At 41.6% G+C, this 576,716-nt stretch overlaps 12 protein-coding genes and 1 long non-coding RNA gene across 24 annotated transcripts in view; 6 read left to right on the top strand and 7 right to left on the bottom strand.

Annotated features, from left to right (window-relative positions):
- Positions 1–79,328: 79,328 nt before the first annotated feature.
- c10h14orf28 (chromosome 10 C14orf28 homolog) lies at positions 79,329–94,512 on the top strand. The gene is made up of 5 exons (XM_067991867.1): positions 79,329–79,504; positions 88,968–89,492; positions 91,242–91,331; positions 92,076–92,210; positions 94,028–94,512. Exons 1-5 carry the CDS (start codon positions 79,404–79,406, stop codon positions 94,242–94,244), a joined length of 1,068 nt encoding a protein of 355 aa, XP_067847968.1. The 5' UTR covers positions 79,329–79,403; the 3' UTR covers positions 94,245–94,512.
- Positions 94,513–100,429: 5,917 nt separating this feature from the next.
- Positions 100,430–121,852, bottom strand: LOC137326600 (kelch-like protein 28). Of its 3 annotated transcripts, XM_067991865.1 has the most exons (6): positions 121,778–121,852; positions 116,551–116,605; positions 115,325–116,223; positions 106,092–106,535; positions 103,189–103,397; positions 100,430–102,940 (listed from the first exon to the last, which is right to left on the bottom strand). In XM_067991865.1, exons 3-6 carry the CDS (start codon positions 116,221–116,223, stop codon positions 102,777–102,779), a joined length of 1,716 nt encoding a protein of 571 aa, XP_067847966.1. In that variant the 5' UTR covers positions 116,551–116,605; positions 121,778–121,852; the 3' UTR covers positions 100,430–102,776. The 3 variants fall into 3 exon arrangements, with proteins under 3 accessions (XP_067847966.1, XP_067847965.1, XP_067847967.1); XM_067991864.1 differs by lacking the exon at positions 116,551–116,605; XM_067991866.1 differs by lacking the exon at positions 121,778–121,852 and having other exon boundaries at positions 116,551–116,610.
- A 377-nt stretch (positions 121,853–122,229) lies between these two features.
- LOC137326599 (TOG array regulator of axonemal microtubules protein 1) lies at positions 122,230–210,002 on the top strand. The gene is made up of 22 exons (XM_067991863.1): positions 122,230–124,576; positions 131,390–131,531; positions 147,847–147,987; positions 149,164–149,460; positions 158,492–158,772; positions 161,850–162,082; positions 164,473–164,570; positions 167,951–168,133; positions 173,768–173,866; positions 174,185–174,366; positions 175,992–176,163; positions 178,570–178,707; positions 179,675–179,831; positions 180,875–180,980; positions 188,248–188,483; positions 190,233–190,391; positions 193,452–193,578; positions 193,782–193,897; positions 195,051–195,252; positions 196,158–196,377; positions 204,633–204,719; positions 208,590–210,002. Exons 1-22 carry the CDS (start codon positions 122,552–122,554, stop codon positions 208,841–208,843), a joined length of 5,655 nt encoding a protein of 1,884 aa, XP_067847964.1. The 5' UTR covers positions 122,230–122,551; the 3' UTR covers positions 208,844–210,002.
- A 13,027-nt stretch (positions 210,003–223,029) lies between these two features.
- LOC137326598 (uncharacterized) lies at positions 223,030–225,915 on the bottom strand. 4 transcript variants are annotated; one of them, XR_010964231.1, is made up of 3 exons: positions 225,824–225,915; positions 225,237–225,360; positions 223,030–223,481 (listed from the first exon to the last, which is right to left on the bottom strand). It is a non-coding gene; the product is annotated as an uncharacterized lncRNA (long non-coding RNA). The 4 variants fall into 4 exon arrangements; XR_010964232.1 differs by lacking the exon at positions 225,824–225,915 and adding an exon at positions 225,507–225,770; XR_010964230.1 differs by lacking the exon at positions 225,824–225,915 and having other exon boundaries at positions 225,133–225,500.
- prpf39 (PRP39 pre-mRNA processing factor 39 homolog (yeast)) lies at positions 225,544–274,065 on the top strand. The gene is made up of 14 exons (XM_067991862.1): positions 225,544–225,652; positions 228,175–228,635; positions 230,978–231,103; positions 231,852–231,970; positions 239,856–240,023; positions 240,760–240,922; positions 250,775–250,882; positions 254,419–254,583; positions 255,164–255,290; positions 255,528–255,796; positions 257,671–257,855; positions 258,939–259,013; positions 260,759–260,876; positions 268,069–274,065. Exons 1-14 carry the CDS (start codon positions 225,640–225,642, stop codon positions 268,123–268,125), a joined length of 2,154 nt encoding a protein of 717 aa, XP_067847963.1. The 5' UTR covers positions 225,544–225,639; the 3' UTR covers positions 268,126–274,065.
- Positions 274,066–277,081: 3,016 nt separating this feature from the next.
- faua (FAU ubiquitin like and ribosomal protein S30 fusion a) lies at positions 277,082–287,042 on the top strand. Its single transcript, XM_067991861.1, has 5 exons — positions 277,082–277,190; positions 278,624–278,705; positions 284,206–284,350; positions 285,995–286,050; positions 286,714–287,042. The coding sequence occupies exons 2-5, from the start codon at positions 278,631–278,633 to the stop codon at positions 286,837–286,839; spliced, it is 402 nt and encodes a 133-aa protein (XP_067847962.1). The 5' UTR covers positions 277,082–277,190; positions 278,624–278,630; the 3' UTR covers positions 286,840–287,042.
- A 1,797-nt stretch (positions 287,043–288,839) lies between these two features.
- Positions 288,840–296,888, bottom strand: fkbp3 (FKBP prolyl isomerase 3). The gene is made up of 7 exons (XM_067991858.1): positions 296,715–296,888; positions 296,109–296,210; positions 293,350–293,463; positions 292,203–292,338; positions 290,620–290,687; positions 289,978–290,075; positions 288,840–289,172 (listed from the first exon to the last, which is right to left on the bottom strand). The coding sequence occupies exons 1-7, from the start codon at positions 296,823–296,825 to the stop codon at positions 289,118–289,120; spliced, it is 684 nt and encodes a 227-aa protein (XP_067847959.1). The 5' UTR covers positions 296,826–296,888; the 3' UTR covers positions 288,840–289,117.
- A 5,600-nt stretch (positions 296,889–302,488) lies between these two features.
- Positions 302,489–321,670, bottom strand: LOC137326163 (alpha-1-antiproteinase-like). The gene is made up of 5 exons (XM_067991037.1): positions 321,630–321,670; positions 315,331–315,992; positions 304,919–305,192; positions 304,633–304,783; positions 302,489–303,492 (listed from the first exon to the last, which is right to left on the bottom strand). Exons 2-5 carry the CDS (start codon positions 315,965–315,967, stop codon positions 303,301–303,303), a joined length of 1,254 nt encoding a protein of 417 aa, XP_067847138.1. The 5' UTR covers positions 315,968–315,992; positions 321,630–321,670; the 3' UTR covers positions 302,489–303,300.
- Positions 321,671–332,391: 10,721 nt separating this feature from the next.
- On the top strand, positions 332,392–452,078 carry fancm (FA complementation group M). Its single transcript, XM_067991853.1, has 23 exons — positions 332,392–333,073; positions 342,579–342,751; positions 342,848–342,925; positions 348,003–348,161; positions 375,865–375,996; positions 389,175–389,307; positions 389,894–390,004; positions 392,321–392,440; positions 398,650–398,840; positions 402,453–402,659; positions 403,615–403,855; positions 407,476–407,630; positions 410,464–410,616; positions 416,783–419,180; positions 427,640–427,722; positions 429,301–429,366; positions 430,092–430,196; positions 432,053–432,206; positions 433,460–433,563; positions 442,403–443,056; positions 444,282–444,660; positions 445,431–445,722; positions 446,906–452,078. Exons 1-23 carry the CDS (start codon positions 332,482–332,484, stop codon positions 447,042–447,044), a joined length of 6,819 nt encoding a protein of 2,272 aa, XP_067847954.1. The 5' UTR covers positions 332,392–332,481; the 3' UTR covers positions 447,045–452,078.
- soul3 (heme-binding protein soul3) lies at positions 350,999–363,361 on the bottom strand. The gene is made up of 5 exons (XM_067991036.1): positions 362,896–363,361; positions 358,207–358,298; positions 356,504–356,645; positions 355,697–355,880; positions 350,999–352,108 (listed from the first exon to the last, which is right to left on the bottom strand). Exons 1-5 carry the CDS (start codon positions 363,095–363,097, stop codon positions 351,937–351,939), a joined length of 792 nt encoding a protein of 263 aa, XP_067847137.1. The 5' UTR covers positions 363,098–363,361; the 3' UTR covers positions 350,999–351,936.
- Positions 430,696–488,198, bottom strand: tpp1 (tripeptidyl peptidase I). 4 transcript variants are annotated; one of them, XM_067991857.1, is made up of 14 exons: positions 488,079–488,198; positions 487,782–487,865; positions 475,022–475,161; positions 473,857–474,007; positions 470,236–470,357; positions 462,460–462,638; positions 461,536–461,734; positions 457,343–457,531; positions 455,495–455,567; positions 453,963–454,080; positions 452,539–452,700; positions 452,101–452,238; positions 447,794–447,985; positions 430,696–430,780 (listed from the first exon to the last, which is right to left on the bottom strand). In XM_067991857.1, the coding sequence occupies exons 1-13, from the start codon at positions 488,087–488,089 to the stop codon at positions 447,830–447,832; spliced, it is 1,722 nt and encodes a 573-aa protein (XP_067847958.1). In that variant the 5' UTR covers positions 488,090–488,198; the 3' UTR covers positions 430,696–430,780; positions 447,794–447,829. The 4 variants fall into 4 exon arrangements, with proteins under 4 accessions (XP_067847958.1, XP_067847957.1, XP_067847956.1 ...); XM_067991856.1 differs by lacking the exon at positions 430,696–430,780 and adding an exon at positions 444,847–445,700; XM_067991855.1 differs by lacking the exon at positions 430,696–430,780 and adding an exon at positions 446,078–447,021 and having other exon boundaries at positions 488,079–488,197.
- A 5,836-nt stretch (positions 488,199–494,034) lies between these two features.
- Positions 494,035–561,493, bottom strand: mis18bp1 (MIS18 binding protein 1). The gene is made up of 16 exons (XM_067991852.1): positions 560,772–561,493; positions 555,877–556,035; positions 549,343–549,863; positions 547,530–547,606; positions 544,840–544,970; positions 540,330–540,417; positions 539,522–539,709; positions 531,878–532,059; positions 531,691–531,787; positions 525,344–526,817; positions 511,771–511,949; positions 506,455–506,591; positions 502,663–502,808; positions 501,581–501,659; positions 501,436–501,490; positions 494,035–496,942 (listed from the first exon to the last, which is right to left on the bottom strand). The coding sequence occupies exons 1-16, from the start codon at positions 561,349–561,351 to the stop codon at positions 496,833–496,835; spliced, it is 4,203 nt and encodes a 1,400-aa protein (XP_067847953.1). The 5' UTR covers positions 561,352–561,493; the 3' UTR covers positions 494,035–496,832.
- An 8,208-nt stretch (positions 561,494–569,701) lies between these two features.
- Positions 569,702–576,716, top strand: part of im:7136021 (F-box/LRR-repeat protein 15) — a 13,613-nt gene continuing 6,598 nt past the window's right edge. For 2 of the 4 annotated variants that reach the window (XM_067991849.1, XM_067991847.1), the window contains exons 1-3: positions 569,702–569,795; positions 571,450–572,480; positions 574,218–574,439. In XM_067991849.1, coding sequence (XP_067847950.1) covers positions 571,799–572,480; positions 574,218–574,439 — 904 coding nt within the window. In that variant the 5' untranslated portion in view covers positions 569,702–569,795; positions 571,450–571,798. The remainder of the gene's footprint in view (positions 569,796–571,449; positions 572,481–574,217; positions 574,440–576,716) is intronic. The other 2 variants (XM_067991850.1, XM_067991848.1) reach the window with 2 other exon arrangements.

The following is a 576,716-nucleotide window of genomic DNA, read 5'->3' as shown; positions in this document are numbered from 1 at the left end:
AATTAAAGCTTTAGCTTTCCACCATTAAATCCAGTGGGATTAAGTCCATGTAGCCTTATTTTTCGAAAGTCAAGGCTTTTGTCATAATTGTAGCATTACTGTAACTAGATTTGCTGATAAAGACACAAATAAAGGTAACAAGAAGCGGTTAAAGTGAAAATATATCATTCCATCAAGTGATGGCGTATCTTATGTCTAAATTAATTACTTTTACCCGATGCTAAAACAAATTTGAGAAGGAGAAAATAAACAATAGTCAACTCCCAAAATAGGAAAAAGTCCGGAAAAAAAAGCTTTGATTTACTTATTTTTGCTAGATTCCTACCCCAAAAATGTTCGATAAAACACATTGCAGAGAAAAAGTGAAGGAAAAATATTGAAAACTGCATTGACCTCAATATATTAAAAAAAAACTCCGTAACACTATTAAAGAAACATTCTCACCAATTACCAGGAATTTTGGAAAAGTTCCAGAAACAACTTGCTTCACAAATTTCATTTGACTGCCAGCGTATTGACTCCCTGGAAGGTATCTGCTGCACACAGACTTTTGTAATCTGTTTTTTGCAGGGCAGCAATCATTTTTTAATTACGATTCGTGGTTTTTTTTTGTGCTCATCGAAGTGAGCAATGTTAGCACTGCGAATGAAATATTATTCCATTTTAGGGACGTAGTTTCAGCATCAAGCACTTCTAGATCATGTAGAGCACAGCCAGTTGCAAAGAAAAGTTCTAACAGAAGAACATAAGAAATAGGGGCAGGAGTAGGCCAGACAGCCCATCAAAACTGCTCCGCCATTCAATAAGATCATGGCAGATCTTGTACCTCAACTCCACTTTCCCGCCCTATCCCAATATCCCTTGATTCCATTAGTGTCCAAAAATCTATTGATCTCAGTCTTGAATGTACTGAATGACTGAGCATCTACAGCCCTCTGGGGTAGAGAATTCCAAACATTCACAACCCTCTGAGTTGTTAATTGTATCCATATGATTTATATCAATTAGTGTTAATTGTATTCAGGTGGTGCGTATCAATTGGGGACTCTCTTGTATCCATTTAAATGAGAACTTATCAAGGGTGTGGAGTGGGTAATGTGGATCTCTGTGAATAAAGGCTTGGAAGCAATCGAAGACTAGGCTCTAGTATTTATCCTTCACCACCTGGCTATCCAATTTTTCCTCATCTCGGTCCTATATGGCCGACCCCTTATCTTGAAACTATGACCCCTAGTTTTAGACTCTTCAGCTGGGGAAACAGCCTCTCAGCATCTACCCTGTCAAGTCCTCGAAGAATTTTACCTCTCATTCTTCTAAAATCCAGAGAACATAGGCCCATTCTACACAATCTCTCCTCATAGGAGAACCCTCTCATAGAATCATAGAATCATAGAATCATAGAAGTTTACAACATGGAAACAGGCCCTTCGGCCCAACATGTCCATGTCGCCCAGTTTATACCACTAAGCTAGTCCCAATTGCCTGCACTTGGCCCATATCCCTCTATACCCATCTTACCCATGTAACTGTCCAAATGCTTTTTAAAAGACAAAATTGTACCCGCCTCTACTACTGCCTCTGGCAACTCGTTCCAGACACTCACCACCCTTTGAGTGAAAAAATTGCCCCTCTGGACCCTTTTGTATCTCTCCCCTCTCACCTTAAATCTATGTCCCCTCTTTATAGACTCCCCTACCTTTGGGAAAAGATTTTGACTATCTACCTTATCTATGCCCCTCATTATTTTATAGACTTGTATAAGATCACCCCTCAACCTCCTACTCTCCAGGGAAAAAAGTCCCAGTCTATCTAACCTCTCCCTATAAGTCAAACCATCAAGTCCCGGCAGCATCCTAGTAAATCTTTTCTGCACTCTTTCTAGTTTAATAATATCCTTTCTATAATAGGGTGACCAGAACTGTACACAGTATTCCAAGTGTGGCCTTACTAATGTCTTGTACAACTTCAACAAGACATCCCAACTCCTGTATTCAATGTTCTGACCAATGAAACCAAGCAAGCTGAATGCCTTCTTCACCACCCTATCCACCTGTGACTCCACTTTCAAGGAGCTATGAACCTGTACTCCTAGATCTCTTTGTTCTATAACTCTCCCCAACGCCCTACCATTAACGGAGTAGGTCCTGGCCCGATTCGATCTACCAAAATGCATCACCTCACATTTATCTAAATTAAACTCCATCTGCCATTCATCGGCCCACTGGCCCAATTTATCAAGATCCCGTTGCAATCCTAGATAACCTTCTTCACTGTCCACGATGCCACCAATCTTGGTGTCATCTGCAAACTTACTAACCATGCCTCCTAAATTCTCATCGAAATCATTAATATAAATAACAAATAAGAAGGAATCCAAGGAATCAATCTAGTGAACCTTTGTTGCACTCCTAAGGCAAGTATATCCTTCCTTAGATAAGGAGACCAAAATGGTACACAGTATTCCAGGTGTGGTCTCAGCAGAGTCCTATATAATTGCAGCAAGACCTCCTTACTCTTACACTGCAACCCCCTTGCAATAAAGGCCAACATACCATTTCCCTTCCTAATTGCTCGCTGTACCTGTATGTTAACTTCCTGTGATCCATGTACAAGGACACCCAAATCCCTCGGAACATCAAAATTTCTTAGAAAATTTTACACCTTTTAAAAAATATTCTGCTTTTCTATTCTTCCTACCAAGGTGAATAATTTCACATTTCCCCACATTATACTTCATCTGCCACTTTCTCACCCACTCACCTAACATGTCTATATCCTTTTGCAGCCGCTTTGCATCCACCTCACAGCTTACTTTCTCACCTAGCTTTGTAATGTCAACAAACTTGGATATATTACACTCGGTCCCCTCACCTAAGTCATTGATATATATTGTAAACAGCTGAGGCTTAAAACACTGATCCTTGCGGCACCCCGCTAGTTACAACCTGCCAACCCGTTTTCTCTGTTTTCTGTCCATTAACCAATCCTCAATCCATACCCCCAATCCCATAAGCCCTAATCTTATGTAAGTTTCTTTTCCTTTATCCCAACAATGAGGAAAATTATTTCCACTATTGGAGCAAAATTATAAACCCATTTATAAAAATCATTTATGATTTCATTACATCTAACATATAGTGGGAATCTGCCCCCAGATGCTTTAATACCTATCTCAAAAGAGGAACCTCACTACGCTGTAATGACATCTTTCTCATTACCTACACCAACCACACAGAAACCCTTGCTAAGTGAATTTTTTTTCTTCGTTCATGGGATGTGGGCGTCGCTGGCAAGGCCAGCATTTATTGCCCATCCCTAATTGCCCTTGAAAAGGTGATGGTGAGCTGCCTTCTTGAACCGCTGCAGTTCGTGTGGTGAAGGTTCGCCCACTGTGCTGTTAGGTAGGGAGTTCCAGGATTTTGACCCAGCGACAATGATGGAATGGCGATATATTTCCAAGTCAAGATGGTGTGTGACTTGGAGGGGAACATGCAGGTGGTGTTGTTCCCATGTGCCTACTGCCCTTGTCCTTCTAGGTAGTAGAGGTCACAGGTTTGGGAGGTGCTGTCGAAGAAGCCTTGGCTAGTTGCTGCAGTGCATCCTGTGGATGGTACACACTGCAGCCACAGTGCGCTGGTGGTGAAGGGAGTGAATGTTTAGGGTGGTGGATGGGGTGCCAATCAAGCGGGCTGCTTTGTCCTGGATGGTGTCGAGCTTCTTGAGTGTTGTTGGAGCTGCACTCATCAAGGCAACTTTAGATTATTGCATCACACTTCTGATTTGTGCCTTGTAGATGGTGGAAAGGCTTTGGGGAGTCAGGAGGTGAGTCACTCATTGCAGAATACCCAGCCTCTGACCTGCTATGTAGCTACAGTATTTATGTGTCTGGTCCAGTTAAGTTTCTGGTCAATGGTGACCCCCAGGATGTTGATGGTGGAGGTTTCAGTGATGGTAATGCACTGAATGTCAAGGGGAGGTGGTTAGACTCTCTCTTGTTGGAGATGGTCATTGCCTGGCACTTGCCCGGCGTGAATGTTACTTGCCACTTATCAACTCAAGCCTGGATGTTGTCCAGGATGTTGCACTCACTTGCTGAACTCTGCCATCATTGAGGATAGAGATGTTTACAGAGCCTCCTCCTCCAGTTAGTTGTTTAATTGTCCACCAAATTTCACGACTGGATGTGGCAGGACTGCAGAGCTTTGGTCTGGTCCGTTGGTTGTGGAATCACTTAGCTCTGTCAATAGCGTGTTGTTTCCGCTGTTTAGCATGGCATGTTGGATCTTGCTGCATGCGGGCACGGACCGCTTTATTATCTGAGGGGTTGCGAATGGAACTGAACACTGTGCAATCGTCAGCGAACATCCACATTTCTGACCTTATGATAGAGGGAAAGTCTTTGATGAAGCAGCTGAAGATGGTTGGGCCTAGGACACTGCCCTGAGGAACTCCTGCTGCAATGTCCTGGGGCTGAGATGGTTGGCCTCCAACAACCACTACCATCTTATTGAAACATACAAGATTCTGAGGGGACTTGATAGGGTAGATGCTGAGATGATGTTACCCCTCATGGGGGAATCTAAAACTAGGAGACATAGTCTCAAAATAAGGGGTCACCCGTTTAAGATGGAAATGAGGAGGAATTTCTTCTCCCAGAAGGTCATGAATCTTTGGAATTCTTTCCCCCAAAAAGCTGTGGAGACTGAGTCATTGAATACATTCAAGGCTGAGTTAGACAAATTTTTGCTCAGCAAGGGAGTCAAAGGATATGGGGAAAAGGCGGGAAAGTGGAATTGAGGTAAAAATCAGATCAGCCATGATCTCATTAAATGGCGGAGCAGGCTCGAGGGGCCGAATGGCCTACTCCTGCTCCTATCTCTTATGGTCTTATGGTCTTATGGTCTATCTTCCTTTGTGCTAGGTACAACTCCAGCCACTGGAGAGTTTTCCCCCTAATTCCCATTGACTTCAATTGTACTAGGGCTCCTTGGTGCCACACTCGGTCAAATGCTGCCTTGATGTCAAGGGCAGTCACTCTCACCTCACCTCTGGAATTCAGCTTTTTTGTCCATGTTTGGACCAAGGCTGTAATGAGGTCTGGAGCGGAGTGGTCCTGGCGGAACCCAAACTGAGCATCGGTCAGCAAGTTATTGGTGAGTAAGTGCCGCTTGATAGCACTGTCGACGACGCCTTCCATCACTTTGCTGATGATTGAGAATAGACTGATGGGGCGGTAATTGGCCGGATTGGTTTTGTCCTGATTTTTGTGGACAGAACATACCTGCGCAATTTTCCACATTGTCGGTTGAATGCCAGTGTTGTAGCTGTACTGGAACAGTTTGGCTAGAGGCGCGGCTAGTTCTAGAGCACAAGTCTTCAGCACTACAGCCGGGATGTTGTCGGGGCCCACAGCCTTTGTTGTATCCAGTGCACTCAGCCGTTTCTTGATATCATGTGGAGTGAATCGAATTAGCTGAAGACTGGCTGCTATGATGGTGGGGATATCGGGAGGAGGCCGAGATGGATCATCTACTCAGCACTTCTGGCTGAAGATGGTTGCAAATGCTTCAGCCTTGTCTTTTGCACTCTCGTGCTGGACTCTGCCATCGTTGAGGATGGATATGTTTACAGAGACTCCTCCTCCCGTTAGTTGTTTAATTGTCCACCACCATTCACAACTGAATGTGGCAGGACTGCAGAGCTTTGGTCTCATCCGTTGGTTGTGGAATCGCTTAGCTCTGTCTATAGCATGTTGCTTCTGCTGTTTAGCATGGCATGTAGTCCTGTGTTGTAGCTTCACCAGGTTGGCACCTCATTTTTAGGTGCGACTGGTGCTGCTCCTGGCATGCGCTTCTGCACTCCTCATTGAACTAGGTTTGATCCCCTGGCTTGTTGGTAATGGTAAGAGTGCGGAACATGCCAGGCCGTGAGGTTACAGATTGTGCTGGAATACAAATCTGCTGCTGCTGATGGCCCACAGCACCTCATGAATGCCCAGTTTTGAGCTGCTAGATCTGTTCTAAATCTATCCCATTTAGTACGGTGGTAGTACCACACAACACATTGGATGGAGTCCTCAGTGTGAAGACGGGACTTCATCTCCACAAGGACTGTGCTGTGGTCACTCCTACCAATACTGTCATAGACAGACTGAACCTGCAACAGGTAGATTGGTGAGGACGAGGTCAAGTAGGTTTTTCCCTCGTGTTGGTTTGTTCACTACCTGCCACAGGCCCAGTCTGGCAGCTCGGTCAGTAATGCTGCTACTGAGCCACTCTTGGTGATGGACATTGGAGTCCCCCACCCAGAGTACATTCTGAGCCCTTGCTCCCCTCAGTGCTTCTATCCAAGTGGTGCTTAACATGGAGGAGGACTGATTCATCAACTGAGGGAGGGTGGAAGGTGGTAATCAGCAGGAGGTTTCCTTGCCCATGTTTGACCTGATGCCATGAGATCCAGAGTCGATGTTGTAGGACTCCCAGAGCCACCCCCGTCTGACTGTATATCACTGTACCGCCACCTCAGGGATGGTGATGGAAGAGTCTGGGACGTTGGCTGAAAGGTATGATTCTGTGAGTGTGGCTATGTCAGGCTGTTGCTTCTCTCGTCTGTGGGACAGCTCTCCCAATTTTGGCGCAAGTCCCCAGATGTTAGTGAGGAGGACTCTGCAGGGTCGACTGGGCTTGGTTTGCCTTTGTTATGTCCGGTGCCTAGTGGTCTGTCCGGTTTTAATCTTATTATGACTTTTTGTTGCGAGATTGTACAACTGACGTGGCTTGCTGGGCCATTAAGAATCAACCACATTGCTGTGGGTCTGGAGTCACATATAGGCCAGACTGGGTAAGGACATCAGGTTTCCTTCCCCAAAGGGCATTAGTGAACTGGATGGGTTTTTATGACAATCCAATAGTTTTATGGCCACTAATTTTTTTTAATTACAGATTTTATTTAATTAATTAAATTCCCCAGCTGCTGTGGCAGGATTTGAATTTATGACTCTGGAGTACTTGTCCAGTAACATAACCACTATGCTACGGTACCCGGTGGTATATAAGGGGTAAAATTCCTGCTTTTGCCAATTTTAGTTTAAAGATGAGTATAGGATAATGAAATATTTTTACTTGTATTTACTTTTTCACTGCCATAGGTGTAAAGAAGAATTTCACCCCAATAGCCAATTTGTGCCAATTTATTGATGGTTTTGTGCTGTGGACCCACTCCTACCAGGACTGGATCGTGAATACCCAAGCTGATTTTAAATAGGACTCCCACTGACAGCAGAGAGAGGAGACTTCAGGAACTTTTAAATTCAGTCCTTCTTTAATTTGGGTTGTGAGAAACCATATGCTGGGTCTCAGCATTTACAGTGCTAAAACTGGGCCTCTTATCTCAAAATATGGCTGCATGATTCTGCCACTGGGATATGGATGCGAGTTTCCGCACTGTAAACGTGGAAGGAGATGGACAGATGTTGGCATCTTGCAGAGCCAATTGAAAGGGTATGTTACAGCTTTCAGGCTTGTCTTAGATATTCTCTTGATTACAGCAATGCTGGACACTCCGTAAGCAGTCCAAATGCCTTACATTCAGGAGGGTGCCCATATTACTCAATATCTAATTAGCCTGGGGATGTGACAATAGGACCCCCTGTCTTTCGCTTGTGCCCTCACACTTGCACTTTAGTGAGACGAGACCTAATGCAAATCATTCAGCTGCTTTATTTTACAGACAGCAAATGAACATGCAGAGTAACAGTTGTAAAAGAAAGCCCCTTACTTTCCCCACTTTTCACTTCTCTCCTCAAAAAATGAGAAAAAAATTAATAATCCATGTGCCCTGTCCTTTTTATGGGCTGACTTACCGGGGGTGAAGTTGATTAGCGTGGGAGAACGTAAAATCTATTCTGCCTGCTCATTTAAATGATTACACCGTGCAGCCAGCGCTACCTGTGCTGTTTATTGGCTGTACGCATGAGGACGGGGCCCAATATCGGGAGACCACGACACCACTTAAAGGCAACCAGCACCTCTTAAAGGGGAGGGGGATTGTGGCTTTGACAACCATTTGAAATCGTTTGTGAGCCGAAATGGCTGAAGCTGGGAGAGAATTCTACCAAGGTTCTCAGATACTGCACTGGAGGCCTTGATGCAGGAGGTAGAGAGGAGGAGGGAAAGTCCGTATTCCCCGGGGGGAAGGAAACCTTCTAGGACATGGATACAGTGTTGCAAAAAGACAAGAGTTGTCAAGGTAAGAACAATCTTCAAATGGCATTTCATAACACCATTCAGAGCCTCATTAACTGCTGAATTCACAGCACTCCCTTCCCCCACAAACCTGCAATCTGCTACAATCAGTAACAGAACACTTCAATTAATATTCTTTACCTCACCCTCACACACTCAGCACTATTACAAACTACACACCAACAACTCTCATCTCATACACTCACTGGCAGCTATTCAACCATGACAGCCACATTACCCAAACATCTCACAAGACTCTCACTAACATTCTTCTCTCTTTCTTGCAGGAGAAGGTGACACATAACGTAAGGTAGCAGTCTGCCACCAGTGGAGGACCAATGTGTCACATGCCCTTCCCCCCACCTCCATTGAGGAGATAGTGCTGGTAATAACGGGAAGGGGCACAGTAGCGACGCTGAAGGACATGCCGAGCAGGGTTTCTTTATACCTCTTCCTCCTTCTCTCTTCTCACTTCTCCCTCACCCCGCACACTCTGCATGATAAGCTGCAGATGCTCTCAGCACACTCTTCTTCCTCTCTGTTCTCCCTCACACCATAATCTAACTCTTGTCCCTTTTTCATTTCAGCTCGCCAGAATGTGGAAGTCCCTCAGCCAGTGGGGCAAGAGGAGCAAAGCGATCATGACAATGCAGCATCACTTGATCTCACTTTCTCAACCACCAGCTCAGACATTGACACCACACGGACTTTAGAGGCTAGGTTACAGAAGGGATCTGCACATGGTGACTCACCGGGCACAAGTGCGTAGGAGCCCGAGCAGGAGGACAGGGTGCCAGATCACCAGAGGACGAGGTAGTATACTAGTTCTGCTACAGAGGACTCGGATGCAGACTTTGATGGGCCAGGCTATCGAAGAAGGCTAATGGGCATATAGCAGGACATGCTTGGTGCACTGGTCAGCCTGTCGGAGAGCTTGTGGACAATGTCACGGAGCATGGAGAAGTGCATCTTCAACTTGGCACAGGACTTTGCGCAGAGGCCATCCTTTCCAATGTGGAACAGGTGGTCAGCTCCATGAAACCTAGTGCTCTCTCCTCCTGCTTCTGTCAATAGGGAAGGAGATGTAAGTGTTTCTCATGGTGTAGAGAACCTCGGTGACCTCCCTAATACATCGGCGCACTGCGAACTGCGAGATGTTGCTAATATCACCTGTTGCAGCCTGAAAGGAGCTCGTTGCATAAAAACTGAGGGTGGTTGTGACCTTGACAGCCACAGGCAGTGCTGTCCATGCCCATGTTTTAGGCTGCTATTGTGGCTGCAGCAGTGACATGGCTCAGTAACATCTTCCTCGGCAAAGCTAAGGCGCCTCATACATTGCTCCTCAGTGAAATCGAGGTAGCAGAAGTACTCCCTGAAGACCCTCTGTGGAGATGGACTCCTGCTGAGTGCCCTCCTCCTTCATAGCTTCTGGTTGAACGACATTTCGGGTCCTTGGGTGGCCGTGTAGCACCTGAAAAATTGGCGCCCTGTGGTCCAATCTTTAGGCCAATGTGTTCAACACCACAGGAGTTTGGTTGGTGATAAATTAATTCTTCAAATTACTATATCGTCATACTCACTAAAAGTGTTCTCAAAGGTTAAGAATGTCTATTGAGAATATTTTGCTCATTTGATCTCCTGCGAATCAGCAATTAGTCATGAAACCTAGAAAGGAAGAAATACTGGTGAACTGCCTTTCTGTGCCATGGAATGAAGGAACACTGGGATTTTTCTGTAGTTTTGAAAAGGGTGAAATTCCTGATTTCAACAATGTTATGAGGGCAGTGCCAAATAGATGCTGGGAACTCCCAACCAGAAAAGAAAGGAAAAGCAAGGCTTTGGGGAGGAGAAAGTTTTTCCTGACTTGCTTGTGGTGTCTTCAGCCTGCCCCTGGACGCCCCCCCCCCCCGGACCCTCCAGTCAGTGAGGGTCTGGTGACAGGCCATTGTGCAGGTTTCACTGGTTTCCCTTTTACTGCCCAGTATGCTTTGCAGGAGGAAATTGAGATGGGAGGCCAGGAAAGCCTCCTCCCAGCTTATTACAATAACGTAGCTGGGCCAATGCCTGTCACAGATGCTGATCCATTTGCATTCTGTGAGGAAGCCCCAGGAAGTCCCAGCATGATGCAATAGGGGCAGAGATCTAATGTGACAGGTCTCTGCCCCAATTTTCCTCTGCCCTGAGCATAGAGAATTGGGGAACATCATAAAGAGTAAATGTGATTTTGTGTATTATATTAGAAAATATGCCTCCAGTTTCCTATGTACAGTATAAATAAAACATAATATATACATATATATTCATTTTAATCATTTAATATAACTTTACAGGAGGTAAATAAGATACATTTTCTTTCCATTCGTTTTAATAAGGACTTACAAGGATTAATACTGATTATGTGCTTTCTCCATGTGTCATTTCCTTGACAGCAGCAGCATAGTTTTTTTGTATGTCTCTGCAGTGGTCACAGTATGCGCAAGGTGCACACACCAATAATTCTTACTGTCACCTCATCTCTATCAGCGTGATTTCATCCGGCGCCAGGGATGTGAGAAATTGGAAGTATGTCAGGTAAACAGTAGGAAGTAAATAGGTGAAGGATTATATCATGCTGATAAAAACACACACACAACAACATTCTGTCCAGCACACTAATGAATTTAAGAGGTAATCATCAGCATCAGTTACTCATCATTTACTGATGCCCCTGTCAGTTATGTTAACAAAAATAACTCAACAAAGATTGTCTTGTTTAAACTGTTTTTAAAAAAAAGTGAGTTAAAAGTAACTGTTCAACAAGGGTTGAGCGGAAGTGACAAATTAAAATCAATAGGTAAAATTATTTCTGCATACATTATGAATGAGTCATTCCATCCATGTCCACTGGCTAGATAGTCTACTTTTGAAAATGAGATTCATGAAGTATTGATATAATGCTGTGCACCACTTGTTCTATAGCTGGTCAAGTGACTGAACTTAATTTTATTAATCCATGATGATTCATCTGCAACGCAAAATGTTCTCAAATGGACATATATCACAACCTGATCCTTTTATGAGGCCCTATGTTGCACATGTGCTCTGACTAAATCCTCCTGCAGACAAAGATAGTGCAGTTTGCTTATGGGCACATTTTTTAAGTTGTTAGTTGATATCTCCAACTGATCTTAATGATGTAGCCAGTAGAAATGAAGAGTTGCATTATTCCTAAGCTATATCTATGCAATATTCTACAAGAATTTATACTTTACCACATATTTAGAGAAGTTGCTATAGATAATGGAATAGATTTTAATATGTCCCTTTTAAAATAAAACAGCAATTTGACCAAAAAATTCATTTAGCATTGCAATGAATACTCCCTCCTGTTTAATTCAGTTTTCAGATTCACATTAGCTTCACACATGGTACAATGGGCCAGATTTTGCTGGAACGGGGCATCTCGCGGCCTGCCCTGTTAGTAAGATTTGTTCGTGCACGTTTAGGTTTTTACATTTTTTGCCCACAAAGTTGGTGGAAGTGCGAGCTGTTAACAGTGCAGCGAGGGGAAACAGGGCATCTGGGATCTTGGTGAACAACAGGACAAACAGGGTATCACCTTAACCAATGAGATTAAAGGATTGAGAAATAAACAGAGGAAGGACTGAGAAGGAGGGTGAATTAGAGTGGGTGAATTCAATGTCAAATCAGTTACAGGAGAAGAAATAAAGAGAGGGAAAGAAAAATTGGATTGAGAGAGAGACAAAAAAGAGACAGAAAGGAAAAGTAAGAAAAAACATGTAAAAATTTAACATGTGACATTTTTAAAATCTCCTAAAACAATTCACAACCTGAAGGAATGAGACGCTATACTTATAATTGTTCACTTTCTGGGCAAGAGAGATTGATTGGCAGTCATTAATAATTATCACATCCTAAAAGGGTACTTGTGCTGATAATTGTTAGGCTTAACTTTCTGTGGCGAGTTTAATGGGCAATTAATGTGCAAATACAGCAACTTCATGAAAATCATGGGGAGGTTAAGGGCGAGATGCCGTTTTTGCGAAGTTAACGGCGGAGCGGAATAAATCAGAAAGCAACCTGTGACGATTCTCAATTCACGGGGCATCTCACCCTTGCTTAAAGTTGCTGGCTGATTTGAACATTAATAACGGCATGTGTCGTTCAGATGTCGTTACTTTTCCAGCAAAACCTGGTCCAATGTTGTTTCAGAGTAGTGAAAATAAAATAATATTCCACACATGTGAAATAATAATAGTTGGACATTACAAAGAATTCTCCAGTGAATAATTGCACCAAGTGATGTAATACTGAGCCATAGAGACCAAGAAAGTCCCAAATTCAATCCCTTTGGTATTCTGAGTTATGGTGCTAGTGGGGTCACTACAACTCGCCTCAGGATTGTCAGGGTAGGGAGAGGATGAATCAGCTAGGGCTTCTATTTCTGAGTGGTATCTAGTTACCTCTTCTGGAAGAGTATGTTGGGTGCAGACAGGCTCAGCTATGATGGTCCCCTATGATGTCGTAAAAACCCATCTGGTTCACTAATGTCCTTTAGGGAAGGAAACCTGCCGTCCTTACCCGGTCTGGCCTATATGTGACTCCAGACCCACAGAAATGTGGTTGATTCTTAATTGCCCTCTGAAATGGCCTAGCAAGCCACTCAGCTCTAAAACCTCGCTAAAAAAAGTAACAATAAGAATAAAACCGGACGGACCACCTGGCATCGGACCACTAGGCACCGGACACAACAAAGGCAAACCAAGCCCAGTCAACCCTGCAAAGTCCTCCTCACTAACATCTGGGGACTTGTGCCAAATTGGGAGAGCTGTCCCACAGACTAGTCAAGCAACAGCCTGACATAGCCATATTCACAGAATCATAACTTTCAGCTAATGTCCCAGACCCTTCCATCACCATCCCTGGATGTGTCCTGTCCCACCGGCAGGACAGACCGGCCCGAGGTGGCGGTACAGTGATATACAATCAGGAGGGAGTGGCCCTGGGAGTCCTCAACATTGACTCCAGACCCCATGAAATCTCAGGTCAAACATGGGCAAGGAAACCTCCTGCTGATTACCACCTACCGCCCTCCCTCAGCTGATGAATCAGTCCTCCTCCATGTTGAGCACCACTTGGAGGAAGCACTGAGAGTAGCAAGGGCACAAAATGTACTCTGGGTGGGGGACTTCAATGTCCATCACCAAGAGTGGCTCGGTAGCACCACTACTGACCGAGCTGGCCGAGTCCTGAAGGACATAGCTGCCAGACTGGGCCTGCGGCAGGTGGTAAGCGAACCAACACGAGGGAAAAACTTACTTGACCTCGTCCTCAGCAATCTACCTGTCGCAAATGCATCTGTCCATGACAGTATTGGTACGAGTGACCACCACACAGTCCTCGTGGAGACAAAGTCCCGTCTTCGCACTGAGGACACCATCCAACGTGTTGTGTGGCATTACCACCGTGCTAAATGGGATAGATTCAGAACAGATCTAGCAGCTCAAAACTGGGCATCCATGAGGCGCTGTGGGCCATCAGCTGCAGCAGAATTGTATTCCAACACAATCTGTAACCTCATGGCCCGGCATATTCCTCACTCTACCATTACCAACAAGCCAGGGGATCAACCCTGGTTCAATAAGGAGTGTAGAAGAGCATGCCAGGAGCAGCACCAGGCGTACCTAAAAATGAGGTGCCAACCTGGTGAAGTTACAACTCAGGACTATGAGCATGCTAAACAGCGGAAGCAACATGCTATAGACAGAGCTAAGCAATTCCACAACCAACAGATCAGATCAAAGCTCTGCAGTCCTGCCACATCCAGTCGTGAATGGTGGTGGACAATTAAACAACTAACGGGAGGAGGAGGCTCTGTAAACATCCCCATCCTCAACGATGGCAGAGTCCAGCACGTGAGTGCAAAAGACAAGGCTGAAGCGTTTGCAACCATCTTCAGCCAGAAGTGTCGAGTGATGATCCATCTTGGCCTCCTCCTGATATCCCCACCATCACAGAAGCCAGTCTTCAGCCAACTCGATTCACTCCACGTGCTATCAAGAAACGGCTGAGTGCACTGGATATAGCAAAGGTTATGGGCCCCGACAACATCCCGGCTGTAGTGCTGAAGACTTGCACTCCAGAACTAGCCGCACCTCTAGCCAAGCTGTTGCAGTACAGCTACAACACTGGCATCTACCCGACAATGTGGAAAATTGCCCAGGTATGTCCTGTCCACAAAAAGCAGGACAAATCCAATCCGGCCAATTACCGCCCCATCAGCCTACTCTCAATCATCAGCAAAGTGATGGAAGGTGTCGTCGACAGTGCTATCAAGCAGCACTTACTCACCAATAACCTGCTCACCGATGCTCAGTTTGAGTTCCGCCAGGACTACTCGGCTCCAGACCTCATTACAGCCTTGGTCCAAACATGGACAAAAGAGTTGAATTCCAGAGGTGAGGTGAGAATGACTGCCCTTGACATCAAGGCAGCATTTGACCGAGTGTGGCACCAAGGAGCCCGAGTAAAATTGAAGTCAATGGGAATCAGGGGGAAAACTCTCCAGTGGCTGGAGTCATACCTAGCACAAAGGAAGGTGGTAGTGGTTGTTGGAGGCCATTCATCTCAGCCCCAGGACATTGCTGCAGGAGTTCCTCAGGCCAGTGTCCTAGGCCCAACCATCTTCAGCTGCTTCATCAATGACCTTCCCTCCATCATAAGGTCAGAAATGGGGATGTTCGCTGATGATTACACAGTGTTCAGTTCCATTCGCAACCCCTCAAATAATGAAGCAGTCCGAGCCCGCATGCAGCACGACCTGGACAACATCCAGGCTTGGGCTGATATGTGGCAAGTAACATTCATGCTAGACAAGTGCCAGGCAATGACCATTTCCAACAAGAGAGAGTCTAACCACCTCCCGTTGACTTTCAACGGCATTACCATCGCCGAATCCCCCACCATCAACATCCTGGGGGTCACCATTGACCAGAAACTTAACTGGACCAGCCACATAAATACTATGGCTACAAAAGCAGGTCAGAGGCTGGGTATTCTGCAGCGAGTGACTCACCTCCTGACTCCCCAAAGCCTTTCCACCATCTACAAGTCACAAGTCAGGAGTGTGATGGAATACTCTCCACCTGCCTGAATGAGTGCAGCTCCAACAACACTCAAGAAGCTCAACACCATCCAGGACAAAGCAGCCTGCTTGATTGGCACCCCATCCACCACCCTAAACATTCACTCCCTTCACTACCGGCGCACTGTGGCTGCAGTGTGCACCATCCACAGGATGCACTGCAGCAACTCGCCAAGGCTTCTTCGACAGCACCTCCCAAACCCGCGACCTCTACAACCTAGAAGGACAAGAGCAGCAGGCACATGGGAACAACACCACCTGCACGTTCCCCTCCATGTCACACACCATCCCGACTTGGAAATATATCGCTGTTCCTTCATTGTCGCTGGGTCAAAATCCTGGAACTCCCTTCCGAACAGCACCGTGGGAGAACCTTCACCATACGGACTGCAGCGGTTCAAGAAGGCGGCTCACCACCACCTTCTCAAGGGCATTTAGGGATGGGCAATAAATGCTGGCCTCGCCAGCGACGCCCAGATCCCATGAACGAATAAAAAAAATAACACAATTCTCCAGCTATCAGTGCCTGGGCTCATTCATTAAAAATGTCACTTGGGGGAGTCCCAGAGCATCGCTGCTGCCTGTGGAACTGTACCCAACTGCTTTCAGTGATGAGGGGCAAAGTAGGAATATCTGAGGGAAGGCTGGTGCAGAAATAGATATGTTAATGATTAACTAGGTTCTGTGTAGCTGGCTCGGTTGTTAGCTTGGCTTAGTTTCAGGACCCAATGAGAAACCTGTCCTGTTGGCCCCTGGGAAATGATCACACTGCAGTAGATCTCCATCTGTCTGCACCACCAACTTTCATAATGTTTTATCTTTAAACAAATTTTATTCATTTTTGGGATGATTTTTTTTACGTTATCGGTAAAAGGGAATGGCTGACGCAGTTGTAACTTTTGCTTCTGGGAAATGGATTTAAATCTCTCAGGATGACGAGTGTGGAAAGTAGAAAAATTAACACAGGTGCAATTCATCTGAGGTTTGGGATGACATCCGCTGTTGGGGCAGAGAAGAGGGCGTTTTGCTTTACAACCGTAGCATGCCTGATCCTGGGAGGGCTGGACGCTAAAAGTAGGTAACTGAAGTAGCAAAATGACCCGTTCCTGGTACTGACATCCTTTGCTTTGCTGAGTACAGAAGTTCCTCCAAAATAAAAAGTAAATACAATAAATAAAAACTTAAAAGAGCAGAAAACATATAATCGGTGATGCAATTGTATGGTTGCATCATTGACAACAGCAACATGTTCTGTAAACTTACCAGGGTATTATATTGCTGTAAATGTAAGTAGTATATTAATGACTGGTAACATTTTAAATTTATATAGATTAAATTGATTATTACTGCAGGGTCAGCCAAAGGATTTATTATATAGAATCACATAGAATGTACAGCACAGAAACAGGCCATTTGGCCCAACAGGTCCATGCCCGTGTTTATGCTCCACACGAGCCTCCTCCCTCCCTACTTCATCTAACTCTATCAGCATATCCTTCTAATCCTTTCGCCCTCATGTGTTTATCTAGCTTCCCCTTAAATGCATCTATGCTAGTAGCCTCAACTACTCCTTGTGGTAGCGAGTTCCACATTCTAACCACTCTCTGGGTAAAGAAGTCTCTCCTGAATTCCCTATTGGATTTATTAGTGACTATCTTATATTTATGGCCCCTAGTTCTGGTCTCCCTCGCAAGTGGAAACATCGTCTCTACGTTTACTCTATCAAACCATTTCATTATCTTAAAGACCTCTATCAGGTCACCTCTCAGTCTTCTCTTTTTGAGGAAAAAGAGCCCCAGCCTGTTCAATCTTTCCTGATAACTATAACCTCTCAGTTCTGGTATCATCCTAGTAAATCTTTTTTGCACCTTCTCCAGTGCCTCTATATCCTTCTTATAATATGGAGATCAGAACTGTTCACTGTACTCCAAGTTTGTTCTAACCAAGGATTTATGCAAGTTTAATATAACTTCCCTGTTTCTCAATTCTATCTCTCTAGAAATGAACCCCAGTGCTTTGTTTGCTTTTTTTATGGCCTTATTAACCTGCATCGCTACTTTTAGTAATTTGTATATCTGTACCCCCAGATCCCTCTGCTCCTCGACCCCATTTAGACTCCTATTTTCCAAGGACTATGTGGCCTCCTTATTCTTCCTACCAAAATGTACCATCTCACACTTATCTATATTCAAATTCATTTGTCAATTACACGCCCATTCTGCAAGTTTATTAATGTCTTCCTGTATTTTGTCGCAGTCCTCCTCATTATTAATTATACCCTCCAATTTGGTGGTGTCGCAAATTTTGAAATTGTACTTCCGATTCCTGAGTCCAAATCGTTTATGTAAATGGTGAACAATAGTGATCCCACCACTGATCCTTGTGGAACACCACTTCCCACCTTTTGACGATCTGAGTAACAACCTTTAACCCCCACTCTCTGTTTCCTGTCTTGTAGCCAGCTTGCTATCCATTCTGCTACTTGTCCCCTGACTCCAATGCTCTGACCTTAGTCATGATTATACTATGCGGTACCTTATTGATTTAGAGATGCTGATAAGGAAGAAAGGAATAAATAAAATAATCAAGAAAACCAAAACATTGCCAGTAACAAAATACAGGCCCTCTCCAATTCATACAGCATAATACTGGCAGATGGGATCAATGTTATCATAAATGAACCTGACTTCCTTTCTTGATTGTTTGAAAATAATTATTTAAGAGGAAATGGGATCAGTTGGCGTTAATTTAACAACTAAGCTTAAAGGCTTTGGGGGGGAAAAAAATTGGATAGGGCCTGTTATTAGGCGGGGGTAGCACGATCCGCTATTACCCTGCACCCAATGGTCCCTGCGCAGGCAGGACGAGACTTTCGTCAGGCCTGAGGACTTACCTGCAATCTACGTTGGAAATCAGCATTGACCGAGGATTCCATATAATTTGCACTTTCCACCAGCAGAGGGAGCTCCAATCTCTTAAAGGGAGGATATTACTTAGAAATCTCTTAAAGGTAGCTGGTACCTTTATTTGCTGAAAATAACAGTCTGCTGTTGTCTCGGAGTCAGAACGGAGATCAGACATCGTACATGAAAAACACAATGCAGCTCCCATCCCTACGTTTACAAATTTATGAGTTATGTTAAAACATTGAATAAAGGTTACGTACTACTAAATCCCACATCCTCCAATCTGCATGCCAGACCTCACCAATCTGCTGATCTGAGTTTGTACCAGGCCTGCGAGATTGCGTGCACCAAGGTTCTCTGCTGATGCACTGGAGACCTTGGTGCAAGAGATGGACAGAAGGAGGGACATCCTCTATCCGTAGAGGGAGGGATGGGGCGGGGGGGGTGGCAAGAGGCACTCCAGCATATACCCAAAAGGCACTGGGAGGCAACGGGGGACGAAGTCAATGCCAGGAGCACAGCATCATGAACATGGATGCAGTGCAGGAAGAAGTTCAATGCTTTGACATGAGCGGTCAAGGTGAGTGAGGTCAACTGTCAAGTGGCGTCTCCTACCAACTGCACCACTAGTCGCATCCACTGCTCCACTCACTATACCCCCATCACCCACATACCAATAAACTCTTTCCAACAGTACTCAACTCATTCAATCAGATGCTTCCCCTCACCCTTACACATTACCACTGTTGCAAGCCGCCCACCCACAACTCACAGGCCACATACACTGGCAGCTATTCAACCATGACAGACACATCACCCAGACACACGTCCCGCTTTCTTGCAGGAGAAGGTGACACGTATCAGGAGGCAGCAAGTGGCAGTGGCATTTAGCCCCTTGAGCCTGTTCCGCCATTCAATGAGATCATAGTGGACCTGTGACCTAACTCCATATACCCACCTTAGCCCCATATCCCTTAATACCCTTGGTTCTCAGAAATCTATCAATTTCAGATTTAGAATTCACAATTGAGCTGGCATCAACTGCCGTTTGCAGAATAGCGTTCCAAACTTCTCCCACCCTTTGTGTGTAGAAGCATTTCCTAAATTCACTCTTGCATGTCCTAACTTTAAATGTTAGGCTATGTCCCTGCGTCCTAGTATTCAATTATAGGAGACCTACAAAAACAGTTGCAAATGTCTCGGCAGCCAGAAGCAATAATCCAACCACTAACCTGTAAATCCTGCATGGACACTTTAAATAGCACTGGTGGGGGTCCTCCAGGCACTCTAAGACACGTTCAGATGGTCGGGGTTAAGACTGTGCATTGCGTTGAGCGTTAAGTCCCAAAATGGTGTCTATCACTTTAAATCAGCATATTGCACACTGATTGTGTCCATTTTCTCCTTACTTTACACACTTCCGGCGTTCGTTATCTGAGCCTGCGCTAACTCCAATACCAAGATGGCATCCGGCGCACGTCACGCTGGAAACATGCATGCGCAGCCAAGATGCCATCTTGGCACTTCAGGCGCTACACAGCCCAATTTAACGCCCACAATTTCTTCAGTATCTCCAAACACTAAATAAGTCATTCATGCACATGTAAGATAAATATTCTTTTGAGTGGGACACAGGGAGCTTTCCAAGTAAAACATGTCCACATATTTGCACTTACAAATATGCTCACTGAACTGATTTTACTCAGCAATATCTAAAAATTACATTTCTTGATCTTTAATCTTTCTGAACAGCCTGCAAAGTGTTACTGGCAATTAGCTGTAAGTACAGTAAATACGTTCAGAAGTAAATGTAATGTACAAATTAGCATCATTGCTAAGAATTGGGAGGTTGCATGCATTGTACTTACTTAAATTATATAAAAATAGTTCCAGAACACATACAAGATTAGAAAGGTGGCAGCAGAATTAACAGAAGAGCAGGCTGGATTTCAGGAATGGCAAAGGGCCAAGCTATCAGAGTCATGAATTGTTAAAAGACACAGCTTGACTTTGTGCGTACAGTCAAATCCAATTAAAATTAAATCTGATATAAGCAAATTCTTAATATAGCAAATATTTCCCAAGTTCTGGTTTGTTCCTTGCTTAAATTTCAGTCAGTTCTGTCAAAAGTAAATGTAGTTAGATGCAATTTTTAAGCTGAAGTTACAATCTTGGCTGCAGTTATCTAAAATATGATCTAATAAATAAATTTTTGAATGTTCAAGTATTGACATTCCCCCTCTGCTGTAGTACTACCTAGTACTGTAGATTTGGATTTTTATTAGCGTCATTGCAAAAGTAATAGAACAAAAACACCGTTTTCCAAGGATGCAAAGTATTTAACATCTGAGGAGCACTTCTTGCTGCACCAGACTGACACTTTTGTCCCTGATATAATTCTCCTATTGGTTTCCTTGAAGAAGATTTTAGCAATGAATGTTGATTTATACGGTAGATACATGTTCATGGATTTCAGTTAAGCTTGTTTGAACACAAATGAAGCAAGACAGGCAGTAGAGAAAAGAGACTTTGAATCTGGGCTTGATTCAAACCCTAAGGCGAAAAGGCAGTGTGATACCATACTGCACCACCCAGTCTCCAATCAGTGATGAATTCAAAAGAGACCAATGTCTTTTCTAAGGTAGCAAACAAAAAATGTGATGATTCTGCTGTTGAAGCAAAAAAAAATTAAACAAAACCAACCTGTTTGGTGGGCTTCATAAATTTTGAGAAGATGGAACATTAACTTTACTTTCAAGGTGACAGCCTTGGCTCAGAGGTAGCACTCTGGCCTCCTGTCATTTTTAAATGAATTTAAAATGGCCCTCTTAAAAAAAATTTATGTAATAAAATTTCTTCTATTAGCTACCTTGAGTCAGTTACTGGGCCCGATATTAGGAGGGCGGTGGGTTTGCAGCGGGGGGTCGACTGGGCGCGTGGGTAACGTGCCCAGTGAAATCGGGGTGCTCTGCACGCAATCACAGGCTAATTCAAGCCACTTACCTTTGCTTCCGGGTTTCGCGCTGGAAAGCTGCGCAGCGGGCGGACTGCGCATGCGCAGCATAGGCTGTCAGCTGGAGGAGCCCTGTTTAAAGGGGCAGTCCTCCACTGACTGATGCTGCAGGAAATAGGAAAAATTACACCATGGAGCAGCCCAAGGGGAAGGCTGCTCCCAGGTTTAATGATGCCTCACTCCAGGTATTATTGGATGGGGTGAGGAAGAGGGGGAGGACAGAGATCTTCCCCCCGGTGGGCAGGAGGAAGTGGCCTGCCTCTGCCACCAAGAAAGCCTGGCTTGAGGTGGCAGAGGAGGTCACCAGCACCACCAACGTATCGCCCACCTGCATACAGTGCAGGAGGCGCTTCAATAAGTAGGTCAGCCGAAGTGAGTACACTTACTCATTCCCCTACACTCCGTCTGCCACATCACCGCCCCCACCCCACATCTCCTTCTGCACTGCCAACACTACTCTATCACATCACCCCTCACACCCAATCAAAGCTCATCCTCATCTTACTTGCACTGACTCACCTTGCCAGTACTCATCCCACCACTACCACTCAACCCAATCCTCATACAATCTCATGGCTCTATCTCATACTCACCCTCTCATGCATCTCTTTCACGGTCAGCCTCACTCAACCTGCCACTACCTGTGCTGCAGCCACAGGGCATGCATCACATATGTGCAGTAGGAAGTGTAAGGCAAACGTGTTGTGAGCATGAAGGGGATGCACAAGGGTGTTTGAGGGTTTGTCATAGTTTTTACTTATATTTAATTTCTGATCAACTCACATAACATATTATATTGTCACCACTACTGCCACCTCTTTGCGAATCTTGTCTGGTTTGTGTAATAATGCCCTTTCCTGAGGATCACAATGAAGACCCACAACTGATGCCACCCATTGTGTCACTGCAGAGTGGGTGTCGGTGTATTTGCAGGGCTCTTTTGTGCAGACGACTGAGAGATGTCGGCGATGTCCCCGGTGGCACCCTGGAAGGATGCGGAGGAGAAGTTGTTGTGGGCAGTGGTGACTTTGACAGCGACAGGTAAGAAGATGGTGCTTGGGCCAGCTGGGAGCAGCTCGGCATGAAGGAGGCTGCAGATGTCCACGACTACATGTCGAGTGACTCTGAGCCTCCGTTGCACTGCTGCTCAGAGAGGTCCAGGAAGCTGAGCCTCGGTCTGTAGACCCTGTGGCGAGGGTAATGCTTCTGCGACGCATCTCTCTCTGCGGGTGGATGTGACACAGCGCTGTGTTGTGGGGATCCACGTGTCAGAGGTGGACGACGTGGCCAGCGAGGCTGGTGATGCTGTTCGTCCTCCGAGGAGGTCATGACTGCAGCTACGGCGGCCCCCATCCGGAAGATGTACATCTGAGGGGGTCTGCAAGGTAGGTAAATGTGTCTCGACACCGGGGTAAGTGTGCAAGTTGGTGAATTTTATTGTTAGGAGGAGGGTGGTGGAGGCCAAACTTTGTCCAAAGTGACAGAGTGGCCTCCTGCAATGAGTGAGGGTTTCCCCCCACACCTGTCAAATGGACCTTTGCAGCTGCCACAGGCTGATGGCTGCAACACGTCCATTTCAACTGGGAGTGTTTCCCCCAGTACTGGAAACAGTCTCAGTTGTTTGGAAAATCCCATTTCTCCTAAAATATCATGCTAATCAGGTCTGTAAGTGACCTGAAGTACCTAAATTATTACCTTAAGTGGCATCCCGCCGGCTTTAATTGCCGGCGGGAGTCCCACATGCGGGGGCTGCGCGCGCATGTCAGCGCGTCACTGGGGAACGCAGAAGTGGGCGGGTTGGAGCTGGGCTCCGGACCCGCCCCGGGAATCCCTGATTTTCGCAGCCCCCCCCCCAGCCACGAACGCACCTGCTCGGGGGTGCGAAAATCGAGCCCCGTATGTAAGTTTCCTCCTTCCTCATTGGTTAAGTATTTAAATCTATGCGCTTTTCTCCTTTCTAATTGGCTATTTCTAGTTTTTTTATTCAGCAATCAGATTATGCAAAATTTTTCTCCCCAATCATTTTCCACCAAACACATTCCATTAAAAAATAATCCTGCAATATACAGCCACCATGCTAGGTCCTTACCCACCACTACAAACCCCTACAAATAACATTTCACACATAAAACATTCACAAACCTACAAGTTCTCCTTCCACTTTTCACAAGCAACACAAATCTGCCTGATCTCTAAAAAATCTTAAGAGTCAGTACATATTCCCCCAGCGAACAATCAAAATTTGTATTCAATTATTCCATCAGTGACCCAAGGATTACAGTTCCCAGTAGTAACGGTGACTCCACCATCAGCAGAAAAAGTTTCCTCTATCTACCTTATCAATTCCTTTCAAAATCCTAAAAACCTCAATCAAATCACCCCTTAACCTTCTATATTCCAGGGAATGCAAGCCTAGTTTATGTAATCTCTCCTCATAATCTAACCCTTGGAGCCTGACAACATTCTGGTGAATCTGCGCTGCACTCCTTCCAAGGCCAATTTCACACATAAAACATTCACACCTTTCTAAGATGCAGTGCCCAGAACTGTACACAGTACTCCAGATGTGGTCTAACCAGGGCATTGTATAGCTGTAGCAAAACTTCCTCCCCTTTATATTTTAGCCCTCTAGTTATAAAGGCTGACATTCTATTATCCTTTTTGATTACTTTTTGTATCTGACTACTACATTTTAGTGATCTGTGTACATGGACCCCCAAATCTCTTTGGACCTCCACTGTTCCTAGCTTTTCTCCATTTAAAAAATACTCAGATCTCTCCCTTTTTTGGTCCAAAATGGATGACCTCACGCTTACCTGCATTGAAATCCATCTGTCACAGTTCTGCCCACTCACTTAATCTATCAATGTTTCTTTGTAATTTTATGCTCCCCTCTACACTACTTACTATGCCACCAATCTTTTATTGGCAAACTTGGATATATGGCTCTCTATTGTGTTATTTAAGTCATTAATAAATATTGTCACACCCCTTGGTTAGGTAGTGGTTTAGATGTGGTTAGTGGTCAGGGACAGGAGGATGTGACTGCAAGTCAGGCAGGTAAGGGGGGCCTCAGCCTTTTTCCTTGTCCAATAGATACAAGGTACTTACTACCTGTGTGGATAAGAACAATGACTGCAGGAAGGATGGGCAAATTGACCGCAGCACCATGGTACAGGAGGCCGTTCAAGTGGGGGGAGTGAAGAGGAATGTGGTAGTGTTAGGGGATAGTATAGTCAGGGGGATAGATACTGTTCTCCACAGCTGTGACCGGGAGTTCCGAAGGATGTGTTGCCTGCCCAGTGCCAGGGTTAAGGACATCTCCCAGTGGCTGGAGAAGAACTTGAAGCAGGAGGGGGAGGATCCAGTTGCCATGGTCCATGTAAGAACCAACGACATAGGTAGAACTAGGAATGAGGTTCTGCTGAGGGAGTTTGAGGAGCTAGGATCCAAATTAAAAAGCAGAACCTCAAAGGTAATAATCTCCGGATTACTACCTGGGCCACATGCAAATTGGCAGAGGAACAAACAGATTAAATGGTTAAAAGCATGGCTGAAAGAATGGCGTGGGAAGCAGGGGTTTCAATTCATGAGGCACTGGCACCAGTACTGGGGAAAGAGGGAGCTGTTCCGTTGGGACAGGCTCCACTGAAACCGGGCTGGGACCAGTATCCTGGCGAATCGAATAACTAGGGCGATAGATAGGGCTTTAAACTAATAACAGTGGGGGTGGGGGGCGGGGTTCAGGTGAGGGTAAATTTATAAGTCTAAAGAGCAAAGTCAAGGCAGTAGAGTAGATTAGCGATTTGGGTAAAAACAAGCAGAGTGTGACAGGAAGGGACAGAGAGTTTAACAAAAGTAATAGGGAATTAGTGACTAAGGTCACATCAGGGAAAAACAGTAAAAAGTTAAAATTAAAGGCGCTATATCTGAATGCACAAAGCATTCGTAACAAGATAGATGAATTAATGGCACAAATAGAGATAAATGGGTTTGATCTAGTAGCCGTGGTTACAGGGTGACCAAAGTTGGGAACTAACTATTCCTGGGTACTTGACTTTTAGAACAGACAGGAAAAATGGAAAAGGAGGGGATGAGGGATAGCCCTGATAATAAAGGATGAGATAAAGGCAATAGTGAGAAAGGATCTTAGTTCAGAAAACAAGGATGTAGAATCAGTATGGGTGGAGCTAAGAAATAACAAGGGGCAGAAAACACTGGTGGGAGCAGTTTATAGGCCCCCTGACAGTAGTTATTGTGTTGGACAGAATATAAATCAGGAAATTAGAGGAGTATGTAACAAGGGTAATGCAATAATCATGGGGGACTTTAATCTTCATAACGACTGGGCAAACCAAATTGGCAAAAGTAGTTTGGAGTTCATGGAATGCATTCGAGACAGTTTTCTAGAACAATATATCGAGGAACCAACTAGGAAACAGGCTATTTTTAGATCTAGTATTGTGTAATGAGACAAGGTTAATTAGTAATCTTACAGTTAAGGATCCTCTGGGGGAGAGTGATCATAATATGATAGTTCATATTGAGTTTGAGAGTGATGTAGTTAAGTCTGAAACTAGGGTCTTAAATTTAAACAAAACCAATTATATAGATATGAGGGGCAAGTTCGCTAAGGTAGATTTGGAAATTAGACAAAAAGATATGATGGTTGATAAGCAATGGCGAACATTTAAAGAAATAATTCCTAATTTTCAACAAATATATATTCCCTTGAGGAATAAAAACTCCACGGGAAAAGTGATTCAACCATGGCTAACTAGAGAAGTTAACGATAGTATTCGATTAAAAAAAAAGAGGCTTACAATGTTACCAAAAAGAGCAGTAAGCCTGAGGATTCGGAGGGTTTTAGAAATCAACAAAAGATGACCAAGAAATTCATAAAGAGGGAGAAAATTTAATATGAGAGTAAACTAGCAAGAAATATAAAAACAGACTGTAAGAGCTTTTACAAGAGATAGTTTTTTTTTATTCGTTCATGGGATGTGGGCGTCGCTGGCAAGACCAGCATTTATTGCCCATCCCTATTTGCCCTTGAGAAGGTTGTAGTGAGCCGCCTTCTTGAACTGCTGCACTCCATGTGGTGAAGGTTCTCCCACAGTGCTGTTAGGTAGGGAGTTCCAGGATTTTGACACAGTGACGATGAAGGAATGGCGATATATTTCCAAGTCAGGATGATGTGTGACTGGGAGGGGAACGTGCAGGTGGTGTTGTTCCCATGTGCTTGCTGCCTTTGTCCTTCTAGGTGGTAGAGGTCGCGGGTTTGGGAGGTGCTGTCGAAGAAGCCTTGGCAAGTTGCTGCAGTGCATCCTGTGGATGGTACACACTGCAGCCACTGTGCGCCGGTGTTGAAGGGAGTGAATGTTTAGGGTGGTGGATGGAGTGCCAATCGAGCAGGCTGTTTTGTCCTGGATGGTGTCGAGCTTCTTGAGTGTTGTTGGAGCTGCACTCATCCAAGCAAGTGGAGAGTATTCCATCACACTCCTGACTTGTGCCTTGTAGATGGTGGAAAGGCTTTGGGGAGTCAGGAGGTGAGTCACTTGCCGCAGAATACCCAGCCTCTGACCTGCTCTTGTAGCCACAGTATTTATATGGCTGGTCCAGTTAAGTTTCTAGTCAATGGTGACCCCCAGGATGTTGATGGTGGGGGATTTGGTGATGGTAATGCCGTTGAAAGTCAAGGGGAGGTGGTTAGACTCTCTCTTGTTGGAGATGGTCATTGCCTGGCACTTGTATGGCATGAATATTACTTGCCACTTATCAGCCCAAGCCTGGATGTTGTCCAGGTCTTGTTGCATGTGGGCACGGACTGCTTCATTATCTGTGGGGTTGCGAATGGAACTGAACACTGTGCAATCATCAGCAAACATCCCCATTTCTGACCTTATGATGGAGGGAAGGTCATTGATGAAGCAGTTGAAGATGGTTGGGCCTAGGACACTGCCCTGAGGAACTCCTGCAGCAATGTCCTGGGGCTGTGATGATTGGCCTCCAACAACCACTACCATCTTCCTTTGTGCTAGGTACAACTCCAGCCACTGGAGAGTTTTCCCCCTGATTCCAATTGACTTCAATTTTGTGAATGTGGATGCATTGGTTTTGATCTTCCAGAATTCCCTATATTTTAGAACAGTCCCCGTGGATGGGAAGGTAGCAATTGTAACCCTGCTATTCAAGAAAGGAGGGAGAGAGAAAACAGAACTATAGGCCAGTTAGCCTGACATCAATAGTAGGGAAAATGCTAGAATCTATAATTAAGGATGTAGTAACAAGGCACTTAGAAAATCATATTATGATTAGGCAGAGTCAACATGGTTTTGAACCATGGAGAGAGAAAATGTATTTGACATATCTATTAGAGTTTGTTGAAGGTGGAACTAGCAGGGTAGATAAAGGGGAAACCAGTGGATGTACTATATTTGGATTTTCAAAAGCTATTAGATAAGGTGCCACACAAGAGGTTGTTACACAAGATTAGGACTCATGAGATTGGGGGTAATATATTAGCACGGATTGAGGATTGGTTAACAGACAGAATACAGAGAATAGTAATATACTGGTCATTTTCGGGTTGGCAGGTTGCAACTAATGGGGTGCCACAATGATCAGTGCTTGGGCCTCAGCTGTTTACTATATATATCAATGACTTAGATGAGGGGACCGAGTGTAATGTATCCAAGTGTGCTGATGATACAAAGCTAGGTGGGAAAGTAAGCTGTGAGGAGGACGCAAAGAGGCTGCAAAGGGATATAGACAGGTTAAGTGAGTGGGCAAGAAGGGGCAGATGAAGTATAATGTGCAGAAATGTGATATTATCCACTTTGGTAGGAAAAACAGAATATTTTTTAAAAGACGAGAGACTAAGAAATATTGGTAGTCAGAGGGAATTGGGTGTCCTTGCACAAAAAGCACAGAAAGTTAACATGTAGGTACAGCAAGCAATTAGGAAGGCAAATGGTATGTTAGCCTTTATTGCATGTGAGCTGGAGTATAGGAGTAAGAAGGTCTTGCTACAATTATATAGGGCTCAGGAGAGACCACACCTGGAGTACTGTGTACAGTTTTATTCTCTTTACCTAAGGAAGGATATACTTGCCTTAGAGGGGGTGCAATAAAGGTTCACTAAATTGATTCCTGGGATGAGAGGGTTACATAAGAACATAAGAAATAGGAGCAGGAGTAGGCCATCCGGCCCCTCGAGCCTGCTCCGCCATTCAATCAGATCATGGCTGATCTTCGATCTCAATTCCACTTTCCTGCCCTATCCACAAATCCTTTGATTCCCCTAGAGTCCAAAAATCTATCCATCTCAGCCTTTAATATATTCAATGACTCAGCATCCACAGCCCTCTGGGGTAGAGAATTCCAAAAATTCACAACCCTCTGTGTGAAGAAATTCCTCCTCATCTCAGTCTTGAACGGCCGACCCCATATCCTGCGGTTATGCCCCCTCGTTCTAGACTTTCCAGTCAGGGGAAACATCCACTCAGCATCTACCCTGTCAAGCCCCCTCATAATCTTATATGAGATCACCTCTCATTCTTCTAAGCTCCAGAGAGTATAGGCCCATTCTTCTCAACCTCTCTTCATACGACAACTCTCTCATCCCAGGAATTAATCTAGTGAACCTTTGTTGTACCGCTTCTAAGGCAAGTTTATCTTTCCTTAGATAAGGAGACCAAAACTGAACGCAGTACTCCAGGTGATGTCTCACCAATGCCATGTACAACTGTAGTAAGCCTTCCTTACTCTTATACTCCAACCGCCTTGCAATAAAGGCCATCATGCCATTTGCCTTCCTAATTGCTTGCTGTACCTGCAAACTAACTTTTTGTGTTTCTTGTACGAGCATATCCAAGTCTCTCTGGACACCAACATTTAATAGTTTTTCACTATTTCAAAAATATTCTGTTTTTCTATTCTTCCTACCAAAGTGAATAACTTCACATTTCCCCACATTATACTATATCTGCCACCTTCTTGCCCACTCACTTAACCTGTCTATATCCCTTTGCAGACCCTTTTTGTCTTCCTCACAGCTTACTTTCCCACCTAGCTTTGTGTCGTCAGCAAACTTGGACACATTACACTCGGTCCCTTCATCTTAGTCATTAATATAGATTGTAAACAGCTGAGGCCCAAGCACCGATCCTTGCGGCACCCCACTAGTTACAGCCTGCCAACCTGAGAATGACCCGTTTATCCCTACTCTCCGTTTTCTGTCCGTTAACCAATCCTCAATCCATGCTAATATTTTACACCCAACCCATGAGCCCTTACCTTGTGTAACAACCTTTTATGTGGCACCTTATCGAATGCCTTTTGAAAATCCAAATATACTATATTCTCTGGTTCCCTTTTATCTACCCTGATAGTTACATCCTTAAAAAACTCTAATAAATTTCCAATAAATCAAACGCGATTTCCCTTTCATAAATCTATGTTGACTCTGCCTAATCATATTATGATTTTCTAAGTGCTTTGTTACTGCTTCCTTAATAATGGATTCCAGTATTTTCCCGACGACCAATGTCAGGCTAACTGGCCTGTAGTTCCCTGTTTTCTCTCTCCCTCCTTTCTTGAATATCGGGGTTACATTTGCTACCTTCCAATCCACTGGGACCGTTCAGAATCTAGAGAATTTTGGAAGATCATAACAAATGCATCCGCTATTTCTGCAGTCACCTCTTTTAGAACCCTCGGATGTAGGCCATCAGGTCCAGGGGATTTGTCAGCTTTTAGTCCCATTAGTTTGTCCAGTACTTTTTCTCTAGTGATATTAATTGTTTTAGTTCCTCGCTTTCATTTACCCCTTGGTTCCCCACTATTTTTGGTGTGTTTTTTGTGTCTTCTTCTGTGAAGACGGATACAAAATATTTGTTCAATGCACCTGCCATTTCCTGATTCCCCATTATAATTTCTCCTGTCTCAGCCTCTAAGGGACCAACGTTTACTTTTGCTACTCTCTTCCTTTTTACATACTTGTAGAAGCTCTTACGATCCATTTTTATATTTCTTGCTAGTTTACTTTCATATTCTATTTTCACCCTTTTTATCAATTTTTTGGTCGTCCTTTGTTGGTTTCTAAAACTCTCCCAATCCCCAGGCTTATTACTCTTCTTGGCAACATTATAAGCCTCTTCATTCAATCTAATACTCTCCTTAACTTCTTTAGTTAGCCACGGATGGATCACTCTTCCCATGGAGTTTTTATTTCTCAATGGAATGTATATTTGTTGAGAATATTGAAATATTTATTTAAATGTTTGCCATTGCTTTTCCACTGTCAAACCCTTTAATTTAGTTTCCCACTCGCCCTCATACCTATGTAATTGGCTTTATTTAAGTCTAAGACTCTAGTTTCTGACTTAAGTACGTTACTTTCAAACTCAATGTGAAATTCTGACATATTATGATCGCTCTTCCCCAGAGGTTCTTTTACTGTGAGATTACTAATCAACCCTATCTAAAGAACTAAAATAGCTTGTTCCCTAATTGGTTCCATGATGTATTGCTCTAGGAAACCGTCCCGAATACATTCCATGAACTCGTCTTCCAAACTACCTTTGCAAATTTGATTTGCCCAGTCTATATGCAGATTAAAGCCCCCATGATTACTGCATTACCTTTGTTACAAGCTCCTATTATTTCATGATTGATATCATGTTGTCTTATGAAGAGAAATTGTGTAGAATGGGCCTATATTCTGTGGAGTTTAGAAAAATGAGAGGTGATCTCATTAAGACGTATAAAATTCTTAGAGAGCTTGACAGGGTAGAGGATGAGAGGCTGTTTCCCCTGGCTGGAGAGTCTAGAACTAGGGGTCATAGTCTCAAGATAAGGGGACGGCCATTTAGGACCGAGATGAGGAAAAATGTCTTCACTCAGAGGGTTGTGAATTTTTGGAATTCTCTACCCCAGAGGGCTGCGGATGCTCAGTCATTGAGTATATTCAAGACTGGACACTAAGAGAATCAAGGGATATGGGGATAGGGCGGGAAAGTGGAGTTGAGGTAGAAGATTAGCCATGATCTTATTGAATGATGGAGCGGGCTCGAGGGGCCGAATGGCCTACTCCTGCTCCTAGTTCTTATGTTCTTATAGTAAATAGTTGAGGATCCTTGTGGGACACCACTAGTCACTTCTTTCCAATTTGTGTGCATACCCATTATCCCTAATGTCTATCTTCTACTTCCTAACCAGGTCAATAATTTGCCTTCAATTCCATGAGCTTTAATTTTAGCTAACAGTCTCTTATATGGAACCTTATCAAATGCCTTCTGAAAGTCCATATAAACTACATTCATTGACATTCCCCTGTCCACTACTTTAGTTACTTCCTCAAAAAATTCAATTAGGTTCATTAGACATGACTCACCCTTTACAAACCCATGTTGGTTCTCTCCAATCAGCTCAAATTTCTCTAAGTGCTCAGTCACTCTGTCCTTAATTGTAGCTTCCAATAACTTCCCCACAACAGATGTTGGACTAACAGGTCTATGATTCCCTGCTTTCTCTCTCGCACCTTTCTTAAACAATGGAGTTACATTTGCAATTTTCCAATCTAAAGGGACAATTCCTGAATCGAGAGAGCTTTGGAAGATTATGGCTAAAGCAACTGCAATTTCCTCACTTACTTCCTTTAAGACCCTGGGATAGAAGCCATCAGGTCCTGAGGATTTGTCAGTCTTTAGTGTAATTATGTTTTCTAATATTGTTTTCTTGCTTACGTTAACTTTAGTGAGTTCCAGTCCTTGATACATTATTAATTTTCCTGGAATGTCAGGTATATTATCCTCTTCCTCTACTGTGAATATTGACACAAAGTAATTATTCAACAAGTCTGCCATTTCCTTATTTTAATTCGCAATATTACCCGCATCTGTTTTTAAAGGGCCCACAGTACTCTTGACTACCCTTTATTTTCTAAAGTATTTGTCGAAGAAGCCTTGGCAAGTTGCTACAGTGCATCCTGTGGATGGTACACACTGCAGCCACTGTGCGCTGGTGGTGAAGGGAGTGAATGCTTAGGGTGGTGGATGGGGTGCCAATCAAGTGGGCTGCTTTGTCCTGGATGGTGTCGAGCTTCTTGAGTGTTGTTGGAGCTGCACTCATCCAGGCAAGTGGAGAGTATTCCATCACACTCCTGACTTGTGCCTTGTAGATGGTGGAAAGGCTTTGGGGAGTCAGGAGATGAGTCACTCGCCGCAGAATACCCAGCCTCTGACCTGCTCTTGTAGCCACAGTATTTATATGACTGGTCCAGTTAAGTTTCTGGTCAATGGTGACCCTCAGGATGTTGATGGTGAGGGATGCGGCAATGGTAATGCTGTTGAATGTCAAGGGGAGGTGGTTTGACTCTCTCTTGTTGGAGATGGTCATAGCCTGGCACTTGTCTGGCGCGAATGTTACTTGCCACTTATCAGCCCATGCCTGGATGTTTTGTCCAGGTCTTGCTGCATGCAGGCACGGACTGCTTCATTATCTGTGGGGTTGCGAATGGGACTGAACACTCTGCAATCATCAGCGAATATCTCCATTTCTGACCTTATGATTGAGGGAAGGTCATTGATGAAGCAGCTGAAGATGGTTGGGCCTAGAACACTGCCCTGAGGAACTCATGTAGCAATGTCCTGGGGCTGAGATGACTTTTGTAGGCTCTTCCCTTTAGTTTTATGTTATCTCTCACCTTTTTTGTCAACCATGACGGTTTTATTTGGTAAGTAGAGCTCTTGCCCATTAAGGGTATATACTGGTCCTGTATTAACCTAAATTCTTTTTGAGCACCTTCCACTATTCATCTGTAGTTTTACCCAATAACAGTTTTGACCAGTTTGCTGTCATCAGTCTCTGTCTCACCCCATAAAAGTGAGCCTTACCAAAATCTAGGATCTTAGTCACTGTGTTAAGTTTCTCCTTTTCAAACCTAACATTGAATTTGATCAAATATGATCACTGTTAGATAAATGTCCCCTTACTGTTAGATTATTAACTAAGTCTGGTTCATTATGATTACTCATTACTAAATCTAGTATGGCCTGCCCCCTCCTGAACTTTCTCTCTCTCTACTTATTCCACGTCCCAATCCCTCTCAATCTCGGTTCTTCTTATCAGATAGATGCCCCCCGATCTCCATGATTCTTCAGTGGTCTGCCCCCGCCCTGGGCACAGTCTCCCCAAGGAGCAGTGTGAATGCTGCAGGAAATGAGATGGGGCAATGTGTTGCTGATACAAGGGGAAAAAAGGGGAAAGTGAAAAGAAATAATAGAGAAGAGAAGTAAAAAGAGAGAAGACAATAGAAGTGAAAGTGCAGAGGGTGGAGAAAGAGAAGTGAAGGAAGAGTGGCCTGTTCCTTTGAGAGGTTATTTAACCTCTTCCTGCATTGTGTTGCAGTTGTTGGGATGGTGGAGCTTGCACTGACAGCTTCAGCCACCTCCCTCCATACAGCCTGAACGACCCTCTTCTGGGGGTTTCCTACACACTATTTCCAAGATTCTGTCCCTTTTGGCCTTTATTGCAATCAGCAACAGCTGGAGATAAGGGTATGGTAAGGGTATTGTAGCTTAGTGGTTACAGAACTAGACTAGTAATCCATAGCAAGTTGTGAAATAGAATTCAATAATCTGGTAATATGTGGGCTGACATCAAAAAAAGTGTAAAAAATCCAACTAGTTCACTAATGTCCTTCAAGGGGGGGCCCTGCTACTCCCACCTGGTCTGGCCTACATGTGACAAGTCTCAGGCAACTAGGGATAGGCAATAAGTACTGCCTTAGCAGTGTTGCCCCCGCCTCAAGAATAAACATTAAAAAAAACTCCACAGGCAGATCAGAAAACATGGGAGCCCTTGCTCCTGCTGACCGCACCCCCCCCCCCACCTCACCTCACCCCATCCCCTAGTTGAGACATCTGGCACTGTCAGCTGCTGTAAAATAGATGAGTTCCTTTAACTGGATGCTGCTTTTTAAAGGCTGTACCAGTACTGAATTTCCCTCCCTCCCAATGGCGGTAACCCTATTAAGATCAGAATTCCTGCTCCAAACCTGCCCTACATGTTTATTTAGGACCCCAGGTTAAGGGTAGATTCACGTGGGTGAGCGATATTTGTGCTCCACCACTAACTGTGACTGTCTTGTTGGACTATAACTTGGTGTTGTAAAATTGTTTACAATTGTCAACCCCAGTCCATCACCAGCATCTCCACACAATGGAAGGAGAATTCAGCCCCATCTCTTTTGTGAATAATTGAGCTTATATTAAAGTCATACATGGGTAATATGATTGAGGATTGAGCTCCTTGTTAGCCCCTCTCCTGTAGTCACCCCGGATACCACAATACCAGCAGATGCAAGTTGGTTGGAGGGAGGCTTTGTTCATTCCCAGTTTCCTTAATGTCTCTCTGCCAGATGGCAACAGTCTCTTTCTCAGATACAAATATCATTGAAATGCTCGTCAGTCAATCCTAGTCCTTCTTGCATGGAAGGTTGTATTAATTTCAGAAGAAATCTTGCAATTCCACTTCTTCACTGTTTCATACAAGTCAAGTAGGCCATTATGACACAGTGCATAGAATGATGAAAAAGAAAAAAATGACAAAAAAATCAAAACAGCCTGCTTTAAATATGTGATAAACAATTGTGGAGATTGAAATATGAACATTTTCTCAAATGGACTGATTTAAACTCACTTGTGACTGCACCGTCCTTGAATTAATAGGTCTGTCCACTTGTGAAAATATTCTTTACATTCAACCATTTGCATTGAATACATCCTGCACATACAAAATGACAGATGGCCAGGGATGGTGCATGTGGTTTCAGGTTTATGCGTTTGCCAGTGACTAGGGCTTTGATGGGCAATATGTTTGTGCAATCTTGGACGTTAATAAAGTTAAGCATATAATCAAGGCAAAATGTGGACTAATTTTAAGTGGTGTTTAATTAAATAATATCCAGTGCATTAACTCTGAGGGAACAAATTGCTTTAAAGCTTATAAACGTTTTTCTTTTGGTTACTTTAAATCAGGTACTTGTTTAAAAAATAAAATGTATTTTTGCCTGCATGGCTCACAGACAGTTCTTTAATAGGTTGTTAAGCATTATGTCAGTTCAGGTTAGGGGGAGGAGGCACTTGTTGTACCAAAAAATAACAGAAGTGAATTCCTCTCTTGCTCGGATAAGCACTATGAATCCATGCATGCAGTTACAGGATTTCTGAATTGGCCACAATCCAGTAAAATGAAATTGATAAAGCCAGCTCCTATTCTGCTGATGTAACTTGTCAAACTTTGGAACTGGTAGCACTCATAAATAACCATGCAGAGTGTCAAAACAAAATTAATCAAATTCTCAACTCTAGTCGGTGGAATGATAGGCGTGGGCTAATAAATGTAATTGGGCATGGACTGGTTGGGTAGTTAATTCATGAGCCAATACTAGTGCCTGTTTGTCTCCAGCCATAGCTACATTTGCCAACTACAGTTTGATATGCTCATGGGCCAGAAACAACATGCTGAAAACCAAAGTCATAGGGGGTGATTTTCACTTTGGGCGTGGGTGGAAAATTGGCTGTTGTCCGTGGCTCAGCCATCCGTTATACACCCCGCTCGATTTTGGAAAAGTAACATTACAGTCAACCAAATTAATTCTGAGCACGTGTAAGACTTAGAGGAAATCATTCCTGCAACGATACATCACTTCATATAAATCCAGCTGGGGTTACCTGCACTGTAGTCAATCATTTTAATATTCTGGTATTATATAAATCATGGGGTAGAGGGATGAATTTTACTGTTAAGTTGTTTGGAGCCCATTTTCATTGTCCTTAAGGTTTGCTTCCTTCCAAAATTTACTCAAGGGTCAAGGAGGAAGGTCATCCCAGCAAAAAGCCAAGATCAGGAACAGTAGTAACCATGAGCAACATTAGGTCAGGACGGCTGAGGCTGGGGAGGGAGTAAGGGTGGGCAAAGTGACACCAAAATGGCAGCTGCAGGAGCATCTGGAAACCTTCCACTACTGGATGAGAGAGCCAGGCAAATAAGTCAACTCAGTGTTGAGATATTGAATGAAGGATTGCGGATCCTGGGGGGCCCATCTGGAGAGGTCATTGTAAACCGGATTGCAAAGTGCACAGAGCAGGATCTTGGAGAGACCAAAGGATATTCAGTTGACTTCTCCCAGGGATTGAAGGATCTTTCTGATTCCGTGAGGTTCGTTCTCCCACTTATTGCTGGTAACCAGAATCCTGTTGCCAGTAACAGTGAAGCTGGTGTTTGTGCCTCATATGCTGCATCCCCTCACGGCAGCACACAGAGGAGAACACCATCAGCTCCTACAGAATCCTTCATTTTGTAGGACTAGGCTGCCAAGAAGCCCATGAAGCCTGAGTCAGACTGTACTGTGTCCATCCTAGGACTTAGGGGCCATAAGAGAAGGGCTACCTCCAACCCAAGAAAGAACAAACATATATATAGAGTCTTTCATGACCTCATTATGTCCCAAAGCACTTCATGGTCAATGAATTATTTTGAAGTGTAGTCACTGTAGCAATGAAGGGAAAGGCAGCAGATCTATTTGCCACAGCAAGGTCCCACAAACATCAATGAGATAAATGACCGGATAATCTGTTTTTAGTGGTGTTGGTTGAGGGATAGATGTTGACCAGGTTAAAGTAAGGTGTGATTTGCAATAACTGTTATTCTGTACATTCACTTACTGACTCTAAAATAAAGCAGCTGAATGACTCATATCTGTCCTTGTCCCACTAAAATGTTAATTAGTCCATCTCACAGAATATCCAGTTCATATGACAAGAGGCTCATAATATTTTGCAGCAGCCATCTACATCTCAGACCCCAGACCTTCAAGTGGCACATAGAAGAAATGTTAGACTACAGCAGAGAAAAACTTGCATGGTCACTGTGACAGGACCAAATGATTTTTTTGTAAATAGTTATAATAAATCATTGGAATGTCTGTATTCAATATAAGGACTGCTTGGAGTTTGTTTATTTTGTATAACATGATACTGTGCTGATGTTGAGGCTCAGGATTAGGATGTATTGGCTAGCTGTGAGAAACAAGGATTTTTACTGAAACCATAGGTTGATGAGAGGAAACAGATTTCATAGGGGCTGTGACTTCCAAATAATAGTGCTCTATTCATTTGTGAAGGTTTGCCAAATAAATCTGGCTCTCAGCTGTCGAGTAGCTGTTGCCATTGCACCTGCTTCCTGTTCTTCATGGGCCAGATCTACAGCATCAGCAGTGTCAACGTCAGCTTCTTTGGCATCCACTGGGACAATAACCATCAATCCTATCCTGATTACAATGTTGTGAAGCACACAAATTGTTATCACAATTCAAGAGAAGGTGGTGGGAACATATTGCAAGGCATCCCTGGATCTATCCAGTCACCAGAATCTTCCTTTGAGTATCCCAATGGCTTGCTCAGTTCTTATCCTGGTCTTCATGTGTGCATCATAGTAGTGCATCTCTGCAGCACTGGTGGTTCTACAAAGAGGTGTCATGAGCCATGGAAGAAGTGGGCAACCCTTGTCACCCAGTAGCCATCTTGCACCTTGTTGAAATTCGGCTGAGACACTGGACTGACATAGAATAAAAGCATCATAACAGCTCCCAGCACATAGCAAACGAGCTACACATTTAGGGAATGGAAGCCTTTGCGGATCATATAAATATGGGGATTTATATTTGGGGCATGCAATGCAACATAAGAACATAAGAAATAGGAGCAGGAGTAGGCCAATCGGCCCCTCGAGCCTGCTCCGCCATTCAATAAGATCATGGCTGATCTGATCCTAACCTCAAATCTAAATTCATGTCCAATTTCCTGCCCGCTCCCCGTAACCCCTAATTCCCTTTACTTCTAGGAAACTGTCTATTTCTGTTTTAAATTTATTTAATGATGTAGCTAATTTATTTAATGATGTAAAGATGGGTGCAATCATTTGCCACGACAACTCAGGGGAATCTGGCAATTCTGAAAAATATGATGACCCACTCATTCATTTGTGTGGGTGTGCAGTCAAATTATATAAATTGAGCTGCTCTGAAAAAGAGGGCATTTTGTCTTTTAAAAGCATTTGGACAGTTACATGGGTAAGATGGGTATAGAGGGATATGGGCCAAGTGCAGGCAATTGGGACTAGCTTAGTGGTATAAACTGGGCGACATGGACATGTTGGGCCGAAGGGCCTGTTTCCATGTTGTAACTTCTATGATTCTATGATTCTATGGTGACTTGCCTAACAGAGGAGTGCACACCAAATTGTCTGATCTGGCAGTCCCTTTGGCTCCCTGTAGAAAACAGTTGAGAGCTGTGGTCACTTTCTGTGCCACAGTGAGAATCATCCACCCTTGGCTGCAAATCTGGCTGTAGCCGCAAACAGAGCTCTTCCAAAGCTTCATGAATGAAGTGCACCTCCCAAGACAGACTTCCTGGGAAAGATCTCAGAAAGTGAGGTTTCTACATCTTGCTGGATGAGTAGTGTTGGGATGGTCTGGCTTTCCTCTGATGCTGCCTGATTATTCTGGCTTCCCTTAAGACCTTCTACAGCTCTCTTCCTCCACCATGTAGATCATGTAAAGTGGGATTCCCAGTGGGGAGCTCATTGTGCAGCTCTCAGATCCTAGTTCAATAACTGTGTTGAAAGAGAATGCTTTCCATGTAGGGGAAAGCTTTCTCTGCATAAGAGTGAAATATGTTTTCCAATACCTGCAATGAGTCCACAAACAATCTCAGTGAGCAGTGTCCCTTTAACAAAGTACTTCCACCTTGATGAACAGGTCTTGGTAAACTGGGCCTTTTTAACAGTGGTGCACATTCTCCAGGGCTGATGGAAAGGCCTGAATAACATCATCACGCCATAGCTCCATCATTTGCCACTGGAAGGGCGAACGCTTCTTCAGCCTACCTTGAAACTGAATGCAATTTCTGCCGGGGCGCTTCTCCAGCTGAACCCCTGGGTAAATCGGCCCCATCAGAAACTCCTGGCCCTGCAAAGGTACATATCATAACTTACACCATACTCGAACCTAGGAATTTTGGGGCCTTTATATGTATGTGAAGTTGGTTCAGTTTCATATCAAACTGCAAAGTGCAACTCGATGCAAACTGAATTAAGGTAACACATGGAACTTTTTAAACTTGATCATGAATTTTTTCAATGCTAGTAAAGAGCTAATTTTCCCACTGGCCCTTTGTTAATATTAAAATGTAACCATCACTTGGATGCCAGTGAGCATAGCTCTGTGCATGGCTAGGGAGTAAAGTACTAAGGTACCTGTAGCACAACAATGCCCTAAGACACCTTGAATTCAAATACTATTTTACTTCACAAGTAATATCAAAACCATTAAATAAATTCTAGTCATTTTGTAATTTAAACACTAACAGCACTTCAAAATATATTACTTTATTTCCTACACTGACAATCGGCTTCTACAGTAATAGTAACTCATTATATGAGCTGTAGGTAGCTTTATCATAGACAAATGTTGTGATACTTCAGAGAACTGTGGGATTCTTACATCAGCTTTCAGTATAATTATACAACTGCTTTCGATAATCAGTATGCTATCAAAATCAAAAACTAATGTCTATGATTTGCTTTTTCCATATATTTAGCATGCTATGGTGATTCTATGTATTTTCTTGTGATTAATGAGTTCACTTGTTTTATCCACATTACAGGGATATTAATTTCCAGTATGGGAGCAAAACCTCTACAAAATTCTACAGGCAAATAAAAATATATGCTATTTATATTTTTTCCTCAAATTAAATAAGCTAGGGCAGAATCTCTTTTTTTTTTGTAGTGGTGGAAAAGTGATGAACCTTCTCCCAGCCATGAAGACAGGCTGGAGACCCCTGTAAATGCTGTTGCCCTGAAATCAGTTACTAAGGCAAGCACCTGGCAAACTCCAACAGTGGCATAATTGAAATCAACAAAGCATCAGAAAATAGAAGTTCAACTCATTGGAAAAGGATCTGCCGATGATAACTGTGCAAGCACAAACAGAAAAATCAGGGATTCTTGGTCATTTTGCACAATGTGTGAAATTGTATACCATGTGAAATTGTGTAATCCGTATTGCATCTCCCATAAATGCTCCCACTGCTGCTATGGAATCTTTGTAGTCAAAATTCCAAAGCCTAGAAACAGCTCCTAGTCTCTCACCATTAAGAAAATATCCTGGTTTGGCTTTCTCAGAAGTGGATGACCTCACACTTCCCCACATTGAACTCCATCTGCCATAGTTTTGCCAACAAGCTTAATCTGTCTATGTCCCTTTGTACTTCCTGCTCCCATCCACACAACTTACTGTACCTCCTAACTTAGTGTCATCTGCAAACTTGGATATAAAACTTTCTGGGAGAAAAATTCAATAAGGGCCATTTTCTGGCGTGCGTAGCGTAATACGGTATTACCACACACTGATGGCCTCTACACAAGCAGCACGTGAATTTCGAGCTGCCTGCTACTTACCATGATATCTCTGTGCAGCCAACGCTACCCACACTGCACGGAGAATGGGGAAGTCTGAAATGGGGTGTGCTCAGTGCATGTCATCAGCAGCCTGCACCTCTTAAAGGTGCAGATGCACATTTTGAATGGGACATGCACAGTTCACTAGGAGGATGGAAAGATGGCCGCAAGGATGGCAGGAACGGCGCAAGAGAGGGCCCCACGCTTCTACGATGATGCACTGGATGCCCTGGTGGAAAGGGTGGATGAAAGGAGGGCCAACATGTACTCATAGGGTGGCAGGAGACCCTCCAGATGGCAGCTCTGCAGGCATTGGCAAGCTGTGGCACAGGAAGTGAACGCCAGGAACATGGCACTACGCTTGGGGGTGCAGTGTCGAAAGAAGTTCAATGATTTGACACGAGTGGTCAAGGTGAGTGAATGCAAGTGTCAAGATGCACCTCCTACCAACTGCACCACTGCTCCATGCATCACATTCCCCGTCACCCACCCACCAACAAACACTGCCCATCCATAAGCAATGCTGCACTTGGCATGCTGCATCTCACCCGCACATTGTACCACACTTGCAGGCCGCACAACCACCACTCACAGGTCACACACACTGGCAGCTATTCTACCAGAACAGGCACATCACCCACACACCTTGCAGGATACTCACTGACACACTGACCTCCGTCTTGCAAGAGAAGGTGGCGCATAACAGACAGCAGTAGGAGAGACCTGAGGGTGGACGGGGAATGCTTACACATCCTCACCCCCCTAGAGGAGACAGTGCTTCGGATCATTAGGCAGGCAAACGCTGCAGCCGTGACCACATGCCGTGCTGAAGGTCCCGATGAAGGGGGTCTCTGCATATCTAATGCTCCTTCTCCTTTCCCACATCTTCCGCCTCCCATAATCTTTTCTGACTCATGTGCTACAGATGCTGTCGGCACACACGTCTTACTTGCTCTTCTCCCCACTCCACAACTCAACCTGTTTCCCTTTGTCATTGCAGATACCCACGAACACGTGGTGGCACCGTCTGAGGAGGAGGAGGAGGAGGGAGACACTGAAGCCATGGTGTCACTCAATCTGTCACTTGCTTCTACCAGCTAAGAGACTGACACTGCGCGTCCTTTAGAGGCTAGGTTAGAGGAGGGATCTGTATGTGGTGAGACACCGGGCACAAGTGTGCAGGGGATGGGGCGGGGGGAACAGATACCACAGATGCCAGCTCGCCGGAGGGCGAGGCCACTCACTAGTTCTGCTGCAGAGGAGTCAGATGAGGACTTCGATGGGCCAGGCTACAGAAGACGGCTGATGGGCGTTCACCACCAAATGCTTGGGGCACTGGGACGCCTGCCAGAAAGCCTGTGCACAATGAGAAGGGGCATGGAGGAGTCCAGCTCCAACTTGGCAAAGGACTTTGCGCAGAGCTTGGAGCCCATCCTTTCCAACATGGAACGGGTGGTCACCTCCATCAGCGCACAAGTGAAACCCACCATGATGCAGCATCTGATGGCCGATGTCGCGGCTTCCATTGCAGCACAAACCAATGTCATCAAAGGTCTGCAAACTACGTTTGCTGCTCAGACTGCTGCAATGGAAGCGCAGGCTGCTGCAATGGAAACTCAGGCTGCTGCAGTGCAAGCTCAGACTGCTGCAGTGCAAGCTCAGACTGCTGCAATGGAAGCTTAGGCTGTGGAACGGGGCTTCCAGGGCGTCACAGCACTCCAGCAATCCGTTCTCCAGCTGATCAGCAGGATTTCTGAGGCGCCGCCCCGGGAGAGTGGCAGTGGCGCCATGGCAGTCGGACGTGCTGTCCTCTCTCAGAACGACAGCATTCCTGCTCCCCCCCGGCCCAGAGCTGCTCAAGGTCATCCTCCAAGGCCATCTGCACACACCTCCATTGAAGGCCAGCAGCCTCCCACCACCCATGCTCCAGCCACTGGGGAAGCACCTCGTAGGAGCACTGGGATAGGTAAAGACACACGAACAACAGGCACTAAGACAATGCACTATGGTGAATAGTTCTGTTCTGTTTCCATAATTTCATTTATTCATTGATAAATGTGACTTTGAATTTGCATTTGGTGGTGGTTTTTATTTGTGCGATGAGCAGAGGGGGAAACCAATGTGCAATCAAATGGAGGGTGATTTGATTGTCTTGTGGGAGCAGAAAGGTGGGGAGTGTAGGACTGCTGGTGAGTTGAGGGATGTAGTTGACATTATTGATAGTGGGCACGGATCAGGCGAGCACACAGAGCCCTTGTCGACAAGGCGTGTGGTTCCTGTTGCATCCTTGCGTCTTCCTCCACTTCCCCTTCTGGCTCCTCCCCCTCCTCCTCCTCTTCAGCCTCTTCCTCCTCAGCCTCCTCCTCCACCTCTGGCCCAGGGTCTTCTTCGATCATTAGTGGCAAAGGCTGATCCCTCACGATGGTGAGGTTGTGTAGCATACAGCATACCACCACGAATCTGCCCACCCGCTCCTCCAGACCGGTCCAGACAGCGGAAGCGTTGTTTGAGGAGACCTATGGTGTGCTCCACGATGTTGCATGTGGCAGCATGGCTCTCATTATAGGCCCGCTGTGCACAAGTGTGTGGGTTCCTGACCAGAGTCATGAACCACAGCATGAGAGAATAGCTCTTGTCGCCCAGTAGCCAGCCTTTGACTTGCCGAGGTGGGTGAAAGATAGCTGGCATGTTGGACTGCCACATGACAAAGGTGCCGTGACTGCTCCCAGGGTAGCGGGCATCGACCTCCATCATTCGATGCATGTGGTCGCACCCCAGCTGCACGTTCAGGGAGTGGAAGCCCTTTCAGTCGACGAAGATGGCCGAGTTGATATGTGGGTCATGCAGGGCAATGTGCATGCAGTCAATGGCACCCTGCACCATGGGGAAGCCAGCAATACAAGTGAACCCCCGTGCTCTCTCGTTCTGCTTGTCTCTGTCAAGAGGGAAGGTGATGAATGTGTTCCTCATCTGGTATAGTACGTCTGTGACCTCCCTTATGCAGCAGTGCACTGTATACTGCGAGATGTTACGCATGTTGCCAGCAGAGGCCTGAAATGATCCTGAGCCGTAGAAATTCAGTGCCATGGTGACCTTCACAGCCACAGGCAATGCTGTCCGCGCCCTGCTCTGAGGCTGCAGTTGTGGCCGCACCAGTTGACAGATCTCGGTCACAGCTTCCTTGGTGAACCTCAGGCGTCAGATGCAATCCTTCTCGGTCATGTTAAGGTAAGAGAATTGGTCCCAGAAGACCCTCATTGGATAGGGCTTCCTGCTCAGTGCCCTGCGCCTCCTAGTCCTCCCTCTCCTTGCTTCTTGACCTGCAAGCTCCCAGTCATGCTCACAGCAGGAGCCCTAGCAGATCACCCATGGTTGCCAGGAATGTTGTTCAACCACAGTTGTAACTTTCTGAACCGTAAGGCAGTACCTGCCAAAGCACTCTCAAATGTAGTCTAGGAACTCTCAGTATGTGTAGGGAGCTTCAAAAAACACTTCCAATTCCACCAGCAGCCAGAAGCAATACTCCAGCAACTAACCTGCAACACCTGCATGGTCCCTTTAAATATCACGGGTGGAGGGCCTCCAGGCACTCTAAGACACGTTCAGGTGGTCGGGATTAAGACTGTGCGTTGAGTTGAGCGTTAAGTGTCAAAATGGTGTCTATCACTTTAAATCAGCGTTGCTCACTGATTGCATGCATTTTCTCCCTACTTTACATGCTTCCAGTATTAGGTATTTGCGCATGCGCTAACTCCTATACCAAGATGGCGTCCCGCGCATGTCACGCTGGAAACATGCATGTGCAGCCAAGACACCATCTTGGATGTTGGATAGGCCGCGTAGCGCCGAAACAACGGGCGCTACACGGCCCAATTTAGCACCCTCTGTTCCTTCATCCACGTCATTAATATATATGGTGAAAAACTGAGGCCCCAGTACAGATCCATGAGGAACACCTCTTGTCACATTCCGCCAATCAGAGAATGAACTCTTTATCTGCCCAATCAATTATCAACCCATGACACAGGTTATCTCCAATTCCGTTCACTCTACTTTTTTTGCCAATAATCTCTTGTGCGAAACTTTATCAAATACCTCCTGGAAGTCCATATAAACAACATCCAGAGACATTCCATTCTCCACCATGCTAAGGACCTCCTCCTCAAGTTCAACTAGATTAGTCAGACATGACCTACTCTTCATAAATTCATGCTGACTCTCTTTGATCAGCTGACACTTATTCAAGTGTTCAGTCACTCTATCTCTGATGATAGATTTTAGTAACTTCCACACAATTGATATTAAACTGACGTGTCTGTAGTTACCTGGTTTCTCCCTCCCTCCCTTCTTAAATAATGGAGTGACACTTGCAATTTTACAATCCAAAGGCACAATTCCAGAATGGAGAGAGTTTTGGAAAATTCTGACCAATGCATCTGCAATTTACAAAACAATAATTCCCTGGGGTGGAATCCATCAGATCCTGGAGATTTGTCTATCTTAAGTCCATTATTTTCTCCATTACCATTTTTTAAACTTATATTAAATACATTAAATTCCACCCCTTCACTTATTTTTAGGTTCCCTTGTACTGCTGGTATTTTGTCCTCTTCCTCCACTGTGAAAATAGATACAAAGTACTCATTTAACATCTGCCATTTTCTTATTTTTGACTCGTCTGAATCCATCTTTAATGGGCCAATATTCCGCTTTACCACTCTCTTTCTCTTAATATATTTATTTTTAAAATTTTAAAAGCTATAATTGATCTGCATCCATAACTGTTTCTGGTCGGCATTCCATGTCCTTAAGAATCCTCTGCCTAAAAAAATTCTCCTAAGCTCTCCCTTTATTCTTTTGGTGATGATCTTAAATTTATGCCCTCTAGTTACTGACCACTGAAAATAGATTTTCTTGATTTACCTTTTCAAAGTCCCTCATAGTTATGAACATCTTTATCAGATCCTCTCTAATCCTTCTCTTATCTAATGAAAAAAGCCACAGTTTCTCTGATCATTCCTCATAAATAAAGCCTCTCAAACCTCGTATCATCTTAGGAAATGTTCTGTATCCTCCTCATGGCCTTGACATCCTTCCTAAAGTAGCATGTCCAAAACTGGGCATAATGGAGCTAAAATTTCACCAGGGGCACAGCGGCAGCACACATACTTTTGCCCTGATACAATTTAGGCTTCTGGCACTGGGAGGGACATCCACAAGTTTTCTGACGTGCCCTCGCTTTCATACAGCTAGTGTGCTCTCAGCATGGCTTGCGTCGTGCACCGCAAATATAGAGACTGGGGCAGGACTTCCCAGGCAGGAGCAGAAATGTGGAGTTGCAACTTTTCTACGTTACAACAGTGACTACACTTCAAAAGTAGTTCATTGGCTGTTTAGCACTTTGGGACATCTTGAGGTCGTGAAAGATGCTATATGAATGCACATCTTTCTTTCTTAAAGCAGCACCTGCATTTCCTGTTTGATAGAACTTGCTTCTTCTGCTGAGTATGAGATGAGCCAGGAATCTGCCATCTCCAAGGAGATGGATAATTGGGCAGTCTCCCTTCCATATGTGTCTCGGATGATGCAATGCTCCCATGTCAAGGATGAGGAAACTCTGTCCCCAGAATGAGAGTGTTATGAGCACGATATGTTTGTGAATTTAATTTGCTTTTACATTTGGGACTTTCATGAGACATCCAACATAGAAACACTCATAAAAACACAGACAATGGCAGTGCAGATGAGTCAACGCTTATGACATTAGCAGTAACTGTACTTCTCAAACTTTGAAGCCCATCAATAATTTCTGAATCATAAGATATCCTTTGGAGTTTGCTGTTTCAACACTGATGCAGGTCAATGTAGCAGATACTGCAGCACATCAGAAAACTCTTCGACAGATAGAGAGCATCTTGTTTCCATAGCGATTTGATTCACAGTGATATTGAACTTTGTCCCAGATTTAAGGCTTTTGTAAATGCTCTGGTAATATAAACACTAGTATTCTGTCTGTTCACTACTGCAATGCTGCATGTTGTCAGGCCCATAGATTGGGTTTTGTCAAGGTCTGGGAAAAGGGAGTTTGTGACCCGCTTGAGCTGAAGTTATAATTTATGACACCATAGTGCATGAAATACCCAAGTTGTGACCAAGTGCCAAACTACAGGGGTGACATAGTGGCATTTGCCATTTTTGATGGAGGTTGCAAAAAAGGGATACAGCCCAATAAATCACAGCTAGAAATTTAAACTATGTTTAAAAGTTCAAATAAACAGCTTGAAAGCAGGAGCTAGAAGGCCCCCAAGGCCCAATGATCTGCTATTTAAAAGTTTTAAACCTTACTTTGAGGCTCCTCTTCAGCTTGCTCTTTGGTTTGAAGGTTTTCTGGTACAAGCACAACCCCCAACATTTTGGGGTACTTCTGCATCTGGTTCCCACACTGCCTTAAGTCCAGGAAGAAGAGGCAGGAGATTAGGAACACCTCTTCCCACCACATGTACTACAGGTGCACGTCCAGGTCCACCCCACCGGGGAAGCCCCAGAGAACCTGGGATAATGTAAGAGTCAGAGATTGAGTGTTACGGGACTCCATTACTTTTTTCATGACCTTTGCACCTAGGGAATGGGTATTCACTGGATGCCAAGGTCAGGAAAATTGGCCCAAAATTCTGATGTGGCCCTTGCCTTGGTGCTCATGTGCATCTCCTACAAGCTAGCCTTTTTTGAAACATTCATGAGCATAGCTGTGCGCTGGGCCACCTGCTCTCCTGAGTGACCAGGCAGGGATGGAAGTAACTTTTTTTAATTTTTTATTCGTTCACGGGATGTGGGCGTCGCTGGCAAGGCCGGCATTTATTGCCCATCCCTAATTGCCCTTGAGAAGGTGGTGGTGAGCCGCCTTCTTGAACCGCTGCAGTCCGTGTGGTGACGGTTCTCCCACAGTGCTGTTAGGAAGGGAGTTCCAGGATTTTGACCCAGTGACAATGAAGGAACGGCGATATATTTCCAAGTCGGGATGGTGTTTGACTTGGAGGGGAACGTGCAGGTGGTGTTGTTCCCATGCGCCTGCTGCCCTTGTCCTTCTAGGTGGTAGAGGTCGCGGGTTTGGGAGGTGCTGTCGAAGAAACCTCGGCGAGTTGCTGCAGTGCATCCTGTGGATGGTGCACACTGCAGCCACAGTGCGCCGGTGGTGAAGGGAGTGAATGTTTAGGGTGGTGGATGGGGTGCCAATCAAGCGGGCTGCTTTATCTTGGATGGTGTCGAGCTTCTTGAGTGTTGTTGGAGCTGCACTCATCCAGGCAAGTGGAGAGTATTCCATCACACTCCTGACTTGTGCCTTGTAGATGGTGGAAAGGCTTTGGGGAGTCAGGAGGTGAGTCACTCACCGCAGAATACCCAGCCTCTGACCTGCTCTCGTAGCCACAGTATTTATATGGCTGGTCCAGTTAAGTTTCTGGTCAATGGTGACCCCTAGGATGTTGATGGTGGGGGATTCGGCGATGGTAATGCCGTTGAATGTCAAGGGGAGGTGGTTAGACTCTCTCTTGTTGGAGATGGTCATTGCCTGGCACTTATCTGGCGCGAATGTTACTTGCCACTTATCAGCCCAAGCCTGGATGTTGTCCAGGTCTTGCTGCATGCGGGCTCGGACTGCTTCATTATCTGAGGGGTTGCGAATGGAACTGAACACTGTGCAGTCATCAGCGAACATCCCCATTTCTGACCTTATGATGGAGGGAAGGTCATTGATGAAGCAGCTGAAGATGGTTGGGCCTAGGACACTGCCCTGAGGAACTCCTGCAGCAATGCCCTGGGGCTGAGATGCTTGGCCTCCAACAACCACTACCATCTTCCTTTGTGCTAGGTATGACTCCAGCCACTGGAGAGTTTTCCCCCTGATTCCCATTGACTTCAATTTTACTAGGGCTCCTTGGTGCCACACTCGGTCAAATGCTGCCTTGATGTCAAGGGCAGTCACTCTCACCTCACCTCTGGAATTCAGCTCTTTTGTCCATGTTTGGACCAAGGCTGTAATGAGGTCTGGAGCCGAGTGGTCCTGGCGGAACCCAAACTGAGCATCGGTGAGCAGGTTATTGGTGAGTAAGTGCCGCTTGATAGCACTGTCGACGACACCTTCCATCACTTTGCTGATGATTGAGAGTAGACTGATGGGGCGGTAATTGGCCGGATTGGATTTGTCCTGCTTTTTGTGGACAGGACATACCTGGGCAATTTTCCACATTGTCGGGTGGATGCCAGTGTTGTAGCTGTACTGGAACAGCTTGGCTAGAGGCGCTGCTAGTTCTGGAGCACAAGTCTTCAGCACTACAGCTGGGATGTTGTCGGGGCCCATAGCCTTTGCTGTATCCAGTGCACTCAGCCGTTTCTTGATATCACGTGGAGTGAATCGAATTGGCCGAAGACTGGCTTCCATGATGGTGGGGATATCGGGAGGAGGCTGAGATGGATTATCCACTCGGCACTTCTGGCTGAAGATGGTTGCAATGGCTGTAGCAAATGGAGAGAAATACTACAAAAAACAGTTCATGATTATGAAAAATGCTTATAATGTTTCTGCTACTCAGTCAGTCTGCTAGTCAGAGTGCCATATTAGGGATGCATGATACGGTCATAATCACCTTGTTATTCTATAAGTACATCACCCTCACATCATAAACAAATATTAGTAATGGTTTTGGACAAGTCAAATTACGACTGCACTCTTCCAGAATATTAGAGGAGGAAAGATATTAAGGAACTAATAAAAATTAGTTTGTTTCATATCATTTTCTTCTTTCTAAAATTAAAATCTGAAACTGTTTCAGTGATCTAGATGGTGCATGTGTTAAATACCTGTCTAGATCTATTTATGAGAAAAGTTTCTTCAATTACGCAGTGACAGTGAGTGAGTTAAATAGGCAGTTTGCTCAGGGTCAACAAACAATTCTGATCTATAATCATAAAGGCTACTAAATAGTATGTAATTTATATTATAATTATCCTTCTCCTAAATTATGTTTTTTTTATATACAAAATGTACCCGAGTTGAAATGTCTCCACTGGAATGCAAATGGTATTTGTGAATAGAAGCCAGTTTTTTTATTCGTTCATGGGATGTGGGCATCGCTGGCGAGGCCACCATTTATTGCCCATCCCTAATTGCCTTTGAGAAGGTGGTGGTGAGCCGCCTTCTTGAACCGCTGCAGTCCGTGTGGTGAAGGTTCTCCCAAAGTGTTGTTAGGAAGGGAGTTCCAGGATTTTGACCCAGCGACAATGAAGGAACGGCGATATATTTCCAAATCAGGATGGTGTGTGACTTGGAGGGGACCGTGCAGGTGGTGTTGTTCCCATGTGCCTGCTGCCCTTGTCCTTCTAGATGGTAGAGGTCGCAGGTTTGGGAAGTGCTGTCGAAGAAGCCTTGGCGAGTTGCTGCAATGCATCCTGTGGATGGTACATATTGCAGCCACAATGCGCCGGTGATGAAGGGAATGAATGTTTAGGGTGGGGTGCCAATCAAGTGGGCTGCTTTGTCCTGGATGGTGTCGAGCTTCTTGAGTGTCGTTGGAGCTGCACTCAAACAGGCAAGTGGAGAGTATTCCATCACACTCCTGACTTGTGCCTTGTAGATGGTGGAAAGGTTTTGGGGAGTCAGGAGGTGAGTCACACGCCGCAGAATACCCAGCCTCTGATCTGCTCTTGTAGCTACAGTATTTATGTGGCTGGTCCAGTTAAGTTTCTGGTCAGTGGTAACCCCCAGGATGTTGATGGTGGGGGACTGGTGATGGTAATGCCGTTGAATGTCAAGGGGTGGTGGTTAGACTCTCTCTTGTTGGAGATGGTCATTGCCTGGCATTTGTATGGCATGAATGTTACTTACCACTTATCAGTCCAAGCCTGGATGTTGTCCAGGTCTTGCTGCATGTGGGCAAGGACTGCTTCATTATCTGAGGGGTTGTGAATGGAACTGAACACTGTGCAATCATCAGCGAACATCCCCATTTCTGTCCTTATCGTGGAGGGAACGTCATTGATGAAGCAGTTGAAGATGGTTGGGCCTAAGATACTGCCCTGAGGAACTCCTGCAGCAATGTCCTGGGCTGAGATGATTGGCTTACAACAACCACTACCATCTTCCTTTGTGCTATGTATGACTCCAGCCACTGGAGAGTTTTCCCCCTGATTCCCATTGACTTCAATTTTACTAGGGCTTCTTGGTGCCACACTCGGTCAAATGCTGCCTTGATGTCAAGGGCAGTCACTCTCACCTCACCTCTGGAATTCAGTTCTTTTGTCCATGTTTGGACCAAAGCTGTAATAAGGTCTGGAATGAGTTTAAAATATCTGTGCTAATGATCCATTTGAAATTATAAAAAAAAAGCTGAATTAATATTATCCCATTCACTGCACATTGCTTTTACAAAGCCGCTTATTATATCATTATTTTATTTGAAATAGATTAGGGGTAAGATGCTTATCTTAGTTGTAGTCAGCAGTTAAATGTAAAATTTGTTTTCACTATTTGCTTTCCACGGGGTACAAAATCTATTTTAGCAATTTCTCTTATCTTGGGTAAGACTAAAACCTTAGTAACAATTTAATATGCTTATTTTCTCCTGTATACTAACAACTACACTTTTTTGTTAATTAAATGGGAGTCACATGGAGCAATCAGCTACAACTGTAATTGGACAGATGCAGACAAATTTGATCTTGTGTTTGCTGAAAGCACGAATGGTCAGATAATTTGTCTTGGGACGATCACAGACTAGGACAAAAACTCTTGTACTCGAGTGTCCATATGATAAATACAGTTTCGTATGTGATTTTTAAAAAAAATGATAAAGTATGAAAAAAATGTTTAAACTCACCATAAGCACATAATTTGAAAACTGCAAATGGGATCCTACAATGGGCGTAGAACCCTGATTTGTATATGTGAGTAGCCTGGAAGAAGCAGGCTGCTGCTCACCCATTTACAGGCCTGACTGAAATTTGCATCAGGCGGACTTTTGGCCTCGATGGGGCGGCCAAGGTGAGAAGCGGCTCTTGAAAATTGTCCTTTATGTACAATGGTGTGTTAGATTTCCTCCTAAGCCTGTTACCGGTGAGTCTATAACAACAAGCTTCGTAATATCATACCAGGACAAACCTATTACAAGATTTTGGTTTAGCTGGCTGTTAAACTCTCTAAACACAGTGGCTGAGTTTAAAAGAGACAGCCACTAAATCAAAACTTAGACAAAAACACATAATTTTGTTACAACTGCTCATCAAAAATATTTGCTGCCACATCCACAAGTAGGTTAGGATCAGATCAGCCATGATCTTATTAAATGGCGCAGCAGGCTCGAAGGGCCAATTGGCCTACTCCTGCTCCTATTTCTTATGTTCTTATGTTCTTATAGGTTTTCCATGTATAATGGCATAATCTCTTTTGTTCCTCCACTCTCCACAGCTCATTCGGTAGCCACAGAAGCTTTTAAACATAATTATTGGGGTGTTTAAGGGTACGATACCTTAGTGGTTATGGTACTGAGTTAACAATCCTGAGGTCATGGGGTAAATTTTAACCCGGAGCTAGGAAAAGAGCCGGTGGGGGGGGATACCCAGAAATATGGGTTTCCCGGATGCCCTTACAATTTTGACTGTCAGTCGGATGGGAGAAGAGCCAGGAAGCGGATGCAAGCAGGTAAATCTTAGATGGGGGGAGGGGGGGGTTGGGGTTGGGGGTCATCAAGAGGGTTGGGGACACCGGAGGTCGGGAGTCATCGGGGGTCGGTCATCGGGGGGCCGGGGATCATCGGGAAGAGGGTTGGAGATCATGGGGGGGTGTCACTTCAGGTAGGCTTGTTGGGCCTGGGGGAAGCACTCCTGCTCCTCCTGTAATGCTATAAAGGCACTTACCTGCTGTTTTGGGCCTTCTTGCCTCCTCTCACGTGGCGTGAAGCAGAAGGCCCGGGAATCCCGGCCCCCAGGAGTTAAAATTAAAAAGCTGTAAAAATGGAGGCTCGCAGCCTCCTTGAAAGCTTTCACTGACCAACCCACCTCCTAATAGCAGGTTTGTCACCCACCCCTCATCCGGCCTCCGTTAAAACCGGACATGGGCGGGTTGCAGGCAAGTTGGGGTCAGGTTTTAGTTTTTTTACAATTTTTACCTTCCTACCTGCCCCCAACCCACCCGTTCGTGGGGTTAAACTTTAGGCCCATGAGTTCAGATCTCACCATGGCAAATTGTGAAATTGAATTTGAAAAATCTGTCGACTTATGAACTAGCATCCGGAAAATGACCATGAAAGCTGCTGCATTATCATTAAAGATCCACATGGGCCACTCCAGGCAAGGGGACCGATCACCCCAACCTGGTCTGGCCTAAATGTGAGCCAGTCCCACACTATATGGTTGACTCTAATGCCCTCGGGGCAACTGGAGATGCCACCCACACTTTGCCACCCACATCTCAAGAACAAAAAAAAGTGCCCATGTTGCTCTTTTTTTTTTGCAGATGACCTACGCGGCACAGGAAGTTGAATTATCACCCTGCAAAGAATTAGGGCAGCACCCAGCTGGCACAGCAGCCATTAGTGGCATTCCCAACAACGCTAAATGTGGAGCAATTGGCCCCTGATCTTTTTGTTATGGAAATTTCTTGAGAACATGAAGGTGGAGAACATGATCCCAGCACCACATCAGGAATTTCATACGCCTGTGCAGTAAGATGCTAACCTTGGGTTATAACACAATATCAACTAATTTAAATAAAAAGAGCAAAGCTGACACAAATAGTGCCAAAATGGCGCTATGCGGTCATTTGCATGAAATCTGGGGCCTTAATGAAAATAGTGCCAGGTGGTGTGCAAGTCCTCAACGCTACATGTGCTTCCCCATCACTTTATACCACTATATAATTAATTATATGGTTAAAAACAATTAGTCAATAATTTTTTTGATAATTGAAATAAATTACTCTCGTTATTCTAAAAATGGCACTGACTATTTTATTTTACTTGTAGCAGATTTTTTAAAAAGATCCTTTTCCAATAGCTCATATATTATGTGATCAGAGCCACTCATTTAAATGCATTATCACACAGTGATCTAGGCTGTATCCTCTGTATATTTCACGAACACTAATATTACTGTAGTTCAATGCCCGACAGTTCTGGTTCTAAACAAGGAATTTCAGATATTGTTAATTGCATGATTAGGTTATGCAACTGACTTGTAATTGAAACATTAACCAATTGAATGACAGATAATGTAACTTTATCACATTGAATTCTTAGCTAAAATTGATCCTTTCAAATAACCAGAGTAGGTGGGGATGGAAGATGAGTGCTAGTATAAAGGGGGGAGGGGGTAGCTGCATGGCTGGAGTATGAATAATTTAGACTCAAAATCAGAAAGCTATTGTGGAAAGTCCAGATAGACAATTTAGCAGATATATATATAATTTTTAAAAGTAACAACAAAAGTTGAAAAATGAAGTTTAGCCACATTCACCTGCCAATTCTTCACAAAAATACATTTCGTTATCAAAATATAAACTTCACAGACAGTGCGGTATTGGAGTTCCAAAGTGCTTTGCTGTGGAGTGGGAGAACGCAGGTGCAAATCTCTCATGTCCAAAGGGCAATCTCAGCTATTCTTCCACAGGGGGAAATCAAGTGGAAAACATGCCAATCTGAAAAACTGAAAAAAAAAGTTGACCAACAACTTCAAAAAAATTGACTCAGCCTCAAAATGCTGACAAGTCCTAACAAACTCTAAATATAGGCTTATTACATGTAGTTACACTGAAAGTGCAGAACATTCCACCACTGCTGAAGATTGTGGCAAAAATTGTGAGAATTTTCTCTCATTTCTTGCAGAGAAATTGCATCCTATTATGGATAAATATTGCTAATCTCTTTTGTTAAATCTGATTGCTAAATGTTTTTAAATGATTTATTTGGTTGTCACAGTGATACAGAAGTACTCTTCTCAGTTCACAGAGGCTCTCCTCCTTGTTCTCTCTCAGTTCATGCTAACAGACTTCACCCCCTCCCACACAGTTCATACGTGCCCTTTTTTCCCCTCCCTCAGTTATCGCTGGCCCTCTTCTCTCCCTCCCACCTATTAAACTGCCTCTCTTTTGCCTAATTCAAACTGATGCTCTTCACTCCCTTCCACACTAGTTCCAGCTGGCACTCTTCTCCCTCTTCCTCCTGAATTCAATGTGGTGGCCTTTTCCCCCTCCCCCAAATCAAGGTGGTACTTTTCTTCCTCTTTCCCAGATCTTGCAGGCATTCTTCCCTCTTCCCCAATTCATTTTGGCACTTTTCTTTCCCCCTCCCCCGCCATTTCATACTAGTTATCATTGTACACCTCCCTCGCACTGCCCCACCCCCACAGTTTAAGCGAGTGCCAACGAGTGGAGTAGGGAAATGTGCTGATACTTGTCCATGAACGTGAACAGGCCTGCTCTGTCCAAAAACATAGTGAGTGTCCATGTGAAACACAGATGGCTCAGTGTATAAGTTTCTTCCCCCACTCCCATTTCATGCTGGCACTCTTTTTCCCTCTTCCTCCACCCTCTCAGTTCATGCAGGCACTCTTTTCACCTTCACCCAGAACTACTCCCAACTCCAGCCTTGTATTGCTACTTCTCCAAAGATTGAATCTGTCACAGTAGGTGACAAATTCCTGATCTCACAAGAATAACATAGCTTGCAGCAGCATTCAATTCCCTGTGGCAGCAGCAAGAGGTAGGAGACAGATTTTTAGCTGCAAATGGAGACAATATCTGATTTTGGGAGGCGGGGGGGCTACAGTAGCCTAGAGGTTATGGTGCCAGTCTGGCAAATCAGAGGTTGAGTCCATATCCCACCATGGCAAAACGTGACATTGAATTCAATAGATCTGGAACCCAATCTCATAAAAACCCAACTGGTTCACTAAGTTGCCAGCCTGTGCAGTGAATGCTTACATTACAGCATATACAAGAAAAGTAGAATATTTGGGGATGTGTCTCCCAGTCACTGTGGTCTCCTGGAACTTGTTTGAGCACTGTTGGGGGACAGAGAGGAATTTCCTACTGTTTATTTTTTCCTCAAATTGGCCTAGGGTTTTTTTTCTCTGTATTTTGCCTCTCCTGGGAAATTGCATGATTGGCTGGTGGTGGATGGGGGGAGTCAGGTGGGAATCATGGTGTGCATAAAGAGTAGGGGATAGGCTTGACGGACCAGTTGGTCTCTTGCTGTCTGTCGTTTTCGTATGTTTGTATAATGGAAATTTCCTATGTAAACTTGTCACACTGAAATTAAATCCTCCCTCCAGTGGTGGCACTACAGTGACCCGAGGAAACGTTCCCCGATGTAGGTTAGTGCTGGGAGGGAGGGTCTCTAAAGAGTTGCTGGTGGTGGAGGTAAGGGAAGGCCGGGGCTAGGGAAGCCCAAGGATTACTTGCAGGGCCCAGAGGAGCAATCCTGCTCCTCCTGGCCCACAAGGAATTCATAGAACCATAGAATGGTTACACCACAGAAGGAGGCCATTCAGCCCATCAAACCCGTGCCAGCTGTTTGTAAGAGCAATCCAGTTAGTCCCATTCCCCCGCTGTTTCCTACTAGCCCTGCAAGTTTTTCCTTTCAAGTATTTATCCAATTCCTTTTTGAAAGTTACTATTGAATCTGCTTCCACCAACCTTTCAGGCAGTGCGTTCCAGATCACAACTACTCACTGCGTAAAAATGTTTTCCTCAGGTCGCTTTTGGTTCCTTTGCCAATCACCTTAAATCTGTGTCCTCTGGTTCTCGACTTTTCCGTCAATGGGAACAGTTTCTCTTTATTTACTTTATCTAAACCCTTCATGATTTTGAAAACTTCTATCAAATCTCCTCTTAACCTTCTCTGCTCTAAGGAGAACAATCCCATCTTCTCCAGTCTATCCACATAACTGAAGTCCCTCATCCCTGGAACCATTCTGCACCCTCTTTAAGGCCTTCACATCCTTCCCGCCCAGAATTGGCCGAACCAGTGTTTTATAACAGTTCAACATAACTTCCTTGCTTTTGTGCCTCTATTTATAAAGCCCAGGATCTCATTTGCTTTTTTAACCGCTTTCTCAACCTGTTCTGCAACCTTTAAAGATTTGTGCACATATACCCCCAGGTATCTCTGTCCCTGCATCCCCTTTTAGAATTATACCATATATTTGTACGCCTCTCCTCATTCTTCCTGCAAAAATGTATCACTTGACACTTCTCTGCGTTAAATTTCATCTGCCATGTGTCCGCTCATTCCACCAGCCTGTCTATGTCCTCTTGAAGTCTATTACTATCCTCCTCACTGTTTACTACACTTCCAAGTTTTGTGTCATCTGCAAATTTTGAAATTGTGCCCTGTACACCCAAGTCCAAATCATCAATATATATCAAAAAAGCAGTGGTCCTAGTACTGACCCCTGGGGAACACCACAGTATACCTTCCTCCAGTCCGAAAAACAACCATTCACCACTACTCTCTGTTTCCTGCCTCTTAGCCAATTTTGTATCCATGCTGCCACTGCTCCTTTTATTCCATGGGCTTCAAGTTTGCTGACAAGCCTATTATGTGGCGCTTTATCAAACATCTTTTGAAAGTCCATGTATACAACATCAACTGCATTACCCTCTTCAACCCTTTCTGTTACCTCATCAAAAAACTCAATCAAGTTAGTTAAACCCAATTTGCCTTTAACAAATCCGTGCTGGCTTTCCTTTATTAATCCACACTGTCCAAGTAACTATTAATTTTGTCCTGGATTAACGTTTCTAAAAGCTTCCCCAACACCGAGGTTAAACTTACTGGCCTGTAGTTGCTGGGTTTATCCTTGCACCCTTTTTTGAACAAGGGTTTAACATTTGCAATTCTCCAGTCCTCTGGCACCACCCCCATATCCAAGGAGGATTGGAAGATTATGGCCAGCACCTCTGTAATTTCTACCATTCCTTCCCTCAGCAATCTTGGATGCATCCCTTCTGGACCAGGCGACTTATCTACTTTAAGCACAGCCAGCCTTTCTAGTACCTCCTCTTTATCAATTTTTAGCCCATCCAGTATCTCAACTACCTCCTCTTTTACTGTGACTTTGGCAGCATCTTCTTCCTTGGTAAAGACAGATGCAAAGTACTCATTTAGTACCTCAGCCATGCCCTCTGCCTCCATGCATGGACCTCCTTTTTGGTCCCTAATCGGCCCCACCCCTCCTCTTACTACCTGTTTACTATTTATATCCCTATAGAAGACTTTTGGGTTCCCTTTTATGTTAGCTGCCAGTCTATTCTCATAATCTCTCTTTGTCCCTCTTATTTCCTTTTTCACTTCTCCTCTGTAATTTCTATATTCAGCCTGGTTCTCACTTGTATTATCAACCTGACTTCTGTCATACGCCCCCTTTTTCTGCTTCATCTTACTCTTTATCCCTTTCGTCATCGATTCTCACAAATTAAAACAAAAAATTGATCTTACCTTGGCCTTCTGGTCACTCTGCTACCTCTTGCCAGGTTTTGCTGGCGCGTTTGGCGCCGTGCGGGCCTCCCGGGATTTCTAGTTTAAATGATATTGCGATGCTGATGATGTCATTGGGCCGTGAGTTTTCCATGTCAACTAGGCCCCCGCCCGATCTGAGGTAAGTTAGGATGGTAGGGGGTGGGTAGGAGTCGGGAACGTGGCGCACCGTTCCCAATGAGTGGGCAGGGTAAAAATTGACTTCATAGTATTTCTGGTCTGAATTTATAAATTAATAGTGGCATTTAGCATATTCCCTCCTGAACAAGTTACTATCAGCACAAAAAATACTACAACTCGCACATTAAAGATGTGATTGACAGATCTTCTTCCACAAACCAATACAGTGAAGCCCTTAAAGATTAATTACCACCTACCAGAGGAAAGATATTAAAAGCAAGATAAAAATAGTTTAAAGCATCTATATCATTTTGTGATTCAATGAGATACTGTAATTACATTACTAACTGCATCATGGCATTTTTCTGTATGTATAAACACAGTGATATGTTTTTCAAGATATTGCCCCTTAACAATTCCATTTAAAAGCAGAGAGTAGCGAATCACAAGCAGATGTCACTTGCAATCTCAGCTTTATTTTGAAAAGGCTGAGTTTATGTATGAGTAAAATAAATATTTGTATACGTTGCACAGTAACTTCTGAAAATTTGACTAGAAATTGCAATTACTGACTGTGGGTAAAATGAATGAGTCATTTATGTCTTCCCCACTATCTTGGTGGGGGGGGGGGGTAAAGTATTAATTCTGATGAAAATTATAAATTGCCTTTTAGTAAACAAATTTTAATTTAATTTTTGTTTAAATGTCCAAAAACTATTAAAATCAGGAGGAATGAGACTCCACATTTTTAAAAGTTGATTTTCAGTGCAGAGAGGTTGTTTGGCAGTCATTAATACTTACTACGCCGTTAAAAGTTAGTTTAGACCCAAAAAACCCAGCGTACCTTTTTTTATGGAGAGATTAGTTCGTTTCCAGCTGAGCAGTGCAGAAAGTTCATGCTGGTCCATTCATTCAACCAGCAAGCTGTCCTTGCAAATGGTAGAGCAATTTCCGGATTGCCGCATTTGACTGCACATGTGCACTCGCCGGAACTTGCTTTACCATTTGCCCTGAAATAACGGTGAACCCTGTTAGCCTCGCTATTATTTCATGAGCAATTTCTGGGCCATTAAACCATTGAATATGCTTGTTAACTTGCTATTCTAGAGTTGCGGGAGACATTTTTTCTGCTATTACTGCCAAGTTTAGGGTGTTACAGCACTATTATACCACCTGACAAATAGTGTACCAACAATTCACAACTGTTTAGCAAAATTCGACCTCTACTGGGAAATAATGGAAATAACATTAACATGAAAGAATTGAGGACCATGGTACTGCTGCCATCTACAGTTGTTTACAAGAAGTATCATTTGGATAACGCTGAACATTATTGTTCCAATTCCTGGAGCCTGAGCACCTGACTATTTTCAAGAACTCCAGTAAATCTGTAAACCACAACTTTTAATACTTAATTAATCATCAATAAATACATTATAGATGTTGATGGCATTTCCAAACTCAATTGTACAAGTTGGTCAGGATTAAATAATCAATATCCTTTTTGCTGTACTACAATGACTGGATATCAATATACACTATACCTTTGTTTTAAATTCACTTATAAATATTTTCAGGGGATTAGTGCCCCATCTTTTCATCCTTTCAGGTGTGGATTTGAATTGAGCCCAGACTGATATGTTCTTCTTTCTTTGCTTCATCTAAAGGCCCCACATTATATGATTTTGGGTAATGTTAACCCAGTCCCTGATGGATATAGGACCACAACTCAAAACTACCTACAACCCAGCAAAAATGGCTACAATTCTGCAAATTCACAATCTTAAAAAGGCTGGTGATTGTCCAGAAAGACAGAGTAAATAAGGAGAAACTGTTTCCAGTGGCAGAAGGGTCGGTAACCAGAGGACACAGATTTAAGGTGATCGGCAAAAGAGGAAACATTTTTTTATGCAGCGAGTTGTTATGATTTGGAATGCACTGCCTGAAAGGGTGATGGTAGCAGATTAAATAGTAACTTACAAAAGGGAATTGGACAAATACTCAAAGGGAAAAAATTTACAGGGCTATGGGGAAAAAGCAAGGGAATGGAACTAATTGGATAGCTGTTTCAAAGAGTTGGCACAGGCACGATGGGCCGAATGGCCTCCTCCAATGTTGTACCTACTATGATACTATGACACCTCCACAAAAGTGAAGACAGACTCTGCTGAACATCCTCTTCTTCTCAGGGCCCCTCTGGCATGCCTCACTGCACACTGTTCATGTGAAATAAAATTAGACAGCTAGGATATAATTTCTTCAGGTCACAATATTGAAGAGCTACTCCTCGAACAGTCAAGATTCCTTGACCTGGCCGAATCTGATTAGGATTCTGCATGGACTTCTTGTAGGTGTATCTTAGAGATAGAACATAAGAACATAAGAAATAGGAACAGGAGTAGGACATACGGCCCCTCGTGCCTGCTCCACCATTCAATAAGCTCATGGCTGATCTTCTACCTTAACGCCACTTTCCTGCCCTATTCCCATATCCCTTGATTCCCTTAGTGTCCAAAAATCTATCGATCTCAGTCTGAAATATACTCAACGACTGAGCAGCCACAGCCCTCTAGGGTAGAGAATTCCATAGATTCAGAACCCTCTGAGTGAAGAAATTTTTCCTCATCTCGGTCCTAAACGACCAACCCCTTATCTTGAGACTATGACCCCTAGTTCCAGACTCCAGCCAGGAGACAACCTCTCAGCATCTACCCTGTCAAGAATTACCTCTAAGAATTTTATACGTTTCAATGAGATCACCTCTTATTCTTCTGAACTTCATAGAATATAGGTCCATTCTACTCAATCTCTCCTCATAGGACAACCCTCTCATCCCAGGAATCAATCTAGTGAACTTTCGTTGCACCCCCTCTAAGGCAAGTATATCCTTCCTTAGGTAAGGAGACCAACACAGTACTCCAGGTGTGGTCTCACCAGAGCCTTATATAATTGCAGCAAGACCTCCTTACTCTTATACTCCAACCCCCTTGCAATAAAGGTTAACATACCATTTGCCTTCCTAATTGATTGCTGTACCTGCATGCTAACTTTCTGTGATTCGTGTACAAGGACACCTAAATCCCTCTGACTACCAATATTTTTTTGTCTCTCACCTTTAAAAAAATATTCTGCTTTTCTATTCTACCTACCAAAGTGGATAATTTCACATTTCCCCACATTATACTCCATCTACCACCTTCTTACCCACTCACTTAACCTGTCTATATCCCTTTGCAGCCTCTTTGCGTCCTCCTCACAGTTTACTTTCCCACCCAGCTTGTATCGTCATCACAGCTTACTTTCCCACCCAGCTTGTATCGTCGATACATTGCACTTAGTCCCCTCATCTAAATCATTGATAAATATTGTAAACAGCTGAGGCCCAAGCACTGATCCTTGCAGTACCCCACTAGTTACAAACTGCCAACCTGAAAATGACCCGTTTATTCCTATTCTCTGTTTTCTGTCCGTTAACCAATCCTCAATCCATGCTAATATATTACCCCCAATCCCATAAGCCCTAATCTTGTGTAACGACCTCTTGTGTGGCACCTTATCGAATGCCTTTTGAAAATCCAAATACAACACATCCATTGGCTCCCCCTTATCTACCCTGCTAGTTACACCCTCAAAAAACTCTAATAGATTTGTCAAACATGATTTCCCTGTCATAAAACCGTGTTCTCTCTGCCTAATCAGTGGAATGTTACAGAATATAGGCGGGTATAAATTACCCACAAACAGGCCAGCTGTCTGCATCAAACATTATGGTAGTACACTGTGGTGAAATCCTACATATGGAGACCTCAGTATCTAAATTAAATAAAAGTCATCGCTATTCTAATCCCAGTCACCATTTTATTTCCAAGCCCTGGTAATTCTGCAAGTGCAGTGACAGGAATGCTCAAATAAAGCCAGTTAACGTATTCATACCAGGGAACGCCCTCCTTATCCCTAAAAAGTATCTGCAACTAGTCTTGAAGGAATAAACTTTTACATAAGACAACCGTTCTTATGCTGCAAAATGTTCTTTTGAAGAAAATGATTTTTTTTGAAGTTGCATTTTAGTACGTTACTTGTTATATATAAACTCTTCAGAAACAAATATTAAATAAAGACAGCTGTAATTGCAGCTCTCAGAAACCATTAGCTCATCTGAAAATATCTCTGCCTCCAGTTTATGGGCAACTAACAGTGGGGATAGATGTTCATACCTGATTGGTTTATACTGACATCCTCAATTCCAGTGAAAAAAGTGATTTCCTTTGTGAAATGCTAACACGGGTTAAAACGCTGATTGTGAGCTTCAAAAATTGGTCGTTGGCACGTATCCAAATCATCCACACCATGCTAAACTGTGCAATAAATTTTTTATGCAGTCCGTTGCAACCCATCAATTTAGTCATGGGGTAGGGTGGAGCGGGGCATAGTCAATCAATCAGGACCCTCCTGAATTATTTACCATGACTGAAGCCTTCTGCCAAATATAGAAATTAGATGTGCTCAGAGTAAGTTTAAAACCATGGGCCTAGAAATTTGGCCATGCAGCGCCCCGTTTCTTCTCACAGAGAGTCCATGCGCCTCTTCCACCCACCCTCCTCTGTCCGAACGTCACTTTTGGGAGAGTGTCTGGTAGAAATCCCACCGGTTATTCCACCTAAACTGCCAGCAGTACATATGCATGTGCCACTCAGGGCAATCTGTGGGCCCAACTACACCAGAGGGATTGATGGCGATTTAAATATGGGACCTACCATTGAGGGGGCAGCAGCAATGAAAATGGCAGGGCTCCAGATGTTCAGTCAGGCTGGCCTCGTGGACACCCTAGCCCAATGAAACAACAAGGAACCACTCCAACACCCTGCCAGTTCCATGGGGTGGGTGCCACAGTGGAGCTGGTAATGGCGCAAGCACCTACCCCAATAAGAAAATGACCTTGTCCCCAGGATTTGCGACAGGGTGATAGCAGAAACAGACAGGCAGCCAAGATGCCACTGGAATTTTCATGGTTACTCTATTATTTGGCAAAATAGCAACTGAATTACAATGTTCCCGTACTGTTTTAACCTTGCTTTAAATGTTGGCAGTACACAGGAAAATGTTTAAAGGAACACCCAAAAAAATTTTAGTAAAAGACTAATCAGATGGGGAATCATTTTGTGCAAAATAATTTTGCCACATATTTACTGCTGATTTTGGTAATAATTCAACACTTGTGGCAATTACTGATATTCCAAAATCTCCACATCATATTGGGGACACCTTAAATAGAAAGTGCAGGTTAACTAAAACATCTATTAAAACAATTATTCGGGGGAAGATTTCATTTTAAATAAAAGAAATTAGTGCTGTTTTGCTTTTCTTTGGATTGTTAAAATGTGCTACCTAAATCAGATTATAATTAGGGTTCAAACCCCACCCCCACTGTCTTCTTGTGATGTTCAATTATAGATTATTTTTTAATCTAATTGAGTCTTCTATGAGACATACAACCAGAGACTACATCATCCTTTATTGTGATGCACCATCTGATGCACTTTAATTATTTAAGCAATGAGTAACCTTTAAAAATAGAAAAAAATTACATGATTGAAAGAGGCACTAATAATAATAATCATTATTATTATACTACATTATCAGCTTTTCAGAATGTTCAGTGTTTATAATCTTTGGCACTAGACAAGTCATCTTTTACATGGGATCCAGAAGGTAAATGTACAGAACATCTGGGAGAACATTCCAGAAATTAAAAGTGTTGGTGCAATGATCCATGGCTGCAGGGCATATCCTTGGACAACCCCCCCCCCCACCCCACTCCCTGCCCACCCCCACAAATGGCCATCCCTGCAGTCCTCAGCCCTTTAAATAAGGTATGAACTTCTGCTGATTGTGGGAGCTGTTGGGGATTCTGTTCCAATGATCATAGACCACCTTTATATTGATTGAATGGCAGTCCTTTCCATTCATGGGTTAGGAGGGCATACAGTCACACGAATGTAGTCAATATGGTAAGATTCTAATGAGTGGATTTTCAGTGTTGGCAGTGGCGGAAAACGGGCAGTAGCAAATTGACTTCAACGGAAAGGAAATGCTGACGGGATGTAAAGCAGGCAGCCAATCTGCTACCACCTGTTTTCCGCACCACCAAAAGTGAAAATCTACCCCTATGATTCTAACTAGAGAGTTCTTACTTGCTGCTGACTGCTTTCTACAGAAAGTACAATGAAAACCCTGGCCCTGACAAACAGTGCGTCAACTACCTATACAATTGTAGACTGAAGCTTTGGAAGTTGCGACAGAGATGTTCTGCACTGGATGGAATGTGCCACATGAAAGCTTAAAGCAGTTTTAACCTTAACAGCTACTGACAGAGCCATCCCAGAGCGGGAACTGGTCTCCAAGTCTGGCTGCAGAAGAGTGCAGACTCCAGAGATGACTTTCTTTGGGAAACAAAGTCTATTGTGGTAGTGTTAGGGTTAGGGTTTCTTCAAGCACATTTGGGACGAATGTCACCTTCAAGATGTGTCTTTAATGCCTCTTCTGATCCTTGATCTCCTCCTCCAGGACCTACAGTTAGGAAGGTAAGCCCATAGGAATAACAATTTTTGGGAGATACAAAGCTCTCAACAACTATAGTTACAGAAACAATCAGGGACAGAAGATGCAGTGCTGCTTCAGATAGCTGTCATAAAGTCTCCAATTAGTTTTAAAAACATTCTCTGTGCTACAAGACCACCACAGTGCAGAAACAATCAGTTGCTCAGAGCTATCCTGCAAGAACAGGATTGCTCCTTTAAGAAATAGGATCCAACTGAAGAGGACAGGCCTCCCTTGCAGCACTTGATTTAGCACTTAGCCTTCTGGACACTTTTCCTGCCCCCGAACCGCTTTATAGCGAGGTCCCCTCATTCAAATAAAATTGTAGGCTAAATGGGCCTTGTGCACAGTAGGTGTGCAGGCTCCAAGCACACGCTGTACATGCCTATCACATTATGCAGCATTAAACACATTTCATTAGCCTCCTGAGCACGCTGTGATACAATGACATGGCACTCAATGTGCAATGGGTATCATGAATCGCATTATTAGCTCCTATATGTGCATAGCATGCATGTCACAAATAACTCCCAACCTACTGCTGCATAAGCAAGGAAGCAGTTACACAACCTTTCAGCTCCGTACTGATGCTGTTAATTGCACAGATGATTGCAGGGTGCACTCCAGTATCACAATATGTGATTGACTCTTAATGCTCTCTGAAGTGACCTAGAAAGCCATTCAGTTATAAAACAACTGCTACAGAACAGAATCATAAGAGAAATATTAGACAAACCTATTGGCAATGACTCAAGTATCAGATCTGGACAAGACTCAGGGAATCCCATCCCAGTTGACCCTGCAAAATCCTCCTCAGTTATATCTGGGTACTAGCATCTAAGTTGGTCGAGTTGTCCCACAAAATAATCAAGAAACAGTCTGACATGGTCATATTCACAGAATCATATCAATCAGCCAATATCCCAGTCTCCTCCATTACCATACCTGGGCATTCCTTGACCTGCCAACAGGATAGGCTCACTAGAGCTAGGGGCACAGCCACATGGGCCTGTTCCTGAGAATCTTCCACATTGACTCTGGAGCCCATGAAATCTCATAGCTTCAGGCCAAACAAGATCAAGGAAATCTCCTGCTGATTACCACCTACTGTCCCCCCAATTGAAAAATCAGTACTCTTCCATGTTGAACACTATTTGGAGGAAATACTGAGGGAAGCAAGGGAACAGAGTGTTCTGGGTGGGGGATTTCAATGTCCACCACGAAGAGTGGCTCAGTAATACCACCACTGACCTACCTAGCCAAGTCCTGAAGGATATAGCTGCCTGACTGGACAGGTGGTAAGTGAAATAATATGAGAAAGTAACCTAGTTTAATTTGTCCTCACCAGCTTACATGCCATAGACAGTCTTTCCATTAAAGTACTGGTAGGAGTGACAACTGCATAGTCCTTGTTAAGATATGGGGGATTAAATTCAATAACCCCCAAATCCGGGTGAGGGGGTCGTGGTGCGCGATTAACCCACGCCCTGTCGTTGAGATGCAGGCAGCACATGAGATTCGTGCTGCCTGGTCATTTACCTGATATCTGCGAGCAGCCAGGCCTTGCTGCGCTGTTGAGTGGCTGCTCACCAGCAGTGGGGCCCCGCTATTGCGCAAGTGGCTAGCACCACGTAAAGGCAGCCTGCGCCTCTTAAAGAGACCCTGCACCTCCTAAAGGCAGCCTGAACCTCTTAATTGCAAAATATAAGACATGGGTCCCCACAGAGTATGAACAGAAATCAGACATCGCACATGTTAAACACAGATGCAGGTCCCGTCCCTATGTTTACAAACTGTTGAGTTATATTAAAACATTGAATAAAGGTTGGGTACTACTAAATCCCACATCCTCCAAGCTGCATGCCAGACCTCACCAATCTGCTGATCTGAGTTTCTACCAGGTCTACGAGAGAACGTGCACCAAGGTTCTCTGTTGATGCACTAGAGGTCTTGGTACAAGGGGTGGACAGAAGCAGGGGCATCCTATATCCACAGGGGGGGCAAACTGCCCTCCAGACATATGCTCAAGGGGCAGTGGGAGGCAGTAGGGGACAAAGTCAATGCCAGGCGCATAGCATCATGAACATGGACGTAGTGAAGGAAGAAGTTCAATGTTTTGACACAAGTGGTCAAAGTGAGTGAAGTCAACTATCAAGTGGCTTCTCCTACCAACTGCACCACTAGCCGCATCCACTGCTCCACGCACTACACCCCCCCATCACCCCACTACCAACAAGCTCTTTCAATCAGTACTCAACTCTTCCAATCAGATGCTTCCTCTCACCCTCACACATCATCACTGTTGCAAGCCACACACCCACAACTCACAGGTCACACATATTGGCAGCTATTCAACCATGACAGGCACATCACCCAAACATCCTGCAGGACACTCACTGACACATGTCCCACTTTCTTGCAGGAGAAGGTGGCGCATAACAGGAGGCAGCAAGTGGCAATGGCTCCATGGAACATGAAGCTGCTGTCCTCTCTCAGGTGACAGCATTCCTATCCCACCCCTGCCACTCTGCCTGTGCCCTTGCTGTTGCCTGTCAGCTAGCCAGCCCACTCCTTGTAGAGTATTGAAACTTTGTTATAGGAAGATAGGAACAGGAGCAGGCTATTTAGCCCCTTGAGCCTGTTCCGCCATTCAATGAGATCATAGTTGATTTGTGACCTAACTCCATATACCCAACTTAGCCCCATATCCTTTAATACCTTTAGTTAACAAAAATCTATCAATCTCAGATTTAAAATTAACAATTGAGCTAGCATCAACTGCCATTTGACGAAGGGCGTTCCAAACTTCTTTCACCTTTTGCGTATAGAAGCGTTTCCGAAACTTCACTCCTGCAAGTCCTGGCTCTAATTTTTAGGCGATATCCCCTAGTCTTAGTCTTCAAATATAGGAGACCTCCAAAAACAGGTTAAAATGCATCAGCAGCCAGAAGCAATAATCCAGCAACTAACCTGTAAATCCTGCATGATCCCTTTAAATAACGCTGGTGGGGGGGTGGGGGGGGAGGTCCTCAATGATGTTTACAACCTGTTCAACTGTGCGAGGTTGAGAGTGTGCGTTGGCTAGAGTGTTGAGTTCCAAAATCGTATTTGTCCCTTTAAATCAGCATTGCCCACTGATCTAACGCACCTTCTCCTACTTTACATGGTGCCAGCATTCGCTATCTGCGTCTGACGCACGTCACGCTAGAAGCGTGCGCGCGCATTCTGGATGCCATTTTGGATCCTTAGGAGGCCATGTAGCATCTACAAAACGGGCGTGACATGGCCCAATTTATAGCCCATGGTCTCTTCTTCATTTAAGGACACCCTCCATCATGCAGTGGGGCAGACTAAGGACAGGTCTGGTAACAGAAAACTGGAAAGCCATGAGGAGTTTTGGGTGATCAACAACAGTAGAATTGTATATCACCATAATCTGTAACATCAGGCCTGGCACATTTCTCACTTCTCAATCGCATTCAAGCAGAAATGCCAGTCCTGGTGCAATACAGAGTATAGAAGGGAACATCAGGAACAGCATTGGGCATACCGTGGAATAAGGTACCAAACTAGTGAAACAATAGCACAGGGATACCTCCATATTAAACACCCAAATCAGCAGGCCACAGTCAGAGCAAAGTAATCCGACAAACAATGGATCACAGAAAACCTCTAACTCTACCATATATAGTCGAGAATAATGGTGGACGATCAGACAATTAACAGGAAGAGGAGGTTGCTCTATGACGATCCCCATCCTCAGCTATGGCAGAGCCCAGTACGAATACAATAGACAAGTGGTGTTCCCCAGGAGTTGGTATTAGGGCCATTGCTCTTTTTGATATATATTAATGACTTGGACTTGGGTATACAGGGTATAATTTCAAAGCATGCAGATGATACAAAACTCGGTAATATAGTAAACAATGTGGAGGATAGTAACAAACTTCAGGAGGACATAGACAAACTGGTTAAATGGGCAGGCACATGGCAGATGAATTTTAACGCAGAAAAGCGTGAAGTGATACATTTTGGTACAAAGAATGAGGAGAGGCAATATAAACTAAATGGCACCATTTTAAAGGGTGTACAGGAACAGGGAGACCTGGGGGTGTATGTATACAAATCTTGGAAGGTGGCAGGACAAGTTGAGAAGGTTGTTGAAAATATGGGATCCTGGGTTTTACTAATAGAGGCATAGAGAACAAAAGCAAGGAAGTTATGCTAAACCTTTATAAAACATTGGTTAGGTCTCAGCTGGTGTATTGTGTTCAATTCTGGGCACCACACTTTAGGAATGTTAAGGCCTTAGAGAGGGTGCAGAAGAGATTTACTAGAATTGTACCAGGGATGAGGGACTTCAGTTATGTGGAGAGACTGGAGATACTGGGGTTGTTCTCTTTAGAGCAGAGAAGATTAAGAGATTTGATAGAGGTGTTCAAAATCATGAACGGTTTTGATGGAGTAAATAAGGAGAAACCATTTCCAGTGGCAGAAGGATCTGTAACCAGAGGTCACAGATTTTAGGTGATAGTCAAAAGAACCAGAGGCGACATGAGGAAACATTTTTTTAAGCAGAGAGTTGTTATGAGCTGGAATGCACTGCCTGAAAGGGTGGTAGAAGCAGATTCAATAATAACTTTCAAAAGGGAATTGGATAAATCCTTGAAAGGAAAAAATTTACAGGGCTATGGGGAAAGAGTAGTGGAGTGGAACTAATTGGATAGCTCTTTTGAAGAGCTGGCACAGGCACGATGGGCCAAATGGCCTCCTTCTGTGCTGTAACATGCTATGATACAAAGCTGAAACACTTGCAAGCATCTTCAGCCAAAAGTGCCACTCAAAGACCACTTCAGAAGGAAGTTAAGAGTTGTGGGATTGGAGCCACATTTAGGCCAGACTGGGTAAGAACAGAAGGTCTCCTTCCCTAAAGGTCATTAGTGAATCAATTGTTTTTTTTAAACGGCAATCCAACAGCTTCATGGTAACATTTATAGATACCAGCTTTTTTATTTCTAGAGTTAAAAAAAAATTGAATGCAAATTCTCAAACTCCCATGGTAGGATTTGAACTCATAATTTCTGGATTATTCTTCCAAGCCTCTGGATTTCTAGTCCAGTAACATAAACATTAGACTCCATGTAACATTAAGAAGCAGATAAGTGCACTGGATAGATTTTTAAAATTCATTCATGGGATGTGGGCATAGATGGCAAGGCCAGCATTTACTGCCCATCCATAATTGCCCTTGAGAAGGTGGTGGTGAGCCGCCTTCTTGAACCGCCACAGTCCGTGTGGTGAACGGCTCCCACAGTGTTATTAGGTAAGAAGTTCCAGGATTTTGACCCAGTGACGATGAAGGAACAGCGATATATTTCCAAGTCAGGATGGTATGTGACTTGGAGGGGAACGTGCAGGTGGTGTTGTTCCCATTCACCTGCTGCCCTTGCCCTTCTAGATGGTAGAGCTCGCGGGTTTGTGAGGAGCTGTCGAAAAAGCTTCGGCAAGTTGCTGCAGTGCATCTTGTAGATGGTACACACTGCAGCCCCGGTGCGCCGCTGGTAGAGGGAGTGAATGTTTAAAGTGGTGGATGGGGTGCCAATCATGCGGGCTGCTTTGTTCTGGATGGTGTCAAGCTTCTCGAGTGTTGTTGGAGCTACACTCATCCAGGCAAGTGGAAAGTATTCCACCACATTCCTGACTATAGATGGTGGAAAGGTTTTGGGGAGTCAGGAGGTGAGTCACTCGCCACAGAATACCCAGCCTCTGACCTGCTCTTGTAGCCACAGTATTTATGTGGTGCAATTAAGTTTCTGGTCAATGGTAACCCACAGGATGTTGATGGTAGGGGATTTGGCGATGGCAATGTCATTGAATGTCAAGGGGAGGTGGTTATACTCTCTCTTGTTGGAGATGTTGCCTGGCGCTTGTCTGGTGCAAATGTTACTTGCCACTTCTCAGCCCAAGCCTGAATGTTGTCCAGGTCTTGCTGCACGCGGGCACGGACTGCTTCATTATTTGAGGGGTTTCGATCTGTACACTGTGCAATCATCAGCGAACATCCCCACTTCGGACCTTATGATGGGGGGAAGGTCATTAATGAAGCAGCTGAAGGTGGTTGGGCCTCAGTTGCCCTGAGGAATTCCTGCAGCGATATCCTGGGGCTGAGATGATTGGCCTCCAACAATCACTACCATCTTCCTTTGTGCTAGGTATGACTCCAGCCACTGGAGAGTTTTCCCCCTGATTCCCAATTACTTCAATTTTACTCGGGCTCCTTGGTGCCACACTCGGTCAAATGCTGCCTTGATGTTAAGGGCAATCATTCTCTCCTCACTTCTGGAATTCAGCTCTTTTGTCCATGTTTGGACCAAGGCTGTAAAGAGGTCTGGAGCCGAGTGGTCCAGGCAGAACCCAAACTGAGCATCGGTGAGCAGGTTATTGGTGAGGAGGTGCTGCTTGATAGCACTTTCGACGACACCTTCCATCACTTTGCTGATGATTGAGAGTAGACTGATGGGGCGGTAATTGGCCGGATTGGATATGTCCTGCTTTTCATGGACAGGACATACCTGGGCAATTTTCCACTTTGTCAGGTAGATGCCAGTGTTGTAGGTGTCCTGGAACAGCTTGGCTTGAGGCGTGGCTAGTTCTGGAGCACAAGTCTTCAGCACTACAGCTGGGATGTTGTCGGGGCCCATAGCCTTTGATGTATCCAGCGCATTTAGCCGTTTTTTTATATCACATGGAGCGAATCAAATTGGCTGAAGACTAGCTTCTGTGATGGTGGGGATCTTGGGAGGAGGCTGAGATGGTCATCCACTCAGCACTTCTGGCTGAAGATGGTTGCAAACGCTTCAGTCTTGTCTTTTGCACACACAAGCTGAGCTCTGCTATCATTGAGGATGGGGATGTTCACAGAGCCTTCTCCTCCCGTTAGTTGTTTAATTGTCCACCACCATTCACGACTGGATGTGGCAGGACTGCAGAGCTTTGATCTGATCCGTTGGTTGTGGAATCGCTTAGCTCTGTCTATAGCATGCTGCTTCCGCTGTTTAGCATGCATTTGGTCCTGTGGTGTGGCTTCACTGGGTTGGCACCTCATTTTTAGATATGCCTGGTGCTGCTTCTGGCATGCTCTTCTACACTCCTCAATGAAACAGGGCTGATCCCCTGGCTTGTTGTTAATGGTAGAGTGAAGGATATGCTGGGCTATGAGGTTACAGATTTTGGTGGAATACAGTTCTGCTGTTATTGATGGCCCACAGCACCTCATGGATGCCCAGTTTTGAGCTGCTGGATCTGTTCTGAATCTATCCCATTTAGTGCGGTGGTAATGCCACACAACACGATGGATTGTGTCCTCAGTGTGAAGATGGGATTTCCTTTCCACAAGAACTGTGCGGTGGTCACTCCTACCAATTATGTCATGCATCTGCGACAGGTAGGTTGGTGGGGACAAGTACGTTTTTCCCTCGTGTTGGTTCTCTCACCACCTGCCGCAGGCTCAGTCTGGCAGTTGTGTCCTTCAGGACTCGGCCAGCTCGGTGCTACTGAGCCACTCTTGGTGATGGATATTGAAGTCCCCCTGCCAGAGTATATTCTGTGCCCTTGCTACCCTCAGTGCTTCTCAACATGGAGGAGTACTGATTCATCAATTGAGGGAACATAGGAACATAGGAACAAGAGTAGGCCATTCAGCCTCTCGTGCCTGCTCCGCCATTTGATAAGATCATGGCTGATCTGTGATCTAACTCCATATACCCGCCTTTGGCCCATATCCCTTAATACCTTTGGTTGCCTAAAAGCTATCTATCTCAGATTTAAATTTAGCAATTGAGCTAGTATCAATTGCCGTTTGCGGAAGAGAGTTCCAAACTTCTACCACCCTTTGTGTGTAGAAATGTTTTCTAATCTCGCTCCTGAAAGGTCTGGCTCTAATTTTTAGACTGTGCCCCCTACTCCTAAAATCCCCAACCAGCGGAAATAGTTTCTCTCTATCCACCCTATCTGTTCCCCTTAATATCTTATAAACTTCGATCAGATCACCCCTTAACCTTCGAAACTCTAGAGAATACAACCCCAATTTGTGTAATCTCTCCTCGTAACTTAACCCTTGAAGTCCGGGTATCATTCTAGTAAACCTACGCTGCACTGCCTCCAAGGCCAATATGTCCTTCCGAAGGTGCAGTGCCCAGAACTGCTCACAGTACTCCAGGTGCGGTCTAACCAGGGTTTTGTATAGCTGCAGCATAACTTCTGTCCCCTTGTACTCCAGTCCTCTAGATATAAAGGCCAACATTCCATTTGCCTTCTTGATTATTTTCTGCACCTGTTCATGACACTTCAATGATCTATGTACCTGACCCCCTAGGTCCCTTTGGATATCCACTGTTTTTAACTTTTTACCATTTAGAAAGTACCCTGTTCTATCCTTTTTTGATCCAAAGTGGATGACCTCACATTTGTCTACATTGAATTCCATTTGCCACAGTTTTGCCCATTCACCTAATCTATCAATATCGCTTTGTAATTTTATGTTTTCATCTACACTGCTTACAATGCCACCAATCTTTGTGTCATCGGCAAACTTAGATATGAGACTTTCTATGCCTTCATCCAAGTCGTTAATAAATATTGTGAATAATTGAGCCCCCAAGACAGATCCCTGCGGGACTCCACTAGTCACATCCTGCCAATGTGAGTACCTATCCATTATCCCTACTCTCTGTCGCCTTTCGCTCAGCCAACTTCCTAACCAAGTCCGTACTTTTCCCTCGATTTCATGGGTTTCTATCTTAGCTAACAGTCTCTTATGTGGGACCTTATCAAATGCCTTTTTGTATGCCCTTTCCTTATATCTTATACTGTCCCTTACCTCTTTAGTTGTCCATGGCTGTTTTTTTTTGGCAAGTAGAGTTCTTGCCCCTCAGGGGTATAAACCGATTCTGTGTCACGTTAAATGTTTCTTTATACATTTCCCACTGATCATCAGTCGTTTTACCCATTAACAGATTTGCCCAGTTTACTGTGGACAGTCTCTGTCTCATCCCATTGAAGTGGGCCTTACCCAAGTCTAGAAACTTAGCAGCTGACTCACTTTTTTCCCTTTCAAACACCACCTTGAACTCGATCATGTTATGATTGCTATTGGATAGATGTTCGCGTACAGTTAAGCCGTTAACTAAATCTGGTTCATTACTCATAACTAAATCTAGTATGGCTTGCCCCCTTGTTGGCTCTAGGACATAATGCTGTAGAAAACTATCCCGGTCACACTCAAGAAATTCACTACCTTTCTGACAGTTGCTAGTCTGCTTTTCCCAATCTATATGAAGGTTAAAGTCCCCCATTAAGACCACTATGCCTTTCTTACATGCTTGTCTAATCTCTGCATTTATACAATCTAGCACTTCAGAGCTGCTGCCAGGGGTCCTATACACAACTCCCACTATAGTCTTAGATCTTTTCCTATTTCTCAATTCAACCCATAAGGTCTCGGTTGGCTGCTTACCTCTCGTTATATCCTCCTTTATCATTGAAGTGATTTCATCTCTAATCATTAAGGCTACTCCTCCCCCTCTTCCATTTTCCCTATCTCTCCTGTAGACCTTATAACCCGATTTATTTAGTTCCCAATCCTGACCATCCTGCAGCCATGTCTCAGTAATAGCTATCATGTCATACCCTCCAATTTGAATTTGAACCTGTAGTTCATTTAATTTATTCCTTATACTCCGTGCATTTGTATATAGAACTCTTAGTTGGGCCACACACCTTAGCCTGACGTTCAGCTTTGATGCTGGGTTAATCGCCTTACGCCTTCTAGTTTTCACTTTATCTGTAGTGTCTAAAGTACACTTTCTTTCTGCTGCTCCACGCTTTTCCCTTTCACTTGTTCTTGAACAACTGTTTGTACTATTTGTATTGTAAATTTCCCCTGGGTCTTCCCCTCTCTTGCTGCTCTCTACTTTACTCCCTTCTGACTCCCCGCTCAGGTTCCCATCCCCCTGCCACTCTAGTTTAAACCTTCTCCAACAGCACTAGCAAACACCCCCGCGAGGACATCAGTCCCGGTCCTGCTCAGGTGTAACCCGTCCCGCTTGTACAGGTCCCACCTTCCCCAGAACCGATCCCAATGTCCCAGGAATCTAAATCCCTCCCTCCTACACCATCCCTGCAGCCACGCATTCATCCGGTCTATTCTCCTGTTCCTATACTCACTAGCACATGGCACTGGTAGAAATCCTGAGATCACTACCTTTGAAGTCCTGCTTTTTAATTTATCTCCTAACTCCTTATATTCACCTTGCAGGACCTCATCCCTTTTTTTACCTATGTCGTTGGTGCCGATATGGACCACGACTACTGGCTGTTCACCCTTCCCCTACAGGACGTCCTGCAGCCGCTCTGTGACATCCTTGACCCTAGCACCAGGGAGGCAACACACCATCCTGGAGTCACGTTTGCAGCCACAGAAAGGCCAATCTGTTCCCCTTATAATTGAATCCCCTATCACTATAGCCCTGCCACTCTTCTTCCTCCCCTCCTGTACAGCAGAGCCACACGTGGTGCCACGAACTTGGCTCTTGCTGCTTTCCCCTGATAAGCCATCTCCCCCAACAGTATTGAAAGTGGTATATCTGTTTGAGAGGGAGATGGCCCCAGGGGACTCCTGCTCTACCTGCCTAGTCCTTTTACTCTGCCTGGCGGTCACCCATTTCCTTTCTGCCTGCGTAATCCTTACCTGCGGTGTGACCACCTCACTGAATGTGATATCCACGATAGTCTCAGCATCACGGATGCTGCACAGCGAATCCACCCGCAGCTCCAGCTCCGAAATGCGGTTAGCCAGTAGCTGCAGCTGGACACACTTCCTGCACACATGGTCGCCGGGGACACTGGTAGCGTCCATGACTTCCCACATAGTGCAGGAGGAGCATATCACGGGTCCGAGCTGTGTTGCCATGACTTGCATTAGATTTACACTGCGTTCACCTCTCAGACTCTCCTCCTGCTCTCGGTCTCTCCTTTTATACTGTGCTCACCTCTCGGACTCTCCTGTCTCACCAGTGACGTCGCACAGTAGTTTTCTCCTGTTGCAGGTTTGCTGCTGATTTTATTCCCCACTCTCAGTCTTCTGCCGCTCAAGTCCGCCGCCGCTCTGCGGAAAAAGTTAGGAAAAGCAAGGCAACGCAGCATCTCCTTCCCCCAACTCCCACACTCACCAAACTCGCTGCTGTTCACTCTGTGCCTGCCGCACTCTGTGCTGGTTGCACTAACAGGCCCCTGCATTTCTACAGTTTGTGACTAAGATGAGTCAGGCCTGCTCCACCTTCAGGAACCAGTTTAATCTAGCTAACCAATTAACTTACTACAGCAGCTCTCTCTGCTGAAGCCTGACAGAAACTTAAAAATTTAAACTTTAACATTGCACTTAAACAGTTGATAGCAATTTACACTACATTTTAAAGAAATTAACCATTGACCTCCCACACTCACCAAACTCTCAGCTGTTTCACTCTGTGCCTGCCGCAGGGAGGGCGGTAGGTGTTAATCAGCAGTAGGTTTCCTTGCACATGTTTGACCTGATACCATGAAACTTCATGGTCCGGAGTCAATGTTGAGGACTCCCAGGGCCACTCCCTCCTGACTGTATACTACTGTGCCACCACCTCTGGTGGGTCAGGACATACCCAGGGATAGTGATGGAGGAGTATGGGATGTTGACTGAAAGGTATTATTCTGTCAGCATGGCTGTGTCAGGCTGTTGCTTGACTGGTCTGTGGGACAGCTCTCCCAATTTTGGCATGTCCTCAGATGTTAGTGAGGAGGACTTTGCAGGTCAACTGGGCTTGGTTTGCCTTTGTTGTGTCCAGTGCCTAGTGGTCTGTCCAGTTTTATTCTTATGACTTTTTGTAGTGGGGTTGTATAACTGAGTGGCTTACTAGGCCATTTCAGAGGGCAGTTAAGAATCAACCATTGCTGTAGGTCACATATAGGCCAGACCGTGTAAGGATGGCAGGTTTCCTTCCCTCAAGGGCATTAGTGAGCCAGATGGGTTTTACAACAATCCAGTAGTTTCATAGTCACCATTACTGGTGCTAGCTGAATTTAAATTCCCCTGCTGCCTTGGTGGGATTTGAAATCATATCTCCACATTATTAGTCCAGGCCTCTGGATTACTAGTCCAGTAACATAACCATTATGCTACCGTACCCTTGCAAAAGCTATGGGCTCTGACAACATCTTGGCTATAGTGGTGAAGATCTATGCACCAGAATTAGTCAACCCCAAGCCAAGCCATTCCAGTATAGCTATGACACTTGCATCTACCCGGCAATGTGAAATATTGTCCAGGTGTTGTTCTATCCACAAAAAGCAGTATAAATCTAATCTGGCCAAATTACTGACCTATCAGCCTCCTCCCACTCATCAGTAAGGTGATGGAAGGAATCATCATTAGTGCCATTAAAGGGCACCTGCTCACCAATAATCTTTTTGCCGATATTCAATTTGGGTCCGACCAGAACCATTCAGCTCCAGACCTAGTCATAGCCTTGATCCAGGCATCCAAGAGTTGAGTGTCAGGGGAGAGTGAGATTAACTGTCCTTAACCTCAAGGCAGCATTCAACCATGTATGGCCCCAGTAAAACTGACGTCAATGGGATTCATGGTGAAAACCCTCCAGTTGTTGGAGTCATACCTGTCATGCTCTGGCTATATAGTTCTACATCCTATTGGCTTTGTTGACTGCTGCCCTGCATTGATTGGACAAGTTGAGTATCGAGTGTGCAAGACTCTTAGGTCTCGTTCAACTACATCATTAACTATTTTAACACCATTCATGGAGTATGTGTGTCACCCATTTTTCCTTTGTATGCACACTGGTCTGCACTAAATTTCATCTGCCATTTTACTGCCCACTTACATATTTTATCCTATTCTTTATGTAGTTCTTCTGCTGCTTCCTCCTAGTCTGGTATCTGGCAAATTTTACCAATTTGCATAGTTTCTAAATCCAAGTCATTGACATAAACTAGAAACAAATGTAGTTCCAACACAAATCCATAATGCACTCTGGTTAGTACCTCACCCCACCATGACATATCTCCTCTTTCTATTACCTATTGTTTTCTTTCCTTCAGCCAATTTCTTATCCATTCCTAAAATTCCACATGAATACTCACAGCTTTAAGCTTAACTTTTAGGCAGAAATTTGTTATTCTATTGCTACTACTACAAAATCACCCATTCACAACAACGCTAGCATACTCTGCAGGTCCAGCGCATCACCACAAACAGGTGTCACTTCGCCACAGGCACCAGTTCAGAGATATCCACCCCAGGGGAGTTAGAGATTTAGGGTCAGCAGGGAGCCTTCGGTGATGCACAAATCAGTGAGGAGGTGGAAGTGAGGGTGTCAGTTGAGGAAGCAGAACGAACTACTGGAGGATCCATGGATGCTAAAGTCAAACGGCCTGCTTGGACAAATTAACAACACTGTGACTCGGGCTACAGAAATCTGGTGCTTCAATTTACAGGAGGTTCTCAGTTTTAGATTCAAGAGACTGGATGTTTGGATTGAGAGAACTTCCATGGTGGGCTTCAGACCGCTCAGGGGCTGTTTCCTTGGAGAGCCCAGCAAGCAGACCATGACAGGAGGAGGCATGCATGAGACAGCTGCCTCCCAGAATAATGATGTGGAGATGCCGGTGATGGACTGGGGTTGACAAATGTAAAGAATCTTACAACACCAGGTTATAGTCCAACAATTTTATTTGAAAATCACAAGCTTTCGGAGATTGTCTCCTTCGTCGACTCACCTGACCAAGGAGACAATCTCCGAAAGCTTGTGATTTTCAAATAAAATTGTTGAGACTATAACCTGGTGTTGTAAGATTCTTTACATTTCCCAGAATAATGGCCCGCCCCTCACACCCAGCCAGGTCTCTCTTGAGAACTGAACAGGCGGCAGGTAGTGACAAACAATATTTAGAAATGAACTATGGCTTGTTTTGAAGGGCAGGTTTACTTAAACCCTGTTGCTAGCACTTTAAGATAACACGTGCAGGTGCGAATTATTGGCAAGTTGCAGCAAGCCACACTTCACCCAGGGCTGGCAGCAGGACGTGCCGAAGCGCACGCACCAAACACGCAGCCCAGCCAAGCTCCGCCCCCTCCTTGCGCTAGCCCCGCCCCTGACCCGGCCTCGCGCGCGGGCGCGGTGTGCACCGGGACGGTCCGTGACGTTGCACAATAACAACAACAGGCAGCGAGCGGCTGGGGGAGGCAGGAGGTCTGTACAGCCAGTGGCTGATGGCGACATGGATGCGAGCTCTGTGCCTTACGGCGTGACTGTCGGAACGGCAGGCGACGCCCACAACTTCTTGAAGCAGACGGGAGAAGGGTATTATCCGTCCGAGAGGTAAAAAAAAAATACATTTAAAGATGAATTAAAACAGGAGCGAGTGAGAGACGGGCGGGAATTTGCTGAAGAACTTGTGTGGAGTTTACTGGCTGCAGGAGGTGTGTCTGTCACTGGGCCTCACTAGTGCAGCTCTGGAAAAACATTCGCAGTCACTTATTTACAAAATGCATTTTGGGTTTTAGAGACCAGTCGGCTTTTCGTGGGGTTTCTGCACATTCTGACAGTGGATCTGGTCCCTTGTAATCGGTCGAAGTGAATTTCAGTGCAGCTTTATTTCACTCCCGTTACTTGAAGGCAGGTATCACACAACTTTTGAGAAGTTTGTTTTGCTGTTAAAGTATTTTTTTTAAAAAAAACTTCAAAACGCCGCGATCTACCCGTGAATTTTGTACTGCTGTCTTACTACGAATTGAAAATTGCGTAAGGAAAAGTTGGATTGGCTAAATCGAGGTGCACAATAGGAAAATGGTATATTTGCAATTGTTTATAAAACAGTAACGATGGTTTGGTCTAGCATTTTTAAATCCGACCTGCAACCTGAGTAAAATTGGTGGTGATAAAAGATATGAGTTGCAACCATTGCACATCAACAAAAAAATGGTGTGTGTTTGTGTATAGCCCATGCTGAGGTATGATTTCACAAGTGACAGCGTTCTTTAACTACCCACACGATCATTCTTTATGTGAGTCTAGACAGTGTGTTTTGGAAGGTGCAGGGGTCACTTGACAGCTATCAGTAATGGAAATCCGTGGCTTTTTTGTCATCCGCCCGCCCGCAATGCTTTCCCCCAGTGAACTGGATTCCTGAGTGTTCTGGGTTGGTGCAATTGTGGAATCCTGATTTATCTAAGATCTCACAGCTTTGCATTATGGTTATAATAGCTCCATATATTTGCAGGAGTTTATTAATACTATATAACATTGCACTAGTTTTTTTTTAAAAGTTTTTAACTAGTCTTAAGTGGCCTTTGGAAGGAATGGTGTCAATGGGTTTTCTCATTTCATGCTTCTATGAAGCTGCATGGAAAACTTAGCAGTGGCAATTTTAAGGTGGGAACTTAGCTGAAATTCAAAACCTGAAAAACGTGTTGATGACTTTATATAGAAGTGGCCAAACAAATGTTCTTTCTAAATGTATACTGACAGTTTTTTAAAAAAATTGAAATGGGCCTGCTGCAAGGATTGTAATTACTACTTGGATGTGCTGAGTTGACCACAGTACTGCTTTTTTGATCATTTATACCCTGAATGTGTCATGCATCTCTGGGCAAATAGTGAAATACAAACTTATTATTCTGTCTATTATTGAAACTGACAATTTTAAAAAGTCAGCAGGTTCTTTAAACAAGCTAGCCAAGATGGTTTTGGTCAGCTGGCCATTTGTCTTTGTCTGAAGCACTTGTAAGGGTCAGTAAAAGAAAGAATTTGTATTTATTCAGTGATGTTTGTTTTTTTTATTTGTTCATGGGATGTGGGCATCGCTGGCAAGGCCAGTATTTATTGCCCATTCCTAATTGCCCTTGAGAAGGTGATGGTGAGCTGCCTTCTAGAACCGCTGCAGTCTGTGTTGTAGGTTCTCCCACTGCTGTTAGGCAGGGAGTTCCAGGATTTTGACCCAGCGACGATGAAGGAACGGCGATATATTTGCAAGTCGGGATGGTGTGTGACTTGGAGGGGAATCTGCAGGTGGTGTTCCCATGTGCCTGCTGCCCTTGTCCTTTGCGGTGGTATAAGTCGCGGGTTTGGGAGGTACTGTCGAAGAAGCCTTGGTGAATAGTTGCAGTGCATCCTGTGGATAGTACACACTGCAGCCATGGTGCAGCAGTGGTGAAGGGAGTGAAAGTTTAAGGTGGTGGATGAGGTGCCAATCAAACGGGCTGCTATCCTGGATGGTGTCGAGCTTCTTGAGTGTTGTCGGAGCTGCACTCATGCCTTGTAGATGGTGGAAAGGCTTTGGGGAGTCGGGAGGTGAGTCACTTGCAGGAGAATACCCAGCCTCTGACCTGCTCTTGTAGCCACAGTATTTATGTGGCTGATCCAGTTAAGTTTCTGGTCAATGGTGACCCTCAGGATGTTGATGGTGGGGGATTCGGCAGTATGTCCCAAACTGCTTCACAATAAATTTCTTTTGAAGTGTTGTCACGTTTTGTAGGCAAATACAACCGTGCACAAAAGAGTGTCAGAAACAGCAATGAGATGAATGACCAGTTTATTTCTTTTGAAGAAATCTTTTACATCCATCTACACAGGCCTTGATTTAAGGTCTCATCCAAAAGAAAACACCTCCAACAATGCAGCACTCACTCATTACTGCATTGAAGTGCTCAAGTCCAGGATTGAAGTTTGAACCCGTAACATTCTGACTCAGAAGCAAGGGTGCTACCACTGAACTAATATAATGCTTGGCTGATGCAATTTTACAATCTCTGGCCTGTACACACAGCCAAAAGGAAGGGTACTGCTGCTTGTTAAATAAGAAACAGTGACTTTCAAATACTATGGATTCAATATAAACAGGATAGCTTTTGCAGAACTGGGGTTAGTGGACTATATTGCATAACTACTTCAGGAATTGGTTCTGTGATATTAATGCACAATGTATTTGAATATGTAGCAAAGTGACAAGTAAATATGAAATTTAAATCTTGAGTTTTCTGCTAGCAACTGTATGGCAAGAAAAGCCACTCTTGTGTTTCAGTTCTGTGCAGCAGGTTGCAAGTATTACCAATGTAAAGAACCTAAGAATGGCAGGTTATGATATGAAGAAAAGGAAAAGAAAACTAGTACTGGATACACTCGTGATTAAATTTGTTGCATTCATGACTATAACGTATCACATCGAAATTGCCAATTACATAAGTAATGAAGATATTACAGCTTGTCCTTTCAGGCTGAGATATGATTCAACCTGTAGCTTATTTGTTTACAGGTCTTCAGTGGCAGCTATTCTAGGGTACTCCTTGTTGATAACACTCAAAGTTGAAGGTTTGTTTGTCTCCTTGACTTCATATCAGGCTTTTAAAAAAATTCTTATAGAAAGCTATGTTTGTAGGGCAGTTGCAATTATTGTTTAAAAACTCTCTACTTTGTTTTATTTGGAACTGGTTGCTTAGTAAATTGTGCTGGTAATGGTTCTACTGCTGTCATTTACAGCTGCTACTGATCAATCCTTTGTTTCTTGACCTGTCCCATTACCACTTTCCTTACCTTGCACCATCATCCCTTTTGTCATTTAGTCACTCGTGCCCTCCACCCTATCAGAGACCTTCCCTTTTGTTCTTTCCTCCTCTTCCCCCTTTCCCTGGCTCTATACTTGCTCAAATACTTTAACTCTTTTAATATCTTCCAGTTCTGACAAAAGGTCTTCGACCTGAAACGTTAACTGTTTCTTTCTCCACAGATGCAGCCTGACTTGCTGAGCTTCTCCAGCATTTTCTGTTTTTATTTTAGTAAATTGTATGTAGTATATCTTTTTCAATTGGTGGGTGATCTGCAACTTTGTCATTGTTGTTCAGACTCCTTTGAAGAACCTTAAACAGCATGATGGTTAAATGGCTGAGTGCCAGAATGTAGGTTTATCTTTGTTTCTCCTACTACTATACTCAGTTCCCTATCTCAGCTATGCGGTTGTGGGGAGGTGTTCAGTGGAGGCCAGACACTTTTGCACAGGGAAAGAGGAAAAATTGGAGGGCGACCAGGCCCTTTTGTGTATCTCATAATAGTTGGCTTTGGAGCAGCATAAGTAGAGCTCAGTTGCTCATCTTCAGACGAAACATGACTCTGAGACCAGACGTACCATGCCAAAAGAATCAGAAGTTTTAACTGTCAAGACATTTATAATTACATTTCTTTTTAAAAATATTTGTGTAATTCATTCATAATTTGGATGGTCATAGCAAGTTCTTTGATCATTCAGATTTAGGTAAAGTCAGTGACAAATGGTCGTGAGCATCTCATTTAAGTTGTTGACATAATCTTTGCAGGATAGGTCCTTTTTTATAATTTGGAATATATATTTATTTTAATAACTAACCTAAATTAGGTAGATAGAATGAATGCCTCTGTTTGTATTTAAACTGCAATCCATTATGTGAACATACGAAATTGATGGGCAGGAAAAGACCAGCTATCCATCAAGCCTGCCCCATTAGATTGTTTATGTCTTCCTTATACCAGAACAAACCTGACCTACTTTGACTGCAATATAAACTTGAATTCTGCACTGCCAATGCAGGCAATCATGAATGATCACCACATATGTCGGAGTTCTTAATGCCAGAATGTATTCCGAGGCAGCTTAGTGTAAACAGGAAGCAGATTCCCCTTGGTCTGTTCTTGTTGGCATAAGTTATATTTATAGATACAGATTTGGCATAAACACATAGCAAGTGTCTCTGCACAGAGCAACGTCTGCATTTGTCAACTAACTGACTATCCTTACCATGCATACACTGTATAGAGATTTTGTCACTTAAACAGTAACATCTCACTGAAAATAGACTCCACAACTCTAGATCAAGTAGGTTGTCTAATTGTCAGTGTAAACATAATGTTGGGTACACTGTGTAGCCTATTTGTTTAAACTAATTTGATTTAGATAGGGCCACAATCCTCCATATTCCTTAAAAAAAAACTGTCCATATTGGAAGGTGCCCATTTGATCTATAAAACTGCAGACATTAGCTGCAAAATAGTTGATGTCACATTCATGTTCTTGGAAATGGTTAAATTTCAAATTATATACAAAAAGACTTTTTTGTATAACAATCATAATGTATTGACTCTCCATTGTACTGAAGGAATATAGGAACAGGAGTAGGCCATTCAGCCCCTCGAGCCTGTTCTGCCATTCAATGAGATCATGGCTGATCTGTATCCTAACTCTATTTGCCTGCCTTGGCTCCATATCTCTTAATCCCGTCTTCGCACTGAGGACACCATCCAACGTGTTGTGTGGCTCTATCACCGTGCTAAATGGGATAGATTCAGAACAGATCTAGCAGCTCAAAACTGGGCATCCATGAGGCGCTGTGGGCCATCAGCAGCAGCAGAATTGTATTCCAGTACAATCTGTAACCTCATGACCCGGCATATTCCTCACTCTACCATTACCAACAAGCCAGGGGATCAACCCTGGTTCAATGAGGAGCAGCACTAGGCTTACCTAAAAACGAGGTGCCAACCTGGTGAAGCTACAACTCAGGACTACATGCATGCTAAACAGCAGAAACAACATACTAAAGACAGAGCTAAGCGATTTCACAACCAATGGATCAGATCAAAGCTCTGCAGTCCTGCCACATCCAGTCGTGAATAGTAGTAGACAATTAAACAACTAACGGGAGGAGGATGCTCTGTGAACGCCCCCATCCTCAGTGATGGCAGCGTTTGCAACCGTCTTCAGCCAGAAGTGCCGAGTGAATGGTCCATCTCGGCCTCCTCCCGATATCCCCACCATCACAGAAGCCAGTCTTCAGCCAACTCGATTCACTCCACGTGATATCAAGAAATGGCTGAGTGCACTGGATACAGCAAAGGCTATGGGCCCTGACAACATCCCAGCTGTAGTGCTGAAGACTTGTGCTCCAGAACTAGCAGCGCCTCTAGCCAAACTGTTTCAGTACAGCTACAACACTGGCATCTACCTGACAATGTGGAAAATTGCCCAGGTATGTCCTATCCACAAAAAGCAGGACAAATCCAATCCGGCCAATTACCAGCCCATCAGTCTACTCTCAATCATCAGCAAAGTGATAGAAGATGTCGTTGACAGTGCTATCAAGCAGCACTTACTCACCAATAACCTGCTCGCTGATGCTCAGTTTGGGTTCCGCCAGGAACACTCCGCTCCAGACCTCATTACAGCCTTGGTCCAAACATGGACAAAAGAACAGAATTCCAGAGGTGAGGTGAGAGTGACTGCCCTTGACATCAAGGCAGCATTTGACCGAGTGTGGCACCAAGGAGCTGTAGTAAAATTGAAGTCAATGGGAATCGGGGAAAACTCACCAGTGGCTGGAGTCATACCTAGCACAAAGGAAGATGGTAATGGTTGTTGGAGGTCAATCACCTCAGCCCCAGGACATTACTGCAGGAGTTCCTCAGGGCAGCGTCCTAGGTCCAACCGTCTTCAGCTGCTTCATCAATGACTTTCCCTCCATCATAAGGTCAGAAATGAGGATGTTCGCTGATTGCACAGTGTTCAGTTCCACTCGCAACCCCTCAGATAATGAAGCAGTCCGTGCCCAAATGCAGCAAGACCTGGACAACATCCAGGCTTGGGCTCAAAAGTGGCAAGTAACATTCACGCCAGACAAGTGCCAGGCAATGACCATCTCCAACAAGAGAGAGTCTAACCACCTCCCCATGACATTCAACGGCATTACCATCGCCGAATCCCCTACCATCAACATCCTGGAGGTCACCATTGACCAGAAACTTAACTGGACCAGCCATATAAATACTGTGGCTACAAGAGCAGGTCAGAGGCTGGGTATTCTCCTGCAAGTGACTCACCTCCCGACTCCCCAAAGCCTTTCCACCATCTACAAGGCACAAGTCAGGAGTGTGATGGAATACCCTGCACTTGCCTGGATCAACAACACTCAAGAAGCTTGACACCATCCAGGACAAAACAGCCCGATTGGCACCCCATCCACCACCCTAAACATTCACTCCCTTCACCGCCGGCGCACCGTGGCTGCAGTGTGTACCATCCACAGGATGCACTGCAGCAACTTGCCATGGCCTCTTCAACAGCACCTCCCAAACCCGTGACCTCTACCACCTAGAAGGACAAGGGCAGCAGGCACATGGGAGCAACACCACCTGCACGTTCCCCTCCAAGTCACACACTATCCCGACTTGGAAATATATCTCCATTCCTTCATCGTCGCTGGGTCAAAATCCTGGAACTCCCTTCCTAACAGCACTGTGGGAGAACCTTCACCACACGGACTGCAGCGGTTCAAGAAGGCCGCTCGCCGCCACCTTCTCAAGGGCAATTAGGGATGGGCAATAAATGCTGGTCTTACCAGCAACGCCCACGTCCCATGAACTTAAAAAAAAAACCCTTGGCTAGCAAAAATCTATCTATCACAGGTTAAAAATTGTTAACCGAGCTAATGTCGACTGCTTTTTGCGGGAGATAGTTCCACACTTCTACAACCCTTTGCATGAAGAAGTGTTTCCTAACTTCTCTCCTGAATGACCTGGCTCTGATTTTAAGGTTATGTCCCCTTGTCCTAGACTCCCCACCAGCGGAAAAAGTTTCTCTCTATCTACCTTTTCAAAATCCTGAAAACCTCAATCAAATCACCTGCAAACCTTCTATATTCCAGGGAATACAAGCTTAGTTTATGTAATCTCTCCTCATAATTTAACCCTTGGAGCCCTGGTAACATCCTTGCTGCACTGCTTCCAAGACCAGTATATCCTTTCTAAGTTGCGGTGCCCAGAACCGTACACAGTACTCCAGATGTGGTCTAACCAGGACTTTGTATAGCTGTAGCAAAACTTCCCTTTGTATTCTAGCCCTCTAGATATAAAGGTTAACATTCTAAAGCTGTACATTTCTTTAAGTGAATCCATATGTTAAATGATTTGGTCAAATATTTTAGTCATAATTCTTTACAGAATGTAAGCACTTCTAATGGATTGAATACTTTAGCTTCTACTTGTATGTTGGGGTGGAAAGTAGCTTTCCAACACTATGGGCTGCAGGAGCTTAGAGTTTGGAGGAATAAATACAATTTACTCCTGATAATTCAAAGTGATTCTTGGGCTAAGAAAATATGAATTATCCAATAACAGGATAATGTAATGTAATTAACAGGAAAGTGAGAATTTATAGCTAAAAATTGAATTATTGAATAATTTGAATTAAGCAACTACAGTAAATTGTAGTAAACAAAAATGGCTGGTGGAGAAGTAGTAATGGTCACAAGAGAATACAACTCTTTTTGCTACTTGCTGGACTTGGAAGTAGTATAAGTTGCCAAGCTTGGAACTTGGGGTAGGGTTTAGTGTGGACTTTGCCCTTTCTGGTAATTCAGGGACAGGGAAAGAAAGTTTTATATAATTAAAAAGATTTGGTACCATTGTTTTTAGTACAGTTCCTGTTTTCCATAACTTTTGTGATTTGGAAAAGCAAGTTATTCAGTTTTAAGTGCACTGTGTAGCTATGTTTATGAATAATCAATAACTGGGAGGCAGTTGCATGTGTAATTCAATTGAGGAACCCAAATAAGATCATAATCTTAGAGGTTTGAGTGGATTGTGGATCTTATCTGAACCAGAGATTGAATTGGAGCTTTTTACATGCTCTCCTGTGTGTAAGCTTACAATTTTTCTTTACATTAGTTATATATTTCGAGCTGCTAGTTGTGACGGAGGTGAGTTGTACTGTAGGAATTAAACGTATATAGAACCTTGGTTAGACCACACATGTACTGTGCACAGTTCTAGTCTCCATGATTACAAAACGGATATAGAGGCACTAGAAAGGATGCCTAAAAGATTTACAAGGATGATACTAGAACTGAGGTTATACATATCAGGAAAGACTGAACAGGCTGGGGCTCTTTTCTTTAGAAAAGATAAGACTGAGGGGTGCCTTAATAGAGGTTTTAAAAATTATGAAGGGATTTGATAGGGTAGACGTAGCAAAGATGTTTCCACTTGGGAGTCCAAAACTGGGGGTCAAAAATATAAGATAGTCAATAATAAATCCAATAAGGAATTCAGGAGAAACTTCTTTACTCAGAGTAGTTAGAATGTGGAACTTGCTACCACATGGAGTAGTTGAGGTGAATAGCATAGATGCATTTAAGTACATGGAGAAAGGACTAGAAGGATGTGCTGATAAGATTAGATGAAGTAGGGTGGGAGGAGGCTCGGGTGGAGCATAAACCTGTTGGGCCAAATGGCCCTGTTTTTGGCTGTAAATTCTATGTATTCAACATTGACAGCACTGTATGAATATATCCACTAATAAGTAGACTGGTAAATAAACTCCTTTTTTGAGCATATTCTGTCTTGGTGAAAACTTAATTTGAGTAAAATCACCAGATTATCCTTTGCTGAAGCAGTAATAAATTGATTATCTTTAAGATGATAAACAGACTGCAGTAAAATTATTCTGTTCTAAATATTGTAGCATCCTGGACATTTCACAGTATGGACACTCCCTACTTGTGCCATGCTTACTGGTGAATTTGGCTAACTGATCAGGTCTGATTTTGTAATTTCTATTACATGACAACATCGCACTGTTAGCCAATAGTCTAACTTAAAATAACACTTCGGGATCTATCTGGATAGCCACATCGTGAAGGATAACTGAGCAGAAAATCTGAAGACGTTGTATTTTGCGTTGACTGACAGTACCCAGTAATGTTTACGTTGGCTTGTATCATTTCATTAATATCTAAGCACAATGCTTTTTTTATCTTTATTCTAGGACAAAAACATTATTTGAAGAGATCCGAGCATCAGTTACAAATAATTCAAATGAAGATAGATCTTTCTGGAGACCTGTTCTTCCATGGGGTGGAGTGTATACCATTAAAGCTGGAAGAAAGGCAATGGCTTGCACTCCACTATATGTGAGGATAAGCCTAAAAAACACTTGCACCATTGATGGGTTTTTGATGTTGCTGTATGTGATTCTCAGTGAAAATGAGAATTTTCGTAGAGAGTTATCAAGCTACTTGGGAAAGGAGTTTGTTGAGCGCTTTTTGTATTTGATGGACTCTTATAAATTCACAACTGTGAAGTTGTTGTGGATTTGGGATAAAATGGAAAAGTGTCAGTACAAATCTGAAGTCCACAAGGCCTCGCTAGAAATTGATCTTTTTGGAAATGAACACGAAAACTTCACAAGAAACCTGGAGAACCTTATGTCCACTATTCAGGAGACTTTCTGTTCTAATTGGAGATGTCCAGCACGTGCACAGGAAGATCAACGCAAGACAATTATTATCTAGTAGGTTGATCCTTTATTTACATCAGTAAGGAAACTGGATGGTACATTGTTCTTTCAGCACTGGAACCTGTGTTTGGTACCTCAGATTGAATCCAACAAACTGGGGGTCCTATGAAATGAGTTAGGACAGTCTAAGTACTGTTCTCACTGGTATGAGTTCATAGAATAAAATTGTTCGTTACCAAGGAACAGATAAGTAATTGCTGTGGGAAATAAGACAATACAAACTGGTGCATTGGACATTTTTTTTGAAGTTGGGTGGAATAAAATGAACTTCATTCTGTCTCTAAGAGCACAGGATACTAAAAATGGGATTCCTCTGAATTTATCTTCTTGTCCGGTACAAACGTCTACAAGCACTTTTAGTAGTATTAGTGGGTCAAGTTTTGTGATCCTAAAAATTTCAGCTTGGGGGAACACCATATGGTGACTAACGCACAAATTTTACTAGTTAAGTCTGTAATTTTGTTGTAAATCGCTTACTTGAAATGCACTATATAATTCTGCTAAAGCAGTATTGTGAGCTTGACCTAAAGTGTAGCTTCTTACCACTATAGGTGGTATAATACCAGAAATGTTCCTATGATGGAATGGGTTTGTTTCATGCTAAGGCTGTGAGAACCTTTTAAAATATATTTGGTTAAATTGAAAAATTTGTATCTATGCATATTAAAGTGTGCCTCTTGGGGGGGGGGGGGGGGGGGGGGGTGGCAAAAAATACAGGTACAATTGGTAGAAATCAGAGGCAAAGAATAAGTACTGTAAGAACAAAAGCTGGTCTCAGATGGTCCTATTGAAATGCATTACATTAATTGGTTTTGAAGCTTATTGGGGCAAAAGCAGGCTAGAACTGTCTGAAGCAAATGACTGCCAAGTATTCCTTTAATAACATCTGTTACGTGGTCATTTATTGCCATTGGGTAGTATAAAAATTATGAAATTAACTGGAAAGTCCAAAGATGACACCTTTTTATCAGGGTTCTGAATTCTTGTTTACTTATCCAAAGGCAGTGTAAATAAAACTGACTGGCACAAACCTTTAAACTTAATGTTGAGGGCATATTGAAGAAGGAACTTTTAACTTCACAGCTCTACAAGTCTGTCCTCCATGCAGAATAGGAGTGTTTAGTAAGTGGTTAGAATTGAAAACCTGCTTTCAAAGACAGATTAAGGAAGCTAGCAGAAAAATTAATGAGTAAAAGAATAAAATTTGCACTGAACAAAGATCACCTTATAGCCATTCATGCTAACTCCATGTTGTGTATTCATTTTGGGAAAATATTTGAACAAAGGTGGCTTAGTTTGCAAGAAAATGACCAGAATTCATAAACACTGCATTCATTGAATTCATGATCATTTTTAATCATCATGTGGTACAATTCCTAGGAGGTAACTTCTGGTTAATTTTAAACTTGGCTTCATCATGTGTGGTGCTAAGTGAGAAAAATCCTGCAAATTAGAAATATTAAAAACAAGTTATTGCTAGAATTATTCCCACCACAAAAGGATATATGTTGTATTGTTAGGAGTTGCCAGTTTTGAAATAATTATAATCAACAGATTAGCTTGTGTTACTGTGAGTTGTTTGCCTTGGGTTTATTTTTGCTAGGACAGAACATTTTTTTTAGTCTGAAGTTCTTTGTCTTCATTTAAACTGATTTTATAATATTGACATAATGCAGGTGTTATTGTTTATGATCTGATTTCCAATTCAGATGCTAAGATATCTTCATTTTTTTTTTCCTGAAGTCCTTCACAAGATTCTCTCCTGGGTGATGTAATTCAAGCTGCAGTGGATGAATTATTCTGTCCCAGGATTGAGCTGTGCGAAGAACTTGGGTATGTTCACAGACTTATTTCACGTGCTTACAAACTGAACTCAGGCCGTATATATTTTCTAGTCACTTAATTGCTTTAACCTTTAGTATGCATTGGGTTAATGTCCATTGTAGGAAATAACTTAGTATGACAGGAATCTGTCTGGAACTGTGCCAGTATTGAAGTAAAGCAGTGAGCAAGCAACGTCAAGTTAATTTGGTATGATTCAGAAGCTGAATAATTACCAAAATGTTGTCCAGTAAATGAATGCCCCTTTGGACTTTGCCTGTCTAATAATTTTGGACATATGTTCAAAGAAAAACCTAATTTTGACTTTTTTCTCTCTTCCCTGGCTGAGAACTGGCTAAAGACCTGCTCCTAGCTCTGCCATTGCTGCTCTATAGCTGGCCACTAGGAGGTATGATAGTGGGCTGGGTGAGTGTTTTAAATATTGAGCCCTCACCTGCACTGGATGTAACTGGCATTTGGTCCAACTGTGCAATTAGTTTAGAGTTTACTGTAGCATGCAGTTTCAGGGCAACTTTAGTAATTTTTTAAGAATAAGCTTCATTAGTCTTTTAATGCCCAGTTCACCTTACAAAACATCTTAACTGAAGACTTATGCTAGTTGGAGAACAGTAAACTTCCAAATCAAAGGTCAAATTTTCTAGTACTGGAGACTTTTTTTGATGTAGGTCAATGGGTACCTCTGAGACTGGTGCTTCTAGCAGGCATCTCTGTTACTCACTGCATTTATTCTTCTAGATGTAATGGTCAGCGTGAATTCTCACAGAGAATCTTTTGCCATGATGCTCCTCCATTTGTCATCCTAAATATGCAGCAATGGAAATCTGAGGAATTGGCCTATGTCCCATATAATTTGGCTGTAGCAGAACAAAGGTAGGAATATGGCATATTTCTCACTAGCCAAAAAGTATCTGCAGTCTGGATAGTAAGAATAATTGAGCATTTAATGCACTTTAGCTAAAGTGCACATTTTTGGTAGCTGCTTTTTAATCTTAACTGATTAATCGGTCTCTTTGAAAGTAGCTAATATGAAGAGGTAAGTCTGGCTATAGTTTTTTTAAAACTCTTCAGTGTTATCACTGGAAACATCGGCCTGGATTTTCTATGCCATTGTGTACTGGATCTGACCCACTAGGCAGTATTCCATGTTTCCTGTTACACTTGCAGAGTTCTAAATCAGCTGTTGTGATTGACATTGGAATTCGCTTAACGATTGAGAGGAAGTAGATTTGAGATTTTGGAAGAGTGGTTATATGATGTTGCAAGTCTGAAAGGGAAAATGTCCTGCTGATCAATTGACATGTTCTGTGGAAGGTATGATTGCATAATAAATAGGAAATTAATTAAATATTTCTATTAGTTTGGGGGTGGGGGGGAAAGGAATGAGTTACTGATCACTTTGCATTTTTTTTTTGGTTTGGGGAGGGAAGGGTAAAAAATAATTGGGTCCTGCAAGGAGTGTTTACATTTTCAAACCAGAATCCAGTCCACAAAAGAATCCCAGGAGGTCTGTGTGGTCAGAGGATTTGTCTATCTAGACTATAAACTTTTATGCCTACGCATAGGATAACCTCCCATTTCAAAATACAAAAGTAAATTTACAGAATGTTTAGAAACTTTTCAGGCAAAATTTTATAGTCATTAAATGTTTGATCTTACTGCTTGTTGGGGGAGAAGAGGAGAATCAGTCCCTGTTGATGCAGGTGCAAGTTTCATATTTTAGCCTCTGGCAAAGTGTTTCTGGTTCCTATCAAGCCCACTGGGCAAGGAGGCTAGCTAGTTACCCACACCTTAGCATGTTAGGGAATTTATAGCAAGAGGAGCTATATATTTGACTTTGATAACCCCAACTTTGAAATTTTGATTTCAATTTGACACATTTACATTTAAACTAGCCATAAGCTCCTCATGTACAGATCGTTCTAGTGAAATAACATGTCTGATCAATACGAAAGGGAGTGGCACAGTTCTGTTTCTGACGTGATCATTGACATTGTTCTGCTTTAAAAGGGTGCATGTAGAAGTTGAGTTAGAAGTAACCATGCAACTGTTCAAGCTTAGATGCCAACCATCATCGTGAACTGCCTGAGTCATTCAGCAAGTTTCCTTCATTTAGCTGTCACATCAAATACTAAAAGACAGACTTGCATTTATACAGCACTTTATGAACTCAGGACATCCCAAAGCACTTTACAGTTCAAAAATACTTCATTGGCTATAGTCACTTTTGTAATGTAGGATACTGCCTGAAATTATGTTTATGGAAGGGGGAGGGAGAAGAGGAGAGGGGCTAATTGCAGTCAACTCACCCTGCTTGAACGGATCCTTCTGGAACTAGCCCTGAGAATCTTGAAGCCAGATTGTTGCCTCTCTGGGCAGTAGTGACTGTTTTAACACTCCTTGTACAACCCTTCATAATTTTTTTTTTAAAGTCCGGTGGGGGGGATAAGTTAAAGCTTATGGATAGGGAAGAGTTTGTCCAAAGTTTAAAAAATGAAAGGGACCATAGGAGAATTTGAATTGGAAAGCAAGAAAATACCTTTTTACATTGTGTGCATTCTTAGAAACACTTAGCAGAACATGAGGTAACCATTAACATTTTACAGTTTAAAGTTCTTGTTTAAGAGAAATGTTGGAATAGAAGTATTGTTCCTTTAAGTTTGGAAAATTAATTGTCTGTTTGGCCCTAGATACCTACTGGAGGGGGCAACACTTTTCAACAAGGAGGAGCATCATTACTCTGCTGCTTTTATGATTGATGGTAACTGGATGCATTACGATGGGCTTAGACCTGAGAACTTGGTGTTATTAAATAAACCTCCAGAGTTGCTGCTCTTGTCCTCTCTTGTCTATATTCGAGATAGAGAAGTGATTAAAAGTGACTTATGTTACTCAAAAATAAGGTGATGGATATCCAAGACTACATAAGTCATGCTATCTTTTTAAAACTGTGGGAGAAAATTAAACCAACTTGGCATCCAAGAAAACAATGGACTGTAAAGTTCTGATATTTATTAACCAAAAGATTTACAACTGAATGTACAAGGCACTAACTTTAAAACTATGCAAATATGTACAAAGGTTGCACTGTTTCAGATGTATTTTGGATACTTAATGCTGAATATTTTTATACAAAGTTGTATACTGGAATAAATTGTATTTTGTTTTTACATTATATTTTTGAATGGTACGTGAATGCAGAGAATTCATGGATTTTTGTAAAATTGATAAACCACAATGTAAATATTCTAGTGAAAAAGAAAAGTACAATACCAGATGTGGTTTTTTAATACATATAATCTTGCAATTTGTTAATTATACTTCACTGAAAATTTTAATGAGAAATTGACTCATTTAGAAATATAGTTGCCAGGTATAATTACTAAAAAGGGATATTAAGAGAAAGATGAGTAGCACCAAAACAAACTGACATTATGGTTGAGGATATTGATTGTCAGATGCAGCACAGAATGTTAGCATATCGCAAGCAAAGTAAGGGTAATTCTAAAACTTAACTCCAACCTTAAGGCATTTTAAAATAAACTGAAGTAAATGTGTTGAAACCACTGATAGCTGAACTATTAGTCTTGGCATTTTACCTTGATTTCTCAAGTTTAAACATAGAATTCAGACCTCTAGTCATAAAGGTATGACAGCAGTTAACACAAGCATGCAGGTGTTTGACTAGATTGAGTCATGTAAAAATTGAATTTTACTTGCAGCAGCTATTAAAACAGTATCAAAGTCTACCATATCAAAATAAGACAATTCCAAAACCTTGTTTGTAATGACCTGTACACACAAAAACATTGTACATCAGTGATGTACCTAAAGACTCATTCAGATTCATACCAACCTTTAGTTTCTCTAACTTCCTTTCCTGAAAAGTAGTTGCGCAGTTAGAGGTGCAGTTTTATAGTGCCAGCAGCCCTCGGGCACTTGCCTAAAGGCCTTATTACATCAATCTATGTCAGTTCCCAGGATCAGAAGCAACCGTAATGCTAGTTGAAGTAAAGCTCCTCCACAGCGAGGAGACTTAGTAAAACTTCAATTATTTCTGGATTGATTCACAATATTAACATAGCAGCAGTTACATTTCTGGCTTTAGTATCAACAAAAAGTTGTGCTGCTCCGGGTACAATCCAAGGGCTGACCACATCTCGTTGTGGAGAATAAACTCTGGTATTGAATTGGATTCATACAATCTGCTAGTCTTACTGGATTTGGGTTTTCTCTGTAGACTGCCACAACAGGTGGCAAGACAAACATCAAACAAAATTACTAATAGCCTCAATCTTCTAGGAGAATGAGATTTAATAAGTCAAACAGACAGCATTTAGTAGAAGTACTGAGGTACAATAACCATGAGCAACTGAAGTCTTACAGGTCATGAGAGATAGGAGTAGGCTATTTGGCCCTTCGAGCCTGCTCTGCCATTCAATGAGATCATGGCTGATCTGATTCTGGCTTCAACTCCACTTTTCTGGCTCTTCCCCATATCCTTTGATTCCCTTGATCAAAAATTTGTCTAACTCAGCCTTGAATATATTCAATGACTCAGCCTCCACCACTCTTTGGGGCAAAGAATTCCAACCCTCAGAAGAAATCTCATCTGTCTTAAATGGGCAACCCCTTATTCTAAGACTATGCCCCTTTGTTCCAGATTCCCCTATGCCCCCTCAGAATCTTATGTTTCAATAAGATCACCTCATTATTTCTAAACTCCAGTGAGTATAGGCCCAACCTACTCCATCTTTCCTCATAAAAAAACCATCAACACCATTCAAGATAAAGCAGCCTGATTGATTGGCACCCCATCCACCACCCTAAACAGTCACTCTCTCCACCAGTGTACCATCCACAGGATGCACTGCAGCAACTCGCCAAGGCTTCTTCGATAGCACCTCCCAAACCCATGACCTCGACCACCTAGGAGGACAAGGGCAGCAGGCACATAGGACCAACACTACCTGCACGTTCCCCTCCAAGTCACACACCATCCCGACTTGGAAATATATCGCTGTTCCTTCATCATTGCTGGGTCAAAATCCTGGAACTCCCTAACTGCACCAGGAGAACCTTCACCACACGGACTGCAGTGGTTTAAGGCGGTGGCTCACCACCACCTTCTCAAGGGCAATTAGGGATCAGCAATAAATTCTGGCCTTGCCAGTGACGTCCACATCCCATGAACAAAAAAAAAAATCAACCTAGTGAACCTTCTCTGAACTGCCTCCAATGCAAGTATATCTTTCCTTAAATATGGGGACCAAAACTGTGCTCAGTACTCTAGGTGTGGTCTCACCAGCACCCTGTACAGTTGTAGCTAGACTTCCCTGCTTTTATACTCCATCCCCCTTGAAATAAAGGCCAATATTCCATTTGCCTTCCCTAGTAATGGAGTGTTTTTTTTCCCAGAAGGTGGAATTGAATTTTGCTGATTGGGCAGTGTAAAGAAACATTTTGTCACTGTATAGAATAAAAACTACTTGCATTTATATAATGCCTTTAACAATGTTCCATGGTGCTTTGCAGGAGTGTATTTGGACACATTGACACTGAGCCAAGGAAGGAGTTATTAGAATGGGTGACTAAAAGCATGGTAATGAAGTGGGGTTTAAGGAAGGTCTTAAAGGAGTAGATGGAGGTGTAGAGAAGATTGGAGAAGGAACTCCAGATTGTTGGGGCAAAGGGAGGGAGCACGGTGCATAAAAGAGCAGAGTCAGAGGAACAGAGAGTTGGGGGGGGGGGGGGGGGAAAAGAGTCAGGAGATAAGGCAGCACAATGCTTTGAAGGGATTTAAACACATGGGTGATAGATTTAAATTGGAGGCATTAGGGGGACTGGGTAGGTCAGTAAGGACAAGGATGATGGGTGACCAGGACAGGATACAGGCTGCAGAGTTTATGGAGGGTAGAGGATGGGAGACTGGCCAGGAGAGCATAGTGTGGACATGACAAAGGCATGGATGAGTATTTCAGCAGCAGATGGGTACAACTTGATGGAGGTGGAGGTTGGTGGTCCTAGTGTGGAAGAGTATATGGGATCAAAAGCTCAGTTCAGGATCAACTAGGATACCAAGGTTGCAAACAGTCTGGTTTAACCAGAGGCAGCAACCTGTGAAAAGGATGGAACTTCAAGGGTATGAAGTTTATGGCGGGGGCCAAAGATAATGGCTTTGGTCTTCCCATTGTTTGTCTGGAGGAAACTGTGGCTCATTGAAGATTGGATGTTGGACAAGCAGTCTGACAACCCGGCGGCAGTGATGGGGGTCAAGCCAGATGGTGGAGAGGTAGAGCTGGAATGTTGTCAGCGTGCATGTGGAAGCTGACCCCCATATCTTTGGATGATGTTGCCAAGGGTCAATCTATAGACGGGGGATGGTGGTCAAGGAAAGATCCTTGAAATTCCTACAGTTCCACTAGAAATCACGGTAATGTTGCTAAATCTTAGGAGTTCGACATTTCTTTCCATGTGCAATTTACTAAATTATCCCAATATAAAAGTTTTTAAAAAACAAGTAAAATGCAACAAGCTGATGTAGTAAAGAGCAAAGTGGCATGATCTACTTTTAAAAAACGAATTCATCTTCAGGTAGCTACAAAAATGCATCACCCACATTTGGATGCAAAGTTTCATTTTAGTCAAGGCACCAACTAGATTTGCATCATCTTATAAGGAATATCAGCATTCAAGTATTAGTAGTACTAAGCCAAGGAGATTATTAAAGTGAAAATGGAGAAATGCAAGAACACAGTTAAGAATTTTTTGTAGGTGTTTATTTAGTAAAAACATGTTAATGAAATACTGTAACAAACTGTATTTTACACAGCTGTACCACAAGAAAGCATATGAAATCTGAACACTGCTTTAAGAAAACTGAACTCAAATGATAGTGTGAAACAGTCCTTTAGCACTTTTGCCCACGTAACAAAAACAAAAAGCAGGTGAGATGATAGTCATACTATAAACGAAAGACTCCTGCCATTTGCAGGTATACAGAGCATACAACTACACACACTAACACATTAACATTTAACCATTTACAATTATGTCATTCCCTCAAGTCAGAATACAAATAGGTTTTTACCTTACCGTTTATTTACAAAGATTCGGAGACCCATTTTTAAAAAAAATAATAAACCAAACTGGATTTAGAGGATAGCATTAAGTGTAAGGCAGTTAGAAAAAAAAAATCCAGTTCCTTAAATATTGAGATAAAAGTTTTAAGGCAAGCTATGAAATCAATAATGACTATAGCCAAGCCTATGTCCCTTTTCAATTTACAATTAACTTGCATTTGTAAACTTTCCTAATAATCCAGTGTGCATTGTCACTATATAAATTGAAGTGATATTTTAGGCCATTCATACAAAGTTCAAATCTTTCAATTTTAAAAAGCTGCAATTACTGCAAATCCCTCAGTCATCTCACAAATGTGGGATTGAAAACTGATCAGATGTGTTATTATTTTCATAAACTTGATAATTAAGTGAATGGATCAAATTTGGATATGATAAAATAGAAGGACTGAAACAATTAAGAGCTAAACTATCCCAAGTTATCACCCTCAGTTCTAGTGATCCAAAAACAGAACATATGTAACCACACATTAGTGGAATAATCAGTCAAAAAACACCAAAATTATTTCTTTATAGCTTGCTTGCATGCAAGCCTCCCATTGGTGCAGAGCACGGAAGCAATACTAGTCCAAGACACGGGATCATTAACATTGCATCCAATTAAATCCTTTACCACCAACCAACTTTTCAGCAAAAAGTCTTTCAAAGAGGAGGAAGCATAGCACATGGAAAACATGCAAAGATTGACTATAACTTCATAATAAGAGTACCAATCTACTGGTGTAATATGCAAGTTGTGGTATCCAAAAATATGCCTTTTATGCATTCCATATACCTCTGTTCAAAAAGGAAAATAAACTTCCTCTTGGCATTAAAAGATCAGCAGGAGATGGGGCAATCCAGATCACACAATGATTAAAATAAGTTTTCATTCTAGAAAGATCATTTTTAGGTTATGAGCAATATATCTCTCTTTATTTTTAAGTATCATGTATGAACTGATTGCACCACTCACAATTAAGTTTAATGAGCATTTCCCAAAAATTGAAGACAAGATTTGATTATGGTAGTGCACAATATTTCCTTTCAGTAAATGTTCATTTTTGCACTTGTAATCAACTTATCAGGTACTGAAACTTTTAGGTGTACCAGAACTGGATAATTCAGAAGAATATGATGCTAAAAAAAAACTATTTTCATTGTGAAAAAAATTGAAAGCCATATTTATACATTGGAGAATCAAGAGTCCTGCAAAAGACAGTTGCTTTGCCCACATCAATGCCTGTGGAGTTTATTCGTCCACCTAGTAAACAAATAGGTCAGAAATCTATCCTACTGGCTAAATGATAAGGTTCCAAGTTAGTTCTTTAAAGAAGTTTATAGCATCTAACATATTTGACAAGTCAGACACCAGAATTTCAGAATTATTTTTCCACAGCTCAAAATGGCTCAAGTCAAATTGTTACTGAACTAGTGGAAATATGCAATAAGCAAAAAAACATGTAAACTGACAAACACTCCCAACTATATTCGACTATAGAGAAAGGAGCCAAAATTTAAAAAAATTAAATTACAACTGGATCTGCACAGTTTTTCATTACTATTGTGTAAAACCTATGCTCTGCATATGCTTTATACCAAACAGAAAATGAATAGATTTTTTTTTAAAGTGAATGTTTTGTTTTAAAAAAAAGTAGTCTTGTTAGTTTTGGCCAGTTATATTTGAAATTGTAACAATTTTCTCAGATGCCATCACTGACAGTAATTATTGCTATGGCATCAGCTACTGCCATCAAGGTAACACTTGTGCTCCTAAACCAGCAGGATGTGCAGGTTGCCGAGCCTCTGGGACAATGCTAGTTTAGGTGGACTTTGCTAGTTTATTTACTGTAGCTTCAGTGTACATTAAATCATGCTGTCATTTGTGGAACAAAATGCACATCATTTTGTTCTACTTACTTGTACTTAGAAGTATGGAATTTTATATCTACACAAGGAACAGCACAAAAGTTAAATTTTACTGTACACACTTTACTGACAGATGCTATATTTTCAGAGCACAACAGCAGTTCCATAAATCAACCCATCCTTCCATTTACACAAGTATAAATTACACCTAATAAAAAAAGCCATATAAAAATGTTATTGCACCATTTTATTCAAAATACCATCAAACATTTGTAGCCTTCACTATCAAGGTCTAGAAACTTCCAGAGTTAGGATAGAAACTAACTAGCACGATGATTCAGCCTGACCTGAAACACTAATGTGTGTGCACAGACATTTGTTCATGCAGTCTTAGAACCACAGAACCATATACTTTTACAATCAAAACTAAGATGTACAGCTTACCAACTATGTGTACAAACATTGTGTCAGCACTTTGCTGATCTGGTCAAAACATACTAACTGTTTGTAGCCGTAATCAAGCAGGTAGTAAATTCAAACTTCTGCCACAATTACATAAATCCTTACTTTTTTTGCACATTAAAAGTACAGGAAAAGCTGCAGTATTTTATAGGGAGATAATATTTGTAATGTTTTAAAATAGTGCAGTTTGTTTTCACAAGATTTAGCTAATTGATTAAAAAAAACACTATATTGAGGTGCATCTCTAAATCATTAGTTTGGTTGTTTATATGCTTCGGGAGAACACATCACTTTTTGAGGTGGTTTTCTGTGGCACTATTGTCAACTCTACAAATGTGCTTCCTCTGCTAAATCATACAAGACTTCTTCCAAATCTCAGTTAATGTTAATTTTAATACATTCTTCAATTTATGCCTGTATAATCAACATAACAGCCAAAAAACAAAAAATATTTTTCCTGTACGATACTGCAGCTTTGAGATGAGAATGGAAAGTGACACATTGGTGTTACAAAAGGTAACTTAGCAGTTAACATAAAAGTTCGGCAACCAAAGTTAGTTAACAAAAACAGGTCCACGTACACATCGGGGATGGGGGGGGGGGGGGGGGGGGGAAATAATCACACATAATGAGAAGCAGATGATGATGAACAGCTGAACTATTAACCCACCTTTACAATGTTAATCACTGCAATTGGAGTTTATTCAGCAAGGTCAGGGTTTAAAAAGGTGCTGTAAATTCATTATATAAACTATTCCTTCATTCCAGGTTTGATTGCTCAGAGGCACATACGAGTCCTACTAATGAAACCGTGGGAGTAAAAATAAAAATATTCAAAATAATTCATGAGACGACATATTACAACATAAACTTATGTAACATCTGTGTCCTGAATCCTAGGATAGCACCAGTTACTAAATCGAATCACTCTCCCTCAACAGCAGCTGTAGAATATTACAAAGGATCACATCAACAAATCCAACACCTGCTCTTTAGAGCTGAATAACGTGGCAACAGTTACAAATACTGAAATTTCAGTATCGATTAAAATAAATCACTTGAGCCCATATTCACAATGTCCTTTAAGTAACTACCCAAATCATAACAGTGTTCCTATGTTATGTTCTGTGAATATAGGCTTGTAACTATGCAAGTTCAGAACTTCCTAATCTCATTATCAAGCTATGAAAAGTACAAATTGCAACTGTTGAAAAGTGATGCATTTTTAGTTGTTACAATCATATATAACCCAATTAAGATCCCTTTTTAGATGTACATTTCTGTCTAGTCCCTTTGAATATCAGATCTAATATTAAACGTTATCAGGTGATCTGATCGTGGTTCAGATGAAAATTGTCAAAGGAACAATCGTATGCAAATGTTTATAGCATGTTAAATTACTATCAACTTATCATTCCAGCCCTACCAATTACAGAACCCACATTACACAATACAAGCAAGCACACAATCGGAAGTTGTATTCAAAAAAGGTTGAGTTACAGATATGAAAAGGCAGCCCTTAAGTATAAATGTTCTTACTGTGAAGCACTGGTGTTAAATATAACATGATTAATGCAATGAACACACATGGCACAAAAACAGACATGGACTCCAAGTTGCATACATAAAATGGGTTGATTATTGGTTTTGAATTTGTGTGATCCTTTACGATTAAAACGAGGAAGGGTGGAGGTAACAGCTCTTTAAAATGGAGGGGAATGTTCATAAGGTGGAAAAGCTAGAGCTTTTGTTAGCCCTGGCTGTTTCAGGCATCAGTTTTTCTTCCCCATAAGTGTACAATCATACAATATAACCAATTCAATTAAAAACATCAACAAAAACTTTCTGCACAGTAAAAACCAACAGTAGCAGCCAAGGTTCAAAGTAAAACCCAACAGATTGTGCAGCTCCTCAGTCCCAGCATGATTGATCATCTTGCCATGCAGGGTTTATTACCACAGTATGTCCTTCATAATCAATCCAACTGTCAAAATGCAGTCAACCCAAAGTTGCAGCGACATGACAACATACCAGCATAGTCTGACCAGGTATCTAAGATTGGGTCATACCTCTGCACCATGTTCAGGTATGATGACCCTGAGTGACCTCCCACCACATAGAGGTAGTTATCCACAATGGCTGCACCAACTCCTGTCATGGGGAAAGAAAAAGACATTTGATCAAAACAAACTCCATAAAATCAGGTGGACAAAAACAAATATTGTCCAGTTGAAATATCTGAACTCTTCACTATCACAGCTGTAATAATCTCCTCTTAACAAAATTGATGATTTAATAAGCTAAGTTAAGAAAGACTTCAAAAAGACACTAATTTTTTTTTCCCCACAGATTGCTACATCATATGACACTACCTGGGACTATCTAAATTACTCATTTACCTGTTCTAGGATCATTCATCGGCCTGCACAAAGTCCACTGATTTTGATGGGGTTCATATCTCTCAACACTTTGCAAGTGTGACACACCATTGTGTCCACCAACAACAAAGATGAATCCAAGCATTGAACCAACGCCAAAGTTAATTCTTTTATCAGCCATTGAAGCCACCATCTCCCAGGAATCTTTGCTTGGATCATAACGCTCCACACTATTTTTAAACAAACAAAAGTAAAAAGTAGAGGTAGATTAGATTCCATTCCACTTGAACCAGCAATTGTAAGAATCATGGACAAGTGAAAAAGCTCATGTTAGAAAACAAGTAGACTATACATGTAGCTCTCCACAAGACCAATTTCAACACAGTTTGATAACCACTAAACTACCAATTTCAGAGACTTGGAACAAAAAACACAGGATGGAGAGTGGGAACAGAAATGACACAATCACTGTAAAACTTTGATTCCGCTGCCAATTTTTTCCCACTTATTTGCTGTTTTCCTGAGGTAGTGACTCATGCTGGGGTGGTTCCATAGGTGCCAGTGGCTCTCTAGTATCTCCATGCGTGAGCCCAGTTAGCAAGTGTTGATAAGTCTATTCCACTCGAGGATGTCATTGGTTAGCAATCAAGAGTGGGAACCTGAGCACATTCTTCCCCTCTCCCTAACCCAGGGAACACCAAGGTTAATTATAGTGCCCCAACACATCTTGACTGAGGCCAGAGATCAAATCATGATTTTCTTGATGTGTAGTTCAGTACTACAACACAAGGTACATATACACACCAGGCCATCAAGGGAAGGCCCAGAATTTATAACTATTTTCATGAACTAAAAGATTAATATGTTTTTATACATGAAACATGATAGTCATGTAGTTATATTGGCATAATATATACATTATTAGCTTACAGAACTTCCTTCCATAACTTAATCCTATCTTTACAAAGTTTGAAGGACAGAGGTACATCACGACTGGTCTAAATAAGGAAGTGTTTACAGTAAAACACTAAGTTTTCATTCCTCCATAAATAGATCAAATCAAATATACCTTTTATCACAGTATCTTCATTTATTAACATTCAAGTTTATTAAAAAAAGGAAAAAAAAAGAAAACAAAGGCTGAATCTCGAGCCTGCCCAGATACAATAACTCCCTGGCTCTTCTCACTGTATAACCATTTTTCATGATGTTTAAAACATATACACAATTATGCATGGACAAAATTGAAAAAGTATTTTAAAAGTACTATTACCAGGAAAAACAAAATTTTTTCGAAGGAACGTGCCACGCAAAAAAAAGGGATACATGAGTTTAAAGGGAAAATTCTGAAAGGTGTCAGGACTGTCATAAATAAAAACTGAGTTTCAGGTTTATACCGCACATTATAAATTTTATATTTTTGGGGGGATTTTTCTGCTCAAAGTGAGTGATATCAGTGCTGGGAAAACAACTACTTTCCCAGTTTCAGCTTCAAGGACTCCCAGATGCACATTACAACTGTATCATCTCAACAACATCCATTAATCTTCATTTCAGAAGTGTTTCATGAATTTTCCTTTTTCACATAAACCACATTTAAATTGACAGTGAGATTGTCAATTTTGTGCCAAATTGTGGGCACTCAGGCTGATTGCTCTGGGACCTGGGTTTGAATGCAACGAACAATTTTGCATTAATAAAAAAAAATTCAGAAATTTAATGTTTTGTATAGCAAAAATCTAAAAGCCAGAGATTGAATAAATAGGAATTATGCTCTTGTATGATATCCAGTAATTCACAATAAGCAACCATACCTGCAATTTTTGGTAGAAACATCAGGTTAAAAAAAAAATCACCATAGAAAGAAATGACCTTCCAGCCTGTTATCCACAATTCAAATTGGGATCTAATTGGTTCTTTGTAAGATAATGTTCAACTGCAGAAATATTTCTGTACATAAAATTCTGTGTGTAATATTTCAAAATGTGACATGATTGTGTTATTAAAAAGGCAGGCAAATTTGGTTTGGCCAAGAAATTGGGGACTACCCAAACTGCTGTCCTCTTGGGCCAATACAGTAATCTTTTCTCCAAAGTTTGACATCTGGAAATTGTTTCAATTAGTTATTTCATCATTCTTTGAAAAAAAATCCAGAACTTGTATTTTTTATGATTAAAAAGGTCACATCAAAGTAAACTTTTATTAGGATGTAAAATACAGTAGATCAATTACTGATATCCTGGAAATTTTCCCAAGCGGTTAAACTACTTGTACTTGGCACAAGTGCTCCCAAGTACCACTCTTGTGGTCTTAATTCAAATGTTCATTGCTAAGTTTGACCACACAGGCCCACCCGATGGTTTAATGGGTAAAGATATGACCTGGTGAAGGATAAAATACAAAACCCAAACAGCAAAAACTATTCCTGGTACATGTGGAGTTGGCAGATCTCAGCCAGGGAAGCAATTGAGGAGTCACATCTCTGGGCTAAGGAAGGGGGAAAATAACACACAGGTGTTCACTAGTTAATAATTGCTGCTGAATAGGATTGAATGAGGTGTGGAGAGGGCATTCTGCAGACCAAGTGAAGATGGGCTTGGTTTGCCACATCAAGTTGAATATCACACAGACATTTGTGGTAAACAATCACGTCTGAAGAATCACCAATTGGGCTGTGTGCGGAGGTGCTAAAGGGCTAATGGCATTGATGATACTATACCTTAGCAAGAGTCAGCACCTTCAGCACAGAAAAGAAAATAAGAGATTTTGGTTTAATGAATTACAATAAATATTTTTGAAATTTCTGACCATTTGCTCTCAGCAAATACAAATTACTTTAAAAAGTAAACTAGGATAATCTATGACTATATTTTTGAATGTTTAAAGTTGTATTTTATGCAACAAAAATAATTGTACTGCTTTACCTGTTCATGTGAGCAGGGCCATATCCTCCTATAGCATACATCATTCCATCTAAAACTGCAGCTGCAAAACAACTTCGACTTTTCACCATAGGTGCAACTGGCTGCCACTTTTTGACTTTAGGAATGTATTTTTCCACAGACTGCAAGTAATTTTCCCCATCATAACCACCTAATGCATACAGCTCGCCTGCTAATACTGCCACTCCAAGGGTGCTTCGACATTCATTCATTCTTTCCACAGATGTCCATTTGTTTGTCTCCGGATTCCAACGTTCCACCAAATTCTCATGCTTCCGATAATTGATGCCTTGCTGAATGTGGGTTGCAATACCTCCTACCACATAAAGTTTCTGATCGAGAACAGCAACTCCACATTCATAGCGTGAACTACTGAGTGGTGCCAGACCTGTCCAGGAATCTGTCTGAGGGAAGTACATCTCCACACTGCAGAAGGGATGGGGAAGGGAAAATTATACAAATTAAGTTAGTTCATTTCAAAAAGGATTCCAGTTTACAACAACATTTATATTGCGGCTTTAATTTAGGAAAAGGTCCCAAAGCACTTCACAGGAGTGTAATAAGAGAAAAATTGATACCGAGCCAAAAGGAGGCGATATTAGGACAGGTGACTAAAAGCTTGGTCAAAGAACCAAGTTTCAAGAAGAGAGAGAGAATGAATGAGAGCGGAAGGGGGCGAGAGCACCTTCTAGCCAGTCACATCAAGCCTCAGCGCTTCATCAAGTGTACGATAGACAACTGTGGAGTGGTGGACAAACCTATGTGGAATAGCTTTAAATGCACCGAACAACTTAATATTCTAAACAGACAAGTCTAATGCTGTGTATTAGTCAACAAATACTTAATCCAGATGGTCATGTGACAGGCTTTGGCAAAGAGAGGTTCCTGCATGAGTGGCAGCCCCTCCAGGGTACTGAAGACCACATTAATACAAGCTGCAGCTCTCCCTGCCTGTAACTACTTCTTCGCTTTTGTACTCCAAGCCCCCATTATAAAACCTCAGATCCCATATGCTTTTTTAAAAAAAAATGATCACGTTGTTCTCGCGCTGAGTGTGTATGTAATCTCACCCAGTCTCTCTCCTTTTCTAAACCTTTTGAAGTTTCATTATTTGGTGTATACTTCCTCTTTTTCTTTCTCTGAAAATGTATCACCTCATTAAATTTAATTCCACAGCTATTTGCATGATCTACTAACCTATGTCCTCCCAAAGATAATTATGGTTCTTTTCACAGTTAACTGTGCTCGAATTTTTGATTATTGTTCCTTTATGCCAATTCCACATCTGTATATATGGAGCATTGGTCCCAATCCTGACCCCTGATTACATCTCTCTAGTATAAAAAGCATCTATTAACCATTACTCTCTACTTTATATCCTTTAGCCAAATTCCTATCAATGTTACCACATCCCCTTTAATAATATCAGCAAGCCTCCTATGCTGCACCTTACCAAGTGCCTTTTGAATATCCATATACATATTGCAGTTTGTTTTTGAATACATTCCATTATTTCCTCAAAGAACTCTAAAGGATGGAGTAGGCCATTCAGCCCCTTGAGCCTATTCTGCCATTCAATCAGATCATGTCTGATCTGTACTTCAACCCCATTTACCCGCCTTTGACCCATATCCCTGGATACTCTTTTGTCAGACACGAGCGAGATTTGTTGCAGATTATATAGAAGGCAGAAATGAGAGTGGTTAGAAGAGCTAGAGATGAAGTAAGAGAGTAAATTGGGATTTTGTAGATGAAGAAAAGATCTAGGAGATATGCTGAATTATTGGGCCAACCAAGAATGTGGGTAGATTGATTTGAGAATTGTTCAAGGGCCAGCCTCATTAGTTGAAGAGAAGTGGAGCCATAGGTGATGGCGAACACTGAATAATGATTTCAGCAGAGAAGCAATTAAGAATTGATGCATTAAAAAGGAAATCTTGTGGAGGCTGAAGTACTAAATGAGTACTTTGCGTCTGTCTTCATTAGCGAAGAGGATGCTGTCAATGTTACAGTAAAGAAGGGAGTAGCGATATTGGATAGGATAAAAATAGATAGAGGAGGTACTTAAATGGTCGGCAACACTCAAAGTGGAAAAGTCACCTAGTCCGGATGGGATGAATCCTAGGTTATGGAGGGAAGTAAGGGTGGAAATCGTAGAGGCTGTGGCTACAATCTACCAATGCTCCTTAGATGTGGGGACGGTGCCAGAGGACTGGAGGATTGCAAACGTTACACTCCTGTTCAAAGGGGAGGGGGATAAACCCAGCAATTACAGGCCAGTCAGCCTAACTTCGTCAGTAGGGAAACTGTTAGAGACAATAATCCAGGACAAAATTAATTGGCACTTGGAAAAATATGGGCTACCAAATGAAAGGCAAATAGTGTTTGACTAACTTGATGGAGTTCTTTGATGAAGTAACGGAGAGGGTTGATGAGGGTAGTGCCATTGATATTGTGTATATGGACTTTCAAAAGGCATTTGATAAAGTACCACATAATAGACTTGTTAGCAAAATTAGAGCTCATGGGATTAAAAAGGGACAGTAGCAGCATGGATACGAAATTGGTTAAGGGACAGAAAGCAGAGAGTAGAGGTGAACAATTGTTTTTCAGACTGGAGGAAGTATACAGTGGTGTTCCCAGGGGTTAGTATTAGGACCACTGCTCTTTTTGATACATATTAATGACCTGGACTTGGTTATACAAGACATAATTTCAAAGTTTGCAGATGACACAAAAGTCAGAAGTGTAGTAAACAATAAGGAGGATAGTAACAGACTTCAGGAGGACAGAGGCAGACTGGTGAAATGGGCAGATACATGGCAGATGAAATTTAATGAACAAAAGCGTGAAGTGATACATTTTGATGGGAAGAATGAGGAAAGGCAATATAAACTAAATAGCACAATTTTAAATGGAGTGCAGGGACAGACAGACCTGGGGATGTACAAATACAAATCACTGAAGGAGGCAGAACAAGTTGAGAAGACCGTTAAAAAAAGCATACAGGATCCTTGGCTATATTAATAGAGGCAGAGAGTACAAAAGCAAGAATGTATTACCAAACCTTTATAAAACAATGGTTAGGCCTCAGCAGGAGTAGTGTGTTCAATTCTGGACACCACACTTTAGGGAGAATGTCAAGTCCTTATAGAGGGTGCAGAAGAGATTTACTAGAATGGTACCAAGGATGAGGGACTTCAGTTATGTGGATACACTAGAGAAGCTGGGATTGTTCTCCTTAGAGCAGAGAAGGTTAAGAGGAGATTTGATAGAGAGATGATCAAAATAATGAAGTTTTGATAGAGTAAATAAGAAATAGTTTCCAGTGGCAGAAGGGTCAGTAACCAGAGGACACAGATTTAAGGTGATTGGCAAAAGAACCAGAGGCATCAGAAGGGAGGTGGTGTAGCCTTATTTGTCAGAAATAATCTGCCTGCTGTAGCTAGAGATGGTAGCAAGTCAGCAGTAGCTGAGTGTGTTTGGATTCAATTAGTCCAAGCCAATGGCCCCAAGTTTATGTTTAGCACCTGTTATAGACCTCCAGGACAAGCATCCCTAGCTGATGTAGAACTCTGTTCACAAACTGCTAAAGCATCTAGCCTGGGCCCAATTTCCATTATGGGAGACTTCAATTTTCCTTGTATTAAATGGTCTGATGGTGAACCATCTAGTTAGTGGGGAGAGTCGCCGAGACTTTAGTAGACACCATAAATGATTGTTTCCTTACACAGCATGTTGGTGAGGCAACTAAGGATAAACAAATTCTCGATCTGGTTTTTAGCAGTGACCCTAGTGCTGTATCAAACCTCCATGTGGGGGAACACCTGGCCAGCTCAGATCATTAGGTTTAATCTTACTGGCCAATCCAAGGCTGCAGCCAATCTAACGTTGGTCCCAGATTTTAAGAGGGTTAACTTTACAAAAATGGCTGAAGAACTGGCAAAAGATGACTGTCTATCTAGCAGGGTTGCCCAATCAAGTACTGAAACAAATGGGTTCTATTTAAATCCATTCTCAAACAGAATTAAGCCAGATATGTCCCAATGGTTAAAAGAAGGGTACATGGTAAACCAAAACCATTATGGTTAACAAGAAATGTACAGAGGCAAATTCAAACGTAACAGATGCCATTCTACAATCTTAAGGCAATTAGCTCACAGGAGAACAGGAAAATGTATCGCATGCAATTAAGGAAGACAAAGACAGCCATAAAATTATCCAAGAGATCTCTGGAAAAGGTGAAGATGCGTAATTGTGGCAGTAATAGCAAAAGCTTTTTTTAGCTATGTCCATAGTCAGAAGACCATAAAAAGGACCATGAAGGGCCACTAAAGGCTACTGTAGGGTAGATTCAAACTGATTCTCAGGTTATGGCAGAGTTGCTAGATGACTTTCACATTGGTCTATACCCTTGTATACGATGCTTATGTTTCAGATGAAGGGTGCTCAGTATTGAATAGCATTATTAAAATAGATAGTAATGTCTTCTTGGATAGGTTAGGAAAGCTCAAAATTGATAGGGCTCTAGATCCAAATAATATCCATCCAAGAGTGATTAAAAAGAGATGAGATAGGTGTTTTGTGAGCCCATATCTTTAATAGTTCAATAGAGTCAGGGATAGTTCCCTTAGACTGGAAGCTAGTTCCTATTTTCAAAAAAAGGGCACAAATCAGAAACAGGGAATTACAGGCCTATCAGACTGACATCTATGGGAAGATGCTAGAAGGGATTGTAAGCGATGCCCTCTATAATCCCTGGGAAAGGGAAGGGGTCATTAGAAATGCACAACATGGCTTCTGAAAAAAATAGCTCATGCCTAACAAATTTGACAGAGTTTTTTTTGAGGACTCACCAGGGAAGTGGATGAGGGTAATCTGGTAGACATTGTCTACCTGGACTTGATAAGGTACCTCAGGATAAAATCTTGTGGTATCAATAGAAATTTGACAAGCTGGATTAGGAATTGGCTTCAATCCCACAGCCAAAAAGTTGTAGTAAACAGAAGTGGTTCAGCTTGGAGACATGTTACTAGTGGTGTCCCCCAGGGATCGGTCCTCGGCCACTACTCTTCACAGTCTTTATTACTGGACAGTGGTGTTGGGAGTATGGTAAGTAAGTTTGAAGAGGACACCAAAATCTGTGTAAGGGTTAACACAGCAGAGGAGTGCAATCAAATCCAAAAAGATTTAAATGTGCTAGGGGAGTGGGCCACACATTGGCAAATGGCGTTTCGTTTAGATAAATGTAGTGTTATGCATGTTGGTAGGGCCAACACAGAATACACGTATCATTTGCAGGGGACATTACTGAAAGAGGTTGAGCGACAAAAAGATCTTGGTCTTATGGTGCACAGGTCACTAAAGGTTCATGACCAATGCAGAGAAACTGCAGCTAAAGCTAATAAGGTATTGGGTTGTATTAATAGAACCATTCAGTATGAATAAAAGGACACCATTTTGACACTATACAGGTCGCTGGTCAGACTAGAGTACTGTGCCCAGTTTTGGTCCTCCCACATGGTGGGTGATATGGCAGCTTTGGAAAAGGTCCAGAGCAGAGCTACAAGAATGATTCCGAGCTTAAAGAACTTCAGCTACTCAGATAGGCTCAAGGATCTTGGGTTATTTACTTTAGAGCAGTGTAGGCTTAAAGGTAACCTGGTAGAGGTCTATATAATAATTAAAGGGCTGGATAGTGTACCTATTGATAGATTATTCCAGTTTAACAGGGTGGGGATGACCAGGGGACATGAGCTTAAACTATGGAAGAGTAAGAATAGACTGGATGTTAGGCGGTTGTTCTTTTCCCAGAGAATTGAGTGCCTCTGGAATACATTGCCAGCTGGTATGGTGGGTGCTGACTCTCTGCATGCCTTCAAAAAAAGGGAGCTGAACTGGTTCCTGACTGGGGCAGAGATCACATCATGTAAGTGTCTTTATCGATAACACTTGGTCCATATGATCTCCTGGACTGGTTTCGATTGGCTGAGAGGTTCAGAGAGAAATTTTAGTGTATTTTTTTTTCCCGTATAGGGTCGGGGTTTTTTCTGTTTATTGCCTCTCCCAGTAGATTACATGGCTACAGGGGTGGGTGTGAGGTTGGGGGAGGGAAGAAGTGTTTAGCCATTATGACCTGGCCATCATGGTGTGGGGCAGGCTTGATAGACCAGCTGGTCTTTACCTGCCCTTCAATTTTGTATGCTCATGATGAAAAACATTTTTACGCAGCTAGTTGTTGTGACCTGGAATGCACTGCCTGAAAAGGTGGCGGAAGCAGATTCAATAGTAACTTTCAAAAGAGAAAATTGGATAAATGCTTGAAGGGAAAAAATTTATAGGACTATGGTGAAGAGCAGGGGAGTGGGATTAATTGGATAGCTCTACCAAAAAGCCAGCACAGGCACGATGGGCCGAATGGCCTCCTCCTTCTGTGTTGTATCATTCTATGATTTATATGATTCTAAAAAGTGATAGAAAACATATGCCCTATTAACAAAGCGAAACAGTTTGCTTGTATGAACTTATGACTATAATTACAAGTTCAGCAATCTGAAAATATAAATGCAGCTGCCCCTCAAAACAATGCAATCGTTTATAGTGCTATTTCGGATGCAATGCTACTTTTACTTGGCTCCCAAATTTTCAGCTTTAAAATGGTTGCCAAAGGTTTTTTTCTATGGTTGAATAGCTTAAAAGGAATAAACAGCCTTTTTATGTTGCCTGCTATTGATCAACTTCAATGAATGAATCTGCTACATTTGATCATTAATATGTATTAAACAGAGCATTTTGCATTTAGTTAAACCTGCTGTTCTGAGAAGCAATTGTTATTATTGGTTAGTAGTATTGGACCCTGTTTTTTTATTTACAAGAACTTCTGAAGAGTCCAATCTTGGCTAGCCAATTTTGTGTGAGAGACTGCACATTGTAAAAGCAGTACCTATTGATTATCTCATGGTACACAAGCTGATAATTATACTTAATGCTCTCTATCACCTTATCAGCCATTTTCTAACGACCACAGATGATAGATACAAATGAGGAACTCCACTCAGCCCCCTTGTCATAAATCCAGAAGCACAACTGTTTCCAGGTCCTATTTTGAAATAGGCCTGTGGAATTGTGGTACTTGGCAGGTCTAACCCCATGCCCACCCCCCCAAAAGGGATTCATGCAAATATCTCCCTTTAAAAAGAGTGCTGCTAGTAAAATTCAAAAAGAGGGTTTGGCCTACCCAAACTGATTTTTAAAATAAAGATAACTAAAATTAAAACATTAAATCATTGCCAACCACCTCCTTTCAAGGCTTTCCCCATGACTCACATTTCTGATGCAAGATATCAGTCCCATTGCTCTTTTCTAAACCACCTTTCATTATCTCCCTTGTGACAAGATTGGGCACTCAATTGTAGTTTGACCAAAGCACTACTCAGCTTGAGCAAGACTTTCTCCAATTTATGCCTAATGTTTTGGTTGTATAGTTCAATGTTCTATTTTAAATTACAAAAGAAATATAGAACATTTGATCTGGTCTTCCAACAAATAATAAAGCCCAATTTTCAAAACTTTGTAGTTGCTTTTCTGAAATCATAAAAAATTATAGGTGAACAAGCAGTCTGTAGCTTCCTCTCCCAGAATATTGCCAGTTTTTAAAAATAACCTCAAAACAGCTGTCGTTCTTTATGCATCCAAAGGCTTTTTAAAGTTACATTCATTACACATTTAGAATCTGGAGACAATAAAAACCCCTACATTTTGGAGATGGACACAGTAATAGTTCTAACCATGTCCATTTGCCAAAGATACCCTAGGATCAAAGACTGATTACTTAGCAAGACTGGTTAATAAGATAAATCAGCCTTTATTGAGATAATAAAATGAGTATTTAAGGATTTGTAACAGGTGTGACTGTCTGCTTAACAGAATAAGAGTTGGAGAATTTCATTTAAAACAATGAGGCAGGGTGTAGAAGAGGTAGTCCAGCAAGTAAAGTACAATTTTCCAGAAATCTGCTGCATGCACAAGCTTACATAGTGCTGATGCCTTACTCTGTCAGATTTGAGAGAAGAATGCACTGACATGAATTTTAACACTTGAAAGGTGATACTGCTGCTGACAGCAGCACATTTTCTCCATAAATCAGGCAGGCTAGAACATTCATGAGTAAGTGAATCTAATAATGCTCAGCCTCACTAGAAGAAATGTATGCTCATGGTTATACCATCCATTTATAATGTGTGAGATTCCAAATAGAAAACAAAGTTCTTTCTGATTAGAGTGGAAAACGCAGAACTCTGTCTCAGTTCACAGATACATTTAAATAGAAGCATCTTACAATTTTTCTGGTCAGCTGGGTGTTCAACACATAAAAATCCATCACCACCCTTAGGATACAAGTGTGGTGCAAGTGCAGCATGATTTCCATTTTGCACCAATACTACTCTTGCAGTGTAAACCTGGAGTCAGACCTCACTCTGAAGCAAATCAGTGAGACTCCTCCAAAGATTGTAGTCTTGCAGTCCATGGAGTGTAAATTCAATGCTGTGTCAAACATGGTTTACAAAACCCTCAGGGGACACTTTTCAAACCTACCCTACCTCGATTTTAAATGTTGAGAGAGTAGAGATTCTCCCCTCCAAACAAGTTTATATTTTCTAAATGTTGGGGAAAAATCTTTGAGTAGGTCAACCTTTCAAGGACCAATAAAATGATCTGGGCTGTCTGGTCGGTCATCTTTTTATTTCACAGGTACTTCTCACTTGTGTTGAGCATAGGAAAAGTAATGAGATATATTTATAGTAGATTCAGAGAGTTACCAAATATAGCACAAAAGACCAACATTAGAGCCAAAGCATATATACTTATGGCAAAGATAACAAAATGAAGGGATGGCAAACAGGGAGTGTGCGCTTTCTGTACAGGCATTCTTGTACAGCTTCGTCTAAATGTATAGTTGCATTATAAGGCAATATACCCTATTGCATTCAGCCAATGGCACAGGAGATACAGACACTGCACACAATGTGGAATTTTTCCATTACATACCACTATGATCCATCACCATAAGTGCACATCCCACTAAAATACTACAGGCAGATAAAAGGAGGGGGATGCTGATTTTTTCTTTTTCACACTTTTGTTATTTCCTCAATATTGGTATGAAAATAAGTGATGTTTGTTAATTTGGGTTATACCATGCTTGAACGACTTACCTGTCTAATGTAGCAAACAATCCAGTTTTTCCACCAACAGCACAAAGTACTTTGGGAGCACAACGTGGCCGTGTCAATAACTCAGTCTGATGGGAAAATCTATGCTCTGGCATAAAATGATACTTAAGTGCTTCATTTAGAAGGTGCTTGCAGGTATGATCATCACGAATTAGCTGATTTGCTTCATATAATCTCGTCAGAAACTTTACACTTAGCAATGGCAATCGGACACAGTGCAATAGCTGTGCCAGATATTTTTGTCTTTCTTGCACATCATATTTAATCCATGACTCCAATGCATAAAAAACCGACTCCTCAGTCACAACATTCAGACAGTCATTTGAAATTATTTCATCTAGCTCCGTGTGGTTCAGCTCAAAAAACTCCTCAGTCTGACAGACCTCTTCAAAATTCTGACAAATGTACTTGTTGGCAGCAAGGTACAAGTCATGACAACCATAAGTTTCAGCAAACCGGGAAATGCCAATGCAGTTGCCAGGATCAAGCTGGCTTTCAAGGAATGTACAACATTCCTTCAGTACTAGTTTGATTTGAAGCAAATTTGCAGCTGGTAGTAGAGATTCTACTGTATCTTGTGAAATGAATATAGTTCCTGTATATGCATATTCTACAATAGCCTGCAAAGCAGTCTCATCAATACACTGAAATTCAACCTCAGAGTTTTCATTCTCCGACAGGTTCCCAGTAAACATGGCTTTGAAGTACGGGCTGATGCTGGCCAGCACCACCTTGTGGGCATGGATCTTGACATCACCAACCCTGAGGATGATGTCGCAGAGCTCACGATGCTGCCGAAGAAGATTCAATCCCTGCAGTAACTGCTCAGAATGTGGATGAGTCAGATTGGCAAGCATGTAGGATTGAGGGGACTGGTCCATCTGAGTGAGAGAATAAAAGATAATCAGAACAAAATATCCAACTGTAACTAGGAAACCTTTATCCATTACAATATTTGAATTTGGTAAAAAAAAATTCACCATAAACAAATTCAAGAAAATATACCTCAAGTTCTTGTTTAAATAAAAACTTTTTTTAAATAGACTATAACTACAACCCTACTCAAAGCAAAACAAATTAAATTAGAATATTTAGCTCTTGAAACAATAGTAGTGATCCAAGGTACATCAGTGGTTACTAAAAATCTTGATGCCAGTAACAACCAGATAATTTAAAACCACTAATATATTAATTTCAGATGTACTTACTAAGGGCTTACTCTCTGGCAAGTATTTCTTTACATGTGGAGAAGTCAAAGGCAATCTAGAATATTTTAACAAAAACAGATCAACAATTCAAATGACAGCAGCAATAATATAAAGATCCATTAATATTGTTTTTAAAAATGCATGCTGCTCTTTAATCCTGGTTTAAAAATGGACATTATATGCGACAATCTCCGTAATAATCCAGTCACCACTAGAAAAAAAGAGTTCTACAATTCTGTAACTGTTACAGTACATAACATGTATTTGTTCATATTTAGTTAGAAAAAAGATTTCAATACTGTGGAGGCACCTTCCATAGGTTCGGAAATAAATATCTAAAAGAAATGATTGTAATTTAAGTCCAGTCATATAATATGATGTTTAATTAACCAGATACCAAACTTTGAGCAATCATGAAACAACTACTTTTAAATGCTGTAACCAGTCAACCTTTCCTATTGAAAAAGTACAATATTATTTTACCCAGTCAGATTTCAGAGGGTTAGCATTAAAATTATCCTGTGGTGTAACCCAGTGGTCAGTGCTTGATCTATTTTTGTACTCTGTAAATAGACTTGGACTTGGGATTTGGGCATAGGGAGCATAGATTGAAATTTTGCTTATGACACAAAAGTATAGGGGCTGGCAGAGTGAAGAGAAATGCAAATGATTTCAAGAGAACATATACAATTTAATGAAATGGGCAGACACGTGGCAGGTGCAATTTAGTGTGGAGAAGTGAGAGGTAATGCATTTTGGAAGGAAAACAAGAAATGGGGGTAGAAACGCAATCAAAAGCACTGAATGATGTGCATGAACAGAGATCAAATACATAATTCAATGAAAGTGCAAATGCAAACAGGTATTATAATAATAATAGCATTTTGAGCTTTATATAGGGCATAGAGTACAAAAGTAAAGAAGTAATGATAAATTTGTACAAAATAGTAGTTAGGCTACAGTAAGACTATTGTGTGCAGTTTAGGGCATCTCATTGTAGCCATAAAACATGTAAAGCGTAAATCCACCAAGATCTTACCAGGGATAAATAACTATAGTTAACAAGACAGACTTGAGAGACTGGGGACATTTCCATTGTAGCAGAGAAGGCAGAGAGGAGATTTAATAGAGGTTCCTAAAATTATAAAAGGGTTTTAAAATTGTGAATAAGGAAAAACTAATTCCTCTGGATCAGTGACGAGGGGTCGTCAATTTAAAATGGTCACTGAGAGGGTTGGAGAAATTTCTTTATGCAAAGTGTTAAGAGTACAGAATGCTTTGCCAGAGGGAGTAGTTGAGACAGAGAATCACATCCTTTAAGAGAAGAGTAAATAATATTTGAAGTAGAGGGACATACAGAGTTATGGAGAGAGAACAGGGCCATGGATTGCTTGAGCAAAAAGCATGCACAGATATGAGGGTCCAAGTGGCCTCCTTCTGTTTTGTGAACTTCTGTGTTTCTAACTTGGACAGTCAAGTGGTGCAACATAGGGTGAGCTATTTCACTGTAATCCTTACACATAGCAAATTCCCAAATGTAGCAGAGCTTTGTGGTGGAAGGAGGGAAAGAGGAAAACCCCATGTTAACCTTTGTTCATCACATCACCAGTATATCTTCCCATCATATGCATTCTTCTGGAGCTAGGGTACGTCCTCGCCAGGATCTTCACCTGCATTATTTGCAAAGTAGCAAATTTACAAATTATGATTTTTCTGCCACAATGCCAATCAGCCCCTCAATTCATGACCCTCTAACTGCTTTTCATATTTTGATGAGTAACATCTCATGTATGAAAAACCTACATTTCTGACACAGACTTCAGTACAGTAAACAGTTTTTCCACAAGATCATTCAAATGTGAAGGGATTTGAAATTTCCAGTATGTTTTCTGTCAAGGTACTCAAAACCAAGAGGTTTAAATTACTAGAAATGCTGTGATTTACAAGCCAACAGTGCATCATTTTGTCAGTTTCAGAACTAGAAGCAGTGGCCAAAGGCACTCCATGGCTGTGATCACAATGCATTATCCCCCTTTGTCCTCCACAACCTCTCCATGGCATTTGACATGGTTGACCATAAAATTCTTCTCTATCAAAGTCTCCTCTGTTGTCCAGCTCTATGAGACTGCATGTGTTTGGTTCCAGTCCTATAGGCCCCAACACAACCAGCACATTTCCAGCAATGGCTTCTCTGCCCACCCAAGCAGAGTGCCCCAAGGACCTATCCTTGGTCCCCTCATCTTCAGGCTAAATAGATTTTTAAAACCATGTTGGTTATTTACTGTCAAAAACTTCTGCTTTGATCAAATTTAACAAATGCTGAATACCTTAGTGAATTCAAGAAAGCATAGAAACAGCTAATCGTAAAAATGTAGACTTTTTTTCCAATAAGGGTACAAGCAATGCTTGCATTTATTTGAGAACTTTGAACAGTGATATTCATGAAATAACTGGCCAGTTCCCCAGTGAACTGGTTCCCAGCAGGTCTCCTTGGCACCAGTCAATTCAACTCTTGTGCCCTTACTTTAACAAGAGGCTAATTTCAGGTCTTGAGCTACTGAGCACTAACACAAGTGGAATCATTTGCAAGGGAAGCAAGCGGTACAGTGGAAGGTTAATTCAGGTTGTACATACAATCTCAATAATGTTTCCCTCTACTAATGGCACCCAAAATAATGAAGTTAAAGCAGGAACCTGAAACAGGGCAGTAAAAGAACATACACACAGCTTTTTACCTTCATAAGGTCAAAGCAAACTGAACCCACACGCTCTGAAAGCCTTTCACAAACAGTGAGAAACATCCAAATTTCAAAGAAACTCACTACACTGACAAATATCCCCTTCCAGTTGAACTCAATCATGTTATATAATTGCTATCCACCATCAACTATATATGTATATGTATGTATGTGTACGTGTGCGCAGGGCCGTCTTCTTAAACCGGTGCAGAATGCTCCAAATAGAAAGTTCTTCCATTCTTCAATGCCTAACATCTCTCACTGCAATAAGCACAGTGTGATCGAAGAGTGAGGCATAAAATTGCAGATGTGGCATAGATAAATATCTATCTGTTCAGTGATATTCTCATTAAATAATTGGTCAGTTCCCTTGTCAACTAATTATCCACATTCAATGGACTGCAAAGCAACAAACAGTAAAATGTAGAAGGGCAGATAGAAAATAAGGAAAGTAGGCAGACCCTTAAGTATCCAGCTCAACTTTCCTAAATAAACACTATAAGCTTCCTATTAAATCTGGCCACGTAGAAACAAAGACAGAACATATTATAGCAGGAAGAGGCCATTTGGCCCTTCTGCCTGCTCTGAATTGAGGCCTGTCTCAGGAGGCTGTTTTTACAGAGTCCCATTTTCTTGCTTTCACCCCAAACTAATTCAATTTTCCTGCTTTTAATTCAATTTTCCTGCTTTTTCCCCCTGTACTGTTTTCTTCTTGAGTAAATATCCTTCTGAAAGCTGTAATCAATTTAGCATAGATTGCTATCGGTGGTTGACATTATAATGACACAGTATAGATGTCCAAGGCATCCGATTTGGGCAACCTGACAATTGTTCCCTCCCTTAAAAGTCTTTGATGTGGAGATGCCGGTGATGGACTGGGGTTGACAATTGTAAACAATTTTACAACACCAAGTTATAGTCCAACAATTTTATTTGAAATCTACAAGCTTTCGGAGGCTTCCTCCTTCCTCAGGTACCTGAGGAAGGAGGAAGCCTCCGAAAGCTTGTAGATTTCAAATAAAAATTGTTGGACTATAACTTGGTGTTGTAAAATTGTTTACAATTAAAAGTCTTTGGTATTTTTGTGCTTACAGAAATGAAGTCCTGGTCAATGGAATGTGTCATTTCCTGTACAACATTATGCACAACTTCTCCAAGGTCAGGGACAACACTTCCACTGGCAAAGTAAAGCTCCGCTTTTCTACACATTTCTATTATCTTCAAAATTACATTTATGACACAGATGACTTTTACAATGTTAGAGTGCTGTCACTAGGCTTAGAGTGCTAGTAGCAATAAACTATAGAACAAAACAAACTTAAGTCAATATGATTAATGCTGAACATCAAACTTTTATATAATACATTATCTTAAATTGCACCACCTATATTTCATTTTAGTGTTGAACAGCTCAAAATACTTTCCCAATGCACAATTCAAGTTTGAAAGGGAAAAATACTAAAGTTGTGCATACTGACTGTTTTTCCGCAGTTCAAGTGGATGTCATATCGTACCTTAGACACCCAACATTATATTTCACTGATACTGCTTTTGAAATAAGACTGATGCTTTACAAACAAAATCAGAGAGCCATTAGAAAAGATTGGTGATCTTTGTGTGGTGAACAGAGATTTGGGAGACATCTACTTTTGAACAGATCTACTACAACCATTGTAGCACAGTTCAGATATTGCAATCTACAGTTTAGAATGCCTCAAGTAAAATGCATTTGATAAGTATAAAAAGTCGAATGCTTTTGTATTACAATATTTAGCTTTAGTCAGGCAACCAATTTAGCATTTTTTAAAAAGGGAATTGCAGTATTGAACATTCAAGATATTCAAGTAGATAAACTGGGGTTATAGTTGATGATTACCAATTTCATCGGACTTGTCCTTCTAAACACTGCTGGCTGCTGATTACAACATGTTAAGCAGATTATACCACTTTAACCCCTATTGTCACCGTCTTTTCAACGTTGTTGTTGTCATAGCTCTGGAGAAGTTTTTCTGCAGTTACGAATTAAACTATCAGCACAGTGGGATTTAGGCCATGAATTTACATTAAAACAATCCAGTTAATACTTCTTTGCGTTAGACAAGGATTTGAGGAATTATCTTATGAAACAAGAATAATATTTGAACAATCATTTTGAAAGAAAAATGACTTCAAAACTTAAAACAACAAAGTTCGTACTTTTAAAAAATATGTATAATTCGCTTTGTGGTGTTGGTGTCATTCAAAACATTGAATTTGTAATTTAAACAAACAGTAAATAAGAGACATTTCATGTATACACACACTTAATTTTACAATCATGCCTTTTAACTTTTAATAACTTAACCTACCAATTCACTGGAGTTATTCATTAGCTAAGGAGCCTGGGCCTGTTACGGGCAAATCTATTGCTACGACATCTTTAGTAGCAACTATATTTAAACTAAATGGAAATATATCTGATGTAAAATGTAACATCTAAGCAAACTCACCTGATATAATTACGATGATAACCAGCCAAGCAGAAGATGAACTAACAAATCCCCCAAAACCTATCAAACACAAATACAAAACAGGTGGGGTGTGCGTAATTTCCGGCTAAGATGATCATATTGACAAAAAAAATCACGAATAACAGTTAAATCGCAGACCATAAAACATCTTGCCTGTTTAAAATTACAACATCATCACAGTTGTTCGAATTTATGATGTATTACTTTATACTTGTATTCGTCAACAAACACAGAGCGACTCTGGGAATTGTAGTTTTCATCCTCCCAGCGTTGCCTTATCAACGAAATTCATTAGAACTACAATTCCCAGCGTACTTCATGCTTTTTGACAAACAGAAAAAAAAAGGGGCGGGGGGGGGGAAAGGAAGACGGTTAGCATCCGGGTTAAGGGTTGACCCCTTTTTCACCATGGAAGCGTTCTGTATCGAGGGTTGGTTTTGTTCACGTGACTGGCCTGCCTAGTTACGGCCATTTTGATGCGAGTTTTTTTCAAACCCAAGTTGAATGTGCGACAGTGGTCGGGCACGGCGAAGGGAGCGCGCCGGGGTGGGACGGGTACGGTTTGTTATGAAGAAAAGTGAGGTCGCGGGAGTGACGGTACCGTGGGGAGAGGTGAATGCGGTGATTATTGTAAATAGAGACAACTGTCATAAAAATGATTGAATGACGTCAAAGAGGAAGGTATGAAGCCCTGGAGACGGCGGGCTTTTCTGTCGCTTGCGCTCGGCCGGGCGCCGCTTGTGGGAAGCTTTCATGGCAGGTTCGGTTGCCAAGTTCATTCCGCCGGCGTTTAAGCACGAACAGCACCGCTACACAAGTGATAACAGTAGTGAAGGCAACGACGTGGGCGGTGGCGGCTCCTGCAGGAGCGATACTTGGGATGCCTTGATGTCGGCGAGGAGGAACGGCAGCCCAGCAGCCCCGGCGCCTTCTAGCTCCGCGGTTAACATGGAAGAAGATGTGATTCTTCAACAGCTCAGCAGCCAGACTTTGATCAAACGCACCGAGGCGCTCAAAACTCTCCGTGCCAACGTCAGGCAAAACGCAGGGAGGTTGGTCTTTGACAACAAGAAAGCCCTCTTCTCAACTTTAAACGAAGTGCTAGTAGACTGCAGAAGGGAGGTCAAAGTCTCGTGTATTCAGCTGATATCAGAAATTATCCAAGGATCGGATTCAGATCTGGATCACTGTAAAGCTGCCGTGCTACCCAAGCTTATATGGAGTCTCCGGGACGACAACCCGACCGTGCGCAAAGAGCTCGTGCAAACTTTGCATGTATATTTAAAATGCTCTTTAATCTCTAAGGATGTTTTCTGGGCTTTGATAGAGCATGGACTGGAAAACCACGACCCTATTGTTAGGAAAGCAACGACTATTATTTTGCCCATCTTGCTCACTGAGGAATTCAACAGCGAAAGTTTATTTGATGTAACCCTTTGTTTAGCCAAAAAACTAAGCGGTGGTAATATGGATGACCCGTTCTCAGCATTTACAACTATGGAACATATAAAACACCATGTCGGAGATGAAGAATTCAACTCTTACTTAAAGCGTTTGCCACCGACTCTTAGAAGAGATTATAACAAATTAATGGAAATAAAATTTGAGCCACAGGCCAAATTAAATGGAGGTGACGTTCCTGAGCTGGAACAAAGTAGAAACTTTAGGACAAGTTCAGGATTTCGTGGGGGATCCATCGGCAGCGTTAAAGATGCCTCCCAATTTCCTAGGCCAGTTTCAAAGGACCATAGTAACCTAGAGTTTCGAATAATTCCACAAGAATTATATGTTAGGCTTCTAGACCGGGAAGATTATAAGAGTAGAACGCACGCTGTTGAAGAACTAAAGAATGTTGTCGATGATCTTAATTTTCTGACTGTGCCTTCTCTAGCTATTTTAGGTTTTATTGGCTTTTTATGTACGTTGCTTGATGACTCACATTTTAAAGTTGTACACGGTACATTGGAAATCATCAACTTACTGGTAGTTAAGCTAAATCATGGTGTGGTAAATTATCTCAAACCCATTACATCTGCAACAATAAAAGTACTCGGTGACAATAAAGTTGTCACCAAACAAGAATATATGAAAGTTTTTATGGGTTTAATGAAGCAGGTTGGTCCTCAAAAAGTACTTGATATGCTGCTTGACAATATAAAACATAAAAATTCTCGAGTAAGGGAGGAAATATTAAATATTGTCATTGCTTCACTTTTGACTTATCCAAGCGAAGACTTTGATTTAAGCAGTCTTTGTCATGTTGTTGCTCCAGCATTGACTGACTCCAAGAGAAAGATCCGCCATGCAGCGTTAGAGGCTTTTGCCATGTTAGCTTCATCCATTGGTTCTAACAAGACATTTTTGGTTAAGGCAGTGGATACTGTGGAGTTACAGGAAGATGGAGATGGTGTGATGGCTGCAGTGCAAGCCAGACTAGCAAGAAGGACTCTGCCAAAATTAACTCCACAAGGACTTGTAGAATATGCAATACCTATGCCATCTGCCCACAGTAGAGGGATACAGATGCCATTAGGAGCTGATACTGAGTGGCTGCTAGCTAGTGGAAGAACCCAGAGTGCACACAGTTACCATGGTGATCATGAGACTAATTATTTGGGCTATGGATCACCTAGCCCCAGTACCGATGAAAATACCTCATTCAGAAGAGTATTAAGCGCTGGCCGAGGGAAGAACAAATTACCATGGGAGCACACAGCCTCATCTACTAGGGGGTCTGGTCAGCAAACTAGGTTTTCCAACACAGCTCCTGCTGAGCAGGTAAGATTTGGAGCACACAAATTCAGTTAGCAGTAATGGAGTTGCTAATAATCTGAAAAAGTTAAAATGTGTGGTTTTGATTTTATATTGTGCATAAGAGTACAAAATAAATAATTTTGATGTGACTGATTTTCCAAAGTAGTCCAAATGGACACAAATTATTGGTTTGAAATTTAACAATGCTGAAAACTGATGCTTTTGGGCGGGGGAGGCGGTTGAAATCCTTCTATCTTGCTGGGTCTTGGACAGACTGTGGTTGCCATTTGCCAGCGCTGACCTGAGAGGTTGATGTAAGTAGCATAGCGACAACTCCTTTGCTACCTCTGTTCGGACGGAATTCCTCATCGGCGTCAGGCCCCGAAACCTCCCTCGGAGGGCTGTGCCTCACAACTTGAGCCGTCTCTCGCAAATTCCCTCCGTGCCATTTCACTCTGCACGGAGGAATTTCCTGTATGGGCTGCTCCTGCACACTCTCCACTTCCTTGTCTCTCGCCCGGACACGCCCTGGCGTACCATCCTGCCGTCCGGCGGAGGCGGGGGTCCCCAGTGGAGGGCTCTCTACACGGGGATCCTCCCGTGCGCCGTTGGGGAGCTGGAGTGGAGAGTGTTGCATGGAGCAGTCGTGACCAACAGGCGTTTATGCCATTTCACAGACCCCCAGGCCACTTGCAATTTCTGCGGCTTGGATGAGTCCGTGTTTCATTTATTCACGGTGTGGGAGGCTGCAGCCCCTGTTTGACTATTTAAGGGGACTGCTCCAAGTTCTGGCTGCACTTCAGTCCCACGCTCTTGACCTTTGGCCACCCGGTGAGGGGGGTGGGGGCGGGCGCGGGCACGTTGGTGGACGTCCTCGTGGGCCTGCTCCTGGGCCTGTCCAAGGTGGCTATCCACAGGTCCAGGTTAGACGTGGCCCGTGGGGGCAGTCACTCCAACTGTCTGCCTCTTCCGTGGAATTCTCCGCACCCGGGTGGCCTTGGAGAGGGAGCACGCGGTGTTTGCCGGCACGCTTGAGGCTTTCCGCGACCGGTGGGCACCGCAGGGGCTGGAGTGGATCCTGGATCGAGGATAATAAAATTATAATTTGAACACTTATTTTGGGTTTATTGGTTTTCTACACATGAACACACCCTAACCGCCCCCCCCCCTTATAAAAGGGGGGCCTAAAACACTAAAGGGAAAAAAAAAACCTCACTACAAAATCCCCCATAAAAAGGAAACGTCATTCTGACTGCACTTCGGGGAAAAAAAAGAGCTCAGCAGAACGCAAAGCAGAACCTACGCCCCACCACTGCTTGGTACTGCAACCTTCTGCACCACTGTGCTATTCAAACACTGCAACTTGATCTAGTGGTAATTTAGCCAAACCTAAACCTAAATAAATAAAATTATAACTGAAGCTAAACTTATTTTAACTTGCCAAAATAACAGTTTTTGCTTATAAGCAAAATATATATATAGTTGAAAATGTCTTGCGTGTCATGTAACATTTTTAAAGAAAAATTCCAGACTCTAACCAGCTTCTGTACAGCAGTCTCTGGTACCAATTCATTCATTTTTAATTTCATGTGGAAAGACATTTTCAATTTGGATGTATTGGACTTACTTATTGGCAGCTGTTAACTGCTTTATTTATTAGCTTCTGGTCACCAGTTAATGTGAAGGTCCCACCTAAGTGAGCAGTTTTAAAAGAAAAACTTGAATTTTTATCAGATTTTACAAAATGCATTTTGCTATTGATGACTTTTACATGCATCAATGGCCATTCTTCTGAAGGAAAGGTAAAAACTGCAAAAATTCTAATTTCCTGTGTTTGTCTGCAGAAATGTTTACCCTGACCTTATTAGCAGGTGACAAAGTCCTGTTCATGCATCCCCCCCACAAAGTTTGCCACAAACATATTAAGACTATTGAGTACCACAGTGTTAGATGCAGTATCCAATCTCACTGGAAATATTAATAGATTGTAGCCAAAACTGCATATTTATTGAGGGTTATGGGGAGCGCCAGGGAGTGGGATTCATTTTGGTAAAGAGCTGGCATAGGCACAATTGGCCAAATTACCTCATTCGGTGCTGTAAGCTTCTGTGGTTCTTTGTAGTACACAGCACCAGGCAATTTTCATCTTTTCAGCTAGCAGCAATGGCTACAGTAAGAATTAGTGATGAAACCCATTCCTTAAGACACAAGGTGAAGCTTTTCCATCTATATATGTGTTTGCCAAAATAAATTTATTTGAATACATATTTCATTTTTGTTAATTTTTCAAATTTGCATGCATACTTGGATGCTCATTGTCGTCCTCCTATTGAAAGAAGACTTTGACCCTTACCAAGAGCAGGTGGAGCAAATTGTGAACAAATCAGAGTAAACAAAATGTGTGGTTCCAGTCTGTATGAAATGAAAGAGCATACCTCAAGAAAGGCCAGATTCTCAGAAAACCATGGTTTTCCCACAGTAACTTTAGCACTGAGTGTCAGTGATATCTCGCCACATACAAAAGTTTCCTTTGTGAATGAGAGAATCTGTCAGCTGGCTACAAAAAAAGAGTAGGGGTTAAGGGAGTGGGAAGTGGTGGTCCACAGGTATCTGTGTTGGGACCACTGTTGTTCACAATTTACATTAACGATTTGGATTCGGGAATTGGAAGTACAATTTCAAAATTTGCAGACGACACCAAATTGGGGGGTATAGTTAATACAAAGGAAGATCGCGTCAAAATGCAAGAGGATCCACTTGGTGTGTGAAGCCAGCCCATCCGATCTGACCCCTGTTCGGACGGAATTCCTCATCGGCGCCAGGTTCCGAAACCTCCCTCGGGGTTGTGCCTCACAACTTGAGCCGTCTCTTGGAAACCCCCTCCGTGCCATTTCACTCTGCGCGGAAGGATTTCCTGTACGGGCTGCTCCTGCACACTCCACTTCCTCGCTCTCGTCTCTCGCCAGGACACGCCCTGGCGTACCATCTTGCCGTCCAGCGGGGGTCCCCAGTGGAGGGCTCTCTACTTGGGGATCCTCCTGTGTGCCATTGGGGATCTGGGGTGGAGAGTGTTGCACGGAGCCGTCGCAACCAAGAGGCGTTTACCCCATTTCACGAACTCCCAGGCCGCCTGCAATTTCTGCGGCCTGGATGAGTGTGTGTTTCATTTATTCATAGGGTGTGGGAAGCTGCAGCACCTGTTCCACTATTTAAGGGGGCTGCTCCTCAAGTTCTGGCTGCGCTTCAGTCCCACGCTCCTGATCTTTGGCTGCCCGGTGAGGGGGGCATGCGGGCAAGTCAGTGGACGTCCTCGTGGGCCTGCTCCTGGGCCTGTCCAAGGTGGCTGTCCACAGGTCCAGGTTGGACACGGCCCGTGGGGGCGGTCGCTCTGACTGTCTGCCTCTCTTCCGCGACATTCTCCGCGCCCAGATGGCCCTGGAGAAGGAGCATGCGGTGTCTGCTGGTACGCTTGAGGCTTTCCGTGACCGGTGGGCACCAGGGGCTGGAGTGCATCCTGGATCGTCACAATAAAATTATAATTTGACAATGTTATTTGGTTTGATTTGCTTTATTTAAAAAAAAGGAAAAAAAGGAAAAAAAAGCACCTTTTATACACAACCTGCAGTTACCTGATTCCAGTTGTCCCAGATGAGGCTAAACGAGAAAACTAGACAAACCTCACTTATAAAAGAGGGCCTAAACATTCAAAAAATACCTGCTCACACATCCACCCTGCAAAGAAAAAAAATGCAAGAGGACGATAATAAACTTGCAGATTGGGTGTGTAATTGGCAAATGAATTTCAATATAGATAAGTATGAGGTGGTGCATTTTGGTAGGAAGAATAAGGAGGGCACATACTGTTTGGATAATAGTCTAAATGACATAGAGGAGCAAGGGGCTCCAAGGATACAGATACACATCACTAAAAGTGACACAGATTAATAAGGCCATTTTAAAAAAAAAAGCAAATCATGCACTAGGGTTCATTTCTAGAGAGAGAGAATTGAAAAGCAAAGAAGTTATGTTAAACTTGTATAGAATTTTTTCAGACCACACTTTGAGTATTGTGCACAGTTCTCGTCTATTATAGAAAGGAGATAGAGACATTGGAGAAAGTGCAAAAAAGGTTCATAATACCAGAACTGAGTCTATATATCCTTATCTGGAAAGGCTGAACACACTGGGGATCTTGGGGGTGACCTGATAGAGGTCTTTATGATTATGATAATGGGGTAGACGTAGAGAAAATGTTTCCACTTTTGGGGGGAGTCCAAAACTAGAGGTCATCAGTATAAATTAGTGGCTAATAAATCTAATAGGGAATTCAAGAGAAACTTCTTTATCCAAAGAGTGGTAAGAACGTGGAACGTGCTACCACAAGGAACAGTTGAGGCAAATAGCATAGATGCATTTAGGGGGAAGCTAGATAACCACATGAAGGAGAAAGGAATAGAAGGTTATCCTGATCGGGTTAGATGAAGTAGGAAGGGAGTCGGCTCGTGTGGAGCATGAATGCTGGCATAGACCAGCTGGGCCAAATGTCATGTTTCTGTGCTGTAATTTGAATGTAACTCTCTATATCAATCTGCCTGGCTTACAGATTCTGGAGCAGAACTGAGTTGTGTATTCTTACCTGAATTCAGCTAGACTTCACCAATTTCTTTTAATGTTCATTGAAATTTGGATAGTTTGGATCCTTTTTGTGTCTAACTGAAATATTACTTCATTGATTTAGTATGAATCAATCTCTCCTGATGACCTAGTGGGTAAAGATGTAGTGTTGAGACAAGAAGGTATGAGAAGGTCCCAGGTTATCTGACCTCAATCGGGGTAGCATTTGGGGTCTACAATGGGCCTCAGTGCCCCTGTGCTAGACAGGGGAAAATCAGCCAAGGTTCAATTTCCTGATTGCAAAAGTGTGTATGTATGGATATCTGACAAGGATAAAATATGGCATGACGATGATACCCTACATGGCCAAAAAGCCTGCTGACACTAACTGTATCCCAGCATAAGTTGGTACCTTCAGGAGGGGAGAAAATTGGGAGGAAGCATACGACCTAGGTCTAATGTTGCCAAAATACTTCAACTATTTAGCTCCTTTGTGCTGTTGGAACAAGAATTTCTCTTTTCAAATTTCCCCTTGTGCCTAAATCTGCACATAGTACTCTAATTCTGGTCTTGTTGTTGTCTCGTGTAATTTAATCATATTTTCCCTCCTCCCCCTATCTTCCTTCTGCCAGACTACTTCCTGGATGTCACCTAACCTTTGGTAGTTGTAGAGATAGCAGCAGTTCCTGGTGATGATCTCAGCTGAGTGATGCAAGGGCAAGTTTGAAATATCCCAGCATTGAGATATAGATATCCCACCTTGCAGTATTCAATGGACTGGCTCTTACTAATACTACTGATCCACAGAGAACAAAATTGGAAGGGATTCTAAACACTGATTTGGGCAACATGGAGAATTCACCTTCATACACGCAGACAGGAGAGTTAGGGCACCTGCAGGCAACACTTTGTTATGATAGAACCTTGGAATGAAATTTCCAAACTGCATGTTTCCTCTCCCTCCCCAAGTATGCATTGTGACTATCTCATATGTCCAAGGCCCATAAAATAGATTGCACATTTGCCTGATCAAATTACGGTTTTAACAGTTTCTTTAAAAACTAAAGTATATTTTTAATGATTAAGCATTAAGTATGATAGCTATCAAATGTATTAAGGATTAATTCTAAAACAAAATGACCACTTTTATTGGCACCACAAACTTTCCAGATTTACTTTTGAGATTTAAATTTTGAAATAATCTGAAGGCTAAAGTGGTAAATTTTTGACCATGTAGCTACAGAAGATTATTACAACATCTGAAGCAAAGACAGTATGTGTATTGAAAACTTCTTGTAATGTGAGGCATTAACTGGTAACCTGCAGTTATTCGTTGTATAAGTTTTTAATGAAAACATTTATCTTCTTTCTGTAAGCTATTGCATGTGTTTTCAATGTTTTGGGTACTAGTGTCTTTCTGTTGCACATGATGTAATTTGCTAAAGAACATTGCCCAATGTCTTTCAATAAATAAGAAATATTTTAGTTCAGTATTTTATTACTTCTCAATAGTGTGACTGAAAAAAGTCATATCACAGAAAATACACTTATACAATTTTAGTTATACTAAATATTCAGTTTTTTTATTCAGCAACATAATGCAACCAATTATTGTTCTTGGAGGAAATATTTAGAAAGTTGAATGTTTTTTTTAAAATCATGTTTGCCTCTGTTTTCTGAACCATAATATTGAAAAATGTTCTCAAACACCAGCATAATTTTTTTGTCTTTTTAACTTTCTGGCAGACCACATTACAATGATTTGAAATAGTATTTTCTTTGCTAACTGCTAAGGAAATCTTTGTATAAATAATGACTGATGGTGGGCATTCCATTTCTTCGTTAGTGCCGCTGGACATTTAAAATCTAGTGATTAGATGTGTTTTTTTTTATAAATAATGTGTGACTTAAAAAGTTGTAGGATTTTATCTTTGAGGAGAAAGTAGAGCAGAGAATTGAAGAAATATGAAAACCATGTGATGTAACTACTGTAGAACAAATTAGGATATCAATGCATTGTCGATCTATGAACTGAGTCCAAATGTTACTTAATATTCAACTTCACTAGAGTACTGGACCATATATAGTATAGATTGTGAATAATCTATAAAGGTTACTAGGTTTTTTTTAAGACTGACTGAATAACCGATGTTCTTAAAAATACCTAGCTTTGGATTATATTTTAGAAGAACTTGACATTGAATTTAATTTTTTTTCTTGAAGGTTCAACCTTACAATGATGTGCGGCAGTCTCCGAAACTAAGGACCAGTCAAATGATGCAAGCCGCTGATGTGTTTTTTACCAGAAAACCCAATGTCAGAAGTACAAATCTTGACAATAACTTAGCTAGTTTGACAAACTCTGGTAAGATGTTTGAGATTCATGGTATTGTAGTAAGTCACTTTAAAAGGGAAAGTTAGATGATAATTTGTAAATGTTACCGCTCTCTTTTATTTTCTGACTCATTATTTCCATGGCACTTGATTTCATTACTTTGTTTCCAAATTGACAATGGAACCTCCTTTATCCACCTACCAATCTTCTTGAATAACTGCCAGAATTCTCAAAATAAAGCCTTGCATGGAACATTACCTTGTTACACAGCCTGCTAACACCAATCTTCTGTCTGACATGGATCAGCCCTAGCCCAATAAAGATTGAATTCAGCTTATTTGTCTGGTACTTCTCTTCATTTTGGTGCCTAGGATATTGCTGTGCCATATGTGTAAAATGTTAGCTCTCAATTATCTCCCAGTTTCCATTATTCATCAGGGTCCCTTCCATTATGGCAGGTGATTGAGATTCCACTGTACAAAACAACAACTTGCATTTATGTAGCACCTTTTAACGTAATAAAACGTCCCAAGGTGCTTCACTGGAGTGATTATCAACAAAATTTGATACTGAGCCACATAAGGAGATATTAAGACAAGTGACCAAAAGCTTGGTCAAAGAGGCAGGTTTTAAGGAGCGTCTTAAGGGAGGAGTTGTTTAGGGAGAGAATTTCAGAGCTTAAGGCCTAGGCAGCGGAAGGCATAGCCGCTAATGGTAGAGCGATTAAAATCGGGGATGCGCAAGAGGCCAGAATTGGAGGAGTGCAGAGATCTGGGAGAGTTGTAGGGCTGGAGGAGGTTAGATGTGGAGGGATTTGAAAAAAGGACGAGAATTTTAAAATTGAGGTGTTCCTGGACTGGGAGCCAATGTAGGTCAGTGAGCACGGGGGTGATGGGTAAACGGGACTTGGTGCGAGTTAGGATACAGGCAGCAGAGTTTTGGATGAGTTCAAGTTTATGGAGGGTGGAAGAAGAGAGGGTGCCCAGGAGAGCATTGGAATGGTTAAGTCCAGAGGTAACAAAGGCATGGATGAGGGTTTCAGCAGCAGATGAGCTGAGGCAGGGGTGGAGACGGGCGATGTTATGGTGGTGGAAATAGGTGGTATTGGTGATGGAGCAGATTTGTGGTTGGAAGCTCATCGCGGAATTGTAATAGGAACATAAGAAAAGGAGTAGGCCATTTCGTGCCCTGTTTCACCATTCAGTTAGATCATGGCTGGTCTCCATTTACCTGCAATTGTTCCATATTATTGATATTCTTGCCTAACAAAAATCTATCAATCTCAATTTTGAAAATTTCAATTGACCCAGCATCCATGGTCTTTTGGGGGAGTGAGATTTCCACTACACTTTGTGTGGAAAAACTGCTCCCTCATTTCACTTCTAAATGGCCTAGCTCTAATTTTAAGATTATGCCCTCTTGTTCTGGATTCTCCCACCAGAGGAAATAGTTTTGCTATATCGACCCTATCGAATGCCTTAATCCTTTTAAACACTTCGATTACGTCATTCCACAACCTTCTAAACTCAAGGGACTACAAGCAAGTTTATGCAACCTGTCCTCCTAATTTAACCCCTTAACTTCTGGTATCCTTCTGGTGAATCTGCACTGTAGCCCCTCCAAGGACAATATACCTATCTTGGGGAATCTGCCCAAAACTGAACACACTATTTCAGATGGGGCTTGACCAAGACTGTAGAACTGAAGCATCATTTCCTCACTGTTGAATTCCAACCCTCTTGAGATAAAGGTCAACATTCCATAATCCTTTTTTATTGCTTTTTGTACTTGTACATTAGCATTTAGTGATGTTTTGATGTTGAGGAAAATTTAGTTCATATACTTTTTAGGGAAACAAATACAATTAAACATTAAATAGTACCTTTTTACTACAATATTGTGTGCACAGGGGAAAAATAAATATGCAGCAGGAAAACATTTCCTGGATTTTTTAAAAGGTTGTGTTGATCTACTGACTGGCTAAAATTTATATAACGACTTCTCAGGCAAGCTAAACTCTCCAATCAGTCCTTTTGCATCATTTTTCAATAATTCCTAGCAGGAGAAAGATATTACTGTAACTGATCCAAATTTAAATAGGTGGCCAAAGAGAGAAGTGAGAAATAGTCACAGTAATTAAATGGAGGGGGGGGGGAAGTTCATCATTCAGTTACTATTTAATGTATAGCTTATTCTGACACAATAAGCAAGCTAAAATGCTATCTTGTGTAGCGTGTTCTGTACCCGCTGATACAGCTGTTTCAACTTCAAAAATATGTACATATGCCTTCTATCATTGATAGTTGCAGAAATGGATCTGTGACTTTGAAATACTGAAAAATGCATAATTGGAGATGCATGAAATACAACTTCCTTGTTATCAAAAATTTATAAAGTTCTTATTTGTTACTTTTAGTGTAAAATGTTCCATCAGTTTTCCTTGGTATTGAATAGGACTGCAATGGATAGTGGAAATTAATGATTTTGAAACAAATAGGGTTAGAATCTCTGTAGTCATTTATTTGTACTCTCTAGTAGTTTGTATTTTTAATTTAATTGAATTTTTTGAGGGAATCAGATGTGCTGGATGTGTATATTTGTATTTTCAGAAGGTGTTTCATAAGGTGCCTCTTAAGAGACTTATGAAAATAAAGGTGCATGGATAGAGAGATGGCTGGGGCACAGAAAACAGAGAATGGGTAAATGGATGTTTGGATTGGCAGGATGTGGGTAATGATATTCCTCAGGATCTGTGCTGGAACCTCTTGTTTTCCATTTGTATAAATTATTTGGACATAGGCAGAAGAGGAATGATTCTGATACCAAATTATGTGCATGGCAAACTGACGAAGAATGCAGGAGGGGATCGGTTAACAGAGTTGGTAGTTAGGTGGCAGATGCAGAGAAATGTGAATTAGTGCATTTTGGAGGAGGGAGATGAACGGAAATATGTCCTAAACAGTAAGATTCTTAACCTGAGGAAAGGATCAGCGAGATCTGCGGTGCAGTTACGTAGACATTTAAAGATGGGAGTGCAAGTAGAAAAGGCTATAAAATGAAAATGTTTTATTTATGCACAGGGCATTAAATATAAAAATAAGTAAATGATCTTACATTTTTCAACAGATTGGTTAAGCCACAGTTGCATGCAGTTCTGGGAAGGAATGTGGAGCCATGGAAAAAGTATGGCAAAGATTCACTAGTATAATATCAGGAATAAGAGGTTATAGTTATGAAGAATGGCTTGAAAAATTTGGGTCCTTTTTATACTAGAAATGAAAGGGGGTTCTACTGGATGTTTTCAAAATTATGAAACATTTTGAGGGGGTAAATAGTGAAAGATTGTTTTCATTTTGTTAACAAATCAGTAATGAGAATATAGACTCGGGATTTGCACTAGAAGAACAAAAGGGGAAATTAGAAGCAATTTTTTCACAAGTGACTTATTGGGATTTTTATCTATTTGGCCTGGAAGTGTCTTTGGTTGAATTTATGTTATGATTTTGCTATGAAATTAAATTCATTCACAAAGGGTCAAGCCATCTAGGATGTTATTTGGGACCATTAGTTGGAATACTAAAATTATGTACACTCTCACATACCACATCAACTTTGGGACAACAGGCAACCATCAAGCATATCCTATACTAGTTTGTACCTTTTTAATGCAAGAATGGTTTTCATTCAGTATGCCCAGTGGTGATGGAGAGGGGTAGCTAGACAAACAATGCAGTTGCCATAGCTCCCACACCAAGGGGGAGGGTTTCTTCTCAAGTTGTTAACTTTCATTGGCAGCATGAAGAGCCAATCCTTGTCGCTGAGCTGAGAGGTCATAGGTCAGCCTTTGTCTCTCTTTATCTTTCTGTAGAAGTGAGTCTGAAGCAGTCAGAGACAGAGAGAGGTTTCACTTTAAGAGCCAGAGAGAGACTATATCTCCTGGCTGAGATATGAACACCTATGTCCTGCAAGAGAGAGGTTAGTGCTGGGACAACTAACCAGTAAAGTGAGTTTAACCTGTTAACAGGGGCAGATTGACATATCTGTTACTTTTCATGATACAAAGACTGATGAGAAACATATGTATTTCACTAGAAGAATGATCTCTGTTCATTAATATATTTCATGTAATTAAACCCATTTGTTGGTTTTCAATTAGCCTCATCTCACTAGGGTGCTTTTCGGTTCCTCTCCTGATGGTACATGCAAAATTATAATATCCAGTACACCCCCAAGGAATCATATTCTTATCCTCGGGTAACACTATTATGCAATTAAATATTGGGCAGTAAAGGTGCTCTTGAGATTTAGAGGATGTGAGGTCCATTTATGGGAGGGACCAGTGATGCTGAACTTGAGCGAATATCTACTGTTGACCCATAAATTTGTAACAAAGGATTATTAGAACATGGAATGTTTTACCACAAGTGGCTATTGAGGGAGACATTAAAACACCATTTAAAAAAGAATTGGATGAGTAATTGAAAAAATATAAAAGGCGGGGAAATGGAATTAGAGTAGATGATTGCAGTTGAACAGCTAGTGCTGGCACAAAGTGATGACTGGCATGGCTACATTCTGTTCTGTCACTTCCAATTCTGTGGATTATATGATTATATACTGGTGTTCTGGGCAGCTTTTGATAAATAATTACATTTTTTAAAAATAAAAGTAAGTATTTTACTTCAAGCACAAAGTGAAAGTAGTATTTCAAACTTCAAGTAAGTCTTGCCCAAAGTTAAAATTATCAGTGCTAGGTGATACACTCATAGTGCAATTGGAATATACTTTTGTGGGATGCATAAACAATAACATTAGGAAAAAATCAGGTGAGCTAATTGGCAACAACCCACACATCGTATCAGGAGAACACTTGGCGAACAATCTCATTCCAGTCAACCCTTCAAAATCTTCCTCACTAACATCTGGAGACAGGTGCCCAGGTTGGAGAACTGTCAGATAGATTAGTCAAGCAATATCCTGACATTGTTGTACTTGCAGAAACATGTTTATTAGGAGTCATCAATAGTGCCCCCAAGCAACACCTACTCACTCATAACCTGCTCACCAATGCTCAGACCTCACCATGGCCATGTTCCAGACATGGATGCAAGAGCTTAATGTCAGAGGAGAACTGACAGTGGCTGCCCTTGTCATCAAGGCAGTGTTCGACCAGGTACGACACCAAGGAGCCCTAGAAAAACTGAGGTCAGTGGAGATCAAAGGGAAACTCTTCAGTGGCTGGAGTCATACCTGATACAAAGGAACATGGTCATGGTTGGCAGACGGCAATTGTCGCAGCGCCAGGTCATCGCTGTAGGTAAGTGGCCTTGGCCTAAACATCTTCAGTTGTTTCCTCAATCTTTCCTTCGTCATGAAGTCAGGTGTGGTGCTGTTCACCGATGAGTCTGCAGTGTTCAGCTCCATTCACAACTCCTCCAATAATGAAGCAGCCCATCCCAGCCTAAGCAGGACCTGAATAACATCTATACTTGAGCTGAGTGGCAGGTAACATTCGTGTTGCATATGTGCCCAGCCATCTCCCCTTAACTTTCAGTGGCACAACCATCATTGAGTCCCCTAAATCAATGTCTTGGCAATCACCATTGACCTGAAAATGAACTGGACCAGCCATATCAGTACAGTGGCTAAAGGGTAGGGCAGAGGCTGGGTAGTCTGCGACGAGTTGCTCACCTCTTGACCCCTCAATCCATCATCTACCAGGTTCAAGTCAGGAGTGTGATGGAATACTCACCATTTAGCTGGATGGGTGCAATCGTAATAACATTTGAGAAGCTTGATCCATCTCCAGGCCATGGACTCAGTGTACCAGTATACTGTGGCTGCAATATGTACAATAGATAGGATGCTCTGCAGCCACTCACTAAGGTTACGTCAACAGCACCTCCCTCCTCTGTGACCCTCTATCACTGGAAGGGCAATAGCAACAAAGTTGTGGGAATGCAATTACCTCCAGGTTGCACACCGTCCTGACTTGGACATATATTGCTGTTCCTTCATTGTCACTGGGTCAGTATCCTACAATCACTATGTAATACCATTGCTGGGACCACCATCAACCTAATGATTGCAGCAGTTCAAGGAGAAGGTCTACCATCATCTAGGGATGGGCAAGAAATGCAACTTTGCCAGCATTACCCACATTTAAAGACCAAAAGAAAAGCATCTGTAACCAGCTGCACTATATATTGTGAACGGTTGGTGCACGGTACAAGTAATTTGAAAGTGCAATGGAGTCCGAACAAAAAGTTTAGCTAGGCATTATAAAAGTTGATTAAAATGATTAACTTGAGTTAAGCAGCAGGAGTGAGTTTTAAAAAAAAAAGCTTTTTTTTTTCTCCTGAGAGTTTCATTGTTCAATTCTTCAGGTCTTTGATCTGAAACTTGTATGAAAACTGCTGAGTGCAAATATTGATGATCTAACTTTAATATCATATTGCTAGATGAAACCCTAGATAAAAAGCTGAAGATCAATTAGACACCAACATTGTATTGTATCCTGAGGAGTTTTTTTATAGTTACTCCAACTTTTCAGCAGACTGAAAAATGCTCAACTGGATTAAGTAAACAGGAGAAGTTATTTAGAAATATTGCAGGACAAAACATAGAATAGTTGAATAAATTCCAAAGGTATTCTTCTCTGAACTTGGTTTACATAATGAAAGCAGTAAATTTAAAGGCTCTGGAGAAGTCAGAACTGACTGTGCTATGGGAACACTTTGTTTGGCTAAGGGACCTGTGATTGTTGCTACAGAAACCTTTTTACTATTGGTTCAATTTATAGAATATAGATCAATTAAGCAGAATTTTAAATACTTCAAGTTAGTTTCTTGTTTCCACCATTATGGCCACCAAGCTTTCCTTTCTGCTGTGGGGCTTGAACCCGTGATCTTATGACTCGGGTGCGACCATGAAGTCAAGCTGACACCATGAAGCAAAAGTGGTTTTAAAATATTTTTTCCTATATATACTGAGGATATGCTGCAAGAGGTATTGGAATATGAAATGTATTTCTACAAATAAACCAAAAACAAATTGTAGATAATTTTATTTTATACAGTGGCAATGTGGTTTTTCTGAGAACATTTCACTCTTGCATATCATTTAATCATATTTTGTATATGTACATTGTAGTGTTGTAGTGTTAAAAGTATATTGCATTTTGCCTAAAATGAGTGTGTATAACTAATATGCAGAGAATAAAAGATGTGTTGGACGTTGGAAGGCCAAAACAATAAAATTAATGTGTTCTGGTGATGTCACAAATCACAAGATTAAAGCTTAGGCCCCTTAAGCTGTTTTATGTACCTGGAGATCACATTCCCGTCTATTTTGGTGTAATTGCACCCAGTTCCCATTTTTGTGCACTTCAAGTTTGTTTCTTGTTACCACCATTATGACCAAGTTTTTTTGTGTTTTGTCATGTAACAAAGGGGTTAGTATTATTGTGAAGTATTTTTTTAAACCAGAAAAATCCTTAACCCTGTCTAACAATTGGAGTCATCTTAAACAAAGTTAAAAGTAAAATAGCTGCCCAGTCCCATAATGATTCCATTTTACAGTATTGCCTAACAACTGTAAGATTATTTTACCATTGTTCCTTTTATATTTTGTAACTGAAACATTACAAAAACGTACGCAGCAGTAATTCCACTAAGTTCTTTTATTGGTACAAGTTGTGGTAATCTTAAAACAGTTATGGTACCATAAAAGAGTTTAAGGGGCCTAAGCTTTATTCTTGTGATTTGTGACATCACCAGAACACATTACAGAAGAACATAAGAAACAGGAACAAGAGCAGGCCATACGGCCCCTTGAGCCTGCTCCATCATTCAATAAGATCATGGCTGATCTTTGGCCTCAACTCCACTTTCCTGCCTGATCCCCATATCCCTTGATTCCCCTAGAGTCCAATAATCTATCTATCTCAGCTTTGAATATACTCAACGACTGAGCATTCACAGCCCTCTGGGATAGAGAATTCCAAAGATTCACCACCCCTTGAGTGAAGAAATTCCTCCTCATCTTAGTCTTAAATGGCCGTCCCCTTGTCCTGAGACTATGCCCCCTAGTTCTAGACTCGTTAGCTAGGAGAATCAACTTCTCCCTGTCAAGCCCCCTCAGAATCTTGTATGTTTCAATGAGATCACCTCTCATTCTTCTAAACTCCAGAGAGTATAGGCCCATTCTACTCAATCTTTCCTCATAGGTCAACCCTCTCATCCCAGGAATTAATCTAGTGAACCTTTGTTGCACCGCCTCCAAGGCAAGTAATATCCTCCCTTAGATAAGGAGACCAAAACTGTACGCAGTACTGAAAGTGTGGTCTCACCAAAGCCCTGTACAATTGTAGTAAGACTTCCTTACTCTTGTACTCCAACCCCCTTGCAATAAAGGCCAACATGCCATTTGCAATCCTAATTGCTTGCTGTACCTGCATGCTAACTTTCTGTGTTTCTTGTATGAGGACACCCAGATCTCTCTGAACACCAACATTTAATAGTTTCTCACCATTTAAAAAAGATTCTGCTTTTCTATTCTTCCTACCAAAGTGAATAACCTCACATATCCCCACATTATACTCCATCTGCCACATTCTTGCCCACTCATTTAACCTGTCTATATCCCTTTGCAGACTCTCTGTCCCCCTCACCGCTTACTTTCCCACCTACCTTTATATCGTCAGCAAACTTGGATACATTACTCTCGGTCCCCTCATCTAAGTCATTAATACAGATTGTAAATAGCTGAGGCCCCAGCACTGATCCTTGCGGCACCCCACTAGTTACAGCCTGCCAACCTGAAATTGACCTGTTTATCCCTACTCCTCTGTTTTCTGACCGTTAACCAATCCTCCATCCATGCTAATATATTACCTCCAATGAGCTCTTATCTTGCACAGCAACATTTTATGTGGCACCTTATCGAATGCCTTTTGGAAATCCAAATATACTACATCCACTGGTTCCCCTTTATCTACCCTGCTAGTTACATCCTCAAAGAACAATAATTTTATTGTTTTGGCCTTCCAATGTCCCACACACCTTTTATTAGTTGCATCTGCATATTAGTTATATACCCTCATTTTAGACAATGTGATATACTTTTAGCACTATAGAAGTACAAAGTGCACATACAAAATATGATTAAATGGTACACAAGAGTGAAAGGTTCTTCTCAGAAAAACAGTCTGATACAATGCCACTGTATAAAATAAAAATTATCTACAGCTTGTTTTTGGTTAATTTGTAGAAACAAATTTCAAATTCTTTTGCTTACCATTAATTTCCAAAAGCAACAGAACACTTTGTCTGTGTTCGATCTCCAGGTTAGACTTTTGTTTAGAACTATGACTGTTGTGAATGCTGAGATGGGAATAGTAATTGCATAAAGTTTGTGGCGTATATTTTTTAGAGAAAGTTGTAACTAGTAGCTAGACAAACGATGTTTGCTTCCACACTGAGTGCTATTAGCTCTCTGCTTCCCTTAATTCTGAGACCTGGTAAGTATGCCGGTGGTAATGTGTCACTTTGCATACCGTAGGTATATTTTGGCGTTGGGTGTTGCTGCCTTTTTTATTGAAGCATTCTTTTCAAATCACCAACCTTGAGAGTTTGAATTAGCTGTGCACAATTACAGTAGTCTGTAGGACAGTACAGTGATTTCCTTGATTTTAGTTTGGTTTTGTGATCTTTGTGAACACTTAGGTTTACTTATCCATGCACTTGAGCAGTGTATCCTATGTTAATGGAATTTCTGTGTTAACCAAATTTTAAAAAAATGGAAGTTAACTCCTGTATCAGTGTAGTATATAACTAGTGAACCTCATTTGTGTCGGTACTGTGATTAAAGCAGAGCTCTGTTTTGCTTGAAACTATAAAATCTTTACTATATATTCATATTAAATTTTAGATAGACCAATATATTGTGAAATTAAAATGTACTTATTAGCTCTATTCTTAGGAGTTCCTCGTCAATATGGGCGAAGTAAGACGATACACAAATCTGTTCAGAGATGGCTTTTTTTCGGTGGGTGGGTGGGGGAATTAGCCAATCCAGTTTCATTACATGCACTTACATGGAATTTCCAATGCAATTTATTTGTATCAATGAAATGTTAAATGCATGCAAAACACTGACTCCTTCGTACACCTGAGGGCTGTTCTCTGAGCCAAGCTATTTGATAGGCAAAAGAAAATGAAACCAACAGACAGTCAAGGAGCTGCTGTTTATATTCTCTCAACCTGGATGGTAAAAACATGTTTGCATGCTGATTGCAAAAGGACTGCTATGATCTGAGTGTTCTTCAAAGAAGCCAGACTCCACTTCAAAGAAAGCCAAAAATATACCTAGGCAACAATCTTACCATGTTTAGTTCTCAGATCCTTGTTTGCCTGCCTGTACCTACTTTTGGAGTATTGAGTGGAGCTTCAAGTACCCATGTTACACTCATCAAAGACTCAGTTAAAAGATTCTGAAAAGAACATGAGTTTGGACTATGCTAGTCAAGTGCCTATTGCTGGCTATTTGCTGTTCTTGGTCTTATTTAAAGAATTTTTATTACACAAGAATTATAATATAATTGTAAATAAATGTGACTAGTTTTAGCCTGAACATCCCAGTCTGAATGTTAAATATCGCCGTTCCTTCATCGTCACTGGGTCAAAATCCTGGAACTCCTTACCTAACAGCACTGTGGGAGAACCTTCACCACTGGGACTGCAGCGGTTCAAGAAGGCGGCTCACCACCACCTTCTCAAGGGCAATTAGGGATGGGCAATAAATGCTGGCCTTGCAAGCGACGCCCACATCCCATTAACAAATAAAAAAAAAAGTCTGACAGTGTGGTGTTCTCTGCATTTTGGAGTGGACAGTAAAAGTCCTGTATTCTACTTCCATTCATGGCATGCATAAGGTTGCAATCTTCAAATTATAGTGAGAATTGGTTTGCTTATAGACACTCTTTGCTGTGAACAAGAATAAAGAGCTGAGAGAGCCTGAACTGTGAAATTTTCCACATAAGCGGAGCAGTACCCAGCATAGGTCAATTGTGTGGTTCAATGTTCACTTGTTAAAGATCATTTCTCAAGGTAACTAAGAAGTACTATATAGTCAATACTGTCTATATCACTGTTCCCTATTCTACACATCAGTCCCAATGCCTTCCAACTCTGCATCAACCACAGCACCCCCCCCCCCCCCCGCCCACCACAACTATCAAAAGACGTGAGAAAAGGCTGGTCAATAATTTTTTTCAAGGCGCCCTTTCTGAAGTTCCCCTCTCTAGCATTTTGAGTTTATAAATAGGGCATACAATACAAAAGCAAAGATAGAAAGCCCTTGCATCCTTTCAGGATGCACCAAAGTACTTCACAGCTAAGGAAGTACTTTTGAAGTGTAGTGCCTGTTGTAATGTAGGCAAACACAGCAGCCAAATTACGCAGAGGTCATGATTAATTTGTACAAGGCCGTGGTTAGGTCAGAGTTAGTGTGTGCAGTTTTTGGTGCCCCATTGTAGAAAGAATATTAAAAAGCTATAGAGTTTGAACACCATAGGTTCACCAGTATGGTACCAGCGATAAGAAACTAGTTATGATGAGGGACTTGAGATATTTCCACTAAAACAGTGAAGCCTGAGGAAATTTTAGTTTTTTTAAATTATGAAAAGTTTTGATGGGGTGATAGGGAAGGAGTATTCCCTCGGGTTGAGGAGTCTGTGACAAGGGGTCATCTATTTAAAATTGTCAGAGACTGAGGAGAAAGTTAGGAAAAATTTCTTTACACAGAGGGCTGTTGGAGCATGGAATGCTTTGCCACAAGGAATAGTTGAGGCAGATTCCATTGCATCTTTTAAAGGAAATTTGGATACATATTCAAAGCAAAGGAAGATAAAAGGCTATAATTAGAGCAGAGCAGTGGGATTAGTTTTAGATTGCTCTAGTAAAGACATGATAGGTCAAATGGCTTTCTTCTATGCTGTAAACTGAAGTGGTTCTATATTGGTCCATCTAGTTTTTCATGTTTTCTCTCCACGGTATGAGATGTTAAAAGAGAGGACAATTTAGCCAAGGATCCCGTATGCCTTTTCAACAGCCTTTTCAACTTGTCCTGCCACCTTCAAAGACTCGTGTACACCCCCAGGTCTCTGTTTCTGCACCCCCTTTAAGATTGTACCATTTAGTTTATATTGCCTCTCCTCATTCTTCCTAACATAATGAATCAATTCACACTTCTCTGCGTTAAATTTTATCGGCCATCTGTCTGCCCATTTCACCAGTCTGTCCATGTCCTCCTGAAGTCTGCTACTATTTCCCTCGCTGTTTACTACATTTCCAAGTTTCATGTTATCTGCAAACTTTGATGTTAGGCTGACTGGCCTGTAGTTGCTGTTTTTTTTATTCGTTCATGGGATGTGGGCGTCGCTGGCATGGCCAACATTTATTGCCCATCCCTAATTGCCCTTGAGAAGGTGGTGGTGAACTGCCGCCTTGAACCGCTGCAGTCCGTGTAGTGAAGGTTCTCCCACAATGCTGTTGGGGAGTTCCAGGATTTTGACCCAGCGACGATGAAGGAACGGTGATATATTTCCAAGTCAGGATGGTGTGTGAGTTGGAGGGGAATGTGCAGGTGGTGTTGTTCCCATGTGCCTGCTGCCCTTGTCCTTCTAGGTGGTAGAGGTCGCGGGTTTGGGAGGTTTATCCCTTTCCCCTTTTTTGAACGGGTGTAACATTTGCAATCCTCCAGTCCTCTGGCACCACTTCCATATCTAAGCAGGATTGGAAGATTGTGGTCAGAGCCTCCGCAATTTCCACCCTTACTTCCCTCAGCAACCTAGGATGCATCCGGGCCAACCTTTTAAGTACCTCTTTATCTATTTTTATCCTATCCAATCTCTCTACTACCTCCTCCTTTACTGTGACATTGGCAGCATCGTCCTCTTTAGTGAAGACAGATGCAAAGTCCTCAGACCTCAAAGCTATCTTGTAGGTTGAGGAACCGTGGCTGCCACTCAGAGAATTTTAGAATGCTTCCATGTCGTTTTTTAAAGGGACAGAAGCAGTTTATTAAGGCACAGAGCAGCAGCTCCACTGGTTGAGTTTGAGAGAATATTGTCAGAGATTTTCTTGAGGGGGATGCATCACCGTTTCATGCACCTGCATAGAATATAAAGAAAAACTAAAGCAATCATTGCATAAAGCTGTTTAAGGGCATTATTGATTATATGAAAAGCCTTCCTTCTATTGAGAATTGTCCAGTGAAAGTAGACTTGACATTTGTTGCCTTAATCATATCAAATCATCATGGTGAAAAAGAATTATACACTATGTTGACAATAGCAGCGTGAACATTCTGGGCAAGACCAGGCTTGATTTTTAACTGCATTATATTGTCTTATAGATGGATTTACCCTGTGATTAAATGGATGATAATGTTGAGTTAGTTACGGTATTAATAGTCTTTACTTTGGCCATTCCTATACTTAAAGGTTATTTGAAAATACAATTATGTGGTGTATAATTGTATAATATTCTGCAGAAGTGTTGCTATGTTATGGGTATATGTTGAAACATAGATTGAATTTTAAGCCATTACTAATTTAATTTTTTTACAAATGTGTTCGGAAATCAGTGTTATGATTCATTGGATGCAGTGAAAACAAAAGTTACATTTTCATTGCAATGTAAGTTACCTAAAGACAATTAGAATATACATATCAGATAGTAGACATGCAAGCTTGAGGTAGTTTGTTGAGAGTCTTGCAGTATAAATAACCAGTAGCACTGAAGAACATTTAATTGAACCGGTTTTAGACTAACCTCAAATTTTTATGATGCAAGTTGAAAGGTTAAAGTGAAGCTGTGCTAAACATAGGAGCAGGAGTAGGTCATTCAGCCCCTCGAGCCTGTTCCGCCATTCAGTTAGATCACGGTTGATCTGTACCTCAACTTAGTTTACTCACCTTTGTCCCATATCCGTTGATACTCTTACCCAATAAAAATCTATTGATCTCAATCTTGAAAATTTCAATTGGCCCACCACCCACAGCCTTTTGGGAGAGAGTGTTCCAGATTTCCACTACCCTTTGTGTGGAAAAAGTGCTTCCTGATTTCAGTCATAAATGGCCATCTCTAATTGTAGGATTATGCCCTCTTGTGGAATCCCCCACCAAAGGAAATAGCTTCTTTGTAAACACTCTATTGAATCCTTTTTTGTCATTTTAAACACCTTGATTAGATCACCCCTCAACCTTCTAAACTCGAAGGAATACAGGCCAAGTTTATGTAATCTGTCCTCATAATTGAACCCTTTAAGCCCTGGTATAATACTGGTCACATTTCCCAAAACTGAACACAGTATCCAGATGGGGTCTGACCAAGGCTCTGTAGAACTGAAACATCACTTTCTTACATTTGACTTCCAACCCACTTGAGATGAAGGCCAATATTCCATTAGCCTTTTTGCATGATTGAAGTAAAGATAGATGGCCTGTTGGTTGAAGACACTATTTTGGGCAGAGTTTTAATTTTACTCCCAAGAATTATTTTTTTTTAAGAATGTTCACCTTAAAAGCAGGATTTTGATAACCAAGCAGTTGGCCATACACCAATCAAGCTCCTAGTTTTATTTGCCAAAATCCATCTTTCTTGGATCTTATAACGGGCAGGGGTGGCCTTTATTAATGTCTTATTAAAGTAGTAACCAACTGATTAAATTATTATGTAATCTTGTTGAATGATAGAGCTAAGAGGTATATTTTTAATTAATTTCAAGATTATTGGTTTGAAATCAGAGTCTCTTGAAGATTTTGTTTCTAGTATTCCATGAGGATGAAGTGATTCTGAGAATGTGTGGTATCTTCCAGACCATGGCTTTTGCCAAGTTTCAGTATAGAGCTGCTTATGGTGCAGGCCAGCCCCAATCCCTGCTGGAAGAGATTACATGAGATTGAGTGAAATAAGAAGGTAAAGAGAATTCTCCAAAAGAGTTGGCTGTTGAATAAACAGACTACACAGCTAAGTGGCAAGATGTGGCCATGTCTTTGATTCTCCATGTAGCAAATTCTTGATCCAGCTGGGTGCAGAAACATATTGGGCCAGATTTTGCTGTGAAAATAATGGTGAGGCTAACAGTACTCAACGTTATTTATGTGCAAATCGGATAGCAACTTCCAACGAGTGCACATGCGCTTTTAAATGCAAAAACCAGAAGTTGATGTCCAAGGTGCGTTGTCTTCCGTAAGCTGTGCGATACGGCATCTTGCCATCTGGCTCCCCATTCAAATATATTGAACGGCATGAAGTTCCTGTACTGACTTCGTAGGTACAGACTAAACTAGCCACAAAAAGTTAGTGCTTGTCCATTGCAGTCTATACCCTTTTAATGGCGTGATCAGTCCTAATTACTGCTAAACAACCTCTCTGGCACTGAAAATTAACTTTTACAAGTGTGGAGTCTCATTCCTTCAGTTTTTAATTATTGTTGGAGATTTTTTTTTAAATTTAAATAGAAAAATGTTTTTATTTTTTCTTTCTGTCTCTTAACCCAATCTTTCTTTCCCTTTATTTCGCTTTCTGTTCCTGATTTGTCATTGAATTCACTATTTTAACTTAAACTTCCTGGTTCAGACTCTGCGCTGCTCATTAACGATTCTTCAATCTGATTAAGGAGATACACAGCTGCTTGCACTGTTCACACTGGTCCCTGATGCCCTGTAGAGGGTGCTGTGCTATTTGGATGTTTGGCTGACAGCAACTTGCTGTGTAAAACCCCATAGAAAGTCTATGCGCAAGTGCAAGTCTAATGAACAGCATTTGTCGCTCACAGCAAAATCTGGCCCATTGAATGGAGTTCCAGCATTATGCTCAGATGGAGAATATTGATGGACAACTTGCAGTCTTGCCTTTCGACAAAGCTACCAAATAGATGCAAGATGTTTTTTCTGATTTGGAGGAGAGAATGTTAGAATACAGATCACCCTCCAGGCCAGTCTCCTTGTCTTCTGATTACAGGGTATTTTTTTTTACAGAGGCTTGAGAGTAAGTTACAGGGTCTTCTGCCAGTATGATTTCTTAGCCAGGGAATGATACATGATGTTGAGTGCCTTTCTTTAAGTAGTTTCCTAAAAAAGATACAATTTCAGTAAAAATGTCTTGTGATACTAATTATTAAGCTTGATTCTGTTCAACAAGGGGAATAGGAGCTCCCATTTTGTTACTGCAGCAAATACTATGATTTAATCTTAAAGATTACAATCGCAACTGGTGAAGGGAAAATATATGAATGAATTGATAATCACTTAAAATATTTACTTTCCTTTTGTCACTAGGATTTGGGGAACCACTTCTGTCTCATCCTTTAGGCAAGAGGATGCCTTTTGGTTCTTCCAGAATGTTAAATACACAAAGTCATAGTGTGGATTCTGACCTACAATTTTTGGGAATTGGAAACCAATCGTCACAAGACAAAGGTATCAGTTATTTACAGAGTTGTTAATTAGCTTAAATTCCTTTGAATACGTAGGATGCTACATTAGGCTAGCACACAATCTGTAGTGTGTTATAAGGCAGTAACATATCAAGGGGCTAATGTGATGCTGTAAACCACAAACCAAAGTGTTTACTGCCTGCAGATTGTGGCGTCTATAATGTAAGGAATTGTAATGACTTTTGACCATCTTCTGGTTACTGTTTTTTTTTACTGTCATTGAAAATTCATAATGAAATTACATGATTTAACAAGTAGATTTATTTTACTGCCTGATACAAGGTAATATCATAACTTTCAGTGTACTTTAAGTTACATATAGTGTATGTGTCTGTAAAGAGGTTTAACACCATAGTTCAGTGAAGCATTTAAATATAGCAATGAGAGCACTCTCTTTTTGTTCACATACAGCACCATACCTTAACTAGAACAAGTATGCCAAGGCATAGTAAGAGAAGAGTTAAGTAATTTTATGAATGTTGCTTTATTTTTTATTTGATAAAGGAGTCAATACCAAAATCACCTTATTACATCACAGCAAGAGCTATTTCCAGTTTTACCTTTCCTCCTCCATCCCCCCTGCTCAAAAATAAATACAGTCTCCGAGAACACCTCTATAGTCCAGCTTCAAAACTAAGTCATAGTTCCACATGAGTTCTTAGCTTCATGCACAATTTAAATACAAAAATTTATAATCAATTTGTTTGTAAAGGAAAAGCTGCTCATTTTTGTCTTTATGCATTAGGCCATAAATATGTTGTTGTAAGTCTCCTGTATTTAGGCACCTTATGGCAGTAGCACCACATTTAAAGAATAGTTGGGCCTGGACAGCTCAGTAAATTGAAGATTTCATTCCTCCACTCCATTCACCTCATGAGCTAGAAGAGAAACAGACTCAATTTGTTCATTTTTATCTAAACTAAGTTTAAAAAAATATGTATAATGTACATCTTCAGAAATATTAATGTGATATATGGTAAGGAGTAGAAGTGAGCCTGTTATAAAGCACACATTTAGTCACTTTTGGCTTGTGGGATCTACCTCTTGTATCCTCTACATACATTTAGATGACTTCCTTTTATTTCTCATTATAATGCTTTTTGAATTCAGCTAGGCGTTTGAAAAAACGAAATAATTTAAGTGCCTTTTTCTTTACCAGTTCGTTCTAGCTTGGCTCTTTCCAGCAAGAACAATGCTTTCTACAATCCTGTGACTATCGAACCTACACCATTCCCAACTTCCAGCTCCAGCCAAGGGCCTCACTACCTTCCATCTTTTCCATTGCCAGCTGGAACTAGGCCAATCCATGCCTCTGTATCTGAAGGATCCTCAAAGAAATTTCAAGAACAAAGCGTTAATTTTTCTAACTCGTGGCCTACCAAACATTTTGAAGGGGTTTCTAAACCCAATCCTCGGAGGTTGACCAACCAGTTGTCTGACGATTTGCTCATTTTTGGTAAGTGAGCTGTAAGTGTCAAAAGCTTATTAACATTGTTCATTTCAGTATTTATAGGAAATGTTAAAAACATTAGCTTTTTAAAAACTCTTTATTCTTCTACACCCACCTCCATGGAATCATAGCATTTTACAGCACCAAATATGCTGTTCGGCCCATCATACCTACACCGGGTCTCTGAACGGGCAATCCACTTACTCTCATTTTCCCATACTCTTATGGTTTTTAAATATTAATCTACTTTCCTTTTAAAAGCTAGTATAGCTTCTCCTTCCACCACTATTTCTAGTTGGGTATTTTATTACCTAACAACCCTGTGTTTTTAATCCTTTCCATTCTGTAGGTGATCTTAAATTTATGCCCCCTAGTTACTGACTCACCAAGTAGTAAAAATATTTTTTCCCTGTTTACGGTATCATGTAGTGAGTGAGAAGGTGTTATACACCACTACATTCTCACCTTGTGCGTCCCACGAGTTAATAGTAATATTAAACAGATTAGCTACCTCAACTTTTTTAATTGTTCAACTTGAACTATAAATGTACTTAAGGACCTAAAAGTACCTCTGTGCTATGAATTAATATCCACTTTGAGAAGAATGATGCTTGCCTTGAATTATTTATTAGTGGTCTTATGTCATCGTGTGAGACTAATTGACATATGATCCATGATGAAGAAATGTAATGGCTGAGACCACTGAGTTTTCCCTTTTTTAATAAGTTTTTGAAAACTATAATTTCATTTTCAGGGCATATTCAAACAACACTGATTGCGAGAGTGCTTTTTTTTAATAAAGTGAAATAAGAGACACATACAAAAGTGCTTAGCAGGTCTAGTGCATGATACAGCAGAATGATAGGAAACAAATTTGTATGTGATTCTCCACATTACCAAGTTCCTGACTTCGCCCACTGCACTGTCAATAAGTACAAAACTAAGACCGGTACTACTCCAAAGCAGAGGGGCAGGGGAGGAAGAGTAGTAGGAGAGGAGCGAAGAGAGCCAACACCACGCCTTACTTGTACACTGTCTCATGACTGGCTAAGAGCGACACTGACAGAGACCAAAACTGGGTAATTTGCATTTAGTATATACCATAGGAGGGATCTTCAAACAGAAAACAACTTAAGTACAGTTCCTGCTGTCTCCCAGTTCATCTGGCTACCATTCATAACTAGGCTTGATAAATATGTATATGATAGGTATCAAGATACATCCTTTAACCTTTTAAAACATTTTTTACTTCTATTCACACAAGCTTAAACTTTCCCAAAATAGATGTTCTGACATTTGAAGGTGGAAATTATTGCAGTAAGATTCTCAAGCCAGGGTTACCCAAATACTCAATGGGTAAATACACCATGTGGTGTGGTGCTGAGATATGCATACCAGGATGCTTCCAGACTTTATTTCTAGTCCATGGTTACTTAGCTTATCTCAGCTGATGCAGCAATGTGGACAGTAACAATTAGCCTTGATCTCGGTGGGCTGAATGGAGGAAGTGTGGGCACAAGGGAAGAATCAGCCAGAGTTCCTGCTCCTGATCGATGTATACTGTATAAAATACATGTGCGGAAATCGGATAAGGACAAGTTTAGTTTGCTGTGATGCATCCCAGAATTGTGTAAACCACGATGTTTGATATCTGGGCTCACAAATGGAGAATGGCCTCTTGGAACAAGGCATCGAAGTGCTGCTGGTGTCCATGGAGCCATGCCAAAGCTGATGTCACTCGCTAATGTCATCTCAGTGCATCAGTTTCCCATTGAATCCATGAAATGGATCAGATCCAATGGAGGAGCTTTGTAATTGAAACTCTTTTTCCCTCAAAAATACACTAAACCAGGAAAAGAAAACATCAACATTTAAAGAAGGTCTTAAAAGGAACAAAGGCTGAGGGGCTTAAGGAGGGAATTAGAGCGTGGGATCTAGGTGGCTGAAGCCACAGCCGCCAGTTATTGGGGCAAAGGGAGGAGGGTGGACAAGAGGCCAGAGTCAGAGGAATGGAGAGTTCCGGGGGGAGACTGTAGCACTGCAGGCAGTTTCAGAGATGGGAAAGGGCAAGAGGAATTTAAAACGGGAGGCTAAGAATTTAAAATCTGAAGCATTGGGAGATCAGGTGCCAATGTAACTCAGTGATGACAGGTGAACAAGAGTTGGTGCAGGATAGGATAAGGGCAGCAAAATTTTGAATTGAAATAGTTGAATCTGGAAGTAACAAATGAATGGATGAGGATTTTGCTGATGAATGGGCAGAAATAGGGGTGGAGACAGGCAATGTTACAGAAGTGGAAGTAGGCAGCCTTGGTGATGGAGACGATATGGGATTGAATAGGACGCTGAAGTTGGGAACAGTCCAGTTCTGCCTGGGACAGTAGCCAGGCAGGAGGATAGAGTTGGGTAGTGAGGCGCACAATCTCTTTGGTGGGGCTTTACTGAGAACTAATAAATGAATAAAGATTAGAGATGGCAGCACAGGCAGTGTGTCGGTACTGTAGCATGTGGGAGTTTGTGGACAGCGAGACTGTCCCGGATTGCCACATCTGCAGGAAATGTGTCTGTCTTGTGTCATTCCAGCTCAGAGTCCTTGAGCTGGAGTGCGAGTTAGAGACACTCTGACACATTGGGGAGGGGGAGGAATTTCTGGCTAGTTTTCTCCAGAGTACAGTCACACCTCAGAGGAAAGCACAGGTACAGGAAAGGGAGAGTGTGACTGTTAGACAGCAGGGTACGGGGAACCAAGGGAAGGTAGAGAAGGGGGTCCTGCAGATACTGGTCCTATCCAACAGGTACAATGTACTTGCTATCCGTGAGGATACGGATGCAGGCTGCGGGGTGGACAGCCAGAATGCTAACCATGGCACTGTGGATCTAGAGGCAGTCCTTGTGGAGTTTGGGTGGGGAGGGGGAAGAGGAGCAGAATAGAAAGGTTGTAGTCTTGGGGGATTCGATAATTAGGGGGTTAGATTGTGTCCTCTGCAGTTGCGACTGAGAGTCCAGGAGGGTGTGTTGCCTACCTGGTACCAGGGTAAATGATATATCAGAGTAACTGGAGAGGAACTTGGAATGGAAGGGGCAACATCCAGTTGTCGTGGTCCACATCAGGACCAATGACATAGGTAAGATAAGGAAAGAGGTCCTGATAAGGGAATATCAGAAGCTAGGAACTAAATTTTTAAAAAAACTGGACCTCACAGGTGGTAATCTCAGGATTACTACCTGAACCACGTGCTAATTGGCAAGGGGATAGACAGATCAGAAAGGTGAATGTGTGGCTGAAAGACTGGTATGGGAAGGTGGGGTTCCATTTCATGGGACACTGGGACAGGAAGGAGTTGTACCGCTGGGATGGGCTCCACCTGAACCAGAATGGGACCAGTGCCCTAGTGGAAAGGATAAATTGGGCTGTGGATAGGACTTTAAACTAGTACATTAGGGGGAGGGATCTGGTGAAAATAATGTAAGCCTGAAGATTAAAAAAATAGATGATGAGAGTAAAGGTCAGACCAAGGTAAAGAATAAGGGTAACAAACGATCAAGGAACAGATACAGTTATAGAACATATAACTGTATACTTAAAAATAAAGTAAGTGGAACCATTAATAGAAACAAATTAAATTGCCTGTACAACAATGTGCACAGCATCCGAAACAAAACAGGGGAACTGAAGGCAATAATTCATAGTGAGGAGCCAGATATAGCAGGGATAACTGAAACATGGCTTAATAAAGAACAGGACTGGCAGTTGAATATTGCAGGATATAACGTATTTAGAAAGAATAGGGATGGAAGAAAGTGGGGTAGCTGTACTAATTAGAATAACAAAAAAGGGACATAAGTAACATTAAGACAGAAAGAGAATCCATATGGTTTGAGAGAAAGGATAAGAAGGGATCGATCACCTCATAGTGGAAGGGAAGTGGAGGAAGAATTATGTAGGCAAATCTATGAAAGAGTAAAAGACATAGAATAATAATGATGGGAGATTTCAACTACCGCCAAGTAAACTAGCAAGAAGGAGTAGGGAAAGGGGAAAAGGGAATGGAGTTTTTACAGTGTGTTCAAGACTCCTTTCTTACACGGTATGTAAGAAGCCCAACAAGAGAGGAATCACTACTGGATCTAGTATAAAAATAATTATCTGTAAATTGTATAAACCACTGCACCATTTTTGTAGAATGCTAATAATTTTTTTATATACAGAATACCTCTGCATTTTTTTTGCATTTCCTGCTTCTGTTTCCAACTATTAATAATGTAAGAGCAATTGAACACTTTGTTTTGTACTTGCCAAATACTATATTCATTTAACAGTTCTTAGTATGACACATGGGAAATGAACCAGCGCAGATAAGAGAATAAGCGTTGGGGAACATCTAGGCAATAGCGATCACAACATAATAAGGTTTAAAATAATGATTGAGAAAGACATATGTAAGACAAAAGATCAAAGTAATAGATTGGAAAGAAGCTTATCATCAGGGGATGAGAATGGAACTAGGGAAAGTAAACTGGAAAAAAAAATTGAAAGTCAAAGAGGTAGAACACGATTCTGTGACAAAAGGGAATACGAAGAGGTTAGGAAAGAAGCCGAAAAAATAATTAGGAAAGCAGTGAGGCTCTAGGAAATTAAATTATCGAGGAATATAAAAAGAAATAGTTAAGTATTCTACAGACACATAAGTAACAAAAGAAAAATCAGGATAGGGATAGGGCCATTAAGGGATGCACAAGATAAACTCACAGGTAATGACAGGAAAATGGCAGAAATATTGAATAATTGCTTTGCCTCCGTATTTACCAGGGAGACTTAACAAGGTGGTATGACATTAGAAGAAGTGATCAAAAAAGGTATAAAGACATTTAAGACAGAAAGGGAGAGATATAGACCAGTTAGCTTAACATCTGTGGTGGGTAAAATTTTGGAGTCTATTATTAAGGAGACAGTAGCAGAACATTTGGATAAACATAATTTAATAGGACAAAGTCAGCATGGCTTTACTAAGGGGAAGTCATGTCTGACAAATTTGCTTGAGTTCTTTGAGGATATAACGTACAGGGTGGATAAAGGGGAACCAGTGGACGTAGTGTATTTGGACTTCCAGAAGGCATTCGACAAGGTGCCACATAAAAGATTATTGCTCAAGATAAAGAATCACTGGATTGGGGGTAATATTCTGGCATGGGTGGAGGATTGGTTGTCTAACAGGAAGCAGAGAGTTGGGATAAATGGTACATTCTCGGACTGGCAACCTGTAGCCAGTGGTGTTCCGCAGGGGTCGGTGCTGGGTCCCCAACTCTTTACAATCTATATTAACGATTTGGAGGAGGGGACCGAGTGTAACGTATCAAAGTTTGCAGATGATACAAAGATGGGAGGGAAAGTAGAGAGTGAGGAGGACATAAAAAACCTACAAGGGGATATAGACAGGCTGGGTGAGTGGGCAGAGATTTGGCAGATGCAATACAATATTGGAAAATGTGAGGTTATGCATTATGGCAGGAAAAATCGGAGAGCAAGTTATTATCTTAATGGCGAGCAACTGGAAAGTACTGCAGTACAAAGGGATCTGGGGGTACTAGTGCAAGAAAATCAAAAAGTTAGTTTGCAGGTGCAGCAGGTGATCAAGAAGGCCAACGGAATGTTGGCTTTTATTGCTCGGGGGATAGAATATAAAAACAGGGAGGTATTGCTGCAGTTATATAAGGTATTGGTGAGACCGCTCCTGGAATACTGCATACAGTTTTGGTCTCCATACTTAAGAAAAGACATACTTGCTCTCGAGGCAGTACAAAGAAGGTTCACTCGGTTAATACCGGGGATGAGGGGGTGGACATATGAGGAGAGGTTGAGTAGATTGGGACTCTACTCATTGGAGTTCAGAAGAATGAGAGGCGATCTTATTGAAACATATAAGATTGTGAAGGGGCTTGATCGGGTGGATGCGGTAAGGATGTTCCCAAGGATGGGTGAAACTAGAACTAGGGGGCATAATCTTAGAATAAGGGGCTGCTCTTTCAAAACTGAGATGAGGAGAAACTTCTTCACTCAGAGGGTGGTAGGTCTGTGGAATTTGCTGCCCCAGGAAGCTGTGGAAGCTGCATCATTAAATAAATTTAAGACAGAAATAGACAGTTTCCTAGAAGTAAAGGGAATTAGGGGTTACGGGGAGCGGACAGGAAATTGGACATGAATTTAGATTTGAGGTTAGGATCAGATCAGCCATGATCTTATTGAATGGCGGAGCAGGCTCGAGGGGCCGATTGGCCTACTCCTGCTCCTATTTCTTATGTTCTTATAATTGATAAACTAATCAAACTTAGAGAGGATAAAACCCCAGATCTGGATGGATTGCATCCGTATGTATATTTAAAGGAGTTAGGGAAAAGATAGCAGAGGCACTATTACATATATATAAAATTCATTAGAAAAGGGAGTAGTGCCAGAAGACTGGCGGACAGCTAATGTGATTCCTATATTTGAAAAGGGAGGAAGAACAAGTCCTGGGAACTATAGACCAATTACTTTAACGTTGGTGGTAGGAAAGATAATGGAATCCTTACTCAAAGATGTAATAGAAAAACATCTAGAAACCGAAAGTCAGCACGGATTTCAAAAGAGAAAGACGTGCTTGACCAACCTTATTGAATTCTTTGAAGAAGTAATAGAAAGAGTAGTCAAGGGTAATGCAGGCGATATAATATATTTGGATTTTCAAAAGGCCTTTGATAAGGTATCATGTAGTAGACTCGTGGCTAAGGTCAGAGTATAAGGAGTCGGGCTAGGTAGCAGAATGCATAGCAAGCTAGCTACAAAACAAAACAAGAGAGTAGTGGTTAAGGGTAGCTACTCAGACTGGCAAAAGGTGGGAAATGGTGTTCCACAGGGATCGGTGCTGGGACCACTGTTGTTCACAATTTACATTAACGATTTGGACTCGGAAATCAGAAGTACAATTTCAAAATTTGAGGATGACACCACATTGGGCGGATGTAGTTAATGCAAAGGAAGAATGCAACAAAATACAGGAAGACATTAAGAAATTTGCAGAATGGGTGTGTAATTGGCAAATGAATTTCAATATAGATAAGTGTGAGGTGGTGCATTTTGGTAGGTAGAATATGGAGGGCACATACTGCTTGGATAATAGTCTAAATGGGATAGAGGAGCAAAGGGATCTGGGGGTACAGAGACACAAATCACATTTTTTTTTAAAAAGTAGCGACGCAGGTTAATGCCATTTTTTGAAAAAAGCAAACCAAGCATTGGGATAGAATTGAAAAGCAGAGAAGTTATGCTAAACTTGTATAGAACCTTGGTTAGACCACACTTGGAGTACTGTGCACAGTTCTGGTCTCCATAATTATAAAAATGATATAGAGACATAGGAGAAGGTGCAAAAAAGATTCACAAGGATGATACCAGAGTTGAGAGGATCTACTTATCAAGAAAGGCTGAACAGGCTGGGGCTCTTTTCTCTAGAAAAGATAAGGCTGAGGGTTGAGCTGATAGAGGTCTTTAAGATAATGGAAGTGTTTGATAGGGTAGACGTAGAGAAAATGTTTCCACTTGTGGGGGTGTCCAAAACTAGAGGTCATCAGTATAAGATAGTCACTAATAAATCCAATAGGCAATTCAGGATAAACTTCTTTACCCAAAGAGTGGTAGGAATGTGGAATGCACTACCGCAAGGAGTAGTTGAGGCAAATAGCATAGATGTATTTAAGGGGAAGCTGGATAAGCACATGAGGGAGAAAGGAATAGAAGGATATGTTGATAGGATTAGATGAAGAGGGGTCGGAGGAGGCTCGTGTGGAACATAAATGCCGGCATAGACAAGTTGGGCCGAATGGCCTGTTTCTGTGCTGTAGACTCTATGTAACTCTATATAACTATGAAACTATGGCTCATCCAATGCTAGATTTTGGGCAAGCACTCTGACAGCACAGAGGCAGCGGAGGGGTCGAGAGAGGAGGTGGAGAGGTAAACCAGGATGTCATCAGCGCACGTGCGAAAGTTGACCCCATGTCTGTGATTGATGTCACCAAGGGGCATCATGTCAATTAGGAAAAGATGGAGGTCAAGGACTCCTGAGATTACTATGCGGGGTGTGGGAAAACAAGCCATTGCTAGAGATGCCCTGGCTACGATTGGATAAGAAAGAGTGGAAACAAGTGAGGGCAGTCCCACAAAGCTGGGCACTGGAGGGGAGGTGTTGGAGGAGGCTGGTGTGGTCAATCATTTCAAAGGCCATAGAGAGGTTAAGCGAGACTAGGAGGTGTGAAAGTACCCTCAGTTATTTTATTTAATGAAATCCGTACAGCGGCATTATTTATTTTATAACAAGACTGTGTAGTACTAAGCTGTTTTGAATGTATTTTATTCATATTAAAATAACACTGATCTTAAATTACTAATGATGGAGCCTAAGTACTTAAGTCTAGAGTTTCTGATTGTTGTTTTAACACTGCAAAAGTGGTCTGCTGTCGAATGTAACACTAATCAGAAAATAAGAGTCCGTGGCATTGAAGTTTTCAGCAAGGCTTATGCTGTTAGGCACTCTTCAGATTTTTTTCAAATTAATTTTACCAAGAGAAATTAAATTAATGTATTCTATAGTGTATTCATTACAGTTCTATTATCAGACATAATTGTTCATTACCATTTCATCAGCACTGCTGAATGTCTAGTACCATTAAAGTGTAAAACGTCCATCTACAGGGAAGGCGGCAAAAGATGTATTGTATTTCCAGCTTTGCAGGTTATAAATATCTGAATAAAGTTTAAGCTTGTGCTTTGTATTTTGTAGTAATTGTTTCCCTAGGAATAGTTTGCATTTGTGAAAGGATTAAGTGGTAGTCAGTCTCAAAGGTTGTGAAGAATTTGGAGAGCCAAATTATTTTTCTACTTCCATCACCTTTTATTTAAATATATCAAAATAAAACAAAGATTTGTCATTTATATTTTGCAGTTAGTTCACTATCTTACACATCATACTGCGTATATTTACTTAACTATATGATTATCCAGGAGACAGCTCACAAGAAAGTCGTTCTCCCATAGCACTCAAACCTGCATTGGTAAGGTCGCCTTCCTCTCGAAGAGATCTCAACACTACAAAACCTGTTCCTCCCATTCCAAGGGGTACAAGTCCAATGGTTGAAGCAGAAATAGCTATATATGGTAATAGAAAAGGAACAAACGAAGCAGATTCCGAGGAGGTTTGGGAGGAAGGGAAGAATGTTGATAAAGATCTGGAATTGGATCTTTCTTCGTTGGATAACAACGAAGACGAAACAGATCATGAAGAGGTTAGTGCATACATGCTTCAAATAGATTCAGCTTATTCTGTAAATATATGCATTGGTATCACACAGTAAAACATAAAGCATAGAAAATGTAAATGCTTATATTTACATAAAGCACTTCACAAGGAAGTGAAAGTACTCAGTTATTATTTAATGAAATCCAGATGGCGGCATTATTTATCTTACAACAAGACTATGTAGCACTAAGCTGCACAAGGAATTATTTTGAAGTACAGTAGCTGTTATGTGCTAGTCTGCGCCCGCTACCTTCCACAAACAAATCAACCAAATGACCAGTTGATCTTTTTTTGTCGTATGAGTTGAGGGAGGAAAGTTGGTTGGGTTACTGGGAGAACTCCCTGCTCTTTGAATAATATAGGACCTTTAACATCCACCTAAATCATTGGAACAGGCAAACACCACTTCAGTTTAATATCTCGTCCAAAGAACAGAACCTCCATCAATGCAGCATACTATCGGGGCTACAGAAGAGTGTCAACTAGATTCTGAACTCACATTGGTATGGGGCTTGAACCACCAGTCATGAAAAATGTCAGCTATGGTTCAGTGAAGCACTCTAGCCTCTGTGTTAGAATGTTGTGGGTTCAAGTCCCACTCCCGAGATGTTAGCACAAAATCTTGGCTGACACTTCTGTACAGTGCTGAGGGAGTGCCGCACTATTGGAGCTGCCGTCTTTCAGATGAGATGTTAAACAGAGGTGCACAAAGATTGGTGGCATTGTAAGCAGTGTAGATGAAAACATAAAATTACAAAGCAATATTGATAGATTAGGTGAATGGGCAAAACTGTGGCAAATGGAATTCAATGTAGACAAATGTGAGGTCATCCACTTTGGATCAAAAAAGGATAGAACAGGGTACTTTCTAAATGTTAAAAAGTTAAAAACAGTGGATGTCCAAAGGGACTTAGGGGTACAGGTACATAGATCATTGAAGCGTCATGAACAGGTGCAGAAAATAATCAAGAAGGCAAATGGAATGCTGGCCTTTATATCTAGAGAACTAGAGTACAAGGGGGCAGAAGTTATGCTGCAGCTATACAAAACCCTAGTTAGACTGCACCTGGAGTACTGTGAGCAGTTCTGGGCACCGCACCTTCGGAAGGACATATTGGCCTTGGAGGCAGTGCAGCGTAGGTTTACTAGAATGATACCCGGACTTCAAGGGCTAAGTTACAAGGAGAGATTACACAAATTGGGGTTGTATTCTCTAGAGTTTTGAAGGTTAAGGGGTGATCTGATCGAAGTTTATAAGATATTAAGGGGAACAGATAGGGTGGATAGAGAGAAACTATTTCCGCTGGTTGGGGATTCTAGGAGTAGGGGGCACAGTCTAAAAATTAGAGCCAGACCTTTCAGGAGCGAGATTAGAAAATATTTCTACACACAAAGGGTGGTAGAAGTTTGGAACTCTCTTCCGCAAACGGCAATTGATACTAGCTCAATTGCTAAATTTAAATCTGAGATAGATAGCTTTTTGGCAACCAAAGGAATTAAGGGATATGGGCCAAAGGCGGGTCTTTGGAGTTAAATCACAGATCAGCCATGATCTTATCAAATGGCGGAGCAGGCACGAGGGGCTGAATGGCCTACTCCTGTTCCTATGTTCCTATGCTCTGTCTGACCTCCCATGGTACTATTTCGAACAAGAGCAGGGGACATCTCGCCAGTGACCTGGCCAATATTTATCCTTCAACCAACATCACTAAAACAGATCATCTGGTCATTATCTCATTGCTGTTTACTGGACCTTGCTGTGTGCAAATTGGCTGCCACGGTTCCTACATGACAAAAGTGACTACATTTCAAAAGTACTTCATTGGCTGTGAAGCGCTTTGGGAGGTTCTGAGGTGATAAATCCTACTACGCTAACGGTTTTGCATGTAGTTGCTTAGCGGAGACTTTATTTGAATAATTTTTGTACATTAAAAGGACGATGTGACCTTTTATCCTCACCATCACTGCAGAATATTTAATCTCACTCCACGAGGATACCCCAGTGCCCTGCTGTATTCACAACCAAAGGGATAGGCATGCAATCTGTTCCTAGGCTCGAAATGGCTTGTAGAAAACATGTAAATGGTGCAACTGAATCTCTTCCCCCTTTGATTTTTGTTTGCTTCCTAAGCATCCATGAGATATCCCGACTAGGACTGGAAACATGCAAAAGAGAACATGTCATAGCATTCTGTGGCACAGTGCATTAGTGTATCAGTTGATAGCATTCTTGCCTTCAAGTCAAAAGAAGAAAGAAATTCTTGCATTTATATCTATCATTTATATCTGAGATGCTTAGAGAGCAAACAAAAATCAAAGGGGGAAGAGATTCAGTTGCATCATTTACATGTTTTCTACCAGCCATTTTGAGCCTAGGAACAGGTTGCATGCCTGTTCCTTTGGTTGTGAACACAGCAGGGCTCTGGGGTATCCTCGTGGAGTGAGATTAAATATTCTGCAGTGGTGCTGACGAAAAAAGGTCACGTTGTCCTTTTAATGTTCAAAAATGATTCAAATAAAGTCTCTTCTAAGCAACTACGTGCAAAACTGTTACAGCAGTAGGAATTCAAATGGAAGACTGCAGTTTAATTTCCAAGGCCAAATGACTTAATATTTGTACTTTCCCTGGGAACTGAGCTTTGTCATCTTAGCTGAATAGACTGAGTTAAGTAAGGACAAAATGGCTGAGGGGAGAAGGAGTCTCTTATGTCGCTGTAGTCCATTTCATAAGAGAGTTAACTACACAGCAGTGTTGTTGGTGTTTGTGGGTTTGGACCACATCTCATTTTCCTGATTTAGCAAGACCATCCAGTTAGATTATAACTCTTAAGATTAGGGAATAAAAAATCCCTAACAAAATATTCTTAAGACTATTTTGTAATGTTGTATTTGATGTATACAAAGATGTTCGTTGAATTGTGGTGTTCTCAGCTTGAACTTCAGAATGCCTCACACAAAAAAGTAATCCTGCAAATGAGAGCTCTTATTCTCTTTCCAGAGTGAGATTGCAATACTAGCTTTTACTTTCTGTGACCAAAATTAATATGGTTGTATTTCTTACAGATGATGAGTGCCCTGAAGTCTTTGAGAAACAGTGCTGCAAAGAAAAGAGCTAAACTGAGCAACAGTGCATCTGATGTTGAGAGTCCAGACTCAGCCCTTAAACTGGAACTTGGTGTGGATTCCACATCACGTACTTCATCGCCTTACACAAGCACTTACAGTGAAAGTGATGTTTACAGCCAGGAGTCTTTAACTTCCCCATTGCCTTGCAGCCCTTGTGGCAAGAAAATAATGTAAGTAATAAAATTGCCAGTATTCAGTATTACTGAGTTCTCAATATCTGCATTGTGTCTCTATTAATAACTACGCAGCCAAATTCATCTCTTTTTCTGAGGGCTCACTTTTCTTAGCTTTCTCAAAAGTTATTAATGCCTAAAAGTTTGCATAATATCATTAAAAAAATCCTACCAATATCTTGCTACTTTTTATTTTACCATTTCATTTGACTCTTCAACCCATGTCTTATTTTCACCATTCCTTCTTTGCTTTTGTTCTGCATGGTGATGCCTGAAGAATGGGTGACATGTATGACACAATTGCTGGCAGGTCCAGGAAACTTCCACCTGCTTTTTTTTTATATAGCTTGTGCACCGTACTGATAAAAGAAAACAATTTATGTATTACATTAATAAAGCTGTTCAAACTCAAGTATAACTGTTATTAGCCCTAAATTACAAAAATGAACACAAAACAATTATTTTAAGTGCTGCTGCTCATCTTGTCTTCCTTTTGTAACTTGCTTCTCCTTTTCTCTTCTATTTTTTATTTAACTTTAATTTTGCATTTTTAATCTAATCTGATCTAATTTATCTACTCTAACTTTTTTAAATTATCTTTTTATATTGGGGAAACTCCTGCCTGCCTAGTTAGACAGCTTTTGTTTTTAGCTCTCACACTGGTACTCCAATATCAGGAGTAGCTTTATTCGAATAATGTAAACCTTTTGGACTAAAATGTGCACTGTAAACACCATTTTAATTGGAAATAAAAAAATTAAATGCTTATATTCAGCCATCCTATTGACGCTATTTGCTGTCTTTACATTCCCATTATCTGTCTTATTTTCTTCTTAAACTAACTTTTTTTTAACCTAATCTAACCCATCCTGTTTCTCTTAAACTTGATTTTCATGAAAAAATGTTATGCCTTTTGCTAACTTCCAGTAACTTTCTGATCATTCGTTCTCCTCATTCCTTCATATCTATTTTGGACATGCAAACACGTTTTTTTAAAAACTGGGTTTTCATTACCTAAAAGCTGACTTTCTAAGGATATTTTTTCACCCAATAGAAAGCCCAGACTTTCATAGATTTGACCAGGTCAATCTCTAACATGGTTGTATGCAGCAAACCAGGAAGAGTATTGGCAAGCTCTGCCGTAAAGTGTCTCTGTACCCAGATTAATGAATTTATCAGTGTTGCTGGAAGAGTTCAAGCACACTTTTTTTTCCTGGTAGTCACCATTTATTTTGGAGCAACTTCAGGAAAAAAAAATGGTTCTAAATGCTAGTTTCTCAGCCAGTCATAGAATTGATAATGTCATGGGAGTAAAGCAGGTTAATCTTTGATCCATAAAAATGTATCCAACCCTGAAGAGTTGCTGATGAGCAGGTAAACTCTACAGCTACTTGAACTTGATTGTACCCAGATGAGTAAATTATTCTAAGCATTGATATTAAATTTGAGACTGTTTAGATGTAAAGAACTCTTTTAAATGAAACAATTTCAAAGATTGTTATGAATTATATTTGTTTCTCCACAGTAGGCAGAGCTTAAGCTTAAGCTCACAGTACATTTATCAATACAGATTTGCTTTATTTTCAGCAACAGCTTTATCTCCACCCCCCCCCCCACACTTAGAATTTTCTCCTGTCCTCTCCTCAAGCTGCTGACTCATGCTGGGGTACAACTCCCCCGAGTGCCAGGCACCCACTGGCCATTCATGCCCAACTGGGCAACCTAAACCTGAACAGTGACACTGGAGGGCATAACGGTCAATACTATTCTGTTCTCGCCAGATGTCCTTACATATTTATTTTGCAGCAGGAGTAATTGGATAAGAAGCAGGAGTGGGAGACCTGGCTGGATTTTGCCCCCTCCCTTTCCCAAGTGGAATTGTATTAGCCTCCACCGCCACTCCAGCTGAACTGAGCTAATTTAGTGAAGACCAGTGATCAAACCTGCACCATCTTCCTAGTCTGTGTGTTTCAGTTCCAATTCACCAACAGGTGAATACTACAACAGTATCTTAATAGACCTTACTGTGGCCTGTTCATCCAGTCTTTCTATTGGTCTTTGCTTTATTTTTGATTTTTGTTTTATATATATCGCCTCATTATTTTCATTTTTTATTTATTTTCTCTCCAGCTTTCTTAATTATTTTATAATCTTCTCCATCTTGAGCTTTGCAAAACTTTCTGACCAATTCATTGTGAAAACACTATAGTTGCAGTGGTAATGTGACCCATTGATAATTATTTAAAGCTATATTAAAATGATTTTAAACTAGCACTAATCATTTTAATAGCTACTAGATTTGACTGAATACCTTTTTGGTATATATTAAAACTTTTGCATTGATCTTTCAAACTCCTTGATGTATTGATTTATTGTGGTTTCAATAGGTCTGATGGTTGTTCCCAATTAGGAGCCAAACCACGTCATGCTCGAGTATCATCAGGAAAGGCCAGGCCTTCTCCAGTGGAATACAGCCCCATCTCGGGTACCATTTTTAAAAATTCATTATTTATTTGCTTAAGAAATTGCAAGTCAAGCCAGAGGTGTGATATAGGTGTAATAAGGTAATTATTGTACCACTTCATTCACTTCAAGCGTGCTGGTAGGTGACTTAGAAATGTGTGTCATATAGCAGTACATATCTGCATATATAGCTCATTTAGTCACTTGCATACAATCTTTAGAAACTTGAGTCCTGATTTTAACCTAACCCGCCCGTCAAGTTCGCTTCGGGCGCCTGTTTTACATCATGTCTGATTTTTATGCTCCATTGAAGCGTAAAATCAGGCACGTGTAATACTGACATCCAACCCAAACCTCCCTTGTTTCTGCCGGGTGGTTTAGGTTACAATTGGGTCTTTGGTTTCTATAGTGCTTTGGTGTGTGTGTATGCATGCATATATGCGTTTGTCAATCTTGTGTATAATTTGCATTTCTCTTTTTGCCAATTTTATTTCCTTCCTCTCTTCATGCATTGGAAGCCCTCCCTCGTTCACAGACGCTGCACAGCATGTGTTGGTAGGCTATTAGTTTATAAAGGGCATCTTGGTTGTCCTCACCCAATTTTCATGTATTATCATGCTTTCTTCCTCATTTATTTTCCTCCTCCATCTGCCCTTCTTCAGAAGGAATCACTGGATTGTGACCAGAAGCAGGAACCTTGCCCTTTAAGCCTTTTATAGCACACCAACTACTGTCCTGGCTGATATCAGCTAATTCAGTACAGAATAGGAATCACATCTTGACACCTTTTTGGTCTGTATGGCTTAGTGCCACCTCAGGCAGTGCTGTTATCCACTAGGCTATTGAGGCTGCAGTCCAGTTTTGCCCTGTTTCCTCCTGCTTGTGTCAACTTTTTTCCCCCTCATTATAAAATGTTTTTAAAACATTTGGTTGCATGTGAGGAATGTCATAGAAATCTGTTTGTATTGTTGGGTGGTACTGTGATTTTATAAAGATCTCCACAGATTTAGTATTTTACTCAAGCATATAAGGGGATACATATTGGATGTCACTTTTAAATGTACATTTTACAACAATTTGACACCAACATGTCATGCTTATCCCCCTAGTTGAGGATGGGGATGTTCATGGAGCCTCCTCCTCCCATTAATTGCTTAATTGTCCACCGCCATTCATGACTGGATGTGGCAGGGGTGCAAAGCTTTAACCTGATACATTGGTTGTGCTGTTTTCGCTGTTTAGCTTGCACATAGCCCTGTTATGTAGCTTTACCAGGTTAGCACCTCATTTTCATGTATGCCTGGTGCTGCTGGGCCATGAAGTTAGTGTGGTGGTATATAATTCTTCTGCCAATGGCTCACAACGCCGCATGGATGCCCAGCTTTGAGCTGCTGGATCAAATAGGCTATTCCTTCGTGCTGGTTCTCTCACCACCTGCTGGGAGCCCGGTGCTTCAGGACTCAGCCAGCTTAGCCAGTGGTAGTACTATCGAGCCACTCGTTAATGGACACTGAGGTCCCCACCCAGAGTACATTCTGTGCATGTGCTACCCTCAAAGTGATCTCCAAGTAGTTTTCAACACGGAGGAGTACTGATTCATTAGCTATGGGGCGGGGGGTGGTAGATAGTAAGTAGCAATTTCCTTGCCCATGATTGACTCCAAACCCCTTGAAGTCTCATACTTAAGGTCAATGTTGAAGACCTCCAGGTCCACACCCACCTGACTCTATACCACATATGATGGGTCTGGCCAAACCCAGGGATGGTGACCGAGGCGTCTGGGACATTGACTGATGGGTATGATTCTGTGAGTATAAGTGTCAGGCTGTTGTTTGACTAGTTGCTGTTTGTGGAGCAGCTCTCCCAACTTTGGCGCCAATCCCCAAATGTTGGTGAGGAGAACTTTGCAGGGTCAACTGGGCTGTGTGTACCTTCTTTGTGTCCTGATTTGATGCCTAGATTGCAGCCAAGTGTTCCTTCCAGATTTATTCTTCTTCTTTGTATCTGTTTGATACAACTGAATGACTTACTAGACCACTTCAGAGGTCAGATAAGAGTCAGCCATGTTGGTGTGAGACTGGATTAGCATGTAGACTATACCAAGTAAGGATAGCAGATTTCCTTCCCTAAAAGACATTTGGGAGCCAGTTGAGTTTTTCCGACTATCCAACAACTTCATGATCACTTATTTTTACTGATGCCAGCTTTCCAGATTTTTTTAAACTGAATTCAAATTCTCAAACTGGCAGGATTTGAATTCACATTCTCTAAATCATTAGCCCAGGCTTCTGGATTACTAATCCAGTAAGGTAACTACTATACTACTTCTACATACATTGCACCTGCCACTTGTCCACTCATTCTACTAACCTATGTCCTCCACAAGTCTTTTGCAGTTGTCTGTTTGCCAAACCAACTGTTTGCCTCCTTTTGTGGGAGCAGCTGTTACATTGCAGACACTACATCGCTTGTGACAGGAGAGTGCCATGGAGATGGACTGCAGATCAGATAAATTGGAGGAGAATAAAGTGGTAAATTGTATTTTAAGGCAATGGAGAGGTTTTGCAGGATGAAGAGAGATTCAACAAAACTTTACTGAGGAGCGGGGAGGCAAAATACTTTGTTATATATGATTCAATTCCTGAGTGAAGTACCTCCAAAACTGCAGACAAACTCAACTTTGTTTTTCTTCTTTACTACAGACAGCGATAAAGAAACCACATTATTCTGAACTTGGTCTAAATGTGTTTTTGAAGTCTTCCTAGTCATAATTCATCACTATAAATTAGCTGAATTAAAAACCAACATGGACCAGACCCACCGAGGAGCAGGCAGATTCTGGTGCATAAATTGGACCCAACTAAATCCAACCACCCAACATGTTCCCTCCATGGTTTCTTGAGATTTCTATGTTATTTGCTTTTTTTAAAAAAAATCATTTGTACTTGCATTTCACACACATGCAGCAGGAAATATAAACACAAACTTATTCTGAGGTTTAAGAAATATAAATCTATAAATATTAAACAAGTATAAGGAGCATAGTCTTGGTGGTATTTCTAGCAGTGTTCTTGGCACTTGATAACTGTCTGGTTACCAGAGTGCCGCCTATTGGTTCTTGCCCACAATGCATCCCTATGGTTAGCTTCTGATCGTGTGTGTGTGTGTGTGTGTGTGTGTGTGTGTGTGTGTGTGTCTCTCTAACGAAGGAAGGGTCATGTGTCATGATAGGCTACTCTCTCATGATTGTGAGGGACTTGTGAATATGTTACATCTTGGCCATGAAATACTGCATGGCATTTGTGAGAAGGGGGAAAAGATTGTTTTTGTAAAATGAGGGAGCGCAAAAAGCTTAAAAGTGATGCCTGCACTAATGGCTATTTGATTTTTTTTTAAAAACAGGAGTAACTTTCCGTGATAAAACAACCTCCGACGTGAGTGTTGTGGGTCAACGCATGACTTACGGAAATGGAATCCCAGATTCTGAAGAGGAGAAACAGTACGAAGTGTCTCACTCTATCACCATCTCCAAATTTCAATCCAAAGAGCAGCAAAAAAACATAACTAGTAATAAATCCACAAGAGGTCAGTATGGTTATTTATGCAACATATTTTTCATATAGATGCATAATTTTTCATGTACATTATTAACACAATTAAATATCTCATCACTTAGCTATATATGGTACAAATTGGTGCTTTTATTTTTCTAAATGGCTATCAGTAATTGTAATAGCTAATTAACCTTTTTTAATACATGATTATTATAACTAATAAATATGACATTAGTCTTTGCTTTAACAAAACCATCTTATTCACAATATTGCTATTAAGCAGGTGCATTTTGGATTCTGGGAATGGTAGAAAAATTTGTTTAAAAACCACCATAAACTGAGGTAATGTGATACGTGGAGCCAATCATACAATATTAATTTGGGATGTCACTGTATAACCTAAGTAATTGTTGCCCATTTTAAACCATTTAAATCTGTTTTTCAAAATGTAGTGAGATTTCAATTGCTAAGACATCCTCTGCGATTATAGGCTGCATTGTGATCACATCGTCAAAATTGCACAATTGTATAAAGAATGTATTATGTTCTGAATATTTTTATTTATACATTGAGATGCTGCAGATCATACCGATGAAATTGTAAAGTAGATGAAGCTAAATGGAGTGATGAATAAAATGTAATTTATGGATGAATTCAGGTCAGAACATAAGATATAGGAGCATGAGTAGGCCATACGGCCCCTCGAGCCTGCTCCACCGTTCAATAAGTTCATGGCTGATCTTCGACCTCAACCCCACTTTCTTGCCTGATCCCCATATCCTTTGATTCCCCGAGAACCCAAAAATCTATCTATCTCAGCCTTGAATATATTCAGTGACACCATCCTCAGCCCTTTGGAGTAGAGAATTCCAAAGAATCACAACTCTGAGTGAAGAAATTCCTCCTCATCTCAGTCTTAAATGGCCGACCCCTTATTCTGCGACTATGCCCCTTAGTTCTAGACTCTCCAAACAGGGAAAACAACCTCTTAGCATCTACCCTGTCAAACCCCCTCAGAATCTTATATGTTTCAATGAGATCACCTCTCATTCTTCTAAACTCCAGAGAAGATAGGCCAATTTTATTCAATCTCTCATCGTAGGACAACTCCGTTCCAATTCACAATTCCAATACTGTTGCTATAAAAAGTATATCAATTACTGCTTATTGTCATTCAGGAGAAGAAAATACAAACATTTCTTATCGAAAATGATTTAGAATTCTATATAAATATTGTAGAATATGCAGAAAGTATTACCTTGAAAAATAAGTTATGTTAATTTCTTTCCATGGGAAGAAGTGCAGCTGATTTCATAAATGTAAACTATGGAAAAGATAAGTTCAAAGATGAACATGATTTTGGATTACAGCTTGTTTCATGATAAAATATTTCACCATTGAGAATATTCACTCACAATTCCAATACTGTTGCTATAAAAGAAGTATTATATCAATTACTGCATATTGTCATCAATTTAAATTAGTTTCATCTCTTATAGAATGTAATATTCCTGAAGGCTATCTTACCATTTTAAAATATGTAAATTTGAAAGTTTGCCCCTTTTGCTTGTTGCAGCGTTACAAATTTGCGCAAAATATTTCCTTGGGTTCAGTGTCACCAGTCACTCCTGTAAGCAGATCATGCATTCCCAACAATACTTTTCATGCCCAAAATCTAGTTAAGTGACAACATAGCCAGGTGGGGGCATTTCCTTTCATTGTGTGTAGTGGATACTGTGATCTCAGATGTATGTCTCTCCTGTCCTCTGGAAGGCAGCCCAATAAGCGCACTGAGACAAAATTAATTGTAAACCAACAAACTGACTTACTTTACATAAAATACATGAATGAACAGAATAGCATTTTAGCAGCAAGTTTTACCTGTTTCCTATCGCTCCTTGACATGGACCTATCTCATTTTACCAGTCGGTATTATTGACTGTCTAACGTTAGAATTCTCTACTCCTTTCACTCTGACTGTTCTAAACTCAAGTCTACTGCAGACTGTCTTTACACAGAGAGAAGGGAAGCCAAAATCTTAATAAACTTCTGCCCCTCCCTAGCTCTGTGCCAATCAAAACTACGATGTGGAGATGCCAGTGATGGACTGGGGTTGACAATTGTAAACAATTTTACAACACCAAGTCCAGCAATTTTATTTTAAATTCACAAGCTTTCGGAGGCTTCCTCCTTCCTCAGGTGAATGTTGTGGAAATGAAATCCTCGAAATGAAATCGCATTTATAATTCACAGAACAATGCTTGGTGATTACAGACAGTTTTTTCAACTGCCCGTTGCCAAGGCAATCAGTGTGCAGACAGACAGGTGTTACCTACAAGGTCTCCGAATATACAAATCACCAAAAAAAAAACAGAGATAGAGAGGTAGAAACATAGAAAAGACAGCAACTGACCCGTTATATTAAAAACAGATAACATTTGTTCGCTGGTGGGGTAACGTGTAGCGTGACATGAACCCAAGATCCCGGTTGAGGCCGTCCTCATGGGTGCGGAACTTGGCTATCAATTTCTGCGTTGTCGTGTGTCTCGAAGGCCGCCTTGGAGTATGCTTACCCGAAGGTCGGTGGCTGAATGTCCTTGACTGCTGAAGTGTTCCCCGACTGGGAGGGAACCCTCCTGTTTGGTGATTGTTGCGCGTTGTCCGTTCATCCGTTGTCGCAGCGTCTGCATGGTCTCGCCAGTGTACCATGCTCTGGGGCATTCTTTCCTGCAACGTATGAGGTACACGATAACATCAAGAGACTACACGATAACATCAACAAGTTCCATCCCACCATCAAGCTCACCATGGACTACTCCTCAGAATCAGTTTCTTTCTTGGACACACGAATCTCCATCAAAGACGGGCACCTCACTCTACCGCAAGCCCACGGACAACCTCACGATGTTCCACTTTTCCAGCTTCCACCCTAACCACGTCAAAGAGGCCATCCCCTATGGACAGGCCCTGCGAATACACAGGGTCTGCTCAGATGAGGAGGAACGCGATGGACACCTACAGACGCTGAAAGACGCCCTAGTAAGAACGGGATATGACGCTCGACTCATCGATCGACAGTTCCGACGGGCCACAGCGAAAAATCGCATAGACCTCCTCAGGAGACTAACACGGGACGCAACCAACAGAGTACCCTTTGTCGTCCAGTACTTCCCCGGAGCGGAGAAACTACGCCATGTTCTCCGCAGCCTTCAACATGTCATCAATGACGACGAACACCTCGCTATGGCCATCCCCACACCTTCACTACTCGCCTTTAAACAGCCACCCAACCTCAAACAGACCATCGTTCGCAGCAAATTACCTAGCTTTCAGGAGAACAGCGTCCACGACACCACACAACCCTGCCACGGTAACCTCTGCAAGACATGCCAGATCATCGACACAGATACCACCATCACACGAGAGGACACCACCCACCAGGTGCATGGTTCATACTCCTGTGACTCGGCCAACGTTATCTACCTCATACGTTGCAGGAAAGGATGCCCCAGAGCATGGTACATTGGCGAGACCATGCAGACGCTGCGACAACGGATGAATGGACACCACGCAACAATCGCCAGACAGGAGGGTTCCCTCCCAGTCGGGGAACACTTCAGCAGTCAAGGACATTCAGCCACTGCGGCCTTCGAGACACACGACTACGCAAAATCGTTGAGCAGAAATTGATAGCCAAGTTCCGCACCCATGAGGACGGCCTCAACCGGGATCTTGGGTTCATGTCACGCTACACGTTACCCCACCAGCGAACAAATGTTATCTGTTTTTAATATAACGGGTCAGTTGCTGTCTTTTCTATGTTTCTACCTCTCTATCTCTTTTTTTTTTGGTGATTTGTATATTCGGAGACCTTGTAGGTAACACCTGTCTGTCTGCACACTGATTGCCTTGGCAACGGGCAGTTGAAAAAACTGTCTGTAATCACCAAGCATTGTTCTGTGATTTATAAATGCGATTTCATTTCGAGGATTTCATTTCCACAACATTCACCTGAGGAAGGAGGAAGCCTCCGAAAGCTTGTGAATTTAAAATAAAATTGCTGGACTATAACTTGTGTTGCAAAATTGTTTACAATCAAAACTACCACATCAAATAAGGAGTCTTCTCTTCCCACCCTCCACCCCTAAATCTCAGTGTCAGAGCATTAGGGAAAGCCAGCACAGATTTGTTAAAGGCAAATTGTGTTTAACTAACCTGATAGAGTTTTTTGATGAGGTAACAAGAGGGTAGTTCAGGGTAATGCAGTTGATGTGGTGGACATGGACTTCCAAAAGGCATTTGATAAAGTGCCGCATAATAGGCTTGTCATCAAGATTGAAGCCCATGGAATAAAAGCAGCAGTAGCAGCATGGATACAGAATTGGCTAAGTAATAGGAAGCAGAGAGTAGTGGTGAATGGTTGTTTTTTGGACTGGAGGGAGGTGTACATTGGTGTTCCCCAAGGCACTGCTTTTCTTGATATATATTAATGATTTGGACTTGGGTGTACACAGCACAATTTCCAAATTTGCAGATGACACAAAACTTGGAAGTGTTGTGAGGAGGATAGTGATAGACTTCAAGAGGACATAGACAGGCTGGTGGCATGGGCGGACACGTGGCAGATGAAATTTAACACAGAAAAATGCGAGGTGATACATTTCAGTGGGAAGAATGAGGCGAGGCAAAATAAACTAAAGGGTACAATTCTAAAAGGGGTACAGAAACAGAGACATCTGGGGGTATATGTACACAAATCGTTGAAGGTGGCAGGGCAGGTTCAGAACGTGGTTAAGAAAGCATATGGGATCCTGGGCTTTATAAATAGAGGCATAAGAGTACAAAAGCAAGGAAGACATGATGAACCTTTTATAAAACACTGGTTCGGCCACAACTGGAGTATTGTGTCCAGTTCTAGGCACCGCACTTTGGAGTGCAGGAGAGATTTACTAGAATGATTCCAGGTATGAGGGACTTTAGTTACGCGGGTAGACTGGAGAAGCTGGGGTTGTTCTCCTTGGAATAGAGAAGGTTGAGAGGAGATTTGATAGAGGTATTCAAAATCATTAAGGGTCTAAACAGAATAGATAGAGAGAAACTGTTCCCATTGGCGGAAAGGTCAAGAACCAGAGGACATAGATTTAATGTGATTGGCAAAAGAACCAAAGGAAACATGAGGGAAAACCTTTTTACACAGCAGGTGGTTAGAATCTGGAATGCACTGCCCGAGGGGGTGCTGGAGGCAGATTCAGTCATGGCCTTCAAAAGGGAACTGGATAAGTACTTGAAAGGAAAAAATTTGCAGGGCTAAGGGCATAGGGCCGGGGAGTGGGACTAGCTGGATTGCCCTTGCATAGAGCCGCATGGACTCGATGGGCCAAATGGCCTCCTTCCATGCTGTAACCTTTCTACGATTCTGTGATTATGTCTTAGTTTACTGTGTTTAGCCGAAAACCCTGCTGTGCTTAATGAAAGGAAGCCATTCTCACATTATAGATGCAAATAACTTTAGAAGATGGTGAATGATCCCCATTATCTGCTGCGTTCTCTTACATTACAACACTTCATTGCTGTAAAGCACTTTAGGTCATCCTAAGGTTGTGAAAGGTGCTATATAAATGCAATTTTTCTCTTTCATTTTTTAATCAACAAATAACTGTTTTAGGACTGACAGGATCTACGTTCAGTACACAACAGATGAACAACCATGATATAAATTCTGGAAATGGGCTGTCTGAGGACTCTGTAGTTATTGTGGGAAAAGGTAGGTTTATTGAGCAGTTTTCCTTTTTCTTCAAGCTCCCCTTACGCCATAATAAAAAACCTCTGAATTCTATTCAATGAAAGTGCTGCATTGCATAGAATTGTCAGAGCTATACTACATTGTCCAGATTGTCCATAATTAGGATGCTATAGTTCTATGAAAATTCTTCCCTAGTTCATTCTTTGGCTAGTACTTGATTATTTTTGCTTTGCCATTTATAAATCAGTAAAATTCGAATTTAGTTGGTGTGCTGACATGCATTGCAATTTTCAAAATAAGGTGGCTCTTTGTCAATTTTTTCTGCTTCGTTTTCATAAGGAGTCTTTGGAAGTCCCCAATCAGTTCTGTTAACGCACAGTCAAGCCACAATCCCGTCTCTTGATAGTGGGGATGATACGTGTGACCCAAGGCAAACAATGGATCCTCCTTCAGGAATCTATGGAAGGGCTGTACATCAAAGTAGCCAAACTGGCTTTGATGCTCCGGAGAATGAGAGAGAGGTAACTGCTATAATAGCACTTGACAGGTGGGAGGTGATCGGGTTTAAAATAAAAGGGCTGGAATGTAAGCAAAGTATTACATTGTCATTATGGTGTCAAGAAGTGAACACTTCTGATCTGTTCATGCACAGTAATACACTTCACTGTGTTAAAATATAATATAGAGAAACTTTTATACCTGCACTCGTCAAGCATTCTCAGTTTAGGTTTGATGCAGAGCTAAATTATCTCAACTGACCCATTATGCGTCATAACCTCAATCTCAGAACAGTCATTCTGTATGAGCCAACTTTGTGGCCTTGCTGTTTAAAATTTAGTTTGAGCCATATTAAGAACTTTTTGTGTTGTAGAATCATGCCCACAAGGAACTTGAGACTAAAATATATTTATTTACAACTATAATATAGTCAGCAGAGTGGAAAAAAACTTTAATCCCATCAGTGTGGACTGGATTCAAATTTAGGTTTTGGAGATGATGTTCTTCTGTCCCACTAATTCATCCAACCAATCACGCTTTTTTATTTGCCTGCACATGTTAAATAATTTGCAATACATGGTATTACTGCTGAATTATTAACAGCTTTACAGTTACTGGATTACCCAATAGGTTAAATTTGGTATTCAGAATCTGCAACATATTTCTCAGTATTGTAAAATTCACATGTGGGTTGAAAGCAGAATTATTACATTTGTGAATGAAAGATAAAATAAGTACCAAGTCAGTTGTCATGCATTGCTATGAGTTTCAGTTGTCTAAATAAATGTAATTTTAGTTTTGAATGTTTTAATTTTGGGTTAAACATGTATATTTATATAAAGCACAAAGTGATAATATTTATAATATACAGATACAATGATAGACATGCTGTTTTAAGAAGCCGTTCCTGTTTAACTTTTCTAAAAAAAACGCAAGTACTCACATTTATTTGCATTCCCAAAAGTATACACTGTTCTTTGACTAAAAACACATTGATTATAAAATAATGTACATATAACACTGCTCTTTGTCCAAATACTCGTCCAAAGAACAGCACCTCTAACAATGCAGCATACTATCGGGACTACAGAGGAGCGTCAACTAGATTCTGAACTCAAACATTGGGATGGGGCTCGAACCAAGAGTCAGCAAAAGTGTCAGCCATGGCTCAGTGATGGCACTCTCTCCTAGTCAGAATGTTGTGTGTTCAAATCCCACTCCAGAGATTTGAGCACATAATCCAGGCTCACACTTCAAAGTATTACTGCGGGATTGCTGCGCTGTCGTCTTTCAGATGAGAGGTTAAACTGAGGCCCCGTCTGCCGCCTTAGGTGGACGCAAGAGAACCCATGGCACTATTTTGAAGATGAGCAGGGAAGTTCTCCCTGGTGTCCTGGTCAATATTTATCCCTCAACCAACATCACTTTTTTTTTAAAAAACAGATTATCTAGTCATTATCACATTGCTGTTTGTGGGACCTTGCTGTGTACAAATTGGCTGCTGCGTTTTCTACATTATAACAGTGACTACACTTCAAAGGTACTTCATTGGTTGTAAAGCACTTTGGGATGTTCTGAGGCTGTGAAAGGCGCTATATAAATGCAAGTTCTTATATATATATACACACACACATTCTTTCTTGAAAAGATCTCCATGTCAAAATCAGCTCGGGATAAAATGAAGCAAAGGAAACGGGAAGGAGTTCAACAATGTCATTCAGAGGAACAAGGAGACCATAATTATAAAGATCATGCAAAGAAGGAAGAACGATTACACGAAAGACTAAGGAACATAGATCCAGACAAAACAGGAAATGAAAGTAAGATCACTGTATGGATCAACTTCTGTTTTTTATAAATTGTGGCCATTTTTTTCTTTTTTTTGGAAAGCCTTGTGTACAAATATGTATTTAATCATTAGTTTGTCAGCACCTCCAGGGAATTCTATGCTCTGTGCTGGCTAGTTTATTGAGATTTCAGTTCATACATTATGACACTAATAGAAATCACTAGTGCTGAGTTAAACACCAATCGGGAATAATATTATTACTGCAATTAATCTTGTATTTATAAATTAAATATTTAAAAAAAGATTCAAACACTCTTGCTGTCCCTCTATCTTTCCTACCTTATCCTCTTTCTCTTAACACACAGTATATTATTTTCTGTGAGTATGACCGTGGTGTAGTATCCCTCCTTGACCTCTCTGCAGCCTGCATTCTCCAGCTCAGTGGGACTGCCCTCGCTTGGTTCCACTTTTACCTATCCGATCATAGACACGCATCTCTAACAATTGCTTCTCTTCCCACCCCTGCAGTGTCCCCACCATAGTTCCCAAGGATCTATCCTTGGGCCCCCTCATCTGCAAGCTTCTCCTTGACAATATCATCTATAGACATGGGGACAGCTTCCACATGTACATCAATGACAGCTAGCTCTACCCCTCCACCATCTCTGTACTTGTCCTGACATCCAGTCTTGGATGAGTCTTAACTCCCTCCAGATAAACATTTGGAAGACCAAAGACGACATCTTCAGCCCTGTCTCAAACTCCATTCCCTCACCACGGATTCCATCCCTTTTCCTGGCAACTGTCTTAGACTGAACCAGTTGTCTCACAATTTCAGCATTTTAATCAATCCTGAGCTGAGTTTCAGACACCATATCCTCTCCATCACCAGGGGCTAGGTTCCACCTCAGTAACGTTGCCTGTTGCTGCCCTGACTTCAGCCCATCTTGCTGCTGAAACCTTCGTGCATGACTGTCACCTTCTGACCTGATTACTCCAAAGCTCACCCGGTTAGCATCCTATCCTGGTTAGCCTTAATTTTCAGCTTACCCAAAACTCGTCATTTTCTATCCTTCACCACATCCCGCTAGCCCATCGTTCCCATCCTCACTTTACAACATCAGCTACCGGTCCCCTTGTGCCTTGCATTTAAAATTCTTGTCCTTGTGTTTAAATCCCTCCGTGGTCTCATGCCTCCATACCTCTTGTTACTTCCTCCTGCCCTACAACAGCCGTCCCCCCCCTCCCTCAATTCCTGAACTCTCTGCTCCTCTGACTCTGGCCTCTTGTACATCTCCCCCTCTCTTTGCCCCACCATTGATGGCTGTGCTTTCAGCTGCCTAGGTTTCATGCTCTGAAATTTCCTTCCTAAACCCCTCTGCCTCTCCCCCTCCAATTCCTCCTTTAAAACTTTCACCTCTTTGACTAAGCTTTTGATCACCTCTCTTAATCTTTCCTTCTTTGGCTCGATGTCCATTTTCCTCAGAACTCTGAGACATTTTTCTACATTAAAGGTGCTACATTATTGCAAGGTTTTTTTAGTAATATTTGTAGGTTAATTTTTTGTGCGATTCTGGAAGTGGATTCCACAACATCCAAAATTGGCGTTGGTAGAAAATTGGCTTCAAAGGTGGTTTTTCAGCAGCCAAGGCTCAAGACATAGAGAATTAACCTGATTGTGTTTTTAAAGTCACTTGTCAATCTTTTCATTTTTCCCCTTCAGCATGACATTGGACACTCCTTTTGCACAATGAGGTAATTCTTTGGCCCAACGGAGTGACTGCTGACAAATTGGTCTCCCTGGCATCATCCTAGGGGTTAATAATTCATTAAGTGTATTGCAAAATTCTACCATTTAATTTATTTTAAGTTCCTCCTTACTACCAATAATAGGGATGCTTATGTTGAGGTGCTATCCAAATGCAAGTCTATTCGGACAATAAGTTGAAAACACTTAATATTTTGAATAAACTTCATAAGCAATTTATCTTATTGGATAGTTTCCTTTGTACATATACATTTGTGTTTATTCAGAAGGTAACCAATGCTCATAATGTATAAATGATTTGTTAAGAGATCTCCCACATTCTGGGCCAGGTCATCTGTGGAAAGTTGGTGAGGAAATATCTTGCTATGTTGGTGAAGCTTAGATTGTGGCATGTTGACCAGGAAGAGCCACAGTAAAGGAGACTCTAGCCACAATTGAGATTTTGGTGGGGGGGGGGGGGGGATTTTGATGCATTTCTTACAATTTCATATTATTGCAGTGCGCATTGATTGTGCTCTTACCTAGTTTTAATTTGATTTTTTTTTTAAAAAAAAACAGCAGAGCTGATATTATTGGGGGAGGTGAATGGTGATTTGTAAGTTTTTAAATTCAAAGAATTTATAACTTACATTTTAACTTCAGTGAACAGCATTTGTCTTTTTGATCTAGGTTTGAGCATCAGCGGAGATGTTTTCCTTAAGCTGAAAACTGATTCTTCACCTGTAGAAATGGCCACTCCTAGTCCTTCGCAACTCAAACGCAGCATGAGTATGAAGAAAAATCGAACTTCCAGCTCATCAAATTCTGGTAAGGAGTAGCTGTTAAATCTGTAAGTTAGAATTAGGAGATAAAAGGGAGTATTTGATGGAATGTGAAACCTCCAGCCAAGCGCAATTTGTGTTATTGAATCGTAGAAGTGGTGGCATCATACTTCAGAGGTAAAGGAACCAGAACTGTTTCATTTATACAGTTACTGCTTCATATTTGTCATTTTCTAAGACTAGACATGAAAACACAAATTATGTCTAGCTGATGGTTTTGCATTGCATTGAATGTCACCTTCTAGTTTTATTTCAGTCATTCTCAGTTTCTTGTTTCTTCTCTACATTAATTTCTCCATTTCCCATATTTACCTGTCTTTATTTTCTGTTTTACTGTTCCTGAAGTCTGCTAACTTATCCTCAGTCTCCCTTCATTTATCCTGTAGTGATGAGATTCAGTACAGGACACTGATCATTAATAAAAACAGAGAATGCTGGAAATGCACAACCAGTCAGCCAGCATCTATAAAGAGAAAAGACAGGTTATTGACATTTCAGGTGTGCAATCCTTCATCAGAACTCTGATCATATTATTGTATTTGGGTTCAGATGCCATATAAAAAAAAATTGGAGATGGGCAGGGGAAAACATTTCAGTGAAGACATGGAAGCTAGGCATTCCCATCAAAATCAATAGGGTTCTGTAAGAAAGTTTTTTTTTAAAAAGTTGCAAAACCCCCAAAATATTTTTTAGAATTGCCTCTTTTTACCTTACAGTGAAGCTCCAAACTTTTAGAAGGACATTTGAGAACATAGCTGATTTGTATTTTGGGTGTGTATTGTAAAGTAGAATCCTTCCTTCAAAATGTTTTAATTATTATGTTCTATATAGGTGCTCAGAATTTGAGTCATTTAAACCTGTTGCACAATAATTTTGGATCCAATGAAGATGAACAAAATCAAATGTGTTTTTAAAATATTACTTACAAAATCTTCTTTTACTCCCCCTAATAGGAGGGGAGAACTCTCCAGGTCCCAGAGCATCACGCAGAGATCGAACACCATCAGTCTTGTATAGTCCAGAGGTTGTAGATCCATCTGAATTGAGACCTTTCTCCAAACCAGACCTTGCGTTATCAGAAGCTCTTAAACGTTTATCTGAGGAAGACTGGTATGGATCAAGTATATTTTTTAATTAACATTGAATTTTCTGTAATGTGGTTATATTATGTACATCAGATCAACCAAGCTTTCATATTCTATATTAAAGCTGGTGTAATAAACCTAATGTTAAATATCTGTAACCAATCATAGCTCAGGTAAGTCGTCAGCTGAGTAAAATATTACTATCTTTAGTTATATACCATATACGGTCTTATTTAAAATCTATACCATTCACTTATTTAAAATAGACACTATACTATACCAAAAGTAAAATACTGCGGATGCAGGAAATCTGAAATAAAAACAGAAAATGCTGGAAATACTCAGCAAGTCAGGCAGCATCTGTGGAGAAAGAAACAAAGTTAACGTTTCAGGTCGATGACCTTTCATCAGAACTCGAAGAAGTTAAAGAAACATTCTTCCCCTCCCCTTCCTCCCCACTACCTTTGCTTGGCCCTGCATTTGCTTAAAAACTGTTAAATCTTTCACTTCTTCCAGTTCTGACAAAAGGTCATCGACCTGAAACATTAACTCTGTTTCTTTTCCCGCTATACTATACCTTTTGGTTTTCTCGTTTAATCTTCCAAATGCTGGGTTGGTACAGTTTGAGGAACACCAAAACACTTTGCCATGGAGTATGAAAATGTCAGTTATTTTCATGGAGACTTTCAAGTCCATTCACTCCCCCTGCTAGGCTGCACCAATGGTGTCACCAAAGAAGTGCATCCCAGAGTGGTTCCACAGGAAATGGGAAACCGTGACTTAGGACGGCCTGAGAGCTGATCTGGAACCACATTAATCAAAATTCTGATGAGTACATTATACTTTAAATAAATAGAGGGAGTACTTTTAACAAAAAGTACTCTTTCTCTCTCCCCACGGCCCCCCCCCACCAAAGACATTCTTCTTCCTGTAAACATTGCATGAGATTGTTGTCTTCCAACTTTTTTTTTAGAATAGTAGCAATTTTTTTTGGCATTCTTAGTGTTTATCATTGTTACTTAGAACCTAATTTAGTATTACTAATTCACTCTTTGTATGTTTTCACAGGGAGAAGAAAATTGAAGGCATCAATTGTATTCGATGTCTGTCTACATATCACTCAGATGTGTTAACAGTACGACTGCATGAGGCCGTCTTTGCTGTTGTTCAAGAGGTTGTTATTTTAAGGTTTTCTCATAAGAATTTCATGACCATTCACACTCTATTTAATGTGTGGAGCCAGGAAAAATGTGTTCAAATAAAATTTTGGAATCAAAATTGGGGCAACAATCTGAAAAAAGGATGTTAATCACAATATTTTTCATTTGGTTGCAAAATCATTGTCGGTGCACAGCAAATCTCATAAATTTTACTGAAAATGAGAACGAATGGAATTGGAGATAGCCTTTTGACTTGGGTTGGAAATAGGTTGGGAGGTAGGAAACGGAGAATGTGGTAAACGTACTCTGATTGGCGGAATGTGACAAATGGTGTACCCCAGGGAACAAGGACCTCAACTTTTCACCATATTTATCAATGACTTAGATGAAGGATAAGAGAGTTGTATATCCAAGTTTATAGGTGACACTAAGTTAGGAGGGACAGTAAGTAGTGCAGATGGGAGCCGGAAGTTGCAAAGGGACATAGACAGAATAAGTGAGTGGGCAAAACTATGGCAAATGGCATTCAATGTGGGCAAGTGTGAGGTCATCCACTTTGGACCTAAGAAAGATAAATCAAAGTATTTTCTAAATGATGAGAAAAAAGGAACTGCAGAGGAGCAAAGAGATTTGGGAGTCCAAGTACACAAATCATTGAAAGCTAGTAGACAAGTACAAAAAGCAATCAAAAAAGCTAATGGAATGTTGGCCTTTAACTTAAGGGGGGCTGGAATACAAAGGGGAGGAAGTTGTGCTTCAGTTGCAGAGTCTTGGTCAGATCCTGTTTGGAGTATTGCGTTCTGTTTTGGGTACCGCACTTCAGGAAGGATGTAATTGCCTTGGAGGGGGTACAGCACAGATTCACCAGAATGATATTGGAGCTTAAGTGGATTAAATTATGAGGACCGGTTGCATAAACTTGGTTTGTGTTCCCTTGAGTTTAGAAGGTTGAGGGTTGATCTAATCGAGATGTTTAAGGTGTCAAAAGGATATGATGGAGTAGATAGAGAAACAATGTCCTCTGGTGGGGGCATCAAGAACAATGGGACATAAATTAGAGTTAGGCCATTCATGAGTGAAATCAGGAAGCACTTTTCAACACAAAGTGTAGTAAAAATCTGGAATTCTCTTCCCCAAAAGGCTCTAGATGCTAGGACAATTGGAGCTTTCATGACTGAGATATATAGGTTTTTGTTAAGCAAGGATATGAAGGGATATGGAGCAAAGGCGGGTAAATTGAGTTGAGATGCATATCGGCCATGATTTAACTGATTTGCGGAGCAGGCTCAAGGGGCTGAATGGTCTACTCTGTTCCTAATGTTCCTAAAATCAATTGAAACCCTCCTGTCTATTCAAACACTGTGTGCTCTTATAAAATACTAAATAATACAGTGAGAACCAAAACATACAAATTGCATTGGTAATGGTTACAAATTTCAGATCTGTCTGAGATTCTTTTGGGATAGCATTATTGATCTTTCCTGTAAGTGGACCTTGTTCCTTCACGATTAGGAGTTTACTTTCGCTACTTGATAGCTAGACATATGATACCATAATCCAGGAGAATGATAAATGATATATAAACCGGATCATGATCCTCACACAAGGTGCTTCTCCAAACTTCTGAAAGGCGGGCTGATTAAGATATTGCCATTCTTATTGTGTGAATGTTTACTGGAAGTGTTTGAATGTATAAGCAACTTATTAATTTGTTTTGATCTGACATAGATAATACTTTTGATTGGCTTATTAACACACCCATGAGCCCATTAATATACCAATCTCTTTGTCTTGATGGTACCAGTCTGTGACTCCCCACCAATGTGACCGAAGGTGCTGGAGTTTTGAGAATTGACTTAAAAATCTTTAACTTTAGTTCATATCAGAAACCTGATATTGCAGCTGAAACCAAGGTATCCCTTTTAGGGCAAATAGCCAATAATCCTTAATTGTTACAGTATCTTAAATGTTTATGTATAAGCTGTGCAGATTGATATGAGATAGAGAAAATCAATTGTAGTGCTTAGATGAAAAAGAGCAATGATGGGGTAAATACAGAGAAACCATTTCCTCTGGTGGGGTAATCCAGAATAGGAGACCATTGTCTTAAAATTAGACCTACCCCATTTAAGAGTGAAAAGCTTTTTCACACAAAGGGTAGTGGAAATCTGGAAAACTCTTCCCCCAAAAGGTTGTGGATGCAGGGTCAATTGAAATTTTCAAGACTGAGATTCATAGATTTTTTTGTTAAGCAAGGGTATCATGGGATATGGAGCAATGGTGGGTAAATGGAGTTGAGGTACAAATCAGCCATGATCTAATAGAATGGTGGTACAGGCTTTAGGGGCTAAATGTCCTACTCCTGTTTCTATGTTCCTATCACACAGATTTCTGAACCCATTAAGAGGAGCTTATGTTTTTTATTTTAAACATGGCGAATTGATCTTTTGAAACATGCACTGTCTATTCATTAATATTGGGGCTGCTCTGAACTAACCTGATTACATATATAAATAGAACATAAGAAATAGGAGCAGGTGTAGGCCATATGCCCCTCGAGCATGCTCTCCACCTTTCATTCAGATCATGGCTGATCTTCAACCTCAACTCCACTTTCCCGCCCGATCCCTATATCCCTTGATTCCCCTAGAGTCCAAAAATCTATCTCTCTTAGCCTTGAATATATGCAACGACTCAGCATCCACAGATCTCCGGGGTAGAGAATTAGTATCTAGGTCTGTGAAGAGTTAGCTGATCTAAGGAGGACATCAGGTGAAGTTTATTGACCCGGGTTGGGAAGGAGAAAAAAACAAGTAGGGGTCCTGATTGTGATTGCTATAAAATGATCCTGCTGGGAAGTGTGCTTGGTTGTACATTGGGTAAGGACAGAATCAGATTCAACTATGGTGCTCTCCACAGTTGAAATATGCACCAAAACTTAATGTCTGGGTTCATGTATGAAGAGTGGGCACTAGGGCAAGGTTCAAGGGAGGGCAGCTGGTGTCTGTAGAACAGTACCTCAGCAAGAGTCTGCACTTGTAGGAAAAGAGGAGAAAATCATGGGACAGAGGAAAATGAAAAAGTAAGCTTGACTCAGTGATAGCACTCTCACCTCTATGTCAGAAGGCTGTGGGTTCAGGTCTCCCTCCAGGACTTGAACATATAATCTAGGCTGATACTTCAGTGAAGTATCAGAGAAGGAGTGTTGTGTGTTAGAGTTGCCATCTTTAGGATAAATTATCAAACCGAATCGCTGTCTACTTGTTCCACCCCCACCCCCCGCCAGTATCATAGAATAGAATCATAGAAATTTAAGGCAAAGAAGGAGACAATGCGGCCCGTTGTGTCTGTGCCGGCCAAAAAAGAGCTATCCAGCCTAATCCCACTATCCAGCACTTGGTCCGTAGCCTTGTAGGTTATGGCACATCAAGTGCATATTCAAGTACTTTTTAAATGCAATGAGCGTTTTTTCCTCTACCACCCTTTCAGGCAGTGAGTTCCAGATCCCCACCACCCTCTGGGTGAAAAAATTTCTTCTCAGCTCCCCTCTAATCCTTCTACCAATAACTTTAAATCTATGCCCCTTGGTTATTGACCTCTCTGCTAAGGAAATGGGTCCTTCCTGTCCGCTCTACCTAGGTCCCTCATAATTTTTTACACCTCAGTTAAATCTCCCCTCAGCCTTCTCTGTTCCAAACAAAACAACTCCAACCTATCCAATCTTTCCCCATAACTAAAATTCTCCAGTCCTGGCAACATCCTCGTAAATCTCGACTGTACCCTCTCTAGTGCAATCACATCTTTCCTGTAGTGTGGTGACCAGAACTGTACGCAGTACTCAAGCTGTGGCCTAACTAGTGTTTTATACAGCTCTAGCATAACCTCCCTGCTCTTATATTCTGTGCCTCGGCTAATAAAGGAAAGTATCCCGTATGCCTTCTTAACCAGCTCATCTACCTATCCAGCTACCTTCAGGGATCTGTGGACATGCACTTCAAGGTCCTTCTGTTCCTCTACGCCTCTGAGTCTCCTCCCATTTATTGTGTATTCCCTTGCCTTGTTTGCCCTCCCCAAATGCATTGCCTCGCACTTCTCCGATTGAATTCCATTTGCCACTTCTCTGCCCACCTGACAAGTCCATTGATATCTTCCTGATATCTACAGATTTCCTCCTCACTATTAACCACATGGCCAATTTTTGTATCATCTGCAAACTTCTTAATCATGCCCCCTACATTTAAGTCTAAATCACTGAAATATACCACAAAAAGCAAGGGACCTAGTACTGAGTCCTGCGGAATCCCACTGGAAACACCCTTCCAGTCATAAAAACACCCGTCGATCATTACCCTTTGCTTCCTGCCACTGAGCCAGTTTTGGATCCAACTTGCAACTTTTCCTTGGATCCATGGGCTTTTACTTTTTTGACCAGTCTTCCATGTGAGATCTTGTCAAAAGCCTTGCTAAAATCCATGTAGACTACATCAAATACGCTACCCTCATCTACCCTCATTGACCCTCCTTGTTACCTCCTCAAAAATTTCAATCAAGTCGGTCAGACACGACCGTCCCTTAACAATCCATGCTGACTGTCCTTGATTAATTTGTGCCTTTCTAAATGACGATTAATACTGTCCCTCAGAATTGTTTCCAATAATTTGCCCACCACCGAGGTTAGGCTAACTGGCCTGTAATTACTCGGTCTATCCCTTTCTCCCTTTTTAAATAACGATACAATGTTAGCAGTCCTCTAATCTTCCGGCACCACTCCTGTAGCCAGGGAGGATTGAAAAATGATGGCTAGAGCCTCCGCTATTTCCTCCCTTACTTCTCTTAACAGCCTAGGATACATTTCATCCGGGCCTGGCAATTAATCTACTTTCAAAGATGCTAATCCCATTAATATTTCCTCCCTCACTATGTTTATCCCATCCAATATTTCACACTCCTCCTCCTTAACTACAATTGTAAGGAATCTTACAACACCAGGTTATTGTCCAACTGTTTTATTTGAAAATCACAAGCTTACGGAGGCTTTCCCCTTCGTCAGGTGAGCGAGTGTGGGATTCCATGGAAGGTTACCGCATTTATAATGTGGAGATGCCGGTGATGGACTGGGGTGGACAAATGTAAGGAATCTTACAACACCAGGTTATAGTCCAACAAATTTATTTTAAAATCACAAGCTTTCGGAGATTATCCTCTTCGTCAGGTGAATGAGTGAAAGGTTCTCAAATCGCATATCTTATATTAGGCTGGGACACCATCACACCAATCAAAAGGTGTCGTTGGTTTTCAGACAGATTAGCCACGGAGAACAGTACGTCCCAGTACACTGAATATACATTGTGTCAAATTACACAGACAGAGAGAAAGAGACCCAAATGACAGAGAGAGAGAGAGAATATTAAAAACAGATAACTTTTTTTCCCCCTTGCTGGTGGGGTTATGTGTAGTGTGACATGAACCCAAGATCCCGGTTGAGGCCGTCCTCATGGGTGCGGAACTTGGCTATCAATTTCTGCTCGACGATTTTGCGTTGTCGTGTATCTCGAAGGCCGCCTTGGAGAACGCTTACCTGAAGATCGGTGGCTGAATGTCCTTGACTGCTGAAGTGTTCCCCGACTGGGAGGGAACCCTCCTGTCTGGCAATTGTTGCGCGGTGTCCGTTCATCCGTTGTCGCAGTGTCTGCATGGTCTCGCCAATGTACCATGCTCCGGGGCATCCTTTCCTGCAACGTATGAGGTAGACAACGTTGGCCGAGTCACAGGAGTATGAACCATGTACCTGGTGGGTGGTGTCCTCTCGTGTGATGGTGGTATCCGTGTCGATGATCTGGCATGTCTTGCAGAGGTTGCCGTGGCAGGGTTGTGTGATGTCGTGGATGCTGTTCTCCTGAAAGCTGGGTAATTTGCTGCGAACGATGGTCTGTTTGAGGTTGGGTGGCTGTTTGAAGGCGAGTAGTGGAGGCGTGGGGACGGCCTTAGCGAGGTGTTCGTCGTCATCGATGACATGTTGAAGGCTGCGGAGAACATGGCGTAGTTTCTCCGCTCCGGGGAAATACTGGACGACGAAGGGTACTCTGTTGGTTGCGTCCTGTGTTTGTCTTCTGAGGAGGTCTATGCGATTCTTCGCTGTGGCCCGTCGGAACTGTCGATCGACAAGTCGAGCGTCATATCCCATTATTACGAGGGCGTCTTTCAGTGTCTGTAGGTGTCCATCGCGTTCCTCCTCGTCTGAGCAGATCCTGCGTATTCGTAGGGCCTGTCCATAGGGGACGGCCTCTTTGACGTGGTTGGGATGGAAGCTGGAAAAGTGGAGCATCGTGAGGTTGTCCGTGGGCTTGCGGTAGAGTGAGGCGCTGAGGTGCCCGTCTTTGTTGTTGTGTTAAAAACAGATAACTTTATTTCGCTGGTGGGGTTACATTGTTAACACAACGGGTCATTCTCTGTCTTTCTCTTCCTTTCGGATGTTTCTCTCTCTCTCTCTCTGTCTGTCTTTTGTTCTGGCCGTTTGTGTATTCGGTGGTCCTGTAGGTAACATCACTCTGTCTGAACACTTTGATTGCCTTGACAACGGGCAGTTGGAAAGATTATCTGTAATCACCAGGTATTGTTCTCTGACTATAAATGCGGTAACCTTCCATGGAATCCCACACTCGCTCACCTGACGAAGGGGAAAGCCTCCGAAAGCTTGTGATTTTCAAATAAAACAGTTGGACTATAACCTGGTGTTGTAAGATTCCTTACATTTGTCAACCCCAGTCTATCACCTTAACTACAATGTCTGCATCGTCCCCCTCTTTTGTGAAGACAGAGGCAAAGTATTCATTAAGACCCATACACACCTACTGCCTCCACACATAGGTTACCTTTTTGGTCTCTAATAGGCTCTACATAGTTATCCTCTTGCTCTTTATGTATTTATAAAACATCTTTGGGTTTTCCTATCCTGGCCAACATTCTTTCTAACACCACCAAAAACAGATTATCTGGTTGTTAATCTAATGTGCTGTTTGTGAGATCTTGCTATGTTTGCGTACATAAGTGACTCACTTCAAAAGTAATTAATTGGCTGTTAAGCACTTTAGAACGTGCTGAGTATGTTCAAGGTGCAATATAAATGCAAATTCCTTTTCTTTCGCTTTTTAATACTGAAACCTGCATAAACTCAAAAGTTGGCAAATATAGTAAAATGATGTTTAGGAACAGGACTTAAATTTTAAAAGTTTTGCTTAAGCTGTATTTTAAGAATTAACTATATGTATTTCCTATTTACAGGTGAAAAACCTACGCTCTGGTGTTTCACGAGTAGCAGTGCTCTGCTTAGGAGACATGTTCACAGTTTTCAAGAAGAATATGGATCAGGAACTGGACAATAGTGTTAAAATCCTTTTGCACAAAGCAAGTGAATCTAATGCCTTCATACGAGAGGATGTGGACAAAACACTGAATACAATGGTCATCAACGTTACCCCAGCACGAGCACTTTCATCCTTAATAAATGGCGGAGTGAAGTAAACATAACACTTATTTTAATATGTGTATTTTAAACTGGAAAATATTACCATTTCTATGTTTTATGCGTTTCCTTTGATTCTTGTTAAGGATTCTAGTTGATATGTTTTGCATCGAGGTCAAAAGGGTTGACTGTGAAAATTAAATCTTGTTTTACATTTTTATGTATTTTATTCTGTGCAACAATCTAACTTCATCGGTTGACAAAAAATGGAACTGAAATCACTGATGCCTTTCCCCAGTACTATAAGTCTTCCCATTTTTGCAGTATATAGGAAAGTGTCCTGACATGACCATCTTCAACTCTTTGCTCCCATTCTCTATATCTGATCCACTAGAATTCCCCCATGAGCGTAAGTGAAGCCTTTTTTCAGTCAGTACTAGAACAGTTATTCAACCTGAGTGTGAGATCGTAACATTTTTTGAATTGTTGTAAATTTTTAGGTGACTTTATGTGAAGTCCCTTTTTTAAAATATGTGCCTATCCGCCTATCATGCTCATTATCTGTGAATCTTTAAAATTCATTCTTGGGATGTGGGCATCGCTAACAAGGCCAGCATTTCTTTACTGAGAAAATTTGATACAACAGGCTTGCTAGGCCACTTCAGAGGGCAGTTAAGAATCAACCACGTTGATGTGAGACACAAGTCGCATATAGGCCAGACCGGGTAAGGATGGCACTTTCCTTCTCTAAAGGACATTAGTGAACAAGTTGGGTTTTTATGACAATCCGACTACTTCATGGTGACCTTTACTCATGCAAAATTTATTCACTAAATTCAAATTCTCAAACTGCCATGGTTGGATTTGAACTCATGTTCTCTGGATTATTGTGCAGGCCTCTGGAATAGTAGTTGGGTAACGTGATCACTACGCTAACGTGCCATGGATAGTCATTCAATTATCACAAATGCTGAAGTTTTGGAAGGAAAAAAAATCAAGGGTAGCTAGTTTCCCACATGCAGGAGCTGAAAGTTGGACTGTAAATCTTGCTGTTCTTGTATTTGTTTCTTCTGTGATGGGGGGGAGGGGTTGAGGAGGAAAATGAGATGTCAGGTTCTACATGTCAGCCACAGTCTACCTTCTTGAAGCCTGTGTCACACAAGATTCCAAGTCCAGGGCAGGCCTTCGTCCAAACATCTATCTTGCACTTCAGAGTTAAAATCTGCGACTGCATAAGCTGATAAATCTAAAATATGGCTGCTTGTCAAATGTATCTCTTTGGGAGTCAGTATTATAGAAAGTAGATTTGCACCTGCAGTTTTCCCACACAACAAATTTCTGATTGAGTGGAGAAGGTGCCAAATGGGGAGGGTAGCCACTTCCCAACCAGGCAAATAAAAAAAACATGGCTGTTGTGGGCTTCTGTGAGCAGGCTGTCTGCTTCTTACTTGCTTTACTTGTGTTTATTTTACCTTGGTTCCTATTGATGCATACTTTTGCTCTGACAAAGTTTTTCTAATAAATAAAGCCTTTATTTTGTATTGTTAAGTCCAGTTGATGGCCTCTAGTTGACAGAACTGGAGATGGCCATATGAGGAAATCATATGGTAGTTGGAAACATTTGTTGCCCTCATCACTTTTCCCTACCCTCCTCTCCTGGAGGTTGTGTTTCCTTGATGATTGGTTGATATTCTAGTTTAATAAGGTTTACCAAAGGGTAACTTAATTAGCATACCTACACAGAAATCTAAGTAATTTTCCTTTTTAACACATCTTTAATTGTATCTTCATTGCTTTTGTTCAGCCATCTTAATGCTGTGGTAAGAAAATGTACAGCACAGCATCTTGCCAATGTAGTGGAGCGAATGGGAGCAGGACGGCTTTTATCTGGAATTAAAGATATAACTGATCGAATTATACTTGCAGTGGCAAAATTTGCACAGGATGGATCACAAGAAACTAGGCAAGTAATGTCTTTTAATGAGTTTTATAGAACAACCTAGTGATTCAACTTATAAATCAAGGGTAAATTTCCAATTTCGGTGGTGTCAGCAGTAGCATTAATTTTTGCACAAAATCTACAACACAGAAACAGGCCATTTGGCCCAACTGGTCTATGCCTTTGTTTATACTCCACACAAGCCTCCTGCCACTCCAATTACTTTCCACCCTGCATCCATATCCCTCTATTCCCTTCTCCCTCATGTATGCATCAAGCATCCCCTTAAATGTGCCAATGCTATCTGCTTCAACCATTCCAGATGGCAGCAAGTTTCACTATCTCACCACTCGAAAGAAATTCCTTCTAAATTCTTTATTTGATCTATTAATAGCTATCTTAAAGTTATGGCCCCCTTGTTCTTGGACTCGCCCACAAGTGGAAACGGTTTCTCTTTATCCACCCTATTGAACTCCTTCATAATTTTGATGTGGAGATGCCGGTGATGGACTGGGGTTGACAATTGTAAACAATTTTACAACACCAAGTTATAGTCCAACGATTTTATTTGAAATCTACAAGCTTTCGGAGGCTTCCTCCTTCCTCAGGTAAATGTCAGGAACTCCTCGAAGCCTACACATTTATAAATCACAGAACAATACATGGTGATTACAGACAGCCTTTGCAACTGCCCGTTGCCGAGGCAATCACCGTGTTCAGACAGAGAGGTGTTACCTACAGAACCCCCGAATATACATTCAACAAAAAAAACAAACAGGAAAAAAAAGAGAGAAGCAGAAACATCCGGAAAGCAGAGAAAGCCAGCAAATGACCCGTTATATTAAAAACAGATAGCTTTTGTTCGCTGGTGGGCTTACGTGTAGCGTGACATGAACCCAAGATCCCGGTTGAGGCCGTCCTCATGGGTGCGGAACTTGGCTATCAATTTCTGCTGGACGATTTTGCGTTGTCGTGTGTCTCGAAGGCCGCCTTGGAGTACGCTTACCCGAAGGTCGGTGGCTGAATGTCCCTGACTGCTGAAGTGTTCCCCGACTGGGAGGGAACCCTCCTGTCTGGCGATTGTTGCGCGGTGTCCGTTTCTGCCTCTTTTTTTTCCTGTTTTTTTTTTGTTGAATGTATATTCGGGGGTTCTGTAGGTAACACCTCTCTGTCTGAACACGGTGATTGCCTCGGCAACGGGCAGTTGCAAAGGCTGTCTGTAATCACCATGTATTGTTCTGTGATTTATAAATGTGTAGGCTTCGAGGAGTTCCTGACATTTACCTGAGGAAGGAGGAAGCCTCCGAAAGCTTGTAGATTTCAAATAAAATCGTTGGACTATAACTTGGTGTTGTAAAATTGTTTACAATCCTTCATAATTTTGACCTCTATCAGGTCTCCTCTTAGAATCATAGAAAGTTACGGCACTGAAGGAGGCCATTCGACCCATCGTGTCCATGCCAGCCAAAAAAGAGCTATCCAGCTTAATCCCACTTTCCAACACTTGGTCGGTAGCCCTGTAGGTTACGGCACTTTAAGTGCTCATCCGAGTACTTTTTAAACGAGTTAAGGGCTTCTGCCTCTACCACCTTTTCAGGCAGTGAGTTCCAAACTTCCACCACCCTGTGGGTGAAAAAATGTTTCCTCAGCTCCCCTCTAATCCTTCTACCAATTACTTTAAATCTATGCCCCCTGGTCACTGACTCCTCTGCTAAGGGAAATAGGTCCTCTCTGTCCACTCTATCTAGTCCTGTCATAATTTTATATACCTCAATTAAATCTCCCCTCAGCCTCCTTTGTTCCAAATTAAAAAACCCCAGCCTGTCCAATCTTTTCTCATGGCTAAAATTCTCCAGCCCTGGCAACATCCTCGTAAATCTCCTCTGTATCCTGTCTAGTGCAATCACATCTTTCCTGCAATGTGGTGACCAGAACTGGACGCAGTACTCAAGCTGTGGCCTAACCAATGTTTTATACAGTTCTAGCATAACCTCCCTGCTCTTATATTCTATGCGTCAGCTAATAAAGGAAAGTATCTCGCATGCCTTTTTAACCACCTTATCTACCTGTCCTGCTACCTTCAGGGATCTGTGGACATGCACTCCAAGGTCCCCTTGTTCCTCTGAGTATCCTCCCATTTATTATGTATTCCCTTGCCTTGTTTGCCCTCCCCAAATGCATTACCTCACACTTCTCTGGATTGAATTCCATTTACTACTTTTCTACCCACCTGACCAGTCCATTGATATCTTCCTGCAGTCTACAGCTTTCCTCCTTACTATCAGCCACACGGCCAATTTTTGTATCATCTGCAACCTTCTTGATCAAGCCCCCCCGGTCTTCTCTTAGTCTTCTCTCTTCCAGAGAAAAGAACTCCCACTTGCTCAATTGTTCCTGATAGTTGCATCATCTCAATTCTGGTAACATCCTTGTAAATCTTTTCTGCACTTTTTCCAGTGCGTCAATATCCTTTTTGAAGCATGGAAACCAGAACTGCGCACAGTACTCAAAGTGTAGTCGAATCAAGGCTGGAACAGGGCTTGAACCCTTAACCTTTTGACTGGTGAAAATAATAACTGAGCCAAGCTGACCCGAAGTGGATGAGCATAGAAAAAATGCAATGTAAATTAGCTTGGCTGTTAACAAACGTGAATGTTTTCACATAGATGGGAAATAAATTATAACTTTTTTTAATCTTCTTATTGCGTTCAGATGTAAGGATTATTCAAGACCAATAGTAGATGTTCTCTTATTGAGATATTTAGCCTGGCACTCTAGGAAGAAGATTTCTCAATCTCATAAAACTCTATTTAGAAAGATTAATACATTTAGCTGCTTGCCTGCTAATCAAAAATTTTTATTGCATATAAAAATGGATTTTCAGTTTTTCATTAGGTTGATGCCTGAGTATCAGTAGGATGCACTCCTATTTGGGTTTCAGTTTAGTCAAGATATCTAACGCACTGGAATTCTGATTGTAATTTATTATCCCTGGATTACATACCCTTTACTTTGGTAATTAAAGTATTGAAACATAATACTCAACCTTTGTAGGTGATGCAGTGACTTCTTGCCATATTGCAGATACTATGGACGCAAGATGCTGTTCATTATGATGTCTCACCATGATTTTGACAAAGTGCTTGAAAAGCATTTGCCACCCAGGGACCTGCCTTATATTCGGGATACTGTTAATAATCTTCGCCAAAAGGTGCAATACAGTTGGTATTTAAGGCCCCAGTCAATAATTTAGTCATTCTTAATGCATATATTTTGAAAATATTTTTGGCACTATATTGAGCTATAGCGTGACATTTTTTAAAGTAATTTGTTTTGATTGTTGTTTGCTTTTTTGGCACATTGACATATTTTTCCTTATGATATTAGACTCAATTATGTTTTAATTTCTGTAAGGGCCTTGGAGAAATGCCATTAGATACCCCATCAGCAAAGGGCAGACGACATCTTGGTAGTGGAGGAAGTATCCGAGCTTCATCTAGTTCCAGGGAAGTACAGAGTTTAACAGGAAGGTATTATTAAATTTACTTTACAGTTGATCAATAATTGGCTCTTTGAGAAAAGAACATCATAATGTGGTAGCTAAATTTCTAGTTTTTCAATGTACCTGGAAGAGTTATGATTTTATGATTTGAATGCAGTATGTAGAATATATCATGCAAATACAGCTATTGTAATAGGGAGGAAAAAATATGATATTTGAATCTAGTGTCTGGCTGACTCCCACACATTATCTGCAAGTTATACGATGCTATCACGTATCACAATGCTAATTTTTTTGGTTTAAAATTATTTTTCCTTTAAGTTGGCCCATATATCTTCAGTTGACCTGTGTTGATGAGAGGTCAAATGCTAGGAGGGGTGAAACTCTGCCCAGGCAGGACATCTCCACTGGTTTGGGTTTTCTCTGCTCTTTCTTTCACTTCTCATTTCTTCCACCCCCCCAAAAATGTCCTACTGATTTGCCTTTGGTAGGCCCTTCACTTAATTCTAAAACATATATGTTTGTAATTTAAGAGTATTGTAGCATCTTAGTGGACAATTTTCCATTGTTGCAGAATCTAGTGATTGTGTAAAAAAAAAGTAGTACTTTATTCTGCTGTATTGCTATGATACAGATCAGAACATAAATTGTAACTGGTTCACCATGGAAAAACGGTAGTAACAGTGCATCTCGGGAAGAAATCAAAAAAATTGCACAGCTACTTTCCAAAAAATACCAATTTTGAGAAATGAATCAGAATTTTTTTTGTGTGGGCTAATTTTTAATTTTCACTTCCCAGCTCTGTTGCAGCTCCTGATGGAGTTCCTATTACTTAATTCATATTGGTCTTCACTCAAGCCACCTGAAGGGTGTTCCCTCAGTGCAGTTAGGTGCACTATAGGGTCTTCAATTAATGATGTTTATAGTTGGCTACAGAAAGGACTCCTAAGGAAAATCAAATGAAGTCTTTAGCGTCAAACCCACATAAAAATATACAATCAAAAAAGGGCAAATGTAACTTTTTCTAATGCAGATAATTTTTGAAAACCGTATCTAATTTATTTTCAATAAAATTTCTATGTGAACACTCCTTGGGTAACATTTTGAACTCGCAGAAGCTTTTTACACAAAACTTTCTTCAACTATGAAATTGTGTGATTATGGATTTTAATTCATAACAGGGATATTGCAGAAGGAACCGTGAATTTACGCGATTATACATGGAAACCAACTCCACGGAACTTGATAGAAAATGCAGAATATCTCCAGGAAATTACAGGCCTATTAGGTGCAAAGGACTTTCGTGATCGTAGCCGAGGGATCGAGCAGTTATTAACAGATTGTCAAAACAACCAGGAACTTGTTGTAGTTAACATCATTAAGGTAACCTAGGAGCAACTATTTAAACCATCGTTTTAATAAATGAATCATTGAAACTTATTAATGGTTTCTGAATCATCAATCAAAAATTTTTAAAGCCTTTAGAGTTTCTGTGGTGGGTAAAGGGTGCTTTTATTTCAGACATCCAGCATCTGTAGTATTTTGCTTCTGTTCTGTGTTCTCAGCTTTAAATAATCTTGAGGTAATATCTGTGTATTGTATGATTCTTGAGTATCGGAAACCTTGTACTGGGATGGAATTTAGCATTTAATTACAGATCATAGGAATGTAAGAATATGGAGTTCTTTTAATTCACTTTTTTGTTTCTTTTCCAAAAATAAATTGTTTTTATAAGGAGGGCACATTTAATGTCAAAACATCATTAAATAGCTTGTGCCATATACTACATTCCAATTACATAATCCAGTCTCCGTAAGTGAATCTGTATTTGTGGATTCAGCAAGAGGCCCCTGATTTTGGTGTTTTTGTCCTTCCCAGCTAAACAATAAAAATTACATGCATAATAACTGGGTGGCACTGCGGAGTAAAACACTGTCCTTTTACTTCTGTGGCCTGGGTTTGATAGCTGGCATGAAAATCTTTGTGCTACTGCAAGCGTTTTTATATGATGAGTCTGGTCAATGTGAATTCAATTTTTAGTAGACATCACAAAACTGTCCATAATTTGGCATAAATAAGTATGCTCAGTAAAAAAAAATGAAGTAGTGGCATAATGTAGAGGCAGCAATATACTGTATCAAATCAATGCTATACCTAACTTGTAGAATGCTTAATGTGAAAAGGAAAAGATCCATTCCCTAGTAATGATATACCTTACTAAAATATGACTTTATATGGTAATTTTTAAATAGTTTTTTTAAAGATATGTATATAACTTTCCCCTCCAGATCTTTGATGCCTTCAAACCGCGATTACATGACTTCAACAGCAAGGTGAATCAGATGGCATTAGAAACCATGCAGAAAATAATTCCATTACTGAAGGATAACCTGGCTCAAGTTTTGAACATACTTGTCCCTGCCATTGTAGACAACAATCTGAATTCCAAGAACCTCGGAATTTATAATGCTGCCATCAGTGTTATTCACACCCTCATTCAACATATAGGTATGTAGAAATGGCACAAATAATTCTGTTTCAAGATATTCTGTCCTGTAATCAAGAAAAAGTTTGTTTATATTATTATCTGTCTCTAAGTATATGTGTACATGTTTATGTATGGGAATATACTTGGTCTTAATAAAACAACAGGAAGACATTTGTTTAGAATAAAACACTTTGTAGAAAGCTATGTATTTGTATACCTAACTGACTAAAAGTTGGTATCTTTATATGTCAAGTACATTTTAAGTTCACATTTTTTTTATATACTGAACTGAAAATGGGAGCAAAGAGGTAAGTTGGACAGTGTGTGTGTACCATCAGCCACCTTTAATTTCATCATCAGACTTTGTGGCCTGTACGGAGTTAAGTGATCTCAGCTTGAGTGACAGGGACACTACATTAACTTTAGCACCCTGCATTAGGGAGGGAAAAATCAGCCTCTACTATTGAGAGATTCCTTCCTGAAGTGCACATGATTGGATGTCTGGTGGGGACAGGATCAGGCACCACTATAGTGCCTTCCATGGTAAAATAGTCTGCCAATGCTTGCTGTCGAGGCTTGTACGTGAAGAGTGGCCACTTGTGAGGTAGCAGGGCACACCTGGCAACTGTGGAATTGTAACCCAAGAAGTAGTCAACATCTTCAGGAGTAACAAAGGGGATAAAATTAATTGGAAAAAGGAGGCATTCTGCTGCATGGGAGATTTTCTTAGAGTCCATTTCAGAATCTTTTAACGGAATCTTTTGAAGAACGTGGCATGGACATGCTTCTGCCCACAGAGTCCCTCTCACCATGACTTAGAAAAGTTGAAGCGAGAACAACAGAATAGGGAAAACCAGCAGCACTTGTAGTACTCCAAGCTGGCTTTTGACACCCTGGAACAAGGCAGGGGGACGGCACAAATCAGGTTAAAGTGGCCGCGCAGTACTTACCACCCTATTTGCATGGTAGCCGCCATCTTGATGGGTTAGGCCCAAGTGCCCACCTGTACCTGGTCCCAGTATTATTTAAATTTTTAAATCAGGTTTCCATCGTGCAGATAGGACCCCATTGCAGTTTTTAGGCTATTCAGGACGACTGCCACTGAGGACACGGCCCACACAGGAAACTGGGTGTTGCAGGAAGTTGAGAATGTATTTGAAGCACTATTTAAAGGGGCACTCACAGGTAGGCAGCTGGAGGATAGGATCTCTTCTAATCGGAATTATTCATTTTTCCAGAGTTCTATAATTGTGTGGGAGAAGTTGTTAATGACTTCTTCTGGACTTGAGGAGCCTCTTCGAAGGTAGAAGGTCTCATTAAAATGGAGCGGTTTTGCATATCCTTATAGGGTTGGTGGAGGAAGAGAAGGAGCAGCAATATGGGGAGCCACAACCTCCTGATGAGGCTGCAGGACCAGGGGGGAGGGGACTATACCCAATCCAGCGTCACATACCTCAACTTCTCAGGAACAGTGTCTGTGCATGCTGCAGTTCAGCTGTGGCTATAACTGTACTGTGTCACCTACTGCAGGGTGACCTGGAGCCCAACTTACAAGGAGGGCATGCTTTGTCAGTGGCCATTCAAATTAACAGTCCTGAACTTCTTTTCCTTCCAGGTTGTAGCAGGTGACATGGCACATATTGGCCAATCTGCTGTTCATTCCTGCATTTGGCAAGTGACATCATCTTAATTTGGAAGGCATGTACCGACATATCTTTCCCATTGACAGCAGGAGCCAACATCAGCAGGCTGTTGGCTTCTGTGGTATTACTGGCTTTACCCAAGTGCAAGGGATTATTGATTGAACATGTGGCGATTAGGGCACCTTCCCATGAGCTTGGCCACTTTCCTCAATTGGAAAGGATTTCACTGGGAGAATATCCACTTTATCAGTAATCAACATGAGGGTTATGGAGAAGTGTGCGCGGTTCCCGTGGAGGTGCTATGATGCAGCCATATTGCGGGAGTTGAATATGCCACCGGTTTTCTGACTGGAGCGGCCAGTACTTTGGTGGCTGCTGGGAGACAAAGGCTATTCTCGGAACACCTAGCTGATGACCCCGCTATGTCATCCTTGCGCTCCAGCAGAACATTGCTGCAATCAGAGCCACAGCAGTACTTACAAACTGTGCTAGGGCAAGTGATTGGAAACCTGAAACAACGCTTCCAATACTTCGATCTTTTGGAAGGAGCCCTCCAATACAGGCTGCACCAAGTTTCCCCGCCTGATGCAGCATGATGTTGCCATCCAGCATGGCTAAAGTTTGGACAGTGAGCACCAGGATGCCAACCAAGACTGAGGAAGAGGATGCGGAAGAGGCAGGGGTCGACTTTCAGCAGCACCAACTGGCAGCTTGAGACAATTTCTTTCAGCGATTCATGTGAAGTTGTCTTTTTTTTTTCCCCCTCCCTCAACCCTTTCCAATAGCAGCGTACTCCAACATCCTTCTCTCTCCTTCCACCCCCTGCAGATGAAATGACAAGCGTGCACCATCAGTCACACACATGTCATCTGAAAACTAAGGCTCTGATGATAATGTGGAACCACTACGCGTGCTCACACAATATATATTCTCTACTGGCTTCAACAATTACCATAAAACAACGTAGTCACCCAGGTTTACCTAATTATGTTTTTTCTATTCTCGTGCTCCTACGAGGTGCTGTCCCTGTGTTTTCAGCATGGCTACTGTTGCTCAAATGGGGGAACCAGAGATGCGTGTGGTGAGTGCAGCCCCAAGAGGGACCAGCTACAGACTGATGCAGGTGCTGGAGCAGAATGGGCCAGCTGATTTGATGGCACCTTTGCAAGCATTGAATGAAAACGTGACAAGGGTGCAGCTATACTGCCCTCCTGAGAGAGGGCAACATGTGCAGCTCCAGTTCTGCCAGTTGCACACTCATGAGGCAACGAATTTGCTGTCCCACTGATCTGAGAACAGACTGCAGGAGGTCTGTAAGACTATCATTCTATCCCCCAGTCTCTCCATGCTGCTGGACAGTTTTTTCTGGCAGCAGGAGGCAGTGGAGCCCAGAGCCTGAATGGCTGCAGTTTGACCTTTCAAAGCTGCCATTGCTGGTGACAAAGGCTCTTGCATTGCAAGTACCGCTGCAGCTTACACAGAGGAGACCACACTCCATTGTAGACTGTAGAGAAGTCATGCATTGTGCCAGAATGCTGCACGTGCTGGAGAAGGACTTCTCCACACTCTCAGCCATGACTTGGCAACTCCTTGGCAAGTTGTCCAATGCATTCACTCTTTGTTGGTGCACTGCCACAATCTTTCTCTTAAAGGCAGGGGAGCTGATAGCCACATCTCCACCCTCTTTAGCAGTGCTTGGATCTGGTCTTGTCCTCGGTTGTCCTTTTCACCATTGCAAGCTGCTGCTCACTTGGGATGTGCACCTCACCCTGTGAAGACTCCTCTAACTCACTATCTATCCCACTCGGGGTGCTGATCTCTATGCTGGTACAAGCCTCTTCTTGTGGAGGCAGAGGGTATGGCTGAGGTACTAAATGAATACTTTGCATCGGTCTTCGCTAAAGAGGATGCTGTCAATGTAGCAGTAAAGGAGTAGGTAGTAGCGATATTGGACAGGATAAAAATAGATAAAGAGGATATACTTAATAGGTTGGCAGTACTCAAAGTAGATAAGTCACCCGGTCCAGATGGGATGCATCCTAGGTTACTGAGGGAAGTAGGGGTAGAAATTGCGGAGGCTCTGGTCACAATATTCCAATCCTCCTTAGATATGTGGGCAGTGCCAGAGGACTGGAGGATTGCAAATGTTACACCTCTGTTCAAAAAAAGGGAGAGGGATAAACCCGGCAATTACAGGCCAGTCAGCCTAACATTGGTGGGGAAACTTTGAGACAATAATCCGGGACAAATTAATTGGCACTTGGAAAAGTATGGGCTAATAAATAAAAGTCAGCACGGATTTGTTAAACGAAAATCATTTGACTAACTTGATTGAGTTCTTTGATGAAGTAACGGAGAGGGTTGATGTGTATATGGACTTTCAAAAGGCATTTGATAAAGTACCACATAATAGACTTGTAAGCAAAATTAAAGCCCATGGGATTAAAGGGACAGCGGCAGCATGGATACAAAATTGGCTACGGGACAGAGAGCAATGGTGAACATTTGTTTTTCAGACTGGAGGGGGAAGTATACAGTGATGTTCTCCAGGGGTTGGTATTAGAACTATTGCTCTTTTTGATATATATTAATGACCTGGACTTGCGTATACTGGATATAATTTCAAAGTTTGTAGATGACACGAAACTCGGAAATGTAGTAACCAATGTGGAGGACAGTAACAGACTTTAGAATGATGTAGACAGACTGGTGAAATAGGCAGACATATGGCAGATGAAATTTAACATAGAAGTGTGAAGCGATACATTTTGGTAGGAAGAATGTCAAGACCTTGGAGAGAGTGCAGAAGAGATTTACGAGAATGGTATTAGGAATGAGGGACTTCAATTATGTGGAGAGACTGGAGAAGCTGGGGTTGTTCTCAGAGCAGCGAAAGTTAAGAGGAGATTTGATAGAGGTGTTCAAAATCATGACCGGTTTTGGTAGAGTAAATCAGGAGAAACTTTTCCAGTGGCAGAAGGGTCGGTAACCAGAGGACACAGATTTAAGGTGATTGGCAAAATAACCAGAGGTGACATGAGGAAACATTTTTTTACGTAGAGTTGTTATGATCTGAAATGCACTGCCTGAAAAGGTAGTGGAAACAAATTCAATAATAACTTTCAAAAGGGAACTAGATAAATAATTAAAGGGAAAAAAGTCACTGGGCTACGGAGAAAGAGCAGGGGAGTGGGACCAATTGGATAGCTCTTTCAAAGATCCAGCACAGGCACGATGGGCCGAATGGCCTCCTGTGCTGTAACATACTACGATGGTGCAGACTGGCTGTAGTATTTGCCTTCGTACTGTAACCGCACTGGAGGGAAAGAGGATATTCCTGCCTGGCTGCACTTGCTCAAGTACAACTTCCACTCCAGCATCTGAAGATCCTACTGTTCCATTCCTCTTGCCCTTGTTTGTGCCATATCCAGTCTTTAGTTTGTCCTCGAACTTTGCAGCCAGAAAGGATGTCCTTGCTTTAAGAGGTTGCATCATGCTTTAAGAGATGCAACCTCTCTTCATATATACACTAGGCCCACTTGAAATCCTTCTCACCCTGTCATTGGCGAATTGTCCGTTACTGCCCACAAACTCGAACTTCACGTGTCATATGCTAATGAGGCACAACCATCAAAATGGTTTGGATCTCTTGCACTTTATCAGCCAGACAGCCTAATCGCACCGCCCATCGCGTGTCAATTTGGTGCCCCAAGTGAAAAACTACTCCTAATACTTTCACAATGGGCATGTAAATGTTTTTAATCAGTTTTACCTTTTGGCAGATAACATGTGAACTGCTAACTTCTAGCATTTGGATCGACTCTTTGTTCCTCTGACTCCAAATTCTTGTGCATTCCCCCTCCTTTCACCCTGCTATTGGCGTCCATGCTCTCTGGAATTCCCTCTCTAAACCCCTCTGCCTCTCAACCTCCTTTAAGACCCACTTCTGACCAAGTTTTTGGTCACCCCTCCTATTCTTCTCTTTGTCTTGGTGTCCATTTTTCCTCACTCATCTATGAAGCGCCTTGGGATGTTTTTCTACGTTAAAGGCCATTTATAATGCAAGTTGTTATTTAGTAACACCTGACCTGCATCTCTGATGGCCGGGTCATGAGAACACTCCTTTGTGACCATTATGTGCCAACGAGCTTCACATGCAGCCAAAGTTTCAAAGGCAGAAAAGAATGTTTGATGCACTTGACATGTAATGGCTCCTTTCCAGATGACCATCTTGGCGAGGTTGATCATGAACTCTAAACAGTCCAAGATGTTCCAAGTTCCACATAAAAAAGATATATCAAAAGATATTTTATAATAGCAGATCTTCCATGGCATTGCTAATAGTAAGTTATACAAATGCAAGTTGTTGTTTTATAAGAACAAAGCTGTTATGCCAAGTAAATTTACTAGGGCCACTGACTTATCAACATTGGGGAGAGCCTTGGGATCAGGGAGCACTGGTAAGAGGACCCAGAGTCAGGCAGTACTGGGGTAGGGTCTCACAGGTTTTTTGAGGGGAGTTCCCAGGATCCAACAGCATTAGGGGGCCAGGAAAACTGGTGCAGGTCCTGAGATTCCTGGAATCTGGGAACATTGAGGAGAGAGGTCTAGGGATTTTTTTTTTAAAATTCATTATCGGGATATGGGCATCGCTGGCAAGGCCGGCATTGATTGCCTATCCCTAGTTGCCCAGGTATGATACAACAGAGTGGCTTACCAGGCCACTTCAAAGAGCAGTTAAGAGTAAACACATTGGTGGGACTGGAGTCTCAGTTAAGGACGAGAGGTCCTTCCCTTAGGGACATTAGTGAACCAGTTGGGTTTTTATGACAGTCCAACAGCTTCATGGTTACTTCTACTGATACTTGCTTTTTATTTCCAAATTTTTCAAACTAAATTCAAATTCTCAAATTGTCATGGTGGAATTTGAATTTGTGTTCTCTGGATTACTAGTCCAGTACCATAACCACTACACTGTTTCTTTTCTAACCATCAACAAAGCAGCCATTGTCATTGGTCTTACTAATCGCAAGTGCTGCCTCTCACAAGTGATTGTCTGAGCAGTTCATACAGAAAACAGCATTTCTTAATAAATGTCATCACTTGCTTGAAACAAGGCTTTGAGAATTAAATCACCGTTTCTTTTATAGTCTTTTGGAAAAAACAAAAGAAACTGTCATCTGCACTGGGTACGCCATTCTAGCCTTCAACTCCTGATATACAGATTGCATGTTGGATAATTTGGCAAACTGCATGTGCTTGGAATATACATGTTATTGAAAGCTCTAATTGTTGTAAAGTAAAAAATATCCAATGAAACCTCGGGCTTTTGAGACGGACTGAGATCTTGAAATAAAAACTTTAAAGAAGGTATTGAAAGACACAAGTAACATTTCATTGGGTGAGCTTTATCATATTATTTTGAAATATGTAGTTTTTTTTCATTTTTCTTAATCTTATTTTGGTCATTAGAAATTTCAGTTACTCAAAAATGGTAAATTAAATTTTTATCAAAGCATTTTGAGTGATTTGATTGCCACAGTTTGTTAATAAATCAGTGAAATGCTTAAATCTTTAGATACGGCTTTCCCAATATAAATGTTTACTTAGTGGTTTTCAATGTTAAATGTTGACATAAAAAGCGTAATTCAAAATCGTGACAACAGGCAGTAAGGTTTGTAGGCAGTAAGTATGTACACCATTTGCAGGATTTTTGGTATATAAATAAGTAAGATGGGGCCTTGCTTCTTTTACCCATGTTTAAAAATTAGAGAAGTAGGTACTTGGTGCAGTAAATTAGACACTAGCCTTTCATCTCTGGGACCTGGGTACAAATGCAGCTCAGACTGATGGATTGAAGTTTCTTCTGTTTGGCTGTAAAGGTCTTATGTGAAATGAGTCAGGCCCACAGTACAAAACCAGCAGTCTCACTTGGAAACCACAGGGTGGCTAGTGTTGCAAATATAAAATAATGCATTGGCGATGGGGGAGGCACTGAGGCTCATATTTGGGGTCTAACTTAGTAGTGCTTGATGCTGACACTGATTATCTGAAATGGAATGTATTCCATTCCTCAATATGGTTAGCATAAAAATTCATGAAGTATTTTTTACTACAATTACTTAGAAAAATGTCTTCAGCTCTTTTTTTTTAAATGGATTGAATATACAAAGCAAATGTGCTGGTTTAGTTTTTTTTTTACTCATCATCTAAATATATCTTGAGGATCTTATCATTTAATCCAGGCTGACACTCCAGTGCCGTACTGAAGTGATACATTGTCAGAAACGCTGTCTTTTGGAGGAGACTGAAACTGAGGCCCCATCTCCCTCTTTAGGACAAAACATCCTATAGCACTATTTAAAGAGCAGTGAGTTCTCCCAATGTCCCGGCCAACATTTTTCCTCAACAAACATCAGTAAAAAGCAGATTAATCTGGCCATTTATTAATTTCCTCTTTGTGGAACCTTGCTATATGTGAATTGGCTGTCATGTTTACCTATATAACAACAATGACTATATTTCAAAGTAAATGAATTGGCTGTGAAGCACTTTGGGATGTTCTGAAGCTGTGAAAGGCACTATATAAATGCAAGTCCTTTCTTTAAATATTTTTTTAAATTTGTATTCAGATAATTTACTGCTACTTCAACATTTCTGCAACAAGGCTCAGTTTTTGAATGGAAAAGCAAAACAAGACATGACTGAGAGACTTGCAGGTGAGGCACATTTCTCCGTTTCAATTACGATTATGTAGACGGGGAGCACCGCTTTAGGGAAGAAATACAGAACTAGTATTGAGCGTTTGGTACTGTGATAAACAGCATAGGTGCCATCCCCAGTTCTCCAAAAGCCTGTAGAGACATGAGCTAGATATGTCATGGCAATCTATGAGCTGATTTCCATTATAAATCAATGTGAATATATTCTTTGAGATGTATTTCTAACGGGGCTTATACAAGACATTGAAAGCATTTCCTATCTAGAAGGAATTTATTTAATTCTTTGAGTGCCACAAACCAGTTTACTTATCCAGGGACTATTCGGTTGCAATAGCTGCTGGTGAGTATTATGGACAGCAGCTGTTCCAGAAGATTTTCACACAAAGGTTAACCTGGTCACATTGATATAATCACATCAGTCTTCAGAATGGGGCTTTTGATTGGCTGGAAAACTGGCCGAAAAAGCTGATCTTCAGGCAGTGAAAACACTTTTTTAAATTTAAAACTCCTTCCTGGAGGAGGATAGTGTTGTCAACTATGTAAAAGCAGTATCTTTAAATACAATCATGTATGGAAATGACAGTGCTTTACCATTTTTTTCCATTTGTGCAAAAGCATTTCCCATGAGGGAGAAAGCAAGTAATACAGATTAATCAACCTAATGTTGGTAGTGGGTAACCTTCTAGAGGCCATAATACTGGATAAAATTGATAGTCATCTATAAAGAGATGGGTTCATTAAGGACAGTCAGCACGGATTTGTAAAAGGCTAGTTTGTTGAGGAAATAATGGGTTGTATTAATTTTTTTTTAAAGTGGATGTTATGTATATGGATCTTCAAAATGTATTGATATGGTGCCAAATAGAAGAGTTGATGATTAAAATAAAAGCAATGATATTAAAGGGAGTGTGGCAACATGGATAGGAAGTTTGTTAAAGGACAGAAAACAGATTAGTGGTTAATAGTTGTTTTTCAGACTGAAGGATGTGAACGGTGTTGTCATCTCAGCCAATCTCGTATCCATGCTGCTAATGCCTCTTTAATCCCATGAGCTTCACATAGAATTAGAAAGGAGGGAAGTATACAGTGGTGATCCCCTAATACCAGGGATTGGTATAAGGATCACGGCTCTTTTTGATATATATTAATGAATTGAACTTGGGTATAGGGGGTACAATTTCAAAGTTTGCTGATGATACAAAACTTGGAAATGTAGTAAACAGTGAGGAGGATTGTAGCAAACTTCATGAGGATGTAGACAGACTGATGAAATGGGCAGGCACATGGCAGATGAAATTTAATGCAGACAAGTGTAAAGTGATGCATTTTGGAAGAAGAATGAGGAGAGGCAATATAAACTAAATGGTACAATTTAGGAACAGAGGATCTGGGGGTTCGCAATACACAAATCTTTGAAGGTGGAAGGACAGGTTGATGCTGGTAAAAAAGCATATGGGATCCTGGGCTTTACAAATAGAGGCATAGAGTACAAAAGCACGGAAGTTATGTTAAAACTTTATAAATCACTAGTTAGGCCTCAGCTGGAGTATTGTGACCAATTCTGAACACCATATTTTAGGAAGGATGTCAAGGCCTTGGAGTGGGTGCAGAAGAAATTAACCAGAATGATATGAGGGTTGAGGGATTTCATATATGGAGAGACTAGAGAAGCTGGGATTGTTTTTAGAGCAGAGAAGGTTAAGGGGAGATTTAATAGAGGTGTTCAAACTTATGAGGGGTTTTGATTAGTAACTAAGAAACAACCATTTTCACTGGCAGGAGGGTCAGTAACCAGAGGACACAGATTTAAGATAATTGACAAAAGAACCAGAAGGGAGATGAGAATTATTTTACACAGCAAGTTGTTATGATCTGGAATGCACTGCCTGAAAGGGTGGTAGAAGCAGATTCAATAGTAACATTTAAAAGCAAATTGTATACTCAAAGGAAAAATTTGCAGGGTTATAGGGAAAGTGTGTCTAAAAGCTGGCTCTTTCAAAGAATGTCCTCCTTCTGTGCTGTAAGATTCTATGAAGCTGTTACCAATAAAGCTAATCAAATACTAGGATTTGATAAAAGTAGAAACATTATAAATCATCTTTGATTGACACATTTCTTAAGGTCAGAAATGATCCAGCTCTTTATACTGCTAATAATGCAAGTTTATTAACTTAGTCTGGGAGTGCAGAAATACAGAATACTAGTACAAAATCAGTTCTTTTCCTCCCCCTCAAAATGGTGTCTGTATAGCATAGACATCCAGCTATTATGCTGTTATCTGGTTAGAATGGGATTGAAAGTGTAGAGATTATCAAATAGTCTGATGTGCAAGGGTTCCTTTGCTGCTGGAACAGTGGTAATGTCACCTGCAGAAACTACCAGAATTGAATTATAAAGGTTGTAAAATTAGATTGATAACAGCTTCGCTTTTTATTATGTTATTGGGATGTCGACAACACTGGCAAGCCAGTATTAATTGACCAACCCTTAGTTGCCATGAGGGCATTAAGAGTCAACCACATAAAGTGGGACTGGAGTCCTACATCACTGCAGGAGTTCTTCAGGGCAGTGTCCTCAGCCCAACCATCTTCAGCTGCTTCATCAATGACATTCCCCCCATCATAAGGTGAGAAGTGGGGATGTTGGCTGGTGATTGCACAGTGTTCAGTTTCATTCGTGACCCCTCATAAAATGAAGCAGTCTGTGCCCGCATGCAGTAAGACCTGGACAACATTCATGCTTGGGCCGATAAGTGGCAAGTAACATTTGCGCCAGGCAATGACCATCTCCAACAAGAGAGAGTCTAACCACCTCCCCTTGACATTCAACGTCATTGCCATCGCCAAATCCCCCACCATCAATATTCTAGGGGTCACCAGAGACCAGAAACTTAACTGGACCAACCACATAAATTCTGTGGCTACAAGAGCAGGTCAGAGGCTGGGTATTCTGCGGCAAGTGACTCACCTCCAGATTCCCCAAAGCCTTTCCACCATCTACAAGGCATAAGTCAGGAGTGTGATGGAATACTCTCCAGTTGCCTGGATGAGTGCAGCTCCAACAATACTCAAGAAGCTCAACACCATCCAGGACAAAGCAGCCTGCTTGATTGGCACCCCATCCACCACCCTAAACATTCACTCCCTCCACCAGCGGCACACCATGGCTGCAATGTGTACCATCTACAGGATGCACTGCAGCAACTCGCCAAGGCTTCTTTGACAGCACCTCCCAAACCCGCGACCTCTACCACCTAGAAGGACAAGCACACGCATGGGAACAACACCACCTGCATGTTCCCCTCCAAGTCACACACCATCCTAACTTGGAAATATATCGCCGTTCCTTCATCGTCACTGAGTCAAAATCCTGGAACTCCCTACCTAACAGCACTGTGAGAGTACCTTCACCACACGGACTGCAGCGGTTCAAGAAGGCGGCTCACCACCACCTTCTCAAGGGCAATTAGGGATGGATAATAAATGCTGGCCTTGCCAGCAACTCCCACATCCCATGAATGAATTAAAAAAAAGTCACATGTAGGCCAGACTAGGCAGGGGTGGTAGGTTCCTTTCCCTGAAGGACATTAGTGAACTAGTTGGGTTTTTACAACAACCCTGAAGCTTCCATGGTTATTTTCTGGTGCTGGCCCACAAATTATCAGATTTATTGAATTCAGTTTCACAAATTTACGATGATGGGATTTGACTTCACAATCTCTGTTGTTAGCCATAACCATTAGCCTACCATACTTTCACTGGTTAGCAATCACGTTGAATGTCTCACTGGATGCAACAGTGGGTTGGTACATTGGCCTTTCATCTTCAAACAAAGCAGTAAGATTTACCACTTGTTTTTCTATTTCAGATCTGGTACCAGACCTATACACACGGAAGCCTCAGATTGTTGAGCAAAAGGTTTTGCCGGTTTTGTGGCATCTTCTGGGGAACATGACGAACAGTGGTTCACTTCCTGGTAGTGGAGGAAACATTCGTATAGCTGCAGCTAAACTGGCTAAGGCTCTGTTTAAGCCAATGGGTCAAAACTTAATTGATCAAGCCCCACCCCGGCCACCACATATTGCAAAGACCTTACAAGATCTGCTCGATTCAACACCCTAAAACCAGAAAGAACAGCTTCAGTGATGTCACACAGTGAAAATAAGAGGGATAACAACACAGACATGTTCTCATAATGCCTGCACTTTTCGCACATCAGACTGAATTTATTTTTAAATACTGGAACAAATCTCTGCTGTTTGCATACTATATATGCTCCAAGTTGATATTGGATTCTAAATTCTGTAATCGTTGCTATTTACAGTCTGGTTTATCCAGTAACCTTCAGCAACATTTACACTAAAATCACTGCAGCTAATTTTGCACTTCTGTACAGTAGAATCTAATAGACATGTAACACTATATCACTGTATGGAAATTGATGTCATTTATTGTAAATGTGTAGTGCACATCAAATTATATATGTTTCTATATTTGCAATCAAGTGTATAGTGTTACCTAATATACCCACCAATCTCTATTTAATGCTACATTTCCATATCACTGGAGGGAGGGAGAGGGAAGAATCTAATTGGTGGAGTGTCTTGGTAGGCAGAGTTGAATCAATGGTTGTTTTATATTAGCCCTCTGTGGTGGAAAATGAAAAGCGTTTATCGCTCCAATTGTGTATTGTACAGTATTAGTTTGCTCCCGCTGGTTGTAAATTATTTTATTAGCTTGAGAGCTAAACATAAAATCCTATCCCCCTTACATTGTGTTTAAAATAGGTATCCTAACATGGCATGACCAAGATCCCTACAAGAAAAATATTTTTGTTACAGATTCTAATGTATACACAGTTGTCTTAAAGCATTCTTGATAAATGTATATTCCATATTTTTGTGAACATACTAAAACAAAATCGTGCTTTTAACTACAAATTTGTGAAACTAATTACACTAAAGTCCATTTGTGTAATTGTGTAAACTGGTGGCAATAGCACCAGCTGTTCTCATCTTTCACATCACTTCACAGGCAAAGGTATATGATTTTAGACAAAATGTTTAAAGGAAGTAAATGATTTTATTTCTTTAAAAGCTGTATCTCCCTTGTGTTTTTGAGAATGTTATAGTCTGGTCATTTTGAGTAGATTAATCCAACTCACAGTTGAAATGTGTGCCCTGTTCTGCTATTGGTCCATGATTACTCTACCTTAGCAGAGTTCAAGACTCTCTTGCTGACCCTGTCTATGGTGGTTGTCACAATAAAACTACTCAACACATTTAGGATTTTTTCCGTGGTGAGGCTAATTACAATTAAAGTCACACTTCTGATCAAGGGGAAATAGTCACACAATGTCTAAACTGAAGGTGCAGTGTTTAAATTGTACAGCTTCAGTAGTGTTCCTCCACAATTCATAAAGGTCAGCCACAAATATAGTTACAATGCACTGCATTAAAACATAGCCATTTATAGTCAAAGACTTTAAACTAATGTTGGTAAATCTATGACCAGATCTGGTGCCACAGGAGGTACAAGTTCCAAAAAATGGAATTAAAATAAATCCAAAAGTCACAAGTATAAATCTTGATTGCACCCACTTTATCAAACAGCAACCTGGGAATTTTCATGGCAGCCGAAAGATGTTCATTTGAAATTTGTGTGTTAATTGGTTTGTTCTTGTATGAAACAAAGCCTATAGTGGGGAGACACTGAGCAAATGGCAATAAATACAAACAAGAAAATTATGAACTACAAGCCAGTAGTTGGAAAAAATCATTGGAAGAAATTGAGCAACTGATGTTGGCATGCAATAATGTGGCAAAGCTAAGTTTTGTTACTTTATGGCACTCAAGCTTTATGGTTCACTGTCGCTACTTTAAACTCAGAATCATGCAGCACAGGAGGTGGCTATTCGGACCATCATGCCTGTGCCGGCTCTTTGAAAAAGCTATTCAATTAGTCCTAATCCCCTGCTCTTTGCCCATACCCCTGTAAATTTCTCCTTTTCAAATACCAACTGACCAACATAAATTTAAAAGATTGGTAGATCCCATTTCCTTTGTGATAAAACATGAGGCCTTCCTTGGCACAGTACATGTAGAAACCTGACACAATTCAAGAGATGTCTAACAAACTGCCCTCTTTTTGGGGACAACGTGAATGAAGTCAGAAATTTAGAACCTTCTGCTCAGAGAGGGCTAACGAAATGGAATCATCAGATTAGGTGCCAAAACTTGAGGATGAAAATTAAACTGGTGTCCTATCAAGTGTGTGCATTCATAGAATTGTTACAGCATAGAAGGAGGTCATTCGGCCCATCGAGCCCATGCCGGCTCTTTAAGAACAATCCAGTTAGTCCCATTCCCCTGCTCTTTCCCTGTAGTTCTGCAAATTTTTTCCCTTTAAGTATTTATCCAATTCCTTTTTAAAAGCCACAATTGAATCTGCTTCCACCACTCTTTCAGGCAGCGCATGCCAGATCATAACTACTCACTGCATAAAAAGTTTTTCCTTATGTTGCCTTTGGTTCTTTTGCCAATCATCATCTTAAATCTGTGTCCTCTGGTTCTCGACCTTTCTGCCATTGGGAACAGTTTCTTTTTATTTACTTTATCCAAATCTGTCATGATTTTGAACACTTCTATCAAATCTCCTCTTAACCTTCTCTGCTCCAAGGAGAACAACCGCAGCTTCTCATCCCTGGAATCGTTCTAGTAAATCTTTTCGGCACCCTCTTTAAAGTCTTCACATCCTTCCTAAAATGCGCTGCCCAGAATTGAACACAATACTCCGGTTGTGGCCAAACTAGTGTTTTATAAGGGTTCAACATAATTTCCTTGCTTTTATACTCTCTGCCTCTATTTATAAAGCCCAGGATTCCGTATGCTTTTTTAACCCCTTTCTCAACCTGACCTGCCACCTTCAAAGATTTGTCCATATATACTCTCAGGTCTCCCTGTTCCTGCGCCCCCTTTAGAATTGTACCATTTACTTTACATTGCTTCTCCTCGTTCTTCCTGCCAAAATGTATCACTTCACACTTCTCTGCGTTAAATTTCATCTACCATGTGTCCGCCCATTCCACCAGCCCTGTCTATATCCTCTTGAAGTCTATCACTATCCTACTCATTGTTTACTAGTCTTCCAAGTTTTGTGTCATCTGCAAATTTTGAAATTGTGCCTTGTACACTCAAGTCCAAGTCATTAATATATTTCCAAAAAAGCAGTGTTCCTAGTACTGACCCCTAGGGAACACCACTGTATGCCTTCCCCCGTCTGAAAAACAACCGTTCACCACTACTCTCTGTTTCCTGTCATTTAGCTGATTTCATATCCATTCTGCCATTGCATAGCCTCAATTTTGCTGACAAGCCTAATATGTGGCACTTTATCAAACGCCTTTTGAAAGTCCATATACACAACATCAACTGCATTGCCCTCATCAACCTCCTCTGTTATCTCATCAAAAAACTCTATCAAGCTAGTTAAACACGATTTGCTTTTAACAAATCCGTGTTGGCTATCCTTTATTAATCCACACTGTCCAAGTGACTATTAATTTTGTCCCAGACTATGGTTTCTAAAAGCTTCCTCACCACTGACATTAAACTGGCTGGCCTGTAGTTGCCAGGTTTATCCTTAAACCTTTTTTTTAACAAGGGTGTAACATTTGCAATACTCTAGTCCTCTGGCACCACCCTATATATAAGGAGGGTTGGAAGATTATGGCCAGCACCTCTGCAATTTCCACCCTTCCCACAGCAACTTAGGATGCATCCCATCCGGACCAGGTGACTTATCCACTTTAAGTACAGCTAGCCTTTGTACCAGCTCCTCTATCAAATTTTAGCCCATCCGGTATCTCAACTATCTCCTCTTTTGCTGTGACTTTGGCGGCATCTTCTTCCTTGGTAAAGGACAGTGTTACACACACACAGTGGGTTATAGTGTACAGGGACAGTATTACACATAGCGATTAAACTGTACAGGGGACAGTGTTACACACAACGGGTTATAGTGTACAGGGGTCAATGTTACACACACAGTATATGCATTACCCATGGATGGAAAAGACCAATGTAAAAATCTCAGGAGTATTCTGGTTGTTTGCCAAAATATTAAGATATAGGTCTGAATGCATTTTTTTTTATATAGAGAGGGAGACAATTTGTGAGCAGAGGTAACAGAAAAGGGAAATCCAGTGAGTGAGTCATATAAAGCTATTTATGCATGCCACTTAGCCAATTCAGGAATAGTATTTGCAAAGATCTGAAAATAGATCATATCTGCTCCCCCCACCCCGACCCCCACCAACAAAGAATGATGATGAAATTCCTGAGAGGGAGAAATTTAAATAATGCCAAAATGTTCTCGATCACCTCTAGTAATCATATGAAGCCATAAACTAGCTGAACATCAATCTTTCTGTTCCTTCTGAGTAAAGGCTACTTTGTGATGTTCTAATTTCCACATTTAAAATAAAAAGGTGTCAGGGGCTAGCAACCTGGGCTTATTAATATGCAACAGTAAATGTATGTGTGAATGTATATCCCCTGCCCTCTTCCATCTATCATTATGGGCAGTGAACTAATAACTATTGAGATCAAGGGGCAGAAAAGGGGTAAGAAACCCAGGTTGGGGTTTGAACCAGCAATTACTATACAATATAAAAATAAAGGTGATCTGGCAGTTTCTGCACTGGCTATTCTTAATTTCACTCAGCCATGAATGTGGCTTGAAATTCAGGAATTCTCAGCTCTCTTATAATGCCGTCTTTATTAGTTAAAATGCTATTAACATCCCTATGTTATCCTGTCCTACAATCAGTCCAGGTGTACTCCCAAGTAAGTACAGTATGTCAATTAATCTAGTTAGAATAGTGAGGAGCCTTTTTTAAAAAATACTAGTCAGTAGAATTGTAAGCATCCATATTAGCAATTAAAGCTGGCCCAGGGAAACTACGATTCACTGTTCGCAATCACTCAAAATCATGTACTGTAGTCACAGTAGATTTTTCTACATGGCCTTTATCCTTATGGAATCTGAATGTGATGCACTGAAGTAAAAAATGGAATCCGTGACCATCTGTGAGGCTTCCTCCAGATGTCAGTAAGTGCTTAACATTTTTTTTGGCCCTCTGCAGAAATACAATTTTGTTCTCAGTGCTGACAGCTTCAGGAAATCTAGCCAAGATGCAAAGTCCCAATGATAGAGACACCTTAGTGAAAATTTTCCAATCCTAGTGCTGAAATAGCAGGACTGGAGTGTGGCAGGTTTACATATACCACTTTGCCTGAATGCTACTAACGCAGCACTTCCCATGATGCATGTAATATATTTAAATTTATGCAGTCCAAAGTGGGCCTGGTGCTGGGAGCTCATGGGGGGAGGAAAATTGTGTTTTAGTATCCCTCTAAAGGATGTTGGAAAAATGTAAAGGGATATGGTTATCTGAAGTTGAATAGCTGTATGTGGAGGAAAAAATGTTATTTCGGCCTTTGCAAAAGCTGTTTGGAGCAAAAAAAGGGCTGCCATAAACCAGAGGCTGGCACAATTAATGTGGAGGCAGGAAATGAAGTATGTGGACTATTGGTGATACAATACTTGAACCCTCTGTTTGATGGCTAGCAAAGTGAAGGTGCTGCTGGAAGGAAGGTTGATCTGTTTGATACTCCAGAGTATCATCCCAGAGGACAAGGGAGCAGAATGCCTGGTTGGAGGTGGCAATCAGGCTCAATTTATAAAACATGGGAACAGATTGGAAGAAGATGGCACACCTTAAGTAAGCTACCATGATAAGCCTACCACGTGGTACCATTTAGCATGAACATGGTCCAAGTATGCATAACAGAAAGTATTTCATGGCAACCTGTTACCCATCCCAAGCCATAACACAACCTTCTAGCTCTTTCATTGCTGGCAATGCATACCCACAGGGCATGCATTACAGCAGTAACTTCCAACTGAAAGCCTTGGCGCACTCACATCTTCAAAGGGTTTCACTCATAAGAGTACAGTAACAACTTATTTGCATGATGCATGGTCACTTAATGACATTAGGATGGGTAGCAACTTTGGCACGTGTCTGTCGCAGTGTATGAGCTCCTTCAACTCACAATGTGAAGACTACTCTCCTTGCAATGCAAGGTGGCACCTCATGCAAGGGAGTAGGTACAAATGTAAGGAGTACTCCAAAATTACAAGCCTTAACTCCTTTGGAGAAGATCACCGGACAATCTTCCCTATAAGGGCATTAAGGGACTAAGAAAACATGAATCCTGGCCTCCTTCAGTTGTGGTCCAGAACTATGGATGAAGGAAAAGGGGTTGAAGGGATATGGAAATAGGATGGATAAATGTAATTAGAACTATTGCTCGTGTGGAAAGCAAACAACGACACAAACTATTTGGACCATATTTTGGGCCGAATGGCCTGTTTCCGTGTTGTATGTATTTCTATGTACTAACTGGTTCCTATGTAATTCCTTACCCCTTCACTTGGTCCTATACAGGGATACAAACCACAACACAAACAGCATACTTAGTATGTTGCAATTCATGGGAGGAAGTACAACTGGTCAGGACTTCTGCCCAAATAGAGGAAAAAGTATTCTTGATGCATGTTTATTTAGGCTGCCACTGAAATGGACATGATGAAATAGATGGGCATATGGCCCAAACATAAATTGCAGTGGGCACATTTTCAGCAGAGACTGGGCAGAAGCAGTAGCTATCCAGTATCCTGGTCCCTGCTCACCCAAATTCTGACATCTGACAGTTGGAAGATGAGGTGGTTTGTTACTGGCCATCCATTGAGTCTCTCTAGCCGATATCTATTTGGCACTTTGATGGCTTCAAATGCACAGCTAAATTGGACCAAGATAGGCTGAGAAATTTAAATATATAAAAACGTAAACTCAGATAGAGCTGCCAATCAAACATATATTCAAACAAAACTCTCAAGGTGCTTGTGTTTGAAATGAATATGCTTGGTTTCTCCCTCTTATACCAGAGATAACATCTTCCTGAGACTATTTTGTATCAAAACAAGCTGGACAATTTTCTGTGAGTAAACTGGTTTTTCATACCATATGTACTGTGACAGATAGAAAGAAACAAATACCATCATACATTTACCATCATACATTATAGACAAGAATGCTTCATTTTTGCAACAACACAGTTGACACATTTCTTAAGGTAAGACCAAGATATTTTCAAAAACTTATTTTCTGACCAATTTTCTCTCCTCTCTTCCTCTCCTGAAAACAAGGAGTCTTTGTTGGGATAGGGCTCCATGGGTGGCAGTTGTGCTCTAGTACCTCACCAAGTGACCAATAATCATGTCTGAGCTTTACCACTGAGTGCCAGCAGGCTATTTGGTCACAGGAGGTGTAGCAGCTGAGCCCATTCCTGTTCCATTGTGGGGTGCTGGATAGCAATTGGGAGCAGACACCCCATCAGATATTCTCCTCCCTAACCCAACGTACTGGGGGACCATTGGAGCACCTTTACTAGGGCCCTGGTTGAGATCAGGCAATACAATTTGTGACCTTCAAGCTTTGTTTACATTGTAATTTAGTGTAGCAGAAATGATTTATTTTCTATCTTCTGTGGGGGGACTAAGCTATTGTAAATCTACAATCTATCATTGCTTCTGTTCACTTATTTAATGTTTAACAAATCTGTTTCACATTTTATAGCCTAAACCTTGATGTACTAAAGCGTTTATTCTACAGCCTTCTGAAGTCGAGTAAAGTTACACGAGGGCAAGTAATATAACCAATAAGCCAAAACACAGGGGACTTTCCGTTCAATTCCTGGAATCATTACAACTCACCTAGATACTGGGCAGGCAAACACACACTCTGGGCCATTGGGAGTGAGGGTATCTCTATAGGAATGATATGAGATGCTGAACCTAATTAACTGGAGTAAAAATCCCAAAATGTAACATGTTATAAACAGAAAACCTGAATGCCATTATTTACGGGAGTAAAATCACTGCGGGACTTTCCCGATTTCCCGCCGTAACTTCAGTGGAACATCGGTGGAAACCCCAGAGAAACCCCAAATTCCTAATTGCCCTCTGAAATGGCCTAGCAAGCCACTCAGTTGCAAAATCTCGCTAAAAAAAGTCACAATAAGAATAAAACCGGACGGACCACCCGGCATCGGACCACTAGGCACCAGACACGACAAAGGCAAACCAAGCCCAGTCAACCCTGCAAAGTCCTCCTCACTAACATCTGGGGACTTGTGCCAAAATTGGGAGAGCTGTCCCACAGACTAGTCAAGCAACAGCCTAACATATCCATACTCACTTTCAGCCAACATCCCAGACTCTTCCATCACCATCCCTGGGTATGTCCTGTCCCACCGGCAGGACAGACCCACCAGAGGTGGCGGTACAGTGATATACAGTCAGGAGGGAGTGGCCCTGGGAGTCCTCAACATTGACTCCGGACCCCATGAAATCTCATGGCATCAGGTCAAACATGGGCAAGGAAACCTCCTGCTGATTACCACCTACCGCCCTCCCTCAGCTGATGAATCAGTCCTCCTCCATGTTGAACACTGCTTGGAGGAAGCACTGAGGGTAGCAAGGGCACAGAATGTACTCTGGGTGGGGGACATCAATGTCCATCACCAAGAGTGGCTTGGTGGCACCACTACTGACCGAGCTGGCCGAGTCCTGAAGGACGTGGCTGCCAGACTGGGCCTGCGGCAAGTGTTGAGCGAACCAACACGAGGGAAAAACTTACTTGATCTCGTCCTCACCAATCTACCTGTCGCAAACGCATCTGTCCATGACAGTATTGGTAGGAGTGACCAACGCACAGTCCTCGTGGAGACGAAGTCCCATCTTCGCACTGAGGACACCATCCAACGTGTTGTGTGGCACTACCACCGTGCTAAATGGGATAGATTCAGAACAGATCGAGCAGCTCAAAACTGGGCATCCATGAGGCGCTGTGGGCCATCAGCAGCAGCAGAATTGTATTCGAGCACAATCTGTAACCTCATGGCCCGGCATATTCCTCACTCTACCATTATCAACAAGCCAGGGGATCAACCCTGGTTCAATGAGGAGTGTAGAAGAGCATGCCAGGAGCAGCACCAGGCGTACCTAAAAATGAGGTACCAATCTGGTGAAGCTACAACTCAGGACTGCATGCATGCTAAACAGCGGAAGCAACATGCTATAGACAGAGCTAAGCGATTCCACAACCAACGGATCAGATCAAAGCTCTGCAGTCCTGCCATATCCAGTCGTGAATGGTGGTGGACAACTAAAAAACTAACGGGAGGAGGAGGCTCAGCAAACATCCCCATCCTCAATGATGGCGGAGTCCAGCACGCGAGTGCAAAAAACAAGGCCGAAGCGTTTGCAACCATCTTCAGCCAGAAGTGCCGAGTGGATGATCCATCTCGGCCTCCTCCCGATATCCCCACCATCACAGAAGCCAGTCTTCAGCCAATTCGATTCACTCCACGTGATATCAAGAAACGGCTGAGTGCACTGGATACAGCAAAGGCTATGGGCCCCGACAACATCCCGGCTATAGAGCTGAAGACTTGTGCTCCAGAACTAGCCGCACCTCTAGCCAAGCTGTTCCAGTACAGCTACAACACTGGCATCTACCCGACAATGTGGAAAACTGCCCAGGTATGTCCTGTCCACAAAAAGCAGGACAAATCCAATCCGGCCAATTACCACCCCATCAGTCTACTCTCAATCATCAGCAAATTGATGGAAGGTGTCGTCGACAGTGCTATCAAGTGGCACTTACTCACCAATAATCTGCTCACCGATGGTCAGTTTAGGTTCCGCCAGGAACACTCCGCTCCAGACCTCATTACAGCCTTGGTCCAAACATGGACAAAAGAGCTGAATTCCAGAGGTGAGGTGAGAGTGACCGCCCTTCACATCAAGGCAGCATTTGACCGAGTGTGGCACCAAGGAGCCCTAGTAAAATTGAAGTCAATGGGAATCAGGGAGAAAACTCTCCAGTGGCTGGAGTCATATCTAGCACAAAGGAAGATCGTAGTGGTTGTTGGAGGCCAATCATCTCGGCCCCAGGGCATTGCTGCAGGAGTTCCTCAGGGCAGCGTCCTAGGCCCAACCATCTTCAGCTGCTTCATCAATGACCTTCCCTCCATCATAAGGTCAGAAATGGGGATGTTCGCTGATGATTGCACAGTGTTCAGTTCCATTCGCAACCGCTCAAATAATGAAGCAGTCCGAGCCCGCATGCAGCAAGACGTGGACAACATCCAGGCTTGGGCTCATAAGTGGCAAGTAACATTCGCGGCAGACAAGTGCCAGGCAATGATCATTTCCAACAAGAGAGAGTCTAACCACCTCCCCATGACATTCAACGGCATTACCATCGCCGAATCCCCCACCATCAACATCCTGGGGGTCACCATTGACCAGAAACTTAACTGGACCAGCCATATAAATACTGTGGCTACAAGAGCAGGTCAGAGGCTGGGTGTTCTGCGGCGAGTGACTCACCTCCTGACTCCCCAAAGCCTTTCCACCATCTACAAGGCACAAGTCAGGAGTGTGATGGAATACTCTCCACTTGCCTGGATGAGTGCAGCTCCAACAACACTCAAGGAGCTCGACACCATCCAGGACAAAGCAGCCCGCTTGATTGGCACCCCATCCACCACAGTAAACATTCACTCCCTCCACCAGCGGCACACCATGGCTGCAATGTGTACCATCTACAGGATGCACTGCAGCAACTCGCCAAGGCTTCTTTGACAGCACCTCCCAAACCCGCGATCTCTACCACCTAGAAGGACAAGGGCAACAGGCACATGGGAACAACACCACCTGCACGTTCCCCTCCATGTCACACACCATCCCGACTTGGAAATATATCGCCGTTCCTTCATCGTCACTGGGTCAAAATCCTGGAACTCCCTTCCTAACAGCACTTCACCGCACAGACTGCAGCGGTTCAAGAAGACGGCTCACCACCACCTTCTAAAGGGCAATTAGGGATGGGCAATAAATGCTGGTCTTGCCAGCGACACCCACCTCCCATGAACGAATAAAAAAAAACTTGCTCAGACTGTGGCATCCTAGGAATTGCAGCTTAATTATTAACTGTCTTCAGCTGATAGAGGGTAGCTGTAGGAAGAATATCAACTTCAATGCCAGACTTTTGAACAAGGCAGAGGGTAAAACATTATGAAAGTACTCAAAGAAACAATAGCTAATTTTATCATTAAGATTAACCATGTTATTGTGAAACCATGTAATTTTTATGTAAAACTTATTTGGGTCGGGGGGGAAATCATCTATTTGATTGGTTGTATTTCTATTTTTGTAGATTTTTCCACTGCTGTTAGTTAAAGATTTCTGATTTGTTGTGGCTAAAATAATTTTAAATGTTTTTAAGTGGGCCACCCTTGTCCTTATATCTCCTTATGTGGCTCGTGTCAAATTTTGTCTGATAATGCTCCTGTGAAGTGCCTTGGGATGTTTTCCTACGTTAAAGGCGCTATATAAATGCAAGTTGTTGTTGTTTAAGTGAATTGATTGGTTCGGTTTCTACTTTTTTTATTGGTAAATTTTCATCACTACTCATTGTAGAGTTCTAATTTGTCGCTCTTTTATGTAAAATGTATAGAATCATAGAATGGTTACAGCATAGAAGGAGGCCATTCAGCCCATCGAGCCCTTGCCGGCATCTTTGTAAGAGCAATCCAGTTAGTCCCATCCCCCCGCTCTTTCCCCATAGCCCTGCAAATGTTTTCCGTTCACATATTTATCCAATTCCTTTTGGGAAGCCATGATTGACTTGGCTTCCACCACCCTTTGGTGGAAAAAATTATGTGAGCCAATCAGCTGCATGAAATTTGCATATGAGCCAATGAATTGACTGATATAAGATGGACAACCAGAAATGCATAGTTTCACTGTTTTTATATTACTAGCAGATTTCCTGTAGTATTGCTAATGATGGGTCAGAGGTTAACCTGTTGCAGTGGGAGTTAGAGTTTAGAAGAAGTTTCTAATATTTCTGTCCAGAGAGAAAGAAGCAATTGTTTTTTGATTAGTTCCTTAGAAAATAAATAAACAATATTTTGCTTACTCATTGCAGCTGTGTTTCTCTCTCTCGCTCAGTAGCTTTTCTTAGCCTGTCTGTGAAGTAAAAAATAAGCACATCAAAATAGTTTTCCGGTGAAACTTTATCTTAAAATATTCCAAAATTCTTCTTGTTTTCAAATGATTTGGAAAAATAAAGAACTTCATAAATATTATTTTAGCCTCAGGAAAGATACACTTTCAGTTGTTGCACTGAGAGATTGAAAACTAGTCTATGTTGAGAGATTTCCACACTGCACACCATGGGGTATCCTGGGGATTGCAGGCACAGGTGTTGTCAGTAACTCCCCTCAGGTAACAGGGTGATAATTTTGGGGAGAATATTTAACTCCAATCCCAAGTGTATGAGAAAGATTTTGGGGAGAATATTCAACTCCAATTCCTGATTTTTACGAAAGATTTTGGGGAAAATATTTAATTCCGTCCCAGGCTTTTGAGAAAGAGGCTGAAGCCTTCAAATACAAACTTGAATGAAGGTTTTCAAAGGCACAGAAGACAATTTTATGGGTAATTTCAATCACGTTGTAGTGATAGGCATAATTTTTATGCCTTAGTTATGTTATAAACTTTATTTTTTGCACTTCAAATTTCAATTACTGAGGAAGAAAGTAGCAGCTGAAATGATTTTGCAAATTTTTGAATAAATGGTTTAGTTTCTGTTTTTTTAATTGGTAGATTTTCAACACTTCCCTTAATTACTGATTTGTGACTTATTGTTGCCGAAAGAATTGGAAAAAGATTTTTGAGTGATTTGATTGGTTCAGTTCTTTTTTTAATTGGTAGACTTTGTTCACTGGTCTTAGTTACAGAGTTCTGTTTTATCGTTATTGTATGAATGTGAAATTTGAGCCAATCAGCAAAATTTGGTATCAGAGCATGGTACCAGGACGCAACAACAGAGTGTGATACAAGAAGTGTGATGCCAGAATGTAATACCTTATGGGTGAGAGATAGGAGCAGCACACGGATGTACCATTTGTATAATATTATTAGAAAATCTACTGTGCCGTTGCTTATGGCAAGTCAGATGATATGCTGTTTTACAAGGTCAGAATTGTTACATAATGTACAATGTAGTATTCGGCTAGTAAAGTGAATCTTTAAGGCCACAAAATCTAATCAAATAAATGGATCCTCAGGTTATTGACATCACAATTTTATTTATTTTTTGGTCAGGGAACTTTACAAACTGGAATGCAAAGTCTTGAGTAATTCATAATCCAATTGTTGTTTGCTCTGGGTACTTTACCTATTAGAATATAATTATCAGTTTCAGGCTCCAGCTCAGAACCACACATTTTAAAACTGCTCCGCATCTATAGCAAAATGTTATGTCAAAACTGTAATCTCTAACCCAAGATGTCAATCAGGAAATTGCGCCCAAAATGCGCTTGAAATTGAGCTGTTTAGGTTACTTTTCAAATTTCCGCTAAAATTCATTTGCATGATCACAAATGTAAAATCTTCCATGCGCAATTGGGCAGCATAATATAACATAGTTATTTTATTTTTCTTTCCTATAAAATGAATTCCTTGATGTATTTAAGAGTAGTAGGATGGTACAATTTTATTAATACAACTGAAAATGGGTTTATCACCAAAAATAAGCATTTTTGATAAGGGTGTTCAGTCTTGAGTAATTTGATTTAAAATCACTGAAAATTACTTTAAAAAACTATACTGAACCATTTAATGGTTTCATTGGTGTACATTAGTCAGTTTCTTAGTAAATTAAATATTTTTGATATGAAAATTCTTTTAAAATGTGTTTATTAATGCCTGTGCACCTAAGAAAATGAATGTAATTTGAAGAGCCTTCTTGAACCAGCGCAATCGGTGGAATCTCGCAATTTTGAACTGGGGGCGTGGCCAGTTTTGTGGGCAGAGCCTGATTTGGGCGAATTGAATCTTGAAACAGCGTAAAAGATCGTGGAAAACACGAGTGTAAGTGGTTTTGAGCGTAACTCACGTTTAAAATTCCTCAATCTTTTGCGTTGATTCGGTCGATTCTGCCTGGATTGTGCTGATGTAACTGGCGGAAACAAGCAGAAACTCAACCCCACTGCTTTTAATATATTACTAGTGGATCTCCTATGGCATTGCTCACAGTAAGCCTGAAGTTATGCTGTTTTATGTCAAGTAGGATTGAATATTTACAATAAAAGAATTTAGACTGGTTTGTAATGGACATCAAAGTTTTTTTTTCTTGTTTATTCAATAATAGTGTTTTCCTGATGCACATTAGCCACATAAATAAAGATGTTTATATTTTTTTAATTCATTGATGGGATGTGGGCATCGCTGGCAAGGCCAGCATTTTATTACCCATCCCTAATTGCCCTTGAGAAGGTGGTGGTGAGCCACCTTCTTGAACCGCTGCAGTCCGTGTGGTGAAGGTTCTCCCACAGTGCTGTTAGGGAGTTCCAGGATTTTGACCCAACGACGATGAAGGAACGGTGATATATTTCCAAGTCAGGATGATGTGTGACTTTGAGGGAAACGTGCAGGTGGTGTTGTTCCCCTGCGCCTGCTGCCCTTGTCCTTCTAGGTGGTAGAGTTGGTGGGCTTGGGAGCTGCTGTCGAAGAAGCCTTGGCGAGTTGCTGCAGCGCATCCCTGGATATTCCCTCCCTGGAACAGTAAATCAAGCCATGAGTGGTTTCATATTCATATAAGTTACACAAATAACACTGGTACAAACAGCAGCTGTGTGAGGAAGGGAAAAAAGCAGATTCAAAACACTTCATTTGTTGTTTATCTGTAAACCCTATCATGGATCTCTCTTGCACAGAATTTCTCCATAGGAGGTAGAACTTGTTTCCTCCCCTTCCTGCCACAATACCTTTCATGTCTCCCCTCTTGGGTACTTTACCACCCATAATACAACAACAACAACTTGCATTTATATAGCGCCTTTAACGTAGTAAAACATCCCAAGGTGCTTCACAGGAGTGATTATCAAACAAAATTTGATACCGAGCCACATAAGGAGATATTAGGACAGGTGACCAAAAGCTTGGTCAAAGAGGTAGGTTTTAAGGAGCATCTTAAAGGGGGAATAGAGAGGCAGAAAGGTTTAGGGAGGGAATTCCAGAGCTTAGGGCCTGGGCAGCTGAAGGCATAGCCGCCAATGGTGGAGCAACTAAAATCGGGGATGCGCAAGAGGCAAGAATTGGAGGAGCACAGAGATCTCGGAGGGTTGTAGGGTTGAAGAAGGTTACAGAGATAGGGAAGGGCGAGGCCATGAAGGGATTTTAAAACAAGGATAACCGGGAGCCAATGTAGGTCAGCGATCACAGGGGTGATGGGAGAAAGGGACTTGGTGCAGCAGAGTTTTGATTGAGCTCAAGTTTATGGAGGGTGGAAGATGGGAGCCCACCAGGAGAGCATTAGAATAGTCAAGTCTAGAGGGAACAACCAATCACTACTCCCCTGTCTTCCTGTTGATACTTTCCAACACCTGCCCCACCCATACATCTGCCCTTTCAGGTGGACGTAAAAGATTCAAAGCAGAGCAAAGGAGTTCTCCCTGGTGTCCTGGCCAATGTTTATCTCTCAACCAACATCACTAATAACTAGTCATTTATCTGGTCATTATCTCATTGCTGTTTGTGAGACCTTGCTGTGCACAAATTGGCTGCTGCGTTTTCTACATTACAACAGTGACTACACTTCAAAAGTACTTAATTGGCTGTAAAGCGCTTTGGGATGTCTCAAGGTTGTGAAAGGTCGCTATATAAATGCAATTTCTTTCTTTTCACATCTCTATTTTTATATTCTATACCACTTTCCACACAACCTTATAGTCCATTAGCTTTTTAAATGGCCTTATATACCTAAGGTGCTGCTTTTATTGTTTGTGAACCTAAACCCCCAAATCCCTCTGCTCCTCCACATCACCCAACCTTCCCCCATTCAAAGTATAATTATTACTTTTTTTAAAACCAAAATGAACACCTCACATTTATTGATATTTAAATTCCATCGGTCACTTTTTTAGCCCATTCCATCACTTATCAATATTTCCTTACAGCTTCCTTTGGTCCTCACTATTATTTACTAAGCTTCTTATTTTAGTATCATCGACAAATCTGGACACCACTCTCTATAGCCCTCAATCCAAATCACTGATGTACACAGACAGAAGCAGTCTCAGAACACAAGCCTGTGGAACAACACCAGCCCTTCCAACCACTATGAGAAACTACCTTTAACTCCTACTCTCTGTTTCCTCTCCTAACTTTTTTAAATACAACTTGCTCCCCTTCCCCTAATTCCATACCCCTTAATCTTCTCTTAGTTTTTGGTGTGGTACTTTGTCCAAGACAATCTGAAAGTCCATGTACACCACATCCACTGCATTTCACCATCCACCATATCCATCACCTCCTCAGCAATTTTTCAAGCACGTCTTCCTTTCTGAAATCCGTGTTGGTTGCTTCAGGTCTGGGCATTTTTTAAGGTCGTTTCGCATCTGTATTGTGCCGTTTGTGGGTGTTAACAGACATATCTACACAAATACATAATGCAGCATTAAAACAGCATAGTACGAAAGTAAAAAGCTCAAAATCATTCAAAAAAAAGTTTTAGCATCGTAATAAAGCCTCCAAAATCCCACTTTATGGGCTAACTGGCGGCCTCATTTAAGATGTTTACCGGTCAGCTGACGTTAAGGGGGTGGGCGGGGCTTGAGTGTTGCGCGCTTGCGCGTCGGGGTCGTAAGCTGCGAGCGGAGGAAGCTGAGAGCGCGAGCGTGAGGGAGGCAGTAACGACAATAACTGGCTGCACCATGGAGGCGCGAGGTGAGTGGAGGCAGCCCAGCGGTGTGTGAGGAGGAGCTTCTTCGGCGGGTCCGAGCTTTGGCTCGAGTTGCCGCTTCTGGTTACCACAGCCCAACCTCACTTCCATCACGGCCGGGCCTTATGAGAGTGTTAGTCGACCTCGGGCTCTCCGGCCTGTGGTGGATGTTTCACCTTTGAAACCCGTGCCGATCAACGTTAGGCCGGGGGTCGTTGGGGCCCTGGGCGCGCGGCGTTAGTCGCCTCCTGATCCTGCGTTCTCACCCAGCCGTGCCGATGCCCTAATGTGGTAGCGCGGTTGGGTCTAAAAATATCAGATCTCTTTCTCCCCGCCCCACTGTGGCAGCTGAGGGGCATGAAGTCAGGTCATGGAATTAGCATCAGTCACTTCTTTACAGCATGATTGAGACTGCACCTGTTCCATGAAGTTTTAATTCTCAAGGATATAGAGGATCTGGAATACACTGCCCGAGCGGGTGGTGGAGGCAGATTCAATCATGGCCTTCAAAAGGGAACTGGATAAGTACACGAAAGGCAAAACTTTGCGGGGCTACGGGGATAGGGCAGGAGAGTGGGACTAGCTGGATTGCTCTTGCATAGAGCTGGTGCGGACTTGATGGGCCGAATGGCCTCCTTCCGTGCTGTGATCTTTCTATGAGTCCTGGACTCCCCAACCAGCAGAAATAGATTCTCTCTATCTACCCTATCAGTTCCCCTTAATATTGTGAAAACTTTGATCAAATCACCCCTTAATCTTCTAAATTCTAGGGAATATAACCCTCGTTTGTGTAATCTGTCCTCATAATTTAACCCTTGGAGTCCAGGTATCGTTCTAGTAAATCTATGCTATACTTCCTCCAAGGCCAATGTATCCTTCCTAAGATGCAGTGCCCAGAACTGAACACAGTACTCTGGATGTGGTCTAACCAGGGCTTTGTATAGCTGTAGCATAACTTCTATCCCCTTGTATTCTAGTCCTCTAGATATAAAGGCCAGCATTTCATTAGCCTTTTTGATTATTTTCTGCACCAGAGTATATTGGTGTCTACAATGCTGACTGTTGTTTTTGTTCTTGATTTTACCTCTTATGAAATCAGTGGGTGCTTAAATTCTCAGGTACCTATTTCTTTTTGTTATTGCCTCAGTAGAACATAAAACAAACTTTTTGTGCTTTGCAGGCATTTGCAAAGGTTGCCACTTGTTCCTTATTATAGTGTTCTGGCCAAGAAAGGGGAAAGTGGGTACTTACATATTTTAGGCAGTTATGAGTGAGTTATATTTCCCACATGAATGTGAAAGTGCTGAATATTGAGTTACCAAAGAATGTAGCCAGCTGGCTTCAAAGGAAACCTGTGATAAATAATGGTGCAATGCACTTGACAAAAATACACACTGCACCCTGTATGCTGTTTGGATCAACATGAATTAAATGTCCTCTTACAGTTTGTGTACTCTAAAGCCATTAATTTATTAGCCAGTTTTCAATTACTTGGCCACTGCATTTGTTCCTAGAAAGTCACATTACCCAAATATTTGAACCAAATGTACAAAATATATCAAATCTAAAGGAAGAACTGCAATATCACTTACAGAAGTTGTACATTACAAATAATCAATAATACAAACAAAGGTCTTTTGTCTCCTTCAAACTTTTCTGCTTTTTTTTATACACACACACACCAACCAGTTATTTCTGGGTCTAAATTTTCTTCATTCTCAATGTGAATGCTGTGTTGCACCTGATTTGCATTCTTCCTTGAAAATATGTTTTCCTCTTTACCATCCTCACAAGAATTATCAAACAATGTAGTATGATTTTTTTTATTGAATATGCATCGGAAGTAATCAGCCACATTATAGAGTTTCATTTTTCAGTTTTTTATATTATAACTTTTTTAATGTCTAGTTACATAAAGCTAACCCCATCATTTTGCCAGGCTTGTGTGCAATCATTACTTCGTAACATAAGGATAACCAGTACATTCATTGGATCAGGAAAGAAGGATGCATGTGCACTAAAGACATTCAATTCACACTTTCCAAATAAGGAATGAAAAGGAAAGTTAATGAAGTGCTCTAATTAGCATTGCCATTGGTTTTCTTTTAAGGACTAGTGCAAGGTTGGCATCAAAAGTTCTAGAATTATAGGCAAAAGGAATGCTTTTTCTTCAGAGAAAAAAAAATCTGGGCTGAGGAGATGTAGAAATCTTAACTCCTGCAGTGGATCAACAGAATATGCTCTTGCATCCTGAGATCAAAATGTTGATTTCATAGCTGAAATTAATGTTGAAATTAGAGCAACACAAATTTGGATGCTGATTAATGCCTATAAACAAAGAGATCTCAAGTAGCTTCATTGTTCTCTTTTCCCAGTTGGGATCTTTACTTGAGGAGGAGAGACTGTTGTGAGAAGTTTGTTTTTGCTTGTAAGTCAAAAATTAAACAGATAGAAGAGATGAATTTTGCCATATTTCTGTGTGATTTTGGTCACAGTTTCCCTAATTTTCTATTTGTTTTCCTTTAAGACTCAAATCAGACAGCGTCATCACAGAATGACGGACTTAATTCTGCAGATGAATGTGACTTGGGTAAAAATATTGCCAGCACAGGCAATTCTCTTCCAAAAGAGATGTTCACACCAAACTTGCAGCCTTCTGATGCTAGTGAGATATACACTTCTAAACCAGAATCTGTGGTTATTGAGAATAAAGTCGAAGAACAAGAGGCCAGTGTGGGGCCTTTTACAGATTTGACAGATACGTCAGCGGTGCAAATAGAATCTCCTGAAGGATCTGCATCAATGGACACTGAATCTCAACCTGAGAGCTCCCCACCTGAGAGAATAGTGGAAGATATAGAAAATGTAGAATTTAATGATTCGGAAATCCCTTTTCCTACCGAATATGAAAAGTTTTGGAAAGTGGTTGAGGACAACCCCCAGGACTTCACAGGTTGGACATACTTGTTGCAATATGTGGAGCAAGAGGTGAGTGATTGTATGAAGTCTTGGATATTGCTTCCTTTGTGATTTTTCATCACCTAAAATACACCTAGAAATAGACATGTCCTCAAAATAATAGTGGTGTCATCATATTAGCCCAATTTGAGCAGAGTTATTTCATTATTGACATAAGCTTTATTGCTGGTGCTAGTAACAATTCTTATCAATCACTAATTGAAAAATGCTTATTTGTTGTGATGCACAGAAAGCTAAATGACTGATAGACTTTTCAACTCACCCAAACTTCTGAACATTTGCATATTTACCATCTATCACCACATAATTCAGAATGTGTGGAGTGTAATTTTTCAGAATTGCGGGAAAGTCTGTATTTAAATATTTAGTAATTAACTGAAATGCTGGTAAGAATAGTGATGCATTGCCATTGTTTCCTGCGTGAATCACATTTTAAAAGATTGGGGTACAGTTCTGATTTCAATATGGCACCCTGCGGAATCCTTGTACTCTAATTTCAAAAAGCATTTGGACAGTTACATGGGTAAGATGGGTATAGAGGGATATGGGCCAAGTGCAGGCATTTGGGACTAGCTTAGTGGTATAAACTGGGCGACATGGACATGTTGGGCCGAAGGGCCTGTTTCCATGTTGTAAACTTCTATGACTCTATAACTATGAAAGAAGGGAATCTGACTGCACAAATGTTGGTTGTCTTCTGTGTTGCTGGACTGAAGTTTGTACAGTGCTATCAAAACCATCATTTTTGGAGTTCCTCAATATTAAAGAACATTTACTTTTTCTGATCCAACATGGTATCATATCATCGAAATCCTATCTCATAGTTTATTAGTTGGATTAAACTGTCATTGTAGTTTTACATTCTGGCACTAATTCTATCTAGTAGCAAGGAAATGCAAATCAAATTTACATTAATATTTCAGTATCTTTAAGAAACAAGTCACATTTTTATATACAATTCGTGCACAGCAAATACTGGAGAAGTAAACAACAACGTGATGTAATATTTGACTGTTGTTAAAATGATTGGGAGGCAAACTGTAATCTGGCAGCATTCCAGGTGGTGGAAATTACCAGTACTAATGTTAAAACAGTTCATTTGTTATACATAATCATAGCACTTGAAATTAGAGCTACAGAATCACTGGACAGCAAGACGTTAGTTCACAAATATAATATATAAAATTAAAAATGTGACTGCAGATCCATGGTGGCGTTTATATATAAAAATATACAGGAATCTGTGTGTACAGTGCAATAAGCACATGTTGTCGTTGCATTTCATTCACACCCACTGTTGCTGACTTCTTGTAAGCTTTGTTGATTTTAGATTAGTGTTAACCTGAGCCCCTGCATATGTGCATATTGCTTTCATATGGTATATACGTTGCCAAATAAAGTGTGGCATTCCGGGAGGGGTAGACAAATAATGAAGAAATCAGAGTGGAATGATGGAATAAACACCTATCATGGGGTGGGATCTGACAATCTGCACATGCTCACTTCCTATTAGTTTGTTACAATATTTTGGGAGAATCATTGGGCTGCATTTATTCTACATTGGTTCAAGAAGGTGGCCCATCATCACATTCTTGGGGTAACTAGAAATGACCAATAAATGCAACCTTATAAGTGTTGCCGGGATTCTGTGTACAAATTTTTAACATGCACTGCAAGTTTGATATTAGTGCAAAGCAATTTCGGTTTTGCAGTTACACTAGGCTGGCATTGTAAACCTGGAATCGGGGCTCTTCCTAGTTGGTGTAAAAGTACCCTGGATGGTGTAGTGTTAAACCGCTTCAGTTTGACATTATGTTGAGTGTAAATGCAGTGTGGTGTCAAACCTGGTTTACAAAGTTCTCAGCAGGTTTTTAACTTCTGTCTGCCTCTTATCCAGACTGTTAGTTTGTCCTGAGAATGGTCAAATAACATACATGCAATTCTACCTTGCTGGAATGCAAAATCCAGTATATAAATGCACCATTAGTGTAAGTTGCCTGTCCACCCTTTTTGCCAACAAATTGTGGTGGATCGAAAAGGAGAAAATTAGTTTAATAGTAGAATAAATGTATGTTATTGCAGAGTTTCCACAGGAGATGATTGTATGTCAGCAGAAAATTGTGTGTGCGCCAAATGGAAGATGTGAATTTGAAATGCTTATGATACCCAGACTGCTGTGTTTTCAAACCCAAATATATATCTGTGCTGGTAAAAGTCAAAAGGAAACCACTTAAATTAATACAGTATCATGATAATTAGAAACAAAAAGGTGACTTGAGCTGTAGCATTTGTATATATGTATACATTGTATAATGTTGAAAATAAACTGAAGCACGTTATTCTTTTTGCAGAACCACATCCTGGCAGCCAGAAAAGCTTTTGATCATTTTTTGTCCCACTACCCATATTGTTATGGCTATTGGAAAAAGTATGCTGATCTTGAGCGGCGACATGACAACGTGAAATGGGCGGAAGAGGTGAATGATTCCTTGTGACTTTGTCTTTGTTTTCTTTTCACTTTTAATTTTAACCTGGCCTTGTCTCAGACTGCTACTCTAAGCCAGCTTCTACTCAAAGGCTAAAGCACAAACCAGGTTTGCAAGAAATTTTGAGAGTTTGATCTTGGCTTTTAGTAGATGCCTTTCAAGGTCTCATCCACTTTTTCACATTTGAAATAAAACATTTTCCCTTAGCAGTTTTCAGCTAATATCTTCTCTCTTTGTTAACAGGTTCATTAGTACTACAGTTTGTCAAGCTTTGCAGTGCAAATCAATATATAACGATGCGGTTTAACAAGTAGGGCAGGGCTTTTCTGACAGTTTTTCTTGGGTGCTATGATTTTAATCTTAATTGGTTTTTCCCTATTATGTTTGTGTTTCTATTTTTGCTGAATTTTATTACATTTGTGGTTAGAGGCTGTCAGTGATGTTCTAATGGGTCTGTGCCCTATGGTCTGTACCCCAAGCCTGCCCTACCTGGTCAGAATGCAGGAGCCATCTCACACTCTGAAGATCAAGGCTGTACGCGTGGAGAGCAGAACATTGTGATGTTCTTTCCACCCTCCACACAATGGTAATGGCAGATTATTCAAACAAATTCCTGATTTTTATCTGCATTTCTGAAAACAAAGTTTTCCGGAAAGTAACATTTTCAGTGTACAGACTCTGCTGGTGGTTTTCTGTTATTAATAAATTTTAGTTATTACTAGAAACCTCTTTGTCACAGGTATACAGACGAGGACTGCAAGCAATACCTCTTAGCGTTGATCTTTGGCTTCACTATATCAATTTCTTAAAAGAGACCTTGGATAGCAACAATCCAGAGACTGATACCAAAATAAAAAGGTAATATTAGATTAATACTTGAATCTTTGTGACAAAGCGTACAAACAAAAGAGTGCACTAACAAATAGGGTCCGGGTAAGAAAAAATGGTAATAAGACAAATAAGGCCATAGTACACAAAAATGTTAAGGCACTGTATCTGCATGCACGAAGCATTCGTATTAAGGTAGACGAATTAACAGTGCAAATAGATGTAAACGGATACGATATAATTGCAATTACATAGATATGGCTGCAAGGTGACCAAGGCTGGGAGCTGAATATCCAAGGGTATTTGATATTTAGGAAGGACAGGCAAAAAGGAAAAGGAGGTGGAGTGGCGTTGTTAGTAAAGGATGAAATCAGCAATAGTGAGAAAGGATATTGGCTCAGAAAATCAAGATGTAGAATCAGTTTGGGTGGAGATAAGAAGCACCAAGGGGCAGAAAACACTAGTGGGAGTTGTTTATAGGCCTCCATATAGTAGTGGTAATGTCAGGGATAGAATCAAACAGGAAATTAGAGATGCATGTAACAAGGGTACCACAGTAATCATGGGTGACTTTAATCTACATATAGATTAGCCAAACCAAATTAGCAATAATACTGTGGAGGATAAATTCCTGGAGTGTGCGAGATGATTTTTTAGACCAGTACATTGAGGAGCCAACTAGGGAATAGGCTATCCTAGATTGGGTATTGTGCAATGAGAAGGGGTTAATTAATAATGTTGTGCAGGGTCCTTTTAGGGAAGTGTGTCCATAACGTGATAGAATTCTTCATTAAGATGGAAAGTGAAGTAGTCCAATCCGAAACTAGGGTCCTAAATCTAAACAAAGGAAACTACGAAGGTATAAGGAATGAGTTGGCTATGATAGATTGGGAAGCTTCATTAAAAGGCATGATGGTGGACAGGCAATGGCCAACATTTAAGGAACAAATGCATGAATTGCAACAGTTATACATTCCTTTCTGGCGCAAAAACAGAAAAGGAAAAGCGGCCCAACCATGGCTAACAAAAGGAATTAAGGATAGTATTAGATCCAAAGAGGAGTCATATAAAGTTGCCAGAAAAAGTAGCAAGCCTGAGGATTAGGAGCAGTTTAGAATTCAGCAAAATAGGACCATAAGATAGATTTAAGAGGGGAAAAATAGAGTATGAGAGTAAACTTGCAAGGAGCATAAAAGTGGACTGTAAAAGTTTCTACAAGTATGTAAAAAGAAAAAGATTAGTGAAGACAAATGTAGGTCCCTTTATAGTCAGAAACGGGAGAATTTATAATGTGGAACAAGGAAATGGCAGAACAATTAAACAAATACTTTGGTTCTGTCTTCACGGAAGAGGGAACCAAAGGACTAGTGAGAAGGAGGAATTAAAGGAAATTAGTATTAGTAAAAAAAAAGTGCTGGAGAAATTAATAGGGACTGAAAGCCGATGAATCTCCAGGGCCTGATAATCTGCGTACCAGAGTACTAAAAGAGGTAGCCATGGAAATAGTGGCTGCATTGGTTGTCATCTTCCAAAATCTATAGATTATGGAACAGTTCCTGCAGATTGGAGGGTGGCAAATGTAACCCCACTATTTAAAAAAGGAGGGAGAGAGAAAACAGGGAGCTACAGACTGGTTAGCCTAACATCAGGTAGTAGGGAAAATGCTAGAGTCTATTATAAAGGTTGACACTTAGAAAATATCAATGGGATTAGACAAAGTCAATGTGGATTTATGAAAGGGAAACTGTGTTTGACAAACCTACTGGAGCTTTTTGAGGATGTAACTGGTAGAATAGATAAGGGAGAACCAGTGGATGTGGTGTGTTTCGATTTTCAGAAGGCCTTTGATAAAGTCCCACATAAAAGGTTAGTGTGCAAAATTAAAGCACATGGGATTGGCGGTAATATACTGGCATAGATTGAAAATTGGTTAGCAGACAGGAAACAGAGTAGGAATAAATGGGCATTTTTCGGGTTGGCAGGCAGTGACTAGTGGGGTACCGTAGGGATCAGTGCTTGGGCCCCAGCTATTCACAATACATATCAATGATTTGGATGAGGGAACCAAATGTAATATTTCCAAGTTTGCTGACAACGCAAAACTAGGTGGGGTTGTGAGTTGTGAGGAGGACGCAAAGAGGCTTCAAGGCAATTTAGACAAGTTGAGTGAGTGGGCAAATACATGGCAGATGCAGTATAATGTGGATAAATGTGAAGTTATCCACTTTGGAAGGAAAAACAGAAAGGCAGAGTATTATTTAATTGGTGATAGATTGGGAAATGCTGATGTACGAAGGGATCTGGGTGTCCTTGTACATCAGTCACTGAAAGCAAACATGTAGGTGCAGCAAGCAGTTAGGAAGGCAAATGGTATGTTGGCCTTCATTGCAAGAGGATTTGAGTACAGAAGCAAGGATGTCTTACTGCAGTTATAGGGCCTTGGCGAGACCACACCTGGAGTATTTCATGCAGTTTTTGTCTCCTTACCTAAGAAAGGATATACTTGCCATAGAGAGTGCAGCGAAGGTTCACCAGACTGATTCCTGGGATGGTAGGACTGTCGTATGAGGAGAGATTGGGTCGATTAGGCCTGTATTCACTCGAGTTTAGAAGAATGAGAGGGGATCTCATTGAAACATATAAAATTCTTGACAGGGCTAGACAGATTGGATGCAAGGAGGATGTTTCCCCTGGCTGGGGGGGGGTCCAGAACGAGGGGCCACAGTCTCAGGGTATGGGGTAGGACATTTAGGACTGAGATGAGGAGAAATTTCTTCACTCAGAGGGTGGTGAACCTGTGGAATTCTCTACAACAGAAGGCTGTGGAGGCCAAGTCACCGAATATATTTAAGAAGGAGATATAGATTTCTAGACACAAAAAGCATCAAGGGGTATTGGGAGAGAGCAGGAATATGGTATTGAGATAGAGGATTAGCCATGATCATATTGGATGGCAGTGCAGGCTCGAAGGGCCGAATGACCTACTCCAGCTCCTATTTTCTATGTTTCTAAAAAAAAATGTACCTCGACTCAATTTGCATCTTTCTGCTGAATTTCTCAAATTGAAGCTCAGCTGAACTAACTGATAAAACTCACATTTTTTCTATTATATGACTTGATTCTAAAACAGTAGTATGTGTTAACCAAGCACCTTCATGCTTCATAGAATTCTGGAAGTTTACAACACACAAGGCCCATCGTGACTGTCCCATTGTACAGTTTACCAAGTTTTGCATTGCAAATCACAGTTTAACTTAACAAGTAGGCCTAAACTTTCTTGACCTTTTGGCATGAGTGCTATTGTTTAATGGAAATTCTCTCTCTCTCTCTCTCTCTCTCCCCCTGGACTTTATTACATGTGTGTGTCAGTGATGTTCTGTGGCTCTGTATCCTATGCTTTGCACCCCAATATATTTGTATTTAACAGAAAGCATTGCTGTAGGGCAGAGTGGTGTAAAGCAACCTTTTGGAGCAGGTGATTGGACACATTTACTACAACCAGTGACTGGGCCACATATAATTATAGACAAAATGTAGCTCCTCACCCCCCATACAGACAACAATCCTGCCATAACACAATTTCAAACTTCCCCAACAAAAATTGCCTGGCTGCCTGTACCTTGCTTACCTTTTTACTCTTCACCTGCAGGTCAGATCTGCCCCACCACTATCCTCTGCCTGGCTTGGTCTGACCCACCACTTCTTGTTCCCAGCAGTAATCTCCTCCTCGATGCCTGACTTTTGGAAGCTTCCGCCTCAGCTCTTTAAACATCCTGGGTTTGGAGAACTGGTAAAGGCTTATTCCTGATTGGCGAAAGGCGGCTGCACCCTCATTGGTATGAACAGCCTTTTTAAAGAAACTTGGCCCAGTAAGTTTAGGCTGAAAGTTGGCATTGTTTACAAGGAGGAAAGGAACTGTTGGCTGGATTAAAAAAGCTCACGGGCCATGTCTTGGGCACTTCTAATATAAAGTACTGCTCGGCCCATACCTGTTAGTATATTTTTGGATTTTTTACCACACATTCTTTCTGTTCACTACCAAAGACCAGTGAAATTAACTCCTCTCGTGAATCAGAGTATGCTTCTACATGCCCAATATCTGGGTAACTGTAACAAACCGAGGGGTTGAGCAGAAACTCTTGTCACTATATTTGTCTTACTGAATGTACTGTGTGCTTACATTATATCATCTTGACTTTAGAAGGTCATCAATCAGATTGCGGCTTAGGCTATAAACCACCAAAAAGATTTAAGCGGCAGATATATGTGAACTGTAGCAAAAATAAACACTAAATCAAAAGCAAAATATTGCAGATGCTGAAAATCTGAAATAAAAGCAGAAAATGCTGGACATACTCAGCAAGCGAGGCAGCATCTGTGGAGAAAGAAACAGTTAACATTTCAGGTCGATGACCTTTAAAAACAAACTGCTGTTTTATAGAAGCGCACAGCTAAGCTACTCCTCCTTGGAATATAGAAAATAACAAATGGTTATGTCGCTTGTGCTAAAGTTCACGGTAAAACTGGACCTGAAACTAAGTCCCTCATCATAACTTTACATGGTGGTTTGCTTTTTTAAGTAAAGCTGGTTTAACCCTGACGGAACCATAATGAAAAGACAGAACAAAAAAAGGAATAAAACATAATTTTTCACATTACTTCCCTCTCCCAACCACCCCCCCCCCCCCAAAAGCGATGTCCCTCACAAGTGACCCTGATGCTTCATGGGAGGCATGATGTGGAGATGCCGGTGATGGACTGGGGTTGACAATTGTAAACAATTTTACAACACCAAGTTATAGTCCAGCAATTTTATTTTAAATTCACAAGCTTTCGGAGGCTACCTCCTTCCTCAGGTGAACATCGTTCACCTGAGGAAGGAGGTAGCCTCCGAAAGCTTGTGAATTTAAAATAAAATTGCTGGACTATAACTTCATGGGAGGAGCACAGGATTAGTTTTGAATTGCTCTAGGAAAGAGCAGGCATAGACATGATGGGCTAAATGGCTGCCTTCTGTAAACTTCTATGGTTCGATGACCGTAAATGTTGGATTTTTGGCTTGGTGGAGTGACCTGCCGAGCCTCCTAGATCTCAGTATGTCAAAGCTGAGTAGAATCCTGCCACTCCTGCGCCTAGCACCCGAGCATCGTTTTTTTATACCACATTTCCATGCACTGCTTGGCAAGGCTGAGGGTGCTTCCTGTTTGCATTGCCTTGTCGCAGTTTTGTCTGCTGAACAAGTCGCTTTGCACAACCAGCTGTGCCCATTGACAGTGACTGAACAATGCACAGGGACTTTGACACCGGCTGTCCCGCTGGTTTGTTTACTGCTAGTTTAAGCAGTCAAGCTCTCTGAGAACTTTGCCCTGTCCCCAGTCAAGGTGTGGATCATGTTACCCCCCCCTCCCCCCACCCTCTATCATTTCCTTAAGTAGGCAGGACACGTAAAGCTTTCTAATCACATTTGGGGTATGGTGTGAAATCATTTTGTGCCACATCAGATGTTCCTGAATAACAGAACGTTTTTGTTGGTAAAAAGCTCTTTAAATCTGCACTGTGCTGCAAGGTCTAAGCTCTCCATCTGCTGCTACTTCATATGGGTTTGGTTAGCAGCACCTGCTCCAGTCCCACTTGGCTTGCACTACAAAGGCTCCCATGGACATCAGAATGATGTTTGCTGTGAGTTCCCCCTGCTCTGAATGCTTCCTCTGTGCTTGCAAGAACACAAAGTTTGGCTCATTTGCCTTAACTGCTTCAGGGTCTTGCACCCCTGGTTGAGCAAACACACACTCAAGTTAATCTAATACCACTTCCAGAAACTGATCCCTTAACATATTTAGCTCAATGTTTATACTCTGTTGCTTTGTCCAGCTACAATTTCTAAATATCCTCCATGACTAAGACTACCAAAATCATAGGGTTTTTTTCTGTAACTTAAATTTTGTCGTGTGCTTCAGGTATCAAGTCGTATGCAGAAAGAATAGCATATTTTGCAAATTCATAACTTGCGCTATTGAATTTACATGCAAAAATGCAGTGAGCAATTTATCGCAAAGTAAGAGCACTAGCTTCTCTGCTCAAACTACTTTCTTCCATTTATGCTTAATTTGTTAATAATTCAAAAACCCTTAAGAATCCATCTATGTCACCCCCTCCTTTTTAAAATTTGGCATTAGACTGAATTTAGTGAAATGACTCCATGCAGAGTCATGGGCTTGATCAATTGCATCCTCACTCACAGGACTTGCTGTTGATATGTCTTTCTCCACCAGTTCAAGAACATGCCGCTGGTGCTTCTCCTTTTTCTCTACCTCTTTGTGCTTTTTCTCTGTTATACTGTTGGGTCTTTTCCGACCTTACTGTACATTATTTTGGCTCTTGAATGTTAGATCACTCTCTGGGTGAGTCTCAACTCCCCCAGAGTGTCTATCCTTGTCTCGAGACTTAGGTTGGTTTTCAGTAAGGTGCCTGGTTATATGAACAAAATAATGATTTGGTAACTGCTTTTAAGTACTGGTTTACTTCATAAGATCTCACTTTAGTCTTCAAAAACTATAGAGCATCACAACAGACCTCATTTAAAGTAAAAGTACATTTATTAAATGAACAAGTTAATAATGTAAGTGATAAAATACAGTTGCATATTTACAGTAGAACATCTCTTATTTAACTCCAAGTAGATAAAGTAACAAACAAATGGAACTCTGAGCTAAACTAAGTTTATGTTGGTAACTTTTAAATATACAGATTTTCTCTCTTTTCTATCAGCAATAAGAATCTGTCATAAGATTTTCAAACAGTCTTTTGGCTTGTCAAGGTTTTTAAACTGTCTCGTATGAGATGTTCCAAATGCTTATTCTAGACCAGAAATGCTCTTTTATACATATATCTGGGAAAAGAATGACCAAAACATCCTGGATTTTGCATATGACTTCAAATTCAAAAGAAAATTGTCACTCAAATATAAATTGAACCAGTCACAAAGTAGCATATATATATTTGAAAATTGTGTGTTAGACTTTCTCTCGAGCCTTTTACCAGGGTAACCACAATAGCAAACCTTGCAACATTAAATCAGTACAGGCCTGGTGCAAAACGTTGGCTCTAGTTAGCTGTCAAACTACCTTTACAAAAGAGATGGATAATAAGTCAAAACTTAGCAAAAAAAATTTACTTTTGTCACACTCCTATCTCTCTCTCTTGGGTTTGAAACTTTCCTTCTGGAGTTTGTATTGTTTCTTTGCCACCTCTAGTTTCGGCACTTCTAACTGGTACATTCCATGTCCATTTCTTCTGAAGCCAGTTAAGCTGTCCGTTTGTATCTTAGCCCGTGTAAACATTCTGAACACTGTTGCTCGATATTGCTCATTTTACTTTACATTTGAAAGTTCAAATAACTTGTTGATCTGTAAGTAATATTCCAATCCCAACCTTTGCTGCCACAACTGTTATGTTTTTGAACTTTTACCTCAGATACTTCTTCACTGCCATAGACCACTCCCCTAAGCAAGCCCTCATTCCATACCAATCAGAGTATACCATAGCATCCAATATTAGGGTAACTGTAGCGAGTCCATGGTCGAACAGAAACCCTGGCCACTGTATTTGCTTGCATCTGTACCCATGCGTGATCTTGACTTCTGAAGGAGCTAGACTCCTTGGGTTCGGAAGAGGGAAAATCAGTCAGGTCCAGCAGGAAGTGCGTATGTGTAAATATTGGGCTTAACTGGGATGACCCTTGCATCAAATGGCATGCCAACAAATACTTTTTTACACATTGCTACTTGGTAAGATATCGGAAAACAACTGAAGTTAGTGGAGCCATACCCCACTGAGTAGTCAACATATTCAAGGATGGAGGGGAGAAAATGAAAAGATACAATGACAGACTAACCTTTTTTCTATATTCCCACAGTGTGTTTGAACATGCTGTGTTAGCTGCAGGGACCGACTTCCGCTCGGATAGACTGTGGGAAACTTACATCAACTGGGAAAATGACAGGGGAAATTTGGAGGAGGTGACAGCAATTTACGATCGGATTCTTGGTATTCCAACACAGCTTTACAGTCATCACTTCCAAAGGTAAACGGGAAGAACCAAAACTGAAAACAATTCTTTGTCACATTTATATTTATGCTTCGAAACTTGTCTTGCTGTTAAAAATCTTAAGTTCTATACGTTGAGGTATAACGATAGAAACTGAAATATTGTAAAATACAAAAAATTAGAACTGGAAAGAAAATTAAAGATGGATAAGTAAGTATAGAGCAAGAAAGCTTTTATATTTTTGTTGCAAGTAATTGGAGTTTAAGGAAGTTGGCCTCACTAGTTGGCTGGCACTGTTTCATCTTGTATAATATCTTTGTACATTGCAATGTTAGGATTTTTATTGTTGCAGACATTGTTGTGTTTCATTGGGGTGTTCGTGAGTGTCTAATTGTTCCGTACTTAATGCCATTCTCAACTTTTAAAATACCCTTGTTTCCTGACCAATAACTTCTGCAAAAATCATTACGAAATGAAATTCAAGAATTGTGCTGAACCTCGGAATATTTTTTAAATTCTCCATATTTTTAGTAAATTAAAAATTGTAATAGTTTATTTTTATTTTTGTGCAGAAATTCTACTACAGTCAACAAAGGATTAAATGTGAAATTCTCAATAAACTGAATCTTCAGGGTAGGAAAATTCCTGTAGTGTATCCCAATATTTTGTATTATAAACTGGAATTTTCTTTCCTAACTTTTTTTGTCTGGTAATAAAAGGCTCGCTGATCTAGGATGTTACATGAGGTATGAATAATTCTACTGTTTTTCAGGTTCAAAGATCATGTTCAGAATCACTTGCCTAAAGATATAATATCTTCAGAGGATTTTATTAAACTACGTCGAGAGCTGGCATCCATAAATGAACACTTTGATAATGATGGCACTCCAGGAAATGATCTAGCAGCTGGAATTGATATAAATGATCCTGCACAGGTAACATGGACTGTATACTAATTTTATGTTTCACCTAAGGTAAAAATGTGTTTTGTGACTTGAGAATTTCAAAACACATGAACACAAGGGGCTATTTAGGTAAAATGTTTCTACAAATTTATTAATTTGGGGATTTTGAAAAGTCCAGCCTTCTCATGTTAACGGTGTTTACTATATATCTAGGCTTACTAGTTATTTTTATGTATTTATGTCTGAGTTGGTAAAACTATAAAACCCCTAGTCCATGGATAACTCTGTAGCCACACGTTTGCTGTTCTTGGTTCACCACAGTTCTGCAATATTCTACGACTACCAGACTCCAGGAGCCCAGTCCCTAGTTCTTTCAGACTTCAAGAATTCTCTCTCTCCACAGTACCTAGGCCCAAGGACACCTATCTACAGTGCTTCCCAACCCTGGCACTCCCCCTGGGAATCCCTCACCCACAATTCCAACCCATCCTAGGACCTCCTGTCAGTGGTTCAGCCCTGCCACACTCCCTGTTGCTGCCATTTTCCAGGACCCTCCACCCTGACTTGATGTGTTTTTCGTTCTCAAGACCAGGTGCAGATACCATCACCTCCGCCACAGTCTGATGGAATTCTGGGATCCTCCCTGATGGTGCTAAACTCTGACACCCCCACCCACAAGCGTGGAAACCCCAAATCTTATAAAATACTGACAGACTGGAATCCTCTGTATTGCCAGACACTGTGCTGCATCCCTAACCCCCTTTTGGTGCTGCTAAATCCCATAATTCTCCTCTTTGCTCCTACTGCTCAGATTCCAGAATCCTCTTTTATTTCCTCTTTTTCTTAGTGTTTAAAACCCTAGAAATCATCCCCTAAACACCAGTACAGACTCCAGAGTATGATGTAATCAAAAGACTACATTCTGTAAGATTATGAAAGGGTTTAATAGGGTAGATGTAGAAAAGATGTTTCCAATTGGAGGGACCAAAACTAGGGGCCATAAATATGAGAGTCACTAATAAATCCAATAAGGAATTCTGAAGAAACTTCTTTACTCAGAGTGGTGAGAATGTGGAACTCACTACATGTGGGAGTGGTTGAAGTGAATAGATAGGTGCATTTAAGGGGAAGCTAGGTAAGTACAGGAGGAAGAAAGGAATAGAAGGATATGGTGAGATTAAGTCAGGTGGGAAGAGGCTCATGTGGAGCATAAACACCGACAGATCTGTTGGGCCGAATGGCCTGTTTCTGTGCTATAAATTCTATGCAATTCTATGTAATGCTTTTTATTTCCTGGTGTGCTTCAAAATACAGCGCTCTCTTATGTATCAATGAACTGGACTTGGGTATAGGGAGGCATAATTTTAAAGTTTGTAGATGATTCAAAACTCAAATATAGGAAACAGTGAGGAGGATAGTAACAGACTTCAGGGGGACATAGACAAACTGGTGAAATGGGCAGACACATGGCAGGTGAATTTTAACGCAGAGAAGTGCGAAGTGATACATTTTGGAAGCAAGAACAAGGAGAGGAAATATAAACTAAATGGTACAATTTGAAAGGGGTTGCAGTAACAGAGACCTGAGGGTTTATGTACTCAAATCTTTGAAGGTGGCAGGACAAGTTGGTAAGACTGTTTTTTTAAAACATTCAGGTTCCTGGGCATTATAAGTAGAGGCATAGAGTACAAAAGCAAGGAAGTTATGCTAAACTTTTATAAATCACTGGTTAAGCCTCAGATGGAATATTGTGCCCATTTCTGGGCACCACACTTTAGGAAGGATGTCAGGGCCTTGGAGAGGGTGCAGAGGAAATTTACTAGAATTATACAAGAGGTGAGGGACTTCAGTTATGTGGAAAGACTAGAGAGCTGAATTGTTCTCTTTTGGAGCAGAGAAGGTTAAGAGGAGATTTAACAGAGATGTTCAAAATTATGAAGGGTTTTGGTAGAGTAGATCCATTTCCAGTGGCAGAAGGTCGATAACCCAGATTTAAGATAATTGGCAAAAGAACCCGAGGGGAGTTGAGTTTTTTTTAAAAAGAGTGTTATGATCTGGAATGCATTGCCTGAAGGGGTGGTGGAAGCAGATTTTAATAGTAACTTTCAAAAGGGTGTTGGATATATACTTGAAAAGGAAATATTTGCAGGGCTATGGGGAAAGAGCAGGGGAGTGGGACTAATTAGATAGCGCTTTCAAATAGCCGGCACAGGCACAATGGGCCAATTGGTCTCCTGAGTTGTAAGATTCTGTAATTCTGTTCTATGATTCTATTATTTGACTTACTCAGTTGTTGTAGATCAGTGGCTCTGACCATAACTGTATGTTACGTTGTATTATACCACTATTAGAAAACAATTCCTTCAATTCACCGTAAGGAATGCCCCAGGAGATCCACTAGTTAATAAATTAAAAATTATCCATCAGCACGCACAGATGTCACGTGTCTATTATTGCACTTTCAGATGCAAAACAATCTTAAAATGCTAGTGCTTCTGAGTTGTAGCCTGACACTAACCACATCCCAATATGCAAAGTTCCTTGACCACACAATAATTAAACTCTGACCTCAACCTGTGCTTGCTTAACAAGTTAGACTTTGTGTTCTCAAAGACACAGCTCCAGCTTAGCAAAGTAATATATTGCATATTATACAGTATAACGCTTCTCATATTACTTTGAGCAATGCATTGGCAATCTAATTTTGAAAAATTCTGTAACCTAATTTCTGTATATAAAAGTATACTAAAACATAAATCTACATTTTTGATTTGTAGTCTTTAGTGCCAAAGTTTGAGTGTAGCCGCAGCCGGAAGGCCTTTCTATACTGGTCCACTTATGGCGCACTTATATGGAGAATAATATTGTGCATTGAAAGTGATCACATGTCTACAACCAGACGGGTCGCTTTGGTCATCCACAGTAGTTCATTGTGAGGCAATATTTAGTACGGCTGCAGTATAGGAAGGTACAATTAGTGTCAGGTTTCTGGTTTGATAGCCAGTGAATTGAGTAGCTTTTATGAATTTCATCATCTGGTTTATCCATGTGTTCATTTTGTTCTGATCCTGGTTAACCTGCGTCCATGAGCCAGCTCCCTGCGTTTACTCTACTAAATCTGGCTCCCATATCCACGTGGCAGACCCATGACAACTAGACCGACTATTCTGCCACCAGGATAAGGGAGCTAGTAGCGTAAATGGAGGGAGCTGGATTGTGGATACCGGTCTCCCAGAATCCAAACTAAACAAGCACCAGTATAAAACTGTCTATTAAATGCAATGATCACACATCCATGGGGAGCTACACAGGTAGTAAGAATAAGCCATTCGTGATTGTGTGGGATTCTATAGTCTGGGAGGGTCGATAGTTTCTTTTGTAGACCTGATCCAGAGACCCGAATGGCATGTTTCTTTCCAGGTGCTGGGGTTTGGGACATCACGGAGCTAATACAGAAGGTTCTGGAATGGGAGGGTGAGCAACTAGAAGTCGTGGTTCATATGGGAACCAATGTTCGGAGTAGGTTCGACGTTCTGCAAAGGGATTTCAGGGAGTTAAGTTCTAGATTAAGGAGCAGAATCTTCAGGATAGTAAACTCTAGATTATTCAGTGCCACACGTTGGACTGGACAGGGAGAGAAAGATTCGGATTGTCAACGCATGGCTGAAAGCATGGTGTTGAAGGAAGAAATTAGATTCTGGGACCTCTTTTGGGGCCAGGGAAGGCTGTACAGACGGGATGGCGTTCACCTAAACTGGAGAATTTAAATAGGACAGTAAGGAAAAGTTTAAACTCGGGGGTGGGCGAAATGTGAGTAAGGGACCAGCAGGCCATATGGGCAGGGTAGAGCCACTTACCCAGATAAGAGCGCTGTACAGAAATGCATGTAGTATATGAAATAAACAAGTGAGTTATAAGCACTCATTCAGCTAAAGGTTATGATATAGTAGCCATTACAGACACCTGGCTACAACCTGTGCATGATTGGGAGCTAAATATTCCAGGCTATAGGATCTTTAGAAAGGACTGGTAAATTCAGAAAGGATGGGGAGTAGCAGTATTGATAAAAGACACGTTACTGCAGTAGAAAGAAGGGATTTTAGTACAGGTGATCGGGTAGTGGAAACACTGGGTAGAGTTAAGGAAAAGCAAAGGACTCTTGACTCTGGTAGGAGCTGTCTATAGACCTCCTGACTGTAGTGGGGGGATGTATAAATATGGCGATCAGGGAAGCATGTAGCAAAAACCATGTGGTTATAATGGGAGATTTTAGTTTTTGAATAGACTGGGAAAAGCAGACAGTAGTAAAGGCAATGAACTTCTAGAATATGTTCGAGTCAGCTTTCTAGAACAATATGTTTTAGAACCGACAAGGCAACAGGCCATACTGGATTTAGTGATGAGTAACAATCGAGAATTAGCTAAGAAACTGACGTTAATGGAGCATTTTGCAAATAATGACCATAATATGATTGAATTTGATATTAGGTTTAAGAGGGAAAAGGGAGAGTCACAAACCATGAATTTAAATTTAAATATGGCAAACTTTGAAGGGATCAGACATAAATTGACCACATTAAACTGGACTGAACTCTTAATAGATAAATCTACAAACATTGGGAAATATTCAAAGAAGTATTTGGTACGATACATAACACCTAAAAAGGCAAAGGCTTCACTTGTGTAGTTAAGCAATCATGGTCAACAAATGAGGTAAGAGACAGTATCAAGTTAAAAGAAAAAACTTGCACAAATGCAAAGAAAAGTGAAAATTTTGCAGACTGGGAGGTATAAAAAGAAACAAAGGGATACAAAGAAAGTAACGAGGTGCAAGAAGGGAATATGAAAAAAACTTGCAAGGAATATTAAAGCTAACAACAAAGGTTTTTATAAATATATTGAGAAAGAGTGGTAAAGGGGAATATGGGCCTGTTAAAGGCAGCTGCAGGCAAGACGATAATGGATAATAAGGAAATGGCAGACTTGTTAAATGAGCACTTTGTATCCGTTTTCACAGTGGAGGAAGAGGACAAAATACAAGGGAACCTAAAATAAGTCACGGGGAGGAACTTAGTAGATTTAATATAAGTTTTTTTTTTAAAAAGGTTATTGAGAAAATAATAGGATTTAAGTTAGACAAATCTCCAGGATTTGATGGTTTCCACCCCAGAGAATTAAAAGAAATATGTGAGAAAATTGCAAGTGTATTAGTCATAATTTTCTAAAGCGCTCTAGATTCAGGGATTGTGCTCTTGGGTTGGGAAATTGCAAATGTCACTCCATTATTTAACGGGGGAGGGAGAAACCAGGTAATGTATGTATAAATATTGCACAGATATTTGTGGCTTGTCTTCTGTTCCTGGTGTTACAATTTCTAATCAAATACAAGTTAGCAATAAATCATTCTTAATCGAGTAAGTAGTAAAAAAGAAATGCTGTATCTATTTCTTCCTATGCTTCTTCAGTGTGGCTAGCATTGATGGTGGTGAAGTTTGTACTTGGATTCTATACACTTCAAAGCCATGCAGAGAGTCTAACCACCTCCCCTTGACATTCAATGGCATTACCATCGCCGAATCCCCCACAATCAACATCCTGGGGGTCACTATTGACCAGAAACTTAACTGGACCAGCCACATAAATACTGTAGCTACAAGAGCAGGTCAGAGGCTGGGTATTCTGCGGCGAGTGACTCACCTCCTGACTCCCCAAAACCTTTCCACCATCTACAAGGCACAAGTCAGGAGTGTGATGGAATACTCTCCACTTGCCTGGATGAGTGCAGCTCCAACAACACTCAAGAAGCTCGACACCATCCAGAACAAAGCAGCCCACTTGATTGGCACCCCATCCACCACCCTAAACATTCACTCCCTTCACCACCGGCGCACTGTGGCTGCAGTGTGTACCATCCACAGGATGCACTGCAACAACTCGCCAAGGCTTCTTCGACAGCACCTCCCAAACCCACGACCTCTACCACCTAGAAGGACAAGAGCAGCAGGCACATGGGAACGACACCACCTGCACGTTCCCCTCCAAGTCACACACCATCCCGACTTGGAAATATATCGCCGTTCCTTCATCGTCGCTGGGTCAAAATCCTGGAACTCCCTTCCTAACGGCACTGTAGGAGAACCTTCACCACACGGACTGCAGCGGTTCAAGAAGGCGGCTCACCACCACCTTCTCAAGGGCAATTAGGGATGGGCAATAAATGCTGGCCTCGCCAGCGACGCCCACATCCCATGAACAAATTTTTTTTTTAAAAGTCTCATGGAGGGTGACCTCCTGTATGACAAAGTCTTTGGGTAGGGAGAAAGAATTCAGCATGGAGTAGGTCATCCTACTTCATGGGCGAGGTAGTCAGGCAGTCAGTTCCCTATCAGATTAAAGAACTTGCATTTATATAGCGCTTTTCATGATGTCCCAAATGCTTTACAGCCAATGTTGTATTTTTGAAGTGTAGTCATTGTTGTAATGTAGAGAAAAGCAGTAGCTAGTTTGCACATGGCAAGGTCTCACAAACATCAATGAGATGAATGACTGGACAATCTGTTTTACTGATGTTAGTTGAGGGATAAATATTGGACAGAACACTGGAAGAACTCCCCTGTTCTTTGAATAGTGCCATGGAATCTTTTATGACCACCTGAGAAGACACTTGGGGGCCTTGATTTAACATCTCATAGGAAAGAAGGTGCCTCCGATCAGTGCAGTCCTCTGTTTTGCACTGAAGTACCAGCCTAGATTGTGTACTCAAGTCTCTGGAGTGGGGCTTTAACCCATATCTTTTGATTCAGATGAAAATGCTCCAACTGAGCTGCGGCTGATATCTATGACCAGACTTACATGTTTATGCCAGGAACACAAACTGCTGCAGCTAAACTCAATGTTCTGTATCAGTACAAAAAGTACACATTAAATCAGTGGCAAAGCTTCACATCCTACCGCTGGCTGAGGATCTCTGTTCCAGACACTATTGTTGTCTGGAAATCTGTCCTTTGTATTACACTGTGGGAAATCAGATTTGCCTGTTAGAACCCCCAAGATGTGTAGGTTTGTTGTCTCTAGCCACACCCTGTCATGACACAAAATGTATAAAGAAATTATTTAGTAAAGCTTCGTACTCCACGCTCCTCCCCCTGGAACTTGAGTACTTTTGTTTGATAAGTTGTTCTCTCTCCTCTCGCACACCCACAAATATAACTACAGGCTTGTTAAAGCGCAGTATTTGGGATTTGTATATTGTCTGATTTATTCCTTCAAGTCCGATAGTTATTGTGAAGGTTTGGCGCCTCTGATTTATTTATCAATTTAGTTAGTTTTAAAGTGAGTTGTGGTTTGACCAAGATTATAAGTATAAAGTAAAGAAATGTATGTGTTTCTGATACAGTATTGTATTTTGAATTTTATGGTACTGTCTTTTGTATACAGTTCTCTCAGTTCCTGTTTAGATAAACAATAATTACATTGAAACTTTTTTGAAGGTGGAAGGAATGTGATGAATATTATGTGCTGGTGCGAGCTAATTAATCTAATAAAAAATTTCTTGTTTTTTTTATTCGTTCATGGGATGTGGGCGTCGCTGGCACGGCCAGCATTTATTGCCCATCCCTAATTGCCCTTGAGAAGGTAGTGGTGAGCCACCTTCTTGAACCGCTGCAGTCAGTGTGGTGAAGGTTCTCCCACAGTGCTGTTAGGAAGGGAGTTCCAGGATTTTGACCCAGCGACGATGAAGGAACGGCGATATATTTCCAGGTCGGGATGGTGTGTGACTTGGAGGGGAACATGCAGATGGTAGTGTTCCCACGTGCCTGCTGCTCTTGTTCTTCTAGGTGGTAGAGGTCGCGGTTTTGGGATGTGCTGTCGAAGAAGCCTTGGCGAGTTGCTGCAGTGCATCCTGTGGATGGTACACACTGCAGCCACTGTGTGCTGGTGGTGAAGGGAGTGAAGGGTTCAGTAATGTTGAAATGTAATATCTCTTCTCATTTCTTTTTCTGTGTTTTCATCTTCCTTGCTTTCTATAATTGCATACCTGTTACCATTTGAGTTATTCCTGCCTTCATAGATGGAAAAGCTAATCTACACGGTCAGTTTAAGTATTAACTCCCTCCTCCAAGCAGGAATGTGATTGCACAATGGAAAACCTATAAAATTCTTTATCCTTAACCGAAGATCAAATAATGATTTTATCTGGTTTGTTATACAAACTACTTCAGTTTGCAAAGACTGGAGATGGTGCTGTTTATATAGAAATTGGGGTAAGAAACCCAGAACATAAAGTATCATGAAATGTAATGTGTTGGCGCCAGGCATCTGTCAGCATTATAATCAAAAGTCAAACATTATAAATTGGGCTAATTAAACAGGAAAACTAGTATATTCTTTATGTTGGGATCTCTAAATTGTTGAGTCCTTTGTTCATTTGTTCTTGATTTCTTTTTTCCTCTCCTCACTCTCCCTTTCTTTCCCTTTTTCTTTGCTTTTTCTCACTCTTCATCGCTGTTTCTCATTCTTTCCCTCTTTCACTTTGTCTTTTCTTTTGTCCCTCTTGCTTTATGTTCATTTCTCTTATTTCTCTGTGTCTTTCTCTATATTTCTCTCTCATGTTCTCTCGCCTCTTCTCATTCTTTGCTTCTTTTCTGACTTTTTATGTATCTGCTTTTTCTTTCCCCTTAATCTGTTTTTCTCTCCATTGCTCACTCTCACTTTCTTATACTCTTTCCTCATTTTCTGTCTTTTTCTATTTTACCTTTTCTATCATCTTTGTTTTCTCTTTCACATTTTTTTCTCTTTCTATGTCTTGATCCCATTCTCTCTCTATCCTGTTTTATTTTCCTTTCTTTCCTCTCTCATGCCCTCTTTACGCTTTCCCTCTTTCTGTATTTTTATTTTTGTCATCTTTCTCTTTCTCACAATCTTCTTACACTTTTCCTCATCTGCCCCCCCCTTTTCTCCCTCTTTTCTATACCATTCACTGTCTTTTTTTCCCTTGCTTTCTTTTGCTTGCTTTGTCTTTATTCTACCTGCCTCCTCTTTCATTCTGTTTCATTACTTTCTTGCCATGTTTTCCCTCTTTCTTTCCCATTTTCTTTGTTTTTGTCTGTCTTCCTTTTTCTCTTTCTACTCTTTTTTGGTTTCTCTTCTGTCTCCTGCTTTTTCTTTCTATCTCCTCTATCTTTCTGTGTATATGTCTCTCTCTGTCTTTCCTTTTGCTTTATTTTTTGTTTTTTTTTCTCCCAGACCCTAGTTCTCCTTTTCATGTTCACTCACTCATCCCAATTTCTTTCTCTGTCTCTCCCACTCGCGCGCACACACTCTTACACATTTTTTCAGGGGTGGGGATTTCTTGACTAATATTAATAACTTTCAAAATCATGAAGGGTCTAGACAGAGTAGATAGAGAGAAACTGTTCCCATTTGTGAAAGGGTCAAGAACCAGAGGACATAAATTCAAGACGATTGGCAAAAGCTCCAAAGGTGAAATGAGGAAAAACTTTTTTACACAGCGAGTGGTTAGGATCTGGAATGCACTGCCTGAGGGGGTGGTGGAGGCAGATTCAATCATGGCCTTCAAAAGGGAATTGGATAAGTACTTGAAAGGAAAAATTTGCAGTGCTACGAGGATGGGGCTGGGGAGTGAGACTAGCTGAATTGCTCTTGCATAGAGCCAGCACGGACTCGATGGGCCAGCCGAATGGCCTCCTTCTGTGCTGTAACCTTTCTATGATTCTATGAACTCAGTCTCCATGCTTCATGTCTGTTTTTGGGATGTTGAATTGTTTACTTTCTCTTTACCTCCTTATTTGGTCTCACCCAGCTTGGTTCATTTTGTTATCACTTGTGTCTGGTGACAATTCGATATTCTTGTTCTTCTAGATTGTTTCTGAAATAGAGAATATGCGTCATAGAATAATTGAAGTTCGTCAGGAAACCTATAATCACAATGAGAATGAAGTTAGCAGACGATGGACTTTTGAGGAAGGGGTGAGTATTTTTAACAATTGTAAATATAAGCAAAAGTAATTTCAATGTAAAAATTCTAAAAACCTGAAGTATGCTATTTTATATAAGATTTATAATTGCACAGTACAACCATGAACTAGTGAGGGAAAATATATACATTTTGTTTCCCTGGAGATCTAAAAGAACATTAGTCATAGAGGTAGCCCACCTATTTTGCACTTAGTATTTACAGACTTCTTGAGTTTGTGGTTGTTCTCTGTAGCGCACAGTACAGAAAAAGATGGTCGTTCTGTGGCCATGTTGTCTTCCAAACAGCAATGTGCAATCAAGCTGTTTCCTGCACCATTGATCCCTTCTGGCTTACAATAAAACCAGCTAATTCAGGCCATGTGTTTCTCCTGCCCTACTTTGTTTTAAATGTCTTTTGATTGCAGATGTAATTATATTTGATGTATTTTTGCATTTAGTATTCTTTACCTATTCAACAATACAGAGCAGCTGATTGCATGTAAATCTACTTTTGGTAACTTGAAAGCAAAAATCTTTAATCATAAAAAATGGCAAGAGATGGAATAGTTGGACCCTGCAACTTTTAAGCATTGTTGTGACAAAGGCCTGATTCAGTTTGCAAGAAATCACTTGGGTTTTTGTGTTTGAAGAAATAGTGGAGGCTCTGACTATAACTTTCCGAAGTTCTGCGGAAAGGAAAATTGTGCAAGAGGTCTGGAGAGCATATGTGACTCTCGCTCTTCAGTAAAGAGGACAGAGATGGAGCAAGGAAATTATAGGTCATCTAGTTTGCTTTAGTTTGTAAAATACTAGTCTAAAATATGGGATGAAATTACGAAACACTTGAAGAAACATGAGTTCATCAGGACCAATGAACACTGATTTCTAAAATACACATTATATTTGAGATCCCTTAAAGAATTCTTTTGAAGAAATAACAGAGGATAGATAAACAAAATGCTTTGGAAGTAGTTTATATGGATTTTGTTTAAGCATTTGATAAAGCACCATGTAAGAAACTTATGGTAAAGATGATCACACAAGAATTAACAGGAGTGTGTCTACATGGATGCAGAGGTGGATAGAGAGCAGAGGTAAAAGGAAGCTTTTTGGACTAGAAGGAATGGTGTTCTATAGATGTCAGTTTTGGGACCCAATCCTAGTTACTTCATACGTAAATGATCTGGACTTGTGAACTGAGGGAACATTAGCATAATTTGTTGGTGATACCAAATGGGGAAGGATTGTGAAAGACTATGCTAGCAGGATGGGTACATAGCTGGTAGATGCAGTTTAATGTATAAAAGTATGAATTAATATATTTTGGAAGAATAGGGAAAGGCAATGAACCTTAAATGGCAAGATTTTAAATGATATGCAAATATGCACATCATTAAAGGTGGCAGTGCAAGTAGATAAAGCCATAAAAAGCAAACAGAAACCTTGATTTTGTATCTGGATGCACAGAATAGAAAACCAAAGAGTTAATGTTGATTTTGTAGAAAATTCTATGCTGCAGTTGAGTACAGCCTGCTGATAATTCAAATTTGCTCTTTGCACTGAAAATTTTAAATTAACCAATAATTTGAATTAAACTGTGTAAATAAGAGAGAATTTGCATTTCTATAGCGCCTTTCACGACTCTATGTCCCAAAGCAATTTATGGCCTTTGAGAAGTACTTTCGACTGTAGTCACTGTTGTAATACAGGAAACGCAGCAGCCAGTTTTCTCACATAAAGTTCCCACAAGCAGCAATTAATTAGATGATCTGGTCATTTATTTTAGGTGTTGGTTGAGGGATAAGTATTGGCCAGGATACCAGGAGAACTTTCCTCCATCGAATAGTGCAGTGGGATCTTTTACCTCTACCTTGGAGTGCAGATGGGGCGTCGGTTTAATGTCTCATCTGAAATATGGTACCTCCGACAGTGCAGCACCCCCTAAGAACATAAGGAATAGGCTATATGGCCCCTCGAGCCTGTTTCACCATTCAATAAGATCATGGCTGATCTTCCATCTCAACTGCACTTTCCCGCCCAATCCCCGTATCCCTCGATTCCCTTAGATTCCAAAGAACTATCGATCTCATCCTTCAATATACTCAACGACTGAGCATCCACAGTCCTCTGAGATAGAGAATTCCAAAGATTCACAACCCTCTGAGTGAAGAAGTTCCTCCTCATCTCAGTCTTAAATGGCTGACCCCTTATCCTGAGACTATGCCCCCTAGTTCTAGACGCTCTAGCCAGGGAAAACATCCTCTCAGCATCTACCTTGTCCAGCTCTCTCAGAATCATGTATGTTTCAATGAGATCACCTCTCATTCTTTTAAACTCCAGAGAGTATAGGTCCATTTTACTCAACCTCCCCTAATAAGACAACCCTCTCATCCCAGGAATCAATCTAGTGAACAGTCGTTGCACTGCCTCGAAGGCAAGTATATCCTTCCTTAGATAAGGAGACCAGAACAATACACATGACTCCAGCTGTGGTCTCACTAGGGCCCTATACAATTTTAGCAAGACTTCCTTACTCTTGTATTCCAACCCCCTTGCAAAAAAGGCCAACATACCATTTCCCACCTAGCATTGTTTGTTGTACCTGCGTGTAAACTTTTTGTGTTTTCTGTACGAGGACACCCAATTCTCTCTGAACACCAACATTTTAATAGTTTCTCACCATTTAAAAAAAAAATATTCTGTTTTTCTGTTCTTCCTACCAAAGTGAATAACCTCACACTTTCGCCCCCCCCACCCATTATCTTTCATCTGCCACCTTCCTGTCCACTCACTTAATCTGTCTATATCCCTTTGCAGACTCTGTGTCCTCCTCACAGCTTACTTTCCCACCTAGCATTGTATCGTCAGCAAACTTGGATACATTACCCTCGGTCCCTTCATCCATGTCATTAATATAGATTGTAAATAGCTGAGAACCAAGCATTGATCCTTGCGGCACCCCACTAGTTACAGCCTGCCAAACTGAAAATGACCTGTTTATTCCTACTGTCTGTTAGGAGTGTCAGCCTAGATTACGTGCTCAAGTCTCTGGAGTGGGGTATGAATCCATGACCTTCTGATTCTGAGGCGAGAGTGCTACCACTGAGAAGGTTAAGTGGTACTCTGGGGAGGTCTTCAAGATTATTGATAGAATAAATAATAAATTGTTTCCTGTTGGTTAGTGAGACAGTAACCAAAAAGCACAACTTTAGGAATAGTCATAAAAGAATTAAAGGGGATAGTAGAAAAAATTCTTTACTGGTGATGTTGAATTCTCTGTCACAAACAGTTGAAACAGAGTCCATAAATTCTTTTTAAAGGGATTAGATAATTGCTTGAAAAATAAAAATATTGAAAGGAGCAGGAGAGTGGAATTAGACTAGATGACTCCTCTAGAGAAAAACACCAGTGTGGAGTTGGTATGCTGAATGGCCTTTTCTGTGCTGCAACATTCTGTGATACCATAAGCATATTTTCATGTAGAAAAACCAAGATCTAAATTGTATGATGGTAAAATATTTTTGTAATTTGTTTGCCTCCTATGGTAGATTAAACGGCCTTACTTTCATGTGAAGCCATTGGAAAAAGCACAGCTAAAAAACTGGAAAGATTACCTTGACTTTGAGATAGAAAATGGAACCCTGGAACGTGTGGTGGTTTTGTTTGAGAGGTGTCTTGTTGCTTGTGCCCTTTATGAAGACTTCTGGATAAAGGTAAGTAAGTGTTTGTGTTAGAACCTTACTTAAAGGATACCTTTTTTTACTTAGTACAAAGCCCTGAATCTACAGATCAGTCTGTTTATACTGGAATTCTGTTTGGTTTGTAGTATTAGACTGTAATAAGGCCCAAAAAAAAAATTTTCAAGGGTGGCCCAGAAGCTGTAACCCTAGTTAAAATGTTGGACTCTAAACTCTGAAATGAAGTTTAATTTGATCTCTGCTGACTTGGGTTTCCTCAAAGGGCAGGGTTGCCAGGCTGTTAAATGCACATCTGTATCCTTGGAAGTGCCACAGATTGTATAGTTCTATCATTCCATTGACTGGTCAGTAATTCATGATTGATTTGTAATGTTTTTACCATCAAAGTACAAAGTAATATTCTGCCCTTCTTTCCAAAAGTTGATCTTAGCAGTAAAGTTAAATCAGACGGACAGTATTAACTGAACAACCAGTGCTTTCATTTACTTTTCTCATTCAAAAATATCCAAACCTCAGGGCAAAAAGTATTCACCAATCTGTAACCTAGTCACTAGCTTGAATCACAATGTTATTTATACATTTTCAATTTTTTCAGTATGCTAAATACATGGAAAACCACAGTAATGAAGGCGTGCGACACGTTTACAGCAGAGCGTGTACCGTTCATCTCTCCAAGAAACCCATGGTTCACTTACTTTGGGCAGCTTTTGAGGAACAGCAAGGTAAGCTGCTAAATAATCATCAAAATAAACCTGAATCCATACTGCTTAATTCCATTTGATATAAATCTTTGTGTTATGGTGATGAATCGATGTAGGTTTGTAAGGACTTAGTAAAGTGGGGCTAATGTCACTCTTGCAATGATGACAGTGACCAGTTTCCAAGCATAGTTATAATAATTGTATAGAAAATATTTTATTCACTTGGCATTGTCTTTATTTTGTAATTTCTGTTCTCAGGGATCATTGATGAAGCAAGAAGAATCCTGAAAACATTAGAAGAATCTGTACCAGGGTTAGCCATGGTCCGCTTAAGACGGGTGAGCCTCGAGCGTCGCCATGGAAACATAGATGAAGCAGTGTTTCTGCTACAAGATGCTATTAAAAACAGTAAAACACCCAGTGAAGCATCTTTCTATGCTGTGAAGTTGGCTCGTCTTTTGTTCAAAGTAGAGAAGAGTCTTCCCAAGGCCAGGAAGGTTTTGGTGGAAGCAATAGACTGTGATAAGGTATGACATAGGAAGTTATTTCAAATGTAAACTTCAGCATTAAAACAATGACTTGTGCTAACCAAGCTTGTAGAGCAAAGCACATTTAAGTTCTGGTGAGGTTCAGAGGCAACTTGTGATATCTGCAACCATTCTGCATTAAATTAGAGTGGTAACATTTATTTTAATGAGCTTTTTAAAATCAACCTAGGTTGCATTGGATCACATAGCAGCTACTAAGATTCTTTACCAATCCCATGAGAGAAATACCGCTAACTCGTTTCAGTACAGAGCCACTTTCAAAAGCAGCTGTGTAAATTCAGTTTCTCCTGCTGATTGAACTATCTTTATAACATGAGGCTGTTTCACCACAGAGAATGAGTGGTGGCAAAAAAGGGGAAACGCTGTGCACGCAGAGTATTTTTTCTCAAGCATAATCTGTCTCGTTCTATACTGTTAGAAGCCACGGTAACTGATCCAGTATTTAAATTGAATTACAGAAATGTTAATCAATTAGATTGTGTGGGCAACCAGTTTTTTGCTTTCATCAGCTGTTTATAGGGATGGGATAGCTCCACTTCTAAGTTACCTTTCTAATATAAAGGGTGTATTTGAAGCTTCTTTTGATTGACTTTACGTTCTCACTTTTATCCATTCCCTGCACCCCCCCCTCCCCACCCGATTATTGCTTCTTCACCTCCTCTGCTTCAGTGAGGAGAAAGATGTATGTTCTAAATCCAGCAGGATTAGTCTTGCGCTTTATTTAGATTGTTGTCTACAATATAGCTGGAGTGACCAAAGAGTACGAAGTACAATTCAAATGCTGTAAATATGAATCCTTTCGTAAGACATGTAACAAGCCGACTCTGAAATATCAGTACTGTTTTAATCTCTGTTGAATTTTAATATCATCCCAACCTGAGGTTACATGCCTGATGTTCAGGAGGTCAAGCTGCTGATATTTAACCTGCTCCAGGAGGAGGGAGGAACTCCAAATATGTTTTATAGTTGGTTTTATGTGTTGAGCCTTTCTCAAATATTTTCAAACGTCTGTGTGCGTGTTTATGGTCTTGTGGGTACTGTACTCACTGCATTTCCAATTTCCTTATTAACCAGTCACAGGGATGCAACTGTAACAGCATTTAAATTTTAAAATCCTGGAATTGTGATGCGCAACCTTAAAAACTCTGAAAATCAGAACTAATGTTTTCTTTAACTGCAGATTTTAGTTCTATCAATGGATTCCTAAAGAAACTTATACCCTGTGCAAAATTTAGTATCTATTGTGGCTAGGTGAGGCAACATCTATTAAACCCTGGATAAAATTGCCATGTTTTGTTTAGTAAAATATTTTAATATATGGATCTTTGGTGGTAATGTGCAGTATTTCTAAATGGATCACAGTCTTTTCATAAACATATTTGTGGGCAATTAGAACAGAACCATTTTTACTTAAGCTTCACCTTCGTCATTCCTGTGTATTTTCAGATTACCTTTTATAGTAATTTGACCTTTTGGAACAGCTCTAGTGGCTTAATTCTTCTACCATATACCATGCCGTATACAGCTGGGCATGTTTTCTTTACCCCCCCGCGCGACAAAAAATTGTCACCAGTTCAGGATATGTATTTTTCAAAAAAGTGCCGATTTTTATTTTCCCTCCCATTCTCCAAGCAGTCTGAGACGAGTGCAACTCCTCCAAGGATGCCCAAGTACAAACTGTTGTCAAGACTGGGAATCCGATTCAGGATTCTGACTTGAGAGCTCGCCAATTAAATGTAGTCAGTTAGTTTCTATGAAATGAGTAAAGTATTGCCATCTTTTAACTAGGTAGTATTACTGGGTTTTGCAAACATATGGGATGATGGTAATGTTGACCTGTTCTGTGATTTTAGGAAAGCACCAAACTGTATCTGAATCTCTTGGAACTTGAATACAATTCAGATCTCAAACTGAATGAGGAAAACATTCTGAATGCTTTTGACAAAGCAATAAGTAGCTCGATGCCAATAGAAACAAGGATAGCCTTCTCCCAGCGAAAAGTTGAATTTTTGGAGGACTTCGGCTCTGATGTGAAACGGTGAATTTTATTTACATTTTGACACACAGTATGAAACAAGGTGATATTCTGATGATAAACAATTTCAATATTTTTAAATTTGCTTGCTTGATGAGAAACTGGTGAAAACAGTAATGGCATAGAATTGTAGTTTTTTAAAAATCTGATGAATTTTTGGCCCTTATTGTTGACCTTGAGTTTAAATTACATGTTTCTTCTGTTTTAAAATGTAATTGGAATTCTTCAACAGAATTCTGCATTGAATTGTTTTTATCAGAATGTCGCCTTCACATGTAATCAGTAATCGAAGGATTTTGAAATAAAATAAATCACAATTAACCAGTTTGTTTTTAATTGGGAAATCCTAAGACATGTAGCAAGATTGAGAAAAATCCATTCCCTTTTGGAAAATCCTAGGTACAGCTGTTTAGCTATAATGACCTTTGTTTAATTTTGTCTTAAGGCGCTGTTGTGTGTGTTACTATGTTTATATTATTCTAAAGGTATTATTTTTTCATTCATTTAAATGATTGAATTGAAATGCTAACATAACTGGTTCACCTTCATCCACATTCCCTATTGGTTAAGTGGAGCAACACATGATATGGAGCCTGTTGCATGTGTCAGTACACCATATACCACTTGGGAAGCTGGTTAGAATACACAATAACAGGAACACACACCAGTGGTGGCACTTTGTGATTGAAAATAAAAATACACAATTAAAGAGAGTAGCAATATTACTCTACCACGAACAATGCCAAATTTTTTAATGTATTAATATATTTAGAAGTTTCTACTACAACTGTCTATCTGCATGGAGCAGGTTACAGGACTAAAGCATAGATATATGCAGCTTACCTACAATATTTTATGTATATTTTATGAATTTACTTCACAAAATTATTAAGTTGGGGTGCTGTAATATTATCGGATGGGATGAAATGTGTGCATTTTGCTATTCTGAGAGGAAAATTATACTTATTGAGCATTAAACGTGGTTGTTGGAAGATACAAAAACATTTTGAAGCAGGCATCAAATTTCAAGCAACTAGGTTAACCTATTTGTCAGAGAACTGGCATTAATTGTGTTCTATTTCCTAGACTCATGGTAGCTTATGATGAACATCAAAAGCTTTTAAAAGAACAAGAATCATCTAAAAGAAAGGCAGAAAATGGGCAAGTAGTGTTTTTTAATAAATATATAAATAACAATGGATTAAGAGTTGATTGAGGAGCCCCAAGTTATTTGTGTTAAAGGGTCATCCTTTATTGTAAATGTTTTGTTTCCTTGATGTGTCTCCTCTTTTCTATCTACCCCAATTTTAAAACTGGGTTTTACTGCTTGCAGCCAAAACTGGTATGATAATTGATCCATACTTAAAATGACACAGTATGTTTGAACATCAGCCTACTGTCATAAAGTGGTAGGACACCAATTCACAATTGAAGTTCCTTATACATGGTGTTGGTTGCTTAGCAGGGATCAGACAATTCCCAGAAAGAATTGCCCCAAGCTGTACTAATGCACCTTGCAGTGGGTCACAGAACATAAGAACAGGAGTAGGCCATTCAGCCCCTCAAGCCTATTTCCACCATACAATTAGATCGTGGCTGATCTGTATCTTAACTCCATTTACCCACTTTGGTTCTGCCAGAAGTGGCATTAGCAGAGGCCTAAAAGTAAGTTACTGTCTTGCTGGGTATGGTATGTGCTGACAAGGGACCAAGAAAGGGAAGAATTTATTAAAAATTTAAATTTCCACATTTAACTTTTTTTTCGTTGTGTAAACTTCTCATGGTCTTGTGGCGTTTCACGTGGTGAAGTCCGAGGCGGGGAGTAGGGGGGGGAAGGAAGTGTGGCCGCCCTTATAAATTTATTTTTAGTAATTTCAGTGGGGAGTGGGACTACTGGGTTGCACCTCAAAATTATTTTTGTAGAAACCTCCCCCACTCCAGAATGGGCAGTAGGGCAATGTTTTGAAAAAGGTTTTAAAAGCCCCACAGTAAGCGTTGAGGGCATCGGGGCTCAATTTGTAATATTTTTAAGGTGGGAAAAGCTGAGTAGACAGCTGGACTGGACGGAGCCACAATATGCAGGGAGTGAGGCCAAAGTGCCAAGCTGGCATAAGTAAGGAGTGAAAACACCAAGTAGGGATTGAATTTCGGCTGGAGAGTTTGTTATTTTGTTTAACAGGGAGTAGGAAATTTTAAACCAGGAAAGATCAAGTGGGGCAACCATAAGCAGGAAGGATTTAGTAGGGCATGGAGCTGCCATTACTGCTAACCACTGAATGGGGTGGCTATAAAGGTCAGTGGCCAAGTGTGAAGTGGGTTGGCTGGGGCTGCCTTAAGCACAACCTAGGAAGGGGGGAGCAGTTTTTAACATGCATTGGGACTGCTATAACTGCCACTGAGAAGCAGGAGCACCTTAAGACCCAAGTAGCAAGCCTGGGAACGGAGCTGCCATAACAGTGGCCAACCGGGCAGTGGGGGTGCAATGGCATTCCTAAAGGCAGAGATGAGGGTAGCCATTGGCTGTGCATAGTAGGGAGGGCAAGGCTGTAGAAGAGAGCCAGTGGGCAGAAGCGAGGCCTGAGGCCACCATGGACAAGTGTTGGAGATGTTAAACTTTTATTCTGTTTTGTCTGATTCAAACCTAGGTATAAATGAGATGCCATCCAGTCCAACAAGTTTCTGATAAAGTAAAATTACAGAGACATATTTTATTACCATAGAACATTCCTCTTGTAATCTTTGAACAAAAAGTAATTTAAATTTGCAATTTTTTTAATAGTTTTTCTGTGACCTAGGATGTAATATATGGTTGTTTCTCAATTTTCTCAACAAATGTCTTTCCCTTTAAATAAATATATTGCTGTAGAATGAAGTGCATTTAAATATATATGTCTAAAATGTGACAGGTCAGAAGAACCAGAGGAGAAAAAGCAAAGGACTGATGCAACATTAGCATCTACCCAGCTGATGAGTGGGGACCTGCAGGCTAATCAGGCTGCGTATAACTACAATGCTTGGTATCAGGTGGGTAGCTTCGGCTCAAATTACAGATTATCAACAAAAAACATTGCTGTAAAATTGAGAATCACAAAACTGATTTCTTTGGGGGATCATTGAATTTCCTTATCCAGTTTGGTGTTTTATTAATATCTGATGCTCCATTTTTTTCAAATTTCTAATTGAAATATTGATTGAGCGTTTCAGATGTTTCATTTGTCTGGCAGTGCATGTTTAATCTGCTTGACTGGACACTTCCTACTGCAGAACAGCTCAGGTGTGACTTTCATCTCATCCCTCTTTTCCCCCCCCCCCCATTCACCTGTAAGGTGATGTTTCCAATCAGTGTGGCTCAGATTGCGAACTAAGTAGAGCAAAGATCATATCTACGGATAGTGTAGTGCTCCATATAGACCAGGAAGATCCCTGATATGTCTTTGGTCTGTGCTGAGTTAGCTGATCTCAAATGAGATGAGAATGCTACAGTTGCCTTGACATCCTTGAACTATGAAGATGGATGCAAAAGTCAAACCAGCATTCCCATTCCCAGTTACTATTCTGACTGGAAAATGCACATGTAAGTGTATTAAATAAGGACAGGATCGGGTCAGTTGTAATGCTCCCATGGCTGATTTGTGACTCCAGTCCCACACCAAATGGTTGACTTTAAACTGCCCTCTGAAGTGACCTAGCAAGCCACTTAGTTGTGTCGAACCGCTATGAAGAATAACTGGAATAAAACCAGATGGACTACTCAGCTGTGACCTAGGCATCGAATCAGGATACTACAAAGGCACGCCTAGCCCACTCGACCCTGCACAGTCCTTCTCACTAACAGCAGGGAACTGGTGCCAAAGTTGGGAGAGCTGTCCCAAAGACTAGTCAATCAATAGCCTGACCTAGTAATACTCACAGAATCATATCTATCAGCCAGCGTCTCAGACGACTCCATCATCTCCTCTGGGTATGTCCTGACCCACCAGAGTTGGGGCACAGTAGTTTATAGTTTGGTTGCTGGGGGTGGGGGAGGTGGTGGTTAGTGGTGGGTAGTGTCCCTGGGAGTCCTCAACATTGACTCTAAACCTTTTGAAGTCTCATGGCATCAGGTCAAACATGGGGAAAGAAAGCTCCTTCTAATTAGCACCTACTGTTCTCCCTCAGCTGATTAAATTGGTGCTCCTCCATGTTGAAAATCGCTTGGAAGAGGCAAGGACACAGAATGTACTGTGTCCATCACCAAGAATAGGGTAGTACCATCACTGACTAAGCTGGCTGAATCCTGAAGGACATAGCTGCCAGACAGGTCTTGCGGCAGATGTCAAAATAACCTACTTGACCTAGTCTTCACTAATCTAGCTGTTGCCAAAGCATATGTCCATGATAGTATTGGTAGGAGTGAATTCCTTGCAGAGACCAAATTCCATCTTCACATTCAGGATACTCTATATCTTGTCGTATGTAACTACCACCGTGCTAAATGGAATACATTCAAAACAGATCTAACTGCTCAAAGGGCCAGCAGCATAATTGTATACCTCAACAATCTGTAACCTCTTGGCCTGGCACATCTCCCCCCTCCTCCATCACCATCAAGCCAGTGACCAATTCTGGTTTGATGAGTGTAGAAGAGAACATACCTGGACCTGACACTGAGGTGCCAACCTGATGAAGCTACAACATAGTACTGCATGCATGCTTTTGACAGCTAAGCAATCCCACAACCAGTGGATCAGGTCAAAGCTTTGCAGCACTGCTACATCCAGTTGTGAATGGTGGTGGACAATGAAACAGTTAATGGGAGGAGGATGCTCCATGAACATACTCATTTGCAATAATGTCAGAGCCCAGCATGTAAGTGAAAAAGATAAGGCTGAGGCATTTGCAACTATCTTCAGCCAGAAGTTGCCTCCTCCTCAGGTCCTCACTATCACAGATGCCAGTCTTCAGCCAATTTGATTCACTCCTCGTGATATCAAGAAAAGGCTTAATGCACTGGACATAGCAAAGGCTAAGGGCCCCAACAACACATCCCGGCTGTAGTGCGGAAGACCTGTGCTCCAGAACTAGCCATGCCCCAAGTCAAGCTATTCTAGCAAAGATGCTGGCATCTACCTGATAATGTGGAAGATTGTCCAGATATGTCCTGTCCACAAAAAGCAGGACAAATCCAACCTGGCCAATTACCACCCTATCGGCCTACTTCAAATCATCAGCAAAGTGATAGAAAAAGTTGACAATTGTCCTATTAAACGACACTGACTCACCAAGAACTTGCTCACCGTGCTCGGTTTGGGTTCTACCAGAACCACTTGTCTCCAGACCTCATTACAGCCTTAGCCCAAATATGGACATTAGCTGAATTCCATAAGTAAGGTGAGAGTGACTGCCCTTTTTAGCATTCAAGCATAGTAGTTATGTTACTGGACTAGTAATCCAGAGGCCTGGACTAATAATCCGTAGTCATGAGTTCAAATCCTGCCACGGCAGCTGGGGAATTTAAATTCAATTAATTAAATTCAATTAATTAAATAAAATCTGGAATTAAAATACTAGTATCAGTAATGGTGGCCATGAAACTACCGGATTGTCGTAAAAACCCATCTGGTTCACTAACTTCCTTTAGGGAAGGAAACCTGCCGTCCTTACCCGGTCTGGCCTATATTTGACTCCAGACCCACAGCAATGTGGTTGATTCTTAATTGCCCTCTGAAATGGCCGAGCAAGCCACTCAGTTGTAAAATCTCGCTAAAAAAAGTCACAATAAGAATAAAACCGGATGGACCACTCGGCATCAGACCACTAGGCACCGAACACGACAAAGGCAAACCAAGCCCAGCCAACCCTGCAAAGTCCTCCTCACGAACATCTGGGGACTTGTGCCAAAATTGGGAGAGCTGTCCCACAGACTAGTAAAGCAACAGCCTGACATAGCCATGCACTCAGAATCATACCTTTCAGCCAACGTCCCACACTCTTCCATCATCATCCCTGGGTATGTCCCGTCCCACCAGCAGGACAGACCCACCAGAGGTGGCGGTACAGTGACATACAGTCAGGAGGGAGTGGCCCTGGGAGTCCTCAACATTGACTCCGGACCCCATGAAATCTCAAGGCATCAGGTCAAACATGGGTAAGGAAACCTCCTGCTGATTACCACCTACCGCCCTCCCTCAGCTGATGAATCAGTCCTCCTCCATGTTGAACACCACTTGGAGGAAGCACTGAGGGTAGCAAGGGCACAGAATGTACTCTGGGTGGGGGACTTCAATGTCCATCACCAAGAGTGGCTCGGTAGCACCACTACTGACCGAGCTGGCCGAGTCCTGAAGGACATAGCTGCCAGACTGGGCCTGCGGCAGGTGGTGAGCGAACCAACAAGAGGGAAAAACCTACTTGACTTCGCCCTCACCAATCTACCTGTCGCAAATGCATCTGTCCAAGACAGTATTGGTAGGAGTGACCACTGCACAGTCCTCGTGGAGACTAAGTCCCGTCTCCACACTGAGGACACCATCCAACGTATTGTGTGGCACTACCACCGTGCTAAATGGGATAGATTCAGAACAGATCGAGCAGCTCAAAACTGGGCGTCAATGAGGCGCTGTGGGCCATCAGCAGCAGCAGAATTGTATTCGAGCACAAACTGTAACCTCATGGCCCAGCATATTCCTCACTCTACCATTACCAACAAGCCAGGGGATCAACTCTGGTTCAATGAGGAGTGTAGAAGAGCATGCCAGGAGCAGCACCAGTCATACCTAAAAATGAGGTGCCAACCTGGTGAAGTGACAACTCAGGACTACACGCATGCTAAACAGCGGAAGCAACATGCTATAGACAGAGCCAAGCGATTCCACAACCAACGGATTAGATCAAAGCTCTGCAGTCCTGCTGCATCCAGTCGTGAATGGTGGTGAACAATTAAACAACTAACAGGAGGAGGAGGCTCTGCAAACATCCCCATCCTCAATGAAGGCGGAGTCCAGCACATGAGTGCAAAAGACGAGGCTGAAGCGTTTGCAACCATCTTCAGCCAGAAGTGCCAAGTGGATGATCCATCTCGGCCTCCTCCCGATATCCCCACCATCACAGAAGCCAGTCTTCAGCCAATTCGATTCACTCCACATGATATCAATAAACTGCTGAGTGCACTGGATACAGCAAAGGCTATGGGCCCCGACAACATCCCGGCTGTAGTGCTGAAGACTTGTGCTCCAGAACTAGCTGCACCTCTAGCCAAGCTGTTCCAGTACAGCTACAACACTGGCATCTACCCGACAATGTGGAAAATTGCCCAGGTATGTCCTGTCCATAAAAAGCAGGACAAATCCAATACGGCCAATTACCGCCCCATCAGTCTACTCTCAATCATCAGCAAAGTTATGGAAGGTGTCGTCAACAGTGCTATCAAGCAGCACTTACTCACCAATAACCTGCTCACCGATGCTCAGTTTGGGTTCCGCCAGGAACACTCCGCTCCAGACCTCATTACAGCCTTGGTCCAAACATGGACAAAAGAACAGAATTCCAGAGGTGAGAGTGACCGCCCTTGACATCAAGGCAGCATTTGACCGAGTGTGGCACCAAGGAGCCCTAGTAAAATTGAAGTCAATGGGAATCAGGGGGAAAACTCTCTAGTGGCTGGAGTCATACCTAGCACAAAAGGAAGATGATTGTGGTTGTTGGAGGCCAAGCATCTCAGCCCCAGGACATTGCTGCAGGAGTTCCTCAGGGCAGTGTCTAGGCCCAACCATCTTCAGCTGCTTCATCAATTACCTTCCCTCCATCATAAGGTCAGAAATGGGGATGTTCGCTGATTGAACAGTGTTCGGTTCCATTCGCAACCCCTCAAATAATGAAGCAGTCCGAGCCCGCGTGCACCAAGACCTGGACAACATCCAGGCTTGGGCTGATAAGTGGCAAGTAACATTCGCGCCAGACAAGTGCCAGGCTATGACCATCTCCAACAAGAGAGAATCTAACTACCCCCCCCCCCCCCCCCTTAACATTCAACGGCATCACCATCGCCGAATCCCCAACCATCAACATCCTGGGGGTCACCATTGACCAGAAACGTAACTGGACCGGCCATATAAATACTGTGGCTACAAGAGCCGGTCAGAGGCTGGGTGTTCTGCGCAAGTGATTCACCTCCTGACTCCCCAAAGCCTTTCCACCATCTGCAAGGCACAAGTCAGGAGTGTGATGGAATACTCTCCACTTGCCTGGATGAGTGCAGCTCCAACAACATTCAAGAAGCTCGACACCATCCAGGACAACGCAGCCCGCTTGATTGGCACCCCATCCACCACCCTGAACATTCACTCCCTTCACCACCGGCGCACAGTGGCTGCAGTGTGTACCATCCACAGGATGCACTGCAACAACTCTCCAAGGCTTCTTCGCCAGCACCTCCCAAACCCGTGACCTCTACCACCTAGAAGGACAAGAGCAGCAGGCACATGGGAACACCACCTGCACATTCCCCTCCAAGTCACACACCATCCCGACTTGGAAATATATCGCCGTTCCTTCATCATCGCTGGGTCAAAATCCTGGAACTCCCTTCCTAACAGCACTGTGGGAGAACCTTCACCACACGGACTGCAGCGGTTCAAGAAGGCGGCTCACCACCACCTTCTCAAGGGCAATTAGGGATTGGCAATAAATGCCGGCCTCGCCAGTGACGCCCACATCCCATGAACGAATAAAAAAAAGTGTGGCATCAAGGAACCCTAGTAAAACTGAAGTCAATGGGGATCAGGAAGGAAACTCTCCAGTGGCTGGAGTGATACCTGGCACAAAGGAAAATGGTTGTGCTTGTTGGAGGCCAATCATCTCAGCCCCAGGACATTGCTGCAGGAGTTCCTGAAGGCAGCCCTTAGGCCCATCTATCTTCAGCTGCTTTATCCATGACCTTCCCCATCATGAGATCAGAAGCAGGACTGTTTGCTGATAATTTCATAATGTTCAGCTCTATTTGAAATTCCTCAGACAATGAAGCAGTCCATTTTCACATGCAGCAAGACCTGGACAACATCCAGGCTTGGCTGATGAGGGGCAAGTAACATTTGCACACACAAGTGCCAGACGATGATCATCTCCAACAACAGACCCTAACCACCTCTCGACATTCAGTGGCATTACCATTGCCAAGTCTCTCACCATCAACAGCCTGGGAGTCACCATTGACCAGAAACTCAACTGGACCAGCCACATAAATGCTGCACCTACTAGAGCAGGTCAAAGGCTGGGTATTCTGCAGCCAGTGGGTCACCTGACTCCACAAAGCCTCTCCAACCTCTTACCAGGTACAAGTCAGAACGAATGTTCTTCACTTGCCTGGATGGGTGCAGCTGCAGCAACACTCAAAACTCGACACCATCCAGGACCATCCTAAACATCCGTCCCCTCCACCATGACTGTACTGGGGCTGCACTGTGCAGAATCTACTGGAATCAATAGTAGCTTGACAAGGCTTCTTCTGCGGCATCTCCCACACCCACACCCTCTACCACCTAGAAGGACAAGGTCAGTAGGTACGTGAGAACACCATCACCTCCCAAGTTCCCCTCCAAGTCACAAACCATCCTGACTTGGAAGTATATAGTTGTCCTTGGGTCAAAATCCTGGAACTCCCTACCTAATAGCACTGTGGGAGCACCTTCACCACACGGACTGCAGTGGTTCAAGAAGGCAGCCCAGCATCTTAGAGCAACTAGGAGAGGGCATTAAATGCCAGTCTTGCCAGCAGCATCCACATCCTGAGCATCAATTTAAAACAGTTATTTGCCCTCATTTTATAACCATGTTTTTCACATTCTTTTTTATGCTATGTTATCATACATATCTCAATACTTCTCAATGTCAAAATAATTGAGAACCTATGTGAAGTAGGAAAGGAAGCATTTGGTGGACTGGGTACCAATAGTTGAAAAATCAGCATCCAACCCAATCACCTGGGTTCATATCCAGTCCATATGTTGGGATGGAAGTCTGCTGGCTGAGTCTTACACAAAATTAGCTTTGGCAGTCTGTCCAATATCTAATGTGCATAGGCCTGCACAAACTGCAACAAATTCAGTACTAATTGACACTGAGGCCGCAGAATGGCTGACTGGTGCGGGAAAGGGTAAAATATCACATTGCAGCAAAAAGTTTGTTTACATACACTACGTGTGCTATATATTTGACCAGTTTTTGTTGTTTTCTCCAACAGTACAATTATCCAACGCCCTGGAACTATGGGCAGTATTACCCACCTCCTCCTACCTAATTTGCTGGAATTTCTTGCGGGACTGAATTGTTTCCCTTTTGTTTTAAAAGTAAAAAGTGCGAAATATTGCATTTTAATGGAGACGTTATCTAAGACTGGAATTATTTTTTTCAAGGAATAAAACTGGGGAAAAGTTGTTTACTGCAAAATATTTGAGGTCAGACATGGTTTGTGTTCAAAAGCATTTTATGAATTCTCAATTATATCTTTTTTGAATGTGATTTTTAAAAAAAATTATTCTCTTCATACTTTTAATTTGTTAATAGGAAAATAAATTTTTTAAATGCTGCAAGAGCACCACTGATATAGTTTCTTAACTGGCAATTTCATTCAAACATAGAATTTTGAAGAATTACTGAGAAAAGTACGTAATCAAGTTTAAAAGTACAACTTGTACATTTGTAATTCTGGGATAGGTTAACTTCAAAGAAGTTTTTTGCTTTTTATATTTAATTAAAATATAACTACGCATCTGGGAGCTCTGACTTTTCATACCTAAAAGTCAGTGATTCCTCCTGCTTTATGGAGGAAGTACTGATTTATCCAGTAATTATTTTAAACGCATATATGCAATGGGATCTTAAGGATCCATTCCCGACTACGCTAAACTGAAATTGCGTTGCTATGTGTTTCCAGTCTGTTCAACATTAAACAGAGAAGCTACCTCTTGTAAATGCACTTGTTCTAATTTTAGATGCAATTTTATTAAACAAAGGGATCTCCACCGGCTGTATCTGCTAGCAAGCAGCAAATATGAAAGAGGTGTTGTTGCATACATACCATTTAGAGGCTGTCTTATTTTTGAGCATTCCCATCATTTTTAACTGACACAGAACATAAAACTTGACACATTCAAAAAATAAAATTACTTCCCATTAAGTACGTTTGGGCAGCAAGAGGATATAGGTTCAAGACTGTGAGCGACAAGTTTAAGATAGACACAAGATATTTTTTTTTTACTTAGTCTGATAACAGCTAGAACAGGTTGCCAGGAACACGTTGAGTGGGACTGTGGACTTGTTTAAGAAACTGTGAGGGGGAGATGATCAGACTGGTATTCTGGAAGAATGATTCAAATGAGCCAAAGGATTTTCTTGATTCAAACCTCTTCTAATATAAATCAGAATTCTACCAAGCTCAATTCTTGATTTAGTATATTTGCTGTGTTCCACTTTGACATCTACAAGACTTAATGCCAATGCAATCTTACAGTTGCAAAGGGAGAAAGCATGATGTTAAAAGATGGGCATTTCAGCGTAAAGCTGGCCATCTGAAAATCGGCCACACCAAGCACTCCAGAAAGTTGATAATATACAAGCTGTGTTCCTGTTCTGATTCATATAAAATCAGAGTTCATACACCCTTTCACAATCACTCCTATTGGCTTCTAATGAAATGAAATATTTGAAATATTTTTCCTCCTTGCAGCTTCCTCTGAATCACACATGGTTCACTATCACTATTAGCCATATACCAGGGTTATTAATATTTCAGCTACTGATGACTAATTCAACCTAAACTTTACAGCTAGAAAAAAGTGAATTTTGTCCCTCTACTTTTGGGGACTAATCCTGTTTTATAGCATGTTTTTTTTGGCTGTAATCTACATCTGTTTTCTGTTTAGGGCTTGTGCACCATGGTGATGGCACTGCTGAGTAATGTGGAAGTAAATGATTTTTAAGAAAGTTGTGATTCTTTGACTAAGTTTACACGATATGTAACAGAATATGCATAGCATGAACAAATTGTGGGCAAGAAGAAAAAATTAGTCAGTGCCATTTGACTACAATATTTTTTAAAAGAAATTAACTTTCAATGTCTAGCACTTCAACAGGCAGTTGCAAAGTTGATTCAACTGAGGAAAACTTAAACTGTTCTGTTGACTTATTAATTCTATAAAAAAGTTACGGTGTAGCCCTAAAGAATGTAGTCAATACATGTCTTGACAGAGGACTTGAATGTATAGGGTTGTATGGTAACTGGTTCCTAAATTCTTATGTAATCTCTTGTTTGGGGGTGGGGGGGAGACAAAAAATGAGGAAGAAAAATCTGCAACCAATTCTGAAAAATTGCTCTCCAACTCCCAACGACAGTCAAGCAAAGTTCCAGGTAACTCCATACCTCAGTTACTAGAAATGTGCTCATCATTCACGAACCTGTTAAAATTCCCTTTTAAAGGAGAGCAATAAATCCATCTCCATCACATGTTCATGTGCTCTGTTCTAGAGGATGATGACTCCCTGCAAGAATAAATATTTCCTGGCATCTAATCAAACTCTCTTCCTATGTAGTTTGTATGCATGCCTCTAGTTCTACCATCTCTATCCATCTTAAATAATTTATCCAACCTAAGTCTCTTTAAATAAAAACCTGTCATATCCCCATAGCCTTTGTTTCTCTAAATGAAATAGGCTTAACTCATGTAGCCTATTCTCATAAGAGGTCTTGGGTATCATTCTGGTTGCCCTTCTCTGCACCTACTCCAAAGTCTCAATATTTTTCTCCATATGTGGGAACCAAATCTGGACATGGTACTTCAAGTGCGGGTATACCAAAGTCGTGTAGTCTAAATCGATGATCTTAGCCATACCACCTAAAATCCTATTTGCTGTTCCTGTAGTCATCTTGCACTGCTTGTGCACTGTTAATGAGTGATCAATAATTACTTCAGATCCATTTATTGATCTGTTAATATGACATTAGTAGGTATCCTTCCATGGAATAAACATAAGACCATAAGAGATAGGAGCAGGCCATTTGGCCCCTCGAGCCTGCTGCGCCATTTAATGAGATCATGGCTGATCTGATTTTTACCTCAACTCCACTTTCCTGCTCTTTCACCATATCCTTTGCCTCCCTTGCTGATCAAAAATTTGTCTAACTCGGCCATGAATGTATTCAGGGACTCAGCCTCCACAGCTTTTTGGGGTAAAGAATTCCAAAGATTCACGACCCTCTAGGAGAAGAAATTCCTCCTCATTTCCGTCTTAAACGGGTGACCCCTTATTCTGAGACCATGCCCCCTAGTTTTAGATTTCCCCCATGAGGGGTAACATCCTCTCAGCATCTACCCTATCGAGTCCCATCAGAATCTTGTATGTTTCAATAAGATCTCCTCTCATTCTTCTAAACTCCAATGAGTATAGACCCAACCTATTCAATCTTTCCTCATAAAACAACCCTTCTGGAATCAACCTAGTGAACCTTCTCTGAACTGCCTCCAATGCAAGTATGTCCTTCCTTAAATAAGGGCACCAGAACTGTACGCAGTACTCCAGGTGTGGTCTCACCAGCACCCTGTACAGTTGTAGCATAACTTCCCTGCTTTTATAGTCCATCCCCCTAGAAATAAAGGCCAATATTCTGTTTGCCTTCTGGATTACCTGCTGCACCTGTATGTTGACTTTTTGTGTTTCATGTACGAGGACACCCAGATCCCTCTGTACCGCAGCATACCTGGAGTTTCCCAATCCCAAATGCATGACCACATTTGTCCACGAAAAAGGACATCTGCCACAAATGGGCCCATTCCCTTAACTTGTCTAGATTGTCTAGTAATCTATTGATTTGGTCTAAAATACATACTCTGCGCACACATCTTCTGCAACTTTAAGAACTATACCACTTATGTCCTCATCTAATTCATTAAGAAAAATTATGAACAGCATAAGTCCCAATGCAAAGTCTTGTGGAAGTCCTTTATAACCAGGGTCTGATCAAATCCATTCCTATTAATGATAACCCTCTGCCTATGAGATACCAATCAGTTACCTATTCAGCATAATATTTATCTAATAATACTATGATCTAATTTCATTCAATAACCTTTGTGATTCTTTATCAAACATTTTCTGGAAATCCAGATATGATCTAGATAGGAGTACCATCATCCACCATTCTGGTCACTTCCTCAAAGAACTCATCAGGTTAGTGAAGCAGTTTCTATATTTCCTGAAGTCATGTCAGGGATCCCTAATAACTGCTAAACTCTTTGTGATCATAAGTCACATGCTGTATAATACTTTCTAACTGCTTTCCTATAATTGACAACAAACTCACATGGCAATTATTTCCAGGATCCAATTTCTTCCCCTTCAATATTAGGACCACTTGATTTTTCCCTCCAATCCACAGGAAATAACCCAGATGTCTATAAGTTATTGACTTGAGCTAGTAACTCACTTAGGACATCCCCCATTTTCTTTAGCACATTGAGCTAAGTGGAATAATAATTGGGTCCATCTGCCCCATCAGCTTTAAGCACCCTAATCTTACCTACGCCCATTTTCAACTGTAACAGAGGCAATTTTAGCAATGCATCAATCCTGATCTACCAGGACCACAGTATTGTCCTCAGACTTGAAATTGAAATAAAGTATTTGTTTACTTTCATCAACTCTAACTGTATCCTCATATCTAACCTACTGTGATGAAGCCCTTATAGGACCAATGTGATCTTTATTTTCTGACTTCTAACATAAATAAAAATAAGTCTTTCCATTGCTGCTAGTTTTCCACTTTTTAATGCTTTTTTGCACATTAATACTGGCCGTGGTTATCCTCGAACAGTCATCGACTTGCAAACTTAACCCTCCCTTCCTCTCGCCACAGTTGCTGCTTGACCTGAGTGTTACTCGCATTTTCTTGGTTATCCTCAGCTATTAAATACTTATCTCTAGCATCTTAATTTTATCTTTTATGCACAGTAAAAAAAAAATTATAGATAAATTTCCACAAAAACCTCCCTTTAACCATTTAAGCTTCACTTTACTATGAACCTTTTTTATGTTAGGTATTTCTATGCATTGTTTAAATAAACTAGGTGTCTTTCTCTCTCGCAATTATCTCACAGCACACCCCACTTTACTTCCCCCAAATCTTCTCTCATGTTAAAATCCAGCCCTCATGAAATCAGATACAAGCATTAAATTATCTGCAGCATTAATTTGCTTCATCAGCTGGAATGTAACAACACAATCGCTATAGCCCAGCTGTTCTCTCCACATGGAGATTGCACCTTATCTCATATCTGCTGAGTAATAAATCTAATAAATTTTCCTCCTACTAAGGTGCTGAATGAGGAAGCAATTGTTACCAGTATCAACAAATAATTTGTTCTTGCCTCCCTCTGAACTAACAACTATCAGACCACTTTATGGAAGGATAATTAAAATTCCCCATGACAACGCTGTCTGTTCAGCTGCCATTTAGATCTATCACTATTTAACTAGGTTTCAGATATCTATAATATCTAAATTCTCCAGGGAGGCAGATGCCTGCAAATCTTAATTTTATTCCTATTGCCTAGCATTAGTATCAAAACATTTGGAAGTGTTTCACTGATGCCTCTTATATGATTTTCAACCCCCCTCCCCCCCCACCCCCCTAACTAAATTCAATGGTAGTATTCTCACTTCTACGTCAGAAGATCATGGGTTCACGCCCTACTCCAGTGCCCAGGGCACGAGAGGTGAATTTCTGCGGGCTTCTGCTCATTTTCTGTAACTTTGGCGGAAGACCCCCCGGGAACGTCATTTTTCTGGAGTTTCCACAGCACTTCCACCAGTTACGGCAGACGAGCTGGAGAACCCTCATAGATATTCACCACCAAAATCTAGCAGTACGGAAGGAATGCTGCTGTTGTATATTATTATATGCACGTTCATTATGAATCACTGTGCTATGCTAAGATTAAGCTTTTGTAAAAAAAATTGAACTGTATGCGGGAAAAGGTCAGATTCTCACGCCAGCTGCAAGCCAGGAACATCAAGACAAGTTGACTAGCCATCTTATACGAGGAACAGAAGGACCAAGCCATCGTTTGGATGTGCGGACCTAGATAGTATCTGGAAGGGTAAAGTGTTGAAGATCACATAAGAATACTGTGTTCTGCATTGTAGTAGAAATAGTAAATAAACCAAGAACGGGATTTAAATCAAATATGTCTGGTTCCTGACTCCCTCTTCTGAATCAAATACAATTAATAATGTTGAGACAGGCTAATAAGATATTAATCTACAATTTGGACAACTGTAACTATTGTAAGTTGAAAGTCTCTTATTAACCTGGACTAAAATTTGAAATAACACTACGTTATTGGAGGTGCTGCCTTACAGATGAGATGTCAACCCAAGGCCCCATAGTATTATTCAAAGACGAACAGTGGAGTTTGCCTGCTGTCCTTGCCATTATTTATTCCTCAACCAACAATGCAGACTAACTAGTCATTTAACGGGTACAGTAGCATAATGGGTATGTTACTGGACTAGTAATCCAGAGGCCTGGACTAATAATCCAGAGTCATGAGTTCAAATCCTGCCTCGGCAGCTGGGGAATTTAAATTCAATTAATTAAATAAAATCTGGAATTAAAATACTAGTACCAGTAATGGCGGCCACGAAACTACCGGATTGTCATAAAAACCCATCTGGTTCACAAATGCCTCCTTAGGGAAGGAAACTCTGCTGTCCTTACCCGGTCTGGCCTATATGTGACTCCAGACCCACAGCAATGTGGTTGATTCTTAATTGCCCTCTGAAATAGCCTAGCAAGCCACTCAGTTCAAGGGCAATTAGGGATGGGCAATAAATGCCGGCTTTGCCAGCGACGCCACATCCCATGAACGAATAAAAAAAATTATCTCATCGCTGTTTGTGGGAACTTGTGTGCAAATTGGCTGCTGCATTTTCCTAGGTAGCAGTATTACAATTCAAATAGATAATTGCCTCTGAAGTGCTTTTGGAATGTCCTGAGGATGTGAAAGGTGCTATACAAATGCAAGTACTTTCCTATAATTGAAATTACTGCAATATCACACATGGATTATTCTGAACATAATTAATATGAAGGTTGAGCTGGTCATTAATCAATATGGATATACTTAATACTGCAGTGTTCTCTTAAGGCTGTGATATAATGTCCTATAGCCAAAAGGCACCTAAAGAAAGGGTATTCAATTTCTGCAGTTATTGTTGGCAATTTTAAAAGCCTTTATCAAATTCATGTGGGCATCCCTGACAAGGCTGACATTTATTGCCAATCCCTAGTTGCCCTAAGAAGGTGGTTGGGGGCCGCTTTCTTATATCACTACAGTGTGCAGTGAACAGCTCCCACAATGCTGTTATTGATACAACTGAATGGCTTGCTAGGCCACCTCAGAGGGCAGTTAGGAGTCAACCATCTTGGTGTAACTGGAGTCACATATAGGTCAGATTGGGTAAGGGCAGCAGGTTTCCTTCTCTAAAGGACATTAGTGAACTAGTTAAGTTTTTCTGACTGGTCATTTTTTAAAACTAATACCAGCTTTCCATATTTTTTTTAACAATTCAAATTCTCAAACTGCCATGGTGGGATTTGAACTCACATTCTCTATTATTAGTCCAGTCATATAACCACTACACTACCGTACTATACCTTTCTGAAACAATAAACCTTTTTTCTGTAATTTAGCATTTACCAATCACTGCAAGGGCTAAGTGTTGGATTTTTATGTCGATCTGACTTTGGAACATAAGACAAAAAAAACTTGTACTTGGTTTTTAATAATCTCAATGGTTTGGTGATCTTAATTATCTTTTTATGATTGAAAAAATCAAGAGTCTATTTGCAATTCATACCAATTACTTTTAATTTATATTGCAGAGTAAATTATAATTGGCTTTAAATGCTGAATCACAATAGCCTTCAGAAAGCTGGAAAATAAACCAAAATGTAACCAAACTCAATTGTTTCCTGGGTGGCGTGCCTTCAGATGCTCCCCCACCACAATAAATTTTTGCATCATCAGAGCTCTCATCCCTCTTCAAAATTTCTAAATATACCACTGCAAATATTGCACATAAGGTTTTCCCCTATAAGACAGCTGATAGAATATTGGGTATATCTTCAGCTTTAGCCATGACAAATTCACATCTCTCTGCTCTGCCACTTTTCGTATGTCATAGCTAAGGCCATTAAGTTTCTGTTTTCATTTTTAAAAATTGTGAATTGTGGAACGTGATCCTAATGCACAAATAAAAATTCTGAAATCCTCTGGCTACCTGCCTCTCTTCCGCGACTTTCTCCTGGAGAAGGAGCACGCGGTATCTGCTGGTACGCTTGAGGCCTTCCACGACCGGTGGGCGTCGCAGGGACTGGAGCGTATAGGGGATAGGAACAACAATATTGTTGTCAATTCTGACGAAAGGGCATCGATCTGAAACTTTAACTCAGTTTCTTTCTCCACAGCTGCTGCCTGACTTGCTGAGCATTTTCTGGTTTTATTTCAGAATTCCAGCATCCACAGTATTTTGCTTTTAATATTGTTGTCTCGTTTGATAAGATTCATTTCTCTTTTGTAGGGTTTGGGACTTTGTTGTTTGTGCCACCTCAGAGAAGGGGGTACTTGTTTCAGTTTTCTTTAATTTGAGTTGATGATACTGGGGCAACCTCATTTAAAAAATTCTGAAATCCCATTTAGTTTATTTAGTTGTCTTGAAGCAGCTTATGCTTTTATTTTTAAGGGGCTATTTCCTCCATCGTACATTGTTCTTTGACTCGTCAGTTTTTTAAAGCTTTTTTGAGTTTTGTAAAGGTTGGTGTCTAGGCTGACCACTGAGATGACTCCCTCCCATCTTTCTCCAAATGGAAGGTGCTTGTTCTCTGCAGCTGGCCTCCCATAGGCTCTCGCGGGCTGTTTCTTACACGCAACAGTTTTCCACCTGTAGATCCGTTACTGAAAGAAGCAGGAAAAACCCAGCAAAGAGCCGGGAAATGATCCTAACCTAACAGCACTGGAAGGGGGAATTCACATGTACACACAACACTAAGTCCCGTCAGGTCGCACTCCAACCTCACATTTCAGAACAGCATAAATCCACTGACTTCAGCCATGCGCAGTTTTCTTTAATGACCTCACATCACGATTTCCGCATGCGCAGTGCGGTTCTTTCGCGAGCTTGAATGTACACATGCGCAGCTTCTTCGCAGTTAAATTGCGCGTGCGCATTAGCTCTTTCTTTCTCCGCGTTGACAAGGTCTCGGGCTGGTCGTCGGTGTCTTCGCAGTGGAGCCGGGCCGACTATTTGGTGAGATTACCGGGCGGTCTCTAAGCAGTGGCCGCCGGCTGACGAACTCTGAATCTCATCAACGGCGAATTTCTCTTCTCCCCGCCCTGATTGTGCTGCCAGTTGTAGCAGACGCGGACTTTCTGCGTGTGCGGAGTCGCAAATGGCGCCAGGCCCGATGGGGGGGGGAGGCCGTATCAGCGCCTCCAGGCTGGGCTTTAACGAGCTGGGCGATGGTGCTGCCCCGACTCTTCGGGAACGGCGTCTTCATTCGGTCCAGGCCCCCTGGTTGAAGCCCGTACCCCGAGTCTTTTTTTGGGGGTGTAACGGCTGCGATCTCGCCGGATGTACTCGGAAATCTCCAGCCACGCGGTCACCGCGATTGCGCGACGTGTTGCTGCATCTTCTTGCTGCGCCCCACTGACCTCGGATGTTGAAATGTTAATGTTAAAAAAATGTCCTTTTGATCTGAATCCAGTTCGTGCATCTTTGCTGTTAAATGTGCCTCTGTACACTTGGTGGGGATAATTGTTTATGTGCGGTTATTTTAATGCAGGACAATTAAGGGTTCGGGCTGGGTTGGAGGAAGAGATATTTGCCAGTCGATAATTTCTTGAAATAGTGATACTCGTGTTTGATTTTGTCTTTCTCCCTTCCACCCATTCTCTCGAAGTGCGCATGTAGTAGTGGGGGGGGGTTACAACTTGCATTTATACAGCGCCTTTTTACAGAAAAAAGTTCTTGGCATGTAGATGTCACAGGCATTAATGCCTATTCCTAGTTGTGATGTGGAGATGCCGGTGATGGACTGGGGTTGACAATTGTAAACAATTTTACAACACCAAGTTATAGTCCAGCAATTTTATTTTAAATTCACAAGCTTTCGGAGGCTTCCTCCTTCCTCAGGTGAACGATGTGAAAACGATTTTCACATCGTTCACCTGACGAAGGAGGAAGCCTCCGAAAGCTTGTGAATTTAAAATAAAATTGCTGGACTATAACTTGGTGTTGTAAAATTGTTTACAATTATTCCTAGTTGTCCTGAGAAGGTGGGTGTGGGGGGGGGGCCTTCTTCAACCACAGAGTGACTTGCTAGACCACCTCGGAGTGCAATTATTGCCAACCACATTGGGATAGGAATCATGCATAGGCCTGACCAGGTATGGGTTGGCAGGTTTCCTTCCCTTTGGTGAACCAGTTGGGTTTTCATGACAATTGAACATGCATCTCACCTGTTTGGTAGTTTGTGCAGAGGAAGAACTAACAAATACAGATATTTATGCCTGGACCATAAGTGATTTGTGATGTTTTGCTGGAATATTCTTTTTTTACTAATGGCTGCCTGCCTATATTTACTGTTATCTGATTTGGGCATCTGGGTTCAAAAAAAGGTGAAATTAGAAAACTTCAAATCTGTTTACACACAATAGAGAAATTATGTTTTTGCCCCACAGAACCACCATGCAGCTGTTTCTACGTACTCAAAACACCCACTCCCTTGATGTGACTGGGGAGGAGACAGTTGGGGAAATTAAGGTAAGCTGCCTACTACACAGTAAACTGCTTATTGAATTTTTTAAAATCTTAACTTAAACAATTACTACTTAATTTATTATTTGTATATTTTAACAATCACTTGATACTGTGAGCCTTTGCTAGATTTGAGTCCTTTGAGTTTAAAGAAAATTGTTTTGAATTGGGCTTTTAGAAACTGTTAAAAGACTTGTTAATCAACCATTAATGAATCTCCTGTGGTGTTGCTTATAGTTGATGTCCTATTTTATAAGGACAAATTTTCTACCATGCAGGGCATTAGGTGCATTTTAATGTTAAAGTGCAGCTGTGTTGCTTTTTACTTTAACATTTAAATGTATTTTATGAAGTTATTGTAGATGTGTGTATACACATTTTAGGAAGTTGTTGTACATTAAAGGGTCCATTCATATGTTGAGGCCATTGTACACCTAAATATGCAAGAAACACATTTTGGGAGTGTAGATTTCAATATATAGTTTATGAAGTAACTGTGCATCCTGACTACTGTTTCTGTGGGAGGAATGCATCACCACACCATTCTGTTTGCACTAGGAACAGTGTAGCTAAGGAAGCCTGTTTGGTCCTGGGTTTTGTGATTTCTGAGGTTTGGGAGGAGGTCCTGTGTACTGGAGCTGTGTCACTATAAGGCTAAGAAAGTAACGTTCCAATTTGTTCGCAGTTAAATTGATCATATTTGGAATGTATCTCTCAGATTGGAGCATACCTATCTTCAGACTGCAAGTCTGAAGCACGTAGTGTTTAAGATTGTTTTGCATGTGTGCACCTATGCTTGCAGATGCACTGTTTATAATTTGCTATTAATACAGATAGGCTCTGTAATCATTGACAGGTTACAGCACAGAAGGAGGCTATTCGGCCCATCGAGCCTGTGTCAGCTCTTTAAGTGTCCCCATTCTTTCCCTGTAGCCCTGCAAATTTTTTCCTTTCAAGTATTTATCCAGGTCCTTTTTGAAAGCCACAATTGAATCTGCTTCCACCACCCTTTCAGGCAGTGCATTCTGGATCATAACTGCTTGCTATGTTTTTAAAAAAAAAAGTTTTTCCTCATGTTGCCTTTGATGGGTGAGAAACCCAAACCTGATGATAGGAAGTCATTGTATTACTGGGTGGGTGGTCGGGCGGGTGGTCAATGTGATTCCTATATTTAAAAAGGGAGATAGAGCAAGACCAGCGAACTATAGACCAGTTAGCCTAAAGTTGGTGGTAGGAAAGATAATGGGATCTTTATTCAAAGATTTGAAAAAAAATCTAGAAACAAAAAATATAATAAAGAATAGTCAGCGTGGATTTCAAAAGGGATTAATCTTATTGAATTCTTTGAAGAAGTAACAGAAAGGGTGGACAAGAGGAATGCAGTAGATGTAATGTATTTGGATTTTCAAACGGCCTTCGATAAGGTACCGTATTGTAAACTCATGAGTATGGTCAGAGCATGTGGAGTCGGGACGAGTAGCAGAATGGATAGCAAACTGGCTACAAAACAGAAAACAGATGGGGTTACGGGTAGTTACTCAGACTGGCAAAAGGTGGGAAGTGGTGTTCCACAAGGATCGGTGTTGGGACCACTGATCACTATTTATATAAACAATTTGACTTGGGAATCAGAATTACAATTTCAAAATTTGCAGGTGCCACCAAATTGGGATATAGTTAATACTGAAGAGGACTGACAAAATACAGGAAGACATTAATAAACTTGCAGAATGGGTGTGTAATTGGCAAATGAATTTCAGTACAGATAAGTAAGAGGTTATACATTTTGGTAGGAAGACAAAGGAGGCCACATACTTGGAAAATGAGTCTAAATGGGGTAGAGGGATGTGGGGGTACAGATACACAAATCACTAGAAGTAGTGATGCGTGCTAATAAGGCCTTTTTTAAAAAAGCAAACAAAGCACTGAGGTTCATTTCCAGATGGATAGAGAATTTCAATATAGACAAGTGTGAGGTGGTGCAATTTTCTAGGACGAATGAGGAGGCCATATACTGCTTGGAGTCTAAATGGAGTAGAGGAACAAAGGATCTTGGGATACAGATACACAAATCACTAAAAGTAGCGACACAGGTTAATAAGGTCATAAAAAAGGCAAACCAAGCGCAAGGCTTTATTTCTAGAGGAATAGAATTGAAAAGCAGATAAGTTATGTTAAACTTATATAGAATCTTGGTTAGACCACACTTGGCGTACTGTGCACAGTTCTGGTCTCCATATTATAAAAAGGATATGGAGGCACTGGAGAAGGTGCAATAAAGATTTACTAGGATGACACCAGAGCTGAGAGGTTATACCCATTATACAGGCTGGGGCTCTTTTCTCTAGAAAAAAGGCTCAGAAATTATGAAAGGGTTTGATAGGGTAGATGTAGAGATGTTTCCACTTGCGGTGGAGACCAGACCTAGGGGCCATAAATATAAGATAGTCACTAATAAATCCAATAGGGAATTCAGGAGAAACCTCTTCACCCAGAGAGTGGTTAGAATGTGGAACTCGCCACCACAAGGAGTAGTTGAGGCAAATAGCGTAGGTGCATTTAAGGGGAAGCTAGATAACACATGAGGGAAAAAGGAATAGAAGGATATGCTGATAGGGTTAGGTGAAGTAGGGACAAAGGCGGCTCATGTGGAGCATAAACACCAGCACAGACCCCCGAAGGGCCTGTCTCTGTGCTGTACATTCTATGTAACATCTTCTAAATATTAAAATTAGTAAATAAAACAGAAGTGCTTGAACTGCATAGTGCAACGGGTTATCACTTCTGAGCCTTAGGTTTGAATCTGGATCCAACTGATGGGGCAATCTCTGCTGCTGTAAGGTCCTACCTGAAATAAGTTTGGGGCAGTACCAAGTCACCTTGTAGTGAGTGTAGGCCAGTATTTCAGAATGGTGGCTGTTGTAAATGGAATGGTTCACACTAGTACCATTTGAGATCGAGTTTGCTCTTTTTGAAGTTGGAGATAAACAGGAACCTAGTCACAAAGATGAAAAATATTTCTTTCTGTAATGCTGACACCATTTAGCTTAACGACAAAGTTCACCTCCAGAAATAGTAATTTAAAAGTTTGGAGGAACCATTCACACACTGGCTTTGTGGTGATGCTAAAGGAGCTATGTAAACAAAGTCTATGGTGGTCAATTCGGTCTCTGAACCTAGCTGTCCGGTAAGAAGTGGAGAAGGCACACTGTACTGGAGGAAAAGATGTATTTTACTGAGTCTGAGAACACTAACTTGTGTAGATAATTTAATGGGCATTGAGGTGTTGGTGTAGACTTCAGTGTATTTTGTATACATTAAAGACTGACAATTCTTTGTGATCTAATTTTTAAATTAACCACTGTTAGTCTCTTAAAATGCGATTTGCAAGTTGGAATTTAACTGGAGAAATTAGGGCTGAACTATGTTTGGCTTGTTCTTCGGGCTAAAACATTGTTTTGTTCTCTGCTATAATAGAAATGGAAAATGCTGGAAATACTCAGCAGGCCAGAGAGAGAATTAATGTTTCAAGTCAATGACCTTTCATCAGATTGGGAAGAAGTAAAGATTTAACAGTTTTTAAGCAAGTACAGAGCCAGGGAAGGGGAGGGGGAGGAAAGAACAAAAAGGAAGGTCTGTGATGGAGTGGAGGGCAGGGATGATTTAAAGGACAAAAGGGATGATGGTGCAAGGCAAAGGAGAATGGTAATAGGACAAGCAAAGCAACACAAAATGGGTCTAGAGCTGTAAATAGCAACAGTAGAACCATTACAACAAGCACCTGATGACCGGAAAAAAGGGAGCAGTGGTTATGATCTGAAGTTATTGAAATCACTGTTAAATCCGGAAGGTTGTAAAGTGCCTAATCAAAAGATGAGGTGCTGTTCCTCAAGCTTCGTTGGAACAGTGTAGGTGGTGAGGACGGAGAATAAAAGTGGCAAGCGACCAGAATCTCAGGTCATGCTTGCAGACTGAACGGAGTTGGTCAGCAAAGCGATCACCCAATCTGCGTTTGGTCTCCCCATTGTAGAGGAGACTGCATCGTGAGTAGTGAGTACATACAGTGCACTAAATGGAATGATGTACAAGTAAATCGCTGTTTCATCTGGAAGGAGTGTTTTGGGGCCCTGGACGGTGGGTAGGGAGGAGGTGGAAGGCGGGTGTTGGAAGAGTGGACCAGGGTGTTGCGGAGGGAACAGTCCCTTCGGAATGCTGAAAGGGGAGGGGAAGATGTGTTTTGTGGTGGCTTTGGAGATGGCAGGTGATCTGTTGAATTTGGAGAATAGTGGGGTGGAAAGTGAGGATGAGGGAGACCCTATTCTGGGAGGGGAAGGGGTGAGTGCAGAAAATGGGGTGGACACAGTCGAGGGCCCTGTCAACCACAGTGGAAGGGAATCCTCAGCTGAGGAAAAGGAACATGTTTAACTACTTTTTAATAGTGTGCGAGGTTTATTATGCAGTTTTGTTAGCAATTGAGCTTGAAATACCATTGGGATCCTGGCAGGAGGTCAATGACCTGATTTTACCAGGTCTGTGCTGTTTCTGGGATTTTCCTGTGTCTTGTAAGGTTACACTAGTGTGGACAATGGCATCATCAGAATGGATGCAACAGATGGTGAAACTGGGAGAATGGAATAGAGTCCTGAGAGGAAGTGTAATCAAGGTAGCAAAGTTGATGAAATTTTCCAGTTTTGGGCGAGAGCGGGCAATTGGCACTAATACAGTCAACACTACTGGAAAAAGAGGTGATGGAAGGGACCTGAGTACAACTGGAACAAAGGATATTCCAGGGTTCCCATAGTGACACCTTTTTATTTGGGTGAAGTGTGTGGAGTCAAAGGAGAAGTTGTTCAATGTAAGAACAAGTTCAGCCAGGCAGAAGAGGGTGGTAATGGCTGGGGACTGGTTGGGCCTCCTTTCAAGGAAGAAGCAGAGGGCCCATAGGCCACCCTGGTGTGGAGGGTGGAGGTGTAGAGGGACTGGCTGTCTGATGGAAGGGAGACTGTTAGGGCCTGGGAACTTAGTGGTAGAGGGTGTCTGAAGAGACTGGATAAGGAGAAATATCTTCTGTGGGGCAAGATCGTGCTGAAATGATGGGTCTACTATCATTTCAGCATGACAGCAGGCCTGTTTGTGGATCTTGGGAAGGAGGGGGAGGGGGGTCTAGGAAGTTGGAGGCTGGGTGGAGAGATCTTCAGAGGCAATGAGGTCACTGATGGTCTGTGAAACAATGGCATGATGTTCGGTGGTGGTCCGGAGGAGGTAGGAGAAGGTGTCATTGAGTTGGCGTTCAGTTGAGGTCTGCTTGCCAAAACAGCCCTTGTCAGCAGGTTTAATGACGGTCAGGGTTGGACCTGAGAGAACAGAGTGCTCTGCTGTCTCCTCTATCATTTGAATCTTAAGAAAATGCTGATTTATTTTGTGAATTATTGATTCTTGAATGAGTAAATTTAATTTGGTATGCCCCAAGAATTTTATTTTGTACTGAATCTATTTTTTCATCTAGGCCTATGTTGAATTGCTGGATGGAGTCTCTGCTGTTGACCAAGTAATCCTTTTGGCTGGCACTCCCTTAGATGATGATGCCATCATTGGCCAATGTGGTGTCAGTGAGCACTGCACTCTAGAAGTAGTTGCTCGATTATTGGGTGGTATGTATTTTAGTGACTTGGCTTTCTCTACTTAATTTGCTATGTAGTGCTGGATTTTTACAGTTTTGCCTGCACACAGAAGGGTGATGGGTACATAAGAAATAGGAGTAGGCCATAGGTCCCCTCAAGCCTGCTCCACCATTCAGTCGATCATGGCTGATCGTCAACCTCAATTCCACTTTCCTGCCCGATTTCCCCATATCCCTAGATTCCCCTAGAGTCCAAAAATTTGTCTTATCTCTGCCTCGAATATACACAACTCAGCATCCACAGCCCTCTGGGATAGAGAATTCCAAAGATTCACAACACTCTAAATGAAGAAATGCCTCCTCATCTCAGTCTTAAATGGCTGACCCCTTATCCTGCGACTATGCCCCCTAGTTCTAGACTCTCCAGCCAGGGGAAACAACCTCTCAGCCTCTACCCTGTCAAACCCCCTCAGAATCTTAAATGTTTCAATGAGATCACCTCTCATTCTTCTAAACTCGAGAGTATAGGCCCATTCTACTTGACCTCTTCTCATAGGACAACCCTCTCATCCCAGGTATCTAGGATTACATAGAATTTACAGCACAGAAACAAGCCATTTGGCCCAACTGCCCTATGCAGGTGTTAATGCTGCACACGAGAGCCTTCTATTCCTTTCTCCCTCATGTACTTATCTAGCTTCCCCTTAAATGCATCAAGATTAGATTGTGTGCTCTGAAATTTGCTGTGGGAAAGTTAGAGCTTCCTAAAGTAACTTTTTTTATTTCTCCCACCTTAAGTGACTGAAGGAGGTCATAACTTCAACTGTCTCTCCTCGCTCTTTCTCTTTCCGGACTGTCCCCCCACATATAATGACATGGCTGAGATTGGGAACATTGGCTTTGGAGCAGAGCCCACCGTGCCAATAAAAAATTTACAGAATGATTTTGAAATAAGATGAATGTAGGTCTTTTTTGGCCAAGAACATGTGAATTTACCTGTGGTGTCCAAAAGTACAGCACTCCAGCCTGATTTAGATGTTGGATTACCTACTTGACCAGAATTGATTTGGTTCTGAATTTCCATTGCCATTGCATCGTCTTAGAACCAATTTGGCCCAAAGACCACATCCTCTCCCAAAAGAATGATATTCACTTGTTGGTCACTGGACAATTCTCATCTGCTTTTGAGCGATCACTAGGTGGGCAGCAAGTACAGGAGCTACTCATAAGTGGCATGGTGAGCACAGCTCACTGAAATGTGTGACTGCATTGCTTTTATCCTTCTGCTAACAGCATGGATACATGCCATACCCATCAATGTAGGCACCTGGATAAGTGTTCTTGCACCAGCCTCGACATATTTTCTAGCAGCTTTTGCAAGTCTGTTTCTTTCAGATATATGATGGACATTGGCCTTCAATAGAATGGAAGGTGATATGCGCAGTGTGAAAAGTTTTTAATCTATAAAACAAAAGCAAAATACTGCAGATGCTGGAAATCTGAAATAAAAACAAAATGCTGAAAATACTTAGCAAGTCAGGCAGTATCTGTGGAGAAAGAAACAGTTAATGTTTCAGGTCAATGGCCTTTCGCCAGAACAATCAACCAGGTTATGATATCTCTGTCATGAAGTATACTACTAAAAGTACTATGCCTGTTTCTCCCCTCTTGTTAGGTAAGGTGCATGGGTCCCTTGCTCGAGCTGGAAAAGTAAAAGGTCAGACTCCAAAGGTAAGTTTAACTGTGAAAGCATCGCCGGGAGATTTTGCTGTAACTTCTGTGGGGTGTGTATTGTGTATATGTAAAATTAGTTTGACTAATGACTAACCTCAGTTTTCTGTTGACTAGACTCTTGTTTGAGGTTTCTGCTTAATTTTATTATAGAGGCACTGAATCAGATAGTGGTGGGACAATTCAGATCTCTCTAATGCCCATGAGCACTTTCCTAATACAATCTATCTCTGCTATTGGCTGGTGTTTGTGTGTATTCTGAAGAGTGGCTATTTTCCAGAGTTTGGTTCCTGTGCTCAGTGTTGATTGTAGTCAGAAAATTTGTACAGTTTTCATAAAGGTACAGTAGTAAATGCACTTGCCTCCCTTTTATGGAGGAAAACTGTATTTGTATTACTAAGAACAGATATCCAGCCTTGGAGCTGGTAGCTAAATATGCCTGTCAACCAGCAAGTGGACTGCATGTGATTACACTACAATGCAAGTCCTGTACATGCAAAAGTAAAACACCTACATGCATTTTTTTTTTAAAAAGGACCAAGTTGCCTCATCTTGCATTCTGTTATGTCCAGTTACAAAAGCTGGTCATGTTATATGTTGGTATAATCACCCTTGTTTGAATTTTCACAAACTAATAATGTAACCAATAACTATTCTTCATAGGTAGCAAAGCAAGAGAAGAGGAAAAAGAAGACTGGCCGTGCAAAGAGGCGCATGCAGTACAATCGCCGCTTTGTAAATGTTGTGCCATATTTTGGCAAGAGGAAGGGCCCAAATTCAAACTCATAATTTGTTTTGAGTTGGTTTCTGTCATCTGAAAACTGACTTGCTTTGATTCAGTAATGAGTTGAGATCTGTTCTCTTCACTTCTGTTTGTTCCAATATAGCCAACCATGCCTATAAGAGGCAATGTAATTCAAAAATCAAGATTGACTTGCATGATATTAGTCATTAAATTCTGTAATGTGGCTAATAAAAACACTTCACATTTGTGTATAGTCTCAGATTTTTGTATTGTTTCCAGCATAGTTTGTACATTAGTGAATATTCAACTCTTTTCTGTTCTCAAAAACTTATTAATAAATATATATTTATATAGTTATCTCCCCATTATGAAGTCAACTTTTATAGAAGTCTATTAGATAATCCCTCAAGCTCTTCTAAGATGAGGATCAATGTTACAAAGCTGTGTCAAAATATATGGCTTTGTGTCATCTGGTGTATACAGATTCCTTCTTCCACACATACTATTGTTCTGCTCCTGAACTATATGATTTTAAATGTCAGTTCAGTGTTCTGCTATCTGTTGACTTCCAAACTAGTGAGCTGTCTTGAATTTTATATCAGCAGTGTGGAGGGAAAGTTACTTGTGTATTTAAAAATAATTACTGGAGCAAAGTACTATGGTGAATGCTGGGTCCACTGTCTTTACAGAAGTTACCCCACCAGGCCCTCAGCTAGCAGAACACCAGCCCTTTCCACAAAGAAAATAGAGGAAGGTGGTGTTTATTTTAAAATAAATTGTGTTCTTTTCAGTGGTGCTGAACAATTGTATGTATTAGTTACCTAGCATAATGGTGCTACTGTGCAATCAGTAATGTTTTTCTTTGCACAGTGAGGTAGTGTATAGAAATTTCAGCTGAAGGAGGCATAAATCCAGTATAATTAGTCTGGTGGCTACAATATTAGCAAATCCACCTTCAACTGGCAATGGTGAGCAGGGAGACTCATTTATTTTAAAATGTGAGGATAGTGATCCTGCATTTGAATCCAGTGTAGGCTTTGGATACATTTCTTGCTGGGTCCTACACAAAATACGACCAGGTCTGGCTGGCTGGTGTAATAGAAAACACTCCAATCTATTCCTGATAAAATGTGTACATATTGAGCATCCATTGTGCTCTAGACATTGAACTTTGTTCAATTGTCATTTAGTAGTATTCCATACAGTCCTTTTTTGTACTTTCACATACTTTCCTTCTGCTTCTCTGATCTTTTTAGAGATAGTTGAAATGAAAGCCTCAGCTTCTAGTAGTTTCTTTCAACTATTTGAAAGGCAAATTTCAAAAATAATTCAGGTGAAGTTCAGTGTTCTATAAACTTGTCATTGTCTTTGTCTACCTGCTCATAATTGGCAGCTATTTACTCCTAATTTCTTTTTGAAAAACAATGTAAACATTCTAATTAACAGCTGCCAGACAGACATTAAGACCTGCAATTCCAGGATCCTACCTCACTACAGGAAGTCTCTGAATATCAGAAAAATGGAGTTACTCTTTTCTATAATTAAAAAGTGTTCCATTGTGATAGTTCTTCACTGATACATAACCCTAGGGCTGTAAAGGCTCACTCAAGTTGGACCAATGCTAAACATGCAGTGTAACAGCCATTTTTTTTGCCCATTATTTTCTCCTGAATGCACTGCCTTTAATATAGTTTGGTTACTGTCAATAGCTTTCATGTGGCCATTCTTCATGTCTGAGCTGAAGATAGCAAGTATCAACAACTATTCATCCACAGGATATCATAGCTGACCCCAATCCTGTTCTCACTGCATCCTTGGCTACACTTTTCTCCTGCAGTCACTAGATAGGAACACTACCTGATTTGTTCCCTCTTTCAGCTCAGGGACACCATAGCAAATTGTTGTACCCCAGTTGAGAGAAGCTAACTCAACCCAGTGGGGAATATGCCCAGCAGAAGTACACAAAAGGTTGTCAGATGATGTGACGGAACTCCATTTAACACTGCATTGTAAAAACAATACAATTCATGGAAATCAACAAGTCTGCAGTGGCTCCAAAACATTTATTGTATTTTTGTTTTCATTCTTGGTGATGCTTGGGACAAGAGTCACAGCTGTATTTCAGACACCTCTCCAGCATGGTATGTAATCATGTACAGCACCTGAAATTCAGAATATGATTTTATACAAATACACAAGTTTGTCCATAAGCTGCATTTTTTTTTAAATTTAACAGTCTTGTTTTACTGGAAGATCTTTGAGCAACATTGGACAATTCAACGGCAGTATTTTGAAGCATAGATCTGAAGATGTTGCTTTTAGTTAATCAATATCTACGAGCTCAACATCAAAAATGAGTTTGGCATTTGGTGGAATCCTGTTATGCAGTTAAGGAGAATCAGTTTATACTGAAAATTCAAAAACAATTAATATTTTCAATAAGTTACATCATTACAAGCAAAAGAAAAATATATTTTGTACCCTATGCCTCTTATTAGATTGCCAATAGGTATAAAAGAAATTCTGATGGGTGAACTGGCATTGTAAACCTATAAAAGTTAGTTACTCATCTCAACATCCCATAACACTGCTATTTACTTAAGTCAATGATCACGTGATAGTTGGAAATACAAACAAAAAATAAAAACATGCAATGATATATAGTAGCAATAAACTCAAGAAATGTATGTGTGTGTTTAAGTACACTGGGGTCCATGAGTCCAAATAAATGTACTTTCATAGCTGTCTAAACATGACTGCTGCTCAACTTTCCTTTCAGCTGGCAGAACATGCAAGCAAACCCCACAATTCTGTTACTTCCAGTGTATGTGTCAGGTTAAACTACTGCACAAGAATGAGATTTGTACATTGCATGTTATCTACTGAATGCAAATATCCACAACTATGCTCTGCATAAACTGCAAACATTACAAAGCAAATAATTGTTATGTCTGAGGAAAAAGTTCTAAAGATTGGACTAAAATCTTCCTATCTAAGTGATCAAATATTCTCTGAAGAAAGAAAATTTCACCAGTGTACCACTCAGTAAAGTTAATCACACAATAATTTGCTAAACAATTAGAGGAATTCTTTATTTAGAAGTACTCTGGATGTGCTCCTCCCCATCTATAATATATATTAAAAAAAGAAATTTCACCAAGCTATCATAGAGAAAAGGATACTTGGCTTCTGGCTGCCCTTTCTTGCCATATCCCCAATCAGATTCAATCTCTAGATGGGCCTTTTCTCCTTTACTCATAGTCAGGAGTGCTTCATCCCACTGCAGAGAAAATAGTCTTTAATGAAAAAATACAAGACAGCAAACAGCTAAGCTAGTCACTCAAAACATATGCTTCCCCACTGCCCTAAATTGGTAAAAATAATCCTCAATACAGACCATAAGGGCCTAGTTTAATCCTTGATCCGTGCTGAGTTGGCTGATTTCAGTCAAGCTGCAGCTAGCTTGCTACAATTGGTCTCACTGCCCTTGAGAAAGGGAGAGAAATCGCAGTCAAGATTCCAGCTCCTGACTGCATTCAGTGAATCCTGCTGTAAAGTGCAAGTGTTTGGCCATCAAGTGACTACAGGATCAGACACTGTTACAATGCCCTCCACAGTCTCATGTCAGTGTCTAAGCTCACATGAAAAAATGGTCACTTAGGACATTTACCAGAAGGTTGCCAGTATCTGTTAACAGAACTCCAGCAAGTCAGTGCCTTCCATCGAGAAAAGTGGAAAATAAAAACAGAAGCAAATACCAGATTAAAAGCAGATTTGACAAATACACATATACACTTCCCGTCAGGTCTATATCATGCTCTTACCCCTCGGATAACTTTTCCAATTCCTACTTTAAAGCTCAGAGGCTTTGCTGCCTTTTTCTTTTTTGAACCTGTCAAAAAAAAAAATTCCAGTAATTTTAAAGTTAATTTTCTTAGAGCTCTTTTACCCCATTATAATAATTTATTGAATATTCAACATTCTCTATGCCATATTGCAATGGGGTCTTTTGCATCCACTCAAACGGGCCAACAAAGCCTCAGTTTAACATCTCATTTGACAATGCAGCACTGCAGTGTCTTCTACTGTCAAACTAGATTTTGTGCTCAAATCCTGGAACGGGCTTTGAACCTACAACTTCTGACTCAAGGCCAAAGTGCTGTCACCGAGCTGAGCCGAGCCGATACATGATCAGCTGTGTCTAGGGAGACACGTGAATAACTGCCACATGGGCAGGGTCCTGGGGGGCTTCCAGCAGCGATGAAACTATACCCAAGCACGAATCACTACTTTCAGCAGAGATGGGGAAGAGACAAGCAAAAAAAAATTAGGCCTATAAATGTGCTTTAAAAATAGATTTGTCGTGACAAGTATAGAGATGATATAAATGTCAAGTGCGGCTGAACAAATAGCCACTAGTCATGCCACGAGCTCTTGCAGTAACCTTTCAAATCATATTTTTTTTAAATCCAAAGATAATCAAACTACTTGAAACAATTTTTTTTATCTCCAAGTATATAAATGTTATTTGTAACAATTCCTTAGTTCTTTTGCCCTTTTTAGAAATCATCAAACAGCTTCATTTATCAACCACAATTCAAAAAGAGTAACTAAATTCACCAAACTAACATGTTGTGCCATGAAATAGCATGATAGGAACCATGGGCACAAACTATGTGGTGATTTAAGTTAATGAGGTCAACTGGGCTGTCGGAAAAACAAGATACTTCTCCATAGGATGTTAAAAAAATAAATGAATCAGGAAGGAAAGTCAGCCAGCACCACTCTTGTCTCCTTTGTAGTCAGGAAACTGAATAAGTCATTGATATAGGTCTGAAAATGTCACTCTTTTGGAGTGCAAAAATCACCCATTTTGTGTTTTGAAAAGGAAGCTTACATTGATGTATCTCATTCTGAAAAATAAACAAAGCTCCATACATGTAAATGGGTGTTCAATGTCAGTCACTCCTCACATTTCCTTGTTGTAGGAAGAAATGTAAAAGCAGACTGTTGCCCCCTTCAATAGATGAATGAGGAAGGAGTTCAAAGAATGGAACTTTTTTTTTACAAAAAGGAAAAATAGTTTTGATAAGTATTAGAAGAGGACTTTGTGCTCAGTGTTTTGATCAGCTCTGAAGAATGTCTAATACCCTCCCCTCTATTACACAAAATCTGGAGAAATGGCTACATTACAAGATCCAAAAATCCAGAATGGCCCACCTGAGCTTATAATTAAACAATGTGACACATGTACTCATAATTTTTTTTAAAACCACAAAACTGTCCTTTAAATGTATGGAAGTGAATGAGTTTGGAATAAGAGGCAACATCATACCGTACAAACTTCCTCATACCCTGAATTCTTTCCTCTAATTTACAAAACATTTCTGTTCTATAGGATTCTTACTAGAAGCAACATTTGTGTCGAACACAGTCCCATCTTCTAATGTTCCAGTGTACCAACAGTGGACAGTATCACCCTTCTTGGGAAAGTTGGTCTTGTCTCCTTTTTGCAACATGGTTTTGGTATATTTTGGTGGTTCCTAGAATTGATAAGGGTTGAAATTATAGCTACAACAGAATCTCATTCACTTACTTAGCTTTCAAGTCAGTAATATTTCAAACAAACAAAAGTGAAATAAAATAAAACCATTATAAAATACCTAAATATTACAGCTTTTGGAAATAATGACCCAGGATTTTCTGAAAATGTAATGGCATGTGAACGACGCATGCCATTATTGATGGGCAAATCGGCCAGCAACTTGTGGCGAGGAAGAGATACCCCATAAATTGCGAGTAGTTACAAGTTGCTGGCTGATTTGCGCTGCTCTGCCGTTAGTTTCATGAAAATGGCATCTCGCCCTTAACCTCCCCGTGATTTTCATGAAATTGTTGCATTTGCACATTAATTGCGTAAGTACCCTTTTAACGTTGATAATTGTTAATGACTGCCAATCAACCTCGCTTGCCCAGAAAGCGAACAATTAAAAGTGTGGAGTTACATTGCTTCAGATTGAGAATTGTTGGAGATTTTAAAAATGTCACATTTTTAAAAAAAATCTTACATTTCCTTTCTGTCTCTATTTTTTCTCTTCCTTAATCCAATCTTTCTTTCCCTCTCTATTTCTCTTTCTGTACCTGATTTGAAATTGAATTCACCCACTCTAATTCACCCTCCTTCTCAGTCCTTCCTATTTATTTCTCAATCCTTTAATCTCATTGGTTAAGGAGATACACTGTTTGTCTCGTTGTTCAACAAGGTCCCAGTTTCCCTGTTTCCCCCTCGCTGCGCCATTATCAGCTCACACTTCCAGCAACTTTGTGGGCAAAAAATGTTAAAACCTAAACATGCATGAACATTTATAACAGGGCAGGCCGCGAGATGTCCCACTCCAGCAAAATCTGGACCAATTCATTATTTAATGTCATATTCCAGAAGTATTTCTATAAATCAAATTAGATAAGTTAACATTAACAGAACTGCCGTAAACATTTCTATTCAATGGTCCTAACTTTTTAAACTTGGGAATTTCCCTAGTTAACACACTAACCTCATTTACAGTCACTTCAGGCTTTTTGTCCTTTGCTTTGTCCTGAGCAGCCCCCAACTTCACATCTTTAAGCTGCTGGGTGACTTTCTCCGCACATTCAGTGCCTTTAAACCTCTGCAAGTCAAGGAACACAATAGTTTATTTTTTTATTTAAAAAAAGACCACAATAACAACCAAAAGTAAGAGCTTGTGATTTTATATTACTGTCTTAAGCAAATGTGGTGAAAGTGGATGTAAACATTCATCCCTTACACACTTGGTATGGTTTAAAGGGTCATTATTGTCCTACTGGAGAGGAGTGATTATGCTAACAGCACAGAATCGTCCTATAAGAAGCAGACTCCATCATATCATGGTCTTCAACAGTGTCATTTTTGAATCATTTAAGCATTGCAACTGTCATTCATTTCATTACTGTTTGTGGGATCTAGCAGTGTGCAAAATGTCTGCTGCATCTTTTGGATGGTGTGGAGATGCCGTCAGGCTGTAGACTGTCAGTACTGCACTGAAGTTCTCTACATGGTTAAGTGCAGAACACAACAATGTATAGCGCTTCAAGAAATTTTGGATGGGACATTAGACGGAGGAGATCTGAGGTGGACATAAAAGATCCCCGGCACTATTCAAAGAAAAGCAGGGGAGGACTCTCGGCACTCTAACTAATATTTATCCCTGAACCAACAATCACTAAAAAAATTATCTGGTCATTTATCTTATTGCTGTTTGTGGGACCTTGCTGTGTGCAAATAGGCTGCCACATTTCCCTGTATTCCAACAGCGACAACACTTCAAAAGTACTTCATTGGCTGTGAAGCACTTTGGGATGTCTTGAGGTTGTGAAAGGTGCTATATAAATAGCAGTTCTTTTTACATAAGTCATAGAGTAATGGCTGCGTTTAGTGACACTAGCCGGTGAATTAACAAGGTATGTAGTTGCACCGACAGGAAGTATTTATACCCCCGTACAATTAACGAAGAAGTGTAATGTGTAATTTGATGCAGTCAGGCTGTAGACTGTCAGTACTGCACTGAAGTTCTCTACATGGTTAAGTGCAGAACACAACAATGTATAGCGCTTCAAGAAAGCACAGCACTAACACTTGGGCTGGGCTTGAGCGACATTACACACATGCACATCATCAGCCTAGCGGCGGTGTCAATATTCACTCTGTTTCGTTAATAATCTAGATGTAAGTGTCGGGGGAACGATCCGCAAGCTTGCAGACAATATGTGCGAGAGTCAGGACTGTAGGTGATGCTCGACCAATACAAGCAGATCTAGATGCGCTGTGGGACTGGGCCCGTGACTGGCAAATGATGTTTAACTTGGAAAAGTGCAGTGTTATGCATGTGGACAGGAAGAATGCTGTACATACAAACACCCTTCAGGAAAAAGACCTAAACCTGGTGGAGAAAGAAAGACCTTGGCATTCCAGCACATAGATCTCTAAAGGCTCATGACCAATTTCATGAAGCAATAGCTAGAGCGAATAGGGTGCTGGGTGTATTTACAGGATAATTCACTATAAGACATACTATTTTGACATTGTACAAGACCTTGGTTAGGCCTCAGTTAGAATACTGTGTCCAGTTGGTAGACGGGAAAGTTGGGTTGAGGTCACAGTCAGATCAGCCATAATCTTATCAACTGGCAGAGCAGGCTCGAGGGGCCGAATGGCCTACTCCTGCTCTTAATTTGTCTGTTCACATGGTGGATGATATTGAGGCTTTGGAAGGGATGCAGAGTGCAGAAGAGGGATACAAGATTAATTCAGAGTTTAAAGCATCTTAGTTCCCAGATAGGCTTAACGAGATGGGTCTTTATACTTTAGAGAAGGGTAGACTTAGGGGTGATTAGATTGAGGTTTATAAGATGATGAAAGGATTAGATTGTGTTTGTGGAGACAATTTGCTTCAACTAAATAGGTTAGGGCTAGGGGTCACAATCTCAAGTTATATAAAGGCAGAACTAGGTCAGATGTTAGGAGGTGGTTCTATTCCCAGAGAATTGTGGACCTGTGGTCAGGCTGTCAGCTCGTGCGGTGGACGCTGATGCGTTGAATTCCTTCAAGCAGGAGATGGACCTGTTTCTGGCTGGGGCGGAGATCATCTCGTACAAAAGATAGGTACTGTATAACATTAATCAGGACCAGAGTGGTCTCCTCGACTAGTTCTGATCACCTAAGGGAGTTGAAAAGGAATTTTCCAGATGTTTTCCCTAATTGGCCAGGGTTTTTAATTGTTTTTGCCTGCTTGAAGGAATTCAACACATCAGCGTCCACCGCACGAGCTGACAGCCTGACCACAGGTCCACAATTGATTGCATGGCTGCCGGGTGAGGTGGGGAGTGTATGTTTTGTAATGTGCAAGACATCACAATTATATGGGACAGGCTGGATGGACCAGGGTCATTTTTTGTATGTTCACTTACATGACAATCACCAATTCAAAAGTAATCCATTATGTATGTAAAGTGCTTTTGAGAGGTATCACCATAAGGTGCTACATAAATTCAAGTATTAAATCAATATGGTGACTAAACAATCCACCCCTACATTGGGTACTTCTAAAATGAGCCACGTTTTGGTTTACAAACCAGAAATTCACAACTGATCAAGCACAGATTTTGTTTGAAGCAATAATCTAACATAATCTGCTAATAAAAATGGTTGAAATCATTAGAACCGTGTGGACGCTAGGTATTTAAAGCAAACTTGAAAATTCTAAAATTGCTTCAAATAATGAGCACACTTCTTCACCTTAGTTTCAAACAGTTGGTTGTAGGCAATTATTAGCTGGTCCTTCTTTGCAGTCTTGGCAACGTTCTTGATGTTTCCCATTAACTTATGTTCACTAAGAAACTAATATTAAAAAACACAATGTCATGTTGGATATTACAGTCAAAGAAAGAACAATAATTAATACAATAGACAACTTCTGATATTTTAATATCTTTCTCAGACATACCTGCCTTTTATTTTTAAATTTGAAAATCTAAACCAATTCTGTACTTGAAAGTTTTTGCATTGTAACTTGCACTGTTTATGCATTTAAAATAATAAAGAAATGCATTTGCAAAATAATAAAACACTCAGCAACTTTACAACACTCCACATAAAATACTTAAGAGGCTTTAGATCCTAATATATGACCTTTTGGGTGACCGGGACTATTATGAAAACGATTAGAATTGATTCTGCCACTTAGCAGTTTTGCAAAAACCATAAAGCTTGCAGGCCAAACCGCGTGCCTCGGTTACCGAGGTGCAGAACCGGACTCTCCGGATCAGCACCCCGTCTACTCCCGGGTACGAGCGCTCCCCGGTCTGGCGACCAGTGAAACTGTCCCCGAGGCCCCGCTCTCACCGGCTCCGAAGCGCTGTGCTGGAGGAACTGGATAATGTCCTTTTTAGCCACATCCTCACTCCTCAGCTGCTCCTCGGTCCACTGCCTCGCTGGCTCCGCGGCCATGACCATCCGCTGTCGTCTGTCCGCCCGCCCGCCTCCGCCTCATCCTCCCGGGCGGCTGAACCCGCAACACCGCCGCCCAGTGGCCGCGGGTAGAAGGACATGTCCACAGCCGCCAGCCTGCGAACTCCACCGCCGTGCATTGTGGTCCGCTTCAGTGGCAGCAAAAGTCCCACTCAACAAAAAATCATTGTTGATAGTTTTTTTTTAAAAATGATCTACAGTTCTGAAAGAACCACAATAAAGTGTCTCACTGATTGTACATTGGAAAAGGATGGTCTTATAAAGGCATCAGAACAGCAGCAATGTTTGAGACTTTGATGTCCAGTGTAGTGAAACATAACCTGTATTATTCTGTAGCCTGTGGTTGTAGTGATGGGCACCATGATCTGTTGGGGTTACACAGTTTTTGCATCCAAATTCCTTATAGAATCATAGAAGTTACAACATGGAAACAGGCCCTTCGGCCCAACATGTCCATGTCGCCCAGTTTATACCACTAAGCTAGTCCCAATTGCCTGCACTTGGCCCATATCCCTCTATACCCATCTTACCCATGTAACTGTCCAAATGCTTTTTAAAAGACAAAATTGTACCCGCTTCTACTACTGCCTCTGGCAGCTCGTTCCAGACACTCACCACCCTTTGAGTGAAAAAATTGCCCCTCTGGACCCTTTTGTATCTCTCCCCTCTCACCTTAAATCTATGCCCCCTCGTTATAGACTCCCCTACCTTTGGGAAAAGATTTTGACTATCTACCTTATCTATGCCCCTCATTATTTTATAGACTTCTATAAGATCACCCCTTAACCTCCTACTCTCCAGGGAAAAAAGTCCCAGTCTGTCTAACCTCTCCCTGTAAGTCAAACTTGATTTACATAAATGCCCGATCGTAGCTGAAGTTGAAAAACTCTCCGAAGTCCAAAGGTATTCAAAATAATCCAGAATTTCTATTGATATAATGGTATCTTTAATAATGCATAATTTTATTTATGAAAAAATCTATATTTTGAAATTACATTTCAAAAGTTCATTTTCCCCTGCTGCAGACCAGCTTCAATCTGGCAGGAAAGCTGTAGTGGCTTCCCCGCTCAAGCCCCTGTTAAAATGCAATTCGGGTCTTTTTGATGTAGTAGGACCCCCGATTTGTATAAATTCATGAGACCTCTGCTTTAGGTTGGTGCCTTATCCACCTTCAGGTTAAAATTGCATTATCAGGAAAGGGTCAAGTTATGAGTGGGTGCGTAACCTCATTTTTAACTGGTTTCCACCGGGTGGTGCAAGAGAAGCATTACAAACTTTCTATATAATATTGCTAACCTTGTTAGGAAAAGCATTATATAGGCTTTTCCTGTGAACAAGGCTTTCTGTTCTCTGTATATTAGCATCACAGACTTTTTGGTCACTTTGTGTAGATGATGCACCCTTGAATAATGAGCATCCTGTATCATCCTTATCTCATGTGCATAAGATGGGTAAAGGGAGTTGGCCATAGTTCAGTAAGAATACAGGATGCTTTGAGATAAACATGGTGTCCTTGATAAGTCAGAGATAACTAACCATATGGGAGGCAATGATGTCAGATATTCAGTTATCTGGAATATAAAGGGAGTGAAACGGATGGGAGTTCCATGAGTCAGAGAGGATGATTGATGGAAGGCCTCATGTTTGCACACAGCCCCTGTATAATTAATGTGTTAAAAACATATATAAACTGAGAATTAAATCGTATTTGTTAGAACGTTCTTGGAGCGAGGCTGGACCGCTCAACTGTAATTTCAAGGACCTTTGAGAAGTGCACCTCAGAACCTTGTATGGTGATAAGTTTTGCCAGGTTGTATCTGAACATCTTGTTAGTATTTTTAATTGTATTCTTGCATTTTAACATCTTTACTATTTATTATAGTCTCTTAATAAAGTTATTATACTTTGGAACATCCAGGATCATCCTGGAATGCAAAGATAACCCCCGGCTTCTCTTCTCCACTACAAACCATCTTCTTAAGCCCCTCTCCCCCGCCCCCTTCACCCTCACCTCCAACAATAAGTGCTAGGAGCTCATGGATCACTTTGTCATTAAGATTGAGACCATCCATTCAGCTGCCTCTGCCTCTTTCCTCCTTTCCCCTAACCCACCAAGCCAAACTTCCCCAACAATCCCCCCCCGCCCTAGCCCCGAACTCACATCTTTCTCTAGTTTCTCTCCTATCTTCACTCATGCCCTCTCCGAGCTCATCTTGATCATGAGACCCACCTCCTGCTCCCACGACCCTATTCCCACCAAAATGCTGACCACCCAACTTCCCTTCCTGGCCCCCATGTTAGCTGATATCGTTAACCTGGTACTCCTCAGGTACTGTATCCCTCCCCTTCAAATCTGACGTCATCACCCCCTCCTCAAAAAACCCACCCTTAACTCCTCTGTCCTTGCAACCTCCAACCTCCCTTTCCTCTCCAAAGTCCTTTAACGTGTTGTCGCTTCCCAAATCCATGCCCATTTTTCCCGCAACTCCGTGTTTGAAATCCTCCAATCAGGTTTCTGCCCCTGCCGCAGTACTGAAAAGGCTTTATCAAAGTCACAAATTACATCCTATGTGACTGTGACCGCAGTAAACTATCCCTCCTCATCCTTTGTCTGCAGCCTTTGTCATGGTTGACCACACCATCCTCCTCCAACACCTCTCCTCCGTTGTCCTCCTGGGTGGGACTATGCTTGCCTGGTTCCATTCTTACCTATCCAGCCACAGCCAGAGAATCACTTGCAATGGCTTCTCTTCCTGCTCCTGCAACATTACCTCTGAAGCCATTGTCATTGGTCCCCGACACAAGCTCCATTCCCTAGCCACCAACTCCAGCCTTCTTCCCGGCCACTGAGGCTGAACCTTGACAACTTATTTGAATCTGAGATGAGTTTCTGACCACATATCTGCTCCATCACCGAAACCGCCTACTTCCACCTCCCTAACATCACACGTCTCCGCCCTGCCTGAGCTCATCTGCTGCTGAAGCCCTCATCTGTGCCTTTGTTACCTCTAGACTTGACTATTCTAATGCTCCCCTGGCCGGCCTCTTGAGCTCATCTAAAACTCTGCTGCCCCTATTCTAAAATGCACCAAGTCCCATTCACCCATCATCCCAGTGCTCGCTGACCTACATTGGCTCCTGGTCCGGGAAGTCCTCGATTTTAAAATTCTCATTCTTGTTTTAAATCCCTCCAGGCTCTCTACCTCTCTCTCCTCCTTTAAGATGCTCTTTAAAACCTACCTCTTTGAAAAAGCATTTGATCACCTGTCCTAATATCTCTTTACGTGGCTCGGTGTCAAATTTTGTTTGAAAATCGCTCCTGTGAAGCGCCTTGGGGTGTTTTACTATGTTAAAGGTGCTATATAAATGCAAGTTGTTGTTGTTATTGGAACAAAACAACTCCAAACCTTTCTGCTTAAAGACCAAACCATTTAATAGATCACTCACAGGCAGGTAGGGTTAAAATTGACCCCATAGTTTTTTCCTCAACCACTTCCCCTGGAAGATGAATACCACAGCCTCACAACTCTCTATGTGAAGTTGTTTTTCCTGCCCTCTTTTCCAAATCGCTTACATTTAATCTCCTATTTATGGCACTTCATTCTAGACCCTTCAATGTCTGGAATAGTTTGCTTCTATCTACTCTGTCCCACTCTTTCATGATTTTAAACACTTCTATTATATCATCTGCACTCTGCATTGTTCTAATGAAGAAAGACCCAACTTTTCAACTCTTTCTTTGTATCTTTATTTCCTCATGCCAGCCAGCATCCTAATGAATCTGGGTTGTACCCTCTCTAAAGCCTTAATATTCTTCCTAATGTTTGGAGCCCGATACTGCACACAACACTCTAAATGAAGGTTTTATATAGGATCATCATTACTTCTTAGCTTTTATATTCCACACTTCGTGATAAAATCTAGAATTTAATTAGCTTTTTTTAACAGCCTTATCAACACTCAATAAAGCTCTGAAATTTAATATCTAGGGCCTCTGCAATTTCCTCCCTCATCTCCCTCAGGATCTTAGGTTGAGCCCAGAAAATTCAGAAAAGAGGTGGAGTAAGAATCCAACTTCTATAGTTAGAAAGATCCATGCTAAATATATCCAACCAATGCAGAACACCAATCAACAAAGCCATAGGATATTGAACCACATAACCAAAACGGTAGAATATAGGTCATACTTTACAGTGCTCTGGTCAGATTGCACCTTGAATACTGAGTCCAGTTCTGGTCACCTAGAAATAACAGAGACATTCAAGTGTTGAAGACAGTGCAGAGCAGAGCTACGAAGCCAATCCCCAGTGTTAGGTGCCTGAGTTATGAGGAAAGACTGGAGAAACTTGGGCTTTTCCGCCTAGAAAGGAAGCATCTGAGAGGTGATTTTATATTGGTATACAAGAACATTAAAGGTTTAGAAAAAGTTAACGCAGAATATTACTTTAAATTAAACTGTGGAAATAGAAATAGGGGACATATGTTCAAACCAATAAAAAGTAACTTGAGGACTGATATCAGGAAATTCTTCTTCACATAAAGAGTGACCAACAAATGAAATAAACCTTGGAACCACTTCAGAAACAGCTGGATGCTACAACGGAGGCCGTTCAGATCTCTCTGGATGGATGAACTAAAATAGGCCTAATGGCGTTCCTCAGCTGTAATTATCTCAGGGTAGAATTTCCACACGAGTTTCCTGATCTCCTGTTGTAACTTCGGCGGAAGATCAACGGAAACCCTGGAAAATCCGGCATAAACAATTGTTTCCACCATGGTCACAGCAAGAGATTGGAAGAACCCCCAGGGGAACTCGAGGCATTTGTGATCTTGTGTTTGGCTCACTTTTAATAATTTTGTGCAGCTGGTCTAAGAGGATAGATGACAGAAATAATATGTCATTTATCAAAGCAGATAGAAGACAGTGTGAATTAAGATCATTTTATTTATTGAACACTGATATAACATTATTGGTGGCTGATAAATGTTGAAACATTAGATTGCAGCCTGATTCAGTAATACATCATACCGTGCCTTTTTCCTGAATATCAACCACTAGTATGAAAGCACAAAATTTCACTAGAAAGTCGTTATTTTTATTGTTGCTGCTATAGGGAGAAGGGAAAGAAACACACATGTCTGCATTCTGTTTTATAAAGTAGTTAACACAGATCATTGAGATTCATGAATTTTACTCATATTTATTTTGAAGTGCTAACTAACTAATTTCTGTTGATCAGTAAAACAGAAAATAATAAGAAAAAAAACTGCAAAGGAGCATTATCCCATCTCTTTTCTGGACACTGTTGTACTCTAGTCTGAACACTGATTTTAGTAACCACATCTTAGCTACATCCCCCATTACTTTATAGCACAGGATGTTAGGATTGTAGGTTGAGTCCATTGGCATTCAGGGAGAGGGAGGTGGCTTAACCTTTTGAGTGTAGACCTAACTGTCATGATGTGGAGATGCCGGTGATGGACTGGGGTTGACAATTGTAAACAATTTTACAACACCAAGTTATAGTCCAACAATTTTTATTTGAAATCTACAAGCTTTCGGAGGCTTCCTCCTTCGTCAGGTAAACATTTACCTGACAAAGGAGGAAGCCTCCGAAAGCTTGTAGATTTCAAATAAAAATTGTTGGACTATAACTTGGTGTTGTAAAATTGTTTACAACCTACTGTCATAGTACAGTTCCAGCAGGGGGAGGGCTGCAGGGTCTACATTGGTCTGTTTTAGTCCTTTTGAGACCAGCAAACCTATTGTGTATTTCCAGCATTGTCTGGTCCCATTTCACACCTCCTCCATCTGCAGAGTTTTTTTCTTTTTCCCCATTTCCTCCATTTTCCTTCATTTTTTCTTGTCATAGAGAAATTTCCTAGAGTTTTTTTTTCTATATTGGCCTAAGGGCTTTTTTCTCTGTGTGATTGTGTGGGTGTGGGTGGGGGGAGAAAGGGGTGATGGTGTGCAGGAGTTGCACCATGCCGTATAGGACAGGTTCGATGGACCAGCTGATCTTTTTTGTATTTTTGTATGTATCTTAGCGACTTGAATGTTCTTTTGTTCTTTTAATGTCTCTGAGAATTTTTTTTAATCATCTAACTTTTTCCTGCTTTTCTGTTAAGCAGTTTGCCAGTCATTCAGCCCATTAACTTCCTCTCTGTGATTGGAGTATCAGTTGTTCCACCTTTCTTTCCTCCAAACCTACAGAAATGTTTGCTTAACTTTCAGTTTTGGGTTCTGAAAAAAGGGTGCACCCAAGATGTTAACCTGTCTTTTCTCTTCACAGATGCTGATGGATCTGTTGTGTATTTCCACCAATTTCTGAAAAAATAATGAAATAATTACAATGGTAATATATCATAATATTGGGTTGATCATATACGTCTATCAGTTCAAGCCTTGGAAGTGAGGAGTGGCCTGAATCCTTCACTGCACAGGTTAGATTCATGGAGATTATTTCTGGGATGGATCTTTTATTCTTCCAAGAAAGAGTATGTTGTTTGTGTTTTCCTCATAGATCATCAAGATGAATGGTCTGTTGAATTTGACTGAAGTCTGCACTGACAGTGGAACAATTTTTACTTCAGTGACTGCAGCTGCCTTAGTGGCTTTCTCATCGATATCCAGAGTTGCCTCATGAACAACCTTATGAAATACAAACACAGAAAAAAGATAGTAAGTAAATAGGTGTTAGGCAAATTGTGCTGAAGGTAGTACCTAGAACAATGTGCTGCAAATTATGATGCACAGCTTTATTTTCTGGCCACTGGACTTCCCTGATGTTGGAAAAGGTTTGATAAGGCAAGCAATCGGCAATCTGCATCATACAACCTAAAAGCTTTACAACACAGGAGGCCATTCAGCCCATCGTGCAATCCAAACTGGTTTTCCTGCTCCCCTTCCATAATCTTGTATCTTCCTCTGGTTCAAATGGTTCACTGGGAATTCCTTGGAGCTTCTCCCATTTTCCCACAACAACATTGGCAGAAATTCAGCGGAAACCCCATACAAATGCATAAACGGGCTTTTCACTGAACTTCTGCCAAAGTTGCAGAGGCAGAGTGGGAGAAGCTCCAAGGAAATTCCTGGCATTGACTTATTTTTCCTCTATAAAGATGCAATGGTCTCTCCCTCAACTATTCCCATGCTCCAGCAACACTGTGCATAAAGATGTTTTTCCTAGTCTCTTTCCTCACTCTCTATGATAATATTAAATTGATGAATGAGTTTGGAGTGAGTTTCAGCACCTCCAGATGCAGCAGGGTCGCCTTATTTACCTCACTGCACTACCACTGAATACAGGGCTGCTTCCAGCAGCGGCACTGTAAGAGAGTGGTGTCTGGCCTACAGGTTAAATCGGGCCCTTTCCCACTGTTAACCAGCCCATGAAACTCCAGCTTCTGTCCCTTCTTTGGTAGAAAAAGCCGATCCAACAGAGGGAAGTTTTAAAAAAATCTCTGGCAGCACCATGGGTTTGTCAGTGACGATGCCCTAAATTGATGGGCAGCTCCCACTCCCAACAGTGATGCTCTCCTCCTTCACTCAGGACCAGCGCTGTTGTGGATTCCTGAGGAAAGTCCATCAAAATTGACCATTCAATTGACCACAAGGTCAGAAAATTGGCCAGAGAAGGTTTGATTTCAAATGGTTAACAAAAGCTGAAGTTGGGAAGAAATGTTCTTATTTTTATTCTTGTTAAAATACATGTAAACACATCCCAAATGTGCATTTGGCAGAACAGATCCAAATGCTTGACATCATAAGGAGCAGAAACCGGGAACCTACCTGTGAAACTTCCAGATTTTCATTTTCACTTATTCCAAACAGGTCGGCATCTGATGTAAATAAATCTCTAATACCCATTTCCGTTAGGATATTTTTCAACTTATATGACTTCGACAGTGACAATTTTGGAAAGCTGAGCCTAAGTAAATTTCTGCTCAACAAAATATTGAACAGAAGAGAGAAAGAAAGAAAAAACATTTTAAAACAAATGACACTTGTACAGGTACAAATATCACTGAGGAAGATTTTCATGTAAACTGACTGTTTGGAATGAGATTTCAGTTACTTGTTGTAGCCAAGTTGCTGGCGCCACTCTTCAAATTTTTCTCGGGAAAGATTTTGTTCCACATATTCTAGTTTTCCTTCTGCAGGCAAGATGGCGATCATAGATGCATTTCCTGTATAAGGAAGTCTTATTATTGTACTGAAGAGATCCCGGTCAGCTATCTTATTGAACCGATTGTTTTGGTACATCATTTGAACGTTTACTTTTGTGGTTTTGTTCACATTAAAGAATGTTTCTTCAGTGGCTGCTGGATCAAATGGGTTCTTCCATTTTCCTGTCAGACATAAATATGGCAGAGTTTGGTAACACAGCAATAGTTAATTCTCATAAATTGATTTTGAAAGCACAAAGAGTAGTAGTGAGTGAACAGTATGTGAGATTATTGCTACACTGTTATAATACACTTGGGGCCCAACATTCTGCACTGGCCCTGGGTCCATCTCAGTTGAAACTGTTGGTGACAGAAAATGGAGCAGAGCTCGGTTCCACCAGGATTCTGTCCCCTGAAGCCAGGAACCTCCAGTGGGGTGGGTGTGGGCAATCTTCCACCTCCCACCCCAACTTCACAGGGGGCATGTCCGGGGGAGCTCCCGGACTTCCCTAGGAAATTTCACTACTAGCCCGATGGACTCTATACCCGTTGAGAGCAGGTGTGTTCCATTAGTGGTCTGGTAAAAGCCCCAAAATGCCTGAGGGAAAAGATAAATCATCTCAGAGAGGATCAGTCACTTTACAAGGATGGCCTGATAGTTCCTTTGGGAGCTGAAGAGTTGTGCGGCTGTTTTAATGGGAGGCCCTATTTTTTTTTTACAGAAAATTTACGGCACAGAAGGAGGCCATTCGGTTCATCGTGTCTATGCTGGTCAAAATAGAGCTACCCAGCCTAATCCCACTTTCCAGCACTTGGTCCGTAACCTTGTAAGTAATGGCACTTCAAGTGCATATCCAAGTACTTTTTAAATGTGGTGAGGTTTTCTGCCTCTACCACCCTTTCAGACATCGTGGCTTTCAATCCTTGGGGTTGCCTGTTTAAATACAGCAGTCTCGGTTGTGATTGAATTCTTTTGCAGACTTACAGATGTTATCAGAATGGCAGTAAGCTCTTAAGTTGTTGTAAAATTATCTCTAAAGAGTTATTCTTAATAACAATTCACAGACTATAAGTGTTATCCCAACATTAGCACTAGGGAAAGCAGGGCAGGTGTTTATTCCACAAAAATTACTGTTCATCGACCTAGAGAAATGTGAGGAAGAAGATGGCTGGTCTCAAGAAAGCAACTTTGGTAAAACTAAAATATAGTTTGGAATGTCTAGTATCTGCCACAAGTAGCAACGTTGCAACATTGCCCTTAGAACCTGTAAACGACTTTGTTCTGAACCATGCTAAGCAGTATTGGGCCAATCTGTATTCAGTGGATGAGGATGAGGATGAGACCATTACATCTTTTAAGGAGAAGCATTCTAAACTTGCAATATCTCAAGACTATTCATCTGCTTGCAAGACAAGACAATACCTAATGGAATGGAGAAGGCAAGAACTAGGGAAAACCAAGCTAGTATAAGACCTTGACTCCTTTTGAAGAGGCCACCCTAACATTATAGGGTGCAAGAGCATTGAGGGAGCAGTGGATAGTGAAGTCAGAGGTCTTCCCCAAGCTCAAATTTTGCTGTCCTACTGAGCCACTAACACCCAGACATAGATACAATTTCAGTAACATCACACAAAATATATTGCAATTCAAGGACTGCTTGAAGGTTCTTAGACCTAGGAGAACAAAGTAACACCACAGATAGTGTCCCTGAGCAAGTCAACATCACAGCACTTTACATCACTCTCACCATGACACCAGGATTGCTGCAGGGAGATACAGATGTAGCAACAGACAAATCATAGTGTGTGGGTGAGGAGGAGAGAGCAATGGTGACAGCTGAAGAGCAGGCACTAATCATAAAGCGGAACAGCACAGAAACTGGCCATTTGACTCATCAAATCTGCCCCAGTGCTTTTCTCCGCATCAGCCACCTAGTCCAATCTCACTCTCCTGCTTATTTGCCATGCTTTTCAATATTCCTCTTTTTCAAGCAGCTATCCCATGCCTTTTTAAAAGAGCTTATGGACTGAACTTCAACAACTTTCTAGCACAGAATTGCAAATTCTAACTACCTTTTGTGTAAAGAACTTTTTTCTAACCTTCGTTTTAATTCTTTTGGTAATTATGTTACATTTGTGACCTTTCATTACTATCTCGCTGACCAGTGGAAATAATCTATCACTATTTACCCTATTATAATCGTGAAGACCTCTATCAGATCACCCTTTAACCACCTCAACTCTAGTAGAAAAAAACGCTAACTTCTCAAGTTTTTCTTTATAACTGTGATCCCTGAGCCCTGGTAACATCCTAGTCAATTTATGCTGCACCTTTTTCATTGATTCTACATCCTTCCTATATGGGGGTGCCAAAATGGTACACAATACTTCAACTGCTGCCAAACTATGGTCTTGTACAAGAAGTTTCATCATCATGGCCACCGCCTTTCTCCTACTTCAAGAGTACTCAATTAGCTGTAGAGTGCTTTGGGACATCCTGAGGTTGTGGCATTGTTTTTAGATCGTTCACCTCCTCTTTTGTGGTTAGGCCTCTTTATACAGCAAGATTATAGAACATGCCGCAGACGACAATTATCCTGTTGACCTTGTGGAGGCTGCATTGTAATGTGACTCTGATCTATTCAGACATCTGAAGTGCTGTTTTAAATTGCCAAGAGTATGCTCAGTAATGACCCTGGTAGTTCCCTGGGTCTCATAATTTCCATGACTACCATGGAAAAAACTTAAGTGCTGATACAATGCAGCCCAGGAATCCACCAGGATCATTATAAACCAGGGATGAAAAGGGCAGCCCTGCTCCCCTTCCAGTTCTCCTTCACCTTCAAGAAAGCCTGGCACAGATGATTGGCACAAAATAAAAGCATTGTGGGAAGTGTCTAGGAAGCATTCTGGTGGTCACAGAACAGCTACACATTGATAAATTAAAGCCCCTTTTTCTTCAGGCATCATATGCAGTGGCCCAAATGGCCACACAGGTACGTCAATCACCACCCAATCTTTAGAAAAACCAGCAGTCCAATTGAATTGGCCAGTCTTCTCATGCTACTGTTACTGATGAATAAAGAGATAAGGGTAAAATTGAAACTAAGGAAAAGGGCATATGCTAAGTACATAAACAATAAAGGAGAGGATGACAAAGGGGATAACAAAGAAGTTAGGAAAGAAGTCAAAAAAACAATTAGGAAAGCAAAGAGGAACTACAAAACTAAATCATCAAGGAATATAAAAAGAAATAGCAAAGTATTCTACAGACACATAGTGGGTGATTTTAAATCCCAAGAACGGGCAGGTTGGGGGTGGGTGGGAGTTGAAAATAGTTGTTTTTTGGGTCGCGACCACACTTTATTTCCGGGTTTAACATCGACGTGTAAAAGTATAGGCTTCCCGCTGGGAATGCAAAGTCCGAAAATTTTGCGTTTGCAACCCAAAAAAACAACTGTTTTCAACTCCCACCCACCCCCAACCCACCCATTCTTGGGGTTTAAAATCACCCCCAAAAATAACAAAAGAAAAATCAGGAAAGGGATAGGGCCACTAAGGGATGCACAAGATAAACTCACAGGTAATGACAGCAAAATGGAAGAAATATTGAATAATTATTTTGCCTCAGTACTTACCAGGGAGACTAACAAGGTGGGCATGACATTAGAAGAAGTGTTCAAGAAAGATATAAAGTCATTTAAGATAGAAAGGGGGAGATAATTGATATACTAATCAAACTTAGAGAGGATAAAACCCCTAGTCTGGAAAGATAATGGAATCTTTACTCAAAGACGTAATAGAAAAATATCTAGAAAATGAAAATATAATAAAGAATAGTCAGCATGTATTTCAGAAGGGAAAGTCATGCTTGACCAACCTTGTTGAATTCTTTGAAGAAGTATCAGAAAGAGTGGACAAGGGTAATGTAGTAGATGTAATATATTAGGATTTTCAAAAGGCCTTCGATAAGGTACCTCATTGTAGACTCATGACTAAGGTCAGAGCATGTGGAGTCAGGGGATAGATAGCAGAATAGATAGCAAGCTGGCTACAAAACAGAAAACAGAGAGTAGGGGTTAAGGGTAGTTACTCAGACTGGCAAAAGGTTGGAAGTGGTGTTCCACAGGGATCGGTGCTGGGACCACTGTTGGTCACAATTTACATTAACAATTTGGACTCGGGAATTGGAAGTACAATTTCAAAATTTGCGGATGACACCAAATTGGGGGGTATAGTTAATACAAAGGAAGAATGCGTCAAAATGCAAGAAGACATTAATAAACTTGCAGAATGGGTGTGTAATTGGCAAATGAATTTCAATATAGATAAGTGTGAGGTGGTGCATTTTGCTAGGAAGAATAAGGAGGCCACATACTGCTTGGAGTCTAAATGGAGTGGAGGAGCAAAGGATCTCGGGATACAGATACACAAATTACTAAAAGTAGCGACGCAGGTTAATAAGGCCATAAAAAAGGCAAACCAAGCACAAGGCTTCATTTCTAGAGGAATAGAATTGAAAAACAGAGACGTTATGTTAAACTTGTATAGAATCTTGGTTAGACCACATTTGGAGTACTGTGCACATTTCTGGTCTCCATATTATAAAAAGGGTATAAAGGCATAGGAGAAGGTGCAAAAAAGATTCACAAGGATGATACTAGAACTGAGGGGATCTACTTATGAGGAAAGGCTGAATAGGCTGAGGCTCTTTTCTCTAGAAAAGTGAAGACCGAGGGGTGACCTGATAGAGTTCTTTAAGATAATGTAAGGGTTTGATAGAGTAGATGTGGAGAAAATGTTTCCACTCGTGGTGGAGTGCAAACCAAGAAGTCATTAAATATAAGATAGTCACTAATAAATCCAATAGGGAATTCAGGAGAAACTTCTTTACCCAAAGAGTTGTAAGAATGTGGAACTTGCTACCACAAGGATTAGTTGAAGCAAGTAGCATATATGCATTTAAGGGGACGCTAGATAAGCATGTGAGGAAGAAAGGAATAGGAGGGTATCCTGATGGGGTTAGATGAAGTAGGAAGGGAGGAGGCTCGTGTGCAGCATAAGCGCCGGCATAGATCAGTTGGGCCGAATGACCTGTTTCTGTGCTGTAGACTCAATGTAACTCGATGTACCATCACTGGTCAGTGGTTGAAGAAATGGTGTTGTCTCTCCTGGATGCAATACAAATCACCTGTCTTATGCAGCAAACTACTATCAATAAGTTTTGAAGATGTAATAAATAAGCTGTAAGAATTTTGAGATTTGCTGTCCCACAGTCAAAACATGTTTTATTTTAAAAAGACTAGAAAATATCTCATGCATTGCTCATAGTCAGTCAGAGGGAATAATAGATCTTTTATCTCTGTTGTAAAAGGCTGGGAGAAGTAACAGCATTATTTCTGAAGCAAGCAAGAATAAGAGGCATTCTTGCATTTTTTTTTAAGAGAAGAAGTAACTGTGGAAGAAGTAAAGAGATTTTTTATTAAGGGGTAAGATGCCACCACCGGAAGAAGCAAGAATGGCAGGCATTACCATTACTATTACAACATCACCTATTCAAGGATTTTATATACATGCTGGTGAATCTTAAGGCCTTGCTCATTTTTCAGCCATGTTTGTTGTTACAGGCTGAGCGAGGTTACAATACCACCTCTGGATCAAGTAAGAATAACTAGTTTTCTTATGATGTGGAGATGCCGGTGATGGACTGGGGTTGACAATTTTTTCTTATGGTATTTATTGGGGGTGAGGGGGGGAATAAAAATAGCAAGTGTTTTTGTTACTGTTACAGTGTTACCAACTCAAGGACATATATATATTAAAAATCTTATAACTGCAAAATTTTACTTTCTGTTACATTTTGATGTCAGCTTTTTCCATTATAAATTCCTACGTCCACATTTGTAACAGAATCAGCCAATGTAATCTTGACCCACTGTAGTTACACCCTCCAACCAGTGGTGCCACTGTTGCACCTCAATATTGTGTTTCCCAGCTCTTCAGCTGTGCCGCAGAGAACCTCCAGTGCTCCAACCAACTCTATTTCTCTGCTTCCCAAATTGCTATCAGTCTTCCTATCTATCTATAAATAATAATGGGCTGGAATTTGCAGTAGCGTGCCGATTAGTTAGACTTTTTCTTGCATCCTTCAAGGATGAGAAGGAGGGTGAATTAGAGAGGATGAATTCAATGTCAAATCAGGTACAGAAAGAGAAATAAAGAGAGGGAAAGAAAAATTGGATAAAGAGAGAGAGAAAAAAAAAGACAGAAAGGAAAAATAAGAAAAATATTTAAATATTTAATAATTTACATTTTTTAAATCTCCAACAACAATTCACTACCTGAAGGAATGAGACTCCACACTTTTAATTGTCACTTTCTAGGCCAGAGAGGTTGATTGGCAGTCATTAACAATTATCACATCATTAAAAGGGTACTTACGCTATTAATTACTAGGCTTAACTATCTGTAGCAAGTTTAATGGGCAATTAATGTGTAAATGCAACAACTTCATGAACCTTATGGGGAGGTTAAAGGCGTGATTCCCTTTTCATGAAGTTAACGGCGGAGTGGCTCAAATCATCCAGCAACTTGTGGCAAGTTGCAACTCACGGGGTTCAGATGCCGTTATTTTTCCAGCAAATTCCATCCTAATATCAAATCAAAGTAATGGCTCAAATCTTAGAATCATAGAATGGTTACAGCACAGAAGGAGGACATGCGGCTCGTCGAGTCCGTGCCGGCTCTCTGCAAGAGCAATCCAGCTCGTCCCACTCCCCTGCTCTATCCATGAAGCCCTGCAATTTTTTTTCCCTTCAAGTAGTTATCCAATTCCCTTTTGAAAGCCACGATTGAATCTGCCTCCACCACCCCCTCAGGCAGTGCACTCGCTGTGTAAAAAAGATTTTCCTCATGTCGCCTTTGGTTCTTTTGCCAATCATCTTAAATCTATGTCCTTTGGTTCTTGATCTTCCGCCAATGGGAACAGTTTCTCTCTATCTACTCTGTCTAGACACTTCATGAGTTTGAATACCTCAGTCAAATCTCCTCTCAAACATCTCTGCTCTAAGGTGAACATCTCCAGCTTCTCCAGTCTATCCACGTAACTGAAGTCTCTCATCGCTGGAATCATTCTAGTAAATCTCTTCTGCACCCTCTTTATGGCCTTCACGTCCTTCCTAAAGTTTGGTGCCCAGAACTGGACACAATACTCCAGTTGTGGCCGAACCCGTGTTTTATGAAGTTTCATCATAACCTCCTTGCTTTTGTACTCTATGCCTCTATTTATAAAGCCTAGGACCCCATATGCTTTCTTAACCGCTTTCTCAACCTGCCCTGCCACCTTCAATTGTGCCCTGTACACTCAAGTCCAAGTTATCGATATATATCAAGAAAAGCAGTGGTCCTAGTACCGACCCCTGGGGAACACCATTGTACACCTCCCTCCAGTCTGAAAAACAACTGTTCACCATTACTTTCTGTTTCCTGTTATTTAGCCAATTTCGTATCAATGCTGCCACTGCCCCTTTTATTCCATGGGCTTCAACTTTACTGACAAGCCCATTATGCGGCACTTTATCAGAGACCTTTTGGAAGTCCATATACACCACATCAATCGCATTGCCATCATCGACCCTTTCTGTTACCTCATCAAAAAACTCTATCAAGTTGGTTAAACACGATTTGCCTTTAACAAATCTGTGCTGGCTTTCCTTTATTAATCCACACTTGTCCAAGTCATTGTTAATTTTGTCCCGGATTATCATTTCTAGAAGTTTCCCCACTACCGAGGTTAAACCGACTAGCCTGTAGTTGCTTGGTTTATCCTTACACCCTTTTTTGAACAAGGGTGTAACATTTGCAATTCTCCAGTCCTTTGGCATCACCCCCGTATATAAGAATGATTGGAAGATTATGGCCAGTACTTCCGCAATTTCCACTCTTGCTTCTCTCAGAAACCTAGGATGCATCCCATCCAGATCAGGTGACTTATTTACTTTAAGTACAGCGAGCCTTTATAGTACCTCCACTTTATCAATTTTTAGTCCATACGGTATTTCAACTACCTCTTCACTTAGTGTGACTTTGGCAGCATCTTCTTCCTTGGTAAAGACAGATGCAAATTACTCATTTAGTACTTCAGCCATGCCTTCTGCCTCCAAGTGTAGATCTCCTTTTTGGTCCCTAATTGGCCCCCCCCCCATCCTCTTACTACCCATTTACTGTTTACGTGCCTGTAGAAGACTTTTGGATTCCCTTTTATGTTGGCCGCCAGTCTATTCTCATACTCTCTCTTTGCCCCTCTTATTTCCTTTTTCGCCTCCCCTCTGAACTTTCTATATTCAACCTGGTTCTCACTTGTATTATCAACTTGACATCTGTCATACACCCCTTTTTTCTGCTTCATATTGCTCTCTACCTCTTTTGTCATCCAGGGAGCTCTGGCTTTAGTTGCCCTACCTTTCTCCCTCTTGGGAATGTACCTAGACTGTACCCGAACCATCTCCTCTTTAAAGGCCGCCCATTGTTCAATTACAGTTTTGCCTGCCAATCTTTGATTCCAATTTACCCGGGCCAGATCCATTCTCATCCCACTGAAATTGGCCCTCCTCCAATTGGGTATTTTTACTTTAGAGTGGTCCTTGTCCTTTTTCATAGCTAATCTAAACCATATGATACTATGATCGCTGTTCACTAAATGCTCCTCCACTAATCTTGATCCACTTGGCCCACCTCAATTCCCAGAACCATATCCAGCAATGCCTCCTTCCTCATTGGGCTGGAAATGTACTGGTCAAGAAAGTTCTCCTCAACACACTTCAAAAATTCCTCCCCCTCTTTGCCCCTTACACTATTACTATCCCAGTCTAAATTAGGATAGTCCAACTTCCCCATTATCACTACTCTATGATTCTTGTACATCTCTGTAATTTCCCTGCTTGAAAAATAATGGTGAGTTCATGACGCTCGCCGTTATTAATGCTTAAATTGGCTATCAACGGCGAGGAAGAGATACGCTATGAGTTGCGAATTGCCATAACTTGCTGGTCGATTTACGCCACTCGCCTCGCACAAACTCGCCTCTATTTTTAAGAGCTTGCTGGTTTTTGCACATTAAGCTCGAATTAAACTCACCGCAGAAAGTTAGAGCTGGTACTTAACAGCATAAGTACCCTTTTAACGACATGAGAATTGTTAATGCAATGCCAATCAACCTCTCCGGCTCAGAAAGGGAACTATTTAAACTGTGACGTCTCATTCCTGCATGCATCTTTTCTTCTTAGTGATTTAAAAAAAAATTAATGTTAAATTTTTACATTTTTTCATACTTTTCCTTTCTGTCTCTTCGCATTTAATCCAATCTTTCTTTCCCTCTCTTTATTTCTCTTTCTGTTCTAATTTGATTTTAATTCACCCCATTTCCTTCTCCGTTGTTCCTCCGTTTCTTTCTCAATCCTTAAGTCTCATTGGTTAAAGATATACACTGTTGGTCCTGTCGTTCACCAAGGTCCCAGATGACCCGTTATCAGCTCACACTTCCAGCAACTTACAGGGCAAAACATTTGAGCTGAAGGGTGCAGGAAGAAGCATGCCGTGAGATGCCCCGCTACAGCAAGATTTGGGCCATTATATCAAAAATAAGAAAAGAAAGTTTGATTTTAAAATGGTGACTGGATTATGTCTGTGCGTCATGGTCCATTTATCCCCTGCTCTCTAACTCCGCTTCACCTGAAGACTATACTTGGTAACAAATGTTTTGTGTCTATTTGAATTTGGTGACATCTTGGTGCATAGTTCTGAGATGTAAATATCTGTATTTTCCTATTCTATAAAGAACTACTCACGATCTACTTCTGTGTTTACCAGACTTTGAGCTCAATTTAGCTTATTTTATATGAACAGCATATTTTTCCATAGTGGATTGATGCCTTGTTTGAATTGCCAAGTAACATAACTGCCGTTGAAACCGATGGCTCTTTGTTTCATCATGAGACAGGAAAAGGGTACTATACTAATCTGCCCTTGTATCAATGTTGTAGGATGAAAAAATCCACTTGCACTGAAATACAAAGTAGAACTAAACAGAGCCTTTGGAATGAATGAAATGTTGGCTAAAGTTTCAATATTAGATTTTTTTATAAAATTATTTGTAACAATTACATTCATAAAGTGGAACAACTTCTATAAATACAGTTAAAACACGATTTCATATCTTGCAAAATATTAACTATGATGTGTTTAGCTATTTTCTCTGCAATTATGTTCTTTATCATAGTAGATGTATAGCATGCAAAACATTCAAAAACAAAAATTGATTTACCTTTAAAAAAGATGTAGTTAATAAGCAACATTTTAGTTGAAGGGTCAATTGTTGTAAAAATCTCTTCAACTTTTCCTTTTGTCACCTTTTTCACATAATCATTAATTTGTTGTCTAGCGTTTTGGGGATCCAAGTTAAAATCCAAAGTAAACACCTCTGCATTGTAAAACTTCTTGGTCTCATTTAGAAAGTTTGGCTGTACAGCAAAGCCCTTTTGAATATGAAGAGAGTTTCCTGTAAACAGCTGAAGCTCACTGTTTTCTGCCGTCAGGGTCTGTAGAAGATGCTTGTAGCCGCTGTTCATTTGTGTTATTCTTTCCTGTGTCATATTCTTGAAGTGAAGTCCCTTGAAAAGCTGCTGACAAGTCACAGATCTGGTTCCTAGAGACAGCATGGCTAAAGCCGTGGAAATACTCAGAGGGGAGAAGAAAATGTTAGAAGTACTCTGGTTAGCAATTTCTTTGTAGAGATTGAAAGCAAAATCAGCATTTGCAGAAGAAACCATTGCCAGATCAGATTCTTGCCCATGATTCTGAAGGTCTTCTTCATGATGGTCATGACGTTTCTCCCTTACTGCAAAAACTTCTGTCCCAGTGAATGAGGTAACGATTAACAGCAAAATTATTGGAAGCAGCATGGTTTTTACCAATTTTCTTTGACTCCTGTTTTCAATAGAAGAAAATCTGAATATTTCAAAGTGTAATTATCCTCCTGCCTGCTTTGTAAATTATTTTCCTTAGCCCCCCCGCCCCCCCACATTCTCCATACTATAAATTACCATGTTGAAATGTTGGGAAGGTCTCCTCTTCCCAGGTCTCTGCCAATGCTATTTAACCCAACCAGAGTTGATTTACTCCTTGGCTCCCCAGACAGCTCAATGTGTAATGTTATGAGTTCTACATATATAGGGTAAATTTTACGAGGCCCCATTACATCAGCTGAGGCTCAGCCAGTACATATTGGTGCGATTTCAATGGGTGGAAAATTACAGGCAGCTCACCCACGATTTTCTAATATGCACTGGTTGCGTGCGAGGTCCTGTCTGTGCTAGAATACAATTGTTAGTAGTCGTTAGGTGATTGAAAAGAGCTACATCAGGAGAGCTCTGAAAGGATTTAGAGCCATTTTGGAATAATGGTTTGATCTTTGGTTTCTGCTGAGCGAACTGATTTTAGCCAAGGTATTGTTGGGTATTCCAGACCAGGAAAGGGGGGGAAATGATTCCATTATAGCTAGAAAGTCTTATTGTAGTAATTTATTTTACAATAGTTTATTAATGTGCAAATATTTATTTTTATGTAAGCATAAATTTAAAAAATGCTTGCCAACACTGTCAGCCTTCCCCTATCCTCTGGCATTGTTCCTTTCAAAATTGCTTTCACCATCCACTTCTTGAAAAGTCCAACCTCAACTCCTCTATTTTTTTCAAACCCTATGTCTAAACTTCATTTTTTCTCCAAGGTCCTTGAATGCTTCATTGCCACCTAACACATACTCAACTTTCCCTGATCAAATCTCTCCAATATGGTTTCTGACCTGCCTACAGCACAGAGATTGTCCTGGCCATGGTCACCAATGCCACCCTGTGTGATTGTGGTTCACTATCCCTCCTTGTTCTCTCTGCCAACTTTGACGCTGTTGGTCGTTCTTTTTTCCTCCACTGCATCTCCTCTATGTCCCTGTGACACCATGCTCTTCTAGTTCTACTGCTATCCTGTCCCAACACAGTCACTGAATTTCCTCCAATGGGGCATTCCTTCTGTGCCGCACAGACCCCTCGGGGTTGCAACTCTCCATTCCCTTGACTTTGGATTACCTCTTGTTCCAACTCCCTCCAATCTACCATTGGAGGCCAATCTTTCAACCACTGCCTTCTGGCATTCTCTTGCAAAACCACCTTTTACCTCGCTAGCCTTCAAAAACCTCATAAAAGCTTATGTCTGCTTCCCTACTCTTAGTTTCATCCCCAATTTCCTTTGCATGCTGCTTGGTTTCCACTTCTCTGACTTGAAAATAACTCTGAGATATTCGTCTACAATGTTGGGACAGGCTACCAGTGGAACTAGAAGAGCATGATGTCACAGAATCATAAAGGCGAGGCAGTGAGACATCTTATCAAATGCCATCTGAAAATTCATATACTCTACATCTACTGCATTCACTTAATCTATCCAATCAGTTGCTTCTTCTATTAAATTTACCAAACACGATTTACCTTTAACAAATCCATGTTGGCAGTGCTTAATTATTCCATGTATTTCTAAATGCTAAGAATTTCCTCCGGAATAATGAATTCTAGGGTTTTTTTAAACCCCAAGAACGGGTGGGCTTGGGGCAGGCGGGAGTTGAAAATAGTTGATTTTTGGGTTGCAACCACAACATGGCTTTATTTCCGGGTTTAACATCAGCGTGTAAAAGTACAGGCTTCCCACTGGGAATGCAAAGTCTGAAAATTTTGCGGTTACGACTCAAAAATACAACTATTTTCAACTCCCACCCACCACAAACCCACCCGTTCTTGGGGTTTAAAATCACCCCCAAAGAGTTTGCCAACAAATGATGTTAGATTAACTGGTCTATAGTTACTCGATTTGTTCTTTTCTCTCTTCTTGAACAGATAGATGAATGACTAAGGGTGGAGCCATCAAAGCTAAGAGATGGAAGCTGTTGGTTAGACCTATGAGAAACAAAACATTTGTCTTTGAAGAATTGGATGAAACAAGGCTCCCAAATTTCCTGATGAGTTCTGTCAGGCTCCTACTATGACTGCATCAGAGGCCTGTTGGAACGATCCAGAAACAGGCAGGGATCCAGATCTGCTGAGTCCTCACTGACACTTTGAGTTCCCGGGTGGTCTTACAATTTGGGGGCCGAGAGAGATGATGCATACTGATCTCCAGAAGGGCACTGATAGGCCCCACCAAGGGGGTCTTCCTGGAAAGGGAAGTGGACTTGACCCCCAAAGACATAACCAGGTAGCTAAGAGAAGGGGTTACACCAGCACCACCCCGCCTCCTCCAAGGGTGGCAGCCAGATATCAGAGTTTCTGGCAGCATGGGGCCAGCGGGCACCCAAGATATCTACCGATGAGGTGCTCCTGAACGCATTGACTCCTTGCTGGGACATGGTTCCACAGCTGCCCTCAGTGCCTTACCCAAGTAACTATTATTCATGTGCAAGCCTTGATTGCATGTATCAGCAGGCTATTTTGATCCAATGTCTACAAGGGATTAAGAGTGAGAATCCAGAACAATCGTGGGGTTGAGGGCAATTGCAGCATCCCTAATGCGACCCGGGTTGTGATCAACTCAGCACTGATCAGGGACCAAACCTGGGACCTTCGTGGTCTGTATGACTCAGTTCCTCACTGGATAAACTTTCTGAGCTATTGAAGGGAATTCCAAATAGAGTTAATCACCTCAGTCTATATCTATCCCAGGGCCTTCATTCTGAATTCCACGCAGATATTTATCTGGCTTTTTTTTGAAGGATTAATGGACGCAGCTCCAGTGCTTTTGCCGGAATTGAACTCCACAAATCCACTACTCTGTGTAGCTTTCTTTGCAATTGAAAAATATTGGCCTGGAATTTGCAGCAATGGCAGAAGTGATGACAAACGCCATACGTTATACCGTTGTGCTCCCTGATCTTCCAGTGGCAAATTTACACCACAATTTGCTGAAAAAATAATTAGAATACAACATAACGAGCAAAGAGGTGGATTGGGAGTGGTGCGGCCAATGGACAAAGAAAAAACCATTGCGATGTGATGCTACTTGGGCCCAGAAGTGTTTAAAATAGATTTTTTAAGGTTGAGCTGATGGACAGAAACAATCACAAATTCAAATGTTAGAAAGTTAATTCATTTTAAGAATTATTTTTATATTTGTCTGGTTAGTTCATTAGATGGAACAGTGATCCTTCCCTCTTCCCATTGAGGCTGTAGGAACAACTTGGAAACCAAAGGTTTTTAGTCTTCAGTTGCTCAATCAGTCTGTAATCCCAGTGCTATTCCTGATATACAAATTGGATTTTAATAAGGTGTAAATGGGCCCATTGTGGTCACTTATCACCACATTCACAACACATAGGATTAACGATCCGAATTACATATTAAAAAAGTCACATTGGATGGTAGTTTAAGGCTAGAAACCAGCAACCAGCTCCCACCGGATATATATATATATATTTATATAATTTCTGTTGCTTTAAACTTTGCACCAGTGACCCTATACACTGTCAGAACTGCACCACTAAATAATAATTAAAAAGTACCTAATGAGAGCAACACAATTATTTCTAAATTCAAACAGTAAACTACGGTTATTGTCATTGAACCAAACATACTGAGCCCACCAGCGCTATTCTGTAATGATCTAAGTAGTTGTTGCGATCACAGTGGTGTTAATTTGGCAAACTCCATCTCACCATTGGTTTTAATGGGGGCAGAGCTATGATAATTAGCTGTTCAACTTTATCGGCGAGGGTCTCGCGTGGAGCAGCACAAAAGTGCCAGGAAATTATGGTGTGGCATACTTAATGGCGTAAGTCACTAACACTATAATTTCCTGGAATTTCTGCGCCATAATAATCGTATGCACCATAGTTTCCAGCAAATTCGGCCCATTTTTTATTAAAAACAAACAGCAGGTGAAGAAGCAAATGACACACAGGGTGCATTCTACTCATAGCAGAGCAAGGCTTACTCAACAAAACCTCATGACTGGTGGACTTTTTACAGTTCCGCAACATTACATCTGCTTCAACAGTTGCACATTCCTATCTCTAGCTACTATTTGTAGGAGAAAGAGAGAGGAGAGAAAAATACCAGGAATAATCCCAGAAAAGATGATGGGCCATAATTTGCTGAGGCAGGGCATCTAACGGTGTCTGCCGTTAGTTAGACTTGCCCATGTACATTTAGATTTTTAAATTATTTGCGTGGCAAGTTGCTGAAAGCGTGAGCTGATAACGTCGCGATGAGGGAAACAGGGCATCTGGGATCTGAGTGAACAAGGCAAGCAACTGTGTATCTCCTTAACCAATCAGATTGAAGGATTGTGAAATTAACAGCGCATGGACTGAGAAGGAAGTGTAAATTAGAGAGGATGAATTCAATGTCAAATCAGGTACAGAGTGAGAAATAGAGAGGGAAAGAAAAATTGGATTAAGAGAGAGAGAAAAAAGAGACATAAAGGAAAAGTAAACATTTTTTTAAAAAATTTAATTTTTAATTTTTAAAATCTCCAACAATTAAAACCTGAAGGAATGAGAGTCCACACTTGTTATTGCTAATTTTCAGTGCCAGAGAGGTTGACTGGCAGTAATTAACACTTATCACATCATTAAAAGGGTACTTATTCTGAAATGGGCGAGACTTACTTGCTGTGACAAGTTTAGTTCGTATCTACCGCGCAAATACAGCAACTTAATGCCACTGAATGCATTTCAATGGTGAGGCAGATAGCAAGATGCCGTTTTTGCGAAGCTATCAGCGGAGCGGCGTATCTTGGACAGCAACTTTTGTATATCTGTGTTTAACCACGTATCTGCCGCTCACCTGTAGTTGCTGTACCATTTTCACATAAATAACGGCGAGGGCCATTATCCTCACTGTTATTTTGACAGCAAATTATGACCCATTAGGTGTGAATCTGCACTCCATGATCGCAGGGAGTTTGGATAGGAGTTCGGGCTACAATGCTGTAGACCCGATTCTCTCACCCGTGCTTCCTGCGATCACAAGTTCCCAAACAAATGCCATTCAATTGCATACAGAAAACATCCAAACTCCATTGAATCCATAGCGAGCTATGAAAAAAAAGCATAGATCACAAAAACTATGAAGTTGATATAATATAAATGACCCTGAGTCCAATGATCTGACTTCAAATCTCAGTGCAACCTAAACTTGTTTTGTCACAATGCGTGACAAATTCAATTAAAGCAACAGCTGGGAGCATGGGAGAGTGGAATCACCCCAGTCTCCATTCTGTAGTTATACATCTCCAGGGGTAACTCTTAGGACCTCTTTAAACTGTTTCTGCTAATGACTGTTCAATAGTATTTTACAAATGAATGTTTATTATGGGTGATTTTTCCATACCCTGTGGTTGGTGAAACAAATAATCAAGCCATAGCACAAAAAATAGATTATTTACAAGTAGTGCTGGCCTGGAAATGTCCAATAAGAAAACATAAAACTAACAATATTCATTATGAAGCTGTTCATAAATGATTATCCTATCTTACTAAAAGGTACCACAATGTTCTGCAAAATAATTTGGTGAATACTTTACCAATAGTTTAAGGACCCACTTATCAGCTGCTCTCCCCACAAGCAATCTGCAATTTGTGGATTACTTTCTCTTGTTTTTTTTAAATCTTAAAATGTTGAAATGTTGTGAAATAGACCTTTGTGTCTTGGTAGGGAGGTCAAACACAGAAAGTCAACAGCACTGTTATTTGCTTGATACACATACTTAGTTTGCAAAACTCTTTTTTTCTGACCAATCATTAATGTTTAACTCTGTTTCTTTAATGGAATCAAATTGCTGTATTTTCAAAAAAGAATATTTTGTTGTAAGAAGTTTTTTTTAACATTGTGTTAATAACTCTATGAAAGCATTTGAGTAAGAAAAGTTTTAAAGCTAAATGTGCCATTAATAAGTTTATGTGTTAAATGGTACAATTTTAAAGAGGGTCCGGCCACCTTTAAAGATTTGTACACAAATCTTTAAAGGTGGCCGGACAAATTGAGAAGGTTGTTAAAAAAGCATATGGGATCCTTGGCTTTATAAACAGAGGTATAGAGTACAAAAGCAAGGAAGCTATGCTAAACCTTTATAAAACACCGGTTAGGCCCCAGCTGGAGTATTGTGTCCATTTCTGGGCACCACATTTTAGGAAGGATGTCAAAGCCTTAGAGATGGTGCAGAGGAGATTCACTAGAATGGTATCAGGGATACAGGACTTCAGTTACATGGAGAGACTAGAAATGGTGGGGTTGGACTCCTTAGAGCAGAGAAGGTTTTGGGGAAATTTAATAGAGGTATTCAAAATCATGAAGGGTTTTGATAGAGTAAAGAAGGAGAGACTGTTTCCAATGGCCGAAGGATCTGTAATCAGAGGATACAGATTTAAGGTAATTGGCAAAAGAATGAGAGGCGAGATGAGGAGAATTTTTACGCAGCAAGTTGTAATGATCTGGAATGCACTGCCTGAAAGACCGGTGGAAACAGATTCAATAAAAACTTTCAAAAGGGAATTGGATAAATACTTGAAGGGGAAAAATTTGCAGGGCTATGGGAAAAGGGCAAGGGAGTGGGACTAATTGCATAGCTCTTTCAAAGAGCTGGCACAGGCACAGTGGGCCAAATGGCCTCCTTCTGTGCTGTCTGTGGGGAAAGGCAACCGTTTAGAGCCTTCCCGCCGTTGTATACCGAGGGGCTGCAATCAGGGAAAAACCCCCTCGGGCAGAATGTAAAATTCAAATTGATGTAATGTACCCGTAATAAATCTGTAATGTATCTGTAATGAATCACCTGTATTGATTGTGATGCAATGAGGCACCCTGGAGTGTCATGAACTGTAATTATGTCCAATGTGTTTCATTGAACTGTACTTGATGTAACCTGCAAATTGCATAATCTATATTGTGTATGCTTGGAATGTGCTATGAGAACTGTATTGTATGTACTGCTGCAAATTTTATGAATAAAGTATATTTTTTGGAAAAAAAGTATCTTTCTATGATTCTAAATAAGAATTAAACTTGTTTGTTCTCCAAATATTATTTGTGGAATTTATTGGGTTAAGATAGGCTGCACCACTGTGGTTCTTGGTGCAACCTACATTAAATCCCGCCGCCCCCCCTCCCCCCCCCCCCGCCACAAGAAAACAGAATAAAGGGAAGCAGTGCAATTCTCTCCCTGTTTAGTCGCTGATTTCAGCTGTACCATGCAGGGAGATGTTGAATGGAGCTCAGTTGTCTCTCCACAAGAGGAAAGGAAACTGGCCACTTTCATCTGGGTGGCCAAAAGCAGCATCTGTTGTAGCCTTAGAGTGGACTGTCTTTTTAACTGGAGGAGATGCGTGCCCTGAAGGAAGATCCACAAGAGAAAATGGGATAGAATCAAGGATGCATCATTGGAAGACCCATATACTAAAAAGTACAAATAGTATCATTTTCCAACGAAAATTCTTAGATGCGTGGCAGGTTTACTCAGTTGGTGGAATTCTTGTCCGAGTCAGAAGATTGTGGGTTCAAGCTCCAATGCAGAACTTCAACACATAATCTAGGCTGACAGTACTGAGAGACTGTTGCAATGTCAGAGGTGCTGCCCTTTGGATCAGACATAAAACTAAGGCCCCATCTAACTGTTTGGCTGGATGTTAAAGACAAGATTTTTTTCCTTTTAGTATTTTTAAAATGGCTTTCAAAATTCCATCAATAAATGTGCATAGTATTAAATTGACTACGCAATGTGCTGCGACCCTGAACTAACTGTCCAGGGTCAAGAGGGACCTGCTGCCCTTGCAAGATCCCGCACCTCAGCAACTACTGGCAGTGATCATGCATGTGGACCGGGGCAGTTCATCTGTTCGGGAGGCAACGGTAGTCGATCCGTGGGTCTGGGGATTCTGCTGCGAGGAGGCCAATTCACCATTACCGAGGTTAAAGAGGGGGTGGGGGACTGCCTGCTCATAGCAGACATTCTACATAGGAACGCCCCGCTCCGACTGATCAATGTGTACGTCCCGACTCTCAGGAGCAAGCGGCTGGGGGTCTTGCAGCATCTCCCAATGCAGCTGGCGACCTCCAGGCCGGTCGTTCTCACTGGAGACTTCATCTGCATCATCAATGCGGCTGGACGATCCAGCCCTGCAGATGGAGCGCTGCAGAGATACCAGAGACCCTGGTCCAGGCCCGATGAGTCCGTCTGTTCCAGGATAGACTTCCTATTTGTGTCCCCAACACTCAAGGTCTGATCCACCAACATCCAGTTGGTGTTCATCTCTGACCACTGCCTCCTACTGGCCAACTGTCAAACACAGGAGGACCAGAAGGCAGGCAGCAGGGCATGGAAGTTGAACGCGAGACTGTTGGCCCCGGAGAACATCGAGGGACTAAGGAGGGATTACCCAGGTTGGAGGACCGTGAAACCCTTCTTTGACTCTGTGGTGCACTGGTGGGAAGCAATCAAGGCCAACATCAAGAGGTTCTTCATCCTCAAAGATGTTCAGAAGTTGAGAGAGAGATAGAGGTGTAATAAATTGGATAGCCCGGTGGTGAAGGATAGAATACTAGAGTCTGGTCTTCAGTTGCTTCCAAGCCTTTATTCATAGAGATCCACATCAACCACACCACACCCTAGATAAGCTCTTGTATAAACGGATACAAGAGATTCCCCAACTGATACGCACCACCTGAATACAATTAACACTAATTGATATAAATCACACGGATACAATTAACAAGAGAGAATTGTCACAGCTTCAGAAAAGCATGCAGGATCTACTCCAGCTGCAGTCGATGGGGTCGATGTCGGGGAGGAACTCATAGAGGTGAAGGGCCAGCAAGCCTCGCTCTTCGCCTCCGAGGCCTCAAAGATCATCTTCCGGTCTACAGTCTGCTCTGTGGAGAAGGATGAGAAGTGCTCGTGCTTTTTCTTCCAAAAGCTGCACAGAGAGACCTCTGTGATCAGCAGCCTGAAGGAAGAAAACGGCTTGGTGACGTCTTCACAGGCCGACATACTGAGGATCAGCAAGTCCTTTTATGCTGGGCTGTACGACGCAAAGCCCACAGGCAGCACGGCCTCCCAGTCCTTCCTTTCCTCTATCACGGAGGTCTTAGAAGACAGCGAATGGGAGAGCATGGATCAGCACTGACTTTGGACAAGTTAAAAAGGCCTTCCGGTCCTTCGAGAAGAGCAGAACTCCCAGAAGTGGTGGCTTACAGGTTGAGTTGTACTCAGCTCTGTGGGACTGGTTAGGCATGGACCTGCTGAAAGTGTATGGGCTATGCTTCTGGCAGGCAGCATGTCAGAGTCCATGAGGAAAGGCACCATCATCCTCATCTACAAGTGGAAGGGGAAGAGGGAAGAAATCAGAAATTGGTGACCCATTTCCTTGCTAAATGTCAACTACAAGATTCTGTTAAGGTCACTGCCAACAGGGTCAAGTCTGCTCTGGAGCTGGTGATCCACCCCGATCAGACCTGTACTGTACCTGACAGGAGGATCTCTGATAGTCTTGCGCTGCTCAAGGATATGATCGCCTACAGGGGGGAGAACACCTGCCTCCTCAGCTTGGACCAGGAGAAGGCTTTGACAGCATATCCCACACCTACATGATGGACGTGCTCTCCAAAATTGGGTTTGGGGAGGGAATCTGCGCTTGGATCTGACTGTTATACGCGGACATCCGTGGCGCAGTCCTAACTTTAGGTTGGGAGTCAGAGAGCTTTCTGGTCAGATCTGGAGTCAGGCAGACTGTCCTCTCTCTGTGGTCTTGTTCATCGAGCCATTTGCTGCATCCATCAGGAAGGACACAGATATCGGGGGGTGACGATCCCAGGCAGCGGAGGCTCTCAGGTTAAGGCCTCCCTTTACAGAGATGATGTCACCAACTTTTGCTCTGATCAGTGGTTGGTCCACAACCTAATGGGCATCTGCGACCAGTTCGAGCTGGCCTCGGGGCCCAGAGTGAACCGCAGTAAGAGCGAGGCCATGTTCTTTGGCAGCTGGGAGACCTGATCCTTTGTCCCCATCACCATCAGGTCTAACCATCTGAAGGTGCTGGGGATCTGGTTCGGGGGCCCCAGGTCTGAACCAAGAACTGGGAGGAGCGGGTCTCTCTCCATGGCCGGTAGAAACCTGGTGATAAGGTGTGAGGTGCTTATGGTGTTGTCTACGTGGCCAAGGTCTGGCCTATTCCCCGCTGCTCCGTCGTCACAGTCACCCGAGCTTTCTTTCACTTTGTCTGGAGGTCCAAGGTAGAACGCATCCACAGGGACAACATGTACAAGCCCCCAGACAAAGGGGGGAAGGGCGTCCCCAATGCTGCCCTGATCCTGATGGCCACCTTTGTGTGTGGCTGCCTCAGGATGTTTGTAGAGCCCCTGTACGCAAACACCAAGTGTCACAACGTGCTGAGTTTCTACCTGTCCACCACACTGAAAAGACTGGGTCTGTCCACGCTGGCCGAGCAGAAGCAGGACGGCCCGTTGAGCTGGACCATACCCCACCACCTGTCCCAGGTGGAGAAATTCCTGAGATGGAAGTCCTTTCTACCACAAGGCCGTCAGAGAGTGGTCGGCACGGAATGTTCTGGGGTTCCTGCAGGGAAAGGAGAGGGTGGATCCAATTGGGCAGCTCCCCGACCAGACGGTCGATGCCATTTGGCAGAATGTCTCATTGCCGGAATTGACCAACAGTTACCAGGATGTAGCTTGGATGGTAGTGAGAAGGGCCTTCCTAGTGCGGTCTTTCCTACGCACATGGAATTTCAGCACCAACGCGAGCTGCCCTGGAGGCTGTAGTTGGGACGAGACCATTGTCCACCTCCTGATGGACTGCCCCTACGTGCAGAAGATGTGGAGAGAGATGCATTGGTATCTGTACCAATTCATCCCCAACAGCTCGGTTACACAGACGCTGTGCTCCACGGGCTGTTCCCCAGGATGCACACCGAGACAGATATCAACTGCTGTTGGAAGACCATCAACTTGGTGAAGGAGGCCCTCTGGTCCGCCCGAAACCTGCTGGTCTACGACCGAGTGTTGCCGACTGCCACAAGCCAAGGCCCAGGAGTACGTGCTGCGGGACGCACTGAAGTGAGGTGTGGCTTACGCAAAGGCTCTATGGGGAAAGGCCAACGTGTAAGGCCATCCCACTTTGTATTGTACAAAATCTATTAGACGATATGTACTGTGTTGTGAATTGTAATGATGGGATCGGAGTGTGTACGATCTGTATTTTATTGTTTTGAATTATAATTGTGTATTTACATTGAACTGTGTGTATCTAGATTTTATGAAATAAAGTATGTTTTGAAATAAAAAAAAGTTAAAGATTGCATAACAATATTTTGAAGAGCAGGTAATTATCCTACTTCCAGCAACGTTGCCAAAAAAAAGTGATTAACTGGCCATCCATCTTTTTTTTTATTCGTTCATGGGATGTGGGCGTCGCTGGCAAGGCCAGCATTTATTGCCCATCCCTAATTGCCCTTGAGAAGGTGGTGGTGAGCCGCCTTCTTGAGCCGCTGCCATCCATGTGGTGAAGGTTCTCCCACAGTGCTCTTAAGTAGGGAGTTCTAGGATTTTGACCCAGCGATGATGAAGGAACGGCGATATATTTCCAAGTCAGTATGGTGTGTGACTTGGATGGGAACGTGCAGGAGGTGATGTTCCCACGCGCCTGCTACCCTTGTCCTAGATGGTAGAGGTCACGGTTTTGGGAGGTGCTGTTGAAGAAGCTTTGGCGAGTTGCTGCAGTGCATCCAGCAGATGGTACACACTGCAGCCACGGTGCGCTGGTGGTGGAGGGAGTTAATGTTTAAGGTGGCGGATGGAGTGCCAATCAAGCGGGCTGCTTTGTTGTGGATGGTGTTGAGCTTTTTGAGTGTTGTTGGAGCTGCAGTCATCCAGGCAAGTGAAGAATATTCCATCACACTCCTGACTTGTGCCTTGTAGATGGTAGAAAGGCTTTGGGAGGTGAGTCACTCACTGCAGAATACCCAGCCTCTGAACTGCTCTTGTAGCCACAGTATTTATGTGGCTGGTCCAGTTTAGTTTCTGGTCAATGGTGACCCCCAGGATGGTGGGGGATTCGGCAATGGTAATGTCGTTGAATGTCAAGGGGAGGTGGTTAGACTCTCTCTTGTTGGAGATGGTCATTGCCTGGCACTTGTTACTTGCCACTTATCAGCCCAAGCCTGGATGTTGTCCAGGTCTTGCTGCATGTGGGCACGGACTGCTTCATTATCTGAGGGGTTGCGAATGGAACTGAACACTGTGCAATCATCAGCAAACATCCCCACTTCTGATCTTACGATGAAGGGAAGGTCATTGATGCAACAGCTGAAGATGGTTGGGCCTAGGACACTGCCCTGAGGAACTCCTGCAGTGATGTCCTGAGGCTGAGATGCTTGGCCTTCAACAACCACTACCATCTTCCTTTGTGCTAGGTTGCTTGTTGTTGTGTGTAGGATCTAGCTGTGTACAAAATGGTTGCTCTGTTTGCCTACATAACATCAGTAACTGAACTTCTAAGTAATTCATCCTATTATAGAGTGGGATAGTAATAGTGTTAGAGGCAAAGAGGGGAGGAATTTTTGAAATGTGTTCCGGAGAACTTTCTTGATCAATATGTTTCCGACCCAACGAGGAAGCAGGCATTGCTGGTTCTGGGGAGTGAGGTGGGCCAAGTGGAGCGAGTGTCAGTGGGGGAACATTTAGGGAACAGCGATCATAATCATAAGGTTTAGATTAACTATGGAAAAGGACAAGGTCCACTCTAAAGTAAAAATACTCAATTGGAGGAGGGCCAATTTAAGTGGGATGAGAATGGATCTGGCTCAGGTAAATTGGAATCATAGATTGGCAGACAAAACTGTAATTGAACAATGGGCGGCCTTTAAAGAGGAGATGGTTTGGGTACAGTCTAGGTACATTCCCACGAGAGAGAAAAGGCCTATGCTCTCTGGAGTTTAGAAGAATGAGAGGTGATCTCATTGAAACATATAAGATTCTGAGGGGGCTTGACTGGGTAGATGCTGAGAGATTGCTTCCCCTGGCTAGAGAGTCTAGAACTAGGGGACATATTTGCAGGATAAGGGGTCGGTCATTCAAAACTGAGATGAGGAGGAATTTCTTCACTCAGAGGGTAATGAATCTTTGGAATTCTCTACTCCAGAGGGCTGTGGATGCTGAGTCATTGAGTATATTCAAGGCTGAGATGGATAAATTTTTGGACTCTAGAGGAATCAAGGGATATGGGGATTGGGTGGGAAAGTGGAGTTGAGGTCAAGATCAGCCATGATCTGATTGAATGGCGGAGCAGGCTCAATGGTCTGTATAGCCTACTCCTGCTCCTATTTCTTATGCTCTTATGTTCTTAAAGGTAGGGCAACTAAAGCCAGAGCTCCCTGGATGACAAAAGAGATAGAGAGTAAGATGAAACATAAAAAAGGGGCATATGACAGAAGTCAGGTTGATAATACAAATGAGAACCAGGTTGAATATAGAAAGTTCAGAGGGGAAGCGAAAAAGGAAATAAGAGGGGCAAAGAGAAGGTATGAGAATAGACTAGCGGCTAACATAAAAGGGAATCCAAAAGTCTTCTATGGGCCTGTAAATAGTAAACAGGTAGTAAGAGGAGAGGTGGGACCAATTAGGGACCAAAAAGGAGATCTACGCTTGGAGGCAGAGGGCATGGCTGAGGTACTAAATGAGTACTTTGCATCTGTCTTTACCAAAGAAGAAGATGCTACCAAAGTCACAGTAAAAGAGGAGGTAGTTGAGATACTGGATGGGCTAAAATTTGATAAAGAGGAGGTACTAGATAGGCTAGCTGTACTTAAAATAGATAAGTCACCCAGTCCAGATGGGATGCATCCTAGGGTGGAAATTGCGGAGGTACTGCCCATAATCTTCCAACTCTCCTTTGATACGGGATGGTGCCAGAATTGCAAATGTTACACCCTTGTTCTAAAAAAGGTGGAAGGATAAACCCAGCAACTACAGGCCAGTCAGTTTAACCTTGGTAGTGGGGAAACTTTTAGAAACGATAATCTGGGACAAAATTAACAGTCTCTTGGACAGGTGTGGATTAATTAAGGAAAGCCAGCACGGATTTGTTAAAGGCAAATCGTGTTTAACTAACTTGATAGATTTTTTTTGATGACGTAACAGAAAGGGTCGATGAGGGCAATGTGGTCAATGTGGTGTATATGGACTTCCAAAAGGTGTTTGATAAAGTGCCACATAATAAGCTTGTCATCAAAGTTGAAGCCTATGGAATAAAAGGGGGGCAGTGGCAGCATTGATACGAAATTGGCTAAGTGACAGGAAAGAGAGAGTTGTGGTGAAGTGTTGTTTTTCGTCCGGAGGGAGGTGTACAGTGGTGTTCCCCAGGGGTCGGTACTAGGACCATTGCTTTTTTTGATATATATTAATGACTTGGACTTCGGTGTACGGGGCACAATTTCAAAATTTTCCAGATGACACAAAATTGGAAGGGTAGTAAACAGTGAGGAGGATAGTGATAGACTTCAAGAGGATATAGACAGGCTGGTGGAATGGGTGGACATGTGGCAGGTGAAATTGAAGGCAGAAAAGTGTGAAGTGATACATTTTGGTAGGAAGAACGAGGAGAGGCAATATAAACTATAGGGTACAATTCTAAAAGGGGTGCAGGAACAGAGAGATTTGTGGGTATATGGGCAGAAGTCTTTGAAGAAGGAGGAAAGCTCTGAAAGCTTGTGATTTCTAATAGAGCTGTTGGACTATAACCTGGTGTTGTAAGACTCCTTACGTTTGTCCACCCCAGTCCATCACCGCCATCTCCACATCATTTATAAATAGAGGCACAGAGTACAAAAACAAGGAGGTTATGATGAAACTTTATAAAACACTGGTTCGGCCACAACTGGAGCATTGTATCCAGTTCTGGGCACCGTACTTCAGGAAGGATGTGAAGGCCTTAGAGCGGGTGCAGAAGAGATTTACTAGAATGATTCCAGGGATGAGGGACTTCAGTTATGTGCAAGACTGGAGAAGTTGAGGTTGTTCTCCTTGAGCAGAGAGGGTTGAGAGGAGATTTGATTGAGGTATTCAAAATCATGAAGTGTCTAGACAGAGTAGATAGAGAGAAACTGTTCCCACTGGTGGAAGGGTCAAGAACCAGAGGACATAGATTTAAGGCAAAGGAACCAAAGGTGACATGAGGAAAAACTTTTTTACACAGCGAGTGGTTAGAATCTGGAATGCACTGCCTGAGGGAGTGGTGGAAGCAGATTCAATCGTGGCTTTGAAAAGGGAATTGGATAAGTACTTGAAGGTAAAAAATTTGCAGGGCTTCAGGGTTAGGGCAGGGAAGTGGGACCAGCTGGATTGCTCTCGCAGAGAGCTGGCATGGACTCGATGGGCCGAATGGCCTCCTTCTGTGCTGTAATCATTCTATGATTCGAAGTGTTTTATGATGTATCTGAGAGGTAATATAGCATTATATAAATGCAAGACATTTTTTCTTCTTGTAGTATTTACAGTCTGGTAAATAAAATGGGATACAGAATGAGAAGACAAAGTGACAAACTGAGCAGAGTAAAAATGTTTGAAATGTTTTATTTATAATCAAAATTTTTACATAGAATTACATCAAAACTACAGCACAGAAACAGGCCATTTGGCCAAACTCGTCTATGCCATATATGGAGTTTATGCTCCACATGAGCCTCCTACCTCCCTACTTCATCCAACCCTATCAGGATACCCTTCTATTCCTTTCTCCCTCAGGTGCTTATCTATCTTTAGTGTTTAGTTGAGGTCAAATCTTAAAAGGTATTTCCAACATATGAGTATCTTTATCTCTGCAATATTAGTATTTGTTTCAAAGCCACAGTGCATAAGTGAAAACCATGAAAAAGTATTAGGTAAACCTATTTTGTTTAGAAACATATAGCACAGTGATAGAAATCATGTTTAAATGCATCCTTATGTCACTTGGTCTGCTTCCTTTCCAAAAAATAAGTTACCCAAACACTTTTTCTGGAAATAGTAGCTCTTCAGCATTGCAGCATCTTGATGTAGCAACGTTAGTACAAACACAAAAAGCTGTAATATTAGGCCATTTACCATCAGCAAGAGTGTCCCAGACTGGAAATTCACTTAAACAAAGCACCAGGCATCAAAAGTTTAGATTTTGAAATTAGACTTGTCACTGTGTCCTGTGAGGGGAGACCAAGAGCTCTCGGGCATGTGGTTCGTTTCCAAGCAACAGCTGTTGTGCCTTTGACCTCTCTACGTCACACAAAGGCGCCAGATTCGTGCGGCGGACCGGCCGTCATCAAACCATTAAACGATGCCGCCCGACCCGACCGGCATTTCCCGTTTCTGTTTTTAAATACAGTCGGATAGAAGCTTCTCGAATGAGCGGCGGGCGGCAGCGGACGCTGTTTCAGAGCTGGGGCGCCAAACCGGTCAGTCAGCAGGCCGCATCCCAGCCCCAAGGCAAGAGAAGGTCCGTGGGCCCCTCGGCCGATTACAGGCGGGGACGGCAGCAGAGCTCGGGAGAAGCGGCCGTTCCCGCCCCGCAGGATGGCTTCGAGGATGGGGAGGATGACGACGTGCTGCTGGTGGCCGTGTTTGAGGCCGAGCGGAGCCTTGGCGGCGGCGGCCCGGTCTCTGTCAGCCAGCGGCCGGAGACCCGGGCTGAGGCCGCCACCCTCCCTGGCTTCGACCTGTCTTCTGGGGACGTGTGGATTTACCCGACCAACTACCCGGTCCGGGCCTATCAGTTCGACATGGCCCGGGTCGCGCTCTTCCACAACACGCTGGTGTGTCTGCCCACCAGCCTGGGTAAGACGTTCATCGCGGCCGTGGTGATGTACAACTTCTACCGCTGGTATCCCTCGGGGAAGATCGTGTTCATGGCCCCGACCAAGCCCCTGGTCGCTCAGCAGATCGAAGCCTGTTACAAAGTGATGGGCATCCCGCAGGACCACATGGCCGAGATGACAGGTAGGTGACTAACGTGTCAGATGGTGTGAAACTGCACTAACCAGCAGTGGGATACGTGCACCAGGTACTGAGTCCTACAAGAGCAGGAGGGTCTGAGGTCCGATTCCCTGTTTCCTGGGTTAGTAGATCTCAATCAAGGATTGATAGAGGCACTGCACTTGAACCCCAATGCCATGGGCTAGGGCACTGTTGTCCAGTACATTAACCAATAGCCATTTGCAGCTAATTGGGAATCCAGATGTGGCGAATTACATTTTATTATTGGAAAACGAGTAATATACACAATTGGGTATGTAATCTTGATCCACTTTCACATGGCATATGCGTGTGTATTTTAACCTTTTTGTGCATTTGTTGGTAAAATGATAAGATGAAAAGCAGAGTGTGTGAGTGCTTTACTTCCTTGGTTACTGAATGGTGGTAGATGTTTCAGTAAATATACAGATTTACCTGTATTGTGAGTGTGAGGCATGTTCTACTAAAATTAGTGCATGTGGCTAAAATGGTGTTGCTGTAGCCACACCTGTGGCTAGTCAACAATTTTTGTTGGACAGTACTGGGCTAGGGAGGGGAAAAAATCAAGGATTCTTATTCTTGACCACTATCTGGTGACCCTGCTGGAAAGCGTGGATACATGTTGATTAGGGGGAGGATTGCTACGATGTGCTGCCCTGTGGTCAAATTACCTGATGCTTACCTGAAGAATGGCCACGCGGGTGATATACTGGGGGGCTACTGACATCTGAATAACTACCGCAACATGAATTACCAGCTTTAGGAAAGGAGAAAATGGGGTAAGGAAGGGAAAAGACTACATTGCACACTTAACAAAGGTGCAGCAACTGCCTGTGAAAGTATATGTTATAAGAATGTTAAACAAATAGTAGCTAATGCTGTCCCTTCATACTACTTGCCTCGTGTGAACTGTGGAAAAAGTTAATTCGCTGTCACAAAAAAAAAATCATCTCTTGCTGGGGAGCTCTCATATCCAGGAATCTTGAGACTGTCGTAGAGGGAGGTGGAAATTGACCAAGATTAGTGTGAGTTTAAAAAAACTCTTATCCTAAACACTCCGGGGGAAAAATTGGATAGGGTCTGTTTTTGGGCGGGAGTAGCACGATCTGCTATTACCCTATGCCCAATGGTCCCTGCGCAGGCAGGACGAGATTTTTGTCAGGCCTGAGGACTTTCCTGCAATCTGCAATGGAAAGCGTTGAAGGAGGATTCCATGCAATTCGCACTTTCCACCAGCAGGGGAAGCTCCAATCTCTTAAAGGCAGTCTGCCTGTTAGAAATCTTGTAAACGATTTTACAACACCAAGTTATAGTCCAGCAATTTTATTTTAAATTCACAAGCTTTCGGAGGCTTCCTCCTTCACCTGACGAAGGAGGAAGCCTCCGAAAGCTTGTGAATTTAAAATAAAATTGCTGGACTATAACTTGGTGTTGTAAAATCGTTTACAATTGTCAACCCCAGTCCATCACCGGCATCTCCACATCATGTTAGAAATCTCTTCAAGGTAGCTGGTATCGGTTATTTGCTGAATATAACAGCCTGCTGTCTGAACGGAGATCAGACATCGCACACCTAAAGCCCCGATGCAGGTCCCATCCCTATTTTTACACTACAGGAAGGATGTGATCGCTTTGGAGAGGGTGCAGAGGAGATTCACCAGGATGTTACCAGGGCTGGAGCGCTTCAGCTATGAAGAGAGACTGGGAAGATTGGGTTTGTTTTCCTTGGAGCAGAGGAGGCTGAGGGGGGACATGATTGAGGTGTACAAAATTATGAGGGGCACAGATAGGATGGATACTGAGGAGCTTTTTCCCTTCGTTGAGGGTTCTATAACAAGGGGACATAGATTCAAGGTAAAAGGCGGGAGGTTTAGAGGGGATTTGAGAAAGAACTTTTTCACCCAGAGGGTGGTTGGAGTCTGGAACTCACTGCCTGAAAGGGTTGTGGAGGCAGGGACCCTCACAACATTCAAGAAGCATTTGGATGAGCACTTGAAATGCCATAGCATACAAGGCTACGGACCAAATGCTGGAATATGGGATTAGAGTAGACAGGGCTGATGGCCGGCGCGGACACGATGGGCCGAAGGGCCTCTATCCGTGCTGTATAACTCTATGACTCTATGATGAGTTATGATAAAACATTGAATAAAGGTTGCCTACTAAATCCCACATCCTCCAATCTGCATGCCAAACCTCACCAATCTGCCGATCTGAGAGTCCGTGCACCAAGGTTCTCTGCTGATGCACCAGAGGCCTTGGTGCAAGAGGTGGACAGAAGGAGGGACATCCTATATCCGCGGTTGGGTGGGATGGAGCAAGAGGCCCTTCAGACATACATTCAAAAGGTAGTGGGAGGCAGTAGGGGATGCAGTCAATGCCAGGCACACTGCATCATGAACATGGATGCAGTACAGGAAGAAGTTCAATGCTTTGATATGAGTGGTCAAGGTGAGTGAGGTCAACAGTTAAGTAGCGTCTCCTACCTACTACACCACTAGCCGCATCCATTGCTCCACGCACTAGACCCCCCCCCCATCACCCACATACCAACAAACTCTTTCCATCAGTACTCAACCCTCTCACCCTTACACATTACCACCGTTGCAAGTCGCCCACCCACAACTTACAGGCCCCACACACTGGCAGCTATTCAACCATGATAGGCACATCACCCAGACACACGTCCCGCTTTCTTGCAGGAGAAGCTGGCACATATCAGGAGGCAGCAAGTGGCGGTGGCATTTTGCCCCTGGAGCCTATTCCACCATTTGATCAGATCAGGGTGGACCTGTGACCTAACTCCATATACCTGCCGTAGCCCCATATCCCTTAATACCCTTGGTTCACAGAAATCTATCAATCTCAGATTTAGAATTCTCAATTGAGCTACCATCAACTGCAGTTTGCAGAATAGCGTTCCAAACTTCTCCCACCCTTTGCATGTAGAAGCATTTCCTAACTTCACTCCTGCACGTCCAGGCTCTAAATGTTAGGCTATGTCCCAGTGCTCTAGTATTCAAGTGTAGCAGACCTCCAAAAACAGTTACAAATGTCTAGGCAGCCAGAAGCAATAATCCAGCCACTAACCTGTAAATCCTGCATGGTCCTTTTAAATAGCACTGGTGGGGGTCCTGCAGGCACTCTAAGACACGTTCAGATGATCGGGGTTAAGACTGTGCGTTGAGTTCATAATCATAAAGGTGAGACAGCACGGAAGGAAGCCATTTGGCCCATCGAGTCTGTGCCGGCTCAATGCAAGAGCAAGCCAGCTAGTCCCACTCCCCTGCTCTATCTCCGTAGCCCTGCAATTTCACTCAAGACATTCATCAAAAGGATAAGATTGTGCAGTCAGTCCTTTTGAGAGGTAGATTGCACTTTCTAATGGAAACGGGAATTGTTCAGTTCAGCTGATTTTGGTAGTTTAGCACAGGTAACCATTCACACTCTTTCCAACACTTCCTTTAAAGTTATCACTGCCAATATATAAATGCAGCTACATACGTTCTCTCAAAATTTAAATTTAAGCTTGAGGTTTTGACAGATGTCCAGCTCTGCTCTTAATGTTTATTCACTAACTGGAGCAGTGTTTAAATACAGCACGTAGGCTGTACTGAAAATTGCAGAACCCAAATGCCCCACTTCATAAAATAAACAAAAGAAGTGACAACATTGGAATTAAAAGCACCCATGAATAGTTCCTTTTATGCAATCATAAATGTTACAGTCAAAAAACAGAATTTAAGCATACACATCACAATGAAATACTATTTTAACCTACCCTCATATAAAACAGTTAAAAATGACCAGTCTCCCAACTACACACACACGAGAGCTTCCAGACCTAGGACAGACTATTTTTGAGTGTTCTTATTGCCCTAAAGCAAAACTACCTTTAGTGAATCAACTTTTATCTTTATACAACCTGGAGTTGTTCTTGACGTTATACTAGTCAGTGAGGTGAACTGACACCAAGTTCTCCGATACTCTCTAAGAACACAAGGGAAACGTACTAGAACAGTGCTCCATATAGTCAGCATGACATTAAAAAAGATTTAAGGATTTGCAAATACTCATGCAATTCAGAATTACTGTATTGCCTACTTGCAGATTGATTACAAGAAGGTTAATTCTTCATGAGACTATATGATGCATACGGCCACAGGCTGCATTTGGAATAGGGGATGGGGCAATTTCATTTTGTAAGATACTTTGTTCCACATTTTATTCTATAAAAATACAAATATTGTTTGAGATTATGCACTACATGCTAAAGAACTTGGGGATACCAACTCAAGAGTATGACTTCAGTTAAAATTCTTGTGTAAAGCTAGACAACTGATGTGCTTGAAAAAAAATTTGACCGTAGAACAGTAACTGAACAATGTCATTCATATTATGCAAAACATTTTGGGATATCTGGGACACGTGATAAGGCGCTATATAAAATCAAGTATGGTCTTTCACTGGAACAAATTATTAGGTAAACATCTAGCTCTTCCAATAAGATTCTTAAAAGGAAAGTGCCAATTGTGAGTTGAGCGTTAAGACCCAAAATGGTGTCTGTCACTTCAAATCAGCGTTGTACGCTGATTGAAGCCATCTTCTCCCTACTTTACATGATTCCATAGTTTGTTATCTGCGAATGCACTAACTCCTATACCAAGATGGCGTTCGGCGCACATCACGCTAGAAACGTGCGTGCGCATCTAAGATGTCAGAGGCAGTGTAGCGCCAAAACAACGGGTGCTACATGGCCCAATTTAGTGCCGTCCATATTTAGGATCATATGGTGTTCTGCATGCCCACCTAATGGCGAGTTAAGTTTCCAGCTGGGACAGTAACCAGCTAATTTTCGCATGTGTTCAGCTCTGCTTACCATCACTTCAATTCAGACTAGTTTTAAACAGTGCCAACTGTAAGACCAGCTGGTACAGTAATCATCTGGAAACTCTCTTTACTGTTAGGATGGTGTAGAGAGGCAGAACACTGGCACTTTAAAACCTGGTCCTGATTTGTGAAAGTGTTGGTGAGTGGAGAAATTGAAGGAGGTTGTGTTTTAACAGATCATATGCTTTAATAATAGTGGATGGGATTGTTTGAAAAAAATCTCACGAGGGGTATTATGGCAGACTTTGGTCAGGATGCAGTCGTCAGTTAATGTGTGAGGATGTCTTTGCTGAAAGACTAAATTTGTAATGTGATTACTGAGATTAGTGATATGTCATCTGCTGTGGATTACTGGGAACTAATGGTGTCTTAATACTGTTCATTTTGTTGGATTGAAATGTTCTCTCTTTCTTTGAGCAGGTTATTGATTTATAATGCACTGACCATAACATTTCCTAGTCATTACTAAAAACAAGTTTTACCTAATTTCAGATGTATGTATGTGTCCGTCTGTCTGTCTGTCGTGGCAGCAATGATTCGAAAACACTGGTATCAAACACCCTCCATGCATACGTTTACGTTGTGCTGTGATTGTTCTCCGGTCCTGAAGATGCCGGTTTGTGCTTAGTACAGTTCCATGAGCACTGGCCTCCCTCCAGTACATTGCCAACTGGTGATTCTTCATTGGAATACCTGGACAATGATTGTTATCAGAATAATCCATCATGGAGGCATCACAGCCGAGCTGATGTCCACACATGCACAGCTTCCAACGGTGGGGGGACATTGCCTGATGGCACCTCCCCTCCTGCTTGGATGCACTGATAAACTTGAGAATTATCATTTTGATAACCTAGTAAACAGCAGTCAGCATAGATTCAGAAGAGGAAAGTCTTGCCTAACTAACCACCTCCCACCTTTTCGAGGAAGTGATATTCCAATTAGACTGTGGAGAACCCTCCAATGTGGTGTACCTTAACTTTCAAAAAAAGATTTGACAAAATTTCACACACACTGCTATTATTTAAGCTCAAATCAGTGGAAATTCATGGCAAAACATGGGAATTCTAGAACCCCACCCTGGTCATTTCAAATTACCGCCCCATTTCCAATCTCCTTTTTCTTTCAAGTCCATGAATGTGTTATTGCTTCCCATGCATGCCCATTTTTCCCACAACTCTCTCCAACAGGCTTCTGCACCTGCAATAGGACTGAAATGGCCCTAAGCAAAGTCACAAATGACATCCTGTGTGACTATGACAGTGATGCATTTTCCCTCCTTGGCTTCTTTGCAGTCGTTGACACGGTCGAACACACTATCCTCTACCAATGTCTCTTTGTTGTCCAGTTCAATGGGACTGTTCTTGCTTGATTCCATTCTTACCTATTTGATTATTGCCAGAGCATTTCTAGCTTCGAAAAGCTATATACTAGAGATGAAAGGACAGTATTAACTCAATCATCAGCAAAGTGATGGAAGGTGTCAACAGCGCTATCAAGCGGCACTTACTCACCAATAACCTGCTCACCGATGCTCAGTTTGGGTTCCGCCAGGACCTCTCTGCTCCAGAGCGCATTACAGCCTTGGTCCAAACATGGAGAAAAGAGCTGAAATCCAGAGGTGAGAGTGACTGCCCTTGACATCACCACCGAGTGTGGCACCAAGGAGCCCTAGTAAAATTGAAGTCAATGGGAATCTGGGGGGAAACTCTGCAGTGGCTGGAGTTGTACCTAGCACAAAGGAAGATGGTAGTGGTTGTTGGAGGCCAATCATCCCAGCCCCAAGACATTGCTGCAGGAGTTCCTCAGGGCAGTGTCCTAGGCCCAACCATCTTCAGCTGCTTCATCAATGACCTTCCCTCCATTATAAGGTCAGAAATGGAGATGTTCGTTGATTGCACAGTGTTCAGTTCCATCTGCAACCCCTCAGATAATGAAGCCGTCCGTGCCCGCATGCAGCGAGACTTGGACAACATCCGGGTTTGGGCTGATAAGTGGCAAGTAACATTCACACTAGACAAGTGCCAGGTAATGACCATCCCCAACAAGAGTCTAACCACCTCCCCTCGACATTCAATGGCATTACCATCGCCGAATCCCCCACTATCAACATCCTGGGGGTCACCATTGACCAGAAACTTAACGAGACCAGCCATATAAATACTATGGCTACAAGAGCAGGTCAGAGGCTGGGTATTCTGTGGCAAGTAACTCCCCCCCCCCCCCCCCCCCCCCCTGACTCCTCAAAGCCTTTCCACCATCTACAAGGCACAAGTCAGGAGTGTGATGGAATACTCTCCACTTGCCTGGATGAGTGCATCTCCAACAACACTCAAGAAGCTCGACACCATCCAGGACAAAGCAGCCTGCTTGATTGGTACCCCATCCACCACCCTAAACATTCACTCTCTTCACCACCGGCGCACAGTGGCTGCAGTGTGTACCATCCACAGGATGCACTGCAGCAACTCGCCAAGGCTTCTTCGACAGTACCTCCCAAACCCACGACCTGTACCACCTAGAAGGACAAGGACAAGGGCAGCAGGCACATAGGAACAACACCACCTGCACGTTCCCCTCCAAGTCACACACAATCCCGACTTGGAAATATATCGCCATTCCTTCATCGTCGCTGGGTCAAACTCCTGGAACTTCCTACCTAACAGCACTGTGGGAGAACCTTCACCACACGGACTGTAGCGGTTCAAGAAGATGGCTCACCACCACCTTCTCAAGGGCAATTTGGGATGGGCAATAAATGCTGGCTTGCCAGCGACGCCCACACCCCATGAACGAATTTAAAAAAAACAAACTCTCAGCACCTTCCTCTATTAATTTTCACATCGGTAGTGGATGCCCCTGGACTAAGGAAGGATATACTTGCCTTAGAGGGGGTTTAACAAAGGTTCATTAGATTGATTCCTGAGATGAGAGGTTGACCTATGAGGAGAAATTGAGTAGAATGGGCCTATTTTCTCTGGAGTTTAGAAGAATGAGAGCTGAACTAATTGAAACATATAAGATTATTAGGGGGCTTGACAGGGTAGATGCTGTTTCCCCTGGCTGGAGAGTCTAGAACTAGGGGTCATAGTCTCAAGACAAGAGGTCAGCCATTTAGGACCGAGATGAGGAAAAATGTCTTCACTCAGAGGGTTGTGAATCTTTGGAATTATCTATGCCAGAGGGCTGTGGATGCTCAGTCGTTGAGTATATTCAAGACTGAGGTTGATAGATTTTTGGACACGAAGGGAATCAAGGCATAGGGTGGGAAAGTGGAATTTAGGTAGAAAATCAGCCATGATCTTATTTATTGCCGGAGCAGGCTCGAGGGGCCATATGGGCTGCTGCTGCTTCTTCTATTTCTTATGTTATTATGTTCTTAACCTGGTTATTAGGATTAAATTTCACCTATAGTTGGGGCCAAAGCACGGCAGTGTTCAAATAGGCCTGGTGATTGCTATTTCAGTGAGGGAGACTCTCTGTAAAATTTCTTTTGTGAAGAACCATTTGAGGCATCTGTGTACAGTGAAATATTCCCAACTGTTTACGTGCAAAGCCTCCATTTCCTGCTGGAAATCGGGTCCCAGGATGTGTTTGGATTGCTTCTGTGCATGTGCAATTTGTGCTGCCTGTGTTATTGTACAGATACTCCTGATCAATTCTATTATTTTACATGGGATTGATGTAAAATTAATGGGTCATATATATTAACTGTATTTCTAATTGTGATCCAAGCACTGATTTCGTCGCGTCCACTTTCCACAATGGTAATATCCGATGAAGTTCAAAATAAATGGCCAAGGCTAAGCAAATTGCATGTACTTGTACTGGAGTCAATAATTGTTGCCATTTCAGGGTTTTATTGGATTTAACACACATTTTAGAATTCATCTATTGGAAGGTACCATAATTATTGTGTTTAATAAAATTCTAAAATCAGAAGGTTTACCTGTGAGCTTTTTTTGGCTTCTGTAATCTAACTGAATTTAAAAACATTCTTGCAAGCTTTATACCTTCTGAAGGCTGAGAAATGCTAAGCAAGAAGTTAATTATCTCTTTCCCCCCCCCCCCCCCCCCCCCCAAAGAATCTTTTGTACAATTCTTTGATTTGAGGGGCAAGCAAATGACCTGCTCTGGGCTAGTGCCATTTTGTTTAACTAAGTGTATTTTGTAAATTATCCCAATCTTTAGTCTACCTGGCCATGACATCTCTACTGCCAAGCGACAGAATTGGTAGTCTGCTCCCAGACTACTACCAGTGCTGTGTAGCTGGCTATTGGGAGACACTAGACACTGCCATGCATAACTCTTCTCTGAATTTTTTTTCTCTCCTCCCCTGCAGGGAAATTCTATAACCTTTGCTTAGCATCCCTCCCCCTCAGTTAGTGTGGCTGTGATTGAGAACTGAGTAGAATGAGAATCAAACCTACATTTGGACCTTGCTGTTTGGCTTTGAGTGTTTGTTCTCTAATGTCCAGTGCCAACCTACTGTCCTGCAAATGCCATCGTTAGTTGTAAGTGATTCAGGTATCTGTCTCTGTTTTACAAAATTGCATGAACTAAAATTGCTGTCTAGCTAAACATGCAATAACTTTTGCAGGGCACACACAGGCATTGAATCGCCAGAATATTTGGAATGCCAAACGGATTTTCTTCCTCACACCGCAGGTTATGATGAATGACCTTTTTCGTGGAGCTTGCCCAGCTGCTGATGTGAAGTGTTTGGTTGTTGATGAAGCTCACAAGGCACTAGGAAATTATGCTTATTGCCAGGTACAGTACTGAAAAGGATGTATATATAGCGTCATAATTTCTTGTGAACAACACCTTGTGATTTAAAATGGTTGTTTTCCCCTTTTTCTGTTGAAGGTTGTTAAGGAGCTATGTAACTACACACGTCAGTTCCGTGTTCTGGCTTTGAGTGCAACGCCGGGTAGTGACACAAAGGTTAGTTATTTATGGAGTCTATCCAATGATTTTAGAGTTCATCCTTCTATCCTGAAGACCAGATAACTGCAATGTACAAAGGAATTATACATAGCAGAAGAACTTTGAAGTTACAAACACTTCAGGGCTGGAGGGTATCCAAATGTCTGAAATGTCTGACTTGGAGACTTTCCAGTTTCTGTACTATAAAATATTGTTTGGATTTGACTTTCATTTTTGTAATGAACTCACTAAAATGGTTCTCTCGCTCTTATTATTGGAACGCAAGACAAGTGCCGAACCTCTTTACAGGCAACAGTTGATGGCCATGCAAGTCAATTGACTGAGGGCTTCAGAAGTGAGGCAGAAGGGCTGCATTCTAAGTACTATTGCCTTCGGCTTTCACTTTTAGTGTGTTTGTTTGACTAGCATGCAACTTCAAAGTCGTCTTAAAATGTTTTCTGCCTTTATTCCTGTCACGGTTGGGTGGACATTCTGGAATCTTTTGATTTCATCTCGAGGCGCTGCTTTATTCAATTCCATGTTTAATGGTCTCTTGGTATGCACTACCATTCCTATCCAGTGCAGTTTTAATTCCTGACACATTATGCGGATGTCTATTTTTCCTGTAGCTGAGCTGTCAATTACTTGTCCTAAATGGTGTGTTGACGCAAATTTTTTTACAGAACTTGGACTACATGTGCCAAAAGATTAGAAACAAAATAATGCACAGCATTTCTCACTGAAACTAGGTATCAAGGTTATGGCAAATTGGCATAGATCACCAAAGGTGAATATGGCCACAGTTTTGTGTCCATTTATTTATCCGTACGCAAGCACATAACCACAAGGTACCATGAACTGTAGTATGTTTGTTTTGCTGGGCTGATATCACTGGTAGTGTGTCAAAATAAACTTAAGCTCCTTTTTATATGCATTCTCCATGTTAGCAACGCTGGATTCCAATGGGTCATGTCCAATCCAATAGTAAATCCTGTTGGATTTGCTAAGTACAGCATCCAGAAAGACAAGGTTTAAAACTAAACAGCTGCTAGCCTTAGCATATCTTGGCAGGCTTACCTTCAGGTTGCAGCTGGCTGTGTGAGACCCATGGTTGAGAACAAGTAGTGCTAGCATGGGTCCCATAGTACAAAAGCAGATGATGTGAAATTGCTGCCTGAACATATGAACAGGAAAAGACTGGATGGCCCATCAAGCCTATCCTAAGCAGCCATGATGCAAGTAATGACTCCCAGTGTACCCTCCCACTTATATTCATGTAATCTCCTAGGAGAGATGAAAAACAAGATTTAAAAAAAAAACCCAGGACAATTCAGGGAACAAAATCTGGGAAATTCCTCTCCGTCCTCCGAAGGTGATCAAAACGAGTTCCAGGAGATGACCGTGACCATGAGGTACATATCCAATGTCTTCCTTACCTTTTGTAAACGGTGATACTAGCCACAGTAAGGAATGCGCCCCACCCCTTTACGAACTTTTGCAACGAATCCCCACAAGCCAGTAACTTGCTTCAAGTGTTGACAACCCTCTGTGCAAAGAAAAACCTCTTGACATCTAATTGTGTAACTTACATGCATGACCCCTTGTTTTCCCATACCTATCTAGTTCAAATAGTCCGTCCACATACACAGTCTAGTCCCGTCATCATTTTAAACATTTCAAATAAATCTCCCTGAAGCTTTCCTAGAATAAAAAGACCCAGTTCTGTAAGCCTATTGTGATAACTAAGGGCTTTTAAACTACGGATCATTCCAGTGGTCCTCCTTTGAACCTTTACTAGGGCCTATATCAGTCGCCATGTGAGGGGACCAAAACTGAACACCGAATACCCAACGAGGCCTAACTAAAGCCTTCTACAAGGACACTACAATCCTTTTAGTTTTATACTGAATTGTTTTTGTTATACATCCTACTACTCTATTTGCCATCGTAATAGCCTCGTGGCACTGGTTGTGCACCTTCAGAGACTTGTACTATAATGCCTAGGTCCCTTTCCCATTCAACAAACTTCAATTCCGTACCAAACGTGGTATATACATGCTTAGTGTTAGCCTTACCCACACGCATGACACTGCATTTGTCTACATTAAATAACATCTGCCAGACGCGGGCCCATTCCCCATTTGATCTAGATCAAATTGTAGATTTTTTTTCTCCCTCATCTAGCACTAATACTAGCACAGATCATTGTGTCACCCACAAACTTGTGGACAGTGTCCACAACACCATCATTTAGATCATTGATGTAGATAGTGAAGAGCAGCCTTCCCAACGTGGATCCCTATGGGACTCCACTAGTAACTGGATTCCTCACAGAGGTGGTTCTATAGGGATTCCAGAGATGGCACCACTGGGTATGTTTTCTGCCCAATAGAGCACTAATTGGCATAGCCTGGCTGCAGAGGTCGGTGAAATGGTTATGTGGTCACCAGCCTTTAAATCTTCGCCAGCTACTGGGGAAGTTATAGAGGACGCTATGTAGTTATGCCACTGTACCATCTGTGTGCACACATTGTAATGCTTTATTTGTGTGTTGTGTGTGCAATTTGGATGCTGTATTCTGAGGGAATGTAAACTGGCCAGCAGAATAGAAAGTGGTGCCCATACATATGTCAAGTAAACCACTTTCTGTGATTGGGGATGTAATATCAATATAGTTAATTTTTTCTTGCCATTTATTTGCATAGGATTTTATTTTTTATAAATTAACTTTCCATCTATGCAAGTTGATTTGCATAAAGGAACAGGTGATTTGAGAGAAATGACTGGTACCTTTCATGTCCTCTGGATGTCCCAGATTGCTTCATAGTCAATTCATTACTTTTGATGTGCAGTGACAGTTATGTAGACACAGCAAGGTCCCACAAATAGCAAATGAAATAAATGATCAACTAATCTGTTTTGGTGGTGTTGGTTCATGGATGAATATTGCCCAGGAAAGCAGAAGTACTCCCTGCTCTTCAAGTAGTACCGTGAGATCTTTTATATCCATTTAACAGACACTGCATCAGTTTAACATCTTATCCTTAAGATGGCACCTGTGATAATGCAGCTCGCTCAGTATTATCTTGGAGTGTCAGACTAGACTATGTGCTCCAGTCTGGAGTGAGACTTGAACCCACAGCCTTCTGCCTGTGAAGTGCTACCAAATGAGCCCTACTGACACCGTGGCTAGAGGATGTTGAAAATACACAGTTAAAGCAAAATTCCAGCCTCTAATTGATTTCTCCCAATTGTAACTGGGTTGTTAGGAGCAAGATCTTGTGTAGGAATTGCAGATGACTTACCCCTGTCCTACTGCTTGATTTTTTTTTTTCCTGCATGAATACACCAACCAATTGTGTCATTGGGCTGCTCTATTATTTGTTTGTAAAGATTTTCTAATGTCATGCTAAGATTGGCCAAATAATAGTTTGAGAAGGAGGTGGAGAAGCAATGGGGAGTGTTTAGGGAGGGAATTCCAGAGCATGGAGCCTAGGTGACTGAAGGTACAGCTGCCAATGGTGGGGCAAAGGGAGAGAGGGAGGTGTACAAGTGGCTTGGAGTCAGAGGAATGCAGAGTTTGGGGAGAGGGTTCTAGTGCTGCAGGAGGTTAGAGAGAGATAGGGAGGGTGTGAGGCCATAGAAGGAATTTAAACGAGGATGAGAATTTTAAATTTTGGGGGATTGGGAGACAGTGAAGGTCAGTGAGACTGGGTTATGGGCAAGCAGCACTTGTTACAGACAGCAGAGTTTTGGATGAGCTGACGTGTGTGAAGGATGGAAGGCCACCATGAGAGCATTGGTATGGTTCTGTCTGATGATGACAAAGGCATGGATGAGGGTTTCAGTGGCAGATGGGTTGAGGTAGGAGTAGAAATGGATGATACTACTAGGTGGAAATAGTTGGTCTTTGTGATTGGTTCGGAAGCTCCGCTTGGGGTCGAATAGTAGTCTGAAGTTGCAAACAGTCGCTGGGGAGAAGGATGGAATTGGTGGTGAGGACCGAAGGCTTCAGTCTTCCCAGTGTTTTAGCTGGAGGGAATGGCGGCTTATCCAAGATTGGATGTTCGACAAGCTGTCTCCTAGCAAGGATTTGAGAGAGGTGGTGGAGAGGTAGAGCTGGATGTCATCGGCAAACTTATGGAAGCTGACAGCATATCGAAAGGATTAGCATGATGGGAGGGAGTTGCAGGAGAGTTGGTTAAGGATCTCAAAGATGACAACATGTTCAAGAACTTTGGAAGGAAAGACTGGAGGTTGGGTAGTAATTCGCAAGGAAAGAAGGGTTAAAGGTTTTTTTGAGGGGGAGTGATAAATGCAGTTTTGAAATGGGAGGTGGGGTAAGTACCTGAAGAGATGGAACCATTTACAATGCCTGTTTGTTTGTTTGTTTTTATTATTTGTTCATGGGATGTGGGCGTCGCTGGCAAGGCCAGCATTTATTGCCCATCCCTAGTTAGCATGAGGAACATGGCGAGGTGGTTTGTGGTCAGCAGTTTAATGGAAATTGGGTCGAGGTGGAGCAGGAGGTGGATTGAGATGAGCTCAGAGAGGGCACAGAGGAGATGGGAGAAAAACCAGAGAGAGAGATGAGGTACAGGGCTAGGATGGCCATAGGATCTGAGGGTGGATTGGTTTGGTAGGCAAGGGGGAGAGGAGGTTGAATGGATAGATGGATGAAGTCCATGAATTCCCTTGCACTTGTGAGAGGGGTCTAAGGAGAAGGTTGGTAATGGAGAAAATAAGGTAGGGGGTATATTCGATTGGGATGGGAGATGGTGAAGTTTTTGTGGGTGGACAAAGGGTATCAAGGTTGGAGTGATGGAGTGGTTGAGCACATCGACAACTGCAGAGATATTGTGGCAACTAGAGGGCCAAAGGCTGGACATTTGGGAGTTTAAAAGTGCAGTTGTAAGCAACTTGGGAGGGATTTGTTTCCCCCCCCCCCAAGATGGACACAGAAGAAAGTGGGGTTCGAAGGGGGTGATGAGGATGTGGGAGGTGAGGGCTACAAGGAGTTATAACACACTGAGTTGAGTAAAATCATGCTGTTTGACAGAGAGCCATATAATTGTTCATGTTGTTATTATGACAGGCTGTACAACAAGTCCTTTCAAACCTGATGATTGCACATATAGAGGTGAGATCTGAAGATTCCCTGGACATCCAGCCCTACTCTCACCAGCGGCATGTGGAGAAGTTTGTTGTTCCTTTGGGAACCAAGCTGATTGCTATCCAGTCTTTATACCTACAGGTGGGTATTATTTTCTCTTTTGGAGAATGGAGTGAAATTATTTGACTTAAGTGTAATCTTAGCTGACTAGTAAAATGTATGACTTTTCAGATGTCAGTCTGTCTTCCATCCATTAGTAGTTTTTTTTCTTGCAATCTAATTTCTTGGCATAATTTTTAACCTTGATTTGAAGGAAAACAAACTTGTAAATTTTGATTTCAAAATTGCAATTAAACTTTTAAACCATGTTTAAGATCTTTACTTTCCTCTATGATTAGCTCTGTTCTCTTCATTATAGTAGCACTGGTTTTATAGTAAACTAGCTTTATTCCAAAATGTTAATACATTTTTATTAAGATTCCATCTTTTTTTTTCTTCTGCTATCAAAAGGTACAGCAAAAATTTGTGTGAAGGAGAGAAACTTAAATTTATGCAATGTTGTGGTGTACATTGGTAATTATAGTTCTGATTATCTAAATGAATTGAATTAAATTAGCTGCAAGTGAAATATGGTTTTGTTCCAGTTCAGACAATATTGTAGCACATATAAAGTACAATAGTCACCATACAAGCCAAATTGTACAGTGCAATACTTAAGAAGAAATATCAGAATTCCAAAGGAACGACAATGCAGTTATCACTATAGTTGTTACATTCATTCACAAAACTGGTTGTCAAATAGTGTTCCTCTTTCCATATGTCTAAACAGATTTACAAGATCTTGCTTTAGGCCCTGAGAAGCTTTGAAATATCACTGAACATATATACTGGAGGCTTTTGTGTTATTTTCTGTTCCAGGCACCAAAAAAATTGCTTCATAAGCAAAAAACAATTAAAATTGGAAATCTACTTAACCTCAAAAGTGTTTGAACATTCCACAATATGCTAAGCTGTTCATCTGCAACATCTTCCAGTTCTGATGAAGGGCTATGCCAGAAACATCAACATTTTCCCTTTTCGTACAGATGTTACTTGAGTGTAAGCAACTTGGGAGCGATTGTTTCCCCCCAGAGTTGGACACAGAGAAAGTGGGGTTCAAAGGGGATGTGGTAGGTGAGGGACACAAAGAGCTATAATGTACTCCAAAATGAGTAAAGTCATGCTGTTTGACAGAGAGCCATAGAGTGTGTCCAACATTTTCTGTTTTTGTTTGTTTCCAGCATCAGCAATATTTTATTTTTTGTTTCAATATGCTAGAAGAAGCTGGTTAGAAGATAGTTTATCATTATTTAGAAAAAAAATTAAAGTTGATGTAATTTTCTCATGTTCCAGAAAGAGTCTTTTTTTTTTTTGTTAGGGCCAATGTTCCATGGATGCCAGCCACCCTTTGGAACCATGTCCAAGTGGCTATTCTTGGACATGGTTCCAAAGGCTATCCATGTGCGAGCGGAATAGTTAATTTTGGGAGGCTCTTTGATAGTAGGTGCTGTCACAACTGAGCCTCAATCCTCACTAGATATGAATACGTGGAATTTTGAATAGGTGTCACTGGATAGCTATTTGAATTGTGAATAATGGATTTCTTTCCCTTCCCTAAACCTTACCTGGGAATACTGAGGTCAAATGCCACACTGGTGAGATCAGCTAACTTGTCACAGACCTGTGGCTTTCCCAATCTGTGTTTATTGTACAATGGGCAGTGCATTTACTAGCTAAGCCATCTGGGAGTGACCATGAATCTATTTTTGAGCATTCTGAAGCAATTGAGGAAATAATCTTCACACACTGTTAAATAACTTTGCTTTCATCTCTGAATTTATAAACACTTAAGCATGCTTTGCAGTTTAACATCTTTACAGTTTAACCTCTTTTACAGCTATTCAGCTTATAGATTTTTAATAAATCTTTTAATGCACAAATGGCTTAAGCATAAAACAATATAAAGTTTAATTTTTAAATAAAGATGAACCATCTTGAGTTTCTAATAATTAGATCACTTTGTAGTTTGACTCAATAAAGCAGCAATAAATCAACACATAACGCAGCTACATGACTTTTGTTTCTGGTGGAAGGTCTTAAAAAGTGATCTTTAATGGGACAGTCTAGGTTTTATCTGTCCTTGTTGATACCTGTAAACACTTGCAGTTATATTTTAAAATGGGAAAAACTGATCACTTGTCCTGTTCAAAGCTTTTTTTTTACAAAAATCTAATAAAAACCTGTTCTTAAAATTTTACGGACTGAGATAAACCAAAGTGTCTTTTAAAAAAAAATCTTGAACACGGAGGTGCAGAGTAAAAAGCAAACTATTTTTGGTTTTACAATATACCACTAATAGGGATGCTTTGTCATTAGTTACTATTGCATTTGATTCATGAGTGGAGACTATGGGGTATAATAGGCAATTTGGGATATAGATTCTTGGCTATTCAGAGTTATTGAGGAGCTAGGAAAATTGGTCAAGGGCTAAATTCTTTGCTTATCCAGCTGCTACATAGTACTGCATTAATTAATCACATACAGCTTCTGCATAGTGTTCTGTAAATGGGATCCACTTCACAATATCTCGTGTGAAGAGAACCTATTTAGGCCATTTGATGCAGAAGTTGATTCTGTACTGCTGCAATGTCTTGCTTGACACTATTATTGCTATTGGGCCTACCCAAGAAATGTGAGGGTTAAGGGTTAAAGAAAATCTAATGATGGCAGAGGAGGTGCAGGATGGCAAATGTTACTCGCTTTATGTGCAAAAGAAACTAGACATCTATTGTGTTCTTTTAAATGTTTCTTAAGTTTTTTCCTTTCAAGGACAATCTATTACATATACATTTACTTTGCTGAAAACTTTGATTAAAGATAGGTAGCATCTGTTATACTGTGCTCCCCACCGCCCCCCCCCCCCCCCCCCCCCCCCCAGCTACAGTGAAATATATAGAACTGTCAATAGATAGAATTCTTCTGGACAAGATATAACTTTGAGATTTAAACGCCAAGAACTCTTTCTCCTGCAACACACTTTAGCCTCTTTTTCAAAATCAAAATTACATTTGCTTTTTAAATTGTTTTTCCTCCTGCTATTTCCCTGGCCCAAATAATAGTTTAAATATAATTTATTTATAATTTCTTCTACCCAATAGGAGCACTTTTTGTAATAAGAAAGCAGTCTAACACTCACTGGTGGATGACTTATCATCCTAGAAGTCAATCTTGACTCTGCTAAAACTCAAGAAGTTCAGTTTGCACTTGAGTTTAATTGATGCAAAACTTCTTATGCTGAGCTTGAGTGCTAAGACTGGTAGCCAGTGCTAGGACAGTGCTGATACACTCAACCTAATGAGTTGGCTGAAACAGATCAGCCTCGCATTCCTGAATGGATCGCTTGGGGAATTTTGAGTTGAGAGATCGCACCTGGTGCACGTGTAACTGGCTGCTTTTCCACCATAAAGAAAAACGTGTTAAATTGTTTGAGTGGGAGCGAGCATTGTTTACCTTTTGATTGCAGCTTTCTTTTTTACTACTTGCCAACACACGTTTTCCATATTTCTATCATTGTATTTTCAATTTTTTTTGGTTTAACAGGGTATACTACAGTTCTAATTATAAGCACCATCAAGTCCATAGCAACAACTTATTTTGGGTGTATGGTTAATTAGAGGTCTTTCACAAAATCTGTTGCCAAGAACAGTAATCTTTTTTTAACTATCAACCTGTGTTCATTTTATTATGTTAGTTCTTAAGTGCTGGGTTTTCGAGTTGTTACTAATGCAAGTTTACATTTAAGCACATTACTCTCTCATTTTCACAAAATGGATCCCTACACAAGGTCTGTATTCCATACCAGATATGAATGATTTGCTCAAAGCCTCTGAATAAACCAGATCTCATTGTGACGGACTGGAGCAGCAGGGTTGTTATAAGAAGCTACAATAAAGGTATCCTGTGGGATCTGCTCAGGAAAGTCCAGGTGCCCTGATAACTGGTTTATCTCTCGTAGAATCGATGACTCATTGGTGGTACCATCAAAAGGTCTGCACAAGCAAAAAATTATGAATGATTAGTCAATTTTTGTTTACTTTTCTGGTTAAAATTGCAATATTGACATCTCTAATAATGCAGTCTGATGTTTTAGACTTTCCCAAATGCACATGATTTCTTGTTTGAATGTTTATAGTAATGTATGTTGGGTGGGGTTATCTGTCGTCTTATTGAAGTCAACTAGATTGCTCAGTTCTTTGTGTCTCTTAAAATGCAGGTGAAATGTCAATATTATGAAATCGGTCTAATACACGCAATGCCTTTTAAGATTACAGTTCCACATCTTTGTTTTGTTGCATTTTTTTTCTGCTTTCCAAACAGGTGATCTGCTGGAAATGTATCTTTTAAAACAGCATAATAAATATATATCTATTTAATATATTAAAAATGCTGAATGGGTCACAATATTCCATCTCAAAAGACATTGAAAACTCATATCATGCTTTGACATTGGAAAAACCCATCTTAATTGCCAACCTGTACTTTTGGCACCAGTTATGACTGCAAGCGGTGCTGTAAATGGGCGATTTCCATTTTAAATCTGTCGTGCTGTTGGGTGGAAAACCCCACCACCCGCCAACTATACTTGAGACCCTATTCTCTCTTTTTTTTCCCCACCCCCCAACAACTGATGGCATAATTATTGCCTTGATCAAAGAAACGTAATCTCCTCCTCACCCCTTCCCTTGCTGAGACCCAAATCAGGACCTGAATCAAAGAGTATATCACCCCCACTGAAACCAAAATCAGGGCCCAGTTATTGGGGTGGGGGAACCCAAAGTTCTTGAGTTCAAATCTCATTGTGCCAAATTGTAGAACTGAATTCAATAAATCTGGTAACTTGTGGGTTGGTGCCAGAAAAATTGAATATCAGAACTGCTGGATTGTTGTAAAAACCCAATGGTTCACTAACCCACTTTTAAGTTAATGACAATGTAAGGAAAGACTAAATTCAAAAGCTACCGAAGTAATTATCTATTTAAAGAAAATAACTTGAACGCTATTGTGAAGGTTAAGTTGCCTAACAGAAAAATCTTAAGCTTCACTGTAAATGAAAAGTGTAAACAATTTTACAACACCAAGTTATAGTCCAGCAATTTTATTTTAAATTCACAAGCTTTCGGAGGCTTCCTCCTTCCTCAGGTGAACGTTTGTTGGAAATGAAATCCTCGAAATGAAATCGCATTTATAATTCACAGAACAATGCTTGGTGATTACAGACAGTTTTTTCAACTGCCCGTTGCCAAGGCAATCAGTGTGCAGACAGACAGGTGTTACCTGCAAGGTCTCCGAATATACAAATCACCAAAAAAAAACAACAAACAAAAAAAAAACAGAGACAGAGAGGTAGAAACATAGAAAAGACAGCAACTGACCTGTTATATTAAAAACAGATAACATTTGTTCGCTGGTGGGGTAACGTGTAGCGTGACATGAACCCAAGATCCCGGTTGAGGCCGTCCTCATGGGTGCGGAACTTGGCTATCAATTTCTGCTCAACGATTTTGCGTTGTCGTGTGTCTCAAAGGCCGCCTTGGAGTACGCTTACCCGAAGGTCGGTGGTTGAATGTCCTTGACTGCTGAAGTGTTCCCCGACTGGGAGGGAACCCTCCTGTCTGGCGATTGTTGCGCGGTGTCCGTTCATCCGTTGTCGCAGCGTCTGCATGGTCTCGCCAATGTACCATGCTCTGGGGCATCCTTTCCTGCAACGTATGAGGTAGACAACGTTGGCCGAGTCACAGGAGTATGAACCATGCACCTGGTGGGTGGTGTCCTCTCGTGTGATGGTGGTATCTGTGTCGATGATCTGGCATGTCTTGCAGAGGTTACCGTGGCAGGGTTGTGTGGTGTCATGGACGCTGTTCTCTTGAAAGCTAGGTAATTTGCTGCGAACGATGGTCTGTTTGAGGTTGGGTGGCTGTTTAAAGGCGAGTAGTGGAGGTGTGGGGATGGCCATAGCGAGGTGTTCGTCGTCATTGATGACATGTTGAAGGCTGCGGAGAACGTGGCGTAGTTTCTCCGCTCCGGGGAAGTACTGGACGACAAAGGGTACTCTGTTGGTTGCGTCCCGTGTTCGTCTCCTGAGGAGGTCGATGCGATTTTTTGCTGTGGCCCTTCGTCATCCAGTACTTCCCCGGAGCGGAGAAACTACGCCATGTTCTTCGCAGCCTTCAACATGTCATTGATGACGACGAACACCTCGCTAAGGCCATCCCCACATCTCCACTACTCGCCTTTAAACAGCCACCCAACCTCAAACAGACCATCGTTCGCAGCAAATTACCTAGCTTTCAAGAGAACAGCGTCCACGACACCACACAACCCTGCCACGGTAACCTCTGCAAGACATGCCAGATCATCGACACAGATACCACCATCACACGAGAGGACACCACCCACCAGGTGCATGGTTCATACTCCTGTGACTCGGCCAACGTTGTCTACCTCATACGTTGCAGGAAAGGATGCCCCAGAGCATGGTACATTGGCGAGACCATGCAGACGCTGCGACAACGGATGAAGGGACACCACGCAACAATCGCCAGACAGGAGGGTTCCCTCCCAGTCGGGGAACACTTCAGCAGTCAAGGACATTCAGCCACTGCGGCCTTCGAGACACACGACTACGCAAAATCGTTGAGCAGAAATTGATTGCCAAGTTCCGCACCCATGAGGACGGCCTCAACCGGGATCTTGGGTTCATGTCACGCTACACGTTACCCCACCAGCGAACAAATGTTATCTGTTTTTAATATAACGGGTCAGTTGCTGTCTTTTCTATGTTTCTACCTCTCTGTCTCTTTTTTTTTTTTTTGGTGATTTGTATATTCGGAGACCTTGCAGGTAACACCTGTCTGTCTGCACAATGATTGCCTTGGCAACGGGCAGTTGAAAAAACTGTCTGTAATCACCAAGCTTTGTTCTGTGAATTATAAATGCGATTTCATTTCGAGGATTTCATTTCCAACAAACGTTCACCTGAGGAAGGAGGAAGCCTCCGAAAGCTTGTGAATTTAAAATAAAATTGCTGGACTATAACTTGGTGTTGTAAAATTGTTTACAATTGTCAACCCCAGTCCATCACCGGCATCTCCACATCGTAAATGAAAAGCATATCTAAATGAGTAGGCTGTTTGCCAGCAAAACATGTAACTGGGCTATATGATTTTTCCATTTAATAATGTCTGTGGTGTTAACAGAATAAGATTGTTGGTTTAAAACAAGACAGTTTCTTAAGATGGTAACATTGCAGCTAACTGAACAGTTGATCAGTTAGCTGTGGTGTTCTACCTGTGTGCATTTTGTTCTGTTTGGAAAACTTGCCTACTGGCTTGTATTTCTGTTTAGATCTTGTTTTATTTACCTTGTGTTTCAGGAGCATTTTTCAAAATTTCAACATTACCCCAGGAAAAAATACTTTTGGTCACATTCTCTTGCTTGTAATTCTCAAAACTCTGCAGTATACCAAATTTTTCAGAGGTCTGACCATTTAAATGCTTGCTAAGATATTTGTATAACATAGACTAACCATTTATAATGTATCTAGGGCTTCAAATATAATCTTGCATTAATCTACTTGCCTAGTGTAAATGACATGAGCAGGCCACTCCTCGATTGCAATTTCAGCATCAAAAGGCTGTGGGACCTGATCTTGAAATTGTGCTGGCAGGTTGTAAGCTATGGTTACTTCAGGCTGGAGTTCTGATCTGGTCTGGTTGGTGTGCACAATGGTGACAATAGGCAGTGATAATCCCAAGAAGAGACCTGTAGAATCAAGGTAGAGCAATAGATTATTGGGCCATGCACAGTGATTATCTTTGGCAGAAGAATATAAGCAGTACCCTTTTGCTTTCCATCTCTCAAAAAAAAAGTAGTGTAAAAAGTGATTATTTTTAGATTTTCTTTATTTAGAAAATCTGAGAAAGTTATCGTGGCTGTTTAGCAGCCACTTAAAAGGACTGCAGAAAGCTATTGCTAACATCTTAATATGAGATCTCATTACAAATTCCATCTGAGAAATGTGAAAGATTCATCTGCATTTAATCTTCTCCTTGACTACACAAGGAACTGATATTACAGACATAGAATACTGTAGGTGTTTCATAGGTTTGTCTACAATGACCCAGCTAAAGAAAATGCATTTAAGATAGTTGTACTTTTGCGTAGTTTTAAGTTTATTAATCTAGGAAATCTGCAACATATGCCTGACCAGTAACGTTAAATAGATTAAAACCGGTGGAGAACAGTTAGTTAAATATAAACCACTGCAAAAACCATTGAGCAAATGTTTTTTTTTTGAAGATTGTTACTTTACTATCCTTTATTACTATTCTGCTTGCTGTAGTACGTTTATCTGCTAGGTGTAAATTGTCATTTTTGAGAATCACCTGATGAGTTTTGTTGGCAAATGTATTTCATCAGTTTCATAAATCCCATGGATGTGCTCTGTTCATAGCGAGCTTCATGCTCGGTTACACAAGCCCATTTGGCCTTTTTGTATTGACGCTTTTCATACAGTAGTTCATCACCCTGTCAAACAAACAATGGAAAGTAAATGTAAATACTTTTACTACCATCCTCAGTAATTTTTGTTTTGGCATTATATTAAGGGAAGAGAAAATGCTTGACATTTTAAAAGTTTTCAGTATCAACTGTTGCACATGTAATTTAATAACAAAATAACCAATTTAGTATGATGAAACTAATGCTGTATGTTAGTCTCTCGTCCACCCAACTACAGAGCCTCTCTGGGTCCCATTGAATAATTTTAACTTCTACTACTATGTATTTTGCATCCCATGTAGTTTTGGTTCATCAGCAAACTTAGAAATGTTACTTTCTATGTCTAAGTTGTGCTGGTGGGTACAGTTGGTTAATTCAAAGTCTTTTTTTGGATGAAATAGATTTGAATGATTTGAAGAATTTAAATAAAATGGTAATTTATATAAAATGGGGTTTTAAAGAAAAAGATAATTCCAATTAAGACAAGTAGATTGTAGTATCTGTAGGATAGATGGGTATGTTTGTACAAGGAGAGTTTCAGAATTTTAACTTGTACAATTGGCCATGTTTTTTTTATTTTCAAAGATTACTAATGTTAATACAAGTTAATTCCCTCCTCTAGGTCATTTATGTAGATTGAGAACTATATGATTGACCACTGGGTGATGTCACTTCTCCCTATCTCAAATGATGTTTTTCTTGCTGCCTATTCCATTGACTCTACTATTGTTCTTCCACTGCCTTTCATGAGTTTTATCAAATGTGCTTTTGAAAGTGCATATGTGTGTTGGTGATAGATAGGTGTAGTCTTATGCTGCTTTGCTTTATAATCACTTAGAGTCTTGACACCCAATTTACACACCACACATTTAGAGTTTGTGTGAAATTGAAACTGCTTTGCACTGATGCTAATGTTGCAGTGTGATTGTAGCATTAGTCTGAAGTTAATGGGCTAAAATCTGGGTTGACACTGTGTAGTATCGAGGGGGTGCTGGTGGTGTTGTCCTTTGAATGAGCTGTTAAACCGCTGGGGGGGGGGCAGTGCTTCAGATGGATGTTAAAGCTTAACTGGTCTTATCTTAATTGTGTGTAAAATGACTGCTGCATTTGCCTACACAGTGGTTACTGCTCTTTAATTCAATGTTTGTAATCTGCTTTGAGATGTTTAAGATGTGGTAAGGTGCAATATAAATCAGTTTTTTCTTTATGGTGCCGGACAACTTGGTTTCTTTCATATTTAATGCTTAGCAATGAGTTTATACCTTTTTCTGTTTTTCCTGGGGCTGTGTGGCCCTCTCTTTTGATGATTAGTCTTTTAGGTGGCTCTGGTGCCTAGTCTACCTCTCTAAATTTTTAAGACTAACAGAGCCACAGAAATCAGACTGCTTCCTCTATAGGTTATTACCTGTCTCTTTTCTAGTGCTGAATTGGGGTTTGAACTGTAAACTAGCACGGTGGTAATGCCACATGCCATGATGGAGGTGTCCTCTGTGAATACAGGACTTGGTTAGAATATATTCTAGCCTCAAGCAAAATTCTCACCACTTAGGCAGCCCCTTTACAAAGGCCTTGAATTATTACTTGGTACCTTTTTTTCATGACCTATTGTTATAAATGGGACCATCTCCCTATCTTGAGGTTGGTTGTTTCTTGTCAACTGTTGGATTGGTTCTGCCATGTCTGAGAAACAAAAGCAAGCAATAATTTAAATTTATATACTTTGGCTGTAAATGTTATGAATATGCAAGGACAAAAGCATTTTTAAGTGAAAGAACTTACCTGATAGAGTCCAGAAAGTTTACTGTTTTTTGTAACATCATAATTTAATATCTTATCAAATTACTGTCTTAAGTGACCTATGCAGTTTTTGTTTCTGTCTTTTGCCAGGGCTGGGATTTTTTTTAACCATCAGTCTCCTGTTAGATTAGTTCACACATCTTGGAGTCATACAAACTAACAGACTTGAATTAATTTTTATTCAAAAGCTGGTCTCCATAAAAGTTAATCCACAGTACACTACAACATTAGAAGATAATTATAGATGAGGAAGTCTATTTGCCTATCTTAATTCAACCGTACAGAAAGAATCTAAAGCCTTGAGATAGATAGATATATATTACACATACACATATTCAAAACTGGACTCTATCGAACCAGGAGAGGGAATTGAATTTGAGGAGGCAGCTTGGCAACTACAAAATGAGCTGGCTATAATATGTAAGTGGTGGGGCAATGGCAAATTACATTTTTAATATAGGCAAGTGTAAAGTACTGCACAAAGGATGAAAAAATCCGAGAATGTTGTTCCATTGGCTAAAGATGAAGTTGAAAGATCTAGGGATCTTAGACTAGTGATGAATATGTCCAACCATTATTACATGGAATTTTACAGCGCAGAAACGGGCCACCTATGCCGGTGTTTATGCTCCACAAGAGTCTCCTCCCACCTTACTTCATCTCACCAGATCAACATATCCTTCTATTCCTTTCTCCTTCATGTACTTATCTAGCTTCCCCTTAAATGCATCTGTGCTAATCGCCTCAACTACCCATGTGGTAGCGAGTTCCACCTTCTCACCACTCTGAGTAAAGAAATTTCTCCCAAATTCCTTATTGGATTTATTAGTGACTATCTTATAATTATGGCTCCTAGTTTTGGACTCCCCCCACAATTGGAAATATCTTCTCTACGTCTACACTATCGAACCTCTTCATAATTTTAAAGACCTATTATGGAGTAGCGATCAATAGCTGGAAGTCAACTTTTTAAAACTGGTCTGTATAATAATGCCGTTACAATTAAATAAGCAAATAAAATGCTTAAACAATGGAGTTCAAGTCAGAAGAAGTCATGAACATACGATATAATCTGACCAGAGCACTATATCTAGTTTTAGTTAATGAGACTTAAGGGAAATAAGTCCTGGTTTTAGTTCAGAGAAGAGCCACTGGATTGATTCCTAGTGTCCATGCACTGAGGTGTGAGGAAAGATCAGAGAAACTTGGTGTTTTCAACTTTTAAGGAGGAGACTGAGAGGTAACATAGGGTATGTAACATGGTAATTTGTATAAAAAAGATAGATCCAGAAAATCACTTTGAAATAAACTTAGTAGGAAAAGGATAATGGATTCAACTGGCAAAATACAAATTTAGGACTGATATCAGGAATTTCTTCATGCACTGTGTAATCGACATGTGGAATGGACTTCTGGGTACAGTAATGGAGGTAAAAACTCTGGAATCATTTAGGAAACAGCTAGATGCTGTGATGGGGTTGGGTGCCTTTGGGGTCTTTCTGGATGAATGAATGCACTAGGATGGATGTCACAATTATTGGGATTTTGCACTAGATATTCTCTGTTTCAGTGTCACTGGCCATTCCTGTAAGTGGACCACCTATCCCCAATGATGTAGAGTGCACCTTTTACGACCCGATATCTAATTAAATGATAGCATGACCTGGGGATCATAATGAGAACCCTTGTTTGTATACTGACTATTGAAATATTGCATGTGCCACCATGTTTACAAAAAATAAAATGTATGTGCAGTATTGCAATGCTCTGTGTGGGAAATAAACTGAGGGAATTGGAAGCCATTTTGTCATGGGAAGATATAGATTTAATAGCAGCAACATAAACTTGGCTGCAAACTGGGCAACAGTGGAAAATAAACATTGCATTATAACATTTTTAGGGGGCACAGAATAGGTAGGAAAGGCGAAGGAGTGACAATATTGGTGACGGAAGCAACACATGCTGTACAGAAGACTGTTAAGAACATAAGCAATAGGAGCAGGAGTAGGCCATACAGCCCCTTGAGCCTTCTCCGTCATTCAATAAGATCATGGCTGATCTTTTGATGTACACAAAAGAGGTTCAGTCAGTATGGAGTTGTACTACAGACCCCCTAATTATGGGAGGGTAATGAAAGAAGAAATTTGTAGACTGAGTCAGAGTAATAAAAAATTATTGTTCAAGGTAATTACCCACTCGCTCATTGATTAATTGGGATAGGGAGGGAGTAAACAGAAAAGGGAAGAATTCCTAAAATGTGTTCAGAACTCCTTTCTCAAGAAGTATGCACATATGCTTTTAAGAGGAGAGGTGCTGCTATCTCTAGAAATAGATTAGGTGGATGTTAAATGTAGGTGAACACCTCTGGGAGTAATGACTATAATATGATATGGTTTAAGATCCAAGAAAGAGAAAATAGAAAGACAAAGGCACCAAATTGGAATAGGAAAGATTTTAGAAAGATGAAGAGTGAGGTGGAAAGAGAAATTGGCACACAGGACTGTAGATCAACAATGGGATATTTTTTAAAAGGAGATTTCAAAGTTTCAAAATAAAGATATACCACTTAAAAAGGAGACTACTTCAAGTATCAGGATGCTGTGGATAAATAGAGGTTAGCAACAAACTTAAATTGAAGAAGAGGGCAAATGGGGGCTTTACGTATGATTAAAAATGAGAGAATATAAGGAAACTGGTTGAGAGGGATAAGAAGAGTAAAGAGGAAGCATGAGAAGAATCTCCTATTAAAAAGAACAGTAAATTATTCTACAAATATATCAGTTAAAAAGCGAATTGTTCGATGTGAAATGAGACCTCCGAGGAGGGGTGAATGAGTTAATGAAAGATAAGCTGAAATTGGCAGGGATATTTACCACGCACTTCAGATAATTATCCACATCTCCCCTCTAGTTCTTTTGCCAATTATCTTAAATCTGTGTCCTCTGGTTACCAACCCTTTCCTCCCCCACCTCGGTCAGTGGAAACAGTTTCTCATTTTCTCTATCAAAACTCCTCATAATTTTGAATATCTCTATTAAATCTCACTTTAACCTGCTTTGCTCTAAGGAGAACAATCCCAGCTTCTCTAGTGTGTCTGGCAGACTCCAGTTGATCCTTTCCAAAATTGTTAGCCTTGTACTATTAGCAGTTGTTGATGATCGGGTTTTTTACTAAATGTTTTTTTAAAAGCCTAATCATAAGTTCCCTTTTCAAAATGGCAGCTATCAAAAGCATAGTCGTGAATAACTCATTTCGTTGGATTAGTTAACTATAAGTTTATTTTGAAACTGGGCTGACGAGCATTTCTTAATGTGCTGAAACTTATGCCTACACTGTTGTTGTACAATCTACAGTTTGAAAAGGACAATAACCCATATTTATGCAGCTCCAGACCTGGTTATTTTGGTGTCATTCATTACAATTTGATTTTCTGTTTAAATGGGGAGAATTTACTTTTAAGATGGTCCTCCTGGTAGAGTTATAAAAAAGAAAAGGGGAAAAAAAGTCTCAAAGGTAATAATTGGGTCACTTCAGCTGCCCCTCTATTCTCTCTGGAAGTAACTTATCTTTTGTGAAAATTGTCTAAGTGCGAATGAAGCTCTGTACCCAGTGCAGAGGCACTTTCAAAAGCCGCTTTGAGATTTTTGCTTTAACTGTGATTTAATGGCTTGTTTGTATAATATTGAGTGTTTTCATCAATTGCAAGAAGTGACAACCAAAAAATGTGGGTTCTGCCAGCCTTTCAAGGCAATTCATTCCAGTTTTCCCTGTACCAATAGTGCAACAGCTTTAATTTTAATTAGCAATATGGTGATTGTCAATATGTTGAAGTTTTACATAGTTTGGGTGGGGGGAGGGATATTTTACTGATGACTACAAATAAAACTACTGCACTATTAGCATTGGTTCTGCTCAGTAAGTTGGATTTTCTTTTGTCAAATTCCGTTTATTGTCACATCTGGTTCTGATGTGTTTCTCCCAAATCGTTTCATTTTTAGTAAGTGGCAAACAAAAGCTGACTGCTTCCATTCAGTTCCTGGTGATAAAGAAGGTACAAGATTCACAGGACTATCATGGGCTAAAATGGAAAATATTCCAACAAAAAGTTAGAATAGGTCTCCGACTCAGTGTAAAATGGAAGGAGGAAATCAAAACTGAAATTTGATTTTGCACAGAATTGATACAGTAACTTCATGATTTTATACACTAGACGAGTTTTTAAAAATGGCTATTTTCTTGAATTGGGGGTAGCCTCCAATGGAAATAGGAAACGTTTACGTATTGTTCCATATAGTTAACTTGTCAATTGATTGGTTACATGGTGGTGGTGGGGAAAAGAGAGAGCGGAAATACAGCGTTAAGTGGCCATAAGCATTTGAATAACTCCTTAATTCCCCATTCCGGTTCTCACACAAATATCGGAATAATAGTTGGTACGTTCGGAAAGCTCTGTTGTAATCTAATGCATAATATATCCTACCTACTGGCACTTGCACCTGGTGCCTACGGCCGATGTTTTGCCAGTACGCGAGGAGGCCGCTCTCATCTTGCCCGTTCTCTTCCTCGTTGGCATTGCCGCTGGTGGTCAAACCCGAGCTCTGATCCTCGATCACCGAGTCTAGATCCTCCAAGCTGATCAGAAATCGACCCGCCTCTGCACCGCTGGATACTTGACGCTCCATCTGTGCAGCCCTACACTTTTTGACAGACAAATGTCAGCAGGCAAAATAGTACTGAACGGCGTCTGGATACTAAGCAGCTGAATTTTTTTTTAAAAGTCGAAATTTCTTGACTCGACTACACTTTCCAGACGTTTAAATTAATTTTGGGTGTGATTTATAGTCTCCTAAATGGTGTATAAACTCGCGTGGTGTATTTTCAAAGTAGGATGTTTGTTGTAGACTTGCCTCGGAGTGGAACACTCTCTACATTGCCCGCAATTTATATTTGTCACGAGTCGGATTTGACAGAGGCGAGTCGCTTCAGAGAAAGGGAGGGACTAAAACAGGACAAACCCGAATATTACAAAGGGGGACTAAAACCAGATCTCAGTTTGATAGTGGAGTGGTTAAAGGTGAGGTTTGATTACAGCGCCATATACAATAATAATTTGCATATGTGTATATAAATTATATATATTATATATAAATAAAACGCCTTTAATGTAGGAAAACATGGCAAGGCGCTTCACAGAAGTGTAACCAGACAAAAATTTACAAGATAAAGGAGATATTGGGAGGGGTGACTAAAAGCTTGGTCAAAGAGATAGATTTTAATAGGTTCTTAAAACTGGAGAGAGTAGGCTCTTAAAAGAGGATAGAGAGGTGATGAGGTGGAGCTGTTTTGGGAGGGAATTCGAGAGCTTGGGGCCCTGACAGTTGAAGGCATAACTGCTAATGATAGGGCAAAGGGAGTGTAAGATGCCAGAGTAGGAGGAACGCAGTTCTCCAAGGGTTCCAGGGCTAGAGGAGGTTACGGAGATAAGGAGTGGTGATAACATGAAGAGATTTGAACACGGGTGAAAATTTTAAAATAGAGATGTTGGTGGATTAGGCGCCATTGTAGGTCAGCAAGCACAGGGGTGATGGGTGAGTGGGACTTGGTATAGGTTAAGAGATGGTCAGCAAAGTTTTAGATGAACTCAATTTTACGGAGCGCTGAGGAGGGGAGGCCACAAGATGAACATTTGAACAGTTGAGTATGGAGGTGACAAAAGCACAGATGAGGGTTTTGGCAGTGGATGGGCTGAGCCAGGTGGGGAGATGGGTAATATTACAGAGGTGGAAGTAGGCAGTCTTTGTGACGGGGGTCAGAAGCTCAGCTCAGGATGAAATAGGACGCTGAGATTGTGAACAGTTTGATTTAGCCTGAGACACTGGGCAGGGAGGGGGATAGAATTGGTGGCGAGGGAATGGAGTTTGTGGTGGGGGGCCAAAGACAATGGCCTCGGTCGAATTATGTTGGTGGGCAAAGGGAAGGGGGGATTCGGCAGAGGCAATTGAATGGAATGTCTCAATGTTAGTGACAAAGTCCTCCTTCCACTCGTTGGAGGTGAAGGTGGAGCGGGCATGGGAGAGGGGTTTAAGAAAAAGGTTGGTAGTGGAGTAAAGAAGCTGGGATGATCCTGGAGTAGTGAGCAGTTTTGGCAGAGGAGAACAGGGCCCGATCCCAAGAATTAATATTTTTTTTTAAATGTGCCGGTGGGGTAGGGGGAAGATGCTGAGATGGGACCTGGCAATGAGTCACACCATTGCTATAGTAATTTGGGAGGGGAATGTGCTTTGTGTAGTTGGCTGTAGTGATTCCTATGAAGGAGAAGGCAGCACTGCCCATCAGCATGGTTTTAGTCAGGCCCAGGTTGTAGATTAGGTGGGTCTTGTTCACAAAGGAGTGGACATTCTGAAGGGGTGATATGGTATAAGCTGGTTGTTAGACATCTGCTCAGTGGGGGTTGGTGGGGAGTTGGGAGCCTTGAAACGCATGTAGAATTTTTAATTTACAAAAAAACAATAGTTGTGATTTTGATCCATGTTCAAGCAACAATTTTTGTTTTTTTGGATTGGAAGATTATTTTAAACTACTCCAGATCCATGTTTTCCATCCATCCCCTGTCTGAATGCCAGCTGTTTTCACATATAGGTCAGTACAATGAATTAAATCTGGCCTGTGATGAAAGATTTGTCTCCAGCTTTGTGGCAAATATATCCCTGGCCTTGAAAGTGTGTAGCAAATTTTCAACCGGAATGTCGATTACGTTTATAATAATGAGTACTTATTGCTGATTTCAAGTAGCAGGGAGACCAATTTCCATCTATTCTGGTTCAGTTTACTCTAGAATTAATCTAGCAGTTTATTCATACTGTAGAAAGTGAAGTAAGTAAATAGCTTCCAAGCTTGCTATGGGCTGGAGAGCTAATTTACACTGGCGTAGACTCTGTGATTAAGGAAGTAACTGTAAAAAGATATATAAGGAAAAGAAAAGTACATTGTTTGCAATGATCTATTAATTTTGTTCACAATGAATGGTGCTAAAATTCCTTAGCTTCCACCTACACTGGTAAACTAGCTGCTTCATGTCCAGCTAGAAGCATAGTACTTTAGGGCATTCACTTCCAGGTTTATATGAAGCTAAGTGGGTAAATTCCCAGCCCCAGTGAAAGTTCTACTTCTCCAGGTTCATTCAGTGATCCAGGCAATCAACAGTGATCTGGATTACTATGGGTCTGCGTGACGTGGGTATTGGGTCACCGAGTTTGCCGTAGTCTTGACTCCAATCTCCCATCATGGGTGTCATCTTGCAGCCAACCTGACCTGTGCCATATTAGCAACATTCTTTACACAAGATGTTATAATTATGTATTGCAACAAATATATAATTTTCCTTACTTAATGACATTGGCTACCCAGCTTAACTAATAGACCAAACAGAAATAGTGCTTTTTGCTCTGCTTTGGTAACAAAATTTTGTTGTATTCAGGAAACATGGGATGGTCTCTCAATGATAAACAATCAGAAATAGGAAGACTTTGATGGGTTTTGTCTTGATGAAAGCAGGAGTCAGTTTTTTTTCTCAAATAAACATAGAAAATGCTGAAAATATACAGTGGGTCCATCAGCATCTGAAAAAATAGAAGAGATAGATTAATGGATCAGCTGAAGACCCATTTTTAGAACTGAAAAGAGAACATAGGTGAACCCTTTTTTTAGCCAATTCAATTCACTCCACGTGATATCAAGAAACGGCCGAGTGCACTGGATACAGCAAAGGCTATGGGCCCCTACAACATCCCGGCTGTAGTGCTGAAGACTTGTGCTCCAGAACTAGCCGCGCTTCCAGCCAAGCTGTTCGAGTACAGCTACAACACTGGCATCTATCCGACAATGTGGAAAATTGGCCAGATATGTTCTGTCCACAGAAAGCAGGACAAATCCAATTTGGCCAATTACCACCCGATCAATCTACTCTCGATCATCAGCAAATTGATGGAAGGTGTCATCGACAGTGCTATTAAGCGGCACTTACTCACTGATAACCTGCTCACTGATGCTCCATTTGGGTTCCACCAGGTACACTCGGCTGCAGACCTCATTACTGCCTTGGTCCAAACATGGACAAAAGAGCTGAATTGCAGAGGTGAGGTGAAAGTTACTGCTCTTGACATCAAAGCAGCATTTGACCGAGTGTGGCATCAAGGAGCCCTAGTAAAATTGAAGTCAATGGGAATCGGGGAAAACTCTCCAGTGTCTGGAGTCATACCTAGCACAAAGGAAGATGGTAGTGGTTGTTGGAGGCCAATCATCTCAGCTGCAGGGTTCCTCAGGGCAGTGCTCTCGGCCCAACCATCTTCAGCTGCTTCATCAATGACCTTCCCTCTATCATAAGATCAGAAGTGGGGATGTTTGCTGATGATTGCACAGTGTTCAGTTCCATTTGCAGCCCCTCACGTAATGAAGCAGTCCGTGCCCACATGCAGCAAGACCTGGACAACATCGAGGCTTGGGCTGATAAGTGGCTAGTAACATTCGTGCCAGGCAATGATCATCTCCAACAAGAGAGACTAACCACCTTCCTTTGACATTCAACGGCAATACCATTGCTGAATCCCCCACCATCAACATCCTGGGGGTCACCATTGACTAGAAACGTAACTGGACCAGCCACATACATACTGTGGCTACAAGAACAGGTTAGAGGCTGGGTATTCTGCAGCGAGTGACTCACCTCCTGACTCCCCAAAGCCTTTCCACCATCTACAAGGCACAAGTCAGGAGTGTGATGGAATACTTTCCACTTGCCTGGATGAGTGCAGCTCCAACAACATTCAAGAAGCTCAACACCATCCAGGACAAAGCAGCCGCTTGATTGGCACCCCATCCACTACCTTAAACATTCAGACCCTCCACCACCGGCGCACCATGGCTGCAGTGTGTACCATCTACAAGATGCACTGCAGCAACTCGCCAAGGCTTCTTCGAAAGCACCTCCCAAACCAGTGACCTCTACCACCTCGAAGGAAGGGCAGCAGGCACGTGGGAACGCCACCATCTGCACGTTCCCCTCCAAGTCCAACACGATCCTGTCTTGGAAATATATCGCCGTTCCTTCATCGTCGCTGGGTCAAAATCCTGGAACTCCTTACCTAACAGCACTGTGGGAGAACCTTACCACACGGACTGCAGCAGTTCAAGAAGGTGGCTCACCACCACCATCTCGAGGGCAATTAGGGATGGGGAATAAATGCTGGCCTTGTCAGCGACGCTCACATCCCATGAATGAATTAAAAAAAGGACCTGACCAAAACGAGCCATGGGTGGAGGTGGGGGAAGGGAGAAAAACTGGTAATTTGATCGTCAAAAATTCTGAAACTAGTAGGATCTGGTAATGAATCAGTTTTAAAAAAATAATAAAGCATGTAAAGTGCTGGATGATCTAGAAAGGTCACCTGAATCAGGCTGCAAAGAGGTGAAGGCAAGAGGTGTCTGAACTGTTGAGTACAAAGTGGAAAGTTAATGGAGCAGCTATCAGGCAAATGCAGGAACCAACACCAGTGGGCCCCCTGTACTTCAGTCAAGTGACAATTCTTTACGTGTGAGCCTAAATGGTGAGTGTTGAGCAGGTTATTTGACCATGGGTAACATCATAACCAGAGCCAGATCCTTTCCTCACCCCACACATGCACACTTTTCAGCGGACAATCACTGGATAACCATCAGTAGTGGAAATCCTGGCCATCAGTTCCACCGCCCTCCCCCATGCCCCCTAATCCAGGGTAGCTAGGGCAATCCTGGTTGAGATCAGCTAGCGCCGCATGTACTGAAAATTAAACCTTGGACCAGCTGGTCAGTACGTCTTTACCCACTAGGTTATCAGAGAAGTATTGTGTTTTGTGCTGCCCCAGGACCATCCCTCATTGATTTGTTTGTTTTGTGAAATGTAATTCCAATTTGTTCACGCAGCTTTTTCAGATTATTGGAACCATCTGGAATAATCCAATTTAGCAACTGCTCTCAGAAGAAAGCAATTCAAGCTACTGTATGTAACACTGAGTCACCTAATACAGTGGTTACCATAACAGCAGCTTACAATGTACAACTTGTTTTATCCTTGTGCTTTCAGCTTCTGTAGCAGGCCAGCTTATTGTACATCTAAGTACCTTGGTACCATCGATTTGCTGCACAATACTATGCTCATATGAGTGTTGATTTTTAGCATTGAATTGTATGGGGGAAAGAATACTGGAATCTGGCAGAATAAATACAAGTGATTTTTGAACAGAAAGTTAGTGTGACACAAAGTAATTGAATCCTAGAATCATAAGTTACAGCATGGAAGGAGGCCATTCGGCCCATCGAGTCCGTGCCGACGCTATGCAAGAGCAATCCAGCTAGTCCCACTCCCCTGCCCTATCCCTGTAGTCCTGCAATTTTTTTCCTTTCAAGTACATATCTAGTTCCCTTTTGAAAGCCATGATTGAATCTGCCTCTATCACCCCCTCTGGCAGTGCATTCCAGATCCTAACCACTCACTTTTTTAAAAAAAAGTTTTTCCTCATGTCACCTTTGGTTCTTTTGCCAATCACCTTAAATCCATGTCCTCTGGTTCTTGACCCTTCTGCCAATGGGAACAGTTTCTTTCTATCTACTCTGTCTAGTCCCTTCATGATTTTGAGTACCTCTATCAAATCTCCTTGCAACCATCTCTGTTCCAAGGAGAACAACCCCAGCTTCTCCAGCCTATCCACTTAACTAAAGTCCCTCATCCCTGGAATCATTCCAGTAAATCTTTTCTGCATCCTCTCTAAGGCCTTCTCACCTTTCCTAAAGTGCGGTGCCCAGAACTGGACACAATACTCCAGTTGTGGCCAACCAGTGTTTTATAAAGGTTCAACATTACTTCCTTGCTTTTGTACTCTGTCTCTACTTATAAAGGAATATTCAGGAAACAATAAGATTACTTTATAAATTTGAAGCTTTGGGGAGCAATTGCTTAAAATCATTTCCCACTTAAGTTTTATTTCTATTCCTCATTAAATCTAATTCATTAAATCTGGATAATTGTTTCCCACATTGTCCTAAGTGATTATAGTTAAGAGTTTTAGACTGTACAAATTATAAAATCTGAAAAGCATAATGAGACTAAGATGTTGGACAAAGTTTCTGAGTGTTGAAATATTTGGAGCAATGCGTGTTTCTCTTGCAAAAGAAATTTGACATTCTTGTATTTTTTCTTTCCTTGATCACTTGATAACTGGTAGAGAGGCTAACAATATGATGTTGTACGCCTATGATAAGTAAATCAGTAAACCAAAACAAATGGGTTTGTAAAATTAAGACTTGTATAACCAGATTTTTTAAATCAAACAATATTTGTGGCTGAAAGTAAGATTCTGTTTGTAGAATGTCCATGTTTGTGGATGACTGGTGAGAAATAATGCTTTGCAGAGAGGAAGTGAGCAGATGAATGGCACATGACATCAAGAAAATCTACTGCACATATGGCAGCAAATGGAAGGGATTTGCCATCTGGTATTAGAACATAGAGGAATCATTTGTGTTAGGATCATTTAAATTTGAGTCCTGTCTAAAGATTTGCGATTTAGTGCTAGGGTTGCATTATCCTCTAGTGCTGTTCTGTTGAAGCTTAGTGCAAGAGGATCTTGATGCACAATCCCATTAAGGTATAAACTGCAGCTATATTGAATTCGGTTTTAAAAAAAAAAGAAATCTGGAAATAAAAACTGGTATCAGTAAAAGTGACTAAGGATGGGCAATAAATGCTTGCCAGTAAGACGCCCACATCCTGAGATTGAATTTTTAAAAAAAAGTTCAGTTCTGGAAAACATCAAATTGGGCTTGTAATACCGGAGTGATTTAGAAGATGGTAACCAGCAGTTCAGCGCTTGGGGCGGGGGGGGGGGGGGGGGGTGGAAAAGAGAGAATATTGTGAAGATTTGTGCCTATCTCTTGATCACTTAGCAAAAAAGGAGGCAACAGTAGGAGCTGAAAGTATGATGCAGTAGTAATTTGTGCATTTTTTTTTTTGTTTGCAACATGATTATATATACTATTTGCTCTGTCCTGCAACATTCCACTGCTGTGATGGTAACGTTGGCTTAATAGGACTACCCAATGCCAGTTCCATGCTCTGGCCAACAGGTGGTGCTCCAGATACATTTTCTAGACATTTCTCAGCTTTCTCTTCCTCCTTGATGCCATTTTAAAAAATTGCTCAATTAAGTTAATATTTCAAATGATTTTTTCACACTTTAAAGTTTTTTTTTTTGTTTTATCAGTTCAAAATTCTACTTTTCATTTTTACCTTTTACAGGTTCCTGTTTCTCTCTCCCTCACTCCTCTCCTCTTTCCTCTTCCCCCACCACAGTTGCGCTACAAGTGTACTGAAAATCCTGCTCTTTCACTGTCTGCCTTCCCTGCTAGTGACTTTGTTATAATCCCTGTCACTTCCTTAAAACCACTGCTGCTTTTACCTATTCTGGCTCCAATGACTTTGCTTGAATTAAAAGTTTACCCTCTTCCCTCACCAATTGCTTGGCAGGGTACCACCCTGGTGTCCACTCCCAGCGCCCAACCCATTCTTTAAACTTGTGCTGCCTCTCCGTGGCCAGCCTGCTCCGCGAAAGCGCTCCTCCCTGCTCTCATCAACATTAATACTGCTAACCTGCTGGCTTGCCATTCCATTCCATCCAACCTTCGTTCCTCTTTCGCATGTTCTGGGCTCGTGCTGTCCTTGCTCCCCTGTATAAAATCAATTTTCTTCAACTTAAAAATGCAAACTTTGGCACTAAGGAAAGTATATAGGTAATTATTTTTACTCTGCTAACTGAAACTATGGTTTCCTTGCCTGATGTACAACATTGTTAAATTTTTAAAATATTTCAATTATGTTCATACTCCCCACTTCAACAAAGCTGCACATTGCTGCTTGCTTCTGATTGGAAATATTTTATTTAACACAAACAATTAAAAATACAGCAGTTTTCTAATTTAAAAATATGTTTACTGGGAGCTCTCCCCTCCCTGTAAATATATTGCTCTCTTCTCTCAGCTCTGGTCCAATTATCCTCTACCACGTCTCGCCCTGTTTGATTATAGACTCCACTTGGTTTTGACTCCCTGCGTGCAATGCCATGGGAGATTATTTATTACTAGTCAAATACTAGAAACTGATTATTTGTAAGCCTTGTAGATTCCAGGGGAAAACATATTGAGGGTGGAAAAAAAGACTAATTGTCAGATCCTTTTGCAGTAATGTAATAAGTACTTAGTTGTGCACTCTCAAATCATAAATAGCCCATGAACAAAGCCTAAGGGATTACAGAACAGTAAAATATGACCAAACTTGCCATACGGTTTACAATGAGTGCTACAGTTATCAAGTTGTTGATTTTTCCTGTCGTCTTTATGTAATGATGCTATAAGTAGGTCAGCTAAGGCTGCTTTGTGAGTTCTGACTTCTGATCATTTAAATTTGGGCTCGGACTGATTAAATTCCAGTTGTGTAAAATACATGCATGTCTGAGTAATGATTATTTTGATTGTTCTAGTAGTTGAGTGGTTTGAAATTACGTCTGAAGTTTAAATTAAAGGCTTAATGAGGAAAATTAAGCTAAATTTAATCTATTAAATGTGAGATTAAGTTTTAGTGTCTCCCTTTCATACTGTTCTTTGGAGTTGGCTATATTTCTGATATTTCCATTACATTATAGTTCCAACTGCCTCCAGTTATGACATCTTATTTCAAATGCTTCTACTGTTCGGGTATATAAATCTTTATTGTAAATTTGGCCCCTCTCATCGTCCCTATTGTCTGTCTTTTATGGTATGCAGTTCATGCATTTATGTGTCTCTTTTGAATTTCTGTGTCCATACCCATGTGTTGACTACCTTATGATCAGTCTCACCTAGGATCTGGTTTCCTCCCTGCCCTCTACCCCAGCCATCTAGCTTTAAATGGCTTTCGATTGCGGCCTTGGTATTCCTCGCAAGCCTTTGTTCCTACTTGGTTTAGATGCAGCCCATCTCTCCCATAACAGTCCTTTTTGTTTTGAAAGTGTACCCAGTAATTTATGAATGTAGCAACGTTTTTACACCAGATTGTCAACCATTATACGAACATAAGAATTAAGAGCAGGAGTAGGCCATTTGGCCCCTCGAGCCTGCTCTGCCATTTGATAAGATTATGGCTGATCTGATTGCGACCTCAATCCTACTTTCCCGTCTTCCTACTATAACCTTTGACTCCCTTGTTAATCAGGAATCTATCTAACTCAGCCTTCAAAATATTCAATGACCCTGCCTCCACCGCTATCTGGGAAGGGAGTTCCACAGACTCACAACCCTCTGAGAGAAAAAATTTCTCCTCATCTCCGTCTTAAATGGGCGACCCCTTATTTTTAAACTGTGGCCCCTAGTTCTAGTCTCTCCCACAAGGGGAAATATCCTCTCAGCATCTACCCCTTCTAGTCCCCTCAGGATCTTGTATGTTACAATAAGATTACCTCTCATTCTTTTAAATTCCAGTGTGTACAGGCCCAACTTGTCCAATCTTTCCTCATAAGATAACCCCTTATCCCAGGAATCAGTCGAGTGAACATTCTCTATACCGTCTCCAAAGCAATTATGTCCTTTCTTAAATAAGGAGACCAAAACTGCACACAGTATTCTAGATGTGGTCTCACCAATGCCCTGTACAACTCTAGCAAAACATCTCTACTTTTATATTCCATTCCCCTTGCAATAAATGTCAACATTCCATTTGCCTTCCTAATCACTTGCTGTACCTGCATACTAACTTTTTGTGATTCATGTATTAGGACACCCAGATCTCTCTGTACCTCAGGGTTCTGCAATCTCTCTCCACTTGAATAATATACTGCTTTTCTATTCCTTCTGCCAAAGTGGACAAGTTCACATTTTCCCACATTATACTCCATCTGCCAAATTTTTGCCCACTCACTTAACCTATCTATATCCCTTTGCAGATTCCTTATGTCCTTTTCACAACTTACTTTCCTGCCTACCTTTGTGTCATCAGCAAATTTAGCAACCACACATTCGGTCCCTTCATCCAAGACGTTGATATAGATTGTAAATAGTTAAGGCCCAAGCACTGATCCCTGTGGCACTCCACTCGTTACATCTTGCCATCCTGAAAATGACCCATTTTTGCCTACTCTGTTTCCTGTTAGCTAACTAATCCTTTATCCATGCTAATATGTTATCCCCTACGACATGAACTCTTATTTTATGTAGTAGCCTTTTGATGTGGTACCTTGTCAAAAGCCTTCTTGAAATCCAAGTACACCACATCCACAGGATCCCCTTTTATCCACGTTGCTTGTTACTTCCTCAAAGAACTCTAATAAATTAGTCAAACACGATTTCCCTTTCACAAAGCCGTGTTGACTCTGCCTCATTGCATTGAGATTTTCTAAGTACCCTGCTATAACCTCCTTTATAATAGATTCTAGCATTTTCCCTATGACAGATGTTAAGCTAACTGGCCTGTAGTTTCCTGCTTTGTCTCCCTCCTTTCTTGAACAGAGGAGTTACATTTGCTATTTTCCAATCTGATGGGACCCTTCCAGTATCTAGGGAATTTTGGAAAATTAATACCAATGCATCTACTACCTCCGCAGCCACTTCTTTTAAGATCCTAGGATGAAGTCTGTCAGGACCTGGAGACTTGTCAGCTTTTAGTTCTAATATTTTTTTCAGAACCCTTTCCCTGGTGATTGTAAATATTTTAAGTTCCTCCCTCCCTTTCACCTTGATTCACAATTATTTCTGGCATGTTATTTGTATCCTTTACAGTGAAGACAGATGCAAAATATCTGTTCAATTCATGCGCCATTTCCTTATTCTCCATTATTAATTCCCCAGACTCACTCTCTAGAGGACCAACGCTCACTTTACTTACTCTTTTTTTCTTTTTCAAATACCTGTAGAAACTCTTACTGTCTGTTTTTATATTTCTAGCTAGCTTTCTCTCATATATTCTAATTTCTCCCTCCTTATTATTCTTTTATGATGTGGAGATGCCGGTGATGGACTGGGGTTGGAGGAAGCCTCCGAAAGCTTGTGGATTTTAAAATAAAATTGTTGGACTATAACTTGGTGTTGTAAAATTGTTTACAATTATTCTTTTAGTCATTCTTTGCTGTTTTTTTGTATTCTGTCCAATCTCCTGACCTGCCACTAATCTTTGCGGAATTGTATGATTTTTTTTCTTTCAATTTGATACAATCTTTAACTTCCTTAGTTAGCCACAGATGGTATGTCCTTCCCCTAGAGTCTGTCTTTCTCACTGGAATATATCTTTGCTGAGTGTTATGAAATATCTCATTAAATGTCTGCCGCTGCATCTCTACTGACACATCCCTTAACCTAATTTCCCAGTTCACTTTAGCTAGCTGTGTCTTCATGCCCTCATAATTGCCCTTATTTAAGTTTAAAACACTAGTCTTAGACTTACTCTTCTCTCCCTCAAACTGAATGTGAAATTCAATCATATTGTGATCACTGCTACCTAGAGGCTCCTTTACAATGAGGTCATTAATTAATCCCGTCTCATTATACATTACCAGATCTAGAATAGCCTGCTCTCTGGTTAGCTCTAGAACATGCTGTTCTAAGAAACTGTCCCGTTACATTTTCACTTTTCTTGGTCTATGCTCCTTTCCCAAACACCAGTATACCAGGGAACAATATTTTGTATTTTCTATCTTGAATATGACTTTTAAGGCTCATATTTTATTTCTCTCCTAACTTGATTGATCTCCAACCTCTTTTATGGATTTGCTGCTTCAAACACTCTTAAATACTGATTTTGTAGCTGTAATTGTAACTGGCACTATATATACTTTAAGGAACTTGATTAATCATTTCATTCTGAACAACAACAAAGATCTGATGCTTATGAACTGAACTTACTCTATAAATTGAAAATAATAGAGCTGGCAAAAGTCAGATTCAAAGTCCGTAAATCAACTGTTCAAGCTAAATTGAAACACAAAGCTGAGAATACAGCAGAAAATGAGGAAAGTGGACATGACTTAGCATTTATATGCCTGTGGCCACTTTTATTGACAAGTTGTAGAGGCAGCGATTTTGACAGGCCCATATGATGAGCATGGCAGTCAGAAGTTGTATGTTGTAGAAGAAGGCCAAGATGTTTGCTGAGTCACTGGAAGGTTGGTTTCAACCCCTTCAATGGCTGTTTGTTGCAATTCAAGAAACTGCACAGTATTATGTTTTGTACTGTGTGCTGACCGTGGCAGTGTGGATGTTACAATCTGAGTGACTGGAATGAGGTTGTATTTATCAACTGGCAATAGATAATGCCATAGGCAATTTAACTATTAGTACTTAAAAGGCAAATACATTTTTTTTATAACTAAAATTGCATTATTCTCTGCTTTAATTTTAGGTCTTGGAAGCATTTACAAGACGTCTGCTCAAGGCTGGAGCCCTACTTCATAAAGATATAGCAAATTTGACCAAATTTCAAATTGTTCTTTCACGAGAACAATTTAGAAAAAATCCTCCAATGCATATTGTGGTAAATAGTCACGCTTTGTTACTTTAACGTGTTTAGTGGGATATCTGTCGGGTATAACTAATCCTTTGGTTGCCATTTTGTAATTTTACATATACTCTGACTTTGTTACTTGGATGCAGTTGTCCTGCTATTTGTGAAGTGCTGACTTTATAACTTTTCTAAGATTGAAAGTCAGAACACAAAAACAATCTCAAATATCAACCAAAGAATGCAAAACTGGGTTAAAATCATAGCTTTGGCTGGCTATTTACCGACACTGTTTAGCAGTGTTTTGCCAGTTTTTGTTTGGATTAAGTAGACTATATAGAGCACTGTGCAATGATAGTACAGTTTATGGAGAGGGCTGGGACAAAGAAGAAATTGGGTGGGTTCCTCGTCAGTTTCTGATGAAGTAGTATTGATAATTGTGCCAAAATATAATTTTCTGGACCATCGTCTGATCCTGACTGAAGAATTAATGTGTTGAGGTGGAATCAGAGACCTGAAAGAAAGGAGAAAAATGGAAGTGTAGGTTAATTTTTCCCAACAACGCAAACTTGCATATAGGTTTGACCAAATGCACTTTGGGAGGTATTAATCTTTATATGGAATGCTGTTCTATAACTTAATAGCAAAAAAAATGCTAATGTAACAATATTTATAGGAATTTCAGGCCAAAGAATTTATTTATAATTCATTCACAATTTGGGTTTAGGTTTGTAACAACCCATGGGGTGGGGGTGGGGGTTGCAAGCACAGTGATTATTTTGATTGGCATATATTTGCCTACAACGATATTCATTCTTTTCTCGTTTGATATTCAGCATCCTGTTTTTTTTTTTTTAGGTTGGTGTAGCTTATACTTAGTTCACATTATTTTTACCATGTCTTTTTAAGCTTCAGCCACAAAGTGTGATGAATGTGCCCATATAAGTTTTTTTTGGCATCCTGTGGCAGTTTGAAAAAGAATACTGGAGAGGCGAAGAGATTTTGCCGAAGTGTTTTCATTTTTGAGCATAGGTAGAATGAGTCAAGATCGTGCCTTCTGACTACGCCTGTTGCATATTCCCAAAATCAAGGCGGAAGGAGGCCATTCGGTCCATCGAGTCCACGCTGGCTGTATGAAAGAGCAATCCAGCTAGTCGCTATCCCCGTAGCCCTGCAAATTTTTTCCTTTCAAGTACTTATCCAGTTCCCTTTTGAAGGCCATGATTGAATCTGCCTCCACCACCCCCTCAGGCAGTGCATTCCAGATCGTAACCACTCGCTGTGTTTAAACAAAAAATGCTTTTCCTCATGTCACCTTTGGTTCTTTTGCCAATCACCTTAAATCTATGTCCTCTGGTCCTTGACCCTTCCGCTAATGGGAACAGTTTCTCTCTACCTAATCTGTCTAGACCCTTCATGATTTTGAATACCTCCATCAAATCTCCTGTCAACCTTCTCTGTTCCAAGGAGAACAACCCCAGCTTCTCCAGTCTATCCACGTAACTAAAGTCCCTCATCTCTGGAATCATTCTAGTAAATCTCTTCTGTACCCTCTCTAAGGCCTTCACGTTGTTCCTAAAGTGCGGTGCCCAGAACTGTACACAATACTCCAGCTGTGGCTGAACCAGTGTTTTATAAAGGTTTATCGTGGCTTTCTTGCTTTTGTACTCTATGCCTCTATTTATAAAGCCCAAGATCCTGTATGCTTTTTTAAAAATCGCTTTCTCAACCCGCCCTGCCACTTTCAACAATTTGTGCACCTATACCCCCAGATCTCTGTTCCTGTACCCCTTTTTAGAATTGTGCCCTTCAGTTTATATTGCCTCTCCTCATTCTTCCTACCAAAATGTATCACCTTGCATTTTTCTGCGTTAAATTTTATCTGCCACGTCTCCGCCCATGCCACCAGCCTGTTTATATCCTCTTGAAACCTATCACTATCCTCCTCACTGTTCACTACACTTCCAAAGTTTTGTGTCATCTGCAAATTTGGAAACTGTGCCCTGTACACCCAAGTCCAAGTCATTAATATATATCAAAAAAAGCAGTGGTCCTAGTACCAACCCCTGGGGAACACCATTGTACACCTCCCTCCAGTCTGAAAAACAACCATTCACCACTACTCTCTGCTTCCTGTTACTTAGCCAATACTGTATCCATGCTGCTACTGCCCCTTTTTATTCCATGGGCTTCAATCTTGATGACAAGCCTATTATGTGGCACTTTATCAAATGCCTTTTGAAAGTCCATATACACTACATCAACCGTATTGCCCTCATCTACTCTGTTACTCATCAAAAAACTCACCTGTGCTGACTTTCCCTAATCAATCCACACTTGTCCAAGTGACTGCTAATTCTGTCCCAGATAATCGTTTCCCCACCACCGCGATTAAACTGACTGGCCTGTAGTTACTGGGTTTATCCTTGCATCCTTTTTTGAACAAGGTTGCAACATGTACCATCCTCCAGTCCTCTGGCACCACCCCCGTATCTAAGGATGTTTGGAAGATTTCCACCCTTACTTGCCTCAGCAATCTAGGGTGCATCCCATCTGGACCCGGGTGACTTATTTACTTTTAAGTACAGCTAGTGTTTCCAGTGCCTCCTCTTTATCAAATTTTAGCCCATCCATTATCTCAACTACATCTTCCTTTACTGAGACTCTGGCAGCATCTTCTTTGGTAAAGACCGATGCAAAGTACTCATTTAGTACCTCGGCCATGCCCTCTACCTCCATGAGTGGTCTCCTTTTTGGTCCCTAATTGGCCCCACTCCTCTTACTACCCATTTACATGCCTATAGAAGACTTTTGGATTCCTTTTTTTTGGTAGAATGGTAGACATCTGTTCAAGGATAACTACCAAGGCATGCAGTTGGCTCTGAAAGCTACACTGTGAATCATATACATCAGTCCCAAACAAAAGACCCTTAAAGCTGCACCAGAGTTGTTGAATTTAATAATAGCTGACCTGGATAAATTGAAACTTCTGAATGTCTCGCTGCCATGCAAAGAAAGCAGAATTGACAAGCTTCCAATTGAAAGCTTGAAGCAAAACTGCATGTCCAACAATTGACATAATAAACAGTCGAATGAGGACGTAGGAATGTTGAATGAAATTCAGGTTGATGTTGGTGAACTGCATGAGTGTGCAGTAAAAGTGACCTTAAAAATGATATTGAAGGTTGTCATCCAACTTCCAAACAAGATCACATGTCCAAAAGATAAGAACTTGTAAAGTTACACACAGAACATAAGAAATAGGAGCAGGAGTAGGCCATATGGCCCCTCGAGCCTGCTCCGCCGTTCAATAAGATCATGGCTGATCTTCGACCGCAACTCCACTTTCTCTCCCGATCCCCATATCCCTTGATTTCCCCTAGAGACCAAATATCTATCGATCTCGGTCTTGAATATTCTCAATGACTGAACAGCCACAGCCTTCTGGGGTAGAAAATTCCAAAGAGTCACACCCTCAGTGAAGAAATTCCTCCTCATCTCAGTCCTAAATGGCCGACCCCTTATCCTGAGATTATGCCCCCTAGTTCTAGACTCTCAGCATCTATCCTGTCAAGCCATCTCAGAATCTTATGTTTCAATGAGATCCCCTCTCATTCTTCTAAACTCCAGAAATTATAGACCCATTTTACTTAATCTCTCCTCATAGGAGAACCCTCTCATCCCAGGAATCAATCTAGTGAACCTTTGTGGCACCAAGGCGAGTTTATCCTTCCTTAGTTAAGGAGACCAGAACTGTCCACAGTACTCCAGGTGTGGTCTCACCAAAGCCCTGTACAATTGTAGCAAGACTTGCTTAATCTTGCACTCCAACCCCCTTGCAATAAAGGCCAACATACCATTTGCCGTCATAATTGCTTGCTGTGTTATAAATTGGATAGCCAGGTGATGAAGGACAGAATACTAGAGCCTAGTCTTCAGTTGCTTCCAAGCCTTTATTCACAGCGCTCCACACCACACCCTAGAGCAGGTCTCTTATAAATGGATAAAAGAGTTCTTAATTTTATTCAGGTAGTGCATATCAATTAACACTGATAAATCACAGGGATACAATTAACAGATTCCCTTCTCTTTTTAAATAAAAAAATCAAACTTTATGTACAATATAAACAAAAATTTCAAAAATCAATAACGTCCGTGCTCTGTATAACTTATACTATTCAAAGCTTTACATTGTGAGGCAACTCTCCACCAGGACCACTAATAATTTCTTCGGACATGTACTTCTTTTAGTAAAACAATCCGACAGTTGATGGCTTGAATCCACCCATTTAATTTTGGAGATTTCCTTTCTCTCCAGCATTTGTTTCAGGCCAGCAAGGTCAATCCGTAATCTTTTCTCACTCACGTTTTTCATAGAATGTACGTTATCCCACAATGAACGATTGTCTACATAACATTAAATGGGTATACTATCTTCAGTACTCCCATTGTACAGGATGGCACTCAAAATATTTGCCAAATAGATTTCCATATCCACTGCGGTGACCAGAGCCAATTTTTCAGCAGCCAGAGTACTTTTAACATCCCTTTTTATTTTCTTAGCTTTTCTTAGCAAAAGAACAACATTTCCCATTCCCACCCATAAGAAACACTATGAAACCAGCTGCACGACAATACCCATCAGGAAGGTAATTAGCTTCATTTTCTTTGGGTCACCTAAGGATGGGAACTTAAGTATGCATTTATCTATATTTAATTTTCGTAAAAGGTGCCAAAAAGATTTTTTTTTAAGATTACCTTTCTAGCAGTGGGGGAATCCACTCAAACATCTGTATCACCCAGTTTCTCTTCAAAAGCCCTAGCTACCAACCTTGCTTTAGCCTCCAGTCCCATCTGCAAGGACTTTCAGTACATACCCATCTATGCGACAAAGTTGGTTGACCCTTATCTGTTACCTCACAATAAACTCCCAATTCTTTCCACCTACCTAACTCCCTTTGTTTTGCCTCTCTTACTTGTTTATCCTCAGGTTTATTGGCAAATCTTAATGATCATGAGGACTTTTACATCTAGTTCTGTTATGTGACTGTTCTGTGGTCTTTATTTCATTGTCTGACACAGTCAAGCTATGTCTTCTACTTCCACTTCCATGACTGTAGGGACTACTGCTGCGAGATCTCCCTCTTTCATCTCCAGTTTGCGATTGTTTTCTGACGTGAGATTCACTTCCGGACTCCCTAAAACTACTCTGTTTTCGTATTCTCCACTCCTTTACCCTATTCTGCCAGTCCATGGACCTCGCTGCGTGGCCGTCATCCTGAACATTCAACCAGTATTTAAACCTACCAGTTGCTTTGCCTGCACGTCCCAAAATTGTTCCATCCCTCCATTTCATTAGTCCCTTCTGGAACATATGTTAACCATGTACCCACTTTGGGTAATTGTTCTGTGGATGTGATTGCTCTGTCATGTGTTTCTTGATCACTGACATTACCACTGTCCAGCCCTTGATCAACTTCAGTCTGTACCTCAGGAACCTCATCCAAAAAATCATGCACAAGGTGCATCGTTTACTTCTATCAATTGCTCAGAGACAGAGATTTTATAATTGATTCCAATTAATCATGAGGAATGAACCTTAACAGTTTGATTGCCATGTTAGACAACTACTGTTACCATCACAATTTATTATCTTCCCTGTGATCTCTCTTTTATAGTATATCAAATCTGCTGAATTGAACTCTGTCTCAGATGGTCTAATACATAATGCCTCAGTGCCCTACAAATTTTCTGATACCTCAGCCTTGATAAAAGCCTGACTCCCTGCATGTATAGCATTTAAATGCTCAGAAAAAATGGCAATAATTGTCATACTTTCTAGAGCAGGAGGCTTATCACAAAGAACAGAAGGTAATTTGGGATTGCACTCAGACTAGTTGGTAAGGACTATATCCTCCATCTGAAGAGAATTATTTGCATGAACTGCCCATGCTAGGGCAGTTGACAATTTACACTCTGTTTGTTCAGCTAAAATTATATGCACCATGCTATCAATCACAGCATGATTCCTTTCACAAAGACCATTGCTAAAAGGGCTCTCAGCTGCTGTATTCATGACAATTATATTCATATTCTCACACATATCTCTGAACTCCGCATTAACAAATTCACCTCTTTATCGGTCAAAAACTTTGCTGGTGTCCCAAGTTCAGTCCCTATCCATTTTTCCATAATTTTATCTAGAATAACCTTCTTCTCCATTCTATACATTAGTGTAGAAATACCAAATCTCATAGTCGGGTCAATAAAATGTAAGATGAAAACATTTCTGTCTTTGTCCCATACCTTTAGATCCATGGCGACTACCTTGTTAAAGTCACGTGCTAATGGAACACTTACAATAGGATGTGGGGGCATTCGTCTATACTTCTTACAGATGTCACAGTTCTCACTAATCTCTTCTATGAGCCTCGTATATTCGTCCTCAACGACACCTGCATCTTTTAGCAGGATCTTTAAACGTTGACAAGTAGGGTGGCAAATTGTCAATGTAACTTTAAGACAATTTGTTTTTTTTCCTCTCATCCTTATCGCCTGATGACATTAATACTTGCCTAACATGCTGATGAGAAACATTAGGTTTTATTAAGGGGATACAATCGTTCAGTGAGTTGGTCACACCACAGATAAAAATTACTGAGGGAGACAGTGAATGGGTGACCAACAGGCAGAGGAAGAGTAGGAAGGCAGTGCAGGGGCCCCTTGCGGTCATCTCCCTCCAAAACAGGTATACCGTTTTGGACACTGTTGTGGGAGACGGCTCACCAGGGGAAGGTGGCAGCGGCCAGGTACATGGCACCGTGGCTGGCTCTGCTGCACAGGAGGGCAGGAAAAAGAGTGGCATAGCTATAGTGATAGGGGAGTCGATTGTAAGGGGAATAGACAGGCGTTTCTGCGGACGCAACCGAGACTCCAGGATGGTATGTTGCCTCCCTGGTGCAAGGGTCAGGGATGTCTCGGAGCGGCTGCAGGACATTCTGGAGGGGGAGGGTGAACAGCCAGTTGTCGTGGTACATATAGGTACCAACGATATAGGTAAAAAACGGGATGAGGTCCTACAAGCTGAATTTAGGGAGTTAGGAGTTAAACTAAAAAGTAGGACCTCCAAGGTAGTAATCTCAGGATTGCTACCAGTGCCATGGGCTAGTCAGAGTAGGAATGACAGGATAGCTAGGATGAATACGTGGCTTGAGAGATGGTGCAAGAGGGAGGGATTCAAATTCCTGGGCCATTAGAACCGGTTCTGGGGGAGGTGGGACCAGTACAAATTGGACGGTCTGCATCTGGGCAGGACTGGAACCAATGTCCTAGGGGGAGTGTTTGCTAGTGCTGTTGGGGAGGGTTTAAACTAAAGTGGCAGGGGGATGGGAACCGATGCAGGAAGTCAGTGGGAAGTAAAGTGGTGACAGAAACAAAAGGCAGTAAGGGAGAGTGTACAAAACATGACCGGACAGATGGTCTGAGAAAGCAGGGCAAAGACCAAGGGAAGACTAGATTAAACTGCATTTATTTCAATGCAAGAAGTCTGATGGGCAAGGCAGATGAACTCAGGGCATGGATGGGTACATGGGACTGGGATGTTATAGCTATTACTGAAACATGGCTAAGGGAGGGGCAGGACTGGCAGCTCAATGTTCCAGGGTACAGATGCTATAGGAAAGATAGAGCAGGAGGTAAGAGAGGAGGGGGAGTTGCGTTCTTGATTAGGGAGAACATCACGGCAGTAGTGAGAGGGGATATATCCGAGGGTTCGCCCACTGAGTCTATATGGGTAGAACTGAAAAATAAGAAGGGAGAGATCACTTTGATAGGATTGTACTACAGACCCCCAAATAGTCAACGGGAAACTGAGGAGCAAATATGTAAGGAGATTACAGACAGCTGCAAGAAAAATAGGGTGGTAATAGTAGGGGACTTTAACTTTCCCAACATTGACTGGGACAGCCATAGCATTAGGGGCTTGGATGGGGAGAAATTTGTTGAGTGTATTCAGGAGGAATTTCTCATTCAGTATGTGGATGGCCCGACTAGAGAGGGGGCAAAACTTGACCTCCTCTTGGGAAATAAGGAAGGGCAGGTGACAGAAGTGTTAGTGAGGGATCACTTTGGGAACAGTGATCATAATTCCATTAGTTTTAAGATAGCTATGGAGAATGATAGGTCTGGCCCAAAAGTTAAAATTCTAAATTGGGGAAAGGCCAATTTTGATGGTATTAGACAGGAACTTTCAGAAGTTGATTGGGAGAGTCTGTTGGCAGGCAAAGGGACGTCTGGTAAGTGGGAGGCTTTCAAAAGTGTGTTAACCAGGGTTCAGGGTAAGCACATTCCTTATAAAGTGAAGGGCAAGGCTGGTAGAAGTAGGGAACCTTGGATGACTCGGGAGATTGAGGCCCTAGTCAAAAAGAAGAAGGAGGCATATGACATGCATAGGCAGCTGGGATCAAGTGGATCCCTTGAAGAGTATAGAGATTGCTGGAGTAGAGTTAAGAGAGAAATCAGGAGGGCAAAAAGGGGACATGAGATTGCTTTGGCAGATAAGGCAAAGGAGAATCCAAAGAGCTTCTACAAATACGTAAAGGGCAAAAGAGTAACTAGGGAGAGAGTAGGGCCTCTTAAGGATCAACAAGGTCATCGATGTGCGGAACCACAAGAGATGGGTGAGATCCTGAATGAATATTTCACATCGGTATTTACGGTTGAGAAAGGCATGGATGTTAGGGAACTTGGGGAAATAAATAGTGATGTCTTGAGGAGTGTACATATTACAGAGAGGGAGGTGCTGGAAGTCTTAACGCGCATCAAGGTAGATAAATCTCCAGGACCTGATGAAATGTATCCCAGGACGTTATGGGAGGTTAGGGAGGAAATTGCGGGTCCCCTAGCAGAGATATTTGAATCATCGACAGCTACAGGTGAGGTGCCTGAAGATTGGAGGGTAGCAAATGTTGTGCCTTTGTTTAAGAAGGGCGGCAGGGAAAAGCCTGGGAACTGCAGACCGGTGAGCCTGACATCTGTAGTGGGTAAGTTGTTAGAGGGTATTCTGAGACAGGATCTACAGGCATTTGGAGAGGCAGGGACTGATTAGGAACAGTCAGCATGGTTTTGTGAGTGGAAAATCATGTGTCACGAATTTGAGTTTTTTGAAGGGGTAACCAAGAAGATAGATGAGGGCTGTGCAGTAGACGTGGTCTACATGGACTTCAGCAAAGCCTTTGACAAGGTACCGCATGGTAGGTTGTTACATAAGGTTAAATCTCATGGGATCCAAGGTGAGGTAGCCAATTGGATACAAAATTGGCTTGACGACAGAAGACAGAGGGTGGTTGTAGAGGGTTGTGTTTCAAACTGGAGGCCTGTGACCAGCGGTGTGCCTCAGGGATCGGTGCTGGGTCCGCTGTTATTTGTTATTTATATTAATGATTTGGATGAGAATTTAGGAGGCATGGTTAGTAAGTTTGCAGATGACACCAAGATTGGTGGCATTGTGGACAGTGAAGAAGGTTATCTAGGATTGCAACGGGATCTTGATAAATTGGGCCAGTGGGCCGATGAATGGCAGATGGAGTTTAATTTAGATAAATGTGAGGTGATGTATTTTGGTAGATCGAATCGGGCCAGGACCTACTCTGTTAATGGTAGGATGTTGGGGAGAGTTATAGAACAGAGATCTAGGAGTACAGGTTCACAGCTCCTTGAAAGTGGAGTCACAGGTGGATAGGGTGGTGAAGAAGGCATTCAGCATGCTTGGTTTCATTGGTCAGAACATTGAATACAGGAGTTGGGATGTCTTGTTGAAGTTGTACAAGACATTAGTAAGGCCACACTTGGAATACTGTGTACAGTTCTGGTCACCCTATTATAGAAAGGATATTATTAAACTAGAAAGAGTGCAGAAAAGATTTACTAGGATGCTACCGGGACTTGATGGTTTGACTTATAGGGAGAGGTTGGATAGACTGAGACTTTATTCCCTGGAGAGTAGGAGGTTTAGGGGTGATCTTATAGAAGTCTATAAAATAATGAGGGGCATCGATAAGGTAGATAGTCAAAATCTTTTCCCAAAGGTAGGGGAGTCTGTAACGAGGGGGCATAGATTTAAGGTGAGAGGGGAGAGATACAAAAGGGTCCAAAGGGGCAATTTTTTCACTCAAAGGGTGGTGAGTGTCTGGAACGAGCTGCCAGAGGCAGTAGTAGAGGCGGGTACAATTTTGTCTTTTAAAAAGCATTTGGACAGTTACATGGGTAAGATGGGTATAGAGGGATATGGGCCAAGTGCAGGCAATTGGGACTAGCTTAGTGGTATAAACTGGGCGACATGGACATGTTGGGCGGAAGGGCCTGTTTCCATGTTGTAAACTTCTATGATTCTATAATAATGCCCTAACTGGGTAAACTGCAAATCAACCGATTTTTCAAAAATGATTGCCTCATTGTGTCCTAGTTTCATTTTTGCTTTTTTTCATGGAAGGTTTACCCAAAAGCATAGGTATCTCACTAGAGACTACATCCGTACTTATAAAATGGCATACTCCAGCTGTCTTGCATGGAATTACCACTCTCGAGTGACCTCAAGGTGTTGTCATCTCCAAATCTAAAACATGTAGAACTTTTATATTCCTTAACCGTGTGTTGATCCTCACTACTTAGTGAATCAAGATAACATTTTAACCAATCAACCAGGCATGCAGTTGAAGTACATGCACTATTTAACACCACACAATTAAAGGAATCCGTGACTAATACATTCATCACAGGAGTAAAACTCCTTGTGATCAGAATAATCTGTTCATATTATCTTCATCCTCTTCCTCAGAACTACTTTCTTCATGCATTATTTCAAAAACACTGCCTCTTCACTCTGGGCAATTCACCTCATAATGAAACTGAGTCACATGTAAAGCATCTACTGATTTTTTTTTTTTCCTTGGGCATTCCTGGAATTCATTCGCCTGTTATTCCTGTCCCATTTTTGTCTTCTGATGATACAACTGGATTTGCTGTACCTACTTTCATCACCAATCTGGCTGTCTTTAATCCTTCCGTCTGGTATCTTGCAAATTTTGAAACCTGGTCTGGTGCCTGCATTTAGTATCTGGAACATTTCGAAACCTGGTAACCATTGAATCTTCTATTCTTTGTCTCACAGCGGAAGGCCTCATTTGTTCCATGAAGGCTGAAGGGAATGATTGTTTCCCCAGGAATTTTTTCTAAGGCAGCAGACATTTGATCCAACAGAGTCTCCTTTTCCGAGAACTGGAAGCCAGTTAGGACCAGTTGCTTGTCCATATAAGACACCTTAGCACAATCTAGTAATTTAAACATGAGTACCGATCCAAGGATTCCCAATTGGAACCTAGTCAACCTTTTGTACAATTTGTTAAAGTCCATGATATAGTCTTCTGTTGAATGACCGTCCATTTTCTGAAATCTATCAAATGCTGACCAGGCCTCATAGGCACTTAACAGATCCTCTTTCTTGTAGATTTGATCCATAAATTCTATTAGAAAGGTAAAACCTTCATTATTATCCATAAGATCTGCATCCATCTCAGAAAATACCTTACTTCTGATTTACTTGGTTGAGGAAGCGACAACACCAAGGCCATGCCTTGTTTTCTCTACGGTAGAGTAGTAACCCGTGTCCACATATCAACCTCATTCTTCCATTGGTCATATGGTTCAAACTGCGAGAACATTGGAGGGAAATCGTACCTCGACGATTTAAACTTGCTTTCTGCCATTTTCCACAATGGCCACTAGGCTTTCAAGTTTTGTTTGAAGTCCAAAAAAAATTGTAGTATCCAACCCCCTTTAGGCAACCATCCTCTGCTACCATGTTATAAATTGGATAGCCAGATGGTGAAGGATAGAATACTAGAGCCTAGTCTTCAGTTGCTTCCAAGCCTTTATTCACAGAGCTCCACATTATATCCTAGATCAGCTCTCTTTATAAATGGGTAGGAGAGTTCCCAATTGATATGCACTACCTGAATACAGTTAACACTAATTGATATAAATCACATGGATACAATTAACATGCTGTACCTGCATGTTAACTTTGTGTTTCGTGTACAAGGACACCCAAATCTCTCTGCTGTGGTTTGTTTAAAGAGAAAAACTGGAAAGAAATGAAGTCCATTAAGACAAATGTAAAGAAACTTGAAAGAGCAAATATGTCAATGACAGTTGCCTTATCCCATAAGGGCGGACACGTGGCTGATGAAATTTAGTGCAGAAAAATGCAAAGTGATACATTTTGGTAGGAAGAACGAGGAGAAGCAAATAAACTAAAGGGCACAACTCTAAAAGGGGTACAGGAACAGAGAGATCTGGGGGTATATGTGCACAAATCGTTGAAGGTGGCAGGGCAGGTTGAGAAAGCAGTTAAAAAAGCATACAGGATCCTGGGCTTTATAAATAGAGGCATAGAGTACAGAAGTATGGAAGTCATAATAAACCTTTATAAAACACTGGTTCGGCCACACCTGGAGTATTGTGTCCAGTTCTGGGCACCGCAATTTAAGAAAGATGTGAAGAGGGTGTAGAAGAGATTTACTAGAATGATTCCATGGCTGAGGGACTTTAGTTACTTGGATAAACTGGAGAAGCTGGGGTTGTTCTCCTTGTAACAGAGACTGTTGCGAGGAGATTTGCTAGAGGTATTCAAAATCATGAAGGGTTTAGACAGATTAGATAGAGAAACTGTTCCCATTGGCAGAAGGGTGAAGGACCAGAGGACATTGATTTAAGGTGATTGGCAAAGGAACCAAAGGTGACATGAGGAAGAATGTTTTTTACACAGTGAGTGGTTAGGATATGGAATGCACCACCCGAGGCGGTGGTGGAGGCAGATTCAATCATGGCCTTCAAAAGGAAACTGGATATGTACTTGCAAGGAAAAAATTTGCAGGGCTCCGGGGATAGGGCGGGGGAGTGGGACTAGCTGGATTGCTCATGCGTAGAGCCAGCGTGGACTCAATGGGCCGAATGGCCTCCTTCTGTGCTGTAACGTTTGTATGATTCTAACCTGTAACTTCATTTTTCCCCTAAATGAATGTTAAAAGCATAACTGTGTCTATAGCAGAAATTCATGGTGGAATTTACTTAAGACTTTTATTAGGGAAGGTGGTAATAAGTGCCATCAACTTGTCATTCTTCAGACCTAATTCTCATCATTATTTTTCTGTCAGGGAGCTCAACGAGGTATGATGGAAGGAGATTATGCTCTTTGTATTAGCCTTTATCATGGATATGAACTTCTGTTACAAATGGGAATGCGATCCTTGTATAGCTACCTGGAAGGCATCATGGATGGATCCAAAGGTAAGATCATGATGAAATGAACAAAAATAAACTGAACCAAAGGAGCACGCACTTTCTTATTGCCTGCATAGGTAGTTTACTTAATAAATGACCGTTTCATTTCATATGCAGTAGAGCACCTTCCATTGGTCTGAATGAAATTTATATCTGTAAATATGAAGTGCTTTTTAAATGGAAGGTGCACAATTTGCATTGAGCAATTTTATAAGACATTTAGCATTGAACGGTTCAGTGGTGCAAATATAAATTTCTATACAGGCATAGTTTGGGTCTCACGCTATAAAAGTAGTCATTTACCAAAGCAGTTAAAGCTATGCTATAGCCTAGAAATTACTGTTGGTGATATTATTGAGTGAATGTTTATCGCTTTCTTATGTCTTTCCTCAGTCTGTGTGTTATGTTAATTCAATAAACTGGTGGAAAATATTGATTAGATTTGTAGCAAAAAGCTCTGTTGATTAATTTAAAAAAATTAGATAAAAATCTAATACTGATTGAAGGGTATAGGGAATATATACACGGAAATAATTAAATATTCCTTGGAATTCCTTAGAAAAGGAAACAGTTATTTAATACTTTTGTTCAGGGATGATACGAGCACGAAATGAGCTCCGCAGGAACACTGATTTCATGGAGATATACGAGCAGCTGAAAGCCATGTTCGCAAGTGGAAGCAGTCTCTTCTGTTCGCAAATAGGTACCCGTAATGTTTTGTACCTACTCTTTTATATAGTTTGTTAATCTTGCTCTAACTTTTGTTCCAATGTATATCCACTATGTGTTGTAATAATGCAAAGGATCAAATGGAGTATGTTTCAATATGTGCAAAAGGTGTAACAATTCTACCTCATGGCATCACTGGAATGCACTAGCAGCTACTTTAGGGGGAATCTCAGGATTGTTGCACGAGGGGAAGCAAAGAAAAAAACTTGCATTTATATTGCAACCTTTTACGACCTCCTGTTGACCCAGAGAACATCATGGCCAATGCATTATTTTTGAAGTGTAGTCACTGTTGTCGTGTAGACAAATGTGGTAGCCAATTTGCACATAACAAGCTCCCACAAACAGCAAACTAGATGAATGACCAATTCACTTGAAGGTTATCAGGGATAAATGTTAGCCAGGAGAACTCCCTGCCTTTCTTTGAGTAGTGCCATGGAATCTTTTATGTTCACCTGGCTTAACATGTCATCCGAAATATGGCACGTCCAACATTGAAATACTCCCTCATTACTGCATTGAAGTATCAGCCTAGATTATGTGTTCTAGCACTTGAAATGGGGCTTAAATGACCATGACCTTCTGACTGAATTGAGTGTGCTGACACCTGACCAAGCAGAATGTGGAATATAGAAATATCAGCAGACATCAGCATAAAAATGCAGGGCTAATTCCATCATCTGGGTAAGATCAACCTGAAGTAGGGATCATTTTAAGTGTCTTTTTTTAAAGTTTGTTCAGTCTCATTATTCCATTTCATCTCTTAAAATAATGTTAGTTATATAAAGTTCTGGTTTAAACCCCCATCTGGAATACTGCATCTCAGGAAGGTTATATTGGCCTTGGAGGGGATGCTGTGCAGATTCACCAGAATTATACTGGGGCTAAAAGGGTTAAATTATGAAGATAGGCTGCATAGACTAGGCTTGTATTCCCTTGAGTATAGAAGATTAAGGGGTGATCTAATTGAGGTGTTTAAGATGATCAAAGGGTTTGATAGAGTAGATAGAGAGAAACTATTTCCTCTGGTGGGGGAGTCCAGAACAAGTGGGTATAACCTTAAAATTAGAGCTAGGCAGTTCAGGAGTGATGCCAGGAAGCACTTCTTCACACAAAGGGTAGTGGAAATCTGGAACTCTTGTTTCCCCCAAAAAGCTGTTGAGGCTAGGTCAATTGAAAACTTCAAAACTGAAATTGATAGATTTTTGTTAAGCAAGGGTATTAATCGTTACAGAACCAAGGCAGGCAAATGGAGTTAAGATACAGATCAGTTATGATCTAATTGAATGGCGGAACAGGCTTGAGGGGCTGAATGGCTTACTCCTGTTCCTATGTTCCTAATATTGCTAGGTCCACCACATGTTTTTTTTTCTAAATCTTGGAATGTGCATTGCAAAGGAGCTGGAAATGGTAAGAACTATAAAGCAATGATCTTGGATAGACTGGCTGCTGATGAAACTGAAATTATTCCTTTGTACACATTAATTTGATTGGTGTGGTAGTTTGCAGCCTTTGAGTTTTGAAGATCTGCTTAGCCAGAAAATATATTAAATGTTCAGCGTATAAAATGTGATGCCAAGCAAAGTTAAAACATATATTTGCCTTTGTGATGCCTGCATTCATGTTGCCCTGTCAGGAGACAAGAAACTTGTGCACAGGTAGAAAGAACAAATCTAGTATATCATGGACTGACCTTACAGAGCTCCTAGAAGAATTGGCAGAGTGCCTAGAACTATGGTATATTTGGCAACCTACTTAAGTAACTTTATTCTAGGGACCAATGGATCGGTACATTTATTAGCTGCCTGATTTCACTTCTGAAACTATCTGATCCTGAAATGGGAACGTAATTCTCAGAAAAGGGTGTTTTCAAGTTTGTTTCAAGTACTAGCTAGAAACTAACTAACTAGCTAGCTAGCTAAAACAAGATTTGGCTCACATGGCATAATGCAGACTATTAGTGGCTTCAGTCTGGTTATAATGGATTATATTCCCCATTCTAACCAAATTAAAATGAAATAAGTTTAATATACCTCTTCACCTATAGTGTGTATATAGAATATATAATGAGTAGCAGTAGAATATCTCACATTTCCATTCATAATGACTAATGAAGGTATTCCTTATTCTGTCAGACACTGGCAGTTTTCTTCATTTGTGAACTAACCTTGTTATTCCACCATTCCTTATTGTGACACTTTTGTGCCTTTTATATATTGTAGCCTTCCACATATGTGTCTTGCCAATGTTTTTCCCATCTAAAATGCTTTCTTAAAATGTTTTATTTCAGGATCTGAAAACAGAAAACAATTCATCTACAGTCACCCCAAACTACAAAAGCTTGAAGAAGTTGTAGTGGACCACTTCCAGTCCTGGGCAGAATCTGGAGGCAATGTGCATCTGGGCACTGGTACTAGTTTGTGAAATAAAGCTAAGAACTTCTGTATACCTGTTTCTCAGTTTTCATCTAAAGTTTTACTAAAGTAATATTTTCATTTTAAAAGGCTTCTAAACAGTAATGTTGAAACGTCCAGCAAATCAGTATTAGCTTTTCTAGAGCAACCTCATTTTTAGTCATTGCTTGGTGCTGCAATGTAGTTAGGTATACAAGCATGCATTTTACTTTGTTTTGATGTAGAATTCAAAAGTACCTATGGTGGACACTGATCACATTTGTTTATTATTTATTTGTGGGATGTGGGTGATGCTGGCAAGGCTGTACTTATTGCCCATTCCCAGTTGCTTTGAGCAGGTGGTGATGGGCCTTTTCTTTTTCATGATGATGCTCCCATGATGATGTTTGGAAAGGAATTCCAGGAATTTTGACCCAGTGACAATGAAGGAATGGTGATAGAAGTCCAAGTTAGAATAGTGTGTGACTTGGAGGTAATGGTGGTCTTGTGATCTTGTTGCTCTTGTCCTCCTTGGTAGTAGATGTTGAGAGTTTGGGAGGTGCTGTTGAAGCAAGTTTGATGAGTTGCCGCATTACTTTTCCGTAGATGGTTCACACTGCAACCACAGTGCGCCAGCAGTGAAGGGAATGAATATTGAGTCTAGGGGCGGCAATCAAGTGAACTGCTTCGACTCAGATGGTGCCGAGCTTGAGTGTTGTGGTGGCTGCACCCATGCAAGTGACTGATAAGTATTCCCTCCGTACGGTAGCAGAGTGGTTATGTTACTGGATTAGTAATCCAGAGGCCTGGACTAATAATCCGGAGTCATGAGTTCAAATCCCGCCCTGGCAGCTGGGGAATTTAAATGAAATGGAAAAAAAAGCTAGTATCAATAATGGTGGCCATGAAACTACCATATTGTTGTAAAAACCCATCTGGTTCACTAATGTCCTTTAGGGAAGGAAACCTGCCATCCTTACCCGGTCTGGCCTATAAGTGATTCCAGACCCACAGTAATGTAGTTGATTCTTAACTGCCCTCTGAAATAGCCTAGCAAGCCACTCAGTTGTACAAACTCGCTACGAAAAGACATGAGAATAAAACCGGACGGACCACCCGGCATCGGACCACGAGGCACCGGACACGACAAAGGCAAACCAAGCCCAGTCAACCCTGCAAAGTCCTCCTCACTAACATCTGGGAACTTGTGCCAAAATTGGGAGAGCTGTCCCACAGACTAGTCAAGCAACAGCCTGAAATAGCTACACTCACAGAATCATACCTTTCAGCCAACATCCCAGACTCTTCCATCACCATCCTTGGGTATGTCCTGTCCCACCGGCAGGACAGAGGTGGCGGTACAGTGATATACAGTCAGGTGGGAGTGGCCCTGGGAGTCCTCAACATTGACTCTGGACCTCATGAAATCTCATGACACCAGGTCAAACATGGGCAAGGAAACCTCCTGCTGATTACCACCTACTGCCCTCCCTCAGCTGATGAATCAGTCCTTCTCCATGTTGAGCACCACTTGGAGGAAGGACTGAGGGGTAGCAAGGACACAGAATGTACTCTGGGTGGGGCACTTCAATGTCCATCACGAAGAGTGGCTCAGTAGCACCACTACTGACCGAGGTGGCTGAGTCCTGAAGGACATAGCTGCCAGACTGGACCTGCGGCAAGTGGTGAGCGAACCAACACAAGGGAAAAACCTACTTGACCTCGTCCTCCCCAATCTACCTGTCACAGATGCATCTGTCCATGATAGTATTGGTAGGAGTGACCACCGCACAGTCCTTGTGGAGACAAGGTCCTGTATTCACACTGAGGACACCATCTAACGTGTTGTGTGGCACTACCACCGAGCTAAATGGCAGAGTCAGAACAGATCTAGCAGCTCAAAACTGGGCATATATGAGGTGCTGTGGGCTATCAGCAGCAGCAGAATTGTATTCCAGCACAATGTGTAACCTCATGGCCTGGCATTTCCCTCACTCTACCATTACCAACAAGTCAGAGGATCAACCCTGGTTCAATGAGGAGTGCAGAAGATCATGCCAGGAGCAGCACCAGGCATGCCTAAAAATGAAATGCTAACCTGGTGAAGCTACAACACAGGACTACATGCATGCTAAACAGTGGAAGCAACAGGCTATAGACAGAGCCAAGCGATTCCACAACCAACGGATCAGATCAAAGCTCTGCAGTCCTGCCACACCCAGTCGTGAATGGTGGTGTACAATTAAACAACTAACGGGAGGAGGAGGCTCTGCAAACATCCCCATCCTCAATGATGGTAGAATCCAGCACGTGAGTGCAAAAGACAAGGCTGAAGGGTTTGCAACCATCTTCAGCCAGAAGTGCCGAGTAGATGATCCATCTCGGCCTCCCCTTGATATCCCCACCATCACAGAAGCCAGTCTTCAGCCAATTCAATTCACTCCACGTGATATCAAGAAACGGCTGAGTGCACTGGATACAGCAAAGGCTATGGGCCCCGACAACATCCCGGCTGTAGTGCTGAAGTCTTGTGTTCCAGAACTAGCCGCGCCTCTAGCCAAGCTGTTCCAGTACAGCTACAACACTGGCATCTACCCGACAATGTGGAAAATTGCCCAGGTGTGTCCTGTCCACAAAAAGCAGGACAAATCCAATCCGTCCAATTACCGCTCAATCATCAGCAAAGTGATAGAAGGTGTCGTCGACAGTGCTATCAAGTGGCACTTACTCCCAATAACCTGCTCACCGATGCTCAGTTTGGGTTCCGCCAGGACCACTCGGCTCCAGACCTCATTACAGCCGTAATCCAAACATGGATAAAAGAGCTGAATTCCAGAGGTGAGTTGAGAGTGACTGCCCTTGTCATCAAGGCAGCATTTGACCGAGTGTGGCACGGAGGAGCCCTAGTAAAATTGAAGTCAATGGGGATCGGGGAAAACTCTCCAGTGGCTGGAGTCATACCGAGCACAAAGGAAGATGGCAATGGTTGTTGGAGGCCAATCATCTCCGACCCAAGCCATTGCTGCAGGAGTTCCTCAGGGCAGTGTCCTAGGCCCAACCACCTTCAGCTGCTTCATCAATGACCTTCCCTCCATCATAAGGTCAGAAATGGGGATGTTCGCTGACGATTGCAAAGTGTTCAGTTCCATTCGCAACCCCTCAGATAATGATGCAGTCCGTGCCCGCATGCAGCAAGGCCTGGATAACATCCAGGCTTGGTCTGATAAGTGGCAAGCAACATTTGCATCAGACAATTGCCAGGCCATGACCATCTTCAACGAGAGAGTCTAATCACCTCCCCTTGACATTCAACGGCGTTACCATCGCCGAATCCCCCACCATCAACATCCTGGGAGTCATCGTTGACCAGAAACTTAACTGGACCAGCCACACACATACTGTGGCTGCAAGAGCAGGTCAGAGACTGTGTATTCTGCGGCGAGTGACTCACTTCCTGACTCCCCAAAGCCTTTCCACCATCTGCAAGGCACAAGTCAGGAGTGTGATGGAATTCTCTCCACTTGCCTGAATGAGTGCAGCTCCAACAACACTCAAGAAGCTCAACACCATCCAGGACAAAGCAGCCCACTTGATTGGCACCCCATCCACCACCCTAAACATTCACTCCCTTTACCACCGGCGCACCGTGGCTGCAGTGTGTACCATCCACAGGATGCACTGCAGCAACTTGCCATGGCTTCTTCGACAGCACCTCCCAAACCCACGACCTCTACCACCTAGAAGGACGAGGGCAGCAGGCACGTGGGAACAACGCCACCTGTACGTTCCCCTCCAAGTCACACATCATCCTGACTTGGAAATATATCGCCATTGCTTCGTCGTCTGTGTCAAAATCCTGGAATTCCCTTCCTAACAGCACTGTGGGAGAACCTTCACCACACGGACTGCAGCGGTTCAAGAAGACGGCTCACCACCATCTTCTCAAGGGCAATTAAGGATGGGCAATAAATGCTGGCCTTGCCAGCGACGCTGACATCCCATGAACGAATTTTTTTTAAAAAAGTCTCCTGACTTGAGCCTTGTAAATGGTGGTGAGGCTTTGAGGGGTCAGTTGCTGTATTCAAGGATGCTGTAATAGTATACTTGCTGAAATTCATTTCAGATATAGGGTGGTAAATTGGGCCGTGTAGCACTCGTTGTTTCAGTGCCACTCGGCCTCTCCGACATCCATGATGGCGTCTTGGTTGTGCACGCACGTTTCCAGCGTGACGTACGCTGGACGCCATCTTGGTATAGGAGTTAACGTAGGCGCAGATAACAAACGCTGGAAACATGTAAAGTATAGAGAAAATGACTTCAATCAGTGTGCAATGCTAATTTAAAGTGATAAGTCCCAAAATGGTGTCTAACGCTCAACTCAGTGCACAGTCTTAACCCCGACCATCTGAACGTGTCTTGGAATGCCTGGAGGGCCCCCACCAGTGCTATTTAAAGGGACCATGCAGGATTTACAGGTTCGTGGCTGGATTATTGCTTCTGGCCACTGAGACATTTGTAACTGTTTTTGGAGGCCTCCTATATTTGAAAACTAGGACTGGGGGACATAACCTAACAGTTAGAGCCAAGACGTGCAGGAATGAAGTTAGGAAATGCTTCTGCACGCAATGGGTGGGAGAAGTTTGGAATGCTCTTCTGCAAACGGCAGTTGATAGCTTAATTGTGAATACTAAATCTGCGATTGATAGATTTCTGAGAACCAAGGGTATTAAGGGATATGGGGCTAAGTCGGGTACATGGAGTTAGGTCACAGGTCCAGCATGATCTCATTGAATCAAGGCTCGAGGGGATAAATGCCACTGCCACTTGTTTCCTCCTGATTTGTGCCACCTTCTCCTGCAAGAAAGCGGGACTTGTGTCTGGATGATGTGGCTGTCATGGTTGAATTGTTGCCAGTGTGTGTGGCCTGAGAGTTGTGGATGGGCGACTTGCAACAGTGGTAATGTTTAAGGGTGAGAGGAAGCACCTGGTTGGAAGAGTTGAGTACTGATGGAAAGTGTTTATTGGTATGTGGGTGATGGGGGTGGGGGGGTAGTGTGTGGTGCAGTTGGTAGGAGACTCCACTTGACAGTTGACCTCTCTCATCTTGACCACACATGTCCAAGCATTGAACTTCTTCCTGCACTGCATCCATGTTCATGATGCTGTGCTCCTGGTATTGACTTTGTCCCCCTGTTGCCTCCCACTGCCTTTTAGAAATATGTCTGAAGGGCCTCTTGTCCCCCCCCACCCCCCCTTCTGCGGATATAGGATGTCCCTCCTTCTGTCCACCTCTTGCACCAAGGTCTCTAGTACATCAGCAGAGAACTTTGGTACACACATTCTCACAGGCCTGGTACCAACTCAGATCGGCAGATTGGTGAGGTCTGGCATGCAGATTGGAGGATGTGGGATTTAGTAGTGCACAACCTTTATTCAATGTTTTAACATAACTCATCAGTGTGTAAACATAGGGATGGGACCTGCATCTGTGTTTTACGTGTGCGATGTCTGATCTCCATTCAGACACGTTGCAGACAGTAAACTGTTATTTTCAGCAAATAACAGGTACTAGCTACCTTTAAGAGATTTCTAAGAAACATCCTCCCTTTAAGAGATTGAGCTCCCCGGCTGGTGGAAAGTACAAAGTGCATTGATTCCATGTGCTAGGCCCGGAATGGAACACTGTTTGCAGGTTAGTACTCAGGCCGGCCGAAACTCGCGTCCTGCCTGCACAGGGGTTATTGGGTGCAGGGTAATAGTGCATCAAGCTACCCGTGCCCAAAAACAGCCCTTATCCAATTTTTTTCCCCCATAGTCTTTGAATTCTGGGCAACTTAATTCAAGGTGCTGTATAAATTGTAGGCAATAGTGTTGCAGATTACATCATAATTTGTTACAATGCGTGTTTTAATACCATGTTGTTGTCTAACAAAGCTCAAAGGGAATTAATTGGCAAAAATACTAAGTGGAGGAGTGATCCCCCAATTGGGTGTTACTGACATGGAGCATCGCTTGTGGGGAGCGCTGGTGAGGAAATCAGCCCCTGATTTTTTTTTTTAAAATGGACAAAAAAATTACAAACTTTGGGCCTACAGTTTTCCAACCAGCGTTCCCTACGAGTGCCGGGGTGGCCACTCGGAATCAGCCCTATGATTCCCTGTAGCGCTTCTTCATTGACTGTTAAGCTGATTATGCACACCTTATTGGCTTCTTTCTATCATTTCAGGTCCAAATACTTCTGGAAAAAAAATTGATGGGTTAAATACTCGTGTTATGATCTTCTCCTCTTTCCGGGATAGTGTTCAGGAGATTGCTGAGATGCTCAACAAACATCAGCCTCTTGTGCGAGTCATGACATTTGTCGGGCATTCTTCAGGAAAGAACACGAAGGGGTTTACACAGAAGGAACAGCTTGAGGTAACATGAATCAAAAAGTCTTCCATGAGAATTGTATTATGAGGCAGATAATCACCTAATGTAAAACTGTCACTGTAGCAAGAATGTGGATAAGAATGATTGAGAAATTAGTGTGTATATAAAGATATTGTTGTGTAAATAAGTGACTTCAATCAACCCTACATAAACTGGGAAGTAATGCAACAGAATCCCAACTAGCTTTTTGAGCCAAAGTCTCAAGAACCCCACTAATGGTAACTGTCACTCAGACTTGTTTCTTACAAGTGACCAGGGTGAGCTCCATAATGGAACTTTGAGACCAGGGATCACAATGTTATTCCATTAAAAATTATCTGGCAATCAGCAGCAGTAAATACAGGTCAAAAAAGTTAGTTTATTAAGGCAAACTTCATAAGATTGAGCAGACTTAAAAGAAATTAACTGGGAAATGCTACTGAAAGATAACTCCTCCAAACAAAATGAAACCTTTTTAAAACAGTAATGTTGAGTGTGCAGGAGAAGTATATACTCAAGAAAATATATTAAATAAACATTCTCCAAAGTAAATTACTAGATTAATTCAATTTGGAATAAAAAAACAAACTGTAAGCATAGAGATCGAGGAGGAATGTAACTCGGAGGCGTATGGGAATTCGATAAAACAAGTTTAAAAGGGACAGTAGAAGCTCAAAGAGGATCCAAGAGATGATAGCTGAAGAAGTTAAACATGACCTCCTTGATAGCTTAACCAGTTTATTCAGTGCATTAGCTGATCTTAGTTGGAGTGTTGGTAGGGGCATTTAAATTAGCCCCTGTGCCATTTGATTTTAGAATCATAGACTTTTTTACAATACAGATGGAGGCCAAATGGCCTCCATGTCAGCTTTGAGCTTTCTACTTGGTATTATACCCCTGCCCTTTTCCCATACCCATCTTGATTTTTTTTTCAAATATTTTTCCACCTTTTTAAAACTTATTATGGATTCTGCCTCTACCACTGTTTCTTGTAAGGGCCTTCCAGGTCCCAACAGCTCTGTGGTTTAAAAAAATATTCTCCTAACTTCTCTCTTTGTTCTTTTGATCTTAAAATTATGACCTCCTGCTACCAATTCACTGAACGGTGGAAATAGTTTTTCTCATTTACTTTGTGTTATGCCATGTACTTGGGGCACGAAAAGATTATCAAACCCATACGCACTCGCCCCAGTTTTTTTTTGTTGGACTTACCCCCATGTTCTACTACACTTCTAATCCTCCCACCCCCACCTCCTGAAAGACCCATAGCCAATTCAGAAATCCTGCTCTGACCCCTCCAAGGCAATCGGGCAAGCACCAAGAGGCTCCAAATTCATTACTTATTACTTGTAATCTTGCCACCTTTCTGCTGTAATCACAAAGTTTTCAAACATCCATCTAATGCATTCTTGCAATTAGCCAGTCCTTGCTACTATCTCCAGAATCTAATTCTACAGGTCAGTCATCTCCTGAGGAAAAATAAAACTTCCGAACATCCAGCCTCACTCCCTGCTTTGTCAATTTAAATGGGTGGCCTTGGTTCCACCTGGCTCCATCACCTCAAATAATCAATTTATTCGTACATTATTGATGCCCTTTTATAATTTTAAATACCTGAATCAGATCCCCTCTAAGCCTACGTCTCTCCAGCAAATATAAAAGCAAGGCACAAAGTCTATCTTGATAGCTTAATGCACTTAGATTAGGAATCATCCTGTTGCCCTTCTCTGTACCTTCTGATGGGGGACCTAAATTGTATGCAATATTCCAGATGAGGCCTCACCTAAACCTTGTATAACTCTACTGTTGTGGCCCTAGTTTTGTACTGAACAATCTGGGCAATACCAGGCCCTTGTTCGCTTTGGTTGCAGTCTTGCCTGCCAGTAGAAGTGTGGCAGTGCTACCACTGGTGGAAGAATGTAATTGCAGTATGACAAGTTTGCTTAGGCAGTTTCCATTATAAATGTGGACATAGGAATTTATAATGGAAATATAAAAATTAGAAAATATGACTTTAAAATGGGGACTGAATTATGTCTGCACACCCTGTCCAACTAACTCCTACCATCTAACCTCGCTTCACCTGAAGACTGCCCATGTAGAGTGCCACAGGAGACTGACTAGTATTTTTTAATTACATATTAACGAGTGCCAGGTTTTCTGTTTAATATTCTTATGATTCCAGAAGGTGGCAATTCTGGTTTCATTTGAATTTATTCATATTTCATTGTAAAATCTTTATCTAGCAGAATTGCACAGAAGGAATTAGAAATGCACTTTCATCACAAATGTCTTGCTGGCAAGTCAGAGAATAGCCATACATAATCAGTAGCTAAAATCAAAATATTATTGGTAAAAATGAAAGTTGACTGCATGTTTATAATTGGTGTATTTCTGGCCTGGGTCAAAGTGGGATCTTAGGAAAAGTTAGTTTGCTGTTGCCTAGTTTTGGGAAGTTGAATGTCTTAAAACTCCTTTGTAATGATATGCAACATGGCTTTGATTACATAGAGGTACATAGAATGTACAGCACAGAAACAGGCCATTTAGCCCAACAGGTCCATGCTGGTGTTTGCTCGACATGAGCCTCCTCCCATCTTTCTTCATCTAACTCCATCAACATATCCTTCTATTCCTTTCCCCCTCGTGTTTATCTAGCTTCCCTTTAAATGCATCTATGCTAGTCGCCTGAACTACACATTTTAGTAGTGAGTTCCACATTCTAACCACTCTCTGGGTAAAGAAGTTTCTACTGAATTCCCTATTCAGTGTATTAGTGACTATCTTATATTTATGGCCCCTAGTTCTGATATCCAAGTCTACCCTATCAAACCCTTTCATAATCTTAAAGACCTTTATCAGATCACCCCTCAGTCTTTTTTTCTAGCAAAAAAGAGCCCCAGCCTGTTCAATTTTTCCTGATAACTACAACCTCTCATTTCTGGTATCGTCCTAGTAAATCTTTTTTGCATCTTCTCCGGTGCCTCTATATCCTTTTTATAATATGGAGACCAGAACTGTTCACAGTACTCCAAGTGTGGTGTAACACAGGTTCTATATAAGTTCAACATAACGTCTCCGATTTTCCATTCTATCCCTCTAGAAATGAACCCCAGTGCTTTGTTTGCTATTTTTATGGCCTTTTAACCTGCATCGCTACTTTTAGTGATTTGTGTATCTGTATCCCCAGAACCCTCTGCTCCTTAACCCCATTTAGACTTTTTTTTTCCCCCCAAGGAGTATGTGACCTCCTTATTCTTCCTACCAAAATGTACCAACTCACTTACCTACATTGAAATTCTGCAAGTTTAGTAATGTCAAACTGTATTTTGCCGCTGTCCTCCAAAGTATTAACAATATCCCCCAATTTGGTGTCATCCACAAATTTTGAAATTGTACTTCCGATTCCCGAGTCCAAATCGTTTATGTAAATAATGAACAACAGTGGTCCCAGCACATTTTGCCAGTCTGAGTAACTACCTTTAACCACTACTCTCTTTTCTGATTTGTAGCCAGCTTGCTATCCATCCTGCTTCTTGTCCCCGACTCCACATGCTCTGACCTTAATCATGAGTCTACAAATAATTCCTTATTTTCACTTATTTTTACTATTGTCAGGTTATGAAGTGTTTTCGTGAAGGTGGTTATAACACGTTGGTTTCTACATGTGTTGGTGAAGAAGGATTAGACATTGGTGAAGTTGACCTCATTATTTGCTTTGATGCTCAAAAGAGCCCCATTCGCCTGGTACAAAGAATGGGTCGAACTGGCCGGAAGCGTCAGGGCAGGATTGTGGTCCTCCTTGCAGAGGGACGAGAAGAACGGGTGAGTCTAAAGAGCTACTTTCACGTTATTGGAAAAAGGTTGATGCTGTCATTTTGTTTCTGCTTATTGTGACAATTTTGCTTTTATAAGCAACTTATTAGAATCAACCTTTGGGACTATGTTTTGTGTCAAATCAGTTTAGTTTGCATTAGTGATCTATTCAACTCTTTAACACTCATCTCTGTCCTTAACCAGTTCAGTATTTAATTGCCCGTTCAGTGCATGCAACCTGCCTCTCAAAATGTCTTGCGCAAGGGCAGCAAGAAAGATTGGAATTCACAAGTAGGGGAGCTTAAATGTACACTAAAGATTTTGTAAGAAAATATACCTGAGATGTAAAGGAACATTATGTAGGGTTGTTATTTTGTGTGCATACCAGCCAGTAATTTGTTAGGTGATGTGTTGTGAGATGAGCTATGCAAATAGGAGAATTGAAAAAAGCCACAAGAAGAAACTAGAGTTTGGTCTTATGAGAATTTGCCAAGTTGTTTTTCTTTTGCTTATTAGATTATATCTTAGAGTGGATTGAACTGGCAAACCTTTCTAAATGTAGTCCATAGTAGCTCTGTTATTGCTGAATTCCTAACTGACCTATGTGGTCGGCTGAAAGATTTACCATAACTATATAAATAAATTGTTAGGGGTAGGGGGGGTGGAAATTGATCCAGAATGGGATACCCTGTCTACTGGAAAACACTTTGAAGGTTTTCTACAGATAGTTGCAGCTTTGAAAAAAGGACCTGATTTTGGTGATTGTATATTTGTATGATAGTATGTAGTGGAAACAAACAGCAAAATAGGACTTTGAAGGCAATTGTAAAATGAGAGAGAAGTAGAGAAACAGTTGCAGGAAGAGAATCTTTTTTCTTTGAGCAATACCATGGGAGATCAAATAGTGATGCTTAATTATTTGTAAATCTATTTTCAGTTAATAGACATTTATATCTATTTGTAGACCTACAACCAAAGTCAGTGTAACAAGCGGAGCATTTACAAAACCATTCTAGGCAACAAGTCCTTTCACCTTTATACTAATAGTCCACGCATGGTTCCTAATGGTCTGAATCCAGTTGCACACAAGATGCACATAACTACTGGAGAGTACGAATCAAGCAATGTATCAAGGCACTCATCAAAACAAGGAAGAAAATCGAGTATTGCACTTTCAGGGTCTTTCATATACCGCCGAAGCTCAGGTATGATGGAAGTTTAGGTGGTGCTTTCTGCACTTTGTTTTGCTTTGAGATTTGTTAATCTATTCACAAACAATGATTGATAAACTTAAACTTAAACTTAAAAAAAAATTGAAAACTGATTGTGGTTTAACTTCTGATTTTTTTTTTATGTTCTAAAAAAGATTCCACATACATTTTAGGAAGCTATTGTATATTATGAATGCATGGATCTTGTAAGAGAAGTACAATGATACATCCAAATTATGGCCTTTAAGATTTAATTTTGCAAACTGATTTAATTTTCTTGATGCTAATATTTTGAACGGTTTAAAATTGACACTGCTGATATTTAACAGACTTTTTAGCACCAAAACTAATCAATTCAAGGGGTATAGAATGTAGCGTGTTAAAGCAACAATGCAGTATGCAATAATGTCCTGAAAAGCTTTACATATCACTTCTGCCTGTGTTGTCACTGCAATTAGACAACCTGGTAGATTCTTGGAGCATGCAGTTTGACCAAGTGCTCCAGAATCCAACAATTCTGGTTGTTCGTATTCTTGAGCTCTGTGTACTTTCCTTCTTACTCTTCTCTTTCCTGTCTCTCACAGTCACCTCTTCAGTCTCTTTGGCTCCCTGATGCAGCACAGCCCTCCAGTGTGGCTGTTAGCCCCATCTTCACAGCTTATGGTATCAATGTTAATAATTATCAAGTTCCTCTTTGAACCAGAATCTAGGTTGGCCCAGCGGCCATGAAGCATTTCAAGTTCTCTATACAAAAGATCCTTTGGAATATGCCCATTCAACATAGAGGACCAAGCCACCGGAGGCGTGTTTTTTTTATATTTTCATTTTCGAAATGTGGGCATTGCTGACGAGGCCGATATTTATTGTCCATCCCTAGTTGCCCTGAGAAAGTGATGGTGGGCCACTTTCTTCTGTAGCTGTTTGATAAATTGAGTGGCTTGCTAAGCCACTTCAGAGGGCAGTTAAGAGTCAACCACTTTGTTGTGGGACTGGAGTCACATATAGGCCAGACTGGGTAAGGGTGGCAGGTTTCCTTCCCTAAAGGACATTAGTGTGAGTTTTCTCAGAACAATTCGAAAGCTTCATGGTCACTTTTACTGATACCAGTTTTTTTTTTTATTTCCAGATTTTTAAACATTTGAATCCAAATTCTTAAACTACCATGGTGGGATTTGAACTCTCATTCCCTGGATTATTAGTATAGTGGTTATGTTACTGGACTATCATAACCAGTGTTAGAGAAAAGATATTAGACTTAACTGAGAGTCCTGCAGGGGCCCTAACGAACAAGCAGCCCTATTTAGTGGTTGGACTGCTTGGCTCAATTTGGGGATGGCACTAGTAATCCTGGTTGTTGCAATACTTATATAGAATTTACAGCACATAAACAGGCCAGTCAGCCCAAGAGGTCTATGCCGGTGTTTTTGATTTTGAGGTGTTGTCATAGTAGCTCTTTATTTGACATAAACATGGACGTTTGACTTAATTGCAATCTACTCTTGAGGTACTGATTTGACTTGATCTTATGATTGAGCCATCAGTCCTGTAGATTTGTCCATGTTATAGAAAGCCGATTGCATGGAGCAGGCTGCCATCATCCTCATGTACCTCAGTGATGTCTGCATAGTTTAGAACTGTACATAAGGTTAACTATCAGCTAATCGTCGAACAGGATTAGCAGGTCATCAAGTCTGTAGCCTTATGCTCTTTTTCATCTTTCTGTTCTCCCTTCCCTCTCCTTCACACATGCAAATAAAAACCACCCAGATTAGGAACTCTGTATAAAAGTGAATTGTCATATGAGAGAGAGAAAACTGGGTGAAAATAAATGATTGATGTGGTATGTGTAGGTGTGTGTGTAGGTATGTGTGTTGGGTGTATTTTACTGGTGACCTTCATTCATTGCAACTTTGTTTCCTCTCCATTGAAATGCCTTTGTGCTTATTCTTTGTAACGTGAATCTGGTTTTCTTACAATTTTCCTTGCTTCAATAAACGTGTTGAACTGTCCTTGGTCTATTCTTATGCAGTAGATTGAGGCTTTCAGCTCGGTAATTGTGTACAAAAATCTATTTTTTTTGTGTTTTTTCTTTGGTCAGCTGACGGTCAGTTTGCAATTTGGCTCTGTTCAAAAATTAACAAACAACTTAAATATTTTCTCCTTGGCAAAAAAAATTATTGCACAAGTGAGAATTTGAGTGAAATACCGCATAGAACAGATTGTTCCCAATTATTTTACTTTACTCATTTTTACAACAGTTGCTTTGGAAACAAATTACAGCTCAAAGAAGATCATGCTATCTTACCAGAATTCTGTATTCCACGCTCGAGCAAAGAACGTGATGTGTCTTTGCCAGAATATCCGAAGGATTTTGGGGTTTTATCTGTCTCCTCCAAGATACTGCTGGAAACAGGCAGCATCTGTAGAGAGGCTGTTTTGAAGACCAGTCCACCACCGAAACATTAACTGGTCTGTTCTCTCCACAGATGCTGCCTGACCTGCTGAGTGTTTCCAGCATTTTCTGTCCGTTTTAGATTTCCAGCATCTGCAGTTTTTTTTCCTTTTTGTCCTCAAGGTACTATCAGTTATCAAGTACTCTGATACCACAATGGGAATTTGAACCAAACTAGTGCAGCTCAGTAATCCTGGCAATTAAGGTCAGGTGAATAGAGGTTACTTTTTGAGCTTGGTTAATCTGTTACCTCCAGTTAAATAAATTGGATTCCATAATTTACCTTTGATTGCAGTAAATAAAAACTTATATATAGTACCTTATCACACCTCCAGAGAAATATCTCAAAGTGCTTTACAGATTGCATTTCTTCAAAGTTTAGTAACTTATATAATTAAAAGTGGCACCCATTTTGTAGCCCATAAGATCCCACAACTACAGGGCGAAATGATCAGTTGATCTTTTTTTGATGGTAGTTGTCAAAGGAGGAAGATTGCCTGGAAGATTAGGAATACTCCCTTCTCTTTGAATAGTACCACTGGGTCTTTAACATCCACGTCAACCATGTCTCCTTTGAACGACTGAACCTCCAACAACACAGCCCTCCCTTAGTATTGCATTGGAGTGTCAGACTGAATCGAGCCCTGGAGTGAGACTCGAACTCCTCACCTTCTGATTCAGGTGAAAATATTATCAATTGAGGCAAGCTGACCCATGACTGCCAGTACTACATTTTTAAGAGTTTGTGATTTTGTTTCAAAGCAAGATGGAATTGGAAATGCTGAATCAGTAATGTTATACTAAATATTTAATGCATTATGTTCAAACTGTAGGAGGTGAGAGAGAAGAGGCCAAGTTAACTTGCTTGATCGCTTTTTCTTTTTTTCCAGTTACTGCCCTCCCTAAAGGTAGAGCTTATTAGGGATATTCTGCTGAGGAAATGACTGTTGTTCTATCACATCTTGGCACAGAACACGAGTTTTTTTTTAAAGTTCTTTTTATCTCTTGGTTTCTCTGAGGGGAATGCACTGATTTAAAAACACAAATATTTTGAATTATCTTAAAATTAATGTTTTAAAAAAATATGAAGAAAATCTTTTAAAACTGGCCTGTTAAAATCATTTGCTACTGTAAAGGTAAAGTTTTGATTTTGTTTTTGCAGTGATAAAACAAACTAAGTCCAAGGAAGATGGCTTGTTGACTCCAGAAGAATTTGAAATTTGGGATAGAAAATTCCGATTGAAAAATGATGATTTAGGGTCACCAAGATTAGTGCCAATTCCTTTTGAGTTTGCAAAGGATGAACCAAAAACTGTGGTAAGTTACCAAAATTCTTCATTCGTTCAGTCACAGTACACAAATAAGGATTGCCAATGCCCATGGCGTGGGGGAGATGAATCATTATTGTCCCTTTAATAAGTTTGCATCATAGTGCTGTCCTTCTTCGTCGGGTAATCTCAATCTGTTCTCTATAAGGTTGCTTTTTGAATGGCACGCTTTCTAAAATTCTTCTATTGTCTGTACTCACTAACAAGTCGCTTTACTTTGTGCCTCAGTATTCTCTTTACTAATTCAGTGTAATTTATAGTAGATAGTTCTAGTAATAGCTTTTATTATTTGGTGAAAAGTTTAATTTTCACTTAGTTTTCGATGCCACTAGCCTTGGCAATTTTTTCTCTGCAGTTTATCATTGAGGCCTGCCTTGGCCAGTTGGTCAGTTCTGTTGTTCTCCTCAGAGGAGCCAAGAGACAGGGTGTCATTGAAGAGACATATGGATATTGTAAATGAGGGGAAGAAAGAGAGGAGGGAAATGGTAGGTTCATTTTGGATGAACTGAAATGGCCTGAATGACCTTCCTCAACTTTGATTCTTTCATATGCAGGGCCAACCTTGGATTTTAAAATTAAACTTTACTGCATAGTTTATTGCACTTAGTTTGAAGACTGTACACTTCATACTTTTTCAACAGTTTATCATCAAGCAAGTTCTTATTTTGAATAATCCTCTGACTAACCAGGGTACATTATCCGTCTTCAAGCTCTCTGCAGCCTTTCACATGGTCGACCACGCCATCCTCCTCCAACTCTCCTCCATTGTCCAGCTCAGTGGGACTTCGCTTGTTTGGTTCCATTCTTACTTATCCGATCATTTACTGCAATGGCTTCTCGTTCCCCCATCTGTACCGTTACCTGTGCAGTTCTCCAAGGAGCTGTCATTCGCCCCCACTTCCTCATCGAAATGCTGTACCGTGGCGACATTATCCACATGTACCATGACAACACCCAGCTCTATCTCTTGATCTCTCCACTGCCTCCGTCTTGTCAGACTGCTTGTCTGGCATCTAGTCTTCGATGAGTTGTAATTTCATCAAGCTAAATGTTGGGAAGACTGAAGCCGTCGTCCTTGTCTCCCGTCAAAAATTCAATGGCACAGAATTTGCTGTAGCAGGGCAACAAACGGCGTCCACTGTTGGTTAGACTTGCCCTTGGCCGTTTAGTCTTGCTGCAAGTTGCTGGAAGTGCAAGCTAATAACGTTGCAGCGAGGGAAACCGGGCGTCGGGGACCTGAGTGAACAGGGCAAGCAACTGTGTATCTCCTAAACCAATCAGATTGCAGGATTGTGAAATTAAAAGCGCAAGGACTGAGAAGGAAGTGTAAATTAGAGTGGGTGAATTCAATGTCAAATCAGGTACAGAAAGAAAAATAAAGAGGGAAAGAAAGATTGGATTAGGAAAGAGAGAGAAAAAAGAGACAAAGGAAAAGTAAAAAAATATTTAATTTATAATTTTACATTTTTTAAATATCCAACAACAATTAAAACCTGAATGAATGAGACTCTATACTTGTAATAGTTAATTTTCAGTGCCAGAGAGGTTCATTGGCAGTAATTAACACTTAGCACATTGTTTTAAAAAAAATTTGTGACAGCTAATCCAGGCTTAATTAAACATGTGTGGACCGTAAACGGCTCCAAAACCGGCTCCTTGCGTTACTTCAAATCAGCTCTAACTTTCTGTTGCGAGTTTAGTTCATATCTACTATGCAAATACAGCAACTGAGGCAGACAGCAAGATGCTGTTTTTGCGAAGCTAATGGCGGAGCACGCATCTCAGACATCAACTTTTGAGTTTCCGTGTTTAACTGTGCATCTGCTGTTACCTGAAGTTACTGCAGCATTTACACAGAAATAATGGCGAGTGCCATTCCCCTCACCGTTATTTTGACAGCAAATTCTGGGCCTATACCTTTGCCACCAATTCCATCCCTCTCCCCGGCCACTGTTCATGCTAAAGCAGACTGTTTGCAACCTATTATCTGACCCCGAGCTGAGCTTCCAATCCCACATCCTCTTCATCATAAAGACCGCCTACGTAGACCTCCATCACATTGCCCACCTCTGCCTCTACCCCAGCCCATCTGCTGCTGAAACCCTCATCCATGCCTTTTGTCACCTCCAGACTTGGCTATTCCAATGCTCTCCTTAAACTTCAGCTCGAGCAAAATGCTGCTGCTTGCGAAGCTATGTTGGCTCTTAGTCCCCCAGTGTCTCAAATTTAAAATTCTCGTCCTCGTGTTTTAAACCATTCATGGCCATGGCCATCCCTATCTCCATAACCTCCCAAAGTCTCTGCTCCTCTGACTCTGGCCTCTTGTGCACCTCCCTCCCCACCCTCAAAATTGGTGGTGTCCTTTTAGTCGCCTAGGCCCCATGCTGTGGAATTCATTCCCTAAACCCCTCTGCCTCTCCAACCACCTTCCCACCTTTTACAGCACTCTTTTAAAACCCACCTTTTTGATCAAATTTTTGTTCACCTCTCCTAATATCTCCTTCTTTGGCTTGGCATTCGATTTTTGTCTGATTGCACCTCTCTGAAGAGCTTTGGGACATTTTTTTTTTCATTAAAGGCGCTGTATAAATGTAGGTTGTAGTAGTAGTAGTAGTATGCCATTATTCCTGGAAAAATGGAAAACTTCAGCAAATTTTGAAGTCCGTTTCTACCTTTACTGAAATTTGATGTGGTGTAAACTTTTGTAACTTACATTGTCCTTTAGTGCAGAAAGAAAACTAGACTAGGAACTAGTGTGAAAAATAGAAGAAAAATCTAACTTTTTATAGTTGATTCAAGTTCTATCTATATGTATGTTATAGGAGCATGAGAGTGGTACAATTCATGAGCTTTCTCTGTCAGAGTGGAGCCTTTGGCAAAGTCGTCCATTTTCTACCCATTTGGTTGACCATTCTGATCGCTGCCAGCATTTCATAAGCATTATGGATATGATCGAGTTGATGAGACAAGAAGAGGTCAGTGAGACAATCTATTGAATGGAGCTTTTAGTTATCTGCTGAACACAAAAGGACTACTTAACAACCTACAATAACAATGCACTGGTAAATTTGTTTCTAGTAAAATTGTAAATTACATATTTAGTTAGGATATGTTGCCTTATCTCCCATTTTTTCTTTCCTTTTTTGAGTTCCTTTTAGACTACAGCATTTGATTGGCCTACTCCAGGACAGCACCAATGCATTCTTGACTAGCTGCAAGAGGCAAACGAGAGGAGTCTGGTGGAAAATCCCCATTTTTTTCATTTATTTGTTTTCTTCTTCGTGCAACAGATTGAAATTGTAATTCAAATAAAATCCGATCTTTGTGGCGTTGCAAGTTGACATACTGCACCACCTACTCTAACTGCGTGCGTGTGTGTAACAAAAGATATGCATTATAAATCAGTCAAAACAAAAGTTAGTTATACCGGTTTTTAAATATAAAATCTCTTTGCACAATTGCTCTGATAGTAGGTTGAAGCGAGTTCAATGTTTCAACTTTTACATGAATCTGATTCTAATATACAAACAAATATCAAACAATGTGATTTGAAATATACAGTAAAGAATGAATTTTATGTATTGTATTTATCAGATGAACCAATAAATAGTGTTTCAGGTGAATTAAGGGAAGGAAAGAAAGGAACTGTGTTGGGAAGTGGATTAGATGGTCCTGGGTTTGAATCTAGCCCAGGCTGGATGAAGATCTCCTCTGTCTGCTGGTTGTAATTATAATAAGTGAAGTACGTTTGGGTTGTATTGGTCAGATCCCATTATCAACATCTTCCTACTGTACCAGCATGCATTGTTTTTCCATTGCGCACACCAGTTTTGTACTTTGGGCCCATACTCACCATTTTTTTGCTGTGAGCCCATTCCCTAATGAAAACTGGTGTGATGAACAAAACTCTGGTAGGAGGAGATGCTGTTCTGGGATTGGGGCTGGTGCACAGTGGTTGATGCAGATACGGATGCCTGAAATGGAAAATGTCTGTTCCCCGGTACCCTACTTTGAGCACAACATAAAGGGAGAAAAATACAAGCACTTGTGAACTAGAACCTAATTTCTCTTCTGTTTCCTCCTTTCATTCAAAAATGTCATCTGAGAAAAAACCAATGCGGTAGCATTGAAAATGATCTTTATTGAAGCAATTTTTGCAAGCCAAAAACTGACATCAATTACACAGTGCAAATTCAATGTTTGCTTTTAAATTTAAAAAAATCCGTCTTTTTTTAAAAAGCAATAGCTTGAAATTATTTTCTTTTAATCTTTAAATAAAAGATTGAAAATCAGTTTGTAAATCAGCATTAAATACAGTATCTTTTGGGATTTTTGAAGTGCATGTCTTTTTTTAGTTCATTGGTTTTATAATATCTGCATCATGAAAATTAATACACCATTTGCTCAGTTGAATGTTTGTTTTTTCTGGTGCAGACTTGCTGCCCTGATTTTATGGATGTAAATAAAGCCATTGTTAGTGATGTTAAAAACATCACTTGGGCTTTGGTGCACCTTTTCTTACTATAGAAAGTGGAACAGTACAGATAAGAGGATTAGATCTGCAAATGCTTAACCTTACTTGGGTTTTTTTTCAGATTTATAACCACTACAAAGCTTGCAAGTGAATACAACTTAAAGAAATCAAACAACTGGAGGCAATTACTCATCCGAAATTGATTTAATATCCATGCAATATAACTCTAATCTACAGAGAGAAAGTAAATGTTGTCTACCTTTTAGAAACATAAATCACTAGTTTTGGGATTCCAGTTAAAAATTAGAACACAATTGAGATTTGCTTTTTAAAATCTTTTTATGGCACTTTGATGTTTTTGGTGGCTGAAAGTTGTTGCTAGGTGACATTCTAAATATGTAGATTGGAATAGATTATGCTATCTCCACTTGGGGGTCTTAAAATATTGTAGTAAGTGACTTCTGGGGAAAGATGAAGAATAGCTCACATTTACAGTGTGTCAAAGCAATTCCAAACTTATAGACATAGGAACAGGAGTAAGCCATTCAGCCCCTCAAGCCTGTTCCGCCATTCAATCCAATCATGGCTGATCTGTACCTCAACTCCATTTACTCACCTTTGATCCATATCCATTGATGCCCTTGCCTGACCAAAATCTATCTATCTCGGCTGTGGAAATTTCAATTGACCCAGCATCCACATCCTTTGGGGGAAGAGAGTTCCAGATTTCTGCTACCCTTTGTGTGGGGAAAAAAAATGCTTCCTGATTTCATTCCTGAATGGCCTAGCTCTAACTTTAAAATTATGCCCCCTTGTTCTGGATTCCCACACCAGATCAAATAGTTTCTCTGAATCTACGCTATCAAATCCATTTGTCATTTTAAACAGCTGGATTAGATAACCCCTCAACTTCTAAACCCAGAAGTACAAGCCAAATTTGTGCAACCTGCTCTCATAATATGACCCTTTAAGCCCTGCTATCATTCTGGGTGAATCTGCGCTGTACCGCCTCCAAGGCCGATGTATCCTTCCTGAAGTGCGGTGCAGTACTCCAGATGGGGCCTGACCAATGCTCTGCACAATTGAAGCATCGCTGCATTCCCTTTGTATTCCAGTCCCCTTGAGATAAAGGTCAATATTCCATTAGCCTTTTTGATTACCTTTTGTACTTGTCCACCTAACTTTTAATGATTAGTACATCTGGACACCCAAGTCACCTTGATCAGCCACAATTCCTAGTCTTTTGCTATTAAGAAAATATTCTGATTTGTCTGGCATCCAAAGTGAATGATCTCACACTTCCCATTATAGTCTCACCTGCATCTATCTTTAATGGGACCAACATTCTCCTTTACCCCACTCTTTTTCTCAATATATTTATAAAAACTTTTGCTGATAACTTCAATATCCCTTGCAAGTATTTTTTCATATTCCCTTTTCGCACCTCATTACTATCTTTGTATCCCTTTGTTGCTTTTCACAGTTTCCCAGTCCACTGGATTTCCACTATTCCTTGCATTCCTAAGCCTTTACTTTTAGCTTGATACTGTGCCTTACCTCATTTATTGACCATGGTAGCTTAACTGTACAAGTGCAGCTTTTGCCTTTTAGGGATATGTTTACTCTTTTAAATGGTTTTATCATGGGCTAGAATGCAGGTGTATCATTCAAACACATTGGACAAATCATTGATTGATGTGAGGGAACATGGGACCAGGAGTAGGCCATTCAGCCCCTCAAGCCTGTTCCGCCATTCAGTAAGATCATGGCTGATCTGTATCCTAACTCCATTTACCCGCCTTGGCTCCATATCCCTTAATATCCTTGGCTAGTATAAATCTATCGCTCTCCAATTTAAAATTATTAATTGAGCTAACATCTACTGCTTTTTGTAAGAAAGAGTTCCACACTTCTACCACCCTTTGTGTGAAGAAGTGTTTCCTAACTTCTCTCCTGAATGGCCTGGCTCTGATTTTAAGGTATTGTCCCCTTGTCCTAGACCCCCCCAACCAGTGGAAAAAGCTTCTCTCTGTCTACCCCATCAATTCCTTTCTAAAATCTAAAAACCTCAATCAAATCACCCCTTAACCTTCTATATTCCAGGGAATACAAGCCTAGTTTATGCAATCTCTCCTCATAAGCCCTTAGAGCCCTGGTTAAATTGTGATAAATCTGCGCTGCACTCCTTCCAAGGCCAATATATCCTTTCTAAGGTGTGGTGCCCAGAATTGTTCTTACCAGGGCTTTGTATAGCTGGAGTAAAACTTTCTCCCCTTTTATATTCTAGCCCTCTAGATATAAAGGCTAATATTCCATTAGCCTTTTGATTATTTTTTTGGACCTGACTACTACATTTTAGTGATCTGTGTACATGAGCTCCTAAATCTCTTTGGACCTCCACTGTTCCTAGCTTTTCACCATTTAAAAAAATACTCAGATCTCTCCCTTTTTGGTCCAAAATGGATGACCTCACACTTGCCTGAGTCGAAATCCACCTGCCACAGTTTTGCCCACTCACTTAATCTATCAATGTCTCTTTATAATTTTATGCCCCTGCTTACACTACTTACTATACCACCTATTTGTGTCATCAGCAAACTTGGATATATTGCTCTCTATTGTGTTATCTAAGTCATTAATAAATATGGTGAATAGTTGAGGCCCCAGCACAGATCCTTAGGAGGCCTCACTAGTCACTTCCTTCCAATTTGAGTACATACCCATTATCCCTACTCTCTGTCTTCTACTGCCTAACCAATCTCCTAACCAGGTCAACAATTTGCCTTCATTTCCATGAGCTTTAATTTTAGCTAACAGTCTCTTATGTGGAACCTTATCGAATGTGTTTTGGAAGTCCTTATAAACTACATCCATAGACATTCCCCTGTCTACTACTTTAGTTACTGCCTCAGAAAATTAAATTAGGTTTATTAGTCGTGACCTACCCTTTACAAATCCATGCTGGCTCTCTCTAATCAGCTTAAAGGGAAGGGGATATTTGTCTTAAGTTCCTAAAAGATCTTGACCATACTTGTTCTTGGAACAAATGGAAACAATCTCAGTCTGCCTTAATATTTGGGTAGTCAGCTGCATTACTGATTCAACTATTAGCCCCAGCATGATGATGTATAATCTGCGATCTGGATACATTGCTTAAAAACAGTGCGTGAAGGCAAGAAACCTCCTTAGGAAAAATAAACAAATGGAAAATAGTCACAGAAAGCTTTTACGTAGCATTCTACCTTTAACTCAGCACAGATCCTTAATTTTAACAGAACTGTAACTGAAGAAAAAATTTGCAGAAAGATTTTTTTTAAATTACAAAAATGGAACAAAACCCTCCACATTTTTTGACTATTGAAGTAACCAATCACTTGGGCATAGCAAAAAATAAGCATATAGAGCAATGGCAATATTCCAAATACCCTAAACATTTGAAGATTAAAGTACAATTCAATTTAAACTTTAAATATGTTGCGATCATTGAGATGATGGATGTCTGGACTGGGAATAGGACACTTTTGTAACGCTGGTTGCTTGAAGTAGATTTGAGAACTCCCAGGCCATGTAAAGCATGGGTAAGAAGCAGAGTAAAGTTTTCTTTGTTCTAATGTGTCTTAACTTTAACCTCAGGAAATGCTTATCTGTGAATTTTTGTGACTACCAAACCAGCAATATTGGTCTCTGAGAGGGATTGGCAATTTATGGAGAGTTTTCTGATCACTGGGACTTGGGTGATAGTTGAATGGAATCTAGGATGCAGGTGGTGGAGTTTTGGATAAATTATATAAGATAGATCTCAGAGGGAGGGTGTTGGAGAAGCCAAGCCTGGAATTGCAGAGACTATCTCCATGATTTGTGAGTGAGATAAGGATTCTGGTAGGCAATGTTACAGAGGTGAAAATAGGTTGTCTTGGTGATAGATGGGATATAGGGTTTGAAGCTCAGAGATTAGGTTCAAATGGAAAAATCTAGCACAAATTTACAGGGTCTGTGGCTCAGATTAAGGAAACTCACATATTTCTGGTAGTGCTAGGGAAATGCCTAACATGAAGCAGCTTCACGGTGTTATGAATGTGGTATATTGCAAAATGACTGCTATGTTCCTGCATTGAGGGAAGCAAAGACTGTATAAAGGTTCAGGTCTACAGCTCCAGCTCATCAATCCCATCCACCTGTTATCCTCATCTAGATAGAACATAAAGTAGGAATGATTTTTCAGATCATTTGGTTTGCTTAATTGTTCAGGTCCTGTTTCTTGACTCTGTCTGACTGTTATTTTTATATTTTTCTGTCCTAAACCCAATCCCTGTACTCATGCCTGAATCAGGGATTGACTGCGATGCTTCTGAGTTAAGTGACTTATTTTTGTCAGTCTGTTCCATAAGCTGCTGACTCTAAGCATGAAGAAGTTGTGTCTTAAGTTTACATTATGACTGCTGGAGACCAGGAACTGACAACAAAACACATAGACTGGTAAAGAATACATTGTGCCAAAGTCTATATTTGATGCCTTTTCCCCCCCTAAAGTCCTCCATAGCAGAACACCTTGTATACTGGTGAGAGTCGTATTCTATAACTTAAAAATATGGGTATCCAATTTGTACACAATGTAAGGTTTATTTAAATCCTAATCTTGCCTTTTCTAATTTGTATTTCTGTTACAGAATGACTGCAGCTATTCATTAGAAATTATGTCTTATTTAAATATGGATGATATTTTTGAAGCAACTCCCACGCTACAACCCCAAGTTACATCTATTTCCATTGCAAATAATCAAGATAAACCAAAAATGGATCAGTTAATGAAGCCTAGATGTGAGAGAAAGAAATGCATAAGTAATAGTGTGAAACAAAATAGTAATTTGCGCACATTAACAAATGAAGATGAGCAATACTCAATTTTTAACATAAGCAAAATGAAAAGGAGAAAGGTTCGATATTCGTCCTCTTGTCCATGTGCAGAATTGGAAACTGCAAACTCCAAAGAAACACAGAAGTCTTCACATTGTGTTTCAAGGAATTGCCGAGACAAAGAAGCTACATTTATCTCTAAGGGAATTCTATCAAATCCAAGTGAACAGATCTGTCAGCCAGAGGGAGAAATTGAGGTTGACATAAATAATGTACAAGAAGCGACTTGCTTTAGTGGGTCAGATATGAGGGAAATCTTGGAGAGTCACATGAAAATCAGTTTGAATGTAAATTCTGCTGCAAGCAGATCAACAAATACTGAAAGGAAAAGTGTTGGCATAAGGAAGAAAGAAAATGGAGAGTGCCACGACCATGAACCAATAAATGATTACATGATGAGGGAACTAATAGCAGCTGGAACACGCAATCTTTGTTCCAAATACCGTGAATCAAACAGCTCCGATTCAGGACACAATAATAGTCTAGTTAATGAAACAGCAATTGATGGGATGAATCTGTCCAAACTCTTTTATCACCCAGACCTTTTCGTAACACAGGACCACAGTCCGCAACAAAGATCCTCAAACGCAGATCCAGGAAGAATCAGACATTCTTATTCTCCAGATGTTGAACATCCCAATTATGATTCAGCAAGGCAAGTTCCCACCAGTGTTGAAATGGTATTGGGAAACGTAAAATCATTTCTTACTACGTCTCCTCCATCATTAGAAAGGTTTCATTTTTGGGAAGAAGTAAATTATGAAGAAAATAGAAGCCAATCAGATATTTCAAAAGCACCACCAGTAAATGTTTTAAAACCAGACCAAGGGGACAACCAATTCCTAGGTGGTTCACCACCAGTCAATAGTAAATCAACAGATTTAGTGACTTGTAGAGAGCCTGTGACCATTACTGAAAATTTGAGTAATCATGTTAACTCAGGATCCAGTCCTTCCTGGGATGATTTATTTGATAATGATATTGAAGAAGACTTGGAACAAGATTGTGAAGCGCAACCAAGCGTAAACCAAGAAGAATTTCATGATCTTTCATATCAGTATCATAATTCAACTGATAAAAACAAAAGCAGAAAAAATAAAACCCTCAAGGATTCAATAAATGATGCACCATTTACATATGAAAAGAGCTTGCCTTTGTTTGAAGATGAGCCATCACTTGATCTTTCAACTCTTCGTGTTCCCAACTACAGCAAACGTTGTGTAATCACACAGGACGTCTCTGGACTGGGGAGGCAGTCTACTGTGTTGGATGAACCACTACAAAATGCTCAAGCAAATAAAAGTTTGGAAAATGGAGAAAATAAACACGATGTAACACGCAGATCACTTTTCGATAAATCAATTCAAAGACACATGCTTAGTGAAAATTTATGCGATGGCCAGTATAGACCTGTTGCTGATGTCAGTAATATTTACAATTGTTCAGATGAACTATTTTCTGTTAACTTTGATCTAGGCTTTTCATTTGAAGACATAGATGAAAAATGTGATGTCTTAATGACCAATACTATTTCCAACAAAGCCACTGAATTCTCAGAACATCTTGCTGGCAAATCATCTTCAGAAAATACAGAATTATCAAAGATAGAACCAGATGAATGCACCCCTGAGATCCAGGAAAAGTGCATCAACATGGTTACTTCAAAATTATTTGCAGCAAGGTCAAAAGTAAAGAGAGATTGTTCAACACCAGTGTCTTTGAAACATACGCCCTTGAAACCAAGCAAATTAGGAACTTTTCCTCATAATGAAAAACAATGTTTAACAACGCAAGAAGTTTCTCTTTTGTCTCCAATTTGTCAGCCTGATCATTGGGTCTCCTCTACCTTTTCTCCAACTTCTGCATCCATTTCAACACCAAAAGGGAAAAGTTCCTCTCTCAATCTCTGTGCTATGGCTTCTATCAACCCACTGTTTAGAAACGATCTGGTGATTTCCCAGAATCCTGTACTCAGCAATGTCGCAGAAGACCCGGAGGCTGTTAAAAAAGGAACCTTGTCTGAATCAGCAGCCTCTCCTAACACTTCTGGGAGCATTGTGAAATGTAGTACAAGTGAAATGCATGGAAAGAAGTCTTTTATAAGTAACAAACAGAATATTTTTCACAAAATTCTTGAATCACCTATTGATGGTAAGATACTTTATTTTCATTTTTGACTGTGAATATGTGCTGAATTTTTTTTATTTCTATTGGGTATTGCTCAAATTTATTAATTGTATTCTAAATTAAGTCAGCCATTTGCTTTCCAGTTAAGCCTTCTCCAGGGAATGCTTCTTTCCAGTGCCAGGTTAGGCTGTGACTCTCAATTCAGACTGCATTGGCACAACAACTGGAGCATTGGTGTCAAGTGAAAACCACTTTGTACTGATGATACGGCTATGGTATAAATGCACCCTTAATGATTTGGGATTGGGCCTTGGTGCTCCTGGGTTAGTGAGGGGAAAGTAGTCATCGGATTTGCTCCGGATCGCCGTTTTGTGGATGTGTGTATAATATAATTATGTGCTACATGTAGCTTATAAACAGGATCAGGCTCTCAGCTGTGAGGCCCACCTGTGCCTGCCAATATTCATTGTTCAACTCACAAGTGAATAATAGCCACTTGGATAAGGTATCGGAAGGTGATTTGTGCCTGGGAAACGATACCTCACAAGTAGTAAATACCTTCGGGGGGGGATGGGAGAAAATTGGTGAGGAAAAAGGGAAAAAAATGAGGGAGGGAGGAAATAATTCAAGCTGTCATTCAGCTTGATTCCATCAGCAATAGCAAGCCATTTTGAATTTTTGTCTTTCATTTGTTGCAACTATCTTAAAATATATTAAAAGTAGACATGAAACTCCGGTTTAATTTGAAGTGACTAAAGTGCTGTTAAAGATACAAGGGAATAATATCCTTTTGTTTTATTCGTTCATGGGATGTGAGCGCCGCATGCAAGACCAGCATTTATTGCCCATCCCTAATTGCCCTTGAGAAGGTGGTGGTGAGCCGCTTTCTTGAACCGCTGCAGTCCGTGTGGTGAAGGTTTTCCCACAGTGCTGTTAGGTAAGGAGTTCCAGGATTTTGACCCAGCGACGATGAAGGAACAGCGATATATTTCCAAGTTGGGATGGTGTGTGACTTGCAGGGGAGTGTGCAGGTTGGGGTGTTGTTCCCATATGCCTGCTGCTCTTGTCCTTCTAGGTGGTAGAGGTCACGGGTTTGGGAGATGCTGTCGAAGAAGCCTTGGCAAGTTGCTGCAGTGCATCGTGTAGATAGTACACACTGCAGTCACGGTGCGCCGGTGGTGAAGGGAGTGAATGTTTAGGGTAGTGGATGGGGTGCCAATCAGGCGGGTTGCATTGTCCTGGATGATGTCGAGCTTCTTGTGTTATTCGAGCTGCATTCATCCAGGCAAGTGGAGAGTATTCCATCACACTCCTGACTTGTGCCTTGTAGATGGTGGAAAGGCTTTGAGGAATCAGGAGGTGAGTCACTTGTAGTAGAATACCCAGTCTCTGACCGGCTCACGTAGCCACAGTATTTATGTGGCTGGTCCAGTTAAGTTTCTCGTCAACGGTGACCCCCAGGATGTTGATGGTGGGGGATTCGGCAATAGTAATGCCGTTGAATGTCAAGGGGAGGTGGTTAGACTCTCTCTTGTTGAAGATGGTCATTGCCTGGAACTTGTCTGGCGCGGGTGTTACTTGCCACTTATCAACCCAAACCTGGATGTTGTCCAGGTCTTGCTGCATGCCAGCATGGACTGCTTTATTATCTGAGGGGTTATGAATGGAACTGAACACTGTGCAATCATCAGCGAACGTCCCCATTTCTGACCTTATGATGGAGGGAAGGTCATTGATGAAGCAGCTGAAGATGGTTGGGCCTAGGACACTGCCCTCAGGAACTTCTGCAGCAATGTCCTGGGGCTGAAATGATTGGCCTCCAACAACCACTACCGTCTTCCTTTGTGCTAGGTATGACTCCAGCATTGGAGAGTTTTCCCCCTGATTCTCATTGACTTCAGTTTTACTAGGGCTCCTTGGTGGCACACTCGGTCAAATGCTGCCTTGATGTCAAGGGCAGTCACTCTTGCCTCACCTCTGGAATTCAGCTCTTTTGTACATGTTTGGACCAAGGCTGTAATGAGGTCTGGAGCCGAGTGGTCCTGTTGGAACCCAAACTGAGCATTGGTGAGCAGGTTATCGGTGAGTAAGTGCCGCTTGATAGCATTGTCGACGACACCTTCCATCACTTTGCTGATGATTGAGAGTAGACTGATGGGACGGTAATTGGCTGGATTGGATTTGTCCTGCTTTTTGTGGACAGGACATACCTGGGCAATTTTCCACATTGTCAGGTAGATGCCAGTGTTGTAGCTGTGCTGGAACAGTTTGGCTAGAGGCGCAGCTAGTTCTGGCAACCAGCATTACAACCGTGATGTTGGGGCCCATAGCCTTTGCTGTATCCAGTGCACTCAGCCGTTTCTTGATATCACGTGGAGTGAATCAAATTGGCTGAAGACTGGCTTCTGTGATGGGGATATCGGAAGGAGACTGAGATGGATCATCCACTCGGCACTTCTGGACGAAGATGGTTGCAAACTCTTCAGCCTTGTCTTTTGCACTCACGTGCTGGACTCTGCCATCATTGAGGATAGGGATGTTCATGGAGCCTCCTCCTCCCATTAGTTGTTTAATTGTCCACCACCATTCACGACTGGATGTGGCAGGACTGCAGAGCTTTGATCTGATCCGTTGATTTGTGGAATCGCTTAGCTCTGTCTATAGCATGTTGCTTCCGCTGTTTAGCATGCATGTAGTCCTATGTTGTAGCTTCACCAGGTTGGCACCTCATTTTTAGGTACGCCTGGTGCTGCTCCTGGCATGCTCTTCTACACTCCTCATTGAACCAGGGTTGATCCCCCTGGTTTGTTGGTAATGGTAGAGAGAGGAATATGCCAGGCCATGAGGTTACAGATTGTGCTGGAATACAATTCTGCTGCTGCTGGTGGCCCATAGCACCTCATGGAAGCCCAGTTTTGAGCTGCTAGATCTGTTCAGAATTGATCCCATTTAGCACGGTGGTCGTGCCACACAACACGTTGGACGGTGTCCTCAGTGTGAAGACGGGACTTCGTCTCCACAAGGACTGTGCGGTGGTCACTTCTGCCAATACTGTCATGGAAAGATGCATCTGCGACAGGTAGACTGGTGAGGACGAGGTCAAGTAAGTTTTTCCTTCGTGTTGGTTCGCTCACCACCTGCTGCAGGTTCAGGCTGGCAGCTATATTCTTCAGGACTTGGCCGGCTCGGTCAATAGAGGTGCTGCTGAGCCACTCTTGGTGATGGACATTGAAATCCCCCACCCAGAGTACATTCTGTGCCCTTGCTACCCTCAGTGCTTCCTCCAAGTGGTGCTCAACATGGAGGAGGACTGATTCATCAACTGAGGGAGGACGGTAGGTGGTAATCAGCAGGAGGTTTCCTTGCCCATGTTTGACCTGATGCCATGAGATTTCATGGGGTCCAAAGTCAATGTTGAGGACTCCAGGGCCACTCCCTCCTGACTGTATATCACTGTGCCCCCACCTCTGGTGGGTCTGTCCTGCCGGTGGGACAGGACATACCCAGGGATGGTGATGGAAGAGTCTGGAACATTGGCTGAAAGGTATGATTCTGAGAGTATGCCTATGTCAGGCTGTTGCTTGACTAGTCTGTGGGACAGCTCTCTCAATTTTGGCACATGTCCCCAGACGATAGTGAGGAGGTCTTTGCAGGGTCGACTGGGCTTGGTTTGCCTTTGTCATGTCTGGTGCCTAGTGGTCCTTCTGGTTTTATTCTTATTGTGACTTTCTGTAGCGAGGTTGTACAACTGAGTGTCTTGCTCGGTGATTTCACATTGATACATATTTTCCTGTACTTTCACATTCCCCTGCAATGATTCAAATAATATTTGTCATAAAATAGTAATATTTAATAGCTGTATGGCCTCGCTTTCCCACTTCTTGCGGCATGCATGTACTCTAAACGAAAAGTACAAAAACTTTTATTAACAGAATTTCACTGTGAGCTGCAATAATGTGTATTCAATGCTGGGTTTGCACCGGGTCCAGGAATCATCAGATTCAGTACTGGAGCTCTGCGCTGGAACGCAAACTTGCAATTTTAGCTGACCGTTTGATTTTTGACTAAGTGAGGACTATATAATATAGCTGAAACCCTTCTAAACTTGATTTCTCCTTCATACCAAGCTTAGAGTTTTAATACGGACACCTTGCTGAAATTCAGTGTTGAATTCAGTAGAGGTGTGTACCACATGTATGATGAATCTCAGATTATTTCCATGGCCACGTTTTTATTGTGTCCTTTCAAATGGCCACACTGTTTGTGTGTTGGTTCAAGAACGCTGCTAATAATGTGGCGGGGTCAGTTCACAACGAAATGTGCCATCCTTTTCTGAATTAGCTCCATGATTAAACAATTTGTTTACTTTCATGGTTGGGGCGAGGAAGAAAACCTGGGACAGATCAGTGCTTGGAATGCTTTGTCGAGCAATTTTGCCTTTGTTCATTTCTCCCCAGTGATCACACAGATAAGACTAGGGTTCAAATCGATAGTACTGTGATTTCTGAATTAACAAAGTCTTAAAACACAATAGCCTAGATTTTCCTGTGCAGGCACCATCCTGGGACAATTTGGGCTTACCACACTGGAAATGTGCTCTGCCGGGACAGCAACCTTAGTCCTTTCGGGCCTAATTTAAATAGCACAGGCAAGCACTGGGGTCTTAGATGTAACAGTAACATTAAAGGGACTGGTGCAGGAGGAGCCACAGGATTATTCAATTTATTCTGAAGCCTAATGATTTTGGAATATTGAGAGGAAAGGTAAACTAGACTTGATTTTTTTTTTTCTTCAATGTTACTAATAATGAGTTCTTTTGGGAGATAGAAGCACAGTTGCGGTCAAAACATAAATGTTAAGTCTTTTTTCTCCGCATTATACTTTCTCAGAAACTGACATGCAAATTTGTGATTTTGTGGCATTCTGGCACTAATAACAAAAGTGTCTCTATGCCAGCTCTGGAAGCAGTGTGCTAGATTTTTATGGGGTACTATTCCCCTGACCTGCACCTGGTTCTATTACAAGAATTTTAGAGCCTTCTGACACCAGTTTGCATGTAATTTACATTCTTGTACCCACTTCATGTGCAACCACCTAGAGAAGCTCTAGAGAATTTGGTGCAGCACCATTCAGGCATAAAAAGTGATTAGTGCCCATTTTTCTGTGTACCTGTCTTTCAGGTGCTGTTTGGTCAGCAGGGCACAGGAAAATCTACCTAAAATTATCCCCTCTCTAGTTCTGTCTCATCGGTCTGTTGGGAGTATATCTCTCCAATCCATGTTTTTATCTTCCATTTCAATCCTTTTTTTTTGAATCAGTACATCGTGTATACAGTGTCTGTGATTTGCTGCTGTAAATGACTGTGGTTAATCAGTGCCTTTTTTCTGCTATTTATTGTGTTATTCATATACCACCGCAACCCCTTTTAGAGACCTAAATGTTGCTTGTGATTCTTTCAAGATGTGTTTTGCCAACTTTCACAAATTATGTTCTTTAAATTTTATGTGTTGAAATATTTGAAAGTAGATCTTCAGAACGCTACAGGGCTAGATAAGCATAAAAACACATGATTTATACAATTTGGTATTGAGTGCCACTGTGGCATCCAAAATAATGGAACAACAGTTGCACAATGTTTGTTGAGTTTTTAATGCTAAGCTGACACTTAACTCGTCTAGTGGCTAAAATCTCAAAACTTTATTCTTAAAAAAAAATGCAATTTGTCGAAGTGTACTTTGTGAAAGTGTGGCTTTCTTCTTCTGTGCCTTTACATTGTTATGAAATGCCGGAAATGTTCATAACTGTTCCTGTGCTTTGCAGTGAGAAATCCTAATGTACAGCCCCCATCTGGAATTTTACTTTATGATCCAGTCATTGCTGTACATTCTGTATAGCGAAATACCACTTGATTTTTGTAGGGTCTAAAAATTTGCTTCTTGAAAATACATATTTGCATTTTAAAATTTTTCAATCACTGCCACCTCTTTGCTTCAAAGTAACCAATGATTCTCCATATTTGATTCTTCCACAAATAATTTATTACTGAACCATGGAAAAGTTTCCATTATCATCTTGCTTTGGAGCTGCTAAATATTTTCTTTATTTTACCCCCTCTGAGTCATGTGACAGTCCAATGGTTATTGGCACCAAAGTACCCTTTTTGCATTCAACTGGTTTAATTTCAGTGCCGCTTTTAAATGTGATTACTTTGTTCTCATTTTAGTGAGGTCATAGTATATGTTACAATGGATGATATGTAGTAATTTCATCTGGGGATTCAACAACAACTTGCATTAATATAGCACCTTTTAATGTAGAAAAACATCCCACGGCACTGCAGAAGCATAAGCAGACAGAAAATGGGTACCAAGCCAACGATGGCGATATTAAGAGGAGTGGCAAGGTGGGTCTTAAAGAAGTAAAGAGAGGTGAAAAGGTGAATGGGTTTAGAGAGTGAATTCCAGAGTGTGGGGCCCAGATGGTTGAAGGTATGGCCGTTAATGGAGGGGCGAAGGAATTGGGGAGGGTTGCACAAGAGGTCAGGGGCAGTGGTGCGGACAGTTTGGGGGGGTTTATTGGGGCTGGAAGAGGTTAGAGATGGGGTACGGTCATAAAGGGATTTAAACATGAGGATGAGAATTTTAAATTGGAGGAGTAGGAGCCAATGTCGGTCAACAGGACAGGACTAATTGAGTGGGACTTCCCAAAGTTTAACTGGAGAAAATTGTAGCTCATTCAAGACTGGATGCCAGACAAGCAGTCTGACAACACAGTGGCATTAGAGGGATTGAGAGGTGGTGAAGTATTTTTGGGTGTTGGCAGCATCCATGTGGAACCTGACGCCATGTCTGCGGATGATCTCACAAAGGCGCAGCATGTAGATGAGGAAGAGGAGGGGTCAAGATAGATCCATGGGAGACTCGAGGTAATGGTGTGGGGGTAGGAAGAGAAACCATTTCTTCAGGTGCCCTGACTATGATTTGATAGTTAGGAGTGGAACCAAGTGAGGGCAGTCCCACTGATCTGAATGGAGGAGAGGCATTGGAGGGGGATGGTGTGGTCGACTGTTTCAAAGGCTTTAGAGAGGTCGAGAAGGATGAGGGGGGAAAATGCGTCATGGTCACAGTTACAGAGGATAATTTAGGGCTGTGGCAGAGGTGAAAACTTGATTGGAGAGATTTGAAACATGGAGTTGCGGGAAAATTGGGCACGAATTTGGAAGGTGAAACACGTTCCATGACTTTGGAGAGGAAAGAGTTTGTAGATGGGATGGTAGTTTCCAAGGAATGTGTACTGATTCAGATGTTATCTATATAAATGAGTTGAACGTTGCTAAATTGGTTGATGTCATTTGAATTATGCAATTGCTCCCTTCAGACCCAGGGCTTTTATTAGCATATTGAATACAATGTTTTATACATGATACATACTGTGAGCCATTAAATGGTTCACTGGTATAAAATATTTTCTAACTGTCACTTCACTATCCATTTGATGTGAAATAAAATGTTATTTATTTGTTAAACTAAGTCTCATAAACCTTCAGATTTGGTTACAGTGGTGGAGGATTGTTTGTTGAGCAGTCATTTGTGTGGGAGCACCTCAGAGAAATTAACTGGGCAGAACAGTTTAAATGAAATAAAAGTTGCACAGGACACTGAAATATAGATGTTAATTTCCATATCCACAGAAGCATCTCTCCCAAGTGCTTGTCAGTTTATAGAGTACTCCATTTTCCTGGGAGGAACTTTCCTTTGTCTCCCTGCTACAGACTGTCAGGGAAAATATGGAATATTCAATATCAGCTTTTCCTGTTCCCCCACCCCTGCTCCTTCAAAAAATAATGGTTTCGTAATATGATTTCAGGGCTTACTTTGATCTGCTTGTTTATAAACTTTAAGTACTTGACTGTTTTCTTTCATCCTTTCTACTTAATTTCACAAGTTTTACAATAAGCTTTTTGTCCTAAAGAATGTGCGCTACACATTATGCCCGATATGGAAACATTCTGCCATCTTCAAATGGTTGGTACAAAGTGGAAACAAAGTCATGAATTAATGGAAACCCAATTGTGAACCTAAATGAACTGTCAAACTGCAGTTACTTATTGATGGCAATAGGAAGGCAGCACTTGAAATATTCAGACATACATAGTGTTCACCTTGAAGTGTATTTATTCTGTAAGTAACCACTTGCATTGTAAGTAATGGGTTGCATTCTCTTAATGATTTAAAAAAAAACACAACCACTTACTGCTGTATTTGTCCCCATGATTGGTCCATGTTACTTAATATGCTTGAGTCAGCATTACAAATCTATAGAAAACTATTTTCAGACAAGAAAAAAATTGTAAAGTTAAAAGACCATTAGGCAACTGTGCTTTTTTGCTCTGGGTATGAAAATATTTGTTCTATCAGTTTTTAGAAAGGATGATTAATAATTAACCATGTTTCTGATGTATAGGAAAATGTTTCTTTCCTCAGGTGGATGCAACAGTGAGAGTGAAGATGAAGTTATCAGAAGACCTAGTAAAAAAGTGAAACTCGGTGTTCTTGAGTCTCCTGAGGTGAGTCGATTGCATAATAACTGAATGCTACCAAAGTACATCATTCTATAAGTTCATTCTAAATGGCATTTTTCTCATGTCAAAACTTAAGTAAACTAAGAATGTACAGGAAAGCACACTGGGTACCACAAATTCATTGTTTTGAGCTACTGTCTTAGGAACAGAAGTAGGCCATTCAGCCCCTCGAGTGTGTTCTGCCATTTAATTAGATCATGACTGGTCTGTACCTCAACTTAATTTACCTGCCTTTGTTTTTAATTTGACATATGACTACAACACTGACAGATTAAATTTGTGACAGTCACTGCAAGTTTTTGTGAGACTTAATCAAAATGAATTATGAGGAAATAACACTGCTATGTTAATTGCAATCAAATGAATAAATTGTTTCATAATCTAAAAACATAATCTGAAAATGTATTGCATAGGAACAGTAGGCCATTCAGCCCCTTGAGACTGTTCTGCCACTCAGATCATGTTTGATCTGTACCTCAACTCCATTTACCTGCCTTTGTTCCATATCCCTCGATACCCTTACCTAACAAAAAATCTATCGATTTCAGTCCTGAAAATTTCAATTTACCCAACATCCATAGCCTTTGGGGGAGCGAGTTCCAGATTTCCACTACCCTTTGTGCAAAAGTGTTTCCTGATTTCATTCCTAAATGTCCTAGTTCTAGTGTTAATATTATGCCCTTTTGTTCTGGATTCCTCCATCAGAGGAAATAGTTTCTCTGTATCTAACCTATCGAATTCCTTTATTTTTTTAAAGACATTGATTGGATCACCACTCAACCTTCTAAACTCGAGAATACAAGCCAAGTTCATGCAACCTGTCCTCATAATTGAACCCTTTATGCCTTGGTATCATTCTGGTGAATCAGCACTGTACCCCCTTCAAGGCCAGTATAATCTTCCTAAGGTTCGGTGCCCAAAACTGAGCACAGTATTCCAGATGGGGTCTGACCAAGGCTCTGTGCAACTGAAGCATCACTTCCCCTTGAGTGGGGAGGAGGACTCATTAAATGATGTACTGTAAAGGTTAAAACCTGGTGGTATTAAACTGAGTGAATGTGGTCATGTATATGTTCATCATTGCATGTTGAAAGGCTAAAGCAGAAGTTGTAAGTACTGACAGCTGTGGGTGCATGGAGGCCCAGTTCAATGGGGCTGCAGTGCATTACACTACATTCCTAGGATGCTGGCATCTACCTACAGGTTCACAATGTTGATATTGATGGTACTGTTGCTAGGGGGAGGTCTTGATGCAGCTGAAGGTGTTTCCCTCACAGAAAGGGAATGACTCCAGCATTAGCAGAGGTATGGCAGCAGGGTGTTTTACCGTTTCTCTGTTAGGCACTGGAATGTTGCCAAGGGAAACCAAAAAGATGGACAAAATAATAAACTGAAAACTGGAGAGAGAATGAATGAATTCATTGAATTTGAAGCTCTTCCACACAAGAGGTTGAGAAAATGGAAGCTGACATTCTTGCCTGTGTTGCTGGTGATGAGCCATGCAGTTTCCATGATCAGTAGTAAATAAGAGTTTAATTTTCATGCAAGTATTTTGTGTTGCAGGTGACAAGTACCAGTGATATTGACTCACCTTTTTTAGCTGATCGAAAACCCAGGAAAACACTTAATGTACGTAAATGATTAAGACATTCTTGTGGAACGAACATACATACATGCATACATACATACATACATACGGAAAATATGGAAAAGATTTCATATGGTGCCAGGATTTGGACCTATTACTCATTTAAACCCCTCATCTACCAGATCCTGTAAATAAAGCCAACTGTGTTAGCTATATTTTCCAATCATTGTAAATGGATGTCTGTCCCTAGACTTTTTCAGAAGGGTGTGTGAAAAATTGAGCCCTGTTTTCAAGGACATTATCCCTTCAGGAAGCTCAGTCTGCTGCTTTTGCAAATTAATTTGCCTTTGCCAACATTGACCTGAAAGGCATGAAATGAGATTAAGTAAAATACATGATTGTATTGGATAAATGATCTTTTGGACATTGGTGAGAATTTACTTCAATCATAACTGGCCTTCAAAATATGGGAGAAACTAATGCAGTAAGAGTTGAATGTTTAATTTTCTCTGCACATAATTATTTAACAGAAGTCCGACATGAAACTATTACTGCGTTACGTTTATGACCTAGAGCATAGTTTTTGAGACATAACCAAGCTTCTGTTGGTTTGAAACTACATTACATCTATTAGTAAGATGTGCAATGACTTCCACTAGTTCACAGCTAGGCCCTTGTACACACCACTGAAGTGCCAGCGCAACATTTTGGGTGAAGGGAAGGAAATGAAACTGAACCTTGATTTATGGGTAATTTAACTTCTCAGTTACGCTTTACGGACAGTGAAGATGATGATGATTTTAGAGCAACTTCAACCGAGAATAATAAAGGTACCAAATTGTCCAGAAACATTCATCGTTCCTGGAGGAAGGTAGGTGCAGTCCTAGTTACTTATTCAGTTATTGCATGAACCAGTATGTGTACTTTTTTGGTATATATTGTAGGTCAGTGATTTGGTATTAAGATGTAGTAGTAGCACACAGGACAAATATCAGTACCCTGTATAGTTTTAGGACAGAATTTTCAGTTAAATAAAATTTACATATTTAGAGAATCCATAATGGTTTTGAGCTTAGCCATCTTTTGAATTGATTTAGAATCATTGAATGGTTATAGCATAGAAGGAGGCCATTCGGCCCATCGAGCCCGTGCTGGCCAATAAGATTTGCTCTTTTTTTAAATACAAGACTGGCTACCATGGAAACATAATCTTGGGCAAAAGTCATGGCAGTTTAGTTCAAGTTACTTTGAAGTGGATGTTTTTCATATAAATGAATCATCAGAATTCTCCATTGACGTGGAATAATCACAAGATTTGATGTTAGAGAATGGGCTTCTTTATTGCAGACTTGGCTTCTCCGCTCCAGCTACACCATACTTCATTACTAAACTTTTCACTATAGTCTGTACTGTAGGTTGTATGAAAATGTCTTCCCTTTGCTGAGTTTTCTACCTCTACATTCAAAAAAAAAGTAAGGCAGAGTATTAATCCCTCTTTGAAAATTGATATATACCTTAGAAACAAGATTGAAATAGAATCCATGGTGATAATGTTATCCCTTTGGTGCTGGTTTTTAATTCTAGTCCGATTGCAGCCAGTCCAGTCTCAATGTCTAATTGATCTGATTTTGAAAATTGATTTTTTTTTATCATGCTTTCTTGTATTTTGACATTGCAATGCTTAGTAATTGATTTTGGTACGTAAGAATGAAGTTGGGCAATCATTTGCAGCAACCTCAATTTTCAGGGCTGCCTTGCTGTGACTAGTATAAAATTGGGCAGCTCCAATGATAACATCAGTATTATGGGTGGATTAAGACTGGAACTGGGAAAACTGGAGGGAGGGAAGAATTGCCTGACTTTTTACCTGGAACCCTCTCAGTGCATCTATTTCAACAACTACAACTACTTACATTTATATAGCACCTTTTAACAAGTGAAACACCCCAAGGTGCTTAATTCAGTTCTATCAGTGTCTGTATCCCTTCCTCCCAGTCAGTACAGATTGGGACAGAAACTCAACATATGGAGAATTTCGGGTATGAACTCTTGGCAAAGTGTACCCCATTCCACCCATTCCAGTTCCATAAATCATTGTTTGTGTGGATTCTCAACAATAAGAATAATTTATATGGATGGCACTTTTCACATCCTCAGGACGTCCCAAAGTGCTTCACAGCCTATGAATTGCTTTTGCAGTCTAGGCAAACTCAGAAGCTAATTTGTGCACAACAAAGTGCCACAAAGTGCAAATAAGATAAATGACCAGGTAATCTGTTCTTTGACTATTGGCCAGAACACCAGGAGAAAACTCCTACACTTTGAATAGTGCCATGAGATCTTTTACATCCACCTGATCAAGCAGTTACAGCCTCAGTTTAACACCTCATCCTAAAGAAGGCACCTCTGACCACGCAGCATTCCTTCAGTACTGCACTCAGATGTCAGCCAAGGTTATGTGCTCAGGTCTATCAAGTAAAAAGATAATATGCTCTCTTTTTTTTGTATGTTCATGTGTATCAAAACAGTTGTACGCTATACACTTCACACTGATCTGTACAACATCTCAAATTACAAAAATCCATATACTGGTATTTTTACAAGGAGCACCATTTGCTGTCAATATAACTTTTCTATTGCAAGGTATGTATCTGAAATTTTGAGATGTCAAAGGATTGCTACTTGAATACAATTGTTAATTGGCAGCTGTCTTGCTTTTTCCATTAGCATGCTGCTCGACAGTTTCTTGATGAAGAGGCTGAACTTTCCTCGGAGGGAGCAGAAAATGTGTCCTCTGATGAAGATGATTCTGACAACATCAACGATGCTTCTTTGAAACATTTCATCAATGATGCATCCCAACTTTCACAAGTTATAAGTGGTAACTTCCTACAACAATTCAAAATCTGAAATGATGTCCATATTAGTTAATGTTTACAGAGAGCACAGTTCTGTCAATGTTATTTGGAACTGTATTTTTTCAAAAATAAATTAGAAAGCTGAATTACCAATGTCCTCAGTGACTTTATCCAATGAATAGCTGAGCCAAATAGACCAGAAAGATTTGATACCTGGTCTGTGTTGTTAGCTGATCAGCTTGTTCAAAAGAGGATGGGAGCAGAGAAAATTGGCATAAAAACAAATAAATTAGAAATAAATACTACCTGTTATATTTAAGCTTCATTTTGAGTTATTGTCCTTTTAATTTTTTAAATAAAACAAGCTGACTAGCCAGTGAGTAAACAGTTGGAGGATGTGCATAGAAAATCTGAACTTGCAGCAAGAATAGGGACTAGAAATTTTCTCTACTGAATATGTGGAGTAAACTCCCAGGAAAAGCAATTAATGCTGTGTTCATTCTATCTTTTTTTTAAAAATTGATAGAATTTTTAAAAAAATTGATAAATGCCATTTAAGATTTGGGATTGAACACTAATTAAAGTAAGAAATTATTGAATATTCAATGGAAATGATGGTTTTAGTATTTCTGAGACCATGGGCGTGTTATCTGTGAAGTTCAACTGTCAAAGTTGAATAATGTGGGTTGTAAGGTTGGATTACTGTCCGAAGGCAGAGAATGGGAACCTGCCTTTTTTTTTCTCAGTAATTAACCCACTAGCAAAATCGCAGAAAAAAGTCTCTTTGAAATGTGTTATTCCTGAGAATGTGATTTTGTTAATGGGTTATTTAATCTTAGAGAAAAGTATTTACATTTAAATTCCATTGTGATGTCTCTCCTTTCTGTTGAGTTTTGCATTTTTTGTATTAAATTATTATCTGGTAGATCATCTCTGCAACCTAAGTGGATCTAAATTGATATGAGTACTGGCAATTCTGATTCCTATTGGGTGATCTCCCTACTTGGACAAAACCAGCTACTACCCAAATTAGCACTAGGTCACACCTTCAAGTTGAATTGGGAGGAACTGATGCTCCATTAAATTTGTGGTAACTGTGTCCTTGCATTCATAACAAAATTTCCGAGTTTTCTTATCTATACATCTATTTAAAATGTTAGAAAGATAAAATGCATTCTTGCCCGTTCAGAATTAATTTACATGTTAGTGCTTATTTGAAGGACTTTACAACCATGCTATCACAAATTTAATGAATTGTTTGTCATTTTACCCTTAGATGGTGATATGCAAGAAATTTATCTGAAGTCTGTTCGTAGTCCAAATATCCACAATAAGAAAAAAATGGTGTACAACAAAAATGAATTGACCATCTTCTCACAGGTAAGGTCTAACTGTTCAGATTTTGTGTTAAATTAGATCTGTTCTTTTGGCTGGTTAAAGAGAAAATTGCTGCAGGTTTGAGAAATTTGAATTGTGAAGGTTTACTGTGCCAAATTGTGGCTTTGTAGTCATAGATCTGTGTTAGAAACACTGCAAAATGCCAATGGTTTTCATTTCATTCTGTTCCCCAATGTCTTTGGGTTACTCAAACTAATGGTCAGTTGGCTGTCTGTTTGCATGCCTGCATAACTATGTTTCAGGAAATGTGCAATATTAGTACAGGGTGCTTCAGTCAATGCTTTTCCCACTCCTGCTCTTTTGCTGTGTGAAAATGACCGTCTGTAACTTCATTGGCTTTGGGAGCTCAGTGTGTGGAATATTATAGAAACAAATCTGCATCCTACCTCTCCATGGCGTCAGTACAATGTCATTGAGCACTGCCTTCTAGGGAGAGAGAAGTTTTTATAGATGAGGTATTAAAGACTGCGTGGGGGTCAGAATAGGAGAGGAAACCCTGGTTCCCAGAGAAGGAGGGTTGGTCTCTGTTAGAAATGGGGCCAAAAGTAGTGGTTGGGTGGTGGGGCAGGAGCAAGTCATCCCTGGTGCTCTCCAACAGTTTCTCTCCTCTGGAAGGAGATGATGTAGAGACTCCACCTTCTCGAGGGCAATTAGGGATGGGCAATAAATGCCGGCCTTGCCAGCGACGCCCACATCCCGTGAACGAATAAAAAAAAACTTGGCTGCGACAGGCAAGGATGTGCCATGCACTGAGGCAATCCAGCAGCCTGTCGGGGAAGAAGGGAAAGGACAAAGAGTAAGTATAATTCTATACAATTATTTGGTTTACAGATAGAATTCTGCTCAAACTGGACCCAGAAAAGCGAGTGGTATGTTGTCTCCCGGGTGTACTGGCCGAGGATCAGAATGCCAGAAGGAGCAGATGAGGATCCAATTGTTGTCAGTGTAGGGAGGAACATGGGTAGAAATAGACCAGCGATTCTTCATGCTGAATTTAGGGCATTAGGATGAAAGCTTAATGGAAGGACCTCAAGTTTAGTATTTTCTGAAATACTACCCGTGCCACGTGCCAGTGAAGAGAGAACGAGGGTAATTAGGAAGACCAATGTGTGGCTAAGGCTTTGCTGCAAGAAAACAGGATTTTGGTTCCAGTGGGACACCTTTTGGAATATGGGGAGCCTATAGACTGGATTGGCTCTACCTAAACAAAATGGGGGGTAGAGGTGTTGGCAGGCACGATAGATAGAATGGTGGAGTGGTGTTTAAACTAGATGCAGGGATAGTTGCAGTAGGTGTGAGAGAGCACCCATACTGATTGGAGCACACCTTAAAGTTGTTCCAGTGAAAATATAAATTGAAGTTTAATGAGTCTAAATTCCAGTGGTGAGTGAAAATCAAAGTAAAAATGTTTTTTTTAAAAAAGTAAATGGGAAAGGTAAAAAGCAAATGGAGCTTTGTTTGCCTTAATGCAAGAAGTCTGACAAACAAGATATGTGACCTGGAAGGTTTTGCAGGGGGTGATGGATTGGAAATCATTAGCATTACACTGACATGATGGAATTATTACAATCAATGGGATACATGTCAGCAGCCTGGAAGAATGCTACAGGTGGGGTCCTGCAAGGGTTTGTTTTGGGATCTCTTTTGTTTAATATCTTCATAAATGATCTAGAGCTAGGGGCCACATGCCCAGTGGCTAAATTTGCAGGTGATGCAAAACTACTGAAGGTGGTAGACTGTAAAGCTGGACACGAATTTAGGGCAACTTCAGTCAAGAATAATAAAGATATCAAATTGTCCAGCATCTTTTAACATTCCTGGAGATGCAGTCCTAGTTACCTATTCAATTATTTCGGTATGTAAGAATGACATTGGGCAACCATTTGCAGCAACCTCAATTTTCAGGGCTGCCTTGCTGGACTAGTGTAAAAATTTGGCAGCTCCTATGATGACATCAATATCATGTGGTGGAGTAAGATTGGAAATGGGAAAACTGGAGGGAGGGAGGAATGTCTGACTTTTTTTACCTCGAACCCAAGGGATTGTCTCAGTGCATCTATTTCAACAACAACAACTTGCATTTATATAGCACCTTTAACAAGTAAAACACCCCGTGGTGCTTAATTCAGTTCTATCAGTTTCTGTATCCCTTCCTCCCAGACAGTACAGCTTGAGACAGAAACTCAACATATGGAGAATTTTGGGTATGAACTCTTGGCAAAGTGTACCACCATTCCAGTTCCATAAATCATTTTGTGTGGATTCTCAACAATAAGAAAGAATGGTATTTATATGGATGGCACTTTTCACATCCTCAGGATGTCCCAAAGTGCTTCACAGCCAATGAATTGCTTTTGCAGTCTAGGCAAACAACAGCTAATTTGTGCACAGCAAAGTGCAAATAAGGTAAATGGCCAGTTAATCTGTTCTTCGACTGTTGGCCAGGACACCACGAAAACTCTCCTACACTTTGAATAGTTGTAAACAATTTTACAACACCAAGTTATAGTCCAGCAATTTTATTTTAAATTCACAAGCTTTCGGAGGCTTCCCCCTTCGTCAGGTGAACGATGTGAAATGAAATCCTCGAAATGAAATCGCATTTATAATTCACAGAACAATGCTTGGTGAGTACAGACAGTTTTTTCAACTGCCCGTTGCCAAGGCAATCAGTGTGCAGACAGACAGGTGTTACCTGCCAGGTCTCACAGAATATACAAATCACCAAAAAAAACAACAAACAAAAAAAAAACAGATAGAGAGGTAGAAACATAGAAAAGACAGCAACTGACCCGTTATATTAAAAACAGATAACATTTGTTCGCTGGTGAGGTAACGTGTAGCGTGACATGAACCCAAGATCCCGGTTGAGGCCGTCCTCATGGGTGCGGAACTTGGCTATCAATTTCTGCTCGACGATTTTGCGTTGTCGTGTGTCTCGAAGGCCGCCTTGGAGAACGCTTACCCGAAGGTCGGTGGATGAATGTCCATGACTGCTGAAGTGTTCCCCGACTGGGAGGGAACCCTCCTGTTTGGCGATTGTTGCGCGGTGTCCGTTCATCCGTTGTCGCAGCGTCTGCATGGTCTCGCCAATGTACCATGCTCTGGGGCATCCTTTCCTGCAACGTATGAGGTAGACAACGTTGGCCGAGTCACAGGAGTATGAACCATGCACCTGGTGGGTGGTGTCCTCTCGTGTGATGGTGGTATCTGTGTCGATGATCTGGCATGTCTTGCAGAGGTTACCGTGGCAGGGTTGTGTGGTGTCGTGGACGCTGTTCTCTTGAAAGCTAGGTAATTTGCTGCGAACGATGGTCTGTTTGAGGTTGGGTGGCTGTTTAAAGGCGAGTAGTGGAGGTGTGGGGATGGCCATAGCGAGGTGTTTGTCCTCATTGATGACATGTTGAAGGCTGCGGAGAACATGGCGTAGTTTCTCCGCTCCGGGGAAGTACTGGACGACAAAGGGTACTCTGTTGGTTGTGTCCCGTGTTAGTCTCCTGAGGAGGTCTATGCGATTTTTTGCTGTGGCCCGTCGGAACTGTCGATCGATGAGTCGAGCGTCATGAATCGACAGTTCCGACGGGCCACAGCAAAAAATCGCATAGACCTCCTCAGGAGACTAACACGGGACGCAACCAACAGAGTACCCTTTGTCGTCCAGTACTTCCCCGGAGCGGAGAAACTACACCATGTTCTCCGCAGCCTTCAACATGTCATCAATGAGGACAAACACCTCGCTATGGCCATCCCCACACCTCCACTACTCGCCTTTAAACAGCCACCCAACCTCAAACAGACCATCGTTCGCAGCAAATTACCTAGCTTTCAAGAGAACAGCGTCCACGACACCACACAACCCTGCCACGGTAACCTCTGCAAGACATGCCAGATCATCGACACAGATACCACCATCACACGAGAGGACACCACCCACTAGGTGCATGGTTCATACTCCTGTGACTCGGCCAACGTTGTCTACCTCATACGTTGCAGGAAAGGATGCCCCAGAGCATGGTACATTGGCGAGACCATGCAGACGCTGCGACAACGGATGAACGGACACCGCGCAACAATCGCCAAACAGGAGGGTTCCCTCCCAGTCGGGGAACACTTCAGCAGTCATGGACATTCATCCACCGACCTTCGGGTAAGCGTTCTCCAAGGCGGCCTTCGAGACACACGACAACGCAAAATCGTCGAGCAGAAATTGATAGCCAAGTTCCGCACCCATGAGGACGGCCTCAACCGGGATCTTGGGTTCATGTCACGCTACACGTTACCCCACCAGTGAACAAATGTTATCTGTTTTTAATATAACGGGTCAGTTGCTGTCTTTTCTATGTTTCTACCTCTCTATCTTTTTTTTTTGTTTGTTGTTTTTTTTTGGTGATTTGTATATTCTGTGAGACCTGGCAGGTAACACCTGTCTGTCTGCACACTGATTGCCTTGGCAACGGGCAGTTGAAAAAACTGTCTGTACTCACCAAGCATTGTTCTGTGAATTATAAATGCGATTTCATTTCGAGGATTTCATTTCACATCATTCACCTGACGAAGGGGGAAGCCTCCGAAAGCTTGTGAATTTAAAATAAAATTGCTGGACTATAACTTGGTGTTGTAAAATTGTTTACAATTGTCAACCCCAGTCCATCACCGGCATCTCCACACTTTGAATAGTGCCATGGGACCTTTTACATCCACCTGATCAAGCAGATAGAGCCTCAGTTTAACACCTCATGCTAAAAGAAGGCACCTCTGACCATGCAGCAGTTCAGTATTGTACTGAGATGTCAGCCTGGCTTATGTGCTCAAGCCTATCAGGTAAAAAGATAATATGCTGTCCTTCTTTGTATGTTCATATGTATCAATGATGTGGAGATGCCGGTGATGGACTGGGGTTGACAATTGTAAACAATTTTACAACACCAAGTTATAGTCCAGCAATTTTATTTTAAATTCACAAGCTTTCGGAGGCTACCTCCTTCCTCAGGTGAACGATGTGGAAAAATCATTTTTCCACATCGTTCACCTGAGGAAGGAGGTAGCCTCCGAAAGCTTGTGAATTTAAAATAAAATTGCTGGACTATAACTTGGTGTTGTAAAATTGTTCACATATGTATCAAAGCAGTTGTATGGTATGTCTCTACTGTTAAGGCAGGGAAAGGATTTCTAGAGTTAATGGAAGACTGTTTTTCTTTCAGGGTGTGACAAATTAACTTATTGGGGGTAAGGCAGGGGATGTGGTATATTTGATTTCAGTAATACCTTTGATACAGATCCTCTGGAAAGCCTGGTACTGAAAATAAAGAAAGCAGGAATCAGTGGAAATATTTTACAATAGATATTTAATTGGTTGACAGAATCCTGAGGGTGGTGGTGCAGGAATTGTCAGCAGCCTGGGAGAATATTACAAGTGGGGTCCAACAGGGGTCTGTTTTAGGACCTCTTTTGTTTAATATCTTCATAAATGATCTGGAGCTAGGGACCACATGCCCAGTGGCTAAATTTGCAGATGATGCAAAGCTACTGAATGTGGTAGACTGCAAAGCTGAACATGATAATCTACAGGAGGATTTAAATATACTTGGGAATTGGGACAAGCAGCAGAAGAAATTCACTGTAGAGAAATGCAAAGTGCTTTACAGGGGGACAAAACATCCAGGAAGGGATTAATACTTAAATGGAAAGAAAATAATAAGAACATAAGAACATAAGAAATAGGAGCAGGAGTAGGCCAATCGGCCCTTCGAGCCTGCTCCACCATTTAATAAGATCATGGCTGATCTGATCCTAACCTCAAATCTAAATTCATGTCCAATTTCCTGCCCGCTCCCCGTAACCCCTAATTCCCTTCACTTCTAGGAAACTGTCTATTTCTGCTTTGAATTTATTCAATGATGTAGCTTCCACAGCTTCCTGGGGCAGCAAATTCCACAGACCCACCACCCTCTGAGTGAAGAAGTTTCCCCTCATCTCAGTTTTGAAGGAGCAGCCCCTTATTCTATGATTATGCCCCCTAGTTCTAGTTTCACCCAACCTTGGGAACATCCTCACCGCATCCACCCGATCAAGCCCCTTCACAATCTTATATGTTTCAATAAGATCGCCTCTCATTCTTCTGAACTCCAATGAGTAGAGTCCCAATCTACTCAACCTCTCCTCATATGTCTGCCCCCTCATCCCCGGGATTAACCAAGTGAACCTTCTTTGTACTGCCTCAAGAGCAAGTATGTCTTTTCTTAAGTATGGGGACCAAAACTGTATGCAGTATTCCAGGTGCGGTCTCACCAATACCTTATATAACTGCAGCAATACCTCCGTTTTTATATTCTATCCCCCTAGCGATAAATGCCAACATTCCGTTGGCCGCCTTGATCACCTGCTGCACCTGCATACTAACTTTTTGATTTTCTTGCACTAGTACCCCCAGATCCCTTTGTACTGCAGTACTTTCCAGTCTCTTGCCATCAAGAAAATAACTTGCTCTCTGGTTTTTCCTGCCAAAGTGCATAACCTCACATTTTCCAATATTGTATTGCATCTGCCAAATCTCTGCCCACTCACCCAGCCTGTCTATATCCCCCTGCAGGTTTTTTATGTCCTCCTCACTCTCTACTTTCACTCCCATCTTTGTATCATCTGCAAACTTCGATATGTTGCACTCGGTCCCCTCCTCCAAATCGTTAATATAGATTGTAAAGAGTTGGGGACCCAGCACCGACCCCTGTGGAACACCACTGGCTACTGGTTGCCAGTCCAAGAATGAACCATTTATCCCAACTCTCTGCTTCCTGTTAGATAACCAATCCTCCACCCATGCCAGAATATTACCCCCAATCCAGTGATTCTTTATCTTGAGCAATAATCTTTTATGTGGCATCTTGTCGAATGCCTTCTGGAAGTCTAAATACACTACGTCCACTGGTTCCCCTTTATCCACCCTGTACGTTATGTCCTCAAAGAACTCAAGCAAATTTGTCGGACATGACTTCCCCTTCGTAAAGCCATGCTGACTTTGTCCTATTAAATTATGTTTGTCCAAATGTTCTGCTACTGTCTCCTTAATAATAGACTCCAAAATTTTACCCACCACAGATGTTAGGCTAACTGGTCTATAATTTCCAGCCTTCTGTCTACTACCCTTTTTAAATAAGGGTGTTATATTAGCAGTTTTCCAATCTGCCGGGACCTTTGCTGAGTCCCGAGAATTTTGGAAAATTATTACCAAAGCATCCACAATCCCTACTGCCACTTCCCTCAAGACCCTAGGATGTAAGCCATCAGGTCCAGGGGATTTATCCGCCTTGAGTCCCATTAATTTACTAAGTACCAATTCCTTAGTGATTTTAATCGTATTTAGCTCCTCCCCCACCCCCCCCCCCCCCCTCAGAGCCTCCTGTTTGTCCAGTGTTGGGATATTCTTAGTGTCCTCTACCGTAAAGACTGAAACAAAATATTTGTTCAGCATTTTTGCCATCTCCATGTTTCCCACCATTAATTTCCCGGTCTCATCCTCTAAGGGACCTACGTTTGCCTTAGCCACCCTTCTTTTTATATAACGATAGAAACTCTTGCTATCTGTTTTTATATTTTTTGCTAATTTATTTTCATAATCTATCTTCCCTTTCTTAATCAATCCTTTAGTTACTTTTTGCTGTCTTTTGAAGACTGAAATAATGTGTATGGAAAGTGTAGATATATGGGGGTCCCGATTGACAATAAATTGTAAATATCACAACAATGCTTGGTGGCAGTGAGTAAAGCAAATCAGATGTTGAGATGTATTAAAATGTCAATATTCAGCCAAAATAGTGAGGTAATCCTGCTACTCTATAAATCGTTGTTGTGATCACTTAAAATACTGTGTACTGTTGCCGTAGTACAAAAAGAATATTGCAGCTGTTGAAAGGGTACAGAAACGAACAACCAGAGTGATTGAAGGAATGGAGGGATTGGATTATGGAGCAATTGTGTAAATTGGACATTTTCTCACTGGAAAAGAGAAGGTTGAGAGGTGATATGATTTGCTGATGTTTGGATTCTATAGAGACTAGATAATGTAGATTATGACTAGATGTTTCACCTTGTAGAACCAGAAGACATGGCCTGCACTTGAAGGGGGTATGTTCAAAATTAATCTGTGGATACAATATTTCAGTGAGCAAGTGGTCAATCTATGAAAAAGGCTCCCTAGGGAGACCGTGGAAGCAGATAGTGTTGATTCATTCAAATGCAAATTAGATTTCTTTCAGAAAATAATATTTTGGGATATAGTATGACTAATTTGAGACATGCCATTATGGTGAGTGTAGCATGCTTGGGAGGAACAGGTGACTTTGGACCTATGGTTCCCAAAGCTTTCTACTACTGTGGGGGGTTGCTTGTCTCCTGTCTGGGTCTGGGTCTGTTGTAGACTAATTGATAAGAGATTGATTACCATGATTAGTCAACAGCTCCATTATTGTTGTATCATGCGACTGCCAGGATGGTAGAAGGCGAACTAGATGGACATTTGGTCTTTTTGGTCTAGCAATTCCTATGTTCCAAATTTACCCCCGAAATGTTAACTTATCAGTTCTGATGAAGGGTACACCCAAACATTAACTTATCTTTTCTCTTTACAAATGATGTCTGATCTGTCTGTGTACTTCCAGCATTTTTGTTTTTACTTGGTTTGCATTTTTTATGTTTTGTTAGTGTTGGTTGATTATTACTCAGTCTTGGAATGCTAATCTCTAAGCCAACATTATTTTAGTTTTTATAAATATGAACTTTTAATCTCACTAGTGGTCTATGGTAATGATTAAGCTTTTGTTGATAGATTCCTGAACAGGATGAGACCTATATGGAAGACAGCTTTTGTGTTCGGGAGGAAGATGAAGAGAATAATCAAGCTGAATTATGTGATGATGAGGTTGTTAATTTTGATCTTCTCAATAATACTCCCATTGGAGGAATCAAACAGTATGTGACTCGGCACAGAGCAAGAACAAAAATGGCAGAAACGGAGCATGCTAAAGGTGCCTTATCCAAAAAGAAAAAAGGCAGCCGGATTGTGGTGTTGCATGATTCCAGTGAGGAAGAACAAGAAGTGAACATGAACACTGAATTGCCAGGAAAAGATTTGGTACAAAACAGCAAGAGTAAACAGACAACAGAAGTGCAAAAAATTATTTTATGTTCTTCAAAACCAAGCTTAGGAGGTGGCTCTTTTAAGAAACCTTTTTCAAAAATGATTTTGCAACAAACGGCAAGTGTTGAAAAGGGTATACCTTCAGAGCCTCGCTCCCTGGACAGAAGCTGTGCCGTGCGGTTGAATCTCCAGGCTTCAGTATCTGAAACCTTGGACTTTCAAATAGAACAAAAACATTCAAGGTGTACTTCCATTCTTGCCCCAGAAATTACATACAACTCAATGCAAGACAAGACACAGAGTAAACCCCAAATGGACAAACTACACTGTATTAACTCTGTTGTAAGTATTAATTGTTTAAATGTATTCATTTTAGTGCCTGATATACAGAAGTTAATAATCCCTTATCAGCCAGTCAAATAAATCCCAAAATCACATCTGGTCTAAAGCATGTTATAAAAATGCAGGACCTAATTGTTTCTCTGTATCTGCTGTGGCATCTCTGCTGTCCAAGAAAAAAGTAGGTCAAACATTAAAAAGGTAAGAAATCTCTCTTTCTACATTTTCTAAAGAATCTGACTATGTAATGTGTTACAGGCTGTAACACCTCATATGACTGTCTTCCATGTTTACTATTAAAATTTATTTTTAAAAATCTAATCATTAGGTTAGCCATTTTTTGTTACCCTTTACCTTCAGACTGTTTTTCAACAGAAACAAATTTCAACAGGAGGTTTTTGTAGTTGGGTAAAGAAGTGCAAAAACTAAATGCTTCGACTAAACATTTTTGCAATCGGCTGTAGCTAAAATACTGTTTTTTGAGCTGTAAACCATTTTGATCAACTTTATAATTAAGTACATGAAATTGATCGTGACATTAAGTAAATACCATCACAGTAGAATCATTCCAAATAATGTGGCATGTTAGCATTTTGTTCAGTATGCAAGTATGTATCCAGAGTATGCATGTGCTTTTTAAAAAATATTTATGGTTTTATGAAAGGGGGACATTTTCTCTGTTCAGATGGATTTACTCTTTAATCCTAAATTGAACATCACAACATGCACCATTATATTTTAACGCCCTGACTAAATTTAATTAAAAAGAAAATCTTAATAATTTTGTTAAAGAAGTTCAGATTATGCATTCCTACACCCTACTGTTACTCCTGTCTAGGAAATGGACCCTGCTTTGTTCCTCATTTCATATCACCACCTATTTCAATGTATCGAATTGGAACTGGTTTTCCAAAACTCAAAGAAAATATAGCAAACTAATTATAAATGTAGTATTTTAGATCATATCATATTGTATAATGTTTGTGAATACTCTGGGAATGGATTAAAGTTTTAAACCCTGTGCAGTAATCCATTTGTGGATTTACTAGTCAAACATAGCATGGTTGGTTTTAAAAGTTGAGGTCTCCAACTAATTTACTGCAATAAATGCTTAAAAGAAATGAAAATAACTACACGTGTGCTTTTAGATTTTAAGTGGCCCAGTGATTTACAAATATATATTGGGAACAGTAATGCTGTAATAAAATAGATGCATTTTCTATTACAGATGGAAAAATCATTGGTAGACTATGACATTTCCACATTTTCAAGACCAAGTGAAACTCTGTGTAAAGGCAGTCTGGTTGCCATCCATCACCCTGTATCTCTCAGAACAATTCCACTGACAGTTCTTGTAGACAGTCGAGAAATCTCCTCTGGGCCAAACCTGGTCTCTTCTCTACGCATTAAACATAGCATTAAGGCTGAAATTTGTTCTCTTAATGGATGTGATTATATAGTGAGCAACCGGATGGCTGTAGAAAGAAAATCCTTATCGGAGTTTGCAAACAGTGTAAACCGAAGTAAGCTTGTAGACCGTATTCAGCACCTTCAGGCCATGTTTGAACGTGTGTGTGTTATTGTGGAGAAAGACAGAACTAAACCAGGTGAGTGACTTGTATATGAATAGTTTGTGCCGGATTCCCAAATGCCATTTCACAGAATCTTTAAGCTTGCTTTTTCATGATACTTTCTTCAACCTACTGTAAGATTTGCAAATGGCTTTTGTCAGCCAAAGCGATGAAATCATCTCAAGAATTTCCAATTTCGATGTACTTATTTTAGACATCAATGTAATATGGCTGCCACAACATTTTATTCCAACAAACAGTAGATGCACAATGCAAAATACCAAATAAGACCTCGTTTGAGAAAGTTGCACATCTCTCGGACACTTTTTATAAAGCTGCTCTTCGGAAGCAAAGAAGTGTATAGATTGGTTAAAGTGTCCCTCAGTAGATAGAGCAAACAGTGACCGAAATATTAAAGGCTATATAGCAGAGCAAACTGTTTTCCCTATTGAGGTTTCTATGTTATTCACTGGGCTTTTGACAGTAGGAGGTCCACAACAGCCAACCAAGATGACTTGTTTCTGATTTTCCTCCACCTCCATGGTGTAGAATCTAGTCTGGCATAACCAATTAGTGGCACTCGCATTATTGTCTCACATACTTTATCTATTGCATTACCATCTCTGTCAATGTGTTACATTAGCATAAAGGATCAAAGGAAAGTGAGCTCTAAAGTTGGCATAACACAAAATATGGATAAATAGAAAACACTCTCTCAATTTTAAGAATTTTAAAGATTCATAGTTGTCTTTCATTTGAGGGAAAAGTAAATTGTGTTGCACTCTGTGCATTTCAATAAAATATAGGAGATGCGTCTAAGATATTCCAGAGAACCAGGTACTATGATGGCTTGTTATCAGCTCTGACCATCGCTGGAATCCGAATTTTGTTCAGTTCCAGCCAGGAGGAAACAGCTGGTCTGCTTGCTGAACTTGCCCGTGTTGAAGAAAGAAAGAATGCTGCTATTACTGTCCCACTGGAGGTTCGAGGTCTTCGGCAACAAATTCTGCAGTTCTACCTCAGCATTCCTGACATCAGTTATATAACAGCCTTAAATCTCTGTCACCATTTCAACTCTGTGAAAGAAGTAGCTAACAGGTAATTTTATTTCCTGATTTCCATAGATTATAATTTACATTTTCAAACAAGATGGTATTTGGTAGAATGCCAACCTCCCATATATTCAAATAATTGGTCTAATTGTGTAATGTAAGGATGATTTTATAGTAACTGTCATTGGGGGGTGAAATGGATTTAGTTCAGTTGTATGTGGGAACATATATTTTCAAAGTCATTAGTGACTTTTTTGTGTGCTCAAGATTTGCCGTTCTCTCAGTTGTTCATAAGTGCTGTACAGGTATTAACGGTAAATCACCTGAACCTGCTCCTTGCAAGCAGGTGTGTCTTTTTTTTCCCCTGTTGTCTGTGCAGTTTAGAAAATGATCACAAAATACAAATTCCAATATTTAATGCGACAGTCATAGGAAGTTTGTTCTCCAGATACAGTGGACATTGCAAGGAAATTCAGTATCTTCATAACTAAGATAGCATTTGTGCTGTAAATTTTAATGAGGGACTAGTCCTTTTTAAAAAAAAATAAAACTGCTACAAAGAATTTCAATTTGCTTGAGCACCTTTTTTATGTGCACTGTGCTTTTTGAATGTTTAATCTGCTAGGTCTGATTACATTGGGAATACAGGGCTGAAGGATTTACTAATTCTGACTGTAAAGAAGCTGAACTACATGAGTTGATGCTGCTGTTAAACCAGGATGCTTCAGCTATTTGTGTACTAATTTAGTTTGTTCGTACTTCTGTTTTCAGAACACCTCCGCCATACTACCTTTCTCCCCCCTCGGATATGCACTTGAAGTGCCGTAACCTACAAGGTTACGGACCAAGAGCTGGAAAGTGGGATTAGGCTGGATAGTTTTTCTTCGGCCCGCACAGATACGTTGGGCCGAATGGCCGCCTCCTGTGCCATAAATTTCTATGATTCTTCACCCCACTCTTAGTGCTCACTTTTTTAAAAAAATCAAAGGATGCCAAAGTTGATTCTTTTATTTACTGGTTGATTATTAAAATGATCCTATTCATTTCTTTAAGCAACTGTGTACTTATGTTTCCCATATTGAAAATAGAATGATTCACTTTGATTAGTTACATTCCAAATGTGTATAGGCATTACACATCTTTGAAGCATGGATTTCAGTACTGGTGAAGTGACCTGTCATTTGATAAATTTGCAGTTAACCTGATTGTAATTTTTCTTTGCCCTCTAGTTCAGTGGATGAAATAGCAGCTCGAGCAAAGGTTGGCCATCGACGAGCTGAAGAGATCTATCGTTATCTTCACTATGTGTTTGATCCACAGATGGTGCCGGATCATCTAGGGCAGACTAATAGGAAACAAAGCTTATAGATATAAATATCTATGATTTGCCAAGCATAGGCATCTTTAAATGCACTTTATTTCTGTATTGCTTAATGAATATGATGTACAAATTATGTAAATTAAATCTTTCTTCAATATTTTGTCAGCATATTCAAATGTTAACATAATTGGGACTCTGCCAACTGACCATTCAAACCTCAGCTGAACATCAAAATAAGATTACAACTACAATGTGTAATTTAGCAACAGGAAAATACCTCAAGATTAAAACATCAAATTGGACAATTCAAGATTTGTAAATGTAAACCACCCAGACCGATAACCAGTTACAGATTAAGAATACACTGCATCTTGCCTCCAGGAATTTGGATTTAAGATTTTTTTTGTCAGTACATGATATTTGCCCAGTTTATAGTTAACTATAAAAAAAGTAGAAATAAATGAATTATTCAGTATTATTTATATTAACTTATGAAGATTTAGTTAATTAGCAGCCTCAATTTCAGCAGTCATTTAGACAGTGTATTGTGTGGATGACATTGCTGCTGCTTAAAATGTATACCAATCAGTGTAAGTACAATAATCATTTGATTATACCTGTGTCCTTGTTTGCAGATTCCCTTTTTATATTAAAAATACAACTCAAAAATTGTTTGCTCTAAAACAATCTTTCCTTCAATTAAAAACTGAATAAATTAGAACATTAATGATCTAAATAGGCACACTCACAAAAAGCAAAAATATTGGAAGGGGGAAAAATTTTGCATGTGGCTTACATTCAGATTGCAACTCCTTGCCTTTGTTGCTTCAGGTCATGGATGATCAACTTTGCCTACAAGGAGTCTCTTGAGTAGCTCTGGATAGTTAGGTGTCCCCCATCCTGTTACAGGATCCCAAGACTGAGAAGCACAGAATCCCTTTCCTTCAGTTTTTTCATCCAGACAACCTAAGTGGCAGCCTGTAGTCACCTATGATTGGAGAGAGAATTGAGAAATTCAACAACATTAGAAATGTAACCAAAAGACCCACTTTATATACCACACTTTCTAGGCGGTATCTTAGTTCTGTTCCCTAGCCATCAAGTTAAGACTACACCCTGCCTCTTGTCTCCATGTCAGTACGTGGCATTTGCCCAGTCCATAGTTAACTATAAAAAGTGGAAGAAATAATTATTCAGTATTATGTTTATAACAACTTCTGCTGATTCAGTTTATTGACATAGTCCCAATTCCAATAATTCATCAAGACAGAGCAATGAAAAATCTGAAAGAAGTGCATATAATTATTTTCTGCTTTGTAACCTGACTTGAACTCAATTCATAATGAAAAATATCTTGCCCCAGTGTCAATGTTACAGTCCTGTTAAATACAAAGAACAGATGTTTGCGAGTATAAGACTCTAGGCTTTCATTTGATATAAAAGCAAAGTGAAGCGATTTTGTCAAGAACACTCAAACCAAAAATGCGGGCGACACACTTCATTCATTACCTTGCTGTATGTGCGGTATAATCACAAAAAAAACTTTCCCTCACTTATTTTATGTACCACATCTTGGATTCTTCCCCTTCTCTAATTTTATATCTTGTAAATTATTCAGTTTTTAGGGTAAGTCAAATGAAGCAAAAATTCTGGACTCAATGGCATTGTACATTGTTAAAAGGGACCTAATCAAAATATAGAAATCATGACTACCTCTCCTGTGGCATTGTTTAGTATCTGGGACTTCTCAACTGATCTTGTTTATTTGTTTCTCATTGAGGTTTTGCAGTTGTTTATCAGTTTCGGCATGTAGTACTTTGTGTTTGTGGATGGTGAAAAAAATTTGGGGGTGGGGGAAACTTTACCCCCCACTGTCCCCTATGTGGCCATTTTAGAAATCTCCAATAGGCGCAGGCACATCGAATTTGGGGTGTCCGGGAAGAACTGCTTTATGGTCCCCTTCTATCTGTGTTGCTCATTTTTTGTGCATCCCAGTTCCTCACTGTCTCTTACTCTCTTCCCTCGTCTGTTGTGCTCTCTAAGTTTCTCATTCTCTTTCTCTTCCTGTATCTGTTACCAGCCTCTATTCCTATCTTTGTACTACTGTCCCCCTTTCTATTTTTAATCTGTTACATCTTTGTGCTTTCTCTAATAATCTCTGCCATCTGCATCCTTTTCTTCGTTATCTGTGACTGTCATCTTTTCCATCAGCGATCTCTCACTCAACATGGCAGGAGCTACAGAAGCAAGGACCAGTTTTATACAGATTAAATGGTATGAATAAAGGAAACCAGATTGGGATTTTAAAAAAATCACAAGTTTCCAAATGCTGTCATCTTGTCCTCATTTTCTGGTGTAGTTTGCAGATTGTTACTTCAAACTACATCAGGAAACTTATCAGCATATCCTTCTATTCCTTTTTATAAGGTTAGATGAAGTAGGGAGGGTGGAGCATAAACACACTACCTGTTGGGCCAACGGCTGGTTTCTGTGCTGTACATTCTATGTAAAACCTTTGAATGAATTGACTAAGTGCAGTAATACTGCAACAACAACTTGCATTTATATAGCACCTTTAACGTAGAAAAATGTGCTTTGGTGTTTGAAGCTTAATCAGACAAAGATGGATGCCAAGCCAGATAAGGAGATATTAGGAGGTATGACCAAAAGCTTGGTCAAAGAGGGGGACAGTAAGGGAGGCAGAGGCGCTTCGCATAAGGAATTAGAGTGTGGGGCCTAGATGGGGCAGTGGCAGCGACATTATGGCGGTGGGAATAGGCGTTCTTTGTGATGGAGTATATTAGGGTTGGAAACTCCCCTTAGGGTCGATGAGGTTGTGAACAGTCTGATTCAGGCTGAGCCAGTGACTGAGGAAGGGTACTGAATTGGTGGCAAGTGTGCATAGATTTGTGGTGATGACTTTGGTTTCTTCCCATGTTTCAAATGGACCTAATGGTGGCTCATCCACGACTGGACATTGGACAAGCAGTCTGACAACACACAGACAGTGGAGAGGTTGTGGAGCGGTAGAGCTGGGTGTCACCGGCGTACATATGGAATCTGACCCCATTTCTGCAGTTGTCATTGCCAAGTGGCAGTATATAGATGAGAAAGAAGAGGCCGCCAATGATTAGTCAAAGCGAGTGGGGGTTGCAAATGAGGCCAGAGTTGGAGGCATGCAGAGTTCTTGGAGGGTTGTAGGGCCATAGGAGGTTACAGAGATTGGGAGGGGCAAGGCTATGAAGGGATTTTAAACATGATCATAAGAATTTTAAATTTGAGTCATTGGGGGACTGGGAGCCGATGTAGGTGAGCAAGGATAGGAGTGATGGGTGAGCAGGACTTGGTGCAGGATAGGATATGGGGAGCAGAGTTTTTGATGAGCTGAAATTTACAATGGGTGGAGAATGGGAAAGCATTGGATCTGGAGGTGACAAAGGCATGGATGAGGGTTTCAGTGGCAGATACGCTGGGGTGAGGCAGTGGCAGTGACGTAATGGAGGTGGAAGTAGGCGCTCTTTGTGATGGAGAGTACATTAGGGTTGGAAACTCTGCTTAGGGTCGATGAGGTTGTGAACAGTGGTTCAGGCTGAGCCAGTGGCTGAGGAAGGGTATTGAATTGGTGGCAAGTGCGCATAGATTTGTGGTGATGGCGTTGGTTTCCCCCCATGTTTCAAATGGACCTAATTGTGGCCCATCCACGACTGGACATTGGACAAGCAATCTGACAACACACAGACAGTGGAGGGGTCGAGAGAGGTTGTGGAGAGGTAGAACTGGGTGTCGCCAGTGTACACGTGGAAGCTAACCCCATGTCTGCGGTTGTCGTTGCCATGGGGCAGCATGTAGATGAGAAAGAAGAGGTGGCCATGGATAGATCCTTAGGGGACTCCAGAAGTAACTGGTGGGAAGAGAAGCCATTGCTAGAGATGCTCTGACTAGGTTTGGATAGGCAAGAGTGGAACCAAGCAAAGGCAATCCCAGTGAGCTGGACAACAGGAAAGCATTGGAGGAGGAGGGTGTGGTCGATCGTGTCAAAGGCTGCAGAGAAGTTAAGGAGGGATAATGCACTACAGTCACAAAGGATATCAATTGTGATTATGATTAGGGTCATTTCAGTACTGTGCCAGGGACAGAAACCTACTTGGAGAGATTTGAAACCTGGAGTTATAGGAAAGATGGGCACAGATTTTGGAGGCAACAGCACATTCAGGAACTTTGAAGAGGAAAGAAAAGTTGGAGAGAGGGGTTGAGGCTTTTTCAATGTTGGTGGATCTGAAAAAGAGGGGAACAAAGCTGAGGAGACAGTACCATTTACAACATCAGCTGGCAGAGGGGCCAGGAAGAGAAGAATAGATATTGGTTACTGAAAGTACAATTCACCCCTATGATTGAGCTTTAATGCCCTTTCTTCCCCCCCCCCCCCCCCCACCCTCCCTTTTTTGACTCTTCTAATCACAGTTTGAGCATCCTAAGCTAATGTATGATGAGAAGGAATCTGAAGTCTGGCTTGGGCTGCTGGGGAAGCAGTTCTGCCATTCCTTATCAAAAGATCAATTGGCTTTCTAAATTTACTTAAATGGTGCAACATTAAATGGTACAGACTTTCCCAGCACTGGTAGTAAGATATGAGGGGGTGGAATTTTAACTTAACCCACTGGGCAGAAATAGGCAGGTTTGGTCCAGATCCAGACTTGTGTGACAGGATGAAAAAGTCTTAAGTGAGTTTTGGGAGTCATAATCTTGTCCTTAGAGGGTGTAAAACACAGCACAAAACTACCCATAATTTAATACTAATGGACCACAAAAGAGATTGTTTTGTATGGGAACTGGAAATGTCACATTAGTGCAGTAAGGAGCATTATTCTAAATTTGGGATTAAGGTACATAGTTGCGACAGTGCTGAATCTGGACTGTGCCAATACTTAATCTGGAGATTACTCTACTCACACTGACTTAGAAACTAGAAACATTTATTCCCCCAGCAAGGACACCCTCACCTAGTTAACAAGTATTGTGGATGAATTTCTGTTTAAGATTGGAAAATATCAGACAATAAACAGATTGTGTGCAATTTTGAATCAATAGTCTTGTTTAACTTACATCAAAGAATGCCCTAGACGTGCAATTCTCCTGTAATTTGTAAAGCAGTGGATTTACGAAGCCAAGAGCTGGAAGACCTTTTTGGAATCGGCGATCATTTATGAGGGCCAAGATACCACCAAAGACCGGGGTTGAGGCCTTTAGAGAAAAGCAAAACCATACATTTTATTAAATAAGAGAATAAAAATCTGACACATTTAGCACATGAATTATTTGAGCTTTAATCATTGATAAAGATCTTGAGAGCCAATCAACGTAGCAAAAGAAAGACTGAAGATATTCCTATTTTGTAATCAATGGCAACGAGGATTAAATGCCAATGTGACTAGCACTAGCTCTGTCCTGTGAAAAACTGAATAAGACTTTTATGACTACAGTGGTGATTTTTATCTTATGGTAAGAGGTTTTACATGCTGTGTAAATAATGGTTCAACTTACTGATGTCCCAGAAACCCAAGGAATAGGGATTAGATTGCTCACAACCCAGTAGTTATCAGATAGAGCTGCTACATCAGGATAGGCACGGCCACTAGCATTGTAGTAGGTATCTGGGGGAAGTGACTTCATTTTTTTGAGGTAGGACTTCACAGCAGCCGCCTGTAAAATGAAATTAGATATTGCACATCTTTTACCCTAAACATAGGAAATCTGTAAGAACAGCTCAAGACAAACTTAGACTTTTTAAACCCATTAATATCTTGCAATGAAAGATATATTTTTGGGAGAATTGATTGATCTTTTCCTTAGTTTTAAAATCATTTTTTTTTGTAATTTGCTTAATAAAATTAATCTTGTGACATTTTGGTCTATGGTGCATGACTGTTCCAGGAACAAAGGCACAATGATGGAAACTCAGTTCAAACCCTTGACCTGAAGATGGTGCTGTTACTGGTGACTGTACCTCATGCTATTGTATTTTTTATAAATAAAATTTGGCTAAAGGACAGGAATATGTTGAGACTTCAAAAGAAAAAAAAGTGTATATTGGAAGACTGAAGCTTGGTCAGTTCTGAATATCTCTTGCTTGTTTTCTAAGCTTTTCACATACAACAGCACATTAAAAGTCAAAATACATGGTGAAACATGCTGGAGCATTAGTGCACTGTAACAAGGAATGGAGGGATGCTGACTTGTAATTCACTATGTGCTGAGTTCATAATCTCATGCTAAGCATTTACCCACAGGAAGAAAGTGAAAAATGGTAGGGTGACTCATCCAAAGTACGTTTTGTAGTGCCCTAGTATGTCAGCTCAAACTTCCATTCAATAGTACCTGTACAAATAGTACAACAGTGTACACAGTACTGCGGTTTAGTGCTTGCTATGGTGTACTGGTATACACTGCATTTTTTCCTCAATTTAAGCATGTATTCTATCCAGAAACATTGTTTTAAAGAAATAATGCTCTTTTTATATTATTCTCCTTCATTTCAATGTCGCTGACAGTTCAGAGTTAAAGATACACTTCAGTCTCAAGGGGTCCATATATTGGAGGTTCTACTGTACTTCATAAAACCAAGAAAAATTAGATTGACAATTTTGTTGAATAGAGCTAACTAGAGCTGCACTGGAATCATAAATCATAAGATTAAGCAGAATGAAGAATAGGCTAGCTTAATCCACATCAGCCTAGTCTGCAGAGCTGTAGCATGAAGTCATATTAACCACTTTGCTCTGGTACCATCAGGCAACAGTGCAGTAGATGAGCCATTCAACACTATTACATTAGTGAAACATGGGTCAACTTCTTGTAACGATCGCAGGTGAATCCTTTGTCTGCAATGCCTAGGGATACCTGTTCACTAGGAAGTCACCTTCAGTAAAACAAAAATCAATCTAGTGACTAACTGGTTTACTTAACTGATAGTCTGGCATCTTAAACACATTGCTGAATCCACCACCACTGATGTAGTCTGTCACCTCAGATGTAATTTGGAATGGATTCTTGAAAGAAGTTCCTCCCACAGTTGTGACATATGGACTGAAAGAAGTTTTATAAACAGTTATGTCTGGGTATCTCACACAATGATCATATGTTCATTCCAATGGCATGCTCTATGATGGGCATTTTTTTTTGAAATCCACAATTTTATTAATTTGACAATGACCTTTAAGTGTTGCCTTCTGGATAGATATAATTTCTGTAAAATAAACTGTGTACAGTAAATGGATTAAATATGTAATAAGAAACAAATGCATAAAACATTGTGGGGGCCAATCTTCAACTGCCACCCACCCGAATACCTCTGACACCCACGGCCTGTCTGATTCAATTTTCACACAGGCCTTCACACCACTCTTGCTCAAAACAGGCGGGAGGTTGTTTAAATATGCACAGCAGGGTCCTATGTCGGTTGAAGCACCCCGATTGCAATTTTTATGTACCAATGGGCAGAGCGTATGCTAGGCCCAGTTGTACCAGGTGTTGAGTGGCCTAAGCAACGGTCTTTAAAAGGACTGAGAGGCTATTCAGGAAAAGGTAATGTTTCTTTAAAAAAAGACTTTTGTGAGGCCAGAAGGAGCATGATTCTTCAACACAAAGATTTTCTGACTTGTTCTTTGGGGTCAGCTTCCCATCCCCCACAACAAGCTCAAGCTCAACCTCCCAGCCGATTTTCATCCTTCCAAAACTGGTGAGCTGTAGCGGAAGAGCCTGTTTGGCGCCTGCAGCTCACCGGCTGAATTCAATTGAGGCCTGTATCTGAAAATCATTTGGGCCTCCTCACCCCGGCTTTGGGTAGGTGCTGCAGATACCCTGTCCACTTTGCACCTGTTTTGGATGCAGGTTGAACCTCTCTCCCTGCTTTCCTGCTCTAGGTTCCTCTGTATAACACACAACATGGCCAGCTCCTTCTACCAGGCCTCTGTCAATGTAGCTCTGCAACTAGGTGCTGTGTATAGATCAGGGTGACAACCCTTTCTAATTTTGGTTCCCTTGCTGTGGAGAACCTCGCCTCGAGATTTCCCAAATTGGCTCGGCTGAGCACAGGAAATAATGAGCATCAATGTGGATCCCAACTCTTCGTTGCACTGGAGTGCCAATATGCTGCCTCTGATTTATTACTAATTCTAATTTAGCAAGAGTTCACAAATGATTCTTGCAACAAATATATTAATTTGGTCAGCAAAGTCAACAACATTTCAAGCTTTATCCAGCTTACCAAGGAATAAATGTTAATATAAGCATAAATGAGTTGTTCCTGGAGAACAACAATGGATTATGAAATGATATAGTGTAAATGATTTTAATAGTCACTTGTGATTTAGTAAGAGTTAAGATATGAAAAATGCATATTCATTAGCTAGAATATGTAAGTGTTTGATCTTGCAAAGTATGTAGTGGAATACTACATACATACTCATTAAAAAAGCTACACAGTGTATTGAGTCATTACCTAGATGCAGGAAAGCTTGGTCTGAAGGTATTTATGCCTTTGCTAACTTCTCTGCAGCCTGCACCATCATCACCTATCACACAAGGGAAGTGAGAATTAGAACTTTAACTGGCATTACCCCCCTTCCATCAGTTTTAACAACTTTTACATAATGTAGCAATCACTCTATTATGCTGTATATTTAGAAACTAAGTAACATGCTGAACTTTATCTCCCATCTCAATGCTTACCAGTTCCACGAAAATGAAAGGGCTGATTTTAACTCGGGGCGGGAATAGTGTCCTGATAATATCATTGGGAAGCAACACTGCCATTTAAATTAGCCTCCCACTCCTCTGGGCCAGACAGCCTTCCTGTCCCTGATTTTTAGGCAAGTACAAATGGTGGGGACAGCAATGCCTCTGGAACAGTGCAAAGCCGCTTGACCCTACCCACACCGTCCCTAGCAGGCGGGGTGTGGATTTAAAATTGGCCCTGAAATGTATTTTTCCAGATCGATACTCTGGAACATTTGATGAAAGGGATTTATTTATATATACATAAAACAAGCACCATTATTTACCAAAAGATGTTCCCTTTCCCATTTCAAATTTAAGTGCCAATTATGTGTTATTTGTGCTTATAATCACTTGAGATGATAGCAATACTCGATCTAATTATAATTATTTCACTGCTCAGGTTACTATGAAAAGTAATTGAACAATAACAGCAAATGAAGATAGGAAATTTGTCAGTTCAGGCTGCTCATTCTTAAAATGCAGACATTTAACAGGAAAAGAAGGGCAATGCATTAACATAAAGAAAATTTTAAATCTTAAACAGTATGGAAAAGGTAATTCAACACTTTTAAATTAAACAGTGACAAGAAGACAAGGGGTCACAACTTCAAACTTATAAAAGGCCAATTTAGCGCTAATATTAGGAAGATCCTCACACATTGATTGACACGTGGAATGTATTTTCACGTAGGATAGTGGAAGCACAAACTGTGAAGTGACCAGATACTGTGATAAGGACGGTGGGTTTTCTCTCTGGATGGATGAGCTAAAATGGTCCAAATGGCCTTCCTCATCCATACTAATATTGTGAACATATCAATAACCAGCCATGCTATATTTTAGCTGCAAACTACAAGCTGGTAAAAAAAACACGATCTTTATTTACACAGATTTGCTCTAGTACCTTTGACCTTAGCTAATCTGTAGTCATTTAGGCTAACAAGAGCCTTTATGTTCTTTTAGTAATTTTTGCTATTTTTAATTTACATTTATTAATAGAACTATAGCGAAAAACATACTTAGTTCTGATAGTCACTCAAATCTTTACTGCATCTTCTAAATAACATTTGAAGTATTGCACCAAAAAACACATACACAAAATATACCCTTTTGGGTGGTGTAGTTAAGAAACTACTGCAGTTTGATTGTAAAACAGAAGCGGATAAATATGCTTTCCAATTATTCTTTGTATGGATCTTTAGACTAAAAGCCAAACTGATTTTTGTACAAAAAGCAATATACTATTCATTAGTAGAATTAAAGCAGACCATCTTTAATTTCAAACTTGTAGCACGCCAAATAATCTAAAATGAACAAGTTTCAAATGTTCTGTTCTGCACATTTAACTTCTTAATAAATGTATAGAAATATGTAAAAAATATGCAGCTCTTGCTATTTCTTTCAGCATTCACAGGGCCAATGAAACAATAGTTGAAGGATAAGTTGTGACGAATCTATAGAAAAGGCACTTTCAGTTCCTAGTTCCAGTACATCATATGATGACAGGTTTAAAATCAAAGAAAAAAAATCTTGCTTTAAAAGCAATTTGTCATCAAAGAAAAATATTTACCAGAAGCAAACAGTATTGTGAGTCCACGGACACCAGCCTTCATTAACTCGGTGTTGATTCGCTCCAAATATGCCACAGACACACTGTCCTCATCGTCTCCATAACTGATGGAGTGGACCCATGGAATAGATGACATGTTGCTCAATAAAATCATCCACTCCAGAAAGGGTTCCTGGGATTCATGCCTTCCTGCAAGGGTCAAATTACTATACAGATCAACAATAGCCAACTCTTTCCCTGCAATTGTTCTGACAATTTGCAAACATTTCAAGGAGTGAAGTATTAAGAAATTGTTCAGTTTAGAGTAGGGTGAAATTTAGATACCCAAAGAACAGTAAATAATATAATACTGAAGCTACTTATATGAACAAACTGGAAGGCCCAGCAGGACATTCCTGACAATCAGTTCTGCTCAATCTAGCTACAGTGTATCACAAATTAATCTCACGAGTGTGTGGAGGATGGAAAGGAATTGACTAATGTCAGAATAATCTTATTTTATACACACCAAATCTTAAAACCCACAAAGGCAAGCGGAGGCCAGAAGTCATGTGCAAAATTCAAACCTACCAACATGTGGCCCCACATGGCGTTAAAATGTGGCTACAGGACCTGGGTCCACCCTTGGGCTGAGTTGCTGGTTTCTAGTGCACAGCTATGGACAGCTGCCACATAGAGACCATTGTTTCCCACTAGTACATTGATCTGCATTCAGCTAAAGCATGACCATAGGAACTTCCTCTCCACAGAAGAGGAAGAACAGCATGAGGCTGAACACATCAGCATTAAGGGAGGTTAAATCACTTCGACACAATCTGAGGCTTTGACCTGTGCACACGCATCCCCAAAATGATTATATTTATAGCACCCACCAAGGTTTTTCAGGTCTTCTAGTTATAATGTCAATATAGGATGAGCATGAAAAATGATACAAAACCACTCTGAAGCATGTATGGGTGGGGAAGATGTACAGGTTAGAACCATAGAAAAGATACAGCACAGAAGTGTCTGAGCCGTCTCGAAGAACAACCAGGTTCCCATTCTAATCCCACCTTCCAGCACCCGATCCATAGCCCTGCAGCTTACAGCACTTTAGCTGCAGGTCCAGGTACTTTTTAAAAGAGTTGAGGGTCCCTGCCTCTACCACCAATTCGGGCAGCGAATTCCATACACCCACCACTCTCTGGGTAAAAAAGTTTTTCCTCATGTTCCCTCTAATCCTTCTGCCAATCAGCTTCTTTGAAACATTTACAAATTTCAGAATCTCTACCTAACTCGGGATGCTAAGTAACCCTATCAGCATCCCAGCTGAGATGAGCTAACCCAGGATCAAACCTGGGACCTTTCTGGTCCTTATGTCTTAGATACTCATTGCCTTAATCAGCTGAGCGTTAGCTACAGTGTATAAATATGCTTGAGTATGTATTGAGTGCAGGTGCCCAAACTATATTGAAGGTTCTCCATGTATTTTACACACTTAAAGCCTCCCAACTCGCTTTGACTCTGAAAACCCTCCACACCAGGCCAACCTAGCAAGTGACTTGTGGGCCCCTTCAAATATGTGGCACCATGAACGGGCACTGCAACATCATGCTGGATGCTGTAACCATTTCTGAAACTGAATTTGACAAATCTACAAGCATCGACTATTTTACATAATTTGAGCTGCAAGGTTGGTTTAGTGGGACGCATTTCATTCAAGAAGAATGGGTGAGGGGGACGTAATTGCAAATGACATCAGTAGCAGAGCCGTAGCTTTTTAGAATTCGCTGAGAGTGATGTCATTGGGTAGCCCGACGCATGCGCAGAAAGAGGACATCACGTGTCAATCAAAAACCGGAGGTACCGCACTGTCACTAATCATTCCGTCAAACTAAACTCTCTGGGAGAGAACTGCGGTGACTGGTGGGGCAGTGTGTGGGTCATGGATTGTTTTCAGGTTTATTGGGTAGAGAGTGGGGGCGGGGTCACCTTTTACATTACAAAAAGAATAGTGACACTGCGTCCAATTACGTCATTTGCTGCGCATGTGCCGAGCTTTCCAAGAAATTAACTCACTGCTGTTCATGCTCAAGAGCATGATCCAGGTCTAATGGGGGGGGGGGGGGGGGGGGGGGAAGAGCATGATCCAGGTCTAATGGGGAGAGGGGGGAGAGCATGATCCATCTCCCCGTCTGGACCACGTTCACCCTCTCTTACCACCACCACCGCCCCCCCCCCCCGCCCCTCCCAACTTAGACCTGGATCACATTTACTCCTCTCCTCTGGTGCTCTGCTTCCTACAGGCTCCCCTTCGCCTGCTGCTTCTGCTTTCCCCCCGCCCCCCCCCCCCCACCCCCCATCCCCCCCCGCTTCTGCTATCCCTGCCCTGCTGCTCCCCCCTGCTTCTCCCCCTCCTCACACCCCCTGCTTCTCCCACTTAGTCCTGGATCACATTCACTCCCTCCCCCTCCGGGCTCTGCATTCTTCCTCCCTTATGGCTACCTGCATCGGCATTAGGTGCTCGCTCTCCAGTCTGCGCTTTTAGTTAACGTGATGTGGAGATGCCGGTGATGGACTGGGGTTAACAATTGTAAACAATTTTACAACACCAAATTATAGTCAAACGATTTTATTTTTAATCCCACAAGCTTTCGGGGGCTTTCCCCTTCCTTAGGCGGTGTGGAAAAGACAATTTCGAATCCTTTGCATTTTAAGATCACAGAACAAAGCCTGGTGCTAACTGCCCGTTGCCAAGGCAATCACAGTGAGCATGGCGAGACCATGCAGACGCTGCGACAACGGATAAACGGACACCGCGCAACAATCGCCAAACAGGAGGGTTCTCTCCCTGTCGGGGAACACTTCAGCAGTCAAGGACATTCAACCACCGACCTTCGGGTAAGCGTACTCCAAGGCGGCCTTCGAGACACACGACAACGCAAAATCATTGAGCAGAAATTAATAGCCAAGTTCCGCACCCATGAGGACGGCCTCAACCGGGATCTTGGGTTCATGTCACACTACACGTAACCCCACCAGCGAACAAATGTTATCTGTTTTTAATATAACTGGTCATTGACTGTCTTCCTTATCTCTCTCTCTCTCTTTTTTTTTGGGGGGTTGTATATTCAGTGGCCTTTTAGATGACACCTTTCTGTCTGCTCACTGTGATTGCCTTGGCAACGGGCAGTAATCACCAGGCTTTGTTCTGTGATCTTAAAATGCAAAGGATTCGAAATTGTCTTTTCCACACCGCCTGAGGAAGGGGAAAGCCCCCGAAAGCTTGTGGGATTAAAAATAAAATCGTTGGACTATAACTTGGTGTTGTAAAATTGTTTACAACTTTTAGTTAACGGCAGAGAGGGCAGTTGGTGACCTACAATGTGACCTACAATGTGCATGCGCAGCCCAACACGCCCGAGTGCTCATGCACGTCATCGATAACGGAAGCAGTTAGTCTCTGGCATTAATCACAGCGATCTTTGTCTCTTCAAATGCTTATATACTCTTTCTAAAGAGATGCAATGGTCTCTGCCTCAACTACTCTGTGACAAAGGAATGAATTATCTAACAACGCTGTGTAAGAAAAACTCTCCTAATCTCTCTCCTCACTCTCTTAGTGAAGTTGTTGTAATATGTATAGGACAATTGTTCAGCAATTATCATTCCTTCCAGAAATGCATGGGGACTTACAGTATCTTCTTTTCAAGGATTTATTCCTATAAGTGGACGATAATAAAGCAATAAAGGTCCTACATATTCTAAGAAGGTTTGTTACACTGGAATTTGGCTGCTTCGAAAGTTTACTATCAAGTTCATAATTACATATTTAATCATAATGTTTCAAAGGAATTTTATTTCCGTACAATTGGACACCAATTTGTTCAGGAACTATTTGGCCTGCCCAAGAGTTCACTTCCAAACAGACTGTTATTGTAACAAATAAATGTGAACTTTATATCACTAATGTCACATGACTAACTACTGGCTAAATCAATGTCACAAGCTGCACAAAAGCAGAAGTATCTTGAAGTTTCATTAGCTCTAAATGTTTTGCTTTGAACAAACCAAAACCACAACAGTTAAAGTATCAGATGGCTCATACTTGGCTGAATAAGTAGTGAAATAAAATTCCTTCAAGAAGGGCACAACACTATAGTATGATTAAACTATCACACTAGTGAACAGAAACAAATTCAATAAAAACCTACCTGTATTACTGAAGACCCAGGTAGTTATGTTTGCACCAGTACTCATAATGTACTCTACATCCAGGCTGGCTTCCAGGCCTGCCATGACACCTCCTTGGGACCCAATTACATTATCTACTTTAGTGTGGTGCACAAAGCTGCTACCAAACAATTGCATGAACTCTGCGAGATCCATCTGGTGGAAATATTGCTCCAAGAACTGAAGGATAAAACAGTTCAGATCCAATTAATCTGCAGAAATATACTACAGATCAATTAAAAAACAAACAGCTGAACTGAATTCTATCATTTCACCTTAATGAAAATGCATGATTTCTGATAAAGCAAAAAATTGAACTTCAATCTTCAAATAAAACAAAAAAAAATCAACAAATAAATATATAAAATCTATCAGTTTAAACAAAGGAAAATGACCTCCATTATAATTCATTAGGTTATTCACTAGCATGTCTGTTCTATTCAATTCACACCAATTTGTTCTGGAACTATTTGGCTTCAAGTTCCTCTATAACCTTGCTCCACCCTCTATGGGGAATCTTAAGCCCCAGATCCCAGCTCACATCTTACATTCCTCAGACTCTGATCTTTCAACCCCTTCTCAATTATTTTCTAAAACCGTGCTACCTCTCTCCTCGCCTTCAAAAGCCGCCCACAATTCTATCTTCAACCACATCTTTGGTCTCTCCCTCCCTAAATCCCTTCGCTTTCTATTCAGTGTCCACCTCTCCCCTTTTGAATACTGTAATATTTCCCAAGGACGCTGTTGTTTGAGGCTTAACAGTGGTCAGGTTTCTTCACAACTCACATTAGGCATATTCCCAGGTGCAAAATACTGCTTGAACTAATAGGTAAAAGGGACGTTTAGAGGATTATATTGAAGTGCAACTTACCAATGGCTTTAATATGATTTGATTGACAGCATACCTGTGCCACTGCTTGACTGTTATTCTCATGAGATCCAACATCACTTGCAGTGAGGTTGTATCGTTTTCTCACAACAGCAGGTGTCACTCCCATGTGAAAGTTTGCTTCTGTATACTGGCTAGCTTTCCACGCCTTGCTTATCACAGTCTTTTGCGAAGGGAATCGGTGCACACCTCCAACTACGATAAATATATATTTAAAAAAAACAATTATATCCTTTACCCTCTGGATAGCAATATTTTCCACTAACACCTTCACTGCATGACTGAAATAAACCTACTGTGAAGAGTGAAAGTGAACTTAGTACTTATCAGATGAGAAAATCCCTAGGAAACGATGGGCTGTTGTAGATGGGTGCACGAGAGCTCCAGTGTTTTGCATCAAAGGAAGGCAGGTGCTAAGTAGAGGCTGAGTGAGGCAATGCTACACAAAGTTGGATTGGGCTGCTCTGGTACACCATACAGTGGCCATTTCTTTTTTTAAAATTCGTTCATGGGATGTGGGCGTCGCTGGCGAGGCTGGCATTTATTGCCCATCCCTAATTGCCCTTGAGAAGGTGGATTATTGGAGAATTGCGTATGGTAGGTGTGCCACAGCTACCATACGCAATATGCACTACTAGGGACCTTGGAGCACGTCACCCACTGCGTGGAGATGGGCAAGTGGGAAGATACAAATTAAAAAAAGGAGCTGGAGAAAATAATTTTAAAACTAACTTTGATCGATTAGAGGAAATCTGAAGTCAGATTAGAGAGATGAGTAGGGCAGTGTCCTAGGCCCAACCATCTTCAGCTGCTTCATCATTGACCTTCCCTCCATCATAAGGTCAGAAATGGGGATGTTCCCTGATGATTGCGCAGTGTTCAGTTCCATTCGCAACCCTTCAAATAATGAAGCAGTCCGAGCTCGCATGCAGCACGACCTGGACAACATCCAGCCTTGGGCGGATAAGTGGCAAGTAACATTCATGCCAGGCAATGACCATCTCCAACAAGAGAGAGTCTAACCACCTCCCCTTGACATTCAACGGCATTACCATCGCCGAATCCCCCACCATCAACATCCTGGGGGTCACTACTGACCAGAAACTTAACTGGACCAGCCATATAAATACTGTGGCTACAAGAGCAGGTCAGAGGCTGGGTATTCTGCGGCGAGTGACTCACCTCCTATATCCCCAAAGCCTTTCCACCATCTACAAGGCACAAGTCAGGAGTGTGATGGAATACTCTCCACTTAACCTGGATAAGTGCAGCTCCAACAACACTCAAGAAGCTCAACACCATCCAGGACAAAGCAGCCCGCTTGATTGGCACCCCATCCACCACCCTAAACATTCACTCCCTTCACCACTGGCACACTGTGGCTGCAGTGTGTACCATCCACAGGATGCACTGTAGCAACTCGCCAAGGCTTCTTCGACAGCACCTCCCAAACCCTTTACCTCTACCACCTAGAAGGACAAGAGCAGCAGGCACATGGGAACAACACCACCTGCACGTTCCCCTCCAAGTCACACACCATCCCGACTTGGAAATATATCGCCGTTCCTTCATTGTCGCTGGGTCAAAATCCTAGAACTCCCTTCCTAACAGCACTGTGGGAGAACCTTCACCACACGGACTGCAACGGTTCAAGAAGGCGGCTCTCCACCACCTTCTCAAGGGCAATTAGGGATGGGCAATAAATGCTGGCCTCACCAGCGATGCCCACATCCCGTGAATGAATAAAAAAAAATAAGCAAATTATAGTTCTGGGAGATTTTAATTTTCTCCTTATCGGTTGGGACAGAGAGTGAGAAAACAGAGAAAAGAGAATGGAATTCCTAAAATGTGTACAAGAGTCTTTGCTCAAGCAGTCTGTTAGCAGAGCTACAAGGGCACAGGTGCTGCTAGATCTGGTTATGAGTAATGAAAAAATCAGGTTGATGAGCTGAAAGTGGGTGAGTAGTAACCAAAATGTGATAAGATTTAAGATGCAACCAGCAACCATGAAAAGTCAGGACAAAAACTAGAACACCAGATTTTAGAAAGATAAGGAGTGAGCTAGCTAAGGTAAGGTCGAAGGAGAAACTGGCACACACAGAGATAGCAAAGGTACAGAATAAGTATATTCAATTAAAGAAGAAAACTACTACTTAGGATGCCATGGATTATCGATTTGTAGAAGATGATCAAAAAATGGCAGAGGTACTTTGCATCGGTTTTTACCAAAGAGAAGGATATCGGAGAAAAGGTGAATCCAGAAGTGGTCGAGAGTGAGATGAGCAACATTGTGAATGGATAAAGGAACATTTTAGATAAGTTAGTTAAGCGAAGGGAAGACAAAGCACCAGAGCCTGACAGGATACATCCTAGGATTCTGAAGGAGTTGATGGAGGAAATTGCAGAGGCCCTAGAAATTATGACCCCGGGGAGGCGGGGAGGGTGCGGGGGAAACCCAGCAAGGACGGGACGCAGAGGTTCTGCCAAATTTAACAGCAGGGCCTTATTATAATTTTTTTCTTCCGTTTCCTGCCAGCAGCCGGCCAAATTGACAGGCTGGCTGGGCGGAAAAACCAGCAGCAGCAGGAGGCCGCAGCCGGGGAACCTTGGGGATGGTCTCCGGCAATCGGGAGGGGAGCAGGCTGCAGATCGGGGCTTGGGGTGGAGGGTTCAGCTGTGATTGTTGGTCAGGCTGCAGACTTGGGAAGGGGGCCGGGGTGGGGGGGCGGCGGAGGGCAGCGATCACCAGAAGGGAGGCTGAATGTTTCCTTGCGGGGCCGGGAGGGAGCACTGCTGCTCTTCCTGGCCCACAAGGAATGTTATAAATGGCACTTACCTTCTGAAGCCGGCAGCTCTGGCCTCCATTTTACTGCCAGGTTTCCAAGCCCTGGGAAACCCAAGTGGCAGTAGTTAAATTTAAATCAGGCTCCCGATTTCATTGTGGGACACTCCTACACCACGCTACCCGCTGCCGTAAAAATGGCAGCAAGCTGTACGTGGCGGGTTGTGGTTTTTTAGGGTTTAACCCCCCACCCCCCGGCCTCTTCCCGCCCGTCGTGGGGGGGGGGGGGGGGGGGGGAGGTGGGTTGTTACTATCGAGGTCCATATTTCAGGGCTTTATTGAATATGAGCCAGAGGACTGATGTGTGAAACTTCTTCACACAGAGAGTTGTGAGGCTGTGGAATTAACTTTCAGGGTTAATGGTTGAGGCAGAAACGATCTCAACATTCAAGATTAGATTAGATAGGTGGATGAAGGAAGAGGTTGAAGGGATATGGGGGCAGTTTGGGTAAATGTGATTGGAACTATTTGATCGTGTGGAGGGTAAACGCCAACACAGACTGGTTGGGTGGAATGGCCTGTTTGCATGTTGTAACTTCTATGTATTTCCATGTACTGACCTCTCCCTCCTTGGAGGGAGAATCAGTCTGACGTTCAGCATGCCTCTGCCAAAGCTCCTCATATGAGGGCCTGGAATGAGCAGTTGATAAGTAAGCTTGGCACAAGACATCTAGAACAGCAATGTAGGTATCAAATCAGAAGCTGCACTGTATAGATCTTTCCACCATACTGAAAGAAGGTTGTTCATTAGACAGCTGAGATTGCAACAATATGATTCGGGCCAAGGGCTGCTAGAAGTTGTTACCTGCAAGCTGGGTATAAAATACGTAAATCAGACTTTGGTGTCTACCAAGTGCCAGCTTGGCTTTGGTGGTAGCACTCTCACCTGTGAGTCAGGTCAAGCCCCATGCAAGAAATTGAGCACATTTTTTTTTTATTCGTTCATGCGATGTGGGCGTCACTGGTGAGGCCGGCATTTATTGCCCATCACTAATTGCCCTTGAGAAGGTGGTGATGAGCCACCTTCTTGAACCGCTGTGGTCCGTGTGGTGAAGGTTCTCCCACAGTGCTGTTAGGAAGGGAGTTCCAGGATTTTGACCCAGCGACGATGAAGGAACGGCAATATATTTCCAAGTTGGGATGGTGTGTGACTTGGAGGGGAACGTGCAGGTGGTGTTGTTCCCATATGCCCGCTGCTCTTGTCCTTCTAGGTGGTAGAGGTCGCAGGTTTGGGAGGCGCTGTCGAAGAAGCCTTGGCGAGTTGCTGCAGTGCATCCTGTGGATGGTACACACTGCAGCCACTGTGCGCCAGTGGTGAAGGGAGTGAATGTTTAGGGTGGTGGGTGGGGTGCCAATCAAGCAGGCTGCTTTGTCCTGGATGGTGTCGAGTTTCTTGAGTGTTGTTGGAGCTGCATTCATCCAGGCAAGTGGACAGTAATCCATCACACTCCTGACTTGTGACTTGTAGATGTTGGAAAGGCTTTGAGGAGTCAGGAGGTGAGGCACTCTCCACAGAATACCCAGCCTCTGACCTGCTCTTGTAGCCACAGTATTTATATGGGTGGTCCAGTTAAGTTTCTGGTCAATGGTGATCCCCAGGATGTTGATGGTGGGGGATTCGGCAATGGTAATGCCGTTGAATGTCAAGGGGAGGTGGTTAGACTCTCTCTTGTTGGAGATGGTCATTGCCTGGCATGAATGTTACTTGCCACTTATCCGCCCAAGGCTGGATGTTGTCCAGGTCGTGCTGCATGCGAGCTCGGACTGCTTCATTATTTGAAGGGTTGCGAATGGAACTGAACACTGTGCAATCATCAGCGAACATCCCCATTTCTGACCTTATGATGGAGGGAAGGTCATTGATGAAGCAGCTGAAGATGGTTGGGCCTAGGACACTGCCCTGAGGAACTCCTGCAGCAATGTCCTGGGGCTGAGATGATTGGCCTCCAACACCCACTACCATCTTCCTTTGTGCTAGGTATGGCTCCAGCCACTGAAGAGTTTTCCCCCGATTCCAACTGACTTCAATTTTACTAGGGCTACTTGGTGCCAAACTCGGTCAAATGCTGCCTTGATGTCAAGGGCAGTCACTCTCTCCTCACCTCTGGAATTCAGCTCTTTTGTCCATGTTTGGACCACGGCTGTTATGAGGTCTGGAGCAGAGTGGTCCTGGTGGAACCCAAACTGAACATCGGTGAGCAGGTTATTGGTGAGTAAGTGCTGCTTGGTAGCACTGTCGACGACACCTTCCATCACTTTGCTGATGATTGAGAGTAGACTGATGGGGCGGTAATTGGCTGGATTGGATTTGTCCTGCTTTTTGTGGCCAGGACATACCTGGGCAATTTTCCACATTATCGGGTAGATGCCAGTGTTGTAGCTGTACTGGAACAGCTTGGCTAGAGGTGCAGCTAGTTCTGGAGCTCAAGTCTTCAGTACTACAGTCGGGGCCCATAGCCTTTGCTGTATCCAGTGCACTCAGCCGTTTCTCGATATCACGTGGAGTAAATCGAATTGGCTGAAGACTGGCTTCTGTGATGGTGGGGATATCGGGAGGAGACCGAGATGGATCATCCACTTCTGGCTGAAGATGGTTGCAAACGCTTCAGCCTTGTCTTTTGCACTCACATGCTGGACTCCGCCATCATTGAGGATGGGGATGTTTGCAGAGCCTCCTCCTCCCGTTAGTTGTTTAATTGTCCACCACCATTCACGACTGTGGCAGGACTGCAGAGCTTTGATCTGATCCGTTGGTTGTGGAAGCGCTTAGCTCTGTCTATAGCATGTTGCTTCTGCTGTTTAGCATGCATGTAGACCCGAGTTGTAGCTTCACCAGCTTGGCACCTCATTTTTAGGTACGCCTGGTGCTGCTCCTGGCATGCTCTTCTACACTCCTCATTGAACCAGGGCTGATCCCCTGGCTTGTTGGTAATGGTAGAGTGAGGAATATACCGGGACATGAGGTTACAGATTGTGTTGGAATACAATTCTGCTGCTGCTGATGGCCCACAGCGCATCATGGATGCACAGTTTTGAGCTGTTAGATCTGTTCTGAATCTATCCCATTTAGCACGGTGGTAGTGCCACACAACACGTTGGATGGTGTCTTCAGTGCGAAGACGGGTTTTCGTCTCCACGTGGACTGTGCGGTGTTCACTCCTACCAATACTGTCATGGACAGATGCATTTGCGACAGGTAGATTGGCGAGGACGAGGTCAAGTAAATTTTTCCCTCGTGTTGGTTCACTCACCACCTGCCGCAGGCCCAGTCTGGCAACTATGTCCTTCAGGACTCGGCCAGCTCGGTCAGTAGTGGTGGTACCGAGCCACTCTTGGTGATGGACATTGAAGTCCCCCACCCAGAGTACATTCTGTGCCCTTGCTACCCTCAGTGCTTCCTCCAAGTGGTGTTCAACATGGAGGAGGACTGATTCATCAGCTGAGGGAGGGTGGTAGGTGGTAATCAGCAGGAGGTTTCCTTGCCCATGTTTGACCTGATGCCATGAGATTTCATGGGGTCCAGAGTCAATGTTGAGGACTCCCAGGGCCACTCCCTCCTGACTGTATATCACTGTACCGCCACCTCTGGTCAGTCTCTCCTGTCGGTGGGACGGGACATGCCCAGGGATGGTGATGGAAGAGTCTGTGACGTTGGCTGAAAGGTATGATTCTGTGAGTATGGCTATGTCAGGCTGTTGCTTGACTAGTCTGTGGGACAGCTCTCCCAATTTTGGCACAAGTCCCCAGATGTTCGTGAGGAGGACTTTGCAGGGTCGACTGGGCTTGGTTTTCCTTTGTCGTGTCCAGTGCCTAGTGGTCCGATGCCAGGTGGTCCGTCCGGTTTTATTCTTATTATGACTTTTTTTTTAAGCGAGATTTTACAACTGAGTGGCTTGCTAGGCCATTTCAGAGGGCAATTAAGAATCAACCAACATTGAGGGAGAGCTGCACTTTTGGAGATGTTGAACTAAGGCTCTATCCAGCTGTTCAGGTGGATGTAAAAGATTCCAAGGCATTATTCGAAAAACAGCATGGGGGTTCGGTACCATGGCCAACATTTCTCCCTCAACTATCATCACCAACAAAAACAGATCAACTAGTTATTCATCGCATTGCTCTTTTTGCAATGGCTGCCACGTCTGGACTGCACTTCAAAAGTAATTCATTGGTTGTGAAGCACTTTGGGGCCTTGAGAGATACAATAATGTTCTATGTAAATACAAGTTCTTTCTTTCTTGCTTACAAATTCACACTTGTCAGCTATCTAATAACCAACTAGTGACTATCTATCTAGTGGGTATGGGCTGCAGGAGGTAAGTGGGGTTTCTTTGGAGTTGAGATGGCTCCAAAATGACACACCTGACAATGGAAAATTGGAACCATGTAAACCCTCTACGGAAGACTCAGTAATCCAATCCCTGAGCCAGTACACGTCCACAGCACTCCAGGGAACTATTGATGATTGACCAGGCAGTGTGGTTCATTAACAGGACCCATCATTCAGACCAGGGATTTGGCTTGCAGGGTTATCTGGAGCTGGTGTTGAATGGGTAAGATGGTCTTGGCTGGACAAGCAGCAGAAGCCTTAAAGTGCCTATGCTGGTAAGCTATGTGAGTTTGGCTATTTAAACTCTAGTACTCTTGGGGATCCATAAGCCTTGGCTCGGTCAACAAGCACCTAAGCTTTCTGGACTGAGGTGAGTGGGGTGTATCCCTTAGGGAGAGGGTGAGTATTCCATATCGTGAAACAGAAACTCTACCTGTGAGGATTTCTCAGTAGCTTGGTTTGGTGACTCTTAAAACACTTGTATCAGACATCTGGTTGACTAAAACAAAACGTCTGGCCAACTAAAACAATTAACCCATCAGAGAAAGGTTTTAAATACATGACATTATATTCTAACATTAATAGACAACACTATACAAGGTGGTGCTGTCTTAACAGCTCACCAAAATCGACATGTTCAGCCACTTCTTCAGAGATTTCGTACTTAACCAGAGATCGTATCAGTGTCTGATGGCCATTTGTGTATCGATTAAACTCTGATCCAGACAAAAGCTCTTCAGCAGTGCTGAAACACAGATTGAAAAACAGAATAATTCCATGTCTTCATTCAGTAACAGCCCCTGAACTGTAAAGGATAAACATTGCTTTAATATCCAATTACCTGACTGTGATCAAGGCACAGATGAACCAAATTTTTCTTGAGTTCAATGCTGGCAAACCAAAGTCATAGCTTGCGGTTCTGGCCCTGGGTTCATTAAATTCCTTAGCTGCCTGCTCAAAATGAACCAGGTGGCACACAACCTTAGGATTCTGCTAGATCCTGAGCTGGCCTTCTTATCCCATTCAGTAAGTTACCAAGTCTGCATTTTATCACCTCTGGAATATTCTCACTTGTGCTCCTACCTTTATTATTCTGCTGGAAAAACCCTAATCCATATCTTAATTACCATCAGAAATAATTTCTTGAATGCTCTCCTTGCCAACCACGCTCCATAAACTTCAGTTAATCTGTGATCTGAGTCCTCTCTCACACTGAGTTCCATGCACTAATCACCTCGTCCTTGCCAAGTTCCACTGTCCCTCTGGTCCCCAAACCAGCAATTTCAAGCTCCTTATCCTCATTTTCAAATCCCTCCGCAGTCTTGCCTCATTTTACTTGAACAATCTCCCATGTCCCAACCTGCACCCTCTCCTCCTCTGACTCGGGATTACTGCTTATTTTCTGCTCCCCCCTCGAGGACAGTCCTTTCAGTCACTCCGCTCTTAACTCTTTAGACCGCTCTCCCAAAAACACTTTGTCCTGCTATCTCTTGCCCTCCCTTCAACCCCTTTAAAAACCAATCCTCTTTAACCTTTCTTGCCTCCTGCTCAGCATTCCACCTTCCCCCCTGCAAGTGTTCTAAGATGTCCTTCTATATGCCGGATACTATAAAAATACCTGTTGTTGTTGTTACCCTCTCTGCAGATTCCAAACCCTGCAGAGAATTTCATTTGATAAACGAACCTGCACTGAAACAACTGAAATGACTGATTTCAACAGCAGTTGGAGAGCAACACTTGCAAATGAGTAAAATGCTGTGGATATCATTTAAAAGCTGTCAATATGCGATGAAGTACATGAAAAACATTTTAATGTGATTATCAACTGAAATGGTTGCAATTTGAAAAACAGCATTGTTTAAATTAACTACATTTAATAGTGTAGGAGGGTAATAATGCAGTTTTGTTAGCAATTGAGCTTGAAATATCATGGGGATTCTGGCAGGAGACCAGCAACCCGGTTATCATAGTATTATTGTAGGTACAGCACAGGAGGCCGCCATTTGGCCCATTGTGCCTGCGCGGCTCCTTGAAAGAGCTATCCAATTAGTCCCATTTCCCTGCTCTTTCTCCATAGCCCTGCAAATATTACACAAGGTATGTGCTGTTTCTGGAATTTTCCTCACTGCCTTGCAATGGGCAAGAACTTCTGTTTGTCCCTTATAAGGCAAATGTGGTGTCAGGGGCTGGGACTCCCTAAGCCAGGAGTTCCCTTTCCTGATCCTGGCAGCCGACATGCCGAATGAGTGGAGGCAGACTGACCTCTATACTGGTGTACACGGGCCCCACCAGTGAAGTATGGACCAGGAAAACAATCTGGGCTCACCGCTAATTATTTATTTATTTAAAAATGAAGCCAAATTGAACTCTTTGCTCAGAGGGCCAAAAGGACGATTACCGGGTCAGGTAGGGGACCTGGACAACCCTTCCTCCCCGTCTAAGGATGGTACACAGTCAGAACTGCCTTTAGTATGGGGTAGGTGGGTGCCAGAGGTGCAGCCAAAGTCCTGTCCCAAGCTAGTAAGCCTCCCTCCCACTGACCTCGCAAATTCAGGCTAGAGGGGACCATTAGGCACAATCCTAATGTAACTGCTGGGATCGTGACCTGAGGGATTTTGAAGCACATTGCATCTAATGAGGGAAAGTCCTTTTATCAATTTTGGCTTTTCCATTTTTGAAAGGAAAGCCAACCTATCATAGTACAGCATAGGAGGAGGCCATTCTACCCATCGTGCCTATGGCAGCTCTTTGAAAGAACTATCCAATTTGTCCCATTAGTCTTTCCCCATAGCCCTGAAAATGTTTTCCGCTTCAAGTGTTTATCCAATTCCTTTTTGAAAGTTACTTTTGAATCTGCTTCCATCACCCTTTCAGGCAGTGCATTCCAGGTCATTACCACTTGCTGCCTAAAACATGTTTCCTCTTGTCGCCTCTGGCTCTCATGCCGATCTCCTTAAATCTGTGCCCTCTGGTTATCGACCCTTCTGCCACTGGAAACAGTTTCTCCTTATTTATTCTGTCAAAACCAGTCATAATTTTGAATACCTCTATCAAATGTCCTCTTAACCTTCTCCGTCCCAAGGAGAACAACCCCAGCTTCTCCAGTCTTTCCACATAACTGAAGTCCCTCATCCCTGCTACCATTCTAATAAATCTCTCCTGCACCCTCTCTAAGATCTTGACATCCTTCCTGAAGTGTGGTGCCCAGAATTGAACACAATACTCCTGCTGAGGCCTAACCAGTGTTTTATAAAAGTTTAGCATGACTTCCTTGCTTTTGTATTCTATGCCTCTATTAATAAAGCCCAGGATCCCATGTGCTTTTTTAACAGCCTTCTCAACTTGTTCTGCCACCTTCAAAGATTTGTGTACATACACCTCCAGTCTCTTTGTTCCTGTACACCCTTTAAGATTGCACCATTTAGTTATATTGCATCTCCTCATTCTTCCTACCAAAATGTATCACTTCACACTTCTCTGCGCTAAATTTCATCTGCCATGTGTCTGCCCATTTCACCAATCTGTCTATGTCCTCCTGAAGTCTGTTTCTATCCTCCACATTGTTTACTACATTTCCAAGTTTCGTGTCATCTGCAAACTTTGAAATTATACCCGCTATACCCAAGTCCAGATCATTAATATATATCAAAAAGAGCAGTGGTCCTAATACTGACTCCTGGGGAACAGTACTGTATACTTCCCTCCAGTCTGAAAAACAACCATTCACCACTACTCTCTGCTTGCTGTCCCTTAGCCAATTTTGTATCCACGCTGCCACTGTCCCTTTAATCTCATGGGCTTTAATATTGCTAACAAGTCTATTATGTGATACTTTATCAAATGCCTTTTGAAAGTCCATATACACAACATCAACGGCACTACCCTCATCAACCCTCTCCGTTACTTCATCAAAGAACTCAATCAAGTTAGTCAAACACTATGAGACACACAAGAGCAGCTCAGGTAGAAGTAACTAACTTTTGTAGCAATGGAGATTAGAGCTTACTGAGTTGTGTCAATGAATCCAGTTTGCTCAAACTTTTTAAAATGTTCCTGTATCTTTGTAAAGTTCTCTGTTCTAACATACACTGTCTGTAGCTCTCAAATTAATGCAGAACCCTTTATACACATTCCCCTTATAAAACCTTGGTATGGCTCCCATAGACATTATTATGGAATTTTACTGTATTGTGCCTTCAAAAAAATCAAGCAATAATCATTACACGGCACAGATTCTTTTTTACCTGGCAGACATGAAGCATTTCAAGAAATCTAAAGTCTGGACAGTGGAGCAGTTTTGGACACCATGATTTCTCAGCCATGTCCACACAGTTTTCAGAGTCTCTTCTGAAGGCCGAATCAGACTGGCTAACTGATCCAAGGAGAGGTATTTACCTAGAAAATAGTAACACAGTGACTCAGCTTATAGAACTCATCTAAACATTTCTCAAAGTCAGCCAGAGGTGCAGTGATTTCCATTAAAATAATTTTAAAGATCAGTCACAGAACTGCAACTTGGTCAGAATCAGTCAGTCAGTTATTCACATTTGAGCTTCTACTTCCTCATCTTTTGTCAGGTCTGCAATACTCAAATATTACAAATAAAAACAAAAAAAGTGCTAGAAATCTGAAATACAAACAAAAAATGCTGGAAATATATAAGTTTGGGGAAACCATTCAGCCTATCTTAATTCATCCATCCAGAGAGATCCCATCCTCTCCTCCCAACCCTTTGCCCCATCCCGCCCTCCCAGAGCAGCATCCGATTGTTTCTTAAAATGATTCCAGGCCTTTTGCCTCAACTACGCCGACAGGAAGTTTACTCCACACGTTGATCATTCTGCGTGAAGAAAACATTCCTCACATCAGTCCTAAAATTACCTTTTGCTAGTTTGGATCTGTGTCCACTAGTTCTACTTTCACAGTTTAAAGTAATATTCCAGCTTTATTTGTTTAATTCCCTTAACAATCTTGTATACCTCTCTAAAGTTGCTGCTCAGACGCCTCCTCTCTGAGCTGAAAAGCCCAAATCTCTCTAGCCTTTCCTCATAACTCGGAACCCTGACACTGCGGCTCAGCCTTGTGTCTCTTCTCTGCACTGCCTCTGGTACTTGAATGTCTGCCTCGCTTGTTTCTTGGCGACCAGAACTGGATTCAATATTCAAGGTGCAATCTGACCAGAGCACTGTAATGTTTGATCCGACCTATCTTCTATTGTTTTGGCTATGGAGATCAAAATCCTATTGGCATTGTTGATTGCTGCTCTGCATTGGTTGGATATATTTAGCATTGAGTTTACCAAGACTCCTAGGACTCACTGGATAAACTTGCCAAGTCACTGGAAAGACTGAGGAGCATTCCTAATACATAAAACATCGAATAAGCAACATAAATTTTTCTGGGTATTACCGTATTGGGGAGAATGTGGGTTTGATACTCGCTCCAGAAGTGCTTTCAGTTTGTCGATATTCTGCTGCTTCAGTGCAAAAGTGAGCAGTATTTGATCAGAGGCTGATACCCGCCCTACATGTATCCACCCTACAGGAACACTGCAGAAAAACAGCAAACTCATTAGAGAATGTACGTCCAATATTTTAGGTGCTGGAGCATGTCAGGCCACATTCACAATTCAAATCATACAAATTTATTTTAAAAATCCAATATCATCTCTCACAGAAGACTTATCAAGTAAAATCTTATGGAATCCAAGATAAGTTGTTAATTGTCTCAAATGGGAAACAGACACTTGAATTCCATTCACCACAATACTTCCACAGTTGTCTACTTGCACAACCACTTCCTCACCTCCACCTTTAATGCCTTTGTTCACAGCAACATCTGCCCATCCTGCTCATTCCCCTTGGAACGGTCCCTATCCCTCAAATGCTAGGGGCACAGGTTTGAGCGCATCTGGCGCACAACTGGTTTAGCCGTCCCATCAGCCCACATCAAGCGCTATTGGGCCTCACTGTTCTCTGTCAAAAACTATCCACTACTTCCGGATCATCCTGGAGTGCAAAGGTAACCCTGGCTTCTTTTCTCCACTATCAGTTATCTCCTTAAACCCCTCTCCCCTACCCCCTCTAACAATACGTCCATGAGGCCTACCTCCTGCTCCCTTGACCCATTCCCACTAAACTGCTGACCCACCCAACTTCCCTTCCTGACCCCCATGCTATCTGAGCTTGCAAATGGTTCCCTGTCCCCCTCACTTTCAAAAATGCCATCAATATCCCCTCCTTAAAAAAACCCATCCTTGACCCCTCTGTCCTTGTAAACTACACCATCATCTATAACTTTCCATTGCTCTCCAAAAGTCCTTGAATGTGTTGTCTCCTTCCAAATTTGTGCCCATCTTCCCTGCAACTCCCTGTTTGAATCTCTCCAACCAGGTTTCCTGCCACAGCACCAAAATGGCCCTAATCAACGTCATGAACGTCATCCTCTGTGACTGTGGCTGTGGTGCATTTTCCCTCCTCATCCTCTTTGGCCTTTTTGAAGCCTTTGATGTGGTCAATCACACCATTCTCCAATGCCTCCCCACCATGGTCCAGCTCAGTGGGACTACTCTCACTTGGTTCCACTCTCAGCTATACAATCATAGCCAGGAGCATCTCCCATCCCCATGCCCATTACCTCTTTGAGTCTCCCAAGGATCTATCGCTGGTCTCCTCTTCATCTACATGCTGTCCCTTGACGACATCATTCAAAGACATGGGGTCAACTTTCACCTATGGTGATGACATCGAGCTCCACCTCCCCACTATTACTCTCAATCTCTACAATGCCTCTGTGTTGTCAAATTGCTTCTCTGACATGTTTGTAAGAGCCACAATTTCCTTCAATGGAATATTGGTAAGATTAAGGCCATCGTCTTATCTCCTACCACAAACTCCGTACCCTTGCCATCAATTCCATTCCTCTCCTTGGCCACTGAACCAATCTGTTTGCAACCACGATGTTCTAAGAGACACGGAGCTGAGCTTCTGATCTCATACCAAGGGGTGCAGGAACTGAGAGATGTAAATCTGGAGGTATATGTGCACAAATCATTGAAGGTGGCAGGGCAGATTGAGAAAGCGAATAAAAAAGCACACGGGATCCTGGGCTTTATAAATAGAGGCATAGAGTACAAAAGTATGGAAGTCACGATGAACCTTTATAAAACACTGGTTCAGCCACAACTGGAGTATTGTGTCCAGTTCTGGGCACCGAACTTTAGGAAAGATGTGAAGACCTTAGAGAGGGTGCAAAAAAGATTTACTAGAATGATTCCAGGGATGAGGGACTTTAGTTACATGGGTAGTCTGGAGAAGCTGGGGTTGTTCTCCTTGGAATAGAGAAGGTTAAGAGGAGATTTGATAGAGGTATTCAAAATCATGAAGGGTCTAGACAGAATAAATAGAGAGAAACTGTTCCCATTGGCGAAAGGGTCAAGAACCAGAGGACATAGATTTAAGGTGATTGGCAAAAGAACCAAAGGTGACATGAGGAAAAACTTTTTTTTTTAACACAGCGAGTGGTTATGATCTGGAATGCACTGCCAGAGGGAATGGTGGAGGCAGATTCAATCATGGCCTTCAAAAGGGAACTGGATAAGTACTTGAAAGGAAAAAAATTGCAGGGCTATGGGGATAGGGCGGGGGGAGTGGGACTAGCTGGATTGCTCTTGCACAGAGCTGGCATGCACTCGATGGGCCAAATGGCCTCCTTCCGTGCTGTAGCCTTTCTATGATTCTATGTCCTCTCCATCACAAAGACTGCCTACTTGCACCATAACATTGACTGCCTCTGCCCTGTCTCAGCCCATCTGCTGCTAAATTCCAAGACTCTTAGCTGGCCTCCCATCCTCCATACTCGGTAAACTTCAGCTCATCCAAAACTCTGGCTGCCTGTATCCTATCCTTCTCCAAATCTTGTTCACCATACCTGTCCTCGCTGACCCACATTGGCTCCTGGACCCCCCCCCAACAGTTTCAATTTAAAACTCTCAGCCTAGTGTTTAAATCCCCGCAAGGTTTGCCCCTCCCCACCTCTCTAACTTCCACTGGTCCTACAACCCCCAACTCTCCGTTCCTCTGACTTTGGCCTCTTGTGCATCCCCCTTCCTTTGTCCCACCATTGGTGGTTGTGCCTTCAGTTGCCTAGGCCTCATGCTCTAGAATTCTCTTCCTAAACCCCTCTGTCTCCCTATCTTCTTCTCCTGCTTTAAGACGCTGCTTAAAACCCACCTCTTTGACCATGCTTTTGGTTACCCCTCCGAACATCTCCTTCGGCTCAACATTTATTTTTTCCTTACACTACTCTGAAGTCCCTTGGGATGTATTTTCTATGTTAAGGCATTATATAAGTGCAAATTCTTGTTGCTGTGATCAAAAGTAACAGTACTAATTGGGCAACTGAGTCCAGTGGAGCTCACTGTATAACTGGTCCCCTGCTATTCATAATATTCAATATTGTGGGCCATCAGCAGCAGCAGAATTGTATTCCAGCACAATCTGTAACCTCATGGCCCGGCATATTCCTCACTCTACCATTACCAGCAAGCCAGGGGATCAACCCTGGTTCAATGAGGAGTGTAGAAGAGCATGCCAGGAGCATCATCAGGCGTACCTAAAAATGAGGTGGGAAACCTGTTGAAGCTACAACACAGGACTACATGCCATGCTAAACAGCGGAAGCAACATGCTATAGACAGAGCTAAGCGATTCCACAACCAACAGATCAGATCAAAGCTCTGCAGTCCTGCCACATCCAGTCGTGAATGGTGGCGGACAATTAAACAACTAATGGGAGGAAGAGGCTCTGTGAACATCCCCATCCTCAAAGATGGCAGAGTCCAGCACATGAGTGCAAAAGACAAGGCTGAAGCGTTTGCAACCATCTTCAGCCAGAAGTGCCGAGTGGATGATCCATCTCGGCCTCCTCTCGATATCCCCACCATCACAGAAGTCGGTCTTCAGCCAATTCGATTCGCTCCACGTGATATCAAGAAACGGCTGAGTGCACTGGGTACAGCAAAGGCTATGGGCCCCGACAACATCCCGGCTTTAGTGCTGAAAACTTGTGCTCCAGAACTAGCTGCACCTCTAGCCAAGCTGTTCCAGTACAGCGACAACACTGGCATCTACCCGACAATGTGGAAAATTGCCCAGGTATGTCCTGTCCACAAAAAGCAGGACAAATCCAATCCGGCCAATTACCGCCCCATCAGTCTACTCTCAATCATCAGCAAAGTGACGGAAGGTGTCGTCGACAGTGCTATCAAGCGACACTTACTCACCAATAACCTACTCACCGATGCTCAGTTTGGGTTCCGCCAGGACCACTTGGCTCCAGACCTCATTACAGCCTTGGTCCAAACATGGACAAAAGAGCTGAATTCCTGAGGTGAGGTGAGAGTGACTGCCCTTGACATCAAGGCAGCATTTGACCGAGTGTGGCACCAAGGAGCCCTAGTAAAATTGAATTCAATGGGAATCAGGGGGAAAACTCTCCAGTGGCTGGAGTCATATCTAGCAAAAAGGAAGATGGTAGTGGTTGTTGGAGGCCAGTCATCTCAGCCCCAGAACATTGCTGCAGGAGTTCCTCAGGGCAGTGCTCTAGGCCCAACCATCTTCAGCTGCTTCATCAATGACCTTCCCTCCATCATAAGGTCAGAAATGGGGATGTTCGCTGATGATTGCACAGTGTTCAGTTCCATTCACAACCCCACAGATAACGAAGCAGTCCGAGCCCGCATGCAGCAAGACCAAGACAACATCCAGGCTTGGGCTGATAAGTGGCAAGTAACATTCGTGCCAGACAAGTGCCAGGCAATGACCATCTCCAACAAGAGAGAGTCTAACCACCTCCCCTTGACATTCAACAGCATTACCATCACCGAATCCCCCACCATCAACATCCTGGAGATCACCATTGACCAGAAACTTAACTGGACCAGCCACATAAATACTGTGGCTACAAGAGCAGGTCAGAGGCTGGGTATTCTGCAGCGAGTGACTCATCTCCTGACTCCCCAAAGCCTTTCCACCATCTACAAGGCACAAGTCAGGAGTGTGATAGAATACTCTCCACTTGTCTGGATGAGTGCAGCTCCAACAACACTCAAGAAGCTTGTCACCACCCAGGACAAAGCAGCCTGCTTGATTGGCACCCCATCCACCACCCTAAACATTCACTCCCTTCACCACTGCACACTGTGGCTGCAGTGTGTACCATCCATAGGATGCACTGCAGCAACTCGCCAAGGCTTCTTCGACAGCACCTCCCAAACCTGTGACCTCTACCACCTAGAAGGACAAGGGCAGCAGGCACATGGGAACAACACCACCTGCATGTTCCCCTCCAAGTCACACGCCATCCCAACTTGGAAATATGTCGCTATTCGTCGTCGCTGGGTCAAAATCCTGGAACTCCCTTCCTAACAGCACTGTGGGAGAACCTTCACCAAATGGACTGCAGCGGTTCAAGGTGGCAGCTCACCACCAGCTTCTTAAGGGCAATTGGGGATGGGCAATAAATGCTGGCCTCGCCAGCGACGCCCACATCCCATTAATGAATGAAAAAAAAAAAACTTCAAATGCAATGGAATGCCAGTTTGCAGACTCAAAGTTGCATTAATCAGGGAGAATGTTCAAAGGGCATCAGTGTACTTCAAAGAGATCCTCAAACACTTAGCAAATGAGTAGTTTAACAGCAAATGTGATTGATGGTGAAAATGTAATTTATAATGCTAAAGTAATAATGCAACAACAGATAAATTATTCAGCAATGTGCAGGAGCACAGAGATCTGGGCAAGATTTAGTTAACTATATACAGAAAATGCTATTCCACTGTATTGACAGCAATTATACAGGCAAATTAAATGCTATAGCATTTCAATATAACATACACAATGGTGGAGCTAAACCTGTGGAGTATTGCACTAATTGTGTGAGAAGACCTAAAGGAACTGCAAAGGGTGCAAAAAAAGGGTAACAAGGATGGTACTCAGTCCAATGTTAATGAGCTATAAAAAGAACCAAAGGGAGCTAAATATCTTCTCCTTGTAAAAGAGAAGCTGTGTGTGGGGAGACAGGATGGGACATGGCAACTTTTAAATCTTGAAGAGAATCGGTGAGTGTTTAGGATGTACTTTTGCGGAATCAGGAACAACATAAGAAAAGGAGCAGGAGTCGGCCCCTTGAGTCTGCTCCGCCGTTCAATAAGATCATGGCTGATATTCAAGGGTACTTGACATTTCGGAAGGAGAGGAAGCTAGGAAAAGGTGGAGGGGTAGCTCTATTAATTAAGGATGACGTGAGTATAATAGAGAGAAATGACCTTAGTTCTAAAGACTAAGATGTAGAATCAGTTTGGGTAGAGATAAGAAATAGTAAAGGCAAGAAGTCACTTGTGGGAGTAGTTTATAGGCCTAACAGTAACCACACTGTAGGACAGGGTATACAGGAAGAAATAATAGGGGCTTGTGAGAAAAGAACAGCGATAATCATGGGTGATTTTAATCTGCATATAGATTGGAAGAATCTGATAGGCAAAGGTAGCCTGGAAGATAAGTTCATACAGTGCTTTCAGGACAGTTTCTTCGAGCAGCAGGTTCTAGAGCTAACCAGAGAGCAGGCTATTCTAGATCTGGTAATGTGTAATGAGACAGGATTAATTAATGACCTCATTGTAAAGGAGCCTCTAGGTAGCAGTGATCACAATATGATTGAATTTCACATTCAGTTTGAGGGAGAGGAGTAAGTCTAAGACTAGTGTTTTAAACTTAAATAAGGGCAATTATGAGGGCGGAGCTGGCTTAAGTGAACTGGGAAATTAGGTTAAGGGATAGGTCAGTAGAGATGCAGCGGCAGACATTTAATGAAAAATAGCATAACACTCAGCAAAGATATATTCCAGTGAGAAAGAAAGACTCTAGGGGAAGGACGTGCCATCCGTGGCTAACTAAGGAAGTTAAAGATTGTATCAAATTGAAACAAAAAGCATACAATTCCGCAAAGATTAGTGGCAGGTCAGAAGTTTGGACAGAATATAAAATAGAGGATACAAATAAAATGCCAGAAATAATTGTAAATCAAGAGGTGAAAGGGAGAGAGGAACTTAAAACATTTACAATCACTAGGGAAAGGGTTTTGAAAAAATTATTAGAACTAAAAGCTGACAAGTCTCCAGGTCCTGACAGACTTCATCCTAGGGTCTTAAAAGAAGTGGCTGCAGAGATAGTAGATGCATTGATATTAATTTTCCAAAATTCCCTAGATTCTGGAAGGGTCCCATCAGATTGGAAAATAGCAAATGTAACTCCTCTATTCAAGAAAGGAGGGAGACAAAGCAGGAAACTACAGGCCAGTTAGCGTAACATCTGTCATAGGGAAAATGCTAGAATCTATTATAAAGGAGGTTATAGCAGGGTACTGAGAAAATCTCAATGCAATCGAGCAGTAACAACATGGCTTTGTGAAAGGGAAATCGTGTTTGACTAATTTATTAGAGTTCTTTGAGGAAGTAACAAGCAACGTGGATAAAAGGGGATCCTGTGGATGTGGTGTACTTGGATTTCAAGAAGGCTTTTGACAAGATGCCACATCAAAGGCTACTGCACAAAATAAGAGCTCATGGTGTAGGGGGTAACATATTAGCATGGATAAAGGATTAGTTAGCTAACAGGAAACAGAGAGTAGGCATAAATGGGTCATTTTCAGGTTGGCAAGATGTAACAAGTGGAGTGCCACAGGGATCAGTGCTCGGGCCTCAACTATTTACAATCTATATCAATGACTTGGATGAAGGGACTGAAGGGACCGAATGTATGGTTGCTAAATTTACTGATGACACAAAGGTAGGTAGAAAAGTAAGTTGTGAAGAGGGCATAAGGAGTCTGCAAAGGGATATAGATAGGTTAAGTGAGTGAGCAAAAATTTGGCAGATGGAATATAATGTGGGAAAATGTGAACTTTTCCACTTTGGAAGGAGGAATAGAAAAGCAGAATATTATTTAAATGGAGAGAGATTGCAGAACTCTGAGGTACAGAGGGATCTGGGTGTCCTAGTACATAAGACCATAAGAGATAGGAGCAGGAGTAGGCCATTCGGCCCCTCGAGCCTGCTCCGCCATTCTATGAGATCATGGCTGATCTGATTTTTACCTCAACTCCATGCCTTTTCGCCATATCCATTCACTCCCTTGCTGATCAAAAATTTGTCTAACTAGGCCATGAATGTATTCAATGACTCAGCCTCCACAGTTTTTTGGGGTAAAGAATCCCAAAGATTCACGACCCTCTGGGAGAAGAAATTCCTCCTCATTTCCATCTTAAACGGGCGACCCCTTATTCTGAGACTATGCCCCCTAGCTTTAGATTCCCCCATGAGGGGTAACATCCTCTCAGCATCTACCCTATCGAGTCCCCTCAGAATTATGTATGTTTCAATAAGATCTCCTCTCATTCGTCTAAACTTCAATGAGTATAGACCCAACCTGTTCAATCTTTCGTCATAAGACAACCCTTCCATACCCGGAATCAACCTAGTGAACCTTCTCTGAACTGCCTCCAATGCAAGTATAAGAGCACCAGAACTGTATGCAGTACTCCAGGTGTGGTCTCACCAGCACCCTGTACAGTTGTAGCAAGACTTCCCTGTTTTTAAACTCCATCCCCCTAGGAATAAATGCCAATATTCCGTTTGCCTTCCAGATTACCTGCTGCACCTGTATGTTGACTTTTTGTGTTTCATGTACGAGGACACCCAGATCCCTCTGTACCACAGCATTTTGGAGTATTTCTTCATTCAAATAATATTTTGCTTTTTTATTTTTCCTCCCAACGTGGATGACTTCACATTTTTCCACATTATATGAATCACAAAAAGTTAGTATGCAGGTACAGCAAGTGATTAGGAAGGCAAATGGAATGTTGACATTTATTGCAAGGGGAATGGAATATAAAAGTAGAGATGTTTTGCTAGAGTTGTACAGGGCATTGGTAATTGGTGAGACCACATCTAGAATACTGTGTGCGCTTTTGTTCTCCTAATTTAAGAAAGGACATAATTGCTTTGAAGGCAGTTCAGAGAAGGTTCACTGATTCCTGGGATGAGGAGGTTATCTTACGAGGAAAGGTTGGACAAGTTGGGCCTGTACACACTGGAATTTAGAAGAATGAGAGGTGATCTTATTGAAACATTTAAGATCCTGAGGGGACTAGAAGGGGTAGATGCTGACGAGATGTTTCCCCTTGTGGGAGAGACTGTTCAAAAATAAGGGATCTCCCATTTAAGATGGTGATGAGGAGAATTTTTTTCTCCCAGAGGGTCGTGAGTCTGTGGAACTCCCTTCCCCAGAGAGCGGTGGAGGTAGGGTCACTGAATATTTTGAAGGCTTAGTTAGAAAGATTCCTGATTAACAAGGGAGTCAAAGGTTATAGTAGGTAGATGGGAAAGTAGTGTTGAGGTCACAATCAGATCAGCCATGATCTTATCAAATGGCAGAGCAGACTCGAGGGGCCGAATGGCCTACTCCTGCTCTTAATTCGTATGTTTGTACCTCAACTCCAATTTCCCACCCTATCCCCATTTGCCTTGAAGAGAGAAGTAGGAGACATGATAACAATTTAAGGAAACTTCAAACCAAAAGTAATTTAGAAACTAATTCACACTTTGAAGCTGGTTTACAGGGCAACCAACTGGTTTATTAGAATGTAAATGTGGGTAATAGAGATCAACTTTGCTCAGATTCCAGATCAAGCCTGCAATATTCAAGGGTTTTCAAAACATGTACCATAACTTGTTAGGACAGTTAATGTATGGTAACTTGAAATGGAATGAACTATTACAGGAAGAACATGAACCCTTGAGTCAAATGGAAGTGCCATTCCCATCTAAAGAGACCACGTAATTTATAGTTACAATCGACCGTTGGGAAATGAGGCTTTTATAAATCAAGCAATAATTGTAGTGCTGAAAAAGTTGATATACTAAACCCAAATCAAATATGCAAGGACTAAATGAATAACACAGCAATGTATTTCCTTTCAAGTAATATTGCAATTTTACTGCGGTACAACGTTTACCACGGCTATATCTGAAACTAAGCCCAGAGACTACTAATTAATGCTGTCGACTTCAATGGACAGGAAGGAACTACAGGAATAGTTCGATGGGGTTGACATAAGGCACTGCTATAATGGTAAGCAGTAATGAGAACTGAAGAGGGATTACAAAGGTTGGAGAACCGTAAAGCCCCTCTTTGATTCCCTAGTGCACTGGTGGGAAGCCATCAAGGCGAACATCAAGAGGTTCTTCATCCTCAAAGTGTTCAGAAGGCAAGAGAGAGCAGAGGGAAATGTCCCGACTCCAAAAAAAGCATGCAGAATCTTCTCCTGTTGCAGTCGATGGGGATCGATGTCAGGGAGGAACTCAGAGAGGCGAAGGACCAGCAAGCCTCGCTCTTTGCCTCCGAGGCCTCCAAGATCATCTTTCGGTCCAGAGTCCGCTCTGTGGAGCAGGACGAGACTTGCTCGCGTTTTTTCTTCCAAAAGGTGCAAAGAGAGAGCTCTGTGATCAGAAGCCTGAAGGAGGAGGACGGCTCGGTCACGTCCTCGCAGCCTGACATACTGAGGATCTGCAAATCCTTTTATGCCGGACCGTACGACGCAAAGCCCACAGACAGCGCGGCCTCCCAATCCTTCCTGTCGTCTATCACGGAGGTTCTAGACGACAGCAAGCGGGAGAGTCTGCATCACCCGCTAACTCTGGACGAACTGACAAAGGCCGTTCGTTCCTTTGAAAAGAGTAAGACTCCCAGAAGCGATGGCTTACCGGTGGAGTTGTACTCGGCTCTGTGGGACTGGATAGGCCCAGACCTACTGGAAGTGTACAGGGGTATGCTTCTGGCAGGCAGGATGTCAGCCTCCATGAGGAAAGTCATCATCACCCTCATCCACAAGCGGAAGGGGGAGAGGGAAGAAATCAAAAATTGGCGACCTATCTCACTACTTAACGTGGACCACAAAATTCTGTCCAAGGTCATCGTCAATCGGGTCAAGTCAGCCCTTGAGGTGGTGATCCACCCCGATCAGACCTGCGCTGTACCCGGCAGGAAGATCTCTGATAGCCTGGCGTTACTCAGGGATACGATCGCCTATGAACAGGACAGGGGGGTGAACACCTGCCTGATCAGCCTGGACCAGGAGAAGGCCTTTGACAGAATATCCCACACATACATGATGGACGTGCTCTCCAAAATGGGGTTTGGGGAGGGAATCCGCAATTGGATCCAACTGCTCTACACAAACATCAGTAGCGCAGTTTCAATCAACGGGTGGGAATCAGAAAGCTTTCCGATCAAATCTGGAGTCAGGCAGGGCTGTCCTCTCTCCTCCGTTTTGTTCGTGTGCTGCATCGAACCCTTTGCCGAGTCCATCAGGAGGGATGCGGGCATAAGAGGGGCGACGATCCCAGGCAGCGGAGGCACTCAGGTCAAGGCCTCCCTGTACATGGACGACGTCACCGTCTTTTGCTCGGATCAGCTGTCGGTCCGCAGATTGATGAACATCTGTGACCAGTTCGAACTGGCCTCAGGGGCCAGGGTAAATCGTAGCAAGAGTGAGGCCATGTTCTTTGGGAACTGGACCGACCGATTCTTTGTCCCCTTTACCGTCAGGTCGGATTACCTGAAGGTGCTGGGGATCTGGTTCAGGGGGGTGCCGGGGCGTGCACCAAGAACTGGAAGGAGCGTATTTCTAAGGTGAAGCAGAAACTGGGACTGTGGGATCGATGATCCCTCTCGATCATGGGCAAAAACCTGGTCATTAGGTGCAAGGTACTCTTGGTGTTGCTGTACGTGGCGCAGGTCTGGCCCATACCTCGCTCCTGCGCCGCGACAGTCACCCGAGCCATCTTCCACTTTATCTGGAGATCAAAATGGACCGTGTCCGCAGGGACACGATGTACAAATCTCCGGAGAAAGGGGGGAAAGGCGTGCCCAACATGGCCCTCATCCTGAGGGCCACTTCCGTGTGCCGCTGCATCAAGCTTTGCATAGACCCTCGGTACGCAAACACAAAGTGTCACTACGTGCTGAGGTTCTACCTGTCCCCGGTGTTGAGAAGGATGGGCCTGGCCACGCTGCCATGGAACGCTCCATCCAGTTGGACCGTTTCACCCCACCTGTCCTTCGTCGAAAAGTTTATGCAAAAAAACACCTTCGACCACAAGGTGATCAGTAAGTGGTCCGCACGTAATGTCCTCGAGACCCTGCGGGAAAAGGAGATGATGGATCCTGTCGGTTGGTTCCCGAGCAGACTGTCAATGTCATTTGGCAGAACGCCTCATCGCCAGAGCTTTCAAACAAGCACCAAGACATAGCTTGGCTGGTGGTGAGAAGGGCCCTTCCCGTCAGATCCTTCATGCACTCCCGGACTCTCAGCGCCACTGTGCACTGTCCCCGAGGAGGCTACGGTGGAGACGAGACCATCACCCATCTCCTCCTGGAATGTGCCTTTGCAAGGAAGGTATGGAGAGAGATGCAGTGGTATCTGTCCAGGTTCGTCCCGAGCAGTTCCGTAACACAGGACTCTGTGCTATACGGGCTGTTCCCGGGGACGCACACTGAGACGGACATCAACTGCTGCTGGAAGACCATCAACTCGGTGAAAGACGCACCTTTGGTCTGCCCGAAACTTGCTGGTCTTCCAGTGCAAGGCGCTATCCTTGACCGAGTGTTGCAGACTGGCACATTCCAAGGTCCAGGACTACGTGCTCAGGGACGCACTGAGGTTGGGTGAGGCCGCCGCAAAGGCTCTGTGGGGAAAGGCAACCGTTTAGAGCCTTCCTGCCATTGTATACCGAGGGGCTGCAATCAGGGAAAAACCCCCCTGGGCAGAATGTAAAATTCAAATTGATGTAATGTACCTGTAATGAATCTGTAATCAATAATCTGTATTGAGTGTAATGCAATGAGGTACCCTAGAGTGTCATGAACTGTAATTATGTACAATGTGTTCATTGAACTGTACTTGATGTAACCTGCAAATTGTATAATCTGTATTGTGTGCATTTGGAATATGATATGACAACTGTATTGTGTATGTATTGCTGCAAATTTTATGAATAAAGTATATTTTATGAAAAAAAAAGTAATGAGGTGGATATATTTGCACATACCTAACATTTTGATCTGGTTCGAGGAAAACACCACGGCTGGATGAAATCAGAGAGCAAGAAACGAAGAACAACAGAAACAGGCTCCTGTTCCAAAGAAACATTGAGATTAATGCGAGAACACGAGCATGCAACTTTAAAATACAGAGAAATGCTTTCATCGCAAACATTATTTAGAGATCATTTTAAAAGTTATCACTGTATCTCTAGCCTAAATCTTATTTATTAAACCCGGCAAAGATGGCGAAAGCGAGTTGTAGTCGTAGGGTTTTGCACAGCCCCTGCCAAGGTGAGACTCACCCAGTTGTCATTGTGAAGGGACGGCCAGAGAGCGCTCGACGGTATGCACCACTCCAGTGACCCGGCTCCAGCAACAAGCCCAGCGATTCCCAGCACAACTCCACCTCTCCCTCCCAGACAGTGGAGTGATTTTGCTGCATAAGTACTTCCGGGAAATCCAAGCTGCACCAGTGCGCCTGTGCTTAAAACATTAGTAGGACACAGAAAAAGAGTCCAATTTAATTCCAAAAAAACCCTCGAAAGATGTATTTTCGGGCAGATATTTTAAAATCTATATGTTTTGGATTAATTACGAAAGATGGCAGGTTGCTAAAATGTGTCCGCACTGTTTTTGTGGGGTACTAACCCCAAGCCTAGCTATCCGAGAACCGCAGCCCTACTTATAGATAATCATTGGTGAGAAACTCAATACATTACAAGGAGGTAGACTTAATATAATTTATTGCTTCGTTTAGATTTATGGAGTAAACATTTTGAAGCGTGAAATAAGCAGAGCTAAGTTGCACATTTCCTCCAAGGATAGGTAGCTTTGACAGATAATTCTAATAGAACACTTTAAGGGGGAAATTAAACTTGAGCTTTAAACTTTGGAAATGCATTGCCCACTGTCTATTTCTGTCTATAATAATTGCGACATTGTGGTGACACAACCCTTCTCCTCCGTGGAGGCACTGCAGGGCTACCCTTAGCAAGAAGATGTAATTACAGTGTGACACGTTTACATAGGCAGTCTCTATCATAGATGCAGACATAGAAATTTATAATGGAAATATATAAAAATAAGGATGGATTGTATGACATTAAAATGGGAACTGAATTACGTCTGTTGCATCCTGGTCCAATTATCCCCTGCCTTTTAACCTCACTTCACCTGGAGACTCCTTTTTGAGCAATGCCAAGGGAAATTTGATGGTAATATATTAAAAATTTTATGTCTGTGCCTATTCCTTGTCAGTTTTTTCCATTGTGGATTCCAAAGTCCATATTTAGGGTGGAGGATGTCTGTATGGACGTCACGCTGTGGTTAGACCCTCCCTCCAGTGGAGGCACCACTGTGTCTTCGTTGGCGGGAAGGTACAGTTTAGTGGAATCGGATTGCATAGGCAGTTTCTATTCTCTGGGTGTGGACATAGGAATTTATAATAAAAATATGAAGCGGAAAGTAAGACTTTAAAATGGAGGCCAAATTATATCTGCATGCCCTGGTCCAATTATCCTCACCCGCTACCTCCACTTCACCTGAAGACTGTACTTGACCTTGACTCCCCATGTGCGATGCCACAAGAGATTGACTAGTATATTATTAGATTCAGTATGTCCTGTCAATTTTCCATTGACAACTCCTATATAACTGTGCCTGTTGGTGGTGCTGTTAGAGGGGTTTCTCGGCTGATTTTTTGTTTGTGTAACACTTAGAGCTGTTACGTGTGACACTCCCTTATTACTCTTCCCTTATCTTTCCTACTGTCCTTGACTTTCCATTGTTGAGACCTTGAGAGGATTGGGCTCCAGCACTTTCACAGACTCTTCCAGGCTGGCTCCCCCACCCTTGCACCTTTGGCCGTTTTTCTGGGCTGTAAATGGTCCCTGCCCCCACCTCACCCATGCAGCAGTCTGTCTCAGTATCTTCGGTGGCCTTTTCTCTGCCTTTCTCACCCACAAGCTCGTGGCAGGCTTCTTAATGGAATTCCCACTGGTTGTCCTGCTGTACCTTTCTCCCCTACCCCTGCTCCTTCAACGTTGCTGCCCAGCAGTCCACTGCTCACCTATTCATGGGTGCCAGATCTCCCGAAAGCTTGTGTTCCAGCAGCCTTTTCTCAGCTGCTAATGGTTCTACCATGAAGCTTGACGCTTCTGTTTTTGAAATTTGTTCACAAGACATGGGCAAGGCTGGCAAGGCCGCATTTATTGGCCATCCCCAGTTGTCCCGAGAACGTGGTGATGGCCTTTCTCCTGAAACTGCTGCAGTCCTTGGGTTGATGGTGCTCCCACAATTAGGTACAGAATTCCAGAATACTCACTCAGCGATGATGAGGCAATGGCAATATATGTGCCAGTCAGGACTTGATTTCCCTCTGTGTTTATTTGCATGTGCATTTTGGTTGTCACTCCAGATGGAGCACATTACTCCCATCATTTTTTTCTCTCTCAGGCCTTTCTCTTCTTGACACCCAGTTATGCCAGTTTTCAATTCTCCCATCTTGGGTATTTTGCCCACCCAATCCCTACCCCAAACCACCAATACTCCTCTGCTTTCCTACTCACCTGCTGTTATCCCAGGCTTAAATCCCCTTGGATAAGCCCACAGCTGTCCTCTGTGCATCTTTCAGCATTCTCCAAAGGGGCCATCAAGGCACCCTTCACTGCCTTCTTGCAAACAGCAACCCCAACTGCCCCACTCACCCGCTGAGGGCTACTATCACCAGCCACCCTGTTCCACCCACTGCACTCACCAATGCCTCCTCAGACTCTGCCAGCAGATCCGCCTCTCTCTGCATTTCCTTCCAAAATGTCCATTCACTCATGAACAAGGTCTTTGCCATCCATGACCTTTTTATGGACGATTGCACTGATGATATGGCTTTGACTGAAACTTGGTTCATGGGTGGTGATACCTTGTCCCTTACTGAAGCTTCCTCGCCAGTCTATACCTTCCACCACCTGCCCTGCCCAAACCACCATGGTGGCTGTGTGGCTTTTACCATCAAATTATACCTTAGTCTTTCCCTCTAATCTCTGGCAGCTTCTCCTCCTTCAAACATCTCACTTTGTTCTACCTTTCTCACCTCTCCTTTAAAATCCTCATTCTCTCCACTTCTCCAAGCCCCATCCTGAATTTCTAACTGAAATATCCTCCCTCCTTCACTTGAGCGACTCCTTAGTGACTTCAATCTCCATCCGAACTCACCTTGTTCTCTTTACTCTAATTTCACTACCCCATGTCGTCCCTAAACCGCTCACTCCATATGAACTCTCCAACCTATATTTAAGGCCTCCTCATTACCATCTCATGGGACCTCTCTATTCCCGTGTTCTCGATCATAGACAAGGTCACCGTCAACCAATTCTTTGTATCTGTCACTACATATGGTCCTACTCTCTTCCAACCCTACTTCCTTCTGTTTGACCCTGGAAAAACACTCCTCCAACTTACAAATGCATTTTCAAACTCCCAACTGTCTAGCCTTTGGTCTTCCATTTGCCATAATATTTCTGCAACTGTCAATCTGCTCACCATTCCCTCACCTCCATTTTTGATGTCTTTGTCCCAGCAAAACGTTTACTCTCTCCCGTCCTAGTCGTTCCCACTGGTATGTCCCCCATCTTTGCTGCTTCAAGTCCAAGGGGGCAGATTTGAATGTACCTGGCCTACAACTCATTTAGTCATTCATAGCCAGATTGGGCTGGACCACACCAAGCAACCTCAATCTCTTCTGCCCAAACTGCTTAGTACTCCAGGATCATCCTGGAGAACAAAGATAACCTCCGGCTTCTTTTCTCCATTATCAACCGTCTCCTTAAACTCTTCTCCCCTGCCCCTTCCGCATTCACCTCCAACAATTCCAAGGAGCTCATGGACTTGAGACCATCTGTTCAGCTTCTTCTGCAGCTTCCCCCCTTCCCCTTACCCACCAAGCCAAACCTTCCCTCAGGCTCCCACTTGACCTAGCTCAGATCCCTCATCCCTCTCCAATCTCCGTTAATGCTCGCTCTGAACTCATCTTGTTCATGAGACCCATCTCTTGCTCTCTTGACCCACTCCCACTAAACTGCTGACCCACCCAACTTCTCTTCTTGGCCCCTATGCTAGCTGACAATGTAAATGGTTCCCTCTCATTGTCTATCCCCCCATTCAAAATAGCAGTCTTCATTTTCCACCTCAAAAAACCCAACCTCAATCTCTCTGTCCCTGCAAACTACCATCCCATCTCCAACCTCCCTTTCCTCTCCAAAGTTTTTGAATGTGTTGAAATTAATGACCATCTTTCCCTCAATTCCATGTTTGAATCTCACCAACCAGGTTTCTGCCCCTGCCACAGCCCTATTCAAATTCACATCCTCTGTGACTGTGGTGCATTTTCTCTTCTCATCCTCCTCCACCTTTTTGTAGCCTTTGATATGATCAATCGCACCATCCTCCTCCAACACCTCTCACCCATTGTCCAGCTGAGTGGGATTGCCGTCGCTTGGTAATTTGCAGAACCACTGTGCTGTTTTCTAAGAATAAATGATTCCCAGTTGGATGAGACAAAATTTGGAATTTTCATACTGTCCAGTTTTGGACCAATTTAAATTTGGAATTTGTTTTGGTGCTGATCCTGATCCTTTCAGTGCATGTGACAATGACACTTATCAAGTGAATTGACTTAAAAGCCTCATTTTCAAATCCCTCCCTGGCCTTGCCCCATCCTATCTCAGTGATCTCTTCCAGCCTTGCATCTCTAGATTCATTCCCTGCGCCCTCAATAGCAGCCTACTCCTTGTTTCGTCATTGGTGGCCACTCCTTCGGTCACTGTCCAACGAAATTCCCTGTCAATACCTTGCTCACTTAGAATCATAGAAAGGTTGCAGCACAGAAGGAGGCCAATTTGGCCCATCAAGTCCATGCAGGTTCTATGCAAGAGCAATCCAGCTAGTCCCACTCCCCTGCCCTGCAAAGTTTTTCCTTTCAAGTACTTATCCAGTTTCATTTTGAAGGCTATGATTGAATCTGCCTCCACCACCCCCTCGGGCACTGTATTCCAGATCCTAACCACTCACTGCATAAAAAAGCTTTTCCTAATATCACCTTTGGTTCTTTGGCCAATCACCGTAAATTTATGTCCTCTGGTTCTTGACCCTTCCGCCAATGGGAAGTTTTTCTCTGTTCTGACTAGACCCTTCATGATTTTAAATACCTCTATCAAATCTCCTTTCAACCTTCTGTTCTAAGGAGAACAACCCCAGCTTCTCCAGTCTATTCATGTAACTGATGTCCCTCATCCCTGGAATCATTCTCATAAATCTTTTCAGCACCCTCTCTAAGGCCTTCACAGCTTCCCTAAAGTGCAGTGCCCAGAACTGGACACAATACTCCAGTTGTAGTCGAACCAGTGTTTTATAAAGGTTCAACATCACTTCCTTGCTTTTGTACTCTATGCCTCTATTCATAAAGCCCAATATCCTGGTTTAATAACCGTCAAACATGATTTGCCTTTTAACCTCCAGATCTCGATTCATGTACCCATTTTAGAATTATGCCCTCTAGTTTATATTGCCTCTCATCATTCTTCCTATCAAAATGTATCACTTTGCATTTTTCCGTGTTAAATTTCATCTGCCACGTGTCCACCCATTCCACCAGCCTGTCTATATCCACTTGAAGTCTATCACTATCCTCCTCACTGTTCAGCACACTTCCAAGTTTTGTGTCATCTGCAAATTTTGAAATTGTACCCTGTACACCCAAGTCATTAATATATAAATATCAAGAAAAGCAGTGGTCCTAGTACCGACTCCTGGGGAACACCACTGTACATCTCCCTCCAGTCCGAGAAACAACCGTTCACCACTACTCTCTGCTTCCTGTTACTTAGCCAATTTTGTATCCATGCTGCTACTGCCCCCTTTATCCCATGGGCTTCAATCTTGATGACATGCCTATTATGCAGCATTTTATCAAACACCTTTTGAAAGTCCATATACACATCAACCATATTGCCCTCATCTACCCTCTGTAGCATCAAAAAACTCAATCAAGTTAGTTAAACACTATTTACCTTTGCCTAATGAATCCACACTTGTCCAAGTGATCTACTTCAAAAGCCAATTAAGGTCTTTCTTTTCAATTATACTTTTGCCCCCCAACCCATTTTGTCCTTATGCTTAGTGACTACTCTTTGTCCACCTGTAACACGTTCCACAATGTTTCTTTGCATTTGAGGACTGGTACAGAATACACGTTGACAGCTTCCGTAACCAGACCAAGCTTCTTATGAGCTGTAGCCCACATCTTTATTCTCTGCCCAGGTCTAACAACTGAGCCCGACCTAGGTTAATTGCATACTGGAGAATAGGGAGGCTGTGCACCACGTCTCATTACATTAGACACAGAAAATATCATACTGCTAAATCATGTTATACAGACTATACTTCTCATTTTGCATTTATTTACAGAAATAAACAAAGATACAGGCAAATTACTAAAAGCACAGCATTTATAGGGGAGAACTGGAATCTGTCTTCTAGGGGTAATATATCCTTTTTGGAAAGTTGACTTTTTAAAATAGGCTCTTGGAATGTAATAGTTCCTTTTGACAAATCAGAAGAATCTTTTTCCGTGGTGAACTAAGTTTTTCAGGATGAGATGATACATGTTGAAAGTACTCCATGTAGCCTTGGTGTCTTCATCAAAACAGACCAGTCGTCTTCACACATGGATGCTAAAAATGACATGTCTGTCAAACATTAACATTTTAAAACATGCTGCCACCAAAGAGAATTTTCAGCTAATTTGTGGGTAGGAACCTTGCCTAGTTCATGCAAGCGAGGGTCTCTAGTCCAACATTTGTACTCAGGAAAAGCATAGCCTCCAATTTAAATCCATACTACTCAAAAGTAAATAAAACTAAAAAACATGTCTTTTTTTAAAATCACAGTCTGAACCATGCAGAGTCCAGGTATGATTGTTTGACCACAGACTCCTTCCCCTAGCCATCTGTTGATCCCTATTTTAAAGAAACATTAAGTTTCTCCCCTTGAGGGGGAAAAAAAAGTAGCATTTCTATCTCTATAATCTTCAATCCCTTTTAATAGATATCCATTCAGCTCCCTTTTGAAGGTGTCAATTAATTCCAGATTCCCTACCTCTCAACGTCTAGCCTCGCTAGGTGCATCTGAATTTTGTACATGCCTATGTTCATTGTTCAAGTTAAATAGCTTGCCTACTTTGTTATTTTTTACATGGACTCTGGATGCAGCAGGCTTGATTGGCCAAATGACCATCTCAGATCAGAATGCCTTGTATGAAAGTAATGTATTTACAATGGTAGGTGAAATATATGCGCTACTGCTGCGCACACATTACTTTAAAGCCTATTTATAAATCGTAAATAATTTGAACTGTTTTCTTAACGTGGAATACAGTGAAACTTAAATATAACACACCTTTAAGACTTACTGGTCTAGTGCGAATTTGGATTATTGGAATTGATATTGGGGAAATCAGCACGGCCAGAAGATCTACATGCAGGTAGTCTGAAGAACTTTATAGCATCCTTTATTCACAATTTGTTAAAAAAAAATTTTTCATCCATCCCTTTCTCACAGTTATCAGTGCTACATGGCATTTCTGGCAAAGACAGGCTCAATATGCTTTAATCCCACTCAGAAACTGATCATGGGGATGTACATGAGAGCAATTACCCTCTTGGTGGGCAATTGCTTAGCATTTATTTGGTGCCTTCTCATGACAAAATGAAATAAACTCAGTGAGTGGAGGATTAAGTGATTATCCCACATCCTACTACTCTGTGGAGCAGTATGTTTAGGGCTTCAATGTGCTGTGCCATCTGAACACCCGACTGCACACACATGGTTAATGTGCTATGCAGAGTGCAATTCCCAGAACCTTTTTTTTAAAAAAAATGAGCTCAACCAGTAAGCCACCAACTGTTTCAATTTAATTGCAGAAAATAGTGAGGGTTAAGACCATGTTCATTAGCAACCACTGGTCTCAGTTAACTTCTTCCCTTAAGTGCTTAGTCAATCAGATAATGTATAAAGGACAATAGATAAAAATATTAAGCAAATGTAAACTTTTTAATTTAAAATGAGTGACTTAGCTTTCTCTCACATGAAGACTGAATAGGGGAAAGAAAATTTTTAAAAAGGTCAGTGCACCCTCAACTCAACCAGTTGCATGAGTTTATTATGGCAGTTGTTGCTTTCCTGGGAAATGGGTTCAAACTGAAGCTAGCATACAGGTTGTTGCTACAGCATGCTTCTCTGCTCTTAATTCTTAACAAACCAACGATATGGCCAGTGGGAGTGGAGGAGTGGATTAGTGGACTATTCATTCCACATGGGCATCACACTAGAGACCGGCTGTATCCTCCACATCACATGCTTTCTCCACACACTGCACACTCTTATGAAGAGTCAATGGATGACGATCAGGAGTGCAAGTCCTGGCTAATTTCCTCTTCACAGTCAAGCAACACTAACATATTAATATATCCTAAGGCTGTTAGTGATAGAATTGCTTTATTAACAATCCTGTTAACAAATCCTGCCCAAAACATGCTGCTCCTTTTAACTCTAAATAAAATGGGTTAAGTTCATCACATGATGTATCATAAGCTTGATGTTCAGATGCCTCTAAATTCTTCTAATTTAGCGAGGTTAGCACATTTATAGAATACTGAGGCACAAACATTAAAAACCATCACTACAGACAAATCAAAACTAAGCACAAGCCGAGGAAAAATTGTTAAGTTTAAATTGGAGTCAATATCAGACACCAGTTGCACCAATCATATTTCATATATAATTTAAACTCATCACAAAACACTTAAAACTTGCTGTATGCATTTTTATACATTTTCATTCTGTGTTTAAAAAACATTAACAAGAGCAACCTGAACTTTTGAAATATTTAACTGGACTGCAAATATGATTCCAACATCCAAATTTAACAAGACTATAAAGTCTTTATAGACAGACAACTTAGGTACTTTGACTTCAGGAATTTTAACTTTATTATATATTAAAATCTATTCAGAGAGAGAGTCTGAAAAGTAGTAATCTTTGTCCTCTTCGTCATCATCTGATTCAGGATGCTTTCCATCCTTGAACAGCTTTTCTATAATAGATTTCTGTGGGCCTGAAAAATACAAAGTCATAAGTTTCAAAAGCTGTTGCAGTTGGAACAGAATTAAATGCGTAGGCCTGTGCACCTATTATTTAGTCACATTTTCTTTAGATTAGATTAGGTAGCATGGCAGGTAACAACACAACGGCTGTCATTTTTCACCTAGAACGGTTCTGGAGCTAATTTGGTACTTGTATCTTTGCCAAATGGATGATGTTGTCTTTTCATGTTGGTAGGGATAGGCTTCCTGATCTACTGAAACATTTCTACTTTTCAGCCAATGCTTTGATGTATCTGTCATTAAGTAACATAAATGTTTAGATGGTTGGGTAGAAAATAGTGCTCTGCAGCACTGAATACAATCTGGGTCTGATCTTGGATATTAGGACCACCTGATGGGATGCCAATCTGAGACAGCAAGTTCCTGTTTGAGAATATTTCAATAAGCCTCATTATGCAACCAAATATGATGCTTCATATTTCTTCCAAAATATTGAAAAAAATTACTGTACACTATACTGGCTGAAGATATCTGAAATCCAAGGTCATGTATCAAAAGATTCACTGAACTGTGGCAACCCCAATCAAATTTAAATAGAAGCCAAAACAGTTAATTCAGCATCGTCAAAAGTAGTAACTATTTAGCTCTAATGGCATAGGTGTATGGATTCTGAAAGCCCTGCCTGAATAACCAACTGCTCCCTGATTCATTTATTTCAAATCTGCTCAATTGTTGTTGTGCCATTTGAAATAAAAGCAAACATTTCACTTAATCACCTGGGCTCAAAATTATGATGAAAGTCTTCTGTCTGCAAGAATTCAAAGGATTTGTGCAGTCTTATTCTATTTCTTTGTGATAATAACTTGAATTTATGCTTCACAGGAGTGTTACCAAACAAAATTTGACACTGAGCCGCATAAGGAGATATTTAGACAGGTGACCAAAAGCTTGGTCATGGAGGTAGGTTTTAAGGACAGTCTTAAAAGAGGAGAGGTAGAGAGCCAGAGAGGTTAAGGGAGGATTCCAGAGTTTAGGGCCTAAGCAGCTGAAGATGTGGCCGCCAATAGTGGAGCGATTAAAATCGGAGATGCGCAAGAGGCCAGAATTGGAGGAGTGCAGAGATCTCAGTGGGTTGTAGGGCTGGAGGAGGTTACAGAGATAGGGAGGGGAGAGGCCATGGAGGGATTTAAAAACAAGGATGAGAATTTTAAAAATCGTGGTGTTGCTGGACTGGGAGCCAATGTAGGTAAGCGAGCACAGGGGTGAGGGGTGAACGGGACTTGCTGTGCGTTAGGATATGGACAGCAGAGTTTTAGGTGAGCTCAAGTTTATGGAGGGTGGAGATGGGAGGCCAGCCAGGAGAGCACTGGAATAGTCAAGTCTAGAGGTAACAAAGACATGGATGAGGGTTTCAGCAGCAGATGAGCAGAGGCAGGGATGGGTGATGTTACATTGGTGGAAGTAGGCAGTCTTGGTGATGGAGCGAATATGTGGTTGGAAGTTCATCTCAGGGTCAAATAGGACTTCAAGGTTGCGAACGGTAAGCAAGGGTCACAACACAAAATGATCCTTACTTTGGCACTAATTGGGCACCATATTTAGGCCACAAAGAGGACATATGAGGTGCAGTTAGAGGTGCTCCTTGGCGTCAATTAAAATGAGTAGGGCAAAGTAGAGGAAGCTTTCCTTTGGGTCTATCCTGTGATTATCTCACCTTGGAGGTTTTAGTACTAACATTGAATGCCTGAAATTAAATTTGTTCCATTTTGCAGCAGTAATATTAGGCATTTTGAAGAACTGAAAAGCTAACATACATATCTATAAGTCTTGTATGTGGTGCACACTTCCTATAAAAATGTCCTTACTTCCACATGATTTCTGAGCAATGCCTCCATAAATATTTATAATATAAAACTATTGTATTAACATTTGCCTCATACACTATAATAACAGGTCTCCTACTACTAGGTGGCGCAGCTGCATCTTCCCACTCCTGCCGTTCACCTCCTCTACTTCACAGCTTTTTCTTCTCTCTTTTGATCCTCTGTGCTCCTAACTTTAGGGCCCACTCTCCCTTCATGTCCTGCTCCCTCTGCCTCCCCAGGCCACCGTAGACCCCACTCTCCCCTGCTTATTCTACTGTATCTCACCATTTCTGTGCTGCTTCTTGCCATTTTACACCTCATTCCTCCCCTTCCTGACTAATTCCTATCCTACTCCTCAGCTTCAAGGCCCCACTCTGAGGCACTTATGGCCCTAGTTAATTGCTACATTCAATGACTTTTCAAAGTTTTAAAAAAAAAGTTTCTCAAAGGAAACTGGATTCTCCGATTCATCAATATGTTCATAGAATCATAGAAAGGTTACAGTACGGAAGGCAGCCATTCAGCCCATCGAGTCTGCGCTAGCTCTATGCAAGAGCAATCCAGCTAGTCCCACTCCCCCTGGAATCATTCTAGTAAATTTTTTCTGCACCCTCTCCAAGGCCTTCACATCTTTTCTAAAGTGCGGTGCCCAAAACTGGGCACAATACTCCAGTTGTGGTCGAACCAGTGTTTTATAAAGGTTCATCATGACTTCTTTGCTTTTGTACTCTATGCCTCTATTTATAAAGCCCAGGATCCCGTATGCTTTTTTAACCACTTTCTCAACATGCCCTGCCACTTTCAACGATTTGTGCACATATACCCCCAGATCTCTGTTACTGTATCCCTTTTAGAATTGTACCCTTTAGTTTATATTGCCTCTCCTCATTCTTCCTACCAAAATGTATCACTTCGCATTTTTCTGCGTTAAATTTCATCTGCTACATGTCCACCCATTCCACCAGCCAGTCTATATCCTCTTGAAATCTATCACTATCCTCCTCACTGTTCACGACCTTTCCAAGTTTTGTGTCATCCGCAAATTTGGAAATTGTGCCCTGTACACCCAAGTCCAAGTCATTAATATATATCAAAAAAAGCAGTGGTCCTAGTACTGACCCCTGGGGAACACCACTGTACTCCTCCATCCAAGTCCGAAAAACAACCGTTCACCACTACTCTCTGCTTCCTGTTACTTAGCCAATTTTGTATCCATGCTGCTACTGCCCCTTTTATTCCATGGGCTTCAATCTTGATGACAAGCCTATTATGCGGCAATTTATCAAACACCTTTTGAAAGTCCATATAAACCACATCAACCGCATTGCTCTCATCGACCCTCTCTGTCACCTCATCAAAAAACTCCATCAAATTAGTTAAACACGATTTGCCTTTAACAAATCCGAGCTGGCTTTCCCTAATCAATCCACACTTGTCCAAGTGACTGCTAATTCTGTCCCGGATTATCGTTTCTAAAAGTTTCCCCACCACCGAGATTAAACTGACTGGCCTGTAGTTGCTGGGTTTATCCTTATACCCATGTTCTTCAATAAGTCAAAAGATCTCAAACAAAAACAGAAAATGCTAGGAATACTCAGCAAGTCAGGCAGCATCTGTCGAGAAAAAGAGTTAACGTTTCAGGTTGATGACCCTTTGTCAGAACAGTGAAAGAGCTCTTCGGTTGTTGAGGATAGTAACAGACTTCAGGAGGTCATAGACAAACTGGTGAAATGGGCAGACATATGGGAGAAGAAATTTAACAGAGAAGTGTGAAGTGAAACATTTTGGTAGGAAGAATGAGAAGGGGCAATATAAACTAAATGGTACAATTTTAAAGGGTGTGCAGGAACAGAGAGACCTGAGGGTGTATGTAGACAAATCTTTGAAGGTGGCAGGACAAGTTGAGAAGGCGGTTAAAAAAGCATATATGGGATCCTAGGCTTTATTAATAGAGGCGTAGAATACAAAGGCAAAGAAGTCATGCTAAACTTTTATAAAACACTGGTTAGGTCTCAGCTGGAGTACTGTGTTCAATTCTGGGCACCACACTTCAGGAAGGATGTCAAAATCTTAGAGGGTGCAGAAGAGATTTACTAAAATGGTACCAAGGATGAGGGACTTGAGTTATGTAGACAGGCTGGATAATTTGGGGTTGTTCTCCTTAGAACAGAGAAGGTTAAGGGGAGATTTGATAGAGGTGTTCAAAATCATGAATGATTTTGAACGAGTAAATAAGGAGAAACCGTTTCCAGTGGCAGAAGGATCAGTAATCGGACGCCACAGATTTACAGAGATTAGCAAAAGAACCAGAGGCGACGTGAGGAAACACTTTTTAAGAAGCGAGTTGTTATGATCTGTAATACATTGCCTGAAAAGGGTGGTGAAAGCAGATTCAATAGTAATTTTCAAAAAGGAATTAGATAAATACTTGAAGGGAAAGTATTTACAGGGCTATGGGGAAAGAACAGGGGAGTGGGACTGATTGGATAGATCTTTCAAAGAGCTCGCACAGGCATGATGGGCTGAATGGCCTCCTCCTGTGCTGCACCATACTTTGATAAAGGTGGTCTTCACATTGTACCTAATACTATACTCAGATGTGGAATAAAACTGAAATTGTTGAAGTGCTGTGCTCTTACCTTCTATTAAGCAGGATGCTTTCAATCTAGGTGGTGCCATAAAAAATGCTGGTTTCTGAAATAAGAATCATCAGGACTTAAGTTACTAAGATATTAAGCTTCTTAATCATTTAAAATGAACAATTTACAGTCACTAGTTTCCTACCGATTTTTTCTTAACTTTGGACCAATTCTTCATCTTGCATTTTTTTTGCAGTTGATAAACATATTTGTCATTATTAGCACTATAAAAGATAATAAATTCAAGGTTATTCCAAAATGTTGTAGAAACACAGTACTTTTAAAATGTGTACACATGAAGGCAGGCCAGTGATGTTGCAGGTTGGTACATCAAAATACTCTAAGCATGGACCTTTAGAATTTGAGTTTTTGCACTTAACTCTCCATGACAAATTCTTGATCTTATGTGGTCACAAAGTATCACTACAAAGTCTAAGAACAGTTCACATGAATACTTACTTTTGGAATTTGCATATCAGAGGCAAACCAAAATGGAGGAGAAAAAGAATGGTGGTTAGTAGCACTTTAAAAAAATGTTAAACACACACATGCAATAAAAAGTTTTACATGATTCCAAACTCTCTCATATATTATAGTCACAGGGCCCTACTGTCTCGTAACCTCCTTCAGATGACAAATGATAGTCCTTGACCAATTCGTACTTCAAAACACTTTTTTAAAAATTCACTCCACGCCCAGTCACACTACAGTACCTTTGGTAACGCCTAGTACACTCTCCCAGTCCATAGTACCTTTGGCAACGCCTAGTACACTTTTCCCACTCCCAGGCTCTTTCAGCTGTCCGCAGCTGCCCTCAACTCATCAGCTTCTTTCAGGTCTCAGAGCCCAGGCCAGCCCCAACTTCCTGTTCAGGGGGCCCTGTTCCGGCCCAGTTTCTCTTGTGCCTCACCCTGCTGAGGAAGGTTTCCACCCACTTCAGCCTCAATTACTTCTTAAAGGTAAGGTTTCTTAAAAGACCTATACCCCTCCTCTTAAAGTGGAGGTTTCTTAAAAGGGCCATACCCTTATTCGGGGATCAGGGCCCTCATCAGCTTGCTACAATGTAAATATTTAAAAAAATTAACAAAGCACATTAGGAAGGCAAACATCAGAAAATGAACAAGTACTCTCAAAGTCCAATGGTATTTCAGGATGCAGTACTTTTTCCATTACTGGATGATAAAGTCTCCTGACAGCAGTAACATTTATTTTTGTTGGGTTGATTACCTATCAGTGGGTTCCAACATTCGAGGACTGATGTGATTCCACTGTGGTGTTTTTGCTAAAGGAAAAACGACTGAAGATGGGGTAGTCGGGTTTGTCTGAAGTATGAAGTCATTGTCATCCTCTTGGCTGCTTGGAAAGCTGGGAAGCTGCAATATAGTTATGAAAAGAAAAAGGAAATATTGAAATGCAAAATTTGCAATTCTCAATCAGCATTTGTTGAGAACTAAAGATTTATTATTTGCACAGTATAACAAACTTCACATTCAATCATTTTCATCTATAATGAGCACCATCTTCTAGTGATTTTAAAGTACTTGACTTCTTGGCGGTTTTTATTTTGACATTTAAGCCAATATACGCTACTTAATATAATGTGGGGAATTTCTTTCCCCCCCACTAAGCTAGATTGAGTCACTTCCAGGTAAAATTGGCTAATTAAATAACACAGGCAGGTCTTAGAAGAGATGAGTTCTCGGTGTTACATTTTTAATAGCAACAAAGACTATAAATCTGCTTCTAAATGTAGTTGTACATAGTCTACATTTGTAGAATTATCCATACTGTGAGGTGTGCTACATATTGAGTTATATGAACTTATAGATAAGAGCGCTCCTTAAATTTCCACACATTCTTGGGATACATTTCACAAACTTCACGATGAGTTTTGCATTTAAAACCACAAAGAGAAGGCTACTGCCATCAGCCACAGGACTTTCACCCAAATTTCAGCCCTGCTCAGAGGATGAAGCATTTTGACCGCATTGTAATTTAGTGGTCTTATAGTATGGAGACTCAAACAGGTGACGAGAATGAACACCTATGTAACATAAATTAAGATTATGAAAGTTGGCACATTTGAGAAACATTCTGAACATGTTTGGTGTGACATCGGGATGCATACATGGGCAGCTTACTCCTTGCACAATGAGCGTCAAATAGTACTGAAGAGGTCGTTTAGCTCTCAAGTGAAATTATTTTCCCTGAGGTCTATGGCTGCTGAATTGTATTACCTGAACAATAATGTATCATACTGAACACTTCCTCCAAAATAAAGGAGCTCAAGAATCTTAAATCAATCATGACAATCATCAAGGCAGCATTTGACCAAGTGTGGCACCAAGGAGTCCTAGTAAAACTGAAGTCAATGGGAATCAGGGGGAAAACTCTCCAGTGGCTGGAGTCATACCTAGCACAAAGGAAGATGGCAGTGGTTGTTGGAGGCCAATCATCTCAGCTCCAGGATATTGCTGCAGGAGTTCCTCAGGGCAGTGTTCTAGGCCCAACCATCTTCAGCTGCTTCATGACCTTCCCTCCATCATAAGGTCAGAAATGGGGACGTTCGCTGACGATTGCAGTGTTCAGTTCCGTTTGCAACCCCTCAGATAACGAAGCAGTCCGTGCCCACATGGAGCAAGGCCTGGACAACATCCAGGCTTGGGCTGATAAGTGACAAGTAACATTTGCGCCAGACAAGTGCCAGGCAATGACCATCTCCAACAAGAGAGAGTCTAACCACCCCCCCTTGACATTCAACTGCATTGCCATCGCCAAATCTCCCACCATCAACATCCTGGGGGTCACCATTGACCAGAAACTTAACTGGATCAGCCACACACAGACTGTGGCTACAAGAGCAGGTCAGGGGCTGGGTATTCTGCGGCAAGTGACTCACCTCCTATATCCCCAAAGCCTTTCCACCATCTACAAGGCACAAGTCAGGAGTGTGATGGAATACTCTCCACTTGCCTGGATGAGTGCAGCTCCAACAACACTTAAGAAGCTCGACACCATCCAGGGCAAAGCAGCCCGCTTGATTGGCACCCCATCCACCGCCCTAAACATTCATTCCCTTCACCATAGGCGCTCCGTGGCTGCAGTGTGTACCATCCACAGGATGCACTGCAACAACTCGCCAAGGTTTCTTCGACAGCACCTCCCAAACCCGCGACTTTTACCACCTAGAAGGACAAGGGCAGCAGGCACATGGGAACAACACCACCTGCATGTTCCCCTCCAAGTCACACACCATCCTGAGTTGGAAATATATCGCCGTTCCTTCATCGTTGCTGGGTCAAAATCCTGGAACTCCCTACCTAACAGCACTGTGGGAGTACCTTCACTACATGGACTGCAGCGGTTCAAGGCGGCAGCTCACCACCACCTTCTCAAGGGCAATTAGGGATGGGCAATAATTGCTGGCCTTGCCAGTGACGCTCACATCCCATGAACGAATAAAAAAAACCTCTTGGGAGGCAGCAAATTAGAACCAGCCGATACTAATGTGAGCAAAATAATTGGTTCCCCATTCGGAAAATTGGAAGAAACAGGGAGATCCAGGAGTCCAGGATATCATGGGACAATTCCCAAACTTTAAGATATACAGCCATTCTAATTAAATAAGGTATGCTTGGAGCCAGAAGTGCAAGGGTCACCGTACCCTCTTACTCAGAGCATACGATCTAGTCTTGATATTGATCAGTATAGCAATTGTTGAGCTGGTGACAGATGACACTGGCAAGCTGCAATAAAGGTGCGTGTTTCAACTGCAGCCATTGCTGAATAGATAATCTGCCACCTAATTACAAGAGTAGAGACTATGTAGGTTGTACCAAGTCTACTATGTGGGGCACGAAGTATCACCTGACTAGTATCACAGAACTGAATGCATCTTTCTAAGATGCTTCTAAGAGGAGGGTTTCATTGCTCCATCATCTCATTAGTACTGTTTGAGCCATCTTTAGTGGACATGACTTGCTAACGGAGCTCTGGCTGCTGTCAAGGTAGCAATCTGTGCTTCGTACCAGCCTGCATCAATGCTTTAGAGTTCAAGTTGGGGAAGGTTGACCCGAGTCCTAAATTATGTTGTGCAGGACTGTATGGCCTCATCCTTTCCCAAGATCACATACATCACCAGCATTGATGACAAGTCCTCCTTGAAGAATATGGGCCAGGTGACACCCTTCAAAATGTTATGCAACATTGGAAGTCTATGCAGGTACAGATTGTAAATTTAAGTATAGAATGTTCCCCTGAAACAAACTATTATCATTGCATAAGATGACGATAGAGGACCAATTCCCTGACTTACTATTGCTAGTGAGGAGTGACACTTGCAAGGAGTGCTGGTCGAGAAATCACAGACTTGCAGTCTTTAATTTTCTGTTGATTGATTTATTGGTTGGAAGAATCAAGGGTTGTAGACAACAACTTGCAATTATATAGTGCCTTTAACGTAGTATATAGACCCTCGATTTCTGACCAGCACTCTCTTTGAGCCCCCCCCCACCACGAGTGCCGAATCGGGGAATTAGTCCTTACATCTACATTGGTGATTTGCAGCTTGGGTTTGACATAGTGGTAAACTTGTTTTTTGCGAGCATGATTACTGTATTTCCTCAAATGTTCTAGGAGGGAAGGAGACAAAAGTGAGAACACCAATAATGACAATAAAGGTTCCAACACTGCTAAGTGAAGAGAAACTATATAAAAATGGGATCTGGATTGATATGTCTTGTTCATCTTGATGCCATATTTTCACTTAAGGAGCTACTGTCACTCAACTAACCTAAATTGGTTCTGCCTACCAAAGGCTGCTGCCTTAAGAACTATACGAGAATTTACTGGCTACATGAAGGGACAAAAACACAAAATATTTTAAGGTAAGAATGGAGGACCAAAAGGTACTACTGTTTCAGGCAACATTAGACAACTATTTTGGCTTGAGAAGAATTTGTTTGGATTACCTGAAGGTTTAGTAATACTGCAAGATGATATTTTAAGAGTGTCTCTTACCTTTATTCTTTTATGCTGTAATACTGTATCATTGAAAAGGTCTTCATGATCATCCTTTGGCAAATGTTCCAGGAAGGACCTTACTTGCTGCTTTCTTTTCAGCGTTCCGGTCCGAGCAATAATTTTCCGAGGTTCCTCTATAAAGTATAATGTGTATTAAATAATTGTGCTGTAAAACCAATATATGCAAATCTATGGTTATCTTGACTAATCACTGCAACCTGAATATTTTAGCACATACATATTAATTTTCACAATTATAAGCCACCTTGATTAAAAGAGAAAGTAATCCTACAGGAAATTATGAATAATTAGTTGCTAGTTTTATTTTATTTTGGAAAGTTTTAGCTTTAAAAAATCCACATTTAAAGGAACTTTTTTGTGGAATTTTTAATTTAGTTACTTGTTGCAGTGCAGAGTGGATCGCTTGCATTACAGTGACACAAGACAAAAGGATCCCTTAGGTGATTCCAATCAAGAAGTATTGGTAATATTTTCAGTCAAGGAGCAATGGTGGCAGTTCTTATCTCTTTAGTGTCTAAACTCAAGACAGTCATTCTCCCGCCCACTCAATGATAAAGATTTAGAAAAAATGTAAAATAAACCTGGAATTGCTCTACGCACCAGCAACTTACATTTATATAGTGTGTTTAATGTAGCAATAGGTCCCAAGGCACTTTACTGAGGCAAGGAAACGAGAAAGCCGGACCAAAGGAGAGAGGAGGGGTGACCAACAGCATGCTAAAAGGTGGGTTTTAAACCGTCTTAATGAAGGAGAGGGAGGCGGAGGCATTGAGGGAGGGAATTTGGAGGGACCTATGCGGCTGAAATTATTGTCACCAATGATGGGGCAAAGGTGGTGGCAGGGGTGGGGTGTTTAGGGCTGGAGGAGGCGAAAGAGAGGGGAAAGGGAGGGTGGGAAATCATGGAATGATTTAAACACAAGGATAAGAATCTTAAATTTGAGGCATTGGGAGCCAATGTAGGTCAGCAAAGAGGGGTGAGAGGTGAGCAGGACAATGCAGAATAGGAGGCCAGCCAGGAGAGCATTGGAATAATTAAGTCTGAAGGTGACAAAGACAGGCATGAGGGTTTCTGCAGCAAACGGGTTCAGGTAGGGGCAGAGGCAGGCGATGTTAGAGGTGGAAGTCGACGGTTTTTGTGTGGAAAGGATATGGGCTCAATAGTTCAGCTTGAGGATAAACAGGATGCAGAGATTGTGAACAGTCTGATTCAGCCTGAGACAGTAACCAAGGAGAGAGGATGTAGTTGGTGGCTGAAGACAAAGGCTTTGGTTTTTTCAGAGTTTAGATGCAAGAAATTAAAGCTCATCCAAGAATGGATGTCAGGCATGAAGTCAGGCAGGACAGAAACAGTACAGGGGTTGCTAAATATGTGAGAAGTGGAGTTGGGTCTCATTAGTGTACACGGGGAAGCTTCTTTATACACTCTTGTACCATTACGTCCAGAGTCCACCAAGGATCTATCCTGGTTTTCATTATCTACATGTTGCCCTTTGGCGACATCAACTACAGACATGGGTCAGTTTCGACAAGTACCCTGACAATACCCAGCTCTATGTTTCCACCACCCCTCTCAATCCCTCCACTGCCTCTGTCCTATCAGACTGCTTCTCCGATATCCAGTCTTGGATGAGCCACAATTTCTTCCAACTAAACACTGGAAAGACTGAAGCTATTGTCCTTGGCCCCTATAATAAACTTTGTACTCTTGCCACTGACTCCACTCTCGTCCTTAGTTCCTGTCTCAGGCTGAACCAGACTGTTCACAACCTCTGCATCCTGTTGTACTGCCTGTATCCTATTCCATACCATGTCCTTAGGGAAAGAAACCTGCCGTCCTTATCCGGTCTGGCCTATATGTGACTCCAGACCCACAGCAATGTGGTTGATTCTTAATCGCCCTCTGAAATGGCCTAGCAAGCCACTCAGTTGTACAATCTCGCTACAAAAAGTCATAGTAAGAATAAAACCGGATGGACCACCCGGCATTGGACCAGTAGGCACTGGACACGACAAAGGCAAACCAAGCCCAGTCGATCCTGCAAAGTCCTCCTCCCTAACATCTGCGGACTTCTGCCAAAATTGGGAAGGCTGTCCCACTAGTCAAGCAACAGCCTGTCATTGCCATATTCACAGAATCACACCTTTCAGCCAATATCCCAGACTCTTCCATTACCATCCCTTGGTATGTCCTGTCCTACCAGCAGGACAAACCCACCAGAGGTGGCGGTACAGTGATATACAGTCAAGAGGGAGTGGCGTTGGGTGTCCGCAACATTGACTCTGGACCCCATGATATCTCATGGCATCAGGTCAAACATGGGCAAGGAAACCTCCTGCTGATTACCACCTACCGTCCTCCCTCAGCTGATGAATCAGTCCTCCTCCATGTTGAGAACCACTTGAATGAAGCACTGAGGGTAGCAAGGGCACAGAATGTGCTCTGGGTGGGGGACTTCAATGTCTAACACCAAGAGTGGCTCGGTAGCACCATTACTGACTGAGCTGGCAAAGTCCTGAAGGACATAGTTGCCAGACTGGGCCTGTGGCAAGTGGTGAACAAACCATCACGAGGGAAAAACCTACTTGACCTCATCCTCACCAATCTACCTGTCGTAGATGCATCTGTCCATGACAGTATTGGTAGGAGTGACCACGCACAGTCCTTGTGGAGACGCAGTCCCGTCTGGGCATCCACGAGGCGCTGTTGGCCATCAGCAGCAGCAGAATTGTATTCCAGCACAACCTGTAACCTCATGGCCTGGCATATTCCTCATTCTACCATTATCAACAAGCCAGGGGATAACCCTGATTCAAAGAGGAGTGTGGAAGAACATGCCAGGAGCAGCACCAGGCATACCTAAAAATGCGATGCCAACCTGGTGAAGCTACAACACAAGACTACATGCATGCTAAATAGCAGAAACAACATGCTATGGACAGAGCTAAGCGATTCCACAACCAATGGATCAGATCAAAGCTCTGCAGTCCTGCCACATCCAGTCATGAATGGTGGTGGGCAATTAAACAACTAACGGGAGGAGGCGGCTCTGTAAACATCCCCATCCTCAATAATGGCAAAGATGACGAGCATGCAAAAGCCAAGGCTGAAGTGTTCGCAACCATCTTCAGCCAGAAGTGCCGAGTGGATGATCCATCTCGGCCTCCTCTCGATATCCCCACCATCACAGAAGACAGTCTTCAGCCAATTCGATTACTCCGCTTGATATCAAGAAACGGCTGAGTGCACTGGATACAAAGGCTATGGGTCCCGACAACATCCCGGCTGTAGTGCTGAAAACTTGTGCTCCAGAACTAGCCGCGCCTCTAGCCAAACTGTTCCAGTCCAGCTACAACACTGGCATCTACTCGACAATGTGGAAAATTGCCCAGGTATGTCCTGTCCACAAAAAGCAGGACAAATCCAATCCGGCCAATTGCCGCCCCATCAGTCTACTCTCAATCATCAGCAAAGTGATGGAAGGTGTTGTCGACAGTGCTATCAAGCGGCACTTACTCACCAATAACCTGCTCACTGATGCTCAGTTTGGGTTCCGCCAGGACCAGTCCGCTCCAGGCCTCATTACAGCCTTGATCCAAACATGGACAAAAGAGCTGAATTCCAGAGGTCAGGCGAGAGTGACTGCCCTTGACATCAAGGCAGTATTTGACCGAGTGTGGCACCAAGGAGTCCTCGTAAAATTAAAGTCAATGGGAATCAGGGGGAAAACTCGCCAGTGGCTGGAGTCATACCTGGAAGATGGTAGTGATTGTTGGAGGCCAATCATCTCAGCCCAGGACGTTGCTGCAGGAGTTCCTCAGGGCAGTGTCCTAGGCCCAACCATCTTCAGCTGCTTCATCAATGACCTTCCCTCCATCGTAAGGTCAGAAATGGGGATGTTTGCTGATGATTGCACAGTGTTCAGTTCCATTCGCAACCCCTCAGATAATGAAGCAGTCCGTGCCCGCATGCGGCAAGACCTGGACAACATCCAGGCTTGGGCTGATAAGCGGGAAGTAACATTCGCATCAGACAAGTGCCAGACAATGACCATCACCAACAAGAGAGAGTGCCTAACCTCCTCCCCATGACATTCAACAGCATTACCATCGCCGAATCCCCCACCATCAACATCTTGGGGATCACCATTGACCAGAAACTTAACTGGACCAGCCACACACATACTGTAGCTACAAGAGCAGATCAGTGGTGGATGGGGTATGAGGCTGGGTATTCTGTGGCGAGTGACTCACCTCCTGACTTCCCCAAAGCCTTTCCACCATCTACAAGGCACAAGTCAGGAGTACTCTCCACTTGCCCGGATGAGTGCAACTCCAACAACACTCAAGAAGCTCGACACCATCCAGGACAAAGTAGCCCGCTTGTTTGGCACCCCATCTACCATCCTAAACATTCACTTCCTTCACCATAGGCGCTCCGTGGCTGCAGTGTGTACCATCCACAGGATGCACTGCAGCAACTCGCCAATGCTTCTCCGACAGCACCTCCTTAAGCCCCTCTACCTCCCTCTCTTCTTTTAAGATCCTCATTAAAGCCTCCCTCCTTAATCAAGCTTTCAGTTGCCTCTCCTCATATATCCTTTTTTGGTTTGGTGCTCATTTTTGATTACACCTCTGACGTGCTTTAGGACATTTTTCTACATTAAAGGCACTATATAAATGCAACTGAACAGACCTGCTCCATTTGTGATGAAAAGCTGTTTTGCTTCCACCTTTTCCAAAATAAGCAATCATTTGACAATGTTTACTGTCCACTTGTGGCAATCCAGTTGATATGCAACTGATGTGGAAAAAGAGCGAAAATGATTCAGCCGTTAGGGGTAGTTATAAACACATTAACAAATGAAAGAATATGCCTGATTTGGGTAAGTGAGGATAGGAAAAAAAAAGATTAAAAATCTGGTGTATGTACACGCTTCCTATTGTGATTTTTGGTCACGTTTTTGTGTCAATATATTATATTGGAACTGCATGTAAACAGTTGTCTGTAACAATAGTCACAAGTAAGTTGGCGGTGCAGTGGCGTCAATTACTGAAGTGTCTCTTCCAACTCTTATCACCATCTTGTATATTTAAAAAAACGTTTACATTCATGAACCGCTCATGGGCAAAGCCACGGCACTTACTAGTATTTAAAAAAATTCAGTGTACTGATGTTTTTCATCTTCTTAACCCATCCCAAAGTAATAAATATTTGGCCTTGTTACCAATATAAAAAAAATCCTGGACTGGCTTACATACTAAAACCATCTATAAATGTATGCATTCCAACCTTGCTTGTTTTTATTACTGGAACACTTTTTCTTCTTCTTCACTTCAGGTCTTTTGGCCAATTTCGGTTGATGCTCAGATATGTATTTTTGCTGGCACTCCTCAGCAGAACGTGTTCCAACAGATGCTGCAACATCTTCCCAGAAACCATGTTTATGTTTTGGTAATGCGGCAACAGTTCTATCAGAACAGAAATCAATTTGAAACCTTGTTAAATTTATGGCCAAGTAAAATAAAGATCACCTACCTTACAATGTCTTTGTTTTAAGGAGCTTCCTCTACACGTTGCTGGAGTGAACCAGTACCAAGGCACAAAGAAGGAGAAAAAGATTTACCATAAACCTTCATTTAAGACGTATTATGACATGATATTACAACTTTGGAGGTGTCTCCCTGATGACCAACAGTGCTCCTCTGCAGAACATAAAGGACAAGGCCCACCCTGAAGTGTCTGCTTTCCCAGGCATTTCCTAAAAAACACATGAAGTATTTGCTTTCCCTACAAGATCCAAGGGGATGCCCTTGTGGGGCCAGTGCATTGAAGCTGCTCCTTAGAATAACAAAGATGACCGTGCAAGATCAGTAATCTCTCTTTCTTCTACAGACTTTATCCTCCAAACACTACTAAAGACTACTAACATAGAACGAGGAGGGAAATCTTTTTTGGGGAATAAAAACTGCAACCACCAGGACAGACATGTCTTCCATGGTTGGCAAATATAAATAATTATGTTTGGTGAAAGTATGTGGGTTGCTCCAAACATACATTATCTACGGACAGGTATTTCAGGTATGCTCAGGAATCACGTGGAATGGGATGAATAACCGTTCCAGGACTTCTTGGACTTCCTCTCAGCTGGATGATAACAATGCATTTGACAAGCCATCTGGCAAAGCTGTATTTTAGTGACAGTTACCAAATATTTTAGGGATCCATTATTATATGATGGAGGGATTTGGCATATTCTAAATAAAAAGCTAGCACTCTTATGAAAATTTACAAAGTGATACGAAGAAGAAAATAAAGATTAGGGATCAGTTTCCTGACCTAAATGAAAATAGAATACAACCGTTAGCAGGAAAGTCGAGTATTGCACAACTGAAATGTCAAATCAGGCAAGGCTAAACAATGACTTGTGGATCTGACCGACTGTACGTGCTGAAAACACAGCCATCAGCAACGTGGCTTCCTATGAGACATTTTTCAGATTAGTGGTGCCGAGTTTGAAAGGAGGGTACATTAATTTGTACAAAAACATTCCTATGGTCTCAGGTTGTCTTATTTGGATTTAGCTTCCAAACCGTCCTCATGAGGACAGGTTGCACAAATCTTTAATAGTTTAAATCCACTCCGTCTATTTTTTTCTCAAGTAATAGGATGGATAAGAAACTGTTACGGATGTTATCTATGTGGACTTCCCAAAACATCTGATAAGGTTCCGCACAAGAGATTATTAGCAAAAATGGAAGCACGGAATTGGAGGCAACCTTGTTACGTGGGTTGGAAATCGGTTGGGGTAGAAGAGTGGGGGTAAAGAGAATGTACTTTGATTAGCGGATGTATTCCCCAGGGATCCGTACTGGGGCCTCAGCTTTTTACCACAATATATTAACGACTTATAAGGAACAGAGTTGTACATCCAAATTTGCAGATGACACTTAAGTTAGGAGGCATGGTAAGTTGTGCGGACCGAAGCAGACACAGGAAGAGACAGAGCCAGATTAAGCAAGTGGGCAAAACATTGGCAAATGGAGTTCAATGTGGGTAGGTATCAGGTCATCCACTTTGGATCCAAGAAAGATAAATCGGAGTATTTTCTGAATGGTGAGAAACTAGGAACTGGGACTTGGGTGTCCATGTACACAAATCACTAAAAACTAATGGACAGGTACAAAAAGGCTAATGGAATGTTGGTCTTTATCTCAAGGGTGCTGGAATACAAAGGGGAGGAAGTTATGCTTCTGTTGCACAGAACCTTGGTTAGACCACATCTGGAGTACTGCATTCAGTCCTCAGCACCGCACTTCAGGAATGTAAGATATAGCTTAGGATGACTATATAAGCTAATTTAGATATTTTACGGCAGCATGCTTTTCCAACAGGCCAAGAAGCCCTTGATTAGATCTAGCAAGCTATCAGTCTCCCGCAATAGCCAGAATAATAGGTTCCGAATAACAAGACAGGGTGCTGTGTGGAGGGGGGGGGGGCAAAAAGAGAGCCCTTGATTAGATCTAGTGGCTATCAATGTACCACAATAGCTAGACTGAAAAGAGTATGAACAACAAGACAAGGCAAGATACAAAGCAGTACATAAAGTTCCATGTTGAGGCAGAGAAGGAAGAGCCCTGACATCAATGCTCCTCCGAGCAGAACCGGATAATATTGTGTCAGTTGTATCAATCGCTGTAATGTGTTCAAGTACTAGGCCATTCTTGAGTGCAAGTTTTTGTGCTTTGCTAGTGAGTGACATTGCTACCTTTGTGACTGCTGTGTGTTTTTTTAAATTCATTCATGGCAAGGCCCGCATTTATTGCCCATCCCTAATTGCCCTTGAGATGGTAGTGGTGAGCCGCCTTCTTGAACCGCTGCAGTTCGTGTGGTGAAGGCTCTCCCACCGGGCTGTTAGGTAGGGAGTTTCAGGATTTTGACCCAGCGACGATGAAGGAACGGCGATATATTTCCAAGTTGGGATGGCGTGTGACTTGGAGGGGGAACGTGCATGTGGTGTTGTTCCCACATGCCCGCTGTCCTTGTCCTTCTAGGTGGTAGAGGTCACGGGTTTGGAAGGTGCTCTCGAAGAAGCCTTGGCGAGTTGCTGCAGTGCATCCTGTGGATGGTACACACTGCAGCCATGGTGCGCTGGTGGTGAAGGGAGTGAATGTTAGGATGTTGTCCAGGTCTTGCTGCATGCGGGCACGGACTGCTTCATTAGCTGAGGGGTTGTGAATGGAACTGAACACTGTGCAATCATCAGCAACATCCCCATTTCTGAACTTATGATGGAGGGAAGGTCATTGATGAAGCAGCTGAAGAAGGTTGGGCCTGGGACACTGCCCTGAGGAACTCCTGCAGCAATGTCCTAGAGCTGAGATGACTGGCCTCCAACGACTACCATCTTCCTTTTTGCTAGGTATGACTCTAGCCACTGGAAAGTTTCCCCCTAATTTCCAGACTTCAATTTTACCAAGGCTCCTTGGTGCCACACTCGGCCAAATACTGCCTTGATGTCAAGGACAGTCACTCTCACCTATGGAATTTAGCTCTTTTGTCCATGTTTGGACCAAGGCTGTAATGAGGTCTGGAGCCGAGTGGTCCTGGTGGAACCCAAACTGAGCGTCGATGAGCGTGTTATTGGTGAGTGGCGCTTAATAGCACTGTCTACGACATCTTCCATCACTTTGTTGATGGTTGAGAGTAGACTGATGGGGCGGTAATTGGCCGGATTGGATTTGTCCTGCTTTTTGTGGACAGGACATACCTGGGCAATTTTCCACATTGTCGGGTAGATGCCAGTGTTATAGTTCTACTCGAACAGTTTGGCTAGAGGCACGCTAGTTCTGGAGCACAAGTCTTTAGCACTATAACTCAAGATAAAGAATCATTGGATTGGGGGTAATATTCTGGCATGGGTGGAGGATTGGTTATCTAACAGGAAGCAGAGAGTTGGGATAAATGGTTCATTCTCGGACTGGCAACCAGTAGCCAGTGGTGTTCCGCAGAGGTCGGTGCTGGGTCCCCAACTCTTTACAATCTATATTAACGATTTGGAGGAGGGGACCGAGTATAACGTATCAAAGTTTGCAGATGATACAAAGATGGGAGGGAAAGTAGAGAGTGAGGAGGGCATAAAAAACCTACAAGGGGATATAGACAGGCTGGGTGAGTGGGCGGAGATTTGGCAGATGCAATACAATATTGGAAAATGTGAGATTATGCACTTTGGCAGGAAAAAATCAGAGAGCAAGTTATTATCTTAATGGCGAGAAACTGGAAAGTACTGCAGTACAAAGGGATCTGGGGATCCTAGTGCAAGAAAATCAAAAAGTTAGTACGCAGCTGCAGCAGGTGATCAAGAAGGCCAACGGAATGTTGGCTTTTATTGCTAGGGGGATAGAATATAAAAACAGGGAGCTATTTCTGCAGTTATATGAGGTATTGGTGAGACCGCACCTGGAATACTGCATACAGTTTTGGTGTCCATACTTAAGAAAAGACATACTTGCTCTCGAGGCAGTACAAAGAAGGTTCACTCGGTTAATCCCGGGGATTAGGGAGTGGACATATGAGGAGAGGTTGAGTAGATTGGGACTCTACTCACTGGAGTTCAGAAGAATGAGAGGCGATCTTATTGAAACATATAAGATTGTGAAGGGGCTTGATCGGGTGGATGCGGTAAGGATGTTCCCAAGGATGGGTGAAACTAGAACTAGGGGGCATAATCTTAGAATAAGGGGCTGCTCTTTCAAAACTGAGACGAGGAGAAACTTCTTCACTCAGAGGGTAGTAGGTCTGTGGAATTTGCTGCCACTGTGGAAGCTACATCATTAAATAAATTTAAAACAGAAATAGACAGTTTCCTAGAAGTAAAGAGAATTAGGGGTTACGGGGAGCGGGCAGGAAATTGGACATGAATTTAGATTTGAGGTTAGGATCAGATCAGCCATGATCTTATTGAATGGCGGAGCAGGCTCGAGGGGCCGATTGGCCTACTCCTGCTCCTATTTCTTATGTTCTTATATCACCGGGATGCTGTCAGGGCCCATAGCCTTTGTTGTATCCAGTGTACTCAGTCGTTTCTTGATATCACGTGGAGCGAATCGAATTGGCTGAAGACTGGCTTCTGTGATGGTGGGGATATCGGGAGGAGGCCGAGATGGATCATCTACTCAGCATTTCTGGCTGAAGATGGTTGCAAACGCTTCAGCCTTGTCTTTTGCACTCACGTGCTGGGCTCTGCCATCATTGAGGATGGAGATGTTTACAGAGCCTCCTCCTCCAGTTAGCTGTTTAATTGTCCACCACCATTCACGACTGGATGTGGCAGGACTGCAGAGCTTTGATCTGATCCGTTGGTTGTGGAATCGCTTAGCTCTGTCTATAGCATGTTGCTTCCGCTGTTTAGCGTGGCATGTTGTCCTGTGTTGTAGCTTCACCAGATTGGCACCTCATTTTTAGGTACGCCTGGTGCTGCTCCTGGCATGCTCTTCTACACTCCTCATTGAACCAAGGTTGATCCACTGGCTTGTTAGTAATGGTAGAGTGAGGAATATGCTGGGCCTTGAGGTTACAGATTGTGCTGGAATACAATTCTGCTGCTGCTGATGGCCCACAGTGCCTCATGGATGCCCAGTTTTGAGCTGCTAGATCTGTTATGAATCTATCCCATTTAGCACGGTGATAGTGCCACACAACACATTGGATGGTGTCGTCAGTGTGAAGATGGGACTTCATCTCCACAAGGACTGTGCGGTGGTCACTCCTACCAATACTGTCATGGACAGATGCATCTCCGACAGGTAGATTGGTGAGGATGAGGTCAAGTAGGTTTTCCCCCTCTTGTTGGTTTGCTCACCGCCTGCCGCAGGCCCAGTATAGCTGCTATGTCCTTCAGGACTCAGCCAGGTCAATAGTGGTGCTACCGAGCCACTCTTGGTGATGGACATTGAAGTCCCCACTCAGAATACATTCTCTGCCCTTGCTTCCTCCAAGTGGTGCTCAACATGGAGGAGGACTGATTCATCAGCTGAGGGAGGGTGGTAGGTGGTAATCACAGCAGGTTTCCTTGTCCATGTCTGACCTGATGCCATGAGATTTCATGGGGTGCAGAGTCACTGTTGAGGACTCCCAGCGCCACTCCCTCCTGACTGTATATCACTGTACCGCCACCTCTGGTGGATTTGTCCTGCTGGTGAGAGAGTCTGGGACATTGGCTGAAAGGTCTGATTCTGTGAGTATGGCTATGTCAGGCTGTTGCTTGACTAGTCTGTGGGACAGCTCTCCTAATTTTGGCAGAAGTCCCCAGATGTTAGTGAGGAGGACTTTGCAGGGTTGACTGGGCTTGGTTTGCCTTTGTCGTGTCCGGTGCCTAGTGGTTCGATACCGGGTGGTCCGTCCGGTTTTATTCTTATTGTGACTTTTTGTAGCGAGATTGTACAACTGAGTGGCTTGCTAGGCCATTTCAGAGGATGATTAAGAATCAACCACATTGCTGAGGGTAAGGATGGCAGGTTTCCTTCCCTAAAGGACATGAGTGAACCAGATGGGTTTTTACGACAATCCGGTAGTTTCATGGCCACCATTACTGATACTAGCTTTTTTTATTACAGATTTTATTTAATTAATTGAATTTAAATTCCCCAGCTGCCATGGCAGCATTTGATCTCATGACTCCGGATTATTAGCCCAGTAATGTAACCACTATGCTACCACACCCCTTTTAAATCTATTAATAAACTATACTCGCTACATACCATATTGGCTCTGTCTCCTTCAGAATCTCTTACAAAAATTGGCAAGCCAGGTAGGAAGAGACTGTGTCGTGGATTAAGGATTGAAAAAGACGCACAGAAGAAAGGGCTCAAAAGGTGATCTGTCGGTACCACGGATCAACCAGGGACACAAGAATTGTGATACAACCACGGGGTGAGGGTTCTGATCCTCTGATTATGCTAACAATGGAGGCAACAAAAGCTTTTGAAAAGAGGAAATTCAAAAATATCTGTGATTAAGGGAATTGAGGAGCTCTTGCCCCTGATGGAGGGAGAGGAGCTGTTTAAAACAGTGAGAGAACATGTGGATGGTCCGGTAGAGAATGAAGATTTCACTGTAGAGAAAGGGTGGAAACTGTTGTGCTATGCTGCTCAATTCTCTGTGGAAAGAATTAATGTGGCCAAGGTATGGTTAAATATGGGAAAATTTTCATTGGATGATAGTCTGGAAGCGCGTAAAATCCTGTTGGAACGAGGCAGGTCAGATACAGTCAATGGCTGCTACTGCCTCTGAGAATTTAAAAAAAGATTGCGCAAGAGGACGCGGAGTTAATATCAGCAGAGTTAATATCAGGCCTTTCACAGCAGATAAACGTGAAAAAAAAAGTTCCATAAAAAACCCTGGGTTGGACATTTGGTGTAACAAAAGTGTTAGGAAAAAAGAGAAAGAAGTTAAAAGCCCACAGCAAAAACTGCTGTGAGAAAGAAATAGGATAAGAGTTTTCAGCATTTTCTGTTTTTATTTGAAAAGGAAAAGACTTCTGGATTTAATTTCAGTCTCTGCAATTGTGTGTGAATGTGTGAGTTTGCTGCTGGCTACATGATCTTGAAAGTTAACAGTGATGTTGTCAACTCATAACTTGTTGCTGTTTTCTGTTTTGAACTTATTTTGAGTAATTGACAGACTGAGTGTTTGATCAAATTATGAAACTGGGGGGAAAGAGGGGAGGAAAGAGTCCTTGATGAGTTCTGGCAGTTATCGAAGACCTTGATTAGATCTAGCAGCTGTCAATCTCCCAACCAGACTGAAAAGAATATAAACAACAAGGCAAGGTATAAAACAATACAAGAAGTTCCATGTGTCGAGGCAGAGAAGGAAGAGTCTGACATCAAGGATTGTGCTTTGCTAGTGAACGAGCTTGTTACCTCTGTGACTGCTATGTGTTCTTTTAAATCTATTAATAATATACTTGCTACACACCATATTGGTTCGGTCTCCTTCAGAATCTCTTACAGTAAGGATTTATTTGCCTTGGAAGAGGTACAGCGTAGATTTACCAGAATGATACCGGGGCTTAAAGTGTTAAATTACGAGGACAGGTTGCATAAACTTGGCTTGTATTCCCTTGAATTTAGAAGGTTGAGAGGTGATCCAATCGAGATGTTTAAAATGATAAAATAATTTGATTTGTTATGATAGAGAATTTTTTTTCGGAAATATTCTTAAGGAGGTTTTCCACAGAAGTATGGTCTGATCCCTGAAGGTACTGCCAAAACCTGGCCAAATGAATTCGATGGCACTGAATAAATCTAATTTGCACTGTCCCTGCCTCATGCGTCAATCTATCTAGACTCTTAGTCGGTTAGTGCAGGGTCTGTTCCTTTGATGGCCCGCCCTGCTGCTTCAACAATTAGAATCAACAGTGGAATCCGTGGCCAACGAGTGGCGTAGCAGAGCAGCGGCTGCACCTTGTACCTGGATGTGACTGTGCTGCTTATACATGCCATCCAGATTCTCTGTGCTGTAGTCCACAGGGAGGTGCGCAGGATGAACTCAGCTAAAGCTTGAAACCGAGGAGCTCTGGGAGATCGTAATCAACTGCTTAATCCTAGGTACAGAGATTTCCAGAGTTGGCAATTAGACCTTGGGACTTCATGATGTTAAAATCATCAAACAACCTTATTATCTGATCAGGAGGTATTATGCCAGCTTAAGCTGACCTACTGTTATCCTACTTCTCTTGGCCAGATTCCGACTCCCAGTCTCCTGCTGAGGTCGGTGGTCTGACTGGCGATTTTCAAGAGCAGAACTGTCAGAGAAGGCTGTGAAGGAGATCCCTGTATGGAGCCCATGTTGGTGAGATGAGCAATGAGATCTGTGAAATCTGGTCGATAGGGCCTCCTGCTATTCTGGAGAATTCCTAGCTGTGCTTGAACTTTCCTTGGGAGTTGCAGCATGAACAGAGAGCACAGAATAGTTGGATTGCAAAGCGAAGCTGCAGTGTAGGAACAGAGAACCACTTGCCACCTCCAAACAAAACTCTTCTTAGAAATAAGTGATACCAGAGTAGATGACATTCAAGCTATATGGTGCCAATGGGGACCAGTACTCTAAGACAGTTGGTACTGCCCCCAAACCAATGATTGCATAGCAGGATGGAGCAGAGAAAGGTTTACCAATGCACATTATAGCATTTTGGCTATCCCCTCTTACTGACTAGTGCTAAAGGAGTACTATTTCTTTCCAATTGATGTATCTCGCTACAGAGTACGCCCCCACCCTCCCAATGTTGTGGGTTGGGATGAAAATGGTCTCGACCATTTATTGGGACTAACTGACCTTTAGCTATTGTCGGCCAAGGGAGACTGCATATCCCAAAATGTGTCTGGTGTGTATGTATTTGCCTGAGTGGCACTGAGCAAAATCAGAAGATATGGTGGCAGTGGCCAACATGGTCGGAATGGTATTTGCAATCTCCCTTCATAGAAGTCAATGTATTAGGCCTTAGTAGAAAACTGTCATCTCTTTTGGGAGATGCAGAATTGCATTGTCGGTCAGTATCAGTCTTCTGAATGACAATTTGTTCTATTTACAGGAACAACCATTATCTCACTTGGGCACTGTCCGAGTCAGCTGGCCAGTGGAGTGCGTGCTGGAAGTGGCAGTCAGGACTTTTTCCCCATTACCGTATCCAGCAACCTTCAGAGCCAGTTCCAGTTCAAGTACTCCTCCAGGTCCATATCACAGCCAACATAGCTTTGCTAAGCACCATTCCTCTCCCTTTCAAAACCACCATCAGCTCAGTCTCAAAAAACCCAGTCTCGATTATCTGTCCTCTCAAACTACTGTCTCATTTCTACCCCTTACATTGAACATGTCATCGCCACCCGGTTCCGTGATCATCACTCCTAAACTCTCCATTTGGATTCCTTCGGTTTGGCATCCACCCTGCTCACAGCACCGAGTGTGCCATGGCTAAAGCCATGAATGACATGTTCTGTGACAGTACCATGTTATCACTTCTGGTCCTTCTCGACATCTTGGTGGTATTTGATACTTTTATGGTATCATCCATTGCCTCTCCTCCGTTGTCCAACTTCGTGGGACTGCCCTCGGATGGCTCCACTCCTACCTGTCCAAATGAAGCTAGCACATCTCTATCAATGGCTTCTGTTCCCTCTCCTGCACGATCATCTTCAGAGCCACCCAAGGATCTATCCTTGGCCCTCTTGTCTTCCTCATTTACATGATGCCCATTGGTGTCATCATTCAAAAGCATTGGATCAGTTTCCACATGTATGCTGATGCCACCCAGATCTACATCGCCATCACTTCCCACAACCCCATGACCACCTCTGTGCAGCCAGATTACCTATCTCATATGGATATCAAAGTTTCCACCAACTGAACAATTGGTCCTTGCTATAAACGCCATTCCTGTGCCACTGATTCAAATGGGTATGGTAGCCAAGTGGTTATAGGAATGGACTAGAAATCCAGAGTTGGCGAGTTCAAATCTCACCATGGCAAATTGGGAAACTAAATTAATCAAATCTAGTAATGTGTGGACTGGCACCAGATAAAATAACCATGAAAGCTGTCGGATTGTCTTAAAAATTCAACTAGTTAACCAGAGTAGAGAACCTGTCACCCGCACAGGCTTTTCCTACATGTGACTCTTAATGCCCTCAAGGCAACTAGTGATGGGCAATAAATGCTAGCAATGCCCACTTCCCGAGAATTAATACTTTTCTCAACTCCTAGACCTAATCTCTCCAATATCCTCCTTGCTGACTTCTCATCCTCCATAAATTCCAACTTGTTCAAAGTTAGCTGCCCGCATCCCGTCCTGTAGTTATTCCTACTCGTCCATTACTCCTGTTCTTGGTGAACTACACTGGCTCCTTGTCCTCAATACACTGAATTTAAAATCCTTCCACAGCCTCGTCCCACCCTATGCTTGCAATCTCCTCCAACCTTCTATCTCTTCGTACACCTGTCAGTCCTCCAACATTGGCCTTTTGTACACCCCGGCCTCCCTTTGCACTGGTGGCAAAATCTTGAGTCACCTGAGCCCCAGTCTTAAGCACTCTCTTCCTAAACCTCAAGGTTTTAAAAAAAATTTTCTCTCCACCTTTAAAAATCGTCACAAAACCACCTCTTAAACCAAGATATCGGTCACCTCTCCTAAATCTCACAATGACTTGGCATTTGCTGCTTTATTTATTTTTGTTCTCCACTGTAAAGAGTTTGGAGACGTTATCAAGATTAAAAGGTGCTATATAAATACAAGTTATTGTCATGGACGGAAAAGTCCAGACAACCAGATATTGAGCATCTGTGCTATGCTGTGCTTTCAACCAAGACAGAAATAATTATAGAATCATAGAAGTTTACAACATGGAAACAGGCCCTTCGGCCCAACATGTCCATGTCGCCCAGTTTATACCACTAAGCTAGTCCCAATTGCCTGCACTTGGCCCATACCCCTCTATACCCATCTTACCCATGTAACTGCCCAAATGCTTTTTAAAAGACAAAATTGTACCCGCCTCTACTACTGCCTCTGGCAGCTCGTTCCAGACACTCACCACCCTTTGAGTGAAAAAATTGCCCCTCTGGACCCTTTTGTATCTCTCCCCTCTCACCTTAAATCTATGTCCCCTCATTATAGACTCCCCTACCTTTGGGAAAAGATTTTGACTATCTACCTTATCCATGCCCCTCATTATTTTATAGACTTCTATAAGATCACCCCTTAGCCTCCTACTCTCCAGGGAAAAAAGTCTCAGTCTATCCAACCTCTCCCTATAAGTCAAACCATCAAGTCCCGGTAGCATCCTAGTAAATCTTTTCTGCACTCTTTCTAGTTTAATAATATCCTTTCTATAGTAGGGTGACCAGAACTGTACACAGTATTCCAAGTGTGGCCTTACTAATGTCTTGTACAACTTCAACAAGACATCCCAACTCCTGCATTCAATGTTCTGACCAATGAAACCAAGCATGCCAAATGCCTTCTTCACCACCCTATCCACCTGTGACTCCACTTTCAAGGAGCTATGAACCTGTACTCCTAGATCTCTTTGTTCTATAACTCTCCCCAACGCCCTACCATTAACGGAGTAGGTCCTGGTCTGATTCGATCTACCAAAATGCATCACCTCACATTTATCTAAATTAAACTCCATCTACCATTCATCGGCCCACTGGCCCAATTTATCAAGATCCCGTTGCAATCCTAGATAACCTTCTTCACTGTCCACAATGCCACCAATCTTGGTGTCATCTGCAAACTTACTAACCATTCCTCCTAAATTCTCATCCAAATCATTAATATAAATAACAAATAACAGCGGACCCAGCACCGATCCCTGAGGCACACCGCTGGTCACAGGCCTCCAGTCTGAAAAACAACCCTCGACAACCACCCTCTGTCTTCTGTCGTCAAGCCAATTTTGTATCCAATTGGCTACCTCACCTTGGATCCCGTGAGATTTAACCTTATGTAACAACCTACCATGTGGTACCTTGTCAAAGGCTTTGCTAAAGTCCATGTAGACCACGTCTACTGCACAGCCCTCATCTATCTTCTTGGTTACCCCTTCAAAAAACTCAAATTCGTGACACATGATTTTCCTCTCACAAAACCATGCTGACTGTTCCTAATCAGTCCCTGCCTCTCCAAATGCCTGTAGATCCTGTCTCTCAGAATACCCTCTAACAACTTACCCACTACAGATGTCAGGCTCACCGGTCTGTAGTTCCCAGGCTTTTCCCTGCCGCCCTTCTTAAACAAAGGCACAACATTTGCTACCCTCCAATCTTCAGGCACCTCACCAGTAGCTGTTGCTAGTGAAGCTCTCTGAGCTGTTCAAATACAGTTTGGGTATAAGTCATACTAATTAAAATAAAAATAAGGGTATTTGATGAATAATTGAGGAGTTCCAAATTTAATTGCAAGAAATATGAAGAGATTACTTGAATGGTTCCAGGGATGAGGAACCCAGTTAGGTGGATAGACTGGAAAAAGCTGGGATTGTTCTCCTTAGAGCAGAGAAGGTTGAGAGGAGATTTGATAGAGGTGTTCAAAATCATGAAGGGTCTAGACAAAGTAAATAAAGAAAAACTTTTCCCACTGGCGGAAGGGTCGCGAACCAGAGGACACAGGTTTAAGGTGATTGGGAAAAGAACCAAAGGCGACATGAGGAAAAAAATTTTTACGCAGCGAGTGGTTAGGATCTGGAATGCACTGCCTGAAAAGGTGGTGGAAGCAGGGTCAATTGTGGCTTTCAAAAAGGAATTAGATAGGTACCTGAAGGAGAAAAATTTGCAGGACTATGGGGAAAGAGCAGGGGAGCGGGGCTAGCTGGATTGCTCTTGTACAGAGCCGGCACAGGCTCGATGGGTTGAATGGCCTCCTTCTGTGCCGTAACGATTCTATAATTCATCTGAATATCTGTGACATCAATACCAAAACAATCATCTTGTTTTTAAAAGAGGGGAGTACAGCTGCAACAAACATTTTATCCCATATGTTATATACTGCACAGAAATGGGAATGCACATGGAGAACACCTCAAGCATCATACTTCACACAGGTCTTAAAAAAGGATATCTGTGTTTTTTCTAATAACATTTTGCCCAGTTCTGGTCCACTCCAGTAGTGTGCAGAGGATGCAATCTCAAAGAATCCTTGCTTAATGGACAAAAAGCTTTGGCAAGCACACAAATAGCATAAGCTATTAGTCTAATTTACCAAAAAGAAATTGGTTTGGAAAACATGTGCTAAAATACACTTCCAGCATACACCGTAACAGGACAATAAAGTTCAGACTTCCTTAATCCCTTCAAGTGTTCTTACCTGTGCAAACAGTGTAGTTCTTTCTTAGTCCAGAGTTCTGCTTTAGTATCACCAAGAGAATTCAAGGATGTACATTGTCTTGATTGTTTTTTCTGACTAGACTTATAGTATGATTGAGGGTTGAAGTCTGTTACTGATGTTTTCCTAGGTACTGTCTTTTTATTTGAAGATTTTGAACACCTTGGTTTCCCTTTTACAGTAACTTCAATCTCATTTGTTTCAGTCTCTGAATCATCTGTAACAGATGACAAGAACCTATTAAATTGATTCGCTGGTTTTCTTTGCGAAGAGCGTTGTTGACACTTTGACGCACTGCTTCCAACGTTATAGTGACTTAATTCTGCTTCATTTATTAGATGTGCCCGAGATGTTTGAACTTTGACATTTATTTCTGAAGAGCATTTCAGCCCATCTGTAGTCATCTCAGTATAGCCAGTATGTAATTCCTCCTTCAACTTGTCTGTTTTAGGATAAAAGGAAGTCTGAGGCTTTTGAACTCTAGTGGCTGTCTGTCTCCCAGACAAACAGAGGTTATTTAAGGTAAGCTCCTCGGTATTGTTTTCTCTGATTTCAGTGTTGGTTGGAACGGCATTGGCTGATGTCAACCTCTCGGACAAAATACAATCTTTATTAATCATTGAAGGGGTTTGTTTAAGTTGGACTGAAGACTCTTCAGACTGTGACTCTGTGACGCTATTGTCTGTAGTTGAAATAATTTTCTTATTTACTGGTGCTCGGTTTTGTTTATTGACACAACGTTTGACATTCATACTTCTCATTTTCCTTTTAATGTTAATCTTGACATTCTCACTGGTGTTCCAACTCTCATCTTCTGATTGAGTCAATGAGATTTTTTTTTTAGTGCGAGTTTTTTCAATTGATTTTGAAGAATGATTCACTTCTGTGGGTCTACTTTTAGACTTGCTTTCAGAAATATCATTGTCACTTGTATCCTCCGTTTCAGATGAATTACTCATTTCTGTTGTAGACATATTTCTTCCTTTCTTCCTGTTGTTTTGGACATTGTCTGAAGACTCACTTGATTTTTTTGTCCCGTTTCTTAATTTGTAAGAATCATGAAGGTTCCCTTCTATGGCTCTACTATTAGACTTGTTTTCAAAAATGTCACTGTCACTTGTATCCTCTACTTCAAATGAATTATCCATTTTTATGGTGGCCAACTTGCTTTCTTTATTCCTGTTTTTATGGCCATTGTATAACTCACATAATTTTACTGTTTTGTTCCTTAATGCATAAGGATCACGAATTGGGGTCAGAACAACAGCTGGGTTTAGGCAACTATACTTTTTCGTAATTGATTTTTTAATTTCAGTATTCAAAATTCTTTCATCTGTGCTTGAAGTGGCCTGTCCTGGCAACCGTTTTCTAGTGAGGTTTTTCACTGGTCGGTCTTTAAATTTTTCACTTGCCTTTTCTTTCCCATTGGCATCTCTTTCCATCTTCAGGACTGGATCTATTAAAAGACATGTGCTAAAATATACTTGGAGATCTGATATGCAAATAAAGTGAATGTTCAGTGTAAAGGTTAGATTAGTTATCTTTAGGCCCATCAGTCAGCGTTCCATGAGAAATCTACGATAATAGTAAAATGCAATGAGAATTTTTGCTGGCGCTTGTTCTCTTGCAATCTTTCTCATGTCAGCTGGAGTTAGATTCCTTTCTTGAACTGGAATACAAGGGATGCCCCCCCCACCAACAAGGAATTTTCCAATCAGGTAAGCTCACTATGGCTGTTGAATTACTGGCTCTGATCGGAAATACATTCAAATATTTGACCAAGAACAAATGACATATTTGTCACCATACACCTTCCTGGAAGCCATACTGGATTGGAGAATTGCCTTCCAGAAATGCACAACTCAATTGTAGATTATATCTTGAATTTATAGAAGGGAAAAATGTACAAACTTTGGTTTCCATTATCAGGGTGAGATAGGGATGGTAACTAATTCAGTTGTTTGAGAGCTCAAAGCAAAAGCTTGATTTACCTGCTTTAACATATTTATAAATACTTGGGAGGCCACTGAGACAGGAGATTCCTATGTAACAATCTTATAAAAAGCTTTGCATCTGGGACTGAAGGCAGCAAGTACTCACTGTACAGTGGTGCTCATAGATTCTCAATTGGGAGCTCTTTTTGAAAAATGTGGACACTGAGCAACATCTAAAGGAAAGTACCTTTGGTTGGAAGGAAAATCAGGTTGATTCCTTCACAGGCACATGCTCTGACCTGCCCTATGTTCTGATATTTGCTGCACCTAGGCAATCCAGTATGCCTTGAAGACCAGGAAAATCTCCCCAAATATTCTTAAGTCAAGAGCACCCACGGCATCTCTACCACTGCAGTATAGTGTTCTGAAAGATTCAATCCAAACTGTCTTTTAATGGTGGAAAAGGACATCTTGATAAACTCAATGAAAAATACAAATGACAAAGGTAATTACAAATAACATGTGACAGAAAAAGTTAATTTTCTGTTTTATGAAAAATAATTAACTTCTAATGCAGGGGATCAACAGGGAAGAGTCAATGGCAAAAATAATTGGTACATTTAGAAAATGCCTACTTATTTAACACGTGGATGGACTATTTTTTATTTGTTCCCAGTTCATATACCTCTGATTACAATAATGAAAGCAGAAGTAAGCTGTAATGAGAAACAGATACTGGGAGATGAGCAATTCCAGTCTCCTTGTGCTCTAAAACAAGTATGTTCTTCTTATAGGTAAGAGACTAGATGTGAGAAGAACATGGACACATAAGGTGATCTAATATCTAATATGTTTAAGATGATTAAAGGAGTTGATAGTTTCTCTTTCTCTATCCTATTTACTCTGATGGGGGAGTTCAGAACAAGGGGCATAACCTTAAAATTAGAGCTGGGCCATTCAGGGGTGATGTTAGGAGGCACTTCTTCACACAAAGTGTAGTGGAAATCTGGAACTCTCTCTCCAAAAAGCTGTTGTGGCTAGGTCAATTGAAAATTTCAAAACTGAGATTGATAGATTTTTGTTAGGCAAGGGTATTAAGGGTTATGGAACCAAGGCAGGGAGATGGAGTTACCGATCCACAGGGATCGGTGCTGGGTCCCTTGCTGTTTGTGGTCTACATTAATGACTTGGATATGAATGTAAAAGGTATGATCAGTAAGTTCGCTAATGATACAAAGATTGGTAGGGTGGTAAATAGCGAGGAGGATAGCCTCAGTCTGCAGGACGATATAGATGGGTTGGTCAGATGGGCGGAACAGTGGCAAATGGAATTTAACCCGGAAAAGTGCGAGGTGATGCACTTTGGAGGGACTAACAAGGCAAGGGAATACACAATGAATGGGAGGACCCTAGGCAAGACAGAGGGTCAGAGGGATCTTGGTGTGCAAGTTCACAGATCCCTGAAGGCGGCGGAACAGGTAGATAAGGTGGTAAAGAAGGCATATGGGATACTTGCCTTTATTAGCCGAGGCATAGAATATAAGAGCAAGGAGGTTATGATGGAGCTGTATAAAACACTGGTTAGGCCACAGCTGGAGTACTGTGTGCAGTTCTGGTCGCCGCACTACAGGAAGGATGTGATCGCTTTGGAGAGGGTGCAGAGGAGATTCACCAGGATGTTACCAGGGCTGGAGCGCTTCAGCTATGAAGAGAGACTGGGAAGATTGGGTTTGTTTTCCTTGGAGCAGAGGAGGCTAAGGGGGGACATGATTGAGGTGTACAAAATTGAGGGGCACAGATAGGATGGATACTAAGGAGCTTTTTCCCTTCGTTGAGGGTACTATAACAAGGGGACATAGATTCAAGGTAAAAGGCGGGAGGTTTAGAGGGGATTTGAGAAAGAACTTTTTCACCCAGAGGGTGGTTGGAGTCTGGAACTCACTGCCTGAAAGGGTTGTGGAGGCAGGAACCCTCACAACATTCAAGAAGCATTTGGATGAGCACTTGAAATGCCATAGCATACAAGGCTATGGACCAAATGCTGGAATATGGGATTAGAGTAGACAGGGCTGATGGCCGGCGCGGACACGATGGGCCGAAGGGCCTCTATCCGTGCTGTATAACTCTATGACTCTATGACTTAAGATACAGATCAGCCATGATCTGATTAAATGGCGGAACAGGCTCGCGAGGCTGAATGACCTACTCTTGTTTGTATAAGGGAGGCATAAAGAGTATCAGGAAAACCCAACAAGTACTAGAGACATCGACTAAGTTAGAATGGTCCAAATGGCCCATTTGGGTGCATGGCACTTTGGGGGAGTGGGGGGGCATATAAAGATTAAATGAACGTTCCATAAATCTGCATATATCCAGCAGCTACTAGGTATTCCTATTTAAGATTTACCTACCAATTGGGCAACAGCAATAAGAATAGCCATTTCCAATCCTCCAGGTACTTGGAGTTCAAACAGGACAAACTATCCAATAAGAAATATAGGCCAGGAACTTCTTGAAAAGTTTTGGGGTAACAACGGCACAGCGCTGTTTTTTTGCCAAGGAAATTCACGTGTAACTGACTTACGCCAGTTTTACGGTGAAACATTGGTATACGTGAATTTCCTTGATCGTTTGCGCCGCTTCTGAGATACGTCTGCTGAAACCCGCTGCCTCTCATGTACGTAGCCCTGCCCCCATGCAAAAGCCTAGCGCACGAGTTGCCTGGATTACATGAATAATGCACTGGTTTAGATCTATGCCAAAATGATATTTATTGTGATTTTCCCTGAATTTTTCTTACTGAGACCTGCACTATTCTTAACCAAAATGCTTTTCAGTCTCAGTCCACCCTAAACTTTTTGGATCCCTGCCCCCAGCCCCCCAACTCGTTCAGAAGGGTTGAGCAGCTAGAATAACTATCCCAATTGACATACCCCTGTTTTGCATAATAATGGAAGAGGAAAAGGAGCAGCAGAGGCAAGAGGCTCAGAGAGTGAGGCGCCATGGCAAAAGACAGCAGCCCACCCTTTATTACCCCTATTGCCAATGCTCCATTTGTGTTCAGTTTAAACTCATTTTTACTTTTTGGCGTAGCAAATGAGCCCCGCAGGAAATTCTGCATAAGCGTGATCCAGGAAATTCAGGGACATAAATGCAAATTGAAACCGGCTTCCTTGGGTTTCATGGGAAAGATTGTTTTGCATGTCTCATATGGCCCACAGGCTATATGTTGGACTAAGGAAAGGAGAAATCAGAAAAGTATGGAGTGGAGAAACTATAAAGTTTATATTACTACCTAGTCAATGGATGGGTGCTGAATGGAATTGAAGAACAGAGACATGTCGGACCATAAATGTATAACTCCTTGAAAGAGGAAATAGAGAGCAAAGAGTTACAGTAAAATTTAGGCCATAGTTAGAGTACTGCATGCAGTTTTAGGTCCCTCTATAGAAAGCACAGTATAGATTCACTAAGATATCACCAAGGCTGAGAAACCTTAGTTATGAGGAAAGTTGAGATTCTTAGACTATTTCTACTGTCTAAGAACCCCAATTAAATGGCATCTTAAAGTTATAAAGGGTTTTTGTAGAATAGGAAAAGGGTATTTTCTCAGGGTGGTGAGCGTGTAACAAGGAGTCATCAATTTAAAATGATTATTAATAAAGAGAGGAGTTGCAAGAAATGTCTTTATACACAGTTGTTAGAGTCTGGAATGTTTTGCCACAGGGAGTAGTTAATGCCAAGATCATTCAATCTTTTAGGGAAACAGTAGATGAACATTTAAAGCAGAGGAAGGTAGAGGGCAGTGGGAAGAGAGCAAGGTATTGGAATTTGTTCTGAATTGCTCCAGGAAAGAACAGTCACAGATACAGCCTCCTCTGTGCTGTGAATCTCTGGTTTTATTTTTACTTCTGAATTAAAACCCAGAAATCAAATGTACCTTAGGAGGTGCACTAACAGACAATACCTCAGAACCTAGGTGGTAACAAGGCAAGCCATGTTTGAACTCTAGGAATTAAATAATGGTAGAGTTAAAAATAGAATTGCATTCATTCATTATTATTTTGGAAATACAATTTGTTGAGCACCTACCAAAAGGAGCATGCTGAAAAAACTTATTTGACTCTGTAAAAGGCAAGGACAGAGAGTAAATACAGATAGACACCATGTCAATGTCTTAAGGAGGATTCAACTTACGGTTATTTCTATTAGTAACCTGGGCTCAGTCTCATTGGTATGTAGACTCCCCTAACCATAGAATTGCAGACCTTATTTTCAAGGACATTATTGTAGGTACAATAACACTAATTACAAATCAACAGAACTATTAAAAATCTAGGGAAATATGAAAACTGAATAGTGTGGGCATGTAATACAGAAGTTACATTTTCTTACTTTTATTTTGTCTTCCATTTGGGTCTTCTGTGGATGCTTTTTGTTTTCGCTGTTGATTTGAGGTTCTCAAAGAACTTTCATTTCTAGCATTCATTTTCTATGTTATTACCAATATAAAAAAACAAAAAGAGTTAGATCAATATCGTACATAGTTATTGCTCCATTTATTATAAAGTATTATACTCACTGCAGTATTCTGAGCGCTGGAAGTCAAGTAATCGGTTCCACCCTCAATGACAGTAACGTTCAAGGTATTGTCAATAATTAACCGCTGTCCTCGCCAATACTCCATTGGTGCTTTAATGCAACGGCCACTACGGCTAGTCAGTGTGCCTCTTTGTATAGATTCTTCCATGGAAATTTTAATTTCTATTTAAAAAAGTCAAGGAGGCCATTTAAACATTGTTTTAAATGTCAAAATTAATGAATGTAAAGAGGTTTATAGCAATACACGCGAGGAAACTAAAAGTAAATTCTTTATATAATTGACAAGTTAAAAAGGAATTTTCTGAGATTACCGAGACTGCTTAAATTTTGGGCCACTTTAAAAGACAGCTAAGTTGATAAAACAGAAGTCCCTTTCTTGCATCTTTTTCTAAACAAAACTTTTGGTTTTACTTTGCTCAAATTTTACAGAAAAAAGCCAAATAAGTTCATTATGAGAAAAGCAAAGCTTTAATAGCTCGTATACATAGGCAAGATTTAATTATCACTGTAGAAATGTGTAATCTGCTCAATTAATGGCAAACCTTAGATATATTTACCTGAATTAAACTTGATGTGGAGATGCCGGTGATGGACTGGGGTGGACAAATGTAAGGAGTCTTACAACACCAGGTTATAGTCTGGTGGACTATAAATCTGTTGGACTATAACCTGGTGTTGTAAGACTCCTTACATGAATTAAACTTGTGGAGGCAGTGGGCATGGCTGAGGAACTAAATGAATACTTTGCATCTGTCTTCACTAAAGAGGATGCTGTCATTTTAGCAGCAAAGGAGGAGGTAATAGCGATATTGGATAGGATAAAAATAGGTAAAGAGGAAATACTTAAAAGATTGGCAATACTCAAAATAGAAAAGTCACCCGGTCCAGATGGGATGCATCCTAGGCTACTAAGAGAAGCACGGGTGGAAATTGCAGAGGCTCTGGCCACAATCTTCCAATCCTCCTTAGATAAAGGGACAGTGCGGGAAGACTGGAGGATTGCAAATGTTACACCCCTGTTCAAAAAAGGAGGGGGATAAACCTGGCAATTACAGGCCTGTCAGCCTAACATCAGTGGTGGAGAAACTTTTAGAGACAATAATCCAGGACAAAATTAATAGGCACTTGGAAAAGTATGGGCTAATAAATGAAAGGCAGGACAGATTTGTTAAAGGAAAATCATGTTTGACTAATGTGATTGAGTTAGAATCATAGAAAGGTTACAGCATGGAAGGAGGCCATTTGGCCCATCGAGACCCACCGGCTCTATGCAAAGCAATCCAGCTAGTCAGTCGAACTGAAAAAACGCAGAGAGCCCATCTAGGTCAATCTATTTATAAGATCTGTATACAAAATTTACTCTAACCATTTTCAGATTCTCACTTTCCTGATTCAGTGGGAAGTAGAGGGATGAGAGTTTGTTGCCGGGGTAGAGGCAGGTTAATGTGGTCTATGGCCTTGAAAAAAGGACGAAATTGTCATTGTGATCTGTTTTTCTCATTCATATATTCATTGTGGTCCAACCAAAGAATAGAGTTGGGGTTATGTGGTTGTATCATAGTAGGTACAGCCCCATAGTAGGGGCGGCTATTCAGCCCATTGTGCCTGTGCCGGCTCTTTGAAAGAGCTATACAATTAGTTCCATTCCCCTGCTCTTCCCCAATAGCCCTGTAAATTTTTTCCCTTCAAATATTTATCTAATTCCCTTTTGAAAGTTACTATTGAATCTGTTTCCACCGCCCTTTCAGGCAGTGCATTCCAGATCATTACAATTCACTGCATAAAAAAATGTTTCCTCATGTCCCCTCCGGCTCTTTTGCCAAATATCTTAAATCTGCAACCTCTGCCTCTTCTGCCACTGGAAACAGATTCTCCTTATTTACTCTGTCAAAATCATTCATGATTTTGAACACTTCTATCAAATCTCCCCTTAACCTTCTCTGTTCTAAGGAGGACAACCCCAGCTTCTCCAGTCGCTCCACATAACTGAAGTGCCTCATCCCTGGTACCATTCTAATAAGTCCCTTTTGCACCCTCTCTAAGGCCTTGACATTCTTTCTAAAATGTGGTGCCCAGAATTGAATGAAGTACTCCAGCTGAGCCGTAACCAGTGTTTTATAAAGGTTTAGCATAACTTCCTTGATTTTGTACTCTATGCCTTGATTAATAAAGCCTAGGATTCCATATGCTTTTTTTTTTAAAAAACAGCCTTCTCAACTTGTCTTGCCACCTTCAAGGATTTGTATACATACACCCCCAGGTGTCTCTGTTCCTGAACACCCTTAAAATTGTACCATTTAGTTTATATTGCCTCTCCTCACATTTTGGTAGGAAGAATATCACTTCGCCCTTCTGTGTTAAATTTCATCTGCCATGTTTCTGCCCATTTCACCAGTTTGTCTATGTCTTCCTGAAGTCTGTTACTATCCTCCTGATTGTTTACTACATTTCCGAGTTTCGTGTCATCTGCAAACTTTGAAATGATACCCTCTACACTTAAGTCCAGGGCATTACTATATATCAAAACGAGCAGTGGTCCTAATACAGACCCCTGGAGAACAGGCACGATGGGCCAAAGGCCTCCTTCTGTGTTGTAACGATTCTATGATTTTATGACTTTAAACACTCAGTTTAGTAATAGTATCACAATCTTCAATAGTTTAAATCCACTCCGTCTATTTTCTTCTCAAGTAATATGCATTATTTGCAGCGTTCACTATCATAGTGAATAAGGGAATATCTATGGACGTTATCTACATGGACTTCCAGAAGCATATGATAAGGTTCCGCACAAGAGATTATTAGCAAAAATGAAATTGCACGGAATTGGAGGTAACCCTGCAACGTGGATTGGAAATTATTTGCGAGGTAGGAGACTGAGAGTAGGGATGAAGGGAATGTATTCTGATTGGCTTGTGACTAGCGGAGTTCCCCAGGGGTCTATACTGGGGCTTCACATTTTCACTATATATATCAATGACTTGGATGAAGGAATAGAGAGTTTTATATCCAAGTTTGCAGATGACACTAAATTAGGAGGCACAGTAAGTTGTGCAGATGGGAGCAGGAAGTTACATAGACACAGGAAGGGACATAGACAGATTAAAAGAGCATGCAAAACTATGGCAAATGAAGTTCAATGTCAATAAATGTGAGGTCATCTACTTTGGATTTAAGAAAAATAAATCAGAGTATTTTCTGAATGGTGAGAAACAAGGAACTGCAGAGGAGCAGAGATTTGGGTGTTCATGTACACAAATCATTAAAAGCTAGTGGACAGGTGAAAAAGTAATCAAAAAGGATAATGGAATGTTGGCCTTTATCTCAAGGAGGCTGAGATACAAAGGGGAGGAAGTTATGCTTCAGCAGGAAGTTACAAAGGGATATAGACAGACTACGTGAGTGGGCAAAACTATGGCAGATGGAGTTCGATGTGGGGAAGTGTGAGGCTATTCACTCTGGATCTGAGGAAGACAAATCAGAATATTTTCTTAATGGTGAGAGACTAGGAACTGTGGAGGAGCAAAGGGACTTAGGTGCGCATGTACACAAATCACTAAAAGCTAGTGGGCAGGTACAAAATGTAATCAGAAAGGCTAATGGAATGTTGGCTTTTATCTCAAGGGAGGTGGAATACAAAGGGAAGGAAGTTATGCTTCAGTTGTACAGAGCCTTGGTCAGATCCCATCTGGTGTACAGTGTTCAGTTCTGGGCGCTACAACTCAAAGATATACCCCTTGCAAAGGGTTCAGCACAGATTAACCAGAATGATACCAGGACTTAAGTGTTAAATTATGATGAAAAGTTGCATAACCCTTGTATTCCCTTGGCTTGTGTTTAAAATAACAAAAGGATTCAATAGGGTAAATACAGAGAAGTTATTTTCTCTTGTGGGGAATTCCAGAACAAGGGAGCACAATCTTAAAATTAGAGCTAGGTCATTCAAGAATGAAATCAGGAAGCACTTTTTCACACAAAGGGTAGTGGAAATATGGAACTCTCTCCCCCAAAAGGCTATGATGCTGGGTAAATTGAAATATTCACGACTGAGATTGATAGATTTTTGTTGGGTGGAGGTATGAAGGGATTTGGAACAAAAGCAAATAAATGGAGTCAAGGGTCAGATCAGCCAAGATCTGATTGGCGAAACAGGCTCGAGAGGCTGAATGGCCTACTCTTGTTCCCTTGGAATTCATTTCCAGGTTATGCTTTTAAATTACGAAACAATTTATTAATTTGATTGCAATTTACAGAGCAGTGTTATTTCCTAGTAATTCATTTTCATTAAGTCTCACTAAACTTGCAGTGATCGTCACATATATCAAAAAAACCGACTCTTAATATCCCCAACACACACACAGTCAAAACAATGAAGAATGCAATTAAAGAAAAACGAACTCACTCTCGAATTTGGGTGGTAAGACATGGCTAAACATGGCAGCTTGAAAATCTGATGGTTAGGAGGATCAATCTTATGTTTCTTTCAATGCAATTTGATCTCCTCTCCTAAAGATGCTGAATGTTGCAGCTGTATGCTGTAGGTGGTAGCAGATTTCCAATGCTTAATTAGCCATTCTTTACGTATGAGCCTACACAGTGAGAGCCAGCAAACTATTTGATGATAGTTAGGGGTATTACATCGGCTTGTCAACTCTGGTTGGACATATTCCTGGAGGTTTCATCACATGACCTCTCGCCCCCATCATTGGTCGCCCGACCTGCACCACCTCCCCACGCTAATTGGAAAGTAAACAGATACTTCTTTAGCATTCTGTAAAAGCTTCTACCAGTATGTAAAAAGAAAAAGATTAGTGAAGACAAATGTAGGTACCTTAGTCAGAAATGGGAGAATTTATAATGGGGAACAAGGGAATGGCAGAGCAATTAAACAAATACTAATTTGGTTCTGTCTTCACGGAAGAGGACACAAATAACTTCCCAGAAATGCTAGGGAACCAAGGGACTAGCGAAAAGGAGGAATTAAATGAAATTAGTATTAGTAAAAATGTGCTGGAGAAATTAATGGGACTGAAAGCAAATAAATCCCCAGGGCCTGATAATCTGCATCCCAGAGTACTAAAAGAGGTAGCCATGGAAATAGTGGATGCATTAATTATCACCTTCCAAAATTCTATAGATTATGGAACAATTCCTGCAGATTGGAGGGTGGCAAATGTAACCCCACTATTTAAAAAAGGAGGGAGAAACCAGGGAACTATAGACTGGTTAGCCTAACATCAGTAATAGGGAAAATGCTAGAGTCTATTATAAAGGACGTGATAACAGGACATTTAGAAAATATCAAATGGGATTAGACAAAGTCAACATGGATTTATGAAAGGGAAATCAAGTTTGACAAACCTACTAGAGTTTTTTGAGGATGTAACTGGTAGAATAGATAAGGGAAAACCAGTGAATGTGGTTTATTTGGATTTTCAGAAGGCCTTTGATAAAGTCCCACATAAGAGGTTAATGTGCAAAATTAAAGCACATGGGTTTGGGGGTAATATACTGGCATGGATTGAAAATTGGTTAACAGACAAGAAACAGAGAGTAGGAATAAATGGGTCTTTCTCAGGGTGGCAGACGGTGACTAGTGGGGTACCGCAGGAATCAGTACTTGGGCCCCAGCTATTCACAATATATATCAATGATTTTGATGAGGGAACCAAATGTAATATTTTCAAGTTTGCTGATGACACAAAACTAGGTGGGATCGTGAGTTGTGAGGAGGATGCAAAGAGGCTTCAAGGCGATTTAGACAAGTTGAGTGAGTGGGCAAATACACAGCAGATGCAGTATAATGTGGATATATGTGAAGTTATCCACTTCGGAAGGAAAAACAGAAAGGCAGAGTATTATTTAAATAGTGATAGATTGGGAAATGTTGATGTACAAAGTGACCTGGGTGTCCTTGTACACCAGTCACTGAAAGCAAACATGCAGGTGCTGCAAGCAGTTAGGAAGGCAAATGGTATGTTGGCCTTCATTGCAAGAGGATGTGAGTACAGGAGCAAGGATGTCTTACTGCAGTTATACAGGGCCTTGGTGAGACCACACCTGGAGTATTGTGTGCAGTTTTGGTCTGCTTACCTAAGAAAGGACATACTTGCCATAGAGGGAGTGCAGCGAAGGTTCAGCAGACTGATTTCTGGGATGGCAGGACTGTTGTATGAAGAGAGATTGGGTCGACTCGGCCTGTATTCACTCGAGTTTAGAAGAATGAGAGGGGATCTCATTGAAACATATAAAATTCTGACAGGGCTAGACAGACTGGATGCAGGGAAGATGTTTCCCCTGGCTAGGGGGGGGGTCCAGAACAAGGGGTCACAGTCTCAGGATACGGGGTAGGACATTTAAGACCGAGATGAGGAGAAATTTCTTCACTCAGAGGACGGTGAACCTGTGGAATTCTCTACCACAGAAGGCTGTGGAGGCCAAGTCACTGAATATATTTAAGGAGCTAGATAGATTTCTAGACACAAAAGGCATCAAGGGGTATGGGGAGAGCGCGGGAATATGGTATTGAGATTAGAGGGTCAGCCATGATCATATTGAATGGCAGAGCAGGCTCGAAGGGCCGAATGGCCTACTCCTGCTCCTATTTTTTATGTTTCTATATTAGCTGATCTTATGATTCTTGACTGTCAAACAGCCTTTTTCCAATCTCCAATAGTTTTATAACTAATAAACAAAAGTGTTCAAAGAAAATGCAAAGAACTTTTTTAAAAAAATGCTGCCATGACTTTTCTCACAGGTTGCTCGCAACAGTGTCCAGGAGATTAATCTTTAATTCCTGGAGACTCCAGGACAATCTTGGAGGGCAACCCTAGTATCACAGCTGATCCTGATCTTTACCCAATACACTTTCCAGAAAAGGTGGGGGTGTGAAATCAGTTCAGCGCAGATTGGGAATGAAACCACCTGGTATGACTTTGTTACGGACTCTGCAGTGTCTTTTCCCAGTACGTCACTGGGGAACCTGGACTATACTCTTATGCGGTTCAGGAAGGAGTCATATCCGGCTGGTCAAAATGTCAGATGGATGCAATTCCCAATATTTTACACCAATTAGTAACCTGTTCATATGGTATAGGGATGATATGAAAAAGGATTTTTTTTTCCCACAGGAGACATTAATTAGAAAGTCAGATTATTGGTTTACATAAATATTTTGAAGTGGGACCAGCAATGCCATTTGAAAACGAACTGTGCAGTTGTTCTCATTTGTGCACTCAAATTAAAAGTATAAGGAGAACTAAATTTTTAAAACACCTACTGCATACAACATTCGTTTTTATTATAGAAATGACAAAAGAGTGTTCTTCCAATCTACTAGGTTCTATTTTTGCAATATCCATATTAGTGAAGGTACAGTTTTTTTCTCTCCCTTGCAAAGAAAATATGCCTAGTTTCCACAGTGAGCAACAAAATGGCAAACAAAAATGGAATTGGTGTGTGCTACTGTTACAAATCTGGAACAGAATGGGGCAGAATTGTTGCTGTATTAGGAAAAACATTTTTCCTTCATACAGATATTCAAATTTAAAAAACAAGTGAATAGTACTACTCCTACTCCTTTTGTAGAGTATTGAATTTAAATGATTGATACTGAAAAACTTGCCGTTCTCAATTTTTGTATTTTTTCCCTTTGTTGACGTCCTCACTTTAGCGAGCTTGTATCCAGTAGATGGAGTCTCATCCACATCACCTGCTGAAACTCTATCATCTTGTGATTTCTCGGATTTCACTGAAGGCAACTTTTGAATTCTGGCAACTTTAGTCTCTCTTTTCAGATTGTTAGACTTTTCCCTAAAAAAATGATAACTTTGTCATAATTGTTTTTAAAACATACTAATATTATTTCAAAAATGTAATTTGCCATTGTGCACTTCCAAAATAGCTTTCATTTCTTCCCACCTTCAAATCACCTACCGTTGCTAGATTTCTCCTTTGGTGTGGGAATGGTGGCCCAGACTTTTCTGCAGCTACTGACAGGATCTGATTTTCTGGAGGGCAACATCAATATAGTCTAATCTCTTTCTCCTCCCATCTTGCCCCCCAGACCCAAAGTCAAAATTTCAACTGATAATTGAAATTTCTCAATCTTTTTGGGATAAGTTAATAGTTTTTGGTTAAGTTGCTAAACAAAGTACATAGCAACCTTGAAACGTAGCCACCGTTACACATCATGTCCACAGTCTGAATGTGGACAGGAAGCTTGTCAGCCATTTTTCAATATTTACCGAATACTTCAGATGCAATCAAGTCTGAAAGAACGATGAGTACTGGATGTGGGCATGAGATCTTGCGATTAATTTTACAGATTGTTTTCTTGAAAATTTCCCCCATCAGGCGTGGTAATTTGGGACTATACCCATGATACATTATGCAGACACATAGTACTGTACAGAAATAGAATATAGGCATACCTCCTACTTTCAATGAATTCTTCGATATGCTTCTTCCAATCCAATGGAAAACCAAAACAGAATTGTTTTAAAAGGGTAGTGGAGAATCCTGTTTTAAAAAAAAAGTTACAGCTTAAAGATTATATCTTCACCAGCACTTTCATTCTCATTTAAGTTGACAAGGAATTGCTAGAGACAATGGATAAATTGTCAAGTGTTAGGATGTTGAAAGGAGAAAGCACGGTGGAAAAAATGCCATTGGAGTGAAGAAGGGAATTATTCATCAGCAACAGTAAAACTGTTGATTTCTCAGATTAAAACAGATAAGATTTTCACTTAAATATCAGTTACACTCATTATTACCTATCTGAATTGGCAAATATAGTTCGCCCTCCCCCTCCAAAATGTTCTGTAGCCGCTCCGAGACATCCTTGATCCTTGCACCAGGGAGGCAACACACCATCCTGGAGTCTCGGCCGCAACCGAGACTCCAGGATGGTGTGTTGCCTCCCTGGTGCAAGGATCAAGGATGTCTCGGAGCGGCTACAGAACATTTTGGAGGGGGAGGGCGAACAGCCAGCTGTCGTGGTGCACATAGGCACCAACGATATAGGTAAAAAAGGGGATGAGGTCCTAAAAGCAGAATATAGGGAGTTAGGAGGTAAATTAAAAAATAGAACCTCAAAGGTAGTAATCTCAGGATTGCTGCCAGTGCCACGTGCTAGTCAGAGTAGAAATAGGAGGATATTTCAAATGAATATGTGGCTAGAGGAATGGTGCAAGGGGGAGGGATTCAAATTCCTGGGACACTGGAAACGGTTCTGGGGGAGGTGGGACCAGTACAAACCGGATGGTCTGCACCTGGGCAGGGCCGGGACCGCTGTCCTAGGAGGAGTGTTTGCTAGTGCTGTTGGGGAGGGTTTAAACTGAAGTGGCAGGGGGTTGGGAACCTGAGCAGGGAGAGAGAGGAAAGCGTAACAGGAAGGGACAGAAGGTATGGAGTAATAGGTAAAGTGTTAAAAAAGGAAAAAGCAGGAACTAAGCGTCACAAAACAGATTTGAAAGTTCTTTATCTGAATGCACGTAGCATTCGTAATAAAATGGACGAGTTAACGGCACAAATAACTACGTATGGGTATGATCTTGTGGCCATTACAGAAACATGGCTGCAGGGTGACAACGACTGGGAATTAAATATGCCAGGGTATTTAACAATCAGGAAGGACAGGCAGGAAGGAAGGGGAGGTGGGGTGGCTATGTTAATAAAGGAAGGAATCACTGTAATACAGAGAAATGATATTGGGACAAAGCATCAAGATAATGAAACAGTTTGGGTGGAGATAAGGAATAATAAGGGAAAAAAAACACTCGTGGGCGTAGTATATAGGCCTCCTAATAGTTGCAACTCTGCTGGAAGAAGTATTAATCAGGAGATAGTCGGGGCATGTAATAAGGGAACAGCCATAATTATGGGGGATTTTAATTATCATATTAACTGGACAAATCAAATTGGGCAGAGCAGCCTTGAGGACGAGTTCATTGAGTGCATCAGGGATGGATTTCTTGAGCAGTATGTAACTGATCCTACAAGGGGGCAGGCAACCTTGGACCTGGTCCTGTGTAATGAGTCAGGATTAATTAATAATGTCCTAGTTAAGGATCCCCTTGGAACGAGCGACCACAACATGGTTGAATTCCATATCCAATTAGAGGGTGAGAAGGTTGATTCTCAAACAAGCGTACTGAGCTTGAATAAAGGAGACTATGATGGTATGAGAGCGGAATTGATTAAAGTGGACTGGGAAAATAGATTAAAGGGTAAGACGGTACATGAGCAGTGGTGTTCATTTAGGGAGTTATTTTACAACTTTCAAAATAAATATATTCCACTGAGGAAAAAAGGGTGTAAAAGAAATGACAGCCATCCGTGGCTAAGTAAAGAAATCAAGGATAGTATCCGACTAAAAACAAGGACATATAAGGTAGCCAAACTTAGTGGGAGGATAGAAGATTGGGAATTCTTCAAAAGACAGCAAAAAGTAACTAAAGGATTGATTAAGAAAGGGAAGTTAGATTATGAAAAGAAATTAGCAAAAAATATAAAAACAGATAGCAAGAGTTTCTATAGTTATATAAAAAGAAAAAGGGTGGCTAAGGCAAACATAGGACCCTTAGAGGATGAGACCGGGAAATTAATGGTGGGAAACATGGAGATGGCAAAAATGCTGAACAAATATTTTGTTTCAGTCTTTACAGTAGAGGACACTAAGAATATCCCAACACTGGACAAACAGGGGACTCTCGGGGGGGAGGAGCTAAATACGATTAAAATCACTCAGGAGATGGTACTCAGTAAAATAATGGGACTCAAGGCGGATAAATCCCCTGGACCTGATGGCTTCCATCCTAGGGTCTTGAGGGAAGTGGCAGTAGGGATTGTGGATGCTTTGGTGATAGTTTTCCAAAATTCCCTGGACTCAGGAGAGGTCCCGGCAGATTGGAAAACTGCTAATGTAACACCGTTATTTAAAAAGGGTAGTAGGCAGAAGGCTGGAAATTATAGGCCAGTTAGCTTAACATCTGTGGTGGGTAAAATTTTGGAGTCTATTATTAAGGAGACAGTAACGGAACATTTAGATAAGCATAATTTAATAGGACAAAGTCAGCATGGCTTTATGAAGGGGAAGTCATGTCTGACAAATTTGCTTGAGTTCTTCGAGGATATAACGTATAGGGTGGATAAAGGGGAACCAGTGGACAAAGTGTATTTAGACTTCCAGAAGGCATTCGACAAGGTGCCACATAAAAGATTATTACTTAAGATAAAAAATCACGGGATTGGGGGTAATATTCTGGCATGGGTGGAGGATTGGTTATCGAACAGGAAGCAGAGAGTTGGGATAAATGGTTCATTTTCGGACTGGCAACCAGTAACCAGTGGTGTTCCACAGGGGTCGGTGCTGGGTCCCCAACTCTTTACAATCTATATTAACGATTTGGAGGAGGGGACCGAGTGCAACATATCAAAATTTGCAGATGATACAAAGATGGGAGGGAAAGTAGAGAGTGAGGAGGACATAAAAAACCTGCAAGGGGATATAGACAGGCTGGGTGAGTGGGCGGAGATTTGGCAGATGCAATATAATATTGGAAAATGTGAGGTTATGCACTTTGGCAGGAAAAATCAGAGAGCAAGTTATTTTCTTAATGGCGAGAGACTGGAAAGTACTGCAGTACAAAGGGATCTGGGGGTCCTAGTGCAAGAAAATCAAAAAGTTGGTATGCAGGTGCAGCAGGTGATCAAGAAAGCCAACGGAATGTTGGCTTTTATTGCTAGGGGGATAGAATATAAAAACAAGGAGGTATTGCTGCAGTTATATAAGGTATTGGTGAGACCGCACCTGGAATACTGCATACAGTTTTGGTCTCCATACTTAAGAAAAGACATACTTGCTCTCGAGGCAGTACAAAGAAGGTTCACTCGGTTAATCCCGGGGATGAGGGGGCGGACATATGAGGAGAGGTTGAGTAGATTGGGACTCTACTCATTGGAGTTCAGAAGAATGAGAGGCGATCTTATTGAAACATATAAGATTGTGAAGGGTCTTGATCGGGTGGATGCAGTAAGGATGTTCCCAAAGATGGGTGAAACTAGAACTAGGGGGCATAATCTTAGAATAAGGGGCTGCTCTTTCAAAACTGAGATGAGGAGAAACTTCTTCACTCAGAGGGTGGTAGGTCTGTGGAATTTGCTGCCCCAGGAAGCTGTGGAAGCTACATCATTAGATAAATTTAAAACAGAAATAGACAGTTTCCTAGAAGTAAAGGGAATTAGGGGTTATGGGGAGCGGGCAGGAAATTGGACATGAAGCTGAGTTCGTATCGGTCAATGCCCTGTGGGTGGCGGAGAGGTCCCAGGGGCTATGTGGCCGGGTCCTGCTCCGACTTCTTGTGTTCTTTAGATTTGTGGTTGGGATCAGATCAGCCATGATCTTATTGAATGGCGGAGCAGGCTCGAGGGGCCGATTGGCCTACTCCTGCTCCAATTTCTTATGTTCTTATACATTGATTCAGCACAGGAGGTGGCCATTTGGCTCACTGTGCCTGTGCCGGCTCTTTGAAAGAGCTATCCAGTTAGTCCCACCCCCCTGCTCTTTCCCTTTAGCCCTGCAAATTTTAATACATTAATATAAAAATTAAGTCATAAAAAAGGAAAAAAGTATAGGCAGGACTAAGTTGACCATTCAAAAGTAAGACATGGGACTGTCCAGAGAATTTCCAAATGTTGAACTGTGTCTCACAATTGAAACAGCAAGTTCTTTTGGGGGATATCAGGAAAATAAATTGAGGCTGTGTACTGTGAAATAAAAATGTAGTCAACAAAGGCTATGACAATTTCCAGTGTTGCTAATTTTACCAAGGAGCACTCAGCTTGAAATCAAAACGTCAGTGCCAAACCAATGTTATGGAGCTCTTGCCGCTAGCAACATTTCCCAACAGCAACAGGACATATAAAGATGATTTCTTATACCTTGGTTTTTCATTGCAACATAATCCATTGGACCTTTCAGAACATAAATCGAACCAGTAATAGATTTCACTTCTGTTTGTTTTATTCGTTCAGCAATTACGTTGCTATGCCAGTATATTCCATCAGCATCTCTGGGGACACAAACATACAATGTTTTAGTTTTCATGAACGAGAGAAACATATATAAACAAGATCTAACACCAATACTTATTTTCTAATTGAAGAAACTAAAAAAGGTACCAGATACACTGTTCAAATTAACCAAGCTCAAATTCAGTTTATTGCTTAAACAGAAAACAGGCATTATTAATTATAAAAATTGGCAAATTATTTTGGAACTTCACAAACACATTTAGTATTCAACATGGTTGAGGTAGGGCTGGAGGAAACAGATGTATTCATGCAGAACTGTATGTACTAGAACAAAAAGAATGTAAACATAATTTATTGTTCTATTTTTCCCAAATGTTTTTAGTTTCACTCTCAATCTCATTGTTTGCTTCTATTTTCAGTTTTATTTTCTTCAATTTCTATTATGTCCATACTGTGAATTTTTACTACATGAAATTTTAGCAGATCATAAATTACAACACAGATGACTGAAGTATCTTTACAGTTCTGATTGAAAAAACTGAAGTTTCATCAATGTATGTCCAAATAAGCTGCATACATTAGTATAGCATTTCTGGTGATGTTACAATGGCGGAGTGGGAGCAGCTCCAAGGAAATTCCCAGCCAGTGTATCTTCTGACCTACAATGAGCAGTGCCACAGGAGATCTGCTAGTGTTAGAATCATTACAGCACACGAGGTGGCCATTCGGCCCATTGAGCCCGTGCCAGCTCTTTGTAAGAGCAATCCAGTTAGTTCCAATCCCTCGCTCTTTCCGCATAGCCCTGCAAATTTCTTCCCTTCAAGTATTTATCCAATTCCTTTTAGAAAGCCACAATTGAACCTGCTTCCACCACCTTTTCAGGCAGCACATTCCAGATGTGACTACTCGCTGCATAAGAAAGTTTTTCCTCACGTTCCCTTTGGTTCTTTTGCCAATCACCTTAAATCTGTGTCCTCTGGTCTCGACCCTTCCACCAATGAGAACAGTTTCTTTTTATATACTTTATTTAAACCCTTCATGATTTTGAACACTTCTATCAAATCTCCTCTTAACCTTCTCTACTCTAAAGAGAACAACTGCAGCTTCTTCAGTCTAACTCATCCCTGGAACCTTTCTAGTCAATCTTTTCTGTACCCCCTCTAAGGCTTTCACATCCTTCCTAAAGTGCAGTGCCCAGAATTGGACACAATACTCCAGTTGTGGCCAAACCAGTGTTTTATAAAGGTTCAACATAACCTCCTTGCTTTTGTACTCTGTGCCTCTATTTATAAAACCCAGGATCCCATATGCATTTTTTAAAAACCGCTCAACCTGTCCTGCCACCTTCAAAGATTTGTGCACATATACCCCCAGGTCTCTCTGTTCCTGCACCCCATTTAGAATTGTACCCTTTAGTTTATATTGCCTCTCCTTGTTCTTCCTGCCAAAATGTATCACTTCACACTTCTCTCCATTAAATATCATCTGCCACGTGTCCGCCCATTCCACCAGCCTGTCTATGTCCTCTTGAAGTCTATTACTATTCTCCTCACTGTTTGCTACACTTCCAAGTTTTGTGTCACATGCAAATTTTGAAATTGTGCTCTGTACGCCCAAGTCATTATTATATATCAAACTATTTTAAGTACAACATATTTTCTCTCTTTATAGAACGATGACAGTAGCAAACATTTTGCGACAATTATATCACCAAGCTAGGACAAACAATACCCTGTGTCCTCTCCCTCCAAACATACAATGTTATTTCAGAAAATCATTCTTTTGTTTCACACAGGCAAAATTGCAGGCCAACTCATGTATTTGACACAGAAAGCACTATGGAAAATAATGAAAAGTTACTATGCCTATACTTACTTCTATTTAGTTCATAGACAAGACTTCACAGCAAAGAACACCAACCCCAAATTTCTATGAAGCACAATAATCTAACATTAGGGGAAGATGTAATGATCCTTGGTAAACTGGGGGAAAGAGACAAAAACACTCCTGTTTTGCAATATTTGGTGCCCAAGGCTACTGTTGAACATATTCTATAAATAGGATGTTTGTACCTCAACTCCTTCAGTTTCCTTAGATAGAAACATTTCCCTAGTTTTACAGTACATTGCTGATAAAAATATTGGTGAAATATTTTTGACTAGAAAGTAAAAACCGTTTAACATGCAACCATTTGCTAACCCAATGCTTCAGCTTATTAAATTAGTGTTTACCTCAGCCATAAATACCTAGAAGATCCCAGGTTCAATCCGAGGGCTATGTTAACTGATCTCAACTTGACAGTAGGAGTGCTAAAATTGTCCTCACCACCATGGATTAGGGAAAATTGGCCAGAATATCTAGTCCTGATCAAAATAATAGCGACTTCCTCCTGGATGTCAAGTGGAGATAAGATTAGGCTCTGCTGTGACACCCCCTTTGCTTGAATAACCGGTTGACAATCAATATCTAGGTTCACACATGGAGTGGCCACAAGTGAGGCACTTCAGGACAGGGGAGGGGGAAAAAGCTGGTGAAAAAAAGTGCAGCGCTCTTCAAAATTCAATTTTTTGTTTTGTTTCTAAAGTAAAGGAAGCTACCTTTTTCCTTCAACACAAATCTCATTACTGTCTTTTATTTGCTGGACGATCCATTTAGTAAGAGTAATCCTCATTTCCTATATATTTAAAGAAAACAAGCATAATTACAAAAGTCATCATTAAAAAAAAATTACAAAACTAATTGTCAACCAGATAATAAAGATTCTTAAATAACCAATTATTTAGAGCTTAGAGTTCTCCTTTAAGAGATACCCAGTGAATTATCCATTGATCCTCTGCTGCTGGTGGGGCTGACTTTGCATGGCTACTAATATTTTACTCAGAATACACATTGTAGGTCACCAGTCAGTCAACGTCTATCTCTAGTACCCCTCTTGAATAATCTACTATTTCCATCCAGAAAGGTCCTGATGATTTCATACCATAACATTGATCTGAGAGAACAGGACGATAGTGTTTAAATGAGTGGCTATCAATAGTGGTGTGAAATATTGAGATGTGCTTAATTCTGCTCTATATAAGCAGAAGTGTGGTCTTCCCTATTCATATGCTAAAGGAGGATAATTTAACAGTGATATAATCCCCACCTTTAACATAAATTACTCTCTCTTTATCATATCTCATTCTTTCTAGACTTATTAGGAGATATTTGACTTTGCAGGATTACACGTATTTCAGTAGCTCCTTTCTTTTACAGGATTTCCATATTGAAATGGGAGCACTCAACTCTCATACAATCAGGATGTTGTTAAACTCCAATAATGGGAGGTAAAAATCTATAGCTACTGGAAATCAAACAAAAACAGAAAATGCTGGAAACACTCAGTAGGTCAGGCAAGTCCTCTATTCGCTCCAAGCATGCTGCTTGACTTGCTGAGTATTTCTAGCATTTTCTGTTTCCAATAATGGGATTTTAATTGCTCATTTTCTCTCCCCCACCTTCCAGCAGAGTTCTGACTATTGATCGTTACCCCAACTGCAAACTGGGGTGTATAGGTGAGGACAAAATTAGGCTCAACTCTTCCAGAATTGAATGGTCTGCCAACATTCACCATCTATTCACACATTAAAATTGCCATTTGAGCAAAGGCCCAGAGCTCATAAAGCCATAACATTCAGGAAAATATTTGGGGAAGGGACAAAACGATATAAGTTATGCTCACCATTTCGACTTTTTTTTTATATATAACTCTGGCAGAGGAACAAGCATTGGCTAGAGAGTGTGAAATGTGATCTATTCACCAGTCTCTAATCTATCCTTGCAGAGGAACTAACAGGGAGAAAGCAGATCTTAATGGTGGTGTTCTTGCAGAGATATACTGAGCAACCAATATTTTAAAAAAACTGTAATGATATTTTCATGCAAAAGGATGGTTCTTTATGGAAGGTACTGTTATGTATCAGAAAACTTAGCAATCTGATGAAATGCACAGGAAGTGTTTCAGTTGGAGGTATAACAATGAGCAGTGTTTAGAATTACTTATCAATTGCCTTTTCCCAACGGCTAATAACTGAGGGTTGAAAACTATCGTCTTAGTATAGTTTTGCTCAATATTTCATCAATTACATATATTCTACATGCCACGTTATGAGGGCTACATATTTTTTCATTTATGAATCTTAAATTGTATGTAAACTAATGATTGCAAAATCTAGAACGCTGTTTCATTACAAGTGCATATATTGCTAAAATATTTAATCTGTTATACCAATTCCCAATGAACCATACAGACCTCAACATTTACCATCTACAACAGAAAAACCTTTACAACAGTGTATAAAATTCTCAAAAATAAATGCATATATTTATGCAGACAATTGACTTCTATTTGTAGCTGTTTATTTTGCTTACCAATTTTCTTTTGGGGCTATCAACATTGTCAGGTTTCGATTTTACAACTTCTGCTCCTTGTTTTCTAGGTATACTGATCTTCGGTGATCTCAGCAAGATGGTACACAACTCCTTACACTCTTCAATACCATTATTTGCTCTTTCGGAGTGCTTAGATCTTGTTTTCATTATTCCTTTATCTGGATGGGCATATATTTGCAAAGAGGTAGCACTCAAATCTATGATGTTCTGGATTTCACTTCTTGTGTAGTTGGTATTGATACTGGCAGAAACTGAATCTGCTGTGTTCAGCACGGTGTCCCGAGACTTTTCATCATCACCATCATTGCCATTATCAGTATCCACTGTCTTTGGAAACGTGTTCCAGTTTTTAAATTTGTTGACAGTGCTATCAACATCGGACATCCTCGTGTTTTTCTGCAGTTCTTCTATGTTTTCTGTGGGCTCGTAAGTGCTTAGTTTATTTGACACTCTTGTTGCTGAAACTGATGCTCCATGTTGGTCACCGTGTAGTAATCTCACTATTATCCAAAGTATAAAAATCATTAGGTACTAGGGCAAATATATGGAGGATCCAGTAAAACCTCAAAAAACACCAAATGTCTGCTATTAGAATAACAAGAAGTCCCAAACAGGCTTAAAGGACTCAAACACAATTCATACCCAGAGATAAATTGTATCCCACTGTGCTGAGAGAGACTAGAGAGATGTTTGAGGTATTGACAATTACATGGAGACACTGGACACAGGGAATACTAGCAGTTTGGAAACAGTTTGGTTAACGTGGTGCCCAGTCAAAAAGGGTGACAAATCAAAGTCAGGCAACTACAGATCCATTAATCTTACTGCAATCCAGTGTAAAATAGTGGAATCGATCAGATGCAAACTTCATTATCAGTACATCAACTTAATTAACAGCAGTCAACATGGATTCAGAAGGAGAATACCCTGCCTGACCAATCTCCTTGACGTCTTTGACGAAGTAACTTCCCAAGTGGTAAGCCTCACGACATGTTGTAATTAGATTTCCAGAAGGCATGACAAAATTCCACACAAGAGGCTATTAGCTAAACTCAAAACACTAGATTTAAGATAGATCTTGAGAATGGATAAGAAATTGTCTGAAGGGCAGAAAACAACCCATACTTATTAGAAGAGTTATGTTGGGATGGGGGAAATACTGAGAGGGGTGCCATAGGGATTGGTGTTGGGACCATGAGTGTTTCTAATTTACATCAATGATTTGGACTCACAAATTCAATGCAAATTGGTCAAATAGGAGGAGTGGTGAAATCAAAGGAGACAGCTCAGAAATTACAGAATGAGCTGGACAAAACATTTAAGTGGCCAGAAAAATGGCAGATGAAGTTTAATACAGGCAAATGTAAAGTACTACACATAGAAATGAAAAATGGGCAACATGTGTGCTCCATGCATGGTGTTGAAAAGACCATGCATGGAGCATGGTCTTAGTAGACTTGTTACTCAAATCATCTAACCAATGCAGAGCAGTAATCAACAAAGCCAATAGAATGTTACAATATATAGGCTAAACAGTGGAATACAAGTCACTGCATATGAAGGACACCACAGAGGGATAGTCAATTTGAAGGTTAAAAGCAAATAAAATAGCCATCACAAAGAAATGAGCCCTATTGATGCTGCACATTGAAAAGAACAAGTAGTAGTAATACTACTGTTTGTGCCAATTTTCTCCCCTTCCAAAGGAGTAGACCTCTTGCTGGCCACTGTCCCATGGTTGCAAGCCAACACACATACACTTCCAGGAGGGATTACTGATCAATTAGGAGCAGGAACTTAGCCAATAGTTCCTCCCCTAATGGGGGATGCTAAGACCTATTGTACTTCCCTCACTGCCACCCAGCTGAGATTGGTTAATTCAGCAGACCAAAGATCGATCCTGGAGACTTGGTCTGCACAGCTCAGCTACTCATTGCATAAACCTGCTGAACAATTGGGAAGGAAGGACTCATAATTGCAGGAAAACAGAGCTGTATTTCTTCCAACTGCACACATTTCCTATGTCCTTTAGGGAAGGAAACCTGACGTCCTTACCCAGTCTGACCTATATGAGACTCCAGACCCACAGCAATGTGGTTGATTCTTAATTGCCCGCTGAAATGGCCTAGCAAGCCACTCAGTTGTAAAATCTCGCTAAGAAAAGTCATATTAAGAATAAAACCGGATGGACCACCCGGCATCAGACCACTAGGCACCAGACACGACAAAGGCAAACCAAGCCCAGTTGACCCTGCAAAGTCCTCCTCACTAACATCTGGGGACTTGTGCCAAAATTGGGAGAGCTGTCCCACAGACTAGTCAAGCAACAGCCTAACATAGCCATACTCACAAAATCATACCTTTTAGCCAACATCCCAGACTCTTCCATCACCATCCCTGGGTATGTCCTGTCCCACCGGCAGGACAGACCCACCAAAGGTGGCGGTACAGTGATATACAGTCAGGAGGGAGTGGCCCTGGGAGTCCTCAATATTGACTCTGGACCCCATGAAATCTCATGGCATCAGGTCAAACAAGGGCAAGGAAACCTCCTGCTGTGATTAACACCCACAGCCCTCCCTCAGCTGATGAATCAGTCCTCCTCCATGTTGACCACCACTTGGAGGATGCACTGAGGGTAGCAAGGGCACAGAATGTACTCTGGGTGGGGGGCTTCAATGTCCATCACCAAGAGTGGCTCGGTAGCACCACTACTGACCGAGCTGGCCGAGTCCCGAAGGACATAGCTGCCAGACTGGGCCTGCGGCAGGTGGTGAGCAAACCAACACGAGGGAAAAACTTACTTGACCTCGTCCTCACCGATCTACCCGTCACAAATGCATCTGTCCATGACAGTATTGGTAGGAGTGAACACCGCCACAGTCCTTGTGGAGATGAAGTCCCATCTTCGCACTGAGGACACCATCCAACGTGTTGTGTGGCACTACCACCATGCTAAATGGGATAGATTCAGAACAGATCTAGCAGCTCAAAACTGGGCATCCATGAGGTGCTGTGGGCCATCAGCAGCAGAATTGTATTCCAGCACAATCTGTAACCTCATGGCCTGGCATATTCCTCACTCTACCTTTACCAACAAGCTAGGGGATCAACCTTGGTTCAATGAGGAGTGTAGAAGAGCATGCCAGGAGCAGCACCAGGCGTACCTAAAAATGAGGTGCCAACCTGGTGAAGCTACAACTCAGGACAACATGCATGCTAAACAGCGGAAGCAACATGCTATAGACAGAGCTAAGCGATTCCACAACCAACGGATCAGAACAAAGCTCTGCAGTCCTGCCACATTCAGTCGTGAATGGTGGTGGACAATTAAACAACTAACGGGAGGAGGAGGCTCTGCAAACATCCCCATCCTCAATGATGGCTGAGTCCAGCATGTGAGTGCAAAAGACAAGGCTGAAGGGTTTGCAACCATCTTCAGCCAGAAGTGCTGAGTGGATGATCCATCTCAGCCTCCTCTCGATATCCCCACCATTATAGAAGTCAGTCTTCAGCCAATTCGATTCACTCCATGTGATATCAAGAAACGGCTGAGTGCACTGGATACAGCAAAGGCTATGGGCCCCGAAAATATCCCGGTTATAGTGCTAAAGACTTGTGCTCCAGAACTAGCTGCGCCTCTAACCAAACTGTTCCAGTACAACTACAACACTGGCATCTACCCGACAATGTGGAAAATTGCCCAGTTATGTCCTGTACACAAAAAGCAGGCCAAATCCAATCCGGCCAATTACCGCCCCATCAGTCTACTCTCAATCATCAGCAAAGTGATGGAAGGTGTCGTCGACAGTGCTATCAAGCGGCACTTACTCACCAATAACCTGCTGACCGATGCTCAGTTTGGGTTCCGCCAGGACCACTCGGCTCCAGACCTCATTACAGCCTTGATCCAAACATGGACAAAAAAGCTGAATTCCAGAGATGAGGTGAGAGTGACTGCCCTTGACATCAAGGCAGCATTTGACCGAGTGTGGCATCAAGGAGCCCTAGTAAAATTGAAGTCAATGGGAATCAGGGGGAAAACTCTCCAGTGGCTGGAGTCATACCTAGCACAAAGGAAGATGGTAGTAGTTGTTGGAGGCCAATCATCTCAGCCCCAGGGCATTGCTGCAGGAGTTCCTCAGAGCAGTGTCCTAGGCCCAACCATCTTCAGCTGCTTCATCAATGACCTTCGCTCCATCATAAGGTCAGAAATGGGGATGTTCGCTGATGATTACACCCCTCAAATAATGAAGCAGTCTGAGCCTGCATGCAGCAAGGCCTGGACAACATCCAGGATTGGGCTCATAAGTGGCAAGTAACATTCGCACCAGACAAGTGCCAGGCAATGACCATCTCCAACAAGAGAGAGTCTAACCACCTACCCTTGACATTCAACGGCATTACCATCGCCGAATCCCCCACCATCAACATCCTGGGGGTCACCATTGACCAGAAACTTAACTGGACCAGCCGTATAAATACAGGTCAGAGGCTGGGTATTCTGCGGCAAGTGACTCACCTCCTGGCTCCCCAAAGCCTTTCCACCATCTACAAGGCACAAGTCAGGAGTGTGATGGAATACTCTCCACTTGCCTGGATGAGTGAAGCTCCAACAACATTCAAGAAGCTCAACACCATCCAGGACAAAGCAGCCCGCTTGATTGGTACCCCATCCACCACCCTAAACATTCACTCCCTTCACCACCGACGCGCAGTGGCTGCAATGTGTACCATCCACAGGATGCACTGCAGCAGCTCGGCAAGGCTTCTTCGACAGCACCGCCCAAACCCGCGACCTCTACCACCTCGAAGGACAAGAGCAGCAGGCGCATGGGAACAACACCACCTGCACGTTCCCCTCCAAGTCACACACCATCTCGGCTTGGAAATATATCGCTGTTCCTTCATCGTCGCTGGGTCAAAATCCTGTAACTCCCTTCCTAACAGCACTGTGGGAGAACCTTCACCACACAAACTGCAGCGGTTCACCACCACCTTCTCAAGGGCAATTAGGGATGGGCAATAAATGCTGGCCTCGCCAGCGATGCCCACATCCCATGAACGAATAAAAAAAAACATTTCCTATGTCGTGACTTTTATTATACACTGAAATACTGATCACTTATGTAATTCCTGAAATTATGTCTGGTTACATTACTTCTAATGGATCAGTTGTCACATTGGTTAAAATTACCATTATACTAAACAGTCATTACATTTTAGTTCTCCCACCCTAATGGCCATTAAAACTGTCTTCCAGCAATGCGACAGAATTCAACTTCTAGGGGAGCTGGCCAATCTCCAATGCTGATTTTATTTCCCTCCCAAATGTTTACTTCTCCTGTTCCTGTGACCCTGATTTTGCTGTGCAATTTTTAAAAAATTCTGGCTGGCCCCATGCAGGGATATCTCATTGCCACCCAACTCATTCACAGGCGTCGCTCCTTTACATCTGGGCCACATTCAGTGATGCCATCTGACACATCAACAGGCTGTGCTTGTTGCAGAACTAGATGGAGGGTGGTGAATGTTCCCACCCTGTTTAAAAAAAAATGGAAATAGATAAACTAGATTTTATATCAATTAGTCTTATCTGTGACGTACAATAGCTGCTAGACCATAAGAGGTAACGTTAGTGAACAGTTAGAATGGTAAGGGCTAATCAGGGACTGTAAGCATGGATTGGTAAGGAGGTCATGTTTGATTAGTTAATTGAATTCTTCAAGGAAATTATCTTGCACATGGAGACAGAGGGAATATAGTGAATGTAGTATATTTGGAATTTCAAAAAGCATTTAAGTGCTAGCCTAGGCTCAGTGGTAACACTCACCTTCAAGTCAGAATGTTGTGGGTTCAAGCCTCACTCTAGACACTTGAGCACATAATCTAGGCTGACACTTCAGTGCAGTGCTAAGGGATTTCTGCACTCGGAAGTGCAGTCTTTGGTGAGATGTTAAACCAAGTCTGCCCTCTCAGGTGGGCCTCAAAGATCCAATGGCACTATTTGAAGAGAAACAGGGGAGTTGCCCTGGCTGACATTTATTGCTAAACCAACATAACTAGAACAGGTTATCTGGTCATTTATCTCATTGCTGTTTGTGGGACTTTGCTATAGGCAAGTTGCCTGCCCGATTTCCCTACATTACGACGACTACAAACATGGGAAATTTGTTGTGGAGATTAAAGCCCACAATATTAAAAGGTAATGTGGCCTCATGGATAGAAATGACTGAAGGATAGAAAGCAGAGAGTAGGAATAATCCCACACATTGCACATTGTGTGTTTTAATTAATTTCATACACATCCAATTTAGGTAGAGTTGGTTTAATCACTTCATAGCTTGGTGTTAATATATGACCAAAAATAGTGCCACATATCCACACAAAGCAGTTGTGCACAAAAAAGATTCCATCCTTCAATGAGGAAATTAAGGATTGGGTCAAATGTAACACTTCAATTGAATTGAAACATCAAAAATCGATAAAAGAAATAACACCAACTGACTATACCTTTATGTTCTGAAAGTTTAACTGAAGCTAATGGTGTGCGTTGATTGCCTAATTCAACCTGTTGTTTCATTTGTAAAAAGATTTTGGCTGGGGATTGTTGCATCACAGGAACATGGTTCTTCCTTTGTGAAACGCGGCATCCACCTGGCACAGTGGGGACTACAATAAACCACAGGTTCACATTAGACATTTGCGTAAGATGCAGATGTATTAAACACACAAATACAACATTACAGTTGATTCAAGATAAACAGATAGGCAAACATAGATCTTCAGAAAGATATCCAGAAAAAATAATAAAGGATGATCCAAAATGGCAGTGTCTAACAGACTGTCTGTATCAAGCCCCTGCTCTTCTATTAAATGCACAAAGCCGGTTTCAACTATGGTTAGTTTCATCGGGAGCTGAAATGAACTAGTTGAAATAGGCTCTCTGCACGTAATGAGAAAAGAGGGTGTCAGTTGAATATCTGAGCTGCAGCTGTTTAAATCTTATGGACATGGAAGACTAAAAAGGACTCATTCCTAATTAGTAGATTTGGAACAGTTAATCCTTTAACTCAGAAATTTTAAAGAGATCAAGTTGAATCTGCCCCATTTTTAAGCTGCAGGGGATGGATGGCAGTGAGGACAATCGGTGGTGAAGGGCCTAATGTTTTTGTGTTGGGAGGTATGGAATGTTTGTTCACTGGTCTAACTTTTTTTTTTGCATGGGCAGTACCACATTTTTGGGTAGAAGCAGTTCACTTATTTTTTATCTAAAGGGTGTTGCAATTTTCATGCAAGGGGGCTTGAATTATCTGTGCAAAAGTTTTCACATTTGGGCAAAATTGTGCGGCACACTCACTGGTTTATCTAGTTGCCAGCTCCAGAAAATTGGATATCTCTGATCTAAAGGGCTGGAGGACTCACCTGAGAAATTTTACCACATTGAAAAGGTCCTAGCCTTGAATTCCACCTACTTAAATTGAGAGGGCCCATAGATTGTTGGGATTGACACCCAGTGCTTAAGCCAGTTACACTACACAATTTGTATTGATGTCAAATGGTTTTAGCTTTACATTGATCCAAACTGTGCGGTGTGGCTCAGCTGCAAAATTCCAAAGCTGGCCAGGTTAGAGATGACAACCTAGCTAAAAATGGAAAAGTGAGGGCCAAAAGTAATAAGGTTTCTTTATATAGGAACATAGGAACAGGAGTAGGCCAATCAGCCCCTCGTGCCTGCTCCGCCATTTGGTAAGATCATGGCTGATGTGATCTAACTCCATATAGCTGCCTTAGGCCCATATCCCTTAATACCTTTGGTTGCCAAAAAGCTATCTATCTCAGATTTAAATTTAGCAATTGAGCTAGTATCAATTGCCGTTTGCGGAAGAGAGTTCCAAACTTCTACCACCCTTTGTGTGTAGAAATGTTTTCTAATCTCGCTCCTGAAAGGTCTGGCTCTAATTTTTAGACTGTGCCCCCTACTCCTAAAGTCCCCAACCAACGGAAATAGTTTCTCTCTATCCACCCTATCTGTTCCCCTTAATATCTTATAAACTTCGATCAGATCACCCCTTAACCTTCGAAACTCTAGAGAATACAACCCCAATATCTCCACATATCCGCAGAAACTCTAACAAAAAAAACTTTGCCAAATTCAAGCAAAGAAGTTAGAACTTAAACTGAGTTATCAGATAACTTGAACTAAGAGTAGACATTGTAGTCTGTTATTGTTTCTCATGTCCCGCAGATCCGATTGGTTTATTTTAACAATGTATATTTTAATACATTATTGGTCACATGGTTAAGAGTCAAATCTCTACGTTCTCTCCATAACATCGCCCGTCTCAGCCATCTGCCGGTGAAACTCTCAAGCATGCCACTGTCACATCCAGACTCGACTATTCCAAAGCTCTCCTGGCCGGCCTACTATCTCCCACCCTTGATAAACTTCAGCTCATCCAAAACTCTGCTACCCATATCCTACCTGCATCAAGTCCCACTCACCTATCACTCCTGGGCTCGCTGACTTACATTGGCTCCCAGTCCCTCAATGCCTCAAATTTAAAATTTTCATCCTCATGCTTAAAGCCCTCCACGGCCTCATCCCTCCCCAACTCTATAACCTCCTCCAGCCCTACAACCCTCCCAGAACTCCGCATTCATCCAACTCTGACCCCTTGTTGCATCCCCACTCCCTTTGTCCCACTATTGATAGCTGTGCCTTCAGCCGCCTCGGTCCTAAACTCTGGACTTTCCTCCCTAAACCTCTCCTCCTTTAAACCTAGATCACTGACCAAGCTTTTATTCACCCCTCCTAATATCTCCTCCTTTGTTTGATGTCAATGTTTGACTAAACTCCTATGAAGCACTGTGGGATGTTTTCCTATATTAAAAGGTGCTATATAAATACAAGTTGCTGTTGTTATTTTCATCCAGTTCATGCTGGACAGCTAACCCACTCCATCCTATCCCAAGTCCTATGCCTTGGTGGTTCTGCTCTCACCCATGCCCAGCCCCCTCCCTTCATGCTCTTCCAACAACATTTGTTTCTAGATTCTGCTCCTTCCTTCTTACATAGGCAGACATCAATTCAAGGTCAGGATCTATCAAAGTCAGACCCCACTCCTAGGTTTTTGTGGGTGTAGGAGCGTGAGATGTTGAGGGTACATTGTGATTAACACAAGAACTTTCAAAAGCACATTAATGTGGTCAATGGGGCAAAGAGGAATCTGAAGATAAGCATAGCTGTAGATACTAAACAAAATATAACAGCACAAAGTTCTTTAAATAATAGGGCAGTCTGAGAAAAGGCAAGAACCCTAATGAATATATAGTGCATTATTTTTTCTTCCCATGTATAATACTTACATATCTGTATTAAATTTCATTTGTCACTGGCAAGCCACTTACACATTATATCTAACTCATTTAAATGAAAACAGGCCAAAACTAAGGATGGACATAATTATATAGGCAACAATTCCTCCCAGTATTCACTAGGGCAGAAACTAGCACTATGCCCTCCATTGTCAGTGATATTTCAAGTGGGACTAATGACTGCCATCAATGAGATAGAGGCCCTATAAGCTGAAAGATCTTCAAACAGTCTCAAGGATGGATGGTATTTATCTTAAGATACCGAGAGACATAAAAAGTTAGAATTGAAGGAACTGAATGCTGGCAAGGTACTGGAGATTGGAAACCAGCTAAGGTGGCACCTATTTTCAAAAAGGTGACAAAGCAAACCATCAATTAGTGTTGCATTAATATTGGATGAAAGAAACAATCGTAAGTAAACTAGTACTTGAGCACATAATCAGTGTAGTACTAATGGAAAAGGTGCATGATTTCACCTGAAACATTAAACCAAGGCCCCATCTGCCTCAGGTGGACGAAAAAGATCTCATGACACCATTCAAGAGAGAGCAGGGGAGTTGTCATGGCAACAATTATCCCGCAAACACTACCAAAACAGATTAACTAGTTATTTCTTCATTATGGTTTGTGGGACCCTGCAGTGCTTAAATTGGATGCCACGTTTACTTACATGACGATGACTAAACTTCAGAAGTACATTGGTTACAAAGTGCTTTGGAACATCCTGAGGACATTAAAGGCACAGTGTCTTAACATTGCTTCATCTGCCTAACCAACTTCCATGGTGTATCCTGGACTTCCAAAGGGCCATTGGCAAAGTTCCACATGGATGGCTGCCAATATACTTAAAACAATGGGAATTCAAAATAAAATCTGGGTATGGCTAAGAAATTTGCGCATAGTACTTGTTCAGGAGTGATGTCAGTCAGGGTGGGAGGGAGCATCCTCCAGAGATTGGTGTTCGGAATGAGTTAGAAATAATATGTAAGTGGCTTGCCAGTGATAAATGAAATTTAATACAGATATGTAAGTATTATACATGGGAAGAAAAAAATAACGCACTATATATTCTATGAATGGCGTCAAAATAGCTAAGGAAGTTGAAAGAAGTTTGTTGGTATTATTAGACTCAGTACTTATGACTAGCCACTGTGGAGCAGTAATCAACAAAGCAAACATAAAATTCATTTTTGTTGCATTTAGGGTTTCAAGATCTTGTGGCATTACACTTCAAATTAGAAATGAGGTGTGCATTTTGGGGAAGCAGGTTGACTCAACTTTCCTCAGTGTTGATTGCATCTGATTCTCCTCTGACAGAAGTACTGCATCTCATTGAAACATGCAACATACAAGATACTGAGGGGGTTTGACAGGGTAGATGCTGAGGTTGTTTCCCCTGGAGAGTTTAGAACTAGGGGGCATAGACGCAGAATAAGGGGTCGGCCATTTAAGACCTTGACGAGGAGGAATTTCTTCACTCGGAGGATCTCTTTACCCCAGAGGGCTGTGGATACTCAGTCGTTGAGTACATTCAAGGCTGAGATCGATAGATTTTTGGACTCTAGGGGAATCAAGGGGTATGAAGATCGGGCGGGAAAGTGGAGTTGAGGTCGAAGATCGGCCATGATCTTACTGAATGGCGGAACAGGCTCAAGAGGCTGTATGGCCTACTCCTGCTCCGATTTCTTATATTCTTAGAGTATCCAGAAATCCACATCAGGGAATTTTTAAAAACAGTTTAAACTGGACAGAAATAAGAATTTTTTTATTGTTCTCTTGTACTTCACATTAAAATTCAAACCCATCCAACAAAGTAATAACTAAGTATAGACATTTAGATTTGTTTCTTGTTATTAACATGATATACAGGACAAGATCTGAACGTCTCGTCAAATGTATGAGTACCAGTATATGCTGAATACCAGCAATGGCTTCAGTGACAAAATAACCAAAATATAATCGGCTAAACAGGATATTAAATATGCATAGCCCTGGATCATATTCAATATCTAATCAATATTAGTTCATACCTGAAAAGATGCTTTTTAAGACCTGTCCATTCACAGGTGCAACAGGCCACTGGTCAGCCCCATTTAAACCAAAAGTTGTTTTTTGGGGTGATTGACGATGGTGATTTTCAGGTATCCGAAGATGGTCACAGTGAAGTTTGCCTTTCATTCTTTGGAACATTTTGGCAGGACTCTCGGAGACTACTTGTTCGATCAATGTAGATCCAACGGGATTTAAATGAAATTTGACATAGCTCTGGTTTAAATTTACACATGTTGAGGTTGAATCAGAATCTACTATTATTTCACTGAGTTCAGGAGAAATTATATTAAATATCCCCTCTTTTTCCAGCAATGTGGACTGAAGTTGACCATTTATTTGAGAATTTTGCTCACTTTTTAACGTGAATGTGGCTGGAGGCACTGGGTTGATATCCTCTCGTTGAGTATTTGCTGAACCACACTGAAATTTATGTAACTCTTTTAATGGGGTACCATTTGGAATCTGATGAAGAGGTACTGCTTTCCAGGCTGTTTTTTGTTCTCTGTTCTTTTCAGTATTTTTGAGAACTTTCATTTTGCATGGAGTAACAGACACCATACTGAAATCTGGTTATTTTCCTTTTCACTTTGACTGCTCTTCACATTGGGAATTTATACCTTACACATGCATCTGTAAATGATCAACACACTAATACTATGTCTCAAAAAGTTGATATCCATGTTGGATGAAAAATCCATTATCTGTGCTGTAAAGAAAACAATACTTTTAGTTACCTAGCAAAACTACCTATGCTTCCTCAAAAGCTTTTCACAATTACTAAAATTCAGAAATACTTAAATCATTTATCATTAACACAATTACATAACACATTCAAATTATTAAAAATGGAATACTACCTATATGCTAATAGGTAACGGAAGATAAGGAGGTTGATCAGTAGTATGAGAACAGGTGGATGCTTTAATAGCTATTACCAACTCATTACAGTATAGATGCTTATTACGAATCACATTTTCCACTCAATTAACATAATAAAGTTCAAAAGGCAGCCATTCAGCCCATCCCACCCATAGTAGAGCATGATTAATCAGATCTTTTCTTTTTCCTCCAACCCCCCCCACCCACCAGTTGACCCTTACTTTAAGGAATACTAAGTTATTTCCCCACACACTCCTAAAATAAAATCAAACAGTGCTGTTAATATCTCCATCACTCTCAATTCTGCTCAACAGGAATTGATCAGCTTTCTTTTAAAATAAATTGGTCTGAATTAACTTTTTTTCTGGGAATCTATCCTGTGGGAGAAAAGAAGTTTTTCTAATCTCTAATTTTGCTAGAGGCTTGTAAACATTGTACTTGTGTCCTCTAATCCTATGTTAATTGCCCAAATTAAATTAGCTTCCTTACTTCAACCGTATCTATATCTTTATTATAAAATTCAGGTTTACTTTAGATATCTCAGGTTTAATGGCACTGGTCACTCCCGTAAGAAGAACCAGTGTCCCTTTTGTTCAGGAGTTTGCTGTAATACCCGATATCTAGTAATACGATTGCGTAACCCTGGAAAGGGTGGGGTGGGGGTGGGCTGTAACAATGAGACCCCCATTATATGAACTGGATATTATGATCCTCACACATACGTTCACATGCACTTCATCAATTGTGCCGTTGGGAAGATTGGAGAACACTCTGGTGCAATGATGTCAATATAAAGTCAAGATGCTGGTTTATTTTACATGTGACTGAACAGAGTAGCAATTTGACTTCTATAACACTTCTTGTAACATACAAAACAACAAAGTGTGTTACGTTATGCCTGTTAGCAGACTAAAGACTTTTTTAAAAAAAGAACAATTTCTAGCCACCCCTAGATGAAAACTGCCTGCCTCTATCTTAATTTCCTAGGCCTGTCTCTCACAGCGAACTTCTTAACTGGCTGTGACCATTCCAATTTGTTCTTTTTGCAGCCTTTCTGGACAGGAAGTTTGGCAGTTTGACCATAGGCCACTCAGCTGCCTGTTAAAGCAGTTACCAGCCTCTGAAGAGAGGAAGCCTACCAGACAACCCCATACTATGTAAATAAGAACAGGGGTTCTCAACAGGGGTTCTCTCACCATCTCGTGTGAATGCCTGCTGGAAGTCTGAAACAAATTACCCATCATCCCAGATCATTATGGATAACAGTTTCAATAGTTGGCTCATTAACTCTCAGGTGGCATAATTAACATACCAATCCCCTCTATCTCAGTGGCAACAGTTTTCCTCTATCAAGATGACAGCATAGATGCAAAACCTTTGAGAATTAACCCTTAAATATTCTGAACCCGAGTTCACATCAGAAACATATTACAGCTTAAACCAAAAATCCCTGCTAGGTTAAATAGCTAGTAATCCCTATCATGGCACTTTAGTTGATTTGCCAACATTGGCCCAGAATTTCCTGAAACAGCATAACCGGCAAGTTACGCTGAAATCTACTCCGATCTTCCGGTCGACGAGTTATGCCAAATTTCCCGACAATCTCATTATCATACACTGAAATGTAAAAACCCGCGTAAAACATGTGAAAATCAGGATAAACAATCACAGCCCAAGGAAAGCACCAAATTTATGTCAGATTCCTTCTTGAAGTTCCTCCCGATACATGAAAATTAATGTTTGAAGCCATCAAATCATTTCTGCACATTAAGCACAGCGTGTTTAAGAAAATGCAAGTGTGGAAGTTTTTCAAATTATAATGCAAATCATTCTGACGCCATAAAGATGCTTTTAAAGATACAGAAAATAGTGAGGAGAAATTTAAAAAATGCTTAAAATATAAAAATCGCCATAAAACACCTGCCCTGTTACACCTAGGTGTAAATTCAGGGAATTTGCATGAGCTGCACTTATGCCAATTGTCATTGGCATAAATGATAGAGGAAAATCAGGCTTAGCTAAAAATATGGGTGCAAGTCAATTACACCCAAATTTCCTCGATCTATCGCTGATAATAGGCATTACATCTATTTACGCCCTCGTCTCAGCACAAGTTTTCAGGAAATTTCAGGCCATAGTGATAAACCTTCCAAGTTTATAATACATTCAAAAACCTGGTACACAGGAAGTTAGATTTACAAAGAAATCTCCACTGATATGAAGGCTGTGATAGGCTGACATCCATCAGTTATTATAATACCTCATCAGGGGATCCCCAGCTGAATTTGAATGTAATTGTTTAGCCAGTCAGAACACTTTGTGTTCAGGAAAGTGTGATACAAAATAATTCTTAAAGTAAAACCATGAACACTAGGAACTATTCTTTACTATTAGAATAATAATGCAACAACTATCAAAACATTCTTAATGACCAATAATCACATTGATATGGCTAAAAATTGATCTTGAAATTAATTTAAATCTATGGAGTTTTAAAATATACCGCTACATTGAATTTAAAGTCAGTTTTGAAAACAAAAAAAACAAAAAATAATTTTGTCTATATTCAATTTTAACTTCTATGTTGATGCTGGTGATACAAAAAAAGGGATTATGAAAGATTGGGGAACTTTACTAAAAGGGGTGACGGTGGATAGGCAATGGCTAATATTAAAAGAACGTGTGCAGGAATTACAATTATTCATTCCTGTCTGGTGCAAAAATGAGTCTGGCTCAACCATGGCTTACAAAAGAAATTAGGGATAGTATTAGATCCAAAGAGGAGACATATAAAATTGGCAGAAAAAGCAGCAAGCCTGAGGATTGGGAGCAGTTCAGAATTCAACAAAGGACAACAAACTGACTGTAAAAACTTCTATAAATATGTCAAGAGATAAAGATTAGTGAAGACAAATGTAGGTCCCTTACAGTCAGAAATGGGGGCAATTATAATGGGGAACAAAGAAATGGCAGAACAACTAAACACATACTTTGGTTCTGTCTTCACAAAGGTGGACACAAATAACCTCCCAGAAATGTTAGGGAACCAAGGGTCTTGAGAGGGAGGAACTGAAGGGAACCAGTATTAGTAAAAAAAAAAGTGCTAGGGAAATTAACGGGGCTGAAGGCTGACAAATCCCCAATGCCTGATAATCTACATCCCAGAACACTAAAGGAAGTGGCCCTGGAAATAGTGGATGCATTGGTGATCATCTTCCAAAATTCTATAGACTCTGGAACAGTCCCTACAGATTGGAGGGTGGCAAATGTAACCCCACTATTTAAAAAAGGAGGGAGAAAAAACAGGGAATTACAGACCAGTTAGCCTAATATCAGTAGTGGGGAAAATGCTAGAGTCTATTATAAAGGATGTGATAACAGAACACTTGGAAAGCATTAACGGGATTGGACAAAGTCAGCATGGGTTTATGAAAGGGAAATCATGCTTAACAAATCTACTGGAGTTTTTTGAGGGTGTAACTAGTAGAATAGATAGGGGAAAACCAGTGGATGTGGTGTATTTGGATTTTCAGAAGGCTTTTGATAAGGTCCCGCACAAGAGGTTAGTGTGCAAAATTAATGCACATGGGATTGGGGGGAATATACTGGCATGGATTCAGAATTAGTTGACAGACAGGCAACAGAGAGTAGGAATAAATGGGTCTTTTTCAGGGTGGCAGGCAGTGACTAGTGGGGTACCGCAGAGATCAGTGCAGTATTTGGATGAGGGAACTGAATGTAACATTTCCAAGTTTGCAGGCGACACAAAGCTGGGGTGGAATGTGAGCTGTGAGGAGGATGCAAAGAGGCTCCAATGTGATTTAGACAAGTTGGGTGAGTGGGCAAGAACATGGCAGATGCAGTATAACGTGTATAAATGTGGTTATCCACTTTGGTTGTAAAAACAGAAAGGCAGATTATCTCAATGGTGATAGATTGGGAAAAGGGGAGGTGCAACGAGACCTGGGTGTCCTTGTACTCTAGTCGCTGAAAGCGAGCATTCAGGTGCAGCAAGCTGTTAGGATGGCGAATGATACGTTGGCCTTCATTGCAAGAGGATTTGAGTACAGGAGCAAGGATGTCTTACTGCAGTTATAAGTGCCTTGGTGAGACCACATCTGGAGTATTGTGTGCAGTTCTGGTCTCCTTATCTGAGGAAGGATGTCCTTGCCATGGAGGGAGTGCAACGAAGGTTTACCAGACTGATTCCTGGGATGGCAGGACTGATGTATGAGGAGAGATTGGGTCAACTAGGCCTATATTCACTAGAGTTTAGAAGAATGAGAGGTGATCTCATCGAAACATATAAAGTTCTGACAGGGCTAGACAGACTAGATGCAGGGAGGATGTTCCCAATGGCTGGGGAGTCCAGAATCAGGGGTCGCAGTCTCAGGATACGGGGTATGCCATTTAGAACAGAGATGAGGAGAAATATCTTCACTCAGAGGGTGGTGAACCTGTGGAATTCTCTACTACAGAAGGCAGTGGAGGCCAAGTCATTAGATGTATTCAAAAAGGAGATAGATATATTTCTTAATGCTAAAGGGATCAATGGATATGGGGAAAAAGTGGGAACAGGGTACTGAGTTAGACAATCAGCCATGATCATTTTGAATGGCGGAGCAGGCCCGAAGGGCTTACTCTTGCTCCTACTTTCTAATTTTCTAAAACAGGATCGCAGTGTGTCATTTCTCAATGAGGAAAACACATCAGTTCGGTTCCCGACAAGCTGACTACAATGTCGTTCATAAATAAGAATCATTAAGTCGTGGCTTTCAAAAAGGAATTGGATAAATACTTGAAGGGGAAAAAAAACGGCAGGGCTACGGGGAAAGAGCAGGGGAATGGGACTAACTGGATTGCTCTTACAAAGAGCCAGCATGGGCACGATGGACCCAATGGCCTCCTTCTACGCTGACACCATTCTATGACTCTAAGTCAGCTTTTATCAATTTAATTGTTGGGGTTTCCAGTTTTATTTTTAGTATAAGGGAGAAAGTCAGTGGGAAAAAAATTGGACCTAAAAAAACCCAGTAAAGAACTTTTATTTTGAACATTATTTTCTTGTCTGTTAACAATCAGGAGACTAAGAAAAAAAGTTAAACTAAATGAAAATTCACAATTATTTGCACAATTCATAGATTCTTACTAATTCACTACCCAAAAAAAAACAATTTATTGTGGAAATTGGTGAAGGAAGATTTAAATGATCCCTAGTCATAAATGCAAATTGATAAGTTTGAAGACAATCAAATTTTAGGTGTTAAATGGCCAGTTGTTTCAATGACAAACATCCTAAGTCACTGATGAATGACTATTTGTTCCAATGTATTTATGAAAAGGTGCAGTTGTTTACAAGATAATTACAAATGAGAAAGGCCATTCAGCCAAACTCAATTCATCCATCCAGAAAAATAATGAAGTTCCCCCATTCCCTAATTATTTCTTAAATTAATCCGGAGCTTTTGTTTCTGCTACTTTATCCGCACTGCCCCCAGAACACTATAAAAGTCCGATCGCTACCTCCTAACTTATATTCTGTTTTGGTTATGTAATTTAACATTGTGTTGGCTTTGTTGCTTGCTTTACTGCATTGGTTGAGCATGCTCAGCATTGAGTCTACTAAGATATCTGAATCCATGTCATTTCTGTAAATTAACAGCAGCGGTCCCAACACCAAGTCATCCCACTCAGTACTGGCCCCTCCCCTCCACCAACTCTGACATAATTCCTCTAACAAAAACTCGTTTTCTACCCTTCAGCCAGTTTCTAGTCCATTCCCAAAGTTAACCCTGATCCTCCATAGCTTTTCATTTGGGATTTTGTTAGAAGCCTTTTGGAAGAAAAAGTACACCATCTCATAGGGTTTTTCAGTTAACATGGCTTGTCACTTCCCCATAGTTCTTGAGGAAATTAGACAGGATCTTCCCTTCTGAATCCATGTTATTATTGTACAATTAATCCTCAAGTTTACACCTGATAATTGATTCTATTATTTTACACGTAATGGAAGCAAGACTACTGGGTCTGCAGTTGCCGGGTCTGTTTTGTCACCCTTTCGAATATGGTCAAGACACTGGGCTGTTTCCACTCTACTGGTATCTGCCCAGTGTCCACTGATTTCCTCATAATGATAGTCTGCCTAACAAATAATCTCCCTAGTCTTTCTCAGCATTTTAGACAAATACCATTGATCTCTGATATTTGTTTTGAGCACTCTTAGCCTATTAAAGGACTTCCATCCCACTTATACCAAAGTCATTGATGTTACACAGGATATTTCTGTTTGGGGTGGGCATGTTGCTCATGTCTTCCCTAGTGAATAATGGAAGTGATCATTAAGAATATTTACTATTCTGCACTCCTCAGTTTCAAGCTTACTTGCATTTTAAATGTTTTTCACCTCGTCTCTAACTGCCCTTATGGCTGTAGTACTAAAACACATTTTTACTGTTTCATGTAGCCTCAGTTGTTATGCTTTTCTCTAGGTCTCTCATTGCCCTTCTAATCACCCATTTAACATGTTTCTACATTTTCTTGTATTCATCCCAGTGAACCCTGTAGGATTTGTCGAGGTCATGTTTTCCTCTCATTTTTAATGTGTCATTTAGGATCACATTTGTTTAGTATTTATCCTAGTTGTTGTGTTCCAGTCTGAGGGTAATTAAAGGATGGACTCACCTGAGATAGTGACTTTGATTGCCAACTATTTAAGGTCTTTTAGGAAGAGGGTAGGACTACTGATTGACTGGAGCCCTCTATGACAGAGAGGTAGCTGAGAGTTCCTCTTCCAGAGTCATATTGGGAATCCATGACCAGTCAGGGATGTCTGTTTCACAAGTCTGTGCCATCTTAGCCAGGCAGGTATGCTGGACATGGCTATGGCAGGTCTTCAAAGCTGTGGTTTTAAGGTCCATGTTTAAAGAGGAAGTGAGTTGCATATTTGTTGTTTTATAAAGGCACGTAGGAATATATCTCATGTTAAACTGCATAATGTTTAGTTTTATTTACATACAGTAGATAAATTCTTATTGATTCAAAGCTTGTCTCAATTTGACGTGTTTATCCAGTTCATCATTCAAAGGGAGAAGAATTCTGAAGCACTTGGTGCATTCCAGTAATCAAAGCAGTTACGTTCTATATGACAATCCCTGGGGTTTGCTATGGTTCACTGAGATATTGGTCAACAAAAGGTGTACGCCGCACCATAGAAGATGCAAAACTTGCTTACAGGTGTGACTGGTGACACTATACCCAAGAAAACATCTAGCGCAATAATCCAAAAATGGGACCAGTCAACTCTCTAGGGCAGACTCAGTAATTAAGGTACCTGAATGAGTCAATTCTGTAGCAGTCCAAGGCATTGTGGCTGCTGACAGTAAGCTACGCTGGCGCTTCAAACAGTACCTGAAGTAGGTAGGCCTGTTATTAGGAACCGGGATTCTTCCCTCAGCTGCAGATAACCGTACCAAGCTAATGCCCCAACTCGCAACTGGTTCACGGTTAGACAAACAGCTCTGATCAACCATGCCTCAATGCAAACGGAACTTTGACACTTTTTCCTGCTGTTTTCCAGTTTTTGCTGCACTAAGGCGACTATCCGGTTAAAGCGGTACCAGTAATCAGGCGCTCTGCTCGATCGCCACTGATTCTGGCCGGAGCAGATCAGGCTCGGGGCCAGACCCGCGCGAGCGGCTCCCGCCTCCATTTCCAAGCTGCGACCGTCACTCCGCGGTTCTGCCATTACCTATCCGTTTATCAATGTAATGTAATTTCCTACACGTCTCACTCGCTGGCCTTTATTGCCCGGGACCCTCTCAAGCACCGAGTCCGGGTTAATAAACAGTCTAACAGCCGCTACTCACCAACACAGTCATCGCGCCCACAACAACCATTTCAAACCGAAAAAGACCGTTACCAATTTTCGAACCCAAGGTCTGAGTTTCTGATTGGCGCTGGTTTCGATGACGCGATCTCCCGACGGATTGAACGTCACGTCACGCTGGGGACAGATAATGTGTAGTCACGTGGGTGAGCTTGATGGAGAGCAGCTAAAATCGTAAGAGGGTTTCCGTACTGGTATAACAGCTTATACAGTAGAAAACCGACTTAAACACCTGGTGGTGCGTGGTTTTTTTTAAACAAACTATTTTTGTGTTATAAAAAGCTTATGCTGGTTTTGATCTTTTAGAAAAAGCATACGGGATGTATAGCTTTATAAATAGAGGCATAGAGTACAAAAGCAAGGAAGTTATGCTAAACCTTTATAAATCACTGGTTAGGCCTCAGTTGGAGTATTATGTCCAATTCTGGGCACCACACTTTAAGAAGAATGTCAAGGCCTTAGAGAGGGTGTGGAAGAGATTTACCAGAATGATACCAGGGATGAAGTACATCAGTTCTGTGGCGAAACTAGCAAAGCAGCAATTGTTCTCCTTAGAGCAGAGAAGGATAAGTGGAGATTTAATAGAGGTAGTCAAAATTATGAGGGGTTTTGATAGAGTAAACAAGGAGAATCTGTTTTCACTGGTAGGAGGGTCAGCAACCAGATGCCATTAATTTAAGATAATTAGTAAAAGAACCAGAGGGGAGATGAGAATTTTTTTTACTCAGTGAGTTGTTATGAACTGAAATGTACTGCTTGAAAGGCAGGAGGAAGCAGATTCAATAGTAACATTCAAAAGGGAATTGGACATACAGCTGTAAAAGAAAAAAAATGAAGGGCTATGGTCCCACAGTAGGGGAGTGGGACTAATTGGATAGCTCTTTCAAAGAGCTGGCACAGGCACAATGGGTGGAATGGCCTCCTATGCTGTAAGATTCTATGATTCTAAATAGATTGTGTGGTATGATGGGATGGAAGTTGGTATCTTATTTAAAGTGAAAATGTACCTCTGAAAGTGCCCATTGTAACTTAAGAATATCTTGCTAAATTTTTAACATAAAAACCAACTTTTGTGATAAATTAAAATTAGATTAGAGTTTTGTCTTTTTAAATAAGCATCTTTACTGTAACTTCATGAGGTACTTTTTAAAGTTTGTAATTTGCAAAATTGTTGCAAATGGTGCCTGAAATCACAGGATTTATAATTTAAAAAAATACACATACAAAGTGGCACTGGAAGTTGAATTTTGTGTCTTAATGTGGAAATTTGTGGACACTGTAGTTAGAATTAAAATTACAAGTGTGTAATATGGTGCCATTGAATAATGAGATGTGGTTTTGTATCCACAGGTCTTAACACAAAAAAGTAACTTGCATTTATATAGCATCTTTCACAACCTCAAGACGTCCCAAAGTGCTTCACTTTTGTTGTAATGATTGCAAATGTAGTAGCCAATTTGTGCACATCAAGGTCCCATAAACAGCAATGAGATAAATAACCAGATCATCTGTTTGAGTGGTGTTGGTTGAGAGATAATTGTTGGCCAGAGACCGGGAGAACTCGCCTACTATTCTTTAAATAGTGCTATGGGATCTTTTACATCTACCTGAATAGGCAGACTTTGTTTAAGACCTCATCTAAAACAGTGCAGCAATCTCTTGGTATGCACTGAAGTGTCAGCCAAATTATGTGTTTAATTCTTGGAGTGGGGTTTGAACTCATAACCTCTGACTCACAATCTTGGATTAGATGGTGCAGTTAGCTGGTTAAAAATTGAAGGAAATGGGGGTAAAAAAAGAGAAAAATAGATTATGATGATGGTCCAAGATGTAATGAAGTGATGTGGATTTGATTTCCAATTCTGCTGATTTGTTGATCTCTCTTATTTCAGTGGGGTGATACTGAGAAAGAAGCAAGTGCCTCTTCACTAGGAAGGAGGGGAATATTGAACAAGTACTCAACTGTTGCCACTCTTGTACACCTTCAAGCTGCTCCAAGACAAAATTAAGTGGTATATTTGTACAAACAAAATATATTTGAGAACAGCAAATATATTTTGTTTAATGGAATTTACTGTGAAAGAAAATGTGTCTGAATCTAAATATAAATGTACAAAGAAAACTAACTCTTAGTAATGCATTGAAGTATTTTCCTGTTTCCCTGTAGGTGCTAGTATTTAAATGCTGGTACAGAAACAAAGAATTGGATGCATTCAGGGAGGTTAGGATTTTACAACCAATATGGCAAAAGTAGGTCACAATTGGTTAAACCTCCCTCAGGATATATTGCTGGAAGTATTTAGATATCTAACATCTGAGGAAAAGGCCAATGTTCGTGCAACCTGCAAATACTCACAACAGTTAATTGACCATCCTACCTTATGGCTGAACAGTACAATTGTCCTGAAATGTTTACAAAGCTGTAACTCCGATTTTTGGAGAACACTTAGAAAGAGGAGGATAAGATCTGTGGTGATTAAGGAAGCAACACGGAAGCAATGGCAGAAGATGGTGAATTTACTTCCTGATCTGACAGCTGTCACTATTGATGTAAAAATGAACCTAGAAAGTCTATGTGCTTTGAGACCACTTGCAAACTTACAGAAACTACAGCTGAGAAATAGTTTACAAATGCTAGACCAAGAGCTGCTAAGAGAAGTGGCTAACTTCAAACAACTGACTCATTTGGTTTTATGCACTTTGGTATTTGGCCATAACAGTTCTCTGTGCCATCTTTCAGAATTAAAAAAATTGCAAGCATTGACGCTTCACGTCAGACAGAAAAGGCCTTCTTTAGCATCACTTCAGTATATTTTGTTTCGATTGCCAAAGCTGAGAGAGCTATCACTGAGTTCTGTGGACACATGGGAGAATTTATCATTGTGTTTTACTGCACCAGAAATGAAGAAGTCTAAACTATCAGGTAAGAAAAAGACTCTGGGGAAAGAATTGTTCTGGTGATGGTACGAACATATGAAAATGATGGACAGGAAAAGACCCACGTTCTATATAGTTGTGATGTTTCATGCATCACGATACAACCACTCCATACCCACCCGGAGCCATGTAATCTCCTGGGAGAGGTGAAAAACCAGATTTAAAAATCCAGGCCAATTAGGGAAAATAAATCTTGAAAATTCTTCTTCAACCCCTTTTAGGTGATCGAAATTAGTTCAGGAAATCACATTGACCCTGATTTATATTAAAAGGTACCTACTGTAAACACATTTGTGAATGCATTTATGATGTTGCTACACATAGTGACCAGAGCAGTTCTTTCCTCTGTGTAACAAATGTCAAACATAAAACTGGATGAGGAAGGAAAGACATTGCTGCTGTTGAAATTTATTATTATGCTTCAGAGGCAAAACAATGATCATCTTCTGAGTCATAATGTTACATAGTATAATATGTACCAAATAGTGAATATCCAAATATATTGGAAATGGTAGTGTTATGGTACTGGACTAGTAACCCAGAGGTCATAACTACCATGACAAGCTATGAAATTGAATTTAATAAAGCTGGTAATTTGTGGGCTAGTACCAGGGGGAAGATCCCCAACAATAGCCTTCTGCCAGTTACACGGTCAGTGCTGTCAATCTGGGCAATTCACAATGCTTATAACAAGCATGCAGAGACAATCACTGAGGATTTGAGAGAGCGTTGCATGCTGATACATCACTAGAAATTTTGCATGTCCACAAATAAAACCAGAATATACTGAGTGATACGGGAACACAAAGCGGTGGAATGAGCTTGTGGCTTTACTCCCTCATACATCGCGTTCCTGATTCTATCCATGCGACAGTGGTGAGCTGCTGGGTGGATGTTGTGTGCTCCTGACAGGTGGGGGAAAAAATTGGGAGAGAATCATGCAACGCGCGTCTCAGTCATCTCCCAGCGGCCAGTTTCAGCTGGTAGAAGCTTGGCATCAGCGCAGCTAGAAAAGAGAGTGTAGCATAAAGAGTCCATTAGAAAGATAAAAGGGAAAAAATAGATTTAACTTAAAGGAATCTTCTGTCTAAAATTGTTTTTTTTTAGAAAAGCAATAGTAAAATTCTGAGAGTTTTGCTAATGTATCAAATCAGAGAAGCAATGTTCTTGTGACTATCACCTGTGATGTTGCTAGGGAGTCAAGTCTAAGTGTGGTCTTCTGGTGATGTAGGGTTAGAGGGTGGAAAATTAATAGACCAGGGTGTGCAGATATAAGACTTTTAATACGATTTGAATGGTGTCCTCAACTGTGATCTATCTAACCCCATATCCCTTATATATCTGTCTTCAAGAAACCACACAAGATGTACAATAAATATCATGCCATCGTGCTTCCATTCTTGCTTATCGTAACAAAGCTAGAGTATATCCAGCAATGGCTTTTTAAGCTGGATGTGCCTATTTATATAAATCAGACTTCGTGGTCTTAAAAGGATAGCTGAAATTAATACAACTGCACCATAGCAGCAGAATAATACACTGTACATTGTATGGTATAATTCTCCTGTCGTAGTAAAACAACATATCCTCTGACTTACCATGAACAAAGCCATGGGAGAACCATGCTAGTTTAATGAAATTCTGAAAACTGAAGTTCCAGTGTTAATTGGGGAAAAAAAGTTATATAGCATATGAAGCAAAAATAATATGTTTGTGCTTACAGAATGTGACATTTTAGAGCCACTTTGCATTTCACATCTTCAGTTAGAGAAGCTGAGTCTTTTGAATAGCATCAATGGTCCACTGTCAGATGAAGCACTCAAGCAACTGTCGAATGTCTGTAGCCTTTCGGTGAGCCTCAGCAGGCCCCGCGTTTCAATGAAAAGCAATTTTTTGCACAGCATGTTGGAGAACTTGCCAAGTATTACCGAATTGGAACTTTCCTGTAAGTAGACTTTTGCAAATATACTTACCTCATGTAGCAATTCCATTTAAAGTAAGGAATGTGGTAAAATCTAGTGTGTCTCCTAATATTCAAAGTTACTTTTGATATTTCCTTATGACCGATGTCCTGGTGAATATGTGTTTACAATAAGACACGTACCTGGATTGTATTCTATTTTTGGCTGTTTCACTGTGCATCTGCTACATTTTAAAATTCACTTGCAGTGTTGCTATTTTTGTGAGGTTTTTTTTATAATCATTGATCATGATTCTAATTAAAGGGTCGGTGTATTCTACAGAACTGCTGAACAATTCGAAGTGCTTCAAAGGGACGCAACTGTACACTTGCCAGTGTCTGTCATTTTTTTAACCAAGTCTTATCCTTTAGACTGCTAGATGAAGGAAGCCTAGAAGACATTTTAGCCTAGAATTTCTGATTGGCATTATTATAACAGTGACTTTTACACCATTTAACATCCATAATAACTTGCATTTATAAAGCTCCTTAAACGCTGGGGAAAAAAAGGCTCAAGGCACTTCACAAAGGCATAAGGAAGAAATTGATGCCGAGCCAAAGAGGAGGTGGAGAGGCAGAGGGTTTTAGGGAGGGAATTCTAGAGCATGGGACCTAGTCATCTGAAGGCACAGCCACCAATGGTGAGGTGATGGGAGGGGGAATACACAAGAGGGCAGTGTCAGAGGAACAGAGAATTTGGCCGGTGGTGGGGGGAGGGAGGGAAGCTGGTAGGGCAATAGGGAGTTAGAGATAGAGAAGGGGGCCAAAGGATAGTTCATTCGTTTTAAACAGATTAATGATGGCATTAAAATAATACTCAAAAGAAAATCTAGGCTTTTGTGTAGAACCTTCCCAGGCAGAAAGTTTTAGTGACAACCCAAGATTACCATAAAATAGATCTTTGTGATGTCACATCAGGAGTAGTTATACAGAAAATATTTCTACGTATGAACATACGAATTAAGAGCAGGAGTAGGCCATTTGATAAGATCATGATGTGGAGATGCCGGTGATGGACTGGTGTGGACAAATGTACGGAGTCATACAACACCAGGTTTTAGTCCAACAGCTTTATTTGAAATCACACGCTTTCGGAGCTTTGCTTCTTCGTCAGGTGAGTGAAGGGTTCCATAAATAGTCAGAGAACAATGCCTGGTGATTACAGATAATCTTTCTAACGGCCCGTTATCACACCTCGGCAGAGAGATAATCACAGCAATCAAAGGAGTGGATGGTGTTCAGACAGGTTGGTCAGGGACACGTTACATCCAAGAATACTGAATACACAAGGGGTCAGATAACAAAGACAGAGAGAGAGAGAGAGAGACCTGAAAGGCAGAGAGAGAGAGAGAGAGAGAGAGAGAGAGAAAATGACCAGTTGTATTAAAAACAGATAACTTTTTTTCGCTGGTGGGGTTTGATGGAGATTCGTGTGTCCATTCTTGGACACACGAATCTCCATCAAAGACGGGCACCTCAGCACCTCACTCTACCGCAAGCCCACAGACAACCTCACGATGCTCCACTTTTCCAGCTTCCACCCTAACCACGTCAGAGGCCATCCCCTATGGACAGGCCCTGCGAATACACAGGATCTGCTCAGACGAGGAGGAACGCGATGGACACCTACAGACGCTGAAAGACGCCCTTGTAAGAATGGGATATGACGCTCGACTCGTCGATCGACAGTTCCGACGGGCCACAGCGAAAAATTGCATAGACCTCAGAAGACTAACACGGAACGCAACCAACAGAGTACCCTTCGTCGTGCAGTACTTCCCCGGAGTGGAGAAACTACGCCATGTTCTTCGCAGCCTTCAACATTTCATCGATGACGATGAACACCTCGCTAAGGCCATCCGCACGCCTCCACTACTCGCCTTCAAACAGCCACCTAACCTCCAACAGACCATCGTTCGCAGCAAATTACCCAGCTTTCAGGAGAACAGCGTCCACGACACCACACAACCCTGCCACGGCAACCTCTGCAAGACATGCCAGATCGACACAGATACCACCATCACACGAGAGGACACCACCCACCAGGTACATGATTCATACTCCTGTGACACGGCCAATGTTGTCTACTTCATACGTTGCAGGAAAGGATGCCCCAGAGCATGGTACATCGGCGAGACCATGCAGACACTGCGACAACGGATGAACGGACACCGCACAACAATCGCCAGACAGGAGGGTTCCCTCTCAGTCGGGGAACATTTCAGCAGTCAAGGACATTCAGCCTCCGATCTTCGGGTAAGC

This window comes from Heptranchias perlo, chromosome 10 (genome assembly GCF_035084215.1).
Source record: "Heptranchias perlo isolate sHepPer1 chromosome 10, sHepPer1.hap1, whole genome shotgun sequence".
Lineage (NCBI taxonomy): Eukaryota > Metazoa > Chordata > Chondrichthyes > Hexanchiformes > Hexanchidae > Heptranchias > Heptranchias perlo.
This window is presented reverse-complemented; position numbering and strand designations above follow the sequence as displayed.

What these genes read in the sequence shown, in the direction of transcription:
- LOC137326163 (XM_067991037.1), bottom strand. Translation starts at nt 315,967, where the DNA reads ATGCTGCTTCCAATAATTTTGCTGTTAATCGTTACCTCATTCACTGGG. An exon ending in CAGCAACTTGGCTACAACAA is followed by an intron (nt 304,784 to 304,918) that starts GTAACTGAAATC and finishes TTTGTTGAGCAG; the next exon opens with AAATTTACTTAGGCTCAGCT. An exon ending in AAAATCTGGAAGTTTCACAG is followed by an intron (nt 303,493 to 304,632) that starts GTAGGTTCCCGG and finishes GTATTTCATAAG; the next exon opens with GTTGTTCATGAGGCAACTCT.
- c10h14orf28 (XM_067991867.1), top strand. Translation starts at nt 79,404, where the DNA reads ATGGATGCGAGCTCTGTGCCTTACGGCGTGACTGTCGGAACGGCAGGC. An exon ending in CGCAAGACAATTATTATCTA is followed by an intron (nt 89,493 to 91,241) that starts GTAGGTTGATCC and finishes TTTTTCCTGAAG; the next exon opens with TCCTTCACAAGATTCTCTCC. An exon ending in TTGGCTGTAGCAGAACAAAG is followed by an intron (nt 92,211 to 94,027) that starts GTAGGAATATGG and finishes GTTTGGCCCTAG; the next exon opens with ATACCTACTGGAGGGGGCAA.
- LOC137326600 (XM_067991865.1), bottom strand. Translation starts at nt 116,223, where the DNA reads ATGGACCAGTCCCCTCAATCCTACATGCTTGCCAATCTGACTCATCCA. An exon ending in GGCCCTGCTCACATGAACAG is followed by an intron (nt 103,398 to 106,091) that starts GTAAAGCAGTAC and finishes GTTTAAAAATAG; the next exon opens with TGTGGAGCGTTATGATCCAA. An exon ending in GATGAATGATCCTAGAACAG is followed by an intron (nt 102,941 to 103,188) that starts GTAAATGAGTAA and finishes TCCCCATGACAG; the next exon opens with GAGTTGGTGCAGCCATTGTG.
- fancm (XM_067991853.1), top strand. Translation starts at nt 332,482, where the DNA reads ATGAGCGGCGGGCGGCAGCGGACGCTGTTTCAGAGCTGGGGCGCCAAA. An exon ending in CAGAGGGACGAGAAGAACGG is followed by an intron (nt 402,660 to 403,614) that starts GTGAGTCTAAAG and finishes ATCTATTTGTAG; the next exon opens with ACCTACAACCAAAGTCAGTG. An exon ending in ACTTTCACAAGTTATAAGTG is followed by an intron (nt 432,207 to 433,459) that starts GTAACTTCCTAC and finishes TTTTACCCTTAG; the next exon opens with ATGGTGATATGCAAGAAATT.
- soul3 (XM_067991036.1), bottom strand. Translation starts at nt 363,097, where the DNA reads ATGGAGCGTCAAGTATCCAGCGGTGCAGAGGCGGGTCGATTTCTGATC. An exon ending in CAATAGGTCATGAAAAAAAG is followed by an intron (nt 356,646 to 358,206) that starts GTACCAAGTAAT and finishes TTTGTTTGACAG; the next exon opens with GGTGATGAACTACTGTATGA. An exon ending in GCTCATGTCATTTACACTAG is followed by an intron (nt 352,109 to 355,696) that starts GCAAGTAGATTA and finishes TTGCTTGTGCAG; the next exon opens with ACCTTTTGATGGTACCACCA.
- LOC137326599 (XM_067991863.1), top strand. Translation starts at nt 122,552, where the DNA reads ATGGCAGGTTCGGTTGCCAAGTTCATTCCGCCGGCGTTTAAGCACGAA. An exon ending in TTAATAAATGGCGGAGTGAA is followed by an intron (nt 188,484 to 190,232) that starts GTAAACATAACA and finishes GCTTTTGTTCAG; the next exon opens with CCATCTTAATGCTGTGGTAA. An exon ending in TTAATAATCTTCGCCAAAAG is followed by an intron (nt 193,579 to 193,781) that starts GTGCAATACAGT and finishes AATTTCTGTAAG; the next exon opens with GGCCTTGGAGAAATGCCATT.
- prpf39 (XM_067991862.1), top strand. An exon ending in TGCAATATGTGGAGCAAGAG is followed by an intron (nt 228,636 to 230,977) that starts GTGAGTGATTGT and finishes TTCTTTTTGCAG; the next exon opens with AACCACATCCTGGCAGCCAG. An exon ending in TACAGTCATCACTTCCAAAG is followed by an intron (nt 240,024 to 240,759) that starts GTAAACGGGAAG and finishes ACTGTTTTTCAG; the next exon opens with GTTCAAAGATCATGTTCAGA.
- mis18bp1 (XM_067991852.1), bottom strand. Translation starts at nt 561,351, where the DNA reads ATGGTGTCTGTTACTCCATGCAAAATGAAAGTTCTCAAAAATACTGAA. An exon ending in CCAGCGCTCAGAATACTGCA is followed by an intron (nt 531,788 to 531,877) that starts GTGAGTATAATA and finishes GTAATAACATAG; the next exon opens with AAAATGAATGCTAGAAATGA. An exon ending in GAACTACACTGTTTGCACAG is followed by an intron (nt 511,950 to 525,343) that starts GTAAGAACACTT and finishes CTGTTCTGATAG; the next exon opens with AACTGTTGCCGCATTACCAA.
- tpp1 (XM_067991857.1), bottom strand. An exon ending in ACAGTCAAGCAGTGGCACAG is followed by an intron (nt 461,735 to 462,459) that starts GTATGCTGTCAA and finishes TTTATCCTTCAG; the next exon opens with TTCTTGGAGCAATATTTCCA. An exon ending in CTGGGTCTTCAGTAATACAG is followed by an intron (nt 457,532 to 461,535) that starts GTAGGTTTTTAT and finishes TGACCCTTGCAG; the next exon opens with GAAGGCATGAATCCCAGGAA.
- fkbp3 (XM_067991858.1), bottom strand. Translation starts at nt 296,825, where the DNA reads ATGGTCATGGCCGCGGAGCCAGCGAGGCAGTGGACCGAGGAGCAGCTG. An exon ending in ACCAACTGTTTGAAACTAAG is followed by an intron (nt 293,464 to 296,108) that starts GTGAAGAAGTGT and finishes CTTGACTTGCAG; the next exon opens with AGGTTTAAAGGCACTGAATG. An exon ending in TTGGAAAAGTTATCCGAGGG is followed by an intron (nt 290,076 to 290,619) that starts GTAAGAGCATGA and finishes TTTTCTCTGCAG; the next exon opens with TGGGATGAAGCACTCCTGAC.
- faua (XM_067991861.1), top strand. Translation starts at nt 278,631, where the DNA reads ATGCAGCTGTTTCTACGTACTCAAAACACCCACTCCCTTGATGTGACT. An exon ending in AGACAGTTGGGGAAATTAAG is followed by an intron (nt 278,706 to 284,205) that starts GTAAGCTGCCTA and finishes TTTTTCATCTAG; the next exon opens with GCCTATGTTGAATTGCTGGA. An exon ending in TAAAAGGTCAGACTCCAAAG is followed by an intron (nt 286,051 to 286,713) that starts GTAAGTTTAACT and finishes TATTCTTCATAG; the next exon opens with GTAGCAAAGCAAGAGAAGAG.